Here is a 576,716-nt window from a genome sequence, read left to right as displayed (position 1 = left end):
GTGGTGGTCTGAAGAACCAAAACTCAGAAACCTAAATAAGTCGGTCCATGACAATGGCATCACAGATCCTTCAGTGGTAGCATTTGAGGCCTTTTAACATAGAGAAAAATTGATGACTGTGGGAATGATATGTTAGAGGTTTATAAAATTATGAATGATGTGAAAAAGTGGTATATTTCCCTCTGTCCTCTTTTATAATATGAACACCCCTAAAAAAACCCTAAATTGGCAGATAGAGAAAAGTTCTTCACACAATACATGCTTCACTTATGGAATTTGCTACCACAAAATGAGGTAATGGTCACTATCTTCAATGGCTTAAAAAAATTCCAAGGTGATAGAACTATAGAACTAGCATCTACATGCTGTTAGAACAAGCATCGATTAGGAATGATGCCTAAATGTAAATCCCATGTTTGAAGATGGTGCATCTCCAAATACCAGTCACTAGGAGACAGATGTCAGAAGAGGGTTTTCTCAGCATGCTCTCTCTCTCTGTCTGGGCACTGTTGGAAACAGGATGCTGGACTAGCGGACCTTGGAATACTCTTTTTATGTTCTTGTATTTCCTTTATAGATGAATTGGGTAGAATGACTGACAAAAGACTCCTCATCAGTTTTCTCATGAGGTTGTTGGTATAATGATGAATTACTTATAGCTTCCAAAAGAACTTTAGCATGATGAAATTAAGATGTAGGCATTCTCGTTATCCAAAGGGCAGTCTAGACACTTAATGTGATTTCCAGTTATATCTTCTAATCAATTAAAAGATGTGATTTTACAAACATTAATGTTTGATGTGACTCAGTGGTTTTAAAGAAACTATTGCTATAACTATAACTACTGCTAACTTCACCCATAAGAACAGCATGCTTGAAATAAAACAAAGCAGGCAGGAAACACAAGAGTGACAATGAATAGAATTGTTTCTTGGCAACTTGTGTGGCTAAGGCGTTCTTAACCAAAAATTCTGCAGGTGCAATAATTACTTGATTGCTGTTTTGGCCACTGCTGTTCAAGACAAACAAAAAAATTTTAGCATGTGTTCTTGAATGGAAAAATACCTCTAGAGAACATTTGGAGTCTCTGCTTCTCTGTTATATTCTCAATGGGAAACTCACCCACAAGATCTCCACCTACCCAGAGTTTTAATATTTTTCATTTGCGTGCTTAAATAGAAGATTGAAGTGAGATGGAAATGGGGCCCAATGGGAAGCCTCTACTTTTAAGCACCAGAATCACTCCCCTATAGAGCTGATACAATGCCCTTCCTCCTACAACTTCTGCACCGTGCTCAGCTGTCGTGAGAATTTCTCAGCTTAATGTGTACAGGATAAACTTTTGAGAACTGGAATAAATATAACTTGTAGACTGGGAGAGTCCTGGTTTCTGCTGTGTTCCAACTTGGCTCAATTATAAAATGCAAGATACTTTAACAGGGCAAGCTCCCAAACACCAGCACTTCCAAAGTGGTAGAAAAGAGTACTCATTGAAAATAAGTCCTACTTGTGTGCCCAATTTTTAATGCCACTCTAGTTGCTTCCTTGAAAATAACACAGAACAAAAAACCCCCCAAAAGAGTGAAAATGAATGAAGCTGTTTCTGGGCAACGATTGCAGGGTAGGGTTCCTCGTTATCAGAAATTCTGCAGATGAAGTTAGTTAAAAAAATAAAAATAAAAAGGGCAAGCTCTCAAACAGCAGGTCTTTCAAAGAGGTATGGAAAGAATCCTTGTTGAAAGAAATCAGTACCTACTTGTTAATCTTGTCATAAATCTTAATGCCTAAGGTATGTCCATGTGTGCCATTATACTGATGATTCCTCAGTGGGCTTTTGGAAGAGTAAATAATCACATCTTAAAAACAAATTTTGCCACAGCTGTGAACAGCAGATTCATTTGACACCTGTAGTTGTTTGACAAGAGACTTCTCAGTGAAACAGCCTTACATTCCTATTATTTAGAACTGGATCCAGCTTACAATGAAGATAGTATTATCTAAATAAAGAATGTTTTACAATCTTGGGGAGGCAGTCTTGGGTACAAACTGGAGGCCCTGCCATATGCACATATAACTGTAGGAAAGAAATAAGACTATAATATTTCTTTTTAAAAATCATGTTTTTAAATAAGTATGCATAGATACTAAATTTTAAAAAGCGAATTAATTTAGACCCACTGTGTGTTCAAGTGGGGTCTTCTGAGGAATTAAGGGGGGGAGGTAAGTTTATATATTTTTTCCAGTTTCTCCTACAAGAATTTCTTACCTGGTGCACAAGGGAACACTAGGGAAGTTGGCACTGGTGGACATCTGCAATAGAGCACTGAGACCTCTTAGCTGAGGCTCCATGGATCCTGGAGAATGAAGGGACCATGGGGAGAATGGCACCACATCTGGAGGGGTCCCTGGATATAGTTCTGGGCCTCTAACCCAGAACCCATTATGGACCTGAGATCAAAGGGTGTGGGTGCTTGCTCCCCCTCCCCTTCAACTTTGAGACCATTGTAGAGCTAGCCTTTGGCTCAGGGGATGAGTGCAGCAAGCCACACTCTGAATCCAAGGTGCTATAGATGTATTCAGGAATAAAGGTTGGTGCTTTAGCAAGTTGTGCCCATTTATCCCCATACTCATTGTGGGGGCATTTGCAGGGCTGGAGGGAGACAGATGGCAGACATTGGTTTCTTTTAGGACTATTGCTGGTGGCATATAATAGAGTTCAGTTGAGTCTTTTGCGGTTTTTGCAGCCCCCTTCCCCAGTCCCCTATCACATCCCTAATTTTCCTGAAGCTTCAGGGTAGGCTTGTGACCAATCAAACTGAATGCAATCCACCAGCCATATACTGGCCTCTGGGGCTTGATAAACCTCTTGTTTTTCCTGGCACAGTACATGCTTGGTAAGCTGCATTCAGCTTTGTAGCTTACAAATTGTGCATATCTGCATTAGAGCATATTTTACTGCAGTAAAGGTACAGTGTGGAATTATTTAAAATATGTTTCCAATATTAAACATATGTTGCCCTAGTATTGCACTGACTGGAGGAGGGGGAAAGAGGGAGGCAATAGCTCTCCAACATAAAAACCTTATCTGGGGCTTTGGGCACATCCGCACTCTTATTTAAAGCACTCTTATACCACTTTAACAGTCATGGCTTTCTCCATGGGAGGATCATGGGAACTGTAGTTTGCTAAGGATGCTGAGAGTTGTTAGGAGACCCCTATTCCCCTCACACAGCTACAATTCCCAGAGTTATCTAGGAAGAGGGATTGACTGTAAAACGATGCTGGGAATTGGACCTCTGCGAAGGATCTCCTAACAACTTTCAGCATCCTTAACAAGCTACAGTTCCCACATATGAGCCCCTTTCTCTTTGCATGGCCAGTTGCCACTACAGCAGGCTTCTATGAAAGTGGATACATGACTGATGTATTTAAAACATAACTGCTACTATTCCTTTATTTCTAATGATAGGGGATCATATGCATGGGGATTCTCTTTTTGGCTTGCTTTATATCTTTTCTCCATGATAAGGAAAACACTCATATATTACAACATAATATGTTTGAAAACAACAACACAAAATCTCTCTCCATCCCCATTCCCCAACTCTCTTGGTTACTGCTTCTATTCTTAAACTTATGCAATTGATTCCTATAAGTCATCCACCCGCTCATTTGGTTTCTGCACTCTGTTATAATACTGCACTGTTTGTTATGATGGATGCAAAACAGTATATGGATAAGGTTTTTTGATCTATAAAATGGAAGCAGATGAATGGTGTTGTATGTGTTTGATGCAACTGTCTGTGCTGAATTTCTGTGAGGCCCATTTTGTGAGAGCAGTTAATGGCCATGATGTGCTAATTTTGAGCAGGATAAAACAACCTTTGCACTTAAATGGTAGCTATGACACATTCTTACCTAAATTTTTATTGGACAGACTAGTAAGCCCAGCTGTTTAACAGAGGCTTGTTGAATAAAAAAGTAATGTACAGTTCAGGTATCAAAATATTATTTTAGTTTACCTTCTTAGCAGTGGGGACAATCAATAAAACTTCTCTCTTTTTAAATGATTTATGTACAAAGAAGTGATCTTATGCCTTTCTCTGTCACAATCTGTCAAAACCAAAAAGTATTTTCAGCACATTGGAATGATGCCATTTCCATTGGTAATAATATACCAGTTCCTGGTCACTTTGGACAGTGATTCTGAGGCAAAGATATCTTCTGTAAATAAAGGTCAACAGGACTCTGCCTGTTGCTTTAAAGAAACAGGGTTGCTTTAATAGCGAGAAGTGATGTAGCAAAAGTAATTAGGAGCTATAACACAAGGTCTGAGCGAGTGGTATCAATGAGATTAAACGGGAAATGTATTAAAATAACCATCATCCAAGGCTACACTCCAACGGCAAATGCAGAAGAAGAGGAATTGGAGAGATTTTACACAGAAGTACAGGAAGAAACTGATCACACACCAAAACAAGATGTACTGATAATCATGGGAGACTAGAATGCAAAAGTAGGGAACAGAGAAGAACTAGGAATTGTGGAGAAATGGGGCTTAGGAGATAGAAATGAAGCAGGAGAAAGACTTATTGAATTCTGTGAAGCCAATAATATGTTTCTTGCAAACACATTTTTTGAGCAACCGAAAAGACAACTGTACACGTGGACATCACCAAATGGTCAATATAGGAATCAAATTGATTATATAATTGGTAGCAGAACATGGAGATGTTCCATTCTTTCTGCGAAAAGAAGACCAGGAGTAGACTGCGGTACAGATCAGGAACTAGTCATATCAAAAATCAGAGTAAAGCTAAAGAAGAATGACAAAGCAACCATAATGCCAAAATACAATTTAAATAATATCCCAGAAGAATATAAAGATCAAATAAGGAACAGATTTGAGGCTTTAAACTTAAGTTGTCAGAGAACCAAAAGAACTATGGAGTGAGGTCAGAGAAATTATCAGGGAAGAATGCAAAAAGTCAATACCTCTAGTTAAAAAGAGAGAAAGACCTCAATGGATGACTGAAGAAACTCTTATTATTTTTATTTATTACATTTATATACCACCCCATGGCCGAAGCTCTCTGGGCGGTTTACAACAAAAATTGTTAAAGACAGAAGAAAAGCAAAAGGAAACAGAAACATGGTTAGAACCCTAAATGCAACAATACAGCGACTAGTACATAGGGACAAAGAGAACTATTACAATAGTTATTGTATAGAAATAGAAGAGGACAACAAAAAGGGTAGAACAAGAGCCCTATTTCAAAAGATTAGAGAAATTAAAGGGAATTTAAACCAAGAGTAGGGATGTTGAATAATCAATGGGAACACACTGACTGACCGAGGTAAAATAAAAAGAAGATGGAAGCAATACACTGAAGAACTCTGTAAAAGAGATGCAAGGATGACAGATTCATTCATGGAGGAACCATATGATGAAGTAAGCTCCACTGACCCATGGTTATAAAGGGGCTATTTGTGACTGGAGGAGGACTGATGTTCTATCTAGACATGATAGTACTGTTATTGAGCGATTTGTCTACTCAGGTGAGTGGTATTCAACATGTACAGGTGAGTGATACTCAACTTCAATATGTGCTAATTTATCCAGCATTGCCATAACAAGCATGAGTGGCCTTGTTGGCTTGGAGTGCCTTTTATCAGCTTCAGTTCTTATGGCAAATAACGCTTATTTATCTGTACATGTTATATTGTTCAAAGTATTTCGGTATATATGGGGGTTTCTGAAGAAAAGCTGCCCTATTAATGGCAGATTTTCCCCTCAAGATGAAGAGTTCTTTAAGTAATACCACACACTCCTCTATATCCCTAACTCCAAAGTTTTGTCCACATGTAACCCCAAAGACATGCATCCTTTATACTGGTAGGAGCAATGATATAGACTAGGTCTCATTCCACAAATTCCACAATCATATAATGCCTTGCATTCATTGATTTTTGTAAGCCACTCTGGGAGTTTTTTTGGCTGAAGAGTAGAGTACAAATACAACAAATAAATAAAAATCTTACATATTAATAAAGAACTCATTCTCCAACTGCCGAACCTTATGCAACAAAAATGGCATCTGCAATGTTCCATATTCCTATGTAAATAATTGTTGCGAATGTACTTTGATGTTTCTGGTAAGTGGGGTTTTATTAAGTTGACTATGGTAAGTTGGGAGAGTTGGGAGGAGGGAATGAGAGTATGGAATGTTGGTGAGTGCTGTGTGTGATAGACTGGGTGAATGTGGAATGACTGATCTATATTTGAAAAAGTTGACAGTTTACTGTTAGAAAGGGTTTTGATGTTGGCTGGGATAGAGAGAGTTGGAGAGTGTGTGGGTGTGAGGGGGTTGTAGAGGGTTATAGGCAGGCTGACATCAACTGGCAATATAGTAAAGACTGTTTAAACTATAAGTAAAGAACGTATCTAGAAACCAGATGCTTGAGAACTCGAAACATAACCAAGAACATCTTCTTGCTTAAGAATATCTGTTAAATAAATAAACTTGTTTGTACTTTAAAAACATGCCTGGTTCTTGGCCAGCCATTACAAGAGTAAAAGGGGGCAACAATATCAATGGTGGCAGCGAAGTACCTGAGAAAGTAATGGTAGCAGGTCACAGGAGACCAACCAGGGCTGTTATCTTTGAGAGTCATAAAGATATACAGAGGAGTTGAGGCTTAACTGGGGAACCAGAATAAGTATAACAAGGGCTGAGGGAAATAGGCAGCCTCAAATAGCAGTTTTGTTATAAGGAGAGGTGGAGGAAAGGTAAAAACCTATGCCTCCCTCTGGTAAAAGATGGAGTGTTGGCAGGGTGGGGATGTGACAGTATCATCCAGACAGAAGAGGAAAGCGTCAACAACTTTAGGAGAATCGCACTTGTAGAAAGATGACCAAAACCAAATAAAAACAAAAACCTTCAGGGGAAAAAAATAAAAAGAAAGCGTGGAAACCCCAAACACTCCAATGAGAACCAATCATGCTTAGTGGACACTGAAGGTGGGTGAGTGGTGAAGATAGGAAACCAGGGGAGGAGGAATGGAATGGAGTACCCTAGGGGAAGGGCTGGCAGGCATTCTGAACAAGTGCATTTTGTACTATTGACCCACTTCTGTATAATAACAGCAAACTCAGGTGCTGAGTTAAAACAGTGACTTAAAAAAATAGTACAAATAAAACACCACCTGCATCAATCTCTTGGAGTAAAGATCAAGAATAGACAATGTAGTCCAGCGTTGTCGAACTCTTTGTCTTACAGAAGCTTGCCATGGCTTGCCTTTTGGAGCCAAGTTAAAAAATTTTTGTATAGAGACATTTCATATTCTGATGGAGTAAAATATTATTGGGCCTTTATATAATAAATGGTGAGGTTTCACTTATTATGCATTGTCTTCAATCTTTTTAGCATATTAATTGTCGTAAGCCTCCTTGGTTTTTTTATGATGGGCTCTAAATGTTTTAAAAGTACATAAATACATTTACTTATGAATACTGGTCCAGGCAGGAAAGTTTTCAGAAGAGAGACGACCTAAAGCATCACTATGGAATATTAGAGAAAACCAGGCATATTCAAAATAAGGATATAGATTAAAGAGCATTTGGATAAAAAAGTATAGATGAAAAGGAGCTGATACATAGCATTAGCTACAGCCAGCAATAGTATTAGCACACTGCGTACCTGCTTCCTCTGAACATCTCTGCCAATTTACCCTCTTCTTGACCTGATGCCACCCCTTTAATTCCAACACTGGATCACTTTCTTGGCTAAGCAGACTGCTAACTGGAATTAAGCAGCACAGAAAAATGGGCACTGTGATAACATTTTCAATCTTCCATTTGTCTTTCAAGTCAGAGAAATGTTAACTTATATACCTCTAGCATGGATCACTATTATAATTATTTATTAATACGTTAGTCACCTAATACCGGCAGTATCTGGGAGGCTTGCATAAAACATACAAAGATCATAAACAAATAGCATTAAAACATTAAAAAGAACACCATCCTTTGAAAAGCAAAGCAAATATAATCAGCAATTCTGAATGTCACCAATGGATAAGTCATGGCAACCAGCTCATCATATTCCATCAAATGCCTGGGAGAAGCTGAATGACTCTCTCCTGATCCAAATTTGCTGCTACATAATTTTGGACTGAACTCTCCACACCCACCCCATTTTGTTGGGATAACATAAATTTATTTTAAGCCCTCCAGACAGAAATAGAGTCATTCATGTTTTATTCACAAGGTGGGCAAAAGATAGATTGTGGCCCACCATTGGCTAAGGGTAGATTGTTGCCAGTTTCCAGTAGACCATCTAGCACCTGCTGATTGTTGGGATTCTTGCAAAGCATGTTGGACTAGATTGACCCAGCTTGGTCTCATCTGGCAAATTACTCTTTATAGTCTTAAGCAAGACTGCCTACTCGTATCTCTTAGCATAGATTACTTATGCCTTAAATGTAAATAGCATTGAAACATCTATTCTTGCTTTGTAAGTATATTTATTGGAAAGGTTTATACTCTACCTTTCCACTATTTAGGTCTTCAGTTCTATGTTGAATTTAATATAATAAGGTTCTCAGTCTCAGGAAATGCCCCCTTATAGTTGTAAGTTATGACACTAACAAAGGGCCACACAGGATAAACCCACCAGATTTGTACAGCTCCTGCCACGTTTTGTCCACTAAAGCAGATTACTGATGGGCCTGTCTTGGACTGCTGTAACCCGTGCAATATTAAAAGGGAACTTTCCTGAGTTATTCGAATGATGGTCAAGGGAGGGGGAAGACTTAGGGTAGGATCTAGCCTTATACATAGAATAGATCCATTGATTTGAATAGGCTTACTCTGAATAAGAGTCAACTTGAATTCAATGGGATTTAAACTGGTCACCGGTTTTTCATATTACACAGCAAGGATTCTGGGATGAAGAAGCAATGACTGATCCCCATCTCTATGAAATTAAAGCCTGGTTTGTAAGGTAGATCTTAAATGGGATTTAAGTTAGTCATAATAACTAACATAGATCATGACCTAAGGAGGAACCTGGAAATTACAGACCAATCAGTCTGACATCAATCCCTGTAAGCACCTTTATTTATGTATTATTTATTTATTAAATTTATATCTCACCCTTCCTCCCAGAAGGAGCCCAGGGCAGCAAAATAATGCAGTGATTACTAGAAGCCAACATGGATTTGTGAAGAACAAATCCTGCCAGACTTATCTCAGTTTTTGATCGGGTAACCTCCTTGGTAGACTGGGTGAATGCTGTGGACATAATATATCTCAGCTTCAGCAAACCTTTTAACAAAGTGCCCCATGATATTCTGAATAGCAGCTACCTAAATGTGGGCTGGATGGAACGACAATCAAGTGGATCAACAGTTGGGTACAAAATCATACTCAAAGAGTGCTTATCAATTGTTCCTTCTCAAACTGGGGGGTGGTAACGAGTGGGGTACCGCAGGGCTCAGTCCTGGGCCCAGTGCTCTTCAACATTTTTATTAATGACTTAGATGAGAAGGTACAGGGAATGCTTATCAAATTTGCGGATGATACAAAATTGGGAGGGGCAGCTAATGCCCTGGAAAACAGAAACAAAATTCAAAGTGATTTGATAGGCTGGAGTATTGGGCTGAAAACAACAGAATGAAATTTAATAGGGATTAGTGCAAAGTTCTACACCTAGGAAAAAGAATGCACAGCTTTAAGATGGGGGATACTTGGCTCAGCAATACTACATGTGAGAAAGATCTTGGAATTGTTGTTGATCACAAGTTGAATATGAGCTAACAGTGTGATGTGGCTGCAAAAAAGGCAAATGCTATTGTAGGCTGCATTAATAGAAGTATAGTTTTCAAGTGGCATGAAGTACTAGGTCCCCTCTATTGGGCATTTCTGGACACTGCACTTTAAGAAGGATGAAGACAAACTGGAACAAGTTCAGAGGAGGGCAAGAAGGATGATCGGGGGACTGGAAACAAAGCCATGTGAGGAAAGACTGAAAGAATTGGGCATGTTTAGCCTTGAGAAGAGAAGACTGAGGGGAGATATGATAGCACTCTTCAAGTACATGAAAGGTTGTCACACAGAGGAGGACCAGGATCTCTTTTCGATCATCCCAGAGTGCAGGACACAGAGTAATGGACTCAAGTTACAGGCAGCCAGATTTTGGCTGAACATAAGAAAAACTTCTTAACTGTTAGAGCCAATGAAAAACTTCTTAACTGTTAGGTCAATGGAACCAATTACCTAGGGAGGTGGTGTGCTCACCAATACTGGAGGCATTCAAGAGGGAGCTGGACAGTCACCTTTTGGGTATGCTTTAATTTGGATTCTGGCATTGAGCAGGGGTTTGGATTCAATGCCCTTATAGGCCTCTTCCAACTCTACGATTCTATGACTACCTTAAGTCCCATTGAATTTATTGGGTCTGCTGCTGGCTACAGTTCTAGATTACTTAACCAGGAGTTAGCCCCATTGACTTCAACAGGATTTTCTTCTTAGTGAACATAATATTGCACTGTAAGTCTGGATCTAACCCTTACATGTGAAAGTAATAGAGGTACCAAAGATCATATTGCAAACATATGTTGCATAATGGAACGAACCAAGGAATTTCAGAAGAAAATTACCCTGTGCTTTATAGATTACAGCAAAGCCTTTCATTGTGTAGATCATGAAAAACTATGGAATGCTTTAAAAGAAATGGGAGTGCCACAGCATCTGATTGTTCTGATGTGCATCCTATACTCTGGACAAGAGGCTATTCTAAGGACAGAATATGGAGAAATCGATTGGTTCCCCATTGGAAAGGGTATGAGACAGGGGTGTATTTTATCACCCTATTTGTTTAATCTATATGCAGAACATATCACATGAAAAACAGGATTGGACCAAGATGAAGGAGGTGTGAAAACTGGAGGGAGAAATATCAATAATTTAAGATATGCAGACAATACCATACTACTAGCACAACCAGAAATGATCTGAAACGAATGCTGATAAAAGTTAGAGGAAAGCACAAAAGCAGGACTACAGCTAAAAATCAAGAAGACTAAAGTAATGACAACAGAAGATTTATGTAACTTCAAAGCTGATAATGAGGACATTGAACGTCAAGGATCAATAACTTGGCACAGTTATTAACCAAAATGGAGACAATAAAGAAATCAGAAGAAGGCTAGCACTGGGGAGGGCAGCTATAAGAGAACTAGAAAAGGTCCACAAATGTAAAGATGTATAATTGAACACAAAGTCAGGATCATTCAGACCATGGTATTCCCGATCTCTATGTATGGATGTGAAAGTTGGACAGTGAAAAAAGTTGGTAAGAGCAGAATCAACTAGTTTGAAATGTGATGTTGGAGGAGAGTTTTGGGGATTCCATGGACTGCACAAAAGACAAATAATTGGGTGTTAGAACAAATGAAATCAGAACTATCACTAGAATTTAAAATGATGAAAGTGAGGTTATCATACTTTGGACAGATCATGAGAAGACGTGATTCACTAGAAAAGACAATAATGCAGGGAAAAACAGAAGGGAATAGAAAAAGAGAAGGGCAAAACAAGAGATGGATTGATTCAAGTGTTGGACTTGCTCAGTCAGCCACACTGGGTGACTTAAGGCCAGTTACTATTTCTCAGCCTAACCCACCCTGCAGGGTTGTACACGGACCATGGGCACTCTCCTGAACTCCTTGAAAGAAAGACGCAGAATAAAAGTACAGTCTTGAACATGGCACCTTAAAATACAAATAGATGTATGCTATGCAGAGGGGTGAGGTTATTTTACTTTGGATACATAATGAGAAGACATGATTCACTAGAAAATACAATAATGCTGGGAAAAACAGAAAGAAGTAGAAAAAGAGGAAACCTAAACAAGAGATGGACTGAGTCCATAAAGGAAGCCACAGACCTGAATTTACAAGATCTGAACAGGGTGGTTTATAACAGATGCTATTGGAGGTTGCGGGTTCGAAATCGAAACAACATGTATACTGCATGTGTATTGGTAAGTTCAATTCCCGACTCCCCCCTACCCCTGACCATGTATCAATGGTCCTGTAACTCAGGACAGCGCTTCATGCTTCTGATGTGCAGCACTGTAAGTCCACAAAAACTAATGCCAAAATAAATTTGTTTTGTTAAGTCTTTCAAGGTGCCAAAAGACTCCTTGCTCTCTTTGGTGCAAGAAGTGAACACGGCACCGCTCTAGAAACGGAGTGTATGTGGCTTTCCTTAAACAAAGTGACCCAAACGTCTCTTTTTACATAATCAATATGCGTTCTCTTTCTCTCTGCCTCTTTCTTGTGCCTTATCTCCGAGCCGAGGAAGAAAACGAGTGACACCCGCCGTGCCGCCACACATCCACACACCCAGCCGAGAAGCTGAACGGCAGAGCTTGGCTCGCGCTGGGTGGCTACAGCGGCGGCAGCAGCAGCAGCAGCGCCGAGCCGTTTGACTGACAGCGGGAGAATGTGTCATGACCGTTGGTCTGGGCAATGGTGTCAACCGCCGCGCCGCGCGCCGGCCGAAAACTAAAAAGGAGGAAAAGAAGAAAAAGAGCTACCGCCGCACTTTCGAATCTGGCCGCGCGGAGCTGGGAGGAGGAGGTCGGGAGGAGGAGTCACGCGCAGCTTCGCAGCTCTGGCACGCTCCACTCTGTTTTACACCCCCCTCTCTTCTACCGCTGCCTCCTTCGGCCCCCACCCTCGGGCGCTTTCCTTCCCTCAGCCGCTGTTTCTTCCAGGCTCTGCTTGACAGGGTGCCTCCTACGTGAGTTCCACTTGGTACGGCCCACCTGGAAGATCATGGCGATTGATGGTAAGTAGGCCAATAACGGGCTGTTCTCCTCTTGAATAACCCCCTCCCCTCCCTTCACCTGGGCAGCGGGCACGGGGAGCGAGGGGGAGGGGCGAACACATGCGGGGGGGACGCTCCCTGAGGAGAAGTGGCGAAATAAACAAACACATAAATTAAAAAAGAAGGGGGAAGGTTGATGATGGGGTGGTCCTGGGCTACTCCCAAAGTCAGCCGCAGAAGAACCATCGGTAGGTGCAAAGGGGCGCTCAGGCGGCTTTCCCCTGTGGTGCCAGGTGCTGTCACAGCCCGACCACAGTGGCAGCGGTTGCCCCCATGGAGTCGACGCTTACAGAAAGCGAGATACAGCATCCACCCCACCCTAAACACACACCGATATACTGGTGGGCGAGGGTACTGTTAGATGTTTATATGGGTCTGCTGGGTTTCTTCATTTTACCTCTTCTCCCCTTCTGTGTGTTTCAATATAGGCGACTCTCAACCAAATATAACAATGAATCACCTCTGGAATAGTAGTTGCCACACTAATTCCATTCTTTACCATTTTACTTGTGAGTTATGCTGGTCTCACCCACCCCACCCCAGTGCTACAGGCTAGAGGGGCATGAAAAAGAGCTGGGGCAGAGGAAACCTATTTTCTTCTCACTTCCACAACCTCCTTACAAACCTTTTGCTGTTTGAATGCATGTCTGACATAAATAAACCCACTGTCTGAAAGTCTGCCCTTTTCAACCCCTTCCTCACACACAGTTGGCTTCAGTTTGTGTTTCCTGGCTGGAAACAAGCAGTGTTTAATACCCCTTTTTTCCTGCCTGCCCCATCCCCTGGAGATGGTGCCCTCAGCCCTAGATACAGCCTGTTGTGTGTGTTTCCAAGGTCTGTTGCTCTTTCTACATCATAATAATGAATAAGAGAAGGGGTAAAAAAAAAATTCTGAGGAGATGGTACAACTCATGGAAACACACATAGCATAATGCTCTACCCCGGGAAGACTTGAGAAAGTGTTTATCAGCTGCTTCACAACTAAAAATCTACAAAAAGAACCAAGCTTCTCATTTCCTAAGGAAGGTGGTTGTTGGTCTTGCTATATTCTGTGTTTTTAAAATATATCTTTTAATTTTTTGTAGAATATGTGACTACTCAGTGCAGTTGGTTGATACCAAAGGAAGGTGAAAAAAAGAATCAGTTGCTATTGAAGAGCTGGAACATGTCATTATTAGTATCATGTTCATTTTTTTGAGAGTACAGATTTAACACTCCTAATATCCATCTGTGCTCTCTACCTGAAGCTAACATTTGCCCAAAAACGTTCCTTTTACGGCTTGTCCTTGCTTCTATCCTTTAAGAATAGTTTGTTGTTTTATGTATTTGACATGCAACATATATATCGTTGGTATAGTGACAGCCATAAGTCCCAGGTACTTTGGTATGGCTTACTCTGATCCCATGTAACTCACAACCTGAACCAGATCTCTTCCATGTAAGTTGCTGTGTGCAAACGGTTGTGGTTATAAAGAAATTCACATGGGGCCACTTGCAGCAAGATTTCATCTTTCCTTTAAGCATCACAAGTTGGAATAGAAGGCGTCTATATAGTTTCTAAAACAATTTTTAACTCATGAAGATATGATAAATGTCATTGGGAACACACTTTTTTTTTTAAAAAAAAAATTATAATTACCCAATTGTAGAGAAGACTTAAGTGAGTCAGCTTACTGCTCTACCTAGCCAAGAATTCTGTCTCTGACAGAGACCAGTTTTATAGTCTTAGGAAGTGTGTAACAACACATGATATTAATACAGTAGCACAGTCTCTGTTGATCACTTCCAGCTAGGCTGCCTGATGTTTTGGCCTGTCTCAGAAAAGGGTTGCTTGTTTTGATTGAATTAATTAATAGTCATTGCCATCTTCATTATCCTTGTTTATCTTGTAGACACTGATTTTCTTTGTGTTCTCCTAAATGAGAGAGACTATCATGCAAATGTCTGAATATATCTTATAGCTGAAAAAAACTATATTCTCATTCATCATATTTAATAACAATCAAGAAAACACATTTATTAATATCTTTAGCATTTTATTGCAGTTTTCTGTCTCGAGATACTTCTTTTAAGTGCACTTATCAGAGCCAGATTTTCTAAAGATTATATCTATTAGGGATATTTGTGAAAAGTACTAAATTAAATATATATATTTTAAAAGAAAATGTTGAGAAGATTCTGTAATGATAGTGAATGGCTCTAGGTATTAATTCCCTTACTTGGGAATACAACAGAAATATCAGTGATGGGCCCTTCCGAGCCCCTGGGCTCTTGGCAGGTGCCTAACCACTCCAGTCCCTGATGCTGGGTCTGAAACCATAGTTTGGGGTACCTGAACTGAGACTAGAGTTCCTCTTGGCACTCAACTTAATAAGTTTGCTACTGTTTCTGTGGTTGATTAGTCTCTGCAGGTGGAGCAGTGGTTGTTACTGGGGTCCATCAATTGAGACATCACACCAAACCATGAGCCCAAACCAGGGTTTGCAAACTTGCTTCAAAACATGCTATGTGATTCTGGTTTACTGACTGATTGCAAAAGATGGTTTGTAGTTTTAGACACCATGTCAAACCAGAGCCACAAACCGTGTTTGCCAGATGATGCTGGAGGACATTTCTAACACATGGAAAAAGGCCAATTTTGATTCAAGAGGACATGGAAATGGTGAGGTACTATAAATATAACTATAACTACCCCAGTCTTTGAAATTTAGAATTTAAGCAGCATATTTATCTATAGCTTCATTTTAAAGCTTCATTTTATCTGTGGCTTCATTGTAAATGGAAGAAGGGAATTACTTTACAAGCATACAGAGAAGCTTTATTCTACATTTCTTGAAACATTGCTGAGTTTGGGGCTGCATAAACCTGACTGCTGGGAGTAATGATCATATTTTATAATACATGTCTTATTATACAGTACAGTACAGTACAGTATTATACAGCCACGAGAGTGGCTGTATACTATAGCCAGCATGGATTTCCACAATGTTAAATTGAAAATACCACCCATGCCATTCTGCTGCTTCCTATAAGCTCATTTTAAAACAAAACCTTACCAAACTGAACTCAGAAATGCTTGCTTAACAACCCTCTAAATTTTCATGGCGATATACAAACAGAGAGAATAGAGAGTTCAGAGTATAAAAAGAGAGAGAGAGAGAAAAACAGCCTTTTTTCTGTCAGTGTTCTCATAGTTTGTTGAAATTAATTAAAAATCAGCCATGTTCACAGAGTAGCTGTAATACGATTACTGACCTTGCCCCAATCTCTGACCTTCATTGCAGTTTAAAAGTTAAAAAAATTGCCTGGCTGATTTTTAATTAATTTAATAAATTTTGCATTGGAGTAAATGATAAGGCCAGGCATGCTCAGCAAGAACCAACTGTCAGTGTTCTAAAAGCCAGACTCACAGCTTGGCTTGGCTAATCAGGGGGTCACACCCATGCTAGACATTTATTTCACTTCAGACAGTCATGACTTCCCCCAAAGAATCCTGGGAAGTGCAGTTTGTGAAGGGTGCTGAGAGGAGACACCTGTTCCCCTGACAGAGCTCCAGTGGCCAGAGCGATTTAACAGCCAGCCACTCTGATTGAAGCTCTGTGAGGGGAACAGGGTGTCTCCTAGCAACTTGCGACCCTTCACTAACTACACTTCCCTGGATTCTTTGGGAGAAGTAATGACTAAAGTGAAATAAAGGTCTGGTGTGGATGTGGCCAGGGACAGGTTTGGTTTAAATTTAGGTGGGAGGCTACATATGCCTGTTGTAGAATAAAAAGGTGGGGGGATCCCTGAAAAACAATGATATTGTTCACAGTATTTTCCTTTTGGAAAGGGGCTTTCCCTCTGCCCCTTGGTGCATTCAGTATAGTTGCCCAATTTCTTTGCTTTTTAAAGTTTGATAGAAATATCTGTCGGCTACAGGTACGTTCTTAAACTGCAAGGGTTTTTTTTGCCTATTAGTGTATAGTATAGTATAGCATAGTATAGTATAGCGTTGCAGGCATCCACAAATCCACACTCCAGGGATGAGTGCAGACAGCAGCACACAGCCTCAATTCCATTGTGGTTTTTGATCAAGTAAGAAATTGCAGGAGTCGCTTTCTGACAGAGGGAGGGCGACCTCTTACCCTTGTTCCATACAAGTGAGACATGATCCTGCCTCTCTGCCATAGGACTCGAGAGGAAGTGATTGGTGGCAACCACAAGTAATGGCTGGCTGGTTAGCCAAACCAACATTTTTAGACACCTGAATATTATAAGTGTACAAATAGCTTTTGATGGAGTTACTTGCTGTGTGGAACAACTCACTTTCATTAGCCTGAAATTTCATTCTGCCCAGAAAAGCTCTCTTTGTATAACTACAAAGCTTGCATACTTAAGTGCCAAGTTAAGTTTTTGCAATGTAAGTTATCATTTATATATTTCAAATCTCATGTAAGCTTCTATGGAAATAGAATAAGAGACTAATAACTCCAGTTTAATGTTGCAAGTACATTTTAAGGTCTTTCAAATGATTAAAAGGGCTAAGATGAGTTTATAAATATTGAAATATATTTTATAGTTTTTCTACTGCTTAACTGTCTTTCTGTGAACAGGTGGTGAAAGAACCTGTGGCGTACATGAACTAATTTGCATTCGAAAAGGTAAACAATTGCTTTGAGTACTTTAATTATTGAAACATTTGTGGGTTTTTTGTGGATGATTTAAACAGGTCTGCAAGAGTTATGGAAAGAGCAATCCAAATTCTCCTCATGCCTGGCTGGGAGAGGGAGGTGGAGGTGTCCTTCTGCCCCACTCTCCCAGCTTAGCTGGCCTCCTGCCAGCTGCTGAATATGCAGGTGGGCGGGAGGCCCATTGGTGGTACCTTTACCAGTGGCGGGCAGCAGAAAGCCCTGAAATGAGGCATTTAAAGGGTGGGGAGGGGCCAGTGCTGGATCCCAAGCTAATCTCACAGCTGTTATACAACAACATTAGGCCTGATCACTGCGCCAGCCTGGAGGTGGCTTTTCAGTCGGGTCTGAAACAGGCCTGATTGCCCTGTCCTCTGTTCTGCTATGGCTGCTGTGTGTGGCAGGACTGTGGATGTGGTGATGGTTCTGCCGCTCCTTAAAGCCCTGCTGGAGGGTGTGTGTGTGTGTGAGTTAGGATTATGCTCTAACCCACAAAAATGTGCACTAGACTGCCTGACTATATGTAACTATTTGAAATAAAACTAGACGTAAATGTTATTGTCTGGTTTGTTACGACTGCTTGGCTAACCCCGTCTTGGTTCAAGTAGAACCCAGGAGTGCAAGGCCAGGAACTAAAACTCCTACCCCACACCCCTCCCTTTTTATGGCTGGATATGTGTTTCTGAGGTATTGTGCAAAAGGCAAGGGTAGCTGTTAAGACACAAAATTAACTAAAAGCTACTGAATACGTGTTATCTTCTCCTTGGCAGAGTTCCCTCCCGTCTAGCAGAATAATCCCATTGTTCATTAGATGTAGCCTAAGTTTTCTCAGGGTCAGCAAGAACATGCATGCACGTGCGCGTAAAAAACACACCAGACCCTCCCTCCTTTGCAGGGGTGTGTGAGAGAAAAGGTCTTTTTAAAACTGAGGCTTGAAATCTGGAGAAGGAGAAGAAGGGGGGGATGGTGATCTGAGCTCCAACATGTGTAGCCATGCTCAAAAAGAACACATCGAGGGACGTCAGGAACAGAACCAGGGAGAGAGTCTGGGTCTCGGTGCAAACCTTGAGACTAAGAGATTCCTTCCTGTTCCCACATCACTTCAGCTGTATTCTACTGCCCATTCCGAGCCTAGGACAGGTAATCTTTCCTACCTGTCACTCTTTATAGTAATAGGGTCCTTTGATCTCTTTAGCTTAAAGTTATGAATGGGTTAGGATATTAATTATTAAACTGCCACACACCCAGTATTTTTGTAATACTATTGTGCTCTTTTCTCTCAATAAAAGAAAGCTTTGCTTTATTGTGGTTTGGATCTGCAATTCCTTGGGTTATATATGCACCATTTAGTCACATTTCAGGGCAAAGCACTTGTTTTCTCCCTAGCAAAAGATCACCAGTGTCCAGCTAGAGATGCCATAACGCTTGGCCAGCTTTGCGTCGATGAAGTTGGTGGAGGCTCCACTGTCGATTAAGGCAGTAGAGTTGAACATCACTCCTCTGGCAGTTGTAATTCGCACAGGTAGAACCAGCACTCCTTTGGAGGGAGGCTGGGTCATTGGAGGGCCTTTGTACAACGCTGCCCCCAGCCCACCGGCCTTCACGTGGACTGGGTGTTCTAGTTTTCCGACGGCTCTGTCTTCCCCTTCTTTAGCCCACAGTCTCTGGCCATATGACCCGGCTTGGAACAATAGAAACATAAGCGTTCTCGGCGGCGTCTCTCTTTCTCCTCTTCCGAGAGCCTTGGTCTGCCCCCCCCCTGCCCTTCGGTCGCACTACCCGTCGTTCCCGAAGTGGAGGGATTCTTGCTGCGAGGCGCCGAGGCGGAGTATCTAGGGGTCTCCTGTCTCTTCTCCAGGCGTCTCCCCTCCAGTCGGTGATCGATCTGCAGGCACAGCCGAATAAGTTCTGGCAGGTCGGTGGGGGGGGGTGGTCCTGGCCAGTTCATCCAGGATCTCCGCGTTCAGTCCGCTCCGGTACATGAACATCAGGGCTGCCTCATTATAGCCAGTCTCTTGGGATAAAATTTTAAATGCATTGGTATACTCGGAAACAGTTCCTTTTTCTTGCTTCAGAGCGCCTAGCTGCCGCGCTACAGTTTCCACTCTTTGCGGGTCTTGAAACATCTCGGTCATTTCTTGTATGAATCCTCTGTATCTTCCTAGGAGAGCATCCTTTCTCACCAGATACGGAGTCACCCACTTTGCAGCTTCTCCCTCCAGGAGGCTGATCACGAATGCCACTTTAGCCCCATCACCCGGAAATTCTGCATTCCTGACATCCAAGTATAGTTCACATTGAGCCACGAAGGTTGCCAACTGATCACTTTGTCCCGCATACTTTGGGGGTAATCCAACGGGCACCTTTACCGCAGCGGCTGGAGGGGCGGTTCGCATCCGATCGATCGTGGCTTTCAAGGCCTGATTATCCGTTTTCAGCGCCTTGACTGCTGCCAGCAAGGATTGAACATCCGTCTGTAAATCAGCCACATTAGTCCTCAAGAGTCTCACTTCTTCCGTCTCAGAAGTGGGATTTGTTCCCCCCTCCGCTCCCTTTGACATCTTGTCCTCGTCCTGTGGAGAGAGCGTTGAGAGTGATTTAGGTGGCTCTGTCAAGCTGTCAGGTCCAGGATGAGACTGCGGAACCAGACCAGTGGGTGAAAGCAATTCAGTTTTTATTGGAGTGACATCCACACAAACGCTGCGCCTTCTCATAAAGCGCCACTGACTTACAGATCCTGCGACATGGAAAGATAGTTGACAGAGCAAAGTGCACTTTCCCGCCCAACTCTTAAGTAGGACCCAAACGGGCGCGAAGCCTTTCACTCCGCCTCAATCCACCCTCAGGGGCCACCTGTCTCCCCCTCCCCCTTTCTTGTCTCTTCACTCGTCGTGGAGTACGCGGTGAGGGGGGAAGCGCCGGCCCCTCCCCTTCTGAAGATTCCGACTCCGGTATGGGCGTAAGGGGAGGTCCGGGCGGAGGGGGAGGCGTGTGAACTTTCAAGGCTGGCTCCGAGACTCTGGCGCTCCCAGGGTCTCCGTTGCTGGGCAACCCTATCTCGGGACATTCCTCTCCTTCTCCTTCGCTCAAGTCTGACGGGGCTCCCCTCCCCCTCGTCTTCTGACTCTAAATCCCCAGGACCCCAATTCCGCGTCCCGACATCGGGCTGGCATGGGCAAGCTGGACTCACTAGGTCTGACACTGGGCACCACAGCATCCTTCATTTGGTCTTACTCTTAAAAACATAGGGGGTGGCTGACTGTGCATGGACATAGCTACAGATGCTCATTTTATTATTTTTACTTTTAAACTTATCATTTTCTACAAAAAATGGTGCTTATTCTCAAGTAAATGTGTTTATCATCAGGGCAGCAGAAGCAGACCACAATTTTGTTCCTGTAGTCATGCACAGCAACAGCTGCAGCACTAGGGGACTGAAGAAGACCTGCCCTGGGAGTGTGTATCTGAGCATCTGGGTGCTTGCTGCTCACTCCTTTGGGTTGCTGTCCCTCAAGACAGCTAAGTCCCTGGTAAGTGCTGCAAGGACTGGGACCCCCTGCCTGACCCTGGCTCCAGAGAGAGGCCGCAGCAAATCTTGCAGCCTCTTGCATCAGCTGCTGGCTGGGTCAGGAGGCATAAAAGCCCAGCTGCCCTTGGGCGACAGGTCCACTGCGGGCAGGGTTGCCCCTTGGGGATAGGGAGTCCCGAGGGTGAGGGCGCTACCCCCTTATATTATCTTTTCTTTTTTTCTTTTTAATTTGTTTTCTGTTAAACCAATCTAGAGGAGATTGGTGGTGGGGAGGGCGTGTGGTGCATGTGTAGTTCCTGCGCAGATGAGAGCCTGTGCAATGAACTGAATGATAGGAGAAAGTCACCAGATGCCTTCAGAGTGAGAGTCTGTAACTGGCAGAAGGCTGGCCCTTCCTGTGAGACAGGAGGGGGAGTAGATCGGCCATTTGTGAAAGGGTTTGAATGGGTATGACCATTTCCAGTTCTCGCAGAAGCATACTGGAATAATTGGCTCTGGCAGGTTTTGTTTGTGGGCTCGTGCTGGGTCCATATTAGGTGTTTTGGAGGAGTCTTAGTACGGAGGAACATGGGTAATGCCATCCCAATGCCAGTGATCATGGGTAGAGGGAAATATAGCCATGGGGATGTGGTGAATTACCATAGAAGACGAGGGCAAGGCTATCTGCGCCTTGTTCCTTGCTGCCACTCCTCATGGATGGGTTGCTTGTTGCTCATCTGCTGTGCCCACTGGCCTGTGTGTGTTGTTTAATGCCAGATTGGTACACAATAAGACCACTGTCATCCATGATTTGATTGTGGATGAAGGTGGCGATTTGGTGTGCTTTACCGAGACACGGGTGGGTGAGCTGGGAGGAGGTGCAATTCAATATAAACAAGTGTAAAATTATGCATATTGGAGCAAAAAATCTTAATTTCACATATACGCTCATGGGGTCTGAACTGGCGGTGACCGACCAGGAGAGAGACCTCGGGGTTGTAGTGGACAGCACGATGAAAATGTCGACTCAGTGAGCGGCAGCTGTGAAGAAGGCAAATTCCATGCTAGGGATAATTAGGAAAGGTATTGAAAATAAAACAGCCGATATCATAATGCCGTTGTATAAATCTATGGTGCGGCCGCATTTGGAATACTGTGTACAGTTCTGGTCGCCTTATCTCAAAAAGGATATTATAGAGTTGGAAAAGGTTCAGGTGAGGGCAACCAGAATGATCAAGGGGATGGAGCGACTCCCTTATGAGGAAAGGTTGCAGCATTTGGGGCTTTTTAGTTTAGAGAAAAGGCGGGTCAGAGGAGACATGATAGAAGTGTATAAAATTATGCATGGCATTGAGAAAGTGGATAGAGAAAATTTTTTCTCCCTCTCATAATACTAGAACTCATGGACATTCAAAGAAGCTGAAAGTTGGAAGATTCAGGACAGACAAAAGGAAGTACTTCTTTACTCAGTGCATAGTTAAACTATGGAATTTGCTCCCACAAGACGCAGTAATGGCCACCAGCTTGGATGGCTTTAAAAGAAGATTAGACAAATTCATGGAGGACAGGGCAATCAATGGCTACTAGCCATGATGGCTGTGCTGTGCCACCCTAGTCAGAGGCAGCATGCTTCTGAAGACCAGTTGCTGGAAGCCTCAGGAGGGGAGAGTGTTCTTGCACTCAAGTCCTGCTTGCGGGCTTCCCCCAGGCACCTGGTTGGCCACTGTGAGAACAGGATGCTGGGCTAGATGGGCCACTGGCCTGATCCAGCAGGCTCTTCTTATGTTTAGGCAGGCATCATCTCTGTTATCTTTTCGGCGCCTTTTAAAGACTTTCCTCTTTGAACAAGCCTTTTAAGTTGAGACCTGTCCCAGTCTGTGTCTGTGTTGGAATTACTTTTAATATGTTTTTTTATTTTAAATAATATGTTTTTAACCCCTTTTAAAGATGTTTTTAAAGCTTTTTTAAAAAAAATGTTCTTAAAATTGTTTTGTTTTAATGTATTTTAAGGTCTGTTTTTATGATATTTTGATGTGTTTTTAGTGCTTTTGTTTGCCGCCCTGGGCTCCTGCTGGGAGGAAGGGCGGGATATAAATCAAATAATAAATAAATGAATGAATGAATGAATGATAGTGTTATGATGTTAAGTGGTTTTAAATGCAAAACTGCATGTGTTCAGATTATTTTCCCCCCTCAACTGTATTTGATTATATTTTGCTCTGCCTTATCAGGAACATAAAAGCAGACGTAAAGCATGGAACGATGGTAGGAAGATGAAATGTTAATTGTGTGCCTCACAACTGAAGCATGACTATCTAATGTCCCCCCTAATAACATGCAATGCAATCTTATAACACTTACCAGAGAGCAAGTCCCAGTGAAATAAGTGAGGCTTAGTTCTGAGGAGACATGTAGGAAATTGTGCTAAATGGATACAGTCATAATTCTTGTACACACTTAGCTGGGAGTAAGCTGCATTGAACACATTGAAACTTCTTAGTAAATATATGTATGATTGTGTTGTAAGTTAAGACTTTAACTTGCTTGTTTTGTGCTTACTTAATAGTAATATGAACTAATGAACTTAACAGTAATATGAATTGATTTGAATTATATTATCAGTTCATATACCACTGTGGTGTAGTGGTTAAGGTGCTGGACTACGACCTGGGAGACCAGGGTTCGAATCCCCACACAGCCATGAAGCTCACTGGGTGACCTTGGGCTAGTCACTGCCTCTCAGCCTCAGAGGGAGGCAATGGTAAACCTCCTCTGAATACCGCTTACCATGAAAACCCTATTCATAGGGTTGGCACAAGTCGGAATCAACTTGAAGGCAGTCCATTCCATTTCCATACCACCACAATATCTTATATTGTGTAAAACACATTTCACAGTGTTAATTATGTTTTTGTGCAAGTCTTAATTGCTTTATAGAATCAAACTTTATATTATACAAAGGCTTGTTTTTGTGTACATCTTCATTAAACATATAGAGTTTGAAGCAAAAAAGTAATTCAATGTCTTCCCCTCCCCCTTTTCATCTAGTTTGTAGACCTGCTGGGTGTAGTTAGAGTACATGAAAGTGCGAAGGATGGTAGAGAACGTGACAAGCACCTTTGACATAGGTAACATGTCTCAAAAGAAAAAAAAGCAAAGTAATTAACTTTTACTATTGAGTTTGTGGTTCAGATATATGAAAAGAGTAAAGATAACTAAGATTTCTTAGTTTCAAACTATGGATAAGAATCTTTTCTCTGAAACCAAAATTGTATAGTGTAAAAAAAGTTAAATACTGACTGTATTTGGATATTGCAGTGAGCCATGGTTAATTCACCGTGAATGTGCGGATGACTCCAGTTTTTTTCTTCTAGCACAGATAGGAGGAACAAACCACAGTCCTTGGCTTAAAGTTATGTCTGAACTCGCGATTGTGGTTTATTTTTTTCCACATGAATCACAATGTGAAGTCAATATTTGTTCTTGGCTGTCTGATAGTGGCTTGTTCAAACAAAGCAAACCACACCTTGTAAGTTTGTATGTAATGCTAAGCCAGTGATCATGGTTTGTTGCTTCTGGTTGTGCTTGGGGAGGGGCAATGCTGGAATCATCTGCGTGTTCTGATGTGGAAAGAGGGACAATATGTGTTTGTATGTAACTATAATAAACTAGACATTTAGAAGTGTTATAAATAATTAAAATATGTAGTGCTTCAGAAAATTTTAAAATAATTTTTTTTGAAAATTATTGAGCTCCCCAGAGCTCAATATAATATAAAAAGTTCAGCAGTAGAAAAATGTTTGCTGTGGAAGTTCTTTTCTTGGAGGTTAAGAAATATGTCAGGGATACTTTAGTAACAGCATTTCAGCTGAAGGATCCCTTTTAAGCCTATTGTTATTTGTGGTGTGGCTCACTTGCTTAAATTATCTGGCTATTTTTATGTAACTTGTAATTTGTCCTGATAGTGTGATATGGGAGTTGGTTCATTAGATCCCTTTGAATACTAGTAATGTTTGTTTACAGGATCCTTCTGAAATCAATGGATAATGTGGTTACTTCTCACACTGTGGGCTGGTGTGGGAGTAATCATCCCATCAAACTGTCCCCTGTGGTTCCTAGAAATAGACACTACTGGTGCGGTATGTGATTCAGCTACGCAGAACATCTCCCACATTTCAGTTGTTGGTAACATATAAATTGACCCTGTTATAAATGAGACAATGCAATTTAGAACACACCAGATTAATACGTTAGAAATGTTGAATAATGTAGAATATGAAGGATCCTGCTTAATGCATGTATTCCATTCCCAGGGGTTCTGTGGTTAGATAGCAGCAATTAAATGTTTCTTTAAATATTTTCATTGTATTATGGTGATTTTTTTTGTTTAGTCTGAATGTCACCAGAGATTTTTGTTGGATATAATCAATCATCTTCTGTTGTTAATAGTTACTTTACTTAAAATTTTGTGATTCTTAAAAAAAAGTTTTGCTCCAAGTTCTGTGCACTTGCATATCACTAAAATGAATAATAAGTTTATATAGTTACATTAACTTGCTGATTCCTAGAGATAGAACTTCTTTTAATGTAAAACATTGTTATTTAATGATGATAAAGGATGGGAAACCTAAATCTAGCAATGACTACTCATGAGAAAAGCTTGTTGCATGAGTTAGTGCTAAGTAAAGATGATAGTGAAGCAACATTACTTTTTAAAAATCTAAAATTGTGTTAATCTTTACAAAAGAGAAAAGTATGATCCACCCTAATCAAGCACTTTAAAGATCTGTTAATTTCAGTGGGCATTAAGCACATGCTCAGATATCTTCCTTTGATATTAATAGGATTTAAATGAATTTAGCTTTATCTGAATCCTACCTAGTATTCGTGGTCCTAATTTAGTGAGAACTGAAATAAAGCCTTGGAAGTGTAGGCTTCAAATTTTGTAATCTAGTTGACCTATAGTGCCATCTAATGGCTAATTTATGGAATGAGTAGAAAACATTACCATCAAACTATGGTCTAATAGTATCATGAATAATATGCATAAGGATTCCCTTTATGAGCTGTCTTTGGCGAAGTCATACCCCTGAAGTCAGTGGACTTAAGTTAGTAATGACAAACTTAAACCTATTGATTTTGAAGAGCTACTCTCAGGATGACTTAGCTGGATACAATCTATTTTTAATGTAAAATATCTTTAATAAATGTTTCCATATTTCCCTAATTGCCTGAGTGAGGACAGCAGTGACAAACACTTTATGAATGTGTGTACACTGGAATTATAATTGCAGTGTAATTAGAGTTCTTTAGAACGTCATCTCATAAATCTCACATGCTGTCTCAGAACTAATTCTCTGTAAAAAATTGAGAGTAGTCTTTTCATTTTATTTTTTTAAAAATTCATTTACGCAACAAAAATCTAACAGTTTCAAGAGTAGTATTTTTAGTTTGGTGAGCAGTACAAATTGTCAGTACTCTGAAGCTGTCAATAATTAGTAAAAAGTTGCTTTTTGCATGGAATGAGCTTTTAAAAAATCTATATCTTACTATGTACTACTGTGAACTGCTAAACTATAGTAGTAATAAAGGAGATCTCCCATGTGTTTTAAACATGCAAGCCCAGCTCAGGTTACCCCTGGGTGATAGAGTTCTCTTGAAGGCTACAGAAGTTGCAGTAGCCCCATATTCTATCTCTCACAACTTAAGTCAGGGAGAGCACTGATATGCAGTGTGTCAGCATGCCTGGATAGCTGGCATGTGTGACGTCACCTGCTATCAGCACTGCCTGACCAGATAAGGCTTTAAGAGTGCGGAAAGGAGTTTGGAGAAGTGAGGAGCTAATAGGAGTAACTTGGGTTTACCCAGGAGTAACTTGGGTTTATTTCTGATTCAGACCAAGGCAAGCGGTGGCAAACTCACCCATCTCTAATGTAGAGTGCTATTTTTCTGCTTGCGCAAGTAATTAACATTAGCTCCGGGAATACGTCTCTTCCTCATCTTCCTGTCTCTACAGCCACTGCTTTCCTATGCCACAGTTTCAGCGATATCCAAGATGTCTGTTCCCTCTCTGGGGGTGATATCTGACATAACATGTTTATGGCAGATATTCATTCTGTCTCTATGTTAAAGGTTGACTAGTTGATTAAGCCAAGAAAGCAAATAAAGAGCTACACATATAGCCAATAGTTAGTGATGGTGTGTCTCCAGTTGGGACATGTACCCAGGCAGAAGGAAATAATGGTTGTAGTTGGAATTTGTAAGGGCAAGTAGCAGGTGACAGAGAGTAAAAGAAGGAAGGGAGAAGAGTAAATGGAGTAAAGGGTGATTAAATACCTTTGATTAATGATTATTTTTAGAAGCAATTAAGTCAAAACTTTCTAGTATATCTATTTTAAATTTTTGAAATGTATACTATTGAGAAATAAAAGTAGTGGCTTAGTTTGGTGAATTTACATTAAACACCTTCATTTTAACACTATAACACAGTATAACTTTTAATATTGAATTGATTTTTTAAATGTTGAGTATGTTCATTGACCATCATTGGTTTCAGATCAAGTCCGTACCTGTTTAGCTTGTTTGCGAGGCAGATAAGATTGCATTGCCAACATTAATAATTAAACTGTCATTGACATACAGTGAGATAAATATATGGTTTCATACACCATTGGGGCAATTGAACAGTCAACACTTTATGTAAGTAAATGCTATTTTAAAGCAATTATCCTTTCTTACAATTATAGATAATTGTTTTGGCTTAATGCCATTCATACTGCTGCTCTAGAATATACTTTTGCAGTGTGTTTGAAATTGCTTTTGGAAAGACATTAAAAATATAAAACATATACTGATTTTCTGGCATAGAAAGCTAAAGTCTTAGTATAGTGACATTTAATTTAGTAAGTTTGTGAATACTATTTTTTTTAAAGTAAACTTTATGTCCTTTAAATTCATTCATAGTATTGATATGGTTGGGTACAATGTTTTCATACTGACAATGCATTATGGCATAAATTTCAGTGAATTTCACCTGTTATTTTGTGATGAAAAGAAAGTAATGTTTGTTAAATTACTTTTGTTCACTAGGTACAACTTAGGTTCGATCTCATAAAAACAGTTCCAAGATAGTAATTCTCACATGTGTCGTTTAGTATTTTAAGTTTTTATACATTTTAGAAAGCAATTAATGTTCTTTTGGGTCATTAATTGAGATATAACTTTAGATATATTTTAAAAGGAGTGCATCCTTTGTATAATTGTGATAATTTCCTTATATTTTATTTGATGAGACTTACTAGTACTTTCTGTTCATGGACTAATGTTTGCTTAATATTTCATTTATGAGAAGTTAAATCCTTAATGTTAGAAAGAATGCATACAGCACAATATACTGTACTGCATATGACCTGTGATAGGGCTATAGAAATGCTAGTTGATGCCATTCTTCTTCTTTATGGAGTCATAGGTTAATAAAACTATCAGAGTAAAGTCATGTCTTCTTCAGATGATATATTTAGGTTGTTTAGAGTCTTAAAGATGGGTTCATGTATGCAAATTGATACAAGACCAATAATTTCCAAAGACTTGCATTTAGTGTTAAAGTAGATGAATAATTAATTAGTCTAGCTGAAGCTAAAGTTTCATTCTTTAGTTAGGTATTAATTGCTGTGTTCTCTTAACCTCAGAAAATATCCTTCTTTGAAGCACTGTCCGAATGGGATCACCCTTTTTTCAACTGTAAAGTATAGCTTGTTTGTTTATTAGCTTAATATTAAGTTTAGTGTTTAATGTGATAATACCAATGACAATTATAGATTTATAGATATGATAGACATCACTTTTAGATACTGGTAGAATAACTCCTGCTATAAAATAACTAGTGATATTCACAAATTTAAAAATATTTAGTTAATTAATCACCTATCTTTTTACCATTAATTAATATTAAAAAACCTAATATTGTTTTGCATTTAGATACTGGTAGAATAACTCCTGCTATAAAATAACTAGTGATATTCACAAATTTAAAAATATTTAGTTAATCACCTATCTTTTTACCATTAATTAATATTAAAAAACCTAATATTGTTTTGCATTTGGGATTGTAACTGAGTACAAAAGATATAAAATAGGTATCCTTTTACAATAAGAGGGTTTGAATTCAACTGATCTGTAATGTTTCAGTCCTGCTCACTGTAGGGAATTCAGTGTTTGGCACACAAGTGCATAGCCCGGTCTTTGGAAATATTCATCCCAGGTGTTATCCAGATCTGCTTCCATCCTTAAGTGAAGCACACAGATTCCTTGGTAGCTGGAAAACAGGAATAAATTGTTAAATTGTTTTTATATTGTTTTAAATTTTAAAATTGTGTTTTAAATTGTTTTTAAAATATGTGTTTTAAATTGTATATTTGTTTTAATGTTTTTGATTGCTGTAAACTGCCCAGAGAGCTTCGGCTATGGGGCGGTATACAAGTGCAATCAATCAATCAATCAATCAATACCTACCTACCTACCTACCTACCTACCATGACATTGCAGTCCATTAAAGTAAACAGGGGCAAATGAAGTACTGCATACTGAAGGTATTGACTCCAGTGTGATTATAAATAAAACTCATTTAACAACAAAGTAGTTTTCATAAAGCAGATGCAGCATGTAAGGCAATGCACTGTTAATCATGTAGGGTTTAAAATGGGGTTGCATGCTAATGCAGGGTGTGGTGAAAGTGGAACTTACCAAAGTTGGTGTGGCCACCCCACAGCCTCTTTCTCTTTCACCCACACATTGGCAGACATGCACAAATGCACGCACACAAACAGCGCAGATGCATAGCATATACTCTCTCACCTACATACATGTGTGCAGGCACACACCAAAGATGTACGCAGGGCTGTGGAGTCGATATGTCAAACCTTCCACTCCGACTCCTCTATTTTTCTACTGTCCGACTCCGACTCCTTCATAAATGGGAAATGTATATTAATTTTTCTACTGTATGACTCCGACAATGACTCCGACAATGACTCCTTCATAAATGGCAAATGTATATTAATGTATTGATATTAATAAATCAATGTTAATATTAATATATTAATTTTATTTTGAAGTCGGAGTCAGTACATTTCTACCGACTCTGACTCCACCCAAAATTGCTTCCGACTCCACGTCTCCGACACCACAGCCCTGGTGCATACACTCACTCACTCACTCTCACACACACACACACTTGTGGAGGCACAAAGCACACATACCACACCAATCCCTGTTCAGGCCTCTGGTCTTGGTGTAGAGGTTTAAACCACTACAGAAAACCCAGTGCTGCAATGAGGAGTTGAGGATTATTCTTCTCTGTCTTTCTCTCTGTGAGAGAGATACCTAAAGAGGAGAAACAGCGATTTTCCTATGCATCACAGTGCTGCTCTGCCCTCTGAGTCCAGTGCTGCAGTGGGGAGGAAGAATGAGAGTGGTGGGCCTCTTGAAATGGTTTGGTGGGCCTGATCTGGCCCATGTGCCATGGGTTTGCCATACCTGGTTTAAAAAAAATCTTAACTTAAAAAGTGCATGAATAAAAGACGTTAGGCATCTGTGAGACCCTGTATGAATGAACATTGGTGTGGGACTGCAGATTACAGATACCATCTCTATGTAGTTATACCTCTATAGTATAAACAATAATCCTTAATAAGTGTTCATACTTTAAATTAGAATTGTATGGGCAGATCCTCAGAAGCCTATAATTCACAACTTTAGAGGGTGCTGTGTGGCCACAAGTCAAACTGGAGGCAAAGAAAGAGGTCAGGAAGCTGGAATGGGAGATGAGAAGTGGGATAGTTATGTGGTAGGTTCAAAAACAGGTCCAGGCCAGGAGAGGAAACTTGAGCTATGAGAGAGGTGGTGAGAGGAGCATCCTAGAGAGGAGGGGAAAAAGTTGGGTCAGAATTTAAATAAGTACTTAATTTGGCAAGACTGCCTCCAGTGAGGAAACAGGCAGCGGACAACAACCGTCAACCTCAAGACAGAATCCAGGATTATCCTCATGAGGGAGCAGGCATATGTAATTTTTCCATAGCTTGTCTACAGTCATACAGGCATTATTAGCTTCAAGACTGGGTTACTGCAATGTACTGTATGTGGAGCTTCCTTTATGATTGGTCCAGAAACAGAAGTTAGTGAAAAATGCTGTAGCATCGTTGCTTACAAGAAATCCTATCAGCATATTAAACCTGTACTGGCTGTCAGTTTGTTATCTGGCCAAGTTAAAGGCTTTATTATATACCAGTAGCAGACGGTTGTGGTCAGGTGCCACCACTCACCTGACGTCTGGTTGGTTGTGTTGATGTTTACCAGGATGTAGAGGGGAAGGGGCAAGATTGGCACAGTGTAAAGGCACCTGCAGGAGTGCTCCATTTGCATCTTGCTGTCACCTCAACCTCTCCTCTTTGCCTCCTGGTAAGCTGCAGCAATGCAGCCAATCAGAGGTCAGGTGAGCAGCAGCGCCCCACCACGCTGTCAGCTAGTGCTATATGCTATGAATACATAAAGCCCTTTAAGAGCTTGGGCTAGTTTAACTGAAGGATCACCTTGCTCTACATGTGCCTTAATTGACCAGTTTGATCTGCAGAACTTGCACTTTTAGAAATGTTTATTCTGTCTGTGTGAGGAACAGTAGCAGTTGGTGGGGTGGAGTGGGTGGTGATCTGTTGCTCTCCTGGCTTCTCAACACTATGGATCGCTGCTGCTGACCAAAGGGGGAAAGGCACGGGCAGCTTGGTATAGTACATGGTGGTAGGAGTATTGCATTGGCGCATTACATCATGCCAAACTGCCCACACCTCATCCCTTTCCCTTTCCCTCTCGGTCTGTAGCCATGACCTGTGGGGTTGGGAAGCTGGGAGAGCAATGGAGCACCACCCGCACTGCCCTAATGGCTGATACTGGCAAGAAGTCCGTCTTTTCGCATGGTTAGTCTTATGCTTTGGAACTTCCTGCCTATTAACATTACGCAAATTCCTTTGTTACACTGTTTCAGATGCCTGATTTAAAAAAAAAATCAGCAAGCCTACCCAGACATAATGCAGTTATGTATGCTTGTTTTTAATTTTTTCTGATTGTATCTGTCTATTATTGATAATTATTTTATAGCATTTTCTGTATACCACTTCATGATTCTTTTTTTATTAAGTGTTTTATAATTTTTTCTAAGCAAAATAGGTTAATTAATTAAAGTTACTGTGTTGCAATCTCTGGTCCTTTGAAGTTTTTTTGGGACGCTCTGCATGTACCAAATGCATTCACAAGTTGTCAAATATATTTCAGTGATTTGGTAAACTATGAATTAACTGGGGTCATTAGATCTCAACATGGACCAGCGATGTGCTTTTAACAAGCATAGGAGGGTTTGTTCTTACAACTTTTAGAGTGGCTGTTTGAGTACATTATGATGTGGAAGGGCTGATTCACATGGTAATTTTTTCACCCTGAAGTGAATATGGAGAAGTTCTATAAGAACAGGTTATCTAAAGGATCACCTCCTTCCATATATACTTACTTGCCTAGTCTTTAAGATAATTGGAGGTCCTTCTCTTAACTGGGTGGGTAGCCACTAGGGAGAGTCCTTTTTAGTAATGGCAGTCCAGTTATGGAATGCCCTCTCCACAGAGGCTTTCCTGGCACCTATGCTATAGTCTTTTTAGTTGGGCCTTTTAATTATATGTTTTAGTATATTTAGATCTGGGCACAAATTGCTTTCCTTTTGCTGTTTCTTTAGGCTGTTTTTAATGTAAATTTTATGCTAGTCTGTTTTTAATGGTGTTTTGGGTGTGTTTTATGTTATTTGTGTTTGAGATTGTTTTAATTTGAATTGTTTTTGCATATTTTATTGATTTTTGTAAACCATCTAGAATACTTGAATTATGGGCAATCTAGAAATGTAATAAAAGAAATAAATAAAGTCACCTCCTTGGAAGAGATCCACAAGGACAAGCTATTTTTTTTAATGGATTCACCACCTCACCTGCTGTTTCTGGGCCAGTCACTACTTTTTAAACCTTGATTGCTACACGATGATTGTGTGGCAGAGTATGTGTTGAATCCATTCACAAGAGCAGGGTCCACATAGATGTCCATGTATGGTAACTGTTTATTAACAGTAAAAAACATTCCTGAATTTCAGGCTAAAGGGTGTGATTTTAAACATTGATTTAAATGTTGTGTACATTAGTAGGTCACACTGATTATATGAAACTTAGAAGTAAACATAAAGTTGCTGTCTATGGGGAAAAAATACCACTTCCACTTTTCCAGACACTGGTCTTCAGTACATACTGATACACACCCTCCGCCCACAGAATCCTGGGAACTGTAGTGTGTTAAAGGGTGCTGGGAATTGTGGTTCTGTGAGGCGTAAATGTCAGTTCCCCAGATTCTTTGGTGGAGGTGGGGGGAAATGTTCTTTAAATGTTATTCAGATATGTGATGTGTATACAGCCCTTGATATTGAGCCAAATCATCATAGATTTCACAATTGGCAGGGTGGGATATACACATTAAACAAAAACATTCAAACAAAGCACCAGTAGTTAAACTCTATTCTATGAACTCTATTGAGCCCCCAAATCTTTTGGAATAAAACTTCCTTGACCTGATGCCTAAAAACCAACAAAAAAGGAAGAAAGGAAGTCCCCTGGGTAGCCTAGTTACCACTGCTGAAAAGGCAGTGTCCCATGTAACCACCTGGCTGAAGGGGAATATGATAGAAGGCATCTTGTTTCGTCTTCCGCCTCTTATATGCTTGCATGTAAGTGTGAGTCTGGGTGTGATTAACTAATAATCTGATTTTAATAAAATGTTTTTGCTTTCTAGTCTAGTCATTGTTTGTGTTTCTTCTAGTATCTCCTGAGGCAGTTGGATTTCTGTCAGCAGTTGGAGTGTTTATTATCCTGTTGTTGATTCTTTTTCTATATATTAACAAGAAGATGTGTTTTGAAAATATTGGAGGTTTCCCAGACCTCAATTCACGATACAATGCCAGAAAAAATTCACAGGACAAACTTTGTAAGTATCAAATTCTGTGATGTATGACTGTGAAAAACATAGCAAAACCATAGAGTAATATAATATGAATGATCTTACAAAGGTATAAAATATTAGCTTGAATAAGAAAATATATTATGAAATCCAAAATAATTTTGCACATCCCTCTGTAGTACTTAATCAGAATTGTATGGTTTGTGGGTTCTGTTAAATCTAGTTTAGGGGTTGAAATTTTAGATAGTGGAAAGTAACAAATGGTTTTATATTTCCCAAATAAAATTAATAAGAATAGTTAGATGACAGCTATCATATAGCAAGGAACAATATTTTCTCAACTAAAAGGGGCAAACTCTTAAATATTCCTGAATTTCAGTACTGATGGAATGGACCTTTTTTATTTACAGAGGCAAAACACTTAATAATCTTAATTGAACTGAACTGCATTCCTTGACCACAATCCAACAAAGACTTTGGCATGCCTAAACCCATTGATTTTACTGGACTTGTGTGTTTATCTTTGTACGCTGTGTTGCCCATGGATATAGAATTCTTATGGTCTTGGTGAACACAATGTTAAGAATGAAGTCCATACTAAGGCATGTTTCATAGTTTCTTAATAACAGAGAGAATGTGGGGTGCATGTCATTGAGTAGATCATTGTTTTGTAATAATACAATATATCTGTATTTGTAGTACGTTATTTAAATATGTTTAAACCTTTTCTTTGCAGGTATAGAGTAAAATCGAACACTTTCCATATAATTTAAATGTCTGGTTATGTTATAATTAGTTGATGAGTTTTAATATAATATTGCAAAAACAGAAACAATTGATTCTGGCTTCACGTAGAAATCATTTGCTCCTATTTATTGCTTTTAAGATAACAGACTTCAGAAAAGGATTAACCTGCAATGCTCTCAGTTTAAACTTTAAAGGATAGGATTTAGGACACTGAAGCAAAATAAATAACGAGTTTGAGGAGTGACATATTCACAAAGTAGTAGCTCTTCCTCTACAATAATTTATTAACAGACAATTGAAATATGGCATTTTTCAAAAATTTTCAACAAAATCTCAGCCTTCCTTCTATATCTTCTCTAGTTGACACATTCAGTAATGCTGTAGATGATTTAACCAGTGCTGTTGGAGATGTCAGCTATACAGTAGCTGACTCAGTTACAGAGCAGGTAACAAGCATGATCAACAGCCTTCGGACAGATGATATTGCTACCCCACAAGAAGATAAATCTGTAGCAGATAAAGAGGAAAATATAATACCATTAAATCATGATAAAGAAAAGTATATGAGAGGGAAAGGGTGTAATGCAGAAGAGAAATACAGACAAATTGATTCTTTAAATCAAAGTACAAATGATGATAGAGAATTCCATCATAATAAAGACAAAATGCAAAATCACCTAAATGATATTGAACCTAATGAACTTCTTAATGCAGAAGTTTGCAAGGCAGTGAATAGTTCAATAAAGCATGCAAAACACAAAAGTCAAACAGGAAATGAATACTTGGAAAATGTTATGTTTTCAAAAGATATTAGTCAGAACTGCAATACATATAGACCAGAGGAATCCCTTAATAAAGGACTAAATAAAGAATCGCATGCAGTGTTAGAACAATCTAAGGGCCAGGTGCATAAAAAAATGAAACAAAGATCACCAGGAGCTGACTTCCAAAACAGCAAAGAAGGGAACAGTGCATCCAGGAATTCTGAAAAAAATGAAGAGCAAACATCAACATTGCAAGAGCTAAAATCTAAAAAAGCACATGGGGTTAATGATGTAAAAGAAAAGAAATGCAAAACATTTTCTGATGGCCACAGACAGTCTGTAACAAAGCAGGAAGAAAATGCACCATCTATTATTTCAAAAGAAGTGAGTAGTAAGAAGACACCAGAGAAAGGTGAGGTGTCTTATATCATACTTTGTCAATTTGGCTGTTCCTGGATCTTTTACTACATACTTCTTTTCCCAACTGTTTTATGGATTTAATTTATAACAATCTTTAAAACAGTCCTTTGAGTGGAAACTCTCTTTTATATGTATATTACTTTCCCTTAAATTTGCTTTACCTAATTTTATTTATACTTCTTGAAAACTGGTTTTGAATATTTTTCTGTCCTGATTCCTGAATAATGCTACTCACTTTTGAATACTGACTAATCAACTTCCCCCCCCCCATTTTTTCTATTATTCTCGTGAATATTTCATACATCTTTGTATGAATTATACTGGGTGACAAGAATATTTTTGTACATGGTACTTGAATTCTGTGTTTGTTGTTTACTTTATATCAGTGGGTCAGGACATAGTGTGCAGAGGTAGATTTATTATAAGAAATAAAATCGGGAAACCTAATGTGTTTGAAGCTATGTGTAGTTCTTTGTCAGGACTGAGTAATACTTAAAAAGAGAAAATAACATACAAATCATGAAGACATCATGCGACAAGTCAAAATAACTAATCTGTTAACCGCACAGTCCACCTGGTAAATAGCCCAGGCTGAGGGGCTTCAGGATGCGGCAGAGCTGTGGTGGAGGAAGAAGGATGTCAGTGCTGTCCAGCTCCGCTGGCAGAATTCCTCCCTGGGCACAGTCAGCTCTGTTGAGATGGGCACAAGTGGAGCTAGCAGAAGACCCCCAAAAGGGGCATTCTGGTGGTGTGTCAGGTACAGAACCGAGGGAAGGGGGACTTCCGCTGCATACTGAGTCCACTTGGCTTGGTCCTATGGCTCTCTGTCCTGGCAGCCGCTATGCTGAGAAAAGGGGTGCAGAAGGAAATATGCATGTTGTTTCTATTTGCTGTGCCTTTCTGGTGCAGCCAGCATCCTCCCCTTCCAGCAATGCCTGAACAGAGGTTGGTTGTGGCGGCCCCTTCCACCGGCTCCGCTGCTGTCAGCCTCCTTTATAAGTTGGACTGCACCCTAAAACATATTTTCTCTAAAATTAGTCGAAGCATATAATAATGTCAAGCATTATTTAAAGCTACTGTGAGTGATGCTGTATACTGTAGGTATCCTAAATTTTGCAGATATATGTGAAAACGAATGTTGGCATCAAGGTATAATAAGCCCTTAAATCAAATTATAAAATACCTTCGTAAATCTGGGGAGTGGGGCCAAGCAGAGAGAGGAGACAAAACAAAAACAAATGCTTGGGGAAAAAATATCTTTCTTGATTCCAATGGGTGGCAGCAAAAGTAATGTATTTAGGAAAATACCTCTGTTCTTTCCTTTAAAAGCCTGAATATTTCTTGCTAAAAGAAACAATGTAGCCAGGAATAGTAGAAACACAAAATAAACATGTTTATGATGGTATACTTATTTTGAAGTTTGAGCAGTTGCCTAAACTTGGTTAAAATGTGAACTGTATTACCTTCTGTTTGGAAAATATATTAACAGTTAAATGTTTACCTATTATAATTTTAGCACTAATCTTTATGGTGCCATATGTTACCATTTCCCCTCCCTCTTCTTTTTTTCCTCCAAAATAGATAACTCATACATCAATAAAGATCAGCATGGTTCATCATCTGAAAGCGAAGATGAGGGGCTGGGTAAATACCATGAAGCCTTGTCCAGAACACAAAGTTCAAGGCCACCAGCAAGCGATAACAGACAACAGAAAAACTATATTTGGGAAACCAGACAAAAATATAGCCCCTTGTCTGCAGAGTATGATGGATACAGTAGTGAAGCCTCAGTAGATGAAGGTATGATGTCATTTACAATAGTTTTTACTTCATCTTATTTCACATTTATCAAAAAGCCCTATAGGTAAAGATATTACAGTTGCAAGACATTAACTCTAAAGGTACCGGTACAATTTAAACTGTGAGTTGGGCTGAAATAATTAGTGATTTGGGGGAAATCTTTTACTTTTTTATTGCTCAGTGCTTTCCAAACATTTTGTCAACATTCCTGAATATTTGAAACCTTTAACAAAAAGCTTAGATGTTGACAACTTATTGTAATGTATTGAACTGTTTTAAAAGTATGTAAACATTTTTGATGAGTTGTCTGGGATGTGAAACATGCGATGTATCACTGATCAGGTGAAGAAGACAACAGGGCTCTGTACCTTTAATAGCTGCATAAAAGAGGGATTGTCAGCAGGTGTTACTTGTGCAAGCAATTTCTGCTTACATTCCCTCTTCTACAGAACTCTTAAAGGTACAGTCCTCTTTTTTATATTGTCTCACCCAGATGGTTTGTACTGACTCTGGTTCTGACTTGGATTATTTAGAAGTCACTGTTATCAACTAAAAGTGCTTGTGCTGGCCCTACTATGTTTTTACTGGGATACCAGATAACATGACCCCTGAAAGTCATACTTAGTTGGATTATAGAAAATTGCCAGCTGAGAACTCTGGTGATGATCTGGTTGAACTGTGGAGCCATAAGAGAATTTATTTCCAGTTTTATATATACTTCCTCTTGTGAGTTTATTTAAGAACCTCATTCATGACAGAAGAAGACCAACTATTTGAAAGTTAGTTGGGTAAATTCGGGAAACACATATAATATTGATAGATGTCCTGTTGGCACATAATGTCTGTAAATCACCTTAGGGCGTAATAAGAATACTGTAAGGGCTAAGGGATGGCTTGTCCCCTCGGTAGTGGCTAAAGCATTGCACCACCTGTGACACATGATTTTGGATTATTTCTTCTACTCTTGGATAACTTCTAAGGAGGTAATGGAAAATTCTAGTGTGTGTTCAAACTTTGGGATAGGGAATCATCAGAACGTAAAGATAATAAAAGACACTTAATTCTGCATTGTGGAATAAGGAAAAGGGGGATAAAATCTGTCCTTAAGATAATACAAAGAAGGAGGCATGAGTTAATTGTTTGAACAGCCTGGCATCCATTCCATTTGAATTTCTCAACTTCTTAACTAACAATGGTTCCTACTTCATTAGGGCTAAGTATATTGTGTCAACTCCTAATGAACAAAGTGTTTTCATATGGTGTTTTCATAAATCCATAGTTCCTTAACAAAGAATCATGCCAATTCAAAATGTATTACATAGTTTTTGGATGATGTTAATGAGATCCCCCCGCCCATTCTTTGGGTAGTTCCTACTGTTTTCTGTAAACTCACTGTTGTCAAGTATTTTGTGACCCTTTAAGGCAGGCATCACTTCTTCGCTGTTGTAGCATATAAGTTTGGGCTCATTTTTCCTCATGGTAAAATAGTGACAAGTCTGTAGTCAGCTTGAAAGGAGCATATGGAAAATGGTTCCAGCACCAGCATTTCCTGGTCTATATTTGGTGCAAAGATGGATTATTCTGAAGCTGGCATACCTATCAAACCTGCTAGTACTTTCTCTGCCACACTAACTCATTCACTTCCTCATTTTTCTCTTATTTGTTGGCTGTCTCTCACCTATCTCATGTAGTGTTTCTTTTTGGCTCTGAGGATGTCCTCTTCCCTCATCTGCTTGCCAAATAACTCCCTCTTTTGGCTTCCCACAACACTACTATGCACAATCTTCTTTTTGTAGGATCTTGTGCAGGAACTTTTTACAAGAATGAGGAGAGCTCTTCTACATTACATTTCACTTCAGACATTCTCTAAGATATGGGTTAAAGTTTGTAAAGATTTTTCCTTGTACCATACAAATTCCGAAGGGAGCAATGAGGGAGAGGCTGCATGGAGGAGGAAAGAGGAATTATTTAACGGCATAAAGAAAAAAGCAGATGGGAATGGAGTTTAGGACATCAGGGGAGGAGAGCGGCTATCACTTAGGGAAGTATCTGTCACTTAGCTATTTAAAACCTATAGTGAGTTCTGACTGTCCTGTCCAGAGTTGGACCCAAGAGGCTGAGACGTTGGTGCAAGTAAATCTTGTTTTATTAGAGTAATGGATACATTAAAAGCAGTGCGCTTCATAGAGTTCCTACAATAACTCACTATAATTCCCTAATAACACTTTAGACATGCTCTGCAACGTAAAAGAGAGTTGATGCAACACCCCCCTCCAAACTCAGCAGACTTATATAGGGGAAGTTTTGGAGCGCAATCTCTCCCTGCTTCGTACCCCCGCCCTCTGACCAGTACGCTTTTCCCGACGTCGAGGGCGAGGTGAAGGGGGGCGAACTTCCAAGGGCTCTTCTGACAAAACAGGGTCCTTATCAACAGACAGGGAAGTAGAAGGCGGGGAAGCCTCAGACATCTCTAAGTTATGGGTGGACAAAGGGGAAGTTACTGCTCTTTCACAGCTTGGCAAAGGAGGAGTTACTGCTCTTTCGGAATCCTCCCCTAACGGCTCTGAGAGGGCGTTTGGAGGCTGAGCACTATCCTGAAAGAGGGAGGGTTCACCCGTGGGAATTGGCGGAGCATCTAACACACTCCCTTCGTCCAAGGCTGGAAAAGACACAACAACAGCTGGACCTTCCGCGCCTTCTGGCCGTGGAGGCGCCTGCAATTCATGCCTTCCCCCTCCCTGCTCGTTGAGAGAGAGCGGAGGCTTGACACTGACTAGCACACATATCCTTTGTGCTAGGAAAACAGCCTTTTTATTCTCAGTTCATAAGAGGAAATACTCCAGAATGTCAGGATTTGCTTGGAAGCCAATCTTCTGATGTGGCCTTTAGGCCACAAATGGAGTCTTCTCTGCTCTCTTACACTTAGTATAGAAACAGTATTCATGGTGGCCCCAAACCCACAGCAGAGTCTTAAGCCTCAGAAGCCACTGTGAAGGTATGGTACAGCCATGGGAGATCTCTCTTCTCAGCACACTACACATATGTAGTACCGTCTAGGCCCAAGACTCTGCTGCATCCTTCAAGTTATGAAATGAGCCCTCCTTACCTCCTATTCTACATAACATAAAGTGGGCAGGGTGATAGATGGGCACACTAATGGTTTGAAGACCATAGCAGAAGTTAGACTTGCAGGCTATGGTTTGCCAAGTCTTGGAGGCCTTTGAGAGCCTGATCTGAATTTTGGGATGGGGTATGCTTATTTTACATAAATAACATGGTTCTTGGTTTTTGTAGGAATGCTTGTTGTAAGGACCAATCTGATAACAGGTATAAGTATGGTTGTATGGGGCATGGAGAGGAATACAAGAAAGGAGAAATAGCTGTACAATGTGCTGAACCTTCATTTGCTTAACAATGCAGCATTTCTACATATTGCCGCATGTTTTTTACAAAAGTGAGGAATCACCAGTAATAATCAATTCTTTATTCTGGGACACATTTTAATTATTTTATTTATTTGAATCATTTTTACCCCACTCTTAACCCCCTCAAAAAAGTCTCCCAGACGGGCTTACAAAGATCAGTTACAATACAGTCCATGTCCTCAGACTTATAGTCAAAAAGATACGACACTAACAAGGGGGGGGTGAGACAGAAGAGGAAGAAAGCAAGGTCAGACACTATTTTTAGCTATGAAGTTCTTATAATGACCAACTGGAATGGAAAGAGTTCAAGGAAAAGAGGGCCCAAAAGTCACTGGTCTCTTAGCAAAGCCAATGGAGTGACCCGCTTCCATCTGCTGTCACTGATGAACTGGCTGCTGCCCAGTGACAGTTGATGGATGGAGGAGGCTGATGGAGCTGATTTCTGACTAGGCTAATGGTGGCACTGCTTCCCTTGTTTTCCTTTGATGTAGCCTCCTGTCTTTGAGTGAAGTCAAGTTCCTAGCATGCTCTAATAACTTTTAGAACTAATAATTTATTGAACCTAAAAACTGGATGTAAACCTATAGAAGTTGATTCCATGCAAGTCTGATGTAATGATGATCAACAGGCTTTGTGGTTTGGGAATGTGAGTGAGAAGGCTCTGCTGTTCTTTCTAGATCTATTGGTGTATTTGCACATTTAGATTGTTGAGGCAGAGTGCAGGCATACTAGTAAGAGACCTGGGAACTCTCTAAAATAATAACAAAAGGGTTGACTCAGGGACAGTACAACCTGCCATGCCCTTCCTTTGACAATCCACCACACTGTGATCTTTCTTTTCATATGTGTAATTTGATGCAACTCCGTTTAGTTATTCATGCATAAACCTAATGGAAGTCATAGGGCTGTAAGTTCATAAGGACTAACTTGTTCATTTATTTCAGTAGGTTTACTCTAAGTATGATTTAGTCAGACACAACCTATTAATATTTTTATTTGTGCAGCTGCCTCCATAAAGGAAGCCACAGACCTAAACTTACAGGGTGGTTTACAACAGATGCTGTTGGAGGTTGCTGATTCATAGGGTCGCCATAAGTCATAATCAACTTGAAGGCACATAACACACACACACATAATTGGAGGCAGCACTGTGAGGCTTGTAAATAGCCAGTCACCTTCTCACTCTGAGTGAGGCAGAATACCTTTAGATGACCAGACAGGGAAGCCTTTGCAAACAGGAAGAGAGTTGGTTCTTGGTTTCTTTTAGGCCAGGGGTGGGGAACTTCTGGACACCAGATGTTGTTGATGTACTCCAATTGGTCCCAGTCAGCATTGCCAATTGACTGGCCTGATAAGAGCTGTAGTTCAATCACATCTGGAGGGCACAGGTTCCTCATCCCTATTTTAAGCTATTGATGAGTCACAAATAATAAAAGAATTACTGTGGGCACATGGAATAGTAGCCTTAGTGGTCTTATTTGCAAAGCCACATTGTACTTAGGCTGGGCTCTGGAGAAGGTGCATGTGCTCCTTGAGATAATTGCCTATATAACTGAAGTTTGTTTTCTGTTTTTGGCACTGGCAGGTAGACAGTTGAACTGTCGTTAAAAGTTTTGCATTTTCAGTAGTATAAATTTTTGTGGCAAACCATAAACAGTGTATTAAAAGTTATCTCCTCTGCTTTTTATGGTTCTGACAATATGCCTGTGATCAGCTTGCACAAAAAAGTGGCTCACAAACCAGCCATGCAATGTAACATCAGAAAGGTGAACTCACATGTGATCACAGTTTTTGAATGAAAAAAAAAGTTGGGACTGGGCTTTCTTTTCACAGAAGTGGAGCCATGATCTTGCATGACTTTGCAGCTTCAGTGTTACAGTGCTGATGTAGGTAGACTGTTCACGTGAGATTTTTAGCACAAGTTGTTTCTTGGGGAACAGCTGGTATAGCACAGTGGGGAGGAGAACCTGGCTGGGAGTTTCTTGGGGAACAGATTCTTATATCAGATACATGTGCATGTATAAATATATTTAAGCTTATTTCTGAATTATTTCAATGTAAGAAACTTTTGAAATGTTACTGTGATACAAATACAAATACATTTGCTTTGAATGCAGGAAAACATAAAGAAGAACGTTCATGGTTGCACCTGATTCGTGAAGGAGAGAATTCTGCACAGCATAGGACTTTAGTGACAGAGAAAGCAGGACCCAGCAGGCCATAAAAGAGGCTAAAAAGTTCTACTAGTCTGTTCATGAATTTTCTGAAAGTTTCAGATTAGAAGTGAAGAACATCAAGAAACATTTTAGTCTTGCAGCATAAATTGTGTTGAAACATATATTTGGGTTTTAGAAAAATATCACTGCAACCTTGAAGGTGAAGTTTTAAATAGCAGCAGACTGTGTAACTTTATATAAGTATACACATATGAAATAATAGAGAACTACTTTAATTATTTACAAAAATGTGTATATAAAGATGGTGTTTGATGAGAAACAAATAAGTTACTCCCTTGAATTTTTTAGGTTTTTGGTTTTCAGTAGGCTTATCAGTTGCTAGGTTTATTTAATTGTGATAGCAATTATGGTTAGAAAAACATATGTCTGTATATAATTGTTCCTTTTCTGGTGCCACTATATCACATCTGCAGGAACATTTTTAAAACAGGTTTGCTTTTGCAGTCTTCTAGGAAGCTACAGAGTTTTAGCTAGAGCGATAAAAATACAAACTATTTTGCATTTGCAGAGACTGCGCATTGGTAAACTGTATAGGGGCTATGAATAGTCTTTGGTGGCAAATTATTATTTAATATTAATAGAACACATGAAATTCTTCTACAGTAAATAGATGATAACACTGAAACACAAGTAATGCTTTGTTGCTGATTCTCTTAAGAATAAACCTGAAGTTAGTCACACCTGAAAGCAACTGATTTTTAGTTTCTATAGTGTCTGCGGCAGCTATAGTTCACAGCCCTGTTCCTATTCTCTCATCTGAACTATTGTTGTCTGGCAGGAGCTTCAGACTTTCTCTCTGTAGAGGACAGAGATTATTGTTCATTCGTTTGTCTTCTGTCTCAAACTGACAGAAGATCTGGACCTACCCTGCCTTACTGATGAGACAGAAGGAGTTCTGGAAGCAGTGTGTAAGCCATCTACATTTTGTGGGGCTGCTTGGATTCTACCCATTTTCCTGAGATATCCTGGGATATACTACATTTCCTGCTCTGTCTTACTACACTTTCTGCTCTTTCTTAAATCTGAGAGACTAGCTTTGTCCTTTAAAGTTTTCTTGGTGGTGATTTCCACTTTTTATTGTTATGTTAACCATTCTGTGTTTTCTCCTCCATTAGTGAAACAATTTATGAGGGAATTGTTGAATCTCTGTCCTGCTTCCATGGAACCTACAGTGGTCCTCACCCAGTTAATGACAAAATCCTTTGAACCACTGGTTGCATGTGGTCTCTGGTTACTTATGTTTAAATCATTTTTCCTGTGGCTATCACCTTTGTGAGGCAGGTAGTGAATGTTGTGCTCTAATCTTGGATTTGCCATACCTAGGGATATTTGCAGGGATAAGGCGGTGGTGAAGCCAGACATGCCTCTTCTATTGAAGGTGGTATTCGGATTTCACTTCAACCAGGACATTGCGTTATTTGAGTTTTATTCTAACCTCTTCTCAAGATTGGAACAATCTTTACATAACCTGAATGTCTGTCACACCCATGCCTTTTAAGTTGGCTGCCTTCTAGCCTGACCCTTATCCTTTCTTCTGTTTTGACGACCCTATAAAAACTCAGGGTCTCTTTCTTATATAGCCACTGCAGTGCTCTGTTAGGAACTGGGCAGAGAAGCAGAAGCCATGTCCCTTAAATGTACACCGTGAGGGTAGGCTTCCTGCTAAAACTTATCATATAGCTCTAGAAGATTCTGAACTTTATGTAGGCACAGAACCCATATCTGTGACTGCACAGATAACCACTCGAAGAGCAATAGTTTCACGTAAGCAGTCTGTTTTTAAAAAAATACAAATATTTGAAATCCAGTATACTAGACTATATGAGTTGTTCATATCCCAAATATACTAAAGCACTATGTAATAATTGTTTAGATAGCATTAATTAGCTAATAGAAAGAACTGGCAGAATTATTATTCATTGTGAGTAGAGATCCGTTGGCTGGTACCAGTTTGAAAGCATTTCGTTGACCTAACAGGCTGGCATTGATTCAAGTTTGATCTGTATCCGCTAGCCATTGCTTTTACTGATATATGGTTTTTTTGGCTCAGAAAAATATCAATATTAATATCAATATTTTAAAAAGAAATATTGATATTTGAAGGAAATTGATATTTCCTTTAAAATATCAATATTTTGAAGGAAATACTGATATTTTAAAAGGAAATATCAATAAATTATCATTCTTACAATTGATGTTTTCGAGCCAGATTTTTTAAATTAAAAAAAATCCGTTTTCAAAAATAGCTACAGAAATTCGCTACATTAAAATCTGATCCTCAGTGATTGAGAATAAGCAAATTAATGGAAAATTCAGAATTGAATGGAATTCTAGTACATCCCTATTGTGAACCTGTATATATAGCTTCATACCTATAAGGATTCTGCCTGAACCACACTGAATTCTTTGAAGTCTCCTCAGAAAAAAAGGAAGATTTTCTTAACTGCAGCAATATTGACAGGATTTGAACCATTGACAGGATCACAACTTTGGAAGGAGTACTTTAGACCCTGCTTGTGGTCTTAGTCAGTATTCATTGCTTCTGAGATAGGGAGGGACACTTCAGTCACCAGATTCTGCTGCTAATGAATCTCCAGCAAGTGTCAGCAAGGAATGTTCAAGTGCCTTAGGGAATCTCAGGAAGCAAGCCCACCAGAATTTTTCAGAATTCCAGAAAGTGGTGTACACAGAAAATACAAAAACCAACAATAACAACTTTGTGCTCACCTTGTTACCTAGCTGCTCTCTCTCTTTAATTGAAATTCTAGTTAAAGATTTTTGGTATGTTTACCCCATTGCTCAGCCCCCGCCAAAAGACTTCCATATTAGCTTATAAATATCAACAAGACTGTGCCCTCTAGACTTGTAATCTAAAAGACACAATGGAAAAAGGGTTGAGTGGGAGGAGGAAAAAAATAAACTTGGGAACTAGTTCTTAGTTTCACTGTTCTTGTAACAAGTAGCTGGAATGAAAAGAGTTCAAGGACAGGAGGTGCCAAAAGCCCCTGGTCTCTCAGCTGAACCAATGGGGAGTCCCTGCAATCCCATTTTTCTTTACCAGTTGTTAAAAGCAGTTAATTCTGAGCTGGTCCAACAGCTCAATTGACCCAGCCCACCTGTAACCCCTACCCAGGGATGGGGAACCTGTACCCTGCAGATTTGCCAGAGTACACCTCCTATAATCCCTGACCATTGGTGATGCTGGTTAGACTGATGGGAACTGGAGTGTAACAACATCTGGAGGCCTACAAGTTCCTGCCCTAGACTCTGCTGTTTTGTCATACTGCCTGGAGATGAGCTCTTACACTGCTATTTACAGCTTCTGCTTCAACTCCCATGCAAGGTCAGGACAATACACCATAACTAATGTGTGGTAGTGAGTGCATAAAAGTTGACTGCATTCTCCACAATCCTTGTTGGTTTTTTCAGGACATGTGGCCTTATACAAATATGTAAATGTACATTTTTTTTTTTAATTCCTGTAGTGGCAGGCATCTGATACACCTGCCAAGATTTCTGTTTTAGAAAGTATGGTGAGACTCTGAATATTGGAAATGATCCATTTTGTATATTCAACTGGAAGTTCTACTGATTTACATTTTATTTCAGAGTAAAGTTAGCTTTGATCAGTCTCCGCTCTGCCTGCTTTGGAAAATTGTGGAGCAGAAAAGTGCCCTACAAATCTAAACTAAGAATAATTATTAATAATTAATCAGGGAAGAATGCAAAAGGACAATACCTCTGGTTAAAAAGAGAGAAAGACCTCAATAGATGACTGAAGAAACTCTTAAAATGGTTAAAGAGAGAAGGAAAGCAAAAGCAAAAGGAGATGAAACACGGTCAGAACGCTAAATGCAACAATACAGTGACTAGTACGTAGGGACAAAGAACTATTACAATAGTTATTGTATAGAAATAGAAGAGGACAACAAAAAGATTAGAGAAATGAAAGGGAAATTTAAACCAAGAGTTTTGTTGTTGTTATGTGCCTTCAATTTGACTGCAACTTATGGCGACCCTATGAATCAGCGACCTCCAATAGCATCTGTCGTGAACCACCCTGTTCAGGTGTTGTAAGTTCAGGTCTGTGGCTTCATTTATGGAATCAATCCATCTCGTTTCTTCTTTTTCTACTCCCTTCTGTTTTTCCCATCATTATTGTCTTTTCTAGTGAATCATGTCTTCTCATTAAGTGTAAGATGATCTCAGTTTCATCATTTTAGCTTCTAATGATAGTTCTGGTTTAATTTGTTCTAACACCCAAATATTTGTCTTTTTTGCAGTCCATGATATGCGCAAAGCTCTCCCCCAACACCACAACTTAAATGAGTTGATTTTTCTCTTATCAGCTTTTTTCACTGTCCAACTTTCACATCCATACATAGAGATTGGGAATACCATGGTCTGAATGATCCTGACTTTAGTGTTCAGTGATACATCTTTGCATTTGAGGACCTTTTCTAGTTCTTTCATGGCAGCCCTCCCCAGTCCTAGCCTTCTGATTTCTTGACTATTGTCTCCATTTTGGTTAATGACTGTGCCAAGGTATTGATAATCCTTGACATGTTCAATGTCCTCATTGTCAATTTTAAAGTTACATAAATCTTCTCTTGTCATTACTTTAGTCTTCTTGATGTCCAACTGTAGTCCTGCTTTTGTGCTTTCCTCTTTAACTTTCATCAGCATTCGTTTTAAATCATTCCTGGTTTCTGCTAGTAGTATGGTATCGTCTGCATATCTTAAATTATTGATATTTCTCCCTCCAATTTTCACACCTTCATCTTGGTCCAATCCCACTTTCCGTATATGTTCTGTGTATAGATGAAATAAATAAGGTAATAAGATACACCCGTCTCACACCTTTTCTGATGCGGAACCAGTCGGTCTGAAACCAATAATTTGAAATGTGATGTTGGAGGAGAGCTTTGCACATACCACGGACTGCAAAAAAGACAAATAATTGGGTGTTAGAACAAATTAAACCAGAACTGTCACTAGAAGCTATAATGATGAAACTGAGGTTATCATACTTTGGACACATCATGAGAAGACATGATTCACTAGAAATTAATTGATTTTATTTACGGTCATAGACTGAATATATACAAATACACAAATGCACAACAATACTTAAAAGAAGCATTAAACATACTTACTCTGAGATACTCTTACTGCATATTAAAACAATAAAATTAAAATATTAAAATTAAAAAGAGAATTGTTTAATCATTACTTTTTGACAATAGCTGCTGCAAAAAAGCTGGCTACTTTTATTGTGACCTGCGGGTTCTGGTCAGATAACAAATACTCTTAAGTAAAATAAATTGTGTTTTATTGTTCCTTTTACCGTGATTTTAGAGTTATTTTTATTACTCCAATTTTAATAAAAATCCCAGGTAGATTGGATTCACTAGAAAAGACAATCATGCTTGGAAAAACAGAAGGAAGTAGAAAAAGAGGAAGGCCAAACAAGAGATGGATTGATTCCATAAAGGAAGCCACAGACCTGAACTTACAAGATCTGAACAGGGTTGTTCATGACAGGTGCTCTTGGAGGTCACTGATTCATAGGGTCGCCATAAGTCGTAATCGACTTATAGGCACATAACAACAATAATGAATGAATGCCCCCCACTGAACACATCTCTGGATTGGTTCAGTCTATCATTGAGCTCATCTACAAGCTGAATAGCCTAACCACGTTGCTCCTACAGCAAGCCCACCAGGATTCTTCCCACATCCCCAGGATTTTACCTTGATGAATTTCATATTGGGGCATATTGGCATGTTGTTTTTACTTTTCAAAACTTTGCATATGAAGTGTGTACAGATTTTAAGGAACCAAATTGTATGGAGCACTTTCCATATGAAATGTATTTTTACATCAATCACTGTCACACAGTTCCTTAATGCTTGGCACATACAAATACTTTATGTAGAAAAAGATTCCTTTGATAAAGTTACCATGAGGAGCAGTTGTGTATATAATACATTTATCTGTGCGCACAGTTTGACTAATCCCATGATCCTGTCCATAACATTTTCAAATATTGTATTCTGTGCATGGTAAGGGAAACATGGGAGGATGTGTGCAAGCCCAAAACTTGATTCTGCTACTACTGCTACTATTGCATGATCTCTCTTCTATTTTGAAAGGTTGTACCTGCCCAGTAGTGTATATGGGGTGGGAAATCCTTGGGTGGTGTTTGTGTATGGCACAAACTAAAACTGGTTAAAAGAGAACCCTGGGGAGTATAGTTTGAGGGATGAGCTTGGCAACTCTGAGGATTTTCAGCACCTTAATGAAACTACAGTTCACAGGATTCTTTGGGAGAAGCCATGACACTTACGCTTAAGTGTTACAACTTTTTCTCATAGCTATGCCAAGAGAAGCTTTGCCCTGATAAGAGAAAGATAGTCAGCTCCTGTGTCTAGAAACGACTAGGTTTTCTCTATGGCTTGGATCTGAACAGCTGTCATGGGGGCAAAAAGTATTAGTGCTGTTCCTTGAACTTTTGCAGAAGTTTGTGAAAGAGTTCTAGCAGTGCAATGCTACAATATATCAGGGGGTTATGTGACAGTAGAACTCCCCAATCTTTTTTAGGTCCATGAGCACATTTGGGATTTTCAAAAAGTGCTGTGAGCAATATGGATGGAGGAGAGATTTAGTTTGATCCACATTTTAATCTAATTTACTCTTCCCAAAACCTGTCCTTCAAAATTCAAAGTTCTCTGATTTTTCCAGTGCAGTTCTCTGACCAAAAATGTGTACAAAAATGCATCTACTAGGGGATGCTGTGCATAAAAATGCACATATTAATGAAAATGGCATAAAATGCATTATATCTGTGGAAACTGCATACAAAAATGTGTATTGGGAAAAATACTTTCATGAAGTTACAAACTGATGCAGAAATATGGCAAACTGAACTTAAAATTGGAAAAATGAGAAACTGAAATGGAGAGTTCTCTGGTAGGCCATACGAGATATTCTCAGTCACTGTCCATCCTGCTTGCTCATGCTCTGCGTGTGTTTCTTGGGTGCTGGGAGAAAAGCAGGCAGGGGAAAAGAAAACCAAGCCCAGAAAGAGGACGAAATGGGGAAACCCCCAAAAAGCGATCTCCTGACTGAAGGAACACAAAGCAAACCCAGATCTCCCCAGAGAGAAGGGGAGGGACTCAAAACAACCCAGATCTTCCAAGAGGAGGAAAAAATTGACAAAACAAACATGGACTCCCAAGGGAAGGAAGGGGTGGAGACAAAAACAGACTCCAGAGAGTAGGAAAAAACATATCTAGACACACTATTCTGTTCCATTATTTCCCTTTTATCCTCAGCCAGGTCCCTCACTCAATACACAGAGTGTTTCCTTTCACTTACAAAAAGGCAGTAAAAAAAACCTGGCAAAGGGGGTAAGGAGAGGGTGAGAAGAATGAGAGTGGGGCCTTTCTAGGTGCCATTGCACCCACAGGTGCTGTGTTGAGAACATCAGTGCTCCAGTATGAGAAGCGTGGCAAATAAGGAAGAAGCAGGCAGCAGCATGCAAAGCCTAGCAAGCTATGAAAATGAGAGCTTCGGCTATGGGGTGGTATATAAACAGGGCTGGTTCTAAAGGGTGGCCAGGTGGGGCACTGGCCCGAGGGCCCCTGGAGTTATGGGGGGCCCCTCAGCTGCCCCTCTACTCCCCTTCTGTGATCCGCCCCCATACACACCCCACCTACCTGTCCTGATTTTTACCATTGCCCTTAACAAAGATGGCGGCTGCGGTTTCCCTAAGGTACTGAAGCCCCTGCTGCCATCTTAGTTGATGGCAGAGATGCGCGCGCATAGCACGCATGCGTACCATCAACAAAGATGGCGGCGGAGGCATCATCCCCTTAGGGAAACTCTGGCCACCATCTTTGTTAAGGGCAATGGTAAAAGACAGGAGACAGGTAGGCGGGGGACTTGGGGGGGCGCGTGCGTGCACGCACACGCCGGGGCCCAGGGCAAGCTGATGCCCAAGGGCCCTGGCCCCATATATAAATGTAATAACTAAATAAATTGAGAGGGTTTGTGTGAAGTCTGGAGCAAACCAAAGAACTTACTTGGATTTAGGCTCACTTTTATCATGCAGCACTCTTCTGCTAGATCAGAATCAGCTGTTGCAGCAGTGGAAGGGGCTTCCTGCCAGCAGAAAATATGGAAATGGACTGCCTTCAAGTCGACCCTGTGAATAGGGTTTTCATGGTAAGCAGTATTCAGAGGGGATTTACCATTGCCTTCCTCTGAGGCTGAGAGGCAGTGACTGGCCCATGGTCACCCAGTGAGCTTCATGGCTGTGTGGGGATTCGAACCCTGGTCTCCCAAGTCGTAGTCCAACGCTCTAACTACTACGCCACACTGGGCACTTTAATCCAAGCTGATAATCTACAATATAACCTTAGTTATTTGGGTATGGACAGCACATGGATAATGTTTCATAAACTCATGTTCTATCAGTTATTTTTATAGTGTAATTTCTTAAGTTTTGATGTGATGGCAACTGCTCTTGTTTGCTGGAATCATCACCTTTGAAGACTGTTCAGAGACTGCAGCTTGTGCAAAATGCAGCGGCCAGATTGGTAACAGGGACCAGATGGTTCAAACATATACAACCAGTTCTGGCCTGCTTACATTGGCTGCCTGTATGTTTCTGAGCTTGATTCAAGGTGCTGGTTTTAAGCTATAAAGCCTTACACGGCTTGGGACCACAATATCTGATGGAACGCCTCTCCCAACACGAACCCACCCGTACACTACACTCAACATCCAAGGCCCTCTGGGTGTCTAGTCCGAGGGAAGCTGGGAGGCTGGTAACAGGGGAGAGGGCCTTCTCAGTGGTGGCCCCCAAATTATGGAATGATCTTTGTGACGAGGTGCGCCTGGTGCCAACACTGTTACCTTTTCGGCACCAGGTCAAGACTTTTCTCCCAGGCATTTTAGCATGTGTTTTTAAATGTGTATATATTTGTTAATGTTTTTAATTGTTGTAAACTGCCCAGAATTCTTGTATTAGTTTTAGCTTTATCAGTATTGCTGCTGATTTAAATTTACAGTATGGGAAGAGGAGTATTGAAGAACAGGCTATTAAATACCTAATTCAATAACTACCGTAAAAAGCACAGCTTTGTAAACTCATATTTCACTACAGTTTTAAAAAGATTAAGAGCTCAGCTGGCCAAACCCATCAGAAAGCTTGTATGATTACACCAGACTGAAGTATAGTAATAGTTATGCTACTGAAACGAAGTATATATTTACTAATGCATTGGAGTGATATTTTTCTGGTGTTCCCTGGCAGGCATTGGGATGCTTATTTCATGATTATCAGGTTAAAATGCTCAGAAACTCTATGTTGCTGAAGTTTGGAGAGGAAAAGAATCTGGGCTATTTGGGGATTATTCTCTTCACCTCTAGGTGGCCATATTAATCCTTTTTACCTAGGAGTCTTAGAAAAAATGACTTATTATCAATATAGGAAGATCAAGCTATGGTTAAACACGTTTCAACATTTCTATGTAACATTTTCTATACATTTCCCCTTATTTCCCAAGTTAGGATTCATATTTACCTTTACTTTTTGTATCATTAATTAATTATATTAAGTTTAAAATATTATAGGAATGAGATTTTTTTCAAGCAGATGTGACACACCAAGATACTATATTTCTACTTTTAGAATGAATAGCCCTGAATTTAATTAGGTACTTGTGTTGGACTAGAAAATACAGTAGTGGATCACTTCTTCACTGGTAAATTCTTATAGTTGCTCTCTTTATTAGAATAGCACAAAGGGTGCGACTTAATCTTGAGATGGTTTTAAATTGTTTTAAGTAGGAACATAGGGAGCTGCCTTATACTGAGTCAGACCATAGGTCCATCTAGCTCAGTATTGTCTACATTGACTAGCAGCACCTCTCCAGGCTTGCAGCCAGGATCCTCTTCCAGGCCTACCTGGAGATGCTGGAGATTGAACTTGCGACTTCATGCATTACAAGCAGATGTACTACCGCTGAGCTATGGCCCTTCTCTATATTCAAATATGTTTTTTATTTTAAATGGTATTGTTTTAACATTTTAGAGTTTGCTGCTCTGGGCTCCTTGGGAGAAACAGCAGGACAGAAAATAAGTAAATGGGAAACACTTATAGGTCACATTGATTTCTTAAGAGGCTTAAAAATGTGCTTAAAACGGGGAACCTAGATAGCCAAGCTAAAAATTGTGGTTGCCAGGATCCTGCTTCTTCTCTTGCCTCTATAGTTCATAGGAAGCTGTTTTATACCAAGTCAGACCATTGGTCCTCCTAGCCCTATATTCAGAGTTTCAAGCAAGGGTCTTTTCTGCATGGAAACTGAACCTGGGACCTTTTGCATACAAAGCAGATGCTCTGTCACTGAGCTACAACCCTTCCCCAAAGGATACTGATTCCTCTGAGGCTCAAACTCAAGACTGTCTGTCTGTAAAACAGATATGATTATGGAACCTCACGAACAATGGCCAGGGAAGCCCTCACCACCCTTTCCTGCAAGCAGGGACTAGCTGGTTTGTTGCACAACCAAGATGTTCCAGGAACATCCCAGCCTTCCTGTCAACCATGGAGCTGTATAGCAGGCGAGGGTCACTGGGATACTTCCAGGACATTTCCTGCTTCCCACTGAAGCATTAAGGTTAGAAGGAAAGCTAGAATTCATTGCGTATATTGGAGGTTGGCATCACACTTGTAAGTGTGGGAAACAAAAATATGGAAGCCTGCTTAAAAGTTTTCAATTGAAATAAATGAGACTTGAAGTGCTTCTTTTTATTGCATTATTTACAAAATAATTACCTAAAAAGGGATCACCTAAAAATTATGAAATTGAAAAAATATATGAAATTCTGTTTATTGTGTTTTGTCTTTCAGTTTTTCTAGGCTAGTGATTTTCATACTTTATGCTTTCAGGGAACATAATTTTGTCTGTTGAGGGATCTTGTGTATTGCAGAGGATTCTAGGATGTGCACACAGTTCAGTACACACAGTTCAGTCAGGAGGTGTTGGGCCATACCATTTAATTGCCCTGTGTGTTCTGATGGTGCAGCCTGGAACTCAAAAATCTCATGTGACCCACGGCAGTGGAAGATCAGTAGTAGTGGGAAAGCTATCTTTCAGGGAGTCTTGTCTGCTCTTACTGATGCTCTCATTGACATTCTCTTGATAAGCTTCTGAAGGAACATCAGGGATCCCTATAACACAATTTGCAAATCAAATCACTGCTCTAGTTTTGTGATCTGTTTTGTCTCCACTATCCCAGCAGACTGTCTCAACTACCAGGAATCTCCTAGTTAATGAGATTTTCAAGTTTTCATTTTCATTTTCATATTTATGTAATAAATTTGTGTCTTACCTTTCAGGGCAAACCCCCCCCCAAGGCAGTTTTCAAAAATTGAACAAAATCCAAGGACCAGATAAAAACAGCTGAAGTTAACACATCAGTATTGCCAAATGTACTTTAGAGAGGGAATTCCAAAAATGTGGAGCCAAAACTGAAAAGCTCCTGACTCTGACATCTCCCAATCTGATCAACCTTGATGGCAGGCCAGAGGGCAGGGCCTCTGAGGCCAATCTAAGCGCTCAAGCAGATTCATATGGGTATAGGCAGTCTTGATATGATCCCCATTTAATTTCAAAGTATATGGAAGCAAATGGCTATTTGCTTTAAAACATGCCCAGGTCTCATGCCTAGGAACATACCTAGGTTCCAATGCCCTTCTTAAGCATAGTTGTTCCAAAGACAATCTTGTTTTGACTAGAGGTTGCTGCTGCTGTTGTAGCCAAATGTTCAACAAGCCAAAGTGTGACTTTATGTCAGATTTATCTAATATACTATTGGAGTGAATGAGCTTAAAATAGAATGTTGCTCTTAATGTTTCATTTAGGTTCCTTTGGAATTCTTAAGTGAAATCATTCTTGACAGGCTGTACAAATTAGTACAAAGCGTGTATAGCCTTTTTTAAAAAAAGAAACATTTTGAAAACAATATAACCATATAGATACAAATGTAGTAATAGGAGTAGTCATCGTCGTAATAACAATGATAATGATAATACCACCAATTAAAGAATACATTTCCCTTTTCAGGAACAGCCTTTCAGTTTTAGCCTTGCTAGGGATCAGTGTTACATAGAATTTAACAGAAGCGTGCCTGGTTAGAAAATATTTAATTTTTAATAGCAGTGAAAATGAAGCAGTGTGGGGGAACGTGAAGTGCTTTTAATGCTGTTTTCATGACAGTTTAGATTTGTTTTAAAAAGTAGACTGGCAACAAGGAACAATCAGAAGCATTTCTGATAACCCTGCGTCTTCCCTTTCTTTACAGATGCTTCCCCCCCCCCGAACAATCTAGCATCAGAATCTTCCAGCTACAAGCTGCCAAGTTAAAAGCAAAAGCAGGCTGTAGGCTTCTGAAAAAGGCTGATGTTTGTAATGTGTTTATAGTTAGCAAAAATCAAAATTTTTCTACCATACTGTGGGTGCAAATCCACCCATCCAAGTTACTGGCAAAAATCCCATTGATTGTAATTAATCTGAAGGTTTTGAAGATGGGGTTACATGTTGAATTGTGCTCCATCCAAGCAGTTTATCATAATGTATGCTGTTGTGGGGAGATACATCAACTTGCATGAATTCTGTGGTGGAGGATCCTTATGTCTGAAATCTTTTTTCTTCCTCTCCTTCTCTTTTTACTATTGAGTGAACAATATGCTTGGAATAAATACTTCTGTGCGACGCTGCTTGTTGCTCCCAAAGGCAACTTTTCCAAACGGAAGAGGACACTGGTGTCAATTTAGTTCTTAAGATGCAAAACATGATTTTGGATTTCAAGGCTATATGACTGTGTTGCAGTGAGTTAGCTGTTCATGGAATCAGGTGTACTTCTTAAAATATTACCCTAGTGCTGTGGCCTAATCCCAGTTTATTGGCAAGAAAAACGTGTGTGTGTGTTATTTAATGAGTGCAAATAATGTTAGAACATTATTCTGGAGGAGGAATGTCTTGTCTGCCAAACCCTACATGAAACCTGACTTTGTATCACAGCCTTTACTGGAATTTTCATAGATGCTAGCTTCAGGAAATGGATGCACTTGGTTATGGCACATTCGAAGATCTGACTCAATATAAGGCAACTTCCTATGTTCCTCTGTATTCAGAAGATTGTGTCTCTATGGTAATTGTCACTGAACTGTATGTTTACAAGGCTAAAAACATAGATGTCATGATAGGTATTTATCTGGATTACCCAAGGAAGCAGGAAGGCACTTGTTGGGATTAGGGGTGGGAGAGAATATGCGCTAAATTGGACATAGAACCAGATTTTGACCAAATTTGACAGTCTGCTAGCTTTTCGGACCGGCACTGATTTCTTCCAGTGGGCTGTGGCGGTAAGCAGCACAGATGTTTTGTGGCCATGGCTGCAATCAGCACAGATTTTTTAAAAAAACCCTATTATATGTAATTATCTTTGTAATTTCCTCTAAGTTGTTGCATTCGTAACACTTTTTTTTATTAAAAAAGCTTAAAATTTAGCAGGGAAAAAGACGTTAAAATAGTACTGCAAACAAAACAAGAATAGCGAATAGCAAAAGAGAGAGCAATCATTAAGCAGCACATCAGTTAGCCCGAGGCAAGAGACAGACTTAAAAGCAATTATCTGCCTCATTGATGTGTAAATAGCAAAAAAACCCCACATGAAACACCGTGATCATTTACATAAGTATTTACGTTAAAAATTATTCAATTTCTTTTTCCACAACTAAACACCCACCCACCCCCGCAACTCAAATCCCCCCCAAAATCCCCCACAGCACATCAAATCAGCAAGTGCCAAAGCAAATGGGAACAAAAAAAGGGCGGATCAGGATTGCACAATGGTCTATGGGAATACAAGCGGATTGGAACTAGGCAGCGAACCCTGTCCTGACCTTTAGAGTCCTAAATGGCTTGAACTAGTTTTCCTCAACAACACATTGCTTGCGTACGAATTTGCCTGGACCACTAGGCCTTCTTCTAAAGTCCTTTGGGTCCTTCTGCAGCCCGAGGGCCAAATTAAAAACCACATCAAGTTTTAAAATTTGTACGTTCCACATGCCATCCATTCACTACCACAGGAGAAGGAACTGTTGTTCTCATCTGAAAGGTGTTTGTGATGTAAAACGAATGGTAAAGATCCACCCTTTTGTGGTTTGCATGTCAGGTAATTTATGTGCATAAGTTGAGAGGCAGTTGTCTATGCAGTTGTGGTTTTGTTGTTGTTATATATGGGTTCTGTTTATAAGTGTGGAGCTGCTCCTTGAGCTTGTCAAGAACCAAACTGATCAAGAGGAGGAAGGGGAGTAAGCTATTGACTAAGATCTGTGTTTTCTGTCTTTGGGCACTAGAGGGTGACCTTAACCACACAGGGAGGGTAGGCTAAAACTTTCCCCAGCTGTGATCCCCTCACCTTCATAGGTATTAGCCTTGTTGGGGTGAGTGGGGAAGACACCATACACTTCCAGATGGGCTTAATATTGTAAAGGATTGTTCAGATATCACAAATGGATAGTTAGTATAATAGGCTTTTAAAAATGTATTTGAAGTTTTCCTGGAAAGAATAAATCCAGATTAAATGGGGGGGAAACACAGGCTGGCATTTTGATGACACAGCATGTGGATGCTGCAATAAAAAAATGCATTGATGAGAAGCACCCATCATACAAAAAACACCTATCCAATTGATGCTGATGGCTAATAGCTATATGGAGGGATGATAAAACAACAAGGGTTGCTTGATTCCCACCTCTGGAAGGGTTAACTTCTGTCCAGTGCACTGTAGTCCTGATGAAAACCATTTTCTGTTATTACATTAAAAAAATGAACACAACACCCTGGCATGATTTCTAATTATATATTTAGCATCCCATCTAGTTTTGGCCCAGAGGAGAGATGGGTGATGAAGCAAGACAGGACTTTTTTGGTGGTGGCACATTCTTTGTAATGGTTTTCCCACAGAGGCTGTACCATTGCGAACTTTGTTATCAAGCAGAGCAATCCTGCAGGGTTGAGGGAGAGAGAATTTGAGGTGCAGAAACTGCCAAATCCAGAGCACTAGAATGACATGCTTTGGATCCATCAGATTCAAAAGCTCCCCTGTTCATGCCAGAACCTCAGAATGCCACCTTTTTGCCTTGTCTACCATAAGAGCGCTAACCGTAGAGACCAACAATGGTGGGCCTTTCCATGTGGCTGGGAGAAGGCTTCCAAGGATCGACATTCCTCTCAGAGGTGGAGAGGGACTCTGCAAAATCCTGTGGCCCCTGGGATACCATCCTGGAGGCCATAGGATTGTGCTCCAATTTGCTCTGGCCTTTTAGCTGTTGTTTTTATGTGTATTAACTTTACTAGTTCTGGTACCAAGCAGTTTTGAAGGATGTTTTGCTCTTTTAATATTTTTAGATTGATGCATGGTTGTTTTAAGTGATTGTTTTAATTGCTCTCTACTCTGAAAACCCTTTGGGGTTGAGGAATAGATCATCATCATCATCATCATCTATTACCCACCCTTCATCCAAAGGTCCCAGGGTGGATTCCAACAATGTTAAAATATGTCATTAAAAACCAATTAAAAGCAACTTAAAATCCCAAAATAGGGTGGGTCCTAAAAATACATGTCTCAGGTGTCAAAGGCCTTCAGCATTCACCTAAATTTGCAGCGAAGTTGCCAGACACACCTCAGTGGGGAGGGAGCTGCAAATATATAAAATAAAAAGAAAATGTTTGCACTGCTGAAAAACTTGTACACATTAAAACATGAAAATACAAAGGATAAGCATTTAACCCAAAAAATCTGCGTATATATGGAAATACATAAGCACGATAAAAAAAAATTGCTATTTTAATATGATTATCACAAAGAAGATCAAAATTGTTCGATTTTTACATCAAATACAATTCGAAAGTACTCAGTTTATGATGCACCATCTAATATCATATAAAGCAGTGGTGGGGGACCTAGTGTCCTCCAGATATTGTTGGACTCCAACTCCCATCAACCCCAGCCAGCATGACCATAGGTCAGAGATGGTGGACATTGTAGTCCAGCAATATCTGGAAGACTGCAGGTTTCCTGCTGCTGGCATAAAGGGACTCAATGTTATTATAACTAATTTGATACAGTTTTGGCCTTGCAAAGATCATAAAACTGGATTTTTGGTAATGCAACCTATATATGAAAAGATTGTAATGGGTTTGTTTTTGTTTTAATTTATTTTATTGTAATTTAAACTTCAGTTTAAACTGTTGAAGGGTGTGTTATAAATCCCTAAAATAAATAAATAAAAATTAGTAATAAAAGGAAAGTATGCTTAGTTATGACCAAAAAGAGACATTATAGAAGTAGAAGGCTTTTAGAGAAGGAGAAGGCAGTTTGGAGGATAGAGAATGGGTGGGGACTCTTCCAGGCATAGAGGGCAGTACTGCAGAAAGCATGTACTGGGAGAAGGAGAGAAAGAGAGCTGATTGCTTATATGTAGCTAGGACTGTTTCATTTCTCCCCACCATTACCACAATCTGTGCTTTGAACAGCTGGGAATTCTAAGAGGGAAAGGCAAATAAAGTCTTGAAGATGATCTTGAGGTTATACAGTTGGAAGGAATTCATCAGAGACAAAATTATTTCCAATAATATTCAAGGAGTAGGGATACTGGATGATCCTTTTTCCATTTTTATATCTGTGTCTACAGTGGAATGTCAATGAAACCTGAATGGAGGAAGTGGTATTGGTAGAGACACCCAACCCTTGATGAAAAGGGGAGGGGAGTCAAAGTAGCCCCCAATCAGTCTTCTAAAGCCCAACAGCTGTTATACATGTGCATATATTCTCAGCAGTACAGGCTGGTGTGCAGGCAGTAGCCTTGGGGCCTGTGAAGGGTTTTGGCTGAGCTGGAAGTAAACTAACACAAAGAGGATTATGTGAGAGTAGGGTCATGTCAGTGGCCCCAACTCTTCCCTCCCTGTTGTAGTTGCTTCCAAGATGAAGGCAGCATTTAACTCTTCTTTAATTCTCACAGATACTAGTATGGAGAAACCTGAGAACAAAGATAATATGCCATAAGGGGCACAGACTGTGAGCCCAGTCCCTCCCTGCAGTCACTTCAGAGACAGGGCGGGGGGTACTGTCCTTACCTTCCTTCCCAAGGTGACCCAATCCCCACCCATGAATTGATTACCCTGCCAAAAAAAATCTATTGTAAGGGAAAGGGGTGCAAAGGAATAGAGTCCTTCCTCCTCCACCTTTATAATTGTATGATGGCACCTACTCATTACCCAAAATAGCAGCCAGGACTATAGATGAAAGCCTTATTCAGGCATTCAGTGCCAATGGGGACTGATTGGACAGGGCTACCCCATTCCTGTAATCAGGGTTCTCATCTATGTGGGGGAAACCTTATGCAAGTAGAAGCACCTCCCTGCAGATTGATTCCAAACACATTTCAGCTGGGGTTGTGTGATTGGTGCAATGTGCCATCCCTGAGGAGTTGAAGTTAGCCCCGTTGATTCTTCTGGTCCCATTTATGCATTTGGTACCGACAGGTGCCGAACAACTAAACAAGGTTCCAATTACTCTCAATTAAATAGTATATAAGTAAGTATATCTTAGGTCACATCACATTAATACATTGCCAGGGGATACAAGCATCAGCCTAGGAAGGAATCATGTAATTAGCCCAGTCCAAAGCTTAGTTGTCAGAAACTCACACTCTGAAACAATGCATTTGTCTTCTTCCTCCCTTTTTCCCCAGAAAGAAAATTCAGTCTATCTTGCTCATTACATTTTGTCCTAATAAAAGGTATTACACTACTGTTGCTTTTGGATTGTTTTTTTTCCCCAACTGACACAGCTGCCTGCAGTTTTAAATTGACCATATGACCTTTCTCATTCTATATGAAAGTAATTATGTAAATATTTTTCTCCTGTATCTAGCTTACCTATTTTAATATTGTGGATTCTCACTTTCCGTTTGGATATGTGAGTCTGTACTTGTGTATATCTACTAGTACTTTGACCTGATTTTATTTATAGATGAAGCATTAGAGTTGCACATTCTCAGAACAGTTCTTTATGTGAATCAGCCAATACCATCTTCATCCAGCTCAAAGTCAATTCATTTTTTCTTTACCTAGCTTGGTCCTTTCCTTTGTAAACCAGCAGGTCATTTTCTGCCAACAGAACAGAAAATATTATCTGGAGGCATCTTTCCATTGTCTGACCAAATACATATTTAGAATAAAATTACTGAGACTCTGGTCCTAAAATTACTTATTTCATTTAATTTTATTTATTAAATTTGTATTCCGCCTTTCCTCCCAAAGGGTAGCAAAGTGCCATGGCTTTACACACCATGTCATAACATAAATCAAATAATAAATGTCTAGCATGCATATCATGTTTTCCCATACATATTCAGCCTCAAGTCAACTCAGGGCCAAAGCAGATGAGATGCTATTTGTGCAGTTAGTGACTGTGTGGATGGCTTTTTAAAAGTAAGCAGCAGGCATGGGGGCCTGATCCAGATTGGGACCCTGGTGGGGTGAGGGCTTTAACTCTCTCCCCCCATCAATTATTTTAATTGAATGGAAATAACAGGTGTGGTGCCCCTTATCCAGCAGGGATCCAGCAGGCCCCGCTTCCCATCCCCCTGCCAGCCAGGGTCCTGATCTGGATCAGGCCCCTCTGTGCCATTTTTTAAAGAAAAAAAACCCCATTGATGTAATTGCTAATGGCATATTCCTAATTTGGATCTTTGGCACAGAAATAGCACATTGGGATTGATCCAATGGTTTTTGGAGTATCTTCCTCTGTCTGTAAAGGCCTTTCTCAGCAATTCCAGTATGTTGCCTTTTTTCATGGCTTGTGTAGAAATGTTTTTTAGAAAATCTTTTATAACCTGTTTTTTGTTTTTTCCCATTTCTGAGTTAATTTCTATTTTTAGTACTCAGAGTTCATTGGCTTTGTTTTACACTTTGTTTTGTAGTAGTTCATCCTTCTACTGATAGTTTACAAATGCACTATTGTATGGATGCTGCACATTAATGGCATGCCTTTGCAAAATGCATCAATTTGTCAGATAAAGAAAGAAATTAGCTACACTTTCTTCATGTTAAAGTCACACCCTCTTTAATTTAGAGGCATCTTTAACTTGAAGTTGCAAGCCTTAGGATACTGATTTGAATTATGCATGACTGTCTGGTTTGCAGTTCCATTAGCCTGCTGTTTGGATAATGTAAACATGTTCTGAATGTTAAGTGTACAATATGAGTGGCAGGTTAAAAATAGAGCTAATAAGAGTACATATTTGGAAGATGTGAATCTCAGAACAGAAGGCTGATCACTCCCAGCAACTTGAATTAAGATGAAAACACATGACCTGCCTCATGGTGATTCTAACAGCATAGAGAGGTGACAATCTACAGCCTTTTGCCGTGTAGTAAGCTGACACTATCACTACTAGAAATACACTGATGGAGCATGTTAATACTACCAGGGTATGGTAAAGCTAAGATAAGTTTATCACATAACTTGAGGCTACAGGTAGCTATCTCTCTGCATGGTTCTGGGCCTGAGAATACGAAATGAAAGTGACAGAACACCACAAACAGCTTTGAACTAAAATCACTCCAACATTTAATCAGCAATCTACAGTTGCTCCTAGACAATGTTATTCCCCTCTCTCTGAGCCTTTGGGTGGTAGGCTGGTCCTCACATGCATACAGTCTTCTAAACTAAAATGGATATTCATCAGCAACAATGGACTGTTTAAGAGAGACACAAACACATGGATTAGACTTGCAACAACCCAAATGTCAGCTCTGCCCTGATATCCAGTCAGATCACACTATTAATATACCAAATTTCAGCCATGCTGTCAAAGGCTTGATCATCTGCTTATCTTCCCACAGGATTATATTATTATTGTTGTTGTTGTTTATTACATTTGTATACCGCCCCATAGCCGAAGCTCTCTTCACTTGCTAACAATACACTTCTGCCATCTACATATCACAAAAAGGTCACTCTCTCGCCTAAATCAAATCTGACATAATCGCAATATTCAGGAAACAGTGGAAGAACATTAGATGTACCCTGATTTCAATATACCCATATTTCAACAAAAAGACTCCAGCATTAAACTGCTGATCTAGAATATATCAGCAAATTTGTTTTTATTCCTGTTGGACTTCGCTAGAAAGATAGTACTACCACACATGCATGGGTCACTCTACTAATATTGTAAATCTGTGTGGTCTGCATAGAAATATCACAGATCTCTTACTGAACCCCCTTGGCCTTGTTATTTACAAACCTTTCTAGTGTATGAAGTATACAGAGTAATATACATCTGATGATGTTGGCTCTTGCCCATGAAATATGTTACAATAAAGACTGTTCATCTTTAAGGGTCCAAAAGACACTGCTATTTATATTTGCAACATAATAATAGCAGCCTCATAGCTGGCATTGCTTGGGAACTTAAAGAAACAAAAAAACCCTGCAGTTTTTAAATCAGTGGGTGAAATTAATGTTTTTGAAAGATTAAGTAAAAATGGCATCCAGGTATATCCAAACATAGATGAAAACCTGGTCCTTGATCTCAGGAACCATCCTGCAAAATTTGGTTATGATGTCATAAGAGGTGTGCAACTGTATAGATGTGTTAGCATCTCAACTGCACCCTGGGTCCTGTGCTGCTTGCCCACCTTTCCCTTTCGACCTTTCCAGGTGAAAGGGTTTATTTTTCTACAAGTCTGCCTTCAACCATACAGCCTAAATATATATATATGTCCTCCTGTCTCCTGAGAACACATCAAAGTAGCACAGAACTTGGCCAAGATGTGAGGTGGTGTATTAAATAACAGAGACTACAAGGTTTTGAATTGTAATTTTTTTTGTTTTTGTTTTACTAAAAGGGGAAAAACAGTTTTTAGGAAAAAAGTTTTCACATAGGAATAATTGCAGAAAACCTGCAGATCCCACCAATGGAGTGCACAAAATCAAATTAAAGTAGGTTTTAAATGCAGTCCTAGTATTCCTCCCCTATACAATCCCTAGAGTTAAAAACGACAGTCCTGGCATTTGTACAGTTGTACCAATACTGTCCTTTGTATCCTGAGATCCCACTTTGAAACTGTCCCCCAAAAGCCAGACACTAACAGATATAGATCAGGTTACCCCATCTTTCGGCTTGAGCCGTGAACAGGTTATAACCCCCTCCCATCTAAGCCTGGGACAGGTCAGGTTTAACAATTTAACTCCATAAACCCTAAACAGACTTCCATGATTTATATTTTCATATAATACAAAACACTCCAGTTCCTTCACAACAGCGAACAAACAACTTTCCAAAATGTATAGCAGAGGTTACTATATTATTGCTCTGGAAATGATTAAGACAACCTGTATATCTGAATTCTAATTTCAATTGTGGTCTGAAGCCAGAATATTTCAGAAGGAATCTGGCCTTAGATCACAATTGAAATAATCACTCTTCAGGTGACACTTCTTGTGATGAAGCTTTGCCAGCTTCTCCAGTGTGCAGGTATCAAGTAACCCTGCAGCCCAAATAATTACAGCTGCATTATTGGCACTTACCTTCTTCTAGGTACAGATATCTGGTTTTATTACGTATTCAGTGTTATACAGTCAGTTTGCTTTATCTTCAGACCAGTTAGATGAATACCTCAGAATAGGACACTATTCTGTTAGTTGAGTGGCCAAACTTGGGTCAAGCAGTCAAGAGGCCAAAGTTGATTGAGTTTTATTTATTGAATTATTATGTACTAAATCTATATCCTGCACTTCCTCCTGAAGCATCCCAGGATGGCAAATGTATCAACAAAGACCATTGAACAACACAAATCTTATATTTAAGCAATATTTAGTTTTAAGCATGGCGTCAATGGAATTCAGATTTCCTATAGTTAGGGTCACTAATGTGATTACCCCTCGGCATAATGGGACCCTTGAAGACTTCAGTTGGCACCCAGGAAGTCTATGCACCCCACACATACACACACAATTGCTATCCCTTTGTCATGATGTGGTGAAGGTGATTACTTTTCCCCCCTTTGAAAAGTATACATAGCTGAAGGAAGAATTCTCTTTGAGTTCTATGTACTTTTCAAGACTCAGATTGGGAAGCCAAGTGGCCAAAAGCACAACGCTGAAAAATGAAGCGGGACAGAGTGTTGCTCTTCCCACTTCCTCATAATCCTTTGTGTGTTTTTCAAGTCTTAGATCAGCACCTGAATAGCTTAACAAAGTGAGGAGGAGAAGAAGAGGATAAGAGAGAAGGGGGGAACAATCTGGGAGACTGGGGAGAGGAAAATAGCAACATTTTTGCCATTGCAGTCCCAAGCATAATAATGAATATTGTAGTAGGAAGATATTGATAGACATATTAGCAGAATGCAAATTATACAGCCACAAGAGTGGCTGTATACTATAGTCAGCATGGATTTTTTGCATTCCGCAATGTTAATACCCCCCATGCCATTCAGATGCTTAGTGAATCAAATAAAAAAATGAACGCTCCAAGCAAACCAGTTGCATCCTGAGATGCTCTTTAGACTCAGTAGTGAGATAGTAGATGTACACAAGACCCTGTAAGGACAAGTTGTATGTGGTGGGTTTACCAGAAACTTATTAACCAACCAGGAACCAGAGTCGGGGTCATGCATAGGATTGCATTCTTAGGAAGTCGTTAGGGTATCTTAGGTTGCAATGCTACCTGGAATTAAACCCCACTGAATTCAACAAGACTTGTGTCAGAGTGGATAGACATCATCAACATCAGCATCATATTTATTATTATTATTATTATTATTATTATTATTATTATTATTATTATTATTATTATTATTATTATTATTATTATTATTATTATTATTATTATTATATATCCTGCTTTTCCTCCCAGAAGGAGACCAGGGCAGCAAACAGAAACACAAAAAGGACTCTAAAACATCTTAAAAACAAAAGACTTTTTAAAAAACAAAACGTCTTTAAAAACATATTAAAACAAAACCTCTTGAAAACATATTTTTAATTCCAACACAGATAAAGACTGGGATAAGATCTCTACCTAAAATGGAGGAACATGGGTGATGCCACCCCAATTTCAGTGATCATGTGTAGAGGGAAATATAGCCATGGGGATGTGGTGAATTACCATAGAAGACGAGGGCAAGGCTATCTGTGCCTTGTTTCTTGCTGCCGCTCCTCTCATGGATGGGTTCCGTGTTGCTCATCTGCTGTGCCCACTGGCCTGTGTGTGTTGTTGTTTAACGCCAGATCGGTACACAATAAGACCACTCTCATCCATGATTTGATTGGATGAAGGTGCCGATTTGGTGTGCATTACTGAGACCTGGGTGGGTGAGCTGGGAGGAGTTGATCTGACCCAGCTTTGCCCACCTGGATACTCAGTACAACACCAGCACAGGCTACAGGGATGGGGGGGGAGTTGCTGTGGTCTACAGAACTTCCATCTCTGTCACCAGGAAACCACTCTGTCTTGGAGCTGGCTGTGAGGGCCTGCACCTGGTGTCAGGCCGAGGAGACAGTAAACTAGGGTTGCTGCTGGTGTACCGTCCACCCTGCTGCCCAGCAACTTCTCTGACTGAGCTGGTGGAGGCCATCTCGGCTGTGGTGTTGGAGGAGCCCAGAACGATAGTGCTGGGTGACTTCAATGTCCATGCTGAGGCTGCCTCTATTGTTCCAGCTCGGGACTTCATGGCCTCCATGACAACCATGGGGTTCTCTCAAGTTGTCACTGGCCCAACACATAGGGCAGGACACACCCTCGACTTGGTTTTTGCTCCAGATGGAGGAAGGGGTGGTCTGGAGCTAGGGGGTGGTGGATGTCACCCCATTGTCATGGTCAGATCATTTCCTGGTGAAGTTCAGACTTATGGCTCCGATCCTTGCCTGCAGGGGTGGTGGACAGATTAAGATGGTCCACCCCCGGAGCCTAATGGAATCCACTGGATTCCTGAATGCCCTGGGGGAGTTCCCAATAGATAGAGCAGGTAACCCTGTTGAAGCCCTTGTCACACTGTGGAACAGTGAGGCGCGTCGGGCTCTTGACATGGTTGCCCCCGAGCACCCTCTCCGGCATCGTGGAACCTGGTCTGCACCTTGGTATACCAGTGAGCTAAGGGCAATGAAACAGGCTGGACGACGGCTAGAGCACAAGTGGCAAAAGACGTGCTGTGAGGTTGATCGGGCACGAGTAAAACATCATAACCGTGCCTACTGTGTGGCGGTGAGGGCGGCGAAGAAGGCCCACTTCTCTGCCTCCATCGCATCCTCAAGAAGCCATCCGGTGGAGCTTTTCCATATTGTCCGGAGTCTGTGGACATCAACTCCAGGAAACAGAGTTTTAGACCCTTTGGAGGCCCACTGTGAATGGTTTGCTAGGCACTTTGAGGGTAAAGTTGCTCGCCTCCGTAGCAGTCTTGATGCCCCCTCTACATCTACTGTAGTCCTCAATGAGGTGTCCAGTGCAAAGTCTGCTGCAACTTCTTGGGAATGGTTTCAGTTGATGTGGCCTGATGATGTGGACAAGGTGCTTGCGATGATGCAGCCAGCAACGTGTCCTCTCGACCCTTGCCCTTCTTGGCTTATTAAAGCTTGTTGAGGGGGTTTGACCGAGTGGATCCAGAGTGTGATCAATGCATCACTGTGGAAGGGAGAGGTTCCGGGCACCTTGAAGGAGGCGGTGATCCGACCACTCCTGAAAAAGCCCACCCTGGACCCATTGGTTTATGACAACTACCGACCAGTTGCAAATACTCCCTTTTTAGGGTAGGTGATTGAGAGGGTTGTGGTGCAGCAATTGCAAGTACTCTTGGATGAAACAGATTATCTTGACCCATCCCAGTCTGGGTTCAGGCCTGGTTATGGGAGTGAATCGGCCTTGGTTGCCCTGATGGATGACCTATATCGGGAGAAGGACGGGAGGAGTGCGACCCTGTTATTGTTACTTGATCTCTCAGTGGCTTTTGATACCATTGACCATGGTATCCTTCTGGGCCGACTTGGTGAGATGGGTATTGGAGGAACTGTTTTACAGTGGTTGCGATCCTATCTCCAAGGTCGCTCTCAGAGAATAGCATTGGGTAATTGTCTTTCGGCCCCCTGGTAGTTGTGCTGTGAGGTGCCACAGGGTACCATCTTGTCCCCCATGCTGTTTAACATCTATATGAAGCCCTTGGGAGCAGTCATCAGGAACTTTGGGGCGAGGTGTCAGCAGTATGCTGACGACACCCAGCTCTATTTCTCCATAACAACTGAATCAGGAGAGGCCGTGCAAGCCCTGGACCGGTGCTTGGACTCGGTGGTGGGCTGGATGAGGGCAAATAAACTGAGTCTGAATCCTAGCAAGATGGAGGCGCTGTGGGTTGGTGGTTCCCGAATTCAGATAATTGGTCAGTTGCTTGCTTTGGATGGGGTTGTACTCCCTCTGAAAGAGCAGGTCCGTACTCTGGGGGTGTTCCTGGATCCATCTTTGTCGCTAGAGGCCCAGGTGACCTCAGTGGCTAGGAGTGCTTTTTATCAGCTTTGGCTGGTAAGACAGCTGTGGCCATTTCTGGACTGGGATAGCCTGACCATTGTTGTCCATGCACTGGTAACCTCCAGGCTGGATTACTGTCATGCTCTCTATGTGGGGCTGCCATTGGGATTGGTCCGGAAGCTGCAGCTAGTGCAAAATATGCTGTGAGACTGCTCACTGGGGCAGGGTATTGCTATCACGTCACCCTGTTGCTGAAAGAATTGCACTAGCTACCTATTAGCTACTGGGCTAAGTTCAAGTTTCTAATTTTAGTGTACAAAGCCCTATACAGCTTGGGACCAGGAAACCTGAAAGATTGTCTTACCCCTTATATATCCAGTTGATCACTACCCTCTGCAGGTGAGGGCCTCCTGCAGATACCATCTTATCAAGAGGTCTGTTCGGCACAACATAGGACATGGACCTTTAGAGTTGTCGCATCTACCCTTTGGAATTTCCTCCCCTTAAATATTCGACAGGAGCTTTCTCTGTTATCTTTTTGGTGCCGACTGAAGACCTTCCTCTTTCAACAAGTACTCTTTAAGTAGAGACCTTATCCCAGTCTGCATCTGTGTTGGAATTGCTTTTTAATATGTTTTTAAACTTTTTTTAAAATAAGATATTTTTCAAACTTAAAAAAAGTTTTTAAAGATGTTTTGTTTTAATATATTTTAAAGTCTGTTTTTATGATGTTTCTAGCAAAGTTTCTAGATATTCTAAATGACTATTCCCTAGATCAGTTGGTCATGGAACCGACCAGAGGGACGGCAACCCTGGACTTAATCCTCAGTGGGGACTGGGACCTGGTGCGAGATGTAAGTGTTGTTGAACCGATTGGGAGCAGTGACCACAGTGCTATTAAATTAAACATACATGTAACTGGCCAATTGCCACGAAAATCCAACACGGTCACATTTGACTTCAAAAGAGGAAACTTCACAAAAATGAGGGGATTGGTAAAAAGAAAGCTGAAAAACAAAGTCCAGAGGGTCACATCACTCGAAAATGCTTGGAAGTTGTTTAAAAACACTATATTAGAAGCTCAACTGGAGTGCATACCAGAAAAGGTACTGCCAGGGCCAAGAAGATGCCAGCATGGTTAATGAGCAAAGTCAAGGAAGCTCTTAGAGGCAAAAAGTCTTCCTTCAGAAAATGGAAGTCTTGTCCAAATGAAGAAAATAAAAAAGAACACAAACTCTGGCAAAAGAAATGCAAGAAGACAATAAGGGATGCTAAAAAAGAATTTGAGGAGCACATTGCTAAGAACATAAAAACCAACAACAAAAAATTCTATAAATACATTCAAAGCAGGAGACCATCTAGGGAGACAATTGGACCCTTGGATGATAAGGGAGTCAAAGGTGTACTAAAGAACGATAAGGAGATTGCAGAGAAGCTAAATGAATTCTTTGCATCTGTCTTCACAGTGGAAGTTATAGGGCAGATCCCTGAACCTGAACTAACATTTGCAGGAAGGGATTCTGAGGAACTGAGGCAAATAGTGGTAACGAGAGAGGAAGTTCTAAGCTTAATGGACAGTATAAAAACTGACAAATCACCGGGCCCGGATGGCATCCACCCGAGAGTTCTCAAAGAACTCAAATGTGAAATTGCTGATCTGCTAACTAAAATATGTAACTTGTCCCTTGGGTCCTCCTCCGTGCCTGAGGACTGGAAAGTGGCAAATGTAACACCAATTTTCAAAAAGGGATCCAGAGGGGATCCCGGAAATTACAGGCCAGTTAGGTTAACTTCTGTCCCTGGAAAACTGGTAGAAAGTATTATTAAAGCTAGATTAACTAAGCACATAGAAGAACAAGCCTTGCTGAAGCAGAGCCAGCATGGCTTCTGCAAGGGAAAGTCCTGTCTCAGTAACCTATTAGAATTCTTTGAGAGTGTCAACAAGCATATAGATAGAGGTGATCCAGTGGACATAGTGTACTTAGACTTTCAAAAAGCGTTTGACAAGGTACCTCACCAAAGGCTTCTGAGGAAGCTTAGCAGTCATGGAATAAGAGGAGAGGTCCTCTTGTGGATAAGGAATTGGTTAAGAAGCAGAAAGCAGAGAGTAGGAATAAACGGACAGTTCTCCCAATGGAGGGCTGTAGAAAGTGGAGTCCCTCAAGGATCGGTTTTGGGACCTGTACTTTTCAACTTGTTCATTAATGACCTAGAATTAGGAGTGAGCAGTGAAGTGGCCAAGTTTGCTGATGACACTAAATTGTTCAGGGTTGTTAAAACAAAAAGGGATTGCGAAGAGCTCCAAAAAGACCTCTCCAAACTGAGTGAATGGGCAGAAAAATGGCAAATGCAATTCAATATAAACAAGTGTAAAATTATGCATATTGGAGCAAAAAATCTTAATTTCACATATACGCTCATGGGGTCTGAACTGGCGGTGACCGACCAGGAGAGAGACCTCAGGGTTGTAGTGGACAGCACGATGAAAATGTCGACCCAGTGTGCGGCAGCTGTGAAAAAGGCAAATTCCATGCTAGCGATAATTAGGAAAGGTATTGAAAATAAAACAGCCGATATCATAATGCCATTGTATAAATCTATGGTGCGGCCGCATTTGGAATACTGTGTACAGTTCTGGTCGCCTCATCTCAAAAAGGATATTCTAGAGTTGGAAAAGGTTCAGAAGAGGGCAACCAGAATGATCAAGGGGATGGAGCGACTCCCTTACGAGGAAAGGTTGCAGCATTTGGGGCTTTTTAGTTTAGAGAAAAGGCGGGTCAGAGGAGACATGATAGAAGTGTATAGAATTATGCATGGCATTGAGAAAGTGGATAGAGAAAAGTTCTTCTCCCTCATAATACTAGAACTCGTGGACATTCAAAGAAGCTGAATGTTGGAAGATTCAGGACAGACAAAAGGAAGTACTTCTTTACTCAGCGCATAGTTAAACTATGGAATTTGCTCCCACAAGATGCAGTAATGGCCACCAGCTTGGACGGCTTTAAAAGAAGATTAGACAAATTCATGGAGGACAGGGCTATCAATGGCTACTAGCCATGATGGCTGTGCTCTGCCACCCTAGTCAGAGGCAGCATGCTTCTGAAAACCAGTTGCCGGAAGCTTCAGGAGGGGAGAGTGTTCTTGCACTCGGGTCCTGCTTGCGGGCTTCCCCCAGGCACCTGGTTGGCCACTGTGAGAACAGGATGCTGGACTAGATGGGCCACTGGCCTGATCCAGCAGGCTCTTCTTATGTTCTTATGTTCTTATGTTTTAAAGTGTTTTTAGTGCTTTTGTTTGCTGCCCTGGGATCCTACTGAGAGGAAGGGTGTGATATAAATCAAACAATAAATAAATAAATAATATAGTGCAATCCTAACCATGTCTACTGAGAAATTTCTTTTTGAATCCAATGAAACTTTCTCCCAGGTGAGGGGAGTTAGCATTTCAGCCTTGAACTACAGTTCTGTACCTACTTACCTGGGAATAAGCCTTATTCAGTTTAGTGGAAGTTATTGCTCAGTAGATGTGCCTAGGATTGCATTTTGAATCTAATTCATTTTGATTAGCAGGCCAGACTTCAAAGATTAATTTAGATTTTTTTGGTAATCTAACTGTAATTTTTCTAGTCCTGATTGTTTATGAGCTGAATTAGCTGAGACTTAAGGCTATCACTGAGTTATAATTTGTCACACTTGTCTTTTGCTTTGAACCTAGATTTGGTTATCTGAGAGTCTGAATTTACATAAGTTAATATGAGTGTAGAAAAGATGAATGCAGCAATAACAGAAAATAGAGCACAATGTTATCTATTATAATTGTGTAACTATTTTTTCTCAGACTTCTCAGTTTGCATATCTGTCTAATAGCAAACTCAGGTGGTCTGTGTAAAAAAATGAAGCAAACACAGAGCCACTGAAGATAAAGTAGCATGCTCAGTGGGAATCCTGAAGTTTGCAGAAATACAAACATCTTTTTAAAAAACAACTAAAGAAATTCATCCCCCCAATTACCAAATGATGGTTGAACTTGTTCACTAGCAATGGAATGTTGAGGGTCAGTTGGTGAAGAAAATGGAAAATTGGGGAGGGAAGGAGAGTGAATTGCCTGTCTTGAACTCCTTACAGCTTATAATATCCTGGAGGAAGGCATGACTGGCGGCAGGAGCCTTGAACAGAAGCCCTTTGGCTAAGATATGATGAGATAATACAACATTTTGTTGCATGTGCCACTTATTCCCTCTAATTGTTGAGTGTCAACAGGATTGGAGCCAAAATGGCCACTGAGCAATAAGAGAGCCGAATCAGAATGATTAAATGAACCACAAGAAGTACACACTTAAAAAAAAAAAAAAAAGCCCAGTGAGAACTATGGATGGGGGAGAAATTCAATTCAGTTCACATTTAAAGGCGAACGTACCAAATTCAGTATGCGAACAGGAACATGAAGTGTGACCAATATGGAAATAACTCAGCTCTACCTCTCTGTGCCATCTGAATCAGGAGAAGTTGAGGTGTTAGGCAAGTGTCTGGAGGCAGTGGTGGGCTGGATGTGGGCCAGCAAACTGAAGCTGAATCCTGAAAAGACAGAAGTGTTATGTGTTCCAAGTTCTTGAGTCCAGGTGGCCTCAGTGGCTAGGATAGAATGCCTATTTCCAGCTCCAACTCTAGCCCCTTTTGGACAGAGATGACTTGGCAACAGTACTCCATGCTCTGGTAACTTCTAGACTGGATGCTCTGCATGGCCTGTCCTTGAGGACAACTCAGAAACTCAACTGGTCCAAAATGCAGTGGCCAGAATATTGGTTGGAGTTCCTTTGAGAACTCACTCAACTCTCACTATAAAACAGTTGCATTGGTTGCCAGTTTGTTTCTGGGCCCAATTCAGTTTCAGAATCCACCCTACTCTTGTGATTGAAATGAGTTTTAATTCTTTTTAATATTGTATTTTTGATTGTGTAACCTGCCTGTGGACCTATTGGTGAAGGGTGGGCTAGTAGTAGTAGTAGTAGTATTGCTATCCTTAAAAATTCACACGTATCCACATTTTGCAATGTAGTTCTCCAGGCAAGTAATGTAAGCAAAAATGCATAATGTAAAGTGTGCATATAAATGTATATATTAGTGAAAATAACATAGAAAAATGAATTATGGTACTGAAAATGTGTACATTAGGCAAAATTTGGATACGAAAATGTGTACAGTAGGAGAAATTTGCACAAAAATGCTGACAAAATTTTATGACTTTAAAAAAATATCACAGGCTGATGTAGAAATGTGGAGGACTGAAGTTTGGGAAAATGAGAAACAGAGAGAAACCAAAATTGACATATTCAGCCATTGAGGACTGAGCATGCTTAGTGACTTGTAGGAGGCACAGAATGTTGGGGAAATGGTTGAAGTGGGGATAATGAATTGGCTTGCCTAAACACCTTAGGGCTTCTACTACTGTGGAGGTGGGTGTGGCGATCTGTTTGATGAACTCTGAACAGGAACACTGCTATTAGGGGGTGAGCATTTTATTGCAAGTTCTGACTTATTATACTAAATGTTGTTTTGTCATCTTTTCCATCTAGTATGCTAAATGAGACCAACATCCCAATTGTTCGTATATCAACCTGTATTCCTGTATGATGTCCATATTTTGTATGTAAATATAGTTGCTGTTTTTAGGATTGGGTTGCAAATTTTTAGAAGGGGATCTGACTTCCATGGAGAGCTGGACTTTGGGCAAAGGACACCTAAGTTCAAGTCCCTAATAAGCTCACTGTAAGAGACAGTCATCATCTCTCAGCCTAACCAACCAAGAGTTGTTGGGAGGATAAACTTGGATAACTCCATTTATGACACCCTCAGCTTTTAGGAGGAAGGTTGGGATACAAATAATGTAAATAATCTTTGCTCCCAGGGCATGGTCTGAAGGCACCTGATCCAATAACCTTGTTGCACTTAAGCAGATCTGGGTCTGGTCAGGGCCTGGATGGGAGAATGCCCTGGAAGCCTGTGTAATACTCCCTTGAGTAGGAAGAAAGAAAGTGAGATATAAAGGTAATAAAATATTCCCCAAATTTGCTCCACTGAATAAATTGTGAAATATTCTGTATATTGATAGTATTTAATAACAAGAATGGCTTACAGTGCCACTACTGAGCTGGGGGCTAAAACTGAATGCGATTTGTTTTTTGCTTGAGAACTTCAGTGTTATTTCGGAAACTCGCATATCAGTGCTGCTCAAAGCATTGGGAGCAATCCAACATAGAGGGGGCTGGCAGAAGGGAAGGCGGCAGAAGGGGCCGCCACATCCTACCTCCATTCAGGAACCCCAGGAAGGGGAGAATGCTGGCAGCGCCAACAAAGCTCAGTGGAAAGAAAACAAATGCATATTTCCTTCCACCGCCCTTTCTCCCAGTATAGCATCTGCTGGGACTGTGAGCTGTAGGACGGAGCCGAATAGGGCCAGGATTGCACCTATTGCAAACTAAAACCCTAGTCTCATATTGACCACACTTTTTTGTTTTTTGGGAATGCAGTCAGTTGAGTTAAATCCTACCTCTGCAACACATTTTCACTCCTTTTTTGAAAAGTAGTCTACTGATACATTTCATTTATAACTCAAGTATATATCGTGCAGCTTGTTTTTAAGGGTGGGGTGGGGGAAGCCTTAAGGAGCGGTACCAAGAGATTAGAAATTCATCCTATATAGATGGTTCAGATTCCTTCTGTGTCACTTTTCTGGTGTTTGATAAGACACACAAAGCAGTTGCAAGAGAAAGCATGTCGCTGGTATCCATGGCAACTCCAAAGATACTTTGGAACTCAGGGGGATAGAGTGAGCCACATTAATGGGTTGCATTATAAGGGCAAAATGCATAAAAGGCTGAGACATATGCTTGTAATTAATTACCATAAATAGCTTAAAACAAGAAGATGTAATAGTTTATCTTGCTGCTAGAAATCGCAAACCTTTGAGATTTTAAATATATATTTAAACTGATTTTTTTTAAAAAGAATCTTGCTGTCCTAAAAGGTGCATGGAACCTTGAATACTAATATATTTGTTAAATCATGTTCAAGCCATGAGAGAGTACACACTGATAAAAGCTGCTATAAATCTCATATGTCCAAAGGTTTTAGAAGTGCATATCAGTATTAAATCCCAAGTCCATCATGCAATTTCTTCTGATGTCTTTGGATTGTAAAGCATTGTCCATATGGTGTACTGTGTAAAGAAGTACTCAAAGGCATGTTTAGTATATGCCTGTTTTCTGAAGGAATGATATGATAGACATTGTCGAAAATAGTAGCTCAGGTTAGACTAGAAATCTTTTTTTTCTATGGGCATGACTTGAATTTATTTATAGGAAAAGCAATTGCAATGTAATATTTGTATGGGCACTGGGGGAGGAGAATTCAACAAGCAACATCTTTAGATACAAAAAACAGAAGAAAAAAATTAGAGAAAATGTTTTAATTTGAAAAATGGCTAAACTTTTTAAACAAAATGTTCCTGTTTGCAAGGAGCCCATCTTTGTGTATTACAATGCAATTCACCATATTATTTCTTCTTGGTTGCTATAGAAACTAATTCTGGTGCAGCTGTGATCGCCTATCAAAATTCTAACATTACCCTATGTTACAATACACATTTCTTACTTGGAATAAGTAAACTGCAGTATGGTGTCTGGTTAAACTGTGTACTTCATCATTCAAGAATTGTTGAGTGGCCAAAATGATAATGCAATTATATGTTTCTGAAAACTGTGCTTGCCTTCCTGTTCCACAACTTTGTACAAGAAAACAGACTCTTTGTTGCTGTTGTTGTGTGACCAAAATGCAGGCAGCTTGATGTTTTGCAAGCCTAATCTTTGTTTCATTTTGTGGTTGTGCATTGTTTAGCCACAATTGTTTCTAATAAGAGTTAATTTTAAAATATTTGATTATGCTGCAATTTCTGTGCTAATATATAAAACATTAAGAAGACAATCTTATATGATATCAGTTTAACTTAGCTGCTTATGGCAAAGTGGGACATGTACTATATGAACGTCAAGATTTATTTATTTATTTATATCCCACCCTTCCTCTCAGTAGAAGCCCAGGGCAGCATTTAAGATTTTTTAAAAAAAAATTATGAAAACTTGCAACAAAATTGTCTTACTGTGGACATGATACACAAACCATTTTCTTTTAGGTAGGATGCAGTGAGCAGTTTCTACAGAAGTCCTTTTATTTTAAGTAAGGCAATAAGTGAATTTTGCATAGAGCCATGAAATTGTTCTAATTATATTGTCATTGAAGCCTTATTAAAAATGGAAGTTTTTAGCAGTGATAGCGGCTGATGTCTTGAAATCAAAGGTCCTTTGCAGAATTTTTTTTCATCTCTGGATGCAACCTGCTTGGTGATGATGATGATGATTTGTTTCTACGGCACCATCCATTTGGGTGGAGTTTTACAGAGTATAAGAGGACAGGTCAATGCTCTGAGGAGCTTACCCTTAAGATTTAACAGAGGGGGACCAACAGAGGAAGGAGAGGAAAGTGAAGGCAGGGGCAAATGGAAAGAATATACAATTATTTCAGTTGCATGTGCTTAGGCTTAGGGCCTAATTAATAATTAATATTACATTAGCAATGTCATTAGGAGTCTTGTTGTTGCTGTTTTAAATAAAATACCAGGCACAGAGAGGTATGATAGTCAATAGAGGCTAGTGGCTCCAATGTCAGCGGGGCAATGAATCCGCTCTGGGTTTTAGTCCGAACTTTCAAGGAGCTGTCCAAGGTGCTGAAAGTGTTTTCGCTGTAGGAGGGCAGGCGTCAAATGCCCACTCAGCCATGAAGCTCACTATGTGATCTTGGGCCAGTCACTGCCTTTCAGCCTCACCTGCCTCACAGGGTTGTAGACCTGCCTCACAGGGTTGTTTTGAGGATATAAGTGGGAGGGGGAGAGACATGCATGCCATCTTAAGCTCCATGGAGGAAAGGTGAGATATAAATGTAAAAAATAAATAAACTATCAGAGAAGGAAGCTTAACTCTTTGCCCCTGATATGGCCCCACTCCTTCAATTTTTATAGAAAAACCTCCCATTGAAGCAAATGGTAGTTTGCCCCCCATACAAATTGCAGGTGTGGACCCCCAATCCGAAACTGAACCAAAGTAGAGGAATTAAAGGCAAATTGCACCGGCAATTTGTGTAAAAAACACTCTGGTGTTAAAAGCACAGATACAGAAGAGATATTGGGTTGTATTCAGTGTAGTGCTAAGTGTCCCGTCAGTGCAAGGATTGCTGCTAGCGCAATGGGACTTCCCCCCCTCTCCTCCCCTGCACACCCCTCCAGAGCATATTTGGGGGGGTGCAGGGTGTGCACGGGGGGGGGAGTCTCATTGCATAAGTGGTATTCCTTAGGCTGACAGGATGCATTATTATTATAATTGATAATGATAATAATAATAAAATTTATATCCTGCCCTTCCTCACAGTAGGAGCCGAGGGCGGCAAACAAAAACACTAAAAACACTCTAAAACATCTCAAAAACAGATTTTAACATATATTAAAACAAAATATATTTAAAAAACATATTAAAACAAAACTTTAAACACATCCTTTTAAATAAAAGCTTTAAAAACATCTTAAAAAGCAGTTCCAACACAGATGCAGACTGGGATAAGGTCTCAAGTTAAAAGGCTTGTTGAGAGAGGAAAGTCTTCAGTAGGTGTTGAAAAGATAACAGGGATGGTGCCTGTCTAATATTTAAGGGGAGGGAATTGCAAAGGGTAGGTGCCACAACACTAAAGGTCTGCTTCCTATGTTGTGCAGAACAGACCTCCCAATAAGTAAGATGGTTTCTATAGGACCCTCTCCTGCAGAGTGCAGTGATCGACTGGGTATATAAGGGGTAAAATGAACTTTCAGGTATCCTGGTCCCAAACTATACAGGGCTTTGCACACAAAAACCAGATCCTTGAACTTGACTTGGTAGCTAATGGGCATTAGTTGAATAATATGGTGCCCAATCATATTGTTTTATGATTTTGTACTCAATAAATTGCACATCTTCAATATGGTGCCCAGTTAATGGTCCGTTTTGTAGGATTGGATGTAGAAGCATTTTTTTCCATTTCACATTCTACAGTGCTGGCATTGTGGGCAACAATTATTATTGCTTTTTATTCTCTAAACCATGGTCCAAATATGCAATGATCTATTTTTTGATGAAGAAATCAAAGTGGTATTTGTAGCCCTGTAAGAAAACATTAGAATGTTTTAATAGTATTCCCACCCCCATCCTCCAATAAGTCATTAAGCTTCTGAATGGATCTGCAATAAACCATTTTCAATTTTGGAATTATCATACAAACATTTTGCAGCTGTAGTTGTCAGATTTGTTAGTAATTAGCTACTTATCTGCCACCTTCAAATGGGTTGTTTAACAAGCTGCATAAAACAGTAATTTCAGATTAGGTATCTAAAATGTTACATTTTATACCCATGAAAATATTTAGATTACAAACTAATAACTGTAAATAGTAAATACATCAGCATTCTTTTGAAATATGCTTTTAAAACTTCCATTGTAACATAATTGACTGTGAGGTGTTAAAACTAGCACTTGAAAATAGGTTGTTTTTTCAGTACTCGTCTCTACCCACTGTCAAATGAGCTCTCCATTAGGAAGGAATTCATTCTGCACTTTCTGCTTCTTGAATTGGCATTTTAGGGTGCAATCCAACTGGCATTTATACCAGGTGAAGGGGATACAGGATGTGGCATGTCCCCAGCAGAAGAGGAAGGGTGTCAACGCAGCCGGGCTGTGCCAGCAAACTCCCCCACCCAGGCGTAGCTGGGCCGAACTGGCTCAACCAAGACCAGCACAAGCTAAACTGATGGAAAGCCCCAAAAGGGGAGTTCCAGGGGTGTGTTGGGGGCGGAACCAAGGGGAGGGGACTTACCCTGCATGCTGAGCAAGTTTGGCTGGGTCCTGCTGCCCCCAGTCCTGGCAGATGATACCTGGGGAAAAGGGTAGTGTAAATAAGCAAATATTTTATCCTTCCACCAAGCTCTACTAGCATAGCCAGTGTGTCCCGCTCTCAGGGGTTCCTTATTGGAGGTAGGATGTGGCAGAACCTTATGCCGCCTTCCCTTCCACCGGTTCCACTTCTGCCAGCCTCTTCCTAGTAGGATTGCTCCCTTAACTCTGAAACTTTTCCTATGTAGGTGAAAAAGCAGTTTAGGTAGAGCAATTCTGAAATGAAAAATCTTCCAGAAGGATTGGGGTGGAGGTTACGTCTCTGCCCACATATCCTTTATCCACTTAGACCAGGAGTGGGAACCGGTGGCCCTCCAGATGTTGATGGTCTCCCAACTCCCATCAGCCTCAGCAGCATGGCCAGTGGTCAGGATGATGGTAGGTACAGTACAACAATGTCTGAAGAGCTACAGGTTCCCCATTCTTAACGTAGGCTCACAGCCTGTCCAGACAAATTTGGTTTTAAAATAATAGTGCTTAGCTGAAATTTATCTTCAGCAAAGTTTTAGAATGAATCGGGGGTGGGGAGTGGTAGTCATTCTTCACCCCCACCTTTTTCATGGTCCTGGCAATGGCACTCTTCTGGCAGTTGCTTTTTCCTCTTCAGAAGCATCATTCAGGGAGCTTCTTTGGGGAGGGTGGCAAGAGGCACCATTTTGTTTTCTTAGAAGCCCCTCGGAATGATAAAATTCCATTGTTCCATGGAGGGATTTGGGGACATAAAAGGTGGTACTGGAAAGCACCTCTTGTCCCCATTTCACTACTTCTCCACCCTTCCCCGCATTTCTTAGAAAGAAGCAGAGAAAAGAATCATGGAATTCCTTCTAACATGTGGTTTGACCCTCAGTTGCTTATATTGTATGCATGTGTGTGTGCTCACACATAGACACAGACACAAACAGCAAATCCTAGGGGCCCCAGGAAGACTTTCTAGGGGTCATAGGATAGTGCAGGCAGAGAGTGAGATCCATTGTCGGAGCTCTGACAGCAGAGAGGGCAAAAAGGAGATGTTTGGGGGTGAGGGCATGTGAAAGGAGGCTTTGGAACCTTTAGATCAAAGCCCTCCTGTCTTCGCATCCCAAGAGCAAGGGGAACAAATACACCAGGCTGGAGTGGACATACTTCTTTCCTATCCTATTGGGAGCAATGGGATAGATTAAAAACAAAAACAGAGAACCAATTAAAAAAAGGAAAAACGCACACCACTCCTTTCTGTTCTGCTAGCACCAGCCTGACAAGGCTTTGGATTAGGCGGTTTGCTTGCATTCAGTTTTCCTCTCCTTTTGGATTGTTCTGCCCAGCAATCATTTGAAAGGAATAGGTTGTGTAGGTAGTGAACAAGAACTGGGGTGTCTGATTGATACTTATTTCAGCTTTCGAGCAAGACAGCTGAGCTGTCTTCAAGTGAGTGCAAGTGCCACTCCCTCCTCCTTGTTTCCTGTCCTCCTTGTTCATTCATTCTGTCAGTCTTTTTTCTTCTGCTTCTCTCTAGCACAGAGCTGATCGCTGATGGAAAATCTTGTTATGACACATCTCTTTAACAAGTTAAGATTCTAGGAGTTTCTCACTTCTCAATGGGATTTTGGGGGGTTATTTTTTAAACTGAGTTTTAGTTTATTTAGTTAGACTCGAGAAAAATACTTTTATTGTTTTAATTCCTTCTGTAAACTGCTTTGAGGTTTTTTACAGTAAAGCGTATATAAATGTTTTAAATAAAATACATAAATAAATTTTGGAGTCACTGTGGCCCTTGAATCTCTTTCCATTTTAGGAACAAAGGAATCTGCCTTATACCGACTCAGGCCATTTGGTACCATCTAGCTCAGTACTGGTGACATGGACTAGCATTGGTTCTCCAGGTTTCCAGGCAACAGTCTCTTCCAAAGATTGAATTTTGGACCTTTGCATGCAAAGCATGTGCCCTACCACTGAGCTACAACCCTTTCCCTGTTTAAAAAAGTATTTTTTAAAATTGTTCTTTTCAATTCACTAATGAATGCACAGCATACCTAGGTGGATCCACACCATTCATTTAAAGCACATTCAACACACATTTGAAGCACATGAATCACACCACAGAATCCTGGGAACTGTAGTTTGTTAAGGCTGATGGGAACTATAACTGTGAGGGGGGAACTACATTTCCCAGGATTCTTTGGGGGAAGTCATGCACTTTAAATGCGAGTTGGATGTGCTTTATCTGTATTGTGCTGATCTGCTTTATAAACTTTGCCTGCATGTAAATCATTTTAATTACTTTTTAAAAATGGAAATCAGCTACAAAGTTTGCTGGGTGACCATAGGCTACTCACCAGTTCTCAGCCTAATCTGTCCCTCGGAGTGAAACAACAGAGGGAAACCATGACCACCCCAAAGAAGAAGGGAACACTTAAAATGTAGAGGAAATGATAATGTACAAACATAGTGTGAAATCAAATACTTATCAGGAAATAGTATGAAGAAATATTTATATAAGCATGACTGTCAAATATGTTTATCATTTATACAACCTATAAAGATATTTATAGTGCAAGCCTATGCATGTTTACTCAGAAACAAGTCCCAATGTATTCAATGGGGCTTACTCAAACAGGGAAGCATGCACAGAACTGTGACCTCAAATGATAAAAAATTTCACTCACCCAACCCAAAATTCAGAATCATGCCACTAACCTGTTTTGCAACTGTTTTATACTTGTTTTTATGGTTATTGGATTTTAAAGGGATTTATTTCTTGTTCTGAGCTGCCTTGGTTTCCAATCACCAACCCTACCTCACAGGGACATTGGAAAAACTCTATATACACATACGCTAGAGATGTAAAATACATACATCCCATATAATAGCTTATTGTTAAAACCAGTTGGTCATTGCAGAACATTTTTTTTAAAAAATAAAATCAGTATTTCCTACCAAATAAAAGCAGTGACATCTAGGTAAGCCCTATTTAATTGCTTTAAAAAGTAGGATTGGAGGGAGAAGAGAAAGATTTACAACACAAACACAATTCTTTGCTGTATTCACTCAAAAGTCCCATTGATTTACAGCACAATCCTAACCATGTCTACTCAAAAGTAAATCCTAGTGAATTCAATGGGGTTTACTCCCAATATGTGGGATTAGCATTACAGCTTTACTGTCAGAAAAGTGAGTATAGGATTAAAACTTCATATTGGGAAGGTTTTCAAAACAGGCTATGAATTAGTCAAATAAAATGCCCTCTTCCACAGTCTAGGAAAATTTAAACTTATTTGACTCCTCATAATTAGAAAAGTATAACACATTGTAATGGCATTTAGATCTCCTGCACACAAGAGAGAAAGAAACTTTAGCTTACTCAGTTTATGAGATCTTCATATATGTTGGAAAAAACAACAGTTTTCTGGCCTTGTAATGGGTTCTAGCTATTGCCTGAAGGCCAGCAAATCCCTTGTCAATCTCAACACTGGCTTCACTTATTGGCTACAAACCTGAAAGGGCAGGGTTAGAGCAGCCAGCCACGAGCTCATTTAACAGAAATTGCAGGGGGGGCAGCAGCAGCAGCTGATGTTTTGGTGTATATCTCTTGAACCAGACCACCTAGAAACTTTTTTTTTTTACATGAAAGGTGAGAGTCCAGATAGTGAGGTGACTCACCCGGAGATCTGGAGAAGACCCCCAAAATCCAGTCTCCAGGCGAAAACTGAAGACTTGGCAACCTAGCGTGTATGCAGCCAAGGTCAGGTTGTATATCCATCTACCCCAGGATTGCCTACTGTGACTGGCTTTCTAGGATCTAATACCGAAAAGAGTTTTTCATAAGAGAACTTCTTGGGCATTTTCAGGGCATGCCTCATGTGTCAGTTTAATTTAAATTCAGTTAGCTTTTTGAAACTGATGTAAACATATCTGTTTGCAAACTTATCACTGTGTGTATGCATATTTCTTCATTATTTTGCTATCACTTCTGAATTTTTGTAACCTTCCACGCTTTTATTTATTTATTAGATTTATATCCTGCCTTTCCTCCCAGTTAGGAGCCCAGGACGGCATTATATTGAGAGTGAGGCACATGTCACTCTCAGCTTTTCCACTATGGTATCTGCACAGCTTATTGGCTGAGCAGGTCCTTGGACATGTTGAATATTCACAACTTGCATTTATTCTGCTATTATTCCACTTTAAACAGCTGTGGCTTCCTCCAAAGAATGCTGGGGAGTGTAGTTTGTGAAGAGGGCTGAGAGTTGTTAGGAGACACCTATTCTCCTCACAGAGCTACAGTTTTCCAGTGTGGTTTAACAGTCATTTCCTCTTCCGAGAAAACTCTGAGAATTGTAGCTCTGTGAGAGGAACATGAGTCTTCCAACAGCTTGCAGTACCCTTCACAAACTACACTTCCCAGCATTCTTTGGGAGAAGCCATGACTGTTTAAAGTGGAATAATAGTGGAATAAATGTATGGTGTGAATGTGGCTATATAATTAATTATTTTGGAAACAGCTGATCTCATGAAATAGATGTCAAATCCTGTCGCAGGCACTCAACTCAGTTAGAAAATAAATGGATGTAGGATTGAAGGGATACTGACATGTGCATAAGCATGTTGGTTCTTTACTGATGCAGCACTTTGTGTTAGGCCTCTGTTGGTATGGATTTGTCCAAATATCAAGAGAATCAAGGTAACACACAGGTGAAGCATAGGAGGTACGTTCAATGGGGTTGCTCGTTTTACTGCTCCCTGCTCTCAGAGTTGACTGGTGCTATGACGGTAGTATTCATACATAGCTCTCAGCCCTTTCTGATTTGGCAGAATGTCAGAATTTGTTTTTACATCCCATCTTTTTCCTACACATCTAGGGGAAAGACCCACATGTGCCTTCTTCCTTTCCCTGTTTTTCACCCATCACTAGAAATATAAGAGGGTTATTAACAAATGTATTATTATTGTTATTAAGTTTCTTAACCACTGTACAAAGATTTTTAAAAATCCAAAGTCCCTGCATACAAACTTACTATCTAATTAACATGATACAAAAGGAAGAGTGGAAGGAGATCAAAGAAGAAAACAAACACTCAAGCACCAGTTCTAAAAGTGACGCAATTGTTCTTATGACGATCAGCAGAATGGAGACAGTCTAGGGAGAGGAGGAGTCAAATAGTAGCTGGTTTCTCCGCTGAGCTGATGGAGTGGCCCTCGCTGTCCCATCTCACCCTTAGCTGAACCAAGCGGAATGACTACCAATAGATGACAGCTTAAGGAAGAGAAGACAAATGGCAATTCCAAATTTTCATAGTATTATAATATGTTTGAATATGTTGTCCCTGAGTTCAACTAACTCTCAGAATTTTAGAATGTTCAAAATTGTGATTGATTTCCAAATGAAATCAAAATGATTTGCTTTCCTCCCACAACTCAGTGGGAGGAAGTGACTCATAAAGTATATTTATTTTCTCACTCTACAGTTATCCTTCATGTTTCATATATCTTGTTTCCATTTGGTAGGCAGGTGATATAAACAGAGATTCATCTGTAATGGGATGCTGAGTCAACCCACTTCATTGTAAAAAAACAATGTTTGTGTATGCTCATGTAATCTTTCTGTTTTAAAAGAAAAAAGAGCCCCAGCTCTTCATTAAATATTGATTATTTATATTTTATACTCTTTTTTGCGGTGTGGGGTTATTTGACGAGATGAACTTTTCTCAGCTCAAAAATATTAAAACATGAAAATTCCATTTGCGCTCTTCAGTGTAGCATGGCAGAAACCTCTGTGGGTATCTAATCATTCAGAATAAAGGATTTTCCTTAATTTTTAAACATGTATTTCATTTTATGTTTTATTTAAATTGTTTTAACATTTGCCTGGAAGCCCCTGAAGTATTGAAACTTTTGAAACTTAGGTTAAATTAAAAATAAACATGAAGAATCCTGCATGTACCAGAATGACAAGAGAGAGAAAAGGAGAGAGATGGAGTATGCCACTGAGAACGAAACCGACCATATGATTACAAAGCATTACTTGCAAAAATTATCACGCTGTACAGTTCCTAGAAGCTGGAATCAGGTTGATCATTGGTAACAATATGTTTTTCTTCTATTATTATGAATATATAAAGGAACTCATGGGAAGCTCAAAGCCAATGTGCAAAACATGATTTGTTAGAGCTGTCCTCTAGCTAGGGATTTAGGACCACAGAGACAAAGCAGCAGTTTCCAAACGTTAATGAGACAGAAAGTATAGATGTGGTTTGGCAAAACCGAATATAGAACTAGAATAGTGGAGATGATGAAGACCTGTGGGAAACTTCAAGGCATGCATGATAGCAATGCTATATATTTGCGAGTCAGTAGCGTGGAAGACAAGGGACCAAACTATAAAGTAAACGAAAGTGAAAAGCTGAAGGTTTCAAAAGTGAGAGCGAGAAAAAGAATCGGATGGAGGTTGCATCTGAAACAATCATGGAGGCAATTAATATTAAGGATGCCATTTGTTTTCTCCTACAGGGCCTAATCCCCAGCCCACTGAAATTGGTTAGTAGCATTAATAGTTTCTCTGCTTCTGTTTTCCCTCCAGAACATACCCTTCTTTGGTGTATTATCTTTTTCAACTTTTAGAAGGATCTCAAATGCTACAACCTTTACTTCAACCTCTGATCATGTAGATCCTTGTTAATGAAAACACTAATTTGTTTCTGTTTTGTGTGGGTTTTTTTGGACAAATGCAGTGGGTTCTTGGATTCATTTATGCATACAGTTCTACCCAACTATTTCTTCTTAGAGTTTAATCTGTGTGTACTTTCCATCTGTCTCAATATATACATTAGAGCTTGTTTGATTGATTAATTGTTTGAAGTTTATACAGTGCAATCTTACACCTGTCTATGCAGAAGTAATCCCCATTGACTTCAATGGAGCTTACTCCTAGGTAAGTGGGTATAAGATTGCAGCCAGTTTTAGAGTTGGATATGAATATTACACTTGTTTTGAAAAAAAAGTGTGCTTCCTTGTTTTCAGATGATGCATTTATGTGTCACAGACCATACCATCTTAGAAGATGTCTTCCCTCCTATGTGATAGAAAAAGAAGGTGGAATGCTCTTCTAAGATGCTGACCATATGCAGTTTTTATAAGTGTTAATATTTAAAATAATTTATGCATTTCACTATTAACTGGGGCACTTTTTGATCAACTAAATGGTTTTTAACTGATTAATCAACTAAATGGCACAGCCCTATAAGAATCTTTAAAAGGTATTACTTGCCAAGTTAAAATAAAGATCCATTTAAGAGAACCTGTCTATCCGTTTTGGAAAATGTAACCACAAAGTTTGATGTTCTTGATTGTCTTTGCAGGATCAGGACTGAAACTGAATATAGAATAGGGGTCTTAGAATCAGGACGAGGAAATGCGCTCAGCTACAACTGTCAGGCCAACATATTACACAGGATCTAGATTATGGTTCAAGCCAAGGTATCAAGCTAGGGAAGTCAGGCAAGCAAAAAATCTGCAAAAATAGTCAGATTCTTATCAAGGACAGAAGATCACACCTAGAAAGAGAGTTTATATGAGAAGACACTGGTGGGTGGACCTGCATATTCAAGGTAGAATTCAACCCGGTGCTACACAGTTGGGCAGGAAATGAGGCAAGAACTGGGAGAAGATTGAAGTTGGGTCATTTTAGAAGTAACTGGAGCAGGGCAGAAGAGTATTTGGATCCATGGGGCAGGAGTGTTAAAGGAGGGTACATATAGGAGGGGGATGAAGTCACACACCAAGTGCAGCACACAGCTCTTTGGATCAGTCCCCAGGTTTGAATTCCTTCTAAAGTATCACATTGCTAAGCAAATAATGTTTTTTGTTCCAGCAATATTACTTATGGGATGAAAGTGTATGATAACTTATTTATTCACAGCAAACTGCATTCAGAGAATGAGACAAACACCTCCTCTTGACGAATTGCAGCCCCCACCATACCAAGATGATAGTGGCTCTCCACATCTCTCATGCACACCCTCTGAAGTTGGTGACAGCAAATGTGAATTCTCTCAGTGTAGCAACAGTCCAAGATGTTCATATAAATGCCCAAGTGAAGGGAGTATTGGGCATGAGATGGAGAGTTTCCATAACAAAGGATATGAAGAAGATGTACCCAGTGATAGTACTGCTGTCCTTAGCCCAGAGGTAAACATTCTTCCAATTGTGCTAAAATGGTTCAGGATATAATGAAGTAGTTTTGGTCTGATACTTTACTGTACAACTGAGCTTTAAAAGTTGGGTTTGCCCATTGACACAGGGCCGGCACCAGGCATAATTGGGCTCTTGGGCACCAGATGCCCTGGACCTGGGTTGTTATGCTCCCCAACACCCCATCCTGATCAGAGCTTGGAAAAGTTACTTTTTTGAACTACAACTCCCATCAGCCCAATCCAGTGGCCATGCTGGCTGGGGCTGATGGGAGTTGTAGTTCAAAAAAGTAACTTTTCCAAGCTCTGATCCTGATGCAGGTGGCATGGGCTTAAATAGGCCTGCCCGCCCCACTTCCTGTGTCACCACATTCATTGTGCTAGCATGCTGTGCATGCCCGCCTGCCATCACCCAAGATGGCAATGGAGACATCAACTCCTTAGGGACACCCCACCTCCATCTAGGGTGATGGCAGGCATGTGCACACAGCATACTGACACAGCGACACAACAGATAAATGGAGTAGGAGGGCCTATTTAAGGCATTGGAAGGTGTTGCTTGGGAAGGTGGAGCTCACGATCCGTGGTAGCATCGAGTTGTTGGGCATGTATTTGCCCCATGATCCACTGCCAACACAGATTGCAGGGAGGTAGCTCCGCTTTTCAACCTAAGGAGGGGTCCTTCTGGGCTTCAGGGACTTTTGGCCAGTCCCCAGCCTGGCTGCCCACTGGTTCCAGGAAGCAATGATCCATTCATGACCCACCTGAGACACAAGCAAAGAACTTTTTAAATTCCTCCTTCCACTTTGCATGGCAACAACAATGAGGCATTTATTTATTAAGTTTATATCTCGCCCTTCCTCCCAAAGGAGCCCAGGGTGGCAAACATAACAAAACAATTTAACAGCAACTAAAAAAAAAGCATTCTAAAAACAGTTAAAAACATTCTAAAACACAGTTAAAATATAAAAACATTATAAAACTCAGTTACAATTTAAAAACATTCTTCCATCCAGTGATCTCCAGTTTGCCAGGGACAGTTCCCTTCAGCCATCAAATGCCTAGATAAACAGGAATGTTTTCAACTTCCTCCTGTAAGTCAATAGTGATGGAGACAGACACATCTCATTTGGGAGGGCATTCTACAAATGGGGAACCACTGCTGAAAAGGCCCTGTCATGGGTCAGTGCCAACCAGGCAGCCTCCAGGGGCAGCACCATAACAAGGCCTTGCCTGCCAATTGTAGGGTCTGAGGTGGTTGATACTAGGGAAGGGGCTCTTAGATACTTGGGACCCAAGCCATGTAGGGCTTTATATGTTAGTACTAACATCTTGAATTAGGCCCGGTAGCTCACTGGCAGCCAGTGTAGCACTTTCAGAACTGATGACACATGGTCCCATTGGACTACCCCACTTGACAGCCTAGCAGCCTTTCTGCAGTAAAGTCTCTGGACAATCTTCAAAGGCAGCCCCACATACAGCACATTACAGTAGTCCAAACGGGAAGTCATCAGAGCATGAACAACTTGAGGCCAGGCTATCTCAGTCCAGGACCAGCTGTAACTGGTGAATCAGCCTCAGCTAGGCAAAGGCACTATTAACCATAGAAGCTACTTGGGACTGTAGTGCCAAGTTGGAATCAAGGAGTACTCCCAGATGACCAACTTTCAGAGGAGTACAATCCCTCCCAGAACAGGTTGTACACCTAATTCTGGGACACAGGAACTGCCCACTCAAGGCACTTCTATCTTTTCAGGATTCAGCCTCAGTTTATTTGTTTGCATCCAGGCCATCCAGACACCTGTCCAATACAGCCTCTCCTGATCTGATGGAATGGAGAGAGAGAGTTGCATGTTATCAACATACTGATGGCACCGTGCTTCAAATCCCCGGATGACAGATCTCAGTGGTATCATACAGATGTTTATAAGCATAGGAGACAGAATGGAAATACAGTACCAACCTCCTTCAGTCACTCCAGAAGGACACCATAGTCAATGGTGTTAAAAGCCTTTGTGTTTATATCAAAGAGGAGCAGAATGTGTCCTTGAACTTGGATAATGTTTCCTGCTTGCCTGGATAGAGGATCAAGAAAGGGGTGTGGGAGTGTGGCCCCACCCACCACTGTCATGTGGCCCTCAGAAGCTTGCCCAGAAGGCAATGCAGCCCTTAGGCTGAAAAATATCCCCCATCCCTGACATAAGACCACCTCAGGGCCTCCTGCAGCTGTTATCTCCTTCTTCCCCGCACAACAGGGCCTTTCTTCCATCAAGGACCCTGTGGGAAGACTTCTCATTCCTTTTTAATATGTTAATATTATTTCTTGTGTTTTTTGAAAATGTAATTTACTGTTACTTGTAAGCCCCTTGGAAGGATTTGTATCCTGAAAGGTGGGATATAAGTAACTGTAACAAATATATAAATGAAGTCTTTTATATTTCAGCCCCATTAAATTATGTATGGAAATATTTGATTAGAAACTTTAAACATTTGAAAAAACAGATAAATACATATGTTTTGCTTCACTTGTGTGTCTCATTCTTCTTTATAATTAATAATGTGCTTGGAGATTCTAAATATACCACATACATTCCCACAATTGATAATTTCATGAATGGCTTCTCCTAATCTGGCCTTTAAAAGAACACCTTCTACAGTCCCTGCTTTTATGTACCAGGCACTTAAGTGTCGCTTAATTCTGTGTTTTATTTCTATTTTACTAATTTTTATGCAAACATGCATCAGTCAGTACACACTTGCTTGAAATGGTTTATTATGTAATTGATAATTGCATCATCACTTAATTCTCCAATTCTCCAATTTCTCCCCTCCTCTCCCATTTACTGTTGTCCTTGCAATTTCTCCCAGCTATTCCTAGTTCAAGACTTTAATCTTATTATAAGCCTCTTATCCTTGCCTTTCCCTCTCTTTTCTGATTGGCTCTTTTCATACTCTATAAAAACATATTTCTTTTGCGGCTGCCTGTCAGCATGTTGTCCTTCCTTGAATATTCAATTACCTTGTGTGCGACGTGAACAAAAACATCATATTCCACCACTGAGGAGAATCATTTTAATTTTAATAATCTGCGTAAAGACACATACACACTCATCAAATCACTCTTCACAAAATGTATCCTACAATGTATCAGTACAGTTATAGATGTTTAGATAGGTGTGTATATATGTAAAACCTCTGTTCTATTTAATTTAGAATCTGTCAGCTCGAGGATCATCATCACAGCTCCCCAAATCTTTTGATCCTGAACCAGAAGCTAAGTATGGCACCCTGGATGTGACTTTTGACTATGACTCGCAGGAACAGACGCTTCTGATAACAGTGACAGCTGTCACAGACATTCCAAATTATAATAGGACAAGTGGAAGTTTATGGCAAGTACACCTGGTTCTTCTTCCTATGAAGAAACAGAGAGCAAAAACCAGCATCCAGAGGGGTCCATGCCCTGTCTTCACTGAGACATTTAAATTCAGTCATATTGAGACTGAGATGATTGGGAATTATGCAGTACGCTTTAGACTGTACAGTATACGCCGTGTCAAAAGAGAGAGAATTTTGGGAGAAAAGATATTTTACTTAACCAAATTAAATCTTCAAGGGAAGATGTCCGTACCGGTGACATTGGAGCCAGCATATGCTATTTCCGTGAGTATCAAACAAGCAGAGTAAATGTGCATTAATGTAGAGGATTCTGTACCACTAGCAAATATACATGAAAGATCATTACAGCAAGGCAATGGTTTAGAAGACCCGTTCCATCCCTTAAATACACTCACATTTGCTTTCAAAACATATATATCTATTTTTACCTATGTTAGCTTCCATATCCTCTGAAACTTTGCTTTAAAATGTTCCATATTATATTCAAATGCTTTAGAACTTTCAGTATGAAGCAGCAGTATAAAATGATGTAAACCAGGGGTAGCTAACCTGTAACACTCCAGAGCTTCATGACCTCCAGCTCCCATCAGCTGCAGCCAGAATGTCCAATAATCAGGGATGATGAGAGTCCAGCAATATCTGGCCGTAGATTAGCCACCTTTTATATAAATGGATGGTGAACTAATGTATGTATAATTATCCCCCCTTTTCAGCTGTTATTTTTGGTAAGGTCCTCTATCTTCACTAGCACGTCTATGATTCTTCATGTTTTCTTTGCTTTATTCTGTTCTTAGTGGTTTAGCAATTTGCAGATACTTCCTGCTTTTGGGACTATAGGCTTTTCTTTGAGTTGCATAAGACGTACAGCTAGCATAGCTCTTCCTGGGTGTTCCTTGCCAAGAGAAAGGGCAGTGCAGTGCTATGACAACTGCATGTATTCTCTCTCTTGGCTGTAAAGGATCAGGAGAGGCAGCTCATACTGTCACAATGCTGCTGCAGTACTCTTTCTCACGACATGGAGAAAGGAGCTGGCAGGTAGATGGGTAGGGAGTGGCACCTTCAATCTGGTGGTTTTCTGATCTCCAAGGAACAATTGCTCCTTGCCCAAAGTAAGCAAGCAACGTACAAATTGCATCTCTGAGGGTTGGTTGTTGTTGTTTTTAAAGAAAAACAAGATCTAAATTTGTTTTTGTGTTTGGGAGTTTGTGATGTTCATGTATTAGTGTATATATGGTAAGTGCTGTTTGTATAGAAGATACATGGTAAGTGGAATGAAAGAGGAGGGGGAGTGAATGGGCAGTAGAATGCTGGATGATTGGCTGAGTGTTTAGAATGGCTGAGGGTATAAATGGAAGGATGACAGTTAAATCTGTGTGGACGGTGAACGTGAGTGGGTTGTTTTGGTGGGTTTTTGAGAGGAGATTGGGTGGAGAGTTGGTGGATGTGAGGAGAGTGTGGAGTTCGGATTAATACTAAGACCAGTACCTCAGGAATAGATGAAACCATATGCTTAAGTGCCTTTATAAAGTAATGTTATCTCTGTTATTTAATAAATATATTTGGTTTACCAAAGACCTGATCCTTGGCTGGGGTTCCACAGACCAGAAGGGAGGGTAAGGGTAACAAATGGTGGCAGCGGTGAAGAGAATAACACTACAAGTATTCAGAGCAAACCAGGATTATCTGCATTGATACAAAGGGATTGGGACAGCTTAAGCACGCAGTCACAGAGGTAACCTGATAGAGAGACTCAGGCAGAGTCTCTGGGAATACGGGTTATAGGACGTGACTGGTGGTGCTGCCTAGCAGGGGGATCTGGTGAGGTCTATGCTAGAGCGGGGAGAGAAACCATAAAAAAGGACAGTCCGGACTGGTGGAGTCCCTGGTGGTGCCTAGTGACAGGCAGTAACCACGAGCAGGTAGGAACCTGACAGGGAGAGCCAGGGAAGGGTGTCACATGTGGTGGCAGTAGCGGTGGGATACGAACAAAGGAGACTACGTCACAGGTGTTGGCTGTAGCGGTGGTACGAATACTAGAGAATCCCTAACAGTGGTGTGGAAAACAGAAATAACAAAACAAGATTACTTGTGAGAGTGACTGGCAAAGAGTGTGTGGCAAAGAGTGAGTGAACTCAAACACCATGGCTGAATATATAAAAATGAAAAGAGAGGAGCTGGTGGAGAAGTGCATAACATTCAATTTACCTCACGAGGTTAAAGGGGTAGATGAATTGAGGGTAGCACTTATAGGATTTGCAACTGCCCAGCAAAAACAACCTGTCAGGGAAGAGACCCCAGAAGGATACTTAAGCAATCCCGCTTATATAGAGTATTTGAGAGAGAAGTTAAGATGGGAGGCTGAGGAAAAAGACAAACAGCGAGAGTTAGAAACTGAGAAGTTGAGGATGGAAACTGAGAGATTGAGGATGGAAGCTGATGGGAAAGATAAACAGCGAGAGTTAGAAACTGAGAAGTTGAGGATGGAAACTGAGAGATTGAGGATGGAAACTGAGAGAATGAGAGTGGATGCTGAGATACAAGGGGAAAGATTAAAATTGGATAGAGAGAAATTTCACTCTGAGGAGACCAGGAAAGACAGAGATGGAGCAAAAATAAAAATTACTCCAAAGGACTTTGCTGTGTATGAGCCTGGTCAAGATCCTCAAATTTATCTCACAACCTTTGAAAGGGCAGCTCAGTTGTGGGGGCTACCTGAAGATAAATACATGCAGTATTTATCAAACCTGATCAAAGGCGAATTGGCAGAGGTATACCAATATTTCCCCTCAGACAGGCCCGTCACCTGTGCTGAGTTTAAAGAGGCAGTCTACAAAAGATTCAGACTGGGACCTGACTATTTTAGAAAGTTATTCCGAAACGGTCAGATCCAAGCAGGGAGGTCTTTTGTTGAACTGGGAGCAAAGCTGATGGATATATTTGGAAAGTGGATGAGTAGTGCCAAAGCTCAGTCAGTGGAAGAGGTGAAAAGCCTCATGATACTGGATCAATTATACCATCAGTTACCACCAGAAATAAGGCTCCTGGTCAAAGACAGTTCCCCTACATTGGTGCAGGAGGCTGCAGAGATGGCGGATCACTTTGCCTCCAATAGAACTGGCTGGGTGGGGAAAACATCAAGAGATTTTAAACCCAGACCATATAGTGGCGGCAGAAAGGATGTGGTACCACAGCGAGTGAGTCCTCCAGTAAAATCTGAAGGGCACAGGACACCCCAGAGTGGATCTGTGTACCCTAAAACAGAGGAGAAATTATGCTATAAATGTGGTAGACCGGGGCACCTACGTTTTCAATGTGAGGTTGCCAACCCCATTAGTAATCCTGCTCAGGCAAGGGCAGTAAAAATAGAACCAAAAGATCTAACCACGAAAAAGGTTCAGTTCTGCCAGATAAACTGGACAGAAGAAACAGACCTTGATTCAAGTCTGAGAGAGGAAGTGAGTGTACAAGGGGCAAATTATTGGGCATTGCTTGATACTGGTGCCGCTCAGACGTTACTGAGGCCAGATTTAATAAAATCTGAGGAAATATTACCTCAGGAAATGGTGACTATTCAAGGAGTGAGGGGTAGACCAGAAAGCTTGCCTATGGCCCTAGTGAAAATGGCGTGGAGAGGCCGAGACGGCAAATATAAAGTAGGTATTAATGCCCAACAACAAGAACCAGTGATACTGGGAAGAGACGTTATGGGGGCACAAGGGAAAATATATGTGGTGACCAGACAGCAACTTGGCAGAGAAACAGAAGCCATGTTAAAAGGGGCTGAAGGAAACAGGGTGGAATCTGTTTGCGAGCCTCAGGTCCCCATAGCAACCCTTGGCAGGCCTGCTGAAGGAGACAAACTGTATCAACTGGTCTCTGGGGAAGAGACAGAGCATTTCAGAGAAGAACTGGATAAGGATACCAGTTTGAAGCAAATAAAGGAGCAAGCCCTGACCCAACAGATTCCTTTCACTGACATACTGAGGAATCAAGTTGTGTGTGAGAATGGGATTTTATATAGACTGTGGATGCCTGCTGAGAGAAAGGATGAATGTGAACCAGTGAAGCAATTGATAGTACCTAGCAAATACAGAACCAGATTGCTAGAGGTAGCCCACGATGTCCCATGTGCAGGACATCTGGGAATAAAAAAGACCAAGAGGAGATTGGCTGCGCACTATTATTGGCCAAACATCTTCAAAGATGTAAAACAACATTGTCTATCTTGTGGTATATGCCAAAAGGTGGGAAAAAGTGGAGTAAAGACTAAGGCACCCTTAAAGCCCCTTCCTATAATTGGACAACCCTTTTATAGAGTGGGAATAGATTTGGTGGGCCCTTTTTCCAAACCCACAACGCATGGCAAGAAATATCTATTGGTGGTGGTGGATTTTGCCACCAGGTACCCAGACGCGGAAGCACTAAGATCTGTAGAAGCCCCTGTAGTGGCAGAGGCTTTATTAAAAAATTTTATGAGGCTGGGTTTCCCTCATGAAGTGCTGACGGATCAAGGCAGTGTATTCATGGGAGAAGTGATGCAATGTATGTGGAAATGTTGTGGTCTAAAACATCTAAAGACCACTACTTACCATCCCGCCACTAATGGGCTAACAGAGAGATTCAATGGGGTTTTGAAGGGCATGATAAGAAGCTATGTTCAAGATAGTTGTTTGGTTTTTGTTCTTTGTTTGTTTTGCTTTTTGATTTTCTTATATTTGTTCTATTCATATATTTTTCTTGTTTTATCCTCTATGTACACCGCCCAGAGAGCCTTTTTGGCTTAGGGCGGTATATAAATTAAATTAAATAAATAAATAAATAAAAATCACCCACAAGACTGGGATGAACGTTTGGGATGCTTCTTATTTGCATACAGAGAAGTCCCTCAAGAGTCAACAGGCTTCTCACCCTTTGAACTGATGTTCACTAGAAAAGTGAGGGGACCTTTGGAACTGTTAAAAAATTCATGGGAAGGAACCCTGGGAGAGTACAAAACATCTGTAGTAGATTTTGTATTGGAATTCCGCAATAAATTAACATCAATGATGGAAGTAGTGAAAGAGAATTTGAGTCAAGCACAGGAGAAGCAAAGTTACTGGTATGACAGAACAGCCAGGGAACGTGTGTATGATGTGGGAGATATGGTTATGGCGTTCATACCCAGGAAACATGACAAATTACAGGCTAACTGGGAAGGACCATATACCATAAGAGAAAGGCTTGACACAGTGACATATGTAATCACCACAGACCAATTAAACAAAAGCAAAGTGGTTCATGTAAATATGTTAAAGCCTTACCATACCAGGGATGCAAAGGTGTTGCAAGTTACCTTATTCCCTGAGGGAAGTGGGCCTGAACTTCCAGATTTGGTACAGGAAAGCAAAGACAAAGGAGGGGTAGATCAATTGGAATGGTCAGAGGAGGTGCAGGAGGAAGTAAGAGAAGAGATTCTGAGAGTTTTGAAAAACTATGGGGATCTCGTTAGCAATAAACCTGGCCGAACCAGTATAGCCAAACATTCCATTGATACTGGAGATCATGCCCCAATCAGATCTATGCCGTACCGTGTGAATGGGAAAGTTTTGAGTGAGATCAAAAAGGAGGTCGAAGATATGCTGGAACTCAGAGTGATCAGGGAATCTATCAGTCCCTGGGCCTCAAGGATTGTCCTGGTTCCGAAAAAAGATGGAACGACAAGATTTTGCATTGATTATCGGCTAATCAATAAAATTACGGTCCCAGATGCATATCCTATGCCCAGGGTAGACGCAATGTTAGAGTTATTGGGGGCAGCAACCATTATCTCTATGTTAGACCTCTGTAAAGGATTTTGGCAAATGGAACTAGACGAGCAATCCAGAGCCAAAACTGCCTTCAGTACACCAGATGGGTTATATGAGTTTGTGACCTTACCCATGGGACTAAGGAACTCACCAAGTTCATTTCAGAGGCTAATCAATACTGTGTTGCGAGGCATGGCAGATTTTGCAGTGGCCTATATCGATGATGTGGCCATTTTTAGCAAGTCGGTGCCTGAGCATGTCCAACACCTGACAACAGTATTAGAGGCATTAAGAAAGGCAGGCCTCACAATAAAAGCGAAGAAATGCCAGTTTGGGTTGAAGGAGGTGGTCTATTTAGGACATAAGGTGGGGAGTGGGAAAATCACCCCCTTATGGAGCAAGGTGGAGGCAATACAAGCATGGCCTATCCCCTTAACCAAAAAGCAAGTTAGGGCATTTCTAGGTGTGGCTGGTTTTTATAGGAAGTTTGTGAACAATTTTGGGGAAATCGCAACCCCCTTGCATGAATTGACAAAGAAAAAGTGTTCTGAGCGTGTGGTATGGACGGATGAATGTCAGAAGGCTTTTGATCTGCTGAAGCAAGCCTTGTGCCAAGGACCCATATTAATAGCACCAGACTATGAGCAACCATTCATCGTGGCTACAGATGCGTCAGACCTCGCGCTGGGAGTCGTCTTGCTGCAGGAGAGAGAAAGCACCAGACATCCAGTGGCGTATCTGAGTCGCAAGCTGACGCCGAGGGAGAAAAACTATTCATCGGTCCAAAAGGAGTGCCTAGCGGTCGTGTGGGGACTGAATAAGTTGCGCCCATACGTGTGGGGACGAAGATTCACGGTAACAACGGAACATCGGGCCTTGTTATGGTTACAGACTATGAAAAACCATAATACTATGCTGCAGAGGTGGTCCTGGGCCCTACAAGACTATCAAGTGGACTTCCAGTTCATCAAAGGCAAGGACAATGTATTGGCCGATGGACTGTCAAGGCAGGTGGCTGGGACTGCAGTGACATGACCAGACGGAGGAACAAAGAAAGACATTTTCCCCAGAGAGACTTGTTTTATTTGTTAACGCGGCGTATGAATCCTGGAACAGGAATAATACTCTGCCGTTATTTTAAGGGGGGGGGGGAAATGTGATGTTCATGTATTAGTGTATATATGGTAAGTGCTGTTTGTATAGGAGATACATGGTAAGTGGAATGAAAGAGGAGGGGGGAGTGAATGGGCAGTAGAATGCTGGATGATTGGCTGAGTGTTTAGAATGGCTGAGGGTATAAATGGAAGGATGACAGTTAAATCTGTGTGGATGGTGAACGTGAGTGGGTTGTTTTGGTGGGTTTTTGAGAGGAGATTGGGTGGAGAGTTGGTGGATGTGAGGAGAGTGTGGAGTTCGGATTAATACTAAGACCAGTACCTCAGGAATAGATGAAACCATATGCTTAAGTGCCTTTATAAAGTAATCTTGTTATCTCTGTTATTTAATAAATATATTTGGTTTACCAAAGGCCTGATCCTTGGCTGGGGTTCCACAGACCAGAAGGGAGGGTAAGGTAAATACCAAGGCTGAAGGGTAACAAATGGTGGCAGCGGTGAAGAGAATAACACCACAAGTATTCAGAGCAAACCAGGATTATCTGCATTGATACAAAGGGATTGGGACAGTTTAAGCACGCAGTCACAGAGGTAACCTGATAGAGAGACTCAAGCAGAGTCTCTGGGAATACGGGTTATAGGACGTGACTGGTGGTGCTGCCTAGCAGGGGGATCTGGTGAGGTCTATGCTAGAGCGGGGAGAGAAACCATAAAAAAGGACAGTCCGGACTGGTGGAGTCCCTGGTGGTGCCTAGTGACAGGCAGTAACCACGAGCAGGTAGGAACCTGACAGGGAGAGCCAGGGAAGGGCGTCACAGAGTTCTCCTTTGATGTTTTACACCATGATACAAAATATTTAGGTTGGTATTTATCTGCCTGCAGTGTTGGAATAATGTCACTGTTAGTTCTGATTTACAGTGTTTTGCTAGTGCAACAGTTTCATGCTCCTTCCTAACACACACAAGTTGTTGATTTTAGAATTAGGCTGCTGCTTTATTTTTTGAACTGGATTTGCTGGATTTCTTTGTGATTTCTGTGCAGTCTCACAGTTGGGTTCTGCACTTGTACAGATCATCTCTGGAACCTTCTAGAGGTGTAGTGATGGAGTTGGCACTACTGCCTTTTAACCTTGGGTATATAGCTGAGCCTCTTTTGGCATAACCCAAGAGGTAAGGTTAGCATGTATTCAGTGGGCTTTCTTCTGACTGCTCTGCAAGAAGCTTCCCTGAGAACTTTCTCTGATCTAAGAGTGCCAGTCAGACCATGTGCCTATTGTGCACTATACTACTTTCCAGATGTGCCATTACTGTGCTGCTAAGGTCAGATGGCAATGACTCACTTGATCTGCTTGGTAAGAAACACAACATGGAGTATTGCATTAACCACCAAAAGTTTACAATTCTTCCTCAAGGCTTCGTATTTCCCTTTGAAAATAAGCTCTGGCAGTCCCTTCAAATATAATTCAGTCGTAGATGAGCACATTATGCCTCTCTTGAGAATTTCAATTCCATTTTTGCTCCCTTACCCTCACCTCTAACCACTGTCAAACACACTTGCCAAAGGGTTTATAGACTTTATTCCACCATCATAACATATTTTTACCAGAATTTCATAGACTTGGAAGGATGGTGGCCTTGAAACTTAGGATGCTTGAGGAAATCAATTCAGATGCAAACTGACCTGTTTGCAATATAGTTCTCCTCTCAAAAAAGTTCCAAAATGTGTTTAAAATGCATATTTTAGGATGCTTAGAAATGCATACATTCAAGATAAAACCACAGTTAAATATTTTGTGCTAAAATATGTACTTAAATATGCAGATTTTTAAAAAATGGAATGGAACAGATTATGAATGAAACGTTAAACTGACACAGGCCAGAAAGAAATCGATCCATCCAGCGTACAGATTGACACCCATACTCAATCTAAGGGATATCAGTGTTTTCATACATTCAAGGAACGTCCAAAATGTTTCTCTCTCCATCATGTTTCCCATTCTCTCTATGCACTGAAAGGTGTATCTCTTTATCTGAGTGAAAAAGCAGCTCCTTCAAGAGCTCTAGGAGTATCCAGAGATGGTCTTTGGAAGGATCTAAAGAGGCACAGAACCCAATTATCTGCTATAGATAAGAGGAACTGGTTCTACCCAGTGGACCAGTTCCAGATCTGGTCCACCATCTGCGGTCCGCTTTTGACACATAGACGGCTCACCCACCTGTCAGTCACCCGACAATGGGGGTCAAACTTCAAAGGAAGAATCGGGAATGCATTCTAAGTATGCTGCCAATTCTTCCTTTGCAGCCCTGGCTTCAATTAAATGCTATTGGAGGTCACTGATTCATAGAGTCGCCATAAGTCATGATCGACATGAAGGCACATAACAGCAACAACATAAAGGAAGAATCTTTGCAGCAGCACCTTGAATTCATGTAAGAGCTGTAAAGATTTCTGCTTCAAGCTGGGTTTGCAAGCCCCACTTTTGGCAGGGATTTATTCCACTTGGGAGCTGTGATCAGGAGCTCCTGACTGGATCTAATCTCAATGGACCTTACATGTGGCACCAAATTTAAAAGGTGCCAAATGCACGTCCTATTTGCCAAGGAGCAATCAAGACCACTCCCAATTGTTCCTTTGTAGCTGTGGCTTTATCTGCCCCACCTAATGGCATGTGACATCAGGTGTGGGGCAGGTGGGCATGGCTTGGAGAAAGCACCCTCATGGGCCAAGCTAGGGCCCCTGGCAGGCCTAATTTGGCCCATGGGCTGGAGGTTCTCCATGTCCGTACTAGGTGAACACCAATAAGCAACCTGGCTTTAATATGCACTTTTCCTGATAGTACAGTGATGCAGTCTTCTGTCTTGACTGTTGATTTACTGGGAATTATATCTATTTTTAAATTTTATTTTTATGATATTAACAAATGATGACAGTGGACTTTAAAAACAATCCAAATTCTAAAATTATATGTCGATATTGAAGACCATAGCAGGTTCATGGTGCATTAAAGCACTAGAATCCACATCCTTTCCCCCTTCCAAATAGCACACTAAAAGGAAGCAAGGCAGATATTTCTGCTTTAGTTCATAATTATACAGAAACTTACAAACCTAAAATATCCCTGGAAGATGCTCTTTGAAAGACTCTGGTGCTGTGGACAAAAGGAAACTAGATAGGTGTCCTTATGCTACAGAGCTCCATGCAGTTTGTAAAAACATGATTTTCTTCTCACCAACCCAGAAACTTCCCTAGTTAAATCTGAGGATCTGCATTTCACAGATTTGGAGGGAAGCAAATCTGCTGCTTTGTCCGTGCCCATTCTCTATATGAATACCAGACTTGGATTTTTATCAATAAACTTGTACAGCAAATACGAATATGCGAAGCCCCAAATATCTGAAAGACCACTTACTTCCCTCCCTCTTAGGAGTTCCACCACCTTGGGAGGTGTGACGAGTGGTGGCATGGGAGAGGGCTTTTGTGGTTGCCCCAAAACAGTGGAATTCCCTCCCAATAGAGTTGCATTTAGCATTAGCATTATTCAGATTTTGTCATATGCCAAAGATACACCTCTTTACCCTGGTTTGACAGCTGAATAGTATTTCTCCAGTGGGTGCTTGGACAACCCAAGCAGGTATTGTCTTTCTCTCCTGTTGCTTGAGGCAGGAAATAGTTAACATTCCAATTACCAGAAAATTGTGAATTAATGAGATGATTTTTAAAAATTGATGACTTTATTTTGTTTTAAACTGTTTTGCTTTTGCTGTTGGAACCCACCCTAGGACCTTATGATGAAGGATGGGTAAGAAATCTACTAAATAATAATTTGTGCTTTTAGAGGGAAAAATCTGTGAATTACTGTTGAATGGAGTAGGTTGTGGTTCTGTGGGAGTCGGATCCCCCATAATGAGGCAGACACAATTTCTATGAGTGGCAGTTCTACTTGTGGAAGGTGCTTCTGCCCAGTTTCTGAGGATCTCTCTCCTATGTCCTATACAACACAGCCCACCCATTCAACAGAGTCCCCCCAACCCTCGTGAGAGGCTTTTTAGAGTTTTCCAAGGTGACAGAGAATGGGAAACTCCACTTCCCCCAGATCCTTATCCCTGGATCCAACATATTAAATTCCACATATTTTCTATAAAGTTTGTTGTTGTTGTTGTTGTTATGTACCTTCAAGTCAATTACAATTTCTGGCGACCCTATGAATAGGGTTTTCATGGTAAGCGGTATTCAGAAGTGGTTTACCATTGCCTTCCTCTGAAGTTGAGAGGCAGTGACTGGCCCAAGGTCACCCAGTGAGCTTCATGGCTGTGTGGGGATTCGAACCCTGGTCTCCTAGGTTGTAGGCCAACACTCTAACCACTACGCCACACTGGCTGTCTTAGGCAGCTTACAAACTACAGTAACAATGGTTTTATTGAATAGTGTTGAATGAACATTAAAATAGGTAAAGACATGTTTTCTGTTACAGTAAAAAAGTATTCAAGCTGCACAAAATTCTGTCCAAACTCAATAAGTGATGTGATTCAGCTTGTGTTCACGGACTGCATTAATGTAATAATGCATAAATGTAATAATGCATAAAATGTGTCATTTTTGTGCCATGTTTGTTTTCTTGCCTGAGAACAACATGCCACACACGTGCAACAAGTGCAAGCTCATGGCACTGGAGGTGAAACAGCAACAGCATGTGGTAGCAGAAGAGGAGGCTGCTTTGGAGAGGGAGAATGAAGTGGAGGAAACTCCATGGGAAAGGGTGACAGGAGCAGAAGAGCTAGAAGACACCCTTCAGTGGAACTATGGAACTCCTTTCAACCACTCGAGGATGAGACTGGAGGACAGCCTGTGGTGGAAGAATTACAGGGGACCCCGTGCGACAACGAGCAAAAGGCTGAAGCTCAATCAAGCAGGGCCAATGAAACCTCGCCCCACAGCAAGAAGAAGAGAAGAGTACCAGTAGTGGGAGACTTCCTACTGTATGGGATTGAAACCCAAGTATGCAGAGAAGATCCATGGATTCGCCAGGTATGCTGTCTACCAGGAGGATGGATTAGAGATGTGACAGAAGGGTTGCCATCACTCATCAAGCCCACCAACAGGTATCCCTTTCTCTTCATCCATGTAGGAACAAATGATACTGCCAAACGGAGCTATGAAGAAATCACATCAGACTTTGAAGCTCTGGGAAGGAAACTCAAGGACTTTCATCCATCATTCTAGTACTTAGAAGAGGAGTAGAAAGGGAAAGAAAAATACTCAGTGTGAATGAATGGCTACAAAGGTGGTGCTGACATGAGAGATTTGGATTCTGGGACCACAGGCTATACTTCCTGGAAGATGGATTGCTGGCAAGTGATGGGTTGCATCTCACAAGGACTGGGAAGAATGTGTTTGGCCACAGCATGGAGAAGTTCATCAGGAGGGCTTTAAACTGAATCCTAAGGGGGAGGGAGACGTAAACTTGGTGGTAACGACTGATGAAGGCTAGTGCACAGTAACGGGAGCAGAGATCGGCTGTAATACGGACCAGTGACAGTCCTCAGAAAAATGTAGTAAGGAAGCCAAGCCATAAATCACATGGTCTTCAATGCCTGTATACTAATGCGCAGAGCATGGGAAACAAGCATGACGGATTTGAACTCTTAAAACAGGAGGGCAAATACGACTTGATAGGTATAACTGAAACTTGGTGGGATGACTCCCATGACTGGAATACAGCAACTGAAGGATACAACTTGTTGAAAAAGAACAGAAGGAATAAAAAGGGAGGTGGAGTCGTGCTATATGTTAAAAATATATATCCCTGCACAGAAATTCAGGAAGATGAGCTTGGTAGTTCCACCCAGAGTATCTGGATTAAAATTAATGGGGCAAGTAATAAAAGGAATGTGGTGCTTGGAGTCTATTACTGACCACCCAATCAAGGAGAAGACGAGAATGTAACTTTTGAAAAGCAAATTGCCAGTGTTTCGAGGAGGCATGATGTAGTAGTAATGGGGGATTTCAATTATCCCGATATCTGTTGGGAGACAAATTCTGCCAAACATGGCCTCTCCAAGAAAGCTGATTTTAATAAACTCAGAAAAATTGTAAGTACGGTTCCATGGCAAGCCACCCTAATGAGAAAAGGAGTCCAAGATGGGTGGGAGTTTCTAAAAAAGGAAATTATAAAAGCGCAATGGCAAGCAATTCCAACAAGGAAAAAAGGGGAGAAACAACAGAAGAAGCCAATGTGGCTTCACAAAAAGCTTAGAGATGACCTGAAAACAAAAAAGGACACATACAGGAAGTGGAAAGGAGGCCAGGCTACAAAGGAAGAGTACAGGCAGGTATCACGGAATTGCAGGGATGGTGTCAGGAAGGCTAAAGCTGAGAATGAGCTGAGGTTAGCGAGGGATGCTAAAAGCAACAAAAAAGCTTTCTTCAGGTACGTCCATAGTAAAAGACAGAGAAAAGAAATGGTGGCACAGCTACTCAATGAGGATGGCAAAATGATAACAGATGACAAAGAAAAGGCAGAAGTCCACAATTCCTACTTTGGCTCAGTCTTGTCCCAAAAAAGGGTCTGTGACCCTCCCGGGAAACATGAAGTAGAAGGGGCAGGATTGGAGCTTGAGATTGATAGACAAATGGTCAAGGAATACCTAATCACTTTGAACAAGTTCAAATCGGCAGGGCCCAATAAACTGCATCCTAGAGTATTGAAGGAACTGGCTGAAGAACTCTCAGTACCAATGTCTATTATCTTTGCGAAATCATGGAGGACTGGTGAAGTGCCAGATGACTGGAGGAGAGCTAATGTCCCTATCTTCAAAAAAAGGAAAAAGGAGGAAATGGGGAACTACAGACCAGTCAGCCTAACATCAATCCCTTGAAAAACTCTGGAGCAGATTATAAAGCAGTCAATCTGTAAGCACCTTGAAAAAAATGCAGTGATTACTAGGAGCCAACATGGATTTATGAAGAACAAATCCTGCCAAACTAATCTTATCTCATTTTTTGACTGGGTAACCTCCCTTGTAGACCGTGGGAATGCTGTGGACATAATAGACCTCGACTTCAGCCAAGCTTTTGACAAAGTGCCCCACGATATTCTGATTAGCAAGCTAGCTAAATGTGGGCTGGATGGTACAACTATCAGGTGGATCCACAGTTGGCTCCAGAATCGTACTCAAAGAGTGCTTATCAATGGTTCCTTCTCAAACTGGGCAGAAGTAACGAGTGGGGTACCACAGGGCTCGGACCTGGGCCCCGTGCTCTTCAACATTTTTATTAACGACTTGGATGAGGAGGTACAGAGCATGCTACAAAATTGGGGGGCATAGCTTATACCGTGGAAGACAGAAACAAAATTCAAAGGGGCCTTGATAGGCTGGAGCATTGGGCTGAAAACAAAAGAATGAAATTCAACAGGGATAAATGCAAAGTTCTACACTTAGGAAAAAGAAACCAAATGTACAGTTATAAAATGGGGGATTTTTGGCTCAGTCATACGACATGTGAGAAGGATCTTGGAATTGTTGTTGATCACAAGCTGAATATGAGCCAACAGTGCGATGTGGCTGCAAAAAAGGCAAATGCTATATTAGGCTGCATTAACAGAAGTATAGTTTCCAAATCACGTGAAGTATTAGTTCCCCTCTATTCAGCACTGGTTAGGCCTCATCTTGAATACTGCATCCAGTTCTGGTCTCGCACTTCAAGAAGGATGCAGACAAACTGGAACAGGTTCAGAGGAGGGCAACAAGGATGATCAGGGGACTGGAAACAAATTCCTATGAGGAGAGACTGAAAGAACTGGGCATGTTTAGCCTGGAGAAGAGAAGACTGAGGGGAGATATGATAGCACTCTTCAAGTACATGAAAGGTTGTCACATAGAGGAGGGCTGGGATCTCTTCTCGGTCGTTCCAGAGTGCAGGATATGGAATAATGGGCTCAAGTTGCAGGAAGCCAGATTTCAACTGGACATCAGGAAAAACTTCCTAACTGTTAGAGCCATATGACAATGGAATCAATTACCTAGAGAGGTAGTGGGCTCTCCGACACTGGAGGCATTCAAGAGGCAGCTGGAGAACCATCTGTCGGGAATGTTTTGATTTCGATTCCTGCATTGCACAGGGGGTTGGACTTGATGGTCTTATAGGTCCCTTCCAACTCTACTATTCTATGAGTCTATGAGTCTATGATTTCTCATGAAAATATTCACCAAACCATTTAAATCTCATGACTGATGAATTAGGCTGAATATATTTATTTTATTTATCTATTTATTATACTTGTATACCGCCCATAGCCGAAGCTCTCTGGGCGGTTTACAGTAACTAAAAACAAATACAATTTAAAATACATCTTTTAAAAAACAATTTAAAACACAATTGGGCCACCAACCGAAGTTGGTAGAAGGCACTCCTTGCCACTGAGGCTACCTGAGCCCCAAGTGACAGAGATGATTCTAGGAGAACCCCCAAGCTACGAACCTGCTCCATCAGGGGGAGTGCAACCCCATCCAGGACAGGTTGGACATCCACCATCCGGTCAGAAGAACCACCCACTAGCAGCATCTCAGTCTTGTCTGGATTGAGCCTCGGTTTATTAGCCCTCATCCAGTCCATTGTCGCAGCCAGGCACCGGTTCAGCACATTGACAGCCTCACCTGAAGAAAATGAAAAGGAGAAATAGAGCTGCGTGTCATCAGCATACTGATGGCAACGCACTCCAAAGCTCCGGATGACCGCACCCAACGGTTTCATGTAGATGTTGAACAGCATGGGGGACAGAACTGACCCCTGCGGAACCCCATACTGGAGAGTCCAGGGTGCCGAGCAATGTTCCCCAAGCACCACCTTCTGGAGGCGACCTGCCAAGTAGGAGTGGAACCACTGCAATGCAGTACCTCCCACTCCCAACTCAGCCAGTCTCCCCAGAAGGATACCATGGTTGATGGTATCGAAAGCCGCTGAGAGATCAAAGAGAATCAACAGAGTCACACTCCCCCTGTCTCTCTCCCAACAAAGGTCATCATACACGGTGACCAACGCTGTTTCCGTGCCAAAACCAGGCCTGAAACCCGACTGAAATGGATCCAGATAATCGGTCTCATCCAAGAGTGTCTAGAGCTGGCCTGCAACCACTCGTTCAAGGACCTCACAAAAAATATTGTTTTTGCCAAAGTTTTAATACTTAAGACATTTCATCTAGCCTTTTATAAATATGGCTTACTTCGCTGGAGACCGAAGATAGAAAGAATTTGAGATCCTTGATAGATGTATCTGTAATCATTATAATCTCTAGCTTTCAGGAAATGTTAAATCTGAGATAATTAACTCAGCTCTGTGTGTGCACATAATTTTATCCTACAATGTATTTACTGGCCAGTAATGTAAACAACATCAATATCATATGTGTAATACAAGATGAGTATTACTATGCTGGAATGTGTGGCTTGTCTGAACAGGTCCACAGTGAACAACTGTTGCTCAAGTCTAGATCTGAGAAGCTAGTATCTGGTGGTACTAGAGAAAAATGGGGCGGGGTGGGCGGGGAAGAGACAAATAAGTTGGAAAAGAGAAGAAACAGAATGACTAGCTTTCCTAAGCTTCAGTTAGATTTCCCCCCCGCTTATTATTTCTACACAATCTCCTCTGAGTTGCACATGTATGTGTTTATTGCAGGTTGTCATGTGAGGCACATGGTAGGATTCTGTTCAATGGTATCATGAGTTTGTCTTCTTGACAACACACTGCATCTGATATCTTTTTAAACCTGTGATGAGTAGCACTAAAACTTTATATTTTGTGGGTTATTCGTAACCATTTTCTTCCCATTTCTTGAAACCTGTCTGTCATTGTTAGATTTAAAGACATGAAGCTGCTTTATATTATTATCATCTAATACTGCTTAATTTGATGGAAAGTGGCTCTCCAAGGTTTCAAGACGATGATTTTCCTCACCCTGGTGGAAACTCTGGGTGTACAGAATGGAACATGGGGCCTTATGCATGGAGAGCATGGGTTCTTCTTTTCAGCTATTGGCCCTCCCTATGCTTGTTTAGGGCATGCTATTCTCCTGATTTGAATTGATTCCCAAAGTTCTGAGTTCACAGTTACCTGGTTGGGTTTCCCTGTAAATTGCCCAGAGAACTTAGATATATGAATGGTAAACAAATGCAATAAGCAAACATACAAATGATAAACCAATGTATTCGGAATTCTCTGTTGCAGGGATGGGGAATCGTTTGGCTCTGGGGGCCAATCACATGATGTCATTATAACATCACATGATTGACAGGTGGGTTCCACCTGCCAAATTATGCAGTCAGGTTTTTGCAAATTATGCAGTTGAGTTTCCTGTATTTGGGGAAATTGCTGGGATCAGCATACCCGGAGTTCAATAGAAGAGCCTCACCCCAGGAAAACCACCTTTATGAATGTGATTTTGACCCACCTGTCAAAAATCCTTGCACGGCGTCCCAAAAGCTCAACAGCCAGCTGGCTTTCAGGTGCTTGAGAATCATAGTGCAAGAGGCCTTGCCAGCCCTATGTTCAGCACTTTGGTAAGTGCCAAGTATATGGCTGGCAAAGCTTTTCTTTCCCATCAGGTGATGGGGAAGGGAGAAAGAAGCCTGTCTTTTGTAAGCATTGGCTACACATGGAAGAAGTCCTGCTTACAAAACACCGAGCATGGACTGGCAAAGCCTTCTTTCCCTCCACCCCATCAGGTGATGGAGAGGAGAGAAACAAACATGCCTTTTGCAAGCATTGATTGTGTGCAGGAGACGTCCCTCTTGCAGATGCCTGCTGCTTGCTTCAATGTGCACACCTGTTCTCAGCAGGGAATAGACATGTGCAGCCCACCTGAGCAGGATTTCACCCCTCCTTTGCCCATCAGCTGACAAGCAGGGTGATGGTAAATCCTGCCTTGGCAGAACTGAATCTCACCCTCCTGTTCACCAGCAGATGTCATGAGTGACATTAGCTGATTGACGGGTGGGGGTGGCAGGGGGGAGTGGTCTCATGGGCCAGATTGGACCCACCGACTGGCCAAAATTGGCCTGTGGGCTGCAGATTCCCCACTCCTGCTCTGTTGCTCTGTTTTGCTTTTGTTTTTTAAATCCAGATTGTGAATAGATTGTGTTGTTGCACAGATTAGTTCCTTCAGTTTCTTGGTGCCTTTTCCCCCACCATGGGATTTGCCAATGCAAATGTACTCATTGATAAGATACCACAAGAAATCAAACCTGGTGATTATACACACTGTGTATCAATATTTTTTTCTGTAATGTTTTGCCACCACATTTGGCCTCAGAAAAACACACACAAAACAATCTTGATGCAATAATATATACAGTCACAACTTGTTGGGATTTTTAGGTGATTTATCAATGTGTACATATGCATTAGTAATGTAAAGGAGAGAAAATCTGCAAATGAACTGAAGGAATGGAAAACCATTTTGCATTCTCCTAGCCAAAGCAAAATTCAGGTAGAGTGAATGTACAGTGAAATGTAGGGCAAAGTGCACCAGAGAAGAATGCTATCATATCTCACCAGAGAAAAAGGTATGGAACAGGGAAAATCTGCACATTCCTAGCTTTTTTTTTTTTTAAAGGCAGCATAGCACACACACATACAATATTCTCTGCTGACAATCACCCTCCATATGGTGCAGGTAACACTAAATCAAATACATTCCAATTGGCTTTGCAGAGACGCAGGAGAGCATCATATACTATGCTTAGGAATTATGGATCCGTCTTCTAAAGACTTTGAGGACAAAGCTGCTATCTATCACTATGTGCTTTCTTTATAGAACTGCTTCTGTAAAAATAGTGGTTCTATACATTTTATATATCTCGTCTGGATTTTGAAGGCATTGGTAAATTCCAGGTCTGTCCAAAATCAAATTTGCAGATGATACAAAATTTGCTTATCAAACTTGCTGATGATATAAAGTTGGGAGGGATAACTCATACCCTGCAAGACAGAAACAAAATTCAAAGTGATCTTGATAGGCTGGAACATTGGGCTGAAAAAAACAAAATGAAATTTCACATGGATAAATGCAAAGTTCTGCACCTAGGAAAAAGAAACCAAATGCACAGTTATAAGATGGGGGATACTTGGCTCAGCAATACTACACACGAGAAAGATCTTGGAATTGTTGATTACAAGCTGAATATGAACCAGCAGTGCGATGTGGTGGCAAAAAAGGCAAATGCTATTTTAAGCTGCATTAGCAGTAGTTTTCAAATTGTGTGAAGTACTAGTTTCCCTGTATTTGGCACTGGTTAGGCCTCATCTTGAGTACTGCATCCAGATCTGGACACTGTACTTTAAGAAGGATGCAAACAAACTGGAACAGGTTCAGCTGAGGACAATGAGGATGATCAGGGGACTGGAAGCAAAGTCCAACAAGGAGAGACTGAAAGAACGGGCCATGTTTAGCCTGGAGAAGAGAAGACTGAGGGGAGATATGCTAACACTCTTCAAATACTTGAAAGGTTGTCACAGAGGATCTCTTCTTGATCATCCCAGAGAGAGTGCAGGACACGGACTAATGGGCTCAAGTTTCAGGAAGCCAGATTTCGGCTAAACATCAGGGAAAACTTCCTAACTGTTAGAGCAGTATGACAATGGAATCAATTACCTAGGGAAGTGATGGGCTCTCCAACACTGGAGACATTCAAGAGGCAGCTGGACAGACATCCATCAGGTATGCTTTAATTTGGATTCCTGCATTGAGCAGGGGGATGGACTCAATGGCCTTATACGCCCCTTCCAACTCTACTATTTTATGATTCTATGACATAAAGCATCTATTATTTATGATTTGATCATGGATTATGGAGCTGACTTGGCAGGCATAACTGAGACCTGACAGCTTGGTGGCCCTATGCTAACACAGCAGTGACCACCTGGTTACTCAGTGCAGCAGGGAGAAGCATCATGATTGTCCATAAAAATTCCATCTCCTTCATCTATATGATCCACACTGTGCCTGTGTTCAAAGGGTTGTTTGTGGTGCTGGGCCAGAGAGAAAGAATGCGGATGTTGTTAGTGTAGTATCTACACTGCTGCACAACAACTTTCCTAATTGAGCTGGCTGAAGTAATCTCAGATGTGCTATTGGAGAACCCTTTCACAGTGGTACTGAGGGACTTCAATATCTGGGCTGAGGCTGCCTCATATGGGCGAGCTCGGAACTTCATGTCCTCCATGCCAACCGTGGGGCTGTCTCAGTATATCAGTTGCCCAACACATGTCACTGGACATACCCTCAACTCGATTTTTGCCACAGAGCAGGATGGTAATATGCTGTTGATGTGTGTGTGTGTGTGGGGGGGGTCATTGTGAGTCCATTGTCATGGATGGACCATTCCCTGGTGATGTTTGGACAGAACATGGTTACTGCACTCGGCAGGGGTGGGGTCGGATGGGGGACCCATTGAGATGGTCTACCCTCAGATATTTATGGAATCTGATAGATTCCTGAATGCTCTGGGGGATTTTCCAGTTGATACGGTTGGTACTCCTGCTGAGGCTTTTTTCACACCCTGGAAGGGTGAGATGCATAGAACCCTTGTTATTGTGGTGCTGCACACAGGTTGCCTTAGTACTCTAGTAACCTGGGAGTGATGAAACAGAAGGGTCGGCAGCTAGAGTGCAGGTGGCATAAATCTTGATCTGAACCTGACTGAATGCATGTGGCAGCAGCAAAGAAAGCTTATTTCTCCACCATCGTTGCATCCACAAGTAGCCTTGTTTTCCAAGTAGTGAATGGGCTTTTGCCATCTGGCCAAGAGACCATTGCTCTGACACCCTCTGCAGCATGCTGTAACAATTTTGTGAGGCAGTTCAAGGACAAAGTTGCTCAGATTTGGATAGAGTTGGTGCCACAGTTAGAACAACCCTAGTGGAAGCATGCTGTCTGATCCACCTGTGCTGAATCAGCTTTGACTATTCTGGCCTGAGGATGGGGACAAGCTGTTTGAAGAAGTGTGAGTGACCATCTGCCCCCTTGACCCTTCCTCATCTTGGCTTCTTACAGCTAGTCATGGGGATTGACTGACTGGGTCTCTGGAGAAAGGGAACTTACCATCAGCTCTGAAGGAGGTGGTGGTGTGCCCCCTATTTAAGAAGACCTCCCTGGATCTAGCAATGTTAAACAGATATCACCCAGTGGTATCACCCTTTTTCGGCAATGAGCTCAGTCATGTTTGGAGGAAATTGATTATTTGAATCCATTCCAGTCTGGCTTCAGACCTGGTCATGGCGCTATAACTGCTTTGGAAACCTTGGTTGATGACATTTGTTGGGAGAGATGGGGGGAGTGTAGCCTTTCTTGTTCCCCTTGATCTCTCTGTGAGTTTCGATACTGTTGACCGTGGCATCCTTTAGCAACTTAGGGAGGTTGGGATTGAGGGCATTGCTTCATTGGTTCTGCTTTTACTTCTAGGACCATTTCCAGAAAATAGTTGTGGGAGGCTACTGTTCCGTACCATGGGACTTGTCCTGTGGCTTCCTTCAGAGTTCTGTCTTATACCCCATGCTATTTTACATCTCTATGAAGCTGCTGGAAGCTGTCTTCAGGAGATTTGAAGTGAGGTGTCACCAATATGCAGAATGACACCCAGCTCTGTCTCTTTGTTCCATCTGAATTGGGAGAGGCATTTGAGGCATTAGACTGGTACTTGGAGGCAGTGATGGGCTGATTCATGAAAAGACAGAGGTGTTACATGTCCCAAGTTCTCAGGTCTGGGAGATTGGGAGATGGCCTGTCCTAGATGGGGTTGCACTTCCCTGGAAGGATCAGGCCCATATTTGGCGGTGCTCCTGGACACAACCTTGTCACTGGAGGCTCAGGTGGCCTTGTTGGCTAGGAGTTCCTTTTTCCAGCTCTGGCTGGTTTGCCAGCTACGGCCTCTTTTGGACAAAGATGACTTGGCCACTGTACTCCATGCTCTGGTAATTTCCAGATTGTATTATTCCAAAGTGCTCTATGTGGAGTTGACGGCGGCGGCTTAGGATCTTCATCTGGTCCAAAATGCAGTGGCCAGATGATTGGCTGGGGTTCCATTTCAATCTCATATAATCCTTGTTTTAAAACAGCTGCATTGGTTGCCAATTTTTTTTCAGGGTCAATTGAAGGTGCTCACACTAGTGTTTAAAGCCCTAAATGACATAGGCCCCAAATATCTGAAAGACCTCCTCCTTCCCTACAGACTTTCTCAGGTGTTGAGATCAGCAGAGGGGGCCCTCTTAGTAGTTCCAACCACCCTCAGAAGTTTTTTGTGGGGGCAGGAGAGGACATTCTCTGTGGCAGCCCTTAAGGTGTGGAATTTCCTCCCAGCAGAGGTGCATCTGGCACCTTCATTATATAGATTCTATCATATGCTGAAGCTTCATTCTGGCACCAGAGATACATATTTTTAGGACTCTCTCTAGTTGTAAATGTAATTTATTTTAAATTGTTTTAATATGCTATTTTATGTTGTCATGACCTGCCCTGGAACCTTCTGGTGAAGGATGGGTAATAATAATAACAATATTTCTATACACCTTGCAAGAAACAGCTGAGGTGGTCACCATTTTGATAATGGGTTGTTTTCCCAGAATACTCATAGGCCAGTCGTGAGTTAATATTTAAGGCCATGAACTTTAGAGGGTTTAAGAAATAGCAGTGCATGCTGTGGGGCAGAACCACAGAGCCGGTCTCCTGTCCCTGGCATCACTGCTGCTTACCTGGATGAGGCAGGGTGACAGCAAGGTTAGGGCTGTCCAGTTGCATTGGTAGGTCCATGGCCTGACTTCATCCCTCTCTGGTACGCAGCAATGACGTTGGGGGTTAGGAGGGCGATTCTGGTTGTGGTTTCTGACTTTGGATCCTTTTAATAGCGATGCCTGATGAATTTGTTCTTGGTGAATTCTAACAGAACCTGCCCTGATCCAGGCTATTCCCAAGCTATTGTGCAAATTGGAACACGGTTATCTTTTGGATTTTGCATTTTTCTGAATTTTGCAATACAGTCCTTTAAAAAATGGCATTTTTAAAATGCATTTTTGAAAGATCAAATAGACATGCATATTTTGAGAGAAAATATATGTATTTAATTCTGAATTTTTGTGAGGTTTTCATTTGCAGATCATTGTGGAAATGGCATGGAATGGATTATGAAAGAACACTGTGTGAAATTGAGACAGACCAGAAATAGACTGGTCTGCCTGTGCCTACTCTTTAATCAAAGGATGTGAAAAGTTTTTATGATTACATTTTTATATAACTCTAAAGTATGTTTGTAAACAAAAGTTGAGTATGACACTGTTAGGCACTAATGTAGATTATAAAAAGGGTATCTAGACAATAATTTTAATGCTTTGTCATAGCGCATTCTAGACAAATTAAATCTATCTTCTCATTTTTACCCAGTAAGATGTACTGCATAATTTTTATTAGAAAACTTAGAAAGACACTGCACATTGTGTATCAAATGAGAAAAGTGGCACAAGGGTCCCATTCTTACCTTGCCAAATGTCTGTTGAGGAACTTGGAACACTGATTTGCCAAAACGTATAAATTCTGTTTTGTCATTTCATTTTGAGATTATATTATTCACAGCAGCTTAAGTTTTGGAACAAAGATGATATGTGAATAGCATGATACTTTTGTTCTTAAGATAATTTGCCTATGCATATATTTCCAGTATCATTTATGATTTTCGGAAGTAAATTTGATATAACTTTATAGACTCAGTGGTAATAAATTAAGGCTGTACGTAATAATTTTTAAAGATTTGAGTCTCTTGATTATACTCAGGAAAGGAATTATGTTTTTCATTTGATTTTACTTTAATCAGTGTTTTTCGCCTATGACAGGAGATAGTGCATCTACCAGTTTGTCCTCTTGAGACTGAAAAAACAAATTACAGAAAATGGCCTTTGAGAAGTTGTCTTTTAACTAATTTTTCAAGCAATCTGATTAAGTACTTTGTGCATTTCGAAGTATCTACGCAGAAGTAAGTCCCACTGAGTTCAGTGCATAAAAGTTGGTGGCTGAGCAAAACAATCTAAACCTATGATCCAGTGCACTGGAGAGGATTTGGATAAGACTCCCAACTACAGCCAACTGAGCTATAGGCTAGTGGAAGCTACTGCTTACAGTATCACTGTCAGCAGTAGTTGACTTGTACCCCCAAATGCGGGCATTTCAAGGATGAGGAGGGGACAATGCTGGGTGTCCAAAGATCCACTGTAACTAAAATGTTAATAGCAAACTTTTTAATGAGAGGGATGGACAAATGAATTGTCCAGCCTGATGCAAAGAGATTCAGAATAGCAGAGACCCACCATTTCCCTTTAAATCAGTTCAGTCTTGGAGGATGCATCTAAACCAGGAGCGGGGAACCTTTGGCCCCCCAGATGTTGCTGAACTACAACATCCATCAGCCCTAGCAAGCATGACCAAGGGTCAGGGATGATGTAGTTCAGCAACATCTGGAGGGTTCCCCACACCAGTTCTAAATATTGGGGCCCAGGATCTTTCCTTGCTGCATCTTCCTACAACTGTTGTAGAAAGATAAAGGAAATAGGTGCCTGAATGTGATCTTCCTAATAGAAGGTGATCAGGGCCAGTCATTGGATTAATGTTGTATGAATGCTGCAGGAACATCATGTATACCTCCCTGGACATTGGATATTAGGATTCATGCCTGGGCCAAGAGGATGGTGAAAATCCTTCTATGCATGGATCAATCTCAGTGGACTGGAGGGCATGCGATTTCACAAGGTGTATCAAAGTTACAGTTCTTAGCTGTAACAGTTTAGTTAGATTTCTTTCTAGTCCTTATTGTGTACCATGTTTCATCATAATTCATTCTATTTCCAAAGTTCAGAGGTGAGTGCCAGTTCTTGCAGTGGCAGCTGGCCCATTAGGGTAAATGGGGCACTGTCCCACCAACATCAGTCTGCTCTCAGCCAGCCCATACCTGCCTGCTTTCTCACTTGCGATTGGTCCAGAGGATGGCATTGCCCACCAGCTTCCTCCTCCTTGGTCTCAGGGCTCATCTACACAAGGTTTTACTGTGTGTCTGGTGCTACTTGCATCCTCTTTTAATTCACATGGTTCACATGACATTACTGGCAAACAGAAGCTATCACACAGTTCCCCCCACCCCCTGTAAATCCATACTAATCCAATCCTCTGATCTGAAAAGGGAATGAAAAAAAGTCTTCACTCTGTATCTCTAGTACTTGCAGATGCTTTGCTCTGATACTTTTAGATGGGTGTGTCAATCGTTTTCCCCTCCACGCCCACTCCCTCCTCTTCCCTTCATTCATTTCATTTCGTGTGGGCTGAAGTGAAACTTCCGCTCCTCTCTCCCATTCTGCTGGCATTTTTATGTTGCTGCAAACGGTGCCTTTATTTTCTTTCCCCCCTAACTTGTGCACAAAAGCGTAACACTGCTCAAACAAAGATTTGTATTTCATCTGTATTGTACCAGTGAAAATGTAAATAATCACACTTCTGGGTTGTTGGTTTTTTTAATGAAACTTACTAGTAGAACAAACTGAGCATGCTCGGTTGCCAGGTAAACAGAGGGAGTGCAAATGTTAAATTAGAGGGCATGGTCTTTAGGAAACTGCCAGGTTGATGCTTCCCCTCAAGTGTGACTAGAAAACACCATGTTTGCAGCTGGCATTGATCCCTTACCGTAGACCGTGCAAAACGGAGGTAAAAACAGTGTCTTTAGCACGAAGTTATGCTCCCATGTGGATAAGCCCTCAGTATTGCCATTGCAGAACTTAGCATGGAGGAGGTGGGGCAAAACTAGAATTAGTTGCCTCTGCCTGCCATTGGCTCTGGCTCCACCTACTGTTGGGCTCCCTCTCTTCCACCCTAGCAATCCCAATGGGTACCAGACACAACTCGGTTCTTATATAGCTAAAATGACACAATCCACACACAAGAAGAAATATTTGCAGGCTTAGGAGAACCCCAAGATTTTCAGAAGTACAAAAATATTTAAAAAAAACACCTGTGGAGGAGCACAAAAAATAACCCAATGAAGACTGCGAATGTTCAGTGGCCACAGAATGCTGACTGATCGTTGCAGGGCAGGGGTGGGAGGTGGATTCCATTAGAATTGTGTAGGGGGGGCATGGTTGACTTGGAACAATGAAGAGAACCATTCCACACTTCAACACAGGTGCCAACAGGATATCCTGGGCCTGGTACCACTGTATGCAGATTGGGCCTCCACAGTCCTAGCCCCCTCCCTTCCCATCAGTCTATTGGCAAGAACTTCTGCTGATATATATTACCAATATGGACAGTTATTTTGAATCCACAGCCTTGATGTATTTATTTAACAGCTTTTATTTTGCCTTTTAGAGTTCCTGCTCTCACAAGGCATTTTACAACAGTTATAAATGGTTCAAAAATCATAATCTTATAATTATTAAATAATATTTAAACATTAAAATAACACTGAAAAGATAGGAGCAACTTGACTGAACCAACTCTCAGCCAAAATTACCTCATAGAGTTGTTACAAAGATAAAATGGGGAGGGAGGACCCAGGAGAAAAGCCAGGTGTAAATATATCATGTCATATTCACAAACTAATAAGTGAGGGGGAAAACAGGCACAAAGGCAGCCCCTACATTGCTTTAATTACAACATTCCACAGTCCTGATTTTACAGCAAATTACTTTAAAAGGAACCAACTTGCCAACAAGCACACACAAAAATACACTTAAGCATGTGCAGTTTAACTGAACCAACTCTCAGCCTAACCCACCTTACAGGGTTGTTGTAAAGAATCCGCATGTAATAGTTTATTGTCAAAACCAATTTTTTAAAGAAGCCAGTATGAGTTTCCTGCCAAATAACAACAGTGATACCTAAGTAAACGCTACCTAATTGCCTTAAAAATATGATGTGGGGGAGGTGAAGGTGTGTGGAATTAGGACTGCAGCTTTACTCCCAGAAAAGTGAGGCTAGGATTAAAGCCTCATGTTAGGAAGCTTTTCAAAATAGGCTATGGATTAGACAAATAATGTTCAGCAGCCTGGGAAAATTCAAAATTGTATGACTCCTTATATTTAGAAAACTATAACACATTGTAGTGGCATCATAAGCAGCATGTACACTTTTGTATTTCTGTTCAAAAATTATTTGATAGATAAAATGTATAATATACTATTTTTCACAAATAACTGAAGAAACCACTACATGTACACTTTTATTATTGTCATCACTGAAATTGCTTACTATGCATGCCTACCAAGACCTTGCTATCCTGTGTGTGCTTCTTTGATCTTCTGGACCTTGTGCTGGATTTGCACAGAGAGAAAAAAGTGAGCAGACAGGCACACATGCTGCAGCTGAAAGCTATAAATTTACTCAACACACATGATGTGCATGCAAGCGCGCGCACATACAATTAACCAATATGCAGAGACAAGCAGGAAAAGGCAGCTCTTTTGAGGAATGGTTTCTAGGTGTTGGCTGGTGCTCAACAAATCCCTCATCAATCACAGCTCTGGCTTCCCTAATGGGCTAAAAACCTGAAAGCGGGGGGGGGGAGGTGGAACAGCCAGCTAGCTCATTTCACAGAGATTATGAGTGGGAGGGGGGCAGTTTGCATTGTGGTATATAACTTTTATTCCAGATTACTTAGAAACTTACTTTTTTAAAAAAGTTAAAGCTGAGGGTCTGGACTCCCTGCTAGCCCTAGGCACATTAGAAATTGACCTTTTCTACTTGTCTGTCAGTGGTCCTGCACTGCACTATTTTGTTGCCTACTCCACTTGTATTCTTTCCATTTACTGAACAGGTTTTATGTCACTGAGGTATACCTCATTCTCTGAGCTCATCCCTGCCAGTGTACAATGGGTAGACCAATGCTCAACAATGCAGCTTGCAATGCTAAGCAGCCTAAGCTATCCTATGAAGAGTCTGCTTCAAAAATGCTGAAGTGACACAGACAGAGCTCGGTGGACAGATATTCTTTAGAAATTTATGTTAGAAGGAAATTCTTGACAAATATTATCCAATCACAGGAAAAGGGCAAAGTAGATTAAAAATATTTCTGAATGTACCTCCAATGCAGTGGCCATAATTTCTCCTTGTCTTTCTTGGCACTTTGGCACGCGTATTGTCCAGTCATGCTAACTATACTTGGGGTGAAGTGGGATTGTAGGATTGTTTAAAAACCTAATATCTGAGCAATCTAATATCAGGTGTGCTCTGGGCTTTCCTTTGAACTAAACACTACTAAAGAGATCATAATCTCTTAATTAGAACCACCCTATTTCAATTTTAGAAAAGCTTTTATTTTCAAGTTGAGAGAAGGTGTCAGGTTGAGAGAAATTCTTATTTAAATGTTTGTAATTCCTGTATTCCAGTTATATATGGGACAATAACCATAGTTTAGTGTTAAAGCGCATGCTTTGCATTCATGCAGAAGTACCAAGGCTTAATTCCCAGCATCTCCAGTTAAGAAATCTCAGGTAGTAGGACTAGGAAAGACTTTGGAAAACAGCTGGTTGTCAGTGTAGGCCATACTGGGCTAGACAGCATCATTTGTTCAATAGCAAAGTTACAGGCACATGCTATGACAGCAAGAAAGATGTAGTAGTCAGAGTGTTGGACTAGGACCTGGGAGATGAGCTTTTATTTTTTTATTTATCTATTTATTTATTTATTAGATTTATATCCTGCTCTTCTTCCCAGTAGGAGCCCAGGGTGGCAATCCTGAACCCAGGCTTCAGATGCCCTGGCAGCCAGGAGGCTCACCAGATGACTTTGGGCTGGTCGCAATTCTGTTGGTCTAATCTCCGTGGCGCAGAATGGTAAGCGGCGGTAACGCAGCTGAAGCTCTGCTCACGGCCGGAGTTCGAAGGAGGAAGTCGAATCTCCGGTAAAAGGGGTCGAGGTCCACTCAGCCTTCCATCCATCCATGGTCGGTAAAATGAGTACCCGACATATGCTGGGGGGTAAAGAAAGGCTGGGGAAGGAACTGGCAATCCCATCCCATATATACGGTCTGCCTAGTAAACGTCGCAAGACGTCACCCTAAGAGTCGGAAATGACTCGCACTACAAGTGCGGGGACACCTTTACTTTTTAATCTACCTTAGGGGGTTATTGTGAAGAAAAAATGCGGGATGAGACCCTTGTACATCAGCCAATCTGAGCTTCTGGAGAAGAGGATGATATATAAATGTGGTAAATAATAATACTAATCGAAAGTGGCTACCTAGACATTAACTATATGAGGAATAGAGAGTAATATCTGTGGTTAGTAATAGAGTAACCCATTGAAAACAGTGGACTTGTTGATATCACCCACTGTATTCTGAATGACAGAAATAATTAGAGAATTATAATGTTTTGTGGAAAACCATTCTCAATTCCCAGATCCCAGTTTCAGTCACAGTTTTTTTAAATAGACATGACTATGACTTGGCAGCTCATTTTACTCTGAATTCCATGCTTTATTTTCAAAATAGCTTTAAGCACTAAATATTGAAACAGCAACCCCACCACAGCCTTATACTTAACCTCACCCTCATCATGAGTCAAGTGAAGCTCTCCTCTTTGCAGATCTGAACCATTTGCTCCATCATCCCTTAGAGATGAGTCATCCTAAAGTGGCACCAATGGGAGCCTTTCTCCCAGTGCAAATAATAACTTCAAAGGTTCAACAGGGGGAGGGTTAAACCCCCTCCTCCCCATCTGCTGCAGTCCTGATCATTAGCCGCCTCCCTCCCCATCATGGCTGCTATTTGCATTTTTCAAAATGTACATGATTAAATGCAAAGACACATTAGACATATTTAATGTCACATCTAGTTTGGCCTGTACAAGTACAGTTTACCATGTATCCTGATGTCATCCTGTGCATTTCCCCTCCCTCTCCCATAGTTTCTTATCACATGCAGTTCTACTCAAAGAGCAAAGCTGAGCATTTTCCAGAGCTTTGAAATCTTCCTATTTGTATTTGTGATACTGGTTCTGTTGGCATAGAAGGTGGGCTTAACCTCGTTTGAATTTGGGGGGGGGTTTCTATTTCATCATTTTTTGTATTGTTCTTTTCAGATCCACACACATTTTTTTTTAATTTCATTAAGCTGCCATGTGCTGTCAAGATCAAGGTAGAATCAAATGCTAGAGAAATAACTACTAAGTATGGATTCTTTGGTATCTTAGTTACTTGAAATGCTTGCAAACGCTTTGCTTTTGCTTCCAGGGCTGTGACTCCCAAATGAGCATGTCAGAAATGTCCTGCAGTGAAAGTACCTCCTCTTGTCAGTCTCTGGCACACGGCTCAGCTCCAGAAATCCTCATTGGACTGCTTTATAATGCCACAACTGGAAGACTAGCAGCAGAAGTGATAAAAGGCAGCCACTTCAAAAACTTGGCAGCAAACAGACCACCCAGTGAGTGGATTTTTTATATATATATCCTAATACTTCTGCACTTGGGGGGATTTCACTGGTGGGGACTTCAATCCTATCATTTAGCTTTATCCAGTCAAACTGAAATCGTGCGATCATCAGCTAATCTGTTTCATGTTTTATATTTCCAGTCATTGGGGAAATGGAAGAAATCTAAAATTCAAAATATTAGTTGTGATTTGACAAGAACCTTTTAATTTTTCATGACTGACTGACTAATAAATTGCCTTTATCATAGTGATTAATTGCTAAACTATTAATGCCTCACATCACAGAGCCGATATAAAAAGTTACAATGTGTTTTAAAAGTGTTTGCCAATGAATGTTTGTGTAAATGTGTTGATGCTACTGTAGTTAAGGATACTCATATAAGAATTTATGTGTGAGAGAGTCACGTGGTATCGACATATATTTTAGATTTTACATTCTCATAATATAATATAATATAATATAATATAATATAATATAATATAATATAATATAATATAATATAATATAATATAATATAATATACAGTATTGATACCAGATATGAAGAAATGTGACACTGTGTAGAGATAGACATGTAGACAGGCAGTTATATGGTTTGTTCTTTGCTTACCACTCATGGTTTGTCTGGGAGACACAAACTACAAGCCCAAGTTTGGAGATAATGCTAAGCCAAACCATGGGTTAGCTCTGAGTAAGAGAGTGAAATGGCTGTGATTTTTACTGTGAGTACCCCTATGCTCACACATTCACTCTGAGCCTTGGTTCGGCTTAGCATTATGTATAAACTGAGCCAATAAGGGTGCAATCCTAAGATATTTGCGGATGTCTGCAGGCAGAGAAAGAGGTCTGCACTAGAGGGAATCTCTGCAGCTGGGAACCTCCTCTGTCATCAGTGCTTCGACAATGTTAGGAATGGAAAAGGGGCATGTTGGAGTAGACTGAAAAAGACTTTGGATCCATACAATTCACAGCTCTCCCATGCTCCCAATAATGGATGGAGAGTATGCCAGTCCTGGAACTGGCATTTGTTTTCCCTTCAGATGCCTGGCACCCACCTACCGGCCTGGCCAGCATAAGACTGCCAGGGATCCGGATTTGGTAGTTCTTCCACCATGGATTTTCTCTCCCACCACACCCGCTGCTGGATTGCTCTGCCCCATTGCTTCAGATGGAGCTAGGAGTTTGAATTGGGCATAACCAAGCTCCCTGTTTTTTCACTTGTAGGGACCAGAATGTGCAAACAGGCCTGGGAATTAGATGTACATGGTGATGGCACCCAAATTCAGCCCCTGGGTGTCATGGGCCCCATGGAGAGTTCTTGACAGAGTGAGGAGGAGGAGCAGGACTGGGATCCTGGGGGAGTGGGCTATAACAGGAGGGAGCTGAAACAGGAGAAGACTTGAGCGGCTTAGACAGTGACAGCTCTGCCCTCTTAATTCCAGTCAGTGAAGCGCTATCTGAGCCGGCCCCTGGCCTTCCTTTCCGCCCTGCCTTGTCACATGAGCTATTACTTGCACCTTCCCCCAAGGGGGAGCAATCAGAGGCTCAACTGGAGGTTGCCAAGGATGCACCCCCAGATGTACAGATGCAAATAGATAGCGCCAACTTTTCAACCTGTTCACAGGAGTGCCCGCTTGCTAATCCAGTCCCATTCTGAGAAGCCCACCCTGAGCCTACTTAAAAGGACTCGTGTCCAATTGCTGCCACAATGTCTTAGCTTGAGTAGTCGTGCCTAGTTATACTGTGTAGAGATGCAAAATCCTGTATAACTTGTAAGCTGATCTATGAAACGCTCTAGGCTGAGATTCCACTTTGTACATAATGGAGAAAAATACACCAGTGAGTCCAAGTTCAGCCAGGACACTGGGAGCCACTGATGTATGAATCACTATAGAAAAATAATCAGCGGTAGAAAACCACAGTAGGTGGAACCTAGGGAAGATAATAGAGGAACTAGGTACAATGCTGAACAATGGTTGCTGCCAAAATGTTAAGTAGTCTTCCTCTAATGTTTAAGCACATTGTCAGTGTTGCTTTCCTACCCCAACCAGGACAACCAATGACATAGCACCAGAGAAACAACATACATAAACATGCATACAAGTTATGAAATGTGGGCTTAGAACTCAACAAGTCTGCCATTTTTGCCAGGTTTCCCTCTTCTTGAGCATCTGGTTATATCCTAAAGACACTATAAGTCTGAAGCATGCAGGTTTCACGTTCTTCAGTAACCTAATTGGTGATTTTTAGGAGCTGGGCCGACTCCAGGTTTCTCAGGGGTCCCAGGCATAGGTTACTTGAGGGCCCTTTGGCCTCATCCTTTCATTCTTAAACCACACCCCATTTTGGCTTCTCCCCTTTAAACTAAAACTAAAACAAATTTTGACCAATGTGATAACCACTTATTGTCAAAGAAAAACAACACTAGTATTCCATTAAGTATCTTTTTAATTGTTTTGTCAACTTAAGAGATATAACTTAATCTGCAATCCTATGCACCCTTACCAGCCATCCTGGGATCCTTTGGGAGGAAGGCTGTGATATAAACTGAAAATTAAGTAAAATAAACAGATTCATATGGACTTCCATCCTAGTAGACATGTACATAGGCTTGCACTGTCAGATATAGCACTTGCGCCCTAACTTAGATATAAACAGAAAATATACATATCAGCATGCAAAAGATCCCTTGATCAATCCCTGGCAAAGCCAGGTAGGGCTGAGAATATTTCCTGTAGTGGCAAACTCAGAAGTGAAGGGTCCCTTCATGATAGTCATACCACACCCTGTCAAAACCATGCCCCCTTTTCCATTTGCCCTCATGTCCCTTGCTCTCCATGTTGTTTCTGAGTCCAGACATCTCTAGGAGCCAATCAGCGTGAAAGGGGAGGCAGTGTGTTAGCTACTGAGAAGAGTCTTCTCAGTGGCCGATTCCCCTCCTTTCACTCTGATTGGCTCCAATCAGCACAAACAGACAAGGACTCTTCTCAGTGGCTACCATGCTCCCTTTTCATGTTGATTGGCTAATACATAGGGACCTGGCAGGGACCCTGCTCCCCAAAAAATAACAGGTCTGCAGTACCCCCCCACGACCCCAGACAACTACACCACTGTTCCTGTCTGAAACTCTGGATCCTGTCTGAAACTCTGGAAAGCTATTGCCATTCCGCCTAGACAATGATGAGCTAGATTGGCCTCTGCCAGTCCTTCTAATTCAAAATACCAAACATCAAGAATCGGGAAAATACGGAGTTTCTAGATTAGCTTTTTGAGGGGGGTGGGTAAGGGAGGAGGGAAGAAGAAGAAGAAAAGATCCAATTGGACTTTGCTCTATTTTCAGTGAGGGGAGAGGAAAAAGGTCTTGGGGTAAAAGCCGCTGCCACCACTGGCTGCAAGGAGGCAGATCTGATGGGGTTTAAAATTATTTATTTTTAAAAGGGGATGGGTGACAAGTACCATTAGTGTATAGGTGAAAGGATTTTTGTCCCAGTGTACATCATTTTACACTTGCTTACAATGAACCAGATTTGCCATTTTAATTGCACATTCACCTAGTTCGAGAGATGCTTTTAGAGTTCTTTGTGTCCCCTTTTAGTTCTAACCACCCTGAACAACTGAGTGTCATCAGCAGTAGACTTGGCCCCCTCAGTGTTCACTTCTAACTCCTGGTCATGTGTGAACAAATTTAAAAGCAAGACTAGGGAGTGGACAGCACTGGGTTAGGTATGCCAGTGGTTGGATTTGGTAAAATCTTTCCTCTTTCAACAAGCCTTTTAAGTTGAGACCTATCCCAGTCTGCGTTTGTGTTAGAATTGCTTGTTAATATGTTTTTTTTAATAATGCTTTTAACCCTTTTTTAAAAGATGTTTTTAAAGCTTTTTTTTTTAAAAAAAACATTTTTAACGTTGTTTTGTTTTAATGTATTTTAAGGTCTGTTTTTATGATGTTTTAAAGTGTTTATAGAGCTTCTATTTGCCACCCTGGGCTCCTGCTGGGAGGAAGGGCGGGATATAAATCAAATAAAAAATAAAATAAATAAAATAAAAGGCAGTTTCGTATTATCTACAAATCCTTCCCATTTGAAAGATGTCACTACCAGAACTCAAGAATAGGGAAAACACTCTGAAAAGGACATCCGGAGTTTCTAGTGTAGCTTTTTTGAGCAGCAGGGGCAGAGACAAAAGCATACTGCAGACTTGGGTTCAAAAAAACTTTGACTAAAAGTGGAGGACACATATCCAATCTTTACTTCACTCACAAATTTGATGCGGTAGCATCAAAAATTGGTGAGTTTTTTTGTAAATATTTTTATTTATTTTAAAATGCCAACATGGCAAACAAACAACCTTGTGTAAAAACAAGACAATAAGTCACAGTGAAACACTGTAGAGTGTGCTTTGTCTCTCCCTCCACTTTTCTATACCTTCTTCTTGCTTACTACTTACTTATGCAAATTCCAAGAAAGTGCAAAGCCTCCCTCTCCCGGCTGCAGATCAAAGGGCTTCCTTCCGAGCAGGGCTGGAAGGGAGGGAAGACTGGTAGCCTCACAGTGAGCAACCAGTTCAGCTCCAGAGAGAACACACACTCTGCTTTTAGGAGGCATGCACACAACAGAGAAATAAGCAGTTTCCGACTTGAAGCTCCAACTCAGTGGGAGTGACTCAGCGCCCCTGAGTAGTAAGGAGGATAGTAAAGAAATCTAGAAGCCTAGAAAGCAAGCAGTGTCTTGGGCAGGCAAGAGATGCTTTTTTTCTGACGGGAAGGTAGAGGGCGGCAGCATGGGTGTTAGTGTCAGGCCAGCTTGGGACAGTGGGCCCCTGTTAGGTTGTGGGCACTCAGCCAGTGCCCCACCTGGGCCATGCCTGCTGCCGGCCCTGTTTAGGAGGTTTAGAAACACTTTTGGGAAGATGTTCTCTATTCTAATTTCAAGCAAGCAGGGTGATTTCTAAGAACTACTTAATGTTCCTTACTCAAAGTATAGCTAACAAGTGTCTAACAGGCCATGTCAGACACTGGTATCTAGTAAATAGGTTAGGCGCTGGGCTCCAGAGTCTGCATAGTTCTTCTGCCACAAAAGTGACCACATTCATTTCGGTGCTGCTCTGAAAAGGCTGCTCCATACACACACCTCTCTGCTTATACGGAACTGAAGTGAACAGAACAGCCTACAAATGCAGAAGCTCTGTGCGTGCATTGAACACGCACACACACATCTATTAGTCGAGTAGATCTTGAATTTTAATGCTCTTCTTTACACTAAAGTATAGGCTATTGCAAGCATTTAAAAGAAACTTTTTTGAAACAGTCTAGAAATATCCAAGACAGAAAAATTTTGTGCTTTTTCTGCCCTGTATATTTTTTCCATTTTATTTGAGATAGCCCCATAATTACAGTCATAAGTTTAAGAATCTTATGCCCTGATCCAGGATCTCTTTGTACATGCAGGTGCTGTGATACATACATAGAACTCTTTTGTGTGTTCAGTGCAGTTTTGGGGACAGTTCTGGGCAAGAATCCCCACTGTGTACTTGGAGCTACCCTACTATATGAATAGGAAACCTACTCATAGGGGTGCTTTATATGTGCATTGAAGCAGCCTTTAAGCTTTGGGTGGAGCTCTTAAACTCTGATCACATGATCTTGCAATTTGGTGTAACATTTTATCTGGAATGATGGAATAATGCAGGATTAATTAATTATGAAAAAATGGAAATTTATTTATTTATTTATTTATTTGGTTGCATTTATATACCGCCCTTAGCAAATAGCTCTCAGGGCGGTAAACAGCATAGGGTAAAATACATATATGGCAATAATAAAATCACAAAAACATATATGACATAAAAACAAATACAGTTAAACAGAAAATAAAAATAAAGACTTAGTATACAAGATTAAAAAGCTAAAAAGATTAGAGTGATTAAAATGCCTGGGAGCATAAAAAGGTCTTTACCTGGTGCCGAAAACATAATAGTGTAGGCGCCAGGCGTACCTCTTCGGGGAGGCTATTCCACAACTCGGGGGCCACCACAGAAAAGGCCCTAGATCTAGTAACCACCCTCCGGGCTTCACAATGAGTTGGTACCCGGAGGAGGGCCTTCGATGACGAACGAAGCGAACGGGTAGGTTCATAGTGGGAGAGGCGTTCCACCAGGTATTGCGGTCCCACGCCATGTAAGGCTTTATAGGTCATAACCAACACCTTGAATCTCGCCCGGAAGCAAATAGGTAGCCAGTGCAGGCGAGCCAGAACAGGAGTTATATGCGAAGACCGACTGGTCCTCGTCAATAATCTAGCTGCCGCATTCTGCACTAGCTGAAGCTTCCGAACTGTCTTCAAGGGCAGCCCAATGTAGAGTGCATTACAGTAATCCAATCTCGAAGTTACCAGAGCATGGACAACTGAGGCGAGGTCTGCCTTCAAGTCGATCCCAATTTACGGCTACCCTATGAATAGGTATTTCATGGTAAGCAGTATTCAGAGGGGGTTTACCATTGCCTCCCTCCGAGCCTAGTCCTCCCCAGCTGGCTAGGGCCTGCTCAGCTTGCCACAACTGCACCAGCCAGCCCCTTCCTTGTCTGCAACTGCCAGCTGGGGGGCAACTGGGCTCTTTGGGACTATGCAGCTTGCCCATGGCTGCACAGGTGGCAGGGCACGTAACCCCTGAGCCACTCATTGAGGGGGTGATCTTTAGCTGGCCCTTGACACCCAGGAGATACGAGTGGGGATTTGAACTGACAGACTCTGGACTCCCAGCCAGGATCTCTTCCCCACTGTGCTATAAGATTAGTTAAAAACAGTGTATTGACCAAATTAACTTTTAATCCAATTAGCTTTCATTTTATTGTTTGTAGTATACACAGGGTGCAATCCAGTGACCACTTAACCTTTTGTAATCCTGTTGACCTCAAATGAGACTCCGGTAGTTTGCGGTCATTGAATTGACCCTTACTCAAAAAGCTGCAGTTTGCGTGAATAAGAGGAAGGTCCAGTAAAGATAGCACTATGATTTCTGGTTTTGTAGCTGATCTATTGCATGACTCTGTGTTCTGTGTTAGAAACTCAATAGAAATGAATACTAAAATATTTCATTACTTGAAATGGTGTAAATTTTTGGTAAAGATTACACAGTGACCTTACAAAATTCATTTCATTAAATCGTACCAGCCAATCCTTTTGTTCAGTCCCTCTTTCTAAAATGATTTGCTAAGGTTGTTTTCTTCCACTCTGGTGAATAGTGTTTCCTCTTAAACTTTAACCTTTGATCCTCTCTCACCCAACTATTGACATCTGGTCATTATTTCTTTTACTGCTTTCCACCCCTTGTTGTCAGACGGACTGTTCTGTTGTCTAAAACACTTGATAGGTGGACAAGTTTATATAATACGAGGTGAGTTCTTGTAGAGACTAACTGGATGTTGTCTTTTTCATGCAAAAGAAATTTGCTGGCAGTAAAGCTCTCCACCACTCTCCACCATGTTGGTTTCTGACAATATACCTTAATAAACTATTTCACTCTTATAATGGAGATCGATCTAATCTCTGATTATGGATGATGGTATTTCAAAGATCTGAAAATTAAAATGGGAAATCTAATTTCATGCATAAACCAAAAAGGAAGACACAAAAACTGTCTGTTCCCAAATAACAATATTGATGCAGCATGCTGCATTCCGTGACCATGAAAGTATATTCCCAGACAAAGTGGGAAAACTGAAAGTTTTTGATGTCAGATGTTGTATGAATGAATACATGTTCATGATCCAGTAGCTCTAGGGCACATGTTGAGCTTCACATAGATAGGAGCTTCCCTGTTCTCTTCTATAAGCAGTGGAATGTATCCCTCTGTGCACACAGGATTTTGGATTGTGTCCTGAATATTTTAACCATTTTTATAATATAGTACTTCTTAAAAGCACTATGAAGCAACTGTGCCCATATAATGTATTGTGCAACACATTACATATATTTATGCAAAAATTATTCATGATGAGCTTTACTCAGATGAGTAAACATCAACTCTTCAATACATTTTTGACATTTTAAATATTCACAAATCCAACAAAACAACACACAACCCTTATATACAAACCACATCCATGCAGAGATTTTTTTCACTCAACTTTTCATTATGAGCTCCCATGATATTATCACTGCACTCCACCCCATATTTTTTACTTCTAATTTATTTGGTTTTTTATTTCACTTTTTATTCACCTGTTTACATTATCCGAAAACTCTGATATGCTTTACAGTGTTGTGGCCAGTTGTAGCTTGCTAAGTGTTAATGCTACACATGTCTGCTTGATGCAAGTGAGCAAAGGATGAATGGGTAGAAGGATTATGAGGTATACCTTTAAGTAAACTTGCTATGTAAGGATAAATATAATTAAGTAAAAGTTGAACTTCAGTGTTTACCTCCTTTTTCTTAACCTTTACTAAGTATAGTCAACTATTCAAAATCAAATATGGTATACACCATAACCTTAAAGATATTCTGATGTATTTCTATAGGAGAAATCCTGTCTAAAGCATCTTATGTATAAAATTGATTATTTTGTAGATACATTTGTTAAGCTGACATTGCTGAATTCCATGGGTCAAGAGATGTCCAAGTGCAAGACATCCATCCGAAGAGGGCAACCGAATCCAGTGTACAAAGAGACCTTTATTTTTCAAGTGGCGCTATTTCAGCTTTCTGACGTTACACTCATATTGTCTGTCTATAATAAACGCAGCATGAAACGAAAGGAAATGATAGGCTGGATTTCTTTAGGTTTGAACAGTTCTGGAGAAGAGGAACTAAATCATTGGACTGAGATGAAGGAATCAAAAGGGCAACAAGTATGTAGATGGCACTCATTGTTAGAATCTTAATAGGTAGCTGCGGCTCCACAGGATTCTACAAAGCTGTTCTTTAGGTGCAACTAAGGGAAGGTGTTGCAGAAATTACAAATTCAACATTCCACTTTTAACAGATGCACAATATGCCATGAAGAAGAATTTACTTTCATATCTTCATTCAACATTACTGTTTTCAGGTAAAATGTATTGGGCACAGAAGAAACAGCAACCGCAAGTCTTTATTTTGACACTTACTGGATTGTTTTGGGGCACATTTAGGTTTTCAGTTTAATTAATAGGTATTTTGTGTAAATCATCTACTATTGCAAAATTCTCTGATTGTGTTTCTGTTTTTTAGAGCTGCTATGCTGTGTTGTATACAACTTATCAATAAGCAAATTTAGAGAGAAGAATCGTTAAATGGTGGGACTCAAAATGGCAATGGGAGAGAAAATTTAGAATTTTGGCATACACTAGTTAGAACATTACTCCCCCCCACACACTTAGGAACTTAACATTTCCTTAACAAAGTTTGATTTTGAAGAACAATATGAAATCAGCCCTGTATGTTGAGTGCTTATCAGATGCACAAACAGCTCCTCTGTGCCTGCTTTAGTCTGGAAAGTATAATTCCCCTCTCTCCCAGAGCAGAAATCATTAGAAAGAGGAATCACTGCTCATGGTGTGTGTATACTCATCATGATTCATCCCTGTTAAAGAGCTTTTTGTGTGGCTTCAAAGGCTTGCAGACTTATTTGACCAGAGGTAACAACAGTAACACAAAATAAAAATGTGTGTGTACACGATGGAAAGTGAAGTCTCTCTCAAACTTCTTAAGCTATTGTGAGAGTGCCTCCAATTTGCCATGCAGAATCCATTTATGTATGGCTTCCTTGGATCTCAGTCAAATCAGGTCCCAGTTTTGGCATTGATCAAATTATCTTTGCGTTTGCTGCAAGAATAATCTCCACTTTATGTTGTGCAGTGATCATTTTTCATTGTACTGGTCGCTTATAGGCCTATTTAGACAGGTTGAAAACACAGATTCCAAAGATCTGCACAACTAATTCCATATGCCTAAGGGGGCTTCAGACATGTGTTTCTCAGAAAGCAGTCCTCCATGCTTTGAAACTGAGAGGAGTTCTTAATGCAGTTTCATTTGGAATGGGGCTGTCTGCTGTTTAAAGTGAAAAAAAAAAATTACTGCATGCACACAAGCACCTGGATACAACTAAAGCCGCCTTATTTTCCTCAGTATAAGAGGCTTGTAGATCATGGCTGAAACCCTGCATGCAGTTTCTGGCAAGTGTCACGGATACTAGTGGTATTTTTGTTTAAGTAATGGAGTGCAGCTAATAATGTTACAAAAATTTCCTTTTGATTAAACCATTTGGTCTTTATATGTGAAGTGTGCATTACAAACATTTAGAAATTCAAAGGTGGTATCTGGGAGCTAAACCATCTGGGGACAAGGAGAATCTTAGATAATGAGGGAATAAACTGCTATCATTTTATTTAGCAATGTGTTAAGCATCCATGTTACAATATATTTTTTTTTCTTGGAAAGGCAGCGTCATCAGTTATGAGATTTGAAGCGCAAGGGAAGTTTTACAAGAGTCTGCTAGTTTAAGAGTTCTTGCAATAAATTATTTCACCACTTTCTGTTTCAACCACTGGTAAATTTCAGGGATTCTGTGTGACACTGAAGTCTCAAGATAGTGGCACTTTTTGCTTTCCTTGAGGGTAAGGTTGGCATCATGATTTTAAAAATGCTACAGTTTAAATCAACACATACAATTTCCATTATGATATCTGTGGATGGGATCTGTATCTCTTGTAAGTGTAGTCAGAGCTCATGAATTCTTACTCAAGTGCCAGCTTTAGTTAAGATTTCTGGAAGAGATGAGTCTGCAAAAAAGGATTCATGCATTTCCTTTTTTTATTTAGAGTGAGCTGATTGAGAAAGCACATATTTATCACTCTTAACTTCTTCACAATATTTTTGAATGGCACTAACTTTGCAATCAAAGACTTTCCAGTTTTACATGAATAGATACAAGTGCATCATGTGAAGGATGTGTAGTGTTCCAAGTCTCAAAATTCTTAACAACCTCCTTAAAAAATTTTCAGCTGTTGTCTTGAAATTGTTATTCAGTGCCTTTCATGTTTCACCACTTAAATTTGTAACTATAATGTGATGCTGAATGATTTCAGTCTTGATTGATTTAAAGGTTTACCAAATGAATTTTCCTTCCTGTGTTGCATGAAGAGTATGACACAAAATGTAATTTTGTTAAAAGAAAACTATTCAGGAACTTTTGCATATAGAAATAATGTTAATAGTAGTTCAATAGTATAATCTTTCCATTTCTGTTTCTTATTGATTTTACAGTACATTCTTTTAAGCCTTATTATAAGACTTTATGTTTCAGAAGTCCTTAATAACTTAACATCTTTTTAGTAAAAATGGAGACACTTGGGATTTACTTATAGGTCTAAGCCTCCAATTCCAAGAATGCTTACCAAGAAGTAAGTCCCACTGACTCACTGGAACTTACTTCTGAGTAAACACACTTAGGATTGAGCTGGAGACTTGCACTGTCATAGTGCCTTGAAGACTGGGTTTTGTATTCTTACAGGGAAGGAACAGATGAACAAACTATGACTTCATAACAATATTCCTAGTTTAAAAATGTATTGATATGTTTGTGATTATGATGCAAGAGATTCCTAATGCAGAAAATTGCCTAATCTGAATCGTACCTCTGTATATGGTTTGGTGTTTAAAGTACAGTCTCTCATAGACACAGCTATTAAGTAATACTGCTGAAAGCCAGATAGTGGAGTATATTTTTTAAAAAATACTTTGTTTTTTGTACAACAATCTGTAATATTAATATAGTTGCCCTAATTTTCACATTGGTTGCCTTGTTTGGAAATTACCTTATACACATCAATCATTTGATGGGTAAGAAACATTCAAATCTCCAAGTTTTCTAAAGGTTTATTGTACAAATATTAACTGAAGATTCACCTTTTGTACCATAAGACAATTTTTTAAAAAAGTATTTGGGCATGTACTTAGGAAGGCTTTAAGGGAATTCAGCAAGTCACATTGACATAAGATCCTATTAACAGAACACTCTGTTTAGTGTGATGATTTTAAAAAATATTTGTATTTTGTTAGTATTAGGATTATTATTATTATTGTATTAATTATTACATTTTAATCTCACCTTTCCCCAGTAAGCCCTGGGCAACAGATTACTGTCATTTTCAACTAAATGAGGTCATATCTCAGTGACAGAACAAATGCTTTGTATAAATGGTGCCCTAGGATTAATCATTAATTTGTTCCAACAACTTTTAGCACAAGAAATTTCCTATATGTAGGATTTTGTTATAGGAAAAATTTTATACACTCTGTGTAAATTGTCATGTACAGTAACTGCATAATGTGCACACAAATGGGAAACTGCATGTTCATGTAGTGACATAGGCACAGGTGAATCTGTATGTGCAGTTTCCAGTTGTGTACACACATCAAAATAGATACTTGTACATGTGAATTAACTGTTTCTTCTTATATTACAGTGCTATCTATGGATAGGGATGGGGAATGTGTAGCATTCCAGATGTTGTTGAACTACAGCTCACATAATCTCTGATCATTGGCCATAGTGGCTGGAGCTGATGAAAGTTGGAATCCAACAACATCTGGAGGGCCACAGGCTACCCACCAGTGATATAGGAAATTCATAATATTTGAGAAATCCCTAATTAATTTCAGGAAGCAAGGATGGGAAAGACTTGACCATGAGAGACTCCAGAGATCTTGATTTAGGATCTGCAATCTGTCAGACTGGAGTTCCTGGTCTAGGACTGTTGATTTAGCTGCTTAGGCAGCTGATTTGATGATGTTTGGAATTCATACTAGTTAACTGGAAAATCAGTAAAGCAGCTAGTAAGCATTGGAATAAGTGTGGCAAGAAATGCTGCCTTTTATGCTTAAAGAACAGGCAGAGGAATCTTTTCAACCATCCCCATCCCAGCACCGAAACAGAGAGGGCTGGAAATGCATGTGTGTGTGTGTGTGTGTGTGTGTGTGTGCGCGCGTGTGCGCGTGCGCGTCCGCACACTCACGCACCTGTATGCCTGCATGTCTGGTGTGTGAGTGTGTATGTATGAATGTGTGACAGCATGTGGTGTGTGTGTGTGTGTGTGTGTGTGTGTGTGTGAGAGAGAGAGAGAGAGAGAGAGAGAGAGAGAGAGAGAGAGAATATGTCTGCAAGTCTAGTGGATGTGTGTCTATTGTACTGGAGGGGATAGAGGTATGTGTATTTTTCCTTTTCCTTTTTTTTTTTTTTTACAATAATTTTTATTCAAATTTTCATAAAACATACAAAACAAAATCATAAAACATTCAAAGACAAAAAACAAAACAAAACAAAAATAATTAAACAAAATAAAATAAAATATTGACTTCCCATTTGTCACAGATCAAATCAGTTATAGGTCTACAATATATAACAATCCTGTCTCTTAAATCATATTATAAAATCACTTTCCTCCAGTAGTTATCTTAATTAATCATCAAATCTCATAAACATTACTTTATTCTTTCCACAAAAAGTCAAAGAGAGGTTTCAATTCTTTAAGAAATATATCTATCAATTTTTCTCCAAATAAACATGTCGATTAATCCATCTCGTTAATAATTATAATAATCTTATTGTCATAACCATAGTCCAAATAAACATTTCAATTAATCCATCTCATCAAAATCTGTTAGGTTCAATAATTTCAATAGCCATTATTCCATTATCCCTATTAGTTCCATGTTCCATCTTCAATAGTCCTGTTAAGTCCAGTAATTTCAGTGTCCAATCTTCCATTATCAGTATTCCATAATAATCTTGCTGTCGTAGCCATAGTCATATAATAAGAGTCTGATGGGAATTTCCTCTATCCCAGATATTTTCTTGCCATCCATTCTGAATAAGTTGCTGAAATACTGTTGTAAAGTCATATCTCTGTTCTTCTTTTTTACAAAATGCACTGGCTCATCTCTTGAGAGTTTTTCCATTGTCACATGGCTGCAGTTAATTCCATAGATTTTCTCTATATCAAACTCCATCACGTCATTCCAGTCCAAAAGATTATCCAAGCCATTGATAACTTTATCTCTAATATCTTCATTAATTTCTTCAGAGATAACGTTAAATTCCAAACAGTAGATTTTATTTCTAAAATCCATAAACTCCAGATCTTTTTCCAATTCCACATTTGTTCCAATCTCCAGGGCTTGTATCTTCCCTTTATTTTTTCTTTTCTCATCTCTGATCTCATTCTCCTCTCTCACAGGATCCCCTATTTCTTTAAGCTCCTGCGTCATTTTGCTCAGTTCAATTTTCAGCTCCTTACTACCCTGTCGCAGGGTTTGTTTCGTTATCTCAATCTCATCCATTATTTTCTGAAACATAGTTACTTCCAGATTCTCAGCCACTTTCTTGATTGCCATTTTTAAAACCACGAAAACAAAGCAAAACAAAAATAAAGAAGAACCACTTCTTATTTCAGCAACAATTGGGTTAATATTCCAGGCTTGATGACATCACAGTATAAACAGAGCAGCCTGCCTTATCTCTCTATGTTCAAGAATGCAAAACAAATTTAGTTCCCAGCATCAAAACAGTTAGTGGCGTCGTGAAGAAGTAGATTCGTCAAAATAAAATAGACCAAAAAGAGAATAGTCCCAGACAATATAATATTCCTCGGAATAGAAATCAGGAATAGAAATCCCTCTTCTGTTTATATCTTTAGAATGCACTTCCAGGACAGCTTTTTGCGACAGAAACAGAGATAAGCTGTTAATTTCGTGAATAACAGAGAAGAGTTATAGCTCACCCAGAAGTTGTCCAAAGCCGATCAATCTGACAAATCTCCTTTTGCTGCAACAATTTAAACCAAGTAAAAAAAATAATAGAAAGAAGGGTGCTTGCCTGTTAGTCCGTTCTCTCTTTAAAGAAAAGATAAACGTATCGCTTAAACAGATAGAGCTTGTTCGGAAGTCCGTCCGGCATTGTTGGCTGGACCTTATCTCATAAATTAATGAAATCCAGTCCTCCCAACAAAAACAGGCTTTTGAGGTTGATCTCTACGTTTCTCCCTGCCCGGGAGAAATTTCATCAGTCAAAAAAAAAATGTTCTGACTGATTTATATCTGAATAAGCTTCTTTTGAGGCGGGAGCCCGTCCCAAAAGCAGGCACAAGCGAAGTCACCCTTCCCGGAAGTCTTTTTGTTTGTTTTGTTGTTTTGCCCCACTCACCATTGGAATGCAGCCTTCAGAAGGCTGGCCTACTTCAAATGTGGCCCTCAGGCTGAAATCTGTTTTCCACCCCTGCTAAAGCTCAAGGGCCATAATTTTAACAATTTTTATGCCTGCTTTGGGAAGTCTGCTTTTTGGTAAAGTTTTGTTGAATTCTTGAGCAATGGATGGCACATACAAATTTTAATACAGTAAACTAGAATAAAGTCAGCACGCCAGGTATTAAAATGGCATGCAACACAGCAAACCAAACTGAGACCTTGATATTGTTATCTCCAGTCTGGTTGAAGGCAGAGGTCTGGCTTTTTTTTTTCCTATTTGAAAAGTAAACTAATTTTGTGTGGCTTTTCAGAAACATCAGACATTTTAGTCTCTTCTTTATTCCCACTCCTCCACTGTCAACACTTGGAGATTCCTCTCCTTGTTTTCGTTGATCTGGGCATCTATTGAAACAAATGGAGTAACATGTTTGAGATAGCAGTGTATGGTAAGCTTTTCTAGCACTATGATATCAGATTGTCATGTGAGCTGGGACTAATTCATGTCATCTTTGCAGTGTAGCTGCTGCCATAACACTGCTTCTCTGAAGCCGGCTCCGATGCTGTACAAGATCACATGTGTATTTTCCATGCTAGCACCTCATTCCCACCAGGGCTGCTGACTTTAGTGTGGCAAGTATCTACATCTGGAGGGCACCGGGTTAGTGGTTAGACTGGTCTATCCACATACTATAAATATGAAAATATCTATGTTACCTGGGCAGGAGAGCCAGCCATAGCAACTTTGTGACAGAAACTACACCAGAAATACAATACAAACTACCCCTTTTTCACCCAAACACTGCAGCTTTTCATGCTTCATGTGAAAGTACTCTTTTTCCTTGAATAGCAATTACATCTTTATTTGTATTTTTAGGGAAAGGTCTAGTGTGGTGTTGAGGGCCTTTGTAAGGTGCTACGTTGCTTCAAGTTCCAGTCTAGCAAGTCATCTATGGATTAGTAGGGCACTGTACCAGGGCCAGCACCAGACTGCAGTGGACCCTTGGGCACCAGACTGCAGCGGATCCTTGAAGGTGGCGGCAATGCAGCAGCAACACCACCACCACAACCACCAGGGGCTTAAATAGGTCTGGCTGTGTGCGCATTCCTGCCATCACCCAAAATAGTGTCAGGAGTGTGTTGCCCCAGCTGCCATCTTGGGTGATGGCAAGCACATGCACACAGCACGCTGATGCAGTGACATGGGAAGTAGCATGGCCAACCTGTGCCAGTAGCGTGGGGAGGGGTTGGGAGGATGTCTCCCACTCCGTAACCTATGCTAGTGTGGATCACAAAGCGGGAACTGTACCTGCCCAGCCCCAGTGGCATTCAGCCAGTGCCCAACCTAGCTGTCTGCTGGTGCTGGACCTGCACTTTTGAATGAGACATTTTAATGTATTTCTTTTTCATGTCTTGGAACTTTTCCTGCTTGAATGCAGTTGACAAAGAGACCACTATGCTTTTCGAAATGTTTGACTTGGCAAAAGTGCTGGCTAGGAGAGGGATTGTAATTGGGACTAATTGAGAAGGTGATTGCAGGATGGGTTGTCAACATATGGGGTCCAGTGCATTGTGATTGAAAATAATCAAGCCATAGTGTGAAGAACGATCATCTGAATCCACCTACTTTTCTCTAGTTATACTTAACCAGCTTATTCCCCATGTCATTTCCTGCTTTCTTGCTAACTGGTGGATTATTGCTGAATACAAGCATGCCATTTATGGGATGACCAGTACTCAGGTGGTTGTCTGAAGATGGTCTCAGGTTCATTCACTGGCATCTGTAGTTAAAAGGAACTCAGGTAGCAAAGGCCTCTTGTCTGAAACCTTGAAGAGCCACTGCAGTGCTAGGGTAGGTAGGCCAGTGGTTTGACTCAGTAGTGGGAAGCAGCTTCATTATTTTCACATTCATGAGGGCTGTTGCTTTTATGAAGAACAGCTTATATGCTATCTGGCAAAAAAAAAAGACTAGTGTGGTACCTGACTCTTTTATTATTGGTGATTTTACTCAGTGTTTATGTGTGTATTCTCTCACATTGTTTTAAATTGTGGTTGTTCTTCATTTTTGTCTTGGGTGTTTTACAAGAAATGGGCAGGATATACATTTTTCAAATAAATAAAGCCACCAAAGGCAAGTGAAAGTAGACAACTTCAGATGCTGTGTGAATTACTTCTAAGGTACAGTACTCTTTAACATGGAGGAATTTTATTAACATACCTTGCATTCATGTTAATAACTTGTTCATCCTTTAGCAGCCTGGAATTTGTCTACTTTAAAACTCAATCACTTAAGGAACATTTCATTCAAATAACAGTTATAGAATACCTTTTCTGTTGGAAAGAGTTTAGTTACAGATTTTGTCCTGGTAAATGGCTCTGTTCAAAGTTTGTAGGACGCTTACTGGGACCAAAGAGGTGCAAAGGAGCAGATTCATGATTATATCGGCAACTCTGCCTGCTTCCTCACCCCCCTGATTTCTGCTCCAACTCCATGGCTGGCACAGAACTGGGCCCTTTGGGGGATCCATGGGGCTTTAGATTCCACAGATCTATAACATTTGGTGCCCTGCCATGAAATGCCCCATTTTGAGGCTTTGCTTAGTAGAAGGGAGCAGCCTGATGAGGCACCATCATGATAGAACCCTCCTACCAGCGGAGAAGGAAATATGTGCCATCCTAGTTCCTTCCCCTGCCAACAACATTGGAGGGTTGGGATAGCAGCCTTAATTCCTGAATAAACCATTGAGAGTACCTGCTTTTGGTTCTGTGTTGGTATTCCTTAATTCTTCCCACTCCCATGTAGTAGTCCTTTTGCTGCTGTAGTAGAGGACACATATCTAAAGAAGTTGTGTTTTAGCAGCCTTTAGCAAAGGTCCTATTTCTGAATGATAGAAACTTAGAACTACAAAATATATTTTTATTAATTATAATCATTTATATCCCACCTTTCAGGATACAAATACTTTGAAGGTTGCTTACAACATCAAACTATATTTTAACATTAAACTATATTTTTAAAAAACAGAAAACAACGCCAAACCTATAAAATGTCACCCTTCGCCCAGGTCAGCTGGTGGTAGAAAGTACCTGTGGGTGGAGGAGATAGTCCATCTGGAGCCTGCTGGACAGGCTTTGATGCCTTCTTTGCCTATCCTCTGTGCTGGAAACCTTCCCACAGGACAGTTGATGGTACATGGCCCTATGTGGAAGAAAGGGAGAGTCCAGCTGGAGCAGGCCCTGATGGCTTCTTTGCCAGCGTCTCTATAGAGTGCCCTTTGGGGAAAGCACAGTTGGAGCAGGCTCTTGGTTTTGCTCCGATCTTTCATCCAACACATTCTGCATTCTGTCTAATTTGGCAAATATTGATACACAAAAATAAAATATGTATGATTGTAATAAAAATACTTGAAACTAAATTTGCTCCAATAAGGCATGGGAGATCCACCTGCAAGAGGGAATTTTCTACATATACAGTCAATGCAGGCACACATCTGGTTGCACACCTACATCCACATCACCATGTTCACGTGGGCCCTCATTGAACTTGCAGGATACATCTTGTTTCATGTGAGTGGGAACATTCATTTTCTTCCCAACCTGCTGCTATTTAAAGCCAAGCACAGAACTCTCATTTATTACAAGAGGTCTAGAATCAGGTTCTTCAGCAGCAATCAACATTTCTGGGTATGGATTCAGTTGACACTATGGTGATTTATTTATTTGGCATCCTTTGCACTGTAAGAACCTTGAGGAACTAAGCTGCAAGAAACACTCTGGCATGAGACCATCTGTGTGGCCACCAGACTATCATAAAAATCAGATAGGAAGTTGCAAAAAAAAAGGTGGCTGAAGACTCAATGTCATGCTTGAATCCCTTTGTACCATGATGTTTCACAAGGGATTCACTAGATGGTGATTGTGAACACTCACCATGGAGTGCACAAATAACTATCTCAGTTGATCCTGAAGCTTAGAGTCCTGCCTAAAGATCTTGTCAGTTGAAAACTATGTTACCCCAATAATTGCTAGACACTAAGATGCCTAATATCTCACTGTTGTGAGCATATCATTAATCTTAGCAAGAGGAACACGCAGCATGAGAGTAGTACTCCTCTGCCTCCCCAGTGCCCACAACAATCAAATTGGTAGGTTAGTGTGTGAATATAGCATGCATATCACCTCCAAAATTTCCACATCCAATTTCAATAACAAATGATGGTAAAACCAAGTAACAGGAGATTTATTTTGTCAGCTCCCTTGTTTCCAGGTTTGAAGTTTCCCTGAGTTTGGCTCTGTGGACTAGCTCAGGAAATGCAAAGCTTCCTGGAGCTTTAGAAATAAAGGGGAAAACACAACAATTTGAAGCTTTCTGCCCAGCTTTGCCTGACCAGTGCAGAGTAGTTCAGTTTCTTATGATTTGCATACCTGTTACACAAAATTAAAAAATTTCCCTATCAAGCAGGTGTTTTAGTACCAATGCATATTCACTTGTTTGAGATTCCCAAAAAATCAATTCTGAAATTTTCTGTAACAGCAACAAGATTTGGCATGAATCTCTTTAGCCCTCTCATGAAAGTTCATTTTATTGGAGGAGTAGAATGGAATTGAGAGTTGTTTTTTTGGTGGAGGGTATATATGAAAAGGTTTGGTTGTCTTGGTCGATTTATTAAGTGGTTATATTTCAAATTGCATAATATGGTTTTGATCTGCAAATCTTGTCCATTTGTCTGTAACATATAAAAATCTTCCTTTGGATATAAAATTGGGCAGAATTTGTATAACTTCCATCCTTTACAAATGGCACATTCTGATTCTGCTTGGTGATAGTGTAGGAAATTTTGATCTGTTGCTGTAGTTGTAATGGATCTTGCACCTATCTAAGGGTTCTAATTCCCCAATGGAAAACTCACCATATGACCAAATTTGCACTAAGCAGCTCCCAATTTTGCACATTCATCCTCCCTTGTTCTTTTATATGCTATGCTGCCTATCCTTATCCCACTTATACCCATGACCTGAGGTCCTCCACGTCTACAAGGCAGATTATGAGTACAGTCCCACTCACATGGCACTATAGCATGTGTCCCCCCATCATCTGGACCTTGGATAATCTGCCTGCTGCTCTTGCCTTATCTCTCCTCAGCCAGGTAATGCACAGGCACCAGGACTCTGTCAGCCCAGGTTAATGTACTTGGTACTTCTTTGTAACATTTTAAGCAACTTTGTAACATCTTTGGACATTCAAGAAAATATTGGCAATGTAGGTCACAAGCAACAACTGTTCCTGAAGGCAACATCCATATATAATTTTGATGAGAAACTGTGATTAGTGAAATGTTACTTCCTTTTTTTTTTAGTTAAGGCAAGATCTCCTCTTATTCTATTATGAACTTTCCTACAGAGCTTTCTTAACTATTTTTATAACTTTGACCAAACAATACAAGATTAGCTGCTCTGTGAGCAATACTATATCATAATGGTCCTGACCCATTGTCCTTACTCATAGACTTATTCTGCAGGGTTTAGTGATGCTGAACCATGCCCTATACATTAAGTGGTTCGGTTGATTTCAATGAGAACTCATTCATAGAATATATACTGCCACACAATAACAGTGGTAGAATTGCATCACTCGGGACCAAATCCATTTTCCACTGAAGTCAAAGGGAATGTTCACCAGAAACTGGATCAGATACTCAAACTGTATGTAGGATTAATAGGACCATGAAGGCACATATCTATACATTCAGAAAAATCATGTGGTACATCTTACCCGACTTTAGCATTCAGAACAGGGTTCATATAAATGAATGCAGTCCATACCAAAAACTCTCTGCCTACAGAAACCTAGCATTATCAGACACAATTTTAAACTAGCCATGTCTTTGATGTGCTGGTTTCCTACATATAGGAAGGAACTTGGGGTGCTCTCACTTGCATTGGAATAGAGGATAGGATGTTCTCTCACTTGCATTGAGAAATGGCAGATTCAGGAGGTCTGTATGATGTGCTTTTTCTGAATTTCTATATTAACTTGGATTATGATCCTTGAACTATTTCAAACTTGTTTATTGGTGATTATGGACTAATGAGTGATCTTAGAGCATTCATGTAATAAATTGTGGCATTATAAACAAAGTTATCAATGTGTTCTTTTTATTTTGTTGTAAATTTTTATTGTATTAAAATATAAACCTGGCCCAGTGATGCAGTAGGTTATGTGGAGAAATCACATATCCACCAGATTTTAAATGTGTGTATTAAAGACCTAATACTACATATTATCCACATACTCTTGTATCACCGATACATTCGGTGCCTTATTTCTTTTTGTAGAATTGCAATTATTCCTGACACAGGTTTTACATGTCTTGCTCTTTTTCACATAAATATGCGGGCAATTTTCATGGAAGGTCTCTCTTTTTTTGGCCTACTTTCCAGGAGAATTGCCCATCCTAATTTGATTGGTTGTATTTAACTCATATATGATTATCACATTATGAGAACCAAAGAACCAGCCCTGTTCTTATTTATGGAAAGGCAGTGTTTTGATCTTGTTTCCATGTGGTCAGATTTTACAAATATAAATTGGATGTGCTGAAGCATGTTGAAAAATATCTTAACTAACGAGTTGTATACTAGGTTAACAGCAAGAACATTATTTATATCTTGCAGATTTTATTGGTCAAATCTGCCCACAAGACAAAAATCTAAATGAACAGTGAAATCTACTTTACCTTATATTTGTTGTTTGTATGTTAGAAGCATACAAATTTATTATTATTAGAAGCTGATTAGTGTGTTATGTTTATATACTGATCTATCTGTATCCACTATCCCAGTCACCATGGGAGAGTGCCTGCATGTGGAGGGATCTTCATAGAGCAAAACAGACCCTACCCCCTTGACACATTATCCCTCAGCATGCAAGACCATTACAGGGAATTAAAGGCCTGTATGTCTCCCATATTCTCATCCAGCAATCTCTCTTCAAGCTCCAGATGGAGAATATCTCCATATGGTTCTTAACCAGTAGATGGGCTGCATGAGGATATAGGAGGTTTGTACAGACCTCCCATTTTCTGTAATAGCTTGGTAAGGAACTAGGGATGGGAGAGAAATTTGGTTGTTTGCATTTAAAGGCAAATCTCCCTAATTTGCACTTCCTGCAACACTATGAAAACCAAAACACAGCCGTCCTTCGAAATTTGCACTTCTCTGAATTTTGCAATGCAGTTCTCCAGCCAAGTAATGTGTACAAAAAATACACTTGGGTAAAGTGTGCATAAAAATGCATATACTAGTGAAAATAACATGAAAATTATATTAGTGAAATTTGCATACAAAAATGTGTATATTTGAAGGAATTGACACTAAAATGCTGATGATTTTTCATGGGGACTTTTTTTTTTTAATTGCGAACTGATGCAGAAATGCAGAAAACTGAACTTAAGCCAGGAAAAATTAGGAACAGGCAGGCCCAGTGCCAGCAGGGATCCAGGTTGGGCACTGGTTGAGGGCCCCTGGCACTAAGCGGGCCCCTGCTGCTGGGACTGGGTTGGTGTAGCTCCCGCTCTGTGATCCGCACTAGCATCAGGTCATGGAGTGTGTGCCCCATGACCCAATGCTGGTGCAGATCGCAGAGTGGGAGTCACCCTCCCAGGCAACCCTCCCTGCAGCTGGTGCGGTCTAGCCACACAAGTTCCTGTGGCACCACAGCACCGCATCAAACGCTACATGTGCATGCTTGCCATCACCCAAGATGCAGGTGGGGGTATCAACATGCCCCTCCATCTGGGATGATGGATGACATGCACACGCAGCACACTATTTAAGCCCCCAGCACCAGTGCTAGTGCTGCTGCACCATTGCTGCCTTCGAAGGTCCCTGCAGCCTGGTGCCCAAAGGCTGAATGCAGTCTGGGTGCCAGGCCTTGGAACAAAGAGAAACTCACACTGACAGATTTGCTGGTCCCTACATAATACCTGTACAAACACGTTTGTATGCACACACTAGTGTGGAGGACAGAAACAGGGTTTTGTTAGGCTTTATGGGAATCCCTCCACCCACAGCCAGTGGACTGGAATAAAGCACTGTTTACATTTACAATAAAGGGATATTTTATTTACTATACATATCTTAATGATAAGATAGTATTTCTTTAGAACAGCTCTACATTTTATTTTATTTTTTTAAATCACCAGTTTTGCTCATTGCAAAATTTGTTGATTTTTATACTAAGGATTACAGTTGGGTTTTCCTTCCATGTTCTTTTTTTCACCATCATCGCAAATTGCTTAGGAATCTGAACATTTGTGGTCACAGAATAAGGTTTAAAAAGAGGATATTATTCTGGATTATTGTATACTGCACATGTAATTTCCAGGTATTTTACAGACCAATATACATATTTTGAAACACTGACATTATGACCAAGTCACCAACAGCCTTTAAATCCATAAATATCCATGAATGGACCAGAATCCTTCCTGATAAACTTTGTTGACATGAAACATCAATGTCCAGTTAATATTTCTTTCCCCTCTATGTACTTTTCTCTGATGATACTTAGAATGGAAGTGCAAGGAACTCTTTAACACTCTGATATCCATTAGAAAGCATGGATCTTGTAACTGATCCCTGCTGTTGACTTACTGCATTCTTATTGCTTCTCCTAGCTATTTTTTCCCTTCTGCTGTTACTGTACTTTCAGTTGAATAAACAGAAATCAGCATTTTCTATAAATAAACTATTCTCTATTTTTAATACTCTGTTTCATTTGTTTACATGATTTATTGTCCACTATGAATCTTCTTCCATGTCATTATTGTTGAAATAAATGCATTTTTGTCCAACATTTTAGATGGATGTCAACACAAGTGGTATTCTAATAGCAGTTCTGGAGATCATCACTCAAAATGTTAACTAATATTTTAAGACAGATTTATAATTAAGATAGCAATCTTATGCACACTTACTTGGCAATATTCTCCACTAAACTCAGTAGAACGTTTGGGTAAGCATATGTAGAACTGGGCTGCACAACTCACATTAGCACAATGGTTCAGTTCAACCCATAGGGAGAAACCATGATTTCCTGCTAGAAGACAGTGCCATGGTGAGGTTCTGGCTTGCATGCTTCCCCTCCCCCTCCCCCTCCTCTCTCATGCCAAAGAGGAGTTCAAACGTTTCCTTCTTTAATCATATTCCCTCTGATGCCCAACCTTGGCTAGTGAACTATCATGCCTTGGGCACCAGACTCTCCTTCTTCTGGGGATGAGACTGGGGAGTGGGAGATGGGATTGGCCTCAAAGCCAGCCCCAGGTATACATAACCAACCAGAAGCACTTGCACAAGAGGAGCCCATTGGATCAATCTCTCTCACACACAAGGCAACTCCAGCACAGAAACCCCAGGGAAATCACTATCTCTTCTGCTCAGACTCAACAACTGCTGAAACATGTTGGGTCCCTTTAACTGAAGATGCTCCTCAGGTGGAGCTAGCAAGTGAGACAGAGATGCAGCTCAGTCTGAGGGTGACTGGTGCTGAAGCAATATGTGAGTCTTGTTTTAGCCCTGTATGCAACAATCTAGGGAATCTCTGAATCCTTGCATTATTGCTGAGGCTACCATTGGGGAACCTCTGGTCCATTGGCCTAATGAGTCCCACCAGACCTCCCAGTTTGCCCATGTTATTATTTTGGGCTAGTGTACTCATCTGATGTCCCCTGACACTGCACTTTAAGAAAGATGCAGACAAATTGTTCAGAGCAGGGCAATGAGGATGATCAGTGGACTGGAAACAAAGTCCTATGAAGAGAGACTGAAAGAGCTGGGCATATTTAGCCTTGAGAAGAGAAGACTGAGGGGAGATATGATAGCACTCTTCAAGTACTTGAAAGGTTGTCACACAGAGGAGGACCAGGATCTTTTCTTGATCATCCCACAGTTCAGGACATGAAATAATGGGCTCAAGTTACAGGAAGCCAGATTTCAGCTGAACATCAAAGGAAACACTTCTTAACTATTTGAGCAAAATGACAATGGAACCAATTACCCAGGGATGTGGTGGGCTCTCCAACACTGGAGGCATTCAAGGATAGCCACCTGTTGTGTATGCTTTAACCTGGATTCCTGCATTGAGCAGGGGGTTGGACTGGATGGCCTTATAGGTCCCTTCCAACTCTACTATTCTATGATTCTATGATCTCAGGCATGATAAAGCTGTGGCTACAGTGTGGTGTAGTGGTTAGAGTGTTGGACTAGGACCTGGGAGACCAGGGTTCGAATCCCCACATAGCCATGAAGCTCACTGGGCCAGTCACTGCCTCTCAGCCTCAGAGGAAGGCAATGGTAAACCACTTCTGAATACCGTTTACCATGAAAACCCTATTCATAGGGTCACCATAAGTCGGGATCGACTTGAAGGCAGTCCATTTCCATTTTACAAGGGAACAATTGGGAGTCTTAGAGGGTACTCCTGATAATTCCTTTGCAACCCCAGCTTGCATTCTGTGCTGTTTACATTTGGTACTGAATGCAAGGCATGCTGGTTTGTGGTGAGATTGATTCCACCTGATGTCATATAATGGTTCTCTCAATTTTTTAAAAAATCATTCATTCTTAGGATATTGATTATCTTGCTTAGAACTGCTCAACAAAATTATATATGAGGCAGGACTCTCCCTCTCTCCCCGTGTGTTTGTGTGTTCTTCATATTCCTTCATAGGGGTAAGGCTGTATGGAGAGGGTGCTATTTATCTGGGGAAGATGCTATAAAAGGGAAAAAGAGAACACTGGAGCTCAGCTAGAGACATTTCCATTCCTTCAGCCAGGAGTGGGAAGCCTTTTTTTTCTGTTGACAGATTTTCTCAGAGCAAATCTGTCAGTGGCCATATACTAGTAGTAGGTGGAGACAGAGATGAGGATGAGTGGAGCCAAAGACAAAAGTGGTCTGGGCTAACTAAGTGGGGAAGGTGGGGAGAGAGACCAATATCCACCATGACTAATTCAGATTACAATTTCCATTTTTGTGAATAGCTACTCAGAAATTAGTTTACTCAAATAAGTAAAAAGCTTTTTTTATAGTACAACAGGCCAATTGGTTTACTGGTGAGGGGCTTTAGAAATGTTAATTGATTTGTTTTGTTGAAAGTTAGACCATTTTACTCGTGTACTGGAAAGCAAGTGAAAGTAATAAGCCTACCAGGGAGTGGGGGAAGTTCTTCCCAAGCCCTACAATCCAGATAAACGTTAAATAAATAAAATTATTTTAACAAAATACTGCTTCTTCCAATTGTTCTGAAGCCACATAGAAAGGAGGAAACACTTTTTAAATATGGGGGTGGGGAAGAACACTACAAAAAAGGAACACTGGTGGAAGAGAAGAGGGAAGCTTCAGGCAGTATTGTGGTGTGTACATGGCCCTAGAACTGCAGGTTGATCTATCACAGCTGCAGCCAAAATTTCCACTTTCCTCCCACACATGGTTCTTTTCAGGCCCCATCCTTAATTTCTTTTTGTGGGGTAGAAATTATAAATAAACCAATCTTAGACAATCGTAAGCCACTAAACTTTGTATTACAACGCCTGCCCACATATTTTTGGCACATAAATAGCTTGAAAAAGTCAGAAAGAAAGAAGAATCTATTCTTCCATTCTATTCTTCCATTCCATTCACTATTCTATGATTCTATGATTCCGATTTCAAAAAACATCTGTGTTTGGTCGCCTGGAGAGAAATCTCACTGGCCACAGGCAAGTAACTAGTTACAAGCCTGATCTTCGCAAGCATAAGAATTTGAAGAGGATCTTTTTTCTTCTCTTTGTGTATATCCCATCATTCCAAATTATATGGAATGTATTTCTGGAAGTTTTCTCAGAAGAATGCACATGCTACATAAGATCTGTTACAAGAATGTAAAGTGCAGAATACGTTTAAACAGTTTGTTGTCATTCTAGGCAATCTAAATTAGATGTGATGTGTAAATGCTGCAATCGGAAAGAACAAAAGCTGTAGAATGAGGCAGTGGCAATTACAAAGCACATATCCAGGAATACAAGCACAAGGAGGCCATGGAGTTGCTTTGAGGGGATTTTGTAAAAAAGAGAAACATTCAAATATCACTAAAGGCTGAATACAGATAACAATTCCAGCAGATCAGTGAAAGCATATCTCTCAGTTATTGTGATGAAACTAGCCCGATCAGGCAGCTTGATCATTATATGAATGTAAAGGGTGGTGAGATCCTTGCTGCAGAGGGAAGTCCTCGTTCATAATTCTTAAGTGCAACCTCCCACAGAAATCAATGGAATGTTGAAATTAAGATAGATGGTAGTTTCTAACAGAGTTGAAAATGATTTGAGAGAGATTTTATTATGTCATTCATTCATTTGCTGCTTACTACAAAGTGTTTTTGCCTCAAAGAGGTTTACATTTTTTTAAAAAAAAAGCATACAAGATTTTGTTTCTTGTGGTCTATATACATACTACATTCACTGCACTGTTACCTTACATCAAACAGGTTTTGCAGAGTTTTGGAGCAATACAATATCCCGCAAAGGTTGTTTCCCAGTGATAAAAATTGGATAAGCAGTGATCCCTCTCTCAAATGGCCTTTATCTCACTGAGAAAACTGTCTCCTAGACATGACTGGAAAAGGCTTTTGGCCTAGTTAGTTTTACTTCTAGAGAAACCTTTGAAGAAAATGTTCATAAATATGTGGTGAGGGGGAGTGCACACTGTTAAAAAACAATTTTTTTATGGAAACATTTTTGAAATGGCAGAACACTGCTACATGGAACCAGGTAGCCTTGCACATTTTTTCTTTTTAAGGCTACAAGATAAATCATAGCTTACATACATCCTTTGCTGTACTCAAAATTAAATTCTGCCCCAAGCAGGGGGTGGGGATTGCTCATCAGAAGTAATCTTACAGATGCTATCAAATAAGTATCTGCAGCAGTCATACATATCTATTGCATCAGAGCAGCTACGCCTTGGGCTGCTGGGAGCCAGTTGGGATTTTCTCCAAGAACCTTTTGAAACATTACAGAAAGCTGTACTACTGATGGGAAAAGACACCATGGCTTGATAGGAAAAATGGGTATGTGTATACAAGCATTAATCGCTCTACAGTGCCACTTCCATGTATCTGAAATGTTATCTGTACACAACCTTGGACTTGCCCAGATTGTCTCTGACACTAAACTCCACTTACGCCCAATTTAAACATTATGGCACTCAAACTGAATTTTTTTCAGCTTGTTTTTCCACTATCATGTGCAGCATTTGCATAGAGCTGCAAATTCCTCATACCGCATGTGATTGGGAAGACACATGTGGTAAGGAACTTTAAAATGTTCATTTATGCACAGTGTTGTCATAGGATAGTTTTTTTGGTAGCTTCCATATTTTTATTTATTTATTTATTACATTTATATACCGCCCCATAGCTGAAGCTCTCTGGGCGGTTTACAGCAATTAAAAACAATAAACAATATTAGGAATAAAACATTTAAATCAGCTCTTGAGGATATCTAATTAAATAATAGTCTGGTTTATACTTTCCTTTCACATTATGATTCCCAGCTGAGTTTTTCCTAAGACCCATTCACACACACCTGCAGTAGTACGGGATAAACTTATCCATCAGGTGATCCCATGAGTAATAATTGCTGTTCCCTTTGCTGGTCTGGGAGTGCGAATGAAGGAGTCACATTACATTGGCAGGACACAGATATTTCCCACCTGAAATAACTGGGAATAAGTTTAACTAAAGTAACATTTACAATATAAAGTTCACATTTCTAAAAATGTTATTGCCAGGCAGATTATGTCCTCCTTCTGAGCAGATGTACCAGAAGTTTCATCCTGATCTCAATCTCTACTGTTCTTGAGCAGTAGGTTGTGTTTAAGCTCTGACATTAATTCTCCTGTCTCTTTCTGTTTCTCTAGTGCAGTTTCTGCATTATGGCATAACAGGCAAGGAAAGACACATTCCATATTGCTCCTGAAAGGGAATGTAGGCCATCAGTATGTAATAACTGGAGCTGGAACTTTGCCAGAGCATTTGGATTAACTACCTACATGTAGAAAATATGGCCTGGGGTCTTTAATTAACTGAAGTAATTATCATCTCTCCTTTACATCTTATCCAGCAGATGGCATCTTCAGAAAGTCAACTTTCCTTACCACTCCTCCCATACTAGGGGCACTAAAATTGCAGACAGGCAACCACTGGGTAAGCATCATCAGCTTTTACAACATCAAGTATCAGCCCTTTGTAAGCTACCTACATGTAGCTTGCAGAAGATGTCAAGTATTCTAACAGTAACTCCTCATAAGATTCAGTAGACCCTCTCAACAGCTTGTTGGACATACCATAAGATAGCTAGAGAATGAGGGATATAAACTTGTAACCCAGCTGTTTCATTTTTTTCTAGGAATATAATGCTATTTTGCCAGATAAATAATTTCTCCAGAGATCATTCATTTTTGCAATTATTATTTTGCAAGTGCAGACAGGATGCCATTTGAAAAGTGTGAAATATGTGGATATCCCGCCCAGTACTCTCTCATCAACCTTTTCTGTTAGACAACAGTCAATATTTTAGAGAAGGTCATCTCTGCACCTAGCAAATGCATATAATTGAATGATTTGATTATTGCCAACTATACTACAAGGCCAAGAAACATTTTATTTCACAGGGCCACATTCCAAATGCGTTAGGTCTTATGAACAGTATTTTTCCCCAGTTATTCAACTCCCGCAGTAGCTGTCAAAGCCAGCTTCCATTGAGAAAGCAACCCCATTTCAGTTCTCCCCATTACTATTTATTAGAGGGGGCACTATGGTAAAGTGGAGCTAACTGTCAGCTCGGCAGTCTCACTGCAGATGCAGTATTCTTATCATTTGCAGTTGTCAACCTGTAATACTTACTATTCTAAATCTCTGTTGGTAGAGCATTCCACAGGACAGGGCCGATGACACAAAATGCTTGATTTCTTGCTGTTGTCAAATGAGCCTTGCCAACTCAGGGGATGACCAATGATGCTTCTGCAGATGATCTCAGTGATTGAGGTGGGATATAAGGGTTCAGATGGTCCCTAAGTTACCCTAGACCTAAGTTGTTCAAGGCTTTGTAAATTAATACAAGGACCTTGAACCTGGGTTGGTAATAGAAGAATAGCCAGTGTAGATGTTTTAACAATGGTCACATGTCGTCCACCATGTGTCCCCATCAGCAGTTTGGCCACCAGATTGTGCACGAACTGGAGTTTCCAAACCAGGCCCAAGGGCAGCCCAACACAGAGCCCTTTGCAGTAATCCAGCCTCAAAGTTACCAACGCATGGACTACAGTAGTCAGGGTATCCCTGTCCAGGAATGGCCATAGCTGGTGAACCAGACAAAACTGGTAAAAGGCATTCCTAGCCACAGCGGACACTTCCTCTAGTGGCAAAGATGTGTACATGAGTACCCCCAAGCTGTGGCCCTGCTCCTTCAGAAGGACCTGCAATCCCATCCAGAACAGGGAAGTTGCCTAACTCCTGAACACAGGAACTACCCACCCAAAGAGCCTCAATCTTCCCAGGATTCAAGCACAGTTTATTGGCCCTAATCTAATCCACCACTGCATTCAGACACCAATCCAGAGCTTTCACAGTCTCTCCTGATTCAGATGTTATGGAGAAATAGAGCTGTGTCTCATCAGCATACTAATGACACCTTGCTCCAAACGTCTAATGACTGCTTTCAACAGCTTCATATAGATGTTAAATAGCACTGGGGAGAAAATAGTACTGTGCAGACCCCATAGCATAAGTGCCAGGGAGCTAAGGAGTACTCACCCAATCCTACTCTCTAAATACAGCCCTGTAGCTAAGAATGGAACCATCATAATACAGTGCCTCCAATACCCATCCCACTGAGTCGGTCGAGGAGGATACCACTTTCAGTAGTATCAAAAGCTGCTTTGAGCAGAAGTAACAGGGTTGCACTCCCCCTGTCTCTCTCAAAATAAAGGTCATCCATCAGGGCAACCAAGGCTGATTCAGCGGTACACATGTTATCAAACATGCAGACAGAAGTGGTAGACATTATGTACTTTTTTTTTAATGCTTTTGCAACGTCCACCATGTGTCTGTTCTTTTTAGAAATGTACACTCCCCTTCAATAAAATTTCAGGTTCTTACAACGGAGAGAAGTAAATAGTGGGATCCCCTGTTACTGAAAAGCTCCGTCTTTATCATTTGAAGTATGCCCGAAGAACTTTGACAATGAAATCTTCATTTTGATAAGAAGTATGCAAAGCAAATCTTAGACCAGTGGTGGGCAGTCTTTAGCCCATGAGCCTAATTAGGCCCAACACTGTTCCTAATTTGGCCCACAAGACTGTTCCCTACAAACCATGCATATCTGCCCCACAGGGGTTGGTCAGGTAGTGATAGGACTGCAAAGGAACAATCAGGAGATTAAATAGATTGTTCCTTCCCTCAGTTGATTTGCACAGGGAGCCCTCCTGAGATCAGCTGCACTAGGGAGTTCTTCTTTGAGAACTCTCTAGTACAGCCAAGGGAGAAAGCAATTTGGACCACTTCCTCCTAACAGACTTCAAAGGGGCTCCCTGTAATCACTGATCAGCTATGGCCCGTGGGAGGATTAGGGAACTGGCTCAGTAGCCAGATCCAGGTCTCTATCCCTGGTTTAGGCATATGAGGCAAGAAAGATGCATTGTGGGCTTGCTGACCTATACTTTAATGGCAACAAGGGGGAGGGCCTTCTCAGTGGTGGCCCCCAAATTATGGAATGATTTCTCTGATGAGGTGCGCCTGGCACCAACACTGTTATCTTTTTGACGACAGGTCAAGACTTTCCTCTTCTCCCAGGCATTTTAGCATGTGTTTTTTAAATTGTTTTTTAAAAAATGTGTTTTTAAACATGTATATTTGTATATTTGTTTTTAATGTTTTTAATTGTTGTAAACCGCCCAGAGAGCTTAGGCTATGGGGTGGTATACAAATGCAATAAATAGTAATAATAGTAATAATAATAATAGTAATAATAATAATAATAATAATAATATAATCTACAGTGACTGATTCTTGCCAGTTATGCATATCAGCATGAGACTTCCAGAAAATGCAAATACCTTCTATTCTGCCCAGGTATGTTTTCCTGGGGGGACACTCGGGATGCAGCCCCATTACTTTTTTTGCAGCCGGTCCCCTCCCAGCCCCCTCCCGGAGTCCCTCTGTCTGTCTCTACAGCCAATCAAGCCACTGCAATTCCCAAACACCAAGTGTATGCTTGCGTTTAAAAACTACGCCCTTTCCTCTTGCCTGAGGAGGACCAGAAAATCCAGCAAGGTCAGGAATCACCACAGCTAATCAGCAGTCAGTATGAATCTCCTTGCATGCTAATTGACTCCCACCATCTATTGTTGTAGGGAGAGAGAACCACCACGAGGGAGAGAGTTAAAGGAGTTAAGACAGGAAAGTTTACTGAGAAAAGCAGGGACAGCCAAGGCTGATTTAAGATGGGCTTTGCATCAGAATCTTACTAAAATGAAGGGCTTTCAAAGAGTCCCATGCAGACCCATAGCAGCCAACGTGGAAGGTAGGTGAAGATAGCCATGCTGGAGAGGGAGGGACAATGAGGCTAACAGCGAGGCAAAACAGTATTTTCTCACAGAGAAGGGGGACGAAGGAAGGAGGGCTGAAAGAAGGAAGGCTGCTTGTAAAATACAAGGTGCATTGTTTGTAAAGCATTTTCCCCCTCAATGGTATTTTTTGCAGATTGTCTGGGAGAAGGTGGAGGGTGGGGAGAGAGAGACAAAAGGCTATATTGAGTCCATGACCACACAATAAAATTTGATTTGATTTTGATTTGACAAAGGGCTAAGAAGAGTAGGGGTATTTTACAGACATCACTGTGCAAGACAGAACTCCTCACAGCTGATCTACAAAAAGCAGGTTTCTTCCCCTTGTATTTTACAGGCATCATGTACGAGAGAGAAGTCATTCTCTCAGCTGATATGCAAAATGCAGGGGGAAGAAACCTGCTTTTTGCAGATCAGCTGTGAGAGGTACCTTCCTTGCAGGCAGGAATGCCCATAAAATACCAACCTCTATGTCCTCACTCCCCATGGGGAGGGGAGAAATAACCACTTTGCCAGCTCTGTGTTTGGTGCTTTGGGAAGCGTTAAGCACAAGACTAGCAATGGCCCATGCGCAGCAATTTCCAAGCACCTGATTGCCAGCAGGATGTTGTAGCTTTGGAACCCCCTCCAAGAGATTTTGGTAAGTGGGTTGGATAATGATGTCATGTGATTGACAGGTGGTTATCCCCAGTCACCTGTCAAATTTGGCCTGTGAGCCCAATCCTGATGACTCATAAAGGGACCCTGGACTTCCAAATTTGCCATTACACTACTTATCCTGCCTGACCTCTAACCTAGTCAAACTAACCTAGTTACCTCCAGATTTGACCTACTTAGAGTCCTGACAGCAAAAGCTTCATGCCAGAGGCATTGCCACCACTGATAGTCACATTAGCACTTATTAGCATTACTGAAGGATTAGGACCCCCAGCAGACATTTGCACAGAGAATCCTCTTTTTACATGAGGCATATTTGCATTCATCACACATTGTGGGAAACTTAGATCCTATTGGTATACACACTTAGAATCCTCAAGACCCTAGATTCCTCTCTCCCTTTGTTTTAGGAAAGTTCTTCCCTCAGGTTACCAAGCCTATAAGAATTATTCACTTCAAAATTTCAGCATTGTCTCCGTGGGACCTTTCCTAGCCTTGATTTTCCCTGTCCTTGTCAGTTTGTCTCCTCCTTTTCCTCTTCCTCTGTTTCTACCTCCTTTTGCTTTATTAATTTTGTATGTCAAGTAGTTAGGGCTCTGGGCAAAGCAGATAGCATGGGTATCTCCCATCATTGCCTTTTCTCTGGCTGCTAATACAGTAGGGCCCCACTCATTTGGCAGGTTACATTCCGGACCCCCGGTGAAAAGCAAAAACTGCTGAAAAGCGGAACTCATTGAATAGAATGGCGTGCAATGCCCAAAAAACGCTGTAAAAGTGGAACGAGCGCCGTATGAGTGGGGCTGATTGCATCTGATTGAGACCGCCTCATAAGCGAAGAGCTGTAAAGCGAAATGCCATAAAGCAGGGCCCTACTGTATATAGTAAAAGGTGTGTTGTTATATAAAAGGCTGGGTGTTTGACCTCCAAGAATTTGTAAGGAACTACCCAAATAACTCTGTGTCCTAGTGCTGAGGAAAGCTCCTGATTTACTGCAACCTCCTGAAGAAGAGCTTCTCCCCATGCCTCCCACCTTTGAATTAATTATATTTGCACTCCAGCATTCCCCGCCCCTTTCTCTCTTCACTTCTCATGCAAGTACCCGTGCTGCTTTGCAGCAAAGTGCATTTGTGTTCTAACTTGCCTCTTTATTCCAATTCAGATCCCCACATGTCCCTTCTCCATATTTGGCATTAGGGTCCTCCTGCCTTTTTACTTCCCCTTAGCTTTAACCAAAGAATTGTCAGTCCATCTTAAATGGTGCCTATATAATCAATCTTTTATTCCAGTAAGAACCTGCATATAAATCAATCTTTGTCTTTTATAATAAATATTCCTGGATTTTAAGCTTTGTCCTATTGTCCGGTTACTAATTCCCTCTGGTATGTGTAATTAATCCCATGACTTGCCTTGACTCTGAGCTGAAGACTCAACAACCTCTTATACATGTGTATTTTCCCTATAAACATAGATGAGGGCATGTAATAACATCCCCAAGAATCTGTATTGGGACTAGTGCTATTTAATGTATAGGGGTCAGGGTTAAGCAGGGAGGTGGCCAAGGTTGTGAATGACATCAAATTATTGGGAATGGTAAAAACCTGTGGATGTGGAAAGCTCTGGAAGAGCCTTTCCAAAGTAGGTGAATATGCAAGAAATTGGGGTTGTGGTGAATAGCTCCGGGAAAGGTTGATTTAGTGGGCTGCAGTGGTGCAAAGGACAACCTTTTATTATTAGGTAACGGAATGAAAATAGGGCTGCAATCCTGTACACGCATGGGAGTCAATAGGACATACTTCTGAATAGACATTCATAGGATTGCACTGCAAAACAGCAAAGATAATAATGTCCTTATGCATGCTTATATCCATAGAATGGCCACACTGGATTGCAATGTGTAATTTTGGTCACTTCGTCTCAAAAAGGGCATCATAGAGTTGGAAAATATGCAGAAAAGGGCAATTAAAATGATCAAGGTGTTCTAGCATTTTTCCTGTGAAGCAAGGTTAAGTATTTGGGGCTATTTAGCTTGGGAGGGGGAGTGTCTGAGGAAGTATATAATACAGATTTATTATGCATCATGCATTATTCAGTGCATGAATAATTTTATGGAATTCTCTGCCACAGGAGTTAGTGATGGGCAAGACTTTCTTATGTTGCCACTCTGGGTTCCTTCAGGAGGAAGGGCAGGATATAAATTCAATAAACAATAAACTGTGATTTGACAAATTTAATAGGTTTTAACCATAACAGATAAATGGAACCTCCAATTTCAGATGCATTATACCTCAGAATACTAGTTGCCAGAAGAGATCAAACGGTAGAGGAAGGTCTTGCCTTGAATCCTCACCATGGGATTTCCTGGAAGCTTCAGGGTTGTTTCACTAGTATATTGCAGGGGTGGCTACTCCGTGGCTCTCCAGATGCTGCTGGACTACAGCTCCCATCATCCCTGACCATGAGCTGTGTTGGCTGAGACTGATGGGAGCTGTAGTTCAGCAGCATCTGGAGAGCCACAGAGTGGCCACCCCTGGTATATTGTCTTCTTACCTTTGGTTTACTTCAGTGGTCAGCTTCATTTGTGTTTCCTCTTCTCCAGGTGGATCAGCAATGACTGCTGCAAATCCTCAATCAGCATAAAAAATATATAAGATGATTTGTGCATTATCCCCACTAGTTAGTAATCCTGACCACATCCGGAATACTTGTCATTCCAATATAGTGCAGCACTTTTGAATAATGATCAGCCTCTTTCCTCACATTCAGTATTTTTTGTAGGTGAACAGAAACTACATTTCTGTTCTTTAAAAGAAATGTGTTGCAAAAGATCTCTAACTTGAGACATCTGGAGCTATTTGCTCTGCAGGCAACTTTCTCTAATGCAGTTGCTCTCTGTGAGCATTACACTGGATTATGTAGGCTGTTCTCTTGGAGCTGGTGGTTAGATGGCTCTGCTCTGGGGCAGGGGGGATAGACTAAATGATGTTTAGTCTATTCCAAGTGTATGGTTTTGTGAAGAAACATATATTCATGCTTCTTGCTTAGATAATTGTAGAACTAAAGATTGTAACTTGTTCTAGTAGTGTAATTCTTAGGCATTGTGGTCTTAACTGTATGCAGACTTAAACATGTCAGTTTTGTTTGCACATAAATACAATTCTAATTGTGTGCATAAATATGCATGGGATTATAATATATCTTCCATTTATGAAGAGAATTAGCTAGCTCTAAGAGAAGCTTCTTTTGAAATGAAACGTACTAAACAGCTAGGCTACAAATGACTTTTCATTAACTTTACTGAACAGAATTTGAAAGTATGAAATATCACAAGAGGTAAAGCTAAAAACTAATGTCTGATGCACACCTTTAGAATTCTATAAAATAAATGTACAAATGAGATGGGCATATTTGAAGATGCTAATTTTCCCATCTTGATTTTTCCTCTGCTGTCTGATTTTTCCATTCTGCATTTGAGACCCCTACAGTGCCTGATTGAGCAGTACAGTACAGTACAGTTCAGGCAGTATATAAAGATGCATTATTGCTATAAATTTCAAAAAATTAATTATGGCCTTGGATAAATCCCTAAGGTTTAATATTGTAGGAACCCATCAATTCCAGAATGTAACAGTTGGTTTCCACAATTTATTTTCTTATTCTTTTGTTGTTTGTTTTGTCTTCTTGCTTGCAAAGAACAGTTTAACCACCTTTAGAGAACATTTGTTTTTCCTTTCTCTGTATAATACAGCCTAGTTCTATCATTGGCAAAATGGGCCTCAAACCTACCTCCAGTGTTGCATGGTCTTATGAATTATCTAATGTTAATTCATAGTTCAATACATCATGGAAAATGGCATCCTAATTCTTTATGTGCTAATCTCCAGAATTTTGTAACTGGTTTGTGAGATTATAATTTTCAAATAATTTATTCTTTTATTTTAGATTAATGAAATAAATCACCATAATCACTATTGTATCAGCTTCAGTGCTTCATTCTGCTTGTTCAGCGGACTCCTGGATGACTTAGGCTTTGAAAAGACAAACTAAAGAGTGAAGTGACTCAGAACTCAAACAGTTCAGTAACAGAACAGTGACAAACTCCCAGTAGAACCTTCCTATTGGGGCTGAATGTTTAGGAGATTCCTTGATCTTCCATATTTTTAGAATACTTTGGTTTTAAATATGTTTTAACCTGCCCAGAGCCCTCAGGACAATCATTTAAATAAATACTACTTTCACGGCAGGTAAATGCCCATAAATTCACCAAACTCAGAGCTCACTGGAGCAGATTTTGCCTTGTGTGTTCATTACACATGCAGTGTGTATCAAGGATGGCAATTAAATAACAAGCAATCTGAGAGGTCCACCTATAAATAACCAGAGTGAACTTCACCAGTTGCCCTTCACCCTAGTATGTTATAATACATGCCATAACGGGCAGGACCATTTTGTGATATGCAGCCATGCTCAGCTGCCTGCCTCCTTAAAAACAAAAGGAAGCATGCTGGGCTGAACCAGAGGTCCATCTAGTCCAGTGTCCTGTTTCCAGCAGTGACCAGCAACAAGTCCCCGGGAAGCCCACAAGGCACAAGCCGGGCATGAAAGCAATAATGATCTCCCCCCCCACACCCGCATCTGGTATTCAGAGATCTCCTGCTGCCTCACAGACCCAGCCTGAAGCTCTTATCCTCCAGATCATGGCACCTTGGCTAATGCCTGGCCTTCCAGCCCCTCATCTGCTTCCTATCAATGGCGCATTGGCTAGGGGAGGATGAAAGCAGAACATGCAAGGCTCTCCCTGAACAACAATGGTTTCCTTGATGAGAACATATTAAGCCCTTAGCCCATGTGGCAGAAGGAGCCGTTCAGCTTATCGGGAAAAGGGACCAGGGAGGCTGAGGGGTCTTAACCTACGAGTGAGGGGACTTTCCCCCGCCCTTTCGCCGAGCTGGACACGGAGTGAAGGAAGGGACGGAGGAAGGGGAAAGAAAAAAGAGATTTTCTCACCCTCTCTCCACGGCTTTGCTTCGCCAGCCAGCAGCCAGTTCCAGCGCCTGTCATATTCCCTTTCTAACCCTGGGGGCATCCTGAGGAGAATATATATATATATATATACACACACACACCACACACACAGAGACATAATATTTTACTGTTCATTCAAGGGGGCATGAATGTGCAGAACAGGATCGACTGGTTTCACACGCTCCTTCGGTGCTCAGAGCGAGCCTCTCTGTTCATTATCATCAACCACAACAGCCGCCTGCACACAAGCGAGGGCGGGAGGGAGGAGACAACCCTCACACCCTCAGGAGCAGCAGCGGGCGCTGAGGGCAAGCCTAAAAGAGGCCGCCAGCGGGATCTTGAGGGAGGGAAGCGCCGCCGCCGCTAGCCACACAGAGCCGCGGGTAAGGAGAAGGCGTTCTGGTCTGGGGCGAGGGCGAAGCGGCTGGCTTGGCCCTCAAGCGCGGCTCGGGCGGAGAAGAGACGGGGGAACGCTGTCCAGGGTTACAAGGGCGACCCACAGATTGGCTCCCCCTTTCAGCCAGGCGACGCCGGCGCTCTCCCCGAGCACCAGGGTGGCTCTTCAGGCGCTGTCTTGGTCAGGGGGAAGGGGATGGAGGCGGTGGCCGAGGTGGCGTGTGAAGAAAAGCGCGCGACCCTCCAAGCTGCTGGAGGAAGGGGAGGGAAGGGAAGGGGAGGGGAGGGGAAATAAGCCGAGGCGCGAAGTGACCGGCCCAAAGGAGGGACTGGATCTCGCTGCTAGCTCTGGCGCCCTTTTGAGGAGGGGAAGTGGGGCGGGGGTGTGGGAGAAGGAAGGGTGAGCTGACCGGCGTGTATTTGTGTGGAGTCTCCACCTCGAGAGAGGCGTAGCTGCCTCTTTTCTCAAGCCAGCGCCGCCGCGATCTTTTTCCCAGCTCTGTGGGGGAGAGGACGGGAAGCGGGGCGGGGGTGGAGGTGGGTTGTAACTGGCAACTTTTCCTCTTTTGAGAAAGGGTGAAACTAGCGGGAAATCGGCCGCTCTTCTTTGCCCTCTTCGCTCCCTCTCCTGCCCTCTCTTCTTCCTTCCTAGCCTGCCTTTGCCAGAGAGCGCACGCTGTGCCAAGCTCTCCATTAGGGAGAAAGCTCCCAACTCTTTCCATGGGGTTATAAATAACCGGGCCACTTTAGTTTTAATTACAAGGCGCCCTTTCACCAGCCCTCCCTTGAAGCATCTTCCTCCTCATAGCTCTTTATGCTCTAGGGCGGATACAATAAGCAGGTTCCCTTGGGGGAAAAAAGAGCTGCCTATGAGTTGCTACCCTCAGGGCTCTCTGGGACTAGCTGCCAGAGCCTCTGAGGCACAACGGGTATGGCTATAGGGGTGTGTGTGTGTGTGATGTTTAAGATGCACGTGTTTCATCCCCCCCATCACCACAAATGTATGTGTAGACAGATACAATGATACAATGTCATTCCTCTAGGAGTGACGTCTGGATGCAAACCCATTTTATGTGCCGGGTAAAATTCCCCAATAGAGTGAGAGGGTTGCCCCTGCCTTCAAAGGGATGCGGATTGTGTATCCTTAGAAGAGGCGGGTCACCTAAACCGTCGTGGCCACCAGCTGTTGGAAATGGTTCTTGCTCTTCTTGTCTGGTAAAAATGTGTGGCACGAATGCTTGCGGTAGGGGCGGGCATGCGCCAATGTGTGCGAACGACGGAGGTGGGAGAGTTGGGATACGCAGACAACGTGTGGATTGAGGTCCGCATTCCAAGGCGAGCATTTGAAACAGAAGGTGGGAAATTAATATATGTGGAGCATGTGAGAGGCTCTGGTGAAAGGCTGAGCTCATTGGGTCCACGAAGACTCTGCAATGGAGTGCCATGGAAATAAACGAATAGCAAGAGGAAGGCCATTCAGAAGCATGCCTTGCCTTAATTCTGGCTCATCCAGAGGCATTTGTGTGTGCTAGCCAGGTTCTACTTTGGCCCCCTCCGCTGTCCCCTTTTTGTCCTAGCCAATTTGTGGAGCTGTTTATCAGTAATATTTTGCTGCAGTGCCTCAGCACATGAAGATAAGTGATTCCCATTTTCCCTTCTTGCCACAATGACTCAATCATTAAAAATGCCCAACTTTGAGCTAAAAATGGCATCTTAAGTAAAGCCCCTGAGGTGGGAAGGTGGAGGGTGGGGATGCAGAATAGAAACATTAAAACATTGCTTCAGCAGCTCCTGTTTTAATTTTCATTTGCAACGTCTATTTTGACTGAAAAAGGGTTAGTGAGCTGCTGTAGAGTCTTGCAAAGACTGGATTCAATTTTGAAAGCCTGTTGCCAATATTTGTGAGTCATTTCCTTGGAATCCTACCTTTGGTGTTTATTTCCCTTAGAAGGAATCTTGTAAAAGTATAATAATAGCTCTTAAACTTCATGGAAAGTAGCACAGGGTACAGTGAAGACAACTTGCTTTTGCTTCAAAACATTTATTTTGGTTTTGTTTGCATTATTCAGTGGACAGAAGAGAAGGCGGCAATATAATTAACCCATAAAACATCTAATTTATTGTACCAGTGACATTTGTGTACTGCCGCATTAGGGTGCAAAGTCAGTTGGAAAGGCAACCTTAATTGGTACTTCTTTTTAAAAGAATAATTAAAGAATCAAGAGAACCATCTTTGTGATTTTAGAGGTCTTTGTTAAGAGGAGTGGTTTGCTTTGTCAACCCACTCCGAGTTCCTTGACCCACTTTCTTTAAGATTTATACTAATCTAGTACAATAACAATATAAATTACAACCATGAGGAAATTTAAGATTTAATGCTATATAACAGCAGTCCTCTTCTCCCACATGACATGCAATTGTTCTACAGGCTAGGTTATCTTAGGCCTGTTTCCCACATAAATGTTCTGTGCTTTTATAGACTTTTTAAAGCAATCACATCACTTGAGTACCTCCATGTGAAAATGTTGCATTGAGATCCATCATCAATGCAACTCTGGGTCCATAAAATGTAGTAAAAAATCTAGGAAATCTGTTCATGAATTAATCTGGGAATGTTACTCTCCCATATAACTTTTCCACATGAAAGTGCTCAGCAGATTGCTTTCAACAAATCTGTGAACTCAGAACATTATGTTGAAAACAACTTCTACAATCTAAGAAATACTGGTGTTTTCACTGGAATGGTGGGTAAAGTGAGGCAGCACTTGAAGGGGAAAATTGGCTTACAAAGGGTATATAAACTCCTTTTTGTTCTCAAAGTACTGACAGGTTCTTGGCTATTATCTCATCATATGCAAGAATTCATGTAATAAACTGAATGGAACCCAAGTTCCTAGATAACAAAATAGTCTTAAAATGAGCATTGTTGTGCATTTAATTTAATCTATATTTCATGTTCCAAACTATCATAAAGAGATGCCCTTTTCTATTTCTATCCCCCCCAACCCACCTTCAGGAGGGAAGTAGATACCCATCTTATATGGAAAAGCTAGAGTGATTTATTAAGAGCAATCTGTTTTATGCTTACTATGTCTCTCTTTCCTGATGTAAAAATACTACAAATCTATTGGTTATGGATTATTGATGTTATATCTCTTCCTGATGGTAAAGAAAACTAAATGGGAGCAATGCCAATTAGTACAGCCCATTGCTTAATTATCACATAATTAACCTCCAACATTTTAAAAAGAAAGTGCAGGAAATCAAGCTATTTAAAACAGCTGTTTCTAGGGATCTCAGAAGAGTGGTAATGAGATCCTGAGGCCATACTCTGGAAAGCTAGAAACACAAAACACAGCTTCTTCTTTTAAAAAAATCTCAGAATGATTTGTTTTCTTAAAGAAACAAAATGATAGCCTTAAGAAAGTAGTTTCAAGGCATCTGTGGTATAGTATGAAAATAGTATGTTTCACATGTGTGAACCTTCAATTCCAGTTTCCCTCCATATCCAAAATAAAGAGATGTAAGGGCCTGTATTTGAACCTGGAGAGCACTAGTAGTAAAAGCATCATTGGCTGGACTCCTTGTATTTTTTGGGGGGGAGGGGAGAAATCTGACATATGCATTTATTCAAAACAGACCAATATTTAGCCAGAAGTGTGTTTTATGAAAAAGGCATGGCTGCTTTTTCTGAATGCTAGCAAGTAATTATAAGTTTAAAATATTATGTAACATAATTTCATAAAAGAGAAATATGGTATTAAATATCCTCATTTTCTGGAGATGTTTATAAGCTAATACAACACACTCACTTGCTTCATACTAATTTTTTTTGCACCAAACCATCAACAAATGCCATGAATTGTTTGAATTTATTCAGGGGGGGCAGATGAGCAGCAGGTGTAGGGAAAAACATCTTTAGAAGATCAGTCGCTTATTTTCCCCCCCAGAAGATTGAAGCATTAAGTTGATATGTTGGCATCTGGATTGGTGATTCTGTAAGTGAATGTTCAAAGTTGATTTAACCCTCATGCTGTTTTTGGAACATAATACAAGTGTAATCCAGTTGTTATCTACATTTCCAGAGTAGTACTTAACAGGAATGAATTGAGTAATAATTATGTTGCCAGTCAGATCAGCACTGACAAGGGAGAATTAAAGAACCTGTGATACTTATCCTTCACATATGTCTACATTTGCCTTGCTTTCTTTAGTGTTTTACTTTACCATTTCCTTTATCTTTTTGTTCTTCTATCAGTTTCTGTTAGGTGGCATCTGCCTTTAAACTTACCCACTTTTGGAGGGGGGTTGAAATTACCCTTCTTCAGACTGGTCTAGACAATCAACTCACCAGTCAACTCACCTCCCACCTTTTTTCACTTGTGCTAGTGTGTAATATCGTACCTAAAGCTTTCATTTCTCACCCTTCTTGTATGAAAATGAAAGTTCCTTATTAAGCGGAACATCTGTGTTGTAAAATACAGTGGAAGGAACAACCTGCATTTTTCATTTTTTTATAACCATGGTTAACAAGGGTTTGACACAACATATTTCATACCCAATTTTTATCTGTCTTTCATCATCCAATGCCACTTGACAACCATGGGACTGTTCTTATGTGTCATTGGTTTAATGTGTCTGGTGGATGACACTCTAGATATGGTGTTCTTAACTGGTTAGTAAGTTGGTGGTTTAAAAAAAGGAAACATTCTTTTTAACAACCTTATAATTGCCAGATCACTTTCTGCTGAGGTTTCATGACCATTCTCTTATGTAGGGCGGTCCACTCTCAGAGGCTGATGTATTCAGATGAATTATTGAAATCCCGTGGGGAGTTTCCAGTTAGCATGGCTGGTACGCCTAAGCCCATGTGTCTCCTGGGGGGTATAGACCCAGGCAATTGACACAATCTCTTCTTCGTACTCTCTCCCATTGAATAGAGCCTATTCAACTTCCTGATTTATTAGGAAATTGGGAGCAACAAAGCAGTTGAGATGGCTTGAATTCTAGTGGCGGAAAATTTGAAGTGAGTCTGACCAAACACAGGTAAGAGTCATTTTAGAGCCTATTATATGGTGATTATGACAGCCAAGAAGCAACACTTCTCAGCCATAATCAAATCTACAGTGCCACCCAGCTGAGCTTTTCCAAAAGGTTCAGGGCCTTTTCCAGCTTGTCTTGCAAAGTGATGTAAATGAAACCTTGATGGGTCTCTGTGACTTCAAAGATAAAATTGCTCACATTCCTCTTGACTTTGATGTTAATGTTCTTAGTTCAGCCTTTGGACATTTCCAGAACACTCTATAGGTCTGATTTATTGGATGAATTTGTTGTTTACGCCTGAAGATGGGAATGGTACTTGGATAATCACTTGTTTTCTTGCCCTTGCCCTTACGGACTAAACTCTAGCAAGAGAAATTACTGGCTAAGACCAGGAGGTAATTAATGCCTTGTATCTCCTTGGAAGAATGGGTAATCCTAGTTACCTTGAAGGAGTTAATGATGACAGCAGTTCTAAATAAACTCCCTTTGGACCCCAAGGATTTGAACAACCATCAGCTGATCACAAATCTTCTCTTCTTGAGCAAAGTGTTTGAGTGAGTAGTTGCTGTACAACTCAGGAACTCAGATGAAACTTGATCTATTTCATTCTGGCTTTGGGCTCACATTCTTCATCAAAATAGCCTTGGTCACTCTGGTGGCTTGACCTGTGCTAGGAGAAGTAAAGGGAGGATGTGCTCCTGCTAATTTTCCTGAATCATCAGCATCTGGACTGTCTGTCTGGGAAGGGGATTTGGGGCACAGAATTCCAGAGGTCCTGCTTATTGTACCCCTCACTTTGGCTTCTGAGAGTGCAAGTATTGACTACATTCTTCAGCCTATCTTCACAGCCATAAATGTTAGACTCTCAGTGGGTTGAAAGCTGAGATCCTCAGAAAGTTTGGTTTTGAAATCAATATGAAATTCAACATTCATGTGCCTTTGATTTTGACTTATGGCAACCCTATGAATAGGGTTTTCATGGTAAGTGGTATTCAGAGGTGGTTTACCATTGTCTTCCTCTGAGGCTGAGAGGCAGTGACTGGCCCAAGGTCACCAGCTTCATGGCTGTGTGGAGATTTGAACCCTGGTCTCCCAGGTCATAGTCCAACACTCTAACCACTATGCCACACTGGCTCTCAAGTGAGCTAAAGTACATGCTAAAAGGAAATAAAGGTACCAAGAACAAACCAGTATATAATATATAAACATCCCTAGAGTTTTATTACAAGTGCACTCAAACAGTATGAATAAGAACAACAAAGTCTTGTGGCATCTTAAAGTCTAACAAATTTATTATGGTAAATACTGTTTTGGACTAGAGTCCACTTCATCAGGTGCAGGTTATGCCATAATAAATTTTGTTAGTCTTTGGGGTGCTACTGTGTGTGTGGTGGGCTTGGTGAAACGCACAATTGCCTCCATTTTTTCAAGTGCCTAATAGTACCTAATTTCAGACTGAATCTATTCAGTAGAGGCTCCATCCTATCACTTTAAATGTCAGCACCTCCTTACAGGTGGACATATTGTCTACTGCTGCAGGCATTACAGATTTGTTCCTTATTGTGCCCCTAATTAGTCCTGATCTAATTTTTCAACACATGTACTGAAAATGCATGAAAAAGTTGCAGCAGAAAAAAATAAATAAAATGAAAAGCCCTCCACCCCCCAAATGCTGACACATCCATAGTAACACATAGTTTTCAGAATTTAGCACAAATATACTTGATTATTCAGTGACTAATGCAACTAACCCACATTTCTAATTATCCAGACACTGGTCTGAGATTCTTTTCCAGCCTTTCTCTCATGAGCCTCTTCTTCTGTGGATACACTAACTCACATGGTAGCATGTCCCCTAGTATATTATATATTAGCATGTCACCTCATAAAAAGATACATTACCATTATGTTTTACGTTTTTTAGACATCTTTTACTGTGAGCTGGCTAGAGAGTCCTAGTGGGCTGGAAGGCAGATTATACATTAAAAAGTGAATAGAACTGTCAAGCTATTATAAATGAACATTCTTCCATCAAGTTATATAAATTCCATTGCATTTTTTTATAAGCAAAGGTAAACATAATGGCTTCATACAACTAAGAAATCAAAGAGTTTCAGAATTAGCAATACCACATGTGTTTCCATAGAATATGGGGTAACTAATGAGGTCCTACCAATACCCAGCACTGCTTCCACCATAACTCTACTTTTTGGCCTTTAGGGATTTTAGTCAGATTTGTAGCATTATTGAACAAGCATTTTAAATTTAACTTCTGTTTTAGTGGCATTCTGGAAATGCATAAAGATCCTTTTTCACTGACATTGTGAATGGCATCATTACAGTTCTCTCATTAGCATCATAATGACTGCAAAGGAATAGTGAGTGAAAATGGAGTAGTTGCTGAAGGAATAGTGAGCAAATGGGACAGTATAGTGCCACATGGTAGCCCCTTACTGAGTAGAACTGCATAAATGCAATGAAAGTCTGACATTTTAACCTTCAGGCTGCTTTGGATGCCTCAGGGTGTTCTCTTAATGCATACATTTGGTTGGCAACCTGGAAAGTCTGTGGTAGCCTCAGGATTAAGAGCTGGATTCCATAAAAAAAATGGTCTGGTTTCCATGCCACAGAAGCCCATACAAAGTTTTGTAAACTGGTTTTAAATCATGGATCTAGCCACAAAATCAAGCCTTTATGCTATACTTCTGTACAGAAAATGTGTTGTGCTCTCAGTTCTCAACCGTCCATTACATATAAGAATAGGGCTCCATGGTAAATACATAAATGTCAGGAACTATGGAATTGAAGTGAATTTCCTATCTATTAGATAAGTAGATCTTGCTGACTCCTGAAAACTCCTCCTTATAAATAACATGGCACTCTTGTCTAAATGGAAGTGGACTGCCTTCAAGTCAATTCTGACTTATGGCGACCCTATGAATAGGGTTTTCATGGTAAGCAGTATTCAGAGGTGGTTTACCATTGCCTTCCTCTGAGGCCAAGAGGCAGTGACTGGCCCAAGGTCACCCAGTGAGCTTCATGGCTGTGTGGGAATTCGAACCCTCGTCTCCCAGGTCATAGTCCAACACCTTTAACACTACACCAGTTATTATAAAGTAGGACAGTATGGACAACATCATCTTGATATGTGACACAGAGTGAGAGACAACAGTCTGTGGACTAAGGAAATTTACAAGAAAAATAAGTACAAATTAAACAAATTAAACAAAAATTTGGCACTGCAGATTTTCCAGTGCTTACTTAGCAAAGAACTAAAAAGCCGGAAGCACTATAGTAGCAGAGGTGTTCCAACATGTATAGATTCTGAAACTCACCACTCTTTTGGAAATTAACTGAGATTAATCTATGTGTGCAAAAAAGTTATTGTTAGAAAGTATTTCAGAACAGAAATTTAACACACACCTTTTGCAGTTCTTTTGGTAGGATTTCTCTTTCAGTTGCTTGCTAAGGCTACGGTACTGTGCACACTTCCTGGGAATAAGTCCCACTGAATTCAGCAGCACTTCTGAGCAGACACGCATAGGGGTTGTGCCAAGTTACAGAAGCAATCAAATAATGTAGATAAATAGATTGTCTGTTTTGCCTACAAAGTGAAATGTGTGTGCTAGATAGCTGTAATGGAAGTGTGATAAGACACTTATTAGGCCCAATACAGCAAGGACAATGCATGTATGAAAACAGGTTTCTGCACACATACCATCAGTGAAAGCTAGTCTGTTAGGACAAATGGGGCATTGCCCCACCAACCTCAGCCAGTTCCCACTTGCCTGCCTTCTTGCAACCAATTAGGGAGTGGCTCTGCTTGTCACTGGCTCAAGCTCTGCCTACTGTTGCTCTCCCTGTCTTCTGCCCTATCAGTCCCAGTGAGCATCAGCTGCCACTGCTTATCATCTATCTGGACTCCCCCTTCTCCCTTTATTTATGTATGTGAGAAAATGTATCCTGTTTTTACTCTAACAAAAACAGAAGTTCTTAAGGTGGCTTTGAAGGTTGTCTGTCATGAAAAACATCTTTGCATCCAACACCAGTGTTTTGGAGAGTTTGTTAATCTAGGCACCTCACAAATGGAGATCAGATAGTGATCATCTGTTCAAGTGAGGGAGCTATTGAGGTTTTGGGTGTGGGATATCTTTGATGTCATCTTTAATGAATTGGCTACCTTGTGTGCCTTTCTTTAAAATTTAATTTACATGACACAAATAATAAAGCAAAAACATGTGGACCTCAACTCAAGGAAAGTTAGTGCTGTTGAAATGAGTGGAACAAGTTAGTGGTGGTGAGTAACTTCAATTTCAAAGGGACATAATAGTGACTAAGTTGGTGTGGGTAGTCTGGCTACAGAAGCTGGACTGTGGTGGGAAAAAAAAGACAAGAATCTCTTAGGAAAGAAAGGAATATATTACAAACTCATAGCTTCCAACATGCAGAATTATGCAACAGAATCCATGGATAAATAGCAATTTTACAGTTTGCTGGAGAACAGAATAGGTTATGGAGCTCTCTGCTAAATCTGGAGCACTTAAGTAGTCCTTTCAGATTTTTCATCCTGAAGTCAGTGGAAATACTGTAAGACTTGATCTGTTAAGCAATTGTATCTGGAAATCTTGAAAAGCCCTCACATACTAGCCCTATTTTTTTTTGGGCCCAACCCTATACACAAGAGTAAGTGCAACCTCTCCTCTCTGTTGAAACAACAAAAAGATTATCCAGACATTAGAACACCAACCAGTCCTGAATATTCCTTATTTATTATTGTTCTTGGTCTTGACCTTCCTGCTTCATCAATCTTGTCCAGACAGACTTTAATTCCTAACATGCTAACTAGCTATTCACTCCCTTTCCAACTCCCCCCCTCCACTTTGGAGGACGCTGTTGTCTTCTTGCAGTGGCAGAGGCTTGAGATCAAGTCTTACAGTATTTCCACTGACTTCAGGATGAAAAATCTGAAAGGACTATTTAAGTGCTCCAGATTTAGCAGACAGCTCCATAACCTATTCTGTTCTCCAGCAAACTGTAAAATTGCTATTTATCCATGGATTCTGTTGCATGGAAGAGAAACGAAATTCTTGTTTCTTTGAGAACACAGGGAAAGACGGAGGAGGCGCCTAGTTTGTGTGCCAAAGTGTAGGTGAATTATTGTAGAAAGTGCGTTGTAATGTGGGTTGCCTGTGTCCCTTTCAGAAAGTTTGCTCGCTCTCGCTCGCTCGCTCTCTCCTTTTGCGATGAGACTGGACGGATAGATCACCCAGCCTGGCTCTGGCCCCGGAGTTCCTGCTCCTGTTTAATATTCTGCTTGCTCCACTGATGTTATGCTTGGCTCCTGTGGGACTGCAACTCACGGCTTGAGACCGGAGCCAATTTTCTGTCTTAATCTCAGTGTTTTGACTGGAGGCAGATCCAGTTCAGCCCAATCGAGGCTGGTGGAAACAACTACCTAAGAGTCTCGCTCTGTTACGCTTGGGGAAGGCAAGAAGAAGGGAGGCAGGGAGGCAGTCGGGCAGACAGGCGAGCGGGAGGGCGGGCGTGTGGGCGGGCAGGGGGGGGGAGAGAAAGAGTGCAAAAAGAAAGAAAAGCCAGCCTGCCACACATAAGAAACACACGCACACAGTGTCGTTGGTGAGGTCGCTGTGTTTGTGCGAATGAGACCGGCGGAGATAATAAAGTGATCATCTGGGAGCATCACTCGGATCGGTTTGTTTGGACTTTCTTTCCGAAAAGGCGGGGGGGGGCTGAATTAAGCGAAGAGTGAAGAGCAGCGGGCGAAGGGGTTGGGGGCAGCCGGTCCGCAAACGGAGGAAAGGTGGAAGGGCTACGGCGGTCCTGAAAGCTCCCCCTTACCTGGAAGTAAGTGCCACCGGAATCAACGGCGCTTACCTCCAAGTGAATTTGGGGAGGGGTGGTCAGTGCTTGGATCTGGCCCCCCTCGTTTAACAGCGCGTGGTCCCAGGAGCTGCTTCACATCGGGGTGTAAAACAGAATTTGTGTAGGGGAAGTGCTCCGGAGCGCCTGCTGAACGAAAGCGACATCGAGTGCATGAATGAGAGAGCGCAACCCTTTGAGTGAGGAAGCCAAGGCAAGAGGCTGGGAGGAATCGGTCCCTTGGCGGTGAAAGAAGCCGAAGGGGGGAGAGAGCAAGATGCCAGGCTGACTGCGGAGCGCAGGCACGCAATGGCCGCTGCCCGGGCAGGGCAGGGCAGGGCAAGGCTGGTTAGCGGGTGGGTTGGCGGGCTGCTGCCTGACCTGACGGGCCGCGCGATCTTTGTTTCTTGTTTGCAGATCGGAGGCGCAGCAATGACTCTGGTGCTACCCCTGAACAGCTTCTGCGAGCCCATTGTCTCCTCGGAAGGAGCCGCCGAGTTCCAGCCCTTGTGGGAGTCGCGCTGTTGCAGCAAGAGCAGCCCTGCCTCTGATGCAGCCTCCAGCAGCAGCAGCAGCAGCAGCAGCAGCAGCAGCAGCAACAGCAACCAGGGCCAAGCGCAGCCGCAGGCGCAGGACAGCGAAGGCAGGGCAGCGTCTGGGCAGCCCCCAGCGGCAGGTAAGTTGGTTTATTGATGGGAGACACCGCACCGAGGCATTATAACTGAATCATCGCCACCACCACCTGGTTCTTCCAATCATCATCATCATCAGATACTTCCTCCAAAGAGCTAGGGGCAGCATATGGCCTTCCATATTATCATTATAACAAGCCTGTGAGGTAGGTCAGGCTGAAAGGGTGACTGGTTCGAGGTCATCCAGTGCGTTTCTGATATGTCCTGTGCAAATGGGGTACAAGTCCTATCTTGTTCAGTTTCCTGTTTCCAACAGTAGTGAACAAGATGTTTCTGGGAAACTCTTAGCAGGGCTTTAAGACAATTGCCTTCCCTTGTAGCTCCCCCCTCTCCCCTGCCTCTGGTACTCAAGAAGTCTTCTACCTCTGTACTTGGAGGCTTTGCTTAGCTGTCATGGCTAATGCACACTGGAAACAGGGCTGCTGCTGTTCTGCAAGGAGACATATCAGAGCAAAACCCTTTGTCCAGGGATCTTTCCCACCTGTTCAGTTTGCCTTAAGGACTGTGATTATTTGAGAAAGCATTTTGCATCACCTGCCTGCTTGCACTTTTGTAGGTGAGGTTTCACTGAGACCTAGGTGGGGGAAAGAAGTATGGGACAAAGCCTCAGAGTGCCCTGACTCAAATCAGACCTCAGAGGAAATTGGTGTTTTGCAATGGCCAGCTTAGAAAAATGAAAGGTACTTGCTAAATCCCAGAGCCTCTTTTTGGTGGTATAGATGAGCCCTGGAACACAAGTAGGAATAATAAATACAAGGGTGTCTTGGGGGCATAGACCTCACAAACAGAAAATGAGGTGGCCAACCTGTGCCTGTATGATGCTACAGACTGGGAGTAGGGACTCATAAGATTAATGTTCCTTCATACAATGTAAACAAACAAAAACTGAAAAAAATCCCAAGTAAAAAACTAAGTTGTCAGACTAAGTGGCTAAGTGCTCTCTCTCTCTCTCTCTCTCTCTGTGTGTGTGTGTGTGTGTGTGTGTGTGAGTGTGAGTGTGAGTGTGTGATTGTTGTATGGAGGAGCATTTAATTACAAGAGCCCCCTCCTGCAGTCTGAAGCAGCATGGTCCAGACAAGGGTCTACTACTTCATCTTGCATTTCAATCTTCTGTATTTACAGTCTCCTACTACCTAGAGAGCTGGTATAGCACAGTGGGGAGGAGAGCCTGGCTGGGAATTCAGAGTCTGTGAGTTCAAATCCCTGCTCATGTCTCTTGGGTGTCAAGGGCCAACTAAAGCTCACCCCCACAGTGAGTGGCTCAGGGGCAGAGCTTGGAAAAGTTACTTTTTTGAACTACAACTCCCATCAGCCCAATCCAGTGGACATGCTGGCTGGGGCTGATGGGAGTTGTAGTCCAAAAAAGTAACTTTTCCAAGCTCTGCTCAGGGGTTATGTGCCCTGCCACCTGTGCAGCCATGGGCAAGCTGCATGGTCCCAAGGAACCCAGTTGCCCTCCAGCTGGCAGTTGCGGACAAGGAAGGGTCTGGCTTGTGCAGCTGTGGCAAGCTGAGCAGGCCCTAGCCAGCTGGGGAGGACTAGCTTCAGAGGAAGGCAATGGTAAACCCCCTCTGAACACTGCTTACCATGAACGCCCTATTCATAGGGTCGCATAAGTCGGGATCAACTTGAAGGCATTTTCACCACCTGTAGCATACCCTTCCCACACCCTTAAGAGTTTTACATACTATGTCAATTGTGTGGCTTGCAGCCATAGCAGCAGATTTTTAAAAATGTAAATCTAGGAATGGGGGCAGGGGGAGAGAGATTTCCTTTGCACAGGGAAGAGAAGTTTAACCTTTCCCTCCTGACCAAAATCACCCCTCACTACAGTTAGAAATGGGGGGGGGAGTGCCCATTGATGCAAATGAAAATTCCCTTTCCCCTCCCACATACCTAGAATTAATCTAAAAATAAAATCCACTGATATGGCTACAAGAAATGTTACATGCAGCTAGGCCCCAAGTATCCTCAACAAGCCCCATTCCCAATTTACATTTAGGGTAAAACTCTCTGAATTTCAGGGAAGAGGCTATGACTTCTAGGAAGAATTGAATTTCTCATAATGCCATGGTCTAGATTAGCCTTTGCCAACCCAGTGCCCTCCAGATGTTTTGTACTATAGCTCTGATCATCCCCACCCAGCATGGGGCTGATAGGAGTTGAAGTCTAAAATAGATGAAGGGCATCAGGTTGGCAAAATATGGTCTAGATAAGAGCTCACCCTCTTCTATTGTTTTGTATGTAAGTGCAGATGAATGGAAGAGTCCATACTCATGGAACTGTGGTTTGTTCTAACCAAAATTCCTTAAAACAAACCAGGAACCAATTGTGGTTTCAATTAAATTGGTTAAAATTAAAATCCCCTGGGTTTGGACATAATGTGCAACTGTGGATAGTTCTGATGTAAACTTGGAAGCTTTTGTACTCCTTCTCTTGAATCTGAAGAAGATAAAAAGGAGAGGGATGAGTCAATGAGCCCCAAGCTTACCATGGCTCATTCCTGATCACCTAACCATAGTTTATGTGATCCTCTAAAGTGGACCAAACCATCTACTTGTAGATGTGTGAGTGGGGTCAACTGTATTTTTTCAGTGTGGGAGAGCACTTTAAACATGCTTAGCGCTACTCTTGTCTTACTTTACGTTGGCATACCATTCTTTAGCAGTCCAGCAAGGCCTGATTCTAAATATATTTAAGAAATGTCTTTTATGAAAAAAGATTAAGATTAAGATTCCAAAATGATAATAGTTCATTCATTTCAAAATGAAAATGAAAACCAATTTTGGTTTTCAAAATTGATGATTGCTTAAATGTTTTAATATTTTGTCTATAGACATTGTATGAGTCTGTTGGCTAGTTGTTATCATGCTATTTTTATAAATAAATAGATACACTACATGTTCTATGGCTGAGCTGCAGCATCAGAAGCAAGTTCTTGGGGTGCTCTGTCTCAAAGGAAACTATATGCCACCCACATTGTCTTGTATATAATTTACTGGAGGCTGAAATTAACTCTAGGAGGAAAATGTAATAAACTGCAAACAGGTGACCATATTAAATGCTGGGCAATAATTAAAATTTCACTCTCAATAGTAGCATATGGTTTGATTGGAATATTGTGACCCAGGCTACATTACAGCATCCACTGGTCTCAAAAGAGCTCAAAGTAATTACATTTTTGGCTACCTGTTCCAAATCACTCCCTTTCTATTGAGCTAAAGGGCACCATCCCAAATTGGTTATTATAGCGAATTATGCTTATTTGATAAATAAATTACAAATTGGATTTGACTTCCCATAAGGCCAGTGTTCTTTCATGTCTTCCTCTATTCGGATGACTTATTAAAAATGAAATTTGGGGGAAATGAAAAGTACTGTGGCACTTGAGCTATTAAAAGCAAAAACTTGGTTAATGTGGCTTTCACAGGCAGCAGCCCACTTAACTACATCCATTAATAATCCCCCCTCTCCAAGAATTTGCAAACTACTAATTGTTACAGTCTTTCCCAAGAAAGTGGCAGCACACAGTAATGACAAAAAAGTTATTAAAAGTGTTAATTACCAAGAATATCTGCCTAGATTTTACCAAGCATATTTTTGGTTAAGTCAAACTGTCATATCTCAAGCATCTAATACTTACTACCAATGTGTTAAACTTAATCTGTCTATCTTTTAAAGATTCTAATACTTTCTAATTCCGTGACTTAGTACAGAGTGTAGCAATGAATGCTGCAGTTTTTCAAAGGGTTTGAACAGCCAGAATAAAAGTTTTCTTAAAGTCTAATATGCAGAGAATGCTTAAGCTAATGTGACAACTGTACTTAAATAAACAGACTTGTTTCTTAAACTGTCTTGCAGCACAACCCTCCATTGCATACAACATTTTTTCACATGAACTATTATTAAACTAGATGTTTGTTTTGTTAATACCATAAGTATATATAGACTTTGCAGCAGAGTTCTGATGCACTGGGAAAGAAAAGAATGAGGGGGAGGGGGCTCAGGCAGATTGTTACATGTAATTTATTTTCCACAGGATCTCACCACAGAGGAATTTCAAATCCTATAACATCCAGGATCACATACTTTAAAAGGAAATATGTGGAAGAAGAGGATTTTCATCCACCACTCAGCAGCTGTACACCTAAAGTAAGTTTTAAAAAGCAACCATTAGCAGGTTTTCTGTCTTGAAACCTAAGGCAACATATGTATGGTTTCCAGGTAGTCACTAATCCAGGCACTGACCATATCCACACTTGCTTAGTTTCAGCAAAGTGGTGGCCTCATGTGCCTTCAGATTATACCCTGGATATAAAGATGCATTGCTTAAATCTGAAATATTCCACCCAAGTTATGTCCGTATTTCAGTTTCTACATAAATGACTTTGCTCTTTCTTTTTACATGTCTATATCTGCTTTTGTTTACACTTGTACACAGCTGGAATGATGAATGAAATGGTTCTCACTTCTGCTTTCTTTACCACAATCAGTTGATGTATATATTTCTTGCTCTAATAAATGAGAAAGTATATATGTTATAGTATATATGTACATCAGTGTGGTGTAGTGGTTAAGGTGTTGGACTACGACCTGGGAGACCAGGGTTCGAATCCCCACATAGCCATAAAGCTCACTGGGTGACCTTGCGCCAGTCACTGCCTCTCAGCCTCATGAAAACCCTATTCATAGGGTCGCCGTAAGTCGGAATCGACTTGAAGGCAGTACACACACACATATGTTTAAGAATTATATTCTGGAACTTGGATAGGGCACTTCCATCTCATAGCTTGGACACTTTGTACATGTATCAACACCGTAATGCACTGATGCATGCAAATACCACACACACATCCTGAACACTTCTATGTCCAGTGAGATGGGAAGCATGATTCCCTCCTGCTCCTTAGATAACACACAAACTGGGAGATAGTATGGTTGTTGAAATGCATTTCACTTCATTGATTGCTTCTGTCCCATTTTTCCTTTCTGATAGAAACCCAAAAAGGCTAACAGCAAACACCTCAATTAACACAAAATATCAGAATAAAAAATATATCAAAACATAGCACATATCAAAATATAAAGCAAGTAAAAGAACAATAGTATAATAATCTATTAACTATAAGAATTAATTCAATAACAAGGTTTTTCCTTGATGTCACCATTCCATGTCTCCATACTTAGCTTCATTTGAACAATGATAGAAGCTCCTTCATGGGACAATCCCATGCCTCTGGACAATGCATCTGAATATTCTTCCAACCATGTGCTCCAAATTTACGTACTCTCATGTGCATGTTGGATAAGGCAGATGGAACCTGGGTGGGCTCTCACTGGGACACTCCAGATGTGCCTCTCACTGCTCCTGATCTATAGTGATGGTAAATGCCTATGGCAGCTAAGGAAAACACCAGGAGTAATGCAAAATAAGCAGTCTCACTCCTGCTTCTAGTTTTTCCTCCTGCCCCTGCATTCTTCCCGCTACTGCCACCATTGCTGGTATTCCCACTGCAAGTACATTATTCCTTGCCCACCATATTGGATCCACATTCTTAGCAGGTAAATACAGAGGTAGCCAACGACATTTTGGTGGCTGACGAAAGAATCTAAATGGCCTGACGTATGGTAGCTGAACAAAATATAATCATGAGCAAAAAACTGTCAATTTGCTGCTCTTTAATGGCACCCCCAAATCTGCCACCTGATGCAAGTTGCTTCACCCAGCTGAAATGACAGGCTTAAACTTGGGCAAAATATCCTAGGTAAGGACTGATCTCATTTAGATAAATGTGGGAACTCCAGGTTCAGATGCCACATTTTACTAATGGTGCAGGGAGAAATGGAGCAGAAGTACTCTGAAGGTGTGCAGAGATGTGGGCAAGTCCTGAACATGAACTATGAGCCAAATGCCCAAGCTTAATCTCAACTCAACCATAAACACATTGGATGGCCTTAACCAGACCGCTGTCCTCCAACCCCAGTGATGAACATAGATACATTAATTATAACCCACCTCACAGGGTTGTAATAAGAATTATGAGGGCCAGTTTATGTACAGTATTGCTGTGCATAGGCACAAGCAGACCAAAAGCAATTACATTTAAGCACTCTTTACAATATGTATCACAGAAGGATATGTAAAACATGTCCTTTGGGGAAGGGCCATAGCTCATTCGTAAAACACCTGCTTTGTATACAGAAGATCCCTGGTTTAAACCTCAGCATCTCTAGGTAGGGTTGTGAATGTCTCCTGCCTGCAACCTTACAGAGCCACTGCTAGTCTGTGTATACAACACTGAGCTACATGGACCAATGGTCTGACTCAGTCCAAGGCATATTCCTAAAACATGCACACCAGCGGTGCCACTATGCTGGCATTTGCATGCACACCCTGTGCACCATTCATATGATACATGTGCTAAGGAGCCTTTTCATTGGTTGCCAGCTTGTTGCTGGGCTGAATTCAAAGTGTTGGCACTTGTCTCCACTAGCTAAGGCTCACATTTGCTTGAGAATACTTTTCCTGTTATAAGCCCTGCTGCAGCTGTGTTTTGGGCAGTCGCTCCAAGGCACTGAAATACCTTCCCTGATTGTGGTCCAGAGTTGCTCCTTCTTCCTGACTTTCTGTACTGTCACATGTTTGTTGATGTATATGTTCTGCTAAAACCTCTTATGCTTTTATGGGCTGCAGTCCTAAACAGATTTACTGGGGAATAAACCTCGCTGTGCATTGTGAGACTTACTTCTGAGTAAACATGTATTGCTTCTCGGCCTTTTGGCTAAGATCAAGTGTAGCATGTGTGTGTGTGTGTAGAGTAAACATGTATAGATTGTGTTGTTAATCTGGATTTTTTTTTAAAAAAACATGGTCATTATATTGTTGCAGTATGCACTTTAGCTTTTTATTTTATTAGCCACTTTGAACCATTAATTAATTAAGTAAGTAAATAATTAAAAGTAAACAAGACCTTCTTCTGTGTGGAGCAGCAATCACATGTAAAGGCTTTTTATCACCTTGCATGTTGAAGTGGAATTTCTATTTTGGCCCTAAAGTAATTGAACACCTGAGAAAATCACAGTATACTGTGGCTGGGATCTGGAGTATTGCAGATGGAAGGCAGCCTACAGAAGTTGGCTTTTCCATCACTTCCTCCCTTGTGCTCCACTCCCCATCCCCTAAATGCCTCTCTGGATGATCAGTGGATTCTCCTGAACAGTGTGGGAACAGAGTGTGGGGTGCTGCTGAGGAGGAGGGGGATTCACCCATAACTGGGCAGAGGGAACTTCTGTGAGCAGAGTCAACTCCCATAAACTCTCCTTCCATAGCAGATTGTTGTGCCCCATCCCTTAGTGTTCAGGTGTGTGAGGGTTCCCCTGACCCTCCAGAGAAATGTTTCGGAGAAGCAGGGGGTGGGAAAGTCCTTTTCTGCAAACTTTTTTCAATCAGGATCCAAGCTGATATAAATAATACATTTTATTTATTGTTATAAATAATTAGTTTGCATTTCACTCTGTGGGAGGCTCTGCAATTCAGAAAGCCGCAAGAATATTAAACATAACAAAACTTTGTTTTCTATCCATGTACTATTCTTCATTGTAACAGGTAGCAAAAGCTACTATTATTGCATTCATTGTGAATATATCCTGCACGTTCCAGACAGACGCAGAACAACTGCAATGAGACATTTTAGTGTAATAGGCAGCTTTGCTTGGGCATACTCATAAAACAATGATGAGTTTGGCTCCCCAAAAGTAGATGTACAGAATAGCTCATCATAGTGGAATGGAATATAATTAAAAGTGCCATTCTAGGGGGTATAGTCCTACAGAATGCTCCCATTAAAGAGTAAATGTTCTAATTTCTGAGTCATAGTATGTATCCGTATTAGTAAAACAGTGTTTTATTGAATACATGATGTTTAGATATATAGAGCCTTACCTAATTCGTTGTTCATTCTCCCTCCTCCCCTCCCATTATGAAATTAGGTACCAATTTTACAGTTCTTGCAACCGATATTTTTCTTTCCACCCTGTAATAATACAGATAGTACATTAATGTATAAGAACATTGCAAGATTGCCATATTGCCTGGACATCTGGAAAATCAAGCTTTAAGCTCAGGGGAACGTTGGACTCCATGGTTCATGTGCATCATGACCTTTTTGATAAGTAAGATTGCCAAATACGATGGTGATTTTTGTAATGTAGATAGTATTCCACTGGCCACTGGACAGAGATGAGACAGTTTCACAGAAAGCACAGAGCAGCCTGCCAGATACTTACTGGTTACCAGTTACAGGCAACAGTTACTGCAACTGAACCAGAGACCTTAAGGTGAAAGATTATGTCTCTTTCAATTGCTTTAACCACATACAATGAGCTTCTTGTATAGAAATATGTGTTTACTGTGAACAATATTTTTTCAGCAGGGCAACTAATTACTTCATCCTATTTCACTTACAGTAGGCTAAATTTTGTTGTGTTCCATAGTTTTCCTAGAAATAGATGTTTGTTAGAAATTAGTACAAATTCTGTTTCAAAGTGGGGTGAATGCACACACCCTGGAAATAGTTTCTAAGGCACAAGAAGTGTGTCAAGATGTGCAAAAGAGATGCTTTGCTGAAAGGGAAGGGTTGCTACTTTGGTTTGAGAGAGGCTGCATGTTTATGAAATATTGGACAATTGGAAAATTTCGCTATAATCTTCATAGGAAAGATTTTTCCTCTCTGCCAAAAATTCTTTAGCCACAAGGGCAAAATAGAATAAGAAAAACAAGAAACCAAGAGGAATACCTTCTCTTCATACAATACTGGTGTACGTTTTAGCTTATGTTAATCTGCTGAGAGAGGAAGAAAGGAGGCAATTATTCCAAGGGCAAATTTGTCAGTTGGTAGTCTACACTTCCTTCACTCAAGCTTCTGAACTTGAAAACATTGGCTGGATACTTGATGTATAAAGAAATAAATAGCATTACTTCCTGTTTTCTGAAGCTGCTTCTGCCCATATATTATCCAAAATATGCAAAGTAAAAGCAGAAGCAGCTTCAGAAAACAGGAACTGACACCATACCTGGCAGGAAGAAACATGAAATTGGCCCCAGCCACAGACCAGGAGCGCCCTTATGACCAGCAAAGACAGCAGCAGATGATGGGGGTGAGGAAGGAACTGCAGCATGAAACAGGCACAGTGTCAAGACTTGGCATGGGTATACCAAAGCTGATGCCAGTCACCACAACATTACTTTTTCTTTTTTAAATAGGAAAATGTACACAGGATGGGGTAGTTGGATGCACTGCTCAGTAAAGGACTGATGAAGGTTCTCCTTCATTTCCCTGGAATGCTTCTTGGCTCCATGGGGCCCAGGACCCTCTGAAGAAATGAAGATGGCAGGTGCACCTGGAGCCTTTGCCAATGCTTCATTGCATAATGAGCCTGGCAGTGCAACTAATTTAGAAAAAAAGGCTGCCCCACTGTCTGGGAAGCTTGAGGGGAGGAGACCAAAATGACCCATGTGGCAGAGAAGGGGAAAAAGTGGTGGAGCAGCCAGGGTGAAATGTGGGGGGCTCTGGATGGCAACTTGTCCAGACTCCCCTAAAAGCTGGCAGGTTTCCTGAAAAATAGGTACTAGGTGGCTTCAAATTAGCTTCAAAATAAAAAATGGATGTATATCTTATATACCCTCAGCCGTCCTTCTTAGTAACATTAGCATGGATCCAGGGTTGTAGTGAGAGGAACGTTGTGCACAGAATGGTCACCATGGAGGAAGAGGGGCAAGGGTTATTTTTCTCCAATTCTCTTTTTCCCTGCAGCCCCATGAAAACCTGATACAGAAGGTTGGAGGACCCTTCAGAATAGCATGGGAGGTGGTGTGCAAGTGTGGACATGGGTGAAAGTTACCTCCACCATTTTTCTAGGAGGAATTTCTGCTGTACTGCAGTCCCTTCAGCAAACAAGAGGAGTCCTTCTGTTCACAGAAGGGCAGCTCTGGATACTATGTGTTCTATGACAGGAATACATAGACACCTATGGGTTGCTGATACGTGGATAAGAAATAGCCAGCCTGCTTAGGAAAGAAGGCCTGGGTTTTTCAGTGATAAAGAACTTCTAAATGTTTCTTAGCATCCTGCTAGTTAATTAATATTCCTGCAAATCTCCTATGAACTATTTATTCATTTGAAATACTTCTATATTGCCTTTCTATTAAAAATGCTCAAAGCGGTTAAGTATAGTTGGAAGAGGTATGTTACTCCAGAAAATATGGAAAGTTTTTGGTTTAATTTCCCCCGCTATATACGCTGTTCACTACACTGTCATAGTTTTGCTCAAGAAGATTCCTCACAACTGTAGTAGCAATGCAAAGAAGTAAACATAGTGGGTTGTAGTCAACTAAGTCCTACTCTGAGTTGACCCACTGAAATTATGAATCTAATTAATTAATTAATTAATCTAAGAGGAAGGCCAAACAAGAGATGGATTGATTCCACAAAGAAAGCCACAGAACTGAACTTACAAGATCTGAACAGTGTGGTTCATGACAGATGCTCTTGGAGGTCACTGATTCATAGGGTCGCCATAAGCCGTAATCAACTTGAAGGCACATAACAAGTTATATCTATTAACTTCAGTGGGTCTACTCTGAGTAGGACTATCATTGAATACCACCCTCTAGCACTGGTTTCCTTCAGATGCTGACTACTGACTAAGTAGTTTTCCTGGATGTAAAAGGTCTACTTTGGTAACTACAAGCATACCAATCAGCAGGCTACCCAACTACTGAGTAGGTTTGGGAAAGTTGAATTGGCTGTAAAGGAAGGAAGGAAGAAAGAAAGATGGTTGCCCCAACTGCTAAATGATGGTCAGACAGGTAAAATATCAACAACATGTTTCCGTTCATCTGCATTATGCTTATCTTTGTTGTTACTATCTCCTGTCTCTTTCATTTGTAGACGATATCTGTCTTTGAGGAACGGGCACATATCCTTTACATGTCTTTGGAAAAATTAAAGTACATCGATGATCCAGAAGTCTACCTAAGGAGATCTGTTCTCATAAATAATTTAATGAAGAGAATTCATGGGGAAATAATCATGCAAAATAACTGGTGTTTTCCTGCTTGCTCCTTTGGGGGGCCCACAACCCAAGAGTGGTTTATGTCTCATGACTGTCCTTACAGAAAACGCCTTCGGATGGCAAGGGAGGACTGTGAAAAAATCCACGCCTGCTGTTTTTATCAAGAATGTGGCAGCCACTATTTAAGTTTACCATTTTCTACTAATTCTGCAATGGGAAATTCCTCCTCGTCATCGTCCTCCTCCATATCTTTGCCAAGTTGTTCCCAACAGGTGGAATATGGTGTTGGCTGTGCCCCAGGTTACAGGAGTGATGATCAGATACATGCCAATGAAATTTTCATTACTAATGCTGGGCCACATGGCAATCAAGACAAGTCAATATTAAGCAATGAAAAAGGAAGCCATGAAATAGAACGAGACTGTGCTTCAGATTGGGAACCTATGAAAAGTGATCATGGCATTGAATGTAGAAGCAAATGCTATGATTATTTTGAGATGGGGCGTGGTGACAAAAGCAACATGAATGAATCTTGGAAGAAATCCTTACGAAAAAGGGAATGCTTACCAGGTGGCAAAATATGTTGCAGTAAAGGAAGCAAAATATGAACCCTCTTCCTCTTAATTACAGTTCTTAAGCACACACAGCGTGTCGAATTTATCAAACAAAATTTCATTCCGGATGAATTTTCTTATAGTTTTATACAGCCAATACAATCATATCACATGCTTCATGGATAGTTTAAATGACTGGGGAGCAGATTGCATCAGAGCGTATATACTGTATTGTCTGCATCACAGAACTATTTATAAATATATGGAATCTTCATAAAGAGCACAGTTGAATTGCAATGTATATTTTAGCTTTTTTTGCTGGAAACACATACTCATACACAATAAACCAGATGGAGAAAACACAACCCTTTTCACATACCCTTCCCCTAGGGAATCTGACATGTATTAAGAGGAATCTCCTTTGTGCATATCAATTTATTATATATTTGATAAACAAATTATTACCAGCAAAAGGGGAGGTATATTTTTTGCCCAAGAATAATGGCTCTGAGAAAAACTGGATATAGTTGAAGAGCAAAAACTCACATTGTGATCTAGTATTGACACCATTCAGATGTATTTGTGTCTGGTTCAACTAACCCAATAGGGTGCAATAACACCTTTTTATGGAATCTTAATCAGAAGTCCTTCATACAGTTCCAGCACATGTACAATTTTCAGCTAAGCTGCAAAAGTGAGCCAGCTTTATGGTGGTTTATTGCTATAAAGGGCAGAATTTCTTTGGTGCCTTAATTTTTAATCTTAATTTTTCCAGGGTGAAAATTAAGTTTTTTAAGAACACACACACACACACCACACACACACACACACACACACACACAAGCCAATAGCTACAGCAGGGATATAACCTAAACAGGAAAAAAAATAATAACAGGGTGGATCAAATATTATTAGAAACCTGTATCCTTTGAAATACTGGGTTTGATTTCCTATTCAAATGCCTCTATTCTTCCCTTTTGCTCAATTGCTTTTGATTTGCCATAGTTAGGAAGGATTGAAGAAAGAAAAAACAATAGAGAGATGTCTCTTGTAAACAAGCGCTAGCTGCTTGAACATTTCTATGGCAACTGTCAGTTGCTGTGATTTCCCTTCTCCCCCCCCTCCCCGGTATAATGAAGTTCATGAACCAGTGGCATGCTTTATACTTTGTTTCACATCTTTTTATCTCTTTAAAATTGTAAAGATCATGTACCGGGGTTTCGTATAACTTTAGGGTTTTTTATTTTGGAAAAAAAGCACAATGTTACTAAATGATGTGGTGATATAAGAGTTTATCTGAAATGAATGTAAGGGTTTAATTTTTTTTTTAACACTATCTTGGAGAAACAGGGGGCATAATCTTAAATTGTCAAAAGCACATGGTCAGTTTTGAATGTTTTTAGTTTAAAATGCACATTTTGGGCAGGATCTGGCTAAAGAACAGCACTTTTTAATCCCACTGATTACAGTGGGAGGGTTAAGCATACAATGAATTCTGCCGCATTGAGATCACTGAGATATCTTTATTGCTGAAAGAACTAATAAACCAGAAAAAAGTAACAACTCCTCTTTACATTTATCCTTCCTACTGGGGAGCTAGACCTAAATTAAGAGTAATCTTAATTTCAGCAAAATGCTTAATTGTGCCTGGATCATGCCCTTACTTTTGTTTAGGAGCCTATGAAGAACTTTGTTTCATCTGTAGCTAATCTGTGTTTCAATCACCACAAAACCCTATATTATCAACAGAGTAACTCCAATGTAACTCCTCCCCCCCTAAAAAAAAAAGATGGGGGAAAGTTTGATCTTCAAAGCCTGTTCCCCTTAAAACTCTATGTATTTTATACAATAGCCACATGAATTACTCAGATAACTATGGACACTTCCAGATTGTCACTATTTTCAGGTGGGATTCAATCACATACCAGCAAATTCAGGTTGGGCAGTTAAAGTCAATCTGAGCTCTTGTGCAACAAACCCACTTCTCCCCCCAACCCCCCTCCAGACTTTTTACGATAAGGAAAGTGATGGGGAATGTGGGGAATCAATTTGGTTGACACAATGTTAACTAACCTTTCCATAAACATATCAGGACAATGCCCAATAAATAGGTCAGCTGGAAGCAACCTATATAGTATCTCTCAAATCCCATTCCTCACTCCATAGTCCCCAGGTTATAAATAAAAGGGCTAAGTAAGGCAAGAAAAGAAAAGAAAATGCAGCTCCTGTTCATCTATCTGCAGTTATCTGTGCAAAACATGAAAAGTCCTAGAGTTTATGCTGGCCCAGAAGTCTTGGATGAGACCATAGCTCAGTGGGTAGAGCATATACTTTGCATATAGGAAGTTCCAGGTTCAAATCCTAGCATCTCCAGTCAGGTAGGTGATGGGAAAGCCTTCTGCTAGAGAGTTGCTGCCAGCCAGAGCAGGCAATACTGGGCATGATGGATGAAGGGTCAGACATAGTATAAGGCATGTTCCTGTGTGCAGTTTTTGACACGAGAACCTCTCAACCTAATTGTAGATATTTGGGGTCAATTGCAGTTACTCCTCCTGCTGGAAAGAGTTTCTGCACATAACCAGAGGCCAGGCCTAGAGTTTAAAATAGACTCCAGGGCTCACCTGTATGGAGCCCTAGGTACTAAGCATCAGCAATAAAGAGTTTTCCCCAGTTTTATTTTAGCAGTGGAACTGGGAGGTTCCACTATATGGTAGGCATTCCAGAATGCTGAAAAAGTGGTAGGGATTTAAAACAATTTAAAATGTATAGAGGTCAACAATATGTAAGTATGGGTAGGGAGGGATCAGGCTTTGTTGTCCCCTTGTCTGCAAAGATGGTCAGAGCTAACCAGAGGATGATTACATGTGGATTTTAACCCCTTACCCCCACATCTGCTGTCATAAAAGCAGTCATAGGATTGTGGGAGCAAGCAGATGGGACGGGTGGAAGACAGCCGGGAAGGGGTGCAAAGTAGGAAGATCTTAGAAGCCACCCATCAAGAGCCAGATCCCTAGACCAGTGGCAACTTCATTACAGATTCTATTTTTTCCTATGTTCCAGTCCATATTGTGTATTATTTTTAAAACACATAGTTGAGATTGCACAGTAGACTTTTGCCAACACATTCTGTTATCATCATTAATAACTTGTAATTTGCATCAGGTACGATTACACAATTATCTCCACCTTCCTTGTGTGTGCTTAGGAAATACATGAGATATTTTGCAGAGAATTAAAGTGTCTTTATCTATGCTAAAATTAGCTCAGTCCCACTCGGATAGACCCATTGAAATTAATGAACCTAAGTTAGTCATGTCTATTAACTTGAATGGATCTACTCTGGATAGCACTAGCATTGAATACTACCCAATGAAATTTGCAAGGATGATCAATGTTAGACACATTAATTTTTTAAAAAATGTTACCCTACCTTATTTCTCCAAGACACAAGCATTTTAATTATTGCTATCAATATTAAATATAGGTCTCATTCATACAGTGTATGAGTAGGATCATTTACTCATTTGTCCACATGGACCAATTTTTTTTTTTAAAAAACTGATTTTTCATGTGTTATATTCAGTTGAGAATAGACTAAACTGTTCTTTTCCAGTATGAGTCAAACATCTGATGTTTTAAGCTTAGATATTTAGGTACTTGTATACTAAGTGGTGTTGTAGTAAAGTGAGTTTTTTTCTTGATACAGTATATATATTTATTAAAATGATAAAAATCATTTTGATTTAAAAACTTTAAATGTGGTGGTTGTTTCTTTTGCCATCAAGAAAGAGCATTTGAGTAATATGTTTCAATGGGCAGAATATATGGCTGATTCTGTTATCATCGGCTAGATCAACCCAAGGATCAAATTTCAGATCACAGTGGCATGTCATTTTTATATGTCCACTTTCTACACTGATAAATGCAGCTTGCAGTCTGCAAACATTGATACTTTGAAAATCCCTTTTGAAAATGGTGCCTTATCCCAGTTTTGCACAGCAAATCCCTCCCCCCCCCCCCGGCTGCCTTAGAACTCCCACAGCCCAACATATGTGCTATGGCTTTTTCTGTATGGGAGTGATGACCACTATTATGAAGCAGAATTCAAGTTTTATGTTTCAAGGGGAAGATATTTCAAGTAATTAAAAGTCTTATTCAGGTGAACCATTCACTTCACGGATAGGGCCGAAACTGACTAGTCCCATCCCTGACATTCACACTGCAGGGGCTGATGGCAGGGGCAGGGCTAGCCAGAGAGTGTGACATCACAGGCAAAGCTAGTTGGCACAGTCCCACTCCACAGCTGGCACATTAAATAGAACACACGAGCCGTTTGCTGAAATAGGGCTAAAATGCCTCAGACTCCACGGCTACCAAACATTTGTCCTGATGAGGAAAGCCACGCTTGCTGGGCTGGTTCCAGAGATCCCATGAGTGGAGTTTTGCTCAAGGAAGAGGTGATTAGGGAAGGAGAAATCCATTCCCACGTCTGGCAGCTTCCTTTGGATAACTAATCCTTTCATGTTCAGAAGGAATGGAAGTGCCTGACATTCATGTAAGTGCCACTATGGATCCAAGCCAATAGTGTTTGTATAGTGAAAGGGTGGGGAATCTTTTTCACACTGAGGGCCACATGGATTTCTGGGCAACCTTCTAGGGGCCATGTGCTAGTTGTGGGAGGGGCCAGAGGCAAAAGTGAGCAGGGTATTGCATGTAAATTTTCCCTTTCTACAGTAGTCTAGTTTCTGTTCATAATTCTCCCTGTTCTCTATTCAGGCAAGCAAAGGCATTGTCAGAGTGCAAGGACACATTTCAGCCAGGCAAAATTGCTCAAGGGAGATGCAAAGCAAGGCTGCTGAGGGGATTGTCTGGAGAGAGGGTGTGGCATGGGGAGAGTCCTGAGGGCTAGGTAGAGAGGCTTGGAGGGCCACATTTGGCCCCTGGGCCTGATCTCCCCTCCCCTCAATATAGCGTTCTGAAGTGTTCCAAGCACTTCATATACTTTATCTTGTTATTCTTCCAACAACCATGTAACGTTGTTTTTATATCCATACTGTTCAATCGAGGGCTAAGGCTAAGACAAGTGTGTGCGTTTATGGCGGAGATCGAAGATTCGAACCAGCATCTTCCTCATTTGTTGCTCAATCTCTTAGCTACTGCACTACACCTCCTCCTTTCACATCTTATTCAGGGGTGTAGTCATGTGGGGTCTTGGGTGTGTGTGTCTTAGGCCCTTTACTTTTTGGGAGCGGGGTCCCAGCAGGGTTTCTATGTCTCCAGCATCCCACAAGTCAATCGGCATGAAAGGGGTGTGTGTTAGCCACTGAGAAGAGTCTTCTAACATGCTTCCTTGTCCTATCCTGCTGATTGGAGCCAATCAGAGTGAAAGGAGGTGAGTCAGCCACTGAGAAGACTCTTCTCAGTACTTAACACTCTCCTTTTTCATGCTTATTGGCTCCTAGGGATAGCTGTTGTAATGGGAAAAAGCATTAACAAGGTTCTAATTTTCAACTGGGGGGGGGAAGCAGGAGGGACATGGCTGTGACTATCATGAAGGGACTCTGCATTTCTGAATTTGACACTACGCTACCGATAGAGACAGAGAGATATATCCTGTACATAGTACAACTAATGGGGAAAGTACCCAAAGAAAAAAATGGATAAATCTGATTTGCAAGATATTGATGTGCTGCGAAGGCCACAGTTGAATAATTCTCAGCACAATCCTATGCTTGTTTACTGTGGTTTAAATCCTGTGGAAAATGTTACAACAGAGAGGTATGGGAAAGGTCTAAACAGCCAATCTCATGGTGAAAGGAGAAGGAAAGTGGGTTAATAAAAACAGATTAATTTTCACTTTTTAGATAGTTAAAGAAAGGGAAAAGAGAGTTTACTGAATTCACTGAGGGTAGGACAAGAAGCTCTAGGTTCTAATTCTGAGAGGTGTGTAAAAATTAAATATTGGGGGAATACTTTTAAAGTGTCCAAGTGCTTCAGCTACAGAATAAGCAGCCCATGGATACAATGATGTCTTATATCCTTGGAGGTTTTCAAGAAAAGAGTGTACTGGCATCTGGAAAGGCTGTGAAGAATATCCTGCTGTGCAGAAATTAATCCTAATATGAGAAGTTGGTTGGTTCCCCCCCCCTCATATTTTTACTAGGGGAAAAACTAAAAATAGAACATTTCATAAAATAATATGTGCCTAGGGAAAAAGACTGGAGGACAAGGTGGTCTGAAGATCTGTTTGTCAGAAACAGAAAGTGGGCTCTAGCTAGCATTCAATGGTTCATGAAGGCAACAGGTTAAATCATGGATAAAGAGATATTTCACTGAGTCCTGCCTCTTTTTAAAACCTAACTAGATAGGACATCTACATATTCAGTGCCAGACACCAATTTGTGTAAGTAATCAGCAGACGCGGGTCCATTAGGGTGAGTGGGTCACTGCTCCACCAACCACAATCTGCCCTTGCTGGCGGGCCTTCTTTCTTACATCCAGTCCAGGGGGTGGCTCTGCCTCCCATTGGCTCTGGCTCCACCTACTGTTGGTCTCCTTGCTTTCTGCCCCAATAGGCACCAGCCACCACTGTAATGAATGACATCAAGTCACGGGAGGTTGGTAAGCAGACCTCCTCCGAGCAACACAAAGCCCATTAATTTTTATATTAAGAATCCCAGCACGGGGCAGGCTTGACAGAGTGCACAAGCTCTCTAGCGTGGTCTGGTCAGGAAAACAATATGGCATTGCATGGAACAAACCAGATGGGATAAAAGAAAGGAAATGTACATGAATGTATCTAATACAACTGATTGATTTGCATGCTTTCTAAGTGGAATTCTGGGCTTTCAAATTAAGAGTTATTGCTAGTCAAAACAGCTACACTGCTCCATCTCATCACAGAATACAAGAGGAGGCTTTGAGAATAATGATCACAGTGGATATCCTTGTTTCGTTAATCAGGCAGGAAATGTTTTCTTTCAGCATTTTCAGCACCAAATACTTTTTCATGGCCAGCATGAATTTGAAACAACAAGGTCTTCATTTCAAATCTGTACAGGCATTTGGTTCCTCTCCCCTGTGGAGAATATCAGTCAATAGATTATGGAGTTTGAAGGGACTCATTGATGGATCAATCTAACACAGAGGTTCCTAAAGTGTGGTTCATGGACCACCAATGGTCTGCAAGCGTCATTCAGGTGGTCCACGGTATGTCTGCATCAAACATTTGTAATGATTTTTAATTGTACTTTTGCTGCCCCTTTTATTTATTGGATTGTATTTTATTGTATTACAGTATGAATTCTAAGCAAATTGTGATACAACAAAATAGAGTATAAGAAATAAAAGAAGCAATAAAAATATAATTAAAAACCACACAGCATCTAGCACAGCATATTACAATTGCTACAACAGGGAGAACAATCATTAAGTGGTCCATCAAGAACCTCCGCCATTTTCAAGTGGTCCATGGGGAAAAAAGTTTGGGAACCACTGGTCTCACACCATAACCTACAAAGAAGTACAAAATAGGCTAGTCACAATCTGCTCATCTGGCTCTGTTTAAAGTCTCTTTACACAGACACTTCCATTGTATGGTAGCCACAAAAACAAGCCTACCTGTTCAAACGTCCAGCGAAAGGCCACCACAGACAAGCGAGATGACGGCATGTGTATTAACAAGAAAGAAGAGCCTTGCTGGATCAGACCAGAAGAACCATCTAGTGCAGTATTCTGTCCCCAGAGTGGCCAATCAGATGCCTCTGTGAATCCCACAAGCAGGACATGGGACAATAGCCCTCCCCCACTGTTTTCTCCCAGCAACTGGTATTTCAGAGGCATGCTGAAAGTATCCTGGAAGTAGTATGTAGCCATTATGACTGATGACTTCGATAGCTTTATCCTCCATAAATTTGTCTAATCCTCTTTTTAAAAACCATCTAAGCGGACATCTTCTAGGAGCAAATTCCATAGTTAACTATGCACTGTGTGAAGAAGAAATGCCAACATGTGTTTACCATATTCACATACAAGGCAGAGGTGGACTCTTTACCTTTCACACTCCCCAAAAGAAGTGTACAGGCAGGAGAGGGAAACCTGGCCCCTTCCCTTGCTGCACTCTGCTGCTTTTAAGCTTTTTTATTTTTTTTAATCCAGCTCCAAAGCCAGATATCAGACCAGCAAGGAGAAAATTGCTTAAAGTTACAGGATGCAGAAAAATAATGTGGTGGTAGGGGTAGGTTTTGATCATTTCCTCTCTTCTCTATGTTCTGATTTTTGCATAAATACTAGATCTCTCCCCCCCCATGATTCATACATGAATGGTGTGTTTTGCTTGCCTAATTTGTCCTAATATTGGTGTGTGGTGAGGCATGATATTGGTGCCCTGATATTTGTGAGTCGTGTTTATTTCACCAATGTGTGTGGCGTTCAGGTCATGCTGCTTTGAGGACCATGGGCCTCACCTTGTGTATGACAGTGGGATGCTCACAACTATCTTGACAAGATCTTACACAGTCACTATGGGCAGACATTCTAGGATTTCTATGGGTAGAAATTGGAGGATCAATAGGCCCTCTTTAAGACTTAAATGTCCTTACCTGCAACTATGAAATGCACTAGAGCGTATAAGATAAAAATAAACACCAGTGTAACTCAAACAGCATAACAGAACTCTTTTTTTTAATAAGAGACAACACATTGCATTTATTTCTATATAAGTATGAAACACTGTATAAAGGGACAGGGGAAGTATGTGCAAACTTTGAGACAGAAGCTTGGGGAAACATTCATATCTACATTTCTAGTAACATTGACAGGAAAGTAGTTGCTGAACACCCTTACTTCATGCTGAATCTGTTATCACCATATAGTACGATTAACTGTGTTGTTGTAAGAGAAATTACTAGGAAAACAGATTTTGAGGGAGGAAATGAATGAATCCCCAACGGTAGCAGTCTGAGTGAATCCCAAAGGCTGAATTCTGAATGAACTCCTAGACCTTCTCTTTGCCTAGCTCTCTCTCTCTGTCCTCCTTAGGCTACCTCAGCACCTCTTCTAGGCTCCACAGGCCATTTGCAACATTTACCCGAGACTGGTTTCTGTTGGAAGTGGGACAAGAACAACCCCTATTTGGTTTGCTGTGCATTCCTGAGGGGAGATAGAGAGAGAGACTTCCAGCTGGCTAGGCTGCCTAATCGTACCTGTGTCCCTCTACCTGTCTTCTTTCCATTGTAAGATGATACTCTCAGGGAGCTGACCTCACTTCCGTCCTCTCCTTCCTCTTTCTTCTCGGACCAGCCGAGGGAGGGCAGACATCTTTGTCTTCGTCTCCCTCCTTTAGCATGGGGGCAATGACCAAGCCTGGCCATTGCACCTCCAACTTAGTTAGCTAGCTGGAACTAGAGCCTTTCCTATCAAGTATGTATTTCTATTGATAAAGTAGTATTTTCTTAGTTGTGACAGCAGCAGGGTCTTGTCAAACATCCAGGACTGGCCTCAGGAAGTACCTGGAGATCTATTCCTGGATACTCCAGGCCAAATCGGAAGGGTTGGCAGACCTAGTGTTGTTGTAACAATCTAAAATCTCAGTGATTAAAAGCAAGGTTGCTTTCTCTCAGGTAAACCACACACACTCAGGCTACACAGAACACTGAGCAAGCTGCACTCAGCTAAGCTCTGCTAATTTTACTAGTACTCTTAACAGTTCCCATGTTTTCCCCCTCTCTTTACTGACTACGCACACCTCTTGTATCTCCTGCACCTTCCTACTCAGACCTCTTGACTCACATGTAATCACTAGCAGCAGCCGGTGAAGCAGCACGGGTGAGGTACCATTGTGCTCCCTCTTTCCCAGCTCAGTGGGTCGCTGCTACTGATGGAGAGGCAGAGGTGTGAGGCGGAGGAGCTCGACACAGTACAGCACATTGCCGGAGCCAATCCTACACTGTTGCTGCATTGTGCTGGACCATGCCTCACTTCCATGCCTCACCCCTCCCTTTATTGGTAAGTGACAGTGATCCACCGCATTGCGAAGCCAGGAGCACAATGGTGTCCCACCTATGCTGCCTCACTGACCACTGCTGGTAACCACTTTACTCAGGCTTGCTTCTCCACTGCCCTGTTCCACAGCTGAGGCAATCAATAGCCCCCTGTAGCTGTGCCTTTTCTTAAAGGCTCATCTGACTGCTGATGGCTGAGCATGAGCATCTTGTGCAGAGCTTGGCAAAGTTACTTTTTTGAACTACAACTCTCATCAGCCCAATCCAGTGGCCATGCTGGCTGGGGCTGATGGGAGTTGTAGTTCAAAAAAGTAACTTTGTCAAGCTTTGATCTTGTGCATGCACCAACTACCATTCACTGGGTTGTGACAGCAGTGGATCTTGTCAAACCTTCAGGATTGGCCTCAGGAAATGGAAGGCCCCTGATTAATTCACTTTGTTTCCGTTAGTTCTGCAATTGAGAAATGGGTCAGCACTTTGTAAAAGCCCACTAAGCTTGTATGATAATTTTGAAAAATTGTTTAAAAGTGACACAATTATTAACCCATTGCAATGATTTTCTAGAAGTATGCATGCAATATGTATTGGTTAGGGCTGATGGGAGCTATAGCCCAAACATCTGAAGGGCATCAAGGTTGGTGAAGGCTGATGTGTGTTGTGCATGGATAGGGTTAAAATGCACTTAGACAAACTCTTTCATGAAGTTATAAAAATGTGAAGGTCTTACAAACCATCATCTATAATTAGTCTAATCAGCAATATTTCAAACATACAGCATTTCCAGTCATTATTTTATAAAAATAGAGTGTCACTTTTGTTGTCAAGGCAGATGGAAAGAATTGACTGTAGTACAGCACACAGAGATTCCCTTGTGATGCTGCAAACTGTCTCTCTGAGGTCCAGGTTTGTTTTAATGTAAACATACCCATGGCAGTCTGCCCAGATCTTCTGAAGCAGTTAATCCAGTTCAGATTAATTCTGAGAATTTGAAATATGCAAATAAGACCATCTAAGGCTTGGTATTGGCCCCTGTGAACTGAACAGCTATAAATGTTGGGTGTGCAGAAGCTTATTAGGATGCCAGAGTGGGATCTCCAAGGCTTTCCAAAGAATGGATCATCCTGTGACAGCAAGGCCAGGCTGAATTAATGGTTGCATAAACCTCTGGTAAGATCTGTAGTGTCTCAGATCGGATTTCCAAGCCTAGCCAGCTCATTATGCAGTCACAGGAGTAGCCACACTCTGTTTCTTTCTTTCTAGGAAGCTGTCCTAATTGATCATTCATGACACTGATTTGGAGGTGTATGGCACTTTCGTTTCTCATCTGTCAGGGATTCTGAAAGGAACTTCGTAACCAGTAGCAGCTCACTGGGTGGGGTGGAGCTGCAACGCTAGCTTCTCAGCAGATGGATCACTGTTGCAGAGCTTGGAAAAGTTACTTTTTTGAACTACAGCTCCCATGAGTCCAATCCAGTGGCCATGCTGGCTGGGGCTGATGGGAGTTGTAGTTCAAATAGTAACTTTTCCAAGCTCTGCACTGTTGCTTACTAGGAGGGAAAAGGCTGGTATGATGCAAGTGGACCAGCAGGACCACCAGATTCACTCAGCTGGTGCATTTGCATTGCACCAACCTCCCCACCAACTCACTCTGGTACCCTACTGGTATGCAACAGCAACAGCAAAATAGCATAGTGGCTGTGCACCTCCCCCACCCTACCCAGGCAAGCTGCTTCTGTCGGTAGCTGGACTACTGAGACCTACTGTGTTTGTATGCACGCAGGTGTGATGTCACTGTATTTTAATATCTGTAAATATGGTAAGTGTGGGTTTATTAAGCGATATATGGTAAGTGACTGAGTGAGAGGGGGGAGTACATGAGCTAGAATGCTGGAGAATGCTGTATGATGATTGGCTGAGCGTTTGAGTGGCTGAAGGTATAAATGAGAGGATGACAGTTGAGAGGGGGGTCGGTTGGTTGTGGAGTGGGGGTCAGTTGGTTGTGGAGTGTGGGGCAGTTGGTTGATGAGAGGGATTTTGGAGGAGTTGGTTGGCAGAGTTCTGAGGGAGGCGTGGATTGTATTTGGCTGATATTTAGGCAATATATATATGACCAGAAACATAAAGAGTGACACTATATGAAACCATACGCTTGTTAAACATACCTTACATAATCTTGTTATTTCCTGGTGTTTATAAATAAATATTCTATTGGTTTACCAAAAGCCTGATCCTTGGCTGAGGCTTTCACAGACCAGAAGGTTGGGCAGGGTATTTACCAAGGTGGAGAAACAGTATCAAATGGTGGCAGCGGTGAAGAGATAGTGTATCATCAAGTATCCAGGGCAACCCAGGGCTGTATGCTTTATTGGCACAAAGATACAGGGGGGTTGTGGCCTGCAAGTGCACCCAGACACAAAGTAACAATAAGCCAGAAGGGAGACTAAGGCGAAGTCTCTAGCAGTATTGTTTACAGGGAGTGACTGGTGGTGCTGCCTAGCAGTGGGGTCTTGAGAGATCTGTGCTAGGGTGAGCTAGAGAAAAATAAAAACTATGTTTGTCCCTGGTGGGAGCCACGGGTGGGAGCCTGACAGGTGGTGCCAGGGGAGGAACATTACATGGCCTCAGAGCCCTCTGCAGGCATAAAAAGGAATGGTGATATGCAACATTGCCACCTCTCATTGGCAAGCAGTACAGAGCCTCTAGATTGGCCAAGCCTGGTATAAACACTGGCCTTAGGCTCTTGTCTGATAGTATCTTCTGCCTGCTGCACATCTTCATACATTTCACTTAAGCAAATGGGGACAGCCTTGATCACAAGTGCATAAGAACACTTGTAACTGCTGTATTTTCATAGGAAGGATCACTACTTGTTTAAAGTTCCCCCAATGGCTACAACATGCTGTTGAGAGCCTTTCTCCAGAAAATGAGGACTGTGCCTAGGAAATAGATGAACTATGGAATTTGCTCCCACAAGAAGCACTGATGGCTGGCAATGTGGGTAACTTTAAAAGAGGACTAGACAAATCCATGTAGGATCAGGCTATAAATGACTGTTGGCTACTTATGTTCTACTTCCACTGTTGGAGGCAGTATGCTTCTGAATACCAGTTACTGGAAACTGCAGGAGAGGAGAGTGCTCCTGCACTCAGCTTCTACTTTCAGGCTTCCCTTTGGGGCATCTGGTTGGCCACTGTGAAAACTGGATGCTGGACTAGATGTGCCACTGGCCTGATCCAGCAAGCTCTTCTTATGTTCTTAATACAGTTGGATGATAAACTATTGCAATTCAGGCTCTAGCAACACCCTTCACTAGTCTAGGTTTTCCAGTGTTAGCTCAAGCTCCTGCCCCCAGCATCACTAACTGACCTCAGGGACTCTTGGCTAGAGAACACACCTTCCAGGACTAGACTACCAGTTAGTGGGGAACTGCAGCAGGAGAGAAGTTATTGCCCGCATGTCCTGATAGTTAGATTCCCATAGGTGTCTGATTGGCCACCATGAGAAATAGGATGATGGACTAGATAGAGAGGCCTTTGTTATGATCTTGCTGGACTCTTCATAGGTAGCTGTCTTCAACCCTGGTTTGGGTCTGACAAACCTCTTTGGAAGGAAGTTATTTGTGGAATTTTATTCTAAGTCATCTCAGTTGAATAAAATTCTCCCATAAAGTTTAGCAAGGCTTTGGATCTGTGTGCCAATATCTTTTGGTTGTTCAAGGTTAGTGCACAAAATGATACAAGAAATCTGAGGTAAGAGTATATAGCTAGAATGCAAAGGATCCTAGTTAGCACAGGTGGAGAATCCTTTTCAGCCCATGGGCCACATTCCCTACTGGGAAGCCTTCTGGGGGCCACGTGCTAATGGTGAGTGGGGCCAAAGGTACCAGTGAGGAGAGCATTAAATGTGAATTTTACCTTTGTACAGTTAGCTAATGTGTACACCCACTCACACACCCCTCTCCATTCTCCATCCAGGCAAGCAAGACTCATTGTCAGAGTTCACGGGCGTATTCCAGCTCCAGGCAAAAACATTGAAGGGCAGTGCATAGCAGGACTAGTGAAGGGTGATGCTCAGGAGGATATGTGGCCTGGGGACAGTCCCGAGGGCCAGATGGAGTGGCCTGGAGGGCTGCATTTGGCCCCCAGCCCTGAGGTTCCTCATCCCTGCTATACATGCTAATGGTGACTTCCTTCTCCGTGTGCCTTGATAGGATTTGGTTGGTCCTAATAAGACATTGTGGTTGGTTTTACAAAAGGTATTGCCCCACTGTGGTTTTTGGAGTGTTGTTGTATGGATTGTCACAACTACCAATGTTTTTATTTTTTATTTTAAAAACAACTTTAATAGCATTATTCCTTTTGTCTGTTCTTATTTACCAGAAAATGCTTTTCACCTACACAGAGCTATTAAATGCACTTAGGGGCAATTCACACGTGTATGTACATTACTTGACATCTCCATGACATCCCACTTCATTCATCAATGTGTGAATTGCTTCCATTAAAAAGTTTGTATATGTGGTGATGGTGTAGTATGAAAGCACTGTTTGATCTGCAATAGCTGCAAATCATCACATTTTCTTGTGTTTATTGAATGAGGGAGTCGTATGTGTGAAGTCTCCACAGGGAAGTTAAGAGATAAGTTCTCGTTTGGAATTACCTTGGTCTACACCTTCTTAATGCAGGTATTGGCGGTGGATATTATCTATGAACTTTAATTTCTACGAAGGCAAAATAATGATGTAAAATATCATTAATTATGCCTTTTATTGTCAAATCTTTTTCTTTACTTGTATTTTTTAATCAACATTTTATATAGCTGCTGTGTGTGTGTGGAGGGGGTGGGAGGAAGGGCCATAGCTCTGTTTTAGAGCACATACATTGCACACCAGAGTTCCAGGTTCATTCCTTGGCTTCTCCAAGTAGAGATGGGAAAGACTCCTGTCTGAAACCCTGAAACCCTGAAGAGCAGCTGCCAATTAGTGTCAATCAGGGGTGGGGAACCTCCCACCGACAGCCAAATTTTGGCCTCCAGGCTGGTGGCTCCATGTCAGTGGGGCAGTGGAATCTAAACTATCAAGGAGCTGTCTAAGGTGCTTCATATATGACATCAGGTGTGAGGCAGGTAAAGGAAGGCTTGACTGATTGTCGGGCAGTTTGGAAGTGCTGCACAAAGTGCTTTGGAAGCCCTATGTTTGGTGTCTGGGAAGCACTGAGCACAGCTCTTGCAAGTTGCTTTGTGCACTGCTTCCCAAATGCCTTATAACCAGCAAATTGGTAGGCATTTGGGAAGCATTGCGCAAAGCACTTTGTAAACCCTTTGCTCAGGGCTTCCTAACAGCCAAGCACAGGGTTTGCAAAACTTGCTCAGCCCTGTGTGCAGTGCTTCCCAAATGCCAGGCAATCAGCTGTTCTTGGGAATTTGGGAAGTGCTGCGCACTGGGCTGAGCAACCTCTTTGAACTTTCTCCCCCAACCCCATAGACCAACTTTGACATGTCAATCACCTGAGGTCATTATGATATCAGGTGACTGATAGGTGGGTGGTCCTGCCCACCTGTCAGACCTGGCCCACAGGGGTGGTGGTGGGGATGAACCGGGCCAAAAAAGGTGTTACCAGGCCAAAATGGTTCCCCCTACCCCGGTTTGTTGACAAAAATGAACTAAATGCACTACTTAGGTCAGTGGTTCTTAATCTTTTTGGGTCATGGATCCCTTTAAGAATCCGATGAGTGCTATGGACTCCCATAAATAAATAAATAAATAAATAACTTTTAAAATTTAATTGGAAACCATGAACCCCCTGAAGCCTGTCCATGGACCACAGGTTAAGAACTCCTGACTTAGATGGCCTCAGGATAGGGCATCTTCCTGAGTTTCCTTTATTTCTTCATTTAGAGCATGTATGCATAGCCAATCTTTCTTCTGTCCTCAAACCTGATGTTACATACATATGACTTCCAGGTGGCCACCCATCCACCCATCTGGTCACTGGACTGGATCTGCTTAGCTTCAGCAAGATGGTAGTGTCATGAACCTACAGAGCTTACCCTGAGATCTTACCACTTCTTAAAAAAAATGCTAGGCAAATATAGCTGTCAAATGTGAACCATCAATTGAACATGAAATATATAAAGTTGTCTCAGTGAAAATTTTATTCCAACTTTAGCATATTATTTCTTTTCTCATGTTTTCATAATTTTATAAGAACATTTAAAAAAGAGAGAGGTTACCACCTTGCTGTGTGTAACCATCTGAAACTGGGTCTGCTCTGCCTCACTGTAGTCATTCCAACCAACTGCATTATGATTGGACAAAGTGCCATGTAAGTTCTCCCACCATCAACAGTATCTTCTACTGCTTTCACCTTCAGGGATGGCCCCTTTCCCTCACAGCAGCCATGTAGTCCAACATGCATGTCGGTCAGGTTCCACTGGATTCATGCTACTTTATGGTTACAAACATCATTGCATAGATGAGAAATTAATTGTCTGAATCCATTCAGAGCACCTGCAATTTTAGAAGTAGCAAAATCTTTAACAGAAGGTAAAGAAGTCTGCCCTTTCTCCCCCCCCCCGCCCCTTCACTCCTTTTTAATGGGTTGGCTGGCTCTTGGCTATGATTGCAGGGCAGCCTGAAGCAGCTGGCAAGCGATTATTAGCATAACAAAGAACTGTATTATAGCATTGTTCCATACACTTGCGAGCTTTCAAAATACCTCGAATCTGATGTGCATTTTACACACAGTTGAATTCCATTTAGAACTGGGCAAGTTAAAGTGTGTTTTTGGACATCCATGGAAGAAAAATTATAGCTTTACCGCATTGCCACAGTTTTACACTGAGAGATTGTTCTGCAAATATCTGCAGATCATTGTTACACACACACACACACACACACACCCCATTACAACTACCAGTAGCATATGCCCCTGAGCAGATCCTTTCCCCATGACGCAACTTTCAAGACATCTTAGACAGTAATACTGTTCTAAAAAGAAGAATCAGTGCTTGCACTGAAACCTAAGAATCACACACTTGGATTTGGAAGCCCTGCTTGATATGTGTGTGTTTGTGCACCTTTATACATTTTGGAGCTGAGCCCAGGCCTTCAGAGCAGACTTCAGGGTTGAACCTGGTTTAAATTAAGTCATGCTCACAGAATGGATCCGGATAATCTATTTGTATGATCGTTAGCTTGCCGTTTGCAAGCTTTCCTACCCACTGGCAAATATTGCTTTCATGTGTTCAAAAAACTTTCTGGGAAGTAGACATCAAATATTTGTAAATTTTATATATGTGCATGTTTTAGCGAGAGGGGTGACTCTGGCAATCTCTGTCACCACTTTGACAAATGTTATGGACAGTGCTTTTTGGTAAAAAATGAGGTGCTGGTATTTATATCTTGATAAAAGCACAAAATGGAGGTGACGGTACTTTGCATTGGTGACTACTGTCATACACACAAAAAAACCACTAGTTATAGATATGCTTTCCTCGAACATGGAAAGCTGAAAGATTTGTTGAAATAAGTAGCTATTTCTGAACTCCTTATCTGTGCTCTGGTGGAACTATTGAGATATCTTCTGGAAGCTTCTCAGAGGAATTGCTAAATTAAGGATGGGAGAGAATTTTGATTCAGATCACATTTCAAGCCAAATCTATCAAATTCGTACTTTCTGAAACAATATAAGAACCGAAACACAGCCATCCTTCAAAATATGCACTTCTTTGAATTATGCAATGCAACTCACCAACCAATGGTTACAAAGGGGAAAGTGTGCATAAAAATGAATATATGAATTAGGGATGGGTGAGAATTTCAATACAGTTCGCATTTTAAGCAGAATTTATCAAATTCGCACTTTCTGAATCAGTATAAGAACTGAAACACAGCCATCCTGAGAAATTTGCATTTATTAGAATTTCGTGATGCAGTTCGCCAACTAAACAATATTTACAAACATACATATATGAGGGGAAAGTGTGCATAAAAATGATGTCTGCATAAAAATGAATATATGTAAAAATAACATGCAAAAATGCATTAGATAACAAGAAGTGGCTTGCAAAAATGTGTACCTTTGTTAAAACTGCTTATAAAATGTGTTCATTAGGAGAAATGTGCACTAAAATGTTGGCGAATTTTCATGAGGTTTTTTTAAAATTGCAAATCACTGCAGAAATGTGGAGAACTGAATTTAAGATTGGAAAACTTGAAACTGAGAGAACTGAAACTGACAGATCTTTCCATCCCTAATATGAATATATGAGTGAAAATAACATGCAAATGGCTTGCAAAAATGTGTACATTAGTCAAAACTGCATACAAAAATGTGTTGATTAGGAGAAATTTGTACTAAATGCTGAAGAATTTTCATGAGGCTTTTTTAAAATTGCAAATCGCTGCAGAAATGTGGAGATCTGGATCTAAGATTGGAAAAATGAGAAACCGAGAGAACCGAAATGGACAGATCTTTCCATCCCTATCCTGAATGTAGTCTTCATGAAACTGTAAGAATTTCCTTGCTGGATCAGGCAAAACGGCTAGGTAGTCTAGCACCTTATCTCCAAAAGTGACTTGCCTGATGCTTTTGGGATGGTCACACACTGGGCACAATGAAGCAGTAGCTGTTGGTGGCTCCATGTGGGTGGGGCAGGGGAAATCTGCTCTGGATTTTAGTCTGAACTTTCCAGGAGCTGTCCAAGGTGCTGAAAGCTCAGACTAAAACCCAGAGTATATTCCGCCACCCCACTGACATGGAGCCGCTAGCTGCCACTGCGATGGAGATAGCCATCATTCCTTTTTTTCCTCCTCATCTAGCCAAATGTCTTTGAACATAGATGTTCCAACCCACTCTTACCTGTTTGGGCTAAGAGCTATTGATACACCTAATCTCCACTGTTTCGTGCAGTGTTGTGATAACCTGGTGAGAGGTGGATGGGAAGCAAGCACAGCACAGGCCTTATGCTGCATAAGGCTACCGATGAGCCTTGCCTATGGGAATTGCTACGTAATGGGGAATCTAGGTTATTCTCCATCAAGGCATCTGCTAAGGGAAATTATAGCCACCAGGATTTAGAGACGCTGCAGGAAATGAAGTGCAAGAAGCAGTGTGATCAATGGCACTGCTTCATGAAGCTGATCCTCCCCTGGGTCCAACGCCTGTCAGATATGTTTGCTGCACACAGATGCTTCATGCTTTCAGAAAAAGGGATTTAAAAGTGAAATCCTCATCGGAGACTTTTCTCTTCTTCCCCAGATCAAGAGTCACTGACAGGGCAGAAAAAAGTAAATCCCAGATTAGGCAACAAGTTGAACGAGTGCTCACCATTTTTCAACAGGCACCATCCGTCCGAACATTCTTATCACACCAACCCAAATGGTATTCTGGTGAAATGGCTGTTTCTTTTTATTTTCCTCTTATTTTTTCAATTATTATTATTTACATTTGCATGCCACTTTTCCATATAAATATGCTGAAAGAGGCTCGCAGCAGAACAAAACTGCAGATCGCTGCATCAGTAACAGTCAGATACTGAATCATTTCAAAACATGACCGAGTGGTTGCAGGCCAGCTCCAGACACTCTTGGATGAGACCGATTATCTGGATCCATTTCAGTCGGGTTTCAGGCCTGGTTTTGGCATGGAAACAGCCTTGGTCGCCCTGTATGATGACCTTTGTTGGGAGAGAGACAGGGGGAGTGTGACTCTGTTGATTCTCCTTGATCTCTCAGCGGCTTTCGATACCATCGACCATGGTACCCTTCTGGGAAGACTGGCTGAGTTGGGAGTGGGAGGGACTGCATTGCAGTGGTTCCACTCCTACTTGGCAGGTCGCCTCCAGAAGGTGGTGCTTGGGGAAAATTGCTCGGCACCCTGGACTCTCCAGTATGGGGTTCTGCAGGGGTCAGTTCTGTCCCCCATGCTGTTCAACATCTACATGAAACCATTGGGTGCAGTCATCTGGAGCTTTGGAATGCACTGCCATCAGTATGCTGATGACACGCAGCTCTATTTCTCCTTTCCATCTTCTTCAGGTGAGGCTGTCAATGTGCTGAACCGGTGCCTGGCTGCGACAATGGACTGGATGAGGGCTAATAAACTGAGGCTCAATCCAGACAAGACTGAGATGCTGCTAGTGGGTGGTTCTTCTGACCAGAAGGTGGATGTCCAACCTGTTCTGGATGGGGTTGCACTCCCCCTGAGGGAGCAGGTTCGTAGCTTGGGGGTTCTCCTAGAACCATCTCTGTCCCTTGAGGCTCAGGTAGCCTCGGTGGCACAGAGTGCCTTCTACCAACTTCGGTTGGTGTCCCAGCTATACCCCTATCTGGATAGGGATAACCTGGCTTCAGTTGTGCATGCTCTTGTAACCACCAAGTTGGATTACTGCAATGCACTCTATGTGGGGCTGCCTTTGAAGATGGTTCGGAAGGTGCAGCTTGTGCAAAATGCAGCGGTCAGATTGGTAACAGGGACCAGATGGTTCGAACATATAAAACTGATTCTGGCCCGCTTGCATTGGCTGCCTGTATGTTTTCGAGCTCGATTCAAAGTGCTGGTTTTAACCTATAAAGCCTTACACGGCTTGGGACCACAATACCTGATGGAATGCCTCTCCTGACACGAACCCACACATACACTATGCTGAACATCCAAGGCCCTCCTCCATGTGCCTAGTGGGAGGGAAGGTGGGAGTCTGGCAACAAGGGAGAGGGCCTTCTCAGTCGTGGCCCCCAAATTATGGAATGATCTCCCTGATGAGGTGTACCTGGTGCCAACACTGTTATCTTTTCGGCGGCAGGTCAAGACTGTCCTCTTCTCCCGGGCATTTTAGCATGTGTTTTTAAATTGCTTTTTAAAAATGTGTTTTTAAATTTGTATATTTGTTTTTAATGTTTTTAATTGTTGTAAACCGCCCAGAGAGCTTTGGCTATGGGGCAGTATACAAATGCAATAAATACATAAAATAAGTTCTGTCAGCATCCCTGGATGTGCGTGTAGCAGTGGGGGTGGGGTGGGAGAAGGCTGCCTGTGCCTTGGCACCCACTTGTACCAGTTGTTCTTGTCAAACTGACATACGCTTAGCCAAAATGGTCTTTATGGAAGGGTGACACAGAGGGACGATTGTGTTCATCCCACAAGGGGCACAACCATCCCCTTGCAATAAAAAAATCCATATCTATCTATCTGTACATATAATATTTTTGCAAGCCATCACAACATGATGGCAGCATACCATGGGGGTGGGTCCCTGGGTGTGAGGCAAGTGTGGCAAGTGAGGGCAGAGGGAGAGTGGGGAGGCAAGCGAGGTTATAGAATAGGGAAGTGATGTCAGAGGGTGACTGGCTGAGCAAGCAAGGTTGGTGGGCAGGTGGCCAAGCAAGGTAAGATGATGGGCAGAAGGCAAGAAGGAGGGGAGTGGTGGGAGAGCAGGACGGTTGCTGAGGCAGTGCCTCAGCCATTCCTCCTTGTGTTCCTCACCTCAGCTGGCCATTTCCCTTCTCCTTGCAGGAGAATGTCAAAAGGGGAGGAGAGGAGGAAGCTTGATGACTCATTGGGGGGGGCTATTTGGGAATCCCTGTGTGTGTGTGTGTGTTTGGGAATCTCTGGGGAGGGTTGGGAGTATTTGTGCATGTGTGTGTGTGTTTGGGAGTTCCTGTGGGTGTGGGTGTGTACTTACTTAATAATAATACATTTACTGTACTAGCCAAACGCCATGACAAATAGTGTATGTGTGTATGTGAGTGGGGTTAGCATGCAAAGCGTACAGGGGCAAAGCCCCTAATGTCACCATTTGTTTATATTAAAACATAACAACATGTGCCATGTCATTTTCACAATACAAATGGAGGTGAAGAACAATCTTAATGTCATTTCCTGAGTAGGAAAGTCATGTCTCTTGTTCATCCCAGCAAATTGATCCACAGAATCCCACATGTGGATGCCAGAATCCAATGACCGCAGTGAGTATTGAATGAAAACAGAGTCATCCTTCTGTTCAGCCATTCTTGAGGCTCAGATTTGTAAAACATAATATTGGTCACTGAACTGTTTTAACTGTCTCTTATTTTGATTCTTTGATATACTTTTGATGTACTTTATTTTGTAAGCCACTTTTGAGGGCTTTTTGTGTTTATAGAAAAGCTGTGACAGATGATCCTCGTGTAGCCAAAACGGCACCATCCACATATGACAGGGAGGTATTAGCAGGCTTAGGGGAATCCCAAGCTATATAGAACTACAAAAGGGAGTGGGAGGGAAACCCTAAAGCCCAGTGATGACTGAGCATGCTTAGTAGCCACAAAATGCTGGCTCACTGTTGTGTGTGTATGTGGGGGGGGGGAATGGAAAACTGCTGAAGGGATGGAATGGAGTATCCTAGAAAAGGGTTGGAATCCTGAAAGATGCACTCCATACTGCAACATTTTGATGCAGGGCCCACTTGTATTAAACTAACGTAAAAATGGGGAAACAGTTTTGAGCATATATTTTCAGGAGTGAATTTGCGTCCAAGGCCAGCTGCATCAGGTTGGTTTGCCTATAACGCTCCCCCACCATACAAAGAGATCATAGAAGGTGTGTACACTCCCATTTGTGAAGCTTGATTATTATTTAGCTGTGAATACACAGATCGGGAAACTAATTTATATATAACCTTTCAAACCATTGATCTCCTTTCCTTGCCCTATCCAGCCATTGTTTATGCTTTGCTCAGCTTTTTAAAGTGCTACACCTCACCCATCTCTTCCTTCTCTTTGGACCTTGCCTCCCCTCATAATCCTCTCTAACTCTGCAGGAGCTGGGTCTGACAGGTGGCTCTAGTAAAGAATTCCAAGTATAAAGGCTAGCCACTATTCAGGGACAATAACCTGTGTCAACTGATGGATAAAAAAAACCCACCTCAAGACAAGAGGCAGACTGTAAAAGAGTGGCTGTTTGATGGAATTTGTGAAATCAGCTTTGTTTGAGCCATTTAAACTAGACTGGACAAGAAAGTGGATAAATATGCTGTAATGAACACTTCCGCACCTGCCCTCGGGGAGGGACGACCTGACCTAATAGCTCTTTTCTAACTTTAATCTCTGTGATCTTGCAGTTAATCATCACCTGTGAAATCCTTGCTCTGAGGGAATGAGATAACTTCTCTTGTGGCCAAAACATTTGTTAAATCTTTGTCTAATAAGAGGAGCGGAACATTCAACAACAAAAAGAAAACTTGGGCGTTTCTGAGCAAAGCCGAAACCACGGAGGGCCTCTGAAATTAATCTTTGGCATCTTATTCTTGGTTTGCACCCACCTTCACCTCTCGATTTCTCTCTTCTGGATCTTAGGGGATGCTCTTATACAGGCAAGTTTGATGAATGAATGAAGTGTTTTGTTCTAGCCTGGAAGTGACCTGGGTCACCTTCTGCCTTTAGAAAAAATCAGGTCACAACTATTTGGAAAGGATATGGAACAAATACAAGATGACTTTCTCAGAGACTCTGGTACATTGCAACCTGAAGCCGTATAGACCAGGAAAAAAACACTTTAGCATTTGATTCTGTTAAATATATAAACTGGCCTTCAGTAATTAAAACTGGGCTGCATGACATCCTGGACATGAAATTAAACCAGGATATGGTGAGTCTATGAAATTAGTCGCAGCATTCATAAGCCTGGCTCCATATGGCAAAGTATGAAAGAAGGTTAATGTGTGTTGACTTTTGTCATAAGACAAAAAGTTATGTGGAATGGCCAGTTAACGTAATTCAGGCTACAGATCCCGGATTAGCAAACCATGTGAAAGTAACAAATGTAGATGCAGCAGCCAGAGCAGGATTTGAGCCCTGCACATTGTGCATCGCTTTCCTCGATAACAATTTTACTGTTCGTTACCTTAACAATCCCACTGAGTCAGACCATGAGCTAAATATTGTTGTTGGGCTTTATCTTTGCTTATTTTAGTGGGTTGCTGTTGCTGTTGCTTTGCAACTCCAGATCCAAAGCAGAGCCAAAAAAAAGGATGGTAAATGAAAACAGCATACATGTCTGGAGGATTAGCTGTCTCTTGTCCAGAAATGCCACACCTCGTAATTAGAGAGGCTGTTAGTCTGTGACATAGGAATGTGTAGGGTGTGGACCCTCTCAGATGTACAGGCTTTGGGATTTATGAAAGAGTTAGCCCTCTTGGAGGTGCAGAGTTGGCAAGGCGGTTGTTTAAACTATAGTATAGCTTTGAAGCTCTAGCAGGACTCTGGGAAAATGTGGAAGCAACATATCCTTTTGCTGGAAATATGCTTCCAAAGAAATACACAGAAATAGCTTTGTGATTTGCTCTGCTCATGGTTTTTTTATTGTAATGAGTCAGGGTGACAGAGTAGTCAAGGCGCTTAGCTACATCCTCAGTGTGGTAAGTCAAAGGTCTCATAGTGAATGGCTGCTTCTAGATATGTAAAATGGGAATTAATTTTTCATCTGGGAGCAATCAAAGGTGAGCTATTGGCTACGTCACATCCAGTGATTCCATCAAGGTAGAATGTTGGGGCTGACATTCAGGGTCCTATTTGGCAGAATGAGCAGAAGGGCCCTCCCTGCACGCATCAGGGCTGGCTTAGCACATTTTGGAGCAAGTGAAGTAATATATTGCCATCTAAAGAGGGAGGGACCCGTAAGAACATTAAGTCCAGAGTCTAACATTGCCTAACTGCACCACTGATCACACCCTCTTCTTCTACTGTAAGCCCCATAGAAACAGTTGGATCCATTAAGGCTCTCTTCAGTACCACTGGCACAGTGGGTGGTTTAATCCTGTTTTGCTGGTAGGACAGAGTACATTTCCATTCCACTTCCCATGCAAAGACCATCACTATGAGGGTAAGTAAAACAGGCATACCAGCTGAGCTGCCTGATACTAGTGCTCTGCAGAAAGTCCAACTGGAATATTTTGAAGATATTTAAAGATGCAGGGGGGGTAAAAAGAGGGGGCAAAGAAGCACAACATCTTCAGTGGGCTTGTGAAATGTTCGCAGTTTCCCAAGCAGGGGATTTCTGTAGTGGCTAGCAGCTGCCTGCGGGAAAGTGATGGCAGGGCTCCTAGTGATGTCCAGGCCTATATTACCCCACAGTGCCTGTGTGGAAGCATGCTACATCACAGCCTAGTGTTCTTCCAGGGGCATAGAGAAGGGGGAAATGGCTACCCCAATAGGGAGCTATACTGCAATGTAATGTCCTTCCAGAGAGGCATGGGGCAGAATGGTCCCAGACATTACTAGGAACACTGCCACTGTTTTCCCTCTGAAAAAAAGAGATGAAAATAAAATAAAAAAGTATCTGCAAGACCCCTGCCCCCCCCCAAATGGGACAGATTTCACCAGCCTACCCCACAAATGGTGGAGAACGTGCCTCCCCACCGTTGAAGCCAGAGAATGAGGCTGCAAAGATGGGCAGCTATTTTTGGCCCAGCACAATCTTCGAGCAAGCTGAACCACTGATCTCTAACTCAGTACTGTCTGCAGAGCGTCGACTCTACACACTGCCTGGACGTGGATCTGCAGCATTATAGACTGAGCCTGCAACCTTCTGCATGCAAAACCCATCCACCATGACTAGTCAGTTTTCCTTTCTGGGTAACTTTACAGACTGCAGTACCTGAGACTGCAATTTGATGAGAGAGATTGGCTGGGAGGGTAGGGGCTGCTTAACCCTTTCAGGGCCTATTTTCAAATGGAAATACCCTTCTCTGAGCCCCTTTTTTTCCACTCGGAAGGAAAAAATGGCGAATGCTTCAAGTTGGAAGGGGGCCTTCACAGAATGCCCACAATGGTGGGCCTCTCCTTCATGGGCAACAGTGGGACTTAACACTTTGGTGGGTGCCACCACCACTGATGCCTACACTGGCCCTTTTTCTCCAGTGCTCCTGTCGAGTCCATCTAGTGGCTTCATGTTAAAAAAACTTTCCACCACCACCATAGGCAGTGGCAACACAATCACAAGTATCAACATCCAGCCTCCACAACAGTAGGGTTTTCATTCTCCCTCCATTGCAATAATCAGTGGCATATCATTAGGCACCAGTGGCCTCTGCTTACTATTTTCATTTTTCCTTCAGTGACCTTAGTGCTGCATCAACATTATGGTATGCCTAAAATGGCAGATGGATGCTACTTATATCTCTTGGTATGTCAACTAGGGTTGCCAGGTCAGAAGCATCCCAAAGCCTGAGATTTTGGGGGTGGGCCCAAGTGATGTCACAGGGGCAGGCCCAAGTGATGTCATTAAGCATGATACATTAAGCATCAACCACAGTTGCTTGGAGCGTACAATTCGAACAAAAACATTTCTCTGATTGGAAATTAAGAAATCTAAAAGATAGAGCCTGGGGAGGGAACATTTAATCTAGCCTGCCTGCTTCTGGCAAGAAGGGTTTAAGTGCCATCAGGCCAGCCCAGTCACCAGAAGGCCACTGTAGAAAGAAAGGAGCCTACTGTCGTGGAGGTGTTAGATGGGAGCACTCAAAGAGTAAAGATGGATGCCCCTGAAGGCTGCAATTTTAAGCACACTTACTAAGCCCCATAGAACTCAATAGTACTTACTTCTGAGTTGGTATGGTTTGAATTGTGCTGTTTGTAAAGCTTGACTTGGGATCCTCTGTGAAGATATCCATATCCAAGCAGTGTTGGCAACCCCCTACCTGGAATGCCCTGCCCTTGCCTTTTAACGTGGCTGCTCCAAATTTCTTTCCAGATTTGATCCTTCACTTCAGAAAGAGGTTTGAGAAATGAGTAAGAGTAAGAAGATTCTCTACCCGTTCCTGCCTACTTTGTGGGCTGCTATAAACTCACTTTGACAGCCAACCCAATTCCAATGAGTAGTAACTGACAGAGAGAAAACACACATGGTTTGGTCTATCTTCATAGGAAGCACCTTCAATTGCAGCTACACTTCCCAGTAAGTGAATTCTCTTTACCACTATTGGGCAAGAAACAAACCATCATGCAACCAACAAGGTGCATCATCAGTGGGTTTAAGGGGGTTGAACTGAGCACATAGAACCACTGTTGTTGCTTCTATGGATGTAAGGGAGTGAGGTTAAAGATAAATGAAATGCAAATAGAAAAAGAAAAAGACAGTGATCCAATCTGGATTCCTAACCAAAACGCAAAACTAAAAAAATCCTGGCAGCCAGTCAGCCAAGGTCACAGAAATCCCCATGCACCACAGCCTGACCCGGGGGCTGCAGTTAGTGCAGAATGCTGTGGCACGATTGCTGATATGAGTGAGACCCTGTCAGCACACAATACCTCTGCTCTGAAATCAGCACTGGTTGCCGATTTGCTACCAGGCCAAGTTCAAGGTGTGCTTTCCATGTTATGGGTGCCGTATAGTACTTGTTCTGCTCTTGTAAGAAATCAGTCCTTTAGTGTGGCAGTACCTACACTTTGGAACTTCCAGCCTATTGACATTACGCAAATGCCTTCAGTGTATCCTTTTCAGCACCTGCTAAAAACATTTTTGTTTAGGCAAGTCTACCCAGGCATGTAGAACCTATTGTGTTTTATCTGTTTTTAACTCATTATTGGTTTTATTATTTTGAATGTTTTAAATGCGTGTCTTCAACTGTTTTTGCCAATAATTTTATTTTTTAAATTCCTTCTATAAACTGGTTTGAGATTTTTTACAATTAGGTGGTATATAAATGTTGTAAATAAAATACATAAATAAATTTTAGAGTCACTGTGGCCCTTGGGTCTCTTTCCACTTTTAGGAACAAAGGAATCTACCTTATACCGACTCAGGACATTTGGTACCATCTAGTTCAGTACTGATCACATGGACTAGCATTGGTTCTCCGTGATTCCAGGCAATCTTTAGGGGAAATCATGTTCTATAAATGAAGAAATATTTATAGAAGCATGACTGTCAAAGATGTTTATTATTTACACAACCTGTAAAGATATTTGTGCTGCAATCCTATATTTGTTTACTCAGAAGCAAGTCCCAATGTATTCAGTGGGCTTACTCAGACAGGGAAGAGTGCACAGAACTGCAATCTCAAGTAATTAGAAGCTTCACTCACCCACCCCAAAAATCATAATTATGTCACTTTAAGCTATTTTGCAACTGTTTATACTTCTTTTTATGGTTATTGGATTTTAAAGGGATTTATTTCTTGTTGTGAGCTGCCTTGGTTTCCATTCACCAACCCTACCTCATAGGGTTGTTGGGAAGACTCTATACACACACACTGGAGATGTAAAAATACACATATATAATGTTTTTAACTAGACTTAACTGGGCAGGGAGACTCAGGCAATCAGCAGGGAGACTTGACTGTGGGAAACTCAGGTTGTTGGCAGCTAGATATTTTCCCTAACACCTACTTAGGCCCTGAATCCATGAAATGTATAGTGCATGTACTTTAATTTACATCTTTCTTTGGATTTCCATTTGGCATTTGACATATAAATCTTTGTCATGAAATGGGAATTTAGCCTTTTGGATTAATTTAGCAAAGTCTGGCTCAGTTTTACAAAACAGCCACCAACATACCACTCTGTCAAAAGGCTCAGAGTTAAATAAAACTCAGAGAGACATTTTTTCCCTGTTGTATGCAGAAAGGGCATTACAACAAGCAGCCATGAATAGTTATGTCAGAAATCCCTTTCCCAAGCTTGTCACTTCTGCAGTCGTCCTTACTGTCACCTACAAGGTAGCCTGGCAGTATTGTTCAACCTTGGGTCTCTTGATGTTGCTGGACTTAGCTAAACCAGCTAGAGCTGATGGAATATGCAGTCCAACAGCATTTGAGAACACACGTTTGAAAAATACTCTACCTGAAGGGAGCTAGACTGCTGTTCTAGTGGAAAAATTCTATACATGACTCCTTGTTCTTTCCATATGGAGATTAGCTGCAGAGGATTGGTTTTGGAATTCTAGGTAGGATGGAGTCAATGACCCACGCTGTTACTGTTGCCTGTTTCTATCATTATTGCAGACTATTCAAAATGTTTAATTTGCAACTTGGATTTTATGTGTACAACGTTGCTTGCAACTCAGGCTTCAATCCTATCCCCACTTAACTGGGAATAAGCCCCACTGAACTCAGTGGAACTTCTGAGTAGATGATTATAGAATTGAGAGTTAATCTCATTATGAAACCAAATTTTGTTTGTTTGTTTAAACTCTAGTTTCTGAATTTTTTAAAGAATGGTTCATTTTTTTTTCTAGCAGGGCTTCTGTGTCTTTAACAACTACATGGTACGTGGAAATTTAGCCACCAAAGCTTTCCCGATCACTTTTATCTCAATGCTGGGAGAAACAGTGACCACAGTGCTCTTAAATTAAACATACATGTAAATGGCCAATTGCCAAGAAAATCCAACACGGTCACATTTGACTTCAGAAGAGGAAACTTCACAAAAATGAGGGGATTGGTAAAAAGAAAGCTGAAAAACAAAGTCCAGAGGGTCACATCACTCGAAAATGCTTGGAAGTTGTTTAAAAACACTATATTAGAAGCTCAACTGGAGTGCATACCGCAGATCAGAAAAGGTACCGCCAGGGCCAAGAAGATGCCAGCATGGTTAACGAGCAAAGTCAAGGAAGCTCTTAGAGGCAAAAAGTCTTCCTTCAAAAAATGGAAGTCTTGTCCGAATGAAGAAAATAAAAAAGAACACAAACTCTGGCAAAAGAAATGCAAGAAGACAATAAGGGATGCTAAAAAAGAATTTGAGGAGCACATTGCTAAGAACATAAAAACCAACAACAAAAAATTCTATAAATACATTCAAAGCAGGAGACCATCTAGGGAGACAATTGGACCCTTGGATGATAAGGGAGTCAAAGGTGTACTAAAGAACGATAAGGAGATTGCAGAGAAGCGAAATGAATTCTTTGCATCTGTCTTCACAGTGGAAGATATAGGGCAGATCCCTGAACCTGAACTAACATTTGCAGGAAGGGATTCTGAGGAACTGAGACAAATAGTGGTAACGAGAGAGGAAGTTCTAAGCTTAATGGACAATATAAAAACTGACAAATCACCGGGCCCGGATGGCCTCCACCCGAGAGTTCTCAAAGAACTCAAAGGTGAAATTGCTGATCTGCTAACTAAAATATGTAACTTGTCCCTCGGGTCCTCCTCCGTGCCTGAGGACTGGAAAGTGGCAAATGTAACGCCAATCTTCAAAAAGGGATCCAGAGGGGATCCCGGAAATTACAGGCCAGTTAGCTTAACTTCTGTCCCTGGAAAACTGGTAGAAAGTATGATTAAAGCTAGATTAACTAAGCACATAGAAGAACAAGCCTTGCTGAAGCAGAGCCAGCATGGCTTCTGCAAAGGAAAGTCCTGTCTCAGTAACCTATTAGAATTCTTTGAGAGTGTCAACAAGCATATAGATAGAGGTGATCCAGTGGACATAGTGTACTTAGACTTTCAAAAAGCGTTTGACAAGGTACCTCACCAAAGGCTTCTGAGGAAGCTTAGCAGTCATGGAATAAGAGGAGAGGTCATCTTGTGGATAAGGAATTGGTTAAGAAGCAGAAAACAGAGAGTAGGAATAAACGGACAGTTCTCCCAATGGAGGGCTGTAGAAAGTGGAGTCCCTCAAGGATCGGTATTGGGACCTGTACTTTTCAACTTGTTCATTAATGACCTAGAATTAGGAGTGAGCAGTGAAGTGGCCAAGTTTGCTGATGACACTAAATTGTTCAGGGTTGTTGAAACAAAAAGGGATTGCAAAGAGCTCCAAAAAGACCTCTCCAAACTGAGTGAATGGGCAGAAAAATGGCAAATGCAATTCAATATAAACAAGTGTAAAATTATGCATATTGGAGCAAAAAATCTGAATTTCACATATACGCTCATGGGGTCTGAACTGGCGGTGACCGACCAGGAGAGAGACCTCGGGGTTGTAGTGGACAGCACGATGAAAATGTCGACCCAGTGTGCGGCAGCTGTGAAAAAGGCAAATTCCATGCTAGCGATAATTAGGAAAGGTATTGAAAATAAAACAGCCGATATCATCATGCCGTTGTATAAATCTATGGTACGGCCGCATTTGGAATACTGTGTACAGTTCTGGTCGCCTCTTCTCAAAAAGGATATTATAGAGTTGGAAAAGGTTCAGAAGAGGGCAACCAGAATGATCAAGGGGATGGAGCGACTCCCTTACGAGGAAAGGTTGCAGCATTTGGGGCTTTTTAGTTTAGAGAAAAGGCGGGTCAGAGGAGACATGATAGAAGTTTATAAAATTATGCATGGCATTGAGAAAGTGGATAGAGAAAAGTTCTTCTCCCTCTCTGATAATACTAGAACTCGTGGACATTCAAAGAAGCTGAATGTTGGAAGATTCAGGACAGACAAAAGGAAGTACTTCTTTACTCAGCGCATAGTTAAACTATGGAATTTGCTCCCACAAGATGCAGTAATGGCCACCAGCTTGGATGGCTTTAAAAGAAGATTAGACAAATTCATGGAGGACAGGGCTATGAATGGCTACTAGCTGTGATGGCTGTGCTCTGCCACCCTAGTCAGAGGCAGCATGCTTCTGAAAACCAGTTGCTGGAAGCCTCAGGAGGGGAGAGTGTTCTTGCACTCGGGTCCTGCTTGCGGGCTTCCCCCAGGCACCTGGTTGGCCACTGTGAGAACAGGATGCTGGACTAGATGGGCCACTGGCCTGATCCAGCAGGCTCTTCTTATGTTCTTATGTTCTTAAACTTTACCAGTTGAAGTCATGCCAGTCTCACAGCTGCTCAGATGACAGGACTTCTGCTGATGTTTTTATACTGCTGTGTTACTGGTTTTAGATTGTATTTATGTCATAGTGTCATTTTTTAAAATATTGAATACCACTTAGAGATTTTTAAAACATGAAGCAGTTTATAAATGCTGCCTGCATTATTGGATTCTGTGTGGGGGAGGCTATCATGCCAAATTAATGGAGGATAAGGCTATCAATAGCTACTGGCCATGATTGCTATCCTCTGCCTCCACAGTTGGAGGCAGTAAGTTTCTGAATACTAGTTGCTGGAAACCACAGGAGGGGAGAGTGTCCTTGCGCTCAAGTCCTGCTTGCTGGCTTCCCATGGGCAGCTGGTTGGTCACTGAGAATAGGATGCTGGACTAGATGGGCCATTAGCCTGATCCAGCAGGCTGTTCTTATGTTCTTACTACTACACTATTGGATTTAGCCCTGAAACACAAGATCACATTACCAAGATGAGAACGCCTATATGCATGGGTGTAGTGCCTCTCCCTTACCTCTGAATAAGCATGACCAGTCTCGCTCTCCACACATGTGAGATTATAGGCAAAGGATTAAAAGGAAGTACTTTCCAGGCACACTTGAGCCCCAGAACTTCACATATTAGAAATCATGCATTGCTGTCTGTGATACATCTACTGAACAAACCATTGCCTCAGTGCCAGCTATGTGCTTTTCATAACTGATTACTGTGCCAGCTTTTTTGTAAAAAAAAAAAAAAACCTTGTGAAATCTGCCCGCAAGCTGGCCTGCCTCTCCTGGAGCAGTGTTATGATTTGTGTGTTCTAGTTTGCATTGAATGCAGCCTGATCCTTGTATAATAATTCCATGGGAAAATCCAGCACTGACTGCATAACTGTTTTGGCATGTCACTGGGCTTTAATTGCTTTCAGGCTTTACTTGTGAAAGCCAAGAAACCCAAGCCCCAGATAGCACTGTACTGTGTTCCCTCTGCAAGCGGAGTCTCTGTGGAATAGAGGGCTGTAGAACTCAGCACTGTGCACACTCAAAATGAAGTGGGAGTCTTTTCAAATGCCCAGCAGATGTGTGACTGGTGAACCACGTGGCAAATTAATGTTTTATTAGGCCAGATTCTGTTACGAAGCTGAAGCATTTGCACTGGAACCAGACTTTTCTCAAGGTTGCACTTTGACCTAGCAGACTTGAGTTAAAATCCCAGTTCCATCAAGAGCCCACTGCATGGATTTGACAAGTTGCTTTTCCTCACCTTCGGTTTCATATCTGTAAAATGGGAATTGCAAATGAAAGGTGGTCCTGTGTTGCAAGCTGGGCTAAAAGTGGATTCCAGGATGAAAAAGACTGAAAATTACAGACCAACAATCTGTGTAGCTGAAAATCCTTGACAGGAAAGGAGAAACATTTCATTTCAGTCCTCATTTTTAAGTGACCAACCTAGTTTGTACCTCATGGTCTAATACACAGATAAGGGTATAATTATCCTTTGGATTTTGTGATACAGTTCTTGGCTCCAAATAAAGTACCAAAATGAATTAAAAATGTGTGTTTTGTGACAGAGTATGTTTAGAAATGTGCACATGAGGGATATATTTTTGTGATAAAACAGACTTACTTAAATGCTCTGGTAACCTCCAAGTTAGATTACTGCAATGCACTCTACGTGGGGCTGCCTTTGAAGATGGTTAAGAAGCTGCAGCTTGTGCAAAATGCAGTGGCCAGACTGGTAACAGGGACCAGACGGTTCGAATATATAAAACCGATTCTGGCCCGCTTGCATTGGCTGCCTGTATGTTTTCGAGCTCTATTCAAGGTGCTGGTTTTAACCTATAAAGCGTTACACGGCTTGGGACCACAATACCTGATGGAAAGCCTCTCCCGACACGAACCCACCCATACACTATGCTGAACATCCAAGCCTCCTCCGTGTGCCTAGTGGGAGGGAACGTGGGAGTCTGGCAACAAGGGAGAGGGCCTTCTCAGCTGTGGCCCCCAAATTATAGAATGATCTGGTTGATGAGGTGCGCCTGGCGCCAACACTGTTATACTTTCGGTGGCAGGTCAAGACTTTCCTCTTCTCTCAGGCATTTTAGCATGTGTTTTTAAACTGATTTTTAAAAATGTGTTTCTAAATTTGTATATTTGTTTTTAATGTTTTTAATTGTTGTAAACCGCCCAGAGAGCTTCGGCTATGGGGTGGTATACAAATGCAATATATAAATAAATAAATATTAATTTTTGAAGATTAATGGGGGAATGAGATGGAACAGACTTACGAATGAACACCTGTAAAAATTACATGGACTGGAACTAGTCTATCTGTTCATTGCTAATCACTGATATTCTATCTGCTATGCATTTATATGGTCCATTATAATTTAGGCTACATTATTTCCTAGGAAAATGCCTACGTGAATATAGTGAAATTTATTTCAACTCAATATAGAGAAGATTTTGCTGTTAGTTCTATCTATTATTGCTGAGGGTTCTGATATTACCGCTGAGAGAAGAAATAGTTTTTCCCCTCTATATTCTTTCTTCAAATTGTTTTAAGAACCAGTATGATGCAGTGCTTAAGGAGTTGAACTATGACTGGGGAGACTCAGGTTCAAATCTCCTCTCACTCATGACACTCCCTGAGTGGCCTTCTGCCAATAACTATTTCTCAGTCTAACCAACCTACCAAGGTTATTGCGAGAGAATACGAGTAGAAGAGCACTGGAAGCAGTGAAAGCTGGTGGTGCTGATGTCAGTGAGGCAGTGAATCCATTTCAGGTTTGAGTCCAAACTTTCAAGGAAATTTTGGACTAAAACCCAGAGCGGAGTCACTACCTGAACTCCCTGAAAATGGGGCAGGATAAAAATGCTGTGAATAAATAAAATGGGAATTTACCCTTAGCTGTGTAAATACAATAAACCTTTTCAGTAAAAGACTGTAAAAGTTTGTATTTAGCTTCTGCACTTTCTGTATCAGTGGCTATCAGTGGCTACTAGTCATGATGGCTATGTTCTACTTCCACTGTCAAAGGTAGACAGTATGCTTCTGAATACCAGTTGCTGGGATTTACAAGTGGGGAGATTGCTCTTGCACTCAGGCCCTGCTTACAAGCTGCCCATAGGTGTCTGGCTGGCTATTGCAAGAACAGGATGCTGGACTAGATGGGCCATCAGCTCGATCTAGCAAGTTCTTATGTTCTTATCTATTTTCAGGGTTGCTCTATCCATTTCAGTATAAAGTAAACAAAACTTTAGAGATGCTTTTGAAATTTAACCAGCATTTTAAAGACACAACAGTTTATCTGCAGTCCACAATCCACTTATATCAAAGAACCCAATTTTCTTTGCTAGGACTATTCAACAAGAATTATGCCAGTATTTATTATATTCTGACCCTATCCTAACAAGCTCTTGGATATAATCCAGTATAATGTTAGGGAAGTACCTTGGCTCAGTGGTGGAGTGAGCACCAGTGTGCCTCACCTTGCCCCATCCCGGTGAGTGACAGTGCCACTGCTGGCACCCTGCCCCTTCCCTATTCTGGTGAGTGGCATAATCACTAATGGAAGGACATCATTGCTTCTCTGCCCCCTCCTCACATGCCACTTATGGGTAGTGCATATTCTTTGCATTCCAGGCATCTTCTGGGTGGGCTGAGAGAGATCCTTCTCTTAAACCCTGGAGAGCCACTGCCAGTCAGTGCAGACAGTATGGAGCTAGATGGATAAATGGCCTGACTTGGTATAAGGCAGCTTCCTATAATCCATTTGTTTTAATGACCATCGTGTTTCTTTGTTCTCTTATGTATGAATCAAAAAGTGTGATTAGATGAGATATTTCTATGTTCTCAGCTTTCTCTTTTGGACTTTAATTTTAAAACTCTTCTGTGTAGCCCAGTTAATCTGAAAATTGAACCTCCAGGAAACTTCATTCTAGTTAATGGGACACTTGACATCTGCAGTCTAGCAGAAATCTGCCCACTGTGTATTTGGGGCCAGGCAATGTGAATGCTGGTAAAGCCCAGTGTTGTCCAATCATAATGTGCCCATTTTCCCAGTCTCTGAAGTTGTAAGGCTGACAACAGAGTAGCACTCAACCACTAGTACATTTTTTTAAAAAAACAAAAAAACAAGTTGGAGCGCTGATCAAATAGTGGATGGTTTTGTTTCACTGACCTACTTAATTAAAAAAGCAGCTTCTAAAAATGGAAATGCTGTTTGATTTAATATGAAAATGGAGCTGTGTTTTTCCAACATCTGTGTCCAGAAAGGAAGAAAAATCCTGTTTTTACTGGCCTTCCTCCATCAGTCATTTTTTTCTACAGTTCGTGTCTAAAGCACAGTAAGTTACATAAACATTCCATTTCTTTCCATAAATTGGCTCCAGTTTCTGAACAATAGAGTCACTGTGAAGAGGAGAAAAACCACAGACACACCCCACAACTGCTGGTCACACAGCCAAAGAGAACTAAAGAGACATTCTTTGAAAGTACCAAAAAGGAAATCCATGGTCTTAAGGCAAGACCTTTTAATGTTATACTTGGAAGTGTTCCTTCTTTCCCCCTCTTGGCTTTCTTCGTCTTTGGCTGTCTAATGCAGAATGCTTGACAGAGTTAAAGAAAGAAAGAAAGAAAGAAAGAAAGAAAGAAAGAAAGAAAGAAAGAAAGAAAGAAAGAAGGCTTGGAGACAGAATACTATTCTCTTTTTAAAATATGTTGATTATACCTGTCAGTAACTTCTGAGTGGAGAGTGCCAGCAATTTCAAGCACCTCACAATATGGGGAAATGATTTTGAGTGGATTTAGTGCAAACAACACAATTGAGGCTGCCCCTAACTGGCTGCCCAAAATATATTTTAGCTTTGAAAATAAACTATTTGAAACATTCAGTATTAGCAGTATGTAATGACAGAGCTGGAAAAATAATCAAAAGCCATATGACTTGGAATACAGTGGCATTAGGAGTACAGTAAGGAAAAAATGATTTTTCTTTTTGCAGCAAGTTTTATATTGTAATATATCATCATCATCATCATCATCATTTAAAAGTATATAAAGGAGTATGCCTTAAGGACAAATTCACGTCTCTGCTATTCAACAAACTACTAATAATATCCCCTTCTCATTTGAATCCATAGTGAAGACTCTGATAACATTTTTAACACTAACTTATTATTTTATTTTCATTTATTATTTGATTTATATCCCGCCCTTCCTCCCAGCAGGAATTATAAATTGTTAAGGGCCTAATTAACAAGGTACCACCAGCTAGCCCAGTCTGGTTGTCAACAAAATTACCTCAGGACATCAGACTATGTATTCTCTAGATCAGCTTTCACCAACCTCTACAATGTCCATCAACCCTAGCCAGCATATGCTTGCTGGGGCTGATGGGAGATGTAGTCTAAAACACCTGGAAGGCAGCAGATTGGCAAAGGCAGCCCTAGCCTACTCGCTAAAAGCAATGGTCTCTGGACACAGTCCACTTCTTCTCCTCTCTTTCCTTTTGACATAAGGTATCATGACTCCTGTATCCAGCAGTGATCTGGACACAGAGTCAGAGGCTGCAGGGGTACAAGATGGGGAGCTGGGTCAGGGTCAGAGTTGGCTGCTGAAGATAGGGAGACCATGGCACCCCACACTGTTGTTAGACAGGAATTCTCAGAGAAACCTCCCTGACCACCAGGGCCCATAGCCCCATGGGCACCTTCCCTTGAGTCTGAAGAACCAGATGTCTCTCACCATTCATCACCACTCTGGCACTGCAGGAAATATATCAGGAGGGAGGCTATGGAATGGAGGAGGCATGCCTGTCTTCAGGCCAGAGGGTTGGCCTGAAGTTGTCTCAAGGGGGTGAAGTCTGGAGAAGGTAGTCTGGAGACTTAGTGTGCTCCTTATCTTTGTCCAAGCAAGTTGCTCACTTGGAGCTGTCCATGGTCCAGCAACCTTTAACCAGCCTCCAGCCTTGCCGCTTTTTCTGTGAGATCAGGCATCGGACCAGAACACACCATAAGGGTTACATGCACATAACTATATTTCTCTTCTTGGACCATGGATTCAGGAGTCGAAACCAATATATCCCAGATACCATTTTGTCATTCTCAAAGGACAATGCTAAATGTGGGGCTGCTTTGCAAAAAAGAGGAAACTCATTAATGAGAAGCAGAACAATAAACTTGTTTCAAGTGGAATATAAAACCAGCCATGATTGGGAACCCTGCACGGTCCAGGCTCCTGAATGTGGTGAGGGTTGTAAGCATGTTCAAGAAAACATGCTTAAAAGCTCCCTTCAGAACTTTTCTTCAGGGGTTGAGGGGTTGAGGCTACCATGCAGGCTTCCACACCTACTACCAGTTAGGAATTTATAGTACCTGAAGGGGGGCGGAGTGTTGGATTTGTAACCAGAAATGGGTTCAAAAGCCCACTCAGGAAGATGACCTTAGGGATACCACTAGCTCTCAGCCTAATTTACCTCACAGGGTTGTTGTGATTATAGTGAGAGCCACTTTGAGTTCATTGGAGGAAGGGTGGTGCACAAATGTAATAATCTGTTAGCCAGATATGTGTATATTGGCCTCAGTATAAGGTACACATTCAGAGGCTGAATTTGCTATAGATCAGGTGTAGGAAAAGTTTGGCCCTCCATATGTTGCTGAACTACAGCTCCCATCATCCCTGGCCATTGGCTATGCTTGCTAGGGCTGATGGGAGTTGCAGTTCTGCAACATATGGAGGGCCAAAGGTCCCCCACTCCCTATATAGATTGACAACTGTTGCATTTAAGGCATGTTACAGATTATCCAGGGATTACAAGATTTGGATTTAGTCTTGCCACCAATTAAATCTCTGGAAATCTTTAAATGCACACATTTAAACATTCAAGGGTTACTTGAAAGTAGCGTTTACCTCATGAGGTCTGGGAGATCCTTAGTTCAAATAAAGATGCAACCAGCCTATCACCCTCAGAAAGATCTTTACTCTTGTGTCGTGTCATACGTTACAAGATGGTATACTATACCAGAACTGTTATATCTGGTAGTCCTTCACTCTGACCACTACACTACACTGGCTCTCAGTTTCCCGGAATAATGGAACTGATATTAAAATCACCTTTTATGGAGGCAAGCTCAAGTCACTTTTTTTATTAGGACCCACAATTGCAGCAAGCAAGATTTAGTGAAGGTTAATGTATTTTCTGTTGCCTGCCAAATTGCCTCTTTATCCATGATATCCAACTTTCCAAGCCCCGAGTCAGTGTCTGAAGCCAAAATTAGCTGGGCCTCACTCAGAACTTTAAGCTGTGGGAAAGCATAGCTCAAAATCGCTGTTATTGTTTCCCGGTAACCTTATACTTGGCATTTAATATCCTCAGCAATTTACAGAATGCTCAGGATTCCATTTTGGCTCTTTAGGCTTGGGAAATCCCAGACTAGACTTGAGTTACCTTTTTTGCTGTAACATTGTAAGACCAACAGCTAACAAAAGAATGAACAAGCTCAGCACGATACACCTCACTATGTTTGTAGAAATAGCTTTTTCCTTTCTTTGTATTTTAAAGACACATTTTAATTACTGAGGCAGATGAAAAGAACAGAAACTATGTTACTTGCTCCACTGACTGCTCTGTTAAGCAGCATGTTAAATCTATTAATGTGAAATCCAAGATGCTGAAAGTGCTGTATGAACCATACAAGCAGAACACAGGACTACTGAAGTTAGGCTGCAATCCTGAGTGAAAGCCCCATTGAACTCCATGGGACTTACTTCCAAGTAAACATGCACAGTACTGTGGTTTTGGTGTCATTGTTTTATTTTCCAAAGATGAGCAAAAAGAAATAACAATGTTCAGGATCTTTTCTGTTTCTGAAATGTGCATGGTCTCTGATGGTACAGTGTGTTTCAGGAACATTTACATTTCCTTTAATAAGGAAATTGTGTGTTGTTTAAACCCATCCTTCAGCACTGTTTTTTTCCAAGCTAGATACCAATAACAGATACAATAAAATAAATAAAATAAATAGCTAAAAAGTTGATGTCACCAAAACGACTAGGGAGAACATTCCAAAGGTATGGAGGCACAAATCTCTTTTATGCACCCCCCCCTAATTTCTAAAACTGAAATGGCATCTTAAGGAACAGGACTAAATTATTCACAATGGGCGTTTAGGCCTTAGCTTCAACCAGCCTTTTCCAGCCAGGTGCCCTCAAGATGTTTTGGCCTGGGACTGATGGGAGTTGCAGTCCAAAGCATCTGAAGGGAACCGGCTTTGGGAAAACTGTTTTAATCTGATTTAAGTGTGTTTGTGTGTTTGTGTGTGTGTGTGTGTGTAATAGTGGGCCCAGGTGTCTGCCACACTCTTCATTCATATCTCCCTTTGTGTGGGAATATTTAAATGCATGTCAAGTTAAACTTGGTCCTTGCTATAACCAGTAAGGACTGGTTTAAAACTGTCTATGTTGTAAAGTTACATTTGTTTGCTTCTCACTACATGTAGACAATATGAAGCCACTGGATGTTTTGATGAGGGTGCTCCAGGGCTTTCTATGATGGGCCATCATCCCTTATTAGTGTAGATCTGGGATGGAGGTAGGGATGGAAGGATCTGTCAACTTCGGTTCTCTCAGTTTCTCATTTTTCCAATCTTAAATTCAGTTCTCCACATTTCTGCAGCAATTTTTTTTTTTAAATCCTCATGAAAATTTGCCAGCATTTTTGTTTCAGTTTTTCCTAATCAACACATTTATTCATTTATTAATGTATTTATAAGCCACACGTTTCATAGGAATACATCAAGGCAACATACAAATTGTTGTAAACTGCCCAGAGAGCTTCGGCTATGGGGCGGTATACAAATGCAATAAATAAATAAATAAATAGAAAGACAACAATCAATAAAAAACATCATTAAAACAATGATAAAAGCATAAATAAATGCTGCATTGGTTAGAGAGAGAGAGAGAGAGATTAATGTTACAAAGGTCTGTCTAAAAAGTTCAGTTTTCAAGAGATGCCTGAAAGAAAGAGATAGTTTCTACTGACCCTGCTACACTCAAGGTTCGGTCCTACTGGCCAGCCAAACCTCAGGGGTGTGGGGAACCACTAAAAGTGCCCCATCAAAAGATCTCAGTGATTGAGATGGAACATGAGACAGGCAGTCCTTAAGGTACTTTGGGCCCAAGTTTCTGAATTAACACAAGTACACTGAACCTGGCCCAGTAGCAAATTGGCAACCAGTGCAGCTCTTTGAGCAGTGGGGTAACATGTTGTGAGTAATCTGCTCCTGTGGGCTGTCTGGTTGTTGTATTCTGCACTAGTTGCAGCTTCCAGACCAGATACAAGGGCAGCCCCACACAAAGCACATTACAGCTGAGTCTTGATGTTACCAATGCATGGACCACTGTGGTCAAACTGTCATGGTCCTGGAACGGTTGCAGCTGTCTTATCAGCCAAAGCTGGCAGAAAGCACTCCTGGTCACAGAGCTCACTTGAGACTCTCGCAACAGAGGTGGATCAAGGAGTACCCCCTGACTGCATACCTGCTCCTTCAGAGGGAGTGCACCCCCATGCAGGACAGGCAATTGACCTATCACCTGGACATTGGAACCACCTACCCACCCACAAGGCCTTTGTCTTTCAGGACTCAAGCTCTGTTTATTGATCCTCATCCAGTCCAACACTGCATCCAGACACTAGTCCAGGGCTTGCCCGGCCTCTCCTGACTCAGATGTAATGTTATGTAGAGTTTTGACTGAAGTTTTTCTTTCTTGCAAACAATTTTCCCTAATGTGATGCATTTTTGTATGTTATTTTCACCATTATGTTCATTTTTATGCACACTTTCCCCTAATATATGCATTTTTGTAAACATAGTTTGGAGACCTCCATTGCAAAGTTCAGATAAGTGTGAATTTCAAAGGAAAGCTGTGTTATGGCTCGCATATTGTTGTGGAAAGTGCCAATTTGATAATTTGCCTTTGAATAAGAACTGAATCAAATTTCTCCTCCATCCTTAGGTGGAGGGAACACTTACCCAGGAATTATTGCAGGCATGCTTTTCCGCTGTAGTAACTGTTGGGGTTGCAGGAAAGGAAACTTTCACAATATGATCCAAATAAAGTGATGCCGAAGTGGCTGCCTGAATTGGCAGAGACCCTGAGGCACTGCCTCTGAGGTGTGAATTGGCCCATTAATTTTAATGCATGCTAACTCAGATGCCAGTTCCGTAGATTAATGTGGCTCTAGTTAACTGTTTCACCCCTCTCAAAGAATGCAAGTCAGAAAAGTAGTGCAGACAATTGAGATTAAGAAAGGAGAATCCTGATCAACAAAATTAGGGGCTATGACATATGCAGAGTAATGTATTTACACATACAATTATTGAGAAGGAAAATAACACTTTAATAATATTATTGTAAATTACATTTGGCTTCTGGAGGAAGCATCCTGGGGATCCATAATTTGCACTTATCTGTTCACTATGGGCTGTCTGATTTTGGGCCCATGAATATAAAAACACAGAATGAGGACCAGCACAAAAGAGAACTTTATTGTTCAGAATTAGTCTGTACCTGGTCTTTCTCTGCTCCAAGTGCCCCCACATGACATTAGGGCATGTGGATAAATTGCCAGCTTTTAAGAATGGGCTGATTGGCGTCCCAAGTTAGCGAATGTCTCTAATGTCCATATGCATGAAATATTCACATTGATTTTTAATTGTATTTTTCTTGCTTTTGTTTGTTATATTGTATTGTATTGTATTGTATTGTATTGTATTACAATTTAAATTCTATGGAATGGAAGTTGCAATACAATAAAATACAATAAAAGAAACAATACAAATACAACTAAAAATGATACAGCATTTAGCACAGGGCATTACAATTGCTACAACAGGCAGAAAAACCATTAATTGGTCCACCACGATCATCAGCAATTTTGGCATTGTCCATGTGGGTGCTGCACTGGTTGTTGATTTCTGCCAAGCCCAGTTTCAAATTTTACTTTTGACTAATAAGGCCCTAAACAATATGAGACCTACTTATCTGAAAGAAAACGCCTTCTTCTGTGTGAATCTGTCTATTCACTAAGATGACTGGGGGAGCCCCTTTTGGTGGTGCCATAGTATGTTTTGATCCACCTGGACATTCTTAGTGGTGGCACCTACATTATGGAACAGTCTCCCTCTCAGCTGTCTGTCAAGAATCCTCAGTAGTATACTTTTTGCTGGCAATTAAAAACATTGTTCCCCTGAGCATTTACTGGATCTGAATTCCTTTTTCTGTTCAGTGATTCACTGACTGCTGTTTAATTGTATTTTTCCGGGCATGAGGTAAACCTGGTTGGCCACAGCCAGATCTTCCAATGGCTTTACAGTAATCTGTGCGGTCAAAATAAGAAAGAATTGTGTTCTTATCTGGACCAGTGATAAGCGGTCTGCTAAGTAACAGAGCAATCCAACCGCCGGGAAGCTGGCAGAGTGGGGGCTGGCAGAGGAGGAGCTGGCGGAAAGCTCTGCAGGATCCTCCTCTCACTTGGGAGCCACTGGTCCAGCTGAACTCGCACAGTAAGCACTCCCCCTAGGACACAATGAGACTTTTGTTTTTCTGTTCCAGCCTTTTGGCTGGTGGAGTTTACAGGTGGATTGGGAGCCAGGAGAGGGGTCTGGACACAAGGAGGAACTCAGATAAGCCCCCTCAGCAGCTCCGCCATCCTACACCTCCAGAACACCTCATTTTGGGGGCTTCCACTGGTTTTTGCCAGCCTTCCATCAATGGGCTGGCTGTTCCTGGTGGACCCCGAGTGATGCCAGCAGGGTCCCGGCGGAGCACAGCTCTGCAGCAGTGGAAGGCTGTTGCTGGCAGAGGCTGGCACAGCCAGGAGCCTCCCAGCACAGCCCTGGCTCAACAGTATCCAACTCATCCCAGCCTGATGGAAAGGTGAGTTGGATTGCGCCCTAAGTCTGCTACATATTTTAGTTTTCTTTATACTTTTCCCTTTTCCTGCAATATGCATATATTTTGTAAGGGCTTAATGTGCTTATTTTCATAAACTTGCAGGGGAGGTTTTTTTGTTTTGTTTTTGCACCAGTAGGAAAAATTCTTGAGAGGGCTGGAATGCACTTACATATTTTGTTATAACTGGCAACAGTAGAATTCAAGTTTTTACAAATTACTTTTTTTATTGTTCCCAACAGACCTCCACCTGTCACTGCCAGTTATGCAAGCAACAGACACAACAAACCCTCAGAAATGCCTACTGGGGAGCTTCCCCTCCTGCAACTTAGTGTGAAAATACAAGGGATTTGGGGATTTTGAGTTAATTTATCTTGGCACAAACATGCTGGTATTACATACCATTTAGCAAAACAGAAATTTCCCCAAGTGCAAATAATTTGCAAAAAAAAGTCTAGTAAAAGAGAAGCTGGATTTCAAATGGCTTGAAAAGGTGGCGTGAAAGTAGAGGAACTGTTGAGCTGCATGATATTAACAATATGTATCACATTTCGTTTAAGTCAAGGCATGGCGAATGTATCATGTGATACCACATACCCACTCGGCTTTAGAAAAAGGGCATTGGGCAATCTGGTCCTCGGAATCAGTTGCTGCAGCAGTATGAAGTGTCTTGCGTGCCTGAAGGTTCACCCTGAGCCTTTGCCAAGCAGGCAGGCAAGAAATTAATCTTGATTGCCAAGAAATTAATCGTAATATTATTAAATATGATCCATGCCCATTTGTGCCAGCCTTGTAAGCAGTAGTGCAGTGGCAAATTCAGAGGGTCCCTTCATGATAACCACACTACGCCCCCTCACAGCTACACCCCCTTTCCCACTTTCCCTCATGTCCCTTGCTCTCCATGTTGTCTTCAAGTCCACACTCCTCTTCAACAGACACCCCTAGGAGCTAATCAGCATGAAAGGAGAGGCTGTGCATTAGCTACTGAAAAGAGTTGTCTCAGTGGCTGACTCACCTTCTTTTATTCTGATTGGCTCCAGTCGGCATGAAATGACAAGGACTCTTCTCAGCGGCTAACATGCAACCCTTTCATGATGATTGGCTCATACATAGGGACCTGGCTGGGACCCTGCTGCCAAAAAAGTAAGGGGTCTACGACTGCCTGCCCCATTACCTTGGATAACCTTGGGCTACACCCACTGCTCAGCAGTCTCCCTGCCTGAGCTGTCAGAGATGGTCTCAGAGGTGGTGTTGGACACTCCCAGACAGTTCATCTTGGGGGGTTTCAGCATCTACGCTGAGGCTATTAATTCTGGAGTGGCTCAGGACTTCATGGCTACCATGACAACCATGGGGCTGTCCCAACATGTCATTGGCCCAATGCATGTGGCAGGTCACACTCTGGATCTGATCTTCTCGACTGGATAAGAAGTGGATGATCTGAAAGTGAGGGATATTAACATCAGCCCCTTGTCATGGTCAGATCGCCTCCTGCTGAGTTTTATGCTTTCAGCATCTTTTGCCCTCTGCAAAGGCAGGGGGCCTATTAGGATGGTCTGCCCACAGAGGGTGATATCTCAAAATGGTTTCCAGATGGCTCTGGGGGATTTTCCAATTTTTCTGATATGACTGGCACTCCTGTCAAAGCTCTGGCTGATCTGTGGCTGTTGACACAATTGCCCCAAGCACCCTCTCCCACTTGGAACATCCCGGTCGACTCCAGAGTTTAGGGCAATGAAAGAAGCTGGGAGACAGCTTGAACGCAAGTGGAGAAAAACTCCAGACAAATACAATCAAGCACTGGTAGGTGCTCATTACTGAGCCTACTCAGTGGCAGTGAAGGCAGCAAAGAGGGCATACTTTGCTGCTTCCATTGCATCCTCATCATGCAGTCCAGCTAGCTTTCCCAGATTGTCTGAGGCCATTTACACGCTGACCCACAGGAGGTGGTAGAACCAATGGTAGCATTCTACAACTTGTTTGCAAAGCATTTTGGGGATAAAAGTGCTCATATCTGCCAGGACCTTGACTCCATAATTATAGTGGATGAGTCTGAAGAGGTATTCAGAACACGGTCTTGTCCTGTTGTGTTGGATCAGTTAGTAAAGTTCAAGGATATGGACAAGGTGCTTGGTTTGATCTGGGCAACCACTTGTGCTCTTGCCCCTCGCCCCTCATGGCTGATAAAAACTAGCAGAGATGGGACAGCTAGCTGGGCCAGAGAGGTGCTTAATACCTCCTTGCGAGGGGTGGTGGTTCCTGCCTGTTTAAAGGAGGCAGCAGTAAGACCACTCCTTAAGAAAAAAACCCTGGACCCAGAAAATTAAAATAATTATTGGCCAGTTACCAATTTCCCCTTTTTTGGGCAAGGTTCGTGAGCACACGGTTGCGGACCAGATGCAGGTTCTCTTGGATGAAACCAATTTTTTTGATCCATAGCAATTGGGGTTTAGGCCTGACTTTCGCAGGGAAACCAACTTGGTTGCCCTATATGATGACCTATGTTGGGAGAGAGACAGGGGGAGTGTGTCCCTGTTAATTCTCCTTGACCTCTCACCAGCTTTCGATACCATCAACCATGGTATTCTTCTGCAAAGGCTGTCCAAGTTGGGAGTGGGCGGCACTGCTTTGCAGTGGCTCCAGTCCTACTTGGATGGCTGTTCTCAGAGGGTGATGCCTGAGGAATGCTATTTGGCCCAGAGGAACCTTCAGTATGGGGTCTGGTAGGGTTCAATAGCATTCCCCATGCTATTTAATATCTACATGAAACCACTGAGTGAGGTCATCCAGTGTTTTGGAGTACATGGTCAGCAAAATGCTGATGACACATAGCTCTGCTTCTCCTTTACATCTGCAGGTGTGGCAGTGGATGTGCTAAATTGGTATCTTGCCTTGGTAATGGACTAAATGAGAGCCAAAAAACTGAAGTTTAATCCAGACAAAACTGAGACACTGTTAGTGAGTGGTTCTCTAGACTAGATGGATGGGTTGTGGCCTGCTCTGGCTGGGGTTACATTCCCTCTGAAGGAGCAGGTATGTAGCCTGGGGGTACTCCTGGATCCATTACTCTCCCTTGAGGCTCAAGTGGCCTTGGTAGCAAGGACTGCCTTCCACCAGCTTTGACTGATGGCGCAGCTGTGCCTATATCTGAACAGGGGTAGCTTAACTTCTGTTGTCTGTGCTCTGATAACCTCTAGTTTAGACTACAGCAATGCGTTATATGTGGGACTGCCTTTGAAGACAGTTTGGAAATTCCAGCTAGTGCATAACTGGGCCAGACTGCTGACTGGGTTAGGTTGGTCCATACATATAACACCAATTCTGACATGGCTGCATTGGCTACCAATAGTTTCCAGGCTTAATTCAAAGTGCTGGTTTTGACCTGTAAAGCCTTATGAGGCTCAGGACCTCAATTTCTCAAGAACCTGTATGAACTGACCCGTACTCTGCATTCATCATCTGAGGCCCTTCTTTGTGTGCCCCCTTCACAAGAGGCTCAGAGGGTGGCAACATGAGAACGGGGCTTTTCAGTGGTGGCCCCTTGGCTGTGGAATGCTCCCCACAGAGTGGTACACTTGGTGCCTTCTGAATCCAACTTTAGGCGCCAGGCAAAGACCTTCCTTTTCACTTAGGTCTTTGGTATGCTGCCTTAGTTCTTTTTGTCTGGGTTTTAAATTTTTGTGTATTGTATGCTTTTAAATTTGTTTTATATGTTTTTAAAATGTTTTGTAAGTATCCTAGAGACCACTGAGTGTGAGGCAACTAACAAATTTAACAACAATAACACCAACCTGCCTGGTGCGAAGGTTGCGGATATCGCCCGTCGTTTAGATAGTTTGGTAGACAGTGCTGGGAAGGACTCAGTGGTCGTGGTGCACGTTGGCACCAACGACATGGGGAAATGCAGCCGTGAGGTCCTGGAAGCAAAATTTAGGTTGCTAGGTAGGATGCTGAAAGCCAGGACCTCCAAGGTGGCTTTCTCTGAAATGCTACCGGTTCCACGCGTAGGACCAGCCAGACAGGCCCAGCTTCGCAGTCTCAATGCGTGGATGAGACGATGGTGTCGGGTGGAAGGGTTTGGATTTGTTAGGCACTGGGGAACATTTTGGGACAAGCCGGGCCTGTACAAAAGGGACGGGCTCCACTTGAACCAGAATGGAACCAGACTGCTGGCACTTAAAATTAAAAAGGTGGCAGAGCAGCTTTTAAACTGACTGAGGGGGGAAATCCGACAGGAGCTGAGAAAGGTCCGGTTTGGAATAAACCTCCCCCCTGGGATAAAAACCAAAGAAATGATGAAATTTTAAAAGGGGTAGGCCTAGAAGTAGGCATTGTGAGAGCAGGGGCACAGGATATAAATTCAGAAGAGCAAAATTACCACAGGCCTAACCACAAGTGCCAAAGACACTTGAAGAGAGACACTGCTTACAAGTGCCTGTACGCTAATGCTAGGAGCCTGCGAACCAAGATGGGAGAACTGGAGTGCTTGGTCTTAGAGGAGAGCATTGATATAGTGAGCATAACGGAGACGTGGTGGAATGGAGAAAACCAGTGGGATACGGTTATCCCTGGATATAAACTATATCGGAGGGACAGGGAAGGACGTATTGGTGGCGGAGTCGCTCTATACGTGAAAGAAGGCATTGAATCCAGCAAGCTCGAAACCCCAAAAGAGGCAGACTCCTCCACAGAATCGTTGTGGGTGGTGATACCATGCCCCAGGAGGGACTTAATACTGGGAACGATCTATCGTCCCCCTGATCAAAATGCTCAGGGAGACCTGGAGATGAGATATGAAATTGAGGAAGCATCCAAACTAGGAAATGTGGTAGTAATGGGTGACTTCAACTACCCGGACATAGACTGGCTGCATATGTGTTCCAGTCATGACAAAGAAGCAAAGTTTCTAGATATTCTAAATGACTATTCCCTAGACCAGTTGGTCATGGAACCGACCAGAGGGACGGCAACCCTGGACTTAATCCTCAGTGGGGACCGGGACCTGGTGCAAGATGTAAGTGTTGTTGAACCGATTGGGAGCAGTGACCACAGTGCTATTAAATTAAACATACATGTAACTGGCCAATTGCCAAGAAAATCCAACACGGTCACATTTGACTTCAAAAGAGGAAACTTCACAAAAATGAGGGGATTGGTAAAAAGAAAGCTGAAAAACAAAGTCCAGAGGGTCACATCACTCGAAAATGCTTGGAAGTTGTTTAAAAACACTATATTAGAAGCTCAACTGGAGTGCATACCGCAGATCAGAAAAGGTACCGCCAGGGCCAAGAAGATGCCAGCATGGTTAACGAGCAAAGTCAAGGAAGCTCTTAGAGGCAAAAAGTCTTCCTTCAGAAAATGGAAGTCTTGTCCGAATGAAGAAAATAAAAAAGAACACAAACTCTGGCAAAAGAAATGCAAGAAGACAATAAGGGATGCTAAAAAAGAATTTGAGGAGCACATTGCTAAGAACATAAAAACCAACAACAAAAAATTCTATAAATACATTCAAAGCAGGAGACCATCTAGGGAGGCGATTGGACCCTTGGATGATAAGGGAGTCAAAGGTGTACTAAAGAACGATAAGGAGATTGCAGAGAAGCTAAATGAATTCTTTGCATCTGTCTTCACAGTGGAAGATATAGGGCAGATCCCTGAACCTGAACTAACATTTGCAGGAAGGGATTCTGAGGAACTGAGACAAATAGTGGTAACGAGAGAGGAAGTTCTAGGCTTAATGGACAATATAAAAACTGACAAATCACCGGGCCCGGATGGCATCCACCCGAGAGTTCTCAAAGAACTCAAAGGTGAAATTGCTGATCTGCTAACTAAAATATGTAACTTGTCCCTCAGGTCCTCCTCCGTGCCTGAGGACTGGAAAGTGGCAAATGTAACGCCAATCTTCAAAAAGGGATCCAGAGGGGATCCCGGAAATTACAGGCCAGTTAGCTTAACTTCTGTCCCTGGAAAACTGGTAGAAAGTATGATTAAAGCTAGATTAACTAAGCACATAGAAGAACAAGCCTTGCTGAAGCAGAGCCAGCATGGCTTCTGCAAAGGAAAGTCCTGTCTCAGTAACCTATTAGAATTATTTGAGAGTGTCAACAAGCATATAGATAGAGGTGATCCAGTGGACATAGTGTACTTAGACTTTCAAAAAGTGTTTGACAAGGTACCTCACCAAAGGCTTCTGAGGAAGCTTAGCAGTCATGGAATAAGAGGAGAGGTCCTCTTGTGGATAAGGAATTGGTTAAGAAGCAGAAAGCAGAGAGTAGGAATAAACGGACAGTTCTCCCAATGGAGGGCTGTAGAAAGTTGAGTCCCTCAAGGATCGGTATTGGGACCTGTACTTTTCAACTTGTTCATTAATGACCTAGAATTAGGAGTGAGCAGTGAAGTGGCCAAGTTTGCTGATGACACTAAATTGTTCAGGGTTGTTAAAACAAAAAGGGATTGCGAAGAGCTCCAAAAAGACCTCTCCAAACTGAGTGAATGGGCAGAAAAATGGCAAATGCAATTCAATATAAACAAGTGTATATAAACAAATTCATGGAGGACAGGGCTATCAATGGCTACTAGCCATGATGGCTGTGCTCTGCCACCCTAGTCAGAGGCAGCATGCTTCTGAAAACCAGTTGCCGGAAGCCTCAGGAGGGGAGAGTGTTCTTGCACTTGGGTCCTGCTTGTGGGCTTCCCCCAGGCACCTGGTTGGCCACTGTGAGAACAGGATGCTGGACTAGATGGGCCACTGGCCTGATCCAGCAGGCTCTTCTTATGTTCTTATGTTCAATAATAATCCAGCTTCCTGTTCTCATAGTGGCCAACCAGATGTCTATGGGAAGCCCGCAAGGTTCAAGAGGATTCTTCTTTCCTGTGGTTTCCAGCAAACTGACACAGAAATGTGGTAAAATGAACTTAAGACTGGAAAAATGAGAAACCGAGAAAAACCTAATTTGACAGATTTGTCCACTCCTATGCACCAGTTAACTGGAATCTCACCTCATCAGGCAGGAATTGCATCATGTTTTAGCTGCAGTGCTTAAAATAACTATTTCAGCTGCTGCGGGTTAAGCCAGAATGTAGGACCGGGGCTTCTTGTAGAAACCATCTGTTATTTGAAGATCAATACCCAAATCAAGCTGTCCTGAATCAATGATTGTTTGCAAAAATGCTGCCAGTACTAAGGTAGCTTCCAAAGTAGTTTCTGATACACCCTTAATGGCATTATATTGTTTGATCCTTATAGTCCTGTAGGAAGGATCTAGAAAAATCAAAGGTACATAAATGTGAATGTTTTTTATAAATACTAAGATAACCGGTCATGCTAGGCTAGTTGAACCACTGGTCTGACGCACTCTAAGACAGGTTTCTATGTTCATATGCCGGGCTGACGCCAGGCATGACTGGGTCCTTGGGAACCAGCCTGCCCCTGGCCCATGGTGTTGTAGCCCAACACCCCCTCGATACAGGCAGCATGGGGGCTAATAAGCCTGCCTGCATGCCCCACCTACCTCTCATGTTGTATGAATGACATAGATGGCAATGGGGGTCAGCCCCTTAGGGAAGCCCCCATTGCCATCAGTATGGCAGGCATGCGCGCCCAGTGCACATGGCATTCACACATAACAGGAGAGGTAGGTGGGGTGTGCATGTGGGCTTATTGAAGCCCAAGCTGTCTATATTGGATACCTGAAAGACCGTCTTACCCCTTATATGCCCAGTTGACCACTGCGCTCTGCAGGTGAGGGCCTCCTGCAGATACCATCTTATCAGGAAGTTCGTTCTGCACAACATAGGAAGTGGCCCTTTAGTGTGGTGGCTCCTACCCTGTGGAATCCCCTCCCTTTGAATATTAGGCAGGCACCATCTCTGCTATCTTTCCGGCGCCTTTTGAAGACTTCCCTCTTTCAAGAAGCCTTTTAAGTTGAGACCTATCCCAGTCTGCATCTGTCTTAGAATTGCTTTTAATATGTTTTTTTAATAATGTTTTTAACCCCTTTTAAGGTTGTTTTTAAAAATGTTTTTAATGCTGTTTTGTTTTAGAGTATTTTAAGATCTGTTTTTATGATGTTTTAAAGTGTTTTAGTGCTTTGTTTGCCGCTCTGGGCTGCTGCTGGGAGGAAGGGTGGGATACAAATAAAATAAATAAATAAATAAATAAATTGGGAGGGGTGCCTGCAAGCTCCTTCTCCGCGATCCGCAGCAGGTTGGGTTGCAGGACCCGACACTGTTGCAGATCATGGACCAGGAGCACCACCCTCCCACCCTAAAGAGGGGCTCTCAGCTGTTGCCCATCCTGGCCACCCTCTGGTGCCGGCCCTGTTCATATGTAACGAGAAACTGCCATCTAGGAAGCAGTAACATGAAAATCAGAAAAAAGTAAAGGTTGCCATGTTGTCCCATAAGAAAGATTCCAAAACCCATACAGTACTAGGGTAATACCTTATAACCCATCCACCCCATCACAAGATAGTGTGCAAGCTTTTGAGAGCTTCAGAACTCTTAGTCAGGCTAGATGGTAAACTGGGAGGGGGGGTGAGAAGGGAAAAAATGGCTGCTAGACTTGCGTCTGCATTTTGTAAGAGTCTTGAAGTAGTAGCAGATATCAGATTGCACCAAGGCCTGGACTGGGTATACGAAGCATAACAATTGCTGATTCCCCAGCTCTGGAATGACAAATGCCAACTGTTACGCAGGCCTGTCTCCATCTAGCCTGACAAAGAGTTCTGGACACCACGAAAACTTTCATGCTATTTTGTGATATTTTGGTGGGCCTAAGGAAAATCAGACTTCTTTCTGAGGGAAAAAATAGTATAAGTGCTTTGGACACCAGAATTGCACTATGAGAGTACTGCACTTACAGGGAATAAAATAAACAGCTATTTTAAAATGCCTTATTATTGCTATGTGGCCCTTGCTCAAAGCTTTGTACAATACAGACACACAACTGGGCTTCACCCCTATATCCATGAGCATGGAGATATCCTCTCCTATTCCTCAATGGCTTCAGTTTGGCTCCATCCCTGTTGGCATTCACCATTTGCATTCGCTATTAGAGGAAGTGGTACTGCCTGCACTATTTATTGTATTTCCTCAAGTAAAAGCTCTAGAGGCTTATCTTCTTCTTCTTCTTCTTCTTTAAAAAGCTGAAAATTCACAGAGGACCCTGAAATAGTCCTGAGTAGAGCAGGCCTCACATCCTTCCCTCCTGAGCTCCAGCCTTGCAAGCCACACTGAAATGATTGGGCACTGCACAAGAGCACAGTAGTAAGACGAGTGATGCTTTGCCTTATTAAGAACCACATCCTCAAGCCTAAGAGCACTTGTTTTTCTTTTCTGTCTCTTGGTTTTACAGGGCCACTCACATATGTATCCTGCTTTCCCTGACTCTTCATGCATAACATGATGTTGTGCTGCGATAGCTTATTCTGGCAAGGACTGGAATAGTAAATAGACGTTTTTTATTTTAGATGTCACAGTTCATTAAGAATGATGTCAAGAGCTTATTTTTTACCAGGCTTGGCCCTTTCAGACATTTATCTAACAATGCTATCTGATCTTAGATTACATTTGTGTTGCTTTGAATGGTAAGCTGCCTGTTTTACATTTAAGCCTCATTCTGTAAACACAGTGTGTAGTGAGAAGCATTCCGTATGCTGCCTCAGTTTTCCAGTAATGCTCTTCCTGCGCTAATCATTAGGGCCTGGCTGTCACCCACTTCCCTGCCAGCCATCAGAGAAAGGTGGGGCAAAGTTGGGAAGCCAAACTCTATGATAGTAAGGGTAGCTTCCTTTTGCCAGTTTTCTGTGTCTAATATAATTGGCTTCTTGCCATTTGTTTCCTCTGAGAGGGAACTCACACAATTTCCAAACTAGCAGCTCTGGGGCTCCCCTTTCATTGAGCTTCTGTTGTAAGCTACACGCAAGAATTGCAATTCAGTTATTATTTATTATTACTTATCAATGTATATACCACTTACATGCCAAAATGGCTCATAAGCAGTTTACAAGTATAAAATCAATTATAAAATATCCACATACAATGAAGATATGCAGTAGAACAACTCCATCAGAACATCCAAACATTAAAAACACTTGCACTCCATCTCTCTTTGGACCTGTTTCATTGCCCAGAGCTCCCCAGTAAACTATGCACTGCATGAACACCATAGTGCTGAGAAATGCATTTGGGTGTGATTCTGTTGCTGACCCACTGTGCCTCACCATTCTATAGCAAGATTAAGCACTTGGCAAAATTATGGGTTCTGGCTACTGGAAGATCCCCCAGCGTTCAGGAATCCAATCTGGGTTCAGGCCCAGTTTTGGGACAGAATCAGCCTTGGTTACCCTAATGGATGGCCTCCTTCTTTGGGAGAGGGATGGGGGTAGTGCAACCCTATTGATTCTCCTGGATCTCACAGTGGCTTGCCTTCTCCCATCCCTCTCCTTTCCTCCCCATCCCCTGTGGTCAGTTTCACCTATCCTAAGCATGATTGCAGGGGAGTAAATCCCACTGAACTCAATAAGTATGCAAATCATCAATCCATTCTCAGCAAACTTGCACAGGATCCCATTTCTTACCTCCCAGATTAAAAAGCAGAGAAATTCACTAATAGGCAAAACATCTTGTGGTTTAAGAACATAATAATAGCCAACAGATATTTCTATCATACTTTAGAAAGCAGAGAAATTGGGCGGCTATAGCGAATGCACAAGGGGAGCAGGAGACCTGACCTCTCTGAGATATTGTACTGTCCTACAAATTTGTCAAAATACAAGCACAATTTGGGTTGGTATTTCACAGTCTCATCCACTTCCTGTGTAGCTTGGAAGAATTTGGTAGCATGTGCCTTTGAGCATATGGTGAGTGGTGGCAACACCTGCAATCAGCCCAAATAACAGAAAGAAGACATGTGCTGTGCTGATCTTGTTTTAGCAGGAAGGAAGCAACAACATTAAAACAGTTGATATAGTTCAGATAGTCACTTTAAATATGTTTGATTTACTTTGCAATTTTAGTGAAGTTTCCTATAGGAAATCATTTTCTTTTGCTTCTATTTCTGTGAAGATGTGAAGTACAGCAACACTTTGCAACACTAAAAAATGCTCCAAAAACAATTGTGGAATAATGGCACTGACTGTTCTGCAGGATAGTTTCCAATGGACATGAGGAGCATCTCAGTTTGCACAAGATAAAACAGTGGGAGATGAAATATAGTCTAACAAAATTCTATGTGTGTTCTATGATTTAGAAATATCTGTTGGCTATAGGTACATTCTTAAACTGCAAGGTTTTTTGCCTATTAGTGAATCAATGGCTCCTTCTCAAAATGCAGGGAGGTAACGAGCTTGGTAGAGCAGGGCTCGGTCTTGGGCTCAGTGCTCTTCAACATTTTTATTAATGACTTGGATGAGGAGGTGCAGGGAATGCTTATCAAATTTGCAGATGATACAAAACTGGGAGGGATAGCTAATACCCTGGAGGACAGAAATAAAATTCAAAAGGATCTTGATAGGCTGGGACATTGGGCTGAAAACAACAGAATGCAATTTAACAAGGATAAATGCAAAATTCTACACCTAGGAAAAAGAAACCAAATTGAGGTGGTAGTGGTGAAAGTGGTGTGCATGCAAGGTCTGCTCCCAATGTCCCGGTGCATGTCGCCCTGTGTGTGTTGAGCGGGGAAGGCCTCCTGTGGTTTTTAACTCGTGTTTCCTTGAATGTGAGTAGAACCCTGTGTGATAATGTGAGGTATTCCATGCAACTTGAGGCAAACACCAGTAAAACTTTTTCCCCAGTTTAACAGAGGTAAGTGCAAAGCTCTATACCTAGGAAAAGAAACCAAATGCACAGTTATAAGGTGGGGGATAATTGACTCAGCAATACTACATGTGAGATGGAATTGTTGTTGATCACAAGCTGAATATTAGCCAACAGTGCGATGTGGCTGCAAAAAAGGCAAATGCTATTTTAGGCTGCATTAACAGAAGTATAGTTTCCAAATCATGTGAAGTATTAGTTCCCCTCTATTCGGCGCTGGTTAGGCCTCATCTTGAGTACTGCATCCAATTCTGGACCCAACACTTTAAGAAGGATGCAGACAAACTGGAAGAGGTTCAGAGGAGGGCAACAAGAATGATTAGGGGACTAGAAACATAGAAGGCCCTATGAGGAGAGACTGACAGATCTGGGCATATTTTGCCTTGAGAAGAGAAGACTGAGTGGAGATATGATAGCACTCTTCAAGTACATGAAAGGTTGCCACACAAAGGAGGGCCAGGATCTCTTCTCATTCGTCCCAGAGTGCAGGACATGGAATAATGGGCTCAAGTTGCAGGAAGTCAGATTTCGACTAAACATCAGGAAACTTCCTAACTGTTAGAGCGGTACAACAATGGCACCAGCTACCTAGCGAGGTGGTGGGCTGTCCAACACTGGAGGCCTTCTAGAAGCAGCTGGACAGGCACCTGTCATGTATGCTTTAATTTGGATCCCTGCATTGAGCAGGGGGTCGGACCTAATGGCCTCAATTCTATGATTCTACGGAAAAAAATATTCTAATGAACTACAGTCAATATTTGTGTAAGGTGCACAAAACAGGCAGCCCTTTAATATTTTGGAAATTCCTTCTAGAAAAGCTAAACTTAATCCATCACGGTTGCAGTGCAAGAAACTAAACTGGATCGGTGTTTATTGACCAGAACTAATTAGACTTTCATTATTACTACAGGAAATAAATTAGTGAGTTTACCTCTTTCAGTTTCTTAGCTTATCAGGTTCTAAACCTGTTGGGAAAGATAAGGAATATGTTTAATGGTTACATGCTCTCCTATTGTCAACTGTATTATCTGCCTTCTAAATTTTGGATCCAATTTAATGTCCCAATTCTGGACTATAAAGCTTTATATGGCCGGAATGTAGCATACATAAGGGAATGCTTTTTCCATATGAGTTCTGCAACCAGTAAAGATGAAGTGGAGATCAAGTCCCTTTCCCCAGAAAAGTAAATTATGGGGTGAGACACTGCAATGCCTCTCAGTGGAGGCCTCTTCATTACAGGCTGTGTTGCCAAGAGTCACTTAAAAATAATGGTTTATTTTAAGCTGAATCCTATTCAGGGTACACCCACTGCAATTAATACACCTATGTTAGTCATGGCTATTAAGTTCAATGTGTCTACTTTGAGTAGGACTAGTATTGAATACTACCTGCCCAACCTATTGAAGCTTTTTGGTAAATTTCTCCTGGACAAATCAAAAAGTAAGATATTTGGGATTACAAGAGCTAATAGTCAAGCTTTATTTAAAAAGTAACGATTATGAATCAGTGTGGGAAAAGTTACAAGTAATCTACAAGGGTGGTCTTGCTTACAGCTCTCAATACTGGGAAGAATTAATACAGCGAACAGACCTTCAGCTAATACCAAACATCAAAGTAAGAAAATGGTGGCATGTTGAAGCCTGACTGAAGTATTGTGGTATACAGGTTTTTTTTAAGTAGAACCCACTTCATCAGATACACAAACTATTATTTAAATGTATATGAGACAAGCACAGTTACCATTCCTAATAGTGGCCAATGGCAATAGCAGACTCTTCCCAGCTTTGCTCTGCTCATTTAAACACCTGTGGTGGGATGGAAGACCCTGATATTACTAAAACTGACCTTTCAATATGTGGATGACACTCAGCTCTATCTCTCGTTTAAATCTTCACCAGAGTTGGCTGTGGAGACCTTGTCCAAGTGCCTGGAATCCGTGAGTGGATGGATGGGAAGGAACAAGCTGAAGTTGAACCCTGATAAGACCGAGGTACTACTTGTGGGGGACAAGAGAAGGTTGGGCGACATTGACCTGAAGTTCAACGGGGTGAGTCTACCCCTAAAGGACCAGGTCCGCAGCCTTGGGGTTGTGCTTGATTCCAGGCTGTACATGGAGGCTCAGATTTCGGCAGTAAGCCGGGCAGCCTGGTACCAACTACACCTCATACGAAGGCTGCAACCCTACCTTCCTGTTCACCAGCTCCCACTAGTGGTACACGCCCTGGTCACCTCTCGTTTGGACTACTGTAATGCGCTCTACGTGGGGTTACCCTTGAAAACTGTCCGGAAATTACAACTGATACAAAATGCGGCGGCTCGACTACTTACGAATAGTCGCCGCCGAGATCACATCACACCAGTGTTGTTCGACCTACACTGGCTACCAGTTGTTTTCCGAGCCCAATTCAAGGTGTTGGTATTGACCTTTAAATCCGGCCCAGCTTATCTCACGGAGCGCCTTCAACGCCACCAATTATGCCGCCCGACAAGATCAGCCACACAGGGCCTTCTCTCAATCCCGCCAACAAAAACAGCCAGATTGGCGGGTACAAGAGAGAGGGCATTCTCAGTGGCGGCCCCCACTCTTTGGAACTCCCTCCCACAAGATCTCCGGCACGCCTCTTCTTTAAATGTATTTCGGAAAGCCTTAAAGACCTGGCTCTTTCAGCAGGCGTTCGGGGTATCCGGGGAGGGTTAATTGTTATAACTGAAATGCCTCCTGCCCAGTTTTAATATTGTTGCTGCAGATGTGTTGTTTTTTACATTGTATTACTGTATTTTATCAAATGTATTTTAACAATTTTGTAAGTCGCCTAGAGTGGCCATTGGCCAGATAGGCGACGAAGAAATTAAATTTATTATTATTATTATTATGTCTGTTTTGGAAAGTCCCTGTTCAATTGGAAGACAAATTATTCAAGGAATAATGAAGAACTGACTCAGACATTTATTTGGAACAATAAACTTCCTATATTATCTGCCAAGAAAGGACACAATTTCATAAAATGGTGAAATAAAATTGGCTCAAGATGCAATAGGGTGGAATGGCGTTAGACCTGATCAAGCTATCATGCAGGTGAGTTGGCCTTGCTGATAGATAGGCAGAAGGACAAAAAGAACCACAGTATCAAAAACACATTTTTTGTTTGTCTTGTTAGTATAATCTTACTCTTTTGCATGCTATTGCCTTAAGTGTTGTTTTTATTAATATTATTAAAAGAATTTATATATTACCTTTCATTCTGAGAAGAAACACCAAGGAAGTTCATAAACAAAAGCCAACAGCAAAATAAGTACAAGGTGTTTTTTTATATAAAACTTTAAAAACTTTTTAAAAAGATTGTAAAAATATAGATAGGATGGGAGCCTGGCATGAAGGAGAGAGTGAAGATGAAAGAGTGAGGATAAATACACACTAGGGATGGGATCTGCATTTTGGTACCAGTTCGATTTTTGCTCCAATGATTTCCAGTACTGCTTTGTTGGGGATCAATGTTTGCTATTTGCGATAAATACTGATTTGGGTTTATTCTGGCAAAAATATCAATATTAATATTGATATTTTTAAATTTAAATTTTCATAGATTTTTTTTAAAAAATCGGTATTTTCCTTAAAATATAAATACATATTGATATTTTGAGGGAAATATCAATATTAATACTGATATTTTTGAGGCATTTTTTTTAAAAAAAAATCCGCTTCAGCTGCAGAAAACTGCTACAAGAAAACCCAATCCGCAAGGAGAAAAAACCCACAAATAAATAGGAAATCTCGGGTCAAATTCAAAATTTGCAAAATTCGAGCACATCCCTAATACAACATTTTATTGTAGAATCAATGGAGACTGAGGACTTGTTTTTTCTATGAGGTCAACATACAATCTTGATCTATTGCATTTTTTTGTGCTTCTTGAAAAACTGGTTTAATTCTGGAAACAAAAGCTTATTCCAAATTGATTCTGCATTACCCTGCAGTGTGTCCATTTGAAAACAGATGTGGTTGGTCACAGCTATGGGAGGTGTACTACACCTACCCAATTATGTTGTGGGTGGGCATATACCAAGATCACAATTACTAATTCATTCACCAGGGGCATGTGCAGAGAGGAAAAGTTGTGGATAACCTAATCAAGGGTTTCAAATGTGTATCAAGGAAACAAACCCACTCAAGCTAGATTGAGAGCAGTATGTTGAGGATGAGCGTGAACAATTTGGGATCAAGAAAAACTACATCTCCAATAAGCGGGTTAGTGTATACACAGCCTGACAGTGAGTAAATTGGAATGGAGGACAGGAAGGAGCATGAATATGTGAGTGAGCAGTTAACAGAAGAGGAGGCATTTTAAACAGAACCTATCAAATTTGCACTTTCTGGAACAAAATGAGAACTGAAAAACAGCCATCCTTCAAAATTTGCACTTATTCTAATTTTGCAGTGCAATTCTCCAATCAAAGAATGTTTATAAAAATTCATATGTTAGGGGAAAGTGTGCATAAATATGAATATGTGAGTGAAAATAACATACAAAAATGCATTATATGATAAGAAATTGTGTGCAAAAATGTGTACATTAGTCAAAACTGCCTGCAAAAATATTTTTATTAGGAGAAATTTGCACTAAAACACAGAAGAATTTTTATGAGGATTTTTAAAAAAAGTATCGCAAATTGCTGTGGAAATGTGGGGAACTAAATTTAGAAGGAAAAAATGTGAATCTGAGAGAACTGAAATTGACAGATCTTTCCATCCCTAGTGTCTACTGGTGTAAAAAGCCATAACCTCGAAAGGAGGAGGCGCTCACCAAATGGCTCTGAGCATGAGAGATACACAGGAGCTCTGATGGCCTTTGGGACCCACAAGGAAGTGAGAAAGGAGCCCTCACAACACCCATATTTAAAATATATAATAAACAAGCCCATTAAAATAGCATAACAATTAAGTAGTTAAAATAACAATGAAAACAGGAGGTTCAAGTCAGATCATGGGAATGCTTGTCTACAGGTCTGTCTTCAAGAGCTGGTAGAATGCCAATACCAGTGGGGCCTCTCGTATTCCAGCAGGGAGAGCATTCCATAGCATTCGTGCTACTAGTGAAAAAGTGTGTATCCATGTTATCATAAACCAATGATCATCAGACCATGGCAAAACAAAACCATTTGTTGATCTTAATGCCCTATCTGGGCATTTTTAATTAGCAACTGGAAGCTATTTTATTTTTCAGTAGTTAATACACTTTTCAGATAGGTCGTTCAGTGAACAACTCAGTTAACGTGAACAACAGAAGGCTCATACAGATGTTGTACAGGTCTCTACATAATAACCTCAGGCTCATGATGAGTCACAATAGTGTGAAGGAACTCCTTATTAGCCCTTTTTAAATTAACCTTCCCCGCATGTGAAAGGAGAAGGGAGGCTGCTGCAACCAGCTATTCTCCTCCCTCCAGTGTCCAAAAAGAAGAGATATCTGAAAAGGGATGCCTATGTGTGTGCAGCTGTACACAAATAGTCTCTGTGTGGTCAGAAACCCCAAATCCAATGGGTTGCCAATAAGGTGGAGATCATACATGTATGCAACTCTTGCCCTTTCAGATATGTCAATGAACTTCTGGATGTTGGCACCAGACTAGAAAGCACATTGATGGGGGGGGGGGGAGGCATGGCCACCTTTGCCCTCTGCATGTTGGATGTACACCTGGATGTTTAAATGAGGCTATTGTGTGAACTGAGACTTCTGTGTAGTCTCAGAAATGGTTAAAATGGTACTTTAAAGTCTCCTTGCCATAGCAGACTTGACAATAATGCATTTCGATGTTTCACTACATACAAAAACTTTCCCCATGAGATCATATTTGTCCCTCTAATGATCCACTGAGAACAAGTCCAAGATAATGATGTGCAGCCCTATTTAATGTATGAACAGATCCTTCCTTACAAGCAAATTAAGTGCTGCAGACTTAAATGAAGCTAAATCTGCATAGCCCAAAGACTTTGGCTTAACTGGATTGTGTATTTATTAAAACCTGTTGAATTCAGAGATAAACTTTAGTGTAGTTTGCTGGTGGAGCCATACGCACACAGAGAGAATCTTTTGAAAAAATATCCTCATTTTGTAGTAGTTGAACGACTCCCATTCTTCTGTTTATGCTCAGCGACAGGTAAAATCCCTCTGTCTTTTTTTGGCAAAGATATATAACTATGTAAAACAGTGCAGTGAATTCTTTACAGCCATTTTAGTAATCCACCAGGATGTGTTTCTCTCCTTCTGGATTAAAGCCATTATCAAGCCAGTTGTCAGAAAATATCAAGTGATGAAATACAGATAGCATACTGAACATTTGTTTAAGTTCATGCTTATTACAATTATGTTCTGAAAAGCATTGCACTTAGGCTTTTAATAAACTCCCTCTAGAGATCAATTACTGGGATTTATTTGGTGGCTATACTAAAGTCTGCAATTTTTTAATGTTTAAAAAAACCTTGTCTGTTGAACCGAAAGCAAAATACTGAATCATTAGATCAGAGATAAATAATCTCTCTGATTATATATTAAGCAATTCCACTTGGGCCAACATAACTGTTTAGAATATCATATTACAGATTTAGGCATATGAATATTAATGAAACATATTTGCTATCTCCAAATTCTTTCTTTCTTTCTTTCTACAAAACTTACATATAATATAACATCTCAACAGGTAATATACATTAGTGATAGAGAAGACCCACTGAAATAAATAACTTAATAACAAGTAATGTAAGCACATTGATTTCAATGGGTCTCCTCTGAGTATGATTTAGTTTAATACCAACCAATATTGTGATCTTACATTACACTTTTTAGTGAAACCATGAACAACATTTTATTTATTTATTTATTAAGAATATTTATACCCCACATTTCCTACAGTTTTGCTCAATATGCCTAACAATAAAAGTAAAATTAATCAAACAAGATTAATATGCTAAATATTTAGAACTATACTTTTCAGTTTAGATCAAGTGGCAACGCTATCCCATAGATCTGACTCTTAAAAAAGCAATTTAAGTCTATCTCAGTTATTGTAAGTTTACAAGTTTTTTGGTCTGAGACCAAAAGACTAGAACAGCTTCAGCTTACTGATAAGCAAATAGGATTTTGTGATCAACAAGGCAGAACGAATAAAACTGAGAGTAAAAAAATATAACTGGGGACAAAACGTACCATTTATGACAAAGTTCAAACAGAAATACAGGATAAATACGTGGAAATGGATATTGTGGAGATGAAGACTTCATCATCAATAAATTACAAGATTAAATTTAGAAATTAGGAAAGAAACTGAGGAAGAACAATCTGATATTTGTATTCCTTTTAATAGAAAGCTGCTTTGTCATTGATTAATTGATTGATATTTTCAAATATTTATAGGCTGCCTTTCTGAATTCAACTCCTCCAAATTCAGTATCGGCAATACAAGCTATAAAAACACAATATTATTTATTTATTTATTATTTGAATTATATCCTGCCCTTCCTCCCAGGAGGAACCCAGGGTGGCAAACAGAAACACTAAAAACACTTTTAACACATTATAAAAACAGACCTTAAAATACATTAAAACAAAACATTAAAAACATTTTAAAAAAGTTTTTAAAAAATCTTTTAAAAAAGGATTAAAAACATTATTAAAAAACATATTAACAAGCAATTCTAACATAGACACAGACTGGGATAGGTCTCAACTTAAAAGGCTTGTTGAAAGAGGAAAGTCTTCAAAAGGCGCTGAAAAGACAGCAGAGATGGCACAGATAATTCTGCAACATCCCAAAGTTATTAAGCCAGCAGTAATTAAAAAATAAAATAAAATACCCAGCCCAAGATGTATGACATAAGGCAACAGCACAATGATTTAAAAAAGCAACTCCCAGCCTTTATTGGTATCAATCATGCAAAGACCATCTGAAACAGGCCTTTCAAAAGGACTGGAGCATGGTAGCCTTTTGGCAGTCAGTTACACAACCAAAACTGGTTTAAAGTTGAACCCCAAATCAAACTTTTTAACATAGGTCTTCAGCAGAAAGCCAAGCTTTCTGGATCATCTTGAAGGATAACAACAACAACATTTCAGAATGAATCATGAATGGTATGAGATCATTTTGTAGTATAAACAGCTGATAGATATATGCAGATGTGTTCTGCCTCTGATTCTCTAATATATATTTGTGAGAAGGCTGAAGTTGAGGCATGCACATGCTGTGTCCTCCCCCACCAGCAGGTAGGGGGAGGGTGTGGCCAGGGGGAAAAAACCCTGAATGTAGAGAGAGAAATGTGGATGCTTCTGTAACTAAAAAGGGGTAGACAAACATAATATTTGATAAGTATAAAAAACTAGAGTGGTGTAGTGGTCAGAATGGGTCAGTGACTAATTTACCTCACAGGGTCATTGTGAATATAAAATGGGGAAAGGGAGAACAATATATGCCACCTTGAGATCTTTGGAGGAAAGGTGGGATATAAATATAATAATAAATAAATAAAACAAGTGTGGATGCCCTGTGATGAGACAAGTCCTGAACTTTTCCTTGGAGGAATAAAGGACTCACCACAGCACCCCTCAGTGAATGGTAAAGGCTTTGGGGCTCTGAGCCTAAAACAAAACTCTAATACTGAAGGGAATGCAGTGAATAATCTCACAATATTCAAAGCAGTAGATTAAAACATTAGAAAATACATATAAAATGTATAATGGTTTGAGAGACGATAGCTCCCTCCATGCAATACTTATGTGAAGGGGCTTCACATATTGAAAGGGAAGCAGGACCACGTCTCCTGGCCCTGATGTTATGGGCACTGTCTAGCCCCACTTTTTCATAGATACCCACATTCACAATGTAGATCAGACGGTGGAGTCATGCTGAACAAAGGAAGAAATGCAAAAAATAAAATAAAATAATGAGTAGCTCAGTGGTAGAGGACATGCTTTGTGCACAGAAGATCCCAGGCATCTTCTCCAGCATCTTCAGGTAGGACTTGGAAAGACACCCTGTCTGAAATTCCGGAGAGTCACCGCCAGTGAATACAGACGATACTAAGCTAGATGGATTCCTGGTCTGATTCAGTATAACGCAGCTTCTGATGTTCCTATGCTTATCAAATTATTATACCTGTTAAGAGTTACTATAATAGCAGTTTAACATTTGGGAAGAAACAGGTACCATGAAAAGAAGTTGTGTAATGTTATGTTTTTCCAGGATTTAAAACCATGTTTCCTGTCACAACTGTACATTATTAATACAAGGAATTTGTTCAAGTCAAGCTATCCTAAAATGTGTGCTAGCATCCTACATCCATTTTAAATCTCCCTACTCCCCTCCCCCCTTGTAAATTTGTAGTGAAAATTTAAAGGAAGATGCTTTATTCTGTAGATAGAATGTATCTACATTCAGTGTTTTATCCAGGAGATAAAACTAGCTGCTCATTTAGCAGCCTACACTCTTACTACAAATAATTTTATGTGATTCTTCCATTACACTGGACCTTCAGGTACAAAGTATATGTAAAAAAAAAGATTTAATCTTTCCATGTCTGCTTGCCCATTCATTCGAGGAGTCAAAAAGAATGCTGTCCTCTTTTCCCATCTTGCAGACAAAAGCCATTATGCAGGCAACAGGGGGAAAAAAACCACAGCCATCTTTGTGCTATTAATAACTTTTTAGCAGCTCAAGAAAAAGAGCAGAATTTCCAAAGGGAACCCTCTCTGGAGAGTTTCACAGAAAATGTTCTCACCAGCAATCTCCATAATAACAGACAGAGAGAAAAAAATCTGCACAATTAAAAATATATAGGGTTGAAATGAGAAGAGGTGTTTTTAAAATGTGACTGACTGACTGCTGATGACCCTTGAAACAACAAACCAATTATCAGAATTGCCCTCTTCACTTACTGGCCAAGTTCTGATATCATGCTAAAGTCATAGTTTGGCATAACAAGAATGAGTTGCTGTGACTGTTAGGCTTGCTCGCTCCGCACTCATCCTCCAGTATGGCCCTGAGGAGGATTTTGGAAGCTTTCACTTTCAGTTTAAATCAGCTATAGTTTGCCATTTTTTCTGATCTAAATCTCTAGTTAATTTTAACTATATATATGTATTTTAAACAAGTCAGCATCAAATCATGAGTAATCAAACTGGCTTTGAATAAACAATAGTTAATATAAAAAACACTGTTTGGGTCTTGGACAGGACTAGTGCCAGACTTCAGGGGTTGTCAGCACAGTCCAGCCACCTCATCACTGAGGCCCCCTGGTCATCAATGCTCCCTCCATCCTTCTTTTTGTGGTGTGCAGTAGTGCCATGTCTCTCTACCCTCCCTCCCAGTTCTCTGGGACAATGGAGATGTACCACTGGGTTGCACCTTCAGGGCGTTTGTCCCCCCGCAACATCAACATCAGGACAATCAGTTAAATAATGAAGGCAAGTGGGAGCCTTGCTTTAGGAAGCTAGTCTTGCCGCAGGAACAAAAGCTTGTCCCCTGCCCCTTAAATATTTTTTTTATTATCATAAAATGTTTGATCTTGTGCTGAATAGGAAGAATGCATTCTGTCCATTGGGGGAAACTGTGTTATTTCTCAAAATGATTTAGAGAACACTGGGCAATGGGTATGTGGATGAATGAATAGTCTAATGGACACAGTGTGTAACTTGGACAAACTCTGCCTAGCCAGGTCACACCAGATCATACATCAACCCTTCCAACGGGCGGGATGGGGTTGGTTCAAGTCAATTATATGACAGTATGCTTAACCTTTGTGTTTCTTCATATCCCTTTGCAAGACAGTGAAGTAATCCCAGGATGAAGTCATCCCAGGATGAGTGGCATCAAACGTGGTGTACTTGGTCATAATATGTAGGCATAAATGATGTAAATGCAACCCAGCATAAATGCAGTATTCTACTATGGATGCGGATTAGATTTACCCTTCTGTTTGCAGAAGGGCTGAGACTCAATGGAGGCTACAGGTGGAGGAAAGGGAGATTGCCAATTTCTCTTTCCTCCCTATGTCACCGTTCACACTCTTCTAGAGGGTCCCAACCCTGTGGAGCAGCTTTCAGTAGGTACAAGGGGCTGCAAAGGGAATGAGAAATCAGTGAAAATTGCCTCCTTCCTCCAGTGGGAATGTTCTGTGAGTGGTGTTTCACTCATGGGAACTCTGAATCCAGCCCTCTGAATATAGCAACCTGAAGAACTTAGTTTCTTCAGTACTTATACTGCTCATGGAAAAGCCCACAAAACCCAATATAATAAAAGTCCAGAGCAAACCCATATGGATGAGGGATGGCAAGCCTGTGGTCTTGCAGGTGCTGTTGGGCTCCAGCTCCCAGCCACCCCGGCCAGCATAGTCAGTGGTCATCTGAAGGTCCACAAGTTCCCCACCGCTGATACAAATCCCTTTTTTGCCTCTTAACTGGTAGCTCCTCTTGCTGGAAGTTGGTGACCACTTTCAGCTTGCCAACAAATTATACAACCACGAGAGTGTAGTCAGCATGGATTTTTTGCATTCTGCAATGTAAAATCGAAAATACCCCACATGCCATTCTGATGCTTCCCATAATCTCATTTCAAAACAAAACCTTACAAAACTTATAGTCTTGAACTCAGAAAGACTTGCTTAACAACCCTCTAAATTTTCATGGTGATACACAAAACAGTCAGAGAGAATTGAGAGTTCAAAGTGTAAAAAGAGAGAGAGAGAAACCAGACCTCTTTTGGACTTTTTTCTGTCAGAGTTCTCATAATCTGTTGAAATTAATTAAAAATCAGCCATGTTCAACAGAGTACCTGTAATCCCATGACTGACCTTGCCCCATACTCTGACTTTCAACTTCTGCAGTTTAAAAATTAAAAGAAGTTAAGAAATTTAGCATTGAAATCAATGATAATCGTGGGCATGCTCAGTAAGAACCAACTGCCAGTGTTCTAAAAGCCAGACTCACAGCTGCTGGGCTTGCCTAATCAGGGGGCCACACCCAGGCCAGGCCTTTATTTCACTGTCATGGCTTCCCCCAAAGAATCCTGGGAAGTGTAATTTGTGAAGGGTGCTGAGAGGCGATTCCTATTTCCTTGACAGAGCACCAGTGGTCAGTGTGGTTTAACAGTCAGCCACTCTGACTGAAGGTCTGTGAGGGGAATAGGGCATCTCCTAGCAACTCTCAGCACCCTTCACTAACTACACTTCCTAGGATTCTTTGGGAGAAACTATGACTGTCCAAAGTGAAATAAAAGCCTGGTGTGGATGTGGCCAGGGACAGCTTTGGTTTAAATTTGGGTGGGAGGCTACATGTGCTTGCTGGAGAATAAAAAGGTGGGGGAAACCCTGAAAAAGAATGATACTGTTCACAGTCTTTTCCTTTTGGAAAGGAAGAGGGCTTCCCCTCTGCCCGGTGACCACCCATCCAATCTCCTCCCGTCTCCCTTCCTCCCTTCCCCTCCCTTCCTGCCCTCCTCCTCCCCTCCTTGCCCCTCCCCCAGGTCAGTTTCACCTATCCTAAGCCTCATTGTACAGGAGCAAATCCCACTGAACTCAGAAAGCATGCAAATGATCAAATCAGCCCTCCCCTCCTCCTCCTATCTCCTCCCTCTTGCCCCTTTCCTCCCCCTTCCTTCCCCCTTCCCTCCCCCTTCCCATCACCTTCCAATCTTCTCCTTCTCCTTCTCCCTCCTCCTGCTCCCCCTCCTCCTCATCCATGGTCAGTTTTACCTGTCCTAGGACTACAACCTGGGAGACCAGGGTTCGAATCTCCTCACAGCCATGAAGCTCACTGGGTGACCTGGGGCTAGTCACTGCCTCTCAGCCTCGGAGAAAGGCAATGGTAAGCTACCTCTGAATACCGCTTACCATGCAAACCCTATTCATAGGGTCACCATAAGTCAGAACTGACTTGAAGGCAAACCATTTCATTTTCAAGCATGATTGCATGGGAGTAAATCCCATTGAACTCAATAAGCATGAAAATGATGAAACCTGCCCTCCCCCTCCTCCCTCCCATAAGAACATAAGAAGAGCCTGCTGGATCAGGCCAGTGGCCCATCTAGTCCAGCATCCTGTTCTCACAGTGGCCAACCAGGTGCCTGGGGGAAGCCCGCAAGCAGGACCCGAGTGCAAGAACACTCTCCCCTCCTGAGGCTTCCAGCAACTGGTTTTCAGAAGCATGCTGCCTCTGACTAGGGTAGCAGAGCACAGCCATCACAGCTAGTAGCCATTGATAGCCCTGTCCTCCATGAATTTGTCTAATCTTCTTTTAAAGCCATCCAAGCTGGTGGCCATTACTGCATCTTGTGGGAGCAAATTCCATAGTTTAACTATGCGCTGAGTAAAGAAGTACTTCCTTTTGTCTGTCCTGAATCTTCCAACATTCAGCTTCTTTGAATGTCCACGAGTTCTAGTATTATGAGAGAGGGAGAAGAACTTTTCTCTATCCACTTTCTCAATGCCATGCATAATTTTATACACTTCTATCATGTCTCCTCTGACCCGCCATTTTTCTAAACTAAAAAGCCCCAAATGCTGCAACCTTTCCTCGTAAGGGAGTTGCTCCATCCCCTTGATCATTCTGGTTGCCCTCTTCTGAACCTTTTCCAACTCTATAATATCCTTTTTGAGATGAGGCGACCAGAACTGTACACAGTATTCCAAATGCGGCCACACCATAGATTTATACAACGGCATGATGATATCGGCTGTTTTATTTTCAATACTTTTCCTAATTATCGCTAGCATGGAATTTGCCTTTTTCACAGCTGCCGCACACTGGGTCGACATTTTCATCGTGCTGTCCACTACAACCCCGAGGTCTCTCTCCTGGTCGGTCACCGCCAGTTCATACCCCATGAGCGTATATGTGAAATTCAGATTTTTTGCTCCAATATGCATAATTTTACACTTGTTTATATTGAATTGCATTTGCCATTTTTCTGCCCATTCACTCAGTTTGGAGAGGTCTTTTTGGAGCTCTTCGCAATCCCTTTTTGTTTTAACAACCCTGAACAATTTAGTGTCATCAGCAAACTTGGCCACTTCACTACTCACTCCTCATTCTAGGTCATTAATGAACAAGTTGAAAAGTACAGGTCCCAATACCGATCCTTGAGGGACTCCACTTTCTACAGCCCTCCATTGGGAGAACTGTCCGTTGATTCCTACTCTCTGCTTTCTGCTTCTTAACCAATTCCTTATCCACAAGAGGACCTCTCCTCTTATTCCATGACTGCTAAGCTTCCTCAGAAGCCTTTGGTGAGGTACCTTGTCAAACGCTTTTTGAAAGTCTAAGTACACTATGTCCACTGGATCACCTCTATCTATATGCTTGTTGACACTCTCAAAGAATTCTAATAGGTTACTGAGATAGGACTTTCCCTTGCCTCTAAGAGCTTCCTTGACTTTGCTCGTTAACTATGCTGGCATCTTCTTGGCCCTGGCGGTACCTTTTCTGATCTGCGGTATGCACTCCAGTTGAGCTTCTAATATAGTGTTTTTAAACAACTTCCAAGCATTTTCGAGTGATGTGACCCTCTGGACTTTGTTTTTCAGCTTTCTTTTTACCAATCCCCTCATTTTTGTGAAGTTTCCTCTTTTGAAGTCAAATGTGACCGTGTTGGATTTTCGTGGCAATTGGCCAGTTACATGTATGTTTAATTTAATAGCACTGTGGTCACTGCTCCCAATCGGTTCAACAACACTTACATCTCGCACCAGGTCCCGGTCCCCACTGAGGATTAAGTCCAGGGTTGCCGTCCCTCTGGTCGGTTCCATGACCAACTGGTCTAGGGAATAGTCACCCATCACCTCCCTTTTGCCGTTCCTCCATGCCTCCCCCTTCCTTCATTCCTTCCCTCCCCTTCCAATCCCCTCCTTCCTCTCCCCCTTCCCCATTTCCCCTTTCCCTCTACTCTCCCCTCCACTCCTCCTCCCCATGGTCAGTTTTACCTGTCCTATGTATAGCCAACAGATATTTCTATCAAACTTTAAAAAGCAGGGAAATTGGGCAGCTATAGTAAATGCACCAGGGGAACAGGAGACCAGACCTCCTCTCTGAGATATTGTACTGTCCGTCCTGGACTCCTGCCAGAAGGAAGGGTGGGATATAAATCAAATAATAAATAATAAATAAATAAATACCAACTTGCAAAAATGCAAACACAATTTGGGTTGGTATTTCACAGTCCAATCCACTTCCTGTGGAGCTTGGAAGAATTTGGTAACTTGTGCCTCTGAGCATATAGTGAGTGATGGCAACACCTCAATCAGCCCAAATAATAGAAACAAGACATGTGCTGTGCTGGTCTTGTTTTAGCACCGAGGAAGCAACATTATTAAAACAGATATAGTTCAGATAGTCACTTTAAATATGTCTGATTTACTTTGCAATTTTAGTGAAGTTTCCTATAGGATATCATTTTCTTTTGCTTCTGTTTCTGTGAATATGTGAAGTACAGCAACACTTTGCAATGCTTAAAAAGAAAGCTCCAAAAACAATTGTGGAATAATGGTACTGACTGTTCTGCAGAATAGTTTCCAATGGGCATGAGGAGCGCCTCAGTTTGCACAAGATAAAACAGTGGTAGGTGAAATATATTCTAGCAAAAGTCTAGGTGTGCTCTATGTTTTTAATTCACTATGCCCACCTTTCCTTAAGTGGAGTAGTTTAAGCATAGCAGGCTGAAAACATGCATCTTGGGCAGGCCAAGTCTATTTTTTCCAACAGCTAGAATCATTCCTTATGTAGCAACATATTGTAATCAGACTGATTTTACATCAAACTGCAGTTTCAGATTCAACTGTTCATGTGCCCAAAATAGAAACAGAGCATAACCTCCAGTTTGAAACACAAAAGCCTGTCTTTACCACCATATGACATTAACCAGTCAACAGGCTTTGAAATTAATAAAAATAATTTTAACACAGATTTCTGGGATGAATAATGAGAGAAATATAATTTTCTACGTTACATTTTCTGTAGAAACAGTAGTAACACAGAAAAGAAAAACACCAACAAACAGTGAAAATGTAATTCTCCATCTTTGGAGATGGCAGGTGTTGCCACCACTCCCCATATGGTCAGAGGCACATGTTACTAAATTCTTCCAAGCTACACAGGAAGCGAATTGGACTGTGAAAGATCAACCCAAATTGTGTTTGCATTTTGACAAATTTGTAGGGCAGTACAATATCTCAGAGAGGAGGTCAGGTCTCCTGTCCCCCCCCCAGTGCATTCACTATAGCTGCCCAATTTCCCTGCTTTTAAAAGTTTGATAGAAATATCTGTGGGCTATAAGGTACGTTCTTAAATCGCAAGGTTTTTTGCCTATTAGTGAATTAGCAATAGTTCCAGTCAATGAATTCTAAGCTGCAGACCTCTTCCCTTTTGTGGAATCATTCTTTTTGTAGCTAGCTGGGCAGACTGAGGAATTGTGAATCCTGTAGGTGATAATATGAAAGACACTTCGGTACTGTGCATGCTTTATCTAAGCGGCTTCTACACTTTCTGGTGCAGAGATTGACCAGAGCCATCTCCCAGAACTCTTACTTTTCTTAAGATAGAGCCAGCTACCGTAAAGGAGCAGTAACATGGGTTACAACTGCATTGAGGCAGAGTCTTCTCCTGGTACTGCCACAGCTGAAGCACAGGAGAGCAAGTGATCTACAGATGCATCTTTCTAAACCAGCAGGAATTTCCAATCTGCACTGACATCCTGCCACAGCAATTATTCATTGGGCTAAGTGGCAGTGGGACACAAGGATCCCATGGACTCCGCTTGTGTCAATGAAGATGACAGAATCCCAGAATTTTGTTCCCCCTCTCTCACATCTTTTCTGCTTGAAATTAATTGAAGTAACAATTTCAGTCCGGGATGATTTGAAGGGTGATATAAAGAACTACCAGCTTCCATTCCAAACTGAAATAACGAAATAATTTCTAAAAACTACTCTGTCTGCCTCACCATCAGAGTTGAAGTGAGTGGTGGCTGAGAATAGGGTCTTTTCAGTGTTGGTGCCCTTTCTTTAGAATATCTTCTCTGGAACAGTCCTCGGGGAACCAACCCTATTTATTTATTTTGATTTCTTATTTGCCTTTCATTATAAGGTCCCAGAGTGTGTTACAGCAATATAATCATACCATTAAAAACAAGTAAAAGAAATAAAAGTTTATATACGATTATAAAAACAAGTTAAATAACTTAAAAGAAAAGCAGCACAGTATAGATTAAGCAAAACAGAAGAGGTGGGGGTCCACAAATATACCTTAATTGTCAAAGGCAAGGATAAATAAGTGAGCCTTCAGTATAAAATGGAAGCTGAATAACACAGATGCTAGAGTAGACACACCTCTGTGGGGAGGGAGTTCCATAATTCTGGGGCTGCCACAGAGAATGCCCTGTCCCAGGCTGCCATTCCCTGCACTTCTGAGGGTGGTGGAACTACCCTCTGCTGATCTTAAAACCCGAGAGGGTCTGTATGGATGGAGATGATATTTCAGATATTTGGGACCTAAATTGCTTAGGGCTTTAAACACTAACGTGAGCATCTTGAATTGGACCCAGAAACAAACTGGCAACTAATGCAGCTGTTTTAAAACAGGGGTTATGTGAGTTCTAAATGGAACCCCAGCTAGTAACCTGGCCACTGAATTTTGGATCAGCTGAAGTTTTTGAGTCATCTTTAAGGGCAGACTCACATGGAGCACATTGCAATACTCCAAACTTGAGGTTTCCAGGACATGGAGTACAGTGGCCAAATTATCTCTGTCCAAGAGGGGTCATAGGTGGTGAGCTAGCTACAGCTGGAAAGAGGAACTGCTAGGCACCCAGGTTACCTGAACCTCCAGTGACAGTGACGAATCCAGGAGTACCTCCAAGGTACAGACCCATCTGTTCCTTCCAGGGGAGTGCAATACTGTCCAAACAGGCTGTCTCCCCATCTCCTGGATCTGAGAGCTCGGAATACCTAACACCTTGTCTTTTCTGGATTCAGCTTCAATTTTTAGCCCACATTCTGTCCACTGCCTCCAAATGCCAGTCTAACAGCTGAACCATTTATCCTGATTCAAACAGATGAAAGAGATAAAGCTGGGTGTCATCTGAATATTGGTGACCCCTCATCCCAGATCTCCTGATGACAGCTCCCAACAGTTTCAGATAGGAGTTAAATGTCACAGGGAACAGGATGGAACCCCGTGGGCAGTAATATAGTGGCAGATTCAGAAGTGCAGGGTCCCTTCATGTTAGTCATAACCACGCCCCTCCCCTTTTTTTGTTGCAGGGCTGAGAATGAGATCCTTGTTAATGCCTTCTCCCACATTAGACATCCTTAGGAGCCAATCAGTATGAAAGGGGAGAGCTCTTCTCAGTGGCTGGCTCACCTTGCTTTCACTCTGATTGCTCCAATCAGCAGGGAAGGTCAAGAAAGCATGTTAGAAGTTTTTTTCAGTGTCTAAGACACTTCCCTTTCATGCTGATTGGCTCACAGGATGCTGGAGACACAAGGACCCTGCTGGCACCCTGCTCCCAAAAAGGTGAAGGGTCTAAGAGTCCCCAAGACCCTGGAAGACTGCACCCCTGTCCATGGGATGCCACAGGACAACTACCATAGCACTGAACAGTGCCCCTAACTAATTTCTGTAAACAGCCCTGGAGGTAGGAGTAGAACTACCAAAGTACAGTGATCCCAACCCCTACTTCCCTGAACCACTCCAGAAGGACATCGTGGTCAACAGTGTCAAAAACTGCTGAAAGGTCTGGAAGAATGAGCAGGATAGCACTCCAAATATGCCTGAAGCTGGGCCACCACCACCCACTCAAGCACCTTGAGAGAGATTCGCCACTGGGTGATGATAGCTGTTACACATGTTTGGGCCCAGAGAGGTACTCTCAAGGAGGGGACACCTTCCTTGTCCCAGTGAGACTTTAATCACTCCCTGGACCCAACCATTTGATCATCTTCAGCTTGCTCTAATAAGCCAAGATGGGCAAGGGTCAACGGGGGCAGGTGGTTGACCAAGCTGTTTGTCCACATCTAGCGATGGGTGAGAAATTCAGTGCAGTTCACATTTAAAGGCAAAAGTATATAATTCACATTTTCCAAAACAATACCGAAACCAAAACACAGCCGCCCTTCAAACTTCACACTTCTCTGAATTTTGCAGTGCAGTTCTCCAGCCAAGTAATGTGTACATAAAGGCATATACCTGGGTAAAGCATGCATAGAAATACATATATCTGTGAAAATACCATACAAAATGCATTATATTCAGACCAATTGCTTTGCAAAAATGTGTATATTAGACAAAATTACAGACAAGCGTGTCTACTAGGGAAAAATGCACTAGCATGCTGCTGAATTTTCAAGAGGACTCTTCCTTTTAAAAAAAATCTGATGTGGAAATTTATTTATTTATTTATTTTATATACCGCCCCATAGCCGAAGCTCTCTGGGTGGTTTACAATAACTAAATTTGAAATTTGAAGATCTGAACTTAAGAATGAAAGAAATTGAGAGAACATGAAATTGACAGATTTGTTCATCCCTTTTCACATGTTCAGGCCACTGGGTCAAAACAATGCTTTTCCCCTAAGCTGTTAACTGAATGGTGATGGTGATGTTTTTATTGCTGCTGCTGAAGTGTCGAGCATTGTTATTTCATTGTTATTTCATCTTGGTTTTGTGCAGCTTTTTGCAGTTTTCACAATAGTAGTTTAGTCCTTTGTTATCTTATATCCTGCCATGTTTTCATTCTTTGGAAGCTACCTTGTGATTTATTTATTTTGGAGAGGGGGCAGTTAAATTGAAAGGCAGCTATAAATACCTGAGAGGCTTGCATTGATTTGGACTTGGAGTTTTGCATTGTGCAGATTCTGCAGGTCAGATATCTAACATACACGTGACTTCAAGAGAAGTATGCAGTGAAGGTAGATAGAGTGCTGACAGGCCCCGAGACAGAACTAGAGGGGGGTGGTTCTTCCCTTTTTTCATTTAGCCAGTTGATTTGCACCTAGCTTTCCTGTCAGGTATGTGATGATGAATAAACCCCTCAATAGGCACTTTATTATTCTGCCAAGAATCCTTTGCAGACCTACACAAATAAAGGGTGGGGGTGGAGAAACACCCATTTCTAGGGAGGTCTGTCACAATAGTTTTATTCATGCAATCACATTTTACAAGTAATTTAATCTGCTCTTTTATATATTCTAAATGCCTAATAATGATGGGCTATGCCAGTTCAAAGAAAAGGAACTAACAAAATCTGCTCAATTCTCACACTTTAATGAGCCCGGACACGTTCATGTTGGATGCCTTGGATAAATAAATACTCATTTCCCTTCGTGCCAACAGATGTATTTATTTTATTTTATTTTATTTGCCATGCATACCTAAAGAATTTGCTTCTGTGGAATATAAAATATATTTCTGGGATGGGAACAAGTGGTCGGAGAAAACACACTAGGCAAGATTACTATTGTCTAAGATCTGGTTCAGAAGTTTTACGACTTCCTTGATGGGGAGCCGCCCAAGTGTTCTCGTGGATTCAACTATGCCAAAGAAGTTACATCTGATGCAGTATGTCCACATACAAACACCAGGGCCGGTTCCAAAGGGAGGCCAGGTTGGGCACTGGCCCGAGGGCCCTGCAGCTCTAGGAGCCCTTGGGGGGCTCCTGAGGGGCCCTCTGCTCCCCTTCCACGATCCCATGGATCGCAAGACGAGCTTCTGAGCCGCCCGCCATCCCCAGCACTTCACCTACCTTTCTCTGCTGTTCGCACCGGGTTGCCATCAATAAAGATGGTGGCCGAGGTTTCCGTAAGGGACTGAAGCCTCTGCTGCCATCTTGGTTGATGGCAGCAATGCGTGCGCTGCATGCCATCAACCAAGATGGCGGCAAAGGCTTCAGTCCCTTACGGAAACCTCGGCCACCATCTTTATTGATGGCAACCCTGCGCGAACAGCAGAGAAAGGTAGGTGAAGCGCTGGGGATGGCGGGCGGTTCGGAAGCTTGTCTTGCAATCCACAGGATCACGGAAGGGAAGCAGAGGGGCCTGGGGCAGGCTAATGCCCAAGGGCCCCTGCATTCCTGGAGCCGGCCCTGACAAACACTCTTGGGTTGCCAGATCTCCAGCTTTTGCTGGGATACTCCAGATTTTTGGGGTCCTCTCTGGGTCTCCAGGTGAGTCACTTAAATCTCCAGACTCTCAGCTTTCATTTAAAAAAAAAAAAAAAGTTTCTAGGTTGTCTTGTTCACAAGACATGCACCAAAATGTCAGCCCCCCCTGCAACTTTTATTAAATGAGCTGGTAGCTGGCTGCTCTAACCCCGCCCTTTCAGGTTTGCAGCCAATAAGTGAAGTCAGGGTTGTGATTTGTTGACCTCCACACAGTACCTAGGCCCCATTGCAAGGCTAGAAAAATGTCATTTTTTCTTGCTTATCTGAAAATCTCATAAATTGAGTATGTATATAGCTTTCAGTCTTTTTCTCTCTTGTGTGCGGGAGTCAAACAAGTTTAAATTTTCCTGGGCTGTTGAAGAAGACAGTGTTTTGAAAACCTTCCCAATATGAAGCTTTAATCCAATACTCACTTTTCTGGGAGTAAACCTGCAATGCTAATCCCACACACCTGGAGTAAACCCCATTGAAGTCAATAGGAATGTAGGTATTTAAAAACATTCAAAATAATAAAACCAACAATGAGTCAAAAGCAGATAAAAAACCAATAGCTTCTACATGCCTGGATAGGCTTGCCTAAACAAAAATGTTTTTAGCAGGTGCCCAAATGAGTACAATGAAGGTACATGCCTAACGGAAATAGGGAGGGAGTTTCAAAGTGTAGGTACTGCCACACTAAAGGATCAATTTCTTACAAGAGCAGAACAGGTACTATGTGGAACCTGTCATATGGAAAGCACATCTTGAACTTGGCCTCGTAGCAAATTGGCAACCAGTACAGATTTCAGAGCAGAGGTGTTATGTGCTGATAGGGTCCCACTCATGCCACAGCATTCTGCACTAACTACAGCCCCCAGGTCAGGTTGTGCTGCATGAGGATTTCTGTGACCTTGGCTGACTGGCTGCCAGGATTTTTTTAGTTTTGGGTTTTGGTTAGGAATCTGGACTGGTTGTGGGATGCTATTCTGCCTTACTCATAGGAATCTTGTTGTGGTTGGTATGGTATTGCATTTAGGAAATCATCACTGTCTTGTTTTTCGTTTTCTATTTGCATTTCATTTACCTCTGACCCTACTCCCTTACATCCATAGAAGCAACAATAGTGGTTCCATGTGGTCAGCTCAACCCCCTTAAACCCAGTGATGGACCTTGTTATTTGCATGATGGTTTGTTTCTTGCCCAATAGTGGTAAAAGAGAATTCACGTACTGGGAAGTGTGGCTGCAATTGTTGTTGTTCCCAAGCTGCTTCCTGTGAAGGTAGACCAACCCATGTGTGTTTTCTCTCTGTCAGCCATTGCTCATTGGAATTGGATTGGCTGTCAGTTTATAGCATTCTACAGGGTAGACAGAAAAGGGTAGACAATCTTCTTACTCTTACTCATTTCTCAGACCTCTTTCTGAAGTGAAGGGTAAAATCTGTAAAGAAGTTTGGAGGAGCCATGTTAAAATGTAGGGGCAGGGCGTTCCTGCCAACCCTGCTTGGATATGGATAACTTTGCAGAGGATTGCTAGTCAAGCTTTACCAATAGCACAATACAAGCTATATCTACTCAGAAGTGCTATTGAATTCTATGGGACTTAGTAAGTGTGCTTAGAATTGCTGCCTTCAGAGGCATCCATCTTTACTCCTGGGTGCTCCCATCTAACATCTCTGCAACACTAGGCTCCTTTCTTCCAACAATGGCCTTCTGGTGACTGGGCTAGCCTGAGGGCACTTAAACCCTTCTTGCCAGAAGCAAGTAGGCTAGATTAAATATTCCCTCCCCAGGCTCCATCTTTTAGCTAAGATTTTTATCTTAATTTCCAATCAGAGAGATGTTTCTGTTTGAATTGTATGCTCCAAGCAACTGTGGTTGATGCTTAATGTATCATGCTTAATGGCATCACTAGGGACTGCCCCTGAAACCTCAGGGTTTGGGATGCTTCTGACGTGGCAACCCTAACACACAAACACACACACGTTGCGGCATAAGCTTTCATGGACTCACTTGAACAGTTGTATGGGGTTATCTGCAGGTGATATGCAGACAGATAGAAGGGGACATAGGAAACTGCCTCATGCCAAGTCAGACCATTGATCCATCTAGCTCAGTGTTGTCTTCACTGACTGGTAGCAGCTATCCAGGGTTTCAGGCAGGGGACATTCCTTGCCCTGCTTGGAGAAGCCAGGGATTAAACCTGTGACATTCTGCATGCAAAGCAGATGCTCTACTACTGAGCTATGGCTCCTTCCCCAAGACATGGGTATAGGAAATAAAATGCAAACAGAAGACCATGAAAAGCAAGAGGCATTAGCAGAAGCAGCTTGCCTGATGGAGTGGAGCTGCAGTGGTAGCTTCTTGGCTGCTGCTTACCAGGAGGGAAAGTAGGGAGGCGGCAGGGATGTTGGTGTGGTGCAGGCACACTGGCAATAGTAGCACTGGATAGGCTCCATCAGTGCACTCACACTGTGGCAACCTCCCAGCTCTTTTGCCTCATCCCTCATGGTAAGCTGCAGTGATACATCTGCTGGGAGGCTAACCTGCAGCCCTGCTCCACCAGGCATGTCGCTTCCGGGTATAAACCCTATACAAGCATCCTAAATCTGTGTTCAGTAAACACATGAGGAGGAGATGCAGGGATGAGCAGTTCCACCCCTGTCACTGTCCTGATAGGGGCTATGTGTCCTACTTTACAGGGGACAGTCCTCTATTAGAAGGGCTGCCCAGTTCAAGTCTGGTTGAAAGATAAAGAACCTTAAGGAGGCAAAGCACGGACCTTGAAGTTGCCCGTCAACAGTTAGCAGCACTTGGAGAGGAAATTGAGCCAGCCCAGAGGTCATCCAGACCCCTATAGAGCTGGTCAACTTTATTCTTAAAGTGTCTAGCTGGAGTCTGAGGAGACCAAAGCCCCATCAGCTGGGGCAGATTTAGCAGTCTGCGAACTGGTGACAGCTCCCAGCTGCTTCATAGAGATAATAAATAGCATGGGGGACAGGATGAAACCCTGCGAGACACCGCAGGAGAGCTCCCATAGTATCGAACAGTAGCCTCTTACAACTACTTTCTAGAAACATCACTGGGGGTAGGGACAGGACCATGGAAGTTTGGTGCCCCCTACCCATACCTTCCTTAGCCGTTCCAGGATACTGTGGTCAATGGCATCAAAGGCTGCCAAGAGATCAGAGAGATTGGGAAGAACGAGCATGGTTGCACTCCTCCCATACCTCTCCTCACAAATGTCATCAACCAGGGCGACCAAGGCAGTTCCACTGTCACGGCCAGGATTAAAAGCCAGACTGAAATGGATCCAGATATTCACTTTCCTCCAAGCATGTCTGAAGCTGGACCTCCCCCTCCTTCTTGAGCACCTTGCCCAAAAGAGGGTTCTTCACCACTGGCCAATAGTTGTTTAGCACTTCTGGGTCCTCTAGCCCATGATACAAAGTTCTAATATTTAACTCTTCAAGGGTCATGTTACTCTATAGAGGCTGTGTTGCTCCAGGATCACTTAAGTAATTTTAGGGGGATTGTGATTATGAAAAATCCACCCTCAGTTAGGGAAAGTCTTAAGTGTGCAGAGTTTTGGGGGCTCTTCCAAATTAGGCTTTTGTTGTGCAATCACTCTGTCTTATTCAATGAATTTTTCAGAGGGTCCTATTCTTAAATTGCTTCTGTTCGTAAAACAAGCTGTCATTTTTTGAATGGAAGTTGTCATTGTCTGTCATGTCACAAATTAAAAAAAAACCCTCAAAAATCCAGGGTGGGGAGGGAGGAAGCATAGCTCTAGGGAGGCAGTGCACCCATTTGCCCCATCCTGGCTACAGGGCTGAGGGGGGATGTACTGGAGTGGGGAATGCATGTGAGCTCTGTCCCTCTACACACTTAAAAAAAAATTGTTAAGAAAAAACACTTCTAAGTTTCTGCATAAACAGTTGTCAGACAGCATAAATGTTTCATCATAGCCTCTTCCCCCGCATCCTTATTTGCTTGCTTTGAGACAGATGAAAAGTAAGAAATTACAACTGTGACTGTTTTAAAATTAAAAAGGAGAGGATCATATGCGTAGGAAAGACTTTATCGGATTATATTATCGTTGATCTTACTACTCCAGAAATTAATAAAAAGTGCCCATCTCTCTATAAACCTACTTTATTGTTGATTATTTGACATTCTTCCTTGATAAGTCAGTTTAGTCAGCTGGACAATTTCCCATATATTCTGCAGCCACTCTTTTAATGTCAGCTCCTTTCTCTCTCTAGATTTGAGCGATATACAGCCTTCTTCCTAATATCAGGCTAGTAACTAGTTGTTTGTGATGTTTCGATGTTTATCATACATAAAAGGATGGACTTTGGATTTTTATATCCTGTAAGGTCTTTTATTGTATTTAAAACCAGGTTCCAAAATCATTTGCTAGTACAGAGGGGAAGGGCTGTAGCTCAATGACAGAGCATCTGACTTGCATGCAGAAGGTCCCAGGTTCAATCCCCAGTCTCTCCAGGTAGGGCTGGGAGAAACTACTGTTTGAAACCCTGGGGAGCTGCTACCAGTCACTGCAGACAACACTGAGCTAGATGGAACTATGGTCTGACTCAGAATAAGACAGCTTCCTGTGTTTCCAGGTCAAGTGGGATAGACCTGGTGCAAGTTTCCAAGAAAGGTCTTCTATATTTTTATGTGAGCTCTGTCCCTCTACACACTTTGAACCTTCATATGTTCAGAGAGGGATATAATGTTCCCAACAAAATTTAAATCTGTAGTCTATTAGCTGTTTATACGCAAATGAAAGCAAGCTGAAATTTGGCTTATGATGATGACGATTCATTTTATTTATTTCTTAAATTTGTATCTGCCCTTCCTCTCAGAAGGAGCCCAGGGCGGAAAACAAAAACCCTAAGAACACTTTCAACATCTTAAAAACAAAAACATATTAAAACAAAACATATTAAAAACATCTTTTAAAAACAACTTTAAAAAATCTTAGAAAGCAATTCCAGCACAGACACAGACTGGGATAAGGGCTCTAATTAAAAGGCTTGTTGAAAGAGGAAGGTCTTCAATAGGCACCAAAAAGATAACAGAAATGGTGCCTATAATATTTAAGGGGAGGGAATTCCAAAATGTTGGTGTCACAGCACTAAAGGTCTGCTTCCTGTGTTGTGTGAAATGGACGTCTTGATAAGATAGTATCTGCAGGAGGGCCTCACCTGCAGATTGCAGTGATCGACTGGGTATATAAGGGATAAGATGATCTTTTAAGTATCTTGGTCCCAAGCTGCATAGGGCTTTGTACACCAAAACTAGAACTTTGAACTTGGCCTGGTAGCTAATGAGCAGCCAGTGCAATTCTTTCAGCAGCAGCGTAACATGTTGGCGATACCCTGCCCCAGTGAGCAGTCTCGCTGCCACTTTTTGTACCAGCTGCAGCTTCCGGACCAACCCTAAGGGCGCCCCACATACAGCGCATTTTGGTAATCCAGCCTGGAGGTTACCAGTGCATGAACAACAGCAGTTGGGCTATTCTGGTTCAGAAATGGCTGCAGCTGTCTTACCAGCCCAAGCTGGTAAACGTCACTCCTGGTGAAGGAGGTCACCTGGGCCTCTAGCAACAAAGATGGATCCAGGAGCACTCCCAGACTATGAACTTGCTCTTTCAGAGAGAGAAAGACCCCATCCAAAGCAGGCAATTGACCAATTATCCAAACTCAGGAGTCACCAACCCACAGTTCTTCCATCTTACTAGCATTCAGACTCAATTTACTGGCCCTCATCCAGCCCAACACTGAGTCCAGGCACTAGTCCAGGGCTTGCACGAACACTCCCAGTTCAGATGTTACACAGAATTAGAGCTGGGTATCATCAGTGTACTGCTGACACCTCACCTCAAATCTCCTGGTGACCACACCCAAAGGCTTCATATAGATGTTAAACAGCATTGGGGACAAGATGGTATCCCCAGCACAACTGCCAGTGGACTGAAAGACAATAGCCCAATATTATTTTCTGAGAATGACCCTAGAGATAGGATCAGAACCACTGTAAAACAGTGCCGCTGATACATATCTCGCCAAGTTGTCACAGGAGAATACCATGGTCAATGGTATCAAAAGCCACTAAGAGATCAAGCAAGAATAACAGGGTCACACTCCCACTGTCCTTCTCCTGATAAAGGTCATCCATCAGAGTGCCCAAGGCCAATTAAATCCCATAACCAGGCCTGAGCCCAGACTGGAATTGGTCAAGATAATTGATTTCATCCAAGAGTATTTGCAATTGCTGTGCCACAACCCTCTCAATCACCTTCCCTAAAAAGGCTGTATTTGTGACTGGGCAGTAGTTGTCACAAAGCAATGGGTCTTTTTCCCATGGGCTTTTTCAGGAGCAGTTGGCTGGGATCTTTCAGGGTGGCTGGGATCACTCCCTGTCGCAAAGACGCATTGACCTCATCCTGGTTCTGGTCGGCCATACCTCCTTGGCAAGCTTTAATAAGCCAAGAAGGGCAAAGGTCAAGAGGACACGTTCCTGGCTGCATTGTTGCAAGCATCTTATCTACATCATTAGGCTGCATCAACTGAAACCAATCCCAAGAAGTTTCAGCAGATGTTGTACTGGACGCCTCACTGGGGACTATAATAGATGTAGATGTGGCATCAAGATTGCTACAGAGGCAACTAACTTTACCCTCAAAGCGCCTTGCAAACAATTCAGTGGTTTTTCCTGGAGCTGATGTTTACAGACCCCTGACAATACAAAAAAAGCTCTATTGGACAGCTACTTCAGGATGTGATTGAGGCAGAGAAGTGGGCCTTTTTTGCCACCCTTACCACCACAAAGTAGGTGCAGTTATGATATTTTATCATGCCCGATTAGCCTCACAGCATATCTTTTGCTACTTGCACTCTAGCCTGTTTCATTGCCCTTAGTTCACTGGTGTACCAAGGTGCAAACCAGGCTCCACAATGCTGGAGAGGCTGCACAGGGGCAACCGTGTTAAAAGCCTGACATGTCCTGTTCCACAGTGTAAGAAGGGCTTCAACAGGGTCATCTCCTCTATGTACTGGAAACTCCTCCAGGGTGTTCAGGAATCCAGTGGATTCCATTAGTTTCCAGAGGTGGACCATCTTAATCTGTCCATCACCCCTTCAGGGGAGGATTGGAGCCATAAGTCTAAACCACCAGGAAGTGGTCTGATCAGGCCAGTGGCCCATCTAGTCCAGCATCCTGTTCTCACAGTGGCCAACCAGGTGCCTGGGGGAAGCTCGCAAGCAGGACCCAAGTGCAAGAACACTCTCCCCTCCTGAGGCTTCCGGCAACTGGTTTTCAGAAGCATGCTGCCTTTGACTAGGGTGGCAGAGCACAGCCATCATGGCTAGTAGCCATTGATAGCCCTGTCCTCCATGAATTTGTCTAATCTTCTTTTAAAGCCGTCCAAGCTGGTGGCCATTACTGCATCTTGTGGGAGCAAATTCCATAGTTTAACTATGCGCTGAGTAAAGAAGTACTTCCTTTTGTCTGTCCTGAATCTTCCAACATTCAGCTTCTTTGAATGTCCACGAGTTCTAGTATTATGAGAGAGGGAGAAGAACTTTTCTCTATCCACTTTCTCAATGCCATGCATAATTTTATACACTTCTATCATGTCTCCTCTGACCCGCCTTTTCTCTAAACTAAAAAGCCCCAAATGCTGCAACCTTTTGCTCCATCCCCTTGATCATTCTGGTTGCCCTCTTCTGAACCTTAGGGGTAATGCAACGCTGAAAGAGGCTACTTTTCATTAGGGCAGAATGATTAAGTGTGTTACGAGAAATTACTGGAAACACACCATCTCTGACTATATTTATGTCCATGTATTGAATTGCAAACTTTAGCATGGTAAGTGCACATATTAAGCTGGCTCACATTTCCTAGTATTGTTGCTTTCCTGATGGACATTCTCACTGAAAAGAAGTGCACTGTTCACATGTCACAAGTTTTCTCCTCCTCCTCCTCCTCCACCTCCTCCTCTTCCAAGCATCAGTCCTTCGACAGATCTGCATTGGCAGTGGCGGCTGGTGGCTCCATGTCAGTGGGGCAGTGAAATCCACTCTGGGTTTTAGCCTGAACTTTCAAGGAGCTGTCCGAGGTGCTGAAGTGGTTTAACAGTCCTCCCCAGAGAACTCTGAAAATTGTAGCTCTATACTATGTTGAAGCCCCTTATATTTTTTACTATATACATATATTAGGGCCAACCCTATTCTTCTGATTGCAAATATTTTCCACTCATTTTAACATCGTGTTTTTATATTGTTGTAATCCACCCTAGGACCTTATGGTGAAATGTGGGGAAGACAACCACCTTAATCCAAGTGGGTCAGGGTATTAGTTCCATTGATTTTCAGGCACTTAAACCAATTCTTGTGACAATGTATTAATTTATGTTGCTTGAGGATCACTATATGGCTATGACCCAGCCCCACCCCAATATCTCAAGTCATTGCATTTGCATTTAAACCAATTGAATCCTGTATAGTTTGGGGCCAGGATACGCTGATGGACTGTCTTCTCCAATATGAGCCTGCTCTACTATTAAAAGAATAAACAGAGGCCTTCCTATGCATCCCAAAGTCATGGCTGCAGAGGTGAGACTGTGCTGGGACCATCAAGGGGCACGTTTTCCCACATGCCTTGCCCCCTCACCCCTGGGGACTGTCCTTTACCAGGAAGATGAATGCTTTTGGTTTTTAGCTGTTGTTGCTTTTTAGAAATGCTAGGATTTTGTTGGCTTGAATTTTTGTAAATTGTATTGTTTTTATTTGTATTTTGAATTTGTGTTTTTCTATTTGTGTGTAAGCCTCCTTGGGGGCCTTTTTGGCCAAAAGGCGGCCTAGAAATAATCCATAACGTAACATAACATGGCTGAAAGGGCCTTTTTAGGGGCTGTGCCCAAGTTTGGGATTCCTTGCCTAGGGAGGCCCGCCTTGCCACTTACCTGATGGTCTTCCATTGCTGTGTGAAGACCTTCCTCTTTTGTTTTTTAGTGGCTTTATTAAAACCTGTTTGACTCGTTGCAGCTGTTCTCGTTTTAACTGTTGTTTCTCTGCTTCTTCTTTCTTTTTAATAATAATGTTGTCAGTGTTTATACTGTCTCTGGAATTTTTTTTGTAGATTTGCTTTTTTTATTTTTCTGTTCCCCTTTTTTGTTAGCTGCCTCAAACTCTTTAGGGAAGGCAAGATATAAACATTTCATGTAAAATTTTTATAACAAAAAAGATCAGATTTGCTAAGTTGTCTGAGGCTGCGTGCACATGACTTTATATTCTACATTTAGCGCACACTGATACCTTGCTTTTTCTACCTAGTCCACAACAGTCTGGACCTACTGCATATTTCACGCCCCTGAAAAGTGCTTTTTCACAAGCTAGCTCTGCATTTCCCCCGCCCAGTCTATCTATTTGAAAATGGGCTAGAGGCAGTCCTAGCAAGGGGCCTGCCTAAAAATGTTGCTGGCGGTCATATACCAAGACTGCAATTACTACTTCCTTCTCCATTCACCTGTGCACATGGATTGATGACAAGGGGTGCATAACATAATGAAGGGGAGGATTTTCAAACCACTATCATGTAAACATCTGAGGCCCGGTGCAATGAATTTGCTAGGCACTTCCAGGAAAAAATCTTTTGCATCCGCTGGGACTTGGACTCCAATGTTGTAGCAGTTGAATCGAATGAGGTATCCAGAGCACAGCCTTGTCCTGATTCCTTGGATGAGTTTCAGTTGGTACAGCTTGAGGACGTGGACAAGGTGCTTGGACTGGTGCGTGCAACCACTTCTAGGCTAGATCCTTGCCCCTCGTGGCTAATAACAGCTAGTAGGACTGGAACAGCCGGCTGGGCCAGGGAAGTGATTAATGCCTCATTACGAGAGGGAGTGGTCCCTGGCTGCCTGAAGGAGGTGGTAGTAAGACCACTTCTGAAAAAACTGTCCCTGGACCCAGAAAATCTTGATAATTACAGGCCGGTAGCAAATGTCCCATTCCTGGGCAAGGTCCTGGAACGAGTGGTTGCTGGCCAGCTCCAGACACTCTTGGATGAAACCAATTATCTGGATCCATTTCAGTCGGGTTTCAGGGCAGGTTTTGGCACGGAGACAGCCTTGGTCGCCCTGTATGATGACCTTTGTCGGGAGAGAGACAGGGGGAGTGTGACCCTGTTGATTCTCCTTGATCTATCAGCGGCTTTTGATACTATCGATCATGGTATCCTTTTGGGAAGACTCGCTGATTTGGGAGTTGGCGGTACTGCTTGGCAGTGGTTCCGCTCCTACTTGGTGGGCCGTCTCCAGAAGGTAGTGCTTGGGGAACATTGCTCAGCACCCTGGGCTTTCCAATATGGGGTTCCGCAGAGGTCAGTTCTGTCTCCCATGCTTTTTAATATCTATATGAAGCCGCTGGGGGCGGTCATCTGGAGTTTTGGGGTGCGCTGCCATCAATATGCTGATGACACGCAACTCTACTTCTCCTTTTCATCTTTCTCAGGTGAGGCTGTCAATGTGCTGAACCGATGCCTGACTGCGACAATGGACTGGATGAGAGCTAATAAACTGAGGCTCAATCCAGACAAGACTGAGGTGCTGTTAGTGGGTGCTTCTCCTGACCGGATGGTGGATGTTCGACCTGCTCTGGATGGGGTTGCACTCCCCCTGAAGGAGCAGGTTCGTAGCTTGGGAATTCTTTTAGAACCATCCCTGTCACTTGAGGCTCAGGTAGCCTCGGTGGCATGGAATGCTTTTTACCAACTCCGGTTGGTGGCCCAGCTACGCCCCTATCTGGATAGAGAGAACCTCGCTTCGGTTGTCCATGCTCTGGTAACCTCAAAGTTGGATTACTGTAATGCGTTCTACGTGGGGCTGCCTTTGAAGACGGTCTGGAAACTGCAGCTTGTACAAAATGCAGCGGCCAGATTGATAACAGGGACTAGGCGTTCCAATCATATAACACCGATCCTGGCTCGCTTGCATTGGCTGCCTATATGTTTCCGGGCCAGGTTCAAAGTGCTGGTTTTAACCTATAAAGCCTTATACGGCGCGGGACCACAATACCTGGTGGAACGCCTCCCCCAATATGAACCTACCCATACACTACGCTCTACCTCGAAGACCCTCCTCCGGGTACCTACCCATAGGGAAGCTCGGAGGGTAACAACAAGAAAAAGGGCCTTCTCAGTGGTGGCCCCTGAATTATGGAACAATCTCCCTGATGAGGTACACCTGGCGCCAACATTACTATCTTTTCGGCGCCAGGTTAAAACTTTCCTCTTTTCCCAGGCATTTTAATATTTTAGTATGTGTTGAAAACTGTCCTGATTCTTCTGGATAATTTTTATAATTTTAAAGTTTTATAAAGTTTTAAATTTGTTTATATGTGGCTTATTGTATTTTTGATGTTTGATTGTTGTACACCGCCCAGACAGCTTCGGCTATGGGGCGGTATATAAATCTAATAAAATAAATAAATAAATAAATAAACACACCCAATCTTGTGCAGGATCTAGAATTAATCTCAACTGAATACAGCATATTGAGGATGAGCATGCATGATTCTGTATTGAGAAACAACCACTTCTTTGTACTACAAATGGGTAAGGGTGTACTGTACACAGCCTGAGTCATTTCTCCTGAGAGGGTGACCTGCACAGACCTTCTTGAAATAAATAGCAATGGGTCTTACTGGATTTTTCCTTGTTATAGCTAAAAGACTGTTTGCTCTTTTAAGACGAGGCAGAAAATAAATGTCTCAAGTCTGTTGTAAAGTTATTATTGCAAAGTGTTTTAACCTACTATAATGTATTTTCCACTGGTGAAATTCCTCATAAAATTTGATAATTTTCCTGAAGTAATGCTGAATGTTTTTTTAAGCTCAAAATGGTTAATGTGCAGTAAGTTACCAGTGTCTCTTCCAAAAGTATGTAAGTACCCTTTCTAAGGCAATTTTTACAGTAATGCTTCACTATTTCACTTGGTTTTTTCAGGGAAAAAAGCCATTGAAAATTACCTACTTTCAAGTTATTGTAAGTCTCTCTCTCTCTCTCTCACACACACACACACATACACACATACATCCAACAGGTGCATCATTTATATTTTTACTGCTAATTGCCCTTCTTTGTGTAAATGGGGTTTGGTTGTGTCAGAATGAAAGGTGGATAACTAATGTTGAGGAGAGTACTATAGGGTGGCCACTTATGAATAATCCCCAAAGAGGAAATGCTTTCCCAAGAAAGGTGGCAAAATATTTGCATGAAAATTGCATTTTATGCATATGTATTTATAATTAGAATTTAAGCAGAAATACAACAAACATCTCACCATAGCTGGGAAGACTGTGACCAGGTGACCTGTGTGCCTGCTCAGTCTGCTGCCCAGGTGCTCACTGTTGATGGACAACTTCAAGGCCCCTCCTGTTCTCCCTTCTTATGTTATTTTAAAAATCTTTAAACCAGACTGTGACTGGACAGCTGTTCAAACAGAGGATGGCTTCAAACAGAGGACTATTCTCTGACAGTCCTTGAAACAGAAGACAGTCATTTGTAACTAGGGCGCATGGAGATCCTAGAGTATTTCTGTTTCACCGTAAATTCTGTAAAAGAAGTATATTTTTCATTCAGCACCCACTGGCACATTTGAATAGCCCTGAAAGGCTCCCTTCAGACCTAAAGGCTCCATGTTTGGTGACTAATGTGTGCAGGCACAGGGAAATCAGTGAAAATCTACAGAATGGTTTTAACCTTCTGAGCAGCTGAATCATTTGAGTTCCTTGTTTACCCAAGTTCCTGGTGACCTGAGCAGCTCTGTTGGGCAGCAAATATTCCTTTTGCTCAGCAAGTGACCAGTCTCAGCAACACCACAACCCATTCTCCACCTTACATTCATGACAGCTTCCTTCAAGGTGGGCCATTCTGGCACCCTGATCTTAAGAGAATTGTCCTTACTAATCCCTCGTTCTTCTCTTCATCTTTCCCATTTATGTGGCTCCCCATCTGTGGAATATGCTCCCTAGTGAGGTCTGCCTGGTGCCTTCATTGACATCTTTTCAGTGCCAGGTAAAGACATCTTTTTCCCAGGCTGTTGATAGGCTAAGATGATGAAGTATGTATTAGTGTGCTGACAAAGCTTCCTGTAGCTGTATGGGGGTTGCTTTTGTGTTGTTTTTATGCATAATATGTGTTTTTAAAAGTGTTGTAAGTCACTTGGAGATCTTTGGGTAACAAGCGACTAATGATGATGATGATGAGAGGCATATGAGTTGACAGCTTTCTGCCAATGTGCCAACAGAATTCTACCAGCTGTCATTAGGCCAGGAGAGCTCCATCTCTGCCAGTGGTCTGGAGCTCATACCACTTCCAAAGGCCCCTCAACAAGAATAACGTGTATAGAACTGCACCTTTAATTGCTGTTAGCATTTAAAGGCTGCAAACCCATACTCATTTAGGCTGAAGTCCAACACCCCCTGATGCGGGTCAGGGGGTGATGGATTGAGCAGAAGTGTCTGTCTCTTGCTTCTGTTGGCTCTGCCAGTCTCCCACTGCCCACTGCAGAAGAAGTGATGCAAGCTTCACTCTGTTGGTGCCGATGCCCCCTTCTACTCACTGTATATGTAGGTGAAAGGGCCGTTGGCTGTATCGCTGTCAGAGGAGCTTTGCAAAAAGCTCTGAAATGGAGTGTTCTGAGGGTAGGGACAGGGCAGGTCTGACCCGGCCTGTGATCCACTGGATCCTGAAGAGCTCTCATAGCAGGTGCCAACTAGCATTGGGCGTGATCACTGCTGGATTGGGCCTGATCTGCTTGCCCTCCCTTCGCTGCTGCCACCACTGTAAATAGCCAGGCTGTGAATGTGGTAGTGTCTCTGCCAGACCATGGTACCCCAGTGGTGTCAATGAGGAGTTAGGATTTGCTCTGCCACTAAGTTGGGAATAAGTCCCACTGGACTCAGTGAGCCTTAGTTCTGAGCAGACATGTACAGGATTGCATTGTAAATTGTTTTATTCTTATGATATTGTTCATTTGTTTTTGCTGCACACTGCTTCGGGTACCATGTTGCTTCAGTGGAAGACACAGCACAGAAATGCTAAAATAAATAAGCGAGCAGACATTCAGTGTCATTTTCCCCCTGTATGTAACATATGCATGGGCCATCGTTTCTCTGAGCCAGTATTTGCCTTTTGGGCTATTTGAAAAACTACATTTTTAAAAAAAATTAAAGATCCTTGCTTTCATGTGGGGCCTCAGGCATCTCTGCGTGATACCAGCAAGTGACCTAAATCCGCACGCACATAGAAACTCTTGAGTTATAAGGGTGTTCAGCTCACATTTCCAAATAAGCTCACTGTCATGAAAACTTTCAGATTTGACCTGAATCACAAACCCCTGCAACATCAGTGCCAGGCGTCAATTTTTGCTTTCTCCTCAGTTATGTCCTTGAGTGCAGTCCTTTAATTTTTTCCCCACAGAAGTGAATGACATCTATTGATTTGTATGAAAAAACTGAAGGGAGTAGAACTGGGCACATAGTCTTGTGGGACTTGACCTGCACCACTTCAGACTGCAGGTGAGGCTTTGAATATTCTCCCTGGTTTGAAATTCCATGAAATCCAGCACAAAGGGCTCTGCTAGAACCTCTCTCCCCGATATGCTAGGTTTGGTTTTATTTGCAGGGATTTTATTTCATGTAGAAATATCCAAAAATAGTAGCTGTCAACTGCAGTCAGCAGTGGTACAGTCCATTGTAGGGTGACCCGGTTTTACAAAGGACATTCCTCTGTTTGAAAGCCTGTCTGGTCCAAGTCCAGTTTAAAGTTTTTGATTGCTGTAAACCGCCCAGAGAGCTTTGGCTATGGGGCGGTATACAAGTGCAATCAATCAATCAATCAATCAAGATAAAACCCATAAAAAGGAATTGCCCATCAACAATTAGCACTTGGACAGCAGACTGAACAAGCCCACAAGTAACCTACCCATAGTCTTCCCCATTGTAGTGACATGTAGTGTATTTCTGTTTAGATTATGGTCATTATTTCTAAATTTGCATCTATGCATATACATTAGATTCACTAAAAGTAAAGGTAAAGGTGTCCCCGCACTTGTAGTGCGAGTCGTTTCCGACTCTTAGGGTGACGTCTTGCGATGTTTACTAGGCAGACCGTATATATGGGGTGGGATTGCCAGTTCCTTCCCTGGCCTTTCTTTACCTCCCAGCATATGCCAGGTACACATTTTACCGACCACGGATGGATGGAAGGCTGAGTGGACCTCGACCCCTTTTACCGGAGATTCGACTTCCTCCTTCTGTTGGAATCGAACTCCGGCCGGGAGCAGAGCTTTCGGCTGCGTTACCGCCACTTACCACTCTGTGCCATGGAGGATCTTTCTATTAGATTCTATTAGATCCTTTTTTATTAGATTTTATTTTATTAGATTCTATTAGATTCACTAATAGGCAAAAAACCTTGCCATTTAAGAACATACCTATAGCACACAGCTATTTCTATCAAACTTTAAAAAGCAGGGAGATTGGGCAGCTATAGTGAATGTACCAGGTAGCAGGAGACCTGACCTCCTCTCTGAGATATTGGACTGCCCTACAAATTTGTCAAAATGCAAACACAATTTGGGTTGGTCTTTCACAGTCCAATCCACTTGCTGTGTAGCTTGGAAGAGTTTGGTAACATGTGCCTCTGAGCATATGGTGAGTGGTGGCAACACCTGCCATCTCCAAAGATAGAGAATTATATTTTTGTATGTTTGTTGGTGTTCTTCTTACTTTGCTTCTTTCCTGTGTTACTAATGTTTCTACAGACAATCTAAACTAGAAAATTTTATTTCCCTCATTATTCATCCTAGAAATCTGTGTCAAATTTATTTTTATTAATTTCAAAGCCATTTTATTGGTCAATGTCATATGACAGTGAAGACAGCCTTTTGTGTTTCAAATTGGAGGTTATGTTCTATTTCTATTTTGGGTGCATTAACAGTTGAATCTGAAACTGCAGTTTGATGTAAAATCAGACTGATTACAATATGTTGCTACTTCAGCAATGACTCTAGCTGTTGGAAAAAAGAGGATGCATGTTTTCAGCCTCCTATGTTTCAACCACTTTATTTAAGGCAAGGTGGGCACATAGAACACACCTGGAATTTTGCTAGAATATATTTCACCTCCCACTGTTTTATCTTGTGCAAACTGAGACACTCCAGAGGTCCACTGGAGACTATTCTGCAAAAGTCAGTGCCATTATTTGTTGTAAACCGCCCAGAGAGCTTTGGCTATGGGGCAGTATACAAATGTAATAAATAAATAAATAAATAATTCCACAATTATGTTTGGAGTTTTTTTAGAGTAAATTTTGCAAAGTGTTGCTGTACTTCACATCTTCACAGAAACAGAAACAAAATAAAATGATTTCCTATAGGAAACTTCACTAAAATTGCAAAGTAAATCAGACATATTTAAAGTGACCATCTGAACTATATCAACTGTCTTAATAATGTTGCTTCCTCCCTGCTAAAACAAGATCAGCACAGCACATGTCTTCTTTCTATTATTTGGGCTGGTTGCAGGTGTTGCCACCACTCACCATATGCTCAGAGGCACATGTTACCAAATTCTTCCAAGCTACACAGCTAGTGGATTGGACTGTGCAAGACCAACCCAAATTGTGTTTGCATTTTCACAAATTTGTAGGGCAGTACAATATTTCAGAGAGGAGGTCAGGTCTCCTGCTCCCCTGGTGCATTCACTATAGCTGCCCAATTTCCCTGCTTTTTAAAGTTTGATAGAAATATCTCTTGGCTATAGGTATGTTCTTAAACCGCAAGGTTTTTTGCCTATTAGTGAATTTCCGTGCTTTTTAATCCGGGAGGTAAGAAATGGGATCCTGTGCAAGTTTGCTGAGAGTGGATCAATCATTTGCATGCTTATTGAGTTCAGTGGGATTTACTCCCCTGCAAACACGCTTAGGAAAGGTGAAACTGACCACAGGGGATGGGGAGGGGAGGAGGAGGAAGAGGAGAAGGGAGGGGAGGAAAAGCAGAGGGGAGGACTGGGATGGGAGCAGGCAGGAGTAGGTGGAGAGGAGGACAGGTTTGATAATTTGCATGTTTATTGAATTCAGTGCGATTTACTCCCGTGCAACTATGACCGGGGGGAGGGAGGGAGGGCTGGACTGGGCAGGGGAGGAGAAAGAAGGAAGAGGGGAGGGGAGGAGGATGGGAGAGGAGAGGGGAAGGAGGGGAAAAGCAGGTCTGATCATTTGCATGCTTATTGAGTTCAATGGGATTTACTCCTATGCAATGATGGTTAGGATAGGAAAAACTGACCATGGGGAAGGGGGAAGGAGCGTATAAGAGGGGGACAAAGGAAGGGGGAGGGGAGGGCAGGTTTGATCATTTACATGCTTATAGAGTTCAATGGCATTTACTTCCATGCAATCATGCTTAAGATAGGTAAAACTGACCACGGGGATGAGGAAGGGGAGCGGGATGAGGGGGAAAGGGAAGGAGGGGATTGGAAGGGGATGGGGATGGGTAGGGAGTGGCAAAGGAAGGGGGAGGGAAGGGGCAAGAGGGGGGTTAGGAGGAAGGAAAAGGGAGGGTGGGTTTGATCATTTGCATACTTTTTGAGTTCAATGGGATTTATTTCTGTGCAATCATGTTTGAAAATGGAAATGGACTGCCTTCAAGTAAATCTCGACTTACATTGACCCTATGAATAGGGTTTTCATGGTAAACGGTATTCAGAGGTAGTTTTACCATTGCCTTCCTCTGAGGCTGAGAGGCAGTGACTGGCCCAAGGTCATCCAGTGTGCTTCATGGCTGTGTGGGAATTCAAACCCTGTCTCCCAGATCGTGGTCCAACACTGACCTGGGGGAGGGGCAGGGAGGGGAGGGAGATAGGGTGGGTGGGCACTGGGCAGAAGCGAAGCCCCTTTCCTTTCCAAAAGGAAAACATTGTGAACAGTATCATTGCTTTTCAGCCTTTCCCCCACCTTTTTATTCTACAGCAGGCACATATAGCCTCCCACCCAAATTTAAACCAAAGCTGTTCCTGGCCACATCCACACCAGGCCTTTATTTCACTTTGGACAGTCATGACTTCTCTCAAAGAATCCTGGGAAGTGTAGTTAGTGAAAGGTGCTGACAGTTGCTAGGAGACACCCAGTTCCCCTCGCACACTTCAATAAGAGTCGCTGACTGTTAAACCAGTCTGGCCACTGAAGCTCTGTCAGTGGAATAGGAGTCTCCTCTCAACACCCTTCACACACTACACTTCCCAGGATTCCCTGAGGGAAGCCATGACTGTCTCACGTAAAATCAAAGTCTGGTGTGGGTGTGGCCCCTTGATTAGCCAAGCCCAGCAGCTGTGAGGCTTTTAGAACTCTGACATTGGTTCTTACTGAGCATGCCCGCCCTCATCATTGGCTTCCAGCCAAAATTTCTTAAATTAATTAAAAATCAGCCAGGCATTTTTAAAATTTTTAAACTGCAGAAGATGAAGGTCAGAGTATGGGGCAAGGTCAGTATTAGGATTACAGGTACTCTGTGAACATGGCTGATGTTTAATGAATTTCAACAGATTATGAGAACTCAGAGAAAAAAAGTCCAAAAGGGGTCTGGGGTTTTCCCCTCTCTTTTTAGACTTTGAATTCTCTATTTTCTCTGACAGTTTTGTGTATTACCATGAACATTTAAAAGGTTGTTAAGCAAGCGTTTCTGAGTTCAGGACTATAAGTTTCGTAAGATTTTGTTTTGAAATGAGCTTATGGGAAGCATCAGAATGGCATGGGGGTATTTTCAATTTAATACTGCGGAATGTGAAAGATCCCTACTGGCTATAGTATACAGCCACTCTTGTGGCTGTATAATTATGCAAATCTCTACCCTCTTTTTGGTGATGCATGAGTGGCCATCCTAGTCTGTTCTGTTGCCTCAGCATTCCGCCACCTCCTCATTCGGGCTTACAGGGAAAGGTAAACCGTTTCTAACATATTGGGTGGTATTCACTGTTAGTTCTATTCAGAGTAAACCCATTGAAGTTAATAAACATGACCAATTTAGGGTCATTAATTTCAGTGGGTCTACTCTGAGTAGGACTTAGTCGAATACAGTCCACTGAAAGTTACACACTTTGGAGCATCTCCAGTGGCTACAGAGTCTGGATGTGGCTCTTTGTGAGTTGGGGAGAGATGGATTTGTTCTTTCTCAACATTGTTTTGAGTATAATTTCTCTCCCCCCACACCCTGTCTGGACCCCAGGGGTGTAGTCATCCAGGGTCTTGGGGGGTCTTAGACCCCTTACTTTTTTGGGAGAAGGGTCCCAGCAGGGTCCCTGTCTCCAGCGTCCTACAAGCCAATCAGCATGAAAAGGGAGTGTGTTAGCCATTGAGGAAAACCTTCTAACAAGTTTCCTTATCCTTTTCTTTTGATTGAAGCCAATCACAGTGAAAGGAGGTGAGTGAGCTACTGAGAAGATTCTTCTCAGTAGCTAACACACTCCCCTTTCATGCTGATTGGCTCCTAGGGATATCTGTTGTTGTGGGAGAAGGCCTGCCTGGAAAGGACTGAGGAGAGTAGACATTATTTATTTTATTATTTATTTATTTATTATATTTTTATACCGCTCGACTAGCATAGCTCTCTGGGCGGTGTACAGCAAAAATACAAATACATACAATAAAAACCCATCATAATACAACAAGAACACATATAAGAGAATGAAAAATCTAATATCAGTTATAGCAAATTTAAAACTAAATTAACGTTAGTTAGATTAAAATGCCTTAGAAAAGAGGAAGGTTTTAACTTGGCGCCGAAAAGATAACAAAGTCGCAGTCTCCGTATTAGATGTAATATCAAAGGGACGCAGTCTCCGTATCAGATGTAATTGATACCAAGCTGCCCGGCTCACTGCTGTAATCTGAGCCTCTATGGACAGCTGGGAGTCAAGTCTGACCCCAAGACTGCGGACCTGGTCCTTCAGGGGTAAACTTACCCCATCAAGCATCAGGTCAGTAATTCCTAACTTGCTTTTATCTCCCACAAGTAATACCTCAGTCTTGTCGGGGTTCAGCTTCAGCCTATTCTCTCCCATCCATCCACTTACGGATTCTAGGCACTTGGACATGGTATTCACAGCCAACTCCGGTGAGGACTTAAAGGAGAGATAGAGCTGAGTGTCATCTGCGTACTGATGGCACTGCAACCCAAAACTCCTGATGATTGCTCCCAGCGGTTTCACATAGATGTTGAATAGCATGGGAGAGAGGATAGAACCCTGTGGCACTCCACAATGAAGAGGCCAAGGGTCTGAACCCTCATCTCCCAGTGCCACCCGTTGCTGCCTATCCGAGAGATAGGAACGGAACCACTGCAAGACAGTGCCTCCTATTCCTAATCCCTCTAGGCGGTTTAAAAGGATACCGTGGTCAACGGTATCGAAAGCCGCTGAGAGGTCCAGGAGGACAAGGAAGGTGTATTCACCCCTATTCAATGCCCTCCGCATATCATCTACCAGAGCGACCAAGGCTGTTTCCGTACCATGACCAGTCCTAAAACCCGATTGGTATGGATCTAAATAATCCGTTTCCTCCAAGTGTGTCTGTAATTGTGCAGCCACCACCCTCTCAATCACCCTGCCCAAGAATGGTAAATTAGAGACTGGGCGAAAGTTGTTTAACTCTTGGGGATCCAAGGATGGTTTTTTTAAGATGGGCTTTATTACCGCTTCCTTGAGGGCTGATGGCATTGCACCCTCTTGCAAGGATGCATTCACCACCGCCTTGATCCCTTCGCCCAGTCTCTCTTTACAGCTCATGATAAGCCATGATGGGCAAGGATCAACCAGACAGGTGGTCGGCTTCACAGTACAGAGCACCTTGTCCACTTCCTCAGAGAGAAGAGGCTGAAACCGATCCCAACAGACTGGAATGCAACTGGCCAACTCTGGCCCACTTCCTGTCTCCACGGTGAGCGGAAGCGTGCTCCTCAGACGTTCGATTTTATCGGCAAAGTGTTTAGCAAAAGTATCACAGGAGATTTTAGAATGTTCCATGGGTTCCTGAGCAACTGGACCGACCAGGCTTCGGACCACTTGGAACAATCTCCTGGGACAACACTCTGCCGATGCAACAGAGGCAGCAAAGAAATTTGGCGGGATGAAGTTGCCAGGGAGAAGCTGGTGGAGGTGCCTGGGTGATGCTGACGGATGGGAGCCATCCCACTCACTGTGCCTATTTTTGCCTTTCAGGGATGTCTGAAGCCAGAGAGGCTTTTCTTTCTGTGAAAGTAATGAAGAGAACCACAGGGCTTAAGCAAGCCAGTTTATATTCCTAAATAAACGTCTTTTCCCCTGCTGTTGTCATTGGCTACAGACTGCCTGTGATGTCACAAAAGGACAGAGTGGCTGAGAGGAAAGAGGCAGTTACTAGTGGAGGGGGGGAAGGAGGAAACTGTCCCAAGAGAAGGTGGTTTAGAGAAAGCTGGGGCACGCAAGGGCCAGCTGGAAACACAGAAAGGAAATCTGGGTTGATTCCTTCCTATCTACTTGGGTTGCCAACATTTTGCTCTCTCAGGGCTCCCCTGCCTGTTTCACCTACACAGCTGTCAAAAAAAACAACCCTCAACTGATTTTCTCACTGAGAATCACCCCCACCAGTAAATTTGTAAGGATCCTCTGGGTCTGAACAGCTGAAATATATCTGTTGGGACTGGCAAAACGTTTGCTTCAGGATCAATTGCTGTAAACTTTTAGAAGAACCCCAGTGCAATGTAGAGTTCAGCTTGTGAACTTCAATGATAGTCGAGGAAAAATAAGGTTTAGGATGCAAAAAAAAATTAAAAAATTAAAAAGCAATAGCTTTTTCAAAGGTTTCTAGTTCAGAATAACCTACTGAAGAACATATCCAAAATCCACAAACTTCCAAGCCCGGGAAAACCTCCGAATTGACAGGAAACCAAAATGGCTGAAGAACAGAAAATGTGAAAAGTTAAATTTCAGTATTTCCGTTTTCATGCTAGATAATGTGTAATTCTGGGTTTATTCTGGCACAGGTAATGCACACAAGTTTCAGCTACTTATAAGAGGCTTACTGCTTATATTTCTTCCTTTTTTCAAGATGCCACTGCATCCCACCTGGCCTAGAGCTGCTTGTGGGCACGTGGCACACGTGCACAGACTACAATAGCCAAAACAAGTAGAAAAAAAATAAGTAACTGAGATTGCCCACCCCAAAATCTGCTGTGGGCCAGGACAAGTCATATACCTAAGCAAGGGGGAAAGTGTCCTCCTGCTCCCCCCCCCTCGCTTCCACCTGGGTGTTCCACTTGATTACAAGTTTCCTTGTTTCCAGTTCTGGTCTGCAGGCCTCATGCAAAGCATAACTTGGTCAGTTTGATGGGTCACAGGTTTCTCACATACACTAACGTAGATCCACTCCCCAAACTATACTGCACAGACCACATTTAATGTGGCTGCACTAATAGTACATGCAATATTTCACTCAGAGAATGATCCTATGCTTCGACATGCAGGCTGATCTCTAGTACCCCTTGTTGATTGAAGCCACAATAGGACGAAATATTCAGAGACAGAGAGAGAACATATGTATGTGTGTGTGTGTTTCAGAACATGCTGGAGCTATATGTGCATTTAATTTTTGACTCATCTGTACTTTTTGCTAAAGAAAAAAGAGAGGAAAGAACCATAGCTCGGAAGCAAAGTATATGTTTTAGGGAAGGCCTTAGGTTCAGTCCAGGGCATCTCCAGTTAAGCAATACGATTGGGTACCAGCGGATGGGGAAGGCATTTATCTGAAACCCTGGAGAGCCACTGCCAGTCAGAGTAGACAATACTGAGCTAGATGGACAAAGAGTCTGGCCTGGCAGAAGGCAGCTTCCTATGTTTTAAACACACGCTACTCCCTCTTGACAAAATTTGAAATGGCTTTTGCTAGGAAAGGGATCAGGGTAGGGAAAATAGTCCCAGATGTTCAGATCCATATTTTTTTCAGAGCCCTTTATACAGTCTGATTAGATGGCATATGTAAGATGAAACAGCCACAGTTTCAAGCAAGCCTCCAAAAATCAGCTGCTCAGCTACACAATGATGCTAACCAGATGTTTTGCTTTTGTCTTCAGCTCATTTTCTAAATCCTCAGGAGCCATGCATGTAACAAGACCCTGACCAAGCTTACATTCCCCACCCATCCCAAGCTTCGCATTAGCTCCTCCGATACAAAGAGGAATGCTGCTGACTTAAAGAGAACACAGACCAATGGGGTCCATGCCCAGTAAAGCTGTATGCTTTTCCACTCATTTGCAGAAGCTCTCAAAAATATCCTCAGCATCCATTCAGACCTGTAAGTTGATGAAAATAAATACTCCATTCACAGGCTACCAAGCTGACAGCTGGAAAGTAATAACTGTTGCAGAGATGCCATTGTCCTCAAAACCAGACCAGTGAGTGAAATGCCAGCCCCAGAAAAAGCCAAATCAAACAAGAAGTGAGCGGCTGGGGAGGTGCAGAGTGGGACAAAGTTGTGTATTTTCCTCTAGGAATTCATAGCCCTACGCTTAGGAGCTCCGAAAGAAAGTGCATGTCAACCACATCTCCATCATATTTAACCAGGCTGCTGAAATAGCTAACTTGCCTCTTTTGGCAAATGCCACACCTTTTTAATGTTTCTTTTCCCCACCTTTAGTTTGTTCTTTTATAATTTTCAAGATTCTTACCAATGTTTAAAGGAGGTGAGGGAAATACCCAGACCCCTCTCCTGCATTTTCCCTGCCCAGTTTGTCAGGCTTGAGGTAAGAACAGCGATCTTACTATATCGTCTCTTACTATATCTTCTATACAAACAATCTTTTTGTAAGCATTCCGGGGTGTGTGTGTGTGCACTGGGCATGAGGCAAGTGAGGACAATGGGTAGACAAGCAAGGATGGTGGATGGGTGGCTGACCAAGTGAGGATGGCAGGCAAGTAGCTGAGCAAGTGAGCTCAGCCGGCAGGGGGCCAAGCAAGCAAGGTGGGAGAATGAGGCGGCCCAGGCAAGCCACGGAGCAACAGTCAGGACAACACATAGTACCTCCTCATAAACCATTCTCTCCCCCTCACACACATCACCAACAGCCTTGGCAGTGGAAGGTAAGGAGGAGGGAAGTGCTGCGAGAGCAGGACGATTGCTGAGGCAGTGTCCGGCCACTCCCCACTGTTTCTGTGTTGGTCACCTCAGCCAGCTTCAACTGCCTGGTGGAGTCTGGGGTGGGTGGGAGTCCCTCTGTGTGTGTGTGCATTTGGGAACCTGCATGTGTATTTGGGAATCCCTGGAGGGGAGCTGGGAGTCCGTGTGTGTGGATATGTGTTTAGGGTTGGTGTGCAAAGCACACCAGGGTGAAGCCCCTAGTTATATATCCATTTGTAAGCATCACACTTGCTCTGAATGCTTCAGCACAGGTGTGTGGCTGCTGCTGCAGAGTTCACAGCAAGCAGTCGGCAGGCTTCAGCTGCCCCCCTTAGCGGTGGTACTGGCAGTAGCAGCAGGCAAAGAGGGAAGGAAGTGAACTGCAACTGCACTGGGCTCAAGGCTGGGCACAGGGGGGAGAGGAAGCAAGGCTGATCTGTGCTGGGCTCAAGGCTGAGGGAGGCTGGTAAGCGGCTCATGCAGTGGTGGCAACAACAGCCTCACTGGGAGGCCAGTAAGCGGCCTAGACGGGGCAGCAGCAGTGGCGGTGGCAGCCTGGGCAATTGGGAGGCTGGTGAGTTTGTGGAGAAGGGAGTGGTTTGTGAGTGCTAGGGGAGGGGCTTGTGCGTGTGCCTGGGAGTGTGTATTTGGAGGTGCCAGGGCTGTGTGTATATAAAATGTCTCATACGGTAGAGAGGAGCAGGGTAGGTAGAAATACCTACAGCGGGGTGGGGAATCTTTGGTCCTCTAGATGTGGTTGAACTCCATTTCCCATCAGCCCTAGCCAGCACAGCCAATGATTGGGGATCATGACAACTGTAGCCCAGTAACATCTGGGAGGGGGAAAATATTTCTCAGCTCTCTCTCTAGCGAAAGAGAAAGAAGGGAGCAAGCCAAATAAAGCAAAAGTACTTGAAACAGAGAATGAGCAGTCAGAAGACATATAAGCGAGGCTCAGGTTGCATATTGATTTGAAATAGCCAGCTACAAGCCTCTGATTGCAATAAATGCAGTACCTGGGCATAAAGAATGGCTGAATCTGTCTATTTCTTGTCCATGTCAGTTTCACATACTTCATTCATTCTGATCCATCCCATTTCTGCATGAATCTACCTTTGTTTTTTAAAAAAATCTGTATGAAACATTCATCTTTAAATATGTATTTTTGAATGTAGTTTCTCACAAAACACATTTACATATTTTGTCTTAAAATATGCATTTTATAAGCACTTTTGTACTTTTTTGTTTGAGTCGAGAACCGCATCACAAAATATAAAGAAGTATGAAGTCCAAAGGCCAATGATGTTCCTATCCACACATTAGTCTTGGAGATGCGGATCAGGTCAGGTCATAACCAAAATTTGCAAAGAACAGATTCCTCAAAGCATCCCTGTGGGGGAAGCATTGCATTTGCCCAAATTCAAAATATTGCTGTCTCCCTCTCTGTGACAGATATGGCTTGATATATGCAAACTGATTTGTTTAGAGGTGGCCTAATAAACCAAGGCTTCAGGAAACTTGTCACTTGCTTTCTCTTTCTTCCTTGGGATGGGGGCAGCAACCCCAAGCTTAGAGATGGAAGAAGTATTCTACCTTGAGAGGCCAAGACAGTAAGCTCTTCCAGATGCGATCACTGTCAGGGTTGATCAATGTATTGACCTACTTAACTTGACAGTGCCTTGTTACCTATTGCAGAATGGTGGCTGACATCAGTATAATGAATATGCATGATTTTCCCTCCCAGCGATTCCTTTCCAAACATATCAGCTGACTATGTCCCTATTATTATAGCTACACTGCTTAATCTTGGAAGAAGCAGGACCTTTGCATGAGACATTCTTTGTACTGTGCAGCCATCTAGTGAGCATAGTGTTCAATCACTACTGTCTTCTACTAGGAAAAGGAAAATACAGCATAACAGCAGTTAATACGTTTGGTGGCTGTTATTCACAGTACGACTCTGTAGTTAAATTATTTTGTAAAACAAACACCAATGCAACTGTTGGCATCTCATATTTAGGGGTATATCTTCATCTGTTTGTCTGTGTTTCAGAGGAGGTCACTGAAGTCTACTGCAGTCAGGGAAGGGATTTCTACCACCCCTGGCCTGGATTCTGGAGTCCTCACAGTCCTACAATCTTTGAGGGAATGGAAATGGGGGGCAGGGAAGGAAGATTCCTGTATTTTCTGCCAAGAACCAGAAATTCTGACCTATGTTGCTTCTAGGGATGGGGAAGACATTTGTTTGCCTTGCATTTTAATGTGGATTAACCAAATTTGCATTTCCTGACCAAATACATGAACCAAAACACAGCTCTCCCTTGAAATACGTGCTACTCTGAATTTTGTGACGCAGTTCTCCAGCCAACGAATGTGGACAAAAACATGTTCATTAGAGAAAAGCGCACACAAAAATGCATATATTGGTGGAAAAAAATACAAATATTAATTCTATTAAGGGAAAATCGCTTGCATTAATGCACACAGAAATTTCTATAACAGAACTGCATACAAATTTTCATGTGGACTTAAAAATGTAACAATTCACAAATGTTTGCAGAAATGAGGCAAACCAAAGTGAACACTAGAAAAATTATAGTGTCCCTAGTGACCACTATCACTTTAAGTGGTAAAATTCTCAACCCTGCAAGTTTTGGAAGAAAAAGAGAACCCTCCTTTTTCTTCTGTGCTAAGCATCCTTATTTAGACTGTCTTTCCCTTGCTCCTGAACATGTAGGCAGTGGTAACAAGTGAAATGTATCTCCTGCTTTCTTCAGGGAACATTATTTACACCTACACTTTCTGTCGTGACCTATGGTGATGGCCACTTGCTTAGATGACTGTAAAAGTGAGATAGAGTGTTGCTCAGAGGTAGAACACATGTTTTGCATGCAGAAAATCTCAAGCGCAATCCCTAGCACCTTCATATTAAAAAGAGTGAGGTAGCAGGTGATGTGAAAGACCCAGGGCTCGCCTTACCATTAGACAGAGTGAGGCGGGTGCTTCAAGTGGCAGATACATGGGAGGGAGCAAAATGATAGAGGAGTGGTGGTGGGATGTCGGAGAGGGTAGAGTTGTGTGTGCCCTGCAGATTGCCCTTCAGATCCTAATCTTTCTGCCCTTAGTTACAGCGGAGGATGCTGTCCCATTACAAGTGCAGAAGTCAGATTCTACTGCCAATTCAGTTGGCTTCTGTACAAATCATGGGACGGTGCCATCTTGTCCTTTGCCTCAGGAAGCAATATGCCTTGGGCTGGCCCAAGAAAGACCTCTGTCTGAGACCCGAGAGCTGCTGTCAGTCAGAGTAGACAAGGCCAGCCTAGATGGACAATTTGACTGAGTTCATGCAATACATTTAAAGCACCAAAGAATCCTGGGACCTGTAGTTTACCCTTCACAGAGCTACACTTCCCAGCACCCACAACAAACAACAGTTTCCAAGATTCTTGTGGGGGGAGGGAATGTGCCTTAAATATATGGTATGTATGCAGTCATAGTCTGCCCTGGTATAAGGCAGCTTGAAGCTTTCCATGCTAGAAATATTATTATTATTTAATTAATGTATATACCACTTTATGCCAAAATTGGCTTCTAAGCAGTTTACAAGTATAAAAACCACTAACATTAAAATATAAACATTCATAATTAAAACATAGTACAGTAGGGCCACGCTTTCCGGCATTCCGTTTTCCGGCGTTCCGCTGATGCGGCGGCTTTCAATTAGGGGAAATTCCCCGTTTTAAAGCCGATTTTGTGGCATTTTGCGGCATTTTCACATGACGTGACCCATTATAGTCAATGGGTTCCGCTTTACGGCGATTTCTGCTTTACGGCGGGGGCCGGGGCCCTACTGTAAAACAATCTAATTAAAACACTAAAATATAAACATCTACAATTAAATATACAATAAAACAATCCCATTAAAACAACACAGCAATTAAAACAGGAGACTCAGGTCTCTCTCTCTCTCACTCACACACACACAGGGCTGCATCCCTGCTTGCGTCACTTGCCCTGCCTACCCCCACAATCCTCCTTGTCACCTACCCCTTCCTTTACCCCTCGCTAAAGCTGCTCATCCCCTTCCTTTACTCCTACCTGCCCATCTCCATTTCCCTCCTCTGCTAAAGCTTCCCACCCCCTCCCTTGCCACCTGTCAACAGCCATGCAATCTGCAGCTGCGTGTCAACAACCGTACAGTTTTATGTATATATAGAGATCTATAAGCAGCTATTTGCTACAATGGCAGATGGAACCTTTATGTTCTGAGGCAGTATTCCACTGAACAAGAGTTGGTGTTGCTGGGGATGGGTTATTGTGGAAAAGTTATTGACAAGGTACTTGGACATGTCCAGTCCACCACATGTAGACGTGACCCTTGCCCTTCTTGGCTCAATACATCAAGCAGGAATGGTCAGACTGGCTGAGTCAAGGAAGTCAGAAATGCCTTCATGTCCTTCTTATGGGTTTTCCAGAGATATCTGGACACACACATATTGTGATCTTAAGTCTTACTGAGTTCAGTGGGGTTCACTCCTTGGCAACTGTGCTTAGGACGGCAGCCTGTGAGTGCATGGTTGGATAAAGAAATCATGTGAAGGAGGTAAATCTGTTATCAATTTTTACTAATCTTTTGAAACAATAAAGCAAACAACAGTGCACCTAAATAAATAGTACTTGCAGAGAAATACTTAAATGTAACTTGTATATTCTTCAGAATGCTGTTTTCAACATGTTTAAACTGGTCTAGCCTTGCTGGTGTGCATAACGCACCTAGTTTTGTCAGTGCTAAAGTCTTCACTTACTCTCTGTTCTAAAGATATGAGCAAGAATTAGTTTTTGTTACTGCTGTTAAAGTAACCTTTAGCGAGGGGTGTAATGACAACTAGGATTGCTCACATTTTACCTAAAAGGATACTCCAGCACTACGCATGTTTACTTGAAAGTCATTAGGAAAAATAGTAGGAACAAACATTGCAGCCCAATCCTCTTCTGTCTTAGACACACCAAAGTCCACTGAAATCAAAGGTTTTAGGCGGGAGTGGGGAATCTTTTCCGTTCAAGGTCCACAACCCCTTCTGGGCAACCTCCTGGGGGCCACATACCAGTGGTGAGCAGGACCAAAGGCAAAAGTGGGCAGAGCAATGAAGGCAAAATTTACTACTGTACAGTGGGCTAGTCTCTACACACAGTCATATATCCTTGCCTATCCTCTGTCCAGACAAGAGGCATTCTCAGAGTTCAAGAATACATTCCAGCCAGGCACAAACACTTCAGGAGGTTGTGAAGTAGGGCTTGTGAAGGAGGGTGGCCTGGGGACAGTCCTGAGTGCCCGACAGAGGGCCCTCGAGGGTCATGTTCAGCCCCTGGCCTAGCGTTCCCCACCTCTGGCCTTAGGCATTTCCTTATGGGATTTCTGCCTTAATCACCACGACAGGGAGATCCTGTTTATTTATTCCAGGTGTGGGGATCCTTTGACGCTCCAGATTTTGCTGAATTACAGCACTTATCATCCCTGGCAATTGGCCATGCTTACTGGGGCTGATGGGAGCAACAGTTCAGCAATATTGGGGGGGCAAAGGTCCTCACCCCTTCTTTATTCACACAAGGACAAACACACCATCCTTGTATAAGGACTGGCATGACTAATAAGAGGGCATCGAGCCATTTCAGATGAGAATAAATTAGCACATGCTTGCTACTTAAAACTGAAATAGAACATTAGCATATGGTTATCATAATTGGGTTATGAACAAAACCAGATTTTCTGAATTCCAATTAATGTAGGCAGGGATTTAAAGATAATGATAGTGGTTTCCCCCTCCCCTCGCATAGTAAACCACTTTTGAAATTGCAGGGAGCTTAAAAACAGGTTGTATGGGATGGGGGGTGCTGTTCAAAGGGGGAAGGGAAAGTAAACACCTCTCTTTGTTTTAAAAGGTACTGTATTCAACCAAGTTCACATCAGTTGCAGACATCGCCTTTTGTGGTCTGTTTCCTGAATTTTTGCTTCACCTGAAAAAGGGTTCTGCATTGGAAAGCTCCCCCACGCTCCACCTAGCAGCATTTTAACGTTTGCTTTGTCTGCTAAAAAAATAAAATAAAATTAGCATAGTTCCTGTATGTGCTGACTATTTACCTATTAAAGTCCCAACTAATTTGGGAGCGGGACCTCCTTGTGGTTAACACTTCATGGATCTGATAGAGTGGACTGCAATCCATGGGTACTTCCAGGCTGTCGATATTTTTAGGTGAGATTCAACCACATGTCACCAAATTCAGGTAGCCCAATTAAAGTTGATTTGGAGGTTTTGTGCAACAAACCCATTTCCCAAAAAGATTGGACTTTTTTTTTTTTTTGCACTAAGACAAATTACAGGAAAATGCACTGGAAAAGTGTGGGATAACACTTGATTCACATAATGCCATATAACATTGCCCAAAGGGACAATGTGTATTTCTAGGGTGGGCAAGTTTTGTCACACTGTGTTAGATTTCCGAAAGAAAAAATATTGGGGTGAGTGGAGCATGAGGTAGTATATAGAGTCTCTCCAGGAAGGGGTAAAGAAAGAGCCCTTTTAGCAGTCTGGGTAAAATTGGATTCATAAGTAACACTGGGTCCCTCTTGAAATGGCATATTTACACAGGACACCACCCAAACCATCATCCAATCAGATTCAGACCCATGATTTTTAAGGGCCAGTCCAACGGCGCGGATGTAATGCTTTTTTAGTTATTTCAGGAGAATCCTATACAAAAAACCATGCCGATCCATGCCTCGGATCCATGTTTGTGTGCCATTGAGATACTGACAAGTACTGGATTTGATGGTAGTTTGGGAGGTTATTTTGTGTAACAAAAACAAGCACGCGACTTCACAGAGGATCCAGTTATTCATTTCCTGGAGCCGACTTTTAGCGTCTTTCCCCTATTATAATAAAATAAAATCCCAGCCTGCAAATACTTTATATAAAAACGCTCACAAAAAGGCTAGCTTGCCTTCACTCGCTTAAAGATCTGAAAGTGGCGCCCCTGAGCATCCGTGCAGCCTTAATGGAAGGAAGCCCTTCTGTGCTCAGTGGGCCTTACCCCAAGCAAACGCACCCGCAGGCTCGCAGCGCTCCTCTTAAACCTGTAGCCAGGCGCGCCTGGAATAGAGCGCGCGCACACGTATCTCCGGCGACTCCCTGCAAAAGGGGCGGAGCGACTGCTCATTGCGCCTGGGCCGGAGCCGGAAACGTAGAGGGACGGCTCCGGCAGCGCGAGGAGCCGGGTGTCGTTTCAGGTCGGTGCTTTTTATTTGTTCCGCGGAGCCGCCCGCGCCTTTGTTGCGAGCGCAGGACAGGCTGGGAATGGAGATCCGCCCTCTGCTCCCGCCGCTGAATGGGTGGGAGGTTCGGAGAAACTAAAGTCCGCCTGGGTGCAAATCCTTTCTTTCCGAGCGGGAAGAAAATTCCTGCGACTGCTTCAGAAAACTTTGGAGATGGCTCTGTAGAAATGTTTGGCGACACTGGAAAGGCGGTCTCTAAGAATTAATGTAGGGACTACTTTGGAACCCGTGTTAACAATCGCAGGAGGACTCAGCTGTTGCGTACACAAAGATAATATATTCAAGAGGCTTCTTTCTTTTTTTATTATGTGTTAGGGTTGCCAGGTTCATGGCCTGAGACTGATCCTGTAGGAGAAGAGAAAGTCAGCCAAGTGCAGGTGTTCTTGCAACACTGTAATGAGAAAAACCACAAGATGGAATTCTCCCTTCCCCCTTCACAACCTTTAAAGATACAGAAGACTATATCCCACCTTTCCGCCAAGGAGCTCAAGGTGATGCACACACATGGTTCTCCCCCCCTCCCGATTTTAACCTCACAGCAACCCTGTGAGGTAGGTTAGGCTGAGAGACAGTGATTGGCCCAAGGTGAGCTTCCTGGCCGAACAGGGATTTGAATTCCGGTTTCCCAGGTCCCAGTCTGACACTCTAACCGAAAAGCCACGAGGAGTCCTGCAGGACAGTTTTGCACATTGTGGCCTGAGTTTCCGTAGGCAAGGCCTTCCTTGCCAGGTACATGAACCCATAGAAACTCCTGCTAAAGTAAATGTGTTAGGCTGCAATCATACAGATGCTAGAAATGTATAGGATTGGACTGTAGGGCTGTTGTACAAAAAACAATGGGGTTTCCTGTTGCACTTATAAAGGTGCGGTGTGGGTCCTGAGTATGTGCAGAGTGCCGTCCAGTCACACAGATCTGGATTGTACTTATCAGGTGGCCAGAAACTCATTTACAAAATGATGTAAAACCAAAATAAACTTAATATTTTTGTGATTTAGTTATTCTAATAAGAAGTAGTTTAAAAAACAAAACAAAGCACCTTACTCTTTGGGGAAGAGTACTGTGCTGTTTGGAGGTGTTATGTCCATTTTTAAAAACAAGCTTTTTGTAGCTTTTCTGTTTCTTCACAGGGAAAAGGCATTTGTTTGCTCCATAACATTTGCTCTTTGATTTGATTTGAAGGAGAAAAGCCCCTTTGTTCCTTGGAGGGAAGGCACTCTGCGCTTGCCCAGAGCTACTTAGCTTGAGGTTCCATAACTAGTTCTACAGAAAAGTTGGCAAACCTTTCTGGGATTAGGGTGGCAAGGTGTCCATATCAGTGACTGAGGATCCTGGTAGGTGTCCAACTTGCCGTCTCTCTCAGACAACTAACAATGTGAGTGGGTGGAAACATTTGGGAAGGTGGACTAATCCTGTAGGAAAGCTGGAAGAAGCCGGAACAGTCACAGAAAGTCTCTCTTCCTGTCACCATGCCCATCTTCCCACAGCAAATGGGATTGGTCATGCTTGGCCACTCTTACTATACTGGCTCCAACGGCACAGTTTGAGGGCATACGATGCAGCAACTTTGGTGAAGCTAATTGAGTCTGGGTATGGTCAGTGCCTAGAAGAGAGACTACCGATAGGAACAACACAGGAATCTCCCTTATACCAAGTCCATCTAAGTGCTGGTCCATCAAATATCTGTGCTGATTGGCAGTGGCTTTCCAGGGTTTCAGGCAGGGGACTTTCCCAGCCCTGCCAGGAGATGTTGAAGACTGAACCTGGAACATTCTGCATGCAAGGCAGATGCTCTGTCACTAAGCTAAGGTCCATCCTTTATTGCACCTTATGCATACTGCCTTGTGTTTCTTTGGGGTGGGGGAAAGTGTTATAAAAGGGGAATGATCCCTTCTACACCTGGCAGTGGTAAGATCCAACTTGTCTCTGTTTTGTACAGCTTTTCATCTGCCCTAGAGAACATTATACTCCCTAGAATCATAGAGTTGGAAGGGGCCTATAAGGCCATTGAGTCCAACTCCCTGCTCAACGCAGGAATCTAAATTAAAGCATACCCAGCAGGTATGTCTGCTTGTCTTCTTTTATGTGCTGAAACTTTATTGTTTTGTTCTATATAACACTGATCTGAAATTGATTTTCAACCAGGGTTTTACTTGTAATGAGCAATGACTGAAGTACCAGCAATGGGTTGGCATTATTCCCTGACTCACCTTTGCATGCACTGAGACAGAGAGCTCTTGAACCCTGTCCTCCCCAGTGCAAAGAGCACAAGAGGTTCTAATAAGCATCTGCTTTTGGGGGAAGAGCTGTAGCTTAGTGGTACCTTCCTTTCTCCAGCTGTAACACACACGCTCTCCCGAAAACACTCTGTGTGATGCAGTTAGGCTTGGGGGAGAAAAGCCTTCTATTGGCTAAAGAAGGCTTCTTCCAGTGGAGGGAGGGGTAGAATGATGGGACTGTGGGTGCTAGGAAAGGGTTTTGAGGGAACCCGTGCATCTGTGGGTGCCACTTTGGTGCTCTATGGAGGGCTGGCAGTTCCCTAGCCCTGTTTTATAATTATGATATCACCATTGTTATGATATCACCTGGACACTGTTGTCCACGTACTGGTAACCTCCAGGCTGGATTACTGTAATGCGCTCTATGTGGGGCTGCCCTTGAGGTTGGTCTGGAAGCTGCAGCTGGTGCAAAATGCAGCGGTGAGACTGCTCACTGAGGCAGGGTATCACCAACATGTCACCCCGCTGCTGAAAAAATTGCACTGGCTGCCCATTTGCTACTGTGCCAATTTCAAGGTTCTAGTTTTGGTGTTCAAAGCCCTATATAGCTTGGGACCAGGATACCTGAAAGACTGTCTTACCCCTTATATACCCAGTCGATCACTGCGCTCTGCAGGTGAGGGCCTCCTGCAGATATCATCTTATCAGGAGGTTCATTCTGCACAATATAGGAAATGGACCTTTCGTGTGGCAGCACCTACCCTGTGGAATTCCCTCCCTTTGAATATTAGGTAGGTGCCATCTCTGCTATCTTTTCGGCACCTTTTGAAGACTTCCCTCTTTCAACAATCCTTTTAGGTTGAGACCTATCTCAGTCTGCATCTGTGTTAGAATTGCTTAATATGTTTTTAATAATGTTTTTAACCCTTTTTTAAAGTTGCTTTTTAAAAAAATGTTTTTAATGCTGTTTAATGTATTTTAAGGTCTGTTTTTATGATGTTTTAAAGTGTTTTTAGTGCTTTGTTTGCCACCCTGGGCTCCTGCTGGGAGGAAGGGTGGGATACAAATGAAATAATAAATAAATAAATAAATAAATAAATAGTTCATGATGGACAGTTCTGATGGAAATATTTAATTTAGCTTTGTTGTTCTGTCCTATCCTGCTGGATTGTTGTAGATCTAGTTAACAACTACAGCAAAATCATATTATCTTGTTTTCAGGTATTGTCTACCAGGATGTCATCTTCCTAGGTGGCGAGAAGCCTGAAAAATGTCGTTACAATTAGGAATCATGCCAGGATGGGAAATGTCTCTTTACTTGTTTCTTTCCTTTGGCTTTCATTTTTATTCTTTCTATGAAGTCTTCCAAACCTCCCGAGGTAAGTCTCTATTTCAGGCTCATACTCTTTAGGTACTGATTATTATTTTTTTGCTTTTGTAGTTCACAGTGTATTGACTTAAATAGTATGACTTAATGGAGTACTTTATAAGAGTCCCCAGCAAGGCATCCCACAGAGGCTTTTTGCTTGAAGCTTGCAGGTCCCCTTTCTTTTGCGTGAGCCAAGAGCGGCAATGAAGCCAGGTGGAAGGTACACAAGCTGTGTGCCTCTTTTTCATGAGAGTGTAATTCAAGGTTTGAACTTTAGCTAGTCAGGGCCACTAGAAGCAGTAACTTGACATTGTCTTTGTTATACGAAAAGACAAAACAAATCTGAAGGTAGGCTTACTAATATGTTTTCAAAGGAATAACAATGAAAATTTGTTTTTATTTTCCTTATAGAATATTTTTCTTGTGTACTGGAGAGCTCAGAATGTTTGTGCCTTAATCAGTTTGCTTAACACTGAGCAGTGCCATTAAAGTCAAGAGCTTTAGAAGCAAGAGTATTCAAGACTGAGGGACAAAGCAGAAATAATAGGGGAGATCTGAGATCATTGAAATAGTAATAAAGTAGTTAAGGGAAGAGGGTGGGAACTCTGATTTTGTTCAGAACAGTGCCACTGTGAGAGGAGGTGTTTGATCCTTCTCCCCTTGTCATTTTTGATATCTAAATTGCCCCACCCTCCAAGCTGCTATTAGCCCTATTGGGGGTGGGTGAGAAACAGACAAGTTATCCATATATTTTCTTAGTGGAGCTAATAGCAGGAAAATTGCCTTGGGGAAAAGGTTAAATATCCCCCCTAAGAGTTGCTGCTCTGATCAAAATCAGATTCTTAAAAAAAAAAAAAAACAGCATTCCACAAGAAACATAGGAAAACCACGAATCTCTCATGGTTATGTCTATTTTGGCCCTGTGACTTTAAGTTGGAACTACTGAAGGGCAGAAACTAGGGGAGAATGGAAACTGCCCCATCCCTGCACTGCTTGCAAAGAGCTCTGCAAGCCACATCACACAGCTCCTTTAAATGTCCAAAACTGGAAGTTTAAAGGAGCCACACAGGGCTGCTTGCAAGGCTCTTAGGAAAGAGCCTTGGGTGGCTCCTTTAAACCTCTGAAATATGAGGTTTAAGGAGCCACATGGGGAGGGAGAAGCAGTTTTCATTGAATGGAAACCACTTACCCCTTGTTGAGAAAGGCGTGAAGCTGCTTCCAAAGAGCTTTCCAACAGCCTAGCACTGTGCTTTGAATTCCTGACAATCACGGCTTCAGAACACAGCATCCAAAGTGGGTGGCCCCACCCCGTCGAACTTGACCCGCCAGGGGGTGGGGAGACAGTGATCTGGTCTGCTGGCCAGAAAAGATTCCTCAATCTGGCCTTGGATAAACATAGGCATTCAGAAGTTCTTATAGGGCTCTTGTATAAATCTGATCGTAATAGCCACTGCAGAGGCTCCTTGCTTTGGTTAAGTACTTTTTATTGGCTCGTTGCTTTACCAGTTCATTGCTTTGCATTCCCACAGGGTCTCAAAATGTCCACATTTTCTCCTTAATTGCCGCTCATTGTCCATTCCCCTGATAAAAATCACAATTTCTAGGATGCTCAGTTGACCTAAATTCTGCTTAAATTTACATCCTTATTTTTAGCCAAGACCCTCCTTATCTAATTGGCTGCATGAAACTTGGGAGAAACTAGCTAGGAGTGCAAAAGTAAGGCAAATTTGAGAGCTCTATGTGACGCCCTTCCCTGGCTCTCCCTGTCAGGTTCCTACCTGCGCGGGGCTACTGCCTGTCACTAGGCACCACCAGGGACTCCACCAGTCCGGACTGTCCTTTATTTTATTTTTTCTCTCCCCGCTCTAGCACAGATCTCAACAGATCCCCCTGCTAGGCAACCACCAGTCACATCCTAATACTAGTATTCCCAGAGACTCTGAATACTGGTATTGTTATTCTCTTCACCGCTGCCACCATTTGTTACAGTTCCCCTTCAGCCTTGGTCATTACCTTACCCTCCCTTCTGGTCTGTGAAACCCCAGCCAAGGATCAGGCCTTTGGTAAACCAAATTAAGTATTTATTAAAGATAACAAAGCTAACAAGATTAACAAGATTTCTTCTTAAGGCACATAAGCATATGGTTTTACTCAATACTAATCCGAACTCCACCCCCCTCCTTCTCCACTCTCTCCTGGCAAACAACTCTCAAACCCCACCAAGCAACCCACTCTTTCTCTTCTCCCCCCAGATTCCACTCTCACTCTTCCTTTTATACGTTCAGCCATTTTAAACACTCAGCCAATCATCTCGCATTCTACTGCCCATTCACTCCCCCTCCTCTTTCACTCCACTTACCATGTATCTTCTAAACAACAACACTTACCATATATACATTAATATAGGAACATCACACTCTACAAGCATGGAGGAGCCTCACCTGAAGAAGCATCTCACTGAGATGTTTCCTCTGTTATGTATTGTTACATGCTGTAAATAAGGTAATGTGTATGTACTGAGACTGTATTAGAAGTAATATAGTAAGAGTGGGAGGGGGAGTGAGTGAATGAGTAGAATGTTGAGGTGTGCTGGAAGCTGATTGGCTGAAGGAATGGGGGATGGTGTGTTTATGGGAGAGTGCAAACTTTTTTTGACAGTTGAACAGTTCTGGATAGAGTAGTGACAGGAGTTGATATGGTTTTGATGTTGGATAGACTGGAGAAGGGTTTGAAAGTGAGTGGGTTGGTAGAGTAGGCAGATTTGAAACAACTCTCAGGAGAATTTATTGAATAACATATAAGAAGTATTTAGAAACTATTGAAGCCAGCAGCTTTTGGAAAAAACAAAACACTAAGTAACCTTGTTTATATATTTCAATGACATTTACACTTTGAATAAATTCAAATTATTTATACACATGCCTATTTGTTGGCTAAGCTGCAAAAAAAGTACCAAGCAGTGAAAGGATTAAAAACAAGTCTCTTTGGTGACAGAAGAAACCCAATAGTGAGATACAGTACATGTCAAAGAAGATCAGCCCATAGCTGATCCCCACAGGGTGTGTGTGTGTTGAGGCTTTCCTTTTGTACAGGCATTGATAGCAAAGGTGGGGGAATGGGTAAAAGTTCCTATAAACAGCATTGCTATACTGTGGTGTGAATAGTAAAAACATGTCTCTACCTGCTCAAGGCAGAGTGTGTGAAGGGGCGACATGACACTCGGCCCCAGTGACAAAAGTGTCAGGGTAAACAGTTAAGCAGACAGATGAATTAAGCACCTGTGCAAGAGTAGGCCAGGGCTTTCTTCCCCTTCTTGATTGTAAGAAATCCCAACTTTTTAGATTAACAACCCCAATAAAAAACAATTACAAGGATAGAAATTGCATAGTGTCACATGTACGACTGTGTGCCTTTTGGACAGAAGTCGTGGGTGTGTGCTCAGTGCAATGAGCTCTTGATCAAGGTAGCTGACTTGGAGAAGCTAAGAATGGCAAAGGATGTGAATTAAGGTTGCCAGGTTCAGGGCCTGAGACTGATCCTGTATCTTTAGGAGAAGAGAAAGTCAGCCAAGTGCAGGTGTTCTTTCAACATTGTAATGGGAAAAAACATAAAGTGGAGTTCTCCCTTCCCCCTGCATAGCTTTTAACAATACAGAAGACCTCTTGGAGGCCGGGCCTGGCAACCAAGAGGTCTTCTGTATCTTTAAAAGTTGTGCAGGGGGAAGGGAGAATTCCACCTTGTGGTTTGTCCCATTACAATGTTGCAAGAATATCTGCACTTGGCTGACTTTCTCTTCTCCTAAAGATACAGGATCAGTCTCGGGCCTTCAACCTGGCAACCCTAGTGTGAATGTGTAGATTGCAAGATTATTTGCCTGCCTGGTGTGAAGCTAGTAAATGTCATGCTTTGTGTAGGTAGGCTGGGAGATAGTCCTGGGGAGGAGTCATGGTTGTGGTGCTAATTGGCACCAATGAAGTGAGGAAATGTAGTTGTGTACTTCTGGAAGCAAAATATAAGTTTTTCATTAGAAAATAACTTTCCCCAAAATGCTACCTGTTCCACGCTTACGACTGGCTAGACAGGAGGAGCTGGAGGGGTCTCCATGTGTCAATGAGATGGTAGTATCAGGAGGAGGTTTTGGATTTGATTGATACTGGTCCTGAATAATAATAATAATAATAATAATAATAATAATAATAATAATTGTTAGTTGCTTGTTACCTGAAGGTCTCCATGTGACTTACAACACTTATAAAAGTATGAATATATTATACCATAAAAACAAAATGACAGCAACCCCCATACAGCCACGGGAAGCTTTGCCGGCTCAGTAATACAAACATCATCTTATCCCTCAAATGCCTGGGAAAAAGATAAGTCTTTACCTGGTAATGAAAAGATGTCAGTGAAGGCGCCAGGTGGAACTCACTGGGGAGTGCATTCCAGAGATGGGGAGACACAACTGAAAAAATCCTCTCTCATGTCACCATCCTCTGAGCTTCCCTTGGAGGGGGGACCTAGAGAAGGGGGAACCTCAGAAGAGATCTAAGGATCTGAGTAGGTTCATATCAGGAGATCAAAAGATATTGGGATCATGAGCTGTAAAGAGCTTTATAGTTCAGAAGTGTACAGGTATCCAGTGTAACTGGAACAGAATTGTTATATGATATGTTTGCCTCAAACCTGTCAACAGTCAGGTAGTCAGTCCTAATGGAAGCTTCCAAACCATTTTCAAAGGCAACCCTTTGAAAAGTGCATTGCAATAAACAAACCTTGAGCTTATCAGAGCATAGATTACTGGAGCCAGGTTATCCCTGTCCAGATAGGGTCATAGTTGGGCCACCAGCCTAACCTGATGGAAGGCACTCTGTGCACCGATGCCACTTGTGCCTCAGGTGACAGCAGTAGATTCAGGAGAACCCCCAAACTACAAACCAGCTCCTTCAGTGGAAGTGTGACCCATTTAGAGCAGGCCACATGCCATTCAGCTGGTCAGAGGAACTACCCACCAACAGCATCTCAGTCTTGTCTGGATTAAGCTTCCGTTTATTGGCCCTCATCCAATCCATTATTGCAATCAAGCCCTGATTCAGCACATTCACTGCCTCACCTGCAGGAAATGAAAGGGAGAAATAGAGCTGCATGTCATCACCATACTGATGACAATAAACTCCAAAAAACTATGTGACCCCACTCAGTGGTTTCATGTAGATGTTAAACAGCATGGGGGACAAAACTGATGCCTGTGGGACCCCATACTAGGGAACCATGGAGCTGAGAAATGCTCCCCAAGAACTGTGGGAGATTATATTGAAGCAAGGAAGTTACAAATTCACGGGAAACTGAACATCATACTGGAAATTGACAAAAACAGAAATGATTACCTAGGACTGGAACAGTCCACTAGTGTCATGCACTGTTCCATTCTTTTGCTGAAGCAGCAGACAGCTTCAGCTGAAAAAAGAAGAAATGGTTAAGGAGATGGAGGTTTTGAAGGTATATGTACTTCTTGCTTCTGGAGCCATAGGTACTCAGACAGTTGCCCCAGAAGGATACCATGTTTGATGGCATCAAAAGCTGTTGAGAGATCAAGGAGGATCAACAGACTCCCCCTGTCTCTACTGACACAAATAATTGTATAGGTGACCAAGGCAGTTTCTGTACCACAAAACTAGTTCTGAATCTGAACTGAAATGGATCTAGAAAATCTGTATTCTCCAAGATCACCTGGATCTTGTTGGTAACCACCCTCTCAAGATTTATCTTGTCTAGAAAAGGGAGATTTGTAACTGTCCTAATATTATTAGGATCTTCTGCATCTAAGGAAGGCTTCTTCAGGAATGGTCTTACAGTTTCCTTTCAGGCAGGTACAAAAGGAACAGGCCCACTTGAACCAAAACAGAATTAGACTGTTGGTTCTTCCTAGCAAAATGGTGCCAGAGCAGTTGTTAAACTGAGCCCTGAAGGAAAAGCTGACAGGATCTGGGCAGCATCCATTTTGGATTTGCATAGTCTCTGTTCTGAACTTAGCCTAAATTCTGGATTGCCAGAATGTACAAGGTTTATTTAGGGCACAGAGTTTTGTTGGGTGACTTCTCTTTTTAAGACAGTTTCAGTTACCGAGAACAAGTCACTGAAGAAAGAATCCCCATGTATTTGCAGCAAGGCAGTGGTGACTGGTGATCCATATCAGTGGGGCAGTGGAATCTGCAACATTTCAGCACCTTGGACAGCTCATTGAAAGGCTGGACTAAAACCCAGAGCAGATTCCACTGCCCCACTGACATGTAGCCACTAGCCGCCACTGCAACAAGGTTAGTAGCATGTGGTGCTATGTGGCCTGGCTGCTGCTGTGCTGTAGACTTCAATATCCCTATGTACCTATCTGTTTCAGCAGAGTGGTTGGTACTCTTCCCTTTTCCATATCCTCTGTAATGCAAGAACGAATACCCATACTCTCTCTATCTGCACACATGTGGTAACATAAGATGTGGGCATTCCATGTGAGATCCATTCATGTCTATATTCAACTTTCCTTTTCATTTTTTGAGCTTATTACATCTTGTTATATATTTGATGGCTGAAATTGCTTGTGCCTGGGGTATTTTTAGGTATATACTATATGTAAAATGAATATGTTCTCTTTGTTTCTTGTAACACGTTAGAATAAATTGCCATGTTTGGATTTTTTCCACTAGGGGGAGATAGCACTACAGTTTTTAAAATAGTTGGAAATGCAAACAATATATAGTGTGTTCTGATTAGGGGATCAAACAAATATAGAATCTCAACATTTTGTATTCATTTTTTCCAACAACTGTTAGTGCCATATTCTACCTTTATATACAGAAAATGAAAATAAAGCAAGGTTTGTTTGAAGAGTATGCCTGGACCAAAATCCATAATTGTCATATTCAGATATGTAAATTTGAGACATAAAATTAGTTCCTAAAATATTGTTCATGTGTAGCTTAATTTCTTGGAGCAGGCCAAATTCAAGTTTGGAATTTGGAGTGAAGTCTTTGTGGTTTTGTCCCATCTAAAACCCATTTGAACCATCACTTTAATCTAGCAACACAGAGATCCCACTGCTGTTGCCATCATGCTATGGGATTATTATTGTCACTCTGGTCCCAGAGATTGGAGGATGCTGGTTGGACATTTACAGGAACAATATACCAGGTAGATAGTCCAAGAGTGTGTATGTTGTCGGGCAATCTTGAGCAGCTGCTTTGAAAATTGTAGTTAATAAGTGGGGTATAAATATTTAAAATAAACAAATAATCTTTAATCATTGGATGAGCGTCCAATAGAATCTGCTTGGGTAGGGTAGGAAGAAAATGGTAACTAGGACATGCAAGAAAATACGAGACAAAGCTAGTATCACAGGGTGTGAATGGATCTAGAGCGGATGTTTGTTCGTTATTCTGATCAAAAAAAGTCTAAGTGAATTCAGGGCTGCTGCATCTCTTCTTCATCATCATCATATGTTGAGTGCTGACGATCCTGTATGCATGTTACATTAAATCAGGGATAGACAACCTTTTTTCTCTCAGGAACCGCATGCCCTTGTGGGTAATTTGTCAGAAGCTGTGGCTGCCAGGACTCCTAGCTGACTGTCAGTAGGGCCACTTATTCTCTCCTCCGCCCCTGCCCAACAGGCTGTCTGGGGAGGAACAGACTGCTCTTTCCAGAGGCATGAATGGATTGCTTTTAAGAGACTGCATAACGTTAAGCTGAAGGCCACATGATGCTCACCCTTGCATAAAACAGTGGGTTAGGTAGGGGTAAAAAAAAAAAGTCACTGTGCTTTTAAACCAGGTGTGGGGAACCTTTGGTTCTCCAGATGTTGCTGACCTACAACTTCAATCATCCCTGACCATTGATCATTCTTGTTAGGGCTGATAGGATTTTGTAGTTCAGCAATATCTGGAGGGTAAAACCTTTACTTACTGTGGCTTATCAGTGGCTAGCAGAAACACCCTTTAGATCATGTTTCAGAGGCAGTCCAAGTATAAAGCCTCACGTGCCATTAAATCTCCAAAGTAACTAAGCAGAAGTTCTGTGTCTATTGAATAAAATATTTCTTAGCCTACATTTTTAAGGTGCTTTCTGCAAGGGCATTGGTGCTGGATTAAGATGGTCTTCTGGGCAACCGGGAAAAAAATTAAGAGAGCAAAAATTTTCAGAGAAGGCGACGCTTTCCCTTGAGATTTATCCTGGGTGTCACAAAGTGAGAGCAAAAACTCATTCTGTTGAGAGATGATTTTCTTCAGGTAGATATTAAGAATTCCCCTCAGAAAACCAAAGGTGATAAATCAAGAGTTTGGCTCCTCACTCTGAGGGCTTTTTTCTCCCCGTTCAGCTAAGCACAGTTAACAGTTTGAATCTCTGAGGCAGTTTCTCCTCAGTGTGACTCTAAAATAGACTTTTGTTAGGGATAAATTGTTGGCAAGAGTGCATGTATTTTTAAATTGTTTTTTTTAAGTGTTTTTAAATGCGTATATTTGTTTTTAATGTTTTTAATTGTTGTAAACCGCCCAGAGAGCTTCGGCTATGGGGCGGTATACAAATGTAATAAATAATAATAATAATAATAATTTGATAGCCAGTGGATTATACGTGTGAGAATTTTGCAAGGTGTTAATTTCATGTCTTCCTCTAGGTGTCTTCATTGGCTGTTAGTGGCCAATAGCTATGCATGGGCAATATCAGTGTACATATATGTTTATTGAGGCTGTTGATCATTGTTAGTAGATCTGCCTTTCAACAGATTAACCAATTTTGATTAAATTCGGTTTAAATTTGCATTTATTTGTAATGCCGACAAGCTGTGCAGGAAGCATTGAAAATGGATGTGGAGCTGTAACAGAAGTGGAGCTGTAACAGAAATTGCTGTGTATGCAAGAGAGAGGAAAAAGTAATTTGAAAGCCTGTGAGGGGGAAAGTTGGAAGGGAATTCTGCTTTTGATCATCTTAAAAACCAAACTTTCAACTAATGCTTTACTACTACTTTCCACTTGTATGCATTCTTGACACTCTTTTGTGTAGGCATTTCCCTCTATCTCTGTGTATGGCTACCTGATTAGGAGCCAGATAATATTCCAAAGACATAGAATAATGTTTGATGGCTCACTAGCCGAACTGATTTAAGATATGTGCTCCAGCTGGAAAGGCAGTTTGTATTCTTGACTGAACAATGCATTCATATATCTGTGTGTGGCACTCAAAGGCTAGATAAGCATTATTAGCAGCTCCAATTGGTGGTGTTACTTTTGACTTGTATATATAAAGTTTGTTTGAAAGTTTGTGAATTCATATTAGTTTTTTATGCCAAACACGGCTTATGTACATCACCAAAACTGAAATGTGTTTGGGTTTTGTTGATATTTTGTGAGTTATAATAGTTCACCTTGCTGATATTTCTGTCAGTATACACTGTTTTTGTTCTGATTTTTCTGTTAGTGAAATAAGTAGGTACACATTGTTTGCTTTTCATTGTCATTAGATTCCATATAAAATTAATTTATATGTCACATTTGTTTATGTTAGTTTGTAAGAGTCTCTTTTGATCCCGTTCTTTTTTAAAATTGCATCTTCATTTTGTTGGGATTTCTTTCTTTTTTTGTTCAGCCTGTCTGATCAATTCAGTATGCAAGATGCTACTGTTATGCATCTTGTGAAATGAAAGACACAGAATTTATGTTGTAACACTTGGATTCATTTTTGGTTATTTCTAATATGATATAAGGTATCCTGAACATTGGTTTTTCAATAGATGGGTGGAATATAAATACTACTCACTATAGCTGCTTCTTTGTGAAATTTAAGTGAGATAATATATAATGCAATAAAGAAAAAGTGCAATGAACAAAAAGTTAAAAGGAACCACCAACTTTTATGTTTTTTTAAATTTTGTTTTCTTCCATATTATAGAACAGAACTATAATAGATTTTTTTTAAAGTGTGCTATTAATTTTGAGCCCTGATTAAACTTGATATTTACTCTTTCTGAGTCTAATAGTCACATGATGGCTTTCTGGTGAAAACTTTTAGTTCTGTTTTGGATCTTTTTATTGTTTACTAAGTAAAAATGTTCATAGCATGTAGGCTAGGGGTCATTGGTCTGTTAGCATTAGGACTTCTGCATCTTTAGTTGCGTTGAAGTGAGAATTTGAGCAGGGGGTAACTGTCACACACTGTGGTGCTGCAGTACATAAGATGTTGTGCCTTCCAAAATTTCCCCATCTACATACCTAGGAAAGTGCACATTTTTTTCTACACCACATCTTGTTTTAAAATTTGGTTGGGTAGTGTGGAACTTAGGTAAACTTGCCTTGACAACCTACTCTGACAGTTGGCCATCTCTGACATAGACATAGAATCTGTAATAACTCCATTTTCATCCTAAGCATATTGTCATGGCCCTGGAATCCAGCAGTGACCCAGACTCAGAGACGGAGATGCCACTTGGGCTGACTGAGGAGCCACCAGGCCTCAATACCAACACTGAGCCTGATACCCCTAAGGCTGGATCAAAGACTGCAGCCTCTGACCTCAGGTCCAGCTTACTCACTTCCAAGGCCTCACACTCCACTAGCCAGTGTGCCAGTGCAGGCAGTGTGCCTTGCATGAGTTTCTGGAGAGATAAGAACATGAGAGCCTGCTGCATCAGGCCAGTGGCCCATCTAGTCCAGCATCCTGTTCTTACAGTCACCAACCAGAAGCCTATGGAAAGCCTGCATGCAGGATCTGAGCACAACCACTCTCTCCTCCTGATATTTGGAAGCATACTACCTCCAGTTATGGAGATAGAGCATAGCCATCATGGCTTGTAGCCTTTGATAGCCTTGCCCACTGTGAATCTGTTTAATCCTCTTTTAGAGCCATCCAAGGTGGTGGCCATCACTGCTTTTTGTGGGAATAAATTCCTTACTTTTACATTGTTTAACTTTGTCAGATTAGCTCTGACAAAGCTGCGCGTATGCTCCCTCCCTTGCATGAAGAAATACTTCCTTTTGTCTGTCCTGACTCTTCCAACATTCAGCTTCATTGGATGACCAAGAGTTCTAGTGTTATGAGTGCAGGAGAACAAAATTTCTCTGTCCATTTTCTCCATGCCATGGATAATTTCATACACCTCTATCTTGCCACCTCTTACTCGCCTTTTGTTAAAACTGAAAAGTCCCAAATGTGGCAACCTTTGTGCCATCCCCTCAGTCATTCTGATTGCCCTTTACTGAACCTTTCCCAACTTTACAATATAGTACTGGACTCTAGACCAAAGGGCTGCTACTTTAAGGTTCCACATTCCACAGCAAGGGGGTGGAGTCTGTGTATAATTTCAAAGGAGCATAAAAGGGCTGAGTTGGTTGGGAAGAGCTGTCTGCTACCTGGACTCTGTCCATGGTCCTGAAAGGCCTGCTATCAACCTCTCATCTTCAGGCACCCTATCCCTGGCAAAACACAACCTGTCCTTTCCTTCTATTCCAAATTGCTTGTTGGTTTTTTTACCCTCCTGACTCAGCCATGGGCTCAAATTTTTTTTGGCCGGGAAAGGATACGTCTTTCCTCAGAAATAACCCCCCCATAGCCTTAGTAGGATTTCATTTTTAGTAATTGTGGTTCGATTGCAGTTGTTTTTTTAAAGAGAAACTGATGTAAATGTTGAGCTGTTTATAAGACACAACTGCTGTCTGTTAGTTCCTAATACTAGTTTCTTATTTAATAATATATTATTCATGACAGAATATGAAGAGGAACTTGATAGAGAATTTGAGCTGGAAATTGATTCACTGTTTGGAGGATTTAGAAAGGTAAGGTCAATGAATATTGCTGGGATATTACTTTTAATTTGAATATTCATGGGAATTCAATTTGAATCGCCATTTAATGAACTATAATAGGTTTTGATGACTAGTATATTAAATTATGTTCTGAATGAAAGAACACACATTTTGGCACAAATTGTGATGGAGCAGTTCGTCCTGTGCCATATGGCTCATCAGGTTGGCATGGTTGGGCTTGCCAATTAACATGGCCTGTGGCACATGGCGGAGAAATAGAACTAGAGCTGTATTAAACTTTGCAGATCTGATCGGTGCAGCTGTGTGGACTTGAGTATGCAAACAAATGCAGATTTGCTTGCGCACTCATCTTTCAGGGGTCAGTGTCATAACTGTTTATTAATACCATCATAATATGAACTAAAAAAAACTATTCAAAAAAACCCAATATCTTTTTCTTCCCATTTTTCATGTTTTAGTACCACAAACACTGAAAACTCAGTAGTTAAAAAAAATCCTATGCTCAGTATGCACAATAGTTCTTAATGTTAGGCAGGTATCTTCATTGTATTGTTTTTGATGCCTGCTAAAAACTTCTTTGTTTAGGCAACCCTACCCAGGCATGTAACTTTATTATGTACATTTGTTTTAAAAGCTGTTAGATTTATCTATGTTTTGAAAATTGTATTATGTCTACTGTTTTCAAATTCAGTTTTATTGCTATTTTTATGGAATGTTTTATATCAATTTATGTAAACTCCTTAGATATATTTTTGATTAAGTGTTACATAAATTTTAATAAAATAAAAATAGTGTTTTAAAAAAGCTCAGCTCTTGTCTAATATGTTGCTTTACACCCCAGTGCATACTCTACGGTTCCTTGTTTATTTCAAACAGAGTTGTGCTAAATTGTGGTTTTACAAATCTATGAGAGAACTAGAAAAGGTCCTCAAATGCAAAGATGTATCACTGAACATTAAAATAGGATCTTTCAGACCATGGTATTTCCAGCCTCTATGCATGGACATGAAAGTTGGATGGTGAAAGAAGTGGATAAGAGAAAAATCAGCTCATTTGAAATGTGGTGTTGGAGAAGTGCTTTGCGGATACCATGGACCATGAAAAAGACAAATAATTAGGTGCTGGAAAAAATTAAACCAGAACTATCACTAGAAGCTAAAATGATGAAGCTGAGGTTTTCATACTTTGGACGCATCATGAGAAGACATGGTTCCCTAAAAAAGACAATAAGGCTAGGAAAAACAGAAGGGAGTAGAAAAAGAGGAAGACCAAACAAGATATGGATTGATTCCATAAAGGTAGTCTCAGACCTGAACTTATAAGATCTGAACAGAGTGGTTTATAACAGATGCTCTTGGAGGTTGCTGATTCATAGGGTTGCCATAAGTCGTAATCGACTTGAAGGCACATAACAACAACAAAAATCAGTACATCTGGAATACTTAGATCCATATCATTCGTAGTGACATTCCCCACAGAAGACTGACTTGGTCTGGCACAGTTATGATGGGAAGAGCAGGTATGTTTATTTTATTTTTGAAAGTCCTTATATACTGCGCTCTCGCAAAACATCAGGGTGGTGTAAAAACATGTAAAAACCATACAAAAGAATCATTAAAATGACTGGCTACTCAGCAGACATTTTGAACAGTTGCATAGGTCTGTTGGTATAAATTTGTGGAATATAAACAGGGAGATGAGATTGGTCCTGTTTTCCTGAGGTGCGTTTTCACAGTACATCTATTGTTAAAAACTCTCTGTGGAACACCATTCCCACTGAGGTGTGGCCAGCCACAACATTTTCTTTTAGGAGATTGGTGGAAATTCATCTTTCTGGCAGGCTTCTGATGAAGATATCAGTGACTGAAATATTTTATGAATGATTTGACGCTGCTTCTTATTAAGAATTGTATTTATATAACTTTATTTTTTTAGTTGTATTCAACTAAGTTCTCCTCAGATAAGACCCATTGAAATTAATGACCCTTTCAGTCATTTTTATTAACTGCAATGGGTCTATCCCAAGTAGGACTTAGATGTATGCCACTGTGACATCCACCCTCGTGCCTCTCCGGGATTCTACCTCCTGATACGCCACACTTGGATCAGGAAATCCCCCATGAGACATCTGCCTCCGTCTGTGTCAGATATACCCTCTGAACCACAAGCTTCAGCCTACCACCTTTCTCCTCAAAAGGTGACCACTGGTGTACACTGATAGCAGGATTGGCATAGGTATAAGTATGGTATGGAATTGGACCCTGTTGTGGTAGCGTACATGACTAAGCTGACACGTAGGATTTTGAACAAACAAAATAAACTTTATTAACTACAAAATGTTAAATATTACAAATAGTGTTGTTATAGTCCCTATCCACCCTATCCACCCTACCCCTCTAATCCTAATAAAATCCTCCCTCAACACCCTCTCAATCCTGTCCCTCAAAAAAACACACCCCAACGCTTCAAGATCTAATTCCTGTCTCCCCCAACTGACAAAACAAACCATTTTTCTATTCAAAACTCACCGGAGCTCTCACTCATACTCCCTCTACCTAGCAGTCTTAAATCATCCTCACCTAGCATTCCGTTAACTATTTCATATCAGAACACATTTTGAAACAAGGTTAAACAGACGGTTTCATCCCAGCTGCTCTTTCTATTTTAAGGATATTATGCTTATCTTCTTATGTTGCTGTGTTATAAACTGCTCTTGACGAAGGGTGGTATATAAATTTCAAAAATAAAACCAGCAACAATAACAAAAAAGACACATAGCTACCTCACGTACTTGGGAAGAAATTGTATATGTTAAATACTAGGTTTTCTAACTGTAGAGACAATATGTTCCTACTACATATAAAATGACTATCGAAATTGGTGAAATGGATAGAGCAAAACAAAATGTTGATACACCTTGTTCCTGGACCATGCTATCATTTTCTATGCCACTAAATGTTATCCAGTTGTTATTGTTGTCTCATGCGTATGTTGGACCCAGGCTTTTGTCTCTGTCCCTGCCTGCCACTGACATGTGGCTCCAGGCAGGTTGCCCAGGAGGGAATGCAGCCCTTAGGCTGAAAAAGGTTCTCCCCATCCCAAGCGTCCACTCATGTACTCTGATCCCATAGCGAAGTATCTCAGGACCTGTAGTTCTTCTTCGTAGGCTCCTATGCCCCCTTCATTCGGCCTCTCTTCCACTCAGCATTTGCATTTATGTAGGATACTGACCAATAAAATTGATATATCCAAAACCCATCATAGTAAGAGAAGTGGACAAATAAAATTATCAACTAAAAAAGGAATTATATCAGATTAAAGTTCAAGGTCCCATTGTAGATCTTGTTTTAAGGGCACCTCCTAAAATTTTTGCAGACGTTTCTGTCGCCCTCTGCTCTTGGTCTGCAAGAAGAAAAACCACATAGAAGTTAGTTGAACGCCCTGGGAAAGATAATAGCAGTGGGGTAATCAGCTCACTTCTCAAATCTCTGTAGAAAGAGCAGAATAGCATAACATGGGCTATTGTTTCAACACTACCATCTACGCATGGGCATACACAATTTTGCAGCGGAATTCTTGTAAAACGCCCTTCTAATATGGCTGATGGTAGTTTGTTCAATCTTGTTCTAGTAAAAGCTCTTCTATATAAAAGGATGATTAGATTTTGTAAATAAGGCGCTGGTGAATTAAGATAAATAAGCGGAAAGCTCTCTTCCACTCAGCACCTTCAGTTGACAACATATTCCCAGACAATCCATTCGTATGCATATGTAAGACAAGGTTGAGAAAGCTAAGATGGGTGACAAAGTGGAGAGCTGAAGTTCTTTTGCCAAAAAGAAAAAATATCTGAGTATCTTTGGAAGAAAAAGAAACCCCCAAGCTTTTGATATGATGATGAAATGGTGGCTGCTTTGGTGGGGTCTGTTGACAATCTGTCTTAATTAACTACAGATGCCACCAGGATTTTGGCTGAAGCAAAAATGTGAGTAGGTTTTTCCCCTCTCTTGAGCTGACACACCTGCAAGATTTTAAGAAGAGACAAAAGAGAATTACACTGCAATCTTTTGTGGACTTGGCATTGAATTCCATGGAGCCTACTTCTGAGTAAACATGCATAAGAGTGGATTGTTTTGTCTGCACCTTACAGCAAAATTTCACAGGGATTGAGGTTGGGCATTCTGAGATTTTTGCCTCCATTGATATTTGAAGTGCCATTCTTTCACAAAGAGCTTGGTACATCCCTAGCCTTAATACAACCTTCCCCAACCTGGTGTCCTCCAGATTTTGTTGGACCGCATAATCCCTAACCCAGCCTTTCCCAACCAGTGTGCCTCCAGATGTTGTTGGACCACAACTCCCATCTTTCCTGAACATTGGCAATGCTGGCTGAGGCTGATGGGAGTTGTGGTCCAACAACATCTGGAGGCACACTGGTTGGGAATGGCTGCCCTAAATGTTGGCTATGCTGTTGGGGCTGATGGGCATTGTAGTCTAAGCATCTGAAGGGCACCAGACTGGAGAAGGCTGCTGTAATGTATCGTTGTCATCAACTGTATTCTTCCCAGAATTCTGCAGAAAGCAATGAGGGGATGGCACTGTGTCCTGAAAGTGTATTTTGAAGTGTCTATCTTGCACAGATACGTATTCTAATGACATGTCTACATATCCTGGGTCCTTGTTGCCGCTAGAAATGTAATGAGCTGTGACAGCATGGCGAACTCAGCCTTGTGTCATTCAGATACTCTGAGAGGAAATACTTGAACTATTGCACTTATAGAGGGGTTTATTTTTGGATGAATGCTCATTACAGGTCTTCTCACCCCCATGATGAGCTGCTTAGCCGGCCACTCCTAAAGGCTTTGTCACTACTGCATCCACTGTGACAGTAGCATGGGACTATGTGTGTATGTATATGTGATAGTATTTGATGCCCTCGGGACTGGTAGGGCGGAAGGCAGAGAAACCCAAAGAGGCGGAGCCAGAGCCAATGACAGAGCCAGGTGATTCTTGTTTTGCCTTAATCCTCCTACCTGCCAAGTATATTTCAGGCAACACTGAGACTAAGGGGGAAGAAGATGACAGCCAGTGCCACCCCTAGGTTGTTTGTAACCTTTTAGGTTGAGACCTGTTCCAGTCTGCTTCTGTGTTAGAATTGCTTAATATGTTTTTAAAGAATTTTTTAACCCTTTTTTAAAGTAGTTTTTTAAAATGTTTTTAACGCTGTTTTGTTTTAATGTATTTTAAGATCTGTTTTTATGATGCTTTAAAGTGTTTTTAGCGCTTTGTTTGCCATCCTGGGCTCCTGCTGGGAGGAAGGGCAGGATGCAAATTAAATAATAAATAAATAAATAAATAAATAAACAAACTAAGAAGGCAGACAAGTGAGGGCCAGCTGAGAGGAGTCTGAGGTTGGTGAGACAGTGCCCCATTTGCTCTAATGGGCCAGCCTCCTGTGTGTGTATGTGCATATATAGAAGCACATATGTATGAGAGACTGTATGCACACACACACACACCATGTATTCATTTAAAGGGCTGATAGAAGTTGAGCACTTCTCTATTGTCATAGCAGGCATTGAAGTGTTATAAGGCTGCATGGTTGGCACTAAAGATTTTGCTTCATATGCTTCAAGCTAAAGCAAGGGGAAGAAAAATTCCTTCGGCACTTATTTTGACATCTGCGTCATGCTTCTCATGCTGTGAATTTACATGCCCAGACAGTGGGACTGCCCGCTTTCTGTTCCAATTTGTAAATTCCTTTGGATCAACACTGTGCAAAGGAGGTATTGTTCCTGGCCGGCTTCCTGGGAATATCTTCTGAAAGTGACGGCTGCCAAACAGAGTGTGATGGAAACATTTACTAGGGAGAGAGAGGCATCTTACTTCATTTTGTATTTATATTATACAGCCACGAGAGTGGCTGTATACTATAGCCAGCGTGGATTTTTCACATTCTGCAATGTTAAATTGAAAATACCCCCATGCCATTCTGATGCTTCCCATAAACTCATTTCAAAACATAACCTTACAAAATTTATAGTCCTGAACTCAGAAATGCTTGCTTAACAACCCTCTCAGTTTTCATGGCAATACACAAAACAGTCAGAGAGAATCGAGAGTTCAAAGTCTAAAAAGAGGGAAAAAAACCCAGAGCCCTTTCGGACTTTTTTCTCAGAGTTCTCATAATCTGTTGAAATTAATTAAATATCAGTCATATTCACACAGTACCTGTAATCCTAATACTGCCCTTGCCCCATACTCTGACCTTTATCTTCTGCAGTTTAAAAGTTTAAAAAAAGCCTGACTGATTTTTAATTAATTTAAGAAATTTTGGCTGGAACCCTAGGATAACGCGGGGCATGCTCAGTAAGAACCAACTGTCAGTATTCTAAAAGCCTCACAGCTGCTGGGCTTGGCTAATCAGGGGGCCACACCCACACCAGACCTTTATTCCACTTTAAACAGTCATGGCTTCCCTCAGAGAATCCTGGGAAGTGTAGTGTGTGAAGGGTGTTGAGAGGAGACTCCTATTCCACTGACAGAGCTTCAGTGGCCAGACTGGTTTAACAGTCAGCCACTCTGATTGAAGGTCTGTAAGGGGAACAGGGCGTCTCCTAGCAACTGTCAGCACCCTTCACTAACTACACTTCCCAGGATTCTTTGAGAGAAGCCATGACTCTCCACAGTGAAATAAAGGCCTGGTGTGGATGTGGCCAGGGACAGCTTTGGTTTAAATTTGGGTGGGAGGCTGCACGTGCCTGCTGTAGAATAAAAAGGTGAGGGAAACACTGAAAAGCAATGATACTGCTCTCATTGTTTTCCTTTTGGAGAGGAAAGGGTTTTCCCCTCTGCCCAGTGCCCACCCACCCAATATCCTCCCCTCCCCCTGCCTGCTGCTTCCTCAGGTCAGTGTTGAACTAGGACCTGGGAGACCAGCGTTCGAATCCCCACACAGCCATGAAGCTGACTGGATGACCTTGGGCCAGTCACTGCCTCTTAGCCTCAGAGGAAGGCAATGGTAAAACCACCTCTGAATACCATTTACCATGAAAACCCTATTCAAAGGATCGCCATAAGTTTCGTCGACTTGAAGGCAGCCCATTTCCAAATTCCATGTTACCAAATTCTTCCAAGCTACACAGGAAGTGGATTGGACTCTGTAAGACCAACCCAAATTGTGTTTGCATTTTGACAAATTTGTAGGGCTGTACAATATTTCAGAGAGGAGGTCAGGTCTCCTGCTCCCCTGGTGCATTCACTATAGCTGCCCAATTTCCCTGCTTTTTAACGTTTGATAGAAATATCTGTTGGCTATAGGTACATTCTTAAACTGCAAGGTTTTTTGCCTATTAGTTTTTCTGCCAATCCTTTCAGAAGTGGTTTACCATTTATAATAATGACTTATAATTCAATGGTTTTGATTAAAAAAATTGGGGGGGGATAAAAAGGATGGGAATAAGTAACCTCGGGTACCAAATTGATGCCAGCCAAGCCAATAAAAAGGAGTGTGCTATCTCCTCCCTCTAATCCGGATCCAGCCGCTGATAAGAGACAGTTCTGTCTGCCCAATGGCAATTGGTCCCAGCCACCCTGTTGTGTTGGAGGGGACTTCGCTGTCCATCCTCACAATTCTTCATATTGACCTTATATATGGGCCAGACTGGGTGATACACGGCACGTGTGAATGCATTTAACATATCTGTTATCATTTAAACAGCAGCTGCCAGGGAGTGCAGTCATTGTTGAGACTGTAATGACTGTAGGGAGGGAGGTTAGTCATTGATGCCAATAAGAGTTTTCTTCCTGGGGCAAAAAGTAGTTATAGGGAAGAGCCCTTTTTCGCCTTCCCTTCGTGACACAGTCTGGATTCTGTTCCTTTGTTCTCAGCTGTTTACATAGCAAGCACTGGCAGTTTTAAATGGAAAGCTCAGAGGAAAAGGCTCAGCTATGATCTTTTCATTTGATCCACAGGGGACATAGGAAGCTGTCTCATACAGAGTCAGACCATTGGTCCATCTTGCTCAGTAATGTCTACGCCAGCCTTTCCCAACCAGTGTGCCTCCAGATGTTGTTGGACCACAACTCCCATCAGCCAGCATTGCCAATGGTCAGGAAAGACGGGAGTTGTGGTTCAACAACATCTGGAGGCACACTGGTTGGGAAAGGCTGGTCTACGCTGACTGGCAGTGGCTCTCCGGGGTTTCAGGCAGGGAATCTCTCCCAGCCCTACCTGGAGATGCCGGAGTTGCACCTAGGACCTTCTGCATGCAAGGCAGATGCTCTACCACTGAGCTATGGTCTCTTTTCCAAGGGGTGTTGATCAGGCATGCCTTGTCATTGAGCTACATTGATAGGCAAAAAAGGGTCATCAGGGAACATTTGTTTTGCAGGCATTGTCATTTTTTTGTAAAAAAAAAAACTTTCCAAGCACATGGATAGTAAGCCACTTTTTATGACATTAAAGCAGTTAATGGGAATTTGCAATTCTTTTGTTTGCAGTACTTCTGAAAATTGGACAGGCGTTCTCTTTGAGGAATGAATACAATTCTGTCCTGTATTCAGTTGAAATAACTGTACCGCATGTCTATTTTTCTGTTGGCATGCACATGAACACACAAACACGAACACACGAGTTTTTAGGCCAAATTCTAGAGCAGCCTTTCCCAACTGATGTGCCTCTAGATGTTGTTGGACCACAACTCCCATCAGCCTCAGCCATTGGCAGTGCTGGCTGAGGCTGATGGGAGTTGTGGTCCAATAACATCTGGAGGCACACTGGTTGGGAAAGGCTGTTCTAGAGGGACTCTAGTGTGACAGGAAGGAAGGAGAAGCTCAAGTCACAAGAAAATGAGACCTTTGATTGTCAGTCTAGTTGGCTTCTTTGCTATGACAGTTGTTGAACTCCAAATAATAAATACACTTGTATCATGAGCCCTGTTCAGGTATTCACCTGTGGTTTGGGGTGGGGCACACCTGCATGCCCCGCCCCATGGTCCCTGGGAGCACAAGCTTCTCAGTCTCCAATCATGGGAAGATTTCTAAGTGTGTTCAAGTTAACAAATTTGGAAACCCTCTTCAGAATTTCATACTAAAGAAGCCATAATGTGAGGAAAAAAGAGTCTTGCGTGTGGAGGGATGTTGGGGGACAGTGCTTGCATGGGCACCCCTGCCCTCGTCCATGATTTAGCTCTCACATGTTAAGGGGAATACCTAAACAGGACTTCAGTCATTTTTTTTCTTTTAGCCTGGCTCTTGACCTAAATGGAAATACTGTATGAACACTAATATTCAGTACTTTCAGATTTCTCACCATCAGATCAGTTTTTATGATGCATTCAATTTATGTCTAGGATCCGATGGATTTTGAATGGTGTTTTTGGATGGAATGGGGTAAAGGATACATACTGTGGCTTCTCTTTGGTCACCTTGCAGTATCGCAGATGTCCAGCCTTTACATGGAGAAGGTATGCAATTCTGAGCTGATCTGTTCTGATTTTGAGATTCTTTTTGATCAATAAATATATTGGTATTATCTCTAAAAAAGCTCTTGTTTTTATAGTACAAATGGTATAAATGTAGTTTGGATGTTTTATTAAATGTGCAATCTTCCTTTTCCCAGTTAGCCGGCGCATTTGAGCCTGGTAGCAACCCTGGAAGGTAGGATACCACTGAAAGTGACGTGGTTGTGCTGCTGGCCCTGCCCCCAACATTGTGCCCACACATATAGATTCCCCATGAGTGCAGTATAAAGGCAGCCCTCACTTCCACGCTCACAATCTAAAAAGATATGACACATGAAGAAGGAATAGGATGCTTACAGCTTGTGGTTTGTTTGGAGAGAAACAAGTCACGAGCTTGGGTTTGGATGCAACACTGAGCCAAACCATGGCGTAGCTCCTGGCAGTGTGGCAGTTGTGTGTGTGTGTGTATGGGGGAAGCAAAGTGGTCAAGATTTTCACCCCGCACACCAGCCTGTTCACATTTTAACCATAGTTAAGATTAGCTATGGTTTAAAGTGACATGTGACTCAGGCTATTATAGAGAACATGGCTGCTGCCAAAACCAAGATTCCCTCATTTTATCTTTCCCTCCCTCCAGTAACTACTAGGAAAGGAAAACCTGATGTAACCACTGTGTTACTCTAGTTCTTACGCGATAGATGTGACGTGGTTCCCAGACAACTGTTGGCTGTGACGTGTTCCGGTCCTCCCCACACCCACAGGATTGCTGGTAGTTCTATCAGCCAACCCTCGGATCTCCAGTTGCTGCTTTTCAATGCCAGATCAGTAAATAATAAAACCTCCCTCATCCATGACCTAATTGTGGATGAGGTGGCCGATCTGGCATGTATTACCGAGACCTGGGTGAGCGATCTGGGAGGTATTAATCTCTCCCAGTTGTGCCCACCTGGGTATTCGGTTCAGCATCTGGGTAGATCCGAGGGTCGGGGAGGGGGAATCGCTGTGGTCTATAGAAGTTCCATCCCTCTTGTTAGGCACCCTATCCAGGTGGCTAATGGCCTAGAGTGTCTACACATAACGTTGGGTCAGCGAGACAGACTGGGAATACTGTTGGTGTACCATCCACCCTGCTGCCCAACAGCCTCCCTAACTGAGCTGACAGAGGTGGTCTCGGATCTATTGTTGCGTTCCCCCAAACTTTTGGTATTGGGGGATCTCAACATTCATGCTGAGGCCGCATTATCTGGAGCAGCTCAGGACTTCATGACCTCCATGACAGCCATGGGGCTGTCTCAGTTTGCTACTGGCCCTACGCATGTGTTGGGGCACACTCTGGACTTGATTTTTGCCTCTGGATTAGGGGATGGTGATCTGAGAGTGAGGAATTTTACATCTATTCCTTTGTCATGGTCAGATCACCGCCTATTAAGGTTTAGACTCACATTGTCTTCTCCCCTCTGCAAGGGTGGAGGACCAATTAAGATGGTCCGTCCCCGGAGACTAATGAATCCTGAGGGTTTTCTGATGGCTCTAGGGAATTTTCCGGCTGATAGAATTGACGGTCCTGTCGAAACCCTGGCCACGCTGTGGAATACAGAAATGGCCCGGGCAGTTGACACGATCGCCCCGGTGCGCCCTCTCCGTTGCAGAGCTCAATTGGCTCCCTGGTTTACCCCGGAGCTAAGAGTGATGAAGCAAGAAAGGAGACGGCTTGAGTGCAAATGGAGGCGAACTCCCGACGGCTGTAATCATGCACTTGTGAGGGTCTCTACCAAACTCTATGTGAAGGCAGTGAGAGCAGCAAAGAAGCAATACTTTGCTGTCTCTATTCAGTCATCCCTTAACCGCCCAGCAGAACTTTATAAAGTTGTCCGGGGACTTTTACACTCTGGTCCCCAGGACGCAATAACACCATCAATTGCCCGCTGTAATGAGTTTGCGCGACACTTTCGTGATAAGATCATGAACATCCGCCGGGACCTTGACTCCATTATTGTAGCAGTTGATCCTAATGAGGTGTCCAGAGCACAGTCTTGTCCTGTTTTACTGGATGAGTTTCAGCTGGTACAGCTCGAGGATGTGGACAAGGTGCTTGGACAGGTGCGGGCGACCACTTCTGCTCTGGATCCTTGCCCCTCATGGCTAATAAAAGCTAGCAGGAATGGAACAGCCGGCTGGGCCAAGGAGGTGATTAATGCCTCTTTACGAGAGGGAGTGGTCCCACCCTGCCTGAAACAGGCGGTGGTGAGACCGCTCCTAAAAAAACCCTCCTTGGACCCTGATAATTTGGACAACTATAGGCCGGTAGCAAATGTTCCATTCCTGGGCAAGGTCCTAGAGCGTGTGGTCGCTCGCCAACTCCAGGCTCTCTTGGATGAAACTGATTATCTGGACCCATTTCAATCGGGCTTTCGGCCGGGGTTTGGTACAGAAACGGCCTTGGTCGCCCTGTATGATGACCTCTGTCGGGAGAAAGACAGAGGGAGTGTAACTCTGTTGGTTCTCCTTGATCTCTCAGCGGCGTTTGATACCATCGACCATGGTATCCTTCTGGAGCGACTTACGGATTTAGGAGTGGGAGGCACTGCTTGGCGGTGGCTCTGCTCCTATCTCGGGAATCGTCTCCAGAAGGTGATGCTGGGGGAACATTACTCGAGTCCCTGGGTACTCCAATATGGAGTCCCGCAGGGTTCAGTTCTGTCCCCCATGCTTTTCAATATCTATATGAAGCCGCTGGGTGAGGTCATCAGGAGTTTTGGAGTGCGTTTCCAGCAATATGCTGATGATACGCAGCTCTACTACTCCTTTTCATCTTCGTCAGGTGAGGCTGTTGATGTACTAGACCGCTGCCTGGCCGCGATAATGGGCTGGATGAGAGCTAATAAACTGAAACTCAATCCTAACAAGACTGAGATGCTGTTGGTGGGAGGGCCCTCTGCCCAGATGGTTGATGTTCGACCTGCCCTAGATGGGGTTACACTCCCCCTAAAGGAGCAGGTACGTAGTTTGGGGGTCTTATTAGACCCGCTCCTGTCACTTGAGGCTCAGGTAGCCTCGGTGGCACGGAATGCATTCTACCAGCTTCGGCTGGTAGCCCAACTACGACCCTATCTGGACAGGGAGAATCTCGCCTCAGTTATCCATGCTATGGTAACCTCTAGATTGGACTACTGTAATGCACTCTACGTGGGGCTACCTGTGAAGACGGTTCGGAAACTTCAGCTAGTGCAAAATGCTGCGGCCAGAGTTCTCACTGGGACAAAGAAATTTGACCATATAACACCTGTCCTGGTGCAGCTGCACTGGCTACCGATATGTTTCCGGGCCAGATTCAAAGTGTTGGTTCTTACCTATAAAGCCCTAAACGGCATCGGACCTCAATACCTGGTGGAACGCCTCTCTCGCTATGTACCTACCCGTTCACTACGCTCGACGTCGAAGGCCCTTCTCCGGGTCCCAACTCATAAAGAGGCCTGGAGATCAACAACTAGATCTAGGGCCTTCTCGGTGGTGGCCCCCGAACTATGGAATGCCCTCCCAGACGAGATACGCCTGGCGCCTTCTTTGTTATCTTTTCGGCGCCAGGTAAAAACCTACCTTTTCGCCCAGGCTTTTTAAACATTTTAAATTTAATTTTAAACCTAATATGGATTTTAATTTATAAACTCAATGGCAATTCTATTTCGGATTTTTATCATGTTATATTTTTCACACTTGCTCATATTTTAATTGTGATTTTATTTGTTGTACACCGCCCTGAGAGCTTTCTGCTATAGGGCGGTCTAGAAATGTAATTAAATAAATAAATAAATAAAATAAATAAATGAGCACGGGACCACCTTTATAAGCTAAAAAAAATTGTGACCGCCTCCCCCCAGGGAGGCAGGCTGGCTGCCAGGAAGGAAGGGGGAAAGCAGCCTTTCTTTGCAGCCTTGCTTCTTTTTGCTTCACAAAAAGCCCTCTCCTCTCATGCTAAGCAAGGGCGCTGCCAGTAGCGGCAGTGCAAGGAGACGGGAATCAGTGATAGCAATCCCCTCTTCTTCCTGGTAGCCCCACCCTCAGCCTCCTTTGGCATCTGCCATGTATTTTATAGGCAGATGTCTGCCCTTAGTGCACCTGAAAGACGCTCTGGCGCTTCAGGAAAAGGCCTCCCCTCTTGTTTGAAGCAAGGGGGAGGTGTCATCTGCAGCGGCAGCGGAAAGCAGACAGTGTAGAGGGAGTGAAGACTTTAAAAAAAAATAATTCATTTTTTTACTGTTCACGGCCCCCTCTGGATTACTTCGCGGCCCCCCTGGGGGTCCCGGCCCCCAGGTTGGGAACCACTGTTCTAGATGTTACAGAGGAAGCATGAAAAGAGGAAGTTGTGCTTTCCTCACTTCTTGTAACATGCAAGAAGAATTCTGTTGGATGGTGTTAAATTTGTAAAGGATTTTGTAGCTTACTACTGCCTATTCATCTCATCTGTAATAGGAAAACGAACCTTTTGTCTGCTTAGTGGTGTACCTGAATCCCACTTTATTTCTGCTAGTACTTTCCAGGTTCCTGGTGTAGGGTTGTGTGTCTTCATAGCACAATTCTGTACTTTTCTACTCAGATGTAAATCCCATTGGGGTCAGTTGGGCTTTGTCCCAAGTAAGTGGGTGTAGGATTGCTCCAAAAGTATAGTGGGCTAATCCAGGTCATGTAACATGTTTTATATTTTGTTGTATTATCATTATATTTATATCCCACCTTTCCTCCAAGGAGCTCAAGGTGGCATGCAAACATGGTTCTTACTGTCTCCATTCTATCTTCACAAAAAAACAGTGAGGTAGGTTGGACGGAGAGAGTGACTGGCCCAAGGTCACACAGGGAGCTTCATGGCCAAGTGGGGATTTGAACCTCGTCTTTGTTGATTTAATTTTCATGTGGTTACAAGCAACATACTGAAGTAATAAGTTGTTAATAATGCTTGTAGTTTGATGTTTATCAAATTAGGTACTTTTAAAACAAAAGAGTTACTTTTTTAATGTTATTTTTATGGATGGTTTTGGGGGGTGGTGTTTATGCTATAAGGAACATTGAGTCAGAAGCTGATATTGTTGAGGTAATTAATTATCAGAGAGGAATAATTTTAATCAACTATACATAATGGTTCTTATTGATCTGCTTAATTAAGCAAACTGTGTGGTCCATATGGGAGAAAAATTTTTGGAAGACTATTTGTTCTTCAGCTTCTTTCTTCTGGCTTTAAAAAGAGATGAAGCATGGGTGGTATTCAATGATAGTCCTGATCAGAATAGACCCATTGAAGTTAATAAACATAACTAATTTAGGTTTGTTAATTTCTGTGGGTCTACTTTGAGTAGGACTTAGTTGAATACAACCATGTATGTATGAAAGAAAAGGTTAGAGTGGCTTTGGCCAGATCGGCGACCTAAAAATTAAATTTACATTTACATTTACATTTTATGCTTTTATGGCAACATGAAAGGCAGGGTCCCTGGAATTTCAGCATTTTCAGCTGAGAGGTTTTACAAAACTATCCAAATAAATGCTCTCAGATGGAGGGGGGAGCTGGCAGCAGTTCTGATTCATAGGATCTGTATTGCAAGAAAAGAAGGCAGCCCCTGCAGAATTCTTGCCTGTCCACAGTATTGCATCACATTTTATTATGACCGTTTGATGTGATACTTCCCTCTTAACTATTTAGGGATTTGCTGTTGGTGTCATGTATGAATAGAGGCACCTTTGCTGATCTGGTGCCCTCCAGATATTTTGGACTATAGCTCCCATCGGCTGCAGATGAGAATTGTAGTCTAAAGCATCTGGAGGGTGCCAGACTGGTAAAGTCTGGAATAAAATGTTGGATATGGACTTAGAAGGACCTGGGTTTCAGGTCCCCAATCAACCACACAGCTCAAAATCTATTGGCCTAAAATGGGGTATAACCCCTGCATGTGGCACTGAGCAGGATAAAAAATGCAGGAAAACCAGCTAATAACTAAATAAATAGAAGTGAATCGATGAATCAGGATTTTCTGTTACTAGACTAATCACCAGATATTTTATTTTACACTCTCTCTCTCTCTCTCTCTGTCTCACTCACTCACTCACTCACTCACTCACTCACTCACTCACTCTCTCTCTCTCTCTCTCTCTCTTAATTGAGAGATGGTAGCCAACACATAAGCAGGTCATGAAGGCAGCCTTCCTTTTGCTTGTCCAGGGAATCTGGTATTTGGATGTACTCTGGTCTTGTGTTCACGTAATGCTAAACCATGGTTTAGCCCTTCATATATGAGCTGAAAGAACCTGCCAGGAACTTCAGTCTTGTGCACTCCTCTTGTCTCAGTTTAGTTTCATTTTGTATAAAATGTGGCTTGTTGTGTACAAGCACGGTTTAAAAACCTATGATTTGAAGTTGGCTTGTTTAGAAACTGACCAGTTTGTTTTAAACCCCAATCTTTTGGTTTGTAGGTAACAACAAGCTAGGTTTTAGTGAAAAGTGAAATGAAATTCTGTCAAAAGTCCTTTTCCTGGCCATGTTGGAGGAAGAGGGGGGAGAGTGCAAGCTTAGGTTTGCAGCAGCTTCTCCTTGCTGATGCACGTTGGCACTAAACCATCGATTAGTGTTACATGCAAACCAGACCAATGAGAGAAGGAGGCGCATGTAATTGGGGAACTGTTCTTGCTATTTCTGTTACCACTCACATGGCTGACAGGTGTGTGTGACGCACGCACGCATGCATGCATATATATGTAATCTTGAAATACTGGGTTAGATTTTAAGACTTAATTGTGCTTAGAATAGATACATTATTTCAGTAGGTCTAGTCTAAGGATGACTAATGGTGCAATCCTAACTATGTCTGCTCAGAAGTAAATCCTGTTGAATTCAATGAGGCTTCCTTTCAGGTAAGTGAGGTTATGATTACAGTCTGTTCGGATCCAACCCACTAGTCACACCTGGGCTGCAGTGCCAGCAGAACCTGGACTGTCTGCCTTCATTACAAAAATATAATATCAACCTGTAGCATGTAATGGAAGCATCTGTGGAAAGTGTGATATTAAATTGTAAGCTATGATCACTGCTCCTCAAAATATTTAAAATAGGAAGAATTCTTGGAAGAATAATTGAAAATAAAAACGGCGCACTTCTGATGAATTCCATGCTGAGCCGTGTTGCAGGCATTCTGTGCGATAAGATTATTAAAACTTGGGGAGAAGGGGAAAAAATTATTGAACCGTGGCAGCAAAATAGGAAACTGAAGAGAATCTATGCATTTCTACATGGATTGGAGAAGAGATGAGTTCATATGACTCGGGGGAGAACTAATTTTCCCACTCTCATAAATAAGAGAGCCTTGTTTTCTGTTTTCTTTTTGCTTTGCCTTTGCAAATGTGGTTCTTTCTAAAAGTCAAAGGGCTTTTTTTCATACTTCAAACTTGCATTGGAAAATGATGTATTTATGGCCATTGTTTGTGTATGTTTTGGTCATAGAATCAGGAGCAGTAGAGGATAGTTTTTCCACAGTTGAAATTGCTTCAGTGGTTATTTCTTAGCTTTAAAGAGAGGCACAGACATCTAGACAGGCCACTTGATGAGTTTCAAAGAACAGCTGATGCACATTGAACAACTTCTAAGATACTGTGTCACACAGTGTCCCTTGACTCCACTTGGAACAGCACAAGAACATTATGTGCAGCCCTTTAAAATGTCTTTCTAGTGACTAAGGTTGTAAAAATGGTAAAACAAATTTACCATTTCACTTTATAAACTTGCTGTAGCAAATCGGAAAGCGTGACTGATGCAGCACTTGGCATTGCTCTCTCCCCCCCGCCCCAGCTCCCAATACTTTGCTATTGAAGCGAAGGATGGGAGTTTGTGTTTCTACAGACCAGTACGAAACCAAGTTGCACCATGGGCAGAATCTTCAGTTCCGGCTCTTGCTCAACTATGCCACTTCAGGCGGCAAGGTTTCTCCTTGCTATACCAGTTTTCTACATGTAAAAGATTTGTATAGAGGAGTGACATAATCCATCCCCCCAGCAAAGTTTACTGTCCCCCTTTCAAGACCCCCAACAATTTGCAGCAGCAGCAAATAAATAAGAAAATTAAAAGAAGGTATATAACTCTCAGCACCCTTAACAAATGATAGTTCCCATGAATCTTTGGGGAAAGCCATGGCTGTTTAAAGTGGTATAAAACTGCTTTAAAGGTTATAGTGCAGAAGGGCCCTAAATTGAGATTGTAAAGTGAGATCTAAGTTGAGATTCACTGTCAAGGATGTAGCTCTCTTCTACTGCCCCCATCATGGTGGTGAGTGGCTGTGTGACAGGGCCACTGAGGTTTTAGGGAGGAAGAGGAGGCCATATTAAGGAGGAGTCAAGTGCGGACTGGCATGCTCTGCAGCTCCTCTCCTGGTGGTGGTGACTCTATCTTAGGCTTGCCTGCCGAGTGTGAGGCCAACTGTGCCACCAGCCCTGCTCCTGTTTCCTGCCTGTTTTGTGTGCTTCCGCCCTGCCATCTGTAGCATCCGAGACGGAAAAACAGCCAGGTCAGAGTCTACCAGTGTCTCTTTTGTTTCTTTGTGTCTGTCTTGGTCCTGTTTGTGTGCACGATGGAAGTGCTTGTGTTGGTGCTTCTTAACTTGAATCCTTGGCCTTTAATGCATTGATATCCCACTTTTTCTCCAAGGAGCTCAAACAGCTCAAACTTGACTCACTTTCTTCTGTGCATAGGTTATTTCCAGCGATGAGTATGGCACAGTTGTGATCTGGATTGTGTTTTGATCTGTGGGGTCCTGATATCATGCAAACCGGTGTTACAACAGTGTGTATATGTCAGAAGTTTATCTTGTCTAGGGTAACAAAATATCTGGAGGTGGCCCTGAGTGGATAAAATGTTACTTAGGCTAAAGTGATTTGAATTCAGATCCTTGCTTAGCCATGGAGCTTACTGGATGACCAGCCACTTCAGGAGTTTTCAGGCATTTCATTTGCCTGAACATGCAGTCTGTATCTGTGAATTGAGGTGGTGGTTGTGGTGGTGGTAGTGATGTGCATGCAAGCTATGCCCCCAGTGTCCCGGTGCATGTCGCCCTGCATGTGTTGGGGAAGTGAACTCGTGTTCACTTGAATGTGAGTAGATACCTTTGTGATAATGTGAGGTGTTCTACTTGACTTGAGGCAAACACATGTAAAAGTCTCCTGCAGAATTCCCCCCCTCCAATTTAACAGGGATAAGTGCAAAGCTAGGAAAAAGAAACCAAATGCACAGTTATAAGATGGGGGATTCTTGGCTCAGCAATACTATATGCGAGATGGATCTTGGAATTGTTGTTGATCATAAGCTGAATATGAGCCAACAGTGCAATGTGGCTGCAAAAAAGGCAAATGCTGTTTTAGGCTGCATTAGTAGAAGTATAGTTTCCAAATCATGTGAAGTATTAGTTCCCCTCTGTTCAGCACTGGTTAGATCTCAGCTTGAGTACTGCGTCCAGTTCTGGACACCACACTTTAAGGAAGATGCAGACAAACGAACAGAATGATCAGGGGCCTAGAAACAAAGCCCTATGAGGAAAGAAAGAACTGGGCATGTTTAGCCTTGAGAAGACTGAGTGGAGATATGATAGCACTCTTCAAGTACTTGAAAGGTTGTCACACAGAGGAGGGTCAGGATCTCTTCTCAATTGTCCCAGAGTGCAAGACACAGAATAATGGGCTCAAGTTGCAGGAAGTCAGGAAGCCAGTTTTTAACTGAACGTCAGGAAAAACATCCTAACTTATAGCAGTATGACAATGGAATCACTTACCTAGGGAGGTGATGGGCTCTCCAACACTGGAGGCATTCAAGGGGCAGCTGGACTGCCACCTGTCGAGTATGCTCTAATTTGTATTCCTGCATTGAGCAGGGAGACTTGATAGCCTTATAGGCCCTTTCCAACTCTACTATTACTACCATTCATGGATATAGTGTTTAATTTTCAGATAAAGGTCTGAACATGCCCCTTTCTCAGCTTACTTTGTTTATTTATTTCCCTCCCTTCCTTCCAGTAGGAGCCCACTCTATCACTCAGAGTTCTTAAGAAGATTTTTTTTTAAAATAACCACATTTATATTGTTCTGAGCTCCTATGAGGGTGTGGGATGCAAATGTGGTCATTAAAATATCATGCATTAAAATATCAGCATGGAACTGAAAATGATTTTTTAAATTGAACAATTGTCCTCTCTTTTTAGTGCAAACCCTGGTTTCTGATGGCCTATGGTATGGTAGCCTGTTGGTTTCTGCTGGATACCAATGGTTTGGCAGTGATTTTTCTGCATGTAATTGTTACATACATAGTGGCTCAATTTAAGAGCCCAGTTCTCACATGGCTGAGCTCGTTGCTTCTGCTGTCAACTTTGCATGTGCCTGCCCTGGAAGAAATAAAGGTAATTATTTTCTTAATACTTTATTTATTAATTTAAACACATTATTTCATAAAGACATTTTATTGTCGAAAATAGCCTGTACTCAATTTGTTTTTGAAAATGTGAATTTTGAGGAATAATCTTTTGTAAGAAAGCTTCAAGTGCAAAGATAAAGTAGTTGGTGATGTTTTTGAAATGTACAGAACTCACTGGGAAAATATATATACACACATATATACACACTTGCATATATATACACATCACACCAGGAATTTCCAGAATGTCTCCTGAGGAACATTAGCACACACTATTCTCCGCAGAGGAGGCTGCCCATTGAATCTCTGCATGATGTACTGTTCTGGCTTTGCCTCTTTCCAGTAGGCTTCTGCTGGTGATCTATAGTTCTATTATTTCTCTACATCAGGTACATTTGTAAGCAGAAGTGTTATTAACACTGTTGTTGTTATTTATTAATATTTTATACTGCTGTTTATAAAATTTCATAGTGATTTACAAAATTAATGAAAATAGCTTTCAATAAAACAGCAATCAATTTTCCCAACAAACAGCAGAAGAACTAGTCCAATAAAGAGAACAAAGGTTAAATAAACAAATAAAAGTATATCTGAAAAAGACCAGGCTACAGCTATCTTCCAAAAGATGGAACTTGAAAGAGGACGTCCTTGGGAGGGTTTACAGTGGGGGAGGTTCATGCCCAGAACAGTAACTCATGCAAAAGTACAGTGGGTGGACTCCTCTCCTGATAGGCAGATGCTAAAAATGAAACCTTTTTCCAGTGTTACAGTGATTGTGCCTTTGCTATCAGGCTTGGACAGGCACAAACCAGACAATCGCACCAATTTGTACTTAACTTTTACTGCATTATTGCTATTATGCTATTTTTACTATAGATTTCTATAATAAGCTTTTTATCACTTCATAAGTAATACGCATTTTCACAAATAAGAATACATATTTTGTAATAGCTATTTTTACATAGTTTTATTGTGTATATGTATCATAGTTGTAAACCACATTGATATTTATGAAATTACAGTATATAAATATTTTTATAAATATAAATAAAATAAGAACAAACATTCTTGCCAATCAAACAGAATCAGATTTTTTTTAAAAAAGATTTTAGGTGCAACAATTTAAACCAAGTAAAAAAAATAATAGAAAGAAGGGTGCTTGCCTGTTAGTCCGTTCTCTCTTTAAAGAAAAGATAAACGTGTCGCTTAAACAGAGAGAACTTGTTCGGAAGTCCGTCCGGCATTGTTGGCTGGACCTTATCTCATAAATTAATGAAATCCAGTCCTCCCAACAAAAACAGGCTTTTGAGGTTGATCTCTACGTTTCTCCCTGCCCGGGAGAAATTTCATCAGTCAAAAATAAATGTTCTGACTGATTTATATCTGAATAAGCTTCTTTTGAGGCGGGAGCCCGTCCCAAAAGCAGGCACAAGCGAAGTCACCCTTCCCGGAAGTCCTAGTCACCCTTCCTTTACTTGGTTTAAATTGTTGCAGCAAAAGGAGATTTGTCAGATTGATCGGCTTTGGACAACTTCTGGGTGAGCTATAACTCTTCTCTGTTATTCACGAAATTAACAGCTTATCTCTGTTTCTGTCGCAAAAAGCTGTCCTGGAAGTGCATTCTAAAGATATAAACAGAAGAGGGATTTCTATTCCTGATTTCTATTCCGAGGAATATTATATTGTCTGGGACTATTCTCTTTTTGGTCTATTTTATTTTGACGAATCTGCTTCTTCACGACGCCACTAACTGTTTTGATGCTGGGAACTAAATTTGTTTTGCATTCTTGAACATAGAGAGATAAGGCAGGCTGCTCTGTTTATACTGTGATGTCATCAAGCCTGGAATATTAACCCAATTGTTGCTGAAATAAGAAGTGGTTCTTCTTTATTTTTGTTTTGCTTTGTTTTCGTGGTTTTAAAAATGGCAATCAAGAAAGTGGCTGAGAATCTGGAAGTAACTATGTTTCAGAAAATAATGGATGAGATTGAGATAACGAAACAAACCCTGCGACAGGGTAGTAAGGAGCTGAAAATTGAACTGAGCAAAATGACGCAGGAGCTTAAAGAAATAGGGGATCCTGTGAGAGAGGAGAATGAGATCAGAGATGAGAAAAGAAAAAATAAAGGGAAGATACAAGCCCTGGAGATTGGAACAAATGTGGAATTGGAAAAAGATCTGGAGTTTATGGATTTTAGAAATAAAATCTACTGTTTGGAATTTAACGTTATCTCTGAAGAAATTAATGAAGATATTAGAGATAAAGTTATCAATGGCTTGGATAATCTTTTGGACTGGAATGACGTGATGGAGTTTGATATAGAGAAAATCTATGGAATTAACTGCAGCCATGTGACAATGGAAAAACTCTCAAGAGATGAGCCAGTGCATTTTGTAAAAAAGAAGAACAGAGATATGACTTTACAACAGTATTTCAGCAACTTATTCAGAATGGATGGCAAGAAAATATTTGGGATAGAGGAAATTCCCATCAGACTCTTATTATATGACTATGGCTACGACAGCAAGATTATTATGGAATACTGATAATGGAAGATTGGACACTGAAATTACTGGACTTAACAGGACTATTGGAAGATGGAACTAATAGGGATAATGGAATAATGGCTATTGAAATTATTGAACATAACAGATTTTGATGAGATGGATTAATCGAAATGTTTATTTGGACTATGGTTATGACAATAAGATTATTATAATTATTAACGAGATGGATTAATCGACATGTTTATTTGGAGAACAATTGATAGATATATTTCTTAAAGAATTGAAACCTCTCTTTGACTTTTTGTGGAAAGAATAAAGTAATGTTTATGAGATTTGATGATTAATTAAGATAACTACTGGAGGAAAGTGATTTTATAATATGATTTAAGAGACAGGATTGTTATATATTGTAGACCTATATGATTTGATCTGTGACAAATAGGAAGTCAATATTTTATTTTTTTTGTTTAATTATTTTTGTTTTGTTTTGTTTTTTGTTTTTGAATGTTTTATGATTTTGTTTTGTATGTTTTATGAAAATTTGAATAAAAATTATTGTAAAAAAAAAAAGATTTTAGGTGGAGAATGGCCTGGTTTGTACGTAACACTAAACCATGGTTTATTAAACTATTTTATTTAACCATGGTTTGTTTGATCGTCTGAACCCTGCCCAATGGCTTAACTGTGATTAGTTTACTGCCAGCAAACCATGATGTGAAACCATGTTTTGTTGTCTTTTGAATCTTGGTTTTGGATCACATCTTATTCCTTTTAGTAGACTTCTGTAAAAGGCCCTAATCATTATTTTCTGGGTCAAGTTGGATCCTCCAAGAGAGTAAGGTGTGAGTGACTCATAATTTTATAAAATATAGGCAAGTATTGTACAAGCATTCAGTTACCATATATTCCGGCGTATAAGATGACTTTTTAACCCAGGAAAATCTTCTCAAAAGTCGGGGGTCGTCTTATACGCCGGGTGCAGCAGCAGCAGCAGTCAACTAGCCTCCCAACAGCTGCGGTATGAGGAAGTCAGGGAGAGGCGCCCTCGCCTCGCTGGTCTCCTGATCCCGAGAGCAGCGAGGGTGGAGAAGCCGAGGACGTGAGTACCGTGCTGTCCCAGGGAAAAGCGGATCTGGCAGGGATGGGGTTGGCAGTGACTTTCCTTCCTCCGCGGGAGGAGTTCTTCCTTTGCAGCAGCGGCGGTGCTGGTGGTTGTATCCCCTCCCGGTGTTATGGCACTACGACTACTTCAGCACGGGCGTCAGTAGTGCCAGACGACGGAGGAGGAGGAGGATCTTGGCCCCCAAACCCTCTCTGCAGTCCCCTTTCCAAGGGGGAAGAGGAACACCCCGATTGTTGATAAACTCTCCGGTTTCCATGCCCTCTGCCTCTTTTTAGACTCGGTCGGGCCTGATTTTGCTTCTGTCGGTAACGCTGGCTGGGCCATTCTTTTCTTTGATGCCCCGCGAAAGTTGTTTCTTCCGTGGGCGGGCCCCGCCGTGCTTTGGCCGACGGCGTGAGGTGGAGTGTGGAGAAGCAGCTCCTTCAGTTGCAGGCGAGGGCGGCTCGAAGATATTGGGGCAGCCGGGAGCTATTAAATGTAAGAATTAGTTGTTCTCCCTCCCGCCTCCCCGGCAGATTTGCTTGCTGCTACTAAGTTGGAACTGGAGGGGAAGGGGGGGGAGAAAAGAATTCAAGATTTTTGTTTTATAGCCCTGGGAGTCAGGGGGGTGGAGTAATGTTGGGTGTTAGACATGCACTAGGGGAAGGCGGTGTTGCTGGATGCCTTAAGCCGGACGTGCTAGGCAGCTGTTGGGTGGCCCCCTCAGCTTCTGCGGCTCCCGGCGGAGCTAATGCGCTGGTAGATGGTGCGTCTCTTATTCTTCCGCCTCCTGTGCAACTTTTGCACAACTCATACATCGCCACCGACTTGGCGCGCGGCGCTGGGTGCTACTGAGCTGTGCTGCTTCCCGCAGCCCGGCTCCATCGCGCTCAAGACAAACCCTCCTCCGGATTTTTTTTTATTACCGTATATTCCGGTGTATAAGACGACTTTTTAACCCAGGAAAATCTTCTCAAAAGTCGGGGGTCGTCTTATATGCCCAGTCGTCTTATACGCCGGAATATACGGTATGTCTTATTTTTACAGTTCTGCAAAGTTCTATATTCTGTGGTCATGTTGACCTTTTGACTGAGTAGGATAATGAAGCGAACAAGGGCATGAGTGTTCTCTATTTCATTAAAGAATTAGGACATTAAGATGGGTCTTAGCACATTATACAATACTACATCTGGAATATGTGATTTTACTTTTTCAGTTCTGCGGTTTTGCTGCAGTGTGGTGGTGTATTTGCGTGCCTAATAATACTCCACCACCACCCTGTACCATGTGATCTTTGATGCCAGTACTTACTAAGCTCATTTGGGCTCATTTATATCTCTAATAGAAGAAGAGGCTTCCAACTTTAATTGGGGGAGGGTGTCTGGAAAACACCGGAAGGGGGAAAACAAGGAGAATAGACCCAGCCCTAACATGTGTGTAAATCTCATGGCTACTAGCCACAATGGCTGTGTTCTGCCTCCACTGTCAGAGGTAGCATGCCTCTGAATACCTGTTGCTAGGGAGCACAAGTAGGTGCTGTTGCACTCGGGGTCCTGCTTGAGGGCTTCCCATAGGCATCAGGTTGGCTACTGACAAAACAGAATGATGCACTAGATGGATCCTTCTTATGCATGTGTGAATTGTGACTTGTGTGTTACAGTTAGTGATATTATGGCTCCAATTGGGAGGAAGGACAGGATATTAAATAAATAAATTCAAATCTTATTCTGTTCCTCTTAACTGTGAGTGGTGTGTCTGCTTAATTTTCCCCAGGTAGCATGCCACAGGAGGGTATTAGCGCCATCTCTTCTCCCAGGCATTTTAGCATGTGTTTTAAATTGTTTTTATATTGTTTTGAATTTTAAAATTATGTTTTAAATTGTTTTTAAAATATGTTTTTAAATTGTGCGTTTGTTTTAATGTTTTTGATTGCTGTAAACTGCCCAGAGAGCTTCGGCTATGGGGCGGTATACAAGTGCAATAAACAAACAAACAAACAAACAAACAAACAAACAAACAAACAAACAAACAAACAAACAAACAAACAAACAAACAAACAAAATCAATCAATCAATCAATCAATCAATCAATCAATCAATCAATCAATCAATCAATCAATCAATCAATCAATCAATCAATTGTACAAAGGCAGGTTGGTTTGGTTGGAAGATGCCTGTGCGTGAATTTGTTTTATGTGGAGAGATTGGTGCACAATGATCAACACACAATCGTGACAGAAAAAGGCTTTGATCCAATGGCATGGATACCACGAGGATTGGAAGTCTTTTATCTGCTGCATCCTTCATCTGCCTTCACAGCCGTTGTAACATACACATTGCTATCCTCCGCCTGTTCTGCCGTTGAGGACATTCTTGGATCATTCTTTGTTCCTCTCCCTTGACCTTACCACCATGGGTGACCCTGCTGGGAGTACATGACTCCCGACGGCATCGCTCATAGGGTTCATTGGAACACACACACCTACTCACCACTGCAAGGTGACGATCCAGCGAATGCATGGGAGTCAAGACTTCTGCTGCTCCTTCTGATCTGATCCCAGTCCATTTCTGCCTTTGTCTTAGGTTGCTTTAGCTCTGTGAGTTTGTTCCCATACCTCTCATATAATGTGTTTTTCTTTTACAGGCTTTTGTGTGATTTGGTTTTTATTCCTGTAAAAAAAAAGAAAAGAAAAGTTTTTCTCATTGCTGCTGTCCTGGTCCGGCTAACTCTCTCTTTGAGGTCAGCCACCAGCCTAGTGGTTACTGGGGCCTTTCCCCTTTTTCTCTCCCCAGTCACCTAAAAGCCACGGCTTCCCTCTTCCCACTGCTCAATCATACCCTGTGCCAATCATGGCCTGTGTCTGAGTTCCACTTTGACCGCTGCCGCGGCTCATGGTTGTGGGCAGCCCATCAACCACTGCCTTCCCTACCAGCATTGGAGCCCACTGCCGTGGGCCCAGTCACGTTCTTGCAGTCTCTTCCCTGCCATTGCGGTCTCCCTCTCCCCTGACTGCCATTTTGATTTTTCCTTTCACGCTGCCCTCATTTTTCAAACAGTTTCAAACAGGTTCTCCCTTTAGTTGCATTCATTCCTTATTGTGTTTTTTCCTCTTGTGGTGTTATTCATCTTGGTGTGTTGAAAAAAAAATCAATAGTCTTCTTGGCTGTTCTGTATTTAAGCTTCACATTTTTTGTGTTTTCGTCCTTTCCGCCTCTCCTCTTCCGGCAAGGCAAAAAACAAAACAAAACAAACCCTCATTATTTGGCCTTTGGGGTGCATACTCAGTGCATTTAAAATTATTCCTGACTTTTAGAACTTTTTTGTGATAAGTCCTCTTCCCCTTCCAACTTGCCTCCACATCAGCAGGCGTGATGAAGGGATCCAGTGGTTCCAGTGCAATTAGAGCTTGAGCTGTTCTTGGCTGCATTTAGAGGTCAAACCGCTCCCCTCTACCATGTGCGGTTATTCTTGGCCTCACTGATCCACTGCACTCCTCTACCTGTGAGTTTGTTGATTATCTAGGAGTTTACTCAACTAACGTCTGGTACCACTCCCCTCTACCGTGTGCATGTAACCATGGCTGGGACATCCCATGTTGCTTTTACGGATGTCTCAACTGAACAGCAGCACTCCAAAACACAGCAGCAGCCATCTCAGCAACCATCAATTCCATCAACCTCATGGTTGTCAAGAGTCCAACTCTCATAAGCACATGCCTTCTAAATGTACCAAGAAGTCACTTCTCTTGGATAAACAGAAGGCGTCAAGGGGAGCTTGCTACATTAGTGACCCTTCTTCCTGAGGCGGCTCATCAGAGGCTGTGGTGGAGGAGCAGTCCCACGGATAGCACAGGCTGGAAGCACTCTTTCACTTACCTGTTGACTCCTCTGCCAAGGAATTTGAAGGGTTTCTAGCCCAGTTGGCTGGAAAGGCTCCTGCTACACTTTCCTGCCAAACAGTCTCCAAGGCTCAACATACTGCACAGGCTTCTATACAGTTCATTGCCCCACCTGCATCTTCTTAGCCCAAGCCGTCTATCAAGTCTCAACTGTTGCCTGATCCACAAGCATCTCTTGATCCTCATTTTATTTATGTTCTCTTGTTTGGTCTTCTCCTGAATCAGGCTTTTCTTTCTCAATTTAGAGACGCCCTGTTTGGGTCACTTACAGCTGAGCTTCAGCAGCCTTGTCCTGTGCCTGCATTCCAAGTTCGCTCTCTACATCCCTCTGAATAACAAACGGCATCATACCCAAATCCCTTCGACGTTCCCCGGGGAAGGGTCCAACGTTCCATGGATAATGAGGCTGAACCACTGGATCCCTTCATCATGCCTGCTGAAGTGGAGGCTGAGTGGAGTGGCAAGTTGGAAAGGGAAGGAAGAGGACCCATCACATTGTCTTTTTCAGCCCTTGGATTACTATGCACTATTCTGCAAGACCCTAACCACCTTGGGGCTGGAAAATTCAGAACCTGAGCCATCACCTGCTTCTGTCAAGGGTGCTAGGGTGTTAAGAGCTCCTAAGTCTATTGTCCTTGCCTTTCTGGTCCTGGACCGTCTGGACAGACTGTCATGTGAGGAATGGGGCCATCCTCTCCTGACCCACCAGGTGACAGCCTTCTCAAATAAATTATATTCTTTAGCTCCGGCCTTTATGGATTTCCTCAAAGTACCAGCAGTGGACGGGCCCATTTCAAGTCTCGTCCCCAGATATCTTCTCCCCAAAGAAGGGGATTCTTAATTCAAGGATGCTTCTGAGTGCAGGCTAGATTTTACCCTCAGGAAGAGGCATGATGCCTCTGCGTATTTGATTCAAGGAACCAGCTCTGCTTCATTAATCACCAGAGCCTCAATGATGTGGTTGGATGATCTACAGGATGATCCCCAGCCTGATGCAGCTCAGCTCTGCAAGACCCTAGTCATGCTACACAAGGCTGCAGCATTTGTGGCAGATGCAACAGTTGACACCATGCAGTTCTCTGCCAGAGCTATGTTCACAGAGGTGTTTCCTTGCTGAATGCTTTGTCTAAGCCATTTGGATGCTGACAATACTGCTTTTATCAACTTTCCATGGCCCCTTACTCCGGCTCCCTGCTCTTTGGGGATGAATCGCTCAAGGTTCCCAAGAATAAGAGCAAGCCTGTGTTGGCCACAACTAGGAGAGAGGATCATTGTCCTGCTTGCAGGTCTTCCTCCTTCCCCTACCAGCAGTTGTTTCGGGCCTCACTGCCTGGGGGAGGAGCTGGAATTTTCAGCCATCATCAAACTATTGGAACATGCAGTGTTTCCCCATGTATTTTCAATACCATTTCTCTTCACATCCTAGGTGCCCTTCTGTCCCTAATCCGGAATAATGTGAACAGAACCAGTATTGACACCATTCCAGTTTGTTGCAGGCTTCTCCACTTTGCCAGCATGTGGAGGCACATTATAATGGATGCTTGGGTGAGAGACTCTGAATTACAGCTACTCCACAGAGTTTCAGAAACTTCCTCCCCACAGATTCCTCTCATCACCCATGCCAAATCTCTGGAAGGACATTCACCTGCTCTCCATCAGAGTGATAGAACCAGTGGATCCTGAATACTTCTGCTCAGGAATTTATTCCATCTTGTTTGCCATGCCCCAAAAAGATCATTCATAGAGGGTGATCTTAGACCTCAAATTTCTCAACACTTTCCTCAGACGCTGGCTTTTCAAGATGGCATCTCTTGCGTCTCTTGTGGAGGCTTTCCACGAAGGGGACTTCTTCACCTGTATTGATCTAAAGGAGCCTATCTTCATGTTCCTGTCCTGCCTGCCCATCGGTGTTTCCTGCGGTTTGCTTATGGCCAGAACCATTTCCAGTACTGAGTTCAACCGTTCGGTCTTTCTTTGGCTCCATGAATGTTCACAAAACTAATGGTGATCCTGGTAGCACATTTCCAGCTCCAGGGTGGTTGGTGGATGCAGAATCAAAAACTGCTTTCTAGTTTTATTGTAATCATTTGTCTTAAATTTCAACCGGAAACAATTAAAGTGATGACAACCTGTCACGACTTCGATTGCCAAGCAGATACTTTTTCTAGAGAAGGCAAGTTTTTCTTTCTCTCTCTGACACAAAACTTTCATTATATCAATAAAATCCCCTCTGCCTTCATTCTTACAGCTGCTGCCTAATGCCTTGGAGATCTGAAAGCTATTCTTATATGTTGCTCTTTGTGCTACCTAACTGTTCCACATTTGGAAAAGGGGGAGGAAATGAGGATTTCTCACAATGAAGTGGCGATTTTTGCAATTTGAATGTTAGTACTGGTGAAGTGTTCCATGCAACCCACTGGGACTAATTTATGCTGCCCTCTCTGCTTTCCATGACCTGCGCTTCTAGCTGTTCCACCGCAATCCAAAGTTCCTCTCTAAATATAGATGCCAGGGTTGTTTCATACTACCTTGCCAGGTACCACCCCCCAATGTGTCGTGTTGTCCAGGGAGCATTTTTTCTCCTCCTCTATTTGTTTATTTTGCTCTTCTGTGCAGGTATCATTTGTCATGTGTGTGTTGGAGGCATCCTTTATGAGGTATTGCAAAGCATTAGAATCATAGTCTATTTATTTAGATATTGCATTTTTTCCAAAAGTGCATCTGTGCTCAAAGTGGTTCACATGGGGGGGAAAAGCCCAGTATAAATACTTTTAGTGTGGACCTTTAGTGTGGCGGCACCTACCCTGTGGAACTCCCTACCCTTAAATTTAAGACAGGCACCATCTCTGTTATCTTTTCGTACCTATTGAAGACCTTCCTCTTTCAACAAAGCCTTTTAAGTTGAGACCTTATCCCTGTCTGCTTCTGTGTTGGAATTGCTTTTTAATATACTTTTAAACCGTTTTTATAAAACCATATGTTTTTAAACCTTTTTTTAAAAAAATATTCAAAGCTTTTAAAAAATGTTTTTAAAGTTGTTTTGTTTTAATGTATTTTAATGTCTGTTTTTATGATGTTTTAAAGTGTTTTTAGTGCTTTTGTTTGCCGCCCTGAGCTCCTGCTGGGAGGAAGGGCGGGATGTAAATCAAATAATAAATAAATAAATAGAGTAGCACAATAACAATACATAATATTGTTAGACAAGGGAGATCTTTGGTCTAATCCAACAGGGCCCTTCTTCAGGCAGACTTTGAGGGGAAAGTTCAAACTTTCACTTCAGCGTTCCCCCAGGGTTGTGGTACAGACTCTTTGCAAGTCGTACCTATGAAATTACAGATGGAGGTGCTTGTGTAATTTGCCAAATGAGCCTTTTCTATTCCATCATCATTCTCCCTTCTACAGTTAAAATTCTTTTCTTGACTAGAGTAGGATCCCAGGTCTTGTCTTTTCAGGTGAAGGGTCTTAATTGCTCAGCAGACAGAGCTTTAGGCCAGAACAGCATGATGATAAGTCTAAGGCCCCATTTGCATTATACATTTAAATCAGTATCATACCACTTCAAATAGTCGTGGCTTCCCCCAAAGAATCCTGGGAAGTGTAGCTTGTGAAGGATGCTGAGAGGAGTTAGGAGATCCCTATTCCTTCTCAGTGAGCTACAGTTCCTAGAGTTCCTGGGGAAGAGGGATAGATTGTTAAACCACTCTAGAAATTATAGCTCTGTGAAGGAATAGGGATCTCCTAACAGCTCTCAGCATCTCTTAACAAACTGCAGATCCCAGGAGTCTTTGGGGGAAGCCATGACTGTTTAAAGTGGTATGATATTGCTTTAAATGTATAGTGCAGATAGGGCCAAAGACTCTTGCTTCCTTGTGGATTCTTCCCTGCACATATAAAGGCCACAGCAGGATACAGGAAGTGTCTGAATAATGCAAAACTACTGTGAGGTGCTGTTGTCACAGACTTTTGGGTATGCAGGTCTTGTGCTTCTGGGCTTATTCTTGCTGTCTTCATTTTCATCCTCAGGCCTGATCTTAATATTGTTTCCTCTCCCTGATCGTAGACTAATTTTATGGCTCCTGTACAACTCCATACATATATAATATATATTGAATATGTACAACTGCAACCATTGCCATAGTTATGGTCAGATGGGGAAACATAGCAGCATTATAGAAATTGACTATCTCTTCAAGAGCAGGCCAACTCAAGATATTTGGGTTTTTGACACAGAAAATGCAAATTGTGTTCCTTGGTAAAACAGCTGACAATTTGCTACCATTTGATGGTACTTTAAATTTATTTATTTATTTAATTTTATATTTAAAAATTACATTTCTATCCTGACATTTCTCCCAGAAGGAGCCCAGGGCGGCAAACAAAACTCTAAAAGCACTCTAAAACATCTTAAAAACAGACTTTAAAATATATAAAAACAAACATCTTTAAAAACATTTCAGAACAAAATCTTTAAAAAAAAAAAGAAGCTTTAAAAAATCTTAAAAAGCAATTCCAACACAGACGCAAACTAGGATGTCTCTATTTAAAAGCCTTGCTGAAAGAGAAAGGTCTTCAGTAGGTGCCAAAAAGATAACAGAGATTGTGCCTAATATTTAAGAGGAGGGAATTCCAAAGGGCAAGTACCATGACACTAAAGGTCAGCTTCCTATGTTGTGTGGAATGTACCTCCTGATGAGATGGTATCTGTAGGAGGCGGTCACTTGCAGAGCAAAGTAGTTAACTGGGTATATAAGGGGTAGGATGATCTTTCAGGTATCCTGGTCCCAAGCTGCAGAGGGCTTTGTACATGAAAACCAGAACCTTGAACTTGGCCCGGTACCTAATGGGCAACCAGTGCAGTTCTTTTGGCAGCAGGATAACATGTTGGTGATACCCTGCCCCAGTGAGCAGTTACGCTGCCACATTTTGCACCATCTGCAGCTTCCAGACCAACCTCAAAGGCAGCCCCACATAGAGCACATTACAGTAATCCAGCCTGAATAATCTGCCTGAGGCAGCACCTCATTTTTCCACATCATAGGATCAACCCTGGTTCATGTGGTTTTTACTGTATGCAGGCAAGTGGCAAATTGCAAGACCATTTTAGATAGTTATACTTAGTACTCTTGAGTACTTGAGCAAAAGTCAAAAAAATAAGTCAAGTATTATAATAATTGTGGTTGTGTGATGTGTGGCACTGATTCCTCTGTGATAAATGTCCTTTGTCTCCATGTGTTCATAGCTGAGATTTCAAAAAAGAAATTTCTCTGGTTTTATTTTACAGAGAGGCTGGTATGCCAGTGAAAGTGAATACTACTTGCTTCTTTTCACCCTGACTGTCCGCTGCCTGTATTATACAAGCTTTGGTCTAGAATACTGCTGGTACAGGCCTACCAAGATGACACATCACCCATTCCTTTGGATGCTGGCTTACGTGTTCTATTATCCTGTCTTTCATAATGGACCCATTATCACCTTTGATGAATTTTACAACCAGGTGACAGTAGTTCTGGAGATTGCTTTATCTTGGCAGTCTAGTGATTTCTGTACTGCTTATAGCTGCTGGTTCTAAAGTCCCTTTATAGCAACCTGACCTGCTTGGTTGCCATTGCTTCCTCCCATGACAGGCTGGATCCATGTGAAGCCCTCTGGCCATATGGTTTCTCTGATGCTATATTTATTTTTCCACATGAGTGATGCCCGACTGCTTGGGAGGTGCATTGCCTGGGTTGCATGTTAAATGAACCAACAGTGGAACCATGTGAGTGAGTGGAAGCTTTCGCATGGCCTTAAACCAGAGTAGCCACTACCAAGGCCTTGAAAACCATGCTGATTAGAGTACATCGGTCTTAATTAAATACTCCAGGGTGGTATTTAGTAACGTGTTCCATAAGCCCAAGGATTTATACTAGTGCAATGGAACTTCGCCCCTCCTCCTTTGATTTCAGCAAAGCATTTGACAGTTACCCATGATATTTGGTTAACAAACGACTTAAATGCTGATTAACAAACAATACTCAAAAGAGGGATCATCGTCATCATTCCTCATCAACAGGAGGAAGGGTTTTGAGTGTAATGCTGTGAGGGCTGTGTCCTGGGCCCAGTACTCTGCAGGATTTTTTTAAAATCATGGGCTTAGGTGAAAGGTGTGAGGAATCCTTATCAAACTTTGAAGGCAATGAAGATAGTAAGTGGTATGGAAAACAAGTGCTCCTCAAATGCCTGAAGGGCTGTCACATGGAAGAGGGCAAAGACTTGTTCTGTGCTGCAGGGTTTAAGATATAATGGGTTTAAGTTACAGCAGATGTTTCCGTTGAATATTAAGAGAAACTTTTTAACCGAAAGAGCAGGTTGACAAAGGAACCAATTATTCCAGATGGTTGGTGGCTTCTCCCTCACTGCACGTCTTCAAGAAGAGACTGGACAGCCAGTAGTTGGAGATACTTTGGTTCTGGGTTACCTACATTCAGCAGGCAGTTGGACCTGAGATGACCCACTCGGGGAGGGGGGATCCAGTTTGCCCATGAGGCCTATTTCCCAAATCATGCCCACCTGTAAATCAGCTGCGAGCAGGATTGATCCCTCTACTCATCAGTGGGTGAGTGGAGAGTTCAATCCTGCTGGGTGCTGCTTTGCCAGCACATTCCCTGCAGAGTGGTGAAGCAGACGCTTGCAGAGAACAGGATTTGAACCCTCATGACATCAGATGATTGATAGGTTGGTGGCCCTGTCTCACCTGTCGAAAGTTGTCCTGTGGGATCGGGGAAGAAAAGATCTGGCCCACCAGGCCAAAAAGGTTCCCCACTGCTGTTCTAACTCTTGATTACCTGCATCAGGCAGGAGTTAGGCTAGATGATGGACAAGACCCAACTCCATGATTTTTATGAAAAATTATACAAAGGCTGTAGGCAAAATGTCCCATCCCAAAGTATGCATGTTGCAAACTCCTACGTTTGTTCTACTGTGAGAGCTCATTATGCTGATTTTTAGAGCTGGGCATCAGATCTGGGAAAGTTTGTCTCTTGTTTCAGCCATATCTAGGCCACTTTTTATGGAATATAACTGCATTCCTGGGACATGTTGGAGGTATCTATAGAGCTGATTCTATATGCTGGAAATAGAAGGTGATAAGATTTTCTTGTATGCCTTGAGAAAGATTATCATTTAATAAGGCTTTTTTAGCCTTTTGGGAAGCAAAGCTAGAACATCTCAAATTGTACTGGACTACTGTCCTCATTTTCTCCTTAAAATGGCAGGTTTCCTGACTTCAAAATTCTCATTGATGAGATTTTAAGTAGATAAATGTTTTAAGCATTGGTATAATTTCGTAATTTACACGACAGTGTTCTCCAGAGGGCAGGAGCTGGGAAGAGTGGAATACAGCCTGACATAGCTGTTTATGCAACAGGAGTAGACAATCTTGAATTTTTGGAGAAAGATTATTAATACTTAACACATTTTACTAATAATATGTGTTACCCAAGTCAGCTCATTATGTTGCCTTTTTTTGCTTATTTTAAAAGTTGGTTTAATTTTTCAATTTTGACATAAGTATTCAATTTAAGCCGTTCTGCAGATATCAGTGGAGTGTTCCCTCACCCTGCCCTCCGAGATATCCAGGGTGCAAATGGCCAAGAAGGTGCATATTCTCCAAAATATAAACTGCTTAAAATTAAAAATCATTTCCTGTCTATAAATGAAACGGAAAGAGAGTTGAATGCATCATTATGTTAAATGTTTGGTTGGATCCAGCCACCTTGTATTTTGTGCCTGTCTCTGCACTGCATAAATTGGCAAAAAAGCAAAAGCAGCAATGTTTCGTTTAATTCATGGTCTTCACTGATCCAGAACCATGTAACACATTTTCTCAAAAAGTTTTAAATCCACACTTGGGCTTGGTAGATCCATTTGTGCATTTGTCTAAGCATTCTGCATCATGCGATTTGTAGGGGTCCATGATATGGAACCACTGAATCACTGCTGTGCTTATTTTTAACCCAAATTTATATTATGAGGATGGAGAACTGGTGGTGTGCAGACTGGATGTGGCCCCAGGGACCTCCCTATTTGGCCCTCACCGGTTCCCCTTTTTACTTTTTTAAAAAGTTATTTTATGGATGATTATTTTATTGGGAGATTATGCTATATGGAATGTTGAGTCAGAAGCTGATATTGTTGAGGTGATTAATTATAAGAGGAATAATTTTAATCAACTGTACATAATGGTTCTTATTAATCTGCTGAATTAAGCAAGGTGTGTGGCCCCATATGGGGGGACTATTTTTTCTTTGGGGACTGTTTTTTCTTTTGTTGTTTTTCTTCTGTCTTTGAAAAGAGACAAAGTGTGGGTAGTATTCAAGGCTAGTCCTGCTTAGAGTAGACCCATTGAAGTTAATAGACATACATAATTTCAATGGGTCTACTCTAAGTAGGACTTAGTTGAATACAACCCATCCCTTCCGTAAACCTCAAGTTATCTTGAGGTCCAAGCTCTTATGTTTTAGGTGACTGGCTGTTCTAAGAGTTTGGAATCATAGTGTCCAATATTTATTATTCCTAAGATTTAGGAATTTGTTTGTATAAGCTGCTCAATATGTAGGTTTAGCATCTGTACTTTAAAGGGATTTCAGTAAAATGACTATGGTATTTCTACTGAAGATGAATCAATGACTTCTGCAACATCGACCCATTCAGTTCCAGCCAGCTCTTACTTGACCCTGGTATAAAATACTTCTGAAAGATGCCAACTAGACTGACTGCTGAAAATTTGTGAAGTGATTGTTCTTTGTAGTTGATGGTTTTGATTTGGCTATATCAGTGCTGTGTCTACCTGTTAACACAGATGTGGAGAACCTTTAGCCCTCCAAATGTTTGTTTGTTTATTATTCGATTTATATCCCGTCCTTCCTCCCAGCAGGAGCCCAGGGCAGCAACTGTTGATGAGCTACAGTTCCCATCAGCCTCAGCAAGCATGGCCAATGGCCAGAGAAGATGGAAGTTGTTGTTCAGCAACATCTGAAAGGCCAGACAGTCCCCACATCTGTGTTAACCACATGTCCCTCCAACTAATGAATATGTGTGTCTTTCCTCCCTCCCTGATAAGTTCCTTTGAGTTTTGACTAAAAGGGGGGAACTTCTGCTTTTATAATATGGACTCCTACTGGGAGAAAGGGCGGGATATAAATCTAATAAATAAATAAGTAAATACAGCAGGGATTGGGAGCCTTTTTCAGCTCAAAGGCCACAGTCCATTCTGGGCAACCTTCTGGGAGCCATGTGCCATTGGTAGGTGGGGCCAGATGCAAAAGCAGCAAATGTAAATTTTACCTTTGTACAGTACGCCGGGTTCTCCACACTTTCTATCCTCCCTCCAGGTAAACAAGAAGCATGATCAGAGTTCAACACACATTCCAGACAGGCAAAAGCACTCAAGGAAGGGCTGGTGAGGGGTGCAGCATGGAAGGGTGTGTAGCCTGGGGAGAATCCCAAGGGCCAGATGGAGAGGCCTGGAGGGCTGCATGTGGGCCCTAGGCCTGAGGTTCCCATCCCTGCAATATAGAACCAGCAGCTCAGGAAATAAACTAGAGAGGGATCCAGTTTCCTCTTTCTTAGTCCTGCTCCTCCTGTATCAGTACGTCTATAGCAGGATAATTAGCTATTGCTAGCACCTTTCTCCTCTGAAGGCCATATAAGACACTAATGGTTCCTTAAAAAGAAAAGAAAGTCACCCTGAAACTAGAGGCTTTCAAAATTGCTGAAGGAATGTTGGTATCCAGTTTCCACTAAAATGACCCACTCCATGGCCCTCAAGATCTCTGCTCATGTGCCTGAATGAAATTTTATGTTATTATTTGGTGCAGAACAGGAAGCAGATGTGTCAACATGCCTATAGAATTCTGATTGGCATGCATCATAACTGAACTGGCAGCAATCCAGAAATTTCCAGTCTCCATCCTCCCTACACATGAACACTTTGAAGAATTCTAGTTTCTTCAGAGTAGTTGCTGCTAGTGAGATGTCATTAAAGATGAGTCAGAATAGCGAAAGCATCTGGCAAGCTCACTGAAAGATGTAATATGAGTTATTAAGTAATCTTCCATTCTTTACAGAGAATAAGCCAATCATCTGTGTAATCATTTCCCAGCAATGAACATAGCAAGGATGGGGTGGGGGGAATAAAATGAAGAAATTGGAAGTTAGCTGAATGAGGTATTTCCTCATTCCCATTCCCTTAACAACTTAGGAATTTTCGTTTTTTATACCTCCACAAATATGTAGCTTACTTCAGAAGAACAGAAAAGTATAAACTGAGACACCCATCCCCAGCCAAAAAAATCCATGTGCATTCTATGTGTTTTGGTCATAAATGAGGAGAGGAAAGAAGGTAAATACATTGTTTTTAAAAATTGTTATAACTATACAGCCAAACAAACATATACTACAAGTGACACGTTGGATCTAATATTTGCTAAATTTGCCATTTGCTACATTACAATTGTATCTTTAATGAGTGGCAATCAAATAACATTTTGTGGCAGTGAAAGAATTAGTGGTAGCACAACAGGATTTCCCTCCTCTTATCCTCTGTGTGCACCGCCTCCAGATCTGCTCTGGACAGCAGGGGGAACCCTGGAACAGATTTAGGGGACATGCAGGGGGAAGAGAGGGGAGATCATTCTGTCATGCAAGAGAAATCCTTGTACTGACAGAACGACTGTCTTAGCGCAATGTTGCATACAACCCAGTGTAATCTAGTACAGATATAAATAATTTCTAAAAACTTATTACATATGATTTAAAGTTCTGCAATATCAGTTGTTTAACTAATTCATTAATTACAACAATAATAATACAAAGTCAGATTACATAGCCATAGGTATACCTATAAAGAAACTGTCGGTTTTGTTAACAATAGCATAAATCATACTTTATTATTTAAGGAACCTTCCTCAAACCTGAAAGATTAGTGAATGTGATATTTTGTTTTTAGGTAAACAGCATTATTTTAAATGGCATTATAAATTAAATATTATAAATGTGTGATGTTGCAGAAGAATTGATTTTGTGAGTTTAAGGGGTTTTGTTAGTGATGTGGCTAATAAAGGGGAATGGCAAGTAGCCTGCATTGTTTTCAAAGGTTCTTCACAGATTCTTGCATGAAAGGTGATAATAAGGGTTTACAGCTGTTGTGGTAGAAAAGGACTACAAATATTGACAGTTGAATGCCTGAACCGATATGCTTTATCTGAAATTTAGGCACAGGAAATAAACCTTTTTGTTAGGTTCTAAAAATCCATGTTGTGCCATAGAATATAGTGCAGGATCTGCTGCAGGAGTGGGATGTGGGTAAGTGAGTAATTTATTTAATTTATTTAATTACATTTCTAGACCGCCCTATAGCAGAAAGCTCTCAGGGCGGTGTACAACAAATAAAATCACAATTAAAATATGAGCAAGTGTGGAAAATATATATATATATATAGTACAATTATAAAACATTAATAAAATTGCCATTGAGATTTATAAATTAAGATCATATTAAGTTTAAAATGTTAAATTTAAAATATTTAAAAATTTACAAAATTTAAAAAGCCTGGGCGAAAAGGTAAGTTTTTACCTGGCGCCGAAAAGATAACAGAGAAGGCGCCAGGCATATCTCGTCTGGGAGGGCATTCCATAGTTCGGGGGCCACCACCGAGAAGGCCCTAGATCTAGTTGTTGATCTCCGGGCCTCTTTATGGGTTGGGACCCGGAGAAGGGCCTTCGACGTCGAGCGTAGTGAACGGGTAGGTACATAGCGAGAGAGGCGCTCCATCAGGTATTGCGGTCCGATGCCGTTTAGGGCTTTATAGGTAAGAACCAACACTTTGAATCTGGCCCGGAAACATATCGGTAGCCAGTGCAGCTGCGCCAGGACAGGTGTTATATGGTCAAATTTCTTTGTCCCAGTGAGAACTCTGGCCGCAGCATTAATGCAGTAATGTTGATTGCTGAGTCCAGTTCAGTATGATGGTGCTTACCTTAAAAGCTCCAAATGGCTTTGGACCCGAACACCGGATGGGTTCCTGCCGGTGCATTAAGATCTGCAACTGAGGGCCCTTCTCCAAGTGCTGTCACTTTTTGAAGCGTGTTAATGCTTGCACGAAAATCAAGGCCTTTTCTGTGGTAGTGTCCTGACTTTGGAATATCCTCTCTAGAGAAGCTCAATGGGAGTCGGCATTACAACCTTTTCAGTGCCAGGTTGACCGAGCAATCCTAGCCATAGGAAGGTGGTGCAGTTTATGCCGGCTTTAGATCTGCTGGCTGACCTCCAAGTGAGCCAGATGAGGAAGTTAATTCCAGTGTAGCCCTTGCTCAGCTCTAGCTCAGCTGGGAAAAAGCCCCAGAGCCACAGAATGCAGACTCTCCTATCCCTCAGATCTTGGCCTTGGATTACGCTGTAAGACTTTCTTGTTTTACTTTAAAAGGTTTTTTTAAGATCTTGCTTTCAAGAATTTTTGTTGTGGTTTATGTCTTGTGTTTATGGTATTTTATTATTGGTGCCATCCTGGGATCTGTTTGGATGAAAGGTAGTTTGGAAATTTTTTAAATAAAGGAAAAAGAAAAGCTAAGGGTATCTTGGAAATTTATGGATGAATAGTGGAATTCAGATGGAGAATTAGGCCAAAATGCACTGTGTGGATGGATCAGTGGGTCCTCTGAACCTCTTCCGGCAGCTCCATTTATGTTTTATCCTTCTGCTGTGCATGTAATCCTTCCAAAGTGAGTGTGCCTTCCATGAATCTGTGAAAAGCAAACGAGAGAGAATGCCCTGCACTAAGGGTTAGGTGTCATAGTCATAGGAGGATCAACTAATGATAATCATTACTCTATCACAGGGGAAAGTTAGTTACCTTTAGCTGTTAGTGTTATGGTATTATTAACTTGAAAGCATCATATCAGAAGCATTTTGCAGTCTGTCAGAAGCTGGTAAAAGCTAGTCTCAGTGGCAAGGTACTGAAAAGAGAATCTGACACCCAAAGGTGAGACAGTGGGCAGGAAAGAATAAGGTGTCCAGTCTGAGCTTGTTGTTGTTGACCCCTATAGCCTACTATCATTTATAAGTGGCTCCTCACAAGGGATGAGAGTGCCTGTCAATTTCAGTGTCTCTCAGTTTCTTGTTTTTCCAGTCATATGTTCAGTTTTCCTCATTTCCACATCAGTTTTTTAAAAAAGTCCTCATGAAAATTCACCAGCATTTTAGTGCAATGTTCTTCTAATATAAACGTTTGTGTGCAATTTTCCCAAATATACACATTTTTCAAGGCAATCTTATCTTAATGCAATGCATTTTTATGTTATTTTCACAAACATACACACTTTTATGCACACTTTACCTCAATATATGCATTTTTGTACTCATTACTTGGCTGGAAAACTGTGTTGCAAAATTCGGAGAAGGGCGAATTTCCAAGGATGGCTGTGTTTCAGATCTTGTGCTGTTTCAGAGAAGTGTGAATTAGGTACGTTTATCCCGCATGCAGACTTGTGGGGCACATCTTTGCCCCAGGTGCACTTTTCATTGTGTAATTTGCATATAAGTAGACCTATTGTCACAAATTTTAATGTGTAAAAACATCCCCACATTTCTGGCAGTTACTGCTTACTATTTTCCTTCTGGAAACAAAAAAATACTGGGGGTCAAAAAAGTACCCCAGCAAAAAAAACCCTGGGGGCAAACTTCTGCCTTTTACACATGATTAAACCTACAGGCTTGTCTTTCTAGGCCATTGTCACAAGCTGTCACCCGTACAATGTCCCCACATTTCAGCCAGTTACACCGTTTCCCTTTTGGAAACCACAACTAAAAAAACTCTGCTGGGGTCCAAAAATACCCCAGGAATGGTGGTGTTTACTCAATATGCATGTATATGAGGCCAACCTATACTGCTCAGAAAAATTCTACATCCTGAATAAGTGTTTTTTTTGGCTCAAAGTGCTTTGATAGTGTCAAGCACACTTGTGGTGACCAAAAAAGGGGGGAAGGGAGGGAAAGGTCTCTGTGGGTCACAGTGATCACATCATTCCATTGGAAATCTTTTGGGATCCACATGTATCCCAAAGTCAGCCAGTGTGATGATTTTGCCAGGTCTGCATGAGGGTTAAATGCAAACTAAATTGAATTTATCCGCCATCCTTACCCCTCACTATTTAGTCTATACTTTCTAACCAGGATCTGGATATATTCACATCAGGCAGTGCTGATCAATTGCTTTACATGATTTTGTTGTGGAGGATAAAGTTGTCTTGAGTAAAAATGCAGAGTTTATTGTGTAATGGCACCTCTTCTGTGGAATAGCCTCTCCAGAGAGGCTTACCTGATGCCTTCTTTCTTCTTATGAATTAGATTTCTGACCTGCTCTTCACTGTGAGGTACCAGGTGGAGTATAACAATTTAAAATGCACTATTAAATTAAGAGCAAATTATGGTCTTTTTGGTGCCAGGTGAAGATTTTGTTTTAATTAACCAAGGCATTTTTACTGTGTTTTAAATCTGGGCTGTAAATTATTTTACGCTGCCCCTATGAAGGTTTTTTTTTGCTATCTTTTATCTTGGTTTTTAATTATTGTCTATTAAGTTTTTAATATTTTGTTGTAAGTAGACCAATGTTTATTGATGGACAGCTTTATTCGTCTAAAATAATAATTATATAATAAAAATTACTACTAATATAATAATGAAGATGATAAAAACTGGCATACACGCATTGAACAAAAAGTAAGTTAATAAATCCCCAAGTGGACTTCTGGTTAAAATATTTTTCTGCATTATTGGATTGGCTGAATATTTTACTATGAAGGCAATAATTATTCCAAATTTAACATTTCAAAACAATTAACATTTTTAATAATGGGGCAATATTTCTTGCTTTCCTGCTCAAAATCCTGTGTGCCAAGGTGAAGGGATATAAGCACATTTCTCTTGTGTTGCCTTTGTTCACTCAGAATTTCTTACCTCATTACATTTTTCCTGATAAGTCAAAGAACAAAAAGCTTTTTTCAGAAACAATTATCCCAACAGGTGATAAAGACTGGATGTTGGGACTATTCTAACCCCACATACCTCTTTTGCAATGAATTCTGCTGGCTATTATGGATTGCTCTGCAGAGTGATTAAACATGCTCCCAGAAGTGAGTCAGCTCTTCATGAAGCGGGCAGACATTAGAGAGCAGGATATAAGGAAAGGGTGATGAAAGCATAAATCCTTTAAACTTTTTGTTATGTATTCTTAGTAACTTCCGTCAGGCAATACATTAGCATTTTTTAAACAAAAAAATAAAATTTGGGTTTTTTTTGTGTTGTTGCTATATCCATGCAACCAGACACAAAGACACATAACTACTGTGTAAAGATCATCATAATGCTTGGAAGCGAGGGAATTTTGATACATAGTCTTATAATATTTTAACCTTTTAATGAGCAAGATATATGCTAGAAGAACTGACAATTTAAAGATAACACAAACCATGATGTAGAGTGGCTGTGAGTAATTAAGGCATTTATGAAAACATTGGGAGCATTTACTTTAAAATGGGAAACTGATCATGTTAGACAAAAGTCTTAACTGGTCCTACTTCAGTATATAAATTGGCAGTTGGATTCTTTGCAGAAATCTGAGGTTCAAGATCAGGAAAGGGACCTACAAAAAGGCATCCCTGCAGCAGTCATTGAACATGCCTGGTGAAGGTGGTTCATGCCCCTACGTAAATTCAGTTGAAATTGGTTTACTTCAAAGTGTTTATGTTTTAGGATCAGGTATATATCAGAAGCACTTCAAACACATAGAAAGTTTTCTTTTTGGAAATTCCTTACATGTATAGTCTGCAATGTGTCAAAACTACGTGGGTACTTATAGCAAACCACTACATGGGTACTTATAGACTCACCATCACACTTGATCGCCTGTATCAGTTTTCCCCAACCTGATGCCCTCCAGATATTTTAGCTCCTTGCTGTCTGGGGCTGATGGGAACTATTGTCCCAAACATCTACAGTGGGGTACCAGGTTGGAGAATGCTGCTGTAGATTTCATTTTCTTTGTAGAAATACTTTCCATGTGGGTGTTATGTTTTTAAGTGCCCCCCACGTAACTTCAGTAATGGCCTTATTAGATTTCAAATACCGAAACTAAAAAATTGTCAGTCATCCTGAACACCAGCCTACACAGTGTATTCAGTTTTGTTAGTAATTTTACTTTCCAGACATATGTTTTTCAAAGATATAAAAATGAGGTTGCTTATTTTTAGTAACAGTTCCATCCAATATATGTCTGCTCAGAAGTAAATCCTACTGAGTTCAGTAGGATTGACAGGTAGATGTGTATAGGATTGCAGCCCAAATGCTCCATCTTTTCTTCTTCTTCTTCTTATTCATAATGCAGATGAATAAACAAGAATCCTGCCGTTTGAAGTTTAACCTCTGGATTTTCATCTGTGGATCCATTCGCATTTTGTTATGGTGGTGGCTGACAGAGTTGATGATTCATTTTATGTACATACATGCCATCTGCAGCAGTCCTTCACATCTGGAAGCAGCGACCTACTGGACCTTAGGTTAGTGCCTGTCTATTGGTTATTATGTATTAAAAAGTGAGACCTGCAACAAATTGTTTTAGCATATCTTTCCTTCTAACACTCTATGCTTCTGTTCAGTGTTACCACTGGACAATACCTTCAAGTCTGATATTCCACTCACTCATCAGTCCATCCTGTTTTCTGTTTCCAATTTTGAACACGCACACAATATTCCATGACTGCTAAACATGCTTGGTCCTCATAGGGCTGATATATGGGGATTGTCCCCTTAGGTATGTAAGTATTGTAATTATACTTTGCAAACCAGGGGCTTCTCTCAAGCATGCTGATGCTTCCCTCTTGCTTTCAATGACTCTGTTTTGGCTCCATATATGTTGGCATTTGCCATCTGAGTTTGCTGCTAGAAGGAATGGCTATACATATCTATAGTACTAGCTGTTTTACAGTAGGGCTGTCCACCCGAAGATCTGGGGCCTTTTCAGGTCCTATGGATTTCTGAGTGTGGCCCACAGAATCCCTTCCACTTTGCACACAAGTGAATAAAGCATTTTGAGGACAAAGTGCAAAGCTCTTAATAATGCAGGTGTCAAGGAGTAAGGCACTTGAAATTTTCTAGCAATTGGAGCCAAGGATGAAGGCAGTAGAACTGGTAATAATGAAGGCTGGATCTCAGAGATGTTTAGGCTGGCAGGATAAGGTGGGGTGGAGAGTTTGGAGCTAAAGGAGAGTGCTTGGTGGGAAGGAATTGGAGCCCCTGTAAGTGCTGGTGGAAGGATTTTAGTAGGAATGATGGAGAAGGGTAACACATATGAAATATTTTTTAGAAGTTAGCCACTGGCCCTGTTGCTCAGCCCTTCCTCTCTATCAAAATGTGTTGGGTAGGTAGCCCTCTAACCCATTTGAGTTTGTCACCTCTGCTTTACAGAATGACAAAGTTGGAATTGCATTTTGATTATGATTGCTTGACAAATTTATGCATTTTTAATATTCCAAACTGACTGGTTCTTTTCACGTGACTTTTCCCTGCATTTTTTGTATTGGATGTATACCAAAGTAGCCAGAAGATTTAGTCCTTTTAACTTTGCAAATCAGGCTTTGGCAGATGTGAAGAGTTCCATGTGACATGATTGTCCTATGATCCATAAATTCCAGCCAAGTTCCACAAGTTCCTGTAAGAACATGCATAGAGAAAGATAACATGAGATGGCTCAGTGGCATAGCTTTGAAGGCATGTGACATAGACATCTTGCTGAAGTTAAGCAGGTGTGAGTCTGGTCAGTGCCTGGATGGGAAATACCTCCTTGAACTCCTGGGAGGAAAGGTGGGATTTAAATGTAATAAGGTTTCCGTAGGAAAATGTATTTGATGATGGTTTTATTAAATGGTTTTAATAAATTAAATTAAATTAAATTGGTTAAATGATGGATTTTTAATAACTTTTTTTTAACTGGGTGATGCACAAATCTAATTATTATTTGCAGAATATTTATTCTATGTTATTAGCCCAAATGAAGCCATGAATTATCCTGATCTAGCAGCTTTGCAGTGCACATATTGCCCACTCTTTGGAACACTCTCCCCGCTGCTATATGGGAGGCACCCACAATAGGGATGTAGTGGTGGCCACCACTGGACGACTTTATAAAAGAATTAGACAAATTCATGGAGAAGATCACTTTGAGACACATGTAAAAGGCAATTTACAAGTTAATTTGTTGTTATTATTATTATTTATTGTATTGACAACAACAATGCTAACAGCTACTAGCCACAATGGCTCTTTTCCTTCAGCTGTTGGAGGCAATATACCTCTAATACCAGTTGTTGGGAATCGTAAGTTGGGAGTGTTGCTTCCCCCCAAATCTGTTTTGGGGGTTCTCCCAACCCTCTGGAGCGCATTTGGAGATGGCGCTGGGCACATTTAGCGGGAAGAGAGAGGGGAACTCCCTATGCACTAGCACTAATACTTGTGCTAGTGCAACTATTTTGTTGATTATCACTCTTCGTCATAACTTGGGACAAAACCTAATCTCCTGCCTTTATCTTTATCCCCATTTTGTCCAAATTTACCTGTGTTCTTGGGTACTGGCAGGCAAAATGTGCACAGATTTAGGTTATTTCTCACCAGTGGCATAGTTGTTGCTGTGAATGCAAATGACATGGAGAAACTGAGTTTGTGAAATAGCTCCTTATGCTATTTGGGCAATTGTAACCCTGCCAATGAAACTGCCCCAAAATAGATAATTTTGCTGGTTTGAAGGGTTTTGCTGGCAACTGCGCCAACAGGATGACATACGTAAGCAGCGGATGCTCCAGTTCATCTTGCACCCCAGTCAGGAATAACAAGTCCTAGCACTTTGCCCACACGAGAAATGTGTTTTCCTTCCCTCTCTCCAGCTTTATTAGTAGTTCAAGAAATTCTGAACTGATGATTAATGTTTAAACAAGGATACTGTTCAGTAAGAGAAATAAGGTCTGGTTGCTGGCATATTTCATGTTTAAATGACACAAAATTAATAAGCGATGAAATATGTTCAACCTTCTTCATTTCAATTAAGAGACCAAAATATCTGGAACTGGGCTCTTGTTAATTCCACACCTCTGCCCCCCCTGCTCCCCAGTATAGTAAAGAAGAAATTGCTACCTGGGAAGAAACAGTGTGAAATACATTCCCAATATGCTTGTTTGATGCAGTCAGTATCAAATCTCAATAACGAAAATTTAATTTTGAACCGGTGTTTGGGAATGAGATGCACATAAAACTTTTTCAATCAGGTTATCATTTGATAATCTAAACTTAAGCAGTTTCCTGAAGGATAGCTACTTGTTTTGTTTTTACAAAAAAGAAAAATGAGGGAGAGAAAGGAAGGCATTCTAAAACAAGAGTCTTGTGTTAATTAAAAGTGATTGTAATGCACAACTATGAAGGTTTCCCTGACCCATGAGACTGGGCCCTGTTTTATCGGTTTGAATCCTCTGAAATTCTGTTTATCTGCTTTTATGTGTTTCATATTGCTGTTTTACTGATTTTAGGTTGTGCTTTTGTTTTAATGCTATAATGATATATTGCTTGTTTTTTAGATTATACACTGCTTAGAAATAGCTTCGATTCAGTTGCATATATAAGTACGTTGTTTAATATATACACTGACGAAAATAGGTGTCTTTTATTTTAAGAAAAGGGTATCTTTTTGTCGGTGCGTGCGAATAGAGATCATACAAGCAAGCAATTCAAGTGTCGCATAGATCAGTGAATAAGCCAGGCCAGGCAAGTTTCTTGTAAGAGTCTTTACTGACAAGACACAAAACGCAGTTCTCTTTCTCCAAACGACTTTTCCCCCACACCAGAGCTTCTGCAAGTTCCTGCTTATCTACTTGCCCACCAGCTGCTGACCTTGGCAAACCTGGCGCTCTGTTCTTCTCTGCTTAACCCTTTTGCTTCAGGTTTCCTTCTCTCACTAAAAACCCTGTCTGTGAGTCTCATAGCATGCTTTACTGAACAACAGCCCCCACCTGAGACTCACAGATTACAAAACTACATTCATACAATATTAACTTTTCATTTTAATACACATCAGTACATGGTTTGTTTTCTTACAGTATCTATTTACATTTCCATTTCAGTTTTTGTTTCTTTTATTCATACAAGTTTTACAGAGTCATTTATACACTTTTATTTGATAACACTCATTTATATTTCATTCTTCAACACAGTATTTCCACATGAGATCCATTGTTTCTTTGTCTATTGGCCCTTCTTTTTCCCATTCTACAGGATATTCATCTGTCTCATCATTCTTTTGTGTAACGTTAAATGTGAATCTATGAGGTGGTTTTCCTTTCGTTTTTCTTTCTGACCGTCTAACAGTATCTATTTCCATTTCTTCATCACTCTCAATTTTACTTGGTCCTGCACCTGTGTCTGCACTTGTTCCTGCACTTGTACCTGGCACCTCTTTATCTTGCATTGCCATGTCTTCACTCCTCAGTCTTTTCACAGTACGTTTGCCACTTTGAATTAAGTCAGTCAATGCGGTTCTTAATGGTATTTGATGCCCAAAAGGAACATCTGCTGCTTCCTGTTTGCCTGCACCATCAAGTATTACTGTTTGACTGTCTTTCCAAGGTTTATCTATCACCTTTATGCTTCTACTTAACACTACTTGTTGTTTCTCAGGCAACCAAATTCTATAATATGAATTCTGAAATCCCAAAATACGACCTGCCTGAGCTCTTGAGGCTAATTTACCATGCCTTTTCTGCTTTGCAACATGCACCCAGCATTTAGCTCCAAAACGCTCTATATGTTTTACCCTGGGCTTTCTTCCAGTCAGTTTCTCATATGGAGACATGCCTATTATTCTGTACACAAGGCGGTTCTGAATGTATGTAGTGTACAGAATACATTCACCCCAATAGGTGTTATTCATATCTGCATCAGCTAGCATGGCTGTCATTGAATCCTGCAATGACCGGTTCCTCCTCTCTGCAGTTCCGTTAGAGGATGGGCTGAAGGGAGCAGTGAGACTTTGTATTATTCCCTTCTTTTCCAAATATGTTTTAAACGAATTACTGGTAAATTCCCCACCTTGATCTGATTTGATATTTTTGATAACAACCCCATATTGTGTCTCTGTCCTCTGTATAAATGCCTTTAATTTATCTTCTGCTTCACTTTTCTTTTTCAATAAGAATACATGTGTAAATCTGGAAAAATCATCCACAATCACTAAATAAAACCTTGTCCCACCTTTTGAGCACTGGAAAGGTCCAGCCAAATCCACATGTATGAGCTGATAGGGTTTAGTGGTAGTACTTTCACAGCTCTTATTTACAGGAGTCACAGTCATTTTTGTTTTATAGCATACCTCACATTCATCCATATGCTCACAATGTGATAGTTCCAAATCTTGACTATGCTTTGGAGTATTTTTCACTTTCTCAAAATGTGCGTGCCCCAATTTTCTGTGCCATTCATGTATACAGTTTTCGTGTTTATTTTTATTTACTGCTATCCAGGCACACGTGGGTTTATCAAGTTTGCACTCTACCATAAACATTTGGTTCTGTAATTTCCCTTGCATACAGATTTCACCATTTTTTCTCACAAAACATCTATCCCCTTCAAATGTGATTTTACAACCTATTTGAGCTAATTTTCTTACTGATAGAATGTTATATTTTAAACCAGAAACTAATAATACATCTGTTAATATAGTTCCCAAATTACTTAACCTGAGCGTGCCTCTTGCAATTGCGTCCTGAGACGATCCGTCAGCCAGATAAATCTTCTCCTGCACTGGCTTTGATGTGTAAAATAAACTAGAGTCTGTGATTAGGCAATTAGACGCTCCGCTGTCGAGAAGCCACTTAGAGTTAATTAGTTTATTGTCCTCCTTGGTAATAAAGTTCACGCTTGTTCTCTGACGTCCAAAGTCCCTGTTATTTCTCTTCTTACTTAAACAATGTCTCTGTATATGTCCTCGGGACCCACAAAAATAACATATTTTATTCTCTTGCCTGTTTCTTTGATATTGTTGTTGTTGTACAGCTTCAGTCTCTTTTAACTCAGTCTTCTTACTCTCTTGTCTCCTATTCCATTCTTGTTGAAGTTTCTGTTCTACAAAGTCCAAAGATAAGGTTCCGTCTGGTAAAGTTTCTAAGCTCGAGACCATAACATCCCATTTTCGATCCAAAGAAGATAACAGTATATAGACCATCTGAATGTCACTATGATGCACTCCTCTATCTTGCAGTTCAGCAAATAATCTACGAAATTCAGCCAGATGCTCTGTCATAGTCACTTCATCTGTAAAACACATCTGATAAAGCTTCCGTGCTCAACACAGCCGGCTCCCTGCAGTTTGCTGCACATGAGCGGCCCTTAGCTTCTTCCACATTTGATTAGCTGTCGGCTCATTACTCACCAGCAACAGTTGTGAATCAGACAGCCCCAGAGTAATAAAAGCCTTCGCTTTCTCATCTTTCTTCGTCCACGCTGCTGAAGGAGCTGCCGGAGGGGGGTTTTCTACGACATCATTCAAATCTTCCTTAATCAGAACTGCTCTCATTCTCCATTTCCAGCTGGAGTAGTTTACAGCATTCAGTCTCTCCATCGGCATCCCGGATGACAGGTTTACAGCCATGTTGTCCACTCTTACTTGCCTCTTTCTTGCACTTTCTTTTCTCTGCAACAACGTCACGTCAACGACTCTCGAACCCCTTACTTTGTATGATAAGCTGGGCCCATAACCCCTGTCAGTGCGTGCGAATAGAGATCATACAAGCAAGCAATTCAAGTGTCGCATAGATCAGTGAATAAGCCAGGCCAGGCAAGTTTCTTGTAAGAGTCTTTACTGACAAGACACAAAACGCAGTTCTCTTTCTCCAAACGACTTTTCCCCCACACCAGAGCTTCTGCAAGTTCCTGCTTATCTACTTGCCCACCAGCTGCTGACCTTGGCAAACCTGGCGCTCTGTTCTTCTCTGCTTAACCCTTTTGCTTCAGGTTTCCTTCTCTCACTAAAAACCCTGTCTGTGAGTCTCATAGCATGCTTTACTGAACAACACTTTCCCCCCTAGCAAGATAATGGAAAAAGCGGGTACCTTTGCAGGATCCTGACCAGGCTGTTCTGTTCTGGGAACAAATCTGGAGTCAAGTCAAAAATATAAGCTCGGTGATTTTATCAGATTTCATCAGACTTATTCACAAAAGGTACTACCCTGTCCCTCCTCCAACATCCCACTTCATTTAAATGCAAGGTGCAGAGGTGGGGGCTTTCTCTGGCAGCCTCCTTAGTTTTTATGGTGAATATATAAAAGGGAGGGACAGAAGAACATAAGAAGAGCTCTGCTGGATCAGAACACAGGCTCATCTCATCCAGCATGCTCTTATCACAGTGTCCAACCTGATGTCCTTGGGAGCCTGCAAGCAGGACATGCATGCAACAGCTCTCTCACTCTTGTGATTTCCAGCAACTAGCATTCAGAAGCATACTATCTCCAGCTGTGGAGGCAGAGGCTGGTAGCCATTGATAGCTTTATCTTCCATGATTTTTTCTAATCCTTTTTTAAAGCCATCCTATATGGTGGCCATTGTTAGAACTTACACCAGAGTGCATTCCATCATTTAATTACGCCCTGTGTGAAGAAGTACTTTTTTTGTCTGCTCTGAATCTTTCAACATTCAGCTCCATTGGATTGTCCCCCTGTTCTAGTATTATGAGAGAGGAAGAAAAACCCACCCTTTCTCTGCTAGTCTGCTCAGTTACTTGCCTGCAGTTCCTTATCGGCTGTGGCTACTAGATGAGTGCTTAAATACAAGGGGTTGTATTCAGTATAGCGCTGAGGTGAATGTTCCATCAGCATAAGGAGTTTTCCATGCACAACAAAATGTTCTCCCCCTATCCTCTCCCTGAGTACCTCATACATCTGTTCTAGGGTTTCCCCCAAACCTCCATAGCACATTTGGGGATAGCATGCAGCTCTTGCAGAGAGAGGAAATGGAGGGGAGGGAGATCCCTTGCAGTAGCGGTCATCCTTGCACACACGCAGCTATTTAGTCGAATACTGCCCAAGGCTGTTTTTATATATTTAAAACATTTTAATGTCACTTTTCTGAAGCTCAAAGTAGTTTACAAAAAAGATAAAAACAACAATAAACAACCAAGTAAGTCTGCTTACCATGAGAGCTGAGCTGAACTTTCTCAGCAGGCATTTGTTGAGAAACTTTCTGTGATTTTTCTTTCTCTCCCCACCTTTCCAAAAAAGAAGGCCACTTTGCAAAATAATCTTAGAATAATCTCCATAATTTTTTGTGGTAGCCAGAGACAAAACAAAATGAGCACACCAGACAACCCTAGGAAAAAGGAATCTGTGCATCTGAGCCCCACTCCCAAGAAACTATGGAGAATTTCTTCTCTCTCTGGAGACATATTGCAAAATCCATCCCCCTCCCGTTTCTCTGCCCACAAACTTTGAGAAGAGAAGACTGAGGGGAGATTTGATAGCACTCTTCAAGCACTTGAAAGGTTGTCACAGAGAGGAGGGCCGGGACCTCTTCTCAGTGATCCAGAGTGCAGGACACAGAATAATGGACTCAAGTTACAGGAAGCCCGATTTCAACTGAACATCAGGGAAAATGTCCCAACTGCTAGAGTGGTACAACAACAGAACCAGTTACCTAGGGCGGTGGTGGGCTGTCCAACGCTGGAGGCATTCAAGAGGCAGCTGGACAGCCATCTGTCAGGTGTGCTCTAAATTGGATTCCTGCATTGAGCAGGGGGTTGGACTCGATGGCCTTATAGGCCCTTCCAACTCTACGATTCTACAATTCTATAAACAGGGTGGAAAATTTATAGAGACTATTTGCCACAGCTTTAAGTTAGCTCCGTTTAGGGATGGGAGAGAAATTTAATTCAGTTCACATTTAAAGGTGAATTTATCAAATTTGCCCTTTCCAAAACAATATGAGAACGGAAACACAGCCTTCCTTCAAAATTTGCACTTATCTTAATTTTGCCAAGCAGTTCTCCAACCAAACAATATTTGCAAAAATGCATTATTTTGGGGGAAATTCCTTGTAAAAATGTGTACATTTGTCAAAATGGTAGACAAAAATGTGTATATTAGGAGAAACCTGCACTAAAAGGTTGAAGAATTTTCATAAGGAGTTTTTGAAAACATAATTTAACTGAATTTAAGATGGGAAAAATGAGAAACCGAGAGAACCAAAACTGGCTGATCCTTACATCCCTAGCTCAGTTCTCTGAAACTTTATGCTTACTCTGCCACACCTTTAATGCAAAGAAAAGCATATTTCTCTCTTCACTAAAGTTTGAGATATAACTAATGTTGGAATGCTTGAACCCAAAAGCCCATATAGCGGGCACGAATGTTTAGGTTTTTGGATTTCTCATTTAACCTTATTTACATAGCACTTCATCTTTATCATAACAATTTATGGGCTCAGTTCCATGCTAGTCCTTTCAATGCTAGTCCTACTCAGAATAGAGTAGGAAGTTAACAGAAGGTAATAGACATGACTAACTTAGGTTCTGCTCTGAGTCTGCTCTGAGTTGGACTTTGTTAACGACAACCCACTGTTTTTAACCTTTAAAACCCGGAATGGATTGGGACCAGGTTGCCTGAAAAACTAGCTTCTCTTGTTATATATCCACCAGAACTTTAAGATCCTGTTTGGAGGCCCTGCTCCAAGTGCCCATGCTGAATGGAGTCTCCAATAAGACTAGGAACCATCAGGGAGAGGGCCTCTTTGGTAGTGGCGCTTCAGTTCAGCCTTCCCAGGGAGGCTTGTCTGGTGCCATTTTTGTAGTCCTGTGGATGCTAGATAAAGGCTTTCTAAACATTCTACGTAGTCTGGACCCCTCTGTCTTGGGGAGGGGATTGTGTGCATTTATTTTGTTTTGTTGCATTTATTTACGGTTGATATATGCTTTTGTTGTTGAATTTATTTTCTTTAAGCTCGCAAGAGAACTTTGTTATGGGGCAGCGTATACATTCTGAAGATCAATAATAATAAAAATAATGGGATAAGTCAGAAGATGGTGGAAGCACCAGAAGATGGTGGAATTTCCCCTCAGACTTAACACCAGAAGGGATTTTTAAATGGTGTGTGTGAATTGGTGCTAAATACAATGTAAAGCATTAAGGGAATCTGTCAGTTTCTTTCATAAGGTGCAGAAACGCTTAACTGCCTACCAAATACAGACAGTCCTGCAGAGTGCAGGCATTTGTAACATACAGATTATTTTGAATCTAGGATTGGAAATAGCCCTACATTATATCCTTGAGAGGCATGAAACTGATACCCAGATTCACCGATTCTGTGTGTAATAATCATATATAGCTACTGATTGCAGAGATGGCTTGTGAATCTGTCATAAAATGTGGCTCTGTCTGTGCATTTTTGCATAGTGTTAATGCTTAGTTTTCAGAGTCATTCCTGGCAGCTCTGCTGTATTGCCACCACTGTATCTCATGTTGGCAATGCGCATCAGCGAAGAACTGATGAAGTGACAACCGCATATACAAAATTGTGTTTAGATAGTAATGACTTTGCTTTTAGTGTTAATATTGAATTACTAGTGTTCTAGAGCAGAGTAGGAAGGTTTTTTTCCATCACCGAGGGCACCTCTGGAAATACAGCTAACTGCAAGTTGCATTTATTTAAGCTAAATTGACTTAAATATGTATAATTTGTTCACCAGTGTGCAGATATACCTGTGGCCAATAGCAGCTGGTGTGTGTGTATGAGAGAGAGAGAGAGAGAGAGAGAGAGAGAGAGAGAGAGAGAGAGCGCTCTGCGGAACCGCCTCCCTGATACTGGTGGTGTTATAGCTTACCTGGATGAGGTTGGGGCAGGGCATGCTGGAAGTGAGATCAGGGCTGTGCAAACACACCAATAGGAACAGTGGATTGTCTCTGCCAGTGCATCCACACAGACCTGCCCCACTCCAGACCTGGCCCAGTAAGCTGTTGTCATCTGTTGCTAATGATACCACTTTATGCCTACTAAGGCTCAGCAAGGGAAAACGTTGCTTAACAATTTTCCCTTAGGGAAGCTTCAGCAACCACTATGTCCAAGGAAGTAGAACATCTTCCCTAGGGTCAGATGAATTAGTCTGCCTCTGGTCCATGACCCTTTGGCATCCTTCCTAAGTCCATTTCATCTAATTTATGCATTTACTGACAGTTTTTTCAATAGAAATCTGCACAAATATTAATATTTCAGTATGTATTTTTGAATGGGTTTTGCCAGTTAATACACATTTCTAGATGTATTTTCTCTCAAGAGGTATTGTTTTAATTGTATTTTATCCTAAAACACATTTTTCAATTTTTTTGAGCTGAGGACTGTATCGCAAAATTCAGAGAAATGCGAAATTTAAAGGCTAACTATGTTCTGATCAGAATATTCATTTGGGAGCTGCAGATCAGGTTTATTTCTGTTGGAATTTGCAAATAAATTTCCCAAGAATCCCTAAATCTTCCCTATATACATGAGACAACTAATAAATATGAATAAATAGATAAGGTTGATGCTTTTTAATTTAGAGAAAGAAGATGGGAGAGGTGGGGGAGAGAAATACAATATAAAGAGTCGATAGAAAGGAATATTTCTTTCATAGTTCAAGAACTAAGGATTGTCCAATTAAACTGATGTAAACATCAGGTTTTCTTGAAGAAGGAATGGAGCAAACATTGGCTGTGAAGGAGTTCTAAAATCTATTTATTTTTGTACATTCTAGCTCTAAATGAATTGTCACTATCTGTACCTCATGCATTTCATTTCCTTCTGACATCTCTGCTTTCAATTTCCATTCCTCCTCTGAGTGAATATACCTGCAACTGAGGATTACATTTCATGCATCTGATGAAATGGACTTCACTCCTGAAAGCCTGTGCTATAATGAAATTAGTTAGTCCTGAAAGCCTGTGCCATAATGAAATTAGTTAGTTTTAATATGCCAAGAGACTCTCTGTTGGTTTTGCTGCAATGTAACTGCACCTCTGGAAAATACTTGTTTGTATTTTGTTAGGAAAGCAGGCAGAGGAATGCTAATAAAGATAAATTTCACCATCCACTTGATTATTTTAATGTTTACATATTTCTGTAACAATTTGTCTTACTCTTCATATAATGATGATAAGCTACTGCAAGGAAAACATACAATACTTTCCCCCTAATAATTGTATGTATTATTGTCAAAAATAAGGCACTGAATCACTGTTTCCACAAGTTTGCACTATGAGAATGTTAACTACTGTGTCAAGATAATGACAGCTTAGAGCAGAATTAGCCCCCTAGGCTAAAATTTCTTCCTGTGCTCTAGTGGATCCCTGCAGTACTTTGGAATAGGTTGCTTTGTCTAATCCAGTGCTCTTGTCTAATCCAGTGCTCTTGAAGTGATATAACCACAAAAAAATGGAATTTATGACACCGGGAAAATGCTGTTATTTTCCTAATCCTATTTTGAGACAATGCTGGAGCCAAAATAGACCCCAGTTAGGTTAGGTCTTCGATAGGTTCACTTTCCCATTCATTTCAATAGAGGTAAAATGGACCCCTGATAACTTAGTAAATTAAACTCCATTTTTTTAAAAATGGAGATGAAATGCCATGGAACAACTGGCTCCATAATTGTTGAGGACACATGGAATATGAAGTGGCTCAGGCTTGGTAAAACACAGAACAACTGCATGTATAAAAACAGCTAAAACATTTGCATATATAAAAACTATATAGTCTTTTTGTAAACTGCTTAGAGGTTTTCTGCAGTCAATACTGTTAAATAAAAATCAATAAATATCAATTTAAAACAACAACAAAAACACATATGTAAAATAAAGTCAAATCCAATACAGATGCCAACGGGCATGAAAGTTTCTACTTTAGAAGGCTTGTTGAAAGAAAAAATGTCTTCAACAGGTGCCGAAAGGGCAATAGGGAAGGTACATTCAACATGCAGATCTTTTTTAGATGCAAATAGCATCAACTGGGGTGTGTGTGAGGGGGTTATTAATTGGGATTGCAATAGGAGGGAAGGGCAAATTTAACCCTTTCTGTGCTGTGGTCCTGAGGAAAGTCTGTCCTCTAAAATAGAAATGCTAATGGTTAAGCAGTATATAAATGTCTTAAATAAATAAAAGTAGTTATTTGCATTTGCACCAATGTATATGGTTCCTCCCAATGCAAATAGGACCTTCAGAGGTGGAATTGTGGAGCAACTGCAGGTATTCCTGGATGAGATTGATTGTCTAGATTCACTACAATCTGGGATCAGACCTGGTTTCAGAACCAAACTAGCCTTGGTTGCCCCAGTTGATGACCTTCATCATGAGAGAAATGGGGGAGTACAACCCTATTACTCCTGCTCTCTCTCTCTCTCTCAGTGGCTTTTGATACCATTGACTATGGTATCCTCCGGGACTGACTCAGTGGGATGAGTGCTGAAGGCCCCATATTAGGATGGTTCCCTCCTTACCTTCAGGGCCATGTTCAGGGAGTAGCACTGGGCGAGTTCTCCTCGCCCGCCCCCCGGCACTTGTGCTGTGGGGTTCTGCAGGTTCAGGGTCCTTGTACTAACTTACAAAGCCATGAACAACTTAGGTATAGGGCACCTTAGGGACTGCCTAAACTCTTATACCTGAGCTTGATCACTGAGATCATGTGCAGGAACATTGTTGGTCATCCCCCAGTTGGTGAGGCTCACTTGATAGCAACAAGAAACAGAGCCTTTAGTGTCATCGGCCCATTCCTATGGAATGCTGTGTAAACAGTGATTTAGCAGGCACCTTCTGTTTTAACGTTTAAATGTATGCTGAAAACTTTTCTATGCCACCAGGCTTATGCAGGCATTTAAGAAAATATCTTTCGGTAATAGTTAATGGCTTCTGGTTTTAAATGTTTATATGTTGTGTTTTGTACATATATATATATATATATGATTGTTGTAAACGGCTTTAACTTGGTTATGAATATGAGCATACAAATATTTTTATAAATAAATACATTTTCTTCAAGACCATAGGAGGAATGGGTTGCATTCCGTTTTCTTCCAGGTCTCCTGGAGGCCATTGTGGCTCTTCAGGATAGTCCTCCTCTGTGCCTGCTGAAATCCCAATAATGATGAGCATGCTCACTTGATGCTATTTGCATTTTAAAATACCTTCACATTAAATTAAATTATGCATTTAACGTTCCATCTTGTGTGGTCCTCAGCATCTTCAGCATGGTTTTAATAATACACAGATTTGCATCACATGATTGTTTTAAGGGATTACTGAGAAAATATATGTTAATTGCTCTGTACACTGCCATGAGATCTATAATTGCTAAATATTATTGCTATTAATTTATTATTGTTAAATTAAAAGTGGAGCTTGGTTCAGATTGTGTCTAAAAATACTGTGGCTAGTGTCTTTTAATTTGTTGTCTAATAATTCAGGAGATGAGATGAGAATTTGTGAGTTCAGCTTCAAGCTTTCAGTGTTTGGCTTCTGAAGATATTAGTGTCTGTGCATTCATCTACATGCTAATGAAAAGTTAACAAAGGAATCTGCTGCTGTTGTTGGGTGTTTTTTTCTTCAAACAAATCTGTAACATAATAAGAAGGAATCGAAATATTTGGTATCTTGCATTTGTAAACTGGAAATATGAAATAGAATTTGGGGTGCTTAATGTAACATTCTTTCCCAAAACATGGACAATTGAGGACTTCATAAAAGGTATCACCGGGAACATAAGCTATTGTTTTGTTGTTGTTTATTGTTAAGTTTTTATAGTGTCTTTTATTTGTTTTTGTTTTAACTTTGTGTAAGTCACGTGAGGACCTTTGGATATCAAGCTACTAGTACACCTAATAAATAATAATAATTTCTGTTTTTTAAAAAAGCCCTCCAACAGATAGAAATTAGCTTTAAAAAATCCATGCAGAACATTTTAAAACCTGTAACAATGGTTGGAAAATTCCAGGGCTCATTATTTGTTGTTCTCAAGCCTCTTGAGGTTATATTGTTCTTGGTATAAGCTCAACATTAGTTGATGGTCAACTCCCATTCTTGAACTCAGTTCAGGAGTGGGATTGTTGAACCAAGCTATTTTCCAGAAATAATTGAAAAGTTGTTTTCTGTGCTAAATTCAGAAACCCTCTTCCTCTGATGACGCATACAAATGTTGGGGTTTCTGAATGCCCCCTGTGAACTCCAAACTCCCCAGCAAGCCCCAAACAGTGTTCCCATTGAATCCTTCACTTACCTGGCCTGATCTGACAGTAGAGGCAGTCACTGCAATGGAGAGAAAATTTGGAAGCTTCAGAAGCCTTCCTAGAGCCTGGAACATTAGCATCTGAGGCCCAAGGAGCTGCACTAATTTCTCATGCATCTTCTTGTGGCCTTCCCTTAGCCATCTGCTTGACCACTGTGAGAACAGTATGGTGGACTAGATGGGCCACTGGCCTGATCCTGCAGGCTCTTCTTATGCTACTATGATGTAGGTGGGTAGGAGACCTCTCAGGTTTGGGATATGAACTGTCATTACAAGATGGAGAGATTCATATCCCGAACCGCCCTCCCCTGAATTTGGTGGCTCATATATGTACTCATAATAAAGCTAATTCCAGTACAATAGGGATGGAGAACCTGTGGCTCTCCAGGTGATGTTGGACTACATCTCTCATAATTCCCAAGTGTTGACCATGCTGGCTGGGGCTAATGGAAACTGGAGTCTAACAACATCTGAAGAGCCACAGCTTCCCCACCCCTGAAATACAAAGTGAATGTCTACTTCTGGTCAGAGTTTTTTAAATGAAATGCTGTGGAATTTCTCAGTATCAATCACATACAACAAGCACTTTCTCTTGAAATATTTATGCAACTGATTTTGTGAGCGTACATTATGGTGCTCCTGGCCATGATTTTTTTAAAAATCACAAAATGTATAAAAACAGTATCATAAAATGAAACACTTTAATTGGTAAGTCAAGCAGTCAGTAGCCAGCAAGACTTCCATTGGAGAATATAGACTGAGATTGTTTTTTCCAGTATTGACTTTGAAGAAGCTCTGTTTGAAGTGTGTTGGGTCAGGTAAAACATATTTCTATATATCTTGAGCAGCCTTCCCCAGCCTTGTGCTCTTGAGCTTGTTTGAATCACAACTCCCATCATCCCTGACCGTTGGCCATGCTGGCATGGGCTGATAGAAGTTGTAGTCCAGAATACTAGACAGGGGGAAGCTGGTCTAGAGATTTCTTCTCCCTAGTTTTTGCTGCTACAGGGATTTCATTTGTCTGTTGACGGCTTGTTTGTGAAGTTCCTCAAACCATTGGCCTAGCTACTTTTGGCCTAGAATGTTCGACTGTATGGACTTTGGTGGGATTGATTTGATTTCGATGGATTTAGCTTGTTTATATGCTGCCTTTCCACAGTGAGCTGCACCCAGAGAGGCTTACAACAAGCATCCAGTTATTATTAAATAGACAACATTGGGGGCAAGGTGGAAGTTGGGGGATAAATATTTATATTTTTTACAAAACATATCAATAACATTCAAAGCAGGCCAAAAACAAAATCTTAGCAAACATAGAATAAGTCCAATATACAAAAGAAATAAAGAAAATTCCAGCTGCTGGTGCAGATCCAAGGAGCCTCAAGTAGCATGGCTTAGACACAGTTCAGAAGGGGAGGGGTCTTCTCACTAGGCTAGATATTTACAGCTGGCTCCCTCATCTCTCTTCCAGCAGAAACTAACAGCAGCAAAAGGAAACTGCTAGGAAAGGCCATGATGGTGAGCCCTCTTCCTCACTTTCCATTACTGCCATTACTACTTTTTTGTGCTGTTGTGCTTGCTTTGATTTCGGGCTGTCACTGTGACCAAACAAACAAACAGCAGGTCTTTACTCTGTAGAACAGGGCTGGGCGACCTGTGGCTCTCCAGGTGCTGTTGAAATTCAGCTTCCATCAGCACCAGCCAGCATGGCCAATGGTCAGGGATGATGGGAGTTGGAGTCCAATAACATCTGGAGAGCCATGGTTTCCCTGTAATTGCTTGTAGAACTTCTTATATATGGTCAAACGTGAATTGAAAAAATGTTGGTTAATATTTTGACCAAAAATTGGGACAAAGATGTAAAAATAAAGAAAAGAGTGGGGCAGAATGTGGTGGGCATGAGGACTCAATCCAGAAAAGATGGAAGTACTGCGAGTGGGTAGTTAATCTGCCCAGGTAAGTGGCGTTCAGCCTCTGCTGGAGATTGTTGCACTTCCCCTGAAGAATCAGGGTTGCAGTTTGGGGTAGTCATTGATTCATCTTTGTTGCTGGTGGCACGGGTGGCCTCAGTGGCCCTGAGAGCCATTTATCAGCTTTGGCTGATAAATCTGGTGCAACCCTGCCTGGACAGAGGTGGCATAGCTGCAGTTTTCCATGTTATGGTAGCCTCCCATTTTGATTTCTTTACATGGAGTTGCCCTTGAGAATGGCCTGGAAACTTCAGTCAAGGCTGCAAGGTTGTTGACTGGGACTAGAGAGCAGCTCCGTTGGCTGGTGCCAGTTCGAAAGCATTCTGTTGACCTAAAAGGCCAGCATCAATTCAAGTTCATCCTTTTTCCGCTAGCTGTTGCTTTTACCGATCTGCTCTTTTCCTTTGCAAAAATATTGATCTTAATATTTTGAAAGAAAATATCAATAAAATTATAATTCTTAATATCAATCATTTTCAAAATTAGCCATGGAAAATAGCTACTTAAAAATCTGATCCGCAATTATACTGATTAAGTGAATTAATGGAAAATTCGGTACCAAATCCAAATTGGGCAGAATTCTAGCACATCCCTAACTGGGATGGAATGTTTTGAACACATCATGCCAGTACTTTGGGCAGCATTCTGGGTCCCATCAGCGGACTTCCATGTGCACAACAGGATTTCCTCCCCCTCCTCCCCTATCTGTACCCCATGCCCTCTCCAAATCTGTTCCATGGGGTTGGAGGACCCCCTAGAATATATTTTAGGGGGTAAGTGGGGACAGGAGAGGGGGAGAACATTACATGCCTTCCTCAAATTGACTTCATAGGATTGGGGAAACCCCTAGAATAGATTTAGGGAGCATCCTGTGCGGGAGGAGAAGGGGGAAGAAGTTGCACAAGCAGAAATCTTCACACTGATGGAACGCTGATTTAATGCTATGTTGGATTCAACCCTTTGTTGGCTACCAAATTCAAAGTGCTTGCTTTGACCATTAAAGCATGAGTGGGGAACCTGCAGACCACAAATAAATGAGGTGTCAAGAGTCAGTGAGAGAATGGACTGTGTTCATATTTACAATGCAGCTGGAATAATTTTTTTAATGCTTCCATGTGAAAAACTTTCTCTGCAAGTAGAAAACTTGCTCATCAGGAAAAAGGTTGAGAGAACTATGTTTTGAAAAATAAATAAAATGTGCAGGGGGTGTTTACATGGGGAAAGCATTAAAGAATGGTGTCCCTTACCTGAACTTTGAAGAGGTACAGTCCATTCTACCACCTCATTCCATTGTATATGCATGCTTTTGATACAAATTTTACCAGTGCTTATCTTGGGACAGAGTACCAGTGCTCAGGTTTGGACAAAATGGCATTGTAGAACTATCCTGAAAGCTTCTTGAGAAATTTGATCTGCTTGTAGTGCAAGTACAAAGATGTAATAATAACAACACTTTTTTGTTTTCCTCCTAAGCAGCTGGAGCCTACAGGATAGATGGGGGGGGGAATCAACAAACAGTCTGTTATCTGTGCTGCATTCTGTTTATGATACAACAGATTTCAAGATTGAAGATCCAGATGGTTAATGCTGCTAGAAGCCGTATTTCTAATCTTTTGTTCAATCTGTATCCTGTAGATAAGTGGAAGGTTGTTGAGTGTGTCGCCATGATGCAAGGGAGTAGTTGTGCTGTAGAGGGGGTGGGAAAGAAGATTCTAGACGATCTTTTAAAACTTCACATTTTTGAAGCAAATTCAAATTGCAACATGTATGATGTATGTAGGGGATTCAAAAATCCAGTTGCCCAGTAACCAGTTGTGCCTGTAATAGTTGGGTCTGGCAACTGGCTGCTGGGTTACTCTGGGCAGAAATCCTTCCTTGACTTCAAGGCAGTTAGCCATAGTGAATATTTTGTTTGTTTGTTTGTTGGCTTGTTTGTTTATTTATTCTTGCATTTGTATCCTGACTTTCCTCCAAGGAGCTCAAGGTGGCTTACATGTTTCTCCTTCCTCCGTTTTGTGCTCACAGCAACCCTGTGAGGTAGGCAAGGCAGTGACTGGCCCAAGGTAACCCAGTGAGTTTCATGACCAAGTGGGGATTTGGACTCTGGTCTCCTGGTCATAACCACTCTAACCAGTTTGCCACACCGGCACTTTCTAGAGTCTTCTGTGAATAGGACTTGGTGCCATCGTCTTCTTTGGTGGGATAATTGCAAAAGGCAACCACACATTGGATGAAAGGTCTCGCATACTGGATGAAGCCAAGGCAGTTCTCAGTTAAAGCACTTCAGGGAATGAAGGCAGTAGGAATGTGAGTGGAAATGCATACTTGGGCTGTAGAGTTGAGGGGGAAGGGTTTCACATTGCCCACAATTTGGTCGCAAGGTCATTTCGTGATAGTTTGGGGAAGGCAACACTTACTGAGGAAGCAGCTGCAGTTCTTTTTTTAAAATAAAGTACAGGGGGAAAGCAGTGATGCGGATGGAGTAGAGCCTAGTAGTCCCCTTTAGTACCACTCCCTGTGTGTGTGTGTATATATATATATATAGTATTTTACGTATTTTAATTTATTTTATGTATTTTAATTTATTTTAATGTTTTTGTGATTTTATTGTTTACAATTTTATTATGTACATGTTTGATTTTATTTTTGTAAGCCGCCCTGAGTGCCCTATTATAGGGTAGAAGGGAGGGATAGAAATATTTTAAATAAATAAATAATAAAATGTTTCCTGACCCAGTGAAAACTGGAAGCTCTCCTTTCAGCATAAAACCTTTCCTGAAAACTGACTGAGCAATGGTATATACATGGCTATTGAAAATGTCAGTTAGCTAGTGGTGATGTCGTTGTAGCTACTCACATGTATTCAAGCTCTGGAACTCTTTATAATTGTGTTTCTCTCTCTCCCCCACACATGTACACCCATGTGCATACTGTCAAATGAATGCATATCAACTAAAATGTGGATGTCATTTAAAAAAGACTACCCACTCACCCCCAAACCATTCATGATTTAAAGATAATTTGCTTATTACTTTTAAACTACTTTAGTTTTCATTGTTGATGAGAGTGCATTTCCTGCATTATGGCGAACATCTAAAGCAGCTTCAAATATTTTAGGAAAGGATAAAGCCAGGCGGAAAAACACACAGGAAAACTACTCCTTCCTTTTTCTTTTGGGATTGGATTTGGAAGAGTAGCCCATAGTAATACAGGAAAAATCACTCATCAGATCTCAAGTCTGTGCCCACTTTGAGAAAGATGCTCCCAACACTATAAATTAGGATTGGGTGAATCTGTCAATTTCAGTTTCTCATTTTTAGTTCTCCACATTTCTACATCAGTTTGTAAATTCTTTTTTTTTTAAAGTCCTCATGGACTTTAGTGCAAATTTCTCCTAATAAACACATTTTTGCAAACATTTCCCCCTAAAATAATGCATTTTTGTGTGTTCTTTTAATATTTTTATGCATGCTTTACCTAGTTAGTTGAAGAACTGCTTTGCAAAATTCAGAAGGTGCACATTTCGAAGGATGACTTAAGTGTCAGTTCACATATTCTTTCAGGAAGTACAAATTAGGTAGATTTGCCATAATGATTAGAGTGTTGGACTACGACCCGGAAGACCAGGGTTCGAATCCCCACACAGCCATGAAGCTCACTGGGTGACCTTGGGCCAGTCGCTACCTCTCAGCCTCAGAGGAAAACAATAGTAAACCACCTCTGAATACCATTTACCATGAAAACCCTATTCATAGGGTCTCCATAAGTCGGAATGGACTTGGAGGCAGTCCAAGAAGAGCCTTTAAATGCGAATTTAAGAGCTTTCTTAATGTATATGTGGTTATAACATATCAACAGATTGAGCACCGGCCATGCTGGAGAGAGACCAAAGTGCCCTGTGGCCAATTGCTTGAGGCAGGCTAATTCTATCTCAAGCACATGGCTGCAGATCACTCTTCCCATTTTCATTACTGTAAGCCTCTTTCTAATGTGTGGTCGTTTCTTTTACTGGGGGTGTCTAGATAATGCTTATCAGAGCTGTTTCAAGTTTGAACTATATCTTAGGATGCTTCTCTCTCTATACAAATCCTCCCCATCCATTAAGCTCCGCTGAGGAGGCCCTGCTTTCAGATACCATCTATCCTTTGTGTGAAATCAATCAGTAAAAATCCCTCTCCGGGAAGCCTTCTCAAGCTTGGCAGTTACCAGTCTCTGGAAGGACTACCCTGTTTAGGCTGTGATGTCATGGCTACTTACCCGGGAGTGAGCTTCACTGGACACAGTGGAACTTACTTCCAAATAAGCATGCATGGGAATCCCCTGTTAGAAAGGCCTTTAGCCATTTGACTGTAGCAATTGTATTCAGTGCTATCCTTTGTTTAGTTCATCTTTGCAGTTTTATTTATTTTCATAATTGTTTATTGCATCTTATGTCATTAGCAGACTTAGCTTTACTATAAAGAGGTGGGATGCGCTGTTTTAAATGACTAAATAAAAAGTTTCCTTAAAGTTGGTGGTGCGGAATATTACATTTGTTCTGGTTGGGATGATGGCAGTTTCATTCACAGCAAGCATCTGCGCCATATATTTTCTTGGACACATCTGTACTATTTTAGTGGCAGAAGCAGGTGTTTCCAGCTGGTGATGCTGCTGGGCTAGAGTAGCTATGGCAAGAGGGATATGGTTTCCTGATGCTGCTGTATTTAAAAATGAAGTGGCTAGTGGAGCCCTGGCTCATGATGTTTAACTTGTTTCTGCCAGTGGTATCTGGCTCCATGTCAGTGGGCCAGTGGAATCTGGTCCGGGTTTTAATCCAAACTTTCAAGGAGCTATCGAAGGTGCTTTCAGAAAGTTCGGGCTAAGACATGGAGAAGATTCCACTGCCCCACTCGCATGGAACCATCAGCTGCCACTGGTTTCTACTGATTGATTGAAGCAGTACATAGGGTATTCTCTTTTGAGGATTGGGTAGGATTTCTGGTGCTAACACTGGGCAAAGATGACTGAAACAGGTGTGCACCATGCTCAGCCAATAGCCATGTACAAAATAAGCATGGTTGAAATTGTAAATTAATAATTTAAGGGCTAGTGTTTTTTTAAACAGTGCTTTTGTTATGTGTGGTATAGTGGTTAGAGTACTGGAATAAGGTTTGGGAGACCAGAATTCTAATCCTCACTCAGCCATGAAGCTCACAGAGTGATCTTGGGCCAGTCACAATTTCTGAGCCTTTCCTACCTCACAAGGTTGTTGTGAGGATAGCAGTAGGGAGGAGAAGAACTACGTATGCTACCTTGAACTCCCCAGAGAAAAGGTGGGTTATAAATGTAATAATAATATTGTAGGAGAAATCTCTGGAGAGAGAAAAATAACTGTGAAACCTTCAAATTAGCTAATTACATTTTTCAAGATAGTTTGGTTATTAGCCTTGATGCTAAATGCAGATACGGCCCAAGGCAGTTTGGTGCTTGAAGCAGAAAGTCCAAAGGGATGACCCTCCCAAAGTAAATAATAATAATATTTTGGTAAATAATTATAAATTAACTATTTTGTGAAACAAAATTACAGCCTGAGGTCAGCTCGCTTTGTTTAATTCCAGGACCAGCCCCAGATCAACTTTGATTATGCTTAGATTATTATTGACATTTTCTGCCCAGAGAGTGAGTGATGGAAAGTAGTTGGCACGAGAACTTTCATTTTATCAGGGTGCATATGCTTTTGACAAATGAAAGGCAATAAGTGTCATAGTAGAGCCTTCTTGCCAAATTGAGTGACAAACCTCATTTATGGATTACAAAGTATAATATATCTGGAGTCTTTTAAATTGATCTAACCCTTTAGAATACACTATTGCAGGGGTGGGTCAGATACTCAGGCCACTTTGACAGATGGGTTGGGCTGTCCATCTGTCAGTCATCTGACATTACCATGACGTCAGGTGACCAAAGTTCAAAGTGTGCTTCTGATTCTCTCCTTTCTTCCTTTTCAGCCTGGCTGGAACTCAAGCTGGGCTGCAAAAGAAGATCCCTGCTGAAAGTGGCTTGTGGTTTTTCCCCATGTCTTCACATCTCTAATCTAGTGTAGTGCTGTTGACACTGACTGGCAGTGGCTCTCCAGAGTTTCAAACTGGGGACATTCCCACCCCTGCTGGAGTTGCTGGCGACTGAACCTGGAATTGTTTGCATGCACAGCATGTGCCCTACTCTACTATCAGGTTATTGCTCTTCTGCAAGTAAAGCCCACCAAGTTCAGTGAGACTAGTAAGTGTGGTTAGGGCTGCACACTGAAATATTTCTAACTGTGTGACACTTTAAAAATCTAATTATCAGTATTTATATAGCACATTTCAAATGTGTAAGCACACTCACTCTCTTTCTCACATGCACACACGCACACACTTACATTTTAACTATGTACTTTTTCTCCATGGTAGGTTTTTATGTTGCTTTTTCATGTTTGTTGCTGTTGTTTTATATCTACACATTTGTGTTTATATAGATTATTGTATGCAGCCTTGGAGAGTTTTTTTTTTAGTTGGGTGTGAAGTACTCAAAATAAATAAAATCACAGCAGCCCTGTAAGGTAGACCAGTATTGTAATCCTCTTGTAGCTAGTGGCCTGAGACTAGGTGTTGGCTCATCCGGGTCACCCAGCGAGGCATGGCTAAAAGTGAGATTCAAAGCATGGCCTCTCTGTTTCTCACCTAGAGTATAATAGTGCTAGGCATGTTTCCTCAGAAGTAACAACATACTCAGCAGTCTCAAGTACTATCCCATAACCATTCTTCGACATGTAGCTGTCATTGGCCTTTAGTCCCTGTAGAATAGAACATATACAAAAAAATTGTATGTGATGTGGCAAGAGACAAATGCTCAGGTCTCACTAATGTGCACTGCCACATGTAGAACATCATGCCTGAGCTGCGGGTAAAATCCAAGCCTCAGTCTGGTTTATGTATAAGAATGCACAGAAAACAAAAAGTGGAATTGAAAGCAAGTCTTCAAAAACTGAGGAATTTCCATGAAATAAAAGCCGATTGGCAGGTAACATTAGCTGATTTGGCTCTTTTTTTTTAAATACGCAATATAAAAGGCCAAAATAATTTTGGGTGGACAAGTAAAGCAATGCCTGTAATAACACTGAACGCACCAGGTATTGACTTTATATTTAGGACACATGAAGATTTATAGTCTTTTGGGGGTTAATATTTGTCTTCCAGGTCAATACGTCTTGATTTCTGTAGAGCTGAAGATCAATATTTGCTTATTATACCAATTCAGACCTGGAGGTCCCAGTTGAGATTCTGGAAGCGTGACATTTCTGATGTTTTCTTACACTTGCTGTGCTACATAAACTGGAATGAATGGATGAAGAGATATTTAAATAATGACGCCTGTTACACTTTTTTTATATACAGTATTTATATTGGAGATTACATGTGCATGTTTTACTCCTTAAATAATAGAACTTGAAATGTTTTTTTTTTGTTAAGCAGACTCAATGTGGTTATGATCAATCTTTCTATTGGGGAATGTGTTAGGGAGCCTATGCTGGATGGCTTATTACAGGTCCGACATCTGAGACAGAGATGGCAGTTATGCTGATCAACCAAGAAGAGAGTGTTCTTTCCAGCTGATCCCTAACACTGTGGCTACCAGATCTGGCTTGTGATCAGAATAGCTGAAATAGCTTGTTCTGTTTTGCAGTTTGCTCTTTCTGAAAGTGACCTGCAAGAGAGCAGCAAGTGGCTTAGCTGCGAAAGTGAGGAGGGCTGGAACAACCATCCAGAAAATGATGGACACCTTAAGATAGACAAAGTGCTCCTGAAAACACTGGGTTGTGTCTAGCAAAGCCGTCCCATTCACACAAGGACTTCTGCTTGTGCAGTGGAACTTCTCCCTCTCTTTGTGTGCCTCTGGCCCCCAGTCTGCTATGTAGGGTTTGGGAGTCAAATTTGGGAGTCACAGAGGGGGGGAGTTCTACAATGCAAGTAGAAGTCCTAGCACGAATGGGATGATTTCACTGGACTCAACTCATATCGTTGGACTCGGCTGACAGAAAGAAATGGCAAAATAGACAAAGCCAGTCTGCATGTTACTCTAAGCCAAACTATAGCTTAGTATGAATGTGTGAATTCAGGGAGAGGAGATAGTGGCCACTTTGCTGCTGCTCCAGTCCTTCTGCTGCTGTGAGCTAAGCCATGGTTTTTCTTAGCAATATCATCCAAACCCAGGCTTCATCATTTCTCACCCTAGGGAAGCCATGAGATGAAATCAAGATTTATTCTTGGTTTTACAGCATGTGGCTTATCTGGAGGAGACAAACCACAAGCCTGGGTTCGAATGACACACTAAGCCAAGCAATGCCTTAGCACCAGCAGTGCTGCAATAGAAGGACCAGGAGAGAAGTTCAGAGGGTGTGCATTCCCCTCCAGGAACACTTGTGTTTTTACTAAGCCATGGTTTGCCTTATTGTTACATGTGAATCAGCTCACAAGAAAGTATGTGCTTAAATATAGGCGTTTTTGTCCAAATTTGGAATTTATAGGTAGCAAGGACATGCTGCTATGTACACTACCCTACCCCTCTTAATAAGCAGTGCGCATGGCAAAGTAGGGTGCGTGCGCCTGAACTTTGCTCCATGGCTAGCCTATGTACCGGGTGATGTGTGAATCAGTCCTGTTGTTTCAGCTAGTGCCAAAGGAATATATCTTTTGCTTGGACCTCTTTAATAGTTACAGTTTGTGCACATCTTCCACGACCAGAGGCAACTGGAAACTGGAGGAGGGGAGAGTGCTGTTGCGCTCAGGTCCTGCTTGTGGGCTTCCCATAGGCATCTGGTTGACCACTGTAAGAACAGGATGCTGGACTAGATGGGCCACTGGCCTGATCTAGGAAGCTGTTCTTATATTCTTAATCGGTGCACATCAGCAAGTGATGCAGGCAGAAAGATAATATACACTGTATACCTTAATAAGCTATATTTGGAAGATGTGAAAGAGTGGTCTTATTTGGGGGAGATAGAATGACAATAAATATTAAAATAATTACATGAATATTTTTGTGTTGTGTTCTTTTTAGGTGGTCTGGCATTGGCTCAAGTCCTCTTTTTTTATGTGAAATATCTTGTTCTTTTTGGTGTTCCTGCACTTGTTATTCAAATGGATGGGCTGAACCCTCCTGACTTACCTCGCTGTGTAAGCACCATGTACAGCTTTTCTGGGATGTGGAGGTTAGTTTTACTTAATTGTGGCTATTTATTTTTATCATTTATTGTTTATGATTTATTTTATTTATTAGATTTATATCCCACCCTTCCTCCCAGTAGGAGCCCAGGGCTCCTACTTAATTTAATTTAATTTTCCAATTTAATTTTCAAGACTGTGGCGTGTATGTACTGTGCGGCCTTGTTCTTGTATTGTCACGTTACATGTTACATTGCACCTATAAGAAAAACTGCAAATTGATATGCTACATTGCATTTTCACTCCTAACTGCTTCTCTTTGTAATCTTTTAAAAATGTCCTTCAATCTAATAATTACTTTCTCCAGCCACAGAGGTGAAGAGAAGCCTGCCTTTGGGATGTTCCTCTTCTGAATGATTAGAATTGGATCCAAACCGCTTAGCTCCAGTGATCTGATAATTATTTTCTTCCCACATCTTTATGAAATATGATTCATTTTTCATTATTGTCCCCCTGAAAAAGCCACTTTGTGTGGAAAACTTGTACAGTGGAAGATAAGTAATATTTGATTAAGTAATCCTACAGCTCAAGTGTTGAGGATGATCATTTTCACTGTGCCAAATGAAAGAGAATATGTTCTATCTAGGAAAAAAAGTAACTTTTAGAGATATCTCAATTTTTTGTTGATTTCCGTGGGCCTTCATCTGGATTTGCATCTTTAGTTGGGGATTTTTGAAGGCTGTGTCTGCTGTTGGGTACAGAACAAAATGATATTTGGTCGTTTTTGAAGCTAGGGAAAGTTGGTTTACCTGTGCGGGATGGGATTTCGGTCTTCTTAGATCAGACATGGAGTGTAGATGTCCTCTACAATCTAGCTGTAGTCAGCTGACACCCATGCCCAGGAATATTTCCTGTTGATTACATCTGATTTGACAAATATATTATCTCTTGAATAGGTATGTAAGAAGGCATAGTTTTCCATTCTGCCCTGTATTTGTTGTACAACACTGTTTCCATTCCACTGCAGTTCATCTTCCACACAAAACTATATTATTCATCCTGCTGTCCACTGTGGCAGAATTATGTAACGTACATAATTTACATAAATTATGTAATTACATAAATTATAATGTCATTACATTATTCCACCCTATTCATTTCAGTGCAAATGAAATACAATGCAAATGGCGGGGTGGGGGTAGGGGAATGTAATCCATTATGTACCATTTGCAGACTGAAAGCAATGACAACATTGAATACCTAACATGTTCGCTGGACTGATTCTATTACGGACACAGGCAAATAAGCAAACATGGCGATTTCCACTCCCATTGCTGTTTGTGCAGAATTCTCTGACATCTGTAGTCCTGGATGACATGGATTTTACTATGGCATGGCAACTTCCTCATAATGTGCTTTACATGGGACTGGTTTTAAAAACTGTTCCAAAGCTGCATTTGGCACAATTCAGGATGCCTCTAAAGGAGGAACTTGTGCCTCTCCATATGTTGTTGGGCTCAAGCTCACATCAGCTCCAGCCAGCAGAGCCTAGTGGTCTGGGATGGTGGGAGATGTATTCCAGCAACATCTGTAGGGCCACAAGTTTCCTATTCCTGTTTAGGGATGGGGGAGAAATTCAGTTCATGTCATATTTAAAGGTGCACTTACCTCATCTGCACTTTCTGAAATGAGATTTAAACCAAAACATAGCCACCTGTCAAAATTCTCACTTCTCCAGCCAGCTAATGTGTTCAGAAATGCGTATACTAGACAAAGTTTGCATATAAATGCATATATCATTGAAAATAACATCTAAAATGCATTATACTGGGGGGAAATGCATACAATTGCATAAACACATGCATATTAAGAGAAACATGCGGGAAAATGCTGATGAATATTCATGCATAAGGACTTTTTTTTAATTGCAAACTAATGTTGAAATGTGGAGAACTGAATTTAAGATTGGAAAAATAAGAAATGGAGAGAAACCAAAACTGATGACTCAGGGAATGGCTTTTCTTGTATAAGGAGTGGGGATCCTTTGGCCCTCAAGATGTTGCTGAACTACATCTCTCATCAGCTGTAGCAAGCATGGCCAATGGCCAGGAATGATGGGAGTTGTAGTTTAGCAACATCTGGAGAGCAAAAGGTTTCCCACACCTGTCTTGTATGTTCAATTTACCCCCTTGTATTGAGGCCTGGGTATGAATTCTTTTGCTTTGGGTGTTATATTTACTTCTAAAGTCTTGCAGAGCAGGACCATCTCATCTGTAGTCCTGCTTCTTCCTATCTAAGGAGACACACTCAGTAATGTGGGTTTCAGGAAGTAGGCAGAAATCTTCTTTCATCATCATCTACGTTGCTGTTTGACTTTATGGATCTTGAAGATGTCATTGGCATGTGCTTGAGATTAAGGCTGCTTTCACACATGGGGCTTATTGCATATTAAAATGGTAGCACTGTTCTTCCGATTTCTAAAATTTCTTTCACACTGCAGTTTCTGTTGTGTTCAGGAACTGTGGCTTTTTTGGCCAATATACCAACATTTCACACAAATGTCTTTCACGCTGCTGCAACGGATGTCTTGTTTTCAGCCCTCACCCCTTATACACATGCACACTGTAGTTCCCTACTATATAGGAGGTCTAAGATCTCATTCCATCACCTTGCAACCCCTCTCCCTTTTGCATTGACAATATTTTTGTGGGGTGTCTGGACACAGGTGTGCATGTGGGAAAAGGAGGAAGGGGAAGCAGCTGCCTGCACCAGAATACTGGTACAATTTTTGTCAGGCAAAAAAAATTTGACATGCACCTCAAGGGCGGGAATGCGTTGCATGCCAGGATGCCTGTCATGTGAGTGGCTGCATGATTTTCAGAGTTCCCAACCTTACAGACAGATTATTTCTGGAATTGTTTGTCACGGAAATGAGAACTAAACTTCCACTAAATTTGCCACCCTGGGCTCCTACTGGGAAGAAGGGTGGGATATAAATCTAATAAAAAATAATAATAATAGATTCCACTAGATTTCTGGAACTAGCTTTTACATCATGTGAAAGATCAAATAAAATGTGCAAATTACCAGGTAAGAAATGGTCAGAATAACGACGTAAAGTGCAGCGTGAAAGCAGCCCTAGTGTGGATTTTTTAATATTTTGTTTGCTGCTTGTTATAGAGCTCATTTTTAATCTTTGTGAACTGCCCCTTGAGCACATTGAAGGTGGGAAGATGGGCCATGTGGTTTAAAAAATAAAGTAAAATAATAATATTTTTTGAAAAAAACCCTTCATGGTGAGTCTCATGATGCCCGTATATACTTATGTGGCACAGGAGAAATAGAGGACCTTGGGACGTAGGAACATAGTAAGCTGCCTTATACTACGTGAGGCCATTGATTTGGCTAGTTCAATATTGTCATCACTGACTGGCAGCAGCTCTCCAGAGTTTCAGATAGGAGTCTTTCCCAGCTCCACCTGGAGATGCCAGGGATTGAACCTGAGCCATTTTGTAGGCAAAGCAGATACCCCACCACTGAGCTGGAGTCATTCCCCAAAGGCACACTCCCTTTCAAAATGCACTGTCCATATATGAATTTAAAGACAAATTTCCTTCCCAGTTCCTGACAAGCAAAAAACCTCTGATACACTTTACTTCCTCTTAGCCAATACCTGTCCAATAATGTTACTTAAACCAGCAATGTAGCCTTCTCTTTTGGTGAGCTACATATTATGAATTTTAATCACAAATGCTGTAGCGAGAAATCAATTGGTTAATTCATCCTCCTCCCCAGGTGATTGGTGGTTTCAAGTCTGTGGGGATTCTTATGCTCAGGGGTGTGCATCCAGCCTATTTAGTATCAATTAAAATATTTTTAAACTGTCCTCTCTCAATGTGAAGTCACAGTGCCAGTGTGGTTAGAGTGTCAGACTAGGACCATAAAATGTTAAACCATAAAATCCAATCAAAACAGCAGGCAGACAACTAAACAACTAAAATGCCCAGACAAAAGACATTGCCAGTTGTACTTCTGCTGAGAGGGTGCTCTATTGCCAGGGTGCCACAACAGAGAAGCCTGTCTCCTTCGTTGACATTTAGTGTGTAGATGGTACTTTAAAGAGGTCCTTCCCAACAGATCTTAAGGTGACAGCGGTATGGAAGAATCTCTGGACTGCAGTCATGGTTGAGAATATCTGTCATTCCATTTGATAAAGAGGTAATTAAACATAGCACCAGAAATCTTTTTGGAGCCTTTTGAAGACTTTCCTCTTTAAACGAGCCTTTTAAGTTGAGACCTATCCCAATCTGCGTCTGTGTTAGAATTGCTTGTTAATATGTGTTTTTTAATAATGTGTTTTTAACTCTCTTTTTTAAAAATGTTTTTAAAACTTTTTTTACAATGTTTTTAATGTTGTTTTGTTTTAATGTATTTTAAGGTCTGTTTTTATGATGTTTTAAAGTGTTTTTAGCGTTTCTGTTTGCCGCCCTGGGCTCCTGCTGGGAGGAAGGGCGGGATATAAATCAAATAATAAGTAAATAAATAAATCTACAGCTCTTCCAGTACTTGCAAATTAAGCAGTTTTTTTTTTAAAAAAATCAGGAGTTTTAATAGGCACATAAATTTGAGGAACTTAACTCAGTTTGAAAAATATTATGGAGTCAGGCTTCATGTAAAAAGAAAGTGCATATTCTGGTTTTAAGGAGAAATGATAAAGAAGATTGGTTTAAGAAAAAAGGGGGCATGAACCTCTTTTTATGTGCACAAGATTTGGCAGAAGGCTCTTTCTTTTCTTCCCTTGCTGGCCATCAGTCATACCCAGATTACAGTGTGCCAATCATTACTTGTGAATAGCTTGTGATCTGGAGCCTTGGGAAGGATAAGGATGGCTGGATGTATATATCAAAGCTGTGGATAACCTGTTACAATTAAAGGCTGATGTAACTGTGGCTTCCATGCATTTGGGAGGAGAAGGGAGGAAGAGGGCTTCCTTGGGTGTTATGCTGATTTCCTCCTGCATGGAGGTAGGGAGACCTGACATACCCAGTGCACAAATGTCTGCTTCAAGGATAGCCAATGGGGTGCTCTCCAGATGGTATTGGACCCCAGTTACCATAAGCAAAGTGGTGGATGATGGGGGTTGGAGTCTGACAACATGCGAAGGGCACCACGTTGGCTATCCTGGTTTGTTGTATTTAAAATAAATCTAAGTGAATATCACCAACATATAAATCATACATGACAACCTTTCAGATGAAGTAGAATTTATGGAACAACAGTGTTGAAAATGAACTTGCAGTAATGGGAATTTTGGGCATGTATAGTTGGATTGTGCAATTACTGAAAAATATTAGCATGGGGCGTTAAGAATCATGTACAATTCTAAATAGGAATGGACCCAATGGTAATGCTTTTGCAGGGACCTAGTCCAGTGATCCCCAACCTTTTTAGACCAGGGTGTGCATTTTGAATGTTGAGAGCATGTTGAAGGCTCTCAGACAAAATGGCTGCCATAGAGATGTGGCATAACACAAAGTGGCTGCCTTGGGGGGTATGTCATAACACACCCCTGACAACCTCATGTTTACTGGGGGATGTCAGCTATGTCTTGCTGGTCCTTACTGTGAAAATACAGCTGTTAAAGCTGTTTTTCCCAGTGCCAATCCTAAACCAAAGCTTAGGCTGCCATCCTGTACCTGCTGCATTAAACATGAAGAGACTTGCTTCTGAAATATACCATTGTATATATTGTAAGTTAACTGTACAGTGAATTCTTAATGAGTGCCTGGATATTAGCTGTTACACAGCAGGAGGCATATGTAAGCCTGTTTGCCAAGTGTTCACATTTTGCATTTGCCATTTGGGGAGAGGGATTCTTTAACATCCACTCGCACGTATTGTGCAGTAGTGTTTACAGAAAATAACCTCTACGGAATACCTGATCTCAGAGAAACCCACCACAGGAAAGATGCATCCTGGTTGCTAGGTAAAAAGCAAGGGCAAATTATGGAGATTCCAAGAACTACTTGAAAAGACAGAAGCAGTAAAAGGGAGGGAGAAATAGCAGCCCTTTAGGATCCCAGGGATTCCTATTGCCTGGTGTCCAAACAGCTCGTTTACCAGTCATAGCTCTGACTTCACTCATTGGCTTGAAAGCCTGATAGGTGGAAGCAGCCAGGCTTGCTCATTTCACAGAAATTCCTTAGAAGGGTACCTACACACTTTGATCCATAGCTTTCATTCTAGGAGGCCTAGAGACTTTTTTTTTATAGTGAAAGCTCAGTCTGGGCCCCCTTGCTGGGGGCATCAGTGACGGTGTTTGCGGGTGTCATGGCACCTGTGGGCCCCATATGTGTGGCTCTGACCTAGTCCTTTCAAAGCTAGGCTTTTGAAAGTCCCAGTCAAATATAAAGATTCAAGAAACGTTTGAAGTGTAGTAAAAATTAACCTTGCTAGTTACTAGAAATATGTTTCATTTTGCAGGCTTAGAGCCAAATTAGATGAGATGCTGGAGATCCATGACTGGATCTCCTGTCTCAAGTTTTTTTAAAAGGGGCTGGTTTGATTTGGATTGGGCTGTGTTGCTTATAGGAAGAATTAACCCTTTTCATGCCCACTATTTCCTGTTAAAAATCATTCCCTCAAGCTATTGCTTGCTCTGTTATCGAAAACAAACATTAACCCTTACGTTTTTCCTTTACAAGGTTAAAACTCCTCTCCCCAGCGCTGTCATCCCAGTCTGAATCATTCCTCCCCTTATGATTGCTCTTCCTGTTCTTAATTGTGTAGCTAATGGAAGAAATTTTGATTTCTCTCCTGAAAGATTTCTATCAAAATCTCTCTCTTTCCTTGTTGCTTCTGCTGATAGATGCTGTGCCCTTGGCCTATTCGTTAGTCTTTCTATTAACTGGAGGGGTATAATAATATTTGCTGCTCTTATATGTGCAATTTGGATCCATTGAAAGCTGAAAGAAAAAGCAGTTCTGAGGGCCAAACCGAATGTTATGTGCAGATCCATTTAGATTCTTCTGACTTAAAGTAAGGCTAAACCGTGGTTTAGTGATACACAAATGAGCCTGCGTGGACCACTGGGTTTGCAAGCTTTCCTTTCCCTTTCCCGCATGGCCTGGTGGAAGACTTTATTGAAGTATAATTTGATTTTGTTAGATACTGGCTTGGTCAATAGAATTTGATTGGGACCTTTGTTTAAAACACAAATCTGGTTAACCTAATAAGCCAGTTTTGCAATCTGTGCCTGATGGTTGTTTGTTACAAAGGTTACCAGAGTTTGTTTTAAAACTAGGATTCCTAGTTCAGATGTAATGGTAAGCCAAGGTTCAGTAAAAGTGAAGGAAAACTTTGCCAAAGTCTTCTTCCCAGCCACATGGGACAGGTATGGGGCAAATGCTTTCTTCAGACTTGTTCACATAGCCCTAAATTCCCCCAGCCTGGGAAGCTGACTGGAGCTGATGGGAGTTGTAGTCTAGAATACGCGGATGGGGAAGGTTCCCCTAAACCATGGTTTAACATTATATGTGAACCAACTGTGTGTGTATGTGGTGATAGTATTTGGATTCCTTAAACTTGACCTGCCCCCCTGCCTCTGTGGGTAAAGATATTTCCCAGGAGGAATAAAAGCATGCGTGTGAATTTTGATGGGAGAAAAATGTCTAGTGTTGAAAGGGTTAAGTGAAACATCTGCTCTTACCTGCAGGCTCTCCAAGCAGTTTTCTAAATAATAATTGGAAGATTCTCACGCACAGACCTGCATATAAAGTCTAGTTTGGCCTTAAGGCGTTCATCTTTAAAATTATTACTAATGATGTTTAGTGCAGTTCTGACTACGGAAATATAGGGATCATGCCTTTTTTATTTCAGTAAATCCTCTTTGTTAGAAGGTATGCTAACAAAGCATACACTTCTCCAATAAACAATTTAGTTATTATGATGTCTTCAGGTGTATTTGTATATATCGTCTACCATGAGACTTGGAGAATCTGTGCCCTCGTTCTTGTAATAAAGAAACATCTTCAGCAGATTCTCTGGTTCTTGGCATTTAAATAGCAATAAGCTCAAACAATGTGGGGTTGTCTCCATTGATTCTGATGAGATATTGTAGGAAAGATTAATAAAGAGTGAAAACTCTTTACCACAGTGCTTTTGTGTTTGCCTTCTGCAGTCTTAAAGAAAAAAAGTAAGTAATGAATTCTGGAAGAAAGAAAATCATTAGGGGGTTAACAATGGACCCATTGATATTAAATTTGCCTTTTTGAGACTCCTCAGTTACACTTGTTTAATTATTCCAACTGAGAAGCAATTTTTGCCAACCTTTCCCCTAACAACCTTCACTTTCCCAATCTAAATCTTGGGACTGGTTGAAATTTGCAACCACTTTCATATTAGCACCACTGAGGCATTCTGAGTGGGAATGCCAAGTCTGCGGGCGATTCATTTTTTTGGAAGAAGAACACACATCCAAATAAACTTTTAGATCTTACTACTTCGGTGTGAAGCAGTGCCACAGCAATAATAATAATTTTTGTTTCTTTTGCTTCTGTGAGGGAAGTTAATATTTGAACTGTCTCACTCTCAACACCTATAAAATCGCTGTGTATTCCTTCTGCACAAGTTATTAATCTGTGCATTTTCCACATCTCTCTTCTGTTCTAAATGAAAAAAAAACACTATTACAGATGATAAAATATATAAAACTCGCTTGGCTGATGGAGCATGGAAAAAATGGATTCTGAAAGTGAGGGGGGAAAGAAAGCGGATGAAATGTTACCTCCCAGTTTGAGAAGGAACCATCGATAAGCACTCTTTGAATACGATTCTGGAGCCAGCTGTGGATCCACCTGATAGTTGTTCCATCCAGCCCACATTTAGCTAGCTTGCTGATCAGAATATCATGGGGCACTTCGTCAAAAGCTTGGCTGAAATCAAGATATGTCCACACCATTCCCACAGTCTACCAGGGAGGTTACCTGATTACCTTATTTGGGACTACCACCCCTTCTGGTTAAGGAGATTGAAACGGTGCAAACCCCTTAAAACCTATTTACCTGAAATGAAAGTGGAGCGGAGACAAAGTGCCTCCCTCTATCCCAAATGGGAGGGACATTTTGGTAATTTTTTTGAGGGAGGGGTAAAAATTTTTGAAAGGTCTTTTGGGGATTTATTCTGGTTGTCTGTGATGACATTTTCATTTTCTCTTATTTTATTTTTGCTGCCACTTTCCTTTTAAGAGAAGGGCCATAGCTCAGTGGTTAGAGCATCTGCTTTGCATATAGAAAGTCTCAAGTTCAGTCCCTAGCATCTCTAAGTAGAGTTGGGAGAGAATCCATTCTGAAACTCTGCATAGCCACTTCCAGTCAATGTATACATTACTGAGCTAGATGGACCAACAATCTGACTCTGTATAAGGCAGCTTCCTAAATCACCCCCCTTTAGTTTTGTGTGACCCCCCTTTCTGCCTTAATACAAAACACAAGCTGTGATACCTCTATCAAACTGCCTTCAGCTCACTGGGGTGGTGAGTATGGTGAATCAACAACCAAAACAAAATCATTTGCCACCAGCCTGAGTCTGAAACCAGTTTTTCATGTGGCAGGGAAATCTGCCATTTCAGCAAACCAATTCAGTGCAGCATGGGTTACATAGAACTACTGCTTATGTAGTTCTTAGGATTGTTACTGTAATCTGCCATATTTTCTATTCATTGTCCAGTGACTAACCCAGATTTAGATTTCCTTATTTTTCTTTCCTGAGAGTTATGTTTATTGTTGCTTTGTCTGTTTACACATCGCAAACAATGTCTGGCCAAAATAATTAAACATGATCTTTGCACAGATGGGACTTGTGAGTGTGTTTGTGTGTTTAAAAATCAGTTCATGTCCAGCTATGTTACGAGAGTTAGGCAAGGAGAAGAATTTCCCATGGCTACTGGTGAGTTATGGGTCAATTTCCATTTTCTAAGAAAACCTACTCAGCTTGCTCTCTGCTTCTCTTGAGTTATGACTCCTTCATGCCTTTACAGTTCAAATAATGAATCACAGCTACCCATGGGGTTGAGAGATACTTTATTAGTTCACTGCCTTTTAAAAGAATATTGCCATCAGTGATGGAAAGCAGAAACAAAGTCTTCACAATGAGAGTGTACGTACGGCCATTATGGGTGCATTGGGCCATTTCAAGAGAGATAGAGCCATCTTATGTATGTTTATATAGAGGTAGGTTCACCTGTGTTCAATGGAGTTTATTCCCAGATATCTGTGCACGGGGTTGCAGCCTAAGACAATTATTTCTGTCTCTGATGCATCAAAAATATCAGAAGGTTGGAGGGTTGTTTGATGAATGTCAAGGATGATTCATTTACTGTTGGTTTGTATGTTAGTGTGGCTTAGCCCAACTGTTTCATCTCAGGGGCAGGGAATACCTCCCTTTAATGGACATACACTGTGTCTCACACCTAGAGGCATTGTTATGGTTACAGAAGTTCAGGTTTTACTATTTGGTTTTTCACTTTTATTTATTATTATTTTTCTTTTGGGAATGGAAGTGCTGTGCAACAGGTTCCTTGGAAGGGAAGATGCTATACATAACCTCTTTGGGAACAGGGAGCTGGAGCTCTTTTTCACTACCCGTAGATGGTGGATAAACGCAAAGTACTGTCTCTCAATGCTAAGGGGTTGGCTACTGTGCAAAAAAGAGCCCATATAGCTTCCCTATTAAAATCAGGAAGCCCAGATGTAATGTTCCTGCAGGAAACCCACCAAAAGTCTGCAAGTGTAAAAGTTTTTAAATGAGGCTGGGTGGGAGAGCAGTACAACTCATATGGGTCATCTAAATCTAGAGGAGTATCTGTTATATTAACCAAAAATGCCCAATAGTGATAACAGACACAGTTGCTGATTCCAAGGGTCGCTTTGTATTCGTTAAAGGTCTGCTCAAAGGGCAGCATATTACTTTGGGATCCCCAATACCCATCAGGCTGATTTTCTTGAGGATTCAGAAGCCCTAGAAAGCTTCAGTCAAGGATTTGTCATATTTGGGGAAGACCTGAATGAAGTGATGGATCATTCTATGGACAGAAATGGGCATCCTTGGAGAGTTGCTGTAGGTTTCACTCCGCTCAAACATGTCCTTACAGACTTTGGTCTGGAGGATGTCTGGTGCTGCCGGCATCCACACGACGAAAGATTATACATTCTTTTCAGCCTGGCAGAGAAGTTATTCACAGATAGAGCACTTACTAATATCCTAGCAGGAAGTTGGCAGGGTGCTCAACTCAACAATAGGAGTCATCACAATTTCAGGTCATGCCCCTGTCACTGCTACTATACACTTAGGCCTCTGCAGCCCTCCTTGTCACTCCTGGAGGCTGTCTCCTATGCTATTGGTAAAAAAGGAAATTAAGGACAGACTCGCTGAAGTTATTACCCACTATTTTGCAGAGAACAATTCACCAGAAGTCTACCCTATGGTGGTCTGGGATGCCTTCAAGACAGTTGTTCGGGGCCACTGCAAACAGGAGGGTTCTTACGCTAATGCAGTAGAGCCCTTCTCAAGAATTCTTTAGTTAAAGAAATGACAGAGTTGGAGCAGAAACATAAAACAGGAAATCTGTGCATTTTTAAATGCCTGCTCCAAAAGCACAATGAACTCTCAGCTTTAGAAATAGATAACATAAACGCTGGTCTTGTTAGATTCAACCGAACCTATTATGAGTTTGGAAATAAACACTCTAGATTGCTGACTCGAGCCTTAAGAAAAAGAAAGGACAATACAAGGATTTCTCATATAATTAATAGGGCGGGGGTCTCCTGTTACACATCTAGAGACATTAACTCAGCTTTTGAAGATTTTTACAAAAATTTATATAGTTCAGACAACCCTGACCCTAATAAAATTCACATCTTCCTATCATTGGCAAAACTGAAACCATTGAAGCAAACCCATCAAGAACTGCTAGATAAACCAATAGAAATTGGGGAAGTGCAAACAGCAATTAAAAAACTAAAGAGGGGGGAAACTCCTGGTCTTGATGGGTTTGGTCCAGATGTTTACAAGAGTTTTCTGGGCATCTTAGCCCCCTCCTGAGCTGACAACATTGTTCAGTCTGTTGATGAATGTTGAAGGGCAACCACTTTCCTGGAAGGAGTCATGATTGATAGTCATTGAAAAAAACAGGTAGAAATCCTAACTTACTTGGGTCGTATCGTCCCATTGCCCTTATTAACCAAGATGCCAAGTTGCTGACAGTGATATTGGCATCAAGTTGAACGAGGTGGTAGGACTTTATATCAGACCTAACCAAAAAGGATCCATTCCCTTGAGACAAATAGCAGACGCAATATGGAGAGTTCTAAATATGCTCCACTATGAGAAATCCACAGGCTCACCTACTGCCCTACTATCACTCGATATTGTCAAAGCATTTGATAGGGTTGAATGGCCTTATTTACACAAGGTATTAGAGATTATGAATTTTGGAAATAGATTCCTAAATGTTACCAATGAGATTGGTGACAGCCAGAGTGTAAGTTAATGGTCTGGACTCTCCCCCGTTTGCTTTGTGTGGAGGCATGCGACAGGGTTGCCCCCTGTCACTGTTGCTTTTCGTCCTAGCCCTGGAAAGTCTGGCTAACACCATCAGAGATAATTCAGTGATTAAGGGAGTAGAGATTAGGGGGAGAGTCCACACCATTAATATGTTTGCGGACAATGTTCTGTTATTCCTCTGCAACGCTTTGGATGCTATTCTGGAATTACAAAGTGTACTAGCAAGCTTTAATGAAGTCTCAGGTTTAGAAGTTAACTACCAGAAGTCTGCTCTGCTATGTGTAGCAACTCCACTGAAACTACAACATCATATTGCCCGCTCCGCTGGTTTGGAACTACAACCTGGTTACATCAAATATCTTGGTGTGGCTCTCACTAAAGACCCTCTCCAACTTAAGAAGCGAAATTTCTACCTGCTTGCGAAGGAAACTAAATGAGAGCTGACAAACTGGGAAAACTACACCTTTCCTGGTTGGGCCAAATAGCAGTCGTGAAAATGACGTTGTTGCCCCAAACCTGTAGTGTGTGGCTGGATCATTTGCTAACGGCTACGAGATACGAAAGTGCCGTAGCCCGGCTTGAGACACTGGCTGATTGACCAGGATGGGAACAAAATTTGGTGAGGTTACAAGAAGTTACAATAAACTCTGTCCTTTGGAGCACAATAAATTGACTGGAAAGTTTTTCCTTCCACACTTGTTTCAAACACTTCCCCTGGGATTGGAAGGGACAGAACTTTATTGATGGCAAACAAAAAAATTCAATACCTTTATCAACATAGGCAAAAGATCTAGAGTAAACCAAAATGTTTGTTACTGACATCAAAGTATGGGAGGTCTGGGAATCCCTAATCTGCAATATTATTATGAAGCATGCATTCTGAAACAGTTAATTCCTGTGATTTGTGGAGATAAAGAGGTTGAATGGGTTGCGATGGAGTTTTATCCTCACACAGGCAGGGCACTGTTAAACAGGTACAAGATATTGAGAACCCCTTCCTCAGATCATCCCTGTGAATATGGAAAAAACGAGAGCTGCAGTTGGCACCACATATCTCCTATTCTCCCATTTTTAGAGCACCCCCAATTCAAATACCCTGACAAAAATAACCAGTTCCTCAAATGGAAAAGTCATGGGTTATATAGACTGCGGGACCTATACGAATATGGTAAACCCCTGTCAGAAGACCAATTACTGGCACAACTGGGATTTACTAAAATGAACTGGTTTCAAATAGCACAAGTACAATCATTCCGCAAGAAACCGCTTAGAGTAAATGATCCACAGTGAGAGAATACTAGTTTTGAGAGCCTGTGCGTGAGAGCTAGAGGTGATCCAAAAGGGGCAGTTTCACTGATATATAAGAGTCTGATATCAGACATGATGGGATCAACAGATAGTTTAAGACGGCTTTGGGAGGAAGATCTGGAGGTGAGTATAGAAGAAAGATGATGGGCTGCATTATGGAGCACCCCCCCATTCTATTTCAGTTTGACTGCAAGAATCTATGTTAAAGGTGATCTTGCGCTGGCACTTCATCCCAGTTAGACTGGGACGAATGCTCCCAGGAACATCATTAGAATGTTGGTAGGGATGCCACATGTTGGGCACGTTTTCCCACATGTGGTTGTCGTGCCCTATAGTAACTTCATTTTGGCAATGAATCTTCCAAGAGATCTCAAATATAGTGGAACAGATTATTCCACCAGAGCCAAAGTTGGCTTTATTATCCATCTTTCCTGATAACATGCAGCAATTTTAATACAAGCAGCTAATTGTATTCCTCCTGGCTGCAGCAAAATTAGAAATAGCTAATCACTGGAAGCACTCATCCCCCTGCATGATTGATGGCTGGTGGGATAAGGTGTGGAACTTAGTACTAATTGAAGGATTGGGACAGCAAAACAGATTTTGCAGAGGAGCAGTAAAATCAGACAGATTTGAATCCACATGGTGGCCTTTTCTTTTTTCTCTCACTTATGGCGATTGTAGTCAATGTCCTCCAACTCTTCAGGCACAATTTTGGGTTGACCAGCTTCACTAGATATTTCCTTTTTCAGATAGAGGCTCTCACTTTAATTATATACATTTGAATGTCTGTGTGGATACTAACACTTCTCTCTCTCCTGACCTGTTATATCAATAATAATCATAATCCCCCTACTTCTAGATCTGTCATATTTTTGTTTCCCTATAACTACTCCCCCCTTTTTTTATCTAGTTCTTGTTTTGTTCTGCTTGGCTTGTATTACAACTGTTTTTGTAACAGTAGAATGCTATTTATACATGTTGGAATTTTTATAACTTATTAGTAAATATGGAAAATTAATAAACATAATTTGGAAAAAAATCAAAAGGTTTTGAACTGTATCCGTGTTGAGTGTAGTGCACCATGAATGACCTGGGTTGCAACCTCAAAGGCCACAAACCGAGGGCAATAGTGTTATCCAGGCATTCAGTCTGGTTGGAGGGGGTAAATGTGCATGCACCAGGTACTCCATCCTCCGGGCATTGGACAAGTCATCTTCTCCCCTGACCTGTGGTTGTTTAGCATTAAGATCTGAAGGGGGTTTCTAACTGCTTTTAAATGAATACCTTTGGATGAACAAGAACGCGCATTATCAGACTTCCTGATTTCAAGGAGGCTTCTAACCATATTTAGCCAAAAGTGGTTAGAACCCCCCTTCAGACCTTTCTGCTAAACTAGGAGCAGGGAACCTTTGGCCCTCCAGAAGTTGTTGGACTCCAAATCCCATCAGCCCTGCCAGCATGGCCTATGGTCAGGGGTGATACAAGTTGTAGTCCACCAACGGTTGGTTCCCCACCCCTACACTAAACACAGAGAAGGTGGGAGGGGATGCACCCAGTGTGCAGGGGGACATTAGAAGTGGGGTTAGCCCATAATTCCATTTACACAATTAGCCCTCTCTTAATCAGGCTGAACAGCTGCATAGCTCTAATACAGCACTTGTACAGTTCAGCATCCAATTGGTACGTTCTTGCAAAGTCTGTGTATGGCCACATGAATTACTTCCAGGTAAGTATGCATAAGTTTGCAGCTTTAAGAATGTTGGCTTCTATTCAGCTAAGTCCTACTCAGGGCAGGCCCATTGAAATTAACAAACCTAAGTTAATCATGTTAATAAACTTCAGTGGTTCTACCCCGAGTAGGACTAGAATTGAATGCCACCCATTGCTATGCTTTGAAGAGAGGTGCTGGTGACATGATGCTCAAATGTGTGTGAACCAGGCAAGATTGTTCATCTAAGGGTTTTCCCCTGGATTTTTTACAGCTTAAAACATCAGTATGGTATCATGTTTTGTATTTTTGAAACACAGATGTAGCTTGGCCAGTTTATTCATTAAACAGAGTTCTGCTTTTCTTTCCTCTGCATTTTTTAAAATGCAAAATTAGCCAGGCTGTAAGTAGGGATGGGGGAGAAATTTGAATCAGTTCATATTTAATGGTGAACCTACCTAATTTGCACTGTTGAAAACAATATGAGAACTGAATTACAGCCATCCTTCAAAATTCATGCTTATTTTGTGATGCGGCTCTCCAGCCAAGTGATCACAAGTACAAAAATGCATATATCGGAGTAAATATAACGAATGACATATTTGTGGAAAAGGTATACAAAAATCCATTGTTTTAGGGGAACTTGCTTTTTCAACAATGTATATTAGGCACAAATGCATACAAACATGTATATATTAGGAAAAGTTTGCATTAAATGCTGATGAATTTTTATGAAGACTTTTTTAAATGAAATAAATCAGAAATGAAGGTAGGAATGTGGAGAAAATATTAAAAGACTGGAAATTAGCAAGTAAGCAGAACCAGATTCTCTCATCCCTAGCTGGAAGGCAGGGCAAAGAAAGGACAGACGGAGAGATGCTGTTTAACACTTTCCCCTCTGTGCGCTTTCTGAGTCAAAATCTCCCCAAGCTTCTTTTTTCACTTGTGGGGAAAATAATATGAGATCCTTTAATCTTTACTGTGCTTTTTCCCACAAGTGAACATGGGAACATAGAAAGGTGCCTTATACTGAGTCGGAACATTGATCCATCTAGCTCAGTATTGTCGACACTGACTGGCAGCAGGGTTGAAGCAGGGATCCCTCCCAGCCCCACCTGGAGATGCTGGGGGTTGAACCTGGGACCTTCTGTATAGAAGGCAGATGTTCTACCACTGAGCTATGCCTCAGTGAAAGCAGCTTGGGGAAAAGTGATGCTGAAAAAATCCAGAGGGGAAGAAATAAGCAGCCTCACTCAACCCAGCCCTTCCTCTGTTCTAGCTTGTAGGCTGCCCAGGCTGACTTTTTTAAAACAACAAAGCACTAACATGGAGCACTCTATAGCTTGAACCTGAAATGGCCTAAGGAGTCTTGTTCCTCCCACCACAAAATGCACAGAACCTTTTACTTGGAGAGTATAATTTTTTATTATATTCTGAAGTACTCACAAGTGTATTAGAACATCAGAGTTGTTAATCCTATATAGCGCGAGAGCTGGCATTATGGAAGTTCTAAAAATCCCTAAAGACGGCTCCTTCAGGCTAATGGTGATTAACAGATTATCAGGCTAGAGGCAGAAGTGTTTTATCAAACTGGGAGAAAAGTTTATATCACAGTGTTGGCTCTAACAGATTTACATTTTGATACTTGGCCACCTTCGGTTTGGACAAGGATCCTCTTGATGGGGGTACTGAAGGTGTCGGGATTGAAACTCTGGTCATCGGCAGGCATCCCAGGGGCCTTTGTGACTGACTCTTAATATAGAAGACGGGGAACTGCAAGACGATGGTAGCTGTGGTGGTTCTCTGTCCTTGGATTTGAACCACATCTGTAAATGGACATTTCCTCCTCTGCAGTTGTGCATGCAAACAGACAGCTTTGAAGGGGCTTGCTGTTGGCAGTGATCATTGCCAAGGAACAATTGGGCATCCACTTTAAGCTCCTTGTTCCTTTGTAGCTGCAGATGACCACACCAATTGTGGGGCAAGTGGGTGTGATTTGGGGAAAACTGCCTTGTGGGCCAAATTAGGATCCTAGGTTGTAGCCACTGCTAGCCTTACTCAGAGCAGACCCATTGAAATGAATGGACCTAAGTTAGTCATGCCTATAAATCTCTGTCTACTCTGACTAGAACAAGCACTGGCTACAACCCCCAGTAATTAGGTCTGGTGGCCAAAGTGTCCCCACTGCTGCTACACCCACTTAGCCAGGAGCAAGCTCCATTGAACTCAGTGGGGTTTAATTCTGAGTTGACACACATAGGATTGCATGAATAGAAAGTAAGCTTCACTCAGAATATATTTCTGAGTCAAACTAGCCTATTCAGGCATTCTTCCCCCACATGATTTATTGCTGTGTGAGGTGAAGCTGGGCAGTGGGTGTTCCCTGCCTCCGCTCCCTCCATCAAGCCATTGTCATTCCGACAGCCATCCATAGAATCATAGAGTTGGAAGGGGCCTTGTAGGCCATCGAGTCCAACCCCCTGCTCACAGCAGAAAATCCACAGCTAGAGCATCTCCCGCAGATAGCTGTCCAGCCTCTGCTTGAAGACATCCAGCAAAGGGGATCCCACCACCTCCCTAGGCAGTCGGTTCCATTGCCGAACTGCCCTTACTGTGAAGAAGTTCCTTCTAATGTCCAATCTGAATCTATGCTCCTGCAACTTAAAACCATTAGACCTAGTCCTACCCTCTGGGGCAGCAGAGAACAAATCTGTACCCTCCTCTATGTGACCGCCCTTCAGGTACTTAAAGAGTGCAATCATGTCACCCCTCAGCCTTCTCTTCACCAGACTGAACATGCCAAGTTCCTTCAACCTTTCCTCATGAGACTTGTTCTCCATACCGGCTATCATCCTCGTCGCCCTCTTCTGAACCCGCTCCAACTTGTCTATATGTTTCTTAAAATGAGGCGCCCAGAACTGAACGCAGTATTCCAGATGAGGCCTGACTAATGCAGAATATAGTGGGACTATTACTTCCCTCGACCTGGAAACTATAGCTCTGTTTATGCAGCCCAAAACCGCGTTTGCCTTTTTTGCCGCAGCATCACACTGTTGGGTCATGTTCAACTTGCGATCCACTACAATTCCAAGGTCCTTCTCACACGCACTACTGCTAAGCTGGGTATTTCCCATCCTGTACCCGTGCATTTTGTTTTTGTGGCCTAAATGCAGAATCTTGCATTTGTCTTTATTGAATTTCATTTTATTAATTTCAGCCCAATTTTCTAGTCTATCCAGGTCCCTTTGGATTTTATTCCTGTCTTCCATTGTGTTAGCTATCCCTCCCAGTTTCCTATCATCTTCCTTGGTGATGCGTCCTTCCTTCCATTCTTTATACATGCTCTTTTTTATTTTTACCTCCTCCACCAGTCTTCCGTGTAGCCACATTGGCTTTTTCCGATGTCTTCCGTTTTTCTTCCTCTTTGGAATTGTTTGCGATTGTGCTTTTTGTAATACGTTCTTCATGAACTCCCACGCTTCTTGGGCTCCTTTTTTCTTTAGTCTATCTAGCCACGGGATCGTACCCATCATTTCCCTGAGCTTGCTAAAATCGGCTTTCCTGAAATCCAAGGTCCATATTTGACTATATTCTTCTTTGGCTTTCCCCAGAATCACGAATTCCAGCATTATGTGGTCACTTTCCCCCAAGGTACCGACTGCTTTAATTCCCGTGACCAATTCGTCCCTGTTGGTTAAGATCAGGTCCAGGATTGCCAATCCCCTTGTTCCTTCTTCTACTTTTTGAAAGAGGAAATTATCAGCAAGGCCCATCAGGAATTTGTTGGAGGCTTTGTGCTTCACAGAGTTTGTCTCCCAGCAAATATCCGGGTAGTCCCCCATCACTACTACTTCTTGCCTCCTTGAGATTTCAGAGATTTGTTTGAGAAAGGCCTCGTCTACCACCTCTTCTTGGCCAGGGGTTCTGTAGTGGACACCTACTACCATGTCGGTTTTATTTGTTTCTCCATTTATTTTTACCCAAATGGTCTCTATCGGACCCCTTTGTTTGCTCTCTTGGATTTCCATAGAGGTGTATTTGTCTTTGACGTATAACGCTACTCCCCCTCCTTTTCTGTTGCTTCTATTCTTTCTGTAGAGTTTATATCCTTGAATGGGTATATTCCAATCATGGGAGTCATCCCACCAAGTCTCTGTTATCCCTATGAAGTCATATTTGCCTTGATGCACTAAGACTTCAAGCTCCTCTTGCTTGTTTCCCAAGCTCCGCGCGTTGGTATATAGACACCAGAAGTCTCTTTTGTCCTGATTGGATTCCTCCGTTAATATACCGTGAGCTTTGCCGTGCATCCCTTTCTCTCTCCCAGTGTCTCCTGTACCCTTCAAATCCTTGCGTTTACAACCCACTGTCTTTGGATCGGTGTTTAAGCTATCATCTCCATCCCCCAGAGGCTTTAGTTTAAAGCCCTCTTGATGAGTTTTGCCATACTTCTGCCAAAGAGAAGTGAAGGCTAAATGTCTCCTGTGGGGAGGCTGCTCTGGCCTCTCCATGCAGTTTAGAACTCCAGCTCCTTTCCCCTTGTGTGATGATAATCTCATGAGGGAGAATGCTTGAAGAGGGCTTGTGTAGATACAGGGCTGGGAAGTATAGGCAGTGCTTTTTGGTAGAAAAAGAAGAAAAAGTGAGGTGCCGGTACTCACACCTTGATAAAAGTACCATGGGTGCCAGCACAAAATGGCTGGCAGGAGCAAGCAAAAAAGAGGTGCCAGTACTCTGTCCTGGTGAGTACTATCACAAAAAAGGCCCCGAGTACAGGAATTTCAAAACTGGCAAAACCAGGCTGTTTATCTGCTTGTTTCCTGAGAAACCAGGAAACCCACCCATTCCCACCCCTCTTCTAACAAAATTTCTCTATGCTGGGTGAAATGTCACTTAGTCTTTCAACACTGATTGAACCCCAATCCACCACTGATGAATTCCAGCCTTTGAGGAACTATGCACTTGTGCTGAAGAAGGCAGGTTTGGGGAAGATGGAGTGATGGAATCAGGCAGTATATGGCTAGTGCAGGGGCGGGGGACCTTATTCAGCCTGAGGGCCTTTATGGGCAATCTTCCAAGGGCCACATGCCAATGGTAGGCAGAGCCAGAGGCAAAGATCTGTACAATAGGCTAGTTTTTTCATACACACCTGTCTCTGGCCTCTATCCAGACAAGAAAGAGGCATCATCAGAGCTCAAGGACACACTCCGGCCAGGCAAAAACACTTGGGGTGCAAAACCAAGGCCAGTGAAGGGTGTAGACTGGGAAGAGTTTCAGGATCCAGACAGGGAGCCCGGGAAGACCACATTCACACCGTCTGTTTATTCCCACTATTATTCCACTTTAAACAGTCATGGCTTTCCCCAAAGAATCCTGGGGACTGTAGTTTGTTAAGAGTGCTGAGACCTCTTGTTAGGAGAACCCTATTCCCCTCAAAGAACTACAATTCTCAGAGTTCCTGGGAAGAGGGATTGACTATTAAACTCAGAGCTTGGAAAAGTTACTTTTTTAAAACTACAACTCCCATCAGCCCCAGCCAGCATGGCAACTGGATTGGGCTGATGGGAGTTGTAGTTCAAAAAAGTAACTTTTCCAAGCTCTGATTAAACTACTCTGGAAATCATAGGTCTGTGGAGAAATTTGGGATCTCAGCACCTTTCACAAACTACCCTTCCCAGGATTCTGTGGGGGAAGCCATAACTGTTTAAAGTGGACTAATAGTGAAATAAATCTACTGTATGAATGTGGCCGGGGCCTTCAGGGCCTGAGGGTCCCCATATCTGGGCTACTGTAGCTACTGATCCCCCCACCCCGTAGTAAAGGAATAATTGCTACTCTTCTGCCTCGTAACAGAGCATCATGTTTTGTTCCATCAGCATTAGAGCTGCACTACTTTAGACCCATTTCAATAATGTTTTGCAAAAGGCGGAAACCAAACGCTTGAACCTGCTAATGTTCTTCTTACGTAAGGATCATAACGGTGTGGTGATTTCCTTTGCCCGGTGCTGCTCATTCTGAGTAGCATCTCATCTGCAGTGTCTTCATTCCCAGATATCTAACCAAACAGCCATTCTTTATCCCCTTGGGAGTTATTCAGCAGCTGAAGCTTGAAAGCAAAGGAAGGGCAAAGACAAGCTGACACTTCCTTCTCCCTTCCTCTGCCCGCCAGTTTCTGAAAGGCACCACCATGATGTTTCCTGACTTCTAATTTCTCTGTGCTGTGGGAATTTCTCTCCCCCCCCCACTTTTTTTTTTTAAAAAATCCCAAGTAGCTGAATCAAGTAAATATTTCATACTAATTGAGGGCATTATAATCATGCTGACTCCTCCCCGTAGGAGCGGACTTTTCATTAAAGCTAGTATTAATATTGCAAACCTCTTCCAAACTTTACTTTCCACATGTCTTTCCCCTTCAAAGAGTTGATGGTCCCTGAAGGTTCCTTTAGTCAAGCAGGCCTGTATTTGAAAGAGATGCCCGTGGTGCTGAGATACTCTAGTTTTAGGCGCTCGGTCCATCATTGAGTAAGTGACTGCTTTTGAAATCCAAACTTAAAAGGCAGGTGTTACCTCCTTAGGGGATTGAAGAAGCCAGCAGTTTAAACAGCCTTGGAAATGGCATGCATATTCTTGCTACCCTACATAAAACATCTACATAAAACACCTATCAGCCATCAGTAAGCAGATTCTCTCACAGGTTTTAGGCTTGCTGCCTGCTTCCGACTGTACAACTGCATCCCATACATTTGTTCTTATTTTCCACGTGCACAGCCTCCCATATCCAGGAACTTGCCTCCTTATTTTCCTTATGTGTCTCTATTATGTAAGGTGGTCACATGTCCTCTGTTTGAAGGCAACCTCTCTCTGAAGAGTTATCCGGTCCAAGGTTGATTTAATGATAAATGAATCATAAGAAGGGGACAGCATGGACTTTGATACTGCCCATCAACAATTAGTGGACTGAGTAGCCACTTGATTACAAGGGGACATCCAGTGATGGAACATGAGAAGAGCCTGCTGGATCAGGCCGGTGACCTATCTAGTTCAGCATCCTGTGCTCAAAATGGCCAGCCAGATGCCTATGGGAAGCCCACAAGCAAGACCTGAGCCATTGATAGCCTTATTCTCCGTGTGTTTTATGTATGTATTTATTTATTAAATTTATATCCCGCCCTTCCTCCCAGAAGGAGTCCAGAGCGGCTAATCCACTTTTAAAGCCACCCAAGTTGGTGGCCATCACTGCCTCTCGTGGGAGTCAATTCTGTAGTTTAACTATGCGCTGCATGAAGAAGTACTTTCTTTTGTCTCTCCTGAATTGTCCAGCATTCAGCTTCATTGGATGTCCACATGTTCTAGTATTGTGAGAGAGGGAGAAATGCTTTTCTCTATCCACTTTCTCTGTGTTCTTCTCTCATGTTCCCGCTTACTTGTCTTTTCTCTAAACTAAAAAGGCCCAAATACCTCAACGGAGTTGCTCCTTCCCCTTGATATATATGTATATATTTAGGTAGCTCATTGGTAGAGCAACTGCTTTTCATGCAGAAGGTCCTAGGTTCAATCCCTGGCATTTCCAAGTAGGGCTGGGAATGTCCCCTGTCTGAAACCCTGCAGAACAGCTGCCAGTCACTGTACTCAGTGCTCAGGTACATGGAGCAATGGTCTGACTGTGAATAAGGCAGATCCTTATGTTCCTGTGATGTCTGCCTGTTTCCACAATGGAAATCCACTTGAGCAACAAGGCTTCTCCTTCCTCTGTTCTTCCCTACAGTCCTCTGCATGCCCCTCAGATTTGCTCTGTACTCTCTGTTCAGTATACTCCATGTTCCCCTGCCAGCTGAAGTGTGGCTGGTGGCTGTGCCTCCTGAGGTGTTGCAGAGTTGGGGCATCAATCCTCTTGAATGCCCTACCCATAGAATCATGAGTTATTTTCTGGCTGCTCATAAAAATGTGGCACTCTAAGGTTAGCTTTTGTGGGCAGCTAACCGTTGGCTTGTGGTGTTCTCTGCTGCAGTACACAGTCTGTGTTCTTATTTATTTGATTTTTATCTAGGGTGTATGAATAATTGGTGTTTTTGTTACCATTATTTGGTGCTTTCTTACTATTGTATTGATCTGATATTCTAGGATTATGTTTATCTTTTTTTAAAAAAAGATATCATTGGCTTTTTTGAAGGTTCCAATTGTGGAGTTTCATCTGCATTAGTACTATTTGAGTGGCATTAGGAAGGGCTGCACCTTCCTTCCAAAATGAATAAAATCATTGTGTGAATTTCTGGCCCCAGTGCAATGCATGGCAAGGATCCCATTCACTTCACTTGTGCCAAATTTCACAGCTAGCCTTTAACACTTCATTACTTGCCTATTAAAGTGGAATTATGGATACCTTGCAAGAACCATAATGGGAAGAGTTTGGCTGGATGAAGTGTCTTGATCTTTATTCCAAACACAGCAGACATGTGCTTTTACAAATAGTGTCAGCGTATCTTAGGTCCCTGAATGGTTTAACCATTAATTCCAGGGAACTCTGGGAATTGTAGCTGTATGAGGGGAATCAGGGTCTCCTAACAATTCTCAACATACTTTGCAAACTACAGTCCCCAGGATTCTTTGGGAGAAGCCATTTCTGTTTAGATTGGTATTATACTGCTTTATATATATAGTGCAGAGGAGGCCTTAGTGGTTACGGTGCTGGAACAGAACTGGGGAGACCCAGCTTCAAATTCCCTCTCAGCTGTAATGTTCACTGGACTTCAGCCTCATCACTATATCTCTCAGGCTAACATATCCCACTAGGTTGTTCTGAAGATAAAACGGGCAGACCATGTATGCCACATTGAACTCCTTGAAGGAAAGGCAGGGTATAAATTTCACTTGGGTCATGTGGTAGTGAAAAACTCTTCAGTTCTTTGTCTGGCTGAAAGTTAAGTTTTGGAAAGTTGACTAGCTGAAAGACTAGTTTCTAGAGACTATGTCTGTGTACACATCATATATTTAAAGCACATGACTTCCCCCAAAGAATGTCAAGAACTGTAGCTTGTTAAGGGTGCTGGGCATTGTCTCTGCCTATTGTTCCCTGGATTCTTTGAGGAAAGTAATGGACTACGACCAGGGAGACCAGGGTTCGAATCCCCACACAGCCATGAAGCTCACTGGGTGACCTTGGGCCAGTCACTGCCTTTCAGCCTCAGAGGAAGGCAATGGTAAACCACCTCTGAATACTGCTTACCATGAAAACCCTATTCATAGAGTCGCTATAAGTCGGGATCGACTTGAAGGCAGTTCATTTCATTTCAAATATATGGCATGTACAGCAGCCTATGACATAATCTGGAACACGATGTTTTTATGCTATTACTCTATTTTTATTGGTATTCTCTTCTGTTTAATTTCAGTTATTTAATTGGGCTAGTTGAGTCTTGTTCTGTGCAACTTTGTTTAGTTTAAGCTGTTAAACTAGGTTAGCTTATGTGTATTATTTTATTTAGACAATTTTGTATTTATTGATATTATTCATAATTGTTTTCTGTGATTGTTAATCATTTCTAATATGTTTCCGAAGTGTTATACTGATTGTTCATTTGATATGTTGTAAGTCAATTCGAGCACAATTCTGTGGGAAAGTGGCATACAAATAGGCAGCTGATGACGATGATGTGAAATTCAGTAAGCGATCTTGGGCAGGCTGCCATCTCCCAGCCTAACTTACAGGGTTGTTGGGAGAATAAATTTGGGGGGGGGGGAAACCATGCATATCACTTAGCCCTCAAGAACAGGATGAAGACCTTGTGGCCTCCAGATGTTGCTGACCTACATCTCCCAGTTCTGGCCTGGGGCTGATGGGAGTTGGAGTCCCAACAACATCTGGAGGGTGGCAGATTCCTCATCTCTGCCCTGCAAGAAACTAGGATGAAATGTCCTAAACAAATGTGTGTGCTAAAAAGCTTTTGGGACATTTGCTGTTTTAACAAGGGCAACTACTATTCTATTCAGACCGTTGGTGTATGGCTATGTGCTGAATGCCAATGCAGAGGCGGCTGCTTTAGCATTCCAAGGAGAAATGGCAGACTGGCAGCCCTTTGAAATAACTTCTAACATGCCTTCAGAAGACAGAACTGTCTTCTAGTTCATCCCTTGCAAACCTGCTGCCCTCTGAATGTTTCAGACTACAACTGTCATGAGCCAGCAGCTGAAAAGCTACATGCAAGCCCTAACAATCAGCTGATTGTCAGGGCTTGCAGAGCACTGTGCCTCAACCTGGACAATTTGGTCTCAATCCATGTGGGCAAAAATTGGTCATTGTGTCATCAGGTGATTGTCAGGTGGATGCCTCCCATCTGCCAGATTTGACTCACGGGGGGTGGGAGAGGTAAGAATCTGGCCTGCTAGTTGGAACCAGTTCCCCACCCCCTATAGAGCTTTTTGCATCCATAGCAGTGGTTCCCAAACCTTTCCCCCCACAAACCACTTGAAAATTGCTAAAGATCTTGGTGGATCACTTAATTATTTTTCTACATGTTCTGGCAATTCTAATACACTGCGTTAGATGCTGTATGATTTTAGTTTTTTTATTGCTGTTTTTATTTCTTATACTGTATTGCAATTTGAATTCCATAAAATTCAAATGGTAAGTGTTCTTCACAAATATTCCCCGGATCATTGAATGAAGCTCATGAACCATTGGTGGTCCGCAGAACAGTTTCAGAACCCTCGATCTATAGGGTGCAAACATATTCCCTCTCAGTTTTCTTCTTCTTAAAGAGCCCCAGATTTTTCAGCCTCTTGTAAGATTTTCCTTTCTTGCAATAATTGTAATTGCTTTGTTGCTCTTTTCTGATTTCAATCCTTCCTTCCTTTAGCACAAGAGTTCAAAAGTGGATGCAGTATTGTGTGCTTGATTAGACCCATAACGCCTTTTATTGATGCAAGTGGAACTAGTAGAACTCTTCTCAGAGAATGCTCCAGCCTCCTTCCTCTGAAATATTGCTTCCATTGTCTCTCCATTTACAAGTCAGAACATTTTTTGCTAATTACCTTAAAAGCTTTTGATCATGCTTTCTAATATACCAATTTTTTTCTTTCCTTTTTTTTATTGCAGAAGTTTTGATGTTGGACTACATAGGTTTCTTATCAGGTAAGTCAATATTTATTTTTTGCTGCTGGATTCTGTTGTATATCAAGGGCTTTTCAAGATAATTTTCTAAATCCCGTGATGGCAAATCTTGTGGGGAGAACATTCACACACTGTTAGATCATCTTAGATTACTTGAACAACCAACTATCGTCGGTGGTATGGCTTTGTCATGCCACCTCTGATGGTTTGTCATTCAAAGCTACATATTCTAAGGTGATCCAACAACATGTGAATGTTGATGGTTTGCTCCCTTAAGAAATTAGGACTATATGTCAAGAAATGAGCTTTGGGGCGAGATGTCAGCAGTATGCTGATGATACGCAGCTCTATTTCTCTGTAACATCTGAATTGGGAGAAGCCGTGCAAGCCCTGGACCGCTGTCTGGACTCGGTGGTGGGCTGGATGAGGGCCAATAAACTGAGTCTGAATCCTAGCAAGACGGAGGCGCTGTGGGTTGGTGGTTCCCGAGTTCGGATAATTGGTCAGTTGCCTGCTTTGGATGGGGTCGTACTCCCTCTGAAAGAGCAGGTCCGTAGCCTGGGGGTGCTCCTGGATCCATCTTTGTCACTAGAGGCCCAGGTGACCTCAGTGGCTAGGAGTGCTTCGCCTGGTGAGACAGCTGCTGCCGTTTCTGGACCGGGATAGCCTGACCACTGTTGTCCATGAACTGGTAACCTCTAGGCTGGATTACTATAATGCGCTCTATGTTGGGCTGCCCTTGAGATTGGTCCGGAAGCTGCAGCTGGTGCAAAATGCAGCGGCGAGACTGCTCACTGAAGCAGGGTATCGCCAACATGTCACCCTGCTGCTGAAAGAATTGCACTGGCTGCCCATTTGCTACCGGGCCAAGTTCAAGGTTCTACTTTTGGTCTACAAAGTCCTATGCAGCTCGGGACCAGGATACCTGAAAGACCGTCTTTCCCCTTATATGTCCAGTCAATTACTGTGCTCTGCAGGTGAGGGCCTCCTGCAGATACCATCTTATCAGGAGGTTCATTCTGCACAATATAGGAAATGGACCTTTCGTGTGGCAGCACCTACCCTGTGGAATTCCCTCCCTTTGAATATTAGGCAGGCGCCATCTCTGCTATCTTTTCGGCGCCTTTTGAAGACTTTTCTCTTTCAACAAGCCTTTTAAGTTAATACCTATCCCAGTCTGCATCTGTGTCAGAATTGTTTAATATGTTTTTAATAATGTTCTTAACCCTTTTTTAAAGTTGTTTTTTTAAAAAATGTTTTTAATGCTGTTTTGTTTTAATGTATTTTAAGATCTGTTTTTATGATGTTTTCAAGTGTTTTAGTGCTTTGTTTGCTACCCTGGGCTCCTGCTGGGAGGAAGGGCAGGATAATGAATGAATGAATGAATGAATGAATGAATCGATAGGGTGATTTTTCAATGGCGTTTGAAAACAGGACCTGAATATAACTTACAACATCCACTATCAGGCAGCAAATTAAATTTTAGGTTCTACAATATGATTATCACAGCAAAGTTTATTTATTTAAAGATTGTTGGAGAGAGAAAGATATCCTTTCAGCATTAGAATGATTAAATTATATGTAGAAAACCAACAGAAGAATGTTTTGCTAGTTTTACCAAAGGTAGGCAAAAAACCAAAGACGCATCTTAATATATCATGAGAACATAAGAGCCGGCTGGATCAGGGCAAATTGCCCATCTAGCCCAGTATCCTGTTTTCACAGTGCCCAGCCAGTTGCCTATGGGAAGCCCACAAGCAGGACCTGAGTGCAAAGAGCACTCTCCCCTCCTTCAGTTTCCAGCAGCTGGTATTTGGAAGCATACTGCCTCAGACTATGGAGGAATCCAATTTTAGAATAATGAATTTAAAATAAATATTGTTATTATAATACAGTAACTTTATCTATTGATTTATTTAATTTATGAATTGCCTTTCACATAAATCTCATGGCAATTTTCAATCATACAATAAAAACAAACTAAAATAGGTTTAAAAATAATACTGAAAACAACTAAAGACATGTTTTAAAACAATACAAATAAGCACCTAAGGCAGAGACCTAAAAAAAAAAAAATCCAGCTGGAAAAAGCTCATTAAAATAAAAATGGCTTTTTCAATATTGTGTGCAATAATGTTATTTATCAGTAATTTGGCTTTTGATTTTTGTATTTTGTGTACAGCTAAAATGTAGAAAGCTATGAAATATTTTAATAAACACGTATGAAATGTTCACACATATATAAGTGGCAGGTACCTGACAGAAGGATATCACAGGCTGATACTTTGCTGTTTTTGGCTTAGCAACTATTTAGGATCCTCACTTGACTCAGGTGTGGAGGGTATATATTTTTGCTTTCTGCTAATGGAAAAATAGATAGGTGATTTGTGGTCTTGCTTCTCTGTGCTTTTTTAAGATTAGACATGCATGATAATGGGATTTGTGGGAATATTTTCATCAGGAAAGAGAAACTACTTCATTTTTTCTGGGGTTTGCAAAGCCAGTTTATGATGTTTGCGTGACTGCTGAGTTATTTCAGAGATTCATAAGCTTCTGCATCTTTTAAAAAAAGCATCCACTAGAAATGAGTTCTTGAATATGTGAGATTATTTGCTCCTGTAATGCAAAATTCTTCCTCATTGGAGACACTGGTGTACTGTGGATGGGAAGTAAAGTAAAGGAACTACTGCCCGGGACATTATGTATTTGGGAAGATAGGTGATATTTATATCTGTTTAGAAAAGAAGAACGGGTGTACAATCTTGATATCCAGTGACATGTGGGCATGTATAGGGGGGTATTTTCGTGGAAGAGAGGCTGAACCAGTGGAAACAGGAACTGAGCAAGAAGAGCAAAGAGTCTCTCGTGCATTGAGGATTTTTATGGGGGTATTTACTGAGACCTTTCACAGGCACTCAAAAGAGGTACTGGTGAGCACACTGGTTCCCACAGGCACCACGTTGGTGATCTCTGCTGGGTACACTGAACACAAATATAGCTTTTTCTTTGGTTCTGATTTGGATGGCATATACCTGCATATTCAGGCAGTAGGAACATAGGAAGCTACATTATACTGAATCAGACCCTTGGCCACCTAGCTCAGTATTGTCCACACTGACTGGCAGCAGCTTTACAGGCGTTCAGGTAGGGTCTTTCCTAACCCTACTTGGAGATGCCAGATTGGACCTGGGGCCTTCTGCATGTGAAGCAGTTGCTCATCCACTGAGCTATGATTATGTTTTCACATTATGCTAAACCATAGTTTAATGCAACATGAATGAGCAGGGATGAACTATATGTAATTAATCCATGGGCTCCATGCTTTCCCTGTCCTGTCTCCTTCCCATGTGCCTGGGAGGAAAAGTTCAGAAGCTTTCCTTTAGTTTTTTTTGCTGAATTCAAGTTTATTATGACCACTCCTACAAATTACTTTACGTTAACTATGGTTTATTTCAGACTGTTGCAAGTCAGTAAAGTTACACAGCAGTTGCAACAAAACCTTCTATTAAGATCACTGATGAAGGTGAGAAAGAAACTTTATTTACTTTTAGCCAGGGCTGGTGCCAGGCATTACTGGGCCCTTGGACACCTGCTTACACAGGGTGTGCGGCTCCTGCCTGTTCTACCCACCTCTCTCCTGTCTCCTGCTGCTGTTCACTTTGCACGCGCAGGGCTCCCATCAACCAAGATGGCAGCGGAGGCTTCTCTAAGGGGCTGATGCCCCCACTGCCATCTTGGTTGATGGAATCCATGCAGGGTACACTATGTGTGCGCACATGCCTGCCATCAACCAAGATGGCAGTAGGAGCATCAGCCCATTAAAGAAGCCTCCACCGCCATCTTGGTTGATGGTAGCCCAGCATACGCAGCAGCAGAAGACAGGAGAGAGAGGTAGGTGGAGCGAGCGAACAGGCAGACGGCCTGGAAGCACCCTCCCTGCGATCTGCAGCAGGGACTCTGCTGCAGATCATGGAAGGGGAGAGCTACTCTCTCACCCTAATGAGGGGCCCTTTAGGGGCCCTCGGCCAGGGCCCGACCTGTCCACCCTTGACGCCGGCCATGCTTCTAGCATACAAAGCCATCTCTGAGTGTAAGTGTGAGATGGCACATCCTTACACATGGACAGAGAACTAAGGAGAGGGCAATTTGAGAGGAAAGGGGAAGAGAGGCAGAAAAACAAACTATCAAGGTAGCTTCCTTAGTTACAAAAGAGTCAGTGAGAGGAACACAAGGATTACTTTTTCTGACTGTCACCCCCATTCCCAGTTCAGGAAACTAACTGCAAGCATTGCTGTTTCTCATTCCAACACAGACAAACAAACATGAAGTCATTTTGCAATTAAACAAAAGTAGAAGCTTTTGAACTTAGCCATAGAGCCCATGGATTAATTACATATGGATGTAATGTACCAACCAAGCCGGAAAAGACTTGCAGATGGTAGATTGGCTTGCTCTTTAGCTTTGTTCTCACCTTACTGATCATGTTGACTGAACATTTGGAGAAGAGTCTACTTACATCTGCTGGCCCCACATCTGACATCCATGTATTTAGCGGAAGGCAGGCTCTGCTCTGTGATGAGGAACCCTGCATATGCAGCATTCCTGATTGGGCATAAAAACACTATGCGCATATGAGAATGTGCATCTGGTCAACAAAAACTGATGCCATAATAAGGTTGATAGTCTTTAAGTTTTTCAGAATCCTCCATCTATACGAGTACAAGAACATAAAAACATAAGAACATAAGAAGAGCCTGCTGGATCAGGCCAGTGGCCCATCTAGTCCAGCATCCTGTTCTCACAGTGGCCAACCAGGTGCCTGGGGGAAGCCCGCAAGCAGGACCCGAGTGCAAGAACACTCTCCCCTCCTGAGGCTTCCGGCAACTGGTTTTCAGAAGCATGCTGCCTCTGACTAGGGTGGCAGAGCACAGCCATCATGGCTAGTAGCCATTGATAGCCCTGTCCTCCATGAATTTGTCTAATCTTTTAAAGCCGTCCAAGCTGGTGGCCATTACTGCATCTTGTGGGAGCAAATTCCATAGTTTAACTATGCGCTGAGTAAAGAAGTACTTCCTTTTGTCTGTCCTGAATCTTCCAACATTCAGCTTCTTTGAATGTCCACGAGTTCTAGTATTATGAGAGAGGGAGAAGAACTTTTCTCTATCCACTTTCTCAATGCTATGCATAATTTTATACACTTCTATCATGTCTCCTCTGACCCGCCTTTTCTCTAAACTAAAAAGCCCCAAATGCTGCAACCTTTCCTCGTAAGGGAGTCGCTCCATCCCCTTGATCATTCTGGTTGCCCTCTTCTGAACCTTTTCCAACTCTATAATATCCTTTTTGAGATGAGGCGACCAGAACTGTACACAGTATTCCAAATGCGGCTGCACCATAGATTTATACAACGGCATGATGATATCGGCTGTTTTATTTTCAATACCTTTCCTAATTATCGCTAGAATGGAATTTGCCTTTTTCACAGCTGCCGCACACTGGGTCGACATTTTCATCGTGCTGTCCACTACAACCCCGAGGTCTCCCTCCTGGTCGGTCACCGCCAGTTCAGACCCCATGAGCGTATATGTGAAATTAAGATTTTTTGCTCCAATATGCATAATTTTACACTTGTTTATATTGAATTGCATTTGCCATTTTTCTGCCCATTCACTCAGTTTGGAGAGGTCTTTTTGGAGCTCTTCGCAATCCCTTTTTGTTTTAACAACCCTGAACAATTTAGTGTCATCAGCAAACTTGGCCACTTCACTGCTCACTCCTAATTCTAGGTCATTAATGAACAAGTTGAAAAGTACAGGTCCCAATACCGATCCTTGAGGGACTCCACTTTCTACAGCCCTCCATTGGGAGAACTGTCCGTTTATTCCTACTCTCTGCTTTCTGCTTCTTAACCAATTCCTTATCCACAAGAGGACCTCTCCTCTTATTCCATGACTGCTAAGCTTCCTCAGAAGCCTTTGGTGAGGTACCTTGTCAAACGCTTTTTGAAAGTCTAAGTACACTATGTCCACTGGATCACCTCTATCTATATGCTTGTTGACACTCTCAAAGAATTCTAATAGGTTACTGAGACAGGACTTTCCCTTGCAGAAGCCATGCTGGCTCTGCTTCAGCAAGGCTTGTTCTTCTATGTGCTTAGTTAATCTAGCTTTAATCATACTTTCTACCAGTTTTCCAGGGACAGAAGTTAAGCTAACTGGCCTGTAATTTCCGGGATCCCCTCTGGATCCCTTTTTGAAGATTGGCGTTACATTTGCCACTTTCCAGTCCTCAGGCACGGAGGAGGACCCAAGGGACAAGTTACATATTTTAGTTAGCAGATCAGCAATTTCACCTTTGAGTTCTTGGAGAACTCTTGGGTGGATGCCATCCGGGCCCGGTGATTTGTCAGTTTTTATATTGTCCATTAAGCTTAGAACTTCCTCTCTCGTTACCACTATTTGTCTCAGTTCCTCAGAATCCCTTCCTGCAAATGTTAGTTCAGGTTCAGGGATCTGCCCTATATCTTCCACTGTGAAGACAGATGCAAAGAATTCATTTAGCTTCTCTGCAATCTCCTTATCGTTCTTTAGTACACCTTTGACTCCCTTATCATCCAAGGGTCCAATTGTCTCCCTAGATGGTCTCCTGCTTTGAATGTATTTATAGAATTTTTTGTTGTTGGTTTTTATGTTCTTAGCAATGTGCTCCTCAAATTCTTTTTTAGCATCCCTTATTGTCTTCTTGCATTTCTTTTGCCAGAGTTTGTGTTCTTTTTTATTTTCTTCATTCGGACAAGACTTCCATTTTTTGAAGGAAGACTTTTTGCCTCTAAGAGCTAAGAGATTTGTGGTATGCACTCCAGTTGAGCTTCTAATATAGTGTTTTTAAACAACTTCCAAGCATTTTCGAGTGATGTGACCCTCTGGACTTTGTTTTTCAGCTTTCTTTTTACCAATCCCCTCATTTTTGTGAAGTTTCCTCTTTTGAAGTCAAATGTGACCGTGTTGGATTTTCTTGGCAATTGGCCAGTTACATGTATGTTTAATTTAATAGCACTGTGGTCACTGCTCCCAATCGGTTCAACAACACTTACATCTCGCACCAGGTCCCGGTCCCCACTGAGGATTAAGTCCAGGGTTGCCGTCCCTCTGGTCGGTTCCATGACCAACTGATCTAGGGAATAGTCATTTAGAATATCTAGAAACTTTGCTTCTTTGTCATGACTGGAACACATATGCAGCCAGTCTATGTCCGGGTAGTTGAAGTCACCCATTTCTACCACATTTCCTAGTTTGGATGCTTCCTCAATTTCATATCTCATCTCAAGGTCTCCCTGAGCATTTTGATCAGGGGGACGATAGATCGTTCCCAGTATTAAGTCCCTCCTGGGGCATGGTATCACCACCCACAACGATTCTGTGGAGGAGTCTGCCTCTTTTGGGGTTTCGAGCTTGCTGGATTCAATGCCCTCTTTCACGTATAGAGCGATTCCGCCACCAATACGTCCTTCCCTGTCCTTCCGATATTGTTTATATCCAGGGATAACCGTATCCCACTGGTTTTCTCCATTCCACCAGGTCTCGGTTATGCTCACTATATCAATGCTCTCCTCTAAGACCAAGCACTCCAGTTCTCCCATCTTGGTTCGGAGGCTCCTAGCATTAGCGTACAGGCACTTGTAAGCAGTGTCTCTCTTCAAGTGTCTTTGGCACTTGTGGTTAGGCCTGTGGTAATTTTGCTCTTCTGAATTTATATCCTGTGCCCCTGCTCTCACAATGCCTACTTCTAGGCCTACCCCTTTTAAAATTTCATCATTTCTTTGGTTTTTATCCCAGGGGGGAGGTTTATTCCGAACCGGACCTTTCTCAGCTCCTGTCGGGTTTCCCCCCTCAGTCAGTTTAAAAGCTGTTCTGCCACCTTTTTAATTTTAAGTGCCAGCAGTCTGGTTCCATTCTGGTTCAAGTGGAGCCCGTCCCTTTTGTACAGGCCCGGCTTGTCCCAAAATGTTCCCCAGTGCCTAACAAATCCAAACCCTTCCACCCGACACCATCGTCCATCGTCTCATCCACGCATTGAGACTGCAAAGCTGGGCCTGTCTGGCTGGTCCTGCGCGTGGAACCGGTAGCATTTCAGAGAAAGCCACCTTGGAGGTCCTGGCTTTCAGCATCCTACCTAGCAACCTAAATTTGGCTTCCAGGACCTCACGGCTGCATTTCCCCATGTCGTTGGTGCCAACGTGCACCACGACCACTGACTCCTTCCCAGCACTGTCTACCAAACTATCTAAACGACGGGCGATATCCGCAATCTTCGCACCAAGCAGGCAAAACACCTTGCGGTCTACACGCCCATCACACACCCCACTGTCTATGTTCCTAATGATCGAATCACCCACTACAAGGATCCCTCCAGCCCCTGGAGATATATCCTCAGCACGAGAGGATAGCTGCTCATCCCCCAAGGAATGGGTCCCTTCTAAGGGATCGTTTCCCTCTTCCTCAGCTGGATGCTCTCCTTCCCCGAGACCATCGTTGTCCATGATAGCAGGAGAACTATCATAGTTGGAGTGGGACACAGCGTTAACGTCCCTGAAGGCCTCCTCCACACACCTCTCTGCCTCTCTCAGCTTTTCCAGGTCCGCCACCTTGGCCTCAAGGAAATGAAGTCGTTCCCGGAGAGCCAGGAGCTCATTGCACCGAGAGCATACCCACGACTTCTGTCCAACAGGCAGATAGTCGTACATGCTGCAGGCGGTGCAAAACACTGGAAAGCCCCCACACCCCATCAATGGCCCATCTAGTTCAGTATCCTCACAGTGGCCAACCAGATGCCTATGGGAAGCCAGCAGACAGGACCTGAACACAAGAACACTCTCTCCTCCTGCGGTTTCCAGCAGCTAGTATTCAGAAGCGTACTGCCTATGACAGTGGAGGTAGAGCATAGCCACCATGGCTAGTAGCCATTGATAGCCTTATTCTCCGTGTATTGTCTAATCCTCTTTTAAAGCTATCCAAGTAGAGGCCATCGCTACCTCTTGTGGGAGTGAATTCTGTAGTTTATCTCTGCCCTGTGTGAAGAAGTACTTTCTTTTGCCTGTCCTGAATCTTCAAAATTCAGTTTCATTGGATGTTCACGAGTTCTAGTGTTATGCAAGAGGGAGTAAATATTTTCTCTATCCACTTTCTCCATGCCATGCATCTATACACTTCTGTCATGTCACCTCTGACTCGCCTTTTCTCTAAACTAAAAAGCCACAAATGCTGCAACCTTTCCTCACAGGGAAGTCGCTCCATCCCCTAGATCATTCTAGTTGCCCTTTACTGAACCTTAGTTTGAAGCTCTAAATTATATCATCATCTGAATTATTTATTTATAATACTATGATCCTCTCACATGCAGTTCATTAGTCCCAGTGATCCAGGATAACAGTGCGTGGTAGATTTAAGAGATATTATTTAATATTTTAGTGGATTGTTTTTATCATGTGTTAACCATCCAGTCCAGGTTCCTGATCAGGTCCACACCCATTTAGCTTCAGCAGTGCCACAGCATCTGGTGTTCCCAAACCATTCTCTGGCTCCATCTGTTACCTGTTATGTTCTGTTGTTTATTTTTGTTTTAAGGATCACGTAATATGAGAATGAGCTTTCAGATCTATTTTCTTCTTGTTGTGTTTACGAGTTGTCTTCTAATAGCATCAACAACAAAAAAGAGAGAAAAGAATAGCATAAAAAGCTGTTTGGTTTCAGCAAATCCTTTTTGTTCCGTAAGAATACAGCACCTGTGTGTGAAAGCAGAATTTGGCCTTCAAAAAAGAGCCTATGTAGAGGTTTAGGTGTGTTTCCCAACCCACCCCCATCCCCATGCACTGAGGCCAGAAGATACAAAGGGAAGTGTGTTCCAGCCTAGTTATCCTTTGTTGTCATTCTTTTTGTTTGGGATTGGCACTCCCACAGGGTCCTGCCTGTTCCAGTATTACCCAAAGACTAACAGAATTTGGATAATGAACCATCTGTTGGGTTGCGAAGTGCTTTGTGTCTGGAATTGGCAAAAGTAGTGGGGAGGGAAATATTAGTTAGTCAGCACTGTCTACCACTGTCTCATCAGAGAAAGTGACATTATGTAGCATAGTGATGCATATTTATCCCTGTTACATTTTAAGGCTAAAAGTGTAGATGCCTTCCCTCTACCTTCATTATGTAGAATTATTCATGCAGCTTCTCCATATACTGTAGCTGAATTGAGACAATTGGGAACGAGCCATGGGCTTTAACTTTCCCTCCTTTCCTCACACTTTCCTCTTCTCTTTACCTGCATGGTTACGTCCTCTTGGTTTGAAATCCTGGCTTGGAAGCCTGGCTCAAGCCATGTTTCAAAAGTAATGGCAAACCATGGCTTGATTAAAAGAGACAATTAAGACTTGGGGAGAAAGTAGTGCTTAGGCCTGTGGCTGGTTTGTCAGATGGTCTGAGTTCTGTAGGTTTGCAGGATAGTCAGAAGCCTGTTGTGACAACAGGGGTTGAGGGGTTGAGGTCCGCTCAGCCTTCCATCCATCCGTGGTCGGTAAAATGTGTACCCGCATATGCTGGGGGGTAAAGAAAGGCCGGGGAAGGAACTGGCAATCCCACCCCATATATACGGTCTGCCTAGTAAACGTCGCAGGACGTCACCCTAAGAGTCGAAAATGACTCACACTATAAGTGCGAGTACACCTTCACCTTTACCTTTTACCCACAGGATGACCTGAATGCTGTTGTTATAGCAAGTTCATATGAGGCATCTAATGCACCATCTGGCCTGGTTTTGTGCCAGTTTGCTGGAGATCCAGGAATAGGAAGAAAGAGATCTCTGTGCATATTGGGAAGACTGAGCATGCAACCCAAGACTCCTTGATGACTTGTTCATGAGGTTTTAAACTATGGTTTGGCATTGTATCTGAACCACCCCTCTGTGTTCATTAGCAATGGTAGAGATTTGCTCAGTGAAAGTTCTAGAAATATCTAGCATTATAACATTCTTGAAGCAAAGTGAATGTGAACTTGATCAGTTCTTGCTTGATAGACTATTGGAAGCTGCTCTGAGTTATCTGAAAAACAAGGAGTGGGATATAAGTGGAATAAATATTTAAATGAAATTAAGAAATAATTGAATTACCATGAGTACAATTTTGTCTTCCTTTTCCTTCATCTGTGGATGATTATAAATAAATTGAACAGTCCTCTTGTGGAGTAGTGTGATAGAATGGATCGTCTGAGATGATCCTGGCTATAGGGAAATTGGACTTGAATACCTCTGGTCCTTTCTGCTCTGTAGGTATCACAGTATTGCAGATATTCTAATGTGAGATAGCCACATATTGCAGGAATGTTGGGTTTAAATACAAATGGGTTTTTTAATCTAGAAAATAATAAAAGGATACAGTAAATCTCCTTCTGTTACCCATTTCCCATTATAGCCTCCAGAGAATGAAATCTAAATCACAATTTTAGAAAACTAAGTGCAATCTGTTTGCTAAATAGTGAATTAGCTGGTGAGCATGGTACAAGTATCAACATAAGCACATCTTTATGTAAATTGTATGTCAATGCAACATTTTAACTTTGAGAACTGCTGGGATGGCAAAGTCAAGATTAAAAAAAGGTGCAGATATCATCATACTTGTGTTATCTCCATGGCTTGTGAGTTAAAGGCATTTTACTGGCTCTGGAGAAGAGAATTTTCAGATACTCTTATTAATAACGGAACGTGTGCAACTTGGTAACCTTGAAGCATTCCCAATGATTTTGTAGTAATAGTGGCTGAAGTCCAAAGAGCTGTGTATAGCGCTTCCTTGCATCCACTTGTATTTTTGAGGCCCTCCTTCATGCTGCAGGTCCCAATTCCCTAAAGAAAACTGTCACCATAGACAGAAGATCTGCTGGAGCCATCTCCAGTTCCACACTGGAGCTCAAATAGAAACTGGGGAAGCCCTAATTGGATGCAGAAGGTTCTGGGAACATGCACAACGCAGGATTCTTTGCATCCCAGTAAACAGGTCTGCCATAAGACATTCGACCACTTGAGACAAAGTCACCGCCACTGACCCCACGCACTGACCCACCCCTCTTTTTCTTTTTACAGCAGTGTGGGAATGCCAGGGTGTCTCCAGGGCCTCCCACCCAATGCCTTGCTCTGATGAATGACCCTAGGAAATATAATGGCCTTCTAGAGTGAGGTATTGTAGGTAAGGTGGCCCTGAAGAATGCCTGGGCAGCTGTGATTTCACCACAGTGGGAGCAAATGCGTCTTAAAGTTTAAGGGCAGTAAATTGTTATCCTTTAACAGAAAGCTTTAAATAGAGTAGCATTCTACTAAGCCATGCCATCAGCGCAAGGATTACCACGAGCGTGATTACTGCTAGCACAACTGGACTTCCCCTCACTCCAGCACCCCGCATGTCTGCCTCATGCCCTCCCCAAATCTGTTCTGGACGGTTGGGGAACCCCTAGAACAGATTTAGGGGGGTACATTAGGGGAGGAGAGTGGGGAGGAAGTTCCATTGCGCAAGCAGAAATCCTTGCGTTGGAACTTACTTAATGCTACATTGATTATTACTCATAGTGTTTGCTGTGACAAAGTAGCGCGGGACAGACCATCTCCAAAGCTATCTCACTCAGTATGTCTCACTCTGAGAAGGACTCTTCCTCAAAGGAAGGTGTGGGTTACTTGGCACCACTGGAGAGCCCTGAAGGACCGAACGGCAAAGTGGCAGTGATGCTCCTAGGACACTAAATGGTGGTAGTTGGGTAGATGGCCTGGGGAGGGCTTGCAAGTCTACCACCCTTCCTGTTGTGCTGCCTGAGGCAAAGGTGTCAGTGTAGCTAACAGGCAGATCAGCCCTGTTGGGAAAAGCCCACTATAACTGCTAAGCTATCTGTTCTTTAGTGGCATCTGCTGGCCTTAACTTGAGATCCAGAAGGGCAGTTTCAATGTTAGTAGTCTAGTAATGTGGGATGCACTATTCCCTGCCAGTCCAAATGGGACATATGTTCTTACACTAGAGCTATGCAGGTGATGTGCCAGGCGTTCTGGCCTGAATGTAGGAATGTTCCAAGGAAAGTACCCTTATGTGTCATTATAAACCGGCACCCTTAAGTCCCATTGAAATCCATGTGACAACTGCAAACTAGACAGCTGCCATTGTTCTTTTACTGTTATTCTTTTTACTGTGCAATATTTCTGCAATACTTAACAGAGTGAACTATTACACTATAGCACATTATTGCATCAGGCAAGATATTCAGGTGGAGAAGGTGAGTTACCACAGAGGACTTGGAGTCTGAAAAATACAGTTTGCTGTAATAGTTACTATGAATGGGTGATTTTATCTAAATATATCCTACGCATGTGATGAAATTATGCTCTGTATGTAGGAGGTCTTGAAATCACTTTTTTGTACAATCTAATAGTATTTTCAGATTCCTGAATGCCTTGGATTTTATTATAGTAATTTCTAACCCCTCTTTAAAGAGGACATAAAAAAACATACCCTTGAAAATGTGGGGAACAATGCCTGCTAAAGTTCTTTGTATGTGGTCCTTGTGTGCTGTTACCATCTTTATTTACTTACTGTTCTCAATAACTTAAAGAACCTTTTTCCTGAACTTTCAACCTTTTCATTTTTTTTAAAAAAGAAAACAACTCAAATATTGCACTGAGAGCAAAATCTATATATATGGAAATGTGTTTGATTTACATAATATATTATAGCAAATGTTGCTTGCAGAATTTGAAATGTATAAGCCTAAAATATGAGGCAGTAAAAGTTACCTATCTTTTTATGCTAGTGAAGTTATGGAATTATTTTTATTGAATGCTATCTGGTCCCTGTTATGCATGTAGTTAAGTGGCTGCCATCTGAAAAGCTGTATCGGTTCTCAAATAAATTATTTTCAGTTGCTTGTCTGCACAGCTCCTTTTGTCTCTCTCATTTTTGTTTCATGGTCTTTGTCTCTTGTTTGGACTTTGGCAGACTGGAAGACAGCTTAGGCTTCCAAATGATTAGGATTCAATTGGCATAGAGCTCATTACTATGCTGTCAAGCCAGGCAATTGGTTTCACAATTATTTCATAAGCATGGACTTGTACATGTTCAGCGCAGTTTAAAAAGCGGCTTGTCAGACTTGCACAATCATCTGTTGATGAAGGTTGGACATGGACATGAGTAGAGTGTGCAGAGTGAGAGAGAGAAAAACAAGAGTTCTATACGTCTCACTAGTTCTGGTAAACGAGCGTTACATTGTATATTTGGACCTTTGTACCAATGGCAGATTGTGTAACTTTATTGTGAAATAAGGAGGATATTATTACCATGATAGCTGGAATTTTTCCTTGTTAGCTCTTAATTAACAGCTACACTGAGGTTTTCTTCTCCATCTAGCACACCCCCCTCCATGTTTAATTTTTGATCTTTGGTTTGTTTATTTCATGCTTTATTATATAAGCTGCTGCTTTATTAGGCTGGTAATCTCCCAGAAGGCTTCCGTAGATCTTCTGCCCAAGATCCTTTGGAGGAAGGTACCAGGGCATGAATTGAGAACATCTACATGAAAGCATGAGCCCTGCCCCTAAGCTATGGCCCCTTCTTCAAAAGACACAGCCACACAACTCATGCATAACCTGTTTATGGGCCTCAGAACTATGTCCCTGGCATTCTTGGCTCCATATTCTGTCAAAAACTGAGCTATCCATATGAAGGTGTTCGCTCAACAGCTGACCCACTTTTGGTTGCAGTCTTCTTCCCCCTTATTGCAGCAACTTCCTTCCAATGTTAATTTGAAATGTTCAAATAGAAAGATTCCACAAGCAGTTGTGCAGGACCAAACTGGCTCACAGAATGTGCCCAGAAGACTATAGGAGACTTGTGCAGATCTGTATTGTAACCTGTAAGTTGAGGGCAAGCATATCTTCTTTTATATTTCTTCCTCCCCTCATAGAATAAGCTTAATAGAAGGGGTGTTCTTAACTGCTGCTGTCAACAGTATTGAAGGTTTCTGAAGGGTTAATGGGGTACAACTAAACCTTTCAGTCACAAGATAAGCTGTGGTCAGGAACAAAAACTTGTCACTGCACCTAGATCAGAAACCATACATTGCAGGTCCGTTATCCTTTCAGAATGCATAAAGCTGTGAAGCTACACGGCTACAATCCTTTTCCAGAAGGGAAAATACTGGGTGGCTATCACTATTAATCAGAATCAATCAATGCCTCGGCCTTGGGCAGCAGTAATGAATTTTGAAAGTTGTGTTATGAGAGCATGATCAGTTTGGGAGGCTGCCATATTATCTTCATGCAGTGTGTGTGAGGTAACTTCGACTTGTAATAGCATTGCCACCACTAGAGGGAAACCTTGTATTAATATTTTAGGGACCTATTTAATCCTGGACCTTATATGCTGTGATGTCAAACACTCTCAGCTGCACTGGAGACACTAAGAGAAACCTCCCTAACACAAAGCTTTCTTTTTCCTCATGTGACCCCTTTTCCTGGCAGAGTGTACTTCAACATACATACATCAGAGTTGGCTGTGATTGACACAGACCACTAACTAAATTGTTGTTCCAGAAAGTTTTACTGTTACAGCAATGTGACACAGCTTTCACCAACCCTGGATCCAATGGATTGTCACAACTATTGCTTAGTCACAAATAATCCCTTTATGGGAAAGACGATGAGGGGGGGACAGCTGCAGACATTCCTGGATGAGACTGGTTATCTAGATCCATTCTAGTCTGGGTTCAGGTCTGGGTTTGGGACTAAATCAGCCTTGTTTGCCCTGATGGATTACCTTTATAGAAAGAAGGGTAGGGGGAGTGCAACTCTGCTCCTCCTGCTTAATCTCTCAGCAGCTGTTGATACCGTTGACCATGGTATCTTTCTGGACAGGCTCTGTGGGATGGGCATTGGTGGCATCATGCTGCAGTGGCTCTGTTCATATCTGCAGGATCATGTCCAGAGATAGTATTGGGAGAGTGCTCCTCGGCCCCCTGGTGTTTACACTATGGAGTGCCACAGGGTACTATCTTGTCCCATTTAACACCTACATGAAAGCTGTTGGAAGCAATCATCAGAAGCCTCGGAGCAAGGTGCTGATGATTCCTAGCTCTGTTTCTCCATTACATTTGCATCAGGAGAGGCTGGGCAAGTCCTGGACCAGTGCCTGGATGCAGTGGTGTACTGGATGAGGGTCAAAAAGCTGACTTTGTGGGTGGGTGGTTCCCATGTCCAGGAGATAGGTCAATTGCCTGCTATGCATGGGGTTGCAGTCCCTCTGAAGGAGCAGGTGCACAGTCTGGGGGTACTCATAGATCCACTTCTGTCACTAGAGTCTCAAGTGAGCTCTGTGACCAGGAGTGCTTTCTTCCAGCTTTGGCTGATAAGACAGCTGCAGCTCTTCCAGGACCATGACAGTCTGACCATAGTGGCCCATGCATTGGTAATGTCAAGACTCAGCTGTAATGTGCTTTGTGTGGGGCTGCCCTTGTATCTGGTCTGGAAGCTGCAACTAGTGCAGAATACAACAACCAGACAGCTCACAGGAGCAGATTACTGTCAACATGTTACCCCACTGCTGAAAGAGCTGCACTGGTTACCAATTTGCTACTGGGCCAGGTTCAATGTACTTGTGTTAATTCAGAAACTTGGGCCCAAAGTACCTTAAGGACTGCCTGACTCTATATGTTCCATCTCAGTCACTGAGATCTTCTGATGGGGTACTTCTGGTGGTTCCCCATGCCCCTGAAGTTCTGTCGGCCTCCACCAGGGACTGAGCCTTTAGTATAGCAGGCCCTGTCTTATGGAACATCCTACCAATAGAGGTTCAGCAGGAACCATCTCTTCTTTCTTTCAGGCATCTCTTGACAACTGAACTTTTTAGGTAGGTCTTTTAACATGATTTCTTCCTCCCCCCAACATATACAATATTATTTGTGTTTTCATTATTGTTTTCAATTATGTTTTATTGTTTTCAAATTTTATTATGCCTTTGTATGTGTAAGCTGCCTTGATGTACTCTATGGAAAGTGCATCTTATAAACAAAAATAATAAAACCTGGCATTCTCCAAATGTTTTAGACCATAACTTCCATGTTGGCTGGAGCTGATTGGAGTTGAAGTTCAAAACATCTGGAGGGCACCATGTTGGTGAAGGGTGGTCTAGAATTATAAGCAGTTAATATTCAAGATCACGAAGGAATTTGGATGGCTGGATGAATGAGTAAAACAAATAAGCAACTCATAATATCTACTGGTTATTTTTTTAAACAGTTTTATTTCATAATTCCTTCATTTAAGTACTGTATATCTTTGGGTGCCATAGGTTGTATTACATGCATAGGGATGAGCTTTCATCATTTAAATGACTAGAACAACTAATTGTAAAAGACGGGTGCCCTTATTTTAAAGAAGTGTCACTTTCCTTTACTGCCAATGTAATGTTTTAGTACCTTGTGTTCCACATCTGTTATTTAAAAGTATGCTGTCATGTCCAAAAATAGTCATTCTTGAGATTATTTTCATGTACATACACTATCTGGGTCACTTTGTCTTTCCTTATGGTTTCATACAGTCATATTTCAGGGCTGTGGATAGTCATTGTGCTAGTTCCAGTGGCAGGTAATGGATCCATGTCAGTGGGGCAGTGGAATCCACTCTGACCTTTAATCTGAACTTTCAAGGAGCTGCCCAAAGTGCTGAAACCTGGGTTTTTGAACCTGAGGCTGAATTTGGTTTGCTAATAATCCCAACTCTGTTTTTTAAATAAATAAAATAAAGCAAGATTCTGATTCTTACATTTGCAGGCATTTGTTGCAAAGGAGTGGGGGCTTTCATGCCTTAGCCTTGTTGCCAGTGGTGGCTGCTGCCCATTGGGACTGGTGGGGCAAAAGGCAGGGAGCCCAACAGTAGGTGGAGGCCAATGACAGACAGAGCCAACTAATTCTAGTTTTGCTCCATCCTGCTGAGTTCTGCAAGGACAACACTGAGACTAAGGAGGAGGAGGGAGCTGACACCCGGGACCACGCCCTGGACTGGTTGAAAATAAGAAGGAAGGCAAATGTGGTCTGGCTGAGGGCAGACTGAGGTTGGTGGGGCAGTGCCCCACTCTCTCCAGTGGACCAGCCTCCACTGCCCTTTGCACTCCCCATGGGATAGAAACATAGTTTTAATTTTAGCATGCTTTTTAAAAAAAAATCTTTAAAGTGTTTTTAAATTTGTATACTTGTATATTTGTTTTTAATGTTTTTAATTGTTGAGAGCTTCGGCTATGGGGGCAGTATACAAATGTAATAAATAATAATAATAGTAAAGGCTTTTGTCAAAACAGCTGCCAGAACATTAGTTCATAAAGCTCAGTATATCTCCACCAGGTGTGGGGAACCTTTGGCTCTTCAGTTGTTCTGAACTGCAACTCCCATCATCCCTGGTCATTGGCCATGCATGCTAGGGATGATGGGAGTTGTAATTCAGCAACGTCTGGAGGGCCAAAGGTTCCCACACACCTGCTCGACACCAAGGGTCACCAGAGTGGTGCCCATTGGCTCCACTCACCTTGTTGTGCACTTTACGCTTCTTGCACATTTTAAAAATGTTAATTTGTATTTTTTATTTTTGTTATTTAATATGACTTTTCTAAAGATGGTGTATGTATCTGCTCACACATAACAAAACTTTATAATTAAAAAATAAAGTAGGAATATCATTACAGTTCATAGAAAATACTAAATCCAAATTTTAATCTTTATAACTTGTGTTTCAGATTTCTGCTCTTTTCTTTCAATGGCAATTGTTTTTACTTTTTATGATTAATAAGATTTTTTTCATTGAGAGAAAAAAATGGGCAACACAGATAAGAATAAAAATAAATTTGGAAAAATAATAATCAAGAAAGAACAATAAAAATTGACAGTAGGTAAAGCTGAAATCCACAGATCTGATGACAACTCTTAACCAAGAATGTTTTCTGTGATGCTTTGTTATGTCGCTAGTGTAATATATTGAGCCTTAGTCCAAATGAAGTCGACACCTGGCTTAAATCTGGCATTTTTATTATTATTCATTACATTTATTCCTTGCATATGACACAAAATGTCCTGAAGTGACTTAATATGTGGTTCTTAACTTGTCCCTTTCCTGCGCCTGCACTTCTACTTACCTGGTCTAGTTCCAGACCATGTTTCTTGCTGTCCTTGATTCCATTCTCTACCTTGTCTTGCCTTCAGAAGAACGTAAGAGCAATGCTGGATCAGGTCAGTTTTGCACAAGCTCATTCATAGATCAGTTCTGTCCCATACCACATTAATCTGTGATTTTTTTTAAAAAAAAATTGCACACAATTTTTTTAAATGTTGCAAAATATGCATTTGTACCTGTATTTATTTCTAAATACATTTGATCCTAAAATATGCATTTTGGTAGAGTTGTTTTAGTTCACATGTGTATCACAGAAAATCACATGTGTATCACAGAAATGCAAAAATCAGGATAATTATATTTTAATATGCACATTAGTCTGGGAGGATTCAGATCGGGTCAGTTTACCCACAAAAATCAAATTCCTCACACATGCTTAGTTTTCACATCCAGTCCTTTATCATGACTTGGAAGCCCTTTGGGTTAGACCAGTGCTCTTCAAACTTGGGTTATTAGATTTTGTCAGACTATAACTCCCATCATCCTGGACCATTTGTTAAGCTGGGTGGGAATGATGGGAGTTATAGTCCAACGGCATCTAAGGACCCAAGGTTAAAGAACAATGGGTTAGACTTCTCAGTATTTGACTTGCCACAATACAATTTTACCAATATATAAAAAACAAATCATTCTACTTATAGTGAATATGCTTACTGTATAAGTTTTAATAGTTATATCCCCCTTTTCTATTACAACAATACTCATAGCGGCATACAATACAAAACAAAGATGCAATATAGAATACTGAATACAAAAATATGAATAATATATAAAATAATGAAATTACATATTGATTACAATAATATCAAGAATAATGATATTCCAGCTGCCTAAATGGAACAGAGACTGTAAGACTTTGACCCAGACAAACCTGCCCACAAGGGTAAAGAGGTACTTCTTCAGCATATGCCAAAAACTATATAGGGAAGTTGCTAGATGGACCTCTGAGGGGAAGGAATTCCACATCTTAGAGGCTGCCACAAAGAATACATTCTCCCAGATTGCCGCTCCTCAAACCTCTGGAGATGGGCCACCATTGCTGATCTTAACATGCAAGAGGGTCTATAGGGAAGGAAGTGATTTTTCTAATATCTGGGAATTAAATCATTCAGGGCCTTAAACACTAATGTGAGCATCTTGAATTGGGTCTAGAAATAAACTGACAACCAAGGCAACTGTTTTAAAAGAGGGATTTTGTGAGTTCTAAGTGGTACCCCAGCCAGGCACTCCTAGCCTATGAGACTACCTGAACCTCCAGAGAAAATGTTGGATCCACATCCAAAATTTGTAGATCCAAACTTTGGATCTGCTTCTCCCAGGGGAGTGCAACCCCATTCAGAACAGACTGTCTCTCTACCTCTTGGGCTTGAGAACTTGGAACATATAACAACTCTGTCTTATCAGGATTTAGCTTTAGTATATTGGCACACATCCAGTCCATCACTGCCTCCAAGCACTGGTCTAGCCCTTCTACCTCTCCTGATTCAGGTGGAATTGGGTATTATCTACATATTGGTGGCACCTCGCTCCCACTCTTCTCAGCTCCCAACTCTTTCAGATAGATGTTAAATGTCATGGGGGAGAAGATGAAACCCTGTGCAATGCTACAAGACAACTTCCATGGGTCTGAACTGTGGTCCCCCATAACTATTGTCTGGAAATAGCTCTGAAGGTAGGAGAAGAACTACTGAAGTATAGTGCCCCCAACCCCCACCTCCCTCAGCCACTGCAGAAGGATACCATGGTTAACAGTATCAAAAGCCACTGGGAATTCGAGAACAAGCAGGTTGCACTCTCGCCATCTGTCTTGCAAGAAATATGATCAACCAGGATAACCAATATGATTTCAGTGTTATGTCTGGACCTGAAGATAAACTAAAATGGATCCAGATACTTAGGTATAATTAGGTAATCAGGTAAATTATGTTTATTTGCCACAGGTAGTTTTGACTGAAGGACTATTGCTTATACAGACACCCTCTGATACTGGAAAATGTGTGTCTAGTATAACAGAAGTGCATTGTAATGAGCAAGGAGTGATGGTTAAAACATACATTGTCCTGTAATGTTGCTCCAAATGATTTAACTCAGACAGTCTTCATATTTGCAATCAAATAAGTAATGTTAATGAGATTGCTTGTTGAGTCAGCACTTCATTTAATTATACATACTAGATCTTCTTATGTTAAACCTTCCAAAGAAAGTAGGATTAATTTCTATTGACACGTCTCATTTGTTGAGCCTCGATAATATTATTGGCATCTCTCTGCCGCTAGAGGAAATTAAGCCCTTCCAGCTTTATGTTCTAAGGTCCAGCTCCTTCCATTGATAGTAATCCTAATTGAATGTATCAGGGATGAGTAGCCTGTTTTCTCTCAATGGCTGCATTCCCTCAGAGGCAATTTGTTGGGGGCTGAAGCCAGTGGTGGGCAGGGACAATTCCAAAGGTGAGTAGGATGAGCACCTTTGCTCTCCCCCCACTCTTTTCTGTAGAGACTGCTTGGGGAGAGACAGGTTATTGCTACTAGAGGTCTGAAATGAGTGCTTGCAGAGGGCCACATAGAATTAGGCTTAGGGCTGCAGGTTGCTCACCTCCGATATGCGTATACACTATTCAGTAAACGGACAACACTGAAAATCAAGGATTACACATGTAAAGCATTCAATACAAAAGATATTTTGCAAAGAAAAATTGTATTTCTTTGTCTGGCCATTGTTTCTGTATTTCTTTATGACATGAAACACATTTTTCATGTGCCTTGAAATTCAAATAATGTATTATTTTGCATAAAACTATTTCTTAAGTCCTTAATATTGCATTAAGTGCACTGTATACTTGTGTTTCAGCTTCATTGTCCTGTGCAGAAACACAACTTGGGACTCATGTATTCATTTGAAGATGATTCTTAAATAAGATGATGATTCTTATTTTGAAACTGAAAAATAATTTGCCTTTAAGATGCAATCCCCATTCCATCTTTTTAGAAAGTAAAATGAATTTCCCTCTTTTTAGTCATTTTTTGAGCCTTTATAAATCATTCAGCATAATTTGTAATGCATTCATTCTCTTCATGTGAGTTATGGAGTGTGTCTATTCCTTAATAATAGCAATGTGAAAATCAGACCAATTGACTGCAAGAAGGTCACACCTGGAGTTCCCAGGTGCCAAGGAACAACCTGAATACTAGAGCAGTACTGGACCAGGCCAATCATTAGAGATTGTTATGGAAGTAGCTCCATTGTCTACATAGAAGCATGCAGCTGACACAAGGAATTTCTTTTTTGTAAACTCATCTACAATTTTTGTCAAACCATATGATTTTGGGGAAACTGTCTTATTTAATTGCCACACATTTTCCTGTCTTGAGCCTTTAAATGAATGAATGGGGACAGAAAATGGAGCTGTAGAGAAGGTGTTGCATGCTTGCATTCGTTAAAAAATGTGATGGAAGCCTTGCATGCACCAGCTCTCTCCTTCATATAAAACGTTTATTGATAATTGAGTTTCGGTTCATTCCATCTGTGGCTTTTTTGGGCTATTGCTGCAAAACAAAAAGGTACCAATTAAATATTTATATGCAAGCACCTGGCAGCTTGGAATTATGCACTTGTGGAAAGTCGTGCCAACTTTAGGAGAGGGGGTCATGCTTTTGGAGCTGTAGCTAATGGCAGGAAGTCAGTGGGCCACTCTGGAACAGCCTCACTGCCCTGGTGGGAATGAATAATGCTGCTTGTCATTCAGTGCTGTTAGTGGAGGAGGAAGTTCTCTCTATAGGGCTTTAATGGTTAGGGGGAATAGCAGTGTGTTGATGCTGTTTTCTTCATACAGAAAAGAGGTGGCACAGTTTACTCTTTTTCACCAAGGTATTTCTGTATTTTCATTCACTACTGACCAAGCTGATAATCTTTATCATTAGGCACATATCTGTACCTAAATATCTACCTAAATATTTAATGATGTGTCATGCACATAATGAATGCTAAAGCTCTCCTAAAGCTCTCATAAACTACTTATTTTTTTAAAAAAGCATTTAAAAAAAGTATTATACATTTATTTATTTGGAATACAGAGTGCAGTACAAAGCTATGCAGACCATTGCAATCTAGGGTTGCCAGGTGAGAAGCACCTCAAACTCTGAGATTGCAGGGGCAGGCCCTAGTGATGTCACGTAGATGGGCCCTAGTGATGTGATTAAGCATGATACATTGAGCATCAATCACAGTTGATTGGAGCATACCATTCATACAAAAACATTTAGCTAAAAGATGGTGTTCCCAGGTCCAGCTGAAGTGATGGAATCATTCCTTCTCACCTGCTTATGGAGCCTGGGTAGGAAACATTTAATCTAGCCTACTTGCTTCTGGCAAGAAGGGTTTAAGTGCCCTCAGGCCAGCCCAGTCACCTGAAGGCCATTGTAGGAAGAAAGGTACCTAGTCTTGTGGAGATGTTAGGTGGGAGCACTCAGGAGTAAAGATGGATGCCCCTGAAGGCTGCAATTCTTAACACACTAAGGGACCAAGCCCCATAGAACTCAACAAGACTTACTTCTGAGTAGATATGGTTTGGATTGTGTTGTTGATAAAGCTTGAGTAGGGATTCTCTGCAAAGATATCCATATCAAAGCAAGGTTGGCAACCCCCTGCCTTGAATGCCCTACCCCTGCCTTTTAACATGGCTGCTCCAAACCTATTTCCAGATTTGACCCTTCACTTGAGAAAGAGGTTTGAGAAATGAGATAGAGTAAGAAAATTCTCTACCCTTTTCTGCCTATACTGTGGGTGGCTATGAACTTTGACAGCCAACTCAATTCCACTGAGTAATAATTGACAGAGAGAAAACACACATGGGTTGGCCTATATTCACAGGCAGTAGCTTGAGAACAGCAGTTGCAGCTACACTTCCCAGTATATGAATTCTCTATTACTACTACTGGGAAAGAAACAAACCGTCATGCAACCAACAAGGTGCATCATCAGTGGTTTTAAGGGGGTTGAACTGAGCACATGGAACCACTGTTGTTGCTTCTATGGAAGTAAGGGAGTGAGGTTAAAGGTAAGTGAAATGCAAATAGAAAAACAAAAACAAAAGACAGTGATGATTGTCATGAAATCGCAACATTGGTTCAAACTGGTTTAAAATGAACTGTGTAAAATGGATCAGATGCAGAGAATTGTGGGGATTTCTTCTTGGGAGGAGATAGGCCTCTGTGTGAGTGGAAAACTTTGAGTTTCGTTTCTCAGCTGCAACTAATTAGGAGGCCTGAATAGCAGCACCTGGTTATCTCTGTTATCTGGTGAGAGCCTGGTACTCAAGGCCATGCGGGCCTGAGAGGGTTTGAGATCAGGAAGGGAGGGGGCCTACCAAGGCGCGAAAAGTGAAGAAGCTTTGGGAATATTACTTCATCAGAAAGCCCCCTGATTGGCTGAATCATTATGAACTGTTGCTGGGAATTTTTCCTTAAGTATAGGGGATGAGACCCATAGCCTTTGTTCCCTTGGACGTTCCCCTGGTCATCCATGTGGGGTTCCACTGCTTCTTACTATCCCGATGATGTCTCTCTGAGGAGAGATGAGATTTGCAACAACTACCTCTTCAGTAAGTAGAATAGGCAAGTTAGTTTGTTATTCTCATCTCTCCTCAGCCTATTTTATTTATTTGTATATGCAGGTATCATGCTAAAGCTTTCCTGTGTCCAGGAGAGACTGAAATAAGTTAATAATTACGATAAAAATTCTCTTAAATTTACCTGACTGTTCTTCATAAATGTGAAACGGGAGTACATTCTCAAATAACTGAGTTTTCTAAACAGTTTGGACTTAAATGCTGCATGTATTAGTAGAATTGTGGAGTAAAGAATCCCTTAATGAGATCATCTTAGAAGCTCCTGTATGAAAGCTCTCTGTGTGTACTGTATCTCTCTGTATAGTATTGAGTCACAACTGAGTGATTTTTGGAGACAGTGATGGCCACCAACTTGGATGGCTTTAAAAGAGGATTAGACATTGAGGATAAGGCTGTCAGTGACTACTAACCATGATGGCTATGCTGTGCTTCCATAGTTGAAGGCAGTATTCTTCTGAATACCAGTTGCTGGAAACAGCAGGAAGGAAGAGTGCTCTTGTGCTCAGGTCCTGCTCTCAGGCTTCCCATGGGCAACTGGGTAGCCACTGTGAGAATAGGATACTGGACTAGATGGGCCTTTAGTCTGACCCAGCTTTCTTACAATCTTATATAGCTTTTCCATGAAGCCCTGTTCCGTAACTCAATGAAGCCTTAGTGAAGGCTCTTCTTATGTTCTTATTTTAATTTTAAATCAATTTATATCCTTCTCTTATATGGAGTTCCTGGTAGTTTCCCATCTAAGGAGTTAGTCATGTTTTATCAGGTCCAGACCTGCTTGGTTTTTGCCATACTGCAGCATCAGATACTCCTAAGTCCATGGCTGCCCCAAGACAGTTTGCTGCCCAAAGCAAAGGACAAGGTAGCCCTCCCTTCCACATACAAAAGCCATCCAGATTGAGAGTGAAATCTTACTTAATGCAATTGTGTCCTCCACCATACCTAAAGGCAGCAGCCTAGCTTAGGGGTTTGGGACTGCCTGCATGGAACACACAATGCTATCTCCTCCAATACATCACTGCAGCCGTCACCCAGGAGCATCTGCCACCTGAAGGAGCTGCTTCACTCTGCCTAATGGTAGAGCCAGCCCTGCCTAAGCCATTCACTGGACTTGTTATAGGGTAGCTGTAAATGAAAGGGCTTATAAGACTAGAGAAATGCTTCTATTAGTGTATGAAGCTGCCTCCTGTTGCGTTGGACATCTTTCTTGCCTTTGTTATTTACTGTGATTGACAGTGACTCTCCAAGGACTCGTTTCCCAGCCTCTTTCCATGATATCCTGTTAAAGCAGCTATTCTGTTCTCTGGAACTTAACATCTAGGGTAATGGCTTTTTGCACCAGTGAAAAAAATGGAAATGGATTGCCTTCAAGTCGATCCCAAGGAAACTTTAAATTCGCTTGAAAGTAACGTGCTCGTTTGTGATTGTGGAAGTCCTTAACGGGAGTGGGAAAACTTTGGTGGTGTTGTGGCCACATTCCGTTGGGGGTAATCTGTTGGGGGGAGGCAATGCATACATAAGTAATTCAGAAACATGCAAAGAGAAGGGCATACATAAGGAAACTATTGTGTACCGTAGCTTGTATGAGAGACTTAAGTAAGGCAGAACTACACATTAATGGGAGATGCAGAGCTGTCACTGAAAGTGGCAACTGTGTCAAATTTCCCTTGCTCTGTTTTCTCACATTGAAGGAGCATACACTGCGTGGTGACATGTACCATGCCAGAGGTGATTTCTAGTTAAGTGGCAAATGTGGAAAATAATGGAAGAGGTTGATAAGTTAATCTTTTCTTAACTATTTGTTATTTTCCTTGGCCTGATATCGTGTTATATGTTAGTCCTTTAAGTTATGTGTGGAACAATTTGTTAAATACATGTTTACTGGGCCCTTTTGCTCCTAGAAGTAGACACTACAGGCCCTCTCTTTTCCTGCCTGCTAGCCAGCAGACCTGAAAATGGCACATTGTGGAAAGACAGCATGCCTGTTAACCCTTTCTTGTTCCCAGCATTCTGCTCGTCTGTGGTTCTGATCTTAATTTCCAGGCATCTGCTCCCTACGTAGAAGATTTAATTATCATGTCCCAGTATGGAAAAATGCAAGAGTCGTTTCATTCAAAGTCCCATTCACCTTCAGCATGGGAGACAATGCTCAACATTTGTCAGTATGCATTTGTAAATGTGCTATGCCCCGTGATAAGTTAGCTTTAAGGGCCACATTGCTGGTGTTGTTATTTCATTTATTAGTCACTTCCCATGAGGCATACTGAAGTGTTTTACAATATAATAAAAGCGTACACAAAAAGGTCACATGTAAAAAATAGTTAAAACAATTGCATATTTAAAAACAATAAATAAAAAGCAGTCATATATCTACAAACAATTTAGAACAACTACAGCACACACATGAAATCAATTCAACCCCATGCAGACACCAGCTGGGTAAAGTTCTCCATTTAGATCTCCGTTTGCCTAACTGATAAGATTGGACCTTGTGTTACAGGTCTGAATTTCTGTTTTCTTTGCTTTTATATGCTTTTATGTGTTTTTATATTGCTGTTTTACTTGTTTTAGGTTGGGTTTTTCTTTTAATGATATCTTGATTGGTTTTCAGATTTTTAGAGATTTTTTGAAATATTAAGCAGTATATAAATGCTTTTAAATAAATAAATAGGAGAGAATTGAATATGTATAAAGCAGGAGTGGGGACCTATAGCCCTCCAGATTGTTGGACTACAGTTTCCATTATCCCTGACAATTGACCATGCTGGCCGGGGCTGATGGGAATCATAATCCCAGCAACATCCAGAGAACCACAGGTTCCCCACTCGGGTGTGAATGAGCTGCTTGGTCCTATTGCAGATACTTGCCAGGATGCAGTCTTGTAAACAAACAGAATGTGGCAATTCTTACACCCCACACTTGTTATTTTTATGGTCCTCACCATTTGCAGTCACTAGCATGTGAACAATGTGGGTGTAAACGAGTGCCATTCTAATTAGCTGACTTTCATACCCATATTGGACAGGTGGAAGCTATTACATGGGCTTTGAGGCAAAGGCAAAAATTAAGCCCCCTATTCATGGCAGGATAATCAAGTGACTTGGCTGATGTACCTAGGATTTGGAAAAATGTTGACAGTTTAACAGATTGGGCTTTTAAGTGGCAGATGGCATTAAAATGTCAAAGTTAAAATATGCATGTTGGGGACAGGAATGAGAACGTTGCAGAACTGCTCCACACAAAAAGGTTATTTATAGTAGACAGGTTTTTAAGGACATTTGTTGCTTTAGTGGATTCATGTGTAGTTTCAAAGATAATACTTTCCTGGTGTGATACTTAGAATTTCCAGGATCATTTGTGATTCTAATGTGCTTCAAAGTTTCCTGCCTGATATAACAATCAAGATAATTGTATGGGTTCAAGACAAGGAAGAAAAAAATGTGTTTGTCTCATAGTTTAGTTTTGTGTATTGTCGACATCCTTTAAAAAAATCCTTCCAGTGCTCTGAATGAATGTAATGAAAATTAACCTTGAAATATAAACACTCTTTAAAAATAAATGTTTTTTAAAAATAGTGTCAAAGCGAGGTGATGATCCTTTAGTTGTCTTGTCACTTTCAAATGGCCTCTGTTTTGACTCTAGGGATGGGGGTTGAAATTAGGTTTGGTTCATGTTTTAGTCTACTTCTCACTTCCCAAAACAATATGGGATACAGAATGTAGCTGTCCTTCAAAATTTGCATTTCTACAAATATTGCAATGCAGGTCTCCAGCCAGATGCCTACAAAAAATGCATATTTTAGGGGAAATATGCATAAAAATGCATGTATTAGTACAAAATGCATTATATTGGGGAAAGCGCTTGTGGAATGTGTATATTAGGCAAAATTGCTTGCAAAAATGTGTATATTAGGAGAAATGCTCACTAAAATGCTGATGAACTGTGGTGAGGATTTGTTTTTTTTAAAAAAATGTCTGGATGCGGAAAAGTGGAGAAATTAACTTAACTTTCATGGGAAAATGAGAAACTGAGAGATACCAAAATAGATTTGTCCATCCCTGTTTGACTCCACAAACCATGTCAAGTACAACATGAAGCCACAAGCAATGTGTATTGGCCTCCCAAGGGCTCAGTTAAGTCCCTATTTTAGCTGTTTCCCTGAGGCATCAAAAATAAGGTAACTGTCATGTACCGTGATAGGTCATATGAAAGGTGTGTTTGGCTCACTGCGCTGCACAGAACTGCACTACATGGTTCCATTATTATTACTACATTAAATATTCAGTTGGGGCAGTTCAGAACTAGACAATAAAGTCAACACCAGAAGTTAGATGCAACAGCCACATATATGATCTCTGCTGTGAGGGTTCTTTTTTGCAAAACAACAAAAATAACAGAGATTGCAATACCCTCTGTAGGAGAGTGGATAGAGAAAATCTGGGAATTTGCTGTAATGGTCATAGTGGCACAATATAGCTGTATGAGAGACAAGAGAAAGTGACAAGTTTATGTTAAACTGGCCAATCTTTATTACATTTTGCAAGAAAAAATATATAAATGGCTTTACATTGTTTGGATAGGAAGTAATGATTTATTTACTGGATGTTAACCCAAAAGAAACTATAGAACAATCAGTTCAATGTGTTCATGTCTTTATTGTATGTATGTGAATACATGAATGTGTTGGGTTTTTTTTTCCATCTTGTTATTATGTATAATTCTTTTTCTCCCCATTGATGCAAGCTTGGTTTCATAGAGCTCTTGCTGATTTTTAAAAAACTTTTTTCGTTAGTCATCCAGGGAACATTGTTGATTGGATGGTGTACAAATGATGTAAGTTAGTAAAGCAAGTATTTATTTATTTAAAACATTTTTCACCCTGCTCTTTTGCTGAAAAGACTTCCAGAGCAGCTTACAAAAATCAGTAGTAAGACAGTCCCTACCTTCAGGTTTGCGAACTTCAACACGACACACGAGGAAAGCAGGATGGGGAGGGAGGAGAAAAGAAGCTAGCCCAGACACCAGTTCTTAACAATTCTTTATAATGATGAGCTGAAATGGAAGCAGTTCAGACACCCTGGTGGAATGGCGATTGAAAAGTGACAGTTGAGGGAGGACCAAAGGCAGCTGGTCTGCCGCTTCTCTTCCTTTGCTTCTCAGCCTGTTGGAATCTTATCTTCACTTACCAGGGAGCAGATGTGTGTAGGATTTGCACTGTAAGTGTTTTTGGAGACTGTTCTTAATCTTCAAGAGGCCTTTGGCTGGCTGCTGTTTTTGGATGTGATGGACTTTGGACTGGTAGATGGTCTGATCCAGCAAGGTAATTTTTGTGTTCTTATAGTCATTTTTCATTTGGAAAGTGTTTAATTGGACAGGCCAAGACAGTTATTGCTTGGCTGTTGCCCTTGCTTGTCTTGGCCCTCGTTTCAGTTTGGCTATTACTGCAGTGGGGCTTGGCAAAGAGTGTAAGCTGTTTTGTAAATGAGGAATAGATAGACTAGGTGTACTCATGGGCGTTCTGATGGGCCAGATTGTTGTTTTTAAACGTTTCAAGCTTTTGAATGGACATATCCTTAAGTGTTCCCAGTTTTTATATATATAAAGTCAGCATCATTGCCAGAAGAACATGCAGGTCTGAAAGCTTGAAACATTTCACAGGACCTCAATTTGCTAATTGGGCACTTGGGCATTTGTCTGAAGGGGTAGTAGGGAAAGAGCTGCTGTAATAGCCACAGTAACTAAGGGTACAAGCCTAATCCTGGCTACTGCCCAGCAGGACTTAACAGAGCAGCAGAGCTACTGTCACATCCACAGCTATGCTGAGCAAGCTCATTGGGGCAGAAGGTAGGCAGACTGTTGCGCTAGTTTTGACCTGGGGCAGCAGTTGTGCCTGGATTGGACCCAATAATGTCATGTGACAGTTCAGAAACCAACAGCTCCCAGGCTGGCTCAACCTCCCTAGAGCACATCATTTGAGGCTTTCTGCTGGTGGTTGGAAAGGAGAGCTCTGTCCCGTCCAGTCCAACCCCCAGTCCAGCACAAAGGGGATTTGGATTGCTGTGTAACTTTCTGTTTCCACTGGAAAGAAAGGTTGTGCTCTTTAGCTGTGGTGCAATGAAGCACAAGTGTGGAAAGAGGAAGAGCAGAGACCAAAGCTACCTTTTGAAGCTGCCCTTTCTGGCTGCCATGCAAGGCTAGAGCTGCCATTTTCACTTGTCTGGGCACTGCAGTCTGCAATCTGTTGCCTTCGCAAGCTGGTATCATTTCTCTTTGGCAACAGATTGGTCCTCTCACCCACCTACACCTGCCAGCAGGGAGCTATCAGTACAGTCAGTTATCTAAGCAAATCATAGAATCATAGAATAGTAGAGTTGGAAGGGGCCTATAAGGCCATCAAGTCCAACCCCCTGCGCAATGCAGAATCCAAATCAAAGCATTCCCGACAGATGGCTGTCCAGCTGCCTCTTGAAGGCCTCCAGTGTTGGAGAGCCCACTACCTCTCTAGGTAATTGATTCCATTGTCATATGGCTCTAACAGGAAGTTTTTCCTGATGTCCAGTCGAAATCTGGCTTGCTGCAACTTGAGCCCATTATGGGCTCCAAATGGACAGTTTGTTCAATCTTGAACTGTTACCGTGCCTTTCCTTTGATTTTTCGCACTGCAAATGGCAGTCAGGTTAGAGAGGGTGGGAAGGTGGTCTTGTTGTTGCAGCATACTGCCCTGTCGTGGTTGGGAGCTTCACAGGTATAACTTTTCTCCAACCACCACATGACAAAGTGCTTATGTCAAAATTGCCTCTTCTACCCCTTGTTGTTGTTATGTGCCTTCAAGTCGATTACGACTTATGGCGACCCTATGAATCAGCAACCTCCAAGAGCATCTGTCATGAACCACCCTGTTCAGATCTTGTAAGTTCAGGTCTGTGGCTTCCTTTATGGAATCGATCCATCTCTTGTTTGGCCTTCCTCTTTTTCTACTCCCTGCCCCTGGGCACCCTATTATTACACTACGTTCAAGAATCATAGAATCATAGAGTTGGAAGGGACCTTGTAGGCCATCGAGTCCAACCCCCTGCTCACAGCAGGAAATTCAAGATCAAAGGCCCTCCTCCGGTGCCTACTCCAAGGGAAGCTCGGAGGATGGCAACAAGGGAGAGGGCCTTCTCAGTGGTGGCCCCCAAATTATGGAATGATTTTTCTGACGAGGTGCGCCTGGTGCCAACACTGTTATCTTTTCGGCGCCAGGTCAAGACTTTCCCCTTCTCCCAGGCATTTTAGTATGTGTTTTATACTGTTTAAATTTTTAAATTGTGTTTTAAATTGTTTTTATAAGATCTGTTTTAAATTGTATTTGTTTTAATGTTTTTAGTTACTGTAAACCGCCCAGAGAGCTTCGGCTATGGGGCGGTATACAAGTATAATAAAATAAATAACACAAAATAAAAAAATGCATATCAATGTAACATTGCAATAACAGTCCAATGAGAGAAGCTGTTCTTGGATAGTTTTTGTGCAATATGCTTCAAGCATATTTGTTCTTCTGCCGTCCAGTTGTGCAAGAGATAGTGCTTGACCTTAAAAAGCTGATGTCATTATTTATGAAATGCAGACATACAACTTTGAAGTGCCCAGCTTGAGTGTTATCTTACTGAAGCCCTGTTCAGGAGGCAGTCAGAGAATGCTATTGGGCCCTACCCCTGACATCTCACACAGCGCCTGCCACACCCCGTGAACATAGGAATCTGTCATTGGTTCATCTAGCTCAGTATGGACTGCACTGCCTGACAGTGGCTTTCCAGGATTTCAGAGAGGGGATATTTCCAGATACCAGGGATTAAAACCTACAAAGCAGAGGATCTACCACTGAGCAATGGCTCTTCTTCAGGTTGGTGGGGAATGCACAGATCGCGGCATCTCCTCTGCTGTGTTTTGATCCTGATTGCGCAGGAGGTAACACACTTTCCTGTGCATCCAGCAGCGAAGCCATGCGGGCAACCTGCTGGATTTCTGTGCTGGCAAAGCAGGGAGGATCCTTCCTGCTTGGCTCCCATAGAAACTCAGCCTGTTGGCGATGGAGCAAGCCACCCCTTCACCACCTTTTTTTTATGCTGGCAGGAAGGCTACCTGCTTAATATAAAACACAGCAGGCTGGTGGAGGAACAAAGGAGCACTCCTTCCCTCCAGTGCAACCCTCTGAGTTTCTATGCTGGGGTGTGGGAGGGTGCTTCCCCTGCAGCATGCTGAGTATGGAAATGCAGTGGGCTGCTGGAGGAGGGATAAAGCACTCTGTGCCTCTGCTGGCAGCCTGCTTGGTTTTTACACTAGGCAGAGAGGAAGGGGCTTCTCCTTCTGGTTGCCTACTGTAGAAATGCAGTGGGCTGCTGCGGAGGGGGCACTCTCACTCACCTGACTGAAATTCCAGTGATGACCATGGAATTGGTTAAACCACAGTTTCCTGGTTTGGGCATCCTAGGAAACTGACTTAAGAAACCACAGTACCTTCATCAAATTTGGGGGTGTGAACAGAGAAGCGAGGAGGGAGTCCATGGCCACATCTCTGGTTTCCAGTCTGATAAATCATGGTTGATCAGGCCGAGATCACGACAGCTAAACCCGGCTTCTATTCCCCATCTTGTGATCCTTATACAGCTACTGTCTCTGAGCTATTATGTTGTAATGAAAGCATAAATAAAGCATATAATTATTTGTTGAGCTGTCAAGCATTATTAGGTTTGGTTGGTAATAAGCTGAAGATGATGACCTGTGTTGAAATGAATGAAATCTCATTAAAGGGAAGTGTGTCTTGGCAGCCCCCACCAGAAAAATTAAGAATAGGCTGTAGCAGTTGGTAATAGGATGCAAACCTTTCCACCTTGACATTAATAGTTCAAATGAAGCCTAGGATAGTAACATCTCCCAAGTGTCCTCTGTGTCTTGCATCTGTAACAGTCCCATGCCAACTTTAGTTGTGGCCACTTGCAAGTCCCTTCCCCACTTCCTTGACCTTGAATCCCAGCTGTAGCAAGAGATGTGAGATGTCAGCAGTTTCACCGAAACCTTTCTGTCGACAAAGCCACTGTTAATTCCTTAGTCCTAGTTGAACAGATTTTGGTTGCTTTGGTAGCATCAGAACTTTACAAGGAAACATCTTCAAAGCAGTCTCCTGCTGGAAACACTTCAAAACCTAGCTGTAGCAATTATTTACACTACAATGGAACTATCATTTTTACGATATATTTCATTAAAATATATAAATATATAAAATATATGAAGAGAGACTGAAAGAACTGGGCATGTTTAGCCTTGAGAAGAGAAGACTGAAGGGAGATATGATAGCACTCTTCAAGTGCTTGAAAGGTGGCCACACAGAGAAGGGTCAGGATATTTTGTCAGTCATCCCAGAGTGCAGGACATGGAAGAATGGGCTCAAGTTGCAGGAAGCCAGGTTTTGACTGAACATCAGGAAAACTTTCCTAACTGTTAAAGTGGTATGACAATGGAACCTATTACCTAGGGATGTGGTGGGCTCTCCAACACCGGAGGCATTCAAGAGACAGCTGGGCAGGCACCTGTTGGGTATGCTTTAATTTGGATTCCTGCATTGCGCAGGGGGTTGGACTTGATGGTCTTATGGGCACCTTTCAACTCTACTATTCTATGATCTATGAATATAAGGCATGAAAATTATTTATATACATTTGTATCACATATGTAAATAGCAGTGGTTGGATTAAGTGAGATTCTCAATAGAAAAGCCAATATTTTGCCAATATTAGACTCCAGATGTTGCTTGATAATATGCAGATAACATTTTAAAACCCACTGGGATCCAGTACATAAAATATCTGGGTTTGGCTTGTTATTCTGGGTTCAAAACATTATTCTGGCATGGGCTTACTGGGTAGCTTATATTGAGAGCTTTAGCCCTCAGTTTCTCATTTTTATAATGTGAATGGTTATGACCAACTTCACATGGTTTTCTGAGAACAAAGCAAATAGCCATAGTAAAACACTTTGTATATTATGACAGTTTTAAAATTTGAGGATTTATGGAGAGGAATGATAAACAGAATATCATCCAGTTAAAGAAATCCTTTTTCAGTTAATTATATCAGTTTTACAATGCAATCCTATACATATTATTTTATTACCCACCCTTCACTCTGAGGTCCCAGGGCAGGTTACAACAGTGTAAAATACATAATTAAAAACAGCTGCAAATCACATCATCACAAAATGGGGTGGGCATTTTTATATACCCACATCTCAGGGTATATATACATCTCAGGTGTCAAAGGCCAGGGTAAAGAGGTACATCTTCAGCAAACTGTACAGTGATGTTTCCAGATGCACCTCTGTGGGGAGGGAGTTCTACAACTTGCAGCAGGTGCTGCAACAGAGAATGCCCTTTCCTGGACCATTCTCCCCCCCCCCCCCGCCATGAGCTTCTGAGGCTGATGAAACTATCAAAAAGACCCTCTCTGCTGCTCTCAACACTTGTAGGGAAGGAGACAGTCTTTCAGATATTTGGGACATAAGTTTTTAAGGGCTTTAAACACTAACCTGAGCACCTTAAATTGACCCCGGAAACGAACAGGCAACCAATGTAGCTGTTTTAAGACGGCAATTATTTGAGATCTAAGTGGAACCCAGCTAGTAATCTGGCTGCTGCATTTTGGAACAATTGAAGTTTCCAAGTCATCTTCAAGGGCAGCCCCATGTAGAGCGCTTTGCAATAATTCAATCTGGAAGTTACTAGAGCATAGAGTATTTTTTTAATTACATTTATATCCTGCCCTTCCTCCCAGAAGGAGCCCAGGGCATCAAATAAAAGCACTAAAAATACTCTAAAACTTCTTAAAAACAGTCTTTAAAATATATTAAAAGAAAACATTTTTAAAAACATCTTTTTTAAAAAAGCTTTAAAAACCATCATAAAAAGCAATTCCAACACAGACATAGACTGGGATAATGTCTCTACTTGAAAGTCTAATTGAAAGAGGAAGGTCTTCAGTAAGTGCTGAAAAGATAGCAGAGATGGTGCCTGTCTAATATTTAAGGGGAGGGAATTCCAAAGGGTTGGTGCCACTACACCAAAGGTCTGCTTCCTATGCTGTGCAGAACTGACCTCCTGATAAGATGGAGCGACTCCCTTACGAGGAAAGGTTGCAGCATTTGGGGCTTTTTAGTTTAGAGAAAAGGCGGGTCAGAGGAGACATGATAGAAGTGTATAAAATTATGCATGGCATTGAGAAAGTGGATAGAGAAAATTTTTTCTCCCTCTCATAATACTAGAACTCGTGGACATTCAAAGAAGCTGAATGTTGGAAGATTCAGGACAGACAAAAGGAAGTACTTCTTTACTCAGCGCATAGTTAAAGTATGGAATTTGCTCCCACAAGATGCAGTAATGGCCACCAGCTTGGATGGCTTTAAAAGAAGATTAGACAAATTCATGGAGGACAGGGCTATCAATGGCTACTAGCCGTGATGGCTGTGCTCTGCCACCCTAGTCAGAGGCAGCATGCTTCTGAAAACCAGTTGCCGGAAGCCTCAGGAGGGAAGAGTGTTCTTGCACTCGGGTCCTGCTTGCGGGCTTCCCCCAGGCACCTGGTTGGCCACTGTGAGAACAGGATGCTGGACTAGATGGGCCACTGGCCTGATCCAGCAGGCTCTTCTTATGTTCTTTAACTGCAGGAGGCCCTCACCTGTAGAGCGTAGTGTTCGACAGGATATATAAGGGGTAAGATGATGTTTCAGGTATCCTGGTTCCAAGCTGTATAGGGCTTTGTACACCAAAACCAGAACCTTGAACTTAGCCTGGTAGCTAATAGGCAGCCAGGGCAATTCTTTCAGCAGCAGGGTGACATGTTGGCGATACCCTGCCCCAGTGAGCAGTCGCACCACCACATTTTGCACTAGCTGCAGCTTCCAGACCAACCTCAAGGGCAGCCCTACATAGAGCACATTACAGTAATCCAGCCTGGAGGTTACCAGTGCATGGACAACATTTTGAACTGGTCTATGACCATATATTAATAAAGAAGAAAACAACAGGGATCAGGCTATCCCAGTCCAGAAACGGCTGCAACTGTCTTATCAGCGGAAGCTGGTAAAAGGCACTCCTAGCCACTGAGGTCACCAGGGCCTCTAGCAACAAAGATGGATTCAGGATCACCAGCAGAGTATGAACCTGTTCTTTCAGAGAGAGTATGACTCCATCCAGAGCAGGCAACTGACCAATTATCCAAACTCGGGAACCACCAACCCACAGCACCTCTGTTTTGCTAGGATTCAGACTCAGTTTATTGGCCCTCATCCAGCCCACCACCAAGTCCAGGCAGCAGTCTTGGGTTTGCACAGCTTCTCCCGATTCAGATGTTACAGAAAAATAGAGCCTGGGAGGGAGTGGTTCCAGCAGCCCTGAAAGAGACGGTGATACGACGGCTCCTGAAAAAGCCCACCCTGGACCCATTGGTTTGTGACAACTACTGCCCAGCCTCAAATATCCCCCTTTTAGGGAAAGTGATCTTGAGGGTTGTGGCGCCCTGATGGATGACCTTTATCAGGAGAAGGACAAGGGGAGTGAGACCCTGTTCTTCTTACTTGATCTCTCAGCGGCTTTCGATAGTTTTGACCATGGTATCTTTCTGAGCTGACTTGGTGAGATGGGTATCTGAGGCACTATTTTATGGTGGTTCTGATCCTACCTTCAGGGTCATTATTTTTACTCCCGCTGTGTTTCTCCTGATAAAGGTCATCCATCAGGGCAACCGAGGCCAATTCAGTCCCATAACCAGGCCTGAACCCAGATTGGAATGGGTCAAGATAATATTTTTCATGCAAAAGTACTTACAATTGCTGCATCAGATGTTACAGAGAAACAGAGCTGCGCCACAATCCAGTTGTGTTTATCTGTCAAATGACATTGTTAATGTGTGCAACTAATTTGTTTCTCTCACACTCTTTTCCCTTTCTGTTGCTATCACTTCTGGTTTGATGTTGAGTTAGTTCTACAGAAAGTGAAATATGTTGAAAACGAAGGAAGAACTTGCATCTCTTTGCATGCTATTTCCCTTTCATTTTGCTCGTATCTCTTGCCCTTTATATTTTCATTTATTATATGTTCTATTTTGGACTTTGAAAACCTGAAAGGTGACAGGGAAGTGGGTGTTTGTCAAGTTTTGGCATAATTTCTTAGCCAGGATTTGTCATTGCTTTGAATCATCAGTTACTTTGCTTTGTGATCCAAATGTCTCAAAATATAATGGCTTAGAAAGGTAATGGCAACTGGGTCACAACCTGTCCTAAAAGTAGATTGTACCAACAGTCCTATATTTTTTTCATTTAAAATATTTTATCCACAACTTTCAATTAAATATTTTCAGGGCAGCATAGCTTGCAGTTTATTTTTTAAAAATACAGTACAAAATAAATAAGGTGAACAGTAAACAGAACAATGGCAGTTTCCATGATTAGCAGGTTCATCCATTAGAGTCACTCAAACCACTTAACAAGTCAATAAACTTCCTAAACACCCAGAAAAGGAAAAAACATCTTTTGTCAGGGTGAACTGTAGGCCACAGTCTGGAGCTAGTGGTAAGCAGGGCCTGGGCTGGTAGAAAGTTGCGGCATTCTCCCTCTCCCTCCCTCTCTGGTCAACTGTCTCATCCCTGCATCCCATTATCCTCCATTTCAACATGTCCATGTAAAACAGAGATGGGGAACCACAGGCTAGGGACCAAATGAGGTCCTCTCTATCTGGCCCTTGAGCCTTTTCCAAGGTCACAACCTGCCCCAACCACACCCCTCCTTGAGTGTACCTTCCTTGAGTGATTTTGCCTGGCTGGAACGAGTCCTGAAATTTGATGCTGGTTGCTTGGGTGGAGGATGTGTGAGTGTGAAGAAACTAACCTACCATACAAAGCAAGTTTGCAAGTGTGGCTCTGTCCATGTTTGTCTCTGTGGTCACAGGTTGCCCAGAAGGGAATTTTATTTCATTTTTAATTTGTATACCACCTTTCTACATTACTGTACTCAAGGTGGTTTACAACCATAGAAATGACAAAATATACCACCCCCCCCCACTGGCTTAGGCAGGTTGTGACCTAGCAAGAGGCTCAAGGGCAAGATAGAGAGGCCTGGAGGGCCTCAGACTGAAGAAGGTCCTCCACCTCTGATGAACCTATGATTTACATAGTAGGATGGGGGGGCTAGGGGAATGGTGGGGAAATAGGAAAATTTGGCAGTGGGAGTGGCTTGGGCACTCTTGCAGTCCTCACTGAAGCCCTTTGAGGAGTGCATGCATCTGGCAGGCTCTGGATTGCCCATTAGTGCCTGTTGGACACTTTGAAGGTTCATAAAATGCCACCTTGGGCTACTACTGGGAGGAAGGGCGGGATATAAATCTAATCAATCAATAAATAAAATCAAAATCTGTTTAAGTTTTCCAACAAGGACACTGCAAACCTAGGAGACGAGCGTGGGGAGGGGGAATACAACGAGGTTTAAAAAACAGCAGAATTTGCACTTAGATAGATTGGGCTTCCCCCTCTGCAGCAAAACAAAAGCCATAGCTAAGCTGCTGTCCAATTACACAGTCACATCCAATGCCGAGTTTTAACTCATTAAATACATCAAAATATTGCCATTATGAGCCAAGGCTAGCATCTCTTTTATATGAAGATTTAGCAAGATGAGATTTTGTGCAGAGCCTTAAGAACATATTCATAAAGGTAATTCTAGAAGGAATGAGTGTGGCAAATTCTTAAAGATAAATAGTATAAAGTTCACTTCTCAATTGTATTTATGAACTACCTTTAGAGGTGGCTAGTATAAGCAAGCACATGACATGTTGTTATGATCCCAGAGTCTAGTACCAATTAAAAACACAGAATCAGAGGCTGCAGAGTCACCAAGTATATGACTTGAGCCTCATGCTGGTCACCACTAAAGCGAAGGCTGGCAGACAAGAGCTCCCTGGATTGCATTCCACATCCCCAAGGCCCATAGACTTAGAGACTGAACCCTGGAGGGTATCTTCCTCTCACCCTGAGGAACCAAGTTCCTTTCAACCCTCCTTACTGGCCCAACAACCCAGGGAACACAGCAGGCAGGAGGCCAGAGGGCACAGAAGTGGACATCAGCAAGCCGGAGGCTTGGCCCTTTTTATGGACTGCAGTTCTCACAGCAGGGTCAAGCCTAGGAAAGGTGGAGAAGAGGCAGAGACTCAAAGAGACTCAGTTCACTCTAGCCCAGTGGTTCCCAAACTTTTTTCCCCCATGGTCCACTTGAAAATTGCTGACATTCTTGGCAGACCACTTAATGATTTTTTCTGTCTGTGGTATTTATTTATTTTATTTATTTTATTAGATTTATATACCGCCCGACTAGCATTAGCTCTCTGGGCGGTGAACAACAAAATATAAAAATACAAAACATCTCAAGTCTCAAGATAAAAGTACAGCATAAACATATGTAAAAACAAAGAAATCAAAAACAATTACAACAAAATTTAAAACTAAAACGAGTTACATATTAAAATGCCATAGCAATGTCGGCGCCATACGCACCTCTTCGGGGAGACTGTTCCACAATTCGGGGGCCACCACTGAGAAGGCCCTAGATCTTGTCACCGTCCTCCGAGCCTCCCTATGAGACGGAACTCGGAGGAGGGCCTTCGATGTAGAGCATAGTGTACGGGCAGGTTCATATCGGGAGAGGCGTTCTGACAGGTATTGTGGTCCCGTGCCGTATAGGGCTTTATAGGTTAAAACCAACACTTTGAATCTAGCCCGGAAGCATATTGGCAGCCAGTGCAAGCGAGCCAGAACAGGTGTTATGTGTTCCGACCGCCTGGTCCCCGTTATTAATCTGGCCGCTGCATTTTGGACAAGCTGTAGCTTCCGAACTGTCTTCAAAGGCAGCCCTACGTAGAGCACATTGCAGTAGTTGAGTCGTGAGGTTACCAGAGCATGTACGACTGATGTTAGGTCCTCCCTGCTCAGATAGGGACGTAGCTGGGCTACCAGCCGAAGCTGGTAAAAAGCATTCCGTGCCACCGATGCCACTTGGGCCTCAAGTGACAGGGAAGGGTCTAAGAAAACCCCCAGACTACGAACTCGGTCCTTTAGGGGGAGTGTAACCCCATCCAGGACAGGGTGTATATCCACCATCCGATCAGGGAAACCATTCACCAGCAGCATCTCAGTCTTGTCTGGATCGAGCTTCAGTTTGTTAGCTCTCATCCAGTCCATTATCGCAGCCAGGCAACGGTTCAGCACATCGACAGCCTCACCTGAGGAGGATGAAAAGGAGAAATAGAGCTGCGTGTCATCAGCGTACTGGTGGCAACACACTCCATAACTCCTGATGACCGCACTCAACGGCTTCATATAGATGTTGAAAAGCATGGGAGGCAGAACCGAACCCTGTGGGACTCCACATTGCAGAGCCCACGGTGTCGAGCAATGTTCCCCAAGCACAACCCTCTGGAGACAACCTGCTAAGTAGGAGCGGAACCACTGCCAAACAGTACCCCGACTCCCAGCTCCGCAAGCCTCTCCAGAAGGATACCATGGTCGATGGTATCAAAAGCCGCTGAGAGATCAAGGAGGATCAACAAAGTTACACTCCCTCCATCCCTCTCCCGACATAGGTCATCATACAGGGCGACCAAGGCTGTCTCAGTGCCGAAACCAGGCCTAAACCCCGATTGAAACGGATCTAGATAATCAGTTTCATCCAATAGCGCCTGGAGCTGGCCAGCAACCACTCGTTCCAAGATCTTGCCCAGGAATGGAACATTTGCTACTGGTCTATAGCTGTTGAAATTTTCCGGGTCCAAGGAAGGTTTTTTCAGGAGTGGTCTTACTGCCGCCTCCTTCAAACAGCCAGGGACCACTCCCTCTCGTAAAGAGGCATTTATCACTTCCCTGGCCCAGCCAGATGTTCCATCCCTGCTAGCTTTTATTAGCCAAGAGGGGCAAGGATCCAGTACCGATGTGGTTGCACGCACCTGTCCAAGCACCTTGTCCACGTCCTCGAGTTGAACCAACTGAAACTCATCCAGTAAAACATGACAAGACTGCACTCCGGACGCCTCATTCGAATCATCTGCTATAAACTGGGAGTCTAAGTCCCAGCGGATGCATAAGATCTTATTCTGGAAGTGTCCAGCAAACTCGTTACAGCAGACCATCGATGACCCTACCATGTCCCGAGGGCCAGTATAGAGTAACCCTCGGACAACTCTGAAAAGCTCCACTGGGCGGGAAAGAGATGACTTAATAGTGGCAGCGAAATATTGTTTTTTCGCCACCCTCACCGCTTCCAAATACTGCTTAGTGGAAGCACTTACCAGCACATAATTGCATCCATCGGGAGTTCGTCTCCACTTCCGCTCAAGCTGTCTCCTATCTTGTTTCATCACTGTCAGCTCAGGGGTATACCACGGAGCTGTATGAGCTCTACACAGGAGAGGGCGTGCAGGAGCGATCGTATCAACAGCCCGAGTCATCTCCGCATTCCACAGTTCAACCAGGGCTTCGACAGGAGCGCCAGTCTTATCAGCCGGAAAATCCCCCAGAGCCCTTTGAAAACCTTCAGGATTCATTAGTCTCCGGGGGCAGACCATTTTAATAGGTCCCCCACCCTTGCAGAGGGGAAAAGCCACTGTAAGTCTAAACTTCAGCAACCAGTGATCTGTCCATGACAACGGGAGAGATGTAAAACTCCCCACATCCAGATCACCATCCCCATGTCCAGTTGCAAAAACAAGATCTAGAGTATGCCCTGACACATGTGTTGGGCCACTGATATATTGGGTAGCAGTTGTAATGTGCTGTACTAGAAGCTGTATGATTTTAGTTGCATTTTTATTGCTTCTTTTATTTCTTGTATTGTATTTCATTGCATTCCATAGAATTCAAATTGTAGTACAATAAAATACAACATAAAAAATAAAAGAAGCAATAATATACAATTAAAGATCAATATGAATATTTAATGTGGGCATGCCACAAACCACCTGAATGAAGCTTGTGGACCACTGGTGGTCTGCAGACTGCAGTTTGGGAACCGCTGCTCTATAGTCCAGGAGCATATGTAGAACAATCATGGCAGAATTAGTGAAAAGAATGTATGGCTGGTTTTATTTGATCAGAAACTACCTGTAGGCACATAATTTCCATGGTGTAACTCTACAGTGTGTGGCATATAGTTTTGATGACATCATCAAGATGGCCACCATCAAGTTCACAAAATCATGAATACTCTGTAACTAGTAGACAGATTTTAATTTATAAGGTCTCAATTTAAAGATAAATCAGAGAGCTACAGAATAATAATTTCCATGGTGTAACTGGCATGTGACATATAATGTTGATGATATCATCAAGACGGCCACCATCAAAGTTCACAAAATCATCAATATCTCTATAATCAGTGGATGAATTTTAATTTTTAAGGTCTCAGTTTAAAGGTAATTCAGAGAGCTACAAAATAATAGTGTAATCCCAAAGTCAGTAATTTTCACTGTATGTCATGAGGATGATGAATTACAGTCCATTACACTCTCTGAAGCATAACAATACACTACAAGAACTACCCTACAACAACACGGAATCCATTCCTTACAATGGTCCAAAAATCCTAAAGCCAAAGAGTACAGTTTAAGGAATCTGTTGTCAATTGGAAAGCAAAAGATTTGAAAATATTCCAAAATACAGATTTTGCTTGGTGTCTATGCAAACGTATAGCAAAATCTAGTATTTTGCATATTGAGAGTACACAGTGTACGAATACGGAGGATGAAGATGCAATGATTACAGATGCCCTTAATGAAGCTGAGCAACATAGTACTCATCAGAACATTCCGACCTGGACAGCTTTCAGTGCAGCACTGCAAGAAATTCCTAAGCAAATAACATATGTACATGTTCTGACAATCATACCCTCTACCGCATTCAGTTCAGTTGACATTCTTACACCGATTGGAAAATTTAACACATTTGTTGACCAAAATCAACATGTGCTGTTACATTAGATAAGGGTCTCTATAAGACAGTACAGCAACTAATAATGTCTCAACACTGTCTTTGTAATCTATTTGTTTTATAATCTGGTGAACTACACATATGCATGGCATTACTTTGTGCAATTGACACTTACATTGATGGATCTGGTATTCCTGAAATGTGGATGTTTGGTATAGTGAGAGCACTGTGCATCATATTATGACATGCTGTAGAAGCTTACACATGTACACTCATTGCATTATGCAACTCCTACCTAGAAATATTCCTTAAGAAGCATCCATGCAAAGAAATTCATAAGAAGGTTGAAAACCTACAAGGTAAATCTGATTTTACCAAAGGCAGTGATATTGAAGATCTGTTAACCACTACAGAGAAATACAGTCTCTCTAGACAATTAAGGGAATTTGATGAGATCCAAGGACAATCAAACCCAACATTTAAATTGATGCAAGAGTACATGGCAATTGTGGAGTGTTTGTTGTAAGTAATTAGGTCTATTAGGAGTTATGACTGGAATGCGCACATTTCATTTCTAGAAGCAATCACTGAGCATTTTTGGATTAGATCTACAGAATTACTCTGGGATGATGACATACTACCTTGCTGAAGTATGTGCTTTGAAAGAGTCTGATCCTGAAATATGGAAGGAGTTTGAAAAAAGTAACTGAGTTGTTCAGAAAATTGTGGTTCCATTCTGTGCCCTTGGAACTGATGAAGCACGAACACCAGAATAGAGCTTTGAAGGTTTCAGGAGGCTTACTACGTATTACACAGCATCCTAAGGATCTGACTTTTTTTTTAACAGCACCTTGACCCAATTTCTGAAGAGACACCAGGGTTTACAAGGATACCATTAGGACCAGCAACATTGCACAAGCATCATTAGAAGTCAAAAGAAACAACCACTAAACAAGATAAGGCAATAAATAAATTGCCTATTGAACTGAAACAGATTGGAAATCTATTTTCATGTGATGGGCCTGAACTCATTAACATTGCAACCAAGGCAGTTTGCAGTTTTTTCACTGAAAAAGATGTTAGTCTATTACATGTTCTCAGTACCAAATTGTATGAAGATTTCAAAACACAGAGACTCATGTCAGAAACTAGTACCATGAATCTATGGGATCCGATCAAGAAGAACAAACTACATTTGGGTTCAAGTGCCAAGAAAAAAATAAAAATGGATGTAGCCAGTCTTGTTAAAGGGATAAGTGCAGACAGATCACTATTTGTTGTAAACTGCCCAGAGAGCTTCGGCTATGGGGCGGTATACAAATGCAATGAATGAGGGAATGAATGAATATTTGCCTAGGACACTATGAATTCTCTGCTGTACCATGATCACTGTTTAATACTGATGGGACTATGCATTCATGTCAACAAACAAGCAAATTAAGTGAAATGTTGAAGTCACTTCCACCAACAACACAAAGAACTAGCAGAACTAGCAAAACACGTAAAACAGCATTACATCTGAAAGCATCTTTTTGGTTGCAATTATTGATGGTATGACAGAGCTACAAGCTATAGAGAAATCCAAATATATTCAAACACGTAAAGATCTGTTTATGTATCCATTAAAAAAAAGTCAGAGCAAGTATTGGGAGGATGATGGAATATACTTGGTGTTTGACACATATAAAGACAATTCTTTTAAGAGTATGACACGACAAGAGAGATTCCAGGGGATGTCACCCACCCAGTACAAAATAATGGACAGTACAAACATAGCAAATGTTACTGTGAAGAAGTTACTTTCACACATTAGCACCAGAGATGAGTTAACTGCATACCTACCTCATTAGAATCTTCAGCATGCAAAAATGACTAGAAAGGACTTAATAGCTGCATGGGGTACAGATGTGGCTGCCTCACATTGTTCTTTGGAGTTTCTTAGAAATACCCAGGAAGAAGTAGATACCAAGACAATTCTACATGCCATCACTGCCACAGAAAGAGGAGTTAAAAAACTTTATATATTTGCATATGACACTGATATTTTGGTTCTTGCTATATGAAGGAACCCAAGACTTCCTTCTGAGTCTTACTTTGTTCCTTCTTCAAAAAACGTTACATCACTTGCAAATATATTTCAATCACTAAGCCCTTGGAAGGCTTTTGCATTGCCTTCATTTCACACCATTACAGTACCTGCATTGCACAGGTACTTTGTCAAGGAAAGGGAAATTTCATACTGGAAAGCATTCGCTACAGCAACCAAAGATACCCTTCTTGCTTTAAACTCACTAGGAACACAAGATGCAATCCCAAACATAATCTTTGATAAATTGGAAGCATTCATTTGCCAGGTCTGTCAGCCAAGAACCAGGATAACTAGTCTTGTGTAGTTATATTGGTCAATGTTTTCTAGGAAACAAACAAATTGGGAAAAATTACGACCTACATGAGGTGCTTTTATATCTGCAGTGAAGAGGGTTAACTACCAAGCTATGATATGGAACCAGGATGACCAAGCACACCTAACAATTCCATCTCCTGTTGAACATGGATGGAGCATGCAGGATGGACAAATATCTCCCATTCTTTGTGACATGCTATGCACACCAGATTCAATTCTGCAGTTGATCAGATGTTCACGTGTAAAGAACAGATGCAGTGCATCCTGCAAATGCTTAGCCAACAACCTACTGTATACAGACATGGGTGAGTGTGGAGGAAATGATGACCTGTGTGATCGTGATTATCACACTGGACCAGACCTCTCAGACTCTGATAATGAAGATGATTATAGTGATGATGATGGTGACCGTGTTGACTGAAGCCTATTAGGATATGCAATGTGTGAACAGCTATGTTACAGTAACGACTAACAGTTCCAATAAACAACAAACAATAGTGAATGACTTTATACAGCTGATAACACTGCGTTTATATTGTTAATATGTTTTTAATAATCTTTTTAACCCTTTTTAAAAAGATGTTTTAAAGCTTTTTTTAAAAATGTTTTAACGTTATTGTGTTTTAATGTATTCTAAGGTCTGTTTTTATGATGTTTTAAAGTGTTTTTAGTGCTTCTGTTTGCTCCCTGGGCTCCTGCTGGGAGGAAGGGTGGGATATAAATTAATGATAATAATAATAATAATAATAGTTACTATCAACATAAAACAGTCACATATTAAACTTATTACCTATTAAAATACTTAACTATTAGGTATTAAATATGCAATTTAACCACACACACACACAAATAAATTCTAGTAGGAATTTTTTGTTCTATCTTTATTACCTGTGTAACACCCAAAACTAGTGTAGAGATAGGGTTGATAATAAACAAATACCTATAAAAATTATTTACTTTTGAGTTAAATTTGTAAGGATCAAATTTATAGTTCTGTGAAATGTCTACAAAATGAGACCTTATAAATTAAAATCGATCCACTATTTACAGAGACATTCATGATTTTGTGACTTTTGATGGATGTGCCATACACCGTAGAGTTACACTATGAAAATAATGTATCTAAAGGTAGTTTCTGATCAAATAAACCAACCGCACATTTTTTCACTAATTCTGCCACAAAATTACAATTGCTCCTCTACTACTAGCCTTTGCTGGAGCAAGTTGCTCACTTGGAGCTCTCCTTGGTTCTGCAACTCCAGACTCGCCTTGCCCTAGAATACTTGCTATTTTCAAAAGTTTTCAGTGCTTGGCTCCTCCATTACAAAGTAACATACAACCAAATCCTGTGCATGTTTAGTCAGATGTAAACCTCTGTGTTCAGTGGGGGTTATTCTTAGGTAAGGGTGTAGTCTTATCTAGTGCATCAAAATACTGTTATATGCAGGCACTGAGGTTAGAGTGGACTGGGGGGGTGGGACTCTCAGGGTCATAGGACTTTTGTCCCCTCTTTGCAGTGTGTAGCAGCAGCCATGCACAACAGAAAATAAATAGCTTTCTCTCTTTTTTTGGAAAAGGCATATGTGTCTTCCACATGGGAAGTGAGAAAAAATATATCCCAAATTCACAATCTGTTGACATGCCAATCAAACTATATTCAAGGAAAATTGTTTTGTTATGTCTAGTTTACAGCCAAATGAGTTTACATAGTGAAACTGACTAGACAATCATAGGTTCTTATCTGTATATTCTATCACACTGTCTCAGCACTCAAACTCTTTCAAGCCCATGCCCTTCCACCTATCCCTTTGCCTTAATGCCTTGCCCTCATTAGCTGGATCTGACAGCTCAGCAGTATGATTAATAAGTATTCTTTTACAGACAGTCTAAGGTGTTCTTATATACATTCTAGACTTGAGTAGTCTCCAATCCTTTCCAAACGGTCAGGTCGTAAGCAGCAAAGCCTCCTCGGTGGCAATCATTCATCTTGCCTCTTACTAAAATCAGCAGCTTCAGCAATGGATGGAGACAGAAAGTCTCTCAAATCTGCATGAACATTTGTTTCCATCATCACATTACTGTCTTGTCAACTTAACTTCAAGCTCACTCATCTACTATATTATGTTCTTAGCTTTAAATCAATAACAGAAAATGTAATCGAGGAGATTTTCTTATTAAGTAGTTAATTTGCTTATGGGTAGTATTGATGCTTCAGTTTAAATAAAACATGGATTTGACTTTGGTGGCTAAAAATTGACAGAATGCTAAGAAGTTACATTTTTTAAGAAACATTTGACAAATGGCAACTTTTTTATTTGATCTGTCATTGAAGGGCTCCAAAGCTGCAGTTTCATGATGTTTGTCATGGATGGGGAACCTTTTTCAGCGCAAAGGCCGCATTCCCTTCTGGACAACCTTGAGTTTACATAGGAAGGCCACGTGCCAGAGGCAAAAGTGCATCACAATTGCTACTTATAGGCAGAAAAATCATTAAGTGGTCCACCAAGGCTCTCCGCAATTTTCAAGTGGTCTATGGGGGGAAAAGGTTTGGAAACCACTGCTCCAAAGGCTTTCCTCCTAGTTGATGATGGTTCATTCCCCATTTAATGGCAACCTATTGTCGTTCCTTGTAGATGACTTCTGTATAAGTTCCTTTATAGGACACTGTCTCCTATTGGGGTTTTAGGCTGGTATCTGACCAAGTCATATTCAGAATATGACTGAAAGCAGTGGACTTAAGTTTACAATGTCTATTGAGCTACTCTGCATATGACTTAGTCATATACAACCCCTAATCTTCACAGCTATAGAAAACAGATGGTTATCACTAGAAGAGATGCTGTGCTTGGCCCAATGTCACATTAATTGTTTCTTGCCCAATAATGGACGTTCCAGGCAGGGGGTTGCCAACCCTTCTCAGAAGTCATATTGCGTTCTATGGGGCTTAGTCCCTTAGTAAGTGTGTTTAGAACTGCAGCCTTCAGGGATATCCATCTTTACTCATATGTGCTCCCATCTAACATCTCCACAACACTAGGCGCCTTCCTTCCTACAATGGCCTTCTGGTGACTGGGCTGGCCTGAGGGCACTTAAAAATCCTTCTTGCCAGAAGCAAGTAGCCTAGATTAAATGTTCCCTACCCAGGCTTCCTAAGCAGGTTAGAAGGAATGATCCCGTCACTTCAGCTGGACCCGGAAATACCCTCATTTAGCTAAGATTTCTATCTAAATTTCCAATCAGATAACTGTTTGTGTTTGAATTGTATGCTCCAAGTAACTGCGGTGTTTAATGTATCATGCTTAATAACATCACTAGGGCCTTCCCCTATGACATCACTAGGGCCTGCCCCTGAAATGTCAGTGTTTGGGATGTTTCTGGCCTGACAGCCCTTCTGATTTGCATGCAGAAGGTCCCAGATACAACTCCTGGCATCTCCAGTTGAGTTAGAGAACACTTCAGAAATGTTTCCAGTTTGTGTGTGTCTGTCTTTGGAAAGGTTGGCCTAGAATCCCTGTTTACGATCCCATTGTGGATCTCATTCATTGTCTTTATTTGGAAATCTTGGGGCTTTCTCTAAGCTTTATAATCCAATTGGTAAATGTAGAGCAGACCTATAAAATGTCTAGTGTTGTGGTGTTTTCTTCTGTCTCTCAACATTTTCCATTTTAAGCACATTCAAACTCTTCTTGCCAGTTGCCTCTGTGCCATCGACTTCAGATTGTTGGAGGCGTTCCAGTCACTTTGGTAGGTGGAATAGAATCCCCTGCATGTTGAATTATTCAATAGCTTCCTTATAACTTTGCTGAGGCAGAAAAAAGCCACTATCTTAATTAAACGTTCTATCACTGCATTTTTTAATACCCCCCGTGAATGTCTTTTTCCTACTTTTTGCAGCAAAAGTGTTGTTTTTTTTTTTAAAGGAAGAGTAGGGAAATAGATGCAAGCACTTAAATGAAAGTTTGTCCGGTTTCAGTGTAATTGTTACCGGATGTACTTCATACAGGGCTAGCACAGAAAATGTTGAAAAAGTATACCAGAGCTGCTGTGTTCTCTTCTTGTTTTATGGGTTCCCACATGGTTAGTGATGTTATTAGATTTACCATATGGTCAGATTTCACGATGCCAGTCCTAATTCAAAATGGTGGCTAAAAAGGCTTCCCTCCCCCACTTCTGTGGCCAGTATATCTGGCAAGCATGGTAACAGAGCTTTGGAGCAAAACGTGAACAAAAGCTGAGGTCTGGACACAGATAAAGACTGAACTGTGGAACAAGTATGGTCAAGATCACTGCTGATGGGAACTACTCTTTATATCATCAAAATACTTTAGCAAACAAATGACAGGCGATCACAGGGGGTTCACTGGTATCTATCTCACTGAAGGCCAAGGTGAAGAAGGCAATACACCACCTGCTCTGCTGCATGACATTGCAAGGATGTAATGGTGGTGGCAAAATATTTTTTTCTTTTCTGCCCTGATACAATAATATAGGCTCATACAAAACATCCTTATACAGAGTCAGACCACAGGCCCATCTAGTCCAGTCATTCTACAGTAGGAATAGCTAACCTGAGGCTGTCCAGATGTTGTTGGGTTCCAACTCCCTTTAGTCCCAGCAAGCATGACCAATGGTAAGGGGCAGACGAGATGTTGTCCAACAACATCTGGAGGACACCATGTTGGCTACCCCTGCTCTACAAAGGCAGGCACCAGAGTGCCAGGGTTTCAGACAGAAGTCCTTCTCAGCCCTATCTGGAGATGCCAGGGATTGAATCTGAGACCTTCTGCATGCCAAGCATGTGCTCTACCACTGACCTGTGATCCCTTCCATCACTTCCACAGAGTGATGAAGCCTTATTTGTGACCCACTAAACTGATGGATCTTCTGCACTTGCAATCTAGCAATGTCCTGGACTGTTCCATTGTCCTTAGCCCACCGATATACCAACTGGGCTCTAGTCGGGGGGGGTGTACTTAAGGGCAATCATGCCAACGACCGGAGTCATCTATGCATCCAACCGAGTGGCTAGTAAAAAGGGTGCTAGCCATGGCAACTAGACACTCCCAAAGGGTTTCTTAGGCTGTGAGGCAGACCATCCTAATAAGTTCACCAACTCTGCAGAGGGGAACGGTCACTGAAAGCTTCGTAACTTATTAACAACACAGTGGCAGCCATATGGAAGCTTTGCTGAGCATAAACCTATAATTAAAACATCACCCAATTTAAGTAAATCACCAAGCTAAGACAAGTTTAGTGCTTACTCAGGTTGCACTTTGAGCTGTGAAACAGTAAAGTGCATAATACATTAATGCTATGGGCTGTACCCAGCTAACTCTTTCCATCAGTGCAAGGATTTCCACTTGTGCAATGGACCCTCCCCCTGTTCTTCCTCCATGCTCCCCCCAATCAGTTCTAGGTTTTCCTCCAACCCTCCGGAGTGGATTTGGGGAGAGCGTATGGTGTGCATGGGGAGGGGGAGGAGTTCAGTTGTGCAAGTGGAATCTTTGTGCTGATGGAACTGATTAGTTGGATACTACCCATTGTGTGGCACATACAACAATGTCACATAATGGTATATCATCCTTGGATAGCCTGGTGCCCACCAGATGTTTGGGATTACAAGTCTCCTCAGCCCCAGAAATAACGGCCAATGAACACACAGCTATCTTTTGCTGAGCTTCTTTTTGTGCCCTCTGTGCTTGGGACAAAAGGGTTTCTTGCCGTCTTCCTCACAAGCAAGGCCTGCATACCATTGCTTAACCCACACTGACATTTACATTGGTGAGTAGGAAGCATGTGGACTCACATGTGCCCGCAGGCATCTAAGCCATGCATCAATGGTGGTGGGAATGGGACAAAAATACAATTGCACACAATGGAGGTTGGTCCGTTAGGGCATGCAGGGCACCGCCCCACCAAGTTCAGTATGCCCCCAGCTAGCCCCCACCTACCAATCTTCTGCCTGGCCTGCCTAACTCCTTACTTATATCCAGTCCAGGGGGTGGCACTGCCTGTCATCTGCCACCTTCTTGGTCTCAGTCTTGCCCTTGTAGAACTCAGCAGAGAGGATGGGGACAAAACCAGAATGACCTGGCCCTGCCTGTCATTTGCTCTGGCTCCATCTACTGTTGGGCTCTCTGCCTTCTGCCCCACCAGTCCTAATGGGCACCAGCCACCACTGATTCCACAACAGAGTTGTAAAAAAGCTCAGTCCAGAAGTTTTGTGAAATAGAAATGTATTTACCAAATGCTGGAAACCCAATAAGGAGGAACCTTACTGGACTTCCATCAAAGGCAGTGTTGCATGCAAGGATGGGTGAGAATTTCAGTTCAGTTCACATTTCAAGCAGAATTTATCAAATTCACAATTTCCGAAACAATGAAAATGGGAAAAGACTGCCTTCAAGTTGATTCCGACTTACGGCGACCCTACGAATCCAGTTTTCATGGTAAGTGGTATTCAGAGGTGGTTTCCCATTGCCTCCCTCTGAGGCTGAGAAGCAATGACTGGCCCAAGGTCACCCAGTGAGCTTCATGGCTGGGTGGGGATTTGAACCCTGGTCTCCCAGGTCGTAGTCCAACACTATACCACACTGGCTCTCTGAAACAATATGAGAACCAAAACACAGCCATTCTTCAAAATTCACATTTATTAGAATTTTGGGATGCAGTTCGCCAACTAAACAACCTTTACAAAAATGTATATATTAGGGGAAAGTGTGCATAAAAATGAATACATGAGTGAAAATAACATGCAAAAAGGCATGAAATGATGAGAAAATGTTTGCAAAAATGTGTCCGTTTGTCAAAACTGCCTACAAAAATGTGTTTATTTGGAGACATTTGCACTAAAATTGTGGAGAATTTTCATGAGGATTTTTTTTTTTAATAAATTGCAGATCGCTGTAGAAATGTAGAGGACTGAATTGAACATTGAAAAAATGAGAAACTGAGAGAACCAAAACAGACAGATCTTTCCATCCGTAGCTGTGCAATTGAGATAGCTGAACCTCTGATAGGAGCAGGATACCGAGCATGTATCTTTCGTTGAAGAGCACAATGGGCAGACAGACAGGCTGATGTGGATGAAAGCAGCCCTTTCAATATCCTGGTCCCAAATTGTTGTCTCATTCTCAGGGGGAAAAGGCAAAGGAACAGAATTATGCATTGAAAATTACATCTCAGTGTTTCCTTTCAGAAGTGTTTTTTTTGCAGATGCATTCCTTATGTGGGAACAGATATAGACATAAATGTGTGTATGCACAGAGAACCAGTTTAAAAGCATTAGGTTTAGTTACAACTAAGTAATCCTACCTTCTGTTACCAGATTTCTTAGTGGATTAACATGGGTGTCAGATATTAAGGTCAAAAGAAGGAAGGAAGGAAGAACAGGCACAGCCTCAATACAGTGTAAGATTTCCCTGTCACTAACCTTGATCATGAGAGATAAAACACTTTGCAGACTTATTGCTTTCAAATTATTCCTTACATCTTTCAAATCATCATCCTAGGGTTTACACAGGTTTAAACCAATTCAGTTGATGATGGGCTAAGAAGAAGAAAAATCCATTCCACTTAAGCAGCTGTGATTTCCCTGCAGGGCATGCAGGGAAAGAAAGCAGCAAAAAAAACACCCTTGTTTTTGTCACTAAAAAAGTGGATGTGGCTCTGAATGCATTCAAGGAACAGATATGACTTGAGTAAAAGGTGCTACCTTTATAGCTTCTTCCTGCAGCACAAATCCGCCAGAAACCACCAAGGTTTTTAAAGCTTCTCTTTCCAAAGAAACCCGAAAGGACTTTGAAACAATGGGGTTATGTGCTTAGACTTAGAAGAACGTGGCTTGAGGGCATTACCATCTTCAGAGGTTATTTTAAAATGAGGGGAGGGGAAATAACATCAAGCACAGGTCATAAAAATGAGCATCCAATTTATCACTAAACTGTTTGATGAATTTGAAACCTGGGGAGCATTTACATGTCTCTTGATGGATTCCAGAATGGATCCAAACACTGGGGGATTTTAACCCCTTTTATTTCATGTAAGAGTGGCTGCTCCTCTAGAAGCAGGTATTTCTCAGTTCCAGTTTTTGTTCTTTTCCCCTGTCTTTCCCAATTATTGTACGTTTATTACTTCGGAGAAGCCGATTTTGATCAGTGCCACTTTATTGTTTTTTTCCTAAACCTTTTTTAAATTGCGCTTTGTTGATTTAATGTAACCAACAGAGGAAATTCGGGCCATGTTCACATTATACATTTAAAGCAGTATTATACCCCCAAAGCATTCTGGGAACTGTAGTTTGTTAAGGGTGCTAAGAGTTGTTAGAAGACACCCTCACAGAGCTGCAGTTGCCAGAGTTGTTTAACAATCAAGCCACCTGTCGGGTATGCTTTAACTTGGATTCCTGCATTGAGCAAGAGGTTGGACTTGATGGCCTCATAGGCCCCTTCCAATTCTATTCCAATATGCCCCTTCCGAGGGAGATGTGGAGGGTAGCAACACAATAATTGACCTTCTTGGTGGTGGCTCCCCGCTTGTGGAATACTCTCCCCAGGGAGAAATGCCTGGCACCATCATTATCTTTTTTTAGGCACCAGGCAAAAACTTTCCTTTTTATCCGGGCTTTTGGCCCTTAATTTGAAGGTGTTTGTACTATCCCGTGGGTTCAGGAAAAGGTAGTTGCTGTGTAAAAAAATTCTTGCATCAGGTCTGCCCTAATACCAGGAAGCAGCAAGAGTCAGGAGAACTTCAGTGGTTGTGTTTATTCATAGTAAAAAGAACAGCATCTCAGCATAGCATGGTAGCTAGGACTGAGCCTTGCCACACAGACCAAAACTAAGATAAAAACTAAGACTAAGGAAAAGCTTCTAACCAGTTCTAGCCAGTTGCAACAGGGGGATGGGGAGTTTACCTACTGGTCAGGCACGTCTCTTAAAGAGAGAGGCGACATACTCCATAGACTTCAAGTATTCGTGGCCTCTTTTAGTGTGGCAGGTTTTGTAAGACCTCTCTTTTATCAGCATTGATGTGTGTGTGTTGATGGATTGGTTGGTTGATTTGCTACTATTGGTTTTAAAGGTAAAGGTGTCCCTACACTTGTAGTGCGAGTCGTTTCCGACTCTTAGGGTGACGTCTTGCGATGTTTACTAGGCAGACCGTATACATGGGATGGGATTGCCAGTTCCTTCCCTGGCTTTTCTTTACCCCCCAGCATATGCCAGGTACTCATTTTACTGACCATGGATGGATGGAAGGCTGAGTGGACCTCAACCCCTTTTACCGGAGATTCGACTTCCTCCTTCTGTTGGAATCGAACTCCGGCTGTGAGCAAAGCTTTTGGCTGCGTTACCGCTGCTTACCACTCTGCGCCACGGAGGATCTTTACTATTGGTTTTAGTGTTTCATTATTGTTGCAAATCACTTTGGGTTGCATTAGCAGGGAAAGCAACTAATAAATATAAACAATAATAAGGAGGGAAGGGAACCCCCCAAAACAGTTCAGTGATGCTCAGTGGCCATGGAATGTTGAGTGAGAATTAGGAGAAAAAACATGGAAAACCAGGGGGAAGGAGGGAATTGTGGAAGAGAGCAGGGCTTGCTGGCTGGAATCCTGAACAGGAACGTTGCATTGTGCTATCTTACTTCAACAACTCATGCCTGATATTATGAAACCTCTCTTTGACCTAGGGATGGGATAAAAATTTGTTCCATTTACATTTTAATATAAACGTACCAAATTTGCACTTCCTGTACCAATATCCAGCAAAATTTGCAGTTCTTTGAACTTTGCAATGTAGTTTGCCTAACAAAAAATATACACAAAAATGTGTATGTTAGGAACGGGTGTGCACAATCATGCATATATTTGTGGAAATGATGTGCAAAAATGCACTATATACAGGAAAATTGCTTTCAAAAATGCATACAGTAAATATTCAGGAAAATTACACAAAAATGTGTACAAGAGTTAATGAGGATTTTTTTTAAAAAAAATCACAAACTGATATGGAAGTGGAGCAAACTTAAAACTGGAAAAAATTGAATGGAAATAAACAGAAATTGATGAATTCATCCATCCCTGTGAAAGACATCGAAGCCCTATTATATAATTATCATGACCTTCAACATATAGTCAGCATATTACTTGAGTTAAAGTACAAAACAGAATGTGAATTCTTGAAAGAACTAGACATCATCATTAGTTACGTTACCCAATCTTCTTGCATCTCTAGACATTTGTAATAACAAAGTTATTACAGTTCATGATTTTTCTTTCTTTCCAGCACCTTGCCCTTTAAAATATTAAGGATAGCAGGCCCTCAGGCAAGCTTGTTAAATTAGTAAAGAATGTGTTTAAGAATTTAAATACCGAGTGGATTATAGTGCACTTAGGAACAGATTACCCTTTGCCTCAAAAGGTTGGCTCTCCTTCTCTGGGTCTTGTGTGTTATCTTTGGTGGCTTATTTTGCTCCAGAAATCACACCTGCTGTTCCTACATTCCTTTGAAATACATCCATGTAACTGTTATCCAGCATGCCTCAAAGACATGAACATTTTATTATCAACCACGGGAAAGCAAAGCATTGTGTTCATGTGGTGGTGGGGAGTGCAGTTATTGATCTTTGCAGTTCCATAATTGACAATGCACATCTAGTGAATGTGGCCTGTATTTCCACAGTGAATGATGATGAACTTAAATTAGGGATAGAGAAGACTCTTGGAAATTGGAGTGGGAGGGTTGGGTAAGTTTGGAAACACCAAGTCCGAAGCAACCCTTTCCCTATTATAATCTCCCTCTTCACGTCTCCCAAAACCTAACTTCCAGCAACAAAGATTGGGAGAATATGAAGTAGATGAATGAATTTGGGTATTCATTAGGCCTTACAAGAACATCCTAGGAACTGTACTTTGTCTGGGCTTTGGGCCAAATGAAGTCTTGAAGAGCCAACAGAAGCTTTTCCACACAAGGATCCCAGTTAATGGTATTTTGCCTTAGTAAACCACAGTCCCAGGGGTCTTTGTGCTGGGAAGTTTCTGCTGTAAGACTTTAGGCAGCTTTATACATCCTGAAGCCCTCCAGATCTTTTGGACTACAGCTCCTATCAGTCCCAGCCAGCATGGCCAATAGTCAGGAATGATGTGAGTTGCAGTTCAAAACATCTGGGGGGCATCAGATTGGGCGAAGTTGCATCCCCTTTTTGACCTCTCTGCCATCATTGCTACAGCAGTGTAAGTTTTGGAGAGAAAGGAGGAGTGGAGACTCTCAAAAGGATTGGGTTTATTAAGAGAACTTCAGGCCTCCTCCTATTGATTATATCAGCAGCATGATTAGGGTTGGACTTTAAAATGAAACAGTCTTTAAAATTGACCAGAATTCAGCCCAAATAAGCTTCTTTTGGAGAACTCATACCAAATCACGGCAGGAATCTCACCCTTTACTAGGTAAAATGAGTAGCTTTTAAATTATTACTGACCAGATCTGTACAAATTACTATAAATTTGCAGATAATCACACTGATATTTCTTTACTTGATGTAAAAAATGTAAATGTGAGATTTCACATTGTAAATTTAACTTCACATTGTATAGATTCTTCTGTAATAACTATAGTAATTCTTTCCAAATTTGCATCTCTACATATAATTTAGCATATGCAAAGTTTTAAGCAAATCTGCATCCTCTTTTGACCTTTTTTGTGTGATTCATTTCGTCTCACTCCGCAATCTATAAATGGCTCCCTTACAAAGAATGTGTCCAATTGTGCTTGTCCGGGGTTTGGTTTCCTTTGAAAGAAGGTCAGCGGAGACTGTGGTGTCTTTTAGGATATACGTTTTTTATTTACACTCCAACCTGAGCTTAAGATGAAGGGGTTCAAAGCATTAGCAGTCCAAAATCTTGCTTTTCCATCAGGCTTACAGGAGGCATCCTAAAGCCATGGTGCAGGGAGCCAGCCTTTCTGAGTTTCTCCAGTTCCCAGCCTTTCCTCCAACCAGCTAAAAATGCAAGCCTCTCTTTTGGCCCCAGGAGGGGGGTTTCTCCTGAACATGCAGGCAGGGCTAGATTAAAGGATTTTGATAAATGTGCCACTTAGAGTCCTTCTCTCATTGATTTAGTTCTCCTTAATCTTCCTGTAATTATCTTTCCATCTCTGGCAGCCATAGGTTTTCTATTGCCACAGTGCATGCTATGAATAGAAATACTTTAATGAGTGTGGTCTCAGAAACTCATTCCTGGAAAAAATATTTCTATGTATGTCTAGTTCTCAGCTAGGAAATACCCTTATCTAAAGACGTCAGCTGTACTTAGTGACCTTTTGCACTTTGTCAATTGCACACTCTAGGGCAGGGATAGCTAACACTGTGCCCTCCAGATGTTGTGGGCAACTGTTCCTGTCATCCTTGACCATTGGCCATGCTGGCTGTGGCTGATGGAAGTTGGCTATCCCTGGTCTAGGGCTTTCTGAGTACTAGATAAATCTTTATACAGTAGGGCCCCACTTCCTGGCGCTTCGCTTCCCGGCGTTCCGCTAATGTGGCGGCTTTAATTCCCCTTTTTAAAGCCGATTTTTGCGATTTTGCGGCATTTTTGTGCGACGTGCCCCATTATAATCAATGGGGTTCCGCTTTACGGCGATTTCTGCTTTATGGCGGGGGTCCGGAACAGAACCTGCCATATAAGCGGGGCCCACCTGTACACAGTCTGACCTGATACAAATTGTAATCCCGCACTCTGCCGATCTTCAGTGCTGGTACAGCAGTTCAACGGAAAGCATAGGAACATAGGAAGTTCCTATAGGAAGCTGCCTTATATTGAGCCAGATCATTGGTCCTTCTAGCTCAGTAATATCTACGCTGATTGGCATCAGCTCTCCAGGTTTTCAGGCAGGAAGTCTCTCCCAGCCCTACCTGGAGATGCTGGGATTGAATCTGGGACCTTCTGCAAGCAAAGCAGATGCTCTACCACTGAGCTATGCCCTTCCCCATAACCAACCAACCAACAAGCAGCCCCTAGCCATAGCTCTGCAGAGACTAAAGTGCCTGTGGCCTTCTGATAGAGTCCCTGATCCCTGCAATGACATTAGCAAGGCATTCCATCCACTGGACAATGTGAGTTCCCAAATTAAGCTTATGTTTATGTGTCACTAATACTTATATGTCCTTTCAAAAACTTGTGAAGTTAATTTATTTTAAAGAGATTGCTGAGTTGTTTTATTTGAAGAATCACAAATGCCTTCTCTGATTTCCAAAAAGCGAATGCAAATCCCACAGTTGACTATTTTTAATTCTCTTTTATTGGCCATGAGCAGTACCTATCTGGGGGAAATGCACCTGCATATTCAAATTGTATATGGTTCTCCTTGTATTGTTATTTCTTTAGTCATGCCAAACATTCCTTATGCTTGGTGTAATTAAAAGCCCTGGAACATTTTGTGTATGTGACACTTGTGGAGACCCTGTATCATCGACTTTGTACTGTCTGTACAGTCTCCAAACTGAAAATACTGTGTGCATGGCTGAACAGAGGGACTACTCATACGGTCACAATGCACATATGTTGTATCATTATGAGATGGGTTTAGGTGTGTTAATGTGTGTATACACTTCCTCCCACCTGATTGTTGCAGTCCTTTCACAATCTTTGACATTGTGTTCCTACATTTTGTGTTCTCTCATATTTTGCACACAGCTGTAGCATGGGTCCGCTGCCCTTCCATGTGTACTATATTTTTGGATTGGATATAGTGTGACCTGGCCTATAAAGACTACACAGACAGTTCTCCTGACACAACCAGTGTTTCATTCATGAGGAACAAAGATTTGGTGTAAAAGTGTTAAACGAATGTAAAAACACTGGTGTTTTGATGCAAAAAGGTGAAAATCCCATGAAAACGCACATCTTGCAGGAATGCACAGTGCCTATTTATCTTAGAATGGCTTGTAAGCAGATTCATTGAAAGCATGATGGATTTTGGAAGTCTGAGGCCATTAACCAGCAAAGCTCGCAGGCACAGACACTTCCAAAGGGGTGTCTCATTGTATTGCTGCTCAGACTTGTAAGAAACTAAGGAAGTGGTAATTGGATCTGAAAGTTTTTCTTCTTTAAGACATGTCATTCTTAAATATTTCAGTAATTATATTTGTGATGCAGCAGGGATTTAAAGGGTAATATTTACATAAACTGTCCAATTCACTAATGAGCATCTAGTGAGTTAAAATTATGATGTGCTGTTTAAATGGAACAGCTTGCCTGTAAGAGATAAGCTGATTTAGAAAGCTGTCCACTTACTTGGGAAAGGACACTGTGCTATGCAGTTGTAGAAATAGCATAGTGTGCAATCATCACAACTACAAGAGTGCTAATTTTCAATGAAAGATACGTAAATTGTCATGCTTCTTCTTTAGGTGGGTAAAAATAACCTAACAGAGGGGGGGAAAGACTTCAAAATCCGCAGTTGGGCAATACCTTAATTATCTTAATTTTTTGTTTGGGAGCCAGACTTCAGACAGCAGAACAGTCTTTATAAAATATACTATTTATTCATATCTTGCATACTACAACTAATAAAATGCATTCTAAATGGCCTTGGCCATCATTGCAGAAACAGATATATATATCTGATATATATATACAGATATATATATATCTATCTCAGCATGAAAGAAGTCACTGGATATCCCTTTAACATCAAAGTATAAGACTCTGAAGGCACATCCTTCAGTACCCTCCTGTGCATACAACCATGTAGAAAACTAGTTACAAAGGATGGACTGAGTTAAATTCTATCACAAAACCAAAGTTATGAAGTACATGGAAATACATGTCATGATACCACCAGATGTCATGAATGGAATAGATGGATGGTTCTCTCCTGCGTCTTTGACCCCCCCACTCTAGCAGATCTGAGGGATCCTGAGTGCTATACAACCTGGCTTTTTATACAGTTTTTTTTCTAAGGGAAGGCGTGTTTCCATGCTCTTATCAGCTGCCTGTTCACAGCTCTTTTCTGTGCCTCTTTCTACACACTCATCAGGCTGTCCATCAGGTCAAGCTTCTGGTGGGACCTCTGTTCTCAACTCTCTGGAAAGTCTGCTTTGCCCTGTCTGCAAGTCTCATTCATGCCATATCATGAGCTTCCTTTTTACTTCATGTAAACATAACACACTGGCTGTCTGCCCAGAATCAGACCTATTATTTCTGTGTCTGCTCCAGTTGTTTTCTTAGGAAAATTATAGCATTAGTCAGGAGATGGAGGGAAAAGGGGGGCAGTTTTAAACAGCTCCTTTTATTACTAATTTTTGACTCTTATGCAAAAAGCAGACTTTATAAGCTATTTCAACATATCTTAAGCACATTCTAAGGCTAAGCAGATGTAAATGATTTCAGCATATTTTATGCATATTTTAAGCCATTATCTGGGCTGTCCCATAACACAAGGAAGAAGCGATCAGGAAACTGCTGGGTCCCCAGTTCAGTGTATCATTCACAACTGGTGTATCCCATGTGTATTTTATGTTTGGGAAACCATATCTGGATATAAAAAGCAAATTGTGTATCAACATACCTTCAGTAGATCAAAAGTCTATGATTTTTCTAATGTGTGATTCCCTACATGGACATAAAAAGAGGATCATTACCAACACATGACAATCATACCACAAAAACATAAAGGTATCCTTCTGTCCATACAACTGTGTACAAAACATTCAGTCTTTGTTTTTCTGAATTTATGTGTGAGCACACCCTTAGCCTCTAGGCTTTCTGGGCAGAAACAATGCCATTTCTGGTTGCACCACTAATGATGGATAAATGCACTGATCTCTCATTTCAGAATTATTAACATTGGGTTACAGTCGTAGCCAGAATTGTAGGATAGCATTGTGGAGCCACCCTCCCAAGCCCAATGCTACTGCAGCTTAGCTGAGTAATGCTGGAGAGGGCCAGGGCAGTGGTGAGGTCAGGGCTTTATGGACACACTGGCAGAGCCAACTGGCACTCCCACCTGTGCATCCACACAGCCCCGATCTCACTGCCAGCCTGCTCTAGTCCTGTCCAGGTGAACTGTAGTGACCCACCACACCAGCTGCTATTGTTGGGTTGGAGCTAGACATATTTGCACCCTGCAAAATCAGTGGGACAGGTGAGTCATGAATTAAGTCTCCTAGGATTTCATTAGGAACGAAGTGCAACTAGCTTGGCCTTCATCCAGTGCTTTATCTGTCATAAGTCACAACCCAACACGTCTTGTGCCAGGTTTTACCTTCTAACTCTTGGTAGTTTCACTATCAATACTATACCTGTATCCCCCAAGGACTCACATCCAAAGCTTTTATAAGTAAAATGAAATTAATGCTGCCTAATTAACCGACTGCTGACACTAGATTGTAAAAGTCAGAAAATTGAATCCCTTTCCTCCCATGCAGCAGCCTGAGAAGTCACCTAGGGAGAGCCAATTGACACCATGTAAACTGAATAGTAATTGAAAACACAGTTTTTAATTAAAGCTGTCATTCCTAAGCCTATTCCTAGTGATTGTCACATCCATGCAAACAGAGATCATTTGCACAAACAACAGTAGAGCTTCCTGATAAGAAGCCAGCTAAATCTTGCTATAGTTGTAGGGTGCTTTCCTGAAAAACAGTACTGAATTTTCCTTTAAGAGCCCAGATTGTGCCCTGGGGTTCACCATGGTGGCTAGTGTTCCTAAATATCACTGATGCAGAAACACAGAAACACACAGTACTCTACATTTTATGACTTCCAAACCTGGATTCTGACAAATATACTGCCAAATTAAAGGTTGTCATCAATTAAGCCTTACTCAGAGTAGACCCATTGACATGGCCTAAGTTAGTAATGTCTGTTAACTTCAGTGGGTCTACTCTGAGTAGTACTAGCATTGAATACCACCCTAACAAACTGGAGTAGACTTCCTCAACCCTTGTGCCCTCCAGATGTTTGGTACAGCTACCATAATCCCTGACCATTGACCTTGCTTGCTGGAACTAATGGGAATTGTAGTCCAAAACATCTGGAAGGGACCAAGTTGAGGAAGGCTGATCTAGAGTAACTGCCCTTTTGAGGTTTGAGGGGAACCCACAACACTCTGTTGGATTGTCAATTGAGAACTTTTGATGTTCATGTTTTAGCTGTCACTCCACAGAGGGCCCTCTTTGTCTGCATTCCATGTAGCTCTCATGATGAAGATATGCAAGACCTGCATGGAATGATCTTGATCACACAGGAGAAATCATGCCAGAGGCTGGGTGTTGAAGCATCCTCCCTCCCGGGGACCCAGTTCTCCCAAGGGCTCATAGGCTTGTTTTCCCAGAAGGAATTTTCTACAGGTGCAGAACTACTAAAAAAAGCCTGCCAGTCTCTCAGTTGGAGTGTGTAAAATGCAAGGAAGGATAGCACTTAGAAAGCACTTTGAAGCTGGTTACGTAACATCTAGTTACTATAACTCTTGCAGAGTCCCAGCATGAACAGTAAAGTGCTCTGGTTATTTCCCATACCTTTCTCCAATCCCTAGTTTTATTGTTGTGTGTCTGAGCCCAGAATCCAATAATCAAACCTTCCCTGGGGAAATGTCATTGATTAACAATGCAATCCTCTGCCTGTTTACTCAGAAGTAAATCCCACTTCATTCAGTGAGGTTTATTTGCTAATAAGTATGTTGGGAGCATTTGAGAATAAATGTCTGAACTAATTACTATATTCTATTAGATCTATATCTCTTTAATCCTGTACAGTTTGTTCCTATTTCTTCGAAATGTGGACTAGAAAAGGGACCGATGGAACTCTTATTAAAGAATTATAAACATAACAGGGTGGGGCTTATTTATTTAATTCTTACTTTAAAATGAAAATTTAGGAATGGGATTACACATTACAAAAATGGCACTCTTGTGTCAGGTTCTCTCTCTGTATAATACGTATAACAACTAACCCTGGGGCGGGATTCCACTAACCCGTCCTGTCTGCACGAGGGTTAATTAGTACAACAGGACTTTCCCACCACCACCATGATCACCAAATCTGCTTCAGAGGGTTGGGGGAACTCCTAAAACAGATATAGAGGGCACACAGGGGACGGAGACAGGGGAAGCAGAAATCCTTGCACTGATGGAACTACTTACGTAGCACTATGTTGAATGCAACCCCTGGTTCCTAATATCGTTATATTCAACTTCGACATATCTTTGCAACCTTATAGGCCTGCACAATCCATTGTCCTTGTCCATCTGTTAGCCCCCACATCATGGAAATAAAGTTTTAAACTATTTCTAGCCATAGGGTGCTGAGGCAAAGGAGCATTCCAAAGCCACCCTTTCCCTTTTAACAGGCTTTGAGGAGGCTGTTGAAAAACTCCGTTCCCTCACAGACGTGTGCCTAGCATCTTGATTGGACAGCTTTCATTTTATGCTGAAGATTTACTTCTTTACCCTGATGTTTTGTGGGACCCACTTTTTCTTGTTGAATTTACTCATCTTTTCCATTTGGAATGGTTTAACTATTTCATAATTGTAATGGTTTTATCTGTTTTTATAAGTGCATGTTCTATTGTCATCACCTGCCCTGGGATGTTATGTTCAAGGGCAGGTGAAAAAATGTTATAAATAAATATATAATAGTTGACTAACTATTTTATCATTTCTGAAGTTTGGATCCCTCCAAAATCATAGATGTGTGCTGGGGCTAACTTCCAGAACACCATATAATTGTTATTGTTGTTGTTTCCATTTATGGACAGCTTACTATCAGAAAGCTCTCAAAGCAGTTTACAATAGAATACACAAGGTACAATGAAAACCATATCACATTATCACATAATAGAATACACAAGGTACAATGAAAGCCTTGTCACATTATTGCATAACAAAATGAATAAACAATATCCATATACTCAACACAATATAAAAGTCAAAAAGTATTACAAGGCAGTATAATATAAAATGACAACCTACATAACACACTCATGCAACCACGCATCATCCATTCCATGCAGCCACTTCCATCATTCCCTACCTCAAATATATCAACCAACCACTCCTACAATTGGCCATACACAATGTTCCACCAACCAACATACAAAGAATCACTGCCAAGCATATACATCATGTAATACACTCTTTCTATCTCTGAAGCACTACGCCATAGAAGACTGGCCAAAACAAAAATCAAAACAAAACAAAAATCAGCCTGCAAGTGCGGGAAACTATCCTCCATTTGCACAAAGGGCACTTTAACACAAGCCCTCATTGAGAATCAAAATCATTTTTCCTTGAAACTGCTCGACATGAAGACCAGATTTATCTTAAAAAATCAGACTGAACGTTTCATCCAATTATGTTAAATAGTACTTCACAAATCTATTGTGGAAAGATGATTTAAGAAAGCATAAATGTCAATAAGAAATTGTGTATTTGCTGTTTCAAGGTGCGTACATGACTGTTTGGCCCTGATTAATATTGGATGGTTAATAGGAAGCTAACTTGATCCTGTTCCACCTCACTATCTAATTAAATTTCACTTCATTGGGAATATGGCATATCCTGTGTGTTCAGTTAATGCATCTTCCCCTGAAGAAGAAAAAGATGTTGCATCTTGTCAAATGGTATGAATTAAAACTTTTATGAAGTGATCCACTGTCTTTTGAGAAACTAGAGATGTTTGCAGATAGAAAATGCCAGTTAATTAGTCAAAGCAACACTTTAAAGCTATAACAAAAACAAATATTTATTGAGTAGTTGTATTGCTCAGTAAAGTCTTAATTACCTCTGTTTATAATTTCCTTGGCAGGTATATTTACATCCCAATGGGAGGATCCCACTGCAGCATGTTTAAGATGTTGCTGTCCACAGCAATCACATTTGCTTTTGTAAGCTATTGGCATGGTGGTCATAGCTACCTTTGGTCCTGGGCTCTACTTAATTGGCTTGGAGTAGCTGCCGAAAATGGAGTGAAGAGGCTGGTTTCTCTTCCAGTTGTCTGTGATTTAATCGTAAGTTCACTCTTTTTCATGTTCGTAATACTTAAATTTGGGTTTAGAACTGGTTTCCCTGTAATACCAACCTCAGGTGGTTTAGTGCTATCCAGAACCACATCTCTCACCCTCCACTCGCTATACAGCTATAAAGTAATCATGTTTGGGGCTGGCAGCCCTCTCATGCTATATAGTCCAGAGGTCAAGAGGGTGGCCACATGAGATTGGGCCTTTTCATTGGTGGCTCCCTGTTTGTGAAATGCTTCTGGTGCTATCATTATCTATTTTTAGGTGCCAGATAAAAACCTCCCTTTTTACCCCGGCATTTGGCCTTTAATTTCAAGGGCTTCAAATATTGGTTGCTTCTTTTAGCGTGGCAGGTTATGAAAGACCTGTCTTTTTATCTGTACATCTGATGTGTTTTTAGGTTTAATATTGTTTTGTCAGCATTACAAGACACTAAAACCAATTTATTATTGTCACTTTACTCACAAGTCGCTTTGGGTTGCTTTTGCAGGTAAAGTGACAATAATACTTATAGTCATCATCATACAGAATGTAGAACAAGTTGTCCTGTGAAATACGATAATAACAAATGATGAAGGTAGTTAATTCTGTTGTTTAAAGGTCTGGAAGATGATTTAAGAGGGGATTTTGCTTTGTTTAGTGATTTTAAAATTTATAGTTTGCAGCTAAATAATGTACGGCTTCAGTAATTTACTGCAGGGAAAGCCAATGTAGTACCCTCCACATGTCTGTTGTTGTTGTTTATTTATTTATTTGAAATTGATGGACTTCAACTCCCATGAGCCCCAGTCAGTATGGCTAACAGTCAGGGATGTTGGGAGTTCTAGTCAAGAACATGTGAAGGGCACTACATTGGCTACCCCTCTTTGTGTCTCCATCTCTCTCTTACAGCTTGGGAAGTTTGGGCAGGAACCCAAAAGTCAGAGGTCAAGGGAAGTGTCTGGAATGGCACCTTCTGTGCTATAAGCACTACTTGGAGGGGAAGTGGCAGAAGGGTGCACATGCTTAATAGCTCCACCCCATTGCTGTTGGTGATGAATTTTCACCACTGGAAGCACAATGTAGTATAGATTCTTGTTATGTGAATATCAACCCTTAGAATCATAGAATAGTAGAGTTGGAAGGGGCCTACAAGGCCGTTGAGTCCAACCTCCTGCTCAATGCAGGAATCCAAATCAAAGCATTCTCGACAGATGGCTGTCCAGATGCCTCTTGAATGCCTCCAGTGTCAGAGAGCCCACTACCCCTCTAGTTAATTGGTTCCATTGTCGTATGGCTCTGACAGTTTTTGCTGATGTTCAGTCGAAATCTGGTGTCCTGCAACTTGAGCCCATTATTCCATGTCCTGCACTCTGGGATGATCGAGAAGAGATCTCGGCCCTCCTCTGTGTGACAACCTTTCATGTACTTGAAGAGTGCTATCATATCTCCCCTCAGTCTTCTCTTCTCCAGTCTAAACATGCCCAGTTCTTTCAGTCTCTCCTCATAGAGCTTTGTTTCCAGTCCCCTGATCATTCTCATTGCCCTCCTATGAACCCGTTCCAGTTTGTCTGCATCCTTCTTGAAGTGCGGAGACCAGAACTGGATGCACTACTCAAGATGAGGCCTAGAGGGGAACTAGTACTTCACGCAATTTGGAAACTATACTTCTGTTAATGGAGCCTAATATAGCATTTGCCTTTTTTGCAGCCACATCACACTGTTGGCTCATATTCAGCTTGTGATCAACGACAATTCCAAGATCCTTCTCACAAGTCGTACTGCTGAGCCAAGTATCTCCCATCTTATAACTGTGCATTTGGTTTCTTTTTCCTAAGTGTAGAACTTTGCAATTATTCCTGTTGAATTTTATTCTGTTGTTTTCAGCCCAATGCTCCAGCCTATCAAGGTCCCTTTGAATTTTGTTTCTGTCTTCCACAGTATTAGCTATGCCTCCCAATTTTGTATCATCTGCAAATTTGATAAGCATGCTTTGTACTTCCTCATCCAAGTCGTTAATAAACATGTTGAAGAGCACTGGGCCCAGGACTGAGCCCTGTGGTACCCCACTCATTACTTCTGCCCAGTTTGAGAAGGAACCATTGATAAGCACTCTTTGTGTACGATTCTGGAGCCAGCTGTGGATCCATCTAATAGTTGTTCCATCCAGCCCACATTTAGCTAGCTTGCTAATCAGAATATCATGGGGCACTTTGTAAAAACCTTTGCTGAAGTTGAGATATATTATGTCCACAGCATTCCCACAGTCTACAAGGGAGGTTACCCGATCAAAAAATGAGATGAGATTAGTTTGGCAGGATTTGTTCTTCATAAATCCATGTTGGCTCCTAGTAATTACTGCATTGCTTTCAAGGTGCTTACAGGTTGACTGCTTTATAATCTGCTCCAGAATTTTTCCAGGGATTGATGTTAGGCTGACTGGTCGGTAGTTCCCCGGTTCCTCCTTCTTGTCTTTTGAAGATAGGGACAACATTAGCTCTCCTCCAGTTATCCGGCACTTCACCGGTCCTCCATGATTTCGCAAAGATAATAGAGAGTGGTTCTGAAAGTTCTTCAGCCAGTTCCTTCAATACTCTAGGATGCAGTTTATCGGGCCCTGCCGATTTGAACTCATTCAAAGTGATTAGGTATTCCTTGACCATTTGTCTATCAATCTCAAGTTCCAATCCTACCCCGTCTACTTCATGTTTTCCGAGAGGGTCATAGGCCCTTTTTGGGGAGAAGACTGAGCGAAAGTAGGAATTGAGCACTTCTGCCTTTTCTTTTGGCCTTCTTTCCACTTCCTGTATGTGCCCTTTTTTTGTTTTCAGGTCCTCTCTAAGCTTTTTGTGAAGCCACATTGGCTTCTTCTGCTGTTTCCCCCCTTTTTTCCTTGTTGGAATTGCTTGCCATTGCGCTTTTAGAATTTCCTTTTTTAGAAACTCCCACCCATCTTTGACTCCTTTTCTCATTAGGGTGGCTTGCCATGGAACTGTACTTACAATTGTTCTGAGTTTATTAAAATCAGCTTTCCTGAAGTTCAGGGTGCGTGTATGGCTACTCTCAGCTTTCACTTCTGTTAAAATCAAGAATTCAAGTATGGTGTGGTCACTTTCCCCCAGAGTTCCCATAACTGCCACTTCATCCACCAAATCATCTCTATTGGTTAGAATCAAGTTCAGGATAGCTGATCTTCTGGTTGCTTCCTCCACTTTCTGTAAGAGGAAGTTATCTGCAACACAATCCCATTGTGCAACCCCAATCTTCTCTTGAAATCACTGGACGCTTCCAGACAATCTGTTTATTGAGCATTCATCCTGATTCCCTATCCTTGGACAGGGAAGATACCATTGCATCTGCTCGCCCACCCTGTGCCTAGGTGCCCAGCCAGCCAGAACACTGTTGCTAATTCCAGAGGAGGAGAGTAGAAACTGCTGTGGCTAATTTATTTATTTATTTATTTATATTTATTATGAGATTTGTTAGTTGCCCATCTGGCTGGTTGGCCAGCCACTCTGGGCGACGTACACGTTAAAACAGTATATAAAACAGTTAAAAGTTTAAGAACACAGTAAAACTAGCCCGTTCCAAAAGCCTGCTTAAAAAACCAAGTCTTCAGGGTCCGGCGGAAGCTCATTATAGACGGGGCATGGTGTAGATCATTTGGGAGAGAATTCCATAGGGTGGGGGCCACAATTGAGAAGGCCCTCTCTCGAGTCCTCACCAGTCTAGCTGTTTTGACTGGTGGGATCCAGAGAAGGTCTTCTGAGGCTGATCTTGTTGAGCGGCATCCCTGTCGATGCTGGAGGCACTCCTTCAGATAAGCTGGGCCACAACCGTATAGGGTTTTAAAGGTTAAGACCAACACCTTGAATTGGGCTCGGTACACAACCGGTAACCAATTTAACTCCTTCAACACAGGAGTGATGTGATCTCTACGGCGGCCGCCTGTAATCAGACGCGCCGCTGCATTTTGTACCAGCTGTAACTTCCGAACCGTTTTCAAGGGTAACCCCACGTAGAGCGTAGTCTAAGCGAGTGGTGATCAGGGCATGTACCACCAGTGGGAGCAGATGATTGGGAAGGTAGGGGCATAGCCTCCGTATCAGATGGAGTTGATACAGAGCTGCCCGGCTCACAGCCGAAACTTGAGCCTCCATGGACAGCTGGGAGTCAAGAACGACCCCCAGGCTACGAACCTGGTCTTTCAGGGGCAGTCGTACCCCGTTAAGCACCAGGTCTATATCTCCCAGCCTTCCCTTGTCTCCCACAAACAGCACCTCGGTTTTGTTAGGGTTCAGCTTCATTGACTTGTATCCAGCCCATAGATCAGCTAAGAAGGTTACTGCAGTGCAGAACTTTCGGGGTCTCCATCAGGGCATCAGCCCCTTTAGTCTTGTACTGTTGAATGTATTATCCAGTAGGAGAATTGTATTTGTGTTGTATTATTGGGTGGTAGCTAGAATTGTGCTTTTGCTGCCCAGAGTGAGTCTGGGTTGTCATGCTTTTGTGTGTTTCAAAGTTGCCCAATACCACTCAGTATTAGAAGATGAAGCAGTATAGAGTAGGCCCTACCTAGGTGAGAGATGGGGAATGGAGTGGTTATGTTGCTGGTTGTATGAAGTTGTTGTTGTTATATGCCATCAAGTCGATTATGACTTATGGCGACCCTATGAATCTTTTTGGATATATTCATAGAGTTTTCATGGTAAGAGGTATTCAGAGGTGGTTTACCATTGCCTTCCTCTAAGCCTACAGCACCCAATATTCCCAGGCAGTCTCCCATCCAAGACTACCAGCTGTAGTCTTGCTTTTGTGCGTTCCTCTTTAACTTTCATCAGCATTCATTTCAAATCACTACTGGTTTCTGCCAGTAGTTGTCATGGCCCCGTCAGAGGACTCATCAGAGGACTCATCAGACGAGGATGACTCGGGAGTAACAGCAGCAGACCCAGAAGCAGCAGACCCAGAAGCAGCAGACCCAAATAGAAATGGAGGAAACTCCTGAGAACCCAGCTCCTTCTCCCCCTCAGCTGCAGAGCACCCCAGACACAGCTGAAGCCCTTCAGCCAGACGCAGAAAGTGAACAGGATACTCCCCCCTCACCTGCAAAACGTAGACAGCAGAAGGTCAGGCAGAAGAGGGGCAGGCCTGTCCAGTTAAGGCCAAAACGCTGATGGCTCACACCTGCTGACAAACCTGCTCCTTAAAAGTCAAACCTTGGCTTCAGCTTGTTGCTGACTACAACGTCAGGCGTGACCACTGTGTGTCTTCCTATCCCCTGAACCTTGACTTGGACTGATCTCTCGGCAAACTAGACCCAGACCTTCACTGACATCTCTTCTGGATTTCTGGCTTGGCACATAAGCTTTGAACGGCCTCTGCCCTTATCTTGCTTCCTCCTTGCTAGCCTGGCAGATTTATAGCCAAGCTGCCGGCTGAGGACTTATGGCCTGGCAATTACCAAGGAATCTCCAGCCCTGCCTGCACCCCCACCGACACTGCTGTCTCAGTGAAGAGCTGACAGTAGTATGGTATCATCTGCATATCTTAAATTATTTGTATTTCTCCCTCCAGTTTTCACACCTCCTTCATCTTGGTCCAATCCTGTTTTCCGTATGTTATGTTAAGCATATAGATTAAACAAGTAGGGTGATAAAATACACCCCTGTCTCACACCCTTTCCAATAGGGAACCAGTCAGTTTCTCCATATTCTGTCCTTACAGTAGCCTCTTATCCAGAGTACAGGTTGCGCATCAGGACAATCAGATGCTGTGGCACCCCCATTTCTTTTTAAGCATTCCATAGTTTTTCATGATCTACACAATCAAAGGCTTTGCTGTAATCTATAAAGCACAGGGTGATTTCCTTCTGAAATTCCTTGGTCCGTTCCATTATCCAACATATGTTTGCAATATGATCTCTCGTGCCTCTTCCCTTTCTAAATCCAGCTTGGACATCTGGCATTTCTCACTCCATATATGGCACTAGCAATTTTGTTTTGTGGAGTTTGTTGTTATTTTGTTGTTGATTTTTATCTGTAATGTTTATGTTTAAGAGAATACTTAATTTTTCTGTTAATCATGCTACCTTGAATGTGCCTTTTATATTTGACCTTTACCTGTAATGTTCTCTTTTGTAAATGTAAATGTACTGCCTTCCAGGCGATTCCAACTTATGGTGACCCGGTGAATAGGGTTTTCATGAGGCTGAGAGGCAGTGACTGACCCAAGGTCACCCAGTGAGCTTCATGGCTGTGTGAGGATTCGAACTGTGGTCTCCCAGATCATAGTCCAACACCTTAACCACTACGCCACACTGAGTCTCCATGTTTTCTTTTAATATTTTGTAACGTCTTGTTTGATGTTTTAATCTAGGTTTTCCAAAAATCTATTTTTCCACACATATCAAAGCGGTATAGAAATGACAAATAAATAAACAGATTTGTTTGCAAGGAGATTGGACAACGTTGGTTAATTGATGAACACTCATTCTGATTTGTTTGCAGGGAGTTTAGATGATGTTGCATCAAAGGAAGTGTTATCCCATACTTCCCAGTGCATTTCCCCTATCACTTTCCTTATGGCAAAATGTCCAGTCTTGTGGGAAGTGGGTTTCTTGTACAAGACCTCCCAATAAATTGCAGAACCTGAATTTGCTGGTATGTGATTGAATCCCATCCAAAAAGAGCAATAGTCTGGAAGCTCCCACTGACTCCGATGCTGTGCAGACCAGCTCACCTTCAAGAATACTAATCAAGGTGTAGTCCCCCCATCTGTTTTAGGCATCTTTTGATATCATAAAAGGCCTCCCCATGTTTATGCACAGAACATCCCACATGCTTTGGAAATGGTGATGTAGATTCTTTCTTCCTCTGTGGTGAAGCATAAACTAATTAGGATATTAAGAGTAGACTAGCTGATATTTAGAATATCATCAGGGTCATCTGAAGTATCTCAAATCGAAATAATTGTGCTTGTTCACTAGACTGTTAGGAGCTATCTGTGCAATTAAACCATCATCATCTTGGTTGCATATTTTAAAGGTTCAGGGGTGGGGTGGAATTTGGTATCCACTAATTTAAGACTAGAGCACTAGGTAAGTAGGGGGGGAGGGCAGTCTTCCTTTACCTGGTGTACATTTAAACAGGGCCTAAAAGGTTACATTTCAGTTAAAATCATGCTATGTATCAATGAAAATGGAAAGGTCTCTCTGCCTTCCTCAGGCTACTGCATCAAGCTTGAAGTGTAATTGAGCTACCAATTGCAGGCATCATCGGTGCATGTTGGAGAAAATACCACAGTGGGTTGCTATTGTTTTAGCAAGTTCTAAATTGGATCACATTTTTTTCTGCACATCCATGTTTTCCCATTTCTGCCTGGGAACTGTAGCATGGGGATTAGGCAGGGAAATGTGTTGTCCTTCCATATATGTTCTACATTATGACACCTTGCCCCATGCTTAGTTGCTGGCATCCAAATCCACTCCCCCCCAAGCTGAGTGACTTCCCTTCCTCTCACCCGACTGGTGTACAAGCAAAGCAGAGCGACTACAGAGGAATGTCTCTTTCCTCTTCATTAGAGTTCCATGAGGGACTTTGAAACCATCCTATCTCCCAAAAGCTGAAAGCATTAGACTGTTCTGACAGTGGAGTGGGGTGGTGTCACTTACCTGACCTCCCAGCACCAGAGCTGCTGCTGCTTACTGGAAGGGAGAGGGGGAGGGGGAAAGGCAGCAGGGAGGTCGGAACGGTGCACACGCACTGGCAGAGCCAATACAGTGTTCCTGCCAGTGTGTTTACACAGTGCCAACCCTCACACTGCCTTGCCCCTTCCATTCTCCTTCCCGTAAGCAGCAGCAACTCTGGTGCTGGGAGGTCAAGTAAGCACTGCTGCTCCATCCCACAGTCCACTCCTGTCTGGTCTTGAGGCTACTTAGTAGGAAACGATCAAATATTTCCCTCTCCTTCCTGCCCACTTGAAACATACTTCAAAGACATTAACAAATTCAGCTATGAGACAACCAAGAACCTGATAGTGGATCTCAAGCAGAAGCGAGAAGCATCCAGGCATAACATCCAACCCTTCCCTCTGAAGAGCACACCAGAAATGTAGTGAAAGCTGTACTAATGCACACATTCCACCCCAACACACAAGTATGATTTGCATTTGTAAAGGTCCTATTTACATAATGGATGACCTTCCATCGGCGTGCATATGTGGAGCCATGGGTGTTCCTCTGTAAATTGTATTCCTTTTAGAAAAGTTCATGTTCATTCAGCAATGAAATTCGTGTCAACCAATGGCCAACAGCAGTTTTGAACTGTTTTGAGATTCTTGTTTGAGCGCCTAGTCTGAGGAATGCAAATCTCACAGACACAAAATAGGGTACATAAGCTCAAAATGCTCAGTTTAAATTATGAGCAGGAGACCATTTTCAGAGGTGTAGGAAAAGTTGTATCGAAAAATATTTGCACTGTGAGAGAAATATTGTATTGTGTGAAGGCCATGCCATCACTAACTATTTTAATGCCAACTTAGATGCCTTTCAGAAGGAGATTAGACAAATTCATGAAGGACAACTCCTGGATCAGAAGGAGCGTGCCTTTGACTGCCAGTTACTGGGGTTCATAAGTGGGAGAGAGCTATTTCACTCATATTCTCCTTCATAGAATCATAGAATTGGATGGGGCCTATAAGGCCATCGAGTCCAACCCCTGATTCAATGCAGGAATCCAACTTAAAGCATATCCGACAGGTGGCTGTTCAGCTGCCTCTTGAATTCCACAAGTGTTAAGACAGCTCATCACCTCCCTAGGTACTTGGTTCCATTATTGTACCACTCTAAAAGTTAGGATTTATTCCCCTGACGTTCAGTTGAAATCTGGCTTCCTGTAACTTCAGCCCATTATTCCATGTCCTGCACTCTATGATGATCAAGGAGAGATCCTGGCCCTCTTCTCTGTGACAACTTTTCAAGTACTTGAACAGTGCTATAATATCTTCCCTCAGTCTTCTCAAGGCTAAACAAGGCTGCCTTTTTTGCAGCCACATCACACTATTGGCTCATATTCAGCTTGTGATCAACAACAATCCCAAGATCCTTCTTGCATGAAATATTGCTGAGCCTAGTACCATCTTATAACCGTGCAGTTGGTTTCTTTTTCCTAGGTGTAGAACTTTGCACTTATCCCTATTAAATTTCATTCTGTTGTTTTCAGCCCAATGCTCCAGCCTATCAAGATCCTTTTGAATTTTGTTTCTGTTTCTAAGGTACTAGCTATTCCTCCCAATTTTGTATCATCTGCAAATTTGATAAGCATTCCCTGCACCTCCTCATCCAAGTCATTATTAAAAATGTTGAAGAGCACTGGGCCCAGGACCAAGCCCTGCGGTACCTTGCTCGTTACCTCCCCCCAGTTTGAGAAGGAACCATTGATAAGCATCTTTGAGTAAGATTCTGTAGCCAACTGTGGATCCACCTGATAGTTTCATTCAGCCCACATTTAGCTAGCTTGCTAATCAGAATATCATGGCGCACTTTGTCATAAGCTTTGCTGAAGTCGAGATATATTATGCCCATAGCCTTCCCACAGTCTACCAGGGAGGTTACCCGATGAAAAAAATGAGATAAGATTAGTCTGGCAGGATTTGCTCTTCATAAATCCATGTTGGCTTCTAGTAATCAGTGTACTGTTTTCAAGGTGCTTACAGATTGACTGCTTTAAAATCTGCTCCAGAATTTTCCAAGGTATTGATGTCAAGCTGACTGGTCTGTAGTTTCTAGGTTCCTCCTTCTTGCCCTTTTAAAGACAGGGACAACATTAGCCCTCCTGCAATCAGCCGGCACTTCACCCATCCACGATTTCACAAAGATAACAGACAGTGGTTCCGAGAGTTCTTCAGCCAGCTCCTTCAGTACTCTAGGAGGCAGTTCATCAGGCCCTTAGAATCTCTTGTTCAAAGTGATTAGGTTTTCCTTGGCCATTTGTCTATCAGTCCCAAGCTGCAGTCCTGCCCCTTTAACTTCATGTTTGCCAGGTTGGTCGTAGACCCTCTTTTGGAAGAAGACTGAGCCAAAGTAGAAATTGAGCGCTTCTGCCTTTTCTTTGTCATGTGATTGTGTTGCCATCCTCACTGAGTAGCTATACCACCATTTCTTTTCTCTGTCTTTTACTATGGACGTACCTGAAGAAAACTTTTTTGTTGCTTTTAGCATCCCTCGCTAACCTCAGCTCATTCTCAGATTTAGCCTTCCTGACACCATTTCTGCAATTCTGTGCTACCTGTCTGTACTCTTCCTGTGTGGCCTAGCCTTGCATCCACTTTCTGTATGTGTCCTGTTTTGCTTTTAGGCTATCTCTAAGCTTTTTGTGAAACCACACTGGCTTCTTCTGCTGGCTTCCCCCTTTTCTCCTTGTTGGAATTGTTTGTAATTGTGCCTTTAGAATTTCCTTCTTTAGAAACTCCTACCTATCTTCGACTTCTTTTCTCACTAGGGTTGTGTACCATAGAACCTTACTTGTCATTGTTCTGAGTGTATTAAGATCGCCCGTCCTGAAGTCAGCTTTTGCTTCCTTTAAAATCAAGAACTCAAGTATAACATGGTCACTTTCCCCCAGAGTTCCTGTAACTGCCACGTCATCTTCTTAGGCTGCAATCCAATATATGTCTACTCAGAAGTAAGCTTCATTGGGTTCAGTTACTCCCAGGTAAGTGTGTATTGGATTGCAGCCTAAGTCATCTCTATTGGTTAGAATCAAGTCAAGGATAACTGAACCTCTAGTTCCTTCCTCTACTTTCTGTAGGAGAAAGTTATCAGCAACAGAAGTCAGGAATTTCTTGGAGTGGCCACGCTTGGCAGAATTTGTCTCCCAACAGATGTGGGGGTAATTGAAGTCCCCCGTTACTACTTCATCATGTTTCCTCAAAACATTTGCAATTTCCTTTTCAAAAGTTTCATCCTTATATTCTCCTTGATTGGGTGGTCGGTAGTAGACCCAACCACCATATTCCTTTTGGACTTCTCAAAGACATCTGTTTGGGAACAGAATACTTGTCTGATCCAGCAGGGCTCTTCTTATGTTCTGATTATTCATAAAACAGAGTGACCCCAATTGATGCATGTGGAGCATGATCTGACTATTAAACAAATGGGGTAGTTCTTGCTTGCACAGAGATCCATGACCATATGAGCAGCCCTGGTTATGTACACTGCTGGTTAGGATGTCTGTATGGACGGACACAGTTTTCCCCTTCAGGTAATCCTGTTGGAGTCTGCCACATGGAGAATCTAATGCATTGACTTCCAAACTTTTTCCCCTATGGACCACTTGAAAATTACTGAGGGTCTTGGCAGACCACTTAATGATTTCTCTGTGTGGCATAGCAATTGTAATGTGCTGTACTGTGTGCTGGATGATTTGTAATTGTATTTGTATTGCTTCTTTTATTTCTTCTATATTGTATTTTATCGCGTTATAATTTGTATTCCATAAAATTCTAATTGTAATACAATAAAATACAGTATAAGAAATAAAGAAAGCAATAAAAATACTTTTAAAATCAGTATGAATAATTCATGCAATAGATGTGTGCAGTCTCCTGTTTTCAACTATAAATCCACAGAAATGGCACAGACCACCTGAATGAAGCTTGCGGACTACTGATGGTCCAAGGATCACAGTTAAGGAACCCCAATTCTAATGTTTACATGTCTAGACTTAAAAAGACACCTGTGTAGGCACATTTCGCTTAGTTTTTTGGTCATGGGGACTGGAACTTGATTCTGTGTGAAGTTCAACAAGCTCCATCCCTCAAGACCTTTTAAACAGACTTTAATAACCTCCCTTTTTACTCTTGCTTTTAATGGCTAACTGGTGCCTGTGGCTTTTTTGTTTTGTTTTTGTTGTTTTGGGATGCTTATGTTAATTCATCCTAGCTTTAGTAATATTTTGCACTGTTCTGAAATGTCTAGGTTTAACTTTGTTTTAAACTTGTCTCGTGCAAAATCTGTTTGTGTGTGTGTGTTTATAAACAGCTTTGGGAAACATTGTGTTTGGAAAAGCTCTCTGTAAATTATTTATAAATAAATAAAGTAATAATTAATTAATTAATCTTCATGCCAGAAGAGCAATCCCCAGTAGACTAGAAACAGAAACAGGATGCATTTGTGATGGCAATGGGCAGAAGTGTTCTCAATAAGCAGGAAGAAGCAGGATATTCACCACTTTAATACCAATGACTTTGCTTTATCAAATCATGCAAAAAAGCAAACCTCAAATGAAACTAAGACATCCACACCAGACATTTATTCCACTTTAAACAGTCATGGCTTCCCCCAAAGAATCCTGGGATGTGTCATTTGTGAAGGGTGCTGAGTGTCATTAGGAGACTTCTATTTCAGAAGGAAAGCGCCCTGTGCTTTATAGATTACAGCAAAGCCTTTCACTGTGGAGATCATAAAAACTATGGAACGCTTTAAAAGGAATGGGGGTGCCACAGCATCTGATTGTCCTGATGCGCAACCTATACTCTGGACAAGAGGCTACTGTAAGGACAGAATATGAAGAAACCGATTGGTTCCCCATCAGAAAGGGTGTGAGGCAGGGGTGTATTTTATCACCCTATTTTTTTAATCTATATGCAGAACATATCATATGGAAAGCGGGATGGGACCAAGATGGAGATGTGAAAATTGGAGGGAGAAATATCAATAATTTAAGATATGCAGACGATACCATACTACAGTTAGAAACCAGTAATGATTTAAAACAAATGCTGATGAAAGTTAAAGAGGAAAGCACAAAAGCAGGACTACAGCTGAATGTCAAGAAGACTAAAGTAATGACATCAGAAGATTTCGAGGACATTGAACTTGTCAAGGATTATCAATACCTCGGCACAGTCATTAACCAAAATGGAGACAATGGTCAAGAAATCAGAAGAAGGCTAGGACTGGGGAGGGCAGCTATGAGAGAACTTGAAAAGGTCCTGAAATGCAAAGATGTATCATGGAACACTAAAGTCAGGATCATTCAGACCATGGTATTCCCAATCTCTATGTATGGATGTGAAAGTTGGACAGTGAAAAAAGCGGATAAGAGAAAAATCAGCTTATTTGAAATGTGGTGTTGGAAGAGAGCTTTGCGCATACCATGGACTGTGAGAAAGACAAATAATTGGGTGTTAGAACAAATTAAACCAGAATTATCACTAGAAGCTAAAATGATGAAACCGAGGTTATCATACTTTGGACACATAATGAGAAGCCATGGTTCACTAGAAAAGACAATAATTCTGGGGAAAACAGAAGGGAGTAGAAAATGAGGAAGACCAAGCGAGAGATGGATTGCTTCCATAAAAGAAGCCACAGACTTCAAAATCCTTATCACAGAATTGTTTATCAAAAATCATTGGCTATGATTGCTGTGTCAGGCAGATGAGTCAAGCAAAGAGGTGATAAGTCTATCTGGCATGTTTGTTTATGTTTATGGATGAGAGTCTCCCCCCACACCCTCACAAATATTCATACTCTTCAAAACAGCAACTTTCACAGGGGAACTCAGAGCAACACAATTTAATACTATTAAGAGCTACCAGATTATCAAGATGCTACATAGCTGTCTGTACTTTGCATTGTTCTTTCTGCATTGGAATAGATCATCCAGGAGACAAGAAAGGACAAAGACTTGAGCAAACTGTCTGCTCAAATTAATGGAGAGATTTATAGGCATTTGAAACACAAATAGTTTTGCTTTCTCTCTAGATTGGCCATCCTTCTCTTTAACTAGTAAATTACTGTTTCCTCTCTGCCAACTCAGGAAGAATAGATGACCAGACACTCCCATACATTTTTGTGCTTGGCATGTATAAGATATTTGAAACTTAGGTCACATTAATAGAAAGTCATATCTGAGAGTCAATAAAAAGCTCCATCTGCTTAAATTGGAAGGTGTATTGAGATGATACAAGGCACAAAAAGGAGATTGTTTCAATTTTGTTGGTAACTTTTAAAATACTGGATATGTATTTTAAAAAATCAGTCATATTAAAGAAGTTTCAAATCACTTTACCAAATTTTGGATGGAAAAATCAACAAATGGTGCAGTTTTTATGGAATTACATTGTTTTTTTCTTAAAATATTCTGCCTTTCTTTTTTAATATTTAAGAACCAAGAGAAGTCCAGGAATTAATATTCTTTTGAAAATATGATGTTGCCTGATGCTATGCTCTGATGTGCAAATCAAAAGTAGGTAGGATTGGTACAAGGGCTGCTGTAGAATTACAGTGTTGTGATTCAAACAATGTGTGCCAATACGGCAAAATGCCGAGAATGTTGTACCGATGCAGGATGATACTCGTGAACTAGTAAGTGCAGGGATAGCCAACATGATGCCCTCCAGATGGTTTAGACTACAACTCCAGCCAGCATAGCCAATAGGCAAGGCTGAGTTGTAGTCCTAAACATCAGGAGTTTGCCACATTGGTTATTCATTTGCTACTGTATCTGCTCTGAATAATGCCTTCCAGGGGTGAATAGTAAGAGAGGGTGTAGTGGAAGGGCATGATGCGACACAAAGAACCATACCATCCATGTCACAGGAACAGGGACTTCCTTTGTGTTGCCACAAGCACAACTGTGATCACAAAACATGAGCATAAAACCCAAAGTCCCTTAGTCCAAACAGAGTACGAGTGAGAATGCCAGGGTGGTCACATAATGACTATGCAGCACAGTGCCAGAAGCCCCACAAGTACCCTCATATCCATGGATTAGAGAAAGGGAACGGACAACAAGCAAAGGGGGTATAAACAGAGAGTGCTGGGCTATCACAGACCATAGGATACCAACTATCTTGCTCTGGTGTAAATATTGGCCAAACTGTGTTTCAAGACACCCCTCAGAGTGCAAAAACCATTAACAGAAAGACAAAACTGCTGTCCTCTAAACGTAAATGACTACTATCTATGGCTGAGTTCATACATAGAGTCAACATGAGACCAGTCCTTGAGACTGCAACCTAACAATTTAGAAAATATTAAATTATAACTTCCATTTATCTCTCAGCCTTTGCAAATGACAGGGAAGAAAGTTCCGATGTTTGCTTTTTGAAGAAGAGCCGTAGCTCAGTGGTAGAGCAGCAGAGTGTCTGCTTGTCATGCAGAAGGTCCCAGGTTCAATCCCCGGCGTCTCTAGGTGGGGCTGAGAAAAATTCCCTCTCTGAAACCCTGCGGAGCCACTGTCGGTCAATGACAACAGTACTGAACTAGGTAGACCGATGGTCTGGCCCTGTACAAAGTTCAGTGGAGCACTTCCAAAAGAAGGGCAGATACGTTATCTTTTATATAGTGCTGTGATGTTTAATTGGTTAGGTTAATTACAGAACTCGAAGGAATCTCGGCGGGGGGAGTCATTTAATCCAACCCACTGCTCAATGCAGGATCTGCAGTTCAGGAAGCAACTACACCATCCCTCATTTTTTTTTAAAAAAAAATGGCTAAAATATTGCCCCTAGTTAATTGGGTGGCAAATTTTAACATAACTACATCATGTACTTATCAAAACAGCAGTTGTCCAGCTCCATCTTAAAAATGACATTTCCCCTTTTCTCTTACATAGAGAGGAATGCCTCTTCTAAGATAATAACTGTTACTTCCATGCATCGTCTACAAAATAGTTCTTTTTGCTTTAGAACAATTGTGTTTCCTCATACACAGCTTAATGATATGTAATTGATAGATTAATTTATTGCTTGACTAAAACTTACGATTTGAGATTTTTTAAATTTCTACTATTACATTTTTAAGGCTTTTGTCAACAGCTGTCCATCAGTGGACATTGTCTCACAAGATACACTGTGAACACAGGAAACCTCTCCTGATCTGGACAGAGAAAGGGTTAACAGATTGATAGCTCTTTCAAGATTCCGTAGGTGATAGTGCATGGCTGTACTTCAGTTGGTGAAACCATGTTGTCTGGATATTTCCATAATCAGCATTGGCCGTGTGGTGGTGTGTGTTGCAGTTTTGTTCCAAGGAAGCTGAATGTCGGAAGATGCAGGGCAGACAAAAGAAAGTACGTGTTCACACAATACATAGTTAAACTATGGAATTCACTCCCACAGGAGGCAGTGATGGCCACCAACTTGGATGGCTTTAAAGGAGGATTAGACAAATTCATAGAGGACAAGGCTAACAATGGCTACTAGCCATGATAACTGTGTTCTACCTCCACTGTCGGAAGCAGTATACTTTTGAGTGCCAGCTGTGGGGAATCACAGTTTCTGCCTATGGGCTTTCCATAGGCATCACGAGAAGAGGGTGCTGGATTAGATGGGCCTTTGGCCTGATCCAGCAGGGCTCTTCCTATGATGTTATTACTGCAATAGGTTTCCAGGTAGGGAAAAGCCTGTATATTTACTAAACGTTTCTGACAAAGGATGGCTGCTCCACGAGCTAGAGGGAGCCCCAGCTGACCAAGCGTCAAGGCCCCAGCTGACAAAGCGTCAAGGCGAGTTAAGCAGCAGAGCGAAAAGAGGGTAAGTAGCTCCCATTTATTCCATTATTTAATTGAATTAAAACAGCTCAGAGAAATAAGCAATAAGGGCAGCCTAAGGTCATCCTGAGCTAGGAGCCAAATCCTGAAAGAACCTATATCTTAGGAGACAGATCCTAGGAGAAGGAAGCCTATAGAAAGCTAGTGTTCAACACCACCCTAGCAGGAAAGCTTCAGGGGACACTGTAAATAAGGCTAAATTCCAGTCGGAGAGAAGGGGAAAAAGGAAACTCCACCGATACATACAGGGAGAGAGTCAGCTCAGTCCTTGCTAAAAAGGGCAGCTTCAGCCTTCCTGAAACACAACCACAAGCTCTGTTTCCCTAGGTTAAAGAAAGGTCAGGCTGTTCTAGGTGGGAAAACAACAAACACAAAAGACTTGCCTGGAAGTCGCAGCCCCTTGCTTAGATTAAAAGCAGCCAAAAGCTTAAACAGCCCCGCCCCTCGCTCAGGAAGGAAGCCTGCCTTCCTGCCTTCAAAGGAAGGAAGCTTGAGATAATACTAAAGAGTTAAGCCCCAGCTGATAGTTGAGCCATCAGCCTCAAGTAACACATCATTGGCTGGCAGCAGTAGCTGGGAGGAACCAGCCACACATATAAAGTCAGAGCACCTAGCGAGGGAGCCTGCTCCACGAGCTAGAGGGAGCCCCAGCTGACGAAGCTTCAAGGCGAGTTAAGCAGCAGAGCGAGTTCGGCAGCAGGGCGAGGAGGCCAGGGCCCCCCACTCTGCCCTTCCGTTCGCTGACCTCAACTAAACCACAGTCTCCAACCTATTGATGTAATAAACCTCAAACAAAACTATGCAGGTAAGAAGCCAGCAGGCGTGTGGGGGCTTTCCAGTGTATTGCAGAGCCTGCAGCATGTACGACTATCTGCCTGTTGGACAGCAGTCGTGGGTGTGCTCTCGGTGCAATGAGCTCCTGGCTCTCCGGGAACGACTTCATTTCCTTGAGGCCAAGGTGGCAGACCTGGAAAAGCTGAGAGAGGCAGAGAGGTGTGTGGAGGAGGCCTTCAGGGACGTTATAGCTGTGTCCCACTCCAATGATGATAGCTCTCCTGCTATCATGGAGAACGATGGTCTCGGGGAAGGAGAGCATCCAGCTGAGGAAGAGGGAAACGATCCCTTAGAAGGGACCCATTCCTTGGGGGATGAGCAGCTATCCTCTCGTGCCGAGGATATATCTCCAGGGGGTGGAGGGATCCTTGTAGTGGGTGATTCGATCATTAGGAACATAGACAGTGGGGTGTGTGATGGGCGTGTAGACCGCAAGGTGTTTTGCCTGCCTGGTGCGAAGGTTGAAGATATCGCCCGTCGTTTAGATAGTTTGGTAGACAGTGCTGGGGAGGAGTCAGTGGTCGTGGTGCACGTTGGCACCAACGACATGGGGAAATGCAGCCGTGAGGTCCTGGAAGCCAAATTTAGGTTGCTAGGTAGGATGCTGAAAGCCAGGACCTCCAAGGTGGCTTTCTCTGAAATGCTACCGGTTCCACGCGCAGGACCAGCCAGACAGGCCCAGCTTTGCAGTCTCAATGCGTGGATGAGATTATGGTGTTGGGTGGAAGGGTTTAGATTTGTTAGGCACTGGGGAACATTTTAGGACAAGCCGGGCCTGTACAAAAGGGACGGGCTCCACTTGAACCAGAATGGAACCAGACTGCTGGCACTTAAAATTAAAAAGGTAGCAGAGCAGCTTTTAAACTGACTGAGGGGGGAAACCCGACAGGAGCTGAGAAAGGTCCGGTTCGGAATAAACCTCCCTCCTGGGATAAAAACCAAAGAAATGATGAAATTTTAAAAGGGGTAGGCCTAGAAGAAGGCATTGTGAGAGCAGGGGCACAGGATATAAATTCAGAAGAGCAAAATTACCACAGGCCAAACCACAAGTGCCAAAGACACTTGAAGAGAGACACTGCTTACAAGTGCCTGTACGCTAATGCTAGGAGCCTCCGAACCAAGATGGGAGAACTGGAGTGCTTGGTCTTAGAGGAGAGCATTGATATAGTGAGCATAATGGAGACCTGGTGGAATGGAGAAAACCAGTGGGATACGGTTATCCCTGGATATAAACTATATCGGAAGGACAGGGAAGGACGTATTGGTGGCGGAGTCGCTCTATACGTGAAAGAAGGCATTGAATCCAGCAAGCTCGAAACCCCAAAAGAGGCAGACTCCTCCACAGAATCGTTGTGGGTGGTGATACCGTGCCCCAGGAGGGACTTAATACTGGGAACGATCTATCGTCCCCCTGATCAAAATGCTCAGGGAGACCTTGAGATGAGATATGAAATTGAGGAAGCATCCAAACTAGGAAATGTGGTAGTAATGGGTGACTTCAACTACCCGGACATAGACTGGCCGCATATGTGTTCCAGTCATGACAAAGAAGCAAAGTTTCTAGATATTCTAAATGACTATTCCCTAGACCAGTTGGTCATGGAACCGACCAGAGGGACGGCAACCCTGGACTTAATCCTCAGTGGGGACCGGGACCTGGTGCGAGATGTAAGTGTTGTTGAACCGATTGGGAGCAGTGACCACAGTGCTATTAAATTAAACATACATGTAACTGGCCAATTGCCAAGAAAATCCAACACGGTCACATTTGACTTCAAAAGAGGAAACTTCACAAAAATGAGGGGATTGGTAAAAAGAAAGCTGAAAAACAAAGTCCAGAGGGTCACATCACTCGAAAATGCTTGGAAGTTGTTTAAAAACACTCTATTAGAAGCTCAACTGGAGTGCATACCGCAGATCAGAAAAGGTACCGCCAGGGCCAAGAAGACGCCAGCATGGTTAACGAGCAAAGTCAAGGAAGCTCTTAGAGGCAAAAGGTCTTCCTTCAGAAAATGGAAGTCTTGTCCGAATGAAGAAAATAAAAAAGAACACAAACTCTGGCAAAAGAAATGCAAGAAGACAATAAGGGATGCTAAAAAAGAATTTGAGGAGCACATTGCTAAGAACATAAAAACCAACAACAAAAAATTCTATAAATACATTCAAAGCAGGAGACCATCTAGGGAGACAATTGGACCCTTGGATGATAAGGGAGTCAAAGGTGTACTAAAGAACGATAAGGAGATTGCAGAGAAGCTAAATGAATTCTTTGCATCTGTCTTCACAGTGGAAGATATAGGGCAGATCCCTGAACCTGAACTAACATTTATTTAATTTATATACCGCCCTAAGCCCGAAGGCTCTCTGGGCGGTGTACAAAAAGATAAAAACAAGCACAATATATAAATACAATAAATACAATAAATAATAAAAAACAAACAAACAAACAGTTCTAGGCTTAATGGACAATATAAAAACTGACAAATCACCGGGCCCGGATGGCATCCACCCGAGAGTTCTCAAAGAACTAAAAGGTGAAATTGCTGATCTGCTAACTAAAATATGTAACTTGTCCCTCGGGTCCTCCTCCGTGCCTGAGGACTGGAAAGTGGCAAATGTAACGCCAATCTTCAAAAAGGGATCCAGAGGGGATCCCGGAAATTACAGGCCAGTTAGCTTAACTTCTGTCCCTGGAAAACTGGTAGAAAGTATGATTAAAGCTAGATTAACTAAGCACATAGAAGAACAAGCCTTGCTGAAGCAGAGCCAGCATGGCTTCTGCAAGGGAAAGTCCTGTCTCAGTAACCTATTAGAATTCTTTGAGAGTGTCAACAAGCATATAGATAGAGGTGATCCAGTGGACATAGTGTACTTAGACTTTCAAAAAGCGTTTGACAAGGTACCTCACCAAAGACTTCTGAGGAAGCTTAGCAGTCATGGAATAAGAGGAGAGGTCCTCTTGTGGATAAGGAATTGGTTAAGAAGCAGAAAGCAGAGAGTAGGAATCAACGGACAGTTCTCCCAGTGGAGGGCTGTAGAAAGTGGAGTCCCTCAAGGATCGGTATTGGGACCTGTACTTTTCAACTTGTTCATTAATGACCTAGAATTAGGAGTGAGCAGTGAAGTGGCCAAGTTTGCTGACGACACTAAATTGTTCAGGGTTGTTAAAACAAAAAGGGATTGTGAAGAGCTCCAAAGAGATCTCTCCAAACTGAGTGAATGGGCGGAAAAATGGCAAATGCAATTCAATATAAACAAGTGTAAAATTATGCATATTGGAGCAAAAAATCTTATTTCACATATACGCTCATGGGGTCTGAACTGGTGGTGACCGACCAGGAGAGAGACCTCGGGGTTGTAGTGGACAGCACGATGAAAATGTCGACCCAGTGTGCGGCAGTTGTGAAAAAGGCAAATTCCATGCTAGCGATAATTAGGAAAGGTATTGAAAATAAAACAGCCGATATCATCATGCCGTTGTATAAATCTATGGTGCGGCCGCATTTGGAATACTGCGTACAGTTCTGGTCGCCTCATCTCAAAAAGGATATTCTAGAGTTGGAAAAGGTTCAGAAGAGGGCAACCAGAATGATCAAGGGGATGGAGCGACTCCCTTACGAGGAAAGGTTGCAGCATTTGGGGCTTTTTAGTTTAGAGAAAAGGCGGGTCAGAGGAGACATGATAGAAGTGTATAAAATTATGCATGGCATTGAGAAAGTGGATAGAGAAAAGTTCTTCTCCCTCTCTCATAATACTAGAACTCGTGGATGTTCAAAGAAGCTGAATGTTGGAAGATTCAGGACAGACAAAAGGAAGTACTTCTTTACTCAGCGCGTAGTTAAACTATGGAATTTGCTCCCACAAGATGCAGTAATGGCCACCAGCTTGGATGGCTTTAAAAGAAGATTAGACAAATTCATGGAGGACAGGGCTATCAATGGCTACTAGCCATGATGGCTGTGCTGTGCCACCCTAGTCAGAGGCAGCATGCTTCTGAAAACCAGTTGCCGGAAGCCTCAGGAGGGGAGAGTGTTCTTGCACTCGGGTCCTGCTTGCGGGCTTCCCCCAGGCACCTGGTTGGCCACTGTGAGAACAGGATGCTGGACTAGATGGGCCACTGGCCTGATCCAGCAGGCTCTTCTTATGTTCTTATGTTCTTATGGCCAAGGATGAAAGGCTATTATTCAATGCAGATATGGTACCATACGGTACATCTCACAGAGATCTATAATTGTGTGTCTTGTCATGAATTGATGACATTACCCTAAGTGGGCCACAGGAATACATGGTGACACTGTCTCCCCATTTCTGGTTAATACCCAGCTGTAGCAAAATGCTAAATGAATGGGTCCAGCTGAGGTCCATAGTTGTGTGTCCTGGCGTGATCTGACAACATCGTCCTAAGGAGGCCACTCTGGCAGCATGTGTCATGTTCTGGTCCGATGCCAGATCCCACAGAGAAAGTGGCAAGGCTGGAGACTGGCTGAAGGCTGCTGGACCACAGACAACTCTTAAGTGAGCAACTTGCTTTGACAAAGGTTGGGAGTAGACTGAGGCCTTTTATGCCTCTGTCTCCAGACTACCTTCTCCAGACGCCACCCCCTTGGGAGATCTTCAGAGACTTAAAGGGCAAACCCTCTGGTCTGGAAATGGGCACTCCTCTTCCATTTCATAGCCTCTCTCCTGGAGCACTCCCTGACTAGTGAGATGTGGTGGGAGGCATCTGGTTCATCAGGGGAAGGTTTTCATGAGAGTTCAGGTGCTGGTCCTATAGGCCCTGATGGTTAGGAAGATTCCTCTGTGAGTTCCTGTCGAACAGCCTCCGGTGCCATGGTCTCCCTATCTTCAGCAGTCAGCTCTGAGCCTTGACTCTGACCTGTCTTCCCATCTGGTGACCCTGCAGCCTCCAACCCTGTGTTATGATACAAGGGTCATGACAGTATGGTGACAGCAGCATCACATGAGCTGGGCCTCCCCATGCCTGGTTAGTTTTAGTGACAAGTTCTCAGTAGTAGTAAAATAGTTAACCCGTGCCCTCTGCACCTCTCACTGGTAGTTGCAGCCAGGGATTGCAACATTCCCAGATGTGCCATTAATAGCCTATGATCCTAATCAGTATTGCCCCCAAGGGGGTGTGTTGGTTCAAAAGGGTGGAGGACTTTCCATTGTGTGATGTATTTGTATATTCCATGAATGGATCACATTCGCCTTAGGAGTAATGCTGTTGTCTGACTGCTTTTATACCACTTATTTCCCAACATTAAAATAAAATTTACATTTTTTCTCATAGGATATTTCTCCTATAGTTAATATTGTCAGAGAACCCCACAAAAAGGTATTTCCCAGAACACCTTCAAGGATGGCTCCCTTAAGCCCCTCTTGCAAGTGACAGGATTTTTGGCTGTAGGGGGAAGTGTACAGTATCTTCCTTCCACTTACTCACAGTCGCTGCTTAAATTCGGTGTTGCATTCTGTTATTTTCTTGTTTGTTTTTGTGATGTGAGTCTACAGCAAAATATTCACTAGCATTTCTCGCCTAGGCAGTACTGACTCACACACTCTAAATTGACTACAAAGAGCGGCAGACAATCAATTTACGCCATATTTCCAGCACACAGAAGCAAATTACAATGGCATTTTTATACCCATGACTTCCATTCAGATGACATTTTAACCCTTCCATTTTCATCCCTACCCAAAATACTAAACTTATATTCTTACAGCATCTCTTTGGAGCATTTTAAGTACTTTTGAGATATCCCAGAGTTACTTGTGGCATTATATGAATTAATTATATCCTAGAAAACCATTGAAGATAGGCCTGGATTGATTATTTTCATTTATATTCAAATAAAGACAATTTATTTGCTTTCGACTACCAAACTACCATTTGATCCTATCAGGAGCTATGCATCTGTCAGTAGAATCTTTAATAGCCACATTTAGCTTCTCTCATAGAACATTTAGAATGTTTTTGGATTCTTCAAAGGTTGGGAGCTTTGTCCATTGTAACAGTTGCCTCTGCCTTATTGTTTAGTTTTTACTGTTTAGCCCTTTGATGTTCTGATGTTTTATATGTCTTTGCTTTGTACGTCGGTCAGAGTGGCTGGGTAACCAGCCAGATGGGTGACTAATAAATCGAATAAATAAATAAATAACCAATTGCAGACAGAAGTTGTGCATATTTTTGATTGGAGGCATAAATGTCTGTGTACAAATTTCAGTCATTCCTGCCTTCAGTTTAAAAATGTGTATTTGACATGCATGATGTATTCATAGATGATCTAACGAAGGTAAGTCACTTTATAAAAATATAATGCATAATATTTGTTATGTGTTACTAGTGTTATTTGTAATATCAAATCAGAAAACTGAGCCTGAATTGATATATGGGAAGATAATGTCCATTAAATATTAGGAATGTGTTTTCCAGCTATGTATTTAATAATAAAAGATAATTTAAGCAATATGACTAGATAAGTTATCCTACTCTGCTAGAAGTAAGCCCCTTGATATCCTACTTATTTTGCAAGTTGAACTATTGGACAGCCTATAATAATGCATGGGGATTGTGACTGCCTGCTGCCCCACTGCTTGCCGCAGTTTGGGGCCTTTGGGGCTCCTGCGGGGAGGAAGGGCGGGATGTAAATCAAATAATAAATAAATAAAAATAAATAAACCAAAAGTGTCCCTGGCCTTACCCACTCAGCCCCCAACCTTGACTGGAGAACAGCTGAAGGGGGCTTTTTCTGTGTTTGCCTGAATATGAGCAGAAACCACTATATGATTCAAGATTCCGATCACACAGAGGTTCTACCTGTGCCAGTAAAAGCTAATGCTTGGAATGAAATAGTTTAGCTGAATGAAGTTCATTGAACTAGTTCAAGAATCTCTGAACTACCCCTGAACATAGTTCACATAATTGCTGGGTAAATTAAAGCTGAGTTAATTTCATTTGGGGTAGAACTTTGAATGATTTCTAGCTCATCTTCACATTCATTTCCTCCCCCTGCCCCCAGCTGGAGGTCCAGACTCTTAGCTTTCATTTAGAAAGCAAAACATGGAGGCAATGTTCTAAGGCTTATTAAGCAGATGTGGAGGCACTCTGTTGCTAAGGATGCTTAGTCGCTTAATTACTGTTGCTAAGTAATCAGAGGGAAGGAATGCAAGCTGTTTCTGGTATCTTCCCTGCTAAAGAGATTTGCTGCCTTCCAACAGAAACAGCTTATAGCAAGAAGTACAGGTACAAGAACAAAGCAAATGATGCCTTTAACAGCTGTGTGACGTTAAACAGGGTAAACCTTTTCTAATATGGAAATACAATTATGGGAAAGCTTCACCTGTTGACATTCTATCTGTCAGACATCTTGGGTGATATTCTACTACCATGTCCTGTCAGGACAAGGATCTCCACTTATGCAACAGGACTTCCCTCTTCTACCCCTTGTGTGTGCCCCAGGCCTTCCCAAATCTGCTCCAGAGAGTTGTGGGAACCCCCAGAACAGTTTTATGGGGGTCTTAGGGGGAGGCGAGGGGGAAAACATTCTGTTGCGCAAACAGAAATCCTTGCAGTAACAGAACGTTCAACGTAGCATTACACTAGACTCCACCCAGCATTACTTGTGTGTAGCCCATGATTTAGTTTTGGACTCTGTACTTCAGCACAGCAGCTTATAACATTCTGAAGGCTGAATAAAATGAAAACCTGGAAATTAGCAGTAAACTATGGTTGGCTTAACCCAATTCACCATAAAGCTCATTTTAAAACCAAATAAAAAACTGAATGTGTAACAGAGAGCTAAATTTGTTTCTGGAATGTGTGCTTCATTATTAATGTATTCTGTGGTCAATGTCAACCTTGTAATATAAAAGTTTGAATGTTTTATACATGCATAATATTGAGAGCTTCAGATACATGGTCAAGAGTATGTTGAAAATTTAATAAATTATGGATTGCTGTCTTTGGAAAAAATAGCATAAATAGTGGTGTTTACAAGCATTAGGCTGCAATCCTATACTCACCTGTGAGGGAATTCCATTGACCTTCTGACTAGAGATGTATAGGGTTCCAATGTTAAGCTTCAATATAAATCCTATGTGCCCATATTTCCAATGTTATTTGATTTTTGAAATGCAATCTACTAACCCAATGACATCAATTCTTAGCAGCTTTAAAGGAAGGTATCTAGCAAATGTTTAATTAGGTCCTTAAAGAAAAGCAATTATGATCGAAGAACAATCATAAAGCTTCATTATGGAGAAAGGAAAGGTTTTTAAATTTTATGTTAACTTCAATATGTGTTTAATTTGCTACTTGGATTTAATTTTTCCTACTCATGTCTCTTAGCCTATAAGGGCTTCTGTGTAGACATTGTTTTTAAATGCATATTGGCTGTTGTTGTATTGAACACTCTAAAACACAATCCAGTCTCCCAGCTCAAGAAAAGAGCAACAACATAAGACAAGTCCTGACAGGGGCCACCCATATGCCTATAGGAAGCCCACAGTCAGGACTTGAATGATTCCCAACAACTAGTCTTCAGAGGCATACTGCCTCCACTGGTGGAGGGAGAACATAGCCATTTTGGCTAGTAGCTATTGATAGTTTTGAATCTTCCAACATTCAGCTTCATTGGATGGCCCTGAATTCTAGCCATCCAGAGAGAGAGAAAAACTTCTCCCTATACACACACCATCCATCATTATCACCATCCATCATGATCATAATCAGAGCTTGGAAAAGTTACTTTTTTGAACTACAACTCCCATAAGCCCCAGCCAGCATGGCCTCTGGATTGGGCTGATGGGAGTTGTAGTTCAAAAAAGTAACTTTTCCAAGCTCTGATCATAATTACCCACACACATGTTATCATGACATGAGATAAAGCAGATGCTCTGGGTTGCAGATTCCAGAGGTGGAAGTAATTTTGCATCTTTGTTTGGAAGTGCTGTGCATGGTATGAAGGAAACACCTCTGTTTCTCTTGTAATGCTCATGTGAGAGAGGGGATTTTGAGGCAGAATTAAGTGGAGCTTAACCCATCCCTGCCCATCATTTCGTCTTCCTGCAAATAATATCCAGGTCATTTTAAACGTCTTTTTCCCCACAACAAGACTGGCTGGAGGGGAGCATTCACAGGGTTCCATAAGCAAGTGCAGCAAAAGCTAAGCAATCCTCTCTCACCCACAAGTCCTCCCCTGCCCTGTATTTGTGTCAGCTCAAGATGCGTTTGGAAAGCCTGTGTTTCTGGTCCAACGCCTAAATTCTGCCCTGCGTGGGTCATTGAAAGGTGAAATGGAGCAAGTTGGCATTGTAGCAGTTTTACTTCAGATGAGCTTAGGGTCTAAAGCCCCCTCTGGGAAATGGCAAATAAGCCATCTTAGAGAGAGAATGTCAGTGTTTAAACAGATGGAGCAGGATTTGTAGATTGGAAAGATTCAAGATTAAAATGCAAATAGCAAAAGTCAATTCACTGCCGTTACTTTTTAGAAATAGCTTGCAATAACTATACCATTGTAACCAATACAGATTAAGCAACTGCTTTATTCTAGCAGAGGGATTTGTGCCTTCATCATACCTCCTATTTACAGAAAGCCAATGTATGTTGCAGCAGAAAAGTTACAACAGTGTAAGAATTGCACTGTACCAAATTCTGTTCAGGAGGAATTGGGAGGAATTTGATTTACACCACCCTTTTTGCTGGCTAAATTCTGCAGGATTACTAGGTCATGTGACCTAGCTGAAAGGCATCTGAAATAGGTATAAGACTCTCCTTGCACCAGAATGCCCCTTTTTGGGTTTACACCAGGTTAAGTTACACTGGTTTAAGCTGAGCCAGGTGAGGGAGGGATTATGCCAGCAGCTCAGCTGGGGTGAGGAATTTGTGCCAGCATGGAAAGCCCAAGATCCACCGAATCCAGACTATCTCGTTCTAGTGGATCTTAGGTTTGGATTGCTTTGTTCATTGGTTTTCACAATAACCATACAGTTTGTCAAACCAATGAGTTGTCCAGAAATATAGCTGCTCCTAAAGAATAATCACTGTGCTGTGAAACTCTCTGCATGGCACCCCTGGAAAACAACTACATAAATCCCAAGATACTCTCTGGCTACCTCTTAAAGCAAGTTTCCTTTAAATATGGTGCTAATGCCAGTGTGCTTTCCAGGATGATTCCACTGCAGCTGAGAATTATTCCTAGAATGATGCTGTTTTGTTTTAAACCAGAAATAGGGAACTTGTGGCCCTCCAGATTTTGTTGGACTCCACTCCCATCAGCCCCTGCTAGCATGGTCAGTGGCCAGGTGAATGGGAGTTGCGGTGTAACAACATCTGGAGGGTGACAGGTTCTTCATTTCTTCTTTAAATGTAAACATTTAAAGGTCCTGCAGGGCAACAGGGGCTTCTCCTCACTCTTGTAACTTCCCTATCCCTATAGCAGTCACACCAACATTGAAATAATTTATTTTCACTTTTCCGGTACTAAGATACTGCTTACTTTTATTGTAAGTTGCCTGTTTAAAATTTCCTTTTCAGAACCATTTTTTGTCCCCGAGAGGTTCTCGTCGACTCCATGCAGCTCTGGCATCTATATCTACCACATGGCTGATTTTCTCTAACCTTATCTTTCTCGGAGGGAACCACGTTGGCAGAATCTACTGGAACAGGATCTTCATAGAAGGCAAGTTATATCAATCTGATTTATATTTCTTTTAAGTTCTGTTGGAAATACGTGCCTGCAACTTGATTCAGCTTTGCAAAACATAAACAAGCACACAACTCCCTCAGATGCCATTCCACCACATGTCTTGTACTATAGGCTTTTTGTTCAGCTTACTTCTTTGTGCCCTTGGCATCATATCAGAAGTAATCATTGCAGCTTTTTCCCAAGGCTGGTTGGCCTTCAGCCTGAACCTTTATTATTTATTTTAGTTCAGGCACTTTTTAGATGCATATCCTATTAAAATGGTACTCAGAGTGACATATACAGTAATACAGCAAAATGGCATAAAACAATAATACAAAATTCATAAAAGCTGACAACAAAGCAGAATAAACTAATCAGCCTCAGTTAAAAATGTTTGGTTGTATGCAACTAAGTTCTAGTCAGAGTTGAGCTACTAAAATGTCTGGGCCTAACTGAGTCATGTTTATTAATTTTAATAAGTGTCCTCTGAGCATGGCTAACCTTGGCTACAACTTGGTGTGTACTGAATAATCAGACACAGGGATATGACATTATGGACAGAAAACTGTTGCTTATTTACCAGCCACTAAAATAGCAGTAAGGAGACAGCCAGGCCACTGGCTTGTGGAAGTGTGGGTTGCCATCACTGAGAATATTCAACCCATCCCTGTCGCAATAACTCTGTTAAGTTTGATGTTAAGAGCTGAAACAAACTGAGGGGAGGGAAAGTCTCCAAATGTAAATTATGAGATGAGAAAAAGTAGAAATACTGTTGCTTAAAAGAATGGATGTTGACATTTGTGCTTTTCTATGGTTCATTTTGCCCCCCTCCCAAAAAAGTGGCATGATCCTTTGCACAGTATTTAGGGATGACATTTCAGTTTTTATCATATTCAGCTAAAAGTTCCATTGATTCAGGAATTAAGGAGGGGGCAGTTTATTACTTATAAATGTTGTGTACTACCTCTTATTCAGGATTTCAGTGCAGCAACAGTGCAACAACAGTGAGAAGGAGAATGCTCTTCACAGTCCCACCATGAGGCAAAGTGAGGCAGCCTGCCTCAGGTGACAGATTTGAGCAAATCCCAGAGCTTGGAAAAGTTACTTTTTTGAACTACAACTCCCATCAGCCCAATCCAGTGGCCCTGCTGGCTGGGGCTGATGCGAGTTGTAGTTTAAAAAAGTAACTTTTCCAAGCTCTGGCAAATCCAAATAATGTATGATTAGCAGAAAAATATAAATTGTTTTGTCTGTTATACTTTTTAACACAGTGTGTTGCATTTCCTACTTTCGGTGTCAACATGTTTTAGACCAGGGTTCCCCAATCATTGTAAGCCTGAGGGTACATCTGGCATTTTGAGAGAGTACCATGGGGACCATGCCTTCTGCTTGGTTTTCTCCCTCAGCCCTCAGGCCAATCTCCCCTCCAACAAATAGAAAGAGAGAGCTAGAGAGAGAGCACATGTACATCCATGTTTTGCTTTTCCGTGGGGACTTGGTAAAAGTCAGATCTAGTAAGATTAAAATTGATCTTTTTGAATTTGCATGGTTTCACATGGAGTGCCCCCCCCCCAAAAAAAACCCACCATCGAATTAAAGTTTACATTGCTGGGCTGCATGTTTGATCAAAGATCCAGAACTTACCAGCACCATAAATATATTGTGCCAAGGCACAGATCCTCATAGATTTTCATGATTCTTATGTAATTGACAACAAACCATCAACAAATCACAGAACACATTTTTGTTCTATCCTCCTACCTCCTCTGGCGCTTTGCTTTCTGTTCAGCTGTTCAGGTGCCATCCTGAGCTTTGAAAAGGGAAGAGAACCATCATGCAGTAGAAGAGCATCTGCTTTGCTTGCAGGAGGTCCCAGATTCAATCCCTGGCCTCTTCAGGTAGGGCTAGGAGAGACCCTGGTCTGAAGCCCTGGAGAGCCACTGCCATTCATTGTAGAGACAATACTGAACTAGATGGACCAATTGCTTGACTCAATATGACAGCTTCTTATGTTCCTGAGCTAATGTGGTGTAGTGGTTAAGGTGCTGGACTACGACCTGGGAGACCAGGGTTCGAATCCCCACATAGCCATGTAGCTCACTGGGTGACCTTGGGCCAGTCACTGCCTCTCAGCCTCATGAAAACCCTATTCATAGGGTTGCCATAAGTCGGAATCGACTTAAAGGCAGTACATTTACATTATTTTTCTTATGTTCCTATGTAAAAGTACATAGAGATAAAAGAAGAACTGGGAGAGTGTGTCAGTCTTCTCACTTCCTCTTTCATGTCTACATGCTTATTAGGAGAGAAAAGAGTTGCTAGCTTTGCTGCCTCATGATGAAGGGAACAGTGGGGGGGAGAAAGGGGCTCAGAGATTTTGAAGGTACCATGGTACGTTCTTTGCACCAGTGGGCACCACATTTGACCATCTCCCATGTATTTTCATGTGATGCAACATTTCTCAAGAGGAGCCATGTCAGTCTCTTGTAGCTGAAACAGCCAATAGTCCTCTTGCTCTTTTAAGGTCAAACACCTTTATTATAGCATGACAATCTGTAGGTAAATATGTCATCAGATATAGAAAATGTCTAGGTGCCAGAAACTTTTTCTCTCCTCTTCAAAGGCACCCACTGCATCACTATACATCATCCAGATTTTTAAGCAATAACTGTTTTTCTGTACAAGTCCTGCTGTTCCCATTGTGCAGTAAATAAGATCTGAAAGATCACTTTAAGCAATTTGCTGGACAGATGGCCACCCATAATACTGAAAAACGAAAAACTCATTTTAAAACTGCACAGGGCAATCGTATCTTCCTTGTGAAGATGTAAGAGACCTTAAATTACATTCTGTTAAAAATAGTCTTTCCTTGATCCTCTCTTTCCTCCCTTCCATTTATGAGAGCTGGTTATCTAGAAGAACTTTGCAAATACTAGCTCAGGGGATGGCTGCCTACCACCTGCATTCCATGTCTGTGCTGTTCCTCTCCTATCTCACAACCCATCTAACCACCCACTGTCCAACTATCAAGGGGCCACCAAGAGCAGCAGGAAAAGCTCTGCACTTACCCCTCCCAGAAGAACACAGTACAGCACCATAGTGCTGTGGACACTGCTCTTCCCTGTCTGTGCCTTAAAGAGCAAGGACCTCTTTTAGACTGAGAGAGAGAGCACACTGGGATTGTAGCACATAGGGCACTGTGCTGTAATTCTGGGTTGAAATGCGTGGCTGGCAGACAGTTTGCTGTTCCTCTGCTGGCCTCTAATCAAGAAATTGACTTCTCTTACAGTGCAGGGGCAGATCTCAACTTTTCACAACTATCGCATTTGTGCATCTGCAATGTGTCTATGATTTAAACATAACAGTTGCATGACTGAACATGCTAGGATAACTTTGAACAATGATTTTATGAATTGTGGCCATATCATCTGGTTTAATATGTATAGATGTAATTGTTATACCATGCTCAAGTAGAAACATTGTTTCATCAGCTGCCATTCACACACACATGTTATACCATATGCCCTAGTATCAGAAAATAATGCATACCTTAACGTGGTGAGGGGGTTTGAGAGTGTCGAAGAACCTGAGAGCAATGCTGTCAGGAGTCTAGACCAAGAGGCTAGACTCCTAGCAGAGGCACCCAAGGCGGAATGGTCAAAGCTGAGCCACCGGACTAAGATGCATCCAAACTCAGAGGAAGGCAATGGTAAACCACCTCTGAATACCTCTTACCACGAAAAATCTATGAACGGAGTATCCAAAATGCAACATGAGATAGTGCTGGAAGATGAGACCTCCAGGTTAGATGGCACTCAGTGAGTTACTGGGGAAGAACAAAAGACAAGTACGAGTAGCTCTGTGACTAATGACGCAACCGGGTCAAAGCCAGAGGCTGATGTGCACAGATGCGAAAGGAGAGTCCGGAGTTGTATGACATACACAGTAGGAACATGGAATATGAGAAGCATGTACCAGGGAAAGTTAGAAATTGTCAAGCAAGAAATGGAATGTATCAACATTGCAATCCTTGTCATGGGTGAATTAAAATGGACGGGAATGGGACACTTTCAATCAGGCAACTACAAATATTTTATGCAGGAAATGAGAAATTAAGAAGAAATGGGGTTGCTTTAATAGTGAGAAGTGATGTAGCAAAAGCAATTAGGAGCTATAACACAAGGTCTAAGTGAGTGATATCAATGAGATTAAATGGAAAACCTATTAATGTAACCATCATCCAAGCTTACGCTCCAACAGCAAACACAGAAGAAGAGGAATTGGAGAGATTTTACTCAGAAGTACAGGAGGAAGTTGATCACACACCCAAAGAAGATGTTCCGATAATCATGGGGGACTGGAATGCAAAAGTAGGGAACAGAGAAGAACTAGAAGTTGTGGGGAAATGGGGCTTAGGAGATAGAAATGAAGCAGGAGAAAGACTTACTTAATTCTATTGCCTTAATATCCCATGCAAGTAAAGTAATGCTCAAGATTCTACAGCAAAGGCTCTTACCATATATGGAGCGAGAAATTCCAGATATCCAAGCTGGATTTAGAAAAGGAAGAGGTACCAGAGATCATATCGCAAACATACGTTGGATAATGGAAAGGACCAACCTATACTGATGTGCAACCTATACTCTGGACAAGAGGCTACTGTAAGGACAGAATATGGAGAAACCAATTGGTTCCCAATCGGAAAGGGTGTGAGACAGTGGTGTATTTTATCACCCTATTTGTTTAATCTATATGTAGAACATATCATATGGAAAGCGGGATTGGACCGCAATGAAGGAGGTGTGAAAACTGGAGGGAGAAATATCAATAATTTAAGATATGCAGACGATACCATACTACTAGCAGAAACCAGTAATGGTTTGAAACGAATGCTGATGAAAGTTAAAAAGCAAAGCACAAAAGCACGCCTACAGCTGAACATCAAGAAGAGAACAGAAGATTTATGTAACTTTAAAGTTGATGACGAGGACATTGAACTTGTCAAGGATTATCAATATCTTGTCACAGTCATTAACCAAAATGGAGACAATAATCAAGAAGAAGGCTAGGACTGGCAAGGGCAGCTGTGAAAGAACTAGAAAAGGTCCTCAAATGCAAAGATGTATCACTGAATGCTAAAGTCAGGATCATTCAGACCATGGTATTCACGATCTCTTTGTATGGATGTGAAAGTTGGACCGTGAAAAAAGCAGATAAGAGAAAAATCAACTAATTTGAAATGTGGTGTTGGAGTAGAGCTTTGCACATACCATGGACCACAAAAAAGACAAATAATTGGGTGTTAGAACAGATTAAACCTGAACTATAATTAGAAGCTAAAATGATGAAACTGAAGTTATCATACTTTGGACACATAATGAGAAGACATGATTCATTAGAAAAGATAATAATGCTGGGGGAAACAGAAGGGCGTAGAAAAAGAGGAAGGCCAAACAAGAGATAGATTGATTCCATAAAGGAAGCCACAGACCTGAACTTACAAGATCTGAACAGGGTGGTTTACAGCAGATGCTATTGGAGGTCACTGATTCATAGGGTTGCCATAAGTTGTAATTGACTTGAAGGCACATACACATATAATCATAGTAGCTATTTTGTTCTTCTTTTTCTTAATTAGTTGATGGAAAAAGATGAAAACAGCCCTAGAGGAACAGAAATATTGCTGTGTTAACTACAGTTAGCTAGCTGACTGGTTGGACACCTGAGCTATAACTCAGGCCTAATTTCTGATTTTCACAATATGTGTAGCTCAACATGAGACCTTTTTGGGATTTCTGGACAGAAAAAACCCAGCAACAAGTAAAAATAAAATCCAATTGCTTTCCACAATTAGTTTCCAATTGCTTAGTTAGTCCTTTATATAGCAGCCAGTTAAAAAGTTTTCCCTTGATTGTCCAGCAGGAATGAAAATGTAAGGGCCAGGAACAAGACTAGAGGGCGGGACCATCAAGCAGCAGATAACAAACACACCCTATAGTATTTATTTTCACTCTGCCCTTCCCTAAACTTGTAGTATGGGCAAGTTTGCTTTTCAGGTGGAATCTAAAGCTGAGATACCTACTGCAGCATCAAAGCCAAGCTCAGGAGCTCACTGTCTTTACCAAAGTAGTTCAGATCATGAAGAAGCAGAATACAGGGACAGACCATCAGGTGAAAGGGGATTGTAGCTATAAGCAAAGTCACTCTTTTGAATCTGGAATTTCTGGGTATCTCTCATAAAAAGGTTAGTCAATTCCACAGATTAAACTTCATTCATGTAGGTTAACACATTCTCTAGATGGAAGAGGAGTGACAGGGATGGTCAATGCCTTTCCCTTCCCCTGGTCTGGCCCTCACATCCTCTCCACCAGTGTTTGTGTAGGGATTGGTTGGCACTATGCAATTCTCCCCCCAAATGTCCCTCCTAGACATGTGGCTGCACCACCTAGAAATATGGCTTCCCCACCCAACAAGGAAGCCTGGCTATAGGGCTGGTCCAAGTAGTGCATTCCCATTATAGCAGGAGTTAGGAAAACAGCCTGCCCTGCCTGATCCCAGGAACTGTTGCTGACTATATCTATGGGTGCTGAGTTCTCACATTACAATTGTCCACACAAGTTCTTGTCCTTCAGCTGTCAGGATTGTTTACATGTGCAAATGAAGTACTGGGTGAACAGGTCTTACTTCAGTTATCTGGTACGTAGTCAAATATAACCTGGTCTTTGTTCCACCTCTTTGCATAGAGCTATAAAGCCAGTAATTTTCATCAGGAGATAAGAACTGCATTAAAAAAAATGTATACACTATTTTTGGAGGCAAGAGATGAAAGCATGATTTTCTCCCAGATCACCAGATTGTCTTGACTGCTCAGGCTTCTGTTGAATCAAATTACTTTGGGCAGGCATTGTATTTAAAAATGAACTGCAACATTGCAATTTTAAACCAAGGCAAGCTATCTGGACTGGTAAATGTACAACTTAATCTTCATTCACAGACCCTGATCCTGTGATCAGATTAGAGTGGCCTTGTGTCCTGCTTTACAGGGGAACGTCCTCTATTTGAAGGGCTGTGAGTCAACAGTTCTTTATTTGAAGGACTATCAGACAACTGTCAAATGAGTCCTCTGTTTGAAAGGTTGCCCAGTCCAGGTCTGGCTTAAAGACAAAACAGACATCACAAAGGAGAGTAAAGGCCCTGTTGCCTGTCAACAGTTGGCATCTGGACAGCAGACTGAGCAGGCGCATAGGGCACCTCATCTCATTGCATTTCTAACAATTACAGTAATTATTTCTGAATTTACATCTGTACATATAGGATTGAATCTAAAATGAAGTGAGCAGAATTCCACTTGTGAAATGGGACTTCCTCTCCTCTCCCTGCATGCCCCAAATATCTGCTCTGGAGGTTTCCCAGCCCTCCTGAGCAGATTTTGAGGGTGCACGGGGAAGAGGGTTGCAGGAGAGAGGTGGGGAAGTTAAGTAGCTTGCTGCACAAACAGAACAATATGTTGGCTACAGCCCATAAATTATGCAAATTTATGCAAATATGTGTCCTCTTTTGTCCTCTTTCTTGGTAATACGTAAGTGACCACCTTAGATAAGAGTGACTGCAAATGTCTGAAGTTTCTTGGAATTTCAAAATTATCTCTAATTTGTTTTTTTGTTTTTTTTATGCACCCTCTTCATTTTCAGCACATCTCCTTGTGGTTTGGCATCTTGGTCCAGAACATTTTGCTTGTTGCAAGGCAAAATATAAAATAAGAGAAGTGTAGTGTTGAGAAGTAACCGTGTATTAAAATCTTGAGGCAGAAGGGGCTCACCTGATCATTTTTTTAAAAAATGAAATTCAGGAAGGACAAATTTAATACGATACAAATAGGAATCAAGAAATCTAAAATGAGGAATAATCAGCTTAGGGTAGTGAACTAACATGCCTCAGAAATTACTTACTGAGATGCCACGCCTGTTGTTCTGTTCTATTCTGCTAGGATATATCAGAGCTTGGAAAAGTTACTTTTTTGAACTACAACTCCCATCAGCCCAATCCAGTGACCATGCTGGCTGGGGCTGATGGGAGTTGTAGTTCAAAAAAGTAACTTTTCCAAGCTCTGATATTAATGTTCTTAACCTATTTTGTTATATAGGGTGTTGTGGTTTGTTTTATGATAAATTATTGTAAGCCGCCTGCAGGATCTGCTTGAGCCAAGACAGAATATAAATTGAAAAAAATAAATAACAGCAAAAAGACAAGAAACAACTCTGCCCCACACAAACATTAATTATATACCCCCCTGAAATAATTTATTGGTAGATGTTTTTATTTTATTTTGCACAAATAAAACATGGAGTGGTGATCCAATAGAGTTCACATAGAGCCACTGTGTTTCACTGTAGCCTTGTTTTGCAGAGTTAGCATTTCACTGATCAGCTATTTAAAAAGGGATGTGTAGTATATGTAGTGGTGGCTGGTGGCTCCATGTCAGCGGAGCAGTGGAATTTGCTCCCCGTTTTGATCCAAACTTTCAAGCAGCTGTCCAAGGCGCAGCACTTTGGACAACTTCTTGAAAATTCAGACTAAAACCCAGAGTTGATTCCACTGTCCCACTGAAACAATATGTGAATCAAACATACCACCATCCTTCAAAATTAGCATTTCTCTGAATTTTGCAATGTAGTTCTCCAGCCTTGTTGTTGTTGTTGTTGTTGTTATTTGATTTATATCCCACCCTTCCTCCCAGCAAGAGCCAAGGGTGGCATACAAAAGCACTAAAAACATTAAAACATAAAAACAAACTTTAAAACACATTAAAACAAAACATCTTCAATAATGTTACTTTAAAAAGCTATGAGAACATCTAACATAAAAACATTTTTAAAAAGAAAGTTTAAGGATATATTAAAAAGCAATTCCAAAGTAATATGTACAAAAATGCCTATACTGGGGTAAAGTCTCCATAAAAATGCATACATTAGTGAAAACACAAAAATGCATTATTTTAGGGGAAATTGTATTGCAAAAATATGTGCATTAGGCAAAATTGCCTACAAGCACATGTATATTAGGAGAAATTCACACTAAATCCTGATGAATTTTCACGAGAACTTTTTTTAATGCAAATTGAACCTAATGGACACCATTGCACCCACAGCAGGTGCATGATAATATTATTATCATCATCATCATCTTATTAATTGGCTACTGATGTCTTCCCTTACACGTACAAAAATAATTGGGAAAGAGGTTTTTTCTTATTTTAAATTATAGATCTTAACTGCAAATACAGGTCTTAACTGCAAGCATCATTATTCTTGAAGATAGGAATTTGACAGAAATTCTAAATATATTTACTCCTGTTACTTATTACCCTTTTCCATCTGCAGTAAATAACAGTGATTATCCTGCAGGTAAGAAAATGTGTTCTGCTGGGAAACAGAAGAATGTGGGCATGCTAACCCACTGTGTGTACAAAACTCAAGCATATTTCAAAAATTATTTTGAAAGTTGTTTGGTGATTCATTCCAGAAGTAAATGTTTCAGTGCTAATCCCAACACTATACTTTTTAGGGGCCATCATCTTTAGTCATTCCCTTTTTCCATTACAAACTGTGCCTGCACTGTGGGGCTAACTGGAGAGCAAAAATCACTCTAAAACAGGAACTGAGTTAAAAATGGCCATGACTTTTATTGCTCACAGCTTATGCATTGCTTGGCATGGCACTGGACAAGGATCTAGAGATAATCATCAGCCTGCCTATTGGGCAAATGTGAAGGTGTGAGAGACAAGCTCAGATCCACCATGGTACGGACCGACACTGTGGACCCTCAGTACCAAACTGACTACTACACATTGGGCTGGGCCTTGAAGCACCACCCCCAAGATCCCTCAAAGGAGACCCCCAGTGGTGAATGGGAGCTCACCCCCCTTGTGCCAGCTATGGATCTGCTAGCAAATGCCTCCAACACCTGAACTGGAGTTTTCTCCAGCCTTGGGTCTCCAAATGTTGGACCACAGCCCCCTTCATCTTGAGCTAGTGTGGCCAATAATCAGAGATGTTGAGGGTTGTAATCCAAGAACATCTGGAATTTGGAGAAGATTGCTTTATGGGGAAGATTGCTTTAAAGACACAGGCTTTCAAAATTGCACCAATAAGACTTAAAGCATAATCCAACTCACCTTCCTGCTGGGCTGGGGTGAGTTGGATGCTGTGGAGCACCGGCTGTGCCGGGAAGCTCCCAACTGTGCCCAGCTATGCCAGCCTCCACCGCTGCCTGAGCCACTGAGGGTCCACCAGGGACGGCAAGCCTGGCGGATGAATGGCTGGCAGAAGCCCCAAAAATGGGGCTTGCCAGAGGCATGGTGGGGGAGGAGCCATGGGGGGGACTTACGCAAGATCCTTCTCATGTTCAGACCCCTCCCCCAGGTTCTGATCGCTCTGCAAACTCCACCAGCCAAAAGGCCAGTGGAGTAAAAAAAATAATTAAATTTCCATTCAGGTCTACAGGGAGTGCTTACTCCCTCGGAGGCCTGTTTGCAGGAGCCGGTGGTTCCCAGCCGGCTCGTGTGCACAGCTCCCGATGGAGCCCGCATTCAGCCGGGTCAGCGGCTCCCAAGCGGGAGGAGGATCCTGCGGAGCTTTCCCCTGGGTCCTCCTCCATCAGCCCCCCTTCCACCAGCTCCCCTGCAGCTGGATTGCTCTGCCCATCTGCAGTCTCTGCCCCAGCAGTAGACATGAGTCTTGAAAATACTGCCACTAGTTCTGTTTTACCTCAGTGTCTCTTTTTCCCCATCAGTACCTATTTTTAAAAGAACATGGGGAAATAACGTTTCAGTCTCAAACAGCCATGAAGATGGAATAAATCACTCCAAGGCTTGTCCTAGTGAAAGTGACTCTGCCTTGGGCTAAGCCTTGCCATTAAAGTGAATGTGCAGCTGCCTCAGGAGACAGATTTTAGGCACCAATAAAATGGAAACAAATTGTCAGTTATTTAATTTATAGGTTTGGGTTTTGTTGTGTGGTTTTTTTTAAAAAAAATAAACACTGCTTCAGAGTGGCACAAAGACACCTCCCGCTTACAAAAGGGCAAGCAGAAAATGCTAGAAAAATAAATACAAGCTGCTGTGTTTAGACCTAGCTATAGAAAGCCATAAAGGAGGATCCTACATGGTTTGTGAATGCTGCCCCCTCTCTCATGAGGATTAATGGCCTTTGGAGCACATCTATTCCCTTTTAAGTTCCTTAATTTGAAAGAATAATTCTCTCTGCACAGCAGAGGGACACTCAGCTGGGATGCGATAAGGAACACAAAGTTCAAAACAGATCTGATAACACATAACAAACTGAGCTAAATAAATATGTCTCACCTGAATGAAACCAGAATTAAAATGGAGGGGGGGATCTATAAATCAGACTATACAAAATAAGGTCTCATTGACAGCAGCAGGCTGGTTAAGGTAGTCAGAGCAGGCTAAGTGACCTTAGGTAGCATTACCAAGTTTAATCCACACAAGAGGATGAGTGATTTTCAAACAATGTCTCTGGTGAATGGGATTGTTCACAAATAGGATTTTGTGACATCTTTTTTCCTCTAACTCACACAAGAATAAATCAAGTATAATTCCAGGCACAGTCAATGGGATGGATTCTTAAGTGGTGTGTGTCAGCTCAACCAACTTATTTATTTAGGCTTTTAATCCAAGCTGTCTTTAAGGATTAAGAGTTAGATGACTGCATTGTAAAAATGATTTACTAAAATGTTCACTGTGTTAGAAATGAATTTACAAAGGAAAAGGCAATCTTGACCTCATAAAAAAAGTTGGTATACTTCTGGAGGACAGATTTATACAATGTACAAAATAAGGGCAGGTTTATACAATGCTTTTAGCCTATAGCAGCAAGGTTCCTACAACAGCTGTCTAGACCAAGTTCAATTTAAAGATAAAGAACCAGGGGACTTGAAATTGCCAATCAAAAGTTAGTACCTGCTCAGCAGACTCAACGATTTTCCCCAGTGTGATGAGATATATTTCTGTTTCAACTATTTTAACCCCTTCCTCTTTCAACAAGCCTTTTAAGTAGAGACCTTATCCCAGTCTGCTTCTGTGCTGGAATTACTTTTTTAGATTTTTAAAAGCGTTTTTTGAAGTGGTTTTAAAGATGCTTTGTTTTAATATGTTTTTAAAGATGTTTTGTTTTAATGTGTTTTAGAGTTTTTTGTTTTTTAAGATGTTTTCTTTTTTTTCCAATTAATTTTTATTCAAATTTTCAAAACCAAAACAATACAAAAAGAAAAAACACAAATCCATAACCAATACAATAAAAAGAAAAAAAATATATAAAAAAATTGAATTCCGGTTTGTTGTAGTTCAGCTATAAGTCTATAATATATAACAAGCCTGTATCTTATAGATTATAAAATCACCTTCCTCCAGCTGTTATCTTAATTGGTTACAAATCTCATTAACATCATATCATTTTATTCTTCCACAAAAAGTCAAAGAGAAGTTTCCAATTCTTGAGATATATGTCCATCAATTTTTTTTCTAGATAAACATGTCAATTAATCCAACTCATCAAGTCTACTAAATCCATAATTTCAAATAGTTCTTCTTCCATTATCCGTATTGGTTCCATCTTCCATCTTCCATCTTTACGCACCCAATAATCTTGCTGTCATAGTCATATAATAAGAGTCTGATAGGAATTTCCTTTTTCACAGATGTTTTCTTGCCATCAGTTCCGAACATATCACTGAAGTATTGTTGCAAAGCCGCATCTCTGTTCCCCTTTTTTATATAATACACTAGCACATCTCTTGAAGATTTTTCCATTGACACAAAACAGGGATTAATTCTGTTAGCTTTCTCCATTTCAAGTTCCATCAAATCCTTCCAGTCCAGGAATTTTTTTGAACCGATAATATCTTTATCTCCAATCTCTTCAATTCCTTCAGGGACAGCGCTGAGTTCCAAACCGTAATATTTGTCTCCAGAATCCATCACAGCCAGGAAATCGAAATCTTTTTCCATATCCATATTTAATCCAATCTCCATAGTTTGAACCTTGCCTTTAATTTCTCTTTCATCCTTTTTTGGTTTTCCAGATCCATCTTTGTTCTCCTTTCTCATAGAATCCTGAATTTCTTTCAGCTCCTGTCTCATTTCGTCAAATTCAATTCTCCACGCTTGACTATTATTTCTCAGTTCTTGTTTTATTGAGTTAATCCCATTCATTATTTTCTGAAACATGTCTAAAGATAAAGTCCCTTCTTGTACATCCATGATCTTCTTAATTGTCATTCTTAAAGCCAAAGGAACAAAACTCCTTCAATTTTCAATGTCCCAAGCAAAGAGCAGTTTATTTTTTAAGATGTTTTAGAGGGTTTTTAGTGTTTTGTTTGCTGTTTAAAAGTGGAGATTGCTTTTTGAGACTCAACTGACTCAACTCAACTGAGTTGTGTGTTTTTTAATGTTTTTAACGCTGTTTTGTTTTAATGTATTTTAAGATTTGTTTTTATGATGTTTTAAAGTGTTTTTAGCGGTTTGCTGCCCTGGGCTCCTGCTGGGAGGAAGGGCGGGATACAAATTAAATAATTAAATAAACTGAGATGGCCACCAGATAAAAGAAAGTACTTCTTCACACAGCACATAGTTAAAACTATGGAATTTGCTCCCACGAGAGACAGCAATAGCCACCAACCTGGATGGCTTTAAAAGAGGGTTTGACAAATTCATGGAGGATAGAGCTATCAGTGGTTACGAGCCATGATGGCTGTGCTCTGTCTTCATAGGTATAGGGAGAATGCTTCCAAATATCACTTGCTGGAAACTGCAGGAGGGGAGAATACTCTTTGCGCTCAGGTCTTGCTTGATTATACAGGCCCAGTTTGCATGTCACATAAAGCATAGTTTAAAACAAACGATAGTTTAAGGTGAACAAAAGTGTACTTGTTTCTTTAAACTATGGTTTAATGTGACATGCAAACTAGTGTGCTGGTTCTGAATATATATGTTGGAAGCCGCTTTGAGGGGGCTTGACACTAAATGGTGCCCTATAAATATTTTATATAAGTAAATAAATGGTAATTTAAAAAATCCTCAGTTTCTGTCCTCTAACATAACTAGACCCTGGCCATGCAGGTTTCATGGGAGCTTGGGGATGTTTTTCAAAAGTGGTGTTAGAGGCAGAGTTTCAGCTTGGTAAGAACTCCATGAATGTCTCAAGCTCACCCACAGTTCCTCAATGCAGCTGCTATCTCTCAGTCTAACCTACTTCACAGGGGTATCATGAGACTAAAATGCCTTGCTGAGTTATTTGGAGAGAGAATGGTGTAGAAATGTACTAAATAAGATATCCCCTGACCTGAAAATCTGCCTATGAAAATTATGCATAAATATAAAATGTTCGCATATCTTGAGACAGGATATAAAGTGACCTTCTGCCCGGGAGGTTCTTGCATTTCTAATTGTAAGCACCCATTTGCCTTTTTTCCCTCCTAACATTATTCCTTTTGTTTCTTTAGTTAGCAATTTTTCTAAAAACAACAACAACCCACTATGTTCAAATTGTAGTGCATTATCACCATCACCATCATCATCTTCATGTATGTCTGTTAGCAGTGTGACTCAAATAAATAGGGTTCCCAGGTTCAATCCCTGAGACTGATCCTGTATCTTTAGGAGAAAAGAAAGTCAGCCAAGTGCAGGTGTTCTTCCAACCCTGTAATGGGAAAAACCACAAGGTGGAATTCTCCCTCCCCCTTGCACAACTTTTAAAGATACAGAAGACCTCTTGGAAGCTGGGCCTGGCAACCAAGAGGTCTTTTGTATCTTTAAAAGTTGTGCAGGGGGAAGGGAGAATTCCACCTTGTGGTTTTTTAAAATGAAAAGAAATTTGGAGCAGCCACGTTAAAATGTAGGGGCAGGGCATTCCAGGTAGGGGGTTGCCAACCCTACTTGGATATGGATATCTCTGCAGAGGATCCCTGGCCAAGCTTTACTTATGACACAATCCAAACCATATCAGAAGAATAGAATACTGTTTATTACGGTCACAGACCAATACAAGAGGAAAACATACAAAAGTAAAAGACACTAGACTGGAAAATAGACTAATTCAAACATATGGCATAATTCATACAGTAAAATTCATTTAAAAGATTTAAAACAAGTAAAGCTAAAAGATTAAAAAATTGCAAGTTAATTATATATCTAGTTTATCATTTGTTTTCTACAGACAATGGCCGCCACACAATATTTTGCTACTTTCTTAGTAACATCTGGTTGTTTATCAGCAAGAAGATAATCCACATAAAAAACTTCATTTCTGCCCGGTATAGATCGTAAGATAGGGGATATTACTTGCGATCTGAGATCTCGATAAAAGGGACAGTGCAAAAGAACATGTGACACCGTTTCTACCATTCCTTCCCCACATGGACACTTTCTGTCATTATATGGGATTTTCTTAAATCTTCCTGCAAGTAAAGCTGACGGAAGGATGTTAAACCTAGCCAATGTAAATGCTTTTCGATATTTAGCTATTGTAAGGTCCGTTAGATATGGCATGGGCATATGAGGGTTTGAATTGTACTTCTGCTTAGTTACAAGCATTAGATGTTGCTGATAGTCTACATCTTTAAGGCAGAGCAAAATGTTCGATTTAGCTTTTTTATAGCCCATTTCTAGTATTACTGGGATAGAGAACCCTAATTTAGTTATCTTATCTAGTAACATTCTCTTCCAGGTAGCTTGGAAGTTGTCTAATAGGATGTAGGGCGCCAGTCCTAAGGGGTTAAATAATATTTTTAACCAGGCACATATTCTATAGCTCCATATTCGAAATTCGATTGAAGGCAATCCTACTTCTAATCTTAAAATGAAACTATGTATGCACGAAGGCACCGCAAGTATGGTTCTTAGGAAACTATTTTGGACAGCCTCCAGCGGAGTATAATTCTCACAAGTACTGACCTGGATCCCATATAGTAATTGGGGCACAATTTTTAGCACAAAAACTTTTATGACTGCAGGGAGGTATTGCCCACCTTTGTTAAAATAAAAAGATAAGAGGGCTTTCAGCGTTCTTTTCACCTTTGCAACTCCCATTTTAATATGCAATTGCCAAGCTCCAGACGCTTGGAAAATCATCCCCAAATATCGAAATGCAGACACTTGTTCGATTTGATGTTCATTGATCCGCCAGCAATGTTTTAAACGTTTTTTGGTGAAAATCAAAACTTTAGTTTTATCATAATTTGTTTCTAGGTATTCCTCAGAACCGAATTTAGCTAGCGCAACCAATAACCTTCTTAATCCCACCTGAGTTCTGGCCATCAAGACTAGGTCGTCTGCATATAACAGAACATTTCTTGAATGTTCGGCTAGTCTGGGTGAGTGAGATTGGATCAGTGAGAGACTATGAACAATCGAATTGATATATATATTAAAAAGTAACGGGGCAAGGATACATCCCTGTTTAACCCCTCTAAAGTTAAAAATGGGATTGGTTAGATGACCCTTACTATTACATCTAACACGCAGGGATGTCTTTTCATATAATCCACGAATTAGCATTAACAATCGCTTGTCTATATTTGTATTAGAAAGTTTCTCCCACAGTCGAGATCTAGATATCGTATCGAAAGCCAACTTTAAATCTATAAAAGCTGTATAGAGAACAGTTCCTGGTTTATCCGTATACTTATTTACCAGATGGTGCAAGACCAGTGCTTGATCAATAGTGGAATGGCCAACCCGAAAACCTGCTTGTTCCTGTGCCAAGATATCATTTTGTTCTACCCAGGAACTAAGTTTTGAATAAAGATGAGCAGCGTATATTTTGCTTATTATACTTAGTAAGCTTATTGGTCTAAAGTTGGCCGGGTCACATGTAGAACCTTTTTTAAATATCGGCACAATAATTGCCGAGCACCAGTCTTCAGGAATACACATGGAATGATCTACAAATGTGAATAAGGCCGCCAGTAATGGGGCCCACCATTCCGCATTTGATTTGAAGATTTCCGCCGGAATATTATCAGGGCCGGGGGCCTTATTCATTTTCAATGTAGCTAATATCTCTAGAATTTCCCTAGGTGAAACAGGGCCCCATTCTGGTATGTTACTCAGATTACAATTGAGCATAGAAAAATTATGGGTGTCGGTGTCGTACATCTTGCCAAAATAATTTTCCCAAACCTGCAGGGGGATAAAACTTCCCAACCTTTGTACTGGTCTTCGCCAGCTATGGGCAATTATCTTCCAGAATAGGGATGCGTTTTTTAAACTAGATGCATGTATAAGTCTTGTCCAAGTTTCTTTTTGATCTAATTTTTTTTTTTAGTTAATCAGGTGTTTATATTGTTTCCTGATATCACAGTAGGATTGGAGAAACTCGGGGGACCTTTCGATTTTATAGGCCTTGAATGCTAGTATCAGTTGTTTCTTTTTAAGCACACACTCTTGGTCAAACCACGATTTGGATCTGACCTTCCTATCTATTATTTTAATATTTGTATCGGGAAACAAGGTCTTTTGAATAGAGATTATCAGTTGCTGAATATATCTAAAATATAGATGGGGCTCAATCGTATGGGGTGCTAAGATTATTTGGTCTTTGCAAGCTACACATTCCTGTGAATTTAATGTCTCTGTTACAGCATTATCTAACTTAGGTACCCATTTAACTCTTCCAGGGCAAATTTCATATTCAGTGTTAGGAAATGACATAGGGTCAGTAAATATAACTTGATTCTCACATTCAAGTACGGTAATTAGTGGAGAATGATCACTTTCCGGTCCAGCCCCTATCTTAAAGTTAGATACAGATTGAAATAATTCAAGAGACACAATACCCAGATCATTTGTAGACGCTCCTGAGCTGGAAAGGTAAGTAAAGTCACCTTCCAAGTCTCCATTTGTACGCCCATTCATCAAAATTAAATTCAATTTAAATATCATTTGAAGTAAACACAGCCCAGTATAGGTGATTCCACTATCTTTTGATTTTCTACTCGGAATGGCACCGAGACCATCCATCACTGGTACCATCATATGATATTTGGCATATAGAGCTTCATCAGATACACCCAATCTAACATTAAAATCCCCCATTATTATTAATAGGGTTTCTGGATGTAATAAAATTTGCTTTCGTAGCTATTCATCCAGCTTTTGTATCTTCAAGGCGCCTGATTTTTTGTCCCTGCTAGGTGGAAGATACACATTAATAAATAGCAATGGAAAACGGGGGAGTCTTAATATAACCGCAGATGCTAATTCGGGCAAGGGCTCGAGAATAGTAATAGGGGCATTAATCGTAGTGGAGATAAACATACAGATACCTCCTTTTGGTCTACCCCCCTTAGTACTTGGGGTCGCAGGTAGTTGATACGACGAATACCCGTCTGAGCTCAACTCTCCCACTGACCAAGTTTCTTGGAGAAATATTAGTTCATGTTGTTTTAGAAAATTCAAACAAGAAGGATCATCAACTTTGTTTCTCCAGCCTGCTATATTCCATGATAAGATCTTCAGTTGAGCTGTTTTTATAGTAGGTCTTTGTCAGATGTCAATTTGGTATCGTTCCTTCTTGGATTTATTGCTAACTTTTGATGAAGACATCTCGTCTACCTTCTTTTGGATGGGCGTATTAGATTGATGTATAGCTCGATTTTTAATCTTAACTCGGGTTTGCTGGGTGTCTTCCAATGAGGGGGGCCTAGTTTGAGCGAAAGATTCCACATCGCTAATGCAGTGTGCAGGAGGAAGCATACTATATGTTTGCGTGTGATCCGTGTTCTTTGGTTGTATATGGTCTAAGATTTGGGGTTCTCCTTTCTGGGTCTTTGTTCTTATAGCCCCCATTAGATTGTCTAATCGAATCCTGATAACAGCTTGAGCCTCTGCAGTTAGTGTGCTAAATGTTTCTAGTAGGGCAAGCTCTTCTGGGATAAACTGTCCACACTCTTCAATTATATCGTTGTTAGGCTCATAAGTGGGCGGAGTCTCTTGATAGATCTGATTATCAGATTTAACCTCCTTGGGCAGCTTTCTCCCCCCAGGGCGACCTTGAGACTTCTCCTTCACGTCATTTCTCTCTTTTCCTGAGGGGACTGATTTCGTCGCACTCAGCAAGTTGGTTACTAATCTTGCGGGGGGGGGCTACATTATCAAAAACTCTTAGGATAGAGAGATTCTGCTCTGTAAATAGGTCTTTTTTTCCATATATCAGCTGGGCTTTCTCTTTGTCATGGAATCGGACAATAGCTCTTGCATTCACATAGTTATAGAAAAGAATTTCAATAAATGCTATGTCTATAATGTGAATAGCTCCAGGTATAACATCTTCAATAATCTCTTGCAAGAGCCTTCTTCATTGGCTTTGATTTAGTAGACCTTTGGGCTTTGGAAAACTGACTATGGCCAACTTATTTGGGTTTAATATTAAATTCCATATCTTGGTGTTAGAACAGTTGGTAAGGGGTTTACATTTTTCCGCAGCCTTCGTTATGAAATCCTGCTGTGGTGGATCACAATCCCGAGCAGGAGTTTTCTGTGCTTCTGCACTAAGTTTAGAGTCAGATAAATTATGATAAATCTTGTTGGCTTTTGGTAAGTTTGGTTGAGTCCCGCCCTGCTGTGGAGAATTTTCCTTTGTGTGCTTCCTTTTCTTTCTTGACCTCTTCTTTTTTGATGTTGTAGATTTTGGCGGGTCTAGTAATTTGAAAAGATTTTCAAATTTCATATGACGTTTGCGAGCTACTTTAATATTTTTGATGTTTTTAGTCTTTTTGATCGCTGTATCTGACTTTTTACTATTTTGTCTCTCGGTTTTTGTTGAAATGCGTATATTCTGGTGAGTTGTTTGACAAGCCTTCGAGTCTACCCTATTATTCTTTTGTTTAGAGTGGAATTCCATTTTGACAATTAGTTCCGTTAGTGTGGTTAATAATAAATTCGATTCTGCCACAAATTTGGAGATTTGACTCAATGACTCTGACACCGCTTGGTGCCAGTTATTGTCCGTCTCCCCAATGTTAGCATTTGAAGATTCCAGTTGGTTAGCAGCAGTGTGTAGAATGCCGCAAGGAGGGGAGCTGGTTTTAGTGTCCTTATAAAATTCTGTAGATTCTAGTGGAGGCATTGAGCTCGTAACACTAAAATTAGACATGTTTAACTCCTCACTGTTTCCGGTTAGCTCTGCTTTATTAATTTCTTCCCACATTCCCTCTATTTCCTGAGCCAGGTTGGTAAAACTGCTTTCCTGCTCATTTAGAGGCCAAGAAGTCATGTTGTTTATTGTCCATTCATGATACGGCTTCTCATACTGCTTCTCATACTGGGCGTTAGGAGCCAGCTCGCCATACTCTTTTAGCTTAGATGGAGATAAATTATCGGACTTGTTTTCCAGCAAGCTCGAAACCCCAAAAGAGGCAGACTCCTCCACAGAATTGTTGTGGGTGGTGATACCGTGCCCCAGGAGGGACTTAATACTGGGAACGATCTATCGTCCCCCTGATCAAAATGCTCAGGCAGACCTTGAGATGAGATATGAAATTGAGGAAGCATCCAAACTAGGAAATGTGGTAGTAATGGGTGACTTCAACTACCCGGACATAGACTGGCCGCATATGTGTTCCAGTCATGACAAAGAAGCAAAGTTTCTAGATATTCTAAATGACTATTCCCTAGATCAGTTGGTCATGGAACCGACCAGAGGGACGGCAACCCTGGACTTAATCCTCAGTGGGGACCGGGACCTGGTGCGAGATGTAAGTGTTGTTGAACCGATTGGGAGCAGTGACCACAGTGCTATTAAATTAAACATACATGTAACTGGCCAATTGCCACAAAAATCCAACATGGTCACATTTGACTTCAAAAGAGGAAACTTCACAAAAATGAGGGGATTGGTAAAAAGAAAGCTGAAAAACAAAGTCCAGAGGGTCACATCACTCGAAAATGCTTGGAAGTTGTTTAAAAACACTATATTAGAAGCTCAACTGGAGTGCATACCGCAGATCAGAAAAGGTACCGCCAGGGCCAAGAAGATGCCAGCATGGTTAACGAGCAAAGTCAAGGAAGCTGTTAGAGGCAAAAAGTCTTCCTTCAAAAAATGGAAGTCTTGTCCGAATGAAGAAAATAAAAAAGAACACAAACTCTGGCAAAAGAAATGCAAGAAGACAATAAGGGATGCTAAAAAAGAATTTGAGGAGCACATTGCTAAGAACATAAAAACCAACAACAAAAAAATCTATAAATACATTCAAAGCAGGAGACCATCTCGGGAGACGATTGGACCCTTGGATGATAAGGGAGTCAAAGGTGTACTAAAGAACGATAAGGAGATTGCAGAGAAGCTAAATGAATTCTTTGCATCTGTCTTCACAGTGGAAGATATAGGGCAGATCCCTGAACCTGAACTAACATTTGCAGGAAGGGATTCTGAGGAACTGAGACAAATAGTGGTAACGAGAGAGGAAGTTCTAAGCTTAATGGACAATATAAAAACTGACAAATCACCGGGCCCGGATGGCATCCACCCGAGAGTTCTCAAAGAACTCAAAGGTGAAATTGCTGATCTGCTAACTAAAATATGTAACTTGTCCCTTGGGTCCTCCTCCGTGCCTGAGGACTGGAAAGTGGCAAATGTAACGCCAATCTTCAAAAAGGGATCCAGAGGGGATCCCAGAAATTACAGGCCAGTTAGCTTAACTTCTGTCCCTGGAAAACTGGTAGAAAGTATAATTAAAGCTAGATTAACTAAGCACATAGAAGAACAAGCCTTGCTGAAGCAGAGCCAGCATGGCTTCTGCAAAGGAAAGTCCTGTCTCAGTAACCTATTAGAATTCTTTGAGAGTGTCAACAAGCATATAGATAGAGGTGATCCAGTGGACATAGTGTACTTAGACTTTCAAAAAGCGTTTGACAAGGTACCTCACCAAAGGCTTCTGAGGAAGCTTAGCAGTCATGGAATAAGAGGAGAGGTCCTCTTGTGGATAAGGAATTGGTTAAGAAGCAGAAAGCAGAGAGTAGGAATAAACGGACAGTTCTCCCAATGGAGGGCTGTAGAAAGTGGAGTCCCTCAAGGATCGGTATTGGGACCTGTACTTTTCAACTTGTTCATTAATGACCTAGAATTAGGAGTGAGCAGTGAAGTGGCCAAGTTTGCTGACGACACTAAATTGTTCAGGGTTGTTAAAACAAAAAGGGATTGCGAAGAGCTCCAAAAAGACCTCTCCAAACTGAGTGAATGGGCGGAAAAATGGCAAATGCAATTCAATATAAACAAGTGTAAAATTATGCATATTGGAGCAAAAAATCTGAATTTCACATATACTCTCATGGGGTCTGAACTGGCGGTGACCGACCAGGAGAGAGACCTCGGGGTTGTAGTGGACAGCACGATGAAAATGTTGACCCAGTGTGCGGCAGCTGTGAAAAAGACAAATTCCATGCTAGCGATAATTAGGAAAGGTATTGAAAATAAAACAGCCGATATCATCATGCCGTTGTATAAATCTATGGTGCGGCCGCATTTGGAATACTATGTACAGTTCTGGTCGCCTCATCTCAAAAAGGATATTCTAGAGTTGGAAAAGGTTCAGAAGAGGGCAACCAGAATGATCAAGGGGATGGAGCGACTCCCTTACGAGGAAAGGTTGCAGCATTTGGGGCTTTTTAGTTTAGAGAAAAGGCTGGTCAGAGGAGACATGATAGAAGTGTATAAAATTATGCATGGCATTGAGAAAGTGGATAGAGAAAAGTTCTTCTCCCTCTCTCATAATACTAGAACTCGTGGGCATTCAAAGAAGCTGAATGTTGGAAGATTCAGGACAGACAAAAGGAAGTACTTCTTTACTCAGCGCATAGTTAAACTATGGAATTTGCTCCCACAAGATGCAGTAATGGCCACCAGCTTGGATGGCTTTAAAAGAAGATTCGACAAATTCATGGAGGACAGGGCTATCAATGGCTACTAGCCATGATGGCTGTGCTGTGCCACCCTAGTCAGAGGCAGCATGCTTCTGAAAACCAGTTGCCGGAAGCCTCAGGAGGGGAGAGTGTTCTTGCACTCGGGTCCTGCTTGCGGGCTTCCCCCAGGCACCTGGTTGGCCACTGTGAGAACAGGATGCTGGACTAGATGGGCCACTGGCCTGATCCAGCAGGCTCTTCTTATGTTCTTATGTTCTTATGTTTTGAAGATGTTTATTGTCCGTTGCGCTATAATAATGGGTTATTTTAGACTGCTTTTGCAAACTAGGGAGCTGGGGAAGTTCCATAAATGAGACTAAACCTAGCTCTTTACGTTGTTTTCTGGTAAGGACCATGTTGTTATTTGAGTAGCTGCCCCTTTAATTCCCTTTAATTCAGCAAACAAAGCAAACATAGCAAAACAATTTTCTATTAGAGTGATTTTTTTTTTTTTAGAGATATGGCGGCATTTGGGAGCAATTAATAAGTTAATTAAAGTTGCTTACTATCTTCTGTAGTTTTCAATTCCTTAGAAAAGCTTGCTGCTCCACAGTCAGATTCAAGGACAAGCACTGGGATTCCCAGGATTGTTTGCTTCCCTTAATGAGCTCTTGTTTTCAGGATGCAGATGTAAATATTCATTTGGATTAATCCACAGTGCAGTCTCACAAGATAGAAGACATAAACATGCAGTAGAGAAACGGCAAAATATAAAAGGAGAAATTTCAGCTGCGGAGCTCAATCAGGTAGATCCTACAGGGCAGCCATCTTTTCCCACACCATATCTACTCAGAAGTAAGACCTATTGAGTGTCCTAATGTATCATGCTTAATGACATGAGTCAGGCCCACCCCACGACATCATTTGGACCCGCCCTATGACATCACTCAGGCACACCCCTATGACATCACTAGGGCCTGCCCCCACAATATCAGGCTTTGGGATGCTTCTGACCTGGCAACCCTATTCCTCAGCCCTGGTCTAACTACTACTAATCACAACATGCAATAATGATATTCAGCCTCTGAATTAAAGGCACAAATTACCAATGGATTTTGGGTAGACTCCCATAAGTAGGTTGTCAAAATCCACAGTTTTAGCACATTTTAACCAACCTAAGTTTATAAACCACAATGACTTGTTTTTAAAAGACTCCATAGTGACATGTGAAGACATTGCCTGAATCCAAGGTTAATGTTAAGATAGCTGAACCAGAGAAAGTACAAATGAGTGTTCTTGAAGTTGTGAACTTAGTAAATGAGAATAAATGATAAAAGAAGGGGAGGGAGCCATCAAACATCCAGAGCTTGGAAGATTACTTTAAAAAAGAATATATTACAATTATTGTTGTTGTTGTTGTTGTTATGTGCCTTCAAGTCGATTACGACTTATGGCGACCCTATGAATCAGCAACCTCCAAGAGCATCTGTCATGAACCACCCTGTTCAGATCTTGTAAGTTCAGGTCTGTGGCTTCCTTGATGGAATCAATCCATCTCTTGTTTGGCCTTCCTCTTTTTCTACTCCCTTCTGTTTTCCCCAGCATTATTGTCTTTTCTAGTGAATCATGTCTTCTCATGATGTGTCCAAAGTATGATAACCTCAGTTTCATCATTTTAGCTTCTAGTGACAGTTCTGGTTTAATTTGTTCTAACACCCAATTATTTGTCTACAATTACTGTTACATGGCCCCCAAAAAGGAATAAATGACAATTACAATTGTTCTGAAAGGAATTAATTACTTTACTGTTACTCAAAAGTAATTACTACAATTATAGTTGTTACTTTTTTAAAAAAATAAGAGTGCCTTCAAGGTGCTGGCCTTGGCTGCTGCATACCCAAGTAGCCTAAAACAACGTTAAAAATAAACACAGACACATACAGAGGTAGAATATTTCTTTTTATCCATAAGATTGCAGTGGTGGTCTCTCTGCTGGTAAGGGAGGTGGGGAGGGAGGCAGAGGCCACCGCTGAGATCTTTGCACATCAAACTAGGTGCAATCCAAACACACACACTCAGCCAGCATTATCTCTCTCACTCAACCGCCTCCCAGCCCCTGCCCTGCCACCAACTGAGGCACACCCACCCAAGCAAACATTTTCCCCTGGGGTGCAAAAAAGTTGAAACACTGCAAATGCAGCAAAGTAGCCAGGGAGGGTGGTGGATAAATCCCAATGCTTGCAAGAGGAGGGGAGCCCATTTGTTCATTTATGCTGGTGTCCTGCTTTTGGGCTTGAGCAAAAAAGGTTGAAATGTATTATTTTATTGTTAGAGCAGGTTGGGCTTGCAGGAAGCTTTACAGAAATTTTAATATCTTTATGATTGTGTAAAAATTATGTTTTTAAACCTAGCTTTACTTGCTTTTTGTGTTGTCTTTTTATTCTTTAAACTCTTTGGGCCTTTAATTGTGAAGATCATAATAGCTGGGAAAAATAAATAAAACACTTCACTTTCCACTATGTGTGTTTTTTATGTTTTCTTAGTCTTCTTAAGTATATGTGTTCTTTAGGTCAGGAGCTTGTAACATTCTGAATGCTGAAAAAAATGGTCCAGGATCATTTGGATGAACCTGAAGTGAAGCGTGAACTGAACATGAACGAAAGTAGTTTGTTTTGTAATGGGACAGATGTGAACTAGAAATCATTCAAAATGAATTTGAGTCATGCTCTGTTCATCCAACAGTTATGGAAGCCACTGTCAGATGTAGTTCAGAGAATTTTTAACTAGTTCACTGATCTTTGTTAAACGGAACTAGTTCATTCCAGGGACTGCCAAAACTGAATATTAGTTTCTTTTTGGACATGTTGAACAAGAACTAGTTCCTTTTTAAAATAAACTTTCCAAGCTCTGAACTCTGGTGACAGCACAGTGGCTCTGTACACACCATAAACTGAAAGCGCATTTAAAGCACATGACTTCCCCCAAAGAATCATAGCAGCTGTAATTTACTCCTCATAGAGCTACAATACTCAGCACCCTTAACAGACGACACTTCCTAGGATTCTTTGGGGGAAGTTGTGTGCTTTAAATGTGCTTTCAACATATGGTGTGTATGCAGACAGTATCCTCCACAGCACTGGAGCTCAACAGGCCTGCTTAAGGAGTATAGAGCAGGCCATGTGACACAAAGACTTCTATCCTCCAACAGAGGGGGGCCAGGGGGAACGGCCAGGGGGCTGCCACTGCAGTCTCCCCACACCCTCCAGCATTGGCTGCCTGAAATGCCCACTTAAGTCTGCCTGATGATACGGCCAGCCCTGGGAAAGTCTTTCCACAAGGTCTTCAAAATCCATGGATTATTAGGAGACCTTGTCCTGGGGAGTGCAGTCATATAATTGAGAGTGAGTGTACAGTGGAATACAGTGTCATTTCAGTAGTTCCTGAGTGGTCTTTCCTCTTCCAGGAGACGTGTTGGCCCAAGATATTTCCTTAACTAAACCACTGTTTCCACGAGTTTGTATTTTATTCAGAAGAGACCAGAAATATGGACACTTGAAAGTTGTTGCTTTATTTATGCAAGAGAATGAGGCTTTAAAATAAAGCCTGGAGTTTCTTCAGATGCAAAAAGAATAAGAGACAACAGTTCAGACCTTTTTTGATGTTGTTGAGAAAATATAATTTTGGAGGTGATGTTACATGTGTAGTTTTGAATCTCCACGTGCATGTTTACTCACTAGAAGTTCAAACGCCACTTCTACAAGGGTAGTGGAATCTTTTGCTGGAATTAAACCCGCACGTTATCTTTATGTGTGTATAAATCCACCCTTAGCCCCCCAGTAAAGCACACAAAGAATAAAATAAAGGTTGGTTTATTAAAAGAGAAAATAAGAAAAATATTACCTCTTCACAATTTACAATTAACATGAGCAGCATTCTAACTTTTACCCAGTCATTCATACCCTGATGCTCTAGATAGAATAAGACAAAGAACTTAAGTCTAAATACATTCAGAATTGTGTCGAGACATTCAGAGGAAAAGAAAGTAGCCCAGAAGTTGGGGGTGAATATACCTTTCCTAAAGATTGCAGCGAAAGTCTAAGGACAGAATGGAACTTCTGTGTTTAGCCCACCCTTACTGTAGTCTTTACTAGACCCCAAAGATCTCACCCTTCATTAGCGTTTGTGGTTTCGTGTAGCCTCGATGCACCTAGAGTGCGTTGTGCAGAGTGAAGAAATTGGTGGAGCCCCGAGAGGTGCTACCAACCTTTCAAAAACTCAGGTTTAAGTATACTTTGGATAGCAATACAGAATTGGGTTTGGGTATCCAGGTATAAAAAATACTGATGTCAAATTTAAACAAATAAATGAATAAATATGTCCAACTTTAATCTCAAACAATTAGTGTGTGTGTGTGTGTGTGTGTGTAAACAATACAGGGAAAATACCAATATTAAAGTCAAATGTGTAAAAACTCAACTTTATTGACACTTATATGGAATATATCATAATGTCGACTAATGTAGCCAATAATGTTGTGACAAACCAAATGTAGCATACAAATGCTTAGATAGTGGACCAAATACGTTTCTACCCTGAATGGATCTTCTTCAATGGTCAATATATTATTTATTTATTATTTTATTTATATCCTGCCCTTCCTCCCATAATGATTTAATTATGTCACTACATGCACAGTTTACTGTTGTAACAAAGCATAATATAGTGACCTGTAGAGATAAAAAGATAATAAATCAATAAACCCACCAGAAATGGGGAGGAAACAAAAACTAAATCTGCGTTAAACTTGTTTTTATACTACTCACCTATAAATAAATATATTCTCAGGAGTAGATACATTGATTGTTTGAGATTAAAGTTGGACATTTTTATTTATTTATTTTATTAACTTTGGTATCAATATTTTTTATACCAGGATACCCAACCCAAGTATCTAGTATACCTAAAAGTATCTGTTTTTGTAGGTTTATATTTCCTTGTTCTTTCATCTTAAATATATTTTGGACCTTCATTGGACTGAATGTAAATTGGAAGGGGGGATACTAGTGAGCGATTCAATATAAGACAGAATTTCCTGAGATATGATTGTTGTGACCACCGGAGTTAAACCTTTACTTGCAGTCTCTGAAGGAACTGAATCTGTGTTAATTAACTCCAACCTTTATCTTATGTGTGTTTCATTGACTCAATCTTTAACTTAGGCATAGAACATTGTCTAGTTAGGGGGACTACTCTTGAGCATTCTTGGGGTTTAACCCTTTCCATATCACTAATTAATCCTGTTGGTACACATGTCCCTGGGATTAGTAAACCAGTTCTGACCATCTTGTGCCTTTGGGGTCAAATGCAAAGGTCACCCAAATTATAGATCCTTATGCTCTTGATCCACTGAGATGAATCTGAGAATAAAAAACCCATTTTATACACACACAATTACAGTGGGTTTAGGCTAGAATAAGATATGAGTATGCCATTTCCTTCCTCAACTCGATCCTTCTCTCCTGCCTTACTGAGTAGCCAGAAAAAGCACTTGGAGGGGGTGTTATTGCTTTGCACATCCCAACTTAGCAGTCATGGAATAAGAGGAGAGGTCCTCTTGTGGATAAGAAATTGGTTAAGAAGCAGAAAGCAGAGAGTAGGAATAAACGGACAGTTCTCCCAATGGAGGGCTGTAGAAAGTGGAGTCCCTCAAGGATCGGTATTGGGACCTGTACTTTTCAACTTGTTCATTAATGACCTAGAATTAGGAGTGAGCAGTGAAGTGGCCAAGTTTGCTGATGACACTAAATTGTTCAGGGTTGTTAAAACAAAAAGGGATTGCGAAGAGCTCCAAAAAGACCTCTCCAAACTGAGTGAATGGGCAGAAAAATGGCAAATGCAATTCAATATAAACAAGTGTAAAATTATGCATATTGGAGCAAAAAATCTGAATTTCACATATACGCTCATGGGGTCTGAACTGGCGGTGACCGACCAGGAGAGAGACCTCGGGGTTGTGGTGGACAGCACGATGAAAATGTCGACCCAGTGTGCGGCAGCTGTGAAAAAGGCAAATTCCATGCTAGCGATAATTAGGAAAGGTATTGAAAATAAAACAGCCGATATCATCATGCCGTTGTATAAATCTATGGTGCGGCCGCATTTGGAATACTGTGTACAGTTCTGGTCGCCTCATCTCAAAAAGGATATTCTAGAGTTGGAAAAGGTTCAGAAGAGGGCAACCAGAATGATCAAGGGGATGGAGCGACTCCCTTACGAGGAAAGGTTGCAGCATTTGGGGCTTTTTAGTTTAGAGAAAAGGCGGGTCAGAGGAGACATGATAGAAGTGTATAAAATTATGCATGGCATTGAGAAAGTGGATAGAGAAAAGTTCTTCTCCCTCTCTCATAATACTAGAACTCGTGGACATTCAAAGAAGCTGAATGTTGGAAGATTCAGGACAGACAAAAGGAAGTACTTCTTTACTCAGCGCATAGTTAAACTATGGAATTTGCTCCCACAAGATGCAGTAATGGCCACCAGCTTGGATGGCTTTAAAAGAAGATTAGACAAATTCATGGAGGACAGGGCTATCAATGGCTACTAGCCATGATGGCTGTGCTGTGCCACCCTAGTCAGAGGTAGCATGCTTCTGAAAACCAGTTGCCGGAAGCCTCAGGAGGGGAGAGTGTTCTTGCACTCGGGTCCTGCTTGCGGGCTTCCCCCAGGCACCTGGTTGGCCACTGTGAGAACAGGATGCTGGACTAGATGGGCCACTGGCCTGATCCAGCAGGCTCTTCTTATGTTCTTATGTTCTTATTAACTGTGCTCCTCACAGTTTCCATAAAAATTAAGCTGTGAAGCTGCCTCTATAGACTCGGTCAGAAAGTTTTTTAATTCCCATAATTTTTTTCGGTGCTGATAGGCCCAGTGAAAATGCGGTCTTCAGCTTGATCGTCAAGTTTGTTGTTTGCACGATAAGGTATAGTGAAGAGCTAAAGCAACAGGGAAATGGAAAAGCACAGGGGTTAGTGAGGTCAGGATTTATTTATTTATTTTATTTTATTTCATTTATATACCGCCCTAAGCCTGACGGCTGAGGAGATGCTGAGGAGAGATCTGGGAAATAGCTTTGGAGTAATGCATGTGGGACACATTTGTTGTTGTTATGTGCCTTCAACTCAATTATGACTTATGGCGACCCTATGAATCAGCGACCTCCAGTAGCATCTGTTGTGAACCACACTGTTCAGATCTTGTAAGTTCAGGTCTGTGGCTTCCTTGATGGAATCAATCCATCTGTTCACCTCCACTTTGTAGAGCGTGACTCTTGAACGAGTTTGATGCAGACATTGGGTTTTGGTTAATGTTACAAGCTGGTTTCAAGGTTGACCTGTTCTAACCTTTCCCCCATATTTGTTTAACAATTGTATTTCTGTACTCTGATAATTTACATTCAGGTTTTGTGAATGCTCCTTTTCAGGGGGACTAGCCAGCCAGCCAGCCAGCCAGCCAGCCAGCCACACCTATTTACAGGATACGCCATTACACACACACACACATGCACACACACACAGAGAGAAAACATTTTCTGTCTCTCCCGCACGCACAGTCAGCTAGTATTCCATGGCCACTGAGCTTGTTCAGTCCTGATCAGGCTGTTCTGGGCTTCCCTCCTCCCATAGTGTCCCCTCCCACCCCCCAAAAAGATTTGTTTGGACTTCTGCAAACGTTGAGGTTCCTGCAAGCTTACTGATATCTCCTCGTTGGAAGAGGATGTTAGCATCTGGATTTCATAAGGATCCACATGTCATGAGCCACTCATTTCCTCCAGGTGCAGACCTGGGATGCATGCTCTGGAGGAAGCTGAAGAGGCAGATGAGGAGGAATGAGGAGGGGAAGCTGACAGCAGAGCGAAGCCTGTCTAGGGAAAGCCTACCCCGTCTGACAGTGATCACGTTTGGATTACTGTAATGCGCTTTACGTAGGGCTACCTTTGAAGACAGTTCGGAAGCTACAACTAGTGCAAAATGCGGCGGCCAGATTGCTGACAAGGACCAAGCGGTCCGAGCATATAACACCTGTTCTGGCCAGCTTGCACTGGTTGCCAATATGTTTCCGGGCTAGATTCAAAGTGTTGGTATTAACCTATAAAGCCTTATACGGTGCGGGACCACGATACCTTGCGGAACGCCTCTTCCGATATGAACCGGCCCGTGCACTACGTTCTGCTACGAAGGCCCTCCTCCGGGTTCCAACTCACAGGGAGGCCCGGAGGGTGATGACAAGATCTAGGGCCTTCTCAGTGGTGGCCCCCGAACTATGGAACAGTCTCCCTGAGGAAGTACGCCTGGCGCCGACTCTGCTTTCCTTCCGGCGCCAGGTCAAAACCTTCCTATTCTCTGAAGCATTTTAAGTTACATTGATCTAATTTTAATAATGTTTATTGTATTGTTGATTGTATTTTAATATTATTTTGTTATTCATTGTATTTTTATACTATTTTATGTTCACCGCCCAGAGAGCTATTGCTAGTCGGGCGGTATATAAATTTAATAAATAATAAAATAATAAAATAATGCTGGAACAAGAGTCCCAGCTGCTCCTTCCCTCCCTGCGTGGCCTGGGATGGCTAAACAGGATTCAGAGGAAGAGGCTAGTCCAGTGGTTCTCAAACATTTTTGGTTCGCGGTGCACTGTAAAACATATAAAAAATTTCTGGCGCACTTAGTGTACAAAATTAAAAATAATATATTTTAAACTATGAATAAAAATAACTTAAACTGTAGAAAACTATTACTTACCCTATACAAATGGGTTTCTTCTCATTTTTAAAATACACTTTCATAATATTTGAGGCACACCTAGCCACCTCTTAGGGCGCACCGGTGTGCCTAGGCGCACCATTTGAGAATCACTGGGCTAGTCCATCGTCGTCACCCAGGGCTAGGCAACACCTTCACCAGTGGGAAAAGATTTACCCACCCCAATGCAGTGCATGTCTGCAAGCTAAGCTTTCTTGCAAGGCTAATTCTGTCTTGGCTATAAACCTTGCTGGATGGGTGCAAGAACTTTGTTTGGACAACATCACTGCTCTTGTACTGTTTTGAATTTCGTGCCTTCATCTTGGACTCTGGACTCCTGGCCTTGTGCCTAGCTTGGTTAACTCCTCCATCCTGTTTGTAAGAGCTCTGGGACTGAGTTAGCTCTTGCCTGCGGCTGCACCTGCATCATACTCTGCTTTAATAAAGGTCTTTTTCTTACTCATGAGTGAGCACCTCTGCTGTCATATCTAGGGTGGGAGCCAGGACACCAGACTTTGTGAATGAGTTTGCTCTTAGTATATACAGGATGATGGCAAAAGATACCCAACATCTGTGTTGGTTTTTCTTCTGGTAGAAACAGTTTGGGCCATTATGAGAGACCGGCTCTAAGGGGAATGGATGTTAGGCTCTATGCATGTGAGGAAATATAAATGGTATTTTACAAATTTTCCAGAAGATCACTCCTGTACATCTGAGTTTTAAAAGTCACAAGAGATATACTTCAGGGAAATTGTTAGGGTGATGGTCTCATTATGTTTGCGTTTCTTATTCTAGTGTGAGAATATTGCATTGTAAATTGCTTTGAGATGCTCATAGCAAGCAATTTATACATGAAATAATAAGTGATTCACATTAAAACAATCTGCATAGTCAACCTTTCCAAAGCATTGGATTCTAAAATGACTTCTTATTATCAGACCCAACCAGGTGCTTGGTATAAGCTTGCGTTAAAGTGGGGAGCAGGACAGGTAAGAAGAGGTTTATACTTGGAGGGGGAGATCTCCTCAATATTTCAGCATACTTGTCTTCTTTTTTGTGCTTCCTGCATTCTAGATACCAGCTCAGTGTAGAACAATCCATGTGCTAGTCGTATTTAACTGGAGATAACAAACAGATCTAGCCACTGTCTGCCCAAATATCAGGTCCAGGTTCTGAGTTCTTGTCAACATGACGTTGAAATCTCCCAGGGCACAGTATCTTGGGAGCTTCTGGAGGTTCAGCAGCAGCATCTTTGTCAGTTCCTTTGAACAACTGTCTGTTTGGGGGTTTACTGCGGAAAAAGAAAATCAATGTTAGCTTTGGCTTTTTGTTTGAAAAAGTGGAAACAAATCAAGACATTCAAAATAACTCCAAAAGTAATTTTCTCTTTGATATTTTGTCGGTCTTTGGAGTGTGCTGTTCTAAATAAGGGTTGGGCAAAAAAAATAGATTAAGCTCTATTGGTAGATCTCTGGCAGATTTGCATTATATTAACAAAGGTTTCTGACTCTCAATTGTTTAGCAACAACACCCCCCTCCCCCCTTTTTTCTAAATTAAGAAAGCTTGGGAGGAAATCAGGAATAGATTTTTGTATGAAAGGACTGAGAGGTTCAGTTCTAGTACAGAAAACAAATCCCTGGGCAGAGCACCCTTCCTGTTCCATAATTCTCAGCAAATATCGGTGCCATTGTTTTGCACCTGGCTCTGGTTGGTGGATCCTGGGTTCAAGTCATAAACAGAGTAGATCGCACAAGATTGAAGTCTGTCCACCCCTTTTCCGAATCATTGGAGGCTGTTGTATTTGGGCAAAGGTGACATTGACCCACTAACCTCAGCCTGCCCCCACCTGCCTGCCTTGTTACTTACAACCAGTCAGGGCATGGCTCTGCCTGTCTTTAGCTCTGGTTTCACCTACCGTTGGTCTCCCTGCCTTCTGCCCACCACTCCCAGTTGGCACCAGCCACCAATGTTCTAAATCAGTAGTTTCCAAACGTTCCCCCCAATGGACCACTTCAAAATTGCTGATGGTCTTGTTGAACCACTTAATGATTTTTCTGCCTATTGCAGCAATTGCAAAGCACTGTGCTAGATTTTTAATTGTATTTTTACATACAGCCATGGACCATCTGCACTTGCAGACCACTGATAGTCTATGGACCACAGTTTGGGAAGCAGTGTTCTAAATAATGAGGGGATATTTAGGAAAATTATGTAGGGTTCACAGTAACTGCTATTCAGGTTTTGGATTAGAGTAGGGTGGCCACATGTCCTACTTTACAGAGGACAGTACTCTATTTGAAGGAGTGCTCTCTTTGAAGGACTGTCCTGCCCAAGTCTGATTTAAAGATTAAGAACCCTAAGAAGGAAAAGAGAGTAGGGGATTTGAAGTTGCCCATCAACAGTTCTCACCTAGATAACAGATTGAAAGTCACACAGGTCACACAGTTTCAGTCTTCCCCATCATGGTGAGATGGTTCAGGTTTATATTTAAATTACACATATTATTTTACTATCGAGGGGAAGTGCTGGGTTCAGTCCCTAGCATCTCTGGTAGGGCTGTCTCCCCTGGTCAGTGTAGACAGGACTGAGCTAGATAGATCAACAGTCTGATTTAATGTAAGGCAGCCTCCTATGTTCTAAATTTGTATCTATTCATATAAATACTCATATGCAAAGTTTATGCAAATACCACTCTTTAGTGGTATTTTTTGTGGTAATATACAAGTGGCCACATTTTTAAAAGTGGCCTTGTTTTTAAAAAGTGATGGTGATCGCTGAAGTAAATTTGGCCCCTGAAGATGCCATGATTTATGCAGTCCAAATTTCCATCTTACTTTTTTCATAGGTCCTTTCCCCCCAAACTTAAAAAAGTGCAAAATTTCTTTGTCCTGTCCCCTAAACAGAGGTGGGAACTAGGATAGGGTTTGGGGACATCTGAGAAGGTTGGAAGCTGGGAATAATTTTCGTCTTGCCACCCTGGACTCCTACTGACAAGAATGGTGGGATATTATTGTTGTTGTTGTTGCTATTATTGTTGTTATTATTAATGTTGTTATTATTATTATTTAATCATCATCATCATCATATCTTCTCTGTTCTTGCTTTGGATTCTGTATAGCCATATTAAGATCCCAGACTTGGTTGCATTTCCAGTGCTCTAGACCATGATTTAGTTCAGTGACCCAACTAGCTTATTGCCACTAGTCATATATTGATAAAAGTTCCGTGGGTGCCAGCACAACATGGCTGCCATAGGCAGCAAAAACAAAGAGGTGCAGGGTACTCTGTACTGAGGAGTACTGCCACAAAAAAGCTCTGTTAATAGTATATTATGAGACAAATTACTTGACTAGTTTGGGGCAGGCAATGTGCCTGCTGCTTGTGCAGTAGGAAAAACAGCTTGGACTAAACCCTGGGGCACTTGCTTAGGGAAGGTTGTTTGGAGTGATAACAGTGTTCAGGGCTGGAGCCTAACTCCCCAAAGCCGCATACAGTAAAAGAGGAAATCTTAGGGTTTGTCTCCTGCAATTATGAAGACTTTGGCTGTGACCGAAATCATTAGGAAAGGGAATTCTGTACTGAGGATGGCCAGCAACCAATAGAAGAGATGTTTCAGTAAGACAAGACCTGGAGCAGAGATTTAATAGATCTTAAAAGCTGAGAGTGTTCAGGTGGGTGAAAGTGCTTTGTTTTTGTTTAGAAAAACTGGCCCTAAGGTTATTTAGGGTTTTTTGTAGGTAATAGTGGCAGGCAAATTGTGAGGGCAGCCCCCCCACCTCAACACTTGAAAGCAATTTGTATGTTACAAATGCCATGCAAAATTTTAATAACAGCACAGCACTTATGATCTGTTCTGTAGCCATCTTTTCTTATGGTCAGCATAATAGGACAAGACTTCTAGGATCTGTTTCTAAGAGAAGGGAAATTATGCCAATAAGATGGTCTTTAGAAACTATTTAGGATTCTAGAAACACCTTGGTGAAATATTCTGTTAACCAAGGGAACTAATGATGGGGTGTGTGATGATGATTATTTTAATTTATTTCATTTATATTTGCCCTTTCCTCTGGCTTACATGGTTTTTCCCTTCCCCATGTCACCCTCACAACAACCTTGACAGACAATGTCAAGAAGTGAGCTTCAGGGCAGAGGGGAGATTTGAACCCAGTTCTTGACTAGTAGCCATAGGTGACAAAGAACTGCAAGCAGGCAAGTGAGTGGGCTGGCAAAGGAGGCACAGAACAGAGAAATTCATAGGGCTTTCAGACTGTTGCTGTCTTTGAGTGGAATTCAGTCACACACCAGCAAATTCAAGTTGTACAATTATAATTTATGGAGAGGCCTTGTACAGCAAACCCAATTCCCCCAAGGATCAGACTTTTTGTGGTTAGGAAAGTGATAGTAAAATGCCCTGGAAAGTGTGGAATAAAACTTGCTTTGATGCAGCAGCATCTAACCTCCACGCAAACAAATCAGGATAAATACTCAATAAACACATCATCTGGAACTGCTCGCAGTCAGCTGCTGGAGGAGGGACAATGCTCTCTGTCCCTCCTATGCCAGCCCACCACAGGAACCAGTAACTTTCGTTGCTTCTTTACAAGTTGAATGAGCAAGTCTGAAACACGAAGGTGGAATGTTTGCTCAGGAGGAAGGGTTGTGTTCTTGTGATCCGCTGTCCTTTGAGAGCAAGCGCTTCTTCCCCTTTCTTCCCCTTTGATCTATGTTGTAGCATATACATCTCACAGCCCTTGCTGCTATATTTTTTGGCAGGTGAGAAGATGGCAGGTGGGTCTGGCACATTGCCAAATGAGAGCTGAGCAACTGTTCCCACTGCTTGCCAGCTCAAAAATTCTTGTTTACTGGCAATCTCTTGAGACTTCTCCTCTCTAGAAACAGAAGATATATGCCCCAAAGCTAGTTTCTAATAATAAAGAGAAACATTTTGCTCTCCCGAACATATTCACGTGCACTGTTTGTGAGCATGGACTCTGCTAGTGGTGCAGAGCACACCTAATTCAGGGTACGGGAACCTTTTTCTAGGAGTAATAGTCAGTAAAAGTGCTTCCCCTTCCCTTTAATTACTCAAATTGAAGGGAGGGAAGTGGAACCATTTTCACCACTTAGTACTGTGAATATACACATGAATTTTGCCTGCTGGCTTCAGTATGAAATTCCTGCTGCCCCTCATTAATTCAGAGCCAGACAGCCTTATTAGGCTAGAGAATGGTAGGGAACATCACAGTTTAGCAAATGCAAGCAAGGCCAAATTTAAATAAATCACTGGTAATTACAAAAGCTTCAGGAGATGTGCTGGAGAACAAAATGGTAATATTTCTCTTTCTCACTCTTGGAGTTAAATAAGATTACTCTTGGAGGCCAGGTGCTGAAAGGGTGGCCTCCAAAAAAGCTCAGAGCCTCTGCTAAAAGGGCTTTCCATTTTCTAAACCACCTTCATCTGAAGTGTGCAATTATTTTCAAAGTAAGAATTAGCATTGCAATGTCATCTCATATGGGATAGAAAACCGATCATATTTGGGGAAAAGTAAGCTCCAGTATGTGGAGAGAGAGAAGGAGAGAGAGAGAAGGTGGCTAAGGATTATCTGGATTGGTAACTCTCCCTCGTAAGATAACTCCCTGGACAGCTTGGGACCCTGAAAGTGAAAGTTTCCTTATTTATGATGGTTATCATTTGCCAAATTATGCTTACTGCTAACCATAGTTTGTCTCTGAACTGGAATCAGAAACCCATTTCAAAGCATGGTTACTATGATGTCCCAATGTGGCAAGTTATGCTTATCTCCATGGTTTACAGAATCAGAAACCTTCTTCAAACCATTACATAAGAACATAAGAACATAAGAAGAGCCTGCTGGATCAGGCCAGTGGCCCATCTAGTCCAGCATCCTGTTCTCACAGTGGCCAACCAGGTGCCTGGGGGAAGCCCACAAGCAGGACCCGAGTGCAAGAACACTCTCCCCTCCTGAGGCTTCCGGCAACTGGTTTTCAGAAGCATGCTGCCTCTGACTAGGGTGGCACAGCACAGCCATCATGGCTAGTAGCCATTGATAGCCCTGTCCTCCATGAATTTGTCAATCTTCTTTTAAAGCCATCCAAGCTGGTGGCCATTACTGCATCTTGTGGGAGCAAATTCCATAGTTTAACTATGCGCTGAGTAAAGAAGTACTTCCTTTTGTCTGTCCTGAATCTTCCAACATTCAGCTTCTTTGAATGTCCACGAGTTCTAGTATTATGAGAGAGGGAGAAGAACTTTTCTCTATCCACTTTCTCAATGCCATGCATAATTTTATACACTTCTATCATGTCTCCTCTGACCCGCCTTTTCTCTAAACTAAAAAGCCCCAAATGCTGCAACCTTTCCTCGTAAGGGAGTCGCTCCATCCCCTTGATCATTCTGGTTGCCCTCTTCTGAACCTTTTCCAACTCTAGAATATCCTTTTTGAGATGAGGCGACCAGAACTGTACACAGTATTCCAAATGCGGCCGCACCATAGATTTATACAACGGCATTATGATATCGGCTGTTTTATTTTCAATAACTTTCCTAATTATTGCTAGCATGGAATTTGCCTTTTTCACAGCTGCCGCACACTGGGTCGACGTTTTCATCGTGCTGTCCACTACAACCCCGAGGTCTCTCTCCTGGTCGGTCACCGCCAGTTCAGACCCCATGAGCGTATATGTGAAATTAAGATTTTTTGCTCCAATATGCATAATTTTACACTTGTTTATATTGAATTGCATTTGCCATTTTTCCGCCCATTCACTCAGTTTGGAGAGGTCTTTTTGGAGCTCTTCGCAATCCCTTTTTGTTTTAACAACCCTGAACAATTTAGTGTTGTCAGCAAACTTGGCCACTTCACTGCTCACTCCTAATTCTAGGTCATTAATGAACAAGTTGAAAAGTACAGGTCCCAATACCGATCCTTGAGGGACTCCACTTTCTACAGCCCTCCATTGGGAGAACTGTCCTTTTATTCCTACTCTCTGCTTTCTGCTTCTTAACCAATTCCTTATCCACAAGAGGACCTCTCCTCTTATTCCATGACTGCTAAGCTTCCTCAGAAGCCTTTGGTGAGGTACCTTGTCAAACGCTTTTTGAAAGTCTAAGTACACTATGTCCACTGGATCACCTCTATCTATATGCTTGTTGACACTCTCAAAGAATTCTAATAGGTTACTGAGACAGGACTTTCCCTTGCAGAAGCCATGCTGGCTCTGCTTCAGCAAGGCTTGTTCTTCTATGTGCTTGGTTAATCTAGCTTTAATAATACTTTCTACCAGTTTTCCAGGGACAGAAGTTAAGCTAACTGGCCTGTAATTTCCAGGATCCCCTCTGGATCCCTTTTTGAAGATTGGCGTTACATTTGCCACTTTCCAGTCCTCAGGCACGGAGGAGGACCCGAGGGACAAGTTACATATTTTAGTTAGCAGATCAGCAATTTCACCTTTGAGTTCTTTGAGAACTCTCGGGTGGATGCCATCCGGGCCCGGTGATTTGTCAGTTTTTATATTGTCCATTAAGCTTAGAACTTCCTCTCTCGTTACCACTATTTGTCTCAGTTCCTCAGAATCCCTTCCTGCAAATGTTAGTTCAGGTTCAGGGATCTGCCCTATATCTTCCACTGTGAAGACAGATGCAAAGAATTCATTTAGCTTCTCTGCAATCTCCTTATCGTTACTGACTATCCTTGACCTAAAAACTATTCTACCTAATTTCACATGTGAGAGACTCAAAGTCTTACTGTGCGTGCTTCCATCATACAAAACAGGTTCTGGGGTTGAGGCCTGGCAAGCCTGCTTATATTAAGCCCTGTTCCCTAGCCCTCTCCCCCCCAGGAACCCCTCCAAAGGAGCACAGGAAGGAGGGCAAGCATACTTGATATCCTCCACCCTAGTAAAGGGAAAGCCTGACTGCTCCTAGCATAGTAGGCTGGTCTTGAAGTTACTCATGTTTTCAAGATGTGCAAAGATATTTGGTGAAATGCCAAGTTAAGATAACACTGCCATTCTTAAAACAAAGTACAAAAAACTAAGAGGAGGTGTCATTCAACTGTATACAATACATTTGCTGGAAATTTGAGGACTGACCTCTTCAGATTTTCTTATCAGAAAGCTGCTTTCATTTATTGTGCTAATGACTTCTGGTAATGCAGCTCTTTGAAAGAAAAGGTCAAGTACACAATGATGGTGGTGGTAGTGGTGGTGGTGGTGAAAAACAGAATGCTGTCTACCATGCTAGAATTAGAAAGATATCCGTATCCATAATAAATGGCACAAAATGTTCTGGGGAGAAATATTGCCGCTACTGCTATTTCTTTCAAGCTCCTTTCTGTGCAGGACGTATATGATACTAAATACCTGGCAATATTTGCATAGCAGTTTGACGCTGCCTCTGACACAATTCTACAGCTGTTACAACACCTAGCAATGGTACTTTCTCTCCCAGTGCCCACACAGCACAAATAAAGTCAGAAATGCTTTAGATAGTGTGATGCCCCTTTATTTATAATACTGTAAATATGGCAAGTGTGGGTTTATTAGAGTAAATGAGGTAAGTGGACTGAGTGAGAGGGGGGAGTACATGGGTTGGAATGTTGATGTGTGTTGTATTATGACTGGCTGAGCGCTTGAGGGTCTGAAGGTATAAATGAGAGGATGACAGTTGAGAGTGGGTTGGTTTTAGTTGGTGGGGTTTAGGAGTTTGTTGGTTGGTTCTGGGTTTTCGAGGGTGGATTGAATTAGGCGGGTAGTGAGGCAGGTTACTGATGACTAGAAACATAAAGAGTAACGCATCTTATGAAACCACATGCTTGTTGACAATACCTTTAAGTAATCTTGTTATTCCCTGTGTATATAAATAAATATTTCTTGGTTTACCTAACACCTGATCCTTGGCTGGGTTTAAACAGACCAGAAGGGTGGGCAGGGCATATACCAAAGTTGGGAAACAGTATCAATGGTGGTAGCGGCGCAAAGATACAGGGGGGTTATGGCCTGCAAGTGCACCCAGACACAAAGTAGCAATAAGCCAGGAGGAGACTAAGGCACAGTCTCAAGGCAATATTGTTTTACAGGGAGTGTCTGGTGGTGCTGCCTAGCAGTGCGATCTTGAAAGATCTTTGCTAGAGCCGGTGACAGAACTGTTTAAAGACCAGGACCCTGAGGTGGGACCGCGACAAGGCGGTGACCACAGGCTGGATCCTAGCAGGTGGCGCCTGAGGTGGGATCCTGACAGGAAGGAACCTGACAGATAGCATATCTGTATCCTGGCCATCTCTGTATTTAGCCAAGAGCAGTCTATTGATAGTGACATCCTGTTCCCTCTCACTCTGACCTCCATCTCTCAAGCACCAGCAGGGATGGCGGGTTCACAGGCTGTGGACATATACAATAGCTTCTCAGTGACTTGAAGGAGGCATTGTGCAGTCATCATTGCTCACAACAGAAAGTTGTTGGGATTTTATTTAATAACCCCACCATGATCAGCATGGTTTTGCAGGTGTGTATATATATATATATATATATAGGTATGGGTGTCCAGGACTTGGCTCCAGCTGCATTTTTCCTGGGCCTGCATAGCTGAAGGCAGTGCACTCTCTGGTCTCTTTGGGCAGGGAGAGTGCACCCTGTTGCAGAGTTGCATTGGCAAACTGATCTCCCCCTTCTCAGTCGAGAAAAAAAAGAACATGGGAGACCTGCTGGATAAGGCCAAAGGCCCATCTGTTCCCACATCCTGTTCTCAAAGTGACCAGTCAGATGCCTATGGGAATCTCACAACCAGGACCTGAGTGCAACAGCATTCTGTCCACTTGTGCTGCTCAGCAACTGGTATTCAGAGGCATACTGGGGAAGCGTCATAGTTCAGTGGTAAAGCATCTGCTCTGCATGTTTAAAGTCCCTGGTTCAAACCCTGACATCTCCAGCTAACTTAAAGGAACCCTTTTCCTATTGACTGCTTCTAGTGAGCTTTAGAATATATTATTATGTTTACAGATGGAGGGGGGAAAGTGAGTAAGAGAACATTGATTTTCCACTTACATGACAATTACAAGTGCATAACATTTGCTAAATAGAGAGAGGCTTCTTTATTCACAGCAGTAATTAAAGTCAAATAAGATTCATTCATGCAAAATTTTTCCCTGATATTGAGCGTTGGTTCCTTATATATCTTGCAACTGGCCTCCAAAGAGCTCTCTCTCTCTCTCTCTCTCTCTCTCTCTCTCTCTCTCTCTCCCCCTCTCTCCCCCTCTCCCCCTCTCTCCCTCTCTCCCCCTCTCCCCCTCCCCCCCCCTCTCTCTCTCTCTCTGTGTGTGTGTGTGTGTGTGTGTGTGCATGTCACATCAGCTGCCTGGGTCCTTGACCAGCTGTCAGACACACGCACCCTTATCTCCCCTAGGGCCACAGACATACAGGACTCTAGGACCCAGGCAGGAACTTCAAAGGCAGTACTGAAATGCCTGTCTAGCTGCATGTAAAGGAGGAGGGGGAAGCTCATGGAAGCACTTGCTTGGATCAGGGCCTGGCTGAAAGCCAGGAAGGGGTGGAGCCTCAACATTCTATATTTACTGCTTTGTTGCTGGAGAACAGCTCTCATTCAAGTGGACACATATGCAGTGACCTTTTCCAAGGTAGCCATGTTCCAGTCAAGGAGCCTCTGTGTATGCTAGAGGATTCTGAGGCATATTATAAGAGGCACAACCATCCCTGTCCACGCCTCTTGGACCCCACCACTGCATAAACTGAAAATATGCTCTAGAACACAGCTAACATATTCCTGCAGCTGTGCATGAAAAAGGAGAACATGGACATGCTGTCTTTCAGGAAAGCTTGTCTGCCATTGCTACTTATCTCTTTGAGGAACCCCTTAGAAGCTTCCAAGAGATCCTACAATTCTCCATAGGACAGCATGAAAACCACCGGGTGAACAGAAGTATGCTTAACTGAGTAGAGCCTAGGCAATCATACCTGTGGTTAATATTCATGCTATGGCTTACGCATACAACTTATCCCTGACCTAGTCTAGGACTTCAGATTTTTTCACTGTTACCTCCAGGAGTAGTATAAACTTTTCATGTCCCTCGCTAATATTAACAATGATATATTCCGTCATATTGCCACTGTTTATATTGTTGTACACCGTCTTGATATTTTATGAGTGGGTGGGTATGTAAAGAATTTGATGAATAAATAAATAGATAATCTGTTATTACATGAAGTAACTAATGTTTTCTCAGTGCTGTACGTGCATTAAAAGAGGAGACAGTCCATGCTCACAGACAGGATACAAAAGAAATAAGAATGGGAAGGGAAGAGGAAAGCAGGCAAATTCTTCAAGTTTCAGTTCTGTTCCATGTGTTCACTCCTGTATAGGATACTGATGTGTTGCAGTTTCTGGCCATGACACAAATGTTGCATCACCACCCTGCCCTTCACATCTTGAGTGAGAGCTCTGCAGAGGGACTCTTTGTGCAAGCAGCTGCTGCTGGAAAGGGCTCTCCTTTCAGACCTCCATTCTTCACATATAAAGGCTGGAGGCAGTATAGCAATGAAGATGAAACATCAGGGCAGGGTCAAAAGCACATTCCCATTCCTATGCTACACCTGAGTAAATATGTTAGGGATGCAGCAGCAGCAGCAGCATCTGCAAGGGCTGGCCTCAAGAGAGGCGAGGCAGGACTCCCTTGTGCAGGGCTTAGGCTGACTGCTATAAGAGATCATGGATCTAATGTTGCTTCAGCAACAGTCAGCCTGAGGCTGAGCCATATATAGGAGCAGTGGCTCTGTCCCAACTTCAAGCTCTGCCCAACACCGAAAGGTGTCTCTTCAGTTAAAGAGATCCATCCTTCTCCAGCAGACTTTACTCCAACATCAGAATGCAACATCCTGGAGACAGAGTGGCACAGACACCACAGGTTCACCTTGCCAGTGTTTTTGGGACTGGCCTTGCATACATTTCCTCTTCTGACTTTTGTCTTCCACCTCATCCCTGGAAAAAGGGAGTCCAACCCCAGAGTCAAGAGAATCTGGACAGGTACTCCCTGCCATTAAGTACACATCCATCCACAAACCAGAAGCCGTTAGCCACCTGGCTAATGGATGGGGCCATCATGTGCTTCCCTTAAGCTCTGCAGGATCTGGGCAACATATAATAGAAAAGAAACAATGATATAGGACCAGAGGCCATTTGATACTACTCAGAAGGCACTGCACTAGAGTGACATTTGGCTCCTGTTTTGCGGAAGAAAGAATTTGGTAGGTAAATCTTTTCTCACTTCTGCCCCACAGAAATCTGGCAAGCTATGTTATCCTGTTTTTCCTCTCGTATTAAACAAGGAATAATAGAATGTACCTGCTTCCTGTGGTTATTCACTCAGCCTTCACCAGCTTGGCACTCTCTTGAAGTTTTGGACTACAACTCCCATCAGCCAGCTGTAGTTAATGGGAGTTGTAGTCCAAAACATCTGGCTGGGGCTGATGGGAGTTGTAATCCCCAAAAAATAATCTGGAGGGCACCATGTTGGCAGAGGCTGCACTAAACTTCACCCCTTGCTATATCCCTGTAAAGAAATTCCAGAACTGGTTTTCCTAGTAGTCCTGCCTAGACGGCTTCACCCAAATGCAAGAATATCTTATGGCAGCTCCTGTATATGGTTTGAAAATGTGATGGCAAGAGCTGCAATACAGCCTTGCTTGTATGTGTCTGCTTCTTGGGTTGCATAAAGAGAAGGGAGGAGGTGGGGGGGTCCTCACACTTCTATGGACTGAGGTTGTGGGAGGTAATGCTGAGTCACTGGTGCCACTGCTGAGCCAGGTACTCCGACATTTCTGATCCAATAAGCTGAGGGGAGCAGGTGCTGTCAATTGATGAACCAGAGCGATGCCTTGGCAGAGATCATTGAGGCACTGAGCATCTGGCTGCAAGAAAAGCTGCTTGCCGAAGTATCTCTGTGCCTCCGGCTGTCTCTGCTCAGTGCCTCGAATCTTGCTTTCTTCTCTGCCTATCTTTTCTAGATTAAATTTTTCATAAGGGAGCAATAAGGGTAAACAGAAATTACACATGTGGCTATAGAGAAGCCTCTGTACGCATCCTAGTGAAGAATCCTTGGGCTTCTTCTGGAACAGTATGTCTGCAAGATACATGAACAATTCAGGCTTTCACATTATTTGCAGCACCCACTCATTTTTCCAGGGTGTGTGAGGAAAGGTGCAATCAAAATCAGTTTGGGGTTGCCTTCTACTAACCAAGGCAGGAGGAGTTCAAAATTATTCTACCCAGGGCCAGCTCCAGGCATGCCGGAGCCCTTGGGCATCAGCTTGCCTTGGGCCCTGGCATGTGTGCGCGGGCCCCCCCACCTCCACCTACCTGTCTCCTGTCTTACTATTGCCATTAGCCAAGATGGCGGCCACAGTTTCCTTAAGGGGATGAAGCCTCTGCCGCCATCTTTGTTGATGGCACTCGTGTGTGCTACATGCATGCTTCTCTGCCATCAACTAAGATGGCGGCAGGGGCTTCAGTACTTTAGGGAAACCGCAGCTGCCATCTTCATTAAGGGCAATACTAAAAGGCAGGAGACAGGTAAGTAGGGGGTGTGGGGGGTGCAGATCACTGCAGATTGTGGAAGGGTAGCAGAGGGGCCGCTGAGGGGCCCCCTGTTACCCTCTAGCTCCAGGGGCCCTTGGGCCAGTGCCCCACCTGGCTGCCCTTTAGAACTCTCCCTGATTCTACCTACAATATATGAGAAGTTGCCGCACAACCTTTAAATCAGGGTCCCCTCCAGATACACAGCTCCCATCATCCCTAACAACTGGCCATGTTACATGGGGCTGATGGGAGTTGTTGTTCTTTACATTTATATCTAGCCCTTCCTCCCAAAAGGAGCCCAGGGCAGCAAACAGGTGATAAAACCATAAAAACCTCTTAAGATCAATTCCAATACATATGTAGACTGGGATAACAGATTAATTTTCAAAAGAATTCAGTATTGCTTTTTTATTATTACAAATGTCAGTATTTTCTTCATCCTTAAATGAACTAATTTTGGGTGGTATGCGAAGCTAGTCCTATTCGGGGTAGACCAGCTGAAGTTAATAGACATAACTAACTTTGGTTCATTAATTTCAGTGGGTCTACTCTGAGTGGGACTTAGCTGATTACAACCCTTTTTCTCAAAATCTTTTGGCATAATGTAGCCTAGATGCTGCTGTAATGTGAAATCTTCTATCTATTGTTATCTTCATTATATGCAAAGCCTTTGCTACTAAGTATGACATTTTAGATCTGGACGTGACAAGCACAAACTTAGAGCACAGTCCATGCATTTCTTTTCAGAAGTAAGTTCTAGCTGAGTTCTAGTTTGGCTCCTATTGACCATCCAATGGTTAAGGATGGCTGCATTCAAGGAATTCTGCTCATGCAAAGACTTTGTCTTTCTAATTCAGGTGAAACCGTCTCTTGCGCGTATACTTTTTATAAAGGCACAAGGGAATGCTTCCTGTTTCCCTTAATAAAGACATTTCCTGTTGGATCAGATGAATTGCTGCTTGCTTTTTTCTTTGATGGGGCTAAAGTAGGGATGGAGGAGAAATTCACTTGAGTCTGTGCTTAAAGGCGAACTTACATAATTCACACTTTTTGAAACGATACGAGAACCAAAACAAAGCCATCCTTCAACATTTGCACTTCTCCAAATTTTTCAATGCAGTTCAGCAATGTATACAAAAATGCATATATTAGGGTAAAATGTGCATAATTAGTGAAAATAACATACAAGAATGCATTATATTGGGGAAATTGCTTTGCAAAATCACATATATTAAATGAAACTGCATACCAAAACATGGCTGAGTTTTCATAAGGACTTTTAAAAACAATATTCAGACTGATGTGTAAATGTGAAGAACTGAATTTAAGACAGTTTTCCACACTGTATAATGGGGATGTGGTCCTCCAAATGTTGTTGGACTACAGCTCTCATCATCCCTGACCTTGCTAGCTGGGGCTGATGGGAATCAGAGTACAACAGTATCTGAAGGGCCACAGGTTCCTACTGAATACTATACATTTCTCTTTGATCTGTCCTTTGTATTGGTATGTTGTATGGTCAGTTGTCTAATAAACCCTGATTGACTAACATTCCTATTAATGTTTAACATTATGAAATATTTCCTGTATTTTCACACCCAATTACACAACTGTCAGTCAACATGAGCTTTGTAATTCCAATATGACTAGCAACATTGTTCAACAGTGTTTGCCTCCTTACTCCCTGTGTTTCCAGAAGGGATGCCAACAGCATTTCCAGCATCCTAGGGCTACTGCTGACTGCCAGTCTCAGAGTGGGCCATCTTTTTATGCAACTTATATAAATGGGTACATTTGCCTTAGCCCAATAACAGCTGCAATTGCATCCATTGCCATCATTGGTCCTGCTTGGAGCAGAAAAATTAGAAATGGCAGTTGCCATAATTTAAACATACTATGTGTTTATTTTCCTATCAAATATTTATTTACAAGGCAACTTGATGATTTACCCAGCATGTGCCTATCACACAGTAGACCCAAGCCCATGACTGCTGACAAGATGAGGAATGGTCATTTGAGGCTTTTTCATTTAGAGAGAAGGCAATCAGGAGGTGAACATAGGAAGCTGGTTTACAGTGCGTCAGACTATTGGTCCATATAGCTCACTATTGTCTACACTGGCTGGCAGCAGCTCTCCAGGATTTCAGACGGAGACACTCCCAAGTCCTACCTGAAGATGCTGAGGATTGAACCTGGGGCCTTCTGCATAAAAAGCAGGTGCACTACCACTGAGCTACAGCCCTTCCCCATGACATAAGAGAAATTTATAAAATTATACATGGCATGGAGAGAATGGATAGAGGGAAGTTTTTCTTCCTCTCTCATACTACAAATCGTGGACATTCAATGAAGTGGAATGCTGGAAAATTCAGGACAGATAAAAGAAAGTACTTCACACAGCACATAGTTAAGCTATGGAACTCGCTCCCAGTTATGGCCATCAACTTGGAGGGCTTTCAAAGAAGATTAGACAAATTCAGGGAGGATAAGGGGATCAAGAGCTACGAGCCACAATGTCTGTGTTCTGCCTCCACAGTTGGAGGCAATATGCTTCTGAATACCAGTTGCTGGAAACCGCAGGAGAGGAGAGTGCTCTTATGGGCCATTGGCCTGATCCAGCAGAGCTTTTCTTGTGTTCTTATGACACAGTTCCAACCTCCCAGACTGGTTTTACTTCCAACACCACCAACCTAATAAAAGTCACCCTAGCTATTTGACAATATATCAGTGATGATGCCACTTTATCTGCAAAGGGACTTTCCAAGGACATCAATATCCTAGTCCCAAAGAAGGTATTTCCCCCTTATTAACTTATCAGCATGTGTAGAAGAGCAGCAGATGCAAAAATGAAAATAGCCAATCCCAATCATCTTGCCATTTCACCATAAACATAATATCCCTGTCTGTGACATAGAAAGATGGGAGTTTTATGGAACACAATCTGTCTGTTTCATGCCATGCATTTAAAAAGAAAAGGGAAAAGGGAACCCACCAAGAGGCAAATACATGAAAATCAGTTTCGTCAGTTTCATTTATCATTTTTATAGGTAGTTCAGAAGGAAAACTAATTGAAGTAATTATACGATATTTCTTTTTGGTTTGGTACATATTAAAACCCTTTTGAATATATAAGCAGCATCATTAATATGACAAGGGAAAAGCAAAGTGGATATTTCCTCTGGTCTTTCATGTGTGCTTGTACATATTTTCCCTCTAGCGCTAAGCAGTTCAGGAGTTGTGGATACTCAGCACATATGCCTTGCATTATGAAACATGGCCTTTAAAAACAAATTACTGTGCCTTCAGAAATGTTTGTACATTCACCAACTGCTATGTAGAACCTGTGCTTAGTCTCCTGTGTGTCTGCACCCCAGTCCAGTAAATACACAAAGCTGCAACAGCACATGCATTGTTCAGCATCACTGTAGCAATATCCAGTGCAAGACAAATAGTGTAAGTCAGATGGGGAAACTGTATCCCTCCAGATGCTATTGGACTACAACACCCATCATCCCTGACCACTGGCCTTGCTGCCTGGGGCTGATGGGAGTTGGTCACACAATAACTGGAGGGCCACAGGTTCCCCATCCCTGGTGTAAGTCCTGCCTGTTAGCTACAGTCTCAATAGAGCTGCTTACTATAAATCAGGGGTGGGGAACCTTTGGCCCTCCAGCATGGCCAATGGCCAGGGATGATGGGAGTTCTAGTTCAGCAACATCTGGAGGGTCAAAGGTTCCCCACCCTGCTATAACTGATTTGCCATGAGCATGCATTGATGATTCTGTGCAAAAGATACACAGAAAGGCCTGTCTGCCACATTCCCACCATGGCCTCTCTCTCGCGTGCATGCGCTACCCATTTCTTTTCTGTGTAAAGGCTCCGTAAGTTCCTGTGCTAGTGCAGATGCATCTTGGATCTGCTTGCAACATAACCCAAACCAACTTAATTTCTCCAATGAATAAACAACATGTTGGGAGAAAATTATTATTGTTATTATCCTGCCTTTCCTCCCAAAGAAGCCCAGGGCAGCAAGAAGAGCTAAGACACAGAGGAACATCCTCTAAAGTTTAGTTTCCAGCTATACTCCTCTCTTTTATATCCTTTGCTTTGTATCAGCCATATGGACATAGCCTTAGGTGTCAGGCACTCAAGCCAAGAGCCAGCCGGTACCTTGGAGACAAGCAGGCTGGCTGCAAAGATAGAGGAGCAGATGGCCTCCCCCAGTAATGCCCACACTGAAGGAAGTCAGCATGTCTGTGTATCTAAATATTCTTCAGTAATAGCTGGTTGGCCCTCTGGCATCACCTGATTTGGTAGGCCAAGAGAATCACTGGCTGCTATGTCAAATTCTTCCAACCATCAGCCCCAGTGCTGCAGGAAGCCAGTGCCTAATCCCAGAGTCCTTTGGTTTGTGTCTAGAGATGGGGGAGAAATCTGATTCAGTTTGCATATAAAGGTGGACATACCTAATTTGCATTTTCCAAAACAATATGTGAACCAAAACAGAGCCATCCTTCAAACTTTGCACTTCTCCAGATTTTGCAATGCAGTTCTCCAGCCAAGTAATGTGTCATGAAAGTAATATATAAAATGTATTATATTAGGGAAAACTGATTTGCAAAAAAATGTGTATATTAGGAGAAATGTGCGCTAAAATGCTGGTAAACTTTCATGAGGTCTTTTTTTCCCAATTGCATCCTGATGTAGAAATGTGGAGAACATAATTTAAGATTGGGAAAATGAGAAACAGAGAATGCATGCAATTAATAACAGATAACAGATATACTTTCACTGGGGGCAGCTGACCGGTTCTATAACTTGGGTGCAAGAAGAAATTGACAGATTCACCCCTCCCTATTTGTGTTCAACATATCTTTATACGCTTACTGCATAAAGGTAAAAGTTACATCTGTTGCTCCACCCACATTTTGCCCCTGCCCCAACCCACCACTGGCATGTGCCCCTCAGGCTGAAAAAGGTTTCCTGCCCTTAAAGCAGTATGCAAGGAGCAGAGAGTATGCATGAGTGCACTACCTCCATCCTTGTTACACCCTCCACATAGGGTTGCCAGGTTCAGGGCCTGAGACTGATCCTGTATCTTTAGGAGAAGAGAAAGTCAGCCAAGTGCTGGTGTTCTTGCAACCCTGTAGTGAGAAAAACCAGAGGGTGGAATTCTCCTTTCCCCCTGCACAACCTTTGAAGATACAGAAGAACTATTGGTTGCCAGGCCCGGCCTCCAAGAGGTCTTCCGTATCTTTAAAAGTGGTGCAGGGGGAAGGGAGAGTTCCACCTTGTGGTTTTTCTCATTACAGGGTTGCAAGAACACCTGCACTTGGCTGACTTTCTCTTCTCCTAAAGATACAGGATCAGTCTCAGGCCTTGAACCTGGCAAACCTACCTCCACATGTTGCAGGGTGGCTGTCTGCAGAAAGGACTCCTCCTTGCGTGCATTTTGAAACTCTAGAAAATCAAGATTTCAAAGTAATTGATACTTCCGGACTGACCAACAGTTCAATAGAGCCCCACCATCACCCTGGAATACATGGTGGAAGATGGCAATGAAGATGAGGGAGTGAAGCTAGCACAGTCACACACACTCTGCACTCTTTTGCATGTTGCTTTAAGACCTATTCAGAATGACAGAATAGGGCCTGGGCCTGGTCAGTGTCTGGATGGGGGAACACCTGGAAATTCCCTGTACTTTGCCTTGAGTTCAGTGATGGAAGTGTTGGAAGTGGGGCAAGAGCAACTCCTGTTTTGTTCTTTTGTTTAAGCTCCAGAGGGAAGATAGGGCTGGGGTCCTCCAGATCGATAGGCTTTGTTTACCTTTTACCTGTGATGCCCTGTTCGGACTGCCTTCTGTCGCTAGACTGTGATGCCTTTAGGGAAGCTTACCTGCCTCTCCTTCTTCTGCCCTTTCCATTCCTTTGTCCTCCAGCTGACCAGGAGAGAGGAGACATTCCTTTGTCTCTGCTCTCTCTCCAAGCATGGGGCTAACTCCTACACCTGGGCGTTATGCCTCCAACTTAGCTAGTTAGTTAGAACTAGGTATGCCTTTTCTATCTACTATGTATTTCTATAAATAAAGTAGCTTTGCTTATTTTACTAAGTCTCCAGTCTCAGTGATGCTGATGCAGGGTAAAAGCCCACTTTCTTAGGCAAACGCACGCACACGCTGGCACACTCGCATTTCAACATCTGCTGTTACTGTCTGCTGCTGTGGTGCTGCTTTTAAACGAAATTAAGCAACACAGCTACACACAGCGCAAAAGGAAGAAAGACAGGATATGAGGGGACAATCCAAATCCCAGATCCCCAGGATCTGGTAGATCTCTGGCCCAGCTGGGGCTACTCTGGTGTAAGTCCCCAACCCTGGCTCAGTCAGAGATAGGACTGCTCAAATCACTCAGCCAGGCTCAGCCAGAGCTTAGCTGGCTCAGCTGAGACTGGTGTAAATCCCCAAAGAGGGGTGTGGCAGGGGGGACTTATGCTGGATCCTAATTCCATTCAGTTCAGTCATGATCTGGCAACCCGACAGAACTTACACTGGCAAAATGGATGGTGTAAGTCAAACTCTATTTTAAACGCTCTGTCAGGTTTGGGCGGGCTCAGCCAGCAGTAGCCTCACTCTTGAACAGGGTTTGGATCTGGCATAATTTACGCTGGCTTAACTTAATGTGTTTCTAGTGCTAGTCTCCTAAATTGTGGTGTGGTGGGAGACGCCGTCCCTTCATCAGTGTTGAAGCAAGATTCAACTGCCAGTCCAACTGGCTTCTGAAGGTGGAATTGGGAGCGGGAGTAAGGAACACCATCTTTTTTTGCCTCAGGCAGTGAAATGTCTTAGGCCAGCCCTGTCCATGTATGGGAACTGATCATGACAGAGCTGACCGGAACATTATGCTGCTCAGGGAATGTGGGAGCAGAAGAACAAAAAAGTAGCTTGACAACTTTTATTGCTATATACTGGAATGCATGCAATTAATAACAGATACGATTTCACTGGGGGCAGCCAACCTGTTCTATAATTTGGTGCAGGAAGAGAACGTCTTCCCATATCAACTTTTAGTACAAGAATGCTTTTAAATTGCTCCAGACGGTTTCTGTTTTTTATCCCAATATAATCCTGTCACATCAACATAAGTTCTCCTATGTGGAGTGGTTGCACCAAGCATTCCCTGAAATTTGACATGCCAGTCATAAAATTGGCCAAGTTGCAGTTTTTATTTAATACTTACTGGTTGCTAGAGTGTATTATAATCAAAATTCTTAAAGCCTCCTTGTCTCAGGATCTCCTTTCAAACACAAAGGATACACTGTGAGCTCAGATTCACAATAATGAAATGCTAAAACGCAGCATTCTTTACATCTGTTGTGACAATCCAGTTTCATGCATGACCGTACTTTAAATTAGAAGGACTTCAGTCAAATGAACAGTGCTGATTACAGAAAGAGAGAGATCCTGTCATTATCAGGGAAAATTACATTGATTTTCTATTTACACAGTAAATGGTACAAAGCATTTTATACTTAAGGTCATTAGAATTTATGAGAGATGATGGATGGCATGCCTGGGATGACACTATAAATAAGGCAAGACATAATTGGATGTACTGTTATTCCCAAACCAAATGGATAAAAAGATGTTTCCAGGTTCTTTTAAAATGGAAATAGGTATTGTACTGAATTTTTATAGCAGGAATACTACCTAAAAAATATACAGTGCCTTGCAAAAGTAATCAGGCCCCTGACCAATGCTCTCATATTACTGAATTACAAATGGTACATTGTAATTTTGTTCTGCATATTTTATTTTAAAACACTGGAACTTAAAAAACAATTATTGTAAGGTGACATTGGTGTTGGGAAATGTTTGTAAGAAACATAAAAAAATTCAGAGCTTGGAAGATTACTTTTAAAAAGTAATAAATTACAGTTACAGTTACATGGCCCCCCAAAAGTAGTAATTACCGTTGCAATTGCAATTGCTCTGAAAGTAACTGATTACTTTGCTTTTACTCAAAAGTAATTGCTACAATTACATTTTAGTTACTTATTAAAAAAATTGCCTACAAGGTGCTGGCCTTGGCTGCTGCACATCTAAGTAGCCTAAAACAACATTAAAAATAAGCACACACACACAGAGGGTAGTAGAATTTTTTTTTTATCCATAAGATTAACAGAATGGCATAACAGAATCTCACATCCCCTCACCCCAACCCCAGCAATGATGATACCCCAACACACATATTTTTGTATATATATATTGCCTCCAGCTCTTTTCTCCTTCCACTCCTGTCAATTGTTGAACAATTGTTTTCTCCACCCTGTCTCACTCTCCACCTCCTCCCTTGCCACCTCCTAAGCACCCATAGAGCATGAAGGAAGAACAACGCTGCACAGAAGCCCAATTTGAAGCACATGATTTTTATTCACAAATCAGAGGAGCAGAAGACTTCCCCTGCTCCCCCCCAAGTAATGCACAAAAGTAATGCTGGAAACATTACAATTGCTCCTCAAAAGTAATGAAGTTACTACTCGTTCTATTACCAGCAAAATATAATGAAGTTACCCACTCGTTACTGAAAAAAGTAATAAATTACAAGTAATTCGTTACTTGTGACTAGTTACTTCCAAGCTCTGAAAAAATTAAACATGTTGCTTGCATAAGTATTCAACCCCTGAGCTGTGGAAGCTCCTAGTTTACACAGATGAAACTGCCCTATCAAGGACACAGTTACCTTACCATTGGCCTCTACCTGTGAACCATTAAAGTTGCTGTTACATTGTCAGGATAAAAACCCCACTGTTGAAGGATGTGGATCTGAAGGAAAATGAAGACCAAAGAGCATTCTACAGAAGTGAGAGATAATGTAATACAAATGCATAGATTAGGAAAAGGGTACAACATAATATCCAAGTGTTTGGATATCCCAGTGAGCACAGCTGGATCACAGGAAGTGGAAGTTGCATCACACCACCCAGGCACTGCCAAGAAAAGGCCGTCCCTGAAAACTCAGCACTCGAACAAGGAGAGTTGTGAGAGAAGCCACAAAGAGGCCAACAATCACTTTGAAGGAGCTACAGAGTTCAGTGGCTGGGAGTGGAGTAATGATGCACCAGTCAACCATATCAAGAGTTGTACATAATACTGGTCTGTACGGGAGGGTGGCAAGAAAGAAGCCATTACTCAAAAAGTACCATCTGAAAGCACATCTGGAGATTGCCAGAAAGCATGAGAGTGCCCTAGCTGCAATGTGGGAAAAGGTTTTGTGGTCAGATGAGACCAAGATAGAGCTTTTTGGCCAAAACTCAAAGCGCTATGTGTGGTGCAAACCTAACACTGCCCATGCCTCAAGACACACCATCCCTACAGTGAAGAATGGTGGTGGCAGCATCATGCTGTGGGAATGCTTCTCATCAGCAGGGATTGGGCATCTTGTTAAAAATGAAGGAAGAATGAATGGAGCAAAATACTGAGAAATACTGCAAGAGAATCTGCTTCAGTCCACTAAAAAACTGGGAGGAAATTCACTTTTCAGCAGGACAATGATTCCAAGCACAAGGCCAAAGCAACATTGGAGTGGCTCAAGAACAAAAAGGTGAATGTCCTACAGTGGCCCAGTCAAAATCCTGATCTCAATCCCATTGAGAATCTATGGCAGTCTTTGAAAATTGTGGCCCAAAAGTGACATCCAACCAACCTGAATGACCTGGAGTGAATCTGCCAAGAAGAATAGGCCAGAATCCCTCTGACACTGTGTGCAAAGGTGGTACATACCTACCCCAATGAATTAAAACTGTTATTGCAGCGGAAGGTGGCTCTACCAAATATTAATGTGTAGGGGTTGAATACTTATGCAAGCAACATGTTTTGGTTTTTTATGTTTCTTACAAACATTTCCCAATATAAAACCAATGCCACTTTACAATAATTGATTTTGAGTTTCAGTGTTTCAAAATAAAATACCATACAAAACGAAATTACAATGTACCATTTGTAATTCAGTAATATGAGAGCATTGGTCAGGCATCTGATTACTTCAAGGTACTGTAACTCTCAGTGGCCAAAAACACAGAAGCAGATGGTAAATGAAAATATTAGTATTGACAAAAATACAGTTTGCTTACTGATGCCATTTGTGCACCACCTGATCACTATGGTCACTGTGTTCCCAATTCCTCATTCAAATAATCAAGGGATGGGCTTTTTTATCAACCAAGCTTCCAATATACCATGAAACCAAACTGTTGTTAAAACTGACAGCTCAGTTACTCAGAAGTAGATCCCACTGTGTTCAGTGGGGCTTACTTCCAGGAAAGGATGTATAGGATTGCAACCTAAGTCAAAGAGAACAGCTATACTTTCTGGTAGTTATGCAGTTGGTCTACAAATTGATATGTTTGTAGACATAGCATATAAACAGGCATGGGAGGGGAGAACAATGGGATGTAGTGATGGATGGAACAATCCACCTCCAGTCTGGAAATAGCACAGTGATGGGATTAAGTTGACATCAGAAAAAGCTCAGAATCGGGTCTAAGAGTAGAATGGGCCTCCAAGCCATGTTGCACGGCGCTGGCTCCTTGGCCACAGTTTCTGCTGCTGGTATTTCTGGGGAGATGGTCATTTAGATTTTTAAAAATTCATGGCAGTTCTTACAAATCCTGCACCATAATTACAATATAAAACCAGGGATTAACCAGGGTTTGCACTACCATAGAGGGAACCTTATATGCATACAAACATACATACATAGGGTATCCATCACACTGACACCAATCATACAATGGTTGGGGTACATGGCTAACGGATATTGGCATCTAGGGAGCAGAGCTAGCCCACTCATGCATGGGAGCTCCTTCATGCATTGATAGTATTGAACACCTGGGAAGGGCTAGGATTCAATCTCTTTGCTCACTACAAGATGAAATTGGAAATGGCACCCCTGGGAAGAAGCTTGGTCAGCAAACACTGTTATGCCAGCAACTTTTTCTTGTCTGGCCAAGTTTATTTTGCCTTTGTTGCAAGAGGGGATCTGCAGCTGCCACCTTCCTTGCCTAATGGCATTGCTCCTTGTACTGAAATAAAAGCACTCTATGTGGAGTTCTGGCTTGGGGCAAGGGACTCCTGTTAGGAGCTCCCTACCAAGCCAGCTTCTCACACTTCTCCTCTCTTAAGAACAGGCACAGGGATCTGGCTTTGTTCCTGGCTATGTTCTCTCTGCCTCCACTTTATCCAGTCCCCTAGAAGCTAATATGCTTCTGCTGGGAATTCATTTGTCGGGGAATAGGTTAAAATAAGGACTTGAAAGTTTCAAATCTCGCAAGAATCTCTGATCTCTGTGCATGAGGTAGATTGCTGAAAGAAAGTAGCAACGACTGTTCCTCTTCTATATCATCAAGAACTCCATCCATAAGCTGTGGCACTTCTCTCAATAGTATTTTAATTGGACTTTCATGAGATTTTAAAACTGAGGCGTCTTTATTTGTAAGTTTTCCTGTAATCTCAGTTTTCAGATGAACATTAGAGTCAGGATAATCAGGATGATCCTCATTTTGGGTTTTTTTATTCTGTTGGTAGGGATCGAATAATGGAGTAGAGAAGGGAGTTCGGAAGCCTGATTTAGGAATCTCTGGTGATTCTAAATTAATCAATGGGCTGCAGATCGACTGTCTTTCTGCCCCTTGTTGTGTAAAAAAAGTATCATTCATAAGATTCACTTGCTGAGCTTGATTTTCAAAGATTCTAGTGACAGTTATACCCTGGTATGTCGAAGCTGTCTTATTTTGCCGAATATACTCCGCGGTATTACGTGAGTTAAAAGAAATCAGGGCACGAGCCTTTTGTCCATCGTAATATAGATATTCCACCTGTTTAATTTGATGAGGTTTTAGAGGTATTAATCGGGCTTCTTGTAATATTTTATTTAGATGTCGTTTCCTTTCATCAAGGAGAATAACTCCTCTAGGTTTGGGGTAATTCAGAAGCGCCAGTTTATAGGAGTTTAAAACCAGATTCCAATATGAGGAAGGTTTCGATTCTTTAATATCTTGCTTTACTTTCACTTGCTCTTCCTCTTTCTCTAGTACATCAAGCCGCGGGTCTTGTTGTGGAATGTAGTCAGTCTTCCTGGTGTTAGTAAGACAGTTACTTGGTAAAAGTTGAATTGAAGGTACTTCCTCTTCACGTTGCTTAGGTTTGTTATCTTTATTTTCTTTGCCTGTTCTGCTTGTTCTTTATCTAAGAGATCAAAAAGTCTCTTAAAGTTCATTTTGTTTCCTTTAGGGTGCTTTTGCGTTTTTATATTTTTACTTTTTTTTACATTTAAAGTACTCCGTCTGGGTCTTCTGTTAAGATTAGTCGCTTTCGACTTAGTTTGTTCCTTCCTGGGGTAATTCTCCAGTGTGAGGGTGGCTGTACTAACGGGAGGAGGTAGCTTTCTTCCCTTTAACGTAGGTGAAGTAGTAGATGATTTTTGTTGGAGTTCCACTAATATTGTTAGTAACTTGTTACATTCACTTAAGAAGGTCTTTACTTTTTCCAATTCAGCCGCATACATAAAAAGCCACCCCTTCAAGGATAGATCTTGTCCTAGATAGAGATCAAGCTCTGGGATAAGGGTATTAGATCTTTCTGTGCCTGTTAAAAACCCCATTTGGTCATCCTCTAGATGTAGAGAGGTCTTTTCTGAGAAACATAGCTGGCATATTTCTGTTTTAACATTTGAGTTACCTTTGTTTCGACAGCATTCTACTATTCTGGAAGTACACTGGTTAAGACTGGTTTTGTTTTGACTTCCTTTTTTATCTCAAGGCTGTATTTAAAAAAAACAAAATAACAATATCACTTTCTTTCTATCTGCATCATTCAAATTTTATTGGTCCCTCTTCCTGTCATATACACAATGCAGGTTGCTGACTGTGCAGTTTTGCAATCTCATCCAGCCTGGCCCCTGATTCGGTGATGTTTAAACTCAAATTAAGTTTAAAAATGTCAGAAACAAATGAAGCTGATGATTTCTTTTGGCCACTGGAAAAAGAACAGGTTCCTGTGTGTTAATCAGTGTTGCTGACAGTGGAGGTCAGATTTAGACCTACATTTTGAATTGGATATTATAGCAAATACAAATACAAAAGGGGGGAAAATAGAGCTGCAAGTCAGCTACATGCCACCTACTGTTAGGCCCCCTGGGGTCCTTTTCAGCCTGCAGAAAAGCCATTATTGATCACAGATTGGTTAGGATCTAGGCTCTTATCTTCTTGGGTAAATCAATTACTGAAGCAGCTGTTTAAAGCTGAGTTTTCTCAAAAAGCTGTGGAAATTGTAATGGAAACTCCTGAGCCTTGCACTCTGCATTTCACTTGCTCTGCAGTCCTTCTTTCATTAATTTGCATGTGCCTCTCAAAGCTTGGAAAAGAAAATAATGACAGCAAGGCATTGTTCTTTCAAGAAATCTTCTGCTGGCAGTGCAGCGATCTGACAAAGCACAAAAAACGATTTGGGGCCAAGCTGAGTGCTGGATTTCATGCAGCCTGTTTTTGAAGTGCTTGCTGCTTTACACTCTGCTGAAGATCTATTGCCTGCCACAAAGAATATCCTGCTCCAAGTTTTGCAACATTGATTCACTGCAGGAAATGGTTGCTTTCAATTACTGGGCTGCTTTTAGCTTTGGCAATGGCAGCCACACCTTTGATGACATGTATGGTTTGATGCACAGTTGCCATCTACATTGTGTAGAGGATTAAAACTAGAAAACAACTTGGGAGCCAAATGCCATCTTTTGTTATCTGCAGCAAAAATAGGTGCTTAGGGATTAGCAAAGGGGCTTCTTCTATGCATCACATGGATACGGTATATGCAAGAGCCTGTGTAATAGTGGTTAGAGTGATGGGTCTAGGACCTGGGATACCAGGTTCAAATCCCCACTCAGCCATACTGTTCACAGGGTGACCTTGGGCCAATCACAATCTCTCTGCCTAACCTATCTATGTAGTGAGGATAAAATGGGGAAAGGGGGAAACCATTTAAATCATCTAGAGGAAAAGTGGCACATAAATTTAACTAATTATTAAAATAAATATCCTACTTTGTGTAGTGAGTAACTCATATGTGATCCCCTGCCCCTAAGAGTTTGGGATGATGAGCTAGTTTTGCATATCCTGACCACTCACTTTTGTGCGTGGATTCCCCCTACCCAACCCTGAGCAAGATCAGGTTGGGGAAAAGGTGTTTCCTAATTTATTTTTTTACAGACTTTCTTGTTCTTAGTCAAAGGTCACCATCATCCATTAATAAATGGAACACAACATCCAATGGATACATCAGTAAATAAACAAATATGGTGAACAAATGATTTAAACATGGACTTTAATGCCATCCCTATATATCAGATGTGGTGAACCTTTGGCTATCCAGATGTCACTGAACTACAATTCCCATCATCCTTGGCCATGCGTGTTGGAGCTGATGAGAGTTGTAGTACAGCAACATCTGGAAGTCCAAAGGTTCCCCACACCAGCTATATATCACAATAAAAAAATAGATAATAGCAAGAAAAAAATAAAAAACTCTCTTCCTAAGATATTAAATATCAAGATGACAGAAAACAGAAGACATTCTATTGAGTTATATCCATCTGAGTCATGCTTGGAGTAGACCCCTTGAAATCAATGGAACTAAGTTGGTCATGTCCATTAACTTAAATGGGTCTAACTCTCACAATGACTTAGTTTAATACAACCCAAAGTCTTAACATGCCAAAGTCAGATTTGGGTTTCTGCATGGTGGAGTAAATGCTGTGACAACATACCATAACGAACCATCCATCACTCCCAGACAGCAGGCTGCAGAGATGCTTAGTGTTTCTAACTCTGGTTGGTGTTGTAGACTCTTCCTTTTCTATGCCTTTTATATTTTTGTGCACAACCCCTTTTGCCCATCCATGCCTCATTACCCTCTCCAAATGGATTGCAGCTTTACCAGACACACTCCTGAAATACTGTCAGTCAGTTGGAAGATGGGCTTTATAAGTCAAAACTTCAGTGGGGCTTCTGCCCCAGATTTTCATACTGCCCCATGATGAAAGAAATGTTGGTTAGTGTACATTTGCTTAATTAATGGATTGATTAATTGACTAAATTGAAATACATACGACTCAGTGTTCCTTTTCATGTTTTATTTTTCCTGCTCTTATTGCTGTAACAAGCCAGAACCAACATAGTTTCAAAATGTGTCCTCAGCTGAAAGTCGCAGTAATTCGGTTAGGCTCCTGCAAAGTAATAAAACTAAAATGTTAACTGTTCAATTCAGGAATTAAACTAAGTAAAAGCTGCATCACTTGGAAAGGAACCAAGTGTTCCCATCACCTGCCACCCAATATTTTTTAACAAGCTGAAGAACTGCTGCCAGTCAGAGTAGATGATACTGAGCTAGACGGACAAATGGTCTGCCCTGGTATAAGGCAGAGTCCTGTGTTCCTACAATGCAGTGCAATGAATGGCTGAAAGGCACGGAGAGATGTTTAGAGCCGTCTCTGTATTCCCTTGGCTTGCACAGGATAAAGCTGGATAAACCATTTGACCACTCTGCCTTTTGGGTTATGTGTGTTTGGGGTGGGGGGACAATATAGCATAGCAGTCCTACTGAACATGGGGGATGTGGTAGGATTCTGCCCAATTTGGATTTAGTACCGAATTTTCCATTGATTTGCTTACTCTCTATCATTGCAGATTGAATTTTTATGTAGCAATTCTCTAGTTATTTTCGAAAAAACCTGCCTCTAAAATAACAATATGAAGCATGATGATTTTATCAATATTTCCTTTCATTTATCAATATTTCCTTTCATTTATCAATATTTCCTTTCATTTATCAATATTTCCTTTCATTTATCAATATTTCCTTTCAAAATAGCGATATGTCCTTTCAAACTATCGATATTAATATAAATATTTTTTCTGAGGGAAAAGAACAGATCAGTAAAGGCAGTGGCCAGCGGACAAAGAACAAATTTGAATTGATATTGGCTTGTCAGGTTGATGGAATGCCCATCCCTATTGAACCCAGGAAGCTACCTTATGCTGAGTCAGACCGTTTGTCTGTCTAGCTCTGACTTGCCTACACTGACTGGCAGTGGCTCTCTAGGCTTTCAGACAGAGATTCTTTCCCAGCTCTACCTGGAGATGTCAGAGATTGAACCTGGGACCTTCTGCATGCAAAGCCAATTCTGTACCACTGAGCTATGGCCTATCTCCAAAAAGCAAACAAAGGGACTTTGGAAGCTGCCTGATACTGAGTCAGACTATTTGTCTATCTAGCTCAGTATTGTCCACACTGACTGGCAGTGGCTCTCCAGGATTTCAGACAGGGTTCTCTCCCAGCCCTGTTGGAGATGCCGGGGATTGACCTTCTGCATGCAAAGCAGATGCTCTACCACTGACCTACAGCTCTTTCAGAGCATTCATACTGTTGAGCTTGGTATGTCCAAAGGAGCACAGCTTTATTTTTCTCCTGGCTATTATGGAATAGCCCGAGGATTTCTAATACGCAACCAGTTCTTTTAAAAATGATCAAAGCTGCATACACTTGCTCAGATTTGCTCTGGAGATGCCGCAGTGCAGGGAAATTCAAAGCTCTCATTAGAATGCCACTAATGCTTTGCCCATTGCCCATGGCATCCTAATGAGAGCTGGGACTCGCCTCTGCAGCAATGGTGGCGCCTGCATTTCCACAGTCAACTGCACCATGGCTAAGATCTCTACTCACTAGAGCTGAGCCAAAATTTCTCAGGATGTTCTTCTGGGAAAATTTCTGAGATTTTTCTTTTTTCTTACCTCCTAGAAAAAGAGGGCCATTTTGATTAGTAATCTGTGATGTTCCCTGCCAGTTTCTGTGGTGGATGATATGATGCGGAACAACCCTAAGTCCAATTGTTATTTATTTTATTTTTTATTTTTGTGTTTCCATTTATGAATCACTTCCTACAAAGTATCTCAAAGCGATTTCACAGTAAGGACAGCAACATCACAAACAATTAAAATATAAAAATAATAAACTTTTATGATTATAATTTGTTTTTAATGTTGTATTTTCAGTTGTTGTGCCCTACCCAGAGCATGAAGGGCAGGTGAATGATTTTGATGATGATGTGTAAAAACTATTTCAAATCCAATACAGATACAAACTAGGATAAAGAACCTATGCGGATCCTATGGGGAAGGGCTGTAGCTCGGTGGTTGACTATCTGCTTTGCATGCAGGAGGTCCCAGGTTCAATCCCTGGGATCTCCACGTATTTATTTATTTTATTTATTTTTTATTTAAAATATTTATACCCCACCCTTTTTCCAAGGAACTCAGGGCGGCTTACAAATAAAAAGCATAATCAATTAAAAACAAGCAATATACAGTTTAAAACAATTAAAAATAGATTAAATCAGTAAAAGTTAAAAAAGACAATATTAGTTAAAAGCCCGTCTGAATAAAATAGTCTTAACCTGGGCACGAAAGGATGAAAGTGAGGCAGCCAGTCGAACCTTGCTAGGGAGGGAATTCCACAATCTAGGGGCAGCCACTGAAAAGGCCCTATTCTGTGTTTTTACAAAGCAAGCTTGTGAGAAAGATGGAATATTGAGCAGGGCCTCACCAGATGATCTCAAAGCTCGGACAGGGTCATAGAGGGAGACATGATCTAACAGATAGCCTGGACCTAAGCTGTATAGGGCTTTATAGGTTAAAACCAGTACTTTGAATTGTGCTCGGAAACAGATTGGAAGCCAGTGGAGCTGGTACAACAGCAGGGTTGTATGTTCTCTGAGCCCAGCTCCAGTTAACATCCTGGCTGCAGCTCTTTGTACCAGTTTAAGTTTCCGAGCAGTCTTCAAGGGCAGCCCTACGTAGAGCGCATTACAGTAGTCCAATCGGGATGTAACTAAGGCATGTGTCACCATAGTCAAGTCTGACAGGTCAAGGAACGGGCGCAGTTGGCGTACCAATCTTAGTTGAGCAAAGGCACTCCTTGCCACAGCCGAGACCTGTGCCTCCAGGTTCAAGGCCGAGTCCAGGAGAACTCCCAAACGGCGAACCTGTGATTTCAGGGGGAGTGTAACCCCGTCCAGCACAAGTTGGATCCCTATTCCCTGATCCGCCCTTTGACTAACAAGGAGTACCTCTGTCTTGTCAGGATTTAATTTCAGCTTGTTCACTCCCATCCAATCCATCACTGATACCAGGCAACGGTTCAGAACCTTGACGGCTTCCTTAGTTTCGTTAGATGGAAAAGAAAAGTAGAGTTGGGTGTCATCCGCATATTGGTGATTTCGAACCCCAAAACTACGGATAACCTCTCCCAGCGGCTTCATATATATATATATTAAATAACAAGGGGGACAGAACAGAGCCCTGGGGGACTCCATAGGTCAAAGGCCAAGGGGTCGAACAGACATCCCCCATAATCACCTTCTGGGTTCGTTCCTCTAGGAAGGACCGGAGCCACCTTAAAACCATGCCTCCAAGTCCCATCCCAGCTAGGCGACCCAAAAGGATACCATGGTCGATGGTATCAAAAGCAGCTGAGAGGTCCAGCAAAATTAACAGGGACACACTCCCCCTGTCCATTTCCCTGCGTAGGTCATCCACCAAGGCGACCAAAGCCGTCTCAGTCCCATAGCCGGGCCTGAAACCAGATTGAAAGGGATCTAGATAATCCGTGTCATCCAAAAATCTCTGGAGTTGGGTCGCCACCACCCGCTCTATTATCTTGCCCAAAAAAGGTATATTAGAAACTGGGCGATAATTACCTAATAATGAGGGGTCCAGGGAGGATTTTTTCAATAAGGGTCTTATTACTGCCTCCTTTAAGCAGGACGGTATTCTGCCCTGAAGTAAGGAGGCATTAATCACTTCCCTGACCCATTCAATTAGTCCTCCTCGGGCATTTTTTATAAGCCAGGAGGGGCAAGGATCTAATATGCAGGTGGTAGGATGCGCCTCTCCAAGGAGTTTATCCACATCCTCGGATTGAAGAAGCTGAAAAGAATCCATTCTAATTGAGCAAGTAGAGGCCAAAGTTACATCCACAGAGACTGTATTAACGTTGGTGTCTAAGTCAGAGCGAATCTGAGTGACTTTATCTGCAAAATGTCGTGCGAATTCATCACAGCGGACTGTTGCATGGTCACTATCATATTCACAGGGGTCAGAATTTAAGAGGCCCCTGACCACTCAAAACAGTTCCGCTGGACGAGACTTGGCAGACGCAATGGAGGCGTAGGGTTAGGAATGTTCCCTGTCTGAAATCCTAGAGAGCTGCTGCCAGTCAGTGTAGACAATACTGAACTAGATCAACCAGTGGTCTGATTCAGTAGAAGACAGCTTCCTATGTTCTATGTTCCCATTGTGAAGGCTGCTAAATGGTAGGCAGGCTGTCAGTCCAAGTTGCTGCTGTTGACACTTGCAGAGCAGCAGCAACAGCAAAACAACTTTAGAACAAAGAAAGACGCTGTGCTACTGCCACTACGAAACTTGAGCCCCGCCCATGACTGTTGGAGAACTTCAGCTCTCGTTGGCACCACACCTGGCTGCTGGTCAACCAACACCACAACAGCTACATGTTCACCATCAAAAGTATTTATTTATTTAAAAATAAGATTTCTTGCCTGCCCTTCGCCCCAAAGTCCGAGGGTGAGTCCCAGCAATTATAAAACAATTATAAAAACAAATAAAGCCATTACCACAATAAAACAAGTAAAATCATTTCAAATGGAACCGAACTGCATGAATTCAACAACAGAGGTGGGTCCCACAAAACAAAATATCTTAGCTGTCAAAGGCCAGGGTAAAGAGGTGTATCTTCAGCATATGGTTAAGGGAGAGCACCTCTGTGGGGAGGGAGCCCCACAATTTAGGGACTGCCACAGAGAAACCCTCTCCTGGGCTGCCATTCCCTGCACTTCTGGTGGAACTACCAGGAGAGCCCCTCTGCGGAAAAGATTGGTAGGGATGGAGAGGGTATTTCACATATTTGGGGCGTTTAGGGCTTTATCACTAACATAACAAATTTGAATTAAACTATAAAATTCGGTCCTCCAGGAGGCAGTGATGGCTTTAAAAGAGGACTAGACAAATCCATGGAGGATAAGGCTATTAATGGCTGTTATGTTTATTTTAATTATTTATTTATATTTCCATTTATAGACCCCTTACTATCTGAAAGATCTCAAAGCGGTTTACAATGGAATACACAAGGTACAATAAAAACATATCAAATTAATTTACAAAGTGAAATACATGAACAATATCCATATACATAAACACAGTATAAAAGCCAGAGGAGGCCTCAAGGGACCCAAGTGCAAAAGATTCAAACACTGGAATTCCTTGAATGGGCCTCAGGAAGGATGTATTTGCAGCTGATACTCTGAGCTCTGATAAACCAGGCAGGTGATGGGGATATAGCACCCATCGACAGAGTTAATGTGATCAGGGAAAACAGCGTCCAAAAACAATCTGTTCCCTGAGCTTCCATGGTCAGATGTCTCAGTTTCTCCATCCACGAAGTGGTGTGCACGATCACATTCCAGTCACCCCAATGCACCGCCTTTTCCAGTCGTCTTCTGCACCGACCAGCCTCCAACCGCAACCACCCAGGTTGACTCCTCATCCCACCCTGCCGCCTGGGCACTAGTCCTAGACAAATGGGTCCTGGATGAGATTAAATGGCTGCCAGGCCCGGGGACCGCCGCCAGTGCCACTTTACCGAGAGCCGCTGTGGCTCTTTTGGGTGTTCACCATGACCCCACCGCAACCACCACAGGAAGGGAGGCACTGTTGCTGGTTCACCACCGCCTCTGCAATGTTATGGCTTGCTTCCCTTCTCTGCACACCGACAGCAGCGAGAAGCTGAGGATCCACACGGCCTCTGTGCAGCTGTTACAGGTGGTCCATGTTCATGATGGTTATGTTCTAGCTCCACTGTTGGAGGCAGTATGCTTCTGAATACCAGCTGCTGGAATCCGCAGGTGCTGTTGCACTCGGCTTCTGCTTGTGGACTTCCCATAGGCACCTGGTTGGCCACTGTGAGAACAGGATGCTGGACTAGATGGACCATTGGCTTGATCCAGCAGGCTCTTGATATGTTCTTAATTGGACCCAGATGCTAACTGGCGACCAGTTGTGAGCTGTGAGGGGTAAACATTTACAGTAGGTTGGGGATATTATGTAGTTTCTTTGTTTATAAAAATACGTAACGGGATTTAATTTATTTATTTATTAATTATTAAATCTTTGCTTACCCACCTTTTACAATAAGGTCCCAGGGACGGGTTACAACAATATAATATACAATTATAAAAAGAAGCAAAACAGTTGCAATTGTTTTTAAAAAATGAAGTGAAGAAAAAAAAGACCATCCTTCCAAAACAGAACAGTAGAGACTGAGCCAAAGAGGTGGGTCTTACAGAACAAAATACATTACCTGCCATTGCTAGTGGGGTGCTAGCAATGTGCATCTTTAGCCCACAATGAAAGCTATGCAGTGAAGATGCCAAATGCACCTTTGTGGTGGCGGTGGGGGGGGGGGTTGAATCTGTCAGTTTGGGTTTCTCTCAGTTTCTCCTTTTTCCAGTCTTAAGTCTGGTTCTCCACTTCCCACACCAGTTTGTGGGGTTTTTTTAAGTCCTCATGAAAATCCGTCAGCATTTGTGCAAATTTCTCCCAGTACACACATTTATATGCAATTTTGCCCAATATACACATTTCGCAAAGCAATTTTCTCAGATAAAACACATAATTTGTATGTTATCTTCACTTGTATATGCATGTTTATGCACACTTTCCTCTAGTATATACATGCTACTTGCCTGGAGAACTGCAAAATGCAAAGAAGTGTGAATTTTGAAGGATTTTATTTATTTATTTATTAAAATTTATATAACGCTTGATTGTTAAAAACCTCTAAGCGGCCATGTTTCAGTTTGCGTATTGTTTCAGAAAGTGCAAGTTACGTAGGTTCACTTTTAAATGCAAACTGAATTGAATTTATTTCCCATCCCTGCTCTATGGGGCAGTTCCATAATTGGGGCAGGGGGTTTGTTCCACCTTTTGACTCTATAGCTGAGACCCAAGGGGATTGGTGATGATGTCCAATTAAATCAGGCTACATATTTTAATCAGGCACAAAACTTTTAATGCTATCAATTAATGTTGCAGTCTTAGTTAATGAGAAGGATTGGGGTTGTCAACATTATACACACACACACAGATGCACGCACACCTGACAGGGCTTTTGTGTCTTTAAGAACTGTGAGCCTATCATATTTGAGCAAGTAAAACTTATCCTGACCTATGGGTGCAATGATGGGGAACATTTCACCTACTGAATATCTGTTTGCCATGCAGCTGTTAAAGACAGAGAAGCCCTGCCAAAGAAAATAAGCAACCTCGGCTGTTTATATAGGCCCATAAAAGTGACTAGCCTGCACAGTATTTTACTAGCCTACTAGGAGTTAGCAGATGAGGGATAGAAAGGCCTCTGCATTTCTGTGCTGGGCATGGAGAAAGAAGCGTCCCTTCTCTGGCAGCCCACTTGGTTGCTATGCGGAGTGCAGAGGAGAGACAGATTGCTCCATCCCTCCTCTGCCAGCCCTCTCCCTTGCCTGCTTGCAATTCCACATACTTGTCACAGCTTGGGGGCTCTTTATTTTATTTTATTATTCAATTTATATCCTGCCATTCCTCCCAATGGGGGCCCAGGGCAGCAAATAACAAGTCATAAAACAGGAAAAACATCTTCAAAAATATTTTAAACAAAAACATCTTTAAAAAACATCTTAAAAACAATTACAATACAGATGCAGACTGGAATAAGATATCTACTTAAAAGGCTTGTTAAAAGATACTTCTGGATCCGTTTTGTTGCTGGAGGCACAAGCTGCAACCCTATCTGGATAGGGATAACCTAGCTTCAGTTGTCAATGCTCTGGTAACCTCCAGGTTAGATTACTGCAATGTGGTATACACTGGGCTATCTCTGGATACAGTTCGGAAACTATAGCTAGTGCAGAATTCAGCAGCCAGATTGTTGGGCGTGACCGGAAGGTCTGAACATATGACACCAATTCTGGCCTGACTGCACTGGCTACCAATTAGTTTCTTGGCTCAATTCAATGTGCTGATTTTGACTTTTAAAGCCCTACAAGACCTTAAAGACTACTTCTCCCCATATGAACCAGCCCAGACCCTGCAGTCTTCATCAGAGGCCTTTCTCTGCATGTGGGAGGTGTGGAGGATAGCCACTTGAGACCAGGCCTTTTCAATAGTGGCCCCCTGTCTGTGGAATGCTCTCCCCAGGGAGAAGCAACTGGTGCCACACTTGTCAGTCTTTAGGTACCAAGCTAAGACCTTTGTGTTCTCTCAGGCGTTTAGCAGGTAAGCCTCCTATGGAGATGCTCATTTTTAGTGGGGTGGGACTTGTCTTTATTAATATGCTGCTAGATGAGCTTTTTATGTGTTTTTTATTCATTGTTTTAAATGTTTCTGGTTTTAATTTGCTTTTATGTTGTGTGTTTTAGTTTTTCAAGTTACTTTGAGACACTTTTTGTATGAAGCAACTAATACATGTAAATAATGATAAATTATATCATATATCATAAATGGGTATTATTAATAATAATGCCATTCCTTTTCACCTATAATACAAATGCTGTGACCCTAAAGCAGAATCAAGAATCCAGTTTATGATTTCCTGGGGAAATCAGGAAACAGGAACCGTACTGAATCAGTGTTGCAGTTAATTCTTGTTAGTTTTGCTGTGAGCAGCAATAATCATAGATGCTTTCTTTGCTCTCATTTTGCATTCCCCACTTCCGTCAACAGTGAGAATTCCCAGAAGCAGCATTCCTAGGGTTAGTTTCCTTCAGATGAGAGAATTTATGCTATTTTGTAATATATTAGCATAGTGGGAGAAACAGGAATCCCTCGGCAGGCAGCAGATCACCCAGAGAGCTACTAGTGCTCCACCCAAGACTGTGCCTCCAGTTTCAGCTAATTCCAGTTAGAAATTCAAAGGGTTCTCATTTGCTCGGCCTCTGTCCATCCAAAGCTGTAAGCTCATATTTCTCACCCACGTGTCCTACAAAGCACAGATCTGAGATGTCCATCCCTATATGAACATTGGCCATTCAGATGACCATCTACAGGTATTCAGGTTATTGTTGATATTCTTTCCTCACAGTCCCAAGTCACTCATTCAGTGCTACACGAGCTGCTCAATCCAATGTCTGTCTATTCAACAACATTAATTAAAATATTTATATCCTCCCTTTCTGTCTCATTTCTGAGACATACAAGGCCGCTAACATCACACTAAAAAAAAAAATCTTATGCTCCTCACACTTTTTCTTAACTTCTTCTTTGTTTGCTTGCTTGTTTGTTTTATTTTTGCAAATTAAAATGTTTGTAGAATGGATGGACTGCCTTCAAGTCGATCCCGACTTACGGCTACCCTTTGTTGTTGTTGTGTGCCTCCAAGTTGACTACGACTTTGTTGTTGTTGTTACAAATCGATTACAACTTATGGCGACCCTATGAATCAGTGACCTCCAACAGCATCTGTCATGAACGATCCTGTTCAGATCTTGTAAGTTCAGGTCTGTGGCTTCCTTTATGGAATCAATCCATCTCTTGTTTGGCCTTCCTCTTTTTCTACTCCCTTCTGTTTTTGCCAGCGTTATTGTCTTTTCTAATGAATCATGTCTTCTCATGATGTGTCCAAAGTATGATAACCTCAGTTTCATCATTTTAGCTTCTAGTGATAGTTCTGGTTTAATTTGTTCCATGACCCAATTTGTCTTTTTTGCAGTCCATGGTATCCACAAAGCTCTCCTCCAACACCACATTTCAAATGAGTTGATTTTTCTCTTATCCACTTTTTTCACTGTCCAACTTTCACATCCATACATAGAGATCGGAAATACCATGGTCTGAATGATCCTGACTTTAGTGTTCAGTGATACGTCTTTGCATTTGAGGACCTTTTCTAGTTCTCTCATAGCTGCCCTCCCCAGTCCTAGCCTTCTTCTAATTTCTTGACTATTGTCTCCATTTTGGTTAATGACTTTGCTGAGGTATTGATAATTCTTGACAAGTTCAATGTCCTCATTGAGCTGTATTCAGAGGGGGTTTACCATTGCCTCCCTCTGAGGCTAGTCCTCCCCAGCTGGCTAGGGCCTGCTCAGCTTGCCACAGCTGCACAAGCCAGCCCCTTCCTTATCCACAACTGCCAGCTGGGGGGCAACTGGGTTCCTTGGGACTATGCAGCTTGCCCACGGCTGCACAGGTGGGCACTCACTGTGGGGGTGATCTTTAGCTGGTCTTTGACACCCAGGAGACACGAGCAGGGATTTGAACTCACAGACTCTGGACTCCCAGCCAGGCTCTCCTCCCCACTGTGCTATACCAGCTATTGTTTGTAGAAATCCAGATAGGAACAAGAAGAAACTAGAATATGGTGAGAAGGGAATGTAACAGTCAGACTCAAATGATGTCACCATAGAATTAAATGCCTCTGTGATGACCTGCATGTCATCCTGTACCCTTCTCTATAATCAAATCTTAAGAATACACGAAGCATTCATTTACAGCAGTCATTTCAAGGGTGCTTTGGCCTTACTTAAAACATTTAGTCCTTGCAAATCTGTAATGATGCATTTCATATCGAGTCTAAATGGAAATATTGTAAGAGAAATTTCTTTTACTGTTGCTTGAGAGCGCTGTTCTTTGTTCATCCTTTCTTTTCCTCTCACCCTGATGCCACCTCCAGAGACTGTTTAAATGAAAGGACACCTGAGTTTGCTTAACTTCCTTCCAAAGCATTAGTGTTTTGCCAAGACCAAAGAGAAAACCATCTTTTCTTTTAAAGTCACTCTGCGTTTAACCTTTTTTTTTTTTTCCTTTCAGAGAAAGGGAGATAAAAGAGAGAGCTTGAAACGAATGCAGGTTATGAAACTGCAGTGCTGATGGGCGGAGCTTGTATCAGTTCAATTACATAAATAGGCCTAAAGGCCCAAGAAAAGGATCTGCTGGGATGCTGTCTAGCACCATGAGATCTGCTCTAGCACCCTAATCCAAGTGGCTGCGCTGGTGGGTTTTGCCTCTCTGGCTCATTGCAGGTCACCACTTAATGTTGTAGTCATCCAGAGATGAACATACCCCAAAGATAGTTAACATCCAGCAGGTGATTATTCCAAGCTGGGAACCAGCCCATCAATTTGTGGGACTTCCACAGGTGTCTTGTGCACTGAATGGTGTGGCATGGAAGATGGTTGCACTTTAATGTAACCTTTGATTTTTATTTTTTTTATTTTTTACACAGTGGGCCACTGAGGCAACACTGAAGAGATCTCCAGATCACTTGCTGCAGTTGGCAGGTAGCTTTCAAAAAATATATATCTAGTGGTTCATTTTTAATAAAACATTTAGGCTCTGGGGCATTTTAGGAGGATAGGAAACTAATATACAGAGTCAGACCACTGGTCCATCCAGCTCAGTATTGTCTACCCTGACTGGCAGCACCTCTCTAGGGTTTCAGGCTGGAAACTCTCAGACCTACCTAGAGTTGCCAGGATTGAACCTTGGACCTTCTGCATGCAAATCAGATGCTCTACCATTGGACCACAGCCCTTCTCCACTTTCCCTACTTTGGAAGCCACAAAACACTCCATTCTGGCTTTTTTTTTGTTGCTGTCCTGTCCTGCTGCCAACATGTTCAAGCAGTGAAAGTGAATCCCTACACCACATGCCATGGGAGAAAAATAGTTACTTATATAATGGGTTATTCATTTGGGATGTCTGGAGAAAACAGGTGAACAAATGAAACTGTCTCATACCAAGTCTGACTATCAGTTCATCAAGCCCAGTAGTGTCTACTCCAGGGGTAGCCAATATGATGTCTTCCAGATGTTGTTGGACGACACCACCAATCAAGGTGGCCAATGATCAGGGATGATGGGAGTTGGAATCCAGCAATATCTGTAGGGCACCACTCGTGTACTCTGAATGGCATCAATCTCATGCGGGTAGCTTTCTTTGGCCTGCTGCCTGAGATTATTTTAAGTGGAATTTTTATCTCCAAGCATTTAATACCCTGCTTTTTGAGTCCAAAGAACTATCCAAGGAGTTTACATGTTATCATGACCCCTGCAGTTCCAACAGGGTCTGGCCTGGGGTGGCAGTCTCAGACACACAAAGAGGAAGAGGAGGGAACAGAGGATGGGGGGACAGTCTTGGCAACCCAGGATGGAGGGTGGGAGTTCTGCCCCTTTGACTCTAGCTGTTAGGGATGGAGAGGCAGACTTGATGGCTCCTCCATCCACTCCTTCCGTGAGATGGAGAGTCTCATTAGGAAGTGGGGGGGACTTGATCATTCGGGGGATGGCGGAACAGGAGATGGAGGTTTAGCTGGAGCCAGAGAAACAGGACACCATCCCATTGCTAGAACCTGTCACCATCTTCGTTGATGGGAACAGACCCACCCTCCCCAGGGAAGCGTCCTGCAAGCACACCATTCCCGCAAGGGGAGGAAATCTTGTGAGTAAGCTCACCACACTTGTCAGGACATCTTCGTTGCTTCTGTCTAGTCTTGAACATCTGGTTCCGCTCTCGGACTCTTGTATTGGGTCCCCTGTATCCTGTACCTGCTGCAGAATTTGTACCATTGCTCACTTGTATAAAGCTCTCTCACCTACTTACAAGTAAGAGCTGCTGTTGTGTTTTGGGACAAGAGCTAGGACACATGTTTTAACAAGAAGTTTAACAAAACGTAATAAAAATGAAAACAGCAGAAATTAAAACAACCATGAAAGCATAAAACAGACACAAATTCAAAATGTAAAAGAGTGATCTTAAATGGCTTGCCACTGAAAGGCCAAGCAGACTTGGACCCGTGCAAGGAATAGCATTTTATTGCTGGGGTGCCACAACAGAGGAGGATCTGTCTCTGATCATCAGCCCCTCTCCATCCGCTTCTGAAAAGGAGAAGGGCCTCTGGGGATGGTCTTAGTAGTCAAACAGGTTTTGTTTAGCTTATTAAATGTCTTAAACACCTTTTTCTAAAAGAAGGCTCAGGCCAACTTACAGCAATAGCAGATACAAAATTTAAAAACAGAACAACAGTAAAAAAACAAACAGTACAAGCAGAAACCATAATATAATAAAACCATTCCACCCCAACAGAATAACTTCAGGAATAACCAGTTTCACAAAGCCAATAGTGATAATAATGGCCCATCACATCCCAACAAGTGACTGGGAACAGAGGAATATTTTAACCTGGCACTGAAAAGATGATACTGTCGGTGTCAGGTGGGCCTTCCGGGGGAGAGAATTTTACAAATGGGACCACTACTGGAAATACTCTCTAGGTATCTCACTGCGAGCCTCTTTCAGAGGTTTATGCAGGTGTTGCCAGAGTTTGAACCTGGAAGCTTCTGCTTGCAAAAATATGTTTCCCATTGACTCACAGCCCTCTTAGATCAAGCATTTGCCGTTTTTCCCCTAAGCTGCAGTGAATATTAAAATATTTTTTTGAAAAGTAGAATTTTCAAGGAGATACCTGGAGGGAAAACAAACAGCCTCAATGAGGAACTTAGGTGGAAACAAGTACTCTTCCAACAAATACCTCCCCCTGGAATTTATTTTTTTTGTTTGTTTGTTTCTTAAATTTAGATCCTGCCCTTCCTCCCAGTAGATTCACTGGATTTCATAGCAACTGTGTAATCTGTTGTTGCAATGGCTTCCGTGAGTGCAGTGGAACTTCTCCTTCCCCCATATATCCCCAAATGTACTCTGGGGGCACACAGGGGGAGGAGAGGGAGGGGAAGTGGGGCTGTAAGAAGGCAATAATTTCCAATCCACTGCAGTTCTGCTTCCAACAGAAACCATGTTATTATTCTCACTGTCCACTCTGGTGGAATTTTACATAATTAATTACATAACTAAGTGCATAGGATGGTATTTAATGCTAGGCCTACTTAGAGTAGACCCATTAAGTTAATGGACATGACTAGAATCATAGGATAGTTGAGTTGGAAGGGGCCTATAAGGCCATCAAGTTCAACCACCTGCTCAATACAGGAATCCAAGTTAAAACATACCTGATAGATGGCTGTCCAGCTGCCTCTTCAATGCCTCCACTGTTGGAGAGACCACCACCTTCCTAGGTAAATGGTCCCATTGTCATACTGCTCTAATAGTTAGGCTAACCTAACTGTTTCGACAGTGGTTAGGCCTCATCTTGAGTACTGCATCTAGTTCTGGACATCACACTTTAAGAAGGATGCAGATAAACTGGAACAGGTTCAGAGGAGGGCAACAAGGATGATCAGAGGAGTGGAAACAAAACCCTATGAGCAGCGACTGAAAGAACTGGGCATATTTAGCCTTGAGAAGAGAAGACTGAGGGAAGATATGATAGCACTCTTCAAGTACTTAAAGGATGCCAAACGGAGGGCCAAGATCTCTTTCAATCATCCCAGGGTGCAGGACATGGAATAACAGGCTCAAGTTGCAGGAAGCCAGATTTTGGCTGAACATCAGGAAAAACTTCCTAACTGTTAGAGTGGTACGACAATGGAACCAATTACCTACGGAGATGGTGAGCTCTCCAACACTGGAGGCATTCAAGAAGCAACTGGACAGGTATGCTTTAATTTGGATTCCTGCATTGAGCAAGGGGTTGGACTCAATGGACTTATAGACCTCCTCCAACTCTACGATTCTATGATTCTATGAAGTTTTGTGAGGGAAACTATCAACAATTACGTATTCTGTGTGGACTGAAAAAAATCAATAAACATTTATTTTGTTCACTCGATTGATTTCCATTCCCAACCTGGGATGTATAAGCGAACATCACAATTTCCATTTCCGTCTGAGTTCTCTGACATCCCTAAGGGGAAGTTCCATTGCACTTACAGAAGTCATTCCGCCTGCACAATGTTGGATTCAACCTGAGGTAAGTGGAGTGAAGGAGATGGGATTCCTGTTTTAGCTTCTTCAGATAGGGGTTTCCTTTTCTCTTTGATGATTAGCAGCTTGTAGAGTTTTATGGCTTGGTGTCATTTTGTAGGGAAGACAAAATACTGGTTCAGGATCAAATTATGCAAAAATCCCACTTTGATCCCATAATTTATGTTACCCAGAGTTAAGTTGACTAGCTCTGCCTTTTGCTCCAAGCATTCATGAATTTTAGTACTCTGGGTGATATTCAACTCAATAAATGTGCAAGCACAAGAATTACCACTAGTGCAATGTGACTTTCCTCCCCTCTCCTCCTCCCATGCATGCCCTGCACTGTCCCTAAATCTGCACCAGAGGGTTGGGGGAACATCCAGAACAGATTGAGGGGGCACAAGGGAGAAGGAGAGGGGGGAAATGTTCCATTGTACAAGCAGAAATCTTTGCACTGATGGAATGATTTACTTAGCACTACACTGACTACAACCCCAAGTGTCTAGCTAATCTCTCTCTCTCTCTCTCTCTCTCTCTCTCTCTCTCTCTCTCTCTCTCCTCTGTATTCACAGGCTGGCCCTGGGCAACACTCTCTGTTTTTGGATTCCTGTATTGCTGCTCTCATATCGGGATTGAATGGCAACATACCCACTCCAGGCATTAGCAGTTACCGGAAGGGATGCCATCCAGGCCTCTAATGAAGTGACCTTTTAATATATGAATTGTACACTTTCTCAGGATACACAACCAGCATCCCAATATGCGCCTTTTTGTCTGGGGGTGTATGAATTCCTTGTCAGTATGCAATTGCCAAAACCAATTCTGGAAGTCATTGTAAGATACATCATTTTTAAAAAAATCAATGCAAACTTTTTAAAATGTATTTGTCAGGATGCTATTTATATATCAAAACCATTTGAAGATGTATTTTTAATATGGATCTATGGGGATATATAATCTGGGAATGGCTGTGATCCAGCCAAAGGTAAGTATTTTAAGGCTGCAATCCTTTGGTCCCAACAGGGCATAGGACAAGGAAGTTCATCTGCCTTTGTTCACCCTGCTCCCTTTTGGGGGGGGGGAATTGCCCTGCATTGACTAAAAACTACAACGGTGTGCTAGCACCATCTCTGCACCCCTCACCCCAAAACTCCCACGAGTTTCTAAAACCCTTTGGTATTAGAAATTTTGACGAGAAGGCCGTTTTTGCAGTCATTTGGTCTTTTTTGTTTTTGTTGCATGTTGGAAGGCAAGAATGGGCAGTGTCTGGCTGACTGTGAGTTGGCGCACACGACATGCTAAGCCAAGCATGGGTGTAGTTGTTTTTGCTGCCATGCCATGCTGCACTTAGCCAGATTTTGTCTGATCATCAGGAAACACTTCCTAACTGTTAGAGCAGCACAACAGTGGAATCAGTTACCTAGGGAGGTGATGGGCTCTCCAACACTGGAGGCCTTCAAGAGGCAGCTGGACAGCCATCTGTCAGCTATGCTTTAAGTTGGATTCCTGCATTGAGCAGGGGGTTGGACTCGATGGCCTTATGGGCCCCTTCTAATTCCACGGTCCTATGATTCTAAGATTTGGGTAGCATGTCTTGGAGTGGCAGTGCTACATTTTAAGGACAGATTATTTCCAGGCCTGTAAAGAACCTTGTTTTTTAAACAATGTTAACGTTTTGTTGTTTGAATTTTTGTGCACTGTATTCTTTTCTGATGTGTATTTTGTATGTGTGTTTATTTTATTATTCTGTGAGCCGCCTTGAGGGCCTTTGGCCAAAAGGCGGCATAGAAATAGAATAAATAAATGTCATTCAAACCGGGACTCACGGTTGAGCTCTCTCTTCACTAGGGATCAAAGGATCTGTCAGTTTGGGTTCTCTCACTTTCTCATCTTTCCAATTTTAAATTCAGTTCTCTACATTTCTGCAGCAATTTGCAATTTTAAAAAAATCCTTATGAAAATTAAATTAAGGATTATGAAAATCCTTATGAAAATTAAATCCTTATGAAAATTCTGCAGCATTTTAGCACATATTTCTCCTAATAAACACGTGTTTGTATGCAGTTTTGACTAGCACACACATTTTTGCAAGCAGTGTTTCCTAATATAATGCAGGTTTATGTGATTTTCACTAATATATTCATTGCTATGCATACTTTCCCTTAACATATGCACTTTTGTAAACATTGGTTGGAGGACTGCATTGCAAAATTCAAATAATGCAGATTTTGAAGGATGGCTGTGCTTTGGTTCTTGAGCTATAGCTAAGAACAAACCTAGGCTACTGTTTAGTTTGCCATGTCAGCAAAAAGAACTAGGGAGGAGCAAAGCAGTTGCAAGTCTTTTCCCAGAAGCCTACACATTCACACAGTCTTGCTAAGCCCAGGTTTGGCTTAGCATGTCGTGTGAACCAAGCCTGTACATAACAGCTCACAACTAGATCCTGTAATGTTTATGGAAGGCTGAAAGTGTCAAATGTGAAAGAAAACAAAGGAAGTTTGGAAACGGATTAGTGATGGATATGACTCACAGGACCATTTTGTTTTATTATTATTATTATTATTATTGACACTGTTGTATCAAAATGAATAAAATATAAATGTTTAAAACCTGTACTAAGACCATATTTGAAAGCAAGCCCAA

General features: G+C 41.8%; 3 protein-coding genes, 1 long non-coding RNA gene, 1 other non-coding gene and 1 pseudogene across 25 annotated transcripts; 5 read left to right on the top strand and 1 right to left on the bottom strand.

Moving 5' to 3' along the window:
• Positions 1-12,507: 12,507 nt before the first annotated feature.
• Positions 12,508-132,683, top strand: SYT14 (synaptotagmin 14). 11 transcript variants are annotated; one of them, XM_061625311.1, is made up of 11 exons: positions 12,508-12,859; positions 17,494-17,541; positions 23,308-23,341; positions 24,125-24,234; positions 33,971-34,135; positions 37,621-37,839; positions 86,615-86,641; positions 88,023-88,291; positions 91,507-91,956; positions 121,845-122,034; positions 130,607-132,683. In XM_061625311.1, exons 4-11 carry the CDS (start codon positions 24,156-24,158, stop codon positions 130,918-130,920), a joined length of 1,713 nt encoding a protein of 570 aa, XP_061481295.1. In that variant the 5' UTR covers positions 12,508-12,859; positions 17,494-17,541; positions 23,308-23,341; positions 24,125-24,155; the 3' UTR covers positions 130,921-132,683. The 11 variants fall into 11 exon arrangements, with proteins under 11 accessions (XP_061481295.1, XP_061481299.1, XP_061481294.1 ...); XM_061625315.1 differs by lacking the exon at positions 23,308-23,341 and having other exon boundaries at positions 24,125-24,204; XM_061625310.1 differs by lacking the exon at positions 23,308-23,341.
• Positions 132,684-140,293: 7,610 nt separating this feature from the next.
• LOC133383843 (uncharacterized) lies at positions 140,294-160,614 on the bottom strand. The gene is made up of 3 exons (XR_009762418.1): positions 160,578-160,614; positions 158,121-158,196; positions 140,294-140,453 (listed from the first exon to the last, which is right to left on the bottom strand). It is a non-coding gene; the product is annotated as an uncharacterized LOC133383843 (long non-coding RNA).
• Positions 160,615-160,779: 165 nt separating this feature from the next.
• SERTAD4 (SERTA domain containing 4) lies at positions 160,780-187,694 on the top strand. Of its 3 annotated transcripts, none has more exons than XM_061625301.1 (4): positions 160,780-160,978; positions 172,332-172,590; positions 176,646-176,758; positions 183,556-187,694. In XM_061625301.1, the coding sequence occupies exons 2-4, from the start codon at positions 172,347-172,349 to the stop codon at positions 184,285-184,287; spliced, it is 1,089 nt and encodes a 362-aa protein (XP_061481285.1). In that variant the 5' UTR covers positions 160,780-160,978; positions 172,332-172,346; the 3' UTR covers positions 184,288-187,694. The 3 variants fall into 3 exon arrangements, with proteins under 3 accessions (XP_061481285.1, XP_061481287.1, XP_061481286.1); XM_061625303.1 differs by lacking the exon at positions 160,780-160,978 and adding an exon at positions 171,115-171,179; XM_061625302.1 differs by lacking the exon at positions 160,780-160,978 and adding an exon at positions 171,656-171,746.
• LOC133384724 (U2 spliceosomal RNA) lies at positions 179,369-179,505 on the top strand (annotated as a pseudogene).
• A 104,611-nt stretch (positions 187,695-292,305) lies between the features above and the next one.
• On the top strand, positions 292,306-576,053 carry HHAT (hedgehog acyltransferase). Of its 9 annotated transcripts, none has more exons than XM_061625291.1 (13): positions 292,306-292,393; positions 295,877-296,034; positions 307,773-307,840; positions 317,182-317,295; positions 327,516-327,710; positions 340,515-340,727; positions 349,617-349,649; positions 351,652-351,823; positions 377,642-377,792; positions 404,418-404,453; positions 470,480-470,681; positions 498,597-498,741; positions 574,646-576,050. In XM_061625291.1, the coding sequence occupies exons 2-13, from the start codon at positions 295,926-295,928 to the stop codon at positions 574,735-574,737; spliced, it is 1,530 nt and encodes a 509-aa protein (XP_061481275.1). In that variant the 5' UTR covers positions 292,306-292,393; positions 295,877-295,925; the 3' UTR covers positions 574,738-576,050. The 9 variants fall into 9 exon arrangements, with proteins under 9 accessions (XP_061481275.1, XP_061481280.1, XP_061481277.1 ...); XM_061625292.1 differs by lacking the exon at positions 292,306-292,393 and adding an exon at positions 292,877-292,929; XM_061625296.1 differs by lacking the exon at positions 327,516-327,710.
• On the top strand, positions 485,789-485,868 carry TRNAD-GUC (transfer RNA aspartic acid (anticodon GUC)). Its single transcript has one exon. It is a non-coding gene; the product is annotated as a tRNA-Asp (tRNA).
• Positions 576,054-576,716: the final 663 nt, after the last annotated feature.

The sequence above is a fragment of the Rhineura floridana genome, chromosome 4, assembly GCF_030035675.1.
Source record: "Rhineura floridana isolate rRhiFlo1 chromosome 4, rRhiFlo1.hap2, whole genome shotgun sequence".
Lineage (NCBI taxonomy): Eukaryota > Metazoa > Chordata > Lepidosauria > Squamata > Rhineuridae > Rhineura > Rhineura floridana.
This window is presented reverse-complemented; position numbering and strand designations above follow the sequence as displayed.

What these genes read in the sequence shown, in the direction of transcription:
- SYT14 (XM_061625304.1), top strand. Translation starts at nt 35,158, where the DNA reads ATGGCATTTTTCAAAAATTTTCAACAAAATCTCAGCCTTCCTTCTATA. An exon ending in TGAAGCCTCAGTAGATGAAG is followed by an intron (nt 37,840 to 86,614) that starts GTATGATGTCAT and finishes TTTCTCCTACAG; the next exon opens with GGCCTAATCCCCAGCCCACT. An exon ending in GGCAGCAAACAGACCACCCA is followed by an intron (nt 122,035 to 130,606) that starts GTGAGTGGATTT and finishes ATTATTTTGTAG; the next exon opens with ATACATTTGTTAAGCTGACA.
- SERTAD4 (XM_061625301.1), top strand. Translation starts at nt 172,347, where the DNA reads ATGACTCTGGTGCTACCCCTGAACAGCTTCTGCGAGCCCATTGTCTCC. An exon ending in TGGGCAGCCCCCAGCGGCAG is followed by an intron (nt 172,591 to 176,645) that starts GTAAGTTGGTTT and finishes TATTTTCCACAG; the next exon opens with GATCTCACCACAGAGGAATT. An exon ending in TCAGCAGCTGTACACCTAAA is followed by an intron (nt 176,759 to 183,555) that starts GTAAGTTTTAAA and finishes TTTCATTTGTAG; the next exon opens with ACGATATCTGTCTTTGAGGA.
- HHAT (XM_061625291.1), top strand. Translation starts at nt 295,926, where the DNA reads ATGTCGTTACAATTAGGAATCATGCCAGGATGGGAAATGTCTCTTTAC. An exon ending in TGTTTGGAGGATTTAGAAAG is followed by an intron (nt 307,841 to 317,181) that starts GTAAGGTCAATG and finishes ATTTATGTCTAG; the next exon opens with GATCCGATGGATTTTGAATG. An exon ending in GAACAGGATCTTCATAGAAG is followed by an intron (nt 498,742 to 574,645) that starts GCAAGTTATATC and finishes CTGTATTCACAG; the next exon opens with GCTGGCCCTGGGCAACACTC.